The 476,604-nt window shown below is 32.8% G+C and overlaps 9 protein-coding genes, 1 long non-coding RNA gene and 1 pseudogene across 35 annotated transcripts in view; 6 read left to right on the forward strand and 5 right to left on the reverse strand.

Annotated features, from left to right (window-relative positions):
* LOC143252314 (uncharacterized) overlaps positions 1-283 on the reverse strand; it is a 1,517-nt gene extending 1,234 nt beyond the window's left edge. Inside the window, exon 1 of the mRNA XM_076504251.1 lies at positions 124-283. Within this exon, the coding sequence (XP_076360366.1) occupies positions 124-204 (81 nt within the window). The 5' untranslated portion in view covers positions 205-283. The remainder of the gene's footprint in view (positions 1-123) is intronic.
* Positions 284-27,274: 26,991 nt separating this feature from the next.
* LOC143252315 (RNA-binding protein Pasilla-like) lies at positions 27,275-77,037 on the forward strand. Of its 5 annotated transcripts, none has more exons than XM_076504255.1 (5): positions 27,283-27,367; positions 42,709-42,776; positions 60,148-60,291; positions 63,224-63,378; positions 65,664-77,037. In XM_076504255.1, the coding sequence occupies exons 3-5, from the start codon at positions 60,156-60,158 to the stop codon at positions 67,047-67,049; spliced, it is 1,677 nt and encodes a 558-aa protein (XP_076360370.1). In that variant the 5' UTR covers positions 27,283-27,367; positions 42,709-42,776; positions 60,148-60,155; the 3' UTR covers positions 67,050-77,037. The 5 variants fall into 5 exon arrangements, with proteins under 5 accessions (XP_076360372.1, XP_076360370.1, XP_076360371.1 ...); XM_076504256.1 differs by lacking the exon at positions 27,283-27,367 and adding an exon at positions 27,569-27,870; XM_076504257.1 differs by lacking the exon at positions 42,709-42,776 and having other exon boundaries at positions 27,275-27,367.
* A 10,974-nt stretch (positions 77,038-88,011) lies between these two features.
* Positions 88,012-126,961, forward strand: LOC143252317 (L-asparaginase 1-like). Of its 3 annotated transcripts, none has more exons than XM_076504265.1 (15): positions 88,012-88,207; positions 92,459-92,747; positions 93,597-93,717; positions 94,769-94,880; positions 101,086-101,211; positions 101,523-101,606; positions 103,894-104,020; positions 104,693-104,805; positions 106,016-106,201; positions 113,268-113,381; positions 115,193-115,303; positions 116,202-116,297; positions 119,621-119,868; positions 121,030-121,129; positions 125,199-126,961. In XM_076504265.1, exons 2-15 carry the CDS (start codon positions 92,462-92,464, stop codon positions 125,358-125,360), a joined length of 1,986 nt encoding a protein of 661 aa, XP_076360380.1. In that variant the 5' UTR covers positions 88,012-88,207; positions 92,459-92,461; the 3' UTR covers positions 125,361-126,961. The 3 variants fall into 3 exon arrangements, with proteins under 3 accessions (XP_076360380.1, XP_076360378.1, XP_076360381.1); XM_076504263.1 differs by lacking the exon at positions 88,012-88,207 and adding an exon at positions 89,648-89,942; XM_076504266.1 differs by lacking the exon at positions 88,012-88,207 and adding an exon at positions 89,648-89,942 and having other exon boundaries at positions 121,077-121,129; positions 125,199-125,336.
* A 7,384-nt stretch (positions 126,962-134,345) lies between these two features.
* On the forward strand, positions 134,346-160,928 carry LOC143252318 (cilia- and flagella-associated protein 36-like). Of its 8 annotated transcripts, none has more exons than XM_076504274.1 (9): positions 134,346-134,822; positions 139,956-140,020; positions 144,712-144,822; positions 149,013-149,200; positions 150,606-150,747; positions 152,440-152,547; positions 153,921-154,064; positions 155,235-155,484; positions 159,720-160,928. In XM_076504274.1, the coding sequence occupies exons 3-9, from the start codon at positions 144,721-144,723 to the stop codon at positions 159,746-159,748; spliced, it is 963 nt and encodes a 320-aa protein (XP_076360389.1). In that variant the 5' UTR covers positions 134,346-134,822; positions 139,956-140,020; positions 144,712-144,720; the 3' UTR covers positions 159,749-160,928. The 8 variants fall into 8 exon arrangements, with proteins under 8 accessions (XP_076360389.1, XP_076360383.1, XP_076360382.1 ...); XM_076504268.1 differs by lacking the exon at positions 134,346-134,822 and adding an exon at positions 134,876-135,012; XM_076504267.1 differs by lacking the exon at positions 134,346-134,822 and adding an exon at positions 135,066-135,356.
* Positions 160,249-224,646, reverse strand: LOC143252316 (serine/threonine-protein phosphatase 4 regulatory subunit 3-B-like). Of its 5 annotated transcripts, none has more exons than XM_076504261.1 (19): positions 224,308-224,349; positions 213,847-213,959; positions 213,471-213,500; positions 205,636-205,831; positions 201,008-201,063; positions 198,674-198,772; positions 197,276-197,899; positions 192,061-192,210; positions 189,712-189,756; positions 187,937-188,053; positions 187,154-187,208; positions 186,179-186,255; positions 185,344-185,446; positions 181,351-181,509; positions 178,757-178,926; positions 176,817-176,962; positions 175,159-175,337; positions 165,259-165,413; positions 160,249-162,951 (listed from the first exon to the last, which is right to left on the reverse strand). In XM_076504261.1, the coding sequence occupies exons 4-19, from the start codon at positions 205,775-205,777 to the stop codon at positions 162,847-162,849; spliced, it is 2,382 nt and encodes a 793-aa protein (XP_076360376.1). In that variant the 5' UTR covers positions 205,778-205,831; positions 213,471-213,500; positions 213,847-213,959; positions 224,308-224,349; the 3' UTR covers positions 160,249-162,846. The 5 variants fall into 5 exon arrangements, with proteins under 5 accessions (XP_076360376.1, XP_076360374.1, XP_076360373.1 ...); XM_076504259.1 differs by having other exon boundaries at positions 213,320-213,500; positions 224,308-224,347; XM_076504258.1 differs by lacking the exon at positions 213,847-213,959 and having other exon boundaries at positions 213,320-213,500; positions 224,308-224,646.
* Positions 212,353-212,838, reverse strand: LOC143251597 (histone-lysine N-methyltransferase SETMAR pseudogene; annotated as a pseudogene).
* A 2,615-nt stretch (positions 224,647-227,261) lies between the features above and the next one.
* LOC143252320 (uncharacterized) lies at positions 227,262-281,911 on the forward strand. Of its 7 annotated transcripts, XM_076504278.1 has the most exons (20): positions 227,288-227,461; positions 231,915-231,973; positions 235,411-235,465; positions 237,614-237,816; positions 238,889-238,961; positions 248,264-248,389; positions 250,296-250,370; positions 256,320-256,482; positions 260,735-260,830; positions 261,151-261,335; positions 266,065-266,160; positions 268,205-268,368; positions 268,777-268,835; positions 269,970-270,190; positions 273,590-273,716; positions 276,594-276,768; positions 278,711-278,853; positions 279,365-279,426; positions 280,721-280,865; positions 281,265-281,911. In XM_076504278.1, exons 4-20 carry the CDS (start codon positions 237,623-237,625, stop codon positions 281,741-281,743), a joined length of 2,583 nt encoding a protein of 860 aa, XP_076360393.1. In that variant the 5' UTR covers positions 227,288-227,461; positions 231,915-231,973; positions 235,411-235,465; positions 237,614-237,622; the 3' UTR covers positions 281,744-281,911. The 7 variants fall into 7 exon arrangements, with proteins under 7 accessions (XP_076360391.1, XP_076360393.1, XP_076360395.1 ...); XM_076504277.1 differs by lacking the exon at positions 235,411-235,465 and having other exon boundaries at positions 227,289-227,461; XM_076504276.1 differs by lacking the exons at positions 231,915-231,973; positions 235,411-235,465 and having other exon boundaries at positions 227,262-227,461.
* A 97-nt stretch (positions 281,912-282,008) lies between these two features.
* LOC143252321 (serine/threonine-protein kinase D1-like) lies at positions 282,009-346,413 on the reverse strand. Of its 2 annotated transcripts, XM_076504284.1 has the most exons (22): positions 346,220-346,413; positions 316,534-316,689; positions 314,155-314,293; positions 312,719-312,850; positions 310,715-310,875; positions 309,125-309,320; positions 306,932-307,009; positions 305,421-305,562; positions 303,229-303,352; positions 302,316-302,393; positions 301,718-301,925; positions 300,328-300,365; positions 298,613-298,685; positions 297,478-297,641; positions 297,221-297,325; positions 296,765-296,863; positions 294,987-295,071; positions 293,803-293,878; positions 292,815-292,921; positions 292,086-292,171; positions 286,427-286,595; positions 282,009-282,646 (listed from the first exon to the last, which is right to left on the reverse strand). In XM_076504284.1, the coding sequence occupies exons 1-22, from the start codon at positions 346,283-346,285 to the stop codon at positions 282,642-282,644; spliced, it is 2,487 nt and encodes an 828-aa protein (XP_076360399.1). In that variant the 5' UTR covers positions 346,286-346,413; the 3' UTR covers positions 282,009-282,641. The 2 variants fall into 2 exon arrangements, with proteins under 2 accessions (XP_076360399.1, XP_076360398.1); XM_076504283.1 differs by lacking the exon at positions 282,009-282,646 and having other exon boundaries at positions 282,753-286,595.
* Positions 316,614-317,360, forward strand: LOC143252322 (uncharacterized). Its single transcript, XR_013028930.1, has 2 exons — positions 316,614-316,745; positions 317,131-317,360. It is a non-coding gene; the product is annotated as an uncharacterized LOC143252322 (long non-coding RNA).
* A 46,935-nt stretch (positions 346,414-393,348) lies between the features above and the next one.
* Positions 393,349-399,909, forward strand: LOC143254536 (carbohydrate sulfotransferase 11-like). Of its 2 annotated transcripts, XM_076509705.1 has the most exons (3): positions 393,349-393,481; positions 393,964-394,104; positions 398,950-399,909. In XM_076509705.1, the coding sequence occupies exons 2-3, from the start codon at positions 393,994-393,996 to the stop codon at positions 399,868-399,870; spliced, it is 1,032 nt and encodes a 343-aa protein (XP_076365820.1). In that variant the 5' UTR covers positions 393,349-393,481; positions 393,964-393,993; the 3' UTR covers positions 399,871-399,909. The 2 variants fall into 2 exon arrangements, with proteins under 2 accessions (XP_076365820.1, XP_076365821.1); XM_076509706.1 differs by lacking the exon at positions 393,964-394,104 and having other exon boundaries at positions 393,350-393,481.
* Positions 399,910-427,716: 27,807 nt separating this feature from the next.
* LOC143252323 (beta-1,3-galactosyltransferase 5-like) lies at positions 427,717-458,195 on the reverse strand. Its single transcript, XM_076504286.1, has 2 exons — positions 458,048-458,195; positions 427,717-428,925 (listed from the first exon to the last, which is right to left on the reverse strand). Exon 2 carries the CDS (start codon positions 428,901-428,903, stop codon positions 427,839-427,841), a length of 1,065 nt encoding a protein of 354 aa, XP_076360401.1. The 5' UTR covers positions 428,904-428,925; positions 458,048-458,195; the 3' UTR covers positions 427,717-427,838.
* Between the last annotated feature and the right edge of the window lie 18,409 nt (positions 458,196-476,604).

Consider the following 476,604-nt stretch of genomic DNA (forward strand, 5'->3'; position numbering starts at 1 on the left):
CCAAGTACGACTTGTTATAGCCTATCCGTACATCGACAGCCGAGTTATAAGGCATGGATCGTACTTAGGTTTCAGTAAAAAAAAATAATAACCATCATACCGTCTGAATAGTTTTCTACTTACCCAGCGAATCATAGTGAGCGTCTTAAAAAGATACAAGTGGCTAGAGTGGGTAATCAGTGAACCACTGAACACTTTCTCCATCGCATCTCCTTTTATACAGTAGCAATTCAACAGGTAGACCTCATTAAACTGGTTAGTCAAGAGGATTCCAGGGTGATGAGAAAAAACAAACAAGGCAACATCTGGAAACACAACTATATTTGGAGGCCATCGTGGCTGCCTAAATTCACACGAGAACTTCACGTGTACGTCTCTGTTTCGAACGTCTTATTCCTCCTTGCCTTGATCTAGAAAACGGCTCTGCATCTCTCAAAAAACATAAAATATCCATAGTTTTGGAATATAGGTCAAGTTCGTTGTGGTCTTTTAAATGGAAGGTATGAAGATGTCAATACGTTTGTTAGTATTAATACACATAGATATATATATACTTATAAGTCAGATGAACACTTGTAATTATGACGAATATTTTAAACCTGACGAGGAAGTTGTACTGTATATATATGTATTATAAAACACTGATATACATAGAAACAATACAAATACACACCTGTATCTATATATACAACAGCCGTGGATGACTTGGATGTTTCCAAGGGACTTTTATATATTCTTCATTATATTTTGTTTTTGACAAATGAATATGTCCTCGTTGCGGTTATGGGTACTTTAAAAACTACAAAATTTATAAAAACTATTAGATATGGTCTATATTGTTATTTGTGCTTGAGGAATCGTGGCTTCTATACGCTGAGCGAAGTTCCATAAAAAAGTGAAAACAAGTGTTTCGTCTTGGGAAATTAAATAACAGACGTGGAAGGTTTAACAAAATATTTCCAGCTTTAGCAGATTAAAAGTTTTTAATCCGCCTTATATTCCACGATCGAAGTTCATGTTCTATTCTTTTATTAAGAGTGTTTTTTTTTTTTTAATTTAATGGCAAGTGGTGTAAAACTTCCTATTAGCAGAGAATGATGTGGAATAAACTGCAGGCAGACATATAATCACATTGGCTTGGACAGTGTTCATGATGTTACCTTAGTGTTGTCGGTTTTAGAATCATGGCGTTTTTTTTATTCGAATAGAGGTCTGATAGTGGTTGATCCAATACATCCCACGGTGAAGTTCGTGCACACAAGACCATACACCAATAGCGAGGTATTCAATCAATGTTGTATTTAAAGTTATTTAACGTTTTTTATGTAAAACATCTTGATTCCGTTTTGTTTTGACTGAACTTGTTAGTATAGATGTTTGACAGATTTCTAAATTGTATTCCTAATCGTGAAAGAAATATTGGCGAAGTGATGTATGGCAAAAATAACAACAGAGTATTTGGTTTTTGAGTTTAAATGTCGATTATTTTATATGGCCAAAAAGTTTCCTCGACGTACTGAGTACCCTATGGTGATACCTCCTCAAATAAACCTTGGGCCCATCCTCTTTTAAATTGCTTCCTAAGCCTCTGATTTTAGTGAAATGGGTATGTATCCTTGGTTATTTAAGATATGAGCATTCAAGAACGAAACTTTACGATCCTGTCGATTTTTAATAGTGAATTTTTACTATTCAAAAACTGTAGAAATACGTTAACTGGCTAAACTGTGTTAAATATTACGAAAGTGTCATCAGTATAGCTCTTGTAACATACAGTGTCGTCAATATATCTCCTGTAATATAAACTTTAGAATATTCAGGACAGAACTGCAACAAAAGGTTTTCTTATTATTGTGTGTTTAATGGTCAGACGTAAATTACTATTATTTTAAATGTATTTCTTTATCTCAAAATTATGTATTCTAAGAATTATAGCTTTAACTTCTCTTTAAATTTATCAGAACCTCTGCCTAAAACTCTCTTTACGCGTTATTGTGAGTTTTAGAAAATGAAGATTCATCAGTTAATCTATAAAAGCTAATTAATCGTATGTTAATACATAAAAATAAAAGTAAAAATACCTGAATACCAGTACACCTGCTACAATCGAAATCTTCGAAGAAAAAATATTGGACTTCATATTAGACTTCATAGCCAATCTGGAATCTTCTTGGACTGGTATCATTAAAAACTCAATGTATTTTCTTACATTTTTTGCGAGTATAACTGTAGCCAAATGTTGGATTGAGAGTTTTATAAGTTATCAATGGCTGTTACCAAAGTAAACTATTCTGCGTTCGAAACTAGTAAAGCAGGGAATGAAAATGAAATTTATTTATTTAGTCTTTAAAAATAAACGAAGCACACGATCAGCTGTCAGCCTATTGGTTATAGTAAATCATGTGACCTGTTACTGTATCCTAATAGATTATAGACTACAATAGCGGCCCGGCATGGTCAGGTGGTTAAAGCACTCGATTCATAATCCAAGGGTCGCGAGTTCGAATCCCCGTCACTTCAAACATGCTCGCCCTTTCAGCCGTTGAGGCGTTATAATGTTACGGTCAATCCCACTGTTCGTTGGCAAAAGAGTAGCCCAAGAGTTGGCGGTGGGTGGTGATGACTAGATGCCTTACCTCTAGCCTTACACTGCTAAATTAGGGACAGCTATCGGAGATAGCCCTCGGGTAGCTTTGCGCGAAATTCAAAACAAATATACGAAACGACTACAATACTACAATAACAAATACTTGTATTATTTATATTTAATCGTATTTCTATATGAAATATAAACTTTCATTCTGTAAATATAATCTTCTCTAAAGATGCATGATATTGAAGCTACAAAATCTGTATAGTCTTTTTTTTCAAATACTTTATATCAATTTGAATATTTAGACTCGTTGTATAATAATCTTCAAATTGTTGTAATAACTAAATACTATGTATAGGAAAGATGATTTTATTGGTGATGAAAAGGTTAATTAATAGAAACGTCACATTTAAATATAAAATAGTCTTACAGACAACTCCTACCAATTCATATTTTCCAGTGACTTCTAATGTATTTACGCCCCTTCTCCTTTGTCTTTCTTTAAAACATATATCTGTTATATGATTCTGATGGAAAAACAGTTTGAAGCGGTCCGTAAATGTCTTCCTGGCCTATCTTATTCGCTGTCGAGTTTCACTCGATATATGTGTTACTTCAGATTTACACGTTCAACAGCTAGAAAGATTCGATCAAGGTGACACTTTTATATTAGAATACAAAATATCAAATAGGAAACCACAGTATAACATCCTTGATGACGAGAAACCCAAGTGAAATAAAAATGTATCTCAGAACGACTGGTATGGGTATTAACACTTTTATTGATGAGCCGAGAACAACGTTTGGACACATACCAGACGTTCTGAGATACACATTATAACATCAACTTTATACCATTAAAAAGACTATTCAGTTATGTAGTTTAACTGAATTTCACACACATACGTACATACGTATATATAACCACATTTTATTTGGTTATGCACTGCGTTACCTTCTCTAATTTTTTTAACCTTATTCATCGTGATCAGTATAACTTAAATTAACCTTTTCTGGTCAGTTGTGGTAAAATATCCGGGATATATTTGGAAAGCTGGAAAGAGAGCAATACCGCCATCCAGACAAAGCCTGTTCTGTTGGTGTCTGTTGAACTCTTTATATTTAACTGGTGAGTTTGTTTTACTATGTTGTAGTCATATTGATATGTCTGTTGAGCTCCATATTTAGCTGGTGAGTTTGTTTTACTATGTTGTAGTCATATTGACATGTCTGTTAAACTCTTTATATTTAACTGGTGAGTTTGTTTTACTATGTTGTAGTCATATTGATATGTCTGTTGAAGTATAATTCTTTGCATGTAGCTGGTGAGTTTCTATCGCTAGCTTTACGACCGGTGTTTAATACTCTGACAACGGAATTACTACAGAATAACAATGGCAACATAGGACACAATCAAAACTGAGCATAATTATGTTAAATCGTAAACTCGTAAATATTTTCAATGATTAAGAAATATTTCTTATGTATGTTTTTCATTTTTCTCATTAAAAAGAATTTGAAGAATATCAGTAAAAGGTATGACAGTTTAAGAATAACGATTCTAAACAAAAAAATGTTTTCATTTTAGTCATCAAAAAATCAAACATGTATTAGCACATTCCAGGAACAAGATATGTCCTGGTACATATGCTAATTTTTAAAAAGAAACTAATCTGGAACTTTAAAAATGTCTTCATCACAATTATAGAAACATTAAACACCTACTTACACATGCACGTGTCTCCCGATAAAACATTCCGGGGAGAAAATGTCTTATTACATATATTAATCTTTAAAAACGATCAAGGCTGAATTTTTTTAAAAATATCCTCATTGCAATAACTGAAAAATCAAATACGTATTTGTACATGCATTTGTTTTATAAGAAAGATATTTCAAAATTTAAAACACGTGTCATAAAAGCGTTTTCTATTATCATCTTTCTTCACTTATTCTTTAGTATTCAGAGGTGTTAGATGTTACTTTAATATATCTCTTATTTACATACAAATGAGGCTCATTACGTAATTGTTTTCATTATTTATACATATATATATATATTATAATCATAAAATACATATGCTTGAGCACCCACGTCTCGCTCTTCTAATTTCTAATTTTATGTGAGACTAGCAAATTGGAGGTTAAGACTGATAGACGGTGTATCTCTACTGCAATGTGGTTCCTACTTTCTCAGTCACCTCCAAAGTCTAGGATACATTTTATTATCCCACGTTGTAGCTTGTACCCTAGGATTCCTTTAAAAAAGTGCAACGTATTTAAATTAATTTTTTTTAATTTTCATGTTAATATGTTTTGATTTATGGCTTGAATATTGTATGGTTATAATATAATTAATCAGAGGTTGGGATTTGCTGTTTTTAACGCAGTCCTTCCTCATGATGTTTTTTATTCATTCAACTTCGTTTAGATATAAATTACTTAATTTCACCAAAACAGATCAGTAAAATGTATACGGATAAACTTGTTACATTTTTAAATATCTTGATGTTATGGGCGAAGAAATGAAATCACGTTTCATCCGTATGTGTTTGTTCTCGACACCACGAAAACTTGTGGGTTCAAGAAATCAATGTAAGACAAAACCCTGTGCGTCGTGCGTTTTGAAAAGGCGGGTGGGCCTTTCTTCATCATGGGCAAACTGATTAAGAAAAGATTCAGCTACTCGTTATCTTAACAACAAATGAAACAAGAAAAAATTCCAAATTTGGTGAAGAAACTAGATAGCTCTTATTTAAAACTGCACATGAACCCGCCCACAATTGCTGTCAGACAGTTTTGTGTTTTATTTTAAACCACAAATTCCGACATATATACATATATATATAGGCCTATAGGATTTGAAATTCCAAGACTTAATTTCTTTAGTCATGAAATTACGGTAAACAGCTTAACGTTTCAGCATCAACATGTGGATTTTCTTTGATAGATTGTTTAGGCAGAGTATTCATGATGAAACTTTGTAGAATGGACGACAACCGCCTGTTGTAGAGACTTTCGAAACGTTGTTCTCTATACTTGTGTCTCCACTTGTTGCGAACTACGTAAGAATTCACACCTTTAAATGTATAGATTGAGGACAAATAAATTCTCACGTATGTAAAAGAATGAATTTATAAACTAAATAGAAATTCGTGCGAAGATAACAACTGTAAAGAAAATCACTTACATAAAGATAATTTAAGATTACTATTAAATGTTAGGAACATTCAGTTTTTTAGAAGAAAGTAACTTTTCAAAATGTATACAATCACAACTACGTGAAAATGAATTCTTTAAAACACTATTTATATAATATTTCATAATTCTATTGTGAGCGTGAAATCTGTTTCTGACGAAGTGCGTGATTTCACACGACTCTGGTTCCTGTATCTTCTCTCTAAAAGCTTGAAATTATTTTTATTACAGTGTTTTTAAGTTATGCAGTTGATCTTCGTATTCAAAATTGTGGTTCCCATGTTCTCCTCACTAAAATATAGTTTGGATTTCCTGATTTTTCTGTCATATGAAAAATAAATTTGTGAGTTTTTCTTCTTCTTTCACATGAAATTTGTTTCATTGTTAAACGCAAAACTGTAAAAGAGGATACATGTGCTACACCTGAGTTTTAGCGTCGTACGCTCGCAGATTTACAACTGAGCCACTTGAGGGCTTACAAGAAATAATTTCTGCAAAATATGTGTTATGTGAATGAGCAGTAAGATAGATAGATACGTTAGAACTTTTTATTAGAAATCAAACCAGTTTTCAAATGATCAATTTATCATCTTATTTGTAATACCACTAAGTGTATGTCGGCGGACTGGCACTGCTAGAAACCGAGTTTCGATACTGGTGGTGGACAGAACACAGATGGAGCATCGTGCAGGTTTGTTCTTAATTCCAAAGCAAACAAAACATAATTATAAGTAAATATACATAGAAAGAAAAATAAATAATTTTTCAAAAAAAAAAAGAAGGAATTTCACGATATTTTGAATCCAATTGTTTGTTTGTTTTTGGAATTTCGCTCAAAGCTACAGAGGGCTATCTGCGCTAGCCGTCCCTAATTTAGCAGTGTAAAGCTAGAGGGAAGCCAGCTAATCATCACCACCCACCGCCAACTATTGGGTTACTCTTTTATTAACGAATAGTGAGATTGATCGTCACATTATAACGCCTCCACGGCTGAAAGGGTAAGGATGTTTGGTGCGACGGGGATTCGAACCCGCGACACTCAGATTACGAGTCGAACGCTTTAACCCACCTGGCCATATCAAGCCCATTTTTTTAATAATTCTTATTCACAATTTTGTTCGGCCCACATTTTTCTAATGTAATCAGTGACTTCACTCTGTTAATGAAATTACGTAACAATTTCTCTTTAATTAATTGTTGAAGATAGGGAACATTTGAAAATAGGAATTGTTTTTTCTACCTCGCACCAATAACTGTATATAATATTCTTTCCTAAAATAATTATGAAATTACATGACTCGGTTAATTTAAAATTATTGCAACTTTTATAAGATGGATAGATAACTTAGCCAGGAGATTTCACTTAGGTGTCTTCTGATCCCACCACAAGAAGTGTCTTTCGAGAGTAGATCAAGGTTAAACATTGGACATTAACGTTTAGAACTGACTGTGTCAGCAGGTATAAGTGGTTTTATCGGTAAGGACAAAATACTCAAAAGTAGGGCAAACGCCTTAGCCCGTAGCAATAGCAAGAAAAATGCAGCAGCTTCACAAACATACTTGTACAACCCGAGAAGAATAAAAAAGTTACCTTCAGAGGAAACATCGCGAATTTTCATCAAACATGCTGTTTACAGAGAAACCAAGGTTGTCTTAGTTCGAAAGTATTTGAGGCGAATACGTGCAATTTTACGTGTTAGATCATGTGATCAGTTGCAGCCAATTATAAGTTTGTTTTTAGTTATTCGCTCAAAGCTATTTAAGAGCTATCTGTGTAAGCCGTCCCTAACTTAGAACTGATAAACTAGAGGTGGGGCAGCCAACACTTGTTTGACTGAATGTAAGAATTTGGCTGTAACACCTTTATAATGCGCCCACATCCCTAATACTTCCTAATGCGAACTTGTTCTCCAACTTTAATATGCAGAAAATTCAACCTTATATAATATACATATATATTTATTGTTCTTATTTTTACTTTTACAAAACCGTTTTTGTCAAACAACCATGTCCGGCTTGGCTAGATGGGTTGAGTCGTTCGACTCGTGATCTGAAGGTCGCGGGTTCGAATCTTCGTCGCACCAAACGTGGTCGCCCTTTTAGCCGTGTGGGCGTTATAATGTGACGATCAATACCACTATTCGTTGGTAAAAGAGTAGCCCAAGAGTTAAAAGTGGGTGGTCATGACTAGCTGCCTTCTCTCTAGTCTTTAACTACTAAATTAGGGACGGCTAACGCAGATAGCCCTCGTGTAGCTTTGCGCGGAATTTAAAAGCAAACAAACAAACAAACAATTCTCGGTGTTTCTATTTCCGGTAAAAACAAGCCCTGACATATATTATATATGTGAAAAGATGAAGCTTATATGTTTGTGTATGTGTTATAATATAAGCATAGTTAAAATATGACTGTGCTTCCTATTTAAATTCACGTCATGCTTTTGTTTCTTTGTTCGCAAGTTCTTCCCACGGGTTTGGAACCAGCAAGAACAAACGTGGCACGTGAACTAAGATATCACGGATGAGTGTCTTTAGAAGGGTTTTTTTTTTATTAATTAAAGTTATTTTGGACAATAGAAGAACTCGACCGGTACACTGTGGCCTCTGTGTATAATGTGATAGCCTTTAAAACCTGAAGCAGATAATGTTGTTAAGAAAATCGCTATACTTATTTTATTTCCTAGTAAAGTGCATTTTGAAACCAAAGCATACATAGCTTAGTACACTAATTGTCAAATTATTTATGCCCGTGGATCAGTTTCTTACCTAGACTGTAGTCTGACAACCCAAACTACATGGCCGGATAAGTTACATTCAGTTGTTGCTGTTGTTTTGAATTAAGCACAAAGCTACACAATGGGCTATCTGTGCTCTGCCCATCACGAGAATCGAAACCCGGTTTTTAGCGTTTTAAGTCCGCAGAGATACCGCTGAGCCACTAGGGGGCGATACGTTCAGAATATTTTCTTAATTTAAATTTTAATTATTGTTGTCTACTATAGAACCTCGCTTAATTATACAGATTTTACATAAATATGTCAGTTGACATTGTGAAAAATGTTCTCGGAAGTGTGACGGGAGTGGTTTTTTTGGTTACAGCTTCGTGTTGCCGGTTGGGTTAAAATGAAAACCAATGAACGGTTAAAATCCCTTCGTTAGTTGGTCATCTATGGGTTATTACGTACGATTGGCAAGACTTCCTCTCAGAAATCAAACGTTAACATGGAAGTTTAGGCTCACGTTATTTAAATATACAAATATTACATATTTAGAATTCCCGTCTTAACCATTAGTTGATAAAATGGTCAGAAGAGTGATATTAGGGTGGGTTCAGCGTTGGGATCTCACCGCCCTGTATCACCTATGAGGGAGGCGACTGTATTGAACTGGAACATCAGTTAGTCTTTATATAAAAAGGAAGTATTCGTTGTCTTCTACAAACTATTGTGTTGTTAAACCTGATCACAAATATTTCTTTCACTTGCTTAAGGAACAAATTTTACATAGAGACTAATTTCTACCTCTACAAGTTTTATATACAGACCATCTTCTCCTCCTACAAGTTTTATATACAGACCATCTTCTCCTCCTACAAGTTTTATATACAGACCATCTTCTCCTCCTACAAGTTTTATATACAGACCATCTTCTCCTCCTACAAGTTTTATACACAGACCATCTTCTCCTCCTACACGTTTTATACACAGACCATCTTCTCCTCCTACAAGTTTTATATACAGACCATCTTCTCCTCCTACAAGTTTTATATACAGACCATCTTCTCCTCCTACAAGTTTTATATACAGACCATCTTCTCCTCCTACAAGTTTTATATACAGACCATCTTCTCCTCCTACAAGTTTTATACACAGACCATCTTCTCCTCCTACAAGTTTTATACACAGACCATCTTCTCCTCCTACACGTTTTATACACAGACCATCTTCTCTTCCTACAAGTTTTATATACAGACCATCTTCTCCTCCTACAAGTTTTATATACAGACCATCTTCTCCTCCTACACGTTTTATACACAGACCATCATCTTCTCCTCCTACACGTTTTATACACAGACCATCTTCTCCTCCTACAAGTTTTATATACAGACCATCTTCTCCTCCTACAAGTTTTATATACAGACCATCTTCTCCTCCTACAAATTTTATATACAGACCATCTTCTCCTCCTACAAGTTTTATACACAGACCACATTCTTTTACAGGTTTTATACGTAGACCATCCTCTTCTCTTACAAATCTTATACGCAGACTACTTTCTCCTCTTAGAAATTTTATACACAGACCACTGTCTCTTATAAGTTTTATACATGGACCACCGTCTCTTATAAGTTTTATACATGGACCACCTTTTCTAACAAGTTTGGTAATGTTTAAACTGTATTTTTATTTTACGATAGAAAAGATCTGATTATTTTCTGACTATGAAGAGATTAAACTGAAAATGTTAACGTAGTAACACCGAACATATAGTATTTTTAGGGCTAGTCTCTTATTTTTAATAAATTGTTTATTGCGCAATTATTTTAACATTGTACTTTTTTTAATTGTGAGACTTTATGTCCTGAAATATACGTCAAACAATCTTTATCGTCAATTGGCTATATACTATAAGTTTATAAGTGCAAAATAACACTAATTCGTTTTAATAAATTTCAGAAATGTGATGATAAAGTCAGTTAGTGAAACGACAATTCCCGATATAGACTGATTAATCAATTATTTTTCTCCGGTGTATTTTGATTACTTTAAGTTTAATTGTTTTGTTTGTTTTTTTGGAATTTCGTATAAAGCTACTCGAGGGCTATCTGTGCTAGCCGTCCCTAACTTAGCAGTGTAAGACTAGAGGGAAGGCAGCTAGTCATCACCACCCCCCGCTAACTCTTAGGCTACTATTTTACCAACGAATGATGGGATTGACCGTCACATTAAAACCCCCCACGGCTGAAAGGGCGAGCATGTTTGGTGCGACCGGGATTCGAACCCGCGACCCTCGGATTACGAGTCGCACGCCTTAACGCGCTTGGCCATGCCGGGCCTTAAGTTTAATAAAACTTCTTTAAAAATATATAAATATTTTTCAGGATATTTAGTTTATTCTCAAAATCAAGAGTGTGTTTTTAAACTTGCAGTTATTTTCAATTTAACTCTAGAATTACCTTTTAAAATTTATATAGACTTTATCTACTTAGGAAACATACTTTTCTGATTTTTTTATGCACCAAGTTATTTGTGTTTCAATGACATTCGTGGTTACGAGATTATAAATAACACAAGAGCCACATAAAATATAATCAGTATAATGATTGTTACTCTCTTTAATCACTATTAGGTTTCTCTGTGTATATTTCGCAAAAACTGAGCGATTTCACCTGAGTTTTGGAGATAGTTCTTTATATCGAGCGTTGAAACAGGCAAAAATCTATTTAATATCAGATGATACGCAAACGCCACCTGTAAAATAAAAAGATATAAAACAAGACAGTCACTTAAGGGTTAAATAAAAGTAGTATCAAAGATATTACCATTTTTACTCGTAATATGAAAAAATGTCATTGATAATTTTAACTTTTTATCTGTTTAAATCAATGAGATTTTTTTCATATTACGAGTAAAAATGGTAATATCTTTGATACTATTTTTATTTAAGCCTTACATTAAATGGCTAACAGACCAGTAATTTAGAAGCAGTTCTTTAGTTGTACACAATACGAAGAAAATGTGTAAGAATTTAGGTGTTTTAAAACATTTAAGTGGTTGTAACAAACTAAAAATAAAGCATTATAAGTTTTAGGTTTAAAGTAGGCTTAAGACCGACAACCAGTAGGTACTCAATAATGCAGAGTGACAAATGATTCACTAAATCAATTCTAAAAATGCTTATGTAAATCATTTAAATGTCTAATTATGTCACTGTCTCTTTGCAGATTCGCTTTATTATTTAACTTTAATAGGTACACTACATGTATTTCCTGGAAATATTTAATGTATTACCAATTTCTGTTTAGAAGTATGAGGAATTTTCCACAAACACATAAGAATGTCCAGAAATATGTAGAGAGAAAGATCTTTAAGATGTTCGAATTTGACAGTAAGACAGCACACTCTCAGAATGGTCGTATAAACACTTTACGTTAAGTATGTTTGCGAAGAACATGAGCGTGTTTGTGTTTTTTTCATCTACTCCCTGTGAAGTTATTAATCTTTGGACTACCGCTTGTCTCACTTCAAAATCTCTCATGTCGTATGTTCTAGTAAAGGTCTACAAACAAACAACCCACAGAGAACAAAGGGAACTGTGGCCCAGTGGTTAGAGTGCTGGTTTATGAATCCAAGAGTTCACAACCGTTTTACTTCCAAAACCAAAACTATATTATGCATTTTCTCAGGTTTTTAGTGCGTTATAAGGATGACGATCATATTCAACTATTCAGTTAGACAAGAGTTGCCCAAGAGAAGACAGTGCGTGCTGTTGACTAACTGTCTTCCTTCTATTTTATCAGTTTGATATTAGAGAAGGCTAGCCGGTGAGTAGCTTGTTTGCTTTTAAATTCGCGCAAAGCTATGCGAGGACTATCTGCGCTAGCCGTTCCTAATTTAGCAACATAAGACTAGAAGGAAGGCAACTGGTCATCACATCCACCATCAACTCATGGGCTAAAACAGCGAGAATGTTTGGTGGGACAGAGGCTCGAATCCACGATCCTTCACATTTTAGAAGCACTGTAACCATGAAAAGCTTTTATTGTAAGGTTACTAAATAATTATTTATTACTTATTTTTTATAGAAAATTTTCGTGATCCTCCATAAAAAACAAGGACACAGAAGCTTGAAAGTGTTACCTTAAGTGAGACAGATTAATTTTAATTTTTTTTTTGTATGGGAGGGGTCGTATCCTACTAGGCCTTCTCAATCTGTGAATGTAAAAAATAATTTATTAAAGTTTTATTTTTCAGTTACTTTTTTCATTAGCGATGTGGGCCTTTTATAGACAAATGTAAAACCTGGAGAAATTGTGGTGAATGAACGCATTTACAAATTTTAACATCTTTGTTTGTTTTTTAATTTCGCGCAAAGCTACACGAAAGCTATCTGCGCTAGACGTCCCTAATTTAGCAAAGACTAGAGGGAAGGCAGCTAGTCATCACCACCCACCGCCAACTCTTGAGCTACTCTTTTACCAACGAATAGTGGGATTGACCGTCACATTATAACGCCCCCACAGCTGAAAGGGCGATCATGTTTGGTGCGACGGAGATTCGAACCTGCCACCCTCGGATTACGAGTCGAACGCTTTAACCCACCTGGCCATGCCGGGCCTCAACATCGTTGATAAGGGAAAGGACATTGTTAAACCTCAGAATGTATTCATAAGTCACTCTTTCTTATACATTTCTAATATTTATGAACATCATTGCTATTCATTTTGAAAAGCATAATAATAAATTGTTAGTTAGTCCTAAGAACTAATGAGCGAAAGTAAAGAAGAATATATAACAATATGTCAAAGTAACTTAAAGAATAAACAAATAACATAATAAGTATAGCAGGCGTGAGTTGTCTATTTGGCTGATGCAGAGAGAAACAGTGGTTGGGTATGACCCAATTTAAGTGGACGTAGTAAGAGGGTCATTAACCGTAAGAGAAAATATGTCTCCCACTGGTACAGCAGTAAAGTTACGGACTTACAACGCTAAAATCAGAGGATCGATTCCCCTCGGTGGACTCAGAAGATAGCCCGATGTAGCTTTGTTATAAGAAAATACACAAATAAAAAGTATAATTTGTTCTAACCCCAGCATCCCCAGGGTATTAAGATTCCTCCCTAGTCTATCTTAGAAGTTGCTTAAAACATCATGGACATTAAACTATGAACTCACACAACTCAAATTGTGCACTCGCAAACATGTGTAAAGGGCAAACGTGGAAGATGGACAACAGGGAGACGAGGAAGGAAAGATAGTAAGTTAAAGTAAGTAAAAATGAGGAGAATAACAAGAAATGGATAACATCTTGGTATGTCTGTAGCCAACATCTTGGTACGTCTGTAGCCACAAAATGAAAAGAGAAACCACTGGAACGCTATTGGATGAGAACAATGTGTAATTGCAAAAGAAACAAAACTATGGGATTAAACAACATATGGAAGACACATAAAAGTATTTTTGAGCCATTAACGATGAACAAAATGACAAAAGAGGACTTCTCTTCCTTGTATCCATTGAACAGCCAAAACTGAGCAAACCAGTTCAATTAGAGCAGAATGTGAATCACCCAAGACGTATTTGTCTGGTTGACCAGTAACTACGTAGTTCTTTACAGTATGACACTTTTGAGTTTCCTTAAACTTGATCACATTAGTGGACACAGGCCTTGTCCAAGGTATGTGGGTGAAACCTTTATGAGACATTTTCTTATAACCGGAAATGCGCCTTCGAGTTTCGTTGTGCCTGATATTTAAGTTGTATATTTAACTACTGACAAATAGCATAAATGAAAATTAATTTAAAAAATGATTTTTTTAAAAATACGTGTTAAAATTTTACTCGTATTATTAAAATACGTCATATGACTTCACGAAAAGACCCCCGCTGTACAGCGGTATGTCTACGGATTTACAACGCTAAAATCAGGGGTTCGATTTCCCTCGGTGAGCTCAGCAGATAGCCCGATGTGGCTTTGCTATAAGAAAAAAAAAAAAAACTTCACGTAAGATTAACTAATCCTACATCAAAACAATATGCATTTTGTCTCACATTAGGCATAGTAAACTGAAACTGTACACCCACACAAGCCCTGATTTTAAAATATACGTAATTTGTAGTTATGACCAAAAGAAGTGAAACTATGTCCCTCCCTAATTAGGCCCAGCATGGCCAAGCGTGTTAAGGCGTGCGACTCGTAATCTGAGAGTCGCGGGTTCGCATCCCCTTCGCGTCAAACATGCTCGCTCTTTCAGCCGTGGAAGCGTTATAATATGACGGTCAATCCCACTATTCGTTGGTAAAAGAGTAGTTCAAGAGTTGGCGGTGGGTGGTGATGACTAGCTGCCTTCCCTCTAGTCTTACACTGCTAAATTAGGGACGGCTAGCACAGATAGCCCTCGAGTAGCTTTGTGCGAAATTCAAAAAAACAAACAAACAAACCCTCCCTAATTACAAGTAAATGAATAAAGAATGATAAAGAGACCCGTGGAAAGAAGTGGTAGATTCTTTTGTTTTCAGTTCAAACATTCAAAACTCGTCCGAAAAAAAAAAGGCAATTCTTACGGCTTTTACTAAACATTACATATAAAAAGTTTCTCTCAACCGAACTATTTCGCTTTTATATTGACAGAATTCACTTAACGTCATCTAGCGAATATTAAATAAACTAACAGTAATATTATTCAGAATATATACAAATAATTAAAAAAAAAACAATCATAATTTCAGACTTCACACATACACACGAATACAACCTTATAATTACTTATGTACAAAATAATTTCCAATTCAAATAAAAAGGAGAATTAAAGCAAGACAACTTCGACATTAATCTTATTTAGTGACCAACATAAAAATTTATTAATATAATAGACTCTTAAATTCAAACCATAGAAAAGCATTTAAGTAAATTTTAACCATATTTCTCAAGGGAAGTTAAATTAATTTTGTATTATTATTTATAAACATCATTCTCACAAACAAATGATAACATGGTGATGTACTTGTCAAACGACACACAAAGGTTTATTGAGTTCCCTTAGTTGGATTTTCTTTTAATTTTCATTAGAAATTAAATTAACGATGACTAAAAAATTGTCAAAAAGTGAACATATTTTTGTTCTATTTCTTTTAATCCTATATCTATATACAGAGATATATTAGGTATTATTCTTCTCGGCTTTTATAATGTCTGTTCATTAATACCACTTCTTTTTCTGTAGAGTTTACAAGAACAGTACCATCGTTCCCATAGTAACAAGCATCTACTCAAAACCTTGTCGTCTGCAAAAACTAATAATCCCCTCACTAAAATAAACTCGACATAAATAATTAACGGAAATAAAATAAAAACTTCAGAATTATGATTAAAATTATGTTCTTTATTTGTTTACTATTTAAGTGTATCATTTAAGCCAATTCAAAACAATTCTTTTCATTCCATTTTTATTGAATTATTTATTAAAATTTCTTCTAAAATCCTATCAGACTTTTGATATATTTGAAACCAAAACATGGGAAGTTGTCATCATCATTAATTACGTTATGTAGTATGTCCTCTATATTCATATTTTTATACCTGAATTAAGAACTTGAGAAAACATTTATTGAAGTTAAACGAAATCTATTAATCCTTCTTTAACTGACTTTTAAATACTTCTGATATAACTGATTATATAACAGTTTGTTTGCACGTTGAGTTTACCTTAAATCTTGGTATTACGACACCATATTTCAAAATGTCTAGAAAAATTTATGTCACCAGTGACGTACGAATTAAATGTTATTAGCGGAATTAATCTATCAATATTATGTATAACAATTTCATATGTAATTTTATATTTTGTCATAGCTTTCTTATTCTTTAGAGAATTTTTGCTATTTTATATTCACCAGTTTGTGTTCAGTACGTGGAATGTATAGCTACATGATGTTTTAGAGTTGTATCTCATTTTATTTATATAGACTTCAAGAGCTGCAATTTTTTTATTTATAATTTCCTTTGTATTATGGATACTGGTGGTTACGGCGTTCAATTCGCAATCTGAGAGTCGCGGGTTCGAATTCACGTCACTGAGCATGCTCGCTGTAGGGACATAATAATGTGAAGGTCATTAGTACTTTTCGTTGGTAAAGAAGCAGTCAAACAGTTAGCGATGTTGACTAGCTGCTATCACTGCTGAAGTAAGGACTGCTAGTGAGAGTATAAAGCCTCCTTTACACGAAATTCCGAGCAAACCACACTTTTGAACTATTTATAAAAAAAAGTATTAAGATAATTTACATACAGTTAGGGTTCCTCATTGAATTTAATACGAACCCTTGAGATAACAAGATAAATTATGGAATTTTTAGTAATAGTAAAGGATCCACATGAGATCCGGAAACCTGGAAAGTTTAAATAAAACATAGGGATTTGTAGGGGTTGTCTACTGTGGCTTTTACTTTTACAATCAATATAGTATTCACAGTGTTTTTTCTAACTTATTAAAGTTAACAACTCTTAGTGCTTTGTCCCCAGCTGCCTACGTCTGTTAACAATTCATGGCCGGTCTTAGGCAGACGTGTTTCTCTTCGGCCATTTGGCATTTCGATTAGCACGGAACGAAATTCCTCTCTGACATCTTTCACGGCTTGCTATCTCTCCTGCTGATGTCCTGTCGTTGTCACATCCACATTCACCGCAGTGGTAGCATGTTGAATGATTTGCTACATTATTCTTCCGAATAAGCATTGGCTCAAATGCGTCTGACATCTGTTCTCTGAGGTATTTGTCATCCTGACAGAGCATTGGCTGACTGTCCTTACAGTTCACGATAATTACTGGCTTTGCGTGAATCTCTATGGACATTATATTAAGATAATACCATGACCTTAGGTAAAGTGTGATTAAAGAAAAATGTATCCATCTACCAAGAAAAAAGTAATAATTGTATTTCCTTCATTTTTTTCCTTTTCAGTTTTAGGAGTTAACAACGCTGTCCGATTCCACATATTATAGTGCATATTCCGTAAAACATGTAAAAGAGTTGAAGAAATACGGCATACCTGTATCTCAGAGGTGAAATATCGCACACTGTCCTGTTGACTCAGAGATTCGCTGTTAATATTCCTATTATCTGCCTAAATGCTTTAATTTTTTTATATTCCACGGCGTAATTACAAAAGATGTTCCTCCTCCGCATGAAAAGTAATTCCCCTCCACCCAACATGTATTTCTCTGTACTTGTAGTGACGATTCTGGCTGATAGATATCATTAACTTAACAAAAGAATACAACCGCCCTTTATTTCAAACAAATTAAATTAAATTATGTGTTTCTCTCCCCTTGTCGGCATTTATTGAGTTTCTCAGGCCCACATTTTTATATCTCACCCATAATTTTTGGGGCCATACTTAAACCACTAATTATGTTTGATGATTTACTTCCAGCAGTCTCGCTTATTCCATTAATTTCCTAATTATTTTTGTCGTCACAAATGTTTCGCCTTTACTGATATTTTGTTTGTTGTTGTTTGGTAGGTAAACAAAAAGATACAGAATGAGCTATTTGTGCTCTACCCACCACAGATACTGAATCCTGGATTCCAGCGTTGTACGTCCGTAGATATAACGCTGTGATATTGGGAGGGTTGTTGTTGTTTTTTACTTCTTCCATCGAAAGTGGACCAAGATTATGGCTTTGATCCCCGTGTGCAGTTGTTTGTGTCCTTGTCAGCAAGATTTCTCTAAAAATGTGGAATGAATTTCGACGACTGTTGGTATACATTTGTAATATGGCCCAACTTACAATTGATTGGTTTTTGGAGAGCAAGATCACAAAAATCTAAAAATCTTTAACTTTTAATATGGGAACAGATTTTTTTCCCACTATTTCTGTTCTAAAAATGATTGAATTTTGTTATATTTTTGTGGATATGTGTAGAATATTATTCCTTATTTTTCTGCCAAAAATTAGCCTGTGTCCGTTAATAGTGATTTTTAAGTTAGTCTTTTTTGTTGTTGTATAACCAATACTTGAAAAAACAAAATACTTTTGTTGTTGTTAAGAAAAATGAACTTTAACTTATTTTTTTGTTTTACGTTTAATGCCCCATTTTTTTTTCATTGTGCAATAGGGATTTTTAAGAAACGCAAATTAAAATAATAATTAAAAAAAACGTATATAAAATTACAAAAAATAAATTCATACACCACCTGAACTCTGGGAATACTTAACATAAATTATTATTGAAGTTGCCGTGAAATTGTGGTAAATATTTTGGCCTAATTTACCTTTTAGAGTCTTATGCAAAATCGTTTCATTAAAAATAAGTACGAAATTTCTATCTAAGTATCTTGCTGCTGCTTCTTTTCCCTCATTTCTACGATTTTGACAGACAATTTAAATTATCTACAAGCCACACAATGGACTCAGCGAAATGTATTCTTAGTTGGATATGTCTTTAGATGCCTATAAATGTTATATAAAGGTATTTAAACAACACTCCATGTTGGTATAACATTACCAGCAAGTCATAATTCATGTGTATTTGTAATCATTAATGCTACTTTTTGTTTTAAATTTATTTAATGAAAGACGATATATTGATAGGCTTGTTATATCAGAAACAGTTATTTTGGAAGATGAAAATAACAACTTTACTCCCAATACATTGTATGAGAGATAAGAAAGCCTAAATTCAAAAATAATTTCATGTTTTTATGTTTTTTAATTGAAAATATTAAAGCATATTTTATTTTAGAAAGTGTTATAAAAATATTAAGTAAATTTTGAGCTCACTTATAAGCAGGGGCGTAGATCCTGGGGGGATGGAGGGTATACACCCCCCTTCATTTTAGGTCGGGGTATGGTGCATACAATCATCCTCCCCTACAGTTTGGTCTGTTGAATTGTTTTATTGCATCACATGCCTGCAAATTGTCTGTTTGTTCTTGTGATTCTCGTGTTCTTACCAATCGAATTACATAATTAGGCCTAGAAGTAGGCTATTTCAGTAGCCGAAATGTACATCTTTAATATAGGCGTGGTTCTAAGTTTTTCGATCTAAGGCATATTCTAAGCGATAGTTCGTAAGTATCAGTCAGTAGGCCTAAGTATATATGCAAGTATCGTGGCCACAAGATTACTGTGTGACTGCATGTTTACAGCTTTCAGGTTCACGTAATCAGAGATTACCAATTTGCAAATTGAACAGTTCACATAAGTGGATGCAAAAACCATCCCCCCAATCGGGTGTAAAACATCTACGCCCCTGCTTATAAGTGACGCCCAATTTCATTTGGAACTTTACAAAACACTGCTAGAAACAATTGTTGTTGTTAATTTACTTCATAGATGGCATTTGTTTCCGATGCAAAGCTGTACGTTGGGTTATCTGCGATTTGTCTACCGCCAGGAATCGAATTCAAATTATAGCGTTTCACATTTATAAATTTATTGCTGACCCACTGAAGAACTAGATGACAGTTAGGACATAATAACATATTCAGTAAGTTTTGTTTGTTTGTTGTTGTTTTTAAGCACAAAGCTACATAATAGGCTCTCTTTGCTTTTCCCACTGCAGGTATCGAAACCTGATTTCATCATTATAAGCCCTCGAACTTACCGCATTTAACGTAAAGTTTGTAGCAAAGGATCAGTAAAGTACAATTGCGTGTAAGATTTTAAATGTAATACACTATTTTAGTTCAGTCGATGTAATATGTATATGTCCACAAGTAATACTGAAGTTGAAAATGAAAGCACTAATTTAATATCTTTATTATAATTTGTCAACTTACGAACTCTTATCTGAGTGTCTCATTCTTCCATAATTTGTTGAAAATGTTTCCACGTTAAAGATGTGTTTGCACGTTACGAATTAGTTAAACTAATATCTAAACACAACTCTTAGTCTTATCACTAAACCACAAATAAACAACATGAAAACCGATTATTGTAACTTTATTTTTATTAATCAATAACGTTTATCCAAGAAAATTAAGTGATAATGATGATAACTAACATCATTCTAACACGACTTGCAAAACCAAACTTTAGAGACCTGGAATCTAAAAAGTGAATTAATTAAACAATAGGCGATAATTATTACTATCAGCCTTTGGACAATTGTTTGTAAAATTTTAATGAAAACCCAGAAGCCAAAAATATTGGAATTTCGCGTTAATAAAGTCTTATAGTTCGTTTGTTCTTTAGTGCAAAGCTTTTTAAAGGACTACACTGTATCTGTACTATACTCACTGTGGGAATCAAACTTGAATTCTGGCCAAACCACGGACGGGTAAGAAGTATTTATAAAAAGAATTGTCAAGATAAACAGGCTCGGGTTGTTCTAGAAATAGTGAGAACAAAAATATAATTAAATTAATAGATCTGTTTGTTTTTACACCCAGAAATAATTTAGTTGGTATAATAAAAAGATAGGAATTAGCTTAAAGGATTAATTGAATTATCGCAATCTAAATAGTTAAATTAACAAATACATTTCACTGAGAGCGTTTTGGATCATTTGCAACCTAACCTATTCAGTACTTTATGTTTATGTTGAGTAATAATTACATTTATGATAAATAGAATATAAGAAATACAGTTAAAGTTTGTTTATTTTTCAAATAAAGCCACATTTTGATATCTATTGTATTCACCATGGGATAATGAGCCCCGGATGTTAGCTTTGTAAATCTATACTTACTGTTCTCCCACCGAGTTAGAGGTACTTCATCACTGTAAAAATGAATTTTAAATAAAGCTCTGCTAAGCTCCTGAGTACCATTGAAAGTGTGTTCTAAGGCTTGTTTGTCACAGTCAGCAATCTCAAATTCTGTTAAACCATCAAGAAACATTTCAAGCTCGTCAAAACAGGATTCATGTCAGAATGATGGTTTGGATACTGGACTAACAGAGCGTGGCCCAGCATCACGAAGTGGTTAAAGCACTTGATTCGTAACTGAGAGTCGCCGGATCGAATTTTCGTCGCACCAAATATACTCGCCCTTTCAGCCGTGGGGGCGTATCATGTGACGATCAATCCCACTATTCGTTGGTAAAGGAGTAGCCAAAGAGTTGGCGGTGAGTCGTGATGACTAGCTGCCTTCCCTCTGGTTTTACACTGCTAAATTAGGGACGGCTAGCACAGATAGCCTTCGAGTAGCTTTGTGCAAAATTCCAAACCAAACCCACGTCACACTTGTCCACGTTGGTGTTTTGTTTGTTTTGAGGGCTGGGAGGACGAGCATGTTTGGTGCGACCGGGATGCGAACCCGCGACCCTCAGATTACGAGTCGCACGCCTTAACACGTTTGGCCATGCCGGGCCTGTGTTCTAACGCAGAGGAAGCCTTTATAAAATAAATAAATAAACCTTTCAGTAGAAGCCACGAAGAACTTGTCAGTAAGTTGAAAGAAAATATAATAGTTGTACTTGTGGTAATTCACAAAGAAACCTGAAATCACAGAAGTACGGCTAATGATATTGTACTATTCTTATATTCACTGAATTACCTCATAGTATACCGGGTAGAAACAGTTGGATAACAATGAATTCGCCCAAATATGTGTCATGAAGCAGCTGCCTGAGTCTTTCTGACTCAGAAAGAATCAACAGAACGAAACCTGAAATGAATTTGTACACAATCACAATCCAGGAGCGCCATTTGAGATTTCATATGGAGGAGAACTTTAAGCACGATTGGTTTCTGCGTTTTTTTCTTATAGATAAAACAATAAATATTTTATATATCTATTGTGTTCCTTAAATTAAAAAGTTGTATGGAACATGGGAGACAACTTCTGCCTCTCTCCAGATGACACACACGTCAAAATCTCTATTAAGACTGACATAATCAAAGCTCAAAATTACACGAATGTCAATGCACTTCCAGCAGAGATTGGTTGTATTCAGTTTTAGGCGGTATCATTTATTAGCCGAACTTCGGCTTTATATTGTGAAATATTATCCGTTTTATTTAATGATTTTTAGTAATAACCTGTCTGAACCTGAATCCTAATTCATTCTCTATTTTCATCTTATGTAGTCTAGTCATTTCTAATAATCGTCTACGAGATTGAGTAAACCTTGCTTTATGTGTGTAAACAATAAGGCCAAGCCCTCCAAGGTGTAGACGCCATCAGCGTTACTGAAAATCACTTTCGTTTCAGCGTAGGATCTGGTATATCCTTAACATATCATTCAAACTGTCTATTTTGGTACAACATATTTAAAGTAACAACTATTGTTTCTGCTAGAATGTTCATGTGACATCCTAGTAAAGTGACTCAGTTGATTGTATAAATAGTGTGAGAGGAACTTAGTTGCTCCCTTGACTACCTTTTTAAAATAGAAAGTTAACGTGCTCAATATACATAAAAAAATTGAAAACTTCTATACATTAAATAAGAGGGTAGAAAAACGTATATTTTAATAATACCAATAAAAGCATTCATAAAGAAAGTAAAGCATTAGAACTTAGAGTTATTTAACCCTAACAACTACGAAAGTGAAACATTAACTAAGGAACTTCAAAGCAGATATATCTGTTAGTAGTGTGAGGAACTTGAGAGTCCTGAAATATTTATTGATAATGCTTATGTCAAGAAGTAATGAAAACAGTGCAATATGTTGTTGATCCAAAAACCATGACAACTAAATTCCTCAAACAACATTGTTCAAGTTTCTAACCGTAGAGTTCAACAAATGATGATGCAGTGAATTTATCATATTCAATATAAACAGTTGTAATTCTTATATTCACTGTTAATAAAGTCTGAATTTGTTAATCGAGACTATGCTGGAACAGATTTATGCACGATTTACACGTGTGTGCTTTTTTCTATTGTCAGTCTTCAAAAAGCAGTTGCCCAGTTGGTAACTTTTTATGTTCATGTCATCTCAAAGAAGAAACATTGAAAACAATACAGTGGTCATTTTAAAATTAGTTAACCACCATTCAGTATATTTTTAGATTTTTCGAAGCCAGAGACAACGAAAATTATTATAAACAAAGGTGATAATTCGTGACGACGAGAAACCCACTTGAAGCAAAATTGTGTTCTCGAGACGGCTGATGTGGGTATTAAACTTTAATTAAAATAAAGTACAGAACAATGTTTCGACCTCCTTAGGTCATCTTCAGGTTAACAAAGGTTAGCAAAGTTTTAATATCCATACCAGCCGTCTTGAGAATACAAAGGTAGTAATAATGTCAATTAACTTATGTTCGATGGATACCTATTCATCGTGAAAAACAAAGTATAATGATTATATTAGAACATAGGTTAAAGAATCAAAACCTTAAAAGCACAAAAATACTATATACGGTGATCCAGATCGGTATAATACTTTTTTTAACATATAAAGATATATGGAAAAACAAATAAAAATCGGAAATTAACAAGATGAAATTAAAAAAATAAAAGCAAGTGAACAAAAATAAAATAAGGGAACCTTTCTAAAATGAAGAAACAAACTGCATGAATTATATATAAAAAAAACTGATTTAACATTATTGTGTTTCCTGAAACTAGAACTGAATGATTGAATAAATAGACGATGAATATAACAGTAATACTTGAGCAAAAGATTGTAAAACTAAATATCTGGACTTCAGTGTATATACTATAATACTAGTAATAAACGACTTTATAGTACTTAATTGTTGTTTTTATTTAATTGGATATTTGACGTTTAGTTTTACAGCTTATCTAGGAGTTTTCCACTAAAACAAAAACCGGAACTAATAGTACAAAGCTTTAAAATTTGGTTTTATAAGGTAATTTATATCTAATATTAACATATTTTATATTCACCAATACGCACTACATGAATTAAATATTCAGTGTACTTTATTTATTAAAGCACCGCATTCGTACAAACGTATAACCCTAAAATAGTTACCTTAACTAGTAAATATTCGGCACTAAAAACTTTAAACCAGTCGATATTTTATATCATTTTAACCCAAGAAAAGTAAAATCCCAGTTACATTTGTTCAAGTTGATAATACCTGTGTTCATTATTATTATTATTCACAAGATATTGATTGATGCTAGGCCTACGACTTTATATCGAATTTCGATAAAATACCTGTACAAACTGTCTGCACCGCATAATGCTGAGCTGCTAAGAAATAAAGTTTTATTTGACTACTTATCGTAATTCTTAGCATATTAGCTGCTTCCCACATTAACTCATTTTATGAAATGATTGTAATTTTTGTTTACCTCTACATTTTAGAATCCTGGGGTTTGGAGTAGGAAATGTAATGAGAATGGATGTTGTTGGTTTTTTCTGTGTGATCGTTTGATTTCAGTTATTATTTGGTTTAGCCATATACTGGTTTTTCCATACAGCGATTGTTTCAAGTAGAAATATTTTTAATTGTTAAGCAAAACTGGAATGATTTTTAGTCAATGAACGTAAATCATGGACAGTTTAACTTGTTTAATTGCTTAATTGTTGTTAAGACGACAAACAGTTGACTGACTATTTCGGCAATTCCAATTCAAACCAAGTCCATAAACAAATACGAGTATATTAGAATAAGATGCATTGCTTAGTTTATTATACTTGGGCAAGTAATGTATTGTTAGAATTTTATGTTAAATTCACTGCAAAAGCATATTTCATTTGAATTTGCATACAACTAATGTCAACGACGTAGATGTGAAAACAATATCTTCAAAATAACTTGTTTATTTGTTGTTAAGTGCAAAGTTAAAGAATGAATTTTCTGTGCCGTACCCACCATGGGTATAAAAACCATATTTTTAGCTTTATAAGCCTTCCAACTTAGCGCTTAGCCACTGAAGGGCAATATATTATTGATAACTAATTGCGATATTTTCTTAACTGTCCGCAAAGTAATACGAAGCTTATCTGCTCTAGTCGTCCATAATATAGCAGTGCAAGACTAGAGGAAAGGTAGCTAGTCATTACCACCTACCTTTAACTTTTGTAATACACTTTTACCAATGGATAGAGGGCTTGACCGAACATTATAACGTCTCCACGACTGAAGGGATGAGCATAATTAGTGGGACGGGGATTCGAACCTGTGACCCTCAAATTACGAGTCGAACACCCTAACCACCTGATCATGCCAGGCCACAACACTTAGAAAAAGATGTGTGAACCTGACACAATTAATAATAGGGCTGGTCAAAAAAGAAAACCGAAAGTTTCCATATGAGACATTTAGCATCTAAGGTACGTTCTAATGAGAGAGAAGACAGTTGAGTACAAGCCTTGTCAACTACCCTGCTGTAAATACACGAGTAGTTGTTACCTCGATAACAGTTAAGATACACTTTAGCACAAAGTGTCTCATTAAATTAATATATTCTCACAAACTGTCACCTAGAAGAGGTAACCAAACAATGAACAAAGTTGGAGACATATACTCCTCATAAATGAATCCAAGTTCTAATAGTTTGACAACAATAAACAACAGTTTCTTCGATAGTAGGAAAAAAATGGTAGTATAGTCAATGTAAAACATCTACAGTAAAACATGGTGAGGAATCATTACAAATTGGGGATTGCATCCTTGTCAACGGTGTCGGTTTTATACAACATTAGAGACACTCTGACTATTGACAAGTGCTTGTAAGTTAAGCCCCATCTTAGTAATCACTCAAGAACATGATCTCTATGGCGGGGATGCATCTTCCAGCAAGACAATGATCCTGAACTCACAGCAGATGTGGTCATGGAACGAAATTTTAAGGGAAGAGGCCAATAGAACACTTACAATGAATATAAACATTATTGAGGTTGTTTGAGTTTAAGTAAAAACTGAGACGACAATACAGCTTAGTTGAATTGTAAAAGATAATGGAGGACATTTGAACAATGTCACACAATTGTACATTGATAAAAAACATGGAAGTATAAAAAATAAAATGCAATACTATGTGTAAAGTGTGTAACAACAAAATATTTTATGTATGGAGACAAACAAAATGTTAATTTCTAAGTCGTTTGTACCTTTAAAGAGTTTAGTTGCAAGACTTGTGACGAAAGACTGTCTCGTTGAATTAGTAACGCCATAATCAAATGCTTATCGAGAATAATATAAATTCGTCATTATAAAATACTAACCGATTACCCGTGGAGTCAGTGTTCACTTTGGATGCCAGAAATTGGTAGGGATGACAGTGTATGGTGGCTATGAGCGATTTGCAGCCTTGTATAGCAATCTCTGTTGAATTTTTTTCTTGGCCAAAAACAAAAATATATCAAATAGTCCATAAACGTCGAATCTGCGTGTGGCCTCTTCACTTTCGTTTTGCTCCGCTATGCACAGCAAATCCATTTGTTCAATTTTTTTTCTGTACATTCGAATGGATAAAAATAAAGTTATTCGTGATGGGAAATAAAAGTGAAGCGAGAAAATTGTGACCCCTATTGCAAATCTACATGCACGCAGATAAAATGTTCGCCAAATTGAGGATTCCATATCACGTAATTAAAAGTTTTTCCGGTATCATACATATAAGTAAGAGTTTTATTTTTGTATGATACACAGTTTTCGATTTAACGTTCCGTGATATTCTCCTGTAAGACAATGCGTATAAAGAGCAGAGTAAAGAGTTCGCCAGTTTAATGTATATGTAATGAATCTAGTCTAAATCTATTTTCCGTCAATGAAACCATGAATGAGGAAGTGGACTGCAATCAGGGTAACATTTTTTTAATAACAAAATTTATTGGAAAAAGTATTTTTTTATTTTATAACTTTTTTATACCCCTAGCAACTCCCTAAATATTTGTCTCTAGGCGATTAATCTCTAGCTCTAAGTTTGGTAAGAAACGTTAAGAGGACTTTTCCAAGAGGATAGACACCAGTGATTCGGTGATTATACTATTTTTTTTGCATATCATCTTTTACTTTGTATTTTTAGATACGATTATTATAATTTAAATTAACATTTTAAGGGTTCATTTATTGGCATTGTAGAAAATAACAGCTTTAGAAATCGAACACGCACCTGTTTACGAGACAAAGTGTAACTTCTATTACATAATTTTTTGCACATGCGTTCACATGATTCAGCTATTTCAGACACGTGGTTGAGGTATGGACAGTTTCCTTTTGAACTCAGAATGTAACAATCGATTTGTCACTTTGTGAATTTCTTAGTGGATAAATAATAAGAAATGATTATTTGATTTTAAGGAAATTTCAGTCGAGTTGTTTATCAATTTAATAATAACATCACAAAAAAGGTTTCGCATTATCAGAATATAGTATTGAGCAAATACGTGTCAACGTTTGCAGGAAATGACATAAAGTGCGAAAAATCCGTCACTACCGGTTCCAAATGCTTCCAGGAAGGAGGCCTGTGAGCGATTTCGGTAAACAGATATTTGGCATTAAAAATTAAATTACATACATTATTACTGTAGTATACAGTATTGTTAGAAATATATATTAACATTTGTGTTTTCTCTTAGTTGTGTTAAATGATAGTTTCATTCAACCAAGCTGTTCAATGAAGTTACGTCATATTTGACGTCAGCTGGTTGAAGTCTGCACTGAAGATGGCGACAAACGCAGGGGATGTGAATGGTTATTCCGAGTTTGATATTGGAGATTCAAGAAAACGGACGTTGGATAGTAAATTAGATATCGGGTCTACCAAAAGATCACATCATGGTGGGTGCATGTGTTGTATAAGTCATGTGAGTTAGTGGGTTAACGTGGCAAGAAAAAAAAATTAACAGGGGATGACGTAGGGGCTCATATGCTGTGTATACTGTATAGCAAAGTTTATCGGACGTTAGCTCCTCGCTAGTTAAGGTTGCATCCCGTCGAACATGTCTGATTATTCCGGGCCTGCCGACATGTGTAGCGCCGGCCACGTCAGATAGTTGAAATTCTTGAAGACAAACAAAAACCCATATTTTCCAAAGCGCGACTTTGGTTTTCTGTTCCCAAAACATTTTCTTATTCAAACGGTTTCTAGTAAAACAAAATTACAGCGTACTTATGAGTTATTTCATAAAAGTATTTTAGGATATGTAATGTTTGAATAAATGAAAATGTGATGACACATGACTATGATGATACAATTATGGTACATAAGTATCAATTTATAGTACATATATATTTAAAATTATAATCACTGTATGCGCTGTTATATTAACAACAACCTTATAGGACTTTATAGGAAATTCATTCTTTCTAAATATGTCTGAAAACGGTAGTGACATTTTAAGGTTAAACAAATCCATACACAGTTACATGAATATGTAAGACAAAGCTTCGTGATAGAATGAATCTTTGATAGATTGCTACTGTGTAGCGTTATTGGGGATGAATTGTAAATAAATAATGTAAATATTTGTGTATTTTTTATTAATCTCATGTAACTGTTTCAGCTGTACAATTTGTATGGCAGCAGAGGCCATAGAATAATAAACTTCTGATTATAAAGTCTTGATAATAGTATGTGAAGTTAAGGAATTTCACATAGTAGCACAATACATCATTATAAGTACTACACCTGAAAAGAGCAGCTAATATGGCAGCAAAAATTTGTTATAATAATTCTGGTGAAATTACATTTCATTGCGTAAGAAAAAATAAAGTAGTTGTAGGCTTGTGATATAATTACAGATACATATTTTGAAATATTCTACCAAAAGTTTAAAAATCTTTGGCATTTGCAATAATGCTTTTTTGGCAGAGCACTAGTTAAGTAGTAGTTCAAAAATTAACATTTTCCAAGTTTCTGGTAAAAGCTCTATAGTTTAAGCCATAATGTGAGCATTAAGTTGATGGGGAGAGAGTGATATGTAAAGATCAAGATGGTAAGTTGTCCACATGAGCCTGGAACATTGGTAGTTCACTTGGTAAGAGTGATAGTTTCAGTTACTAGTCGAGTACTAGGATAAAGCTCTTTTGTCACCAGACTTCTTTTACACCATGGTACATTATAACAATTTATTGGAACCCATTATTTTTAATTTTTTTCTATTTTTAATTCTGAACTTTGAAAAGTATGTCACCATTTTTTATATGTCGAGATGCAGTTTTAGTTACAAAACTTTAGATCTGCAGGATTTTATCATTGTTAGTTTTAATGGTCTTTGTCCTTACAGTATTGAAATTCTTAATTGTACGTGTAGTAATTTGATGATATTGGAGTAGGATTTGATTTTATTTTATAACCTGTTCTTTAATTAAATAAAGAAAGAACAGGTTATCAAAGAGATTTTGAAGGTGGATAAAATATGGAAAAATTGGAGAACCTCCACCAGTATGTTATTGGTTGCCAAATCATACAGCTTGTTTGTAAAACCTAATATTTTAAAAGTTCTTATTTGAATGATTTGCAAGAGAAAAAAAAAAAATCTAAATGCCTAAGAGAGAGAGGAAGTGTGTCTCTTAATAACTAAATCGGAACTTAGGTGATCACTCATCTGGTTGTAAAGTACATGTAAATAACTTGTGGACAGAAAAAGGACCATTTGGTATTGCTAGGCTACCTTTTGTACAGCTATATTCATGAGGAAATTAAATATTTAAACCCACTCTCTATATTTAAAGACTTCTTTGATTCCTCTTTCATAAACTTTTATGAAGTGCTAGCTCTCACTACTGCCAACAGTAACTCATTCCATAAGTCAAATGCTTTTGTTAGAATAATAATACTGTTTTAGCCCATCTTTTCTAAATCTTAAACTTGTGGCCTTTCATCCTATTATACAGCATAAACAAGTGAGAAGCATTTATCCCATCAACCTCTTGGGTAAGCTTGTAAACTTCAACAAGATTGTTTCTTATCCTTCTTTTCTGAGGGAAAAAAAAAGATCTAAACCTGTCCATGTGAGATAACCCTTTAACCCCTACAATTAGCCTAATAGTTCTTCTCTGAATCCAGTGCGAGTTAAGGAAATCAGAACTTTAATACAGTTTCTCAAGTAAGGTCAAACTAATGATTTATACACAGAAGGAATTATCATAGTTGTAATCAGTATGTCTGTAAGTAAACTTTAATATTGTATTAGTTTTAGTATTAACAATGAGCATTGATTAAATGAATTAAGTGACTTACCTATCACTTTTCCAAAATAATTTTCATTAGTCATACTATTAACCCTTAAACGGTGGCCATCATCAATTGATGCTACTACCTGCAACAGTCCCCCTGTTTAAGTGGGTTATCTTTTGTATTAAACATACAGTCCTAATACATTGCATTACAATGAATATATAATTAAAGGTTGAACTTAATATTGGATTGACTGTTACACTTAAGGTAGTTTTAACTGAGTGGTCCTTAAATCATCTGGTGTTTCAGTGGATTTATTCCCATTATGATAATCCTTGTATTGATACTTTTGTGACTCCACTTAACATCAGGCTTTTGATCACCAATCCTAGACTTTGCTACCTAGCAGTAGATTCCCTGAATAAAGATTGGTCTTGTGTTTTTTTGTTTGCATATCTTCCTCTCTTTAGCTGATTTGTAGCTCACCTTGCTTGTTTTTTTTTTACTTCATACTTTGGTAGATCCTTTGTCTCTTGATTATCCAGAACCCTCAACCCCTTCCTTTTTGGAGATCTCTTCTGTATAATCTGTGGATGTCCATCTTCCATAATAACGTTCTAAGCCTACCTTCATACATGGTTTTTAGATAATCTCTTGCAAGATGGGAAGATTCTTTTGACAAAATACCCTGTTTATCTGTGAAAGGTCATGGTTTGTCAGTGTTGGTCCATTTGCCACTTTCCCAGGTCATTCAACTCTTTATCATATCACTTCCTTTTCCATATAGATTTTTAAAACAGCCTCTCCGGTTCTTTGACTGTTGCATACAGACCAGTATTGTTGATAATATTTTGTCTTTTCCCTGGTTATTAGTTTACCATATTCTTTTTTCAGTTCTTTCAGAGACCTCTTGATGACCTTTCTAATCAGTAACACTTCTTGTTTGATTTCCTTTCTGGACTGGAACTTCATTTTTTGTTCTCTGGGATGTTAGGGAGGGAATGAAGGTTAGATTTTTCACCTGTATTCCTGCATTACATTTCTTCTCTGTACATCTATAAACAGCTTTCATCTCTTTTGTTTTATGCAGGCAATATGATGTTACTTCACACAACTTCATTTTAGAAACAATCAAAGTAATCTTTTCTTGCTGTGGGGTATTTCTGTTTCCTGAGATTTATCTTCTTTCATTTTGACTAGATTGATTAAATAGGTTATCTGACTTGTCTACTTCTCAATGGAAGATATTTTTTTCTTTTTTAATGTCAGTGTTATCTTTAACCACGTTCATCATTTTGTGGCTTCTCTTCCCTCTAACTTTTGAAATCTCTTGGATGAAGTCCTACAGGTAAGGACACCTTTGTATCACATTAATTACAACACTTAGTGGTTTCTTTGTCTTTGAGTTTTATCTCCCTCCAGTTGTCATTTTTCAGTCTTCCCAGAAATTTTGAGGAAGTGGTTGACAGTTTCTTTTCATTACAGTTTTGATATTTAACCCTCTGAAAAAGAAAAGGAACTCGTAGAGTTGTCAGTGTTGCCTCACAGGGAATACTTCTGTATTCATTTTTAAATTGGGGATAATAGCGAGTGTTAAGCCCATCTGTCTGTCCTGAGTGTCTGCTGTTGACATTAGCTTTCTTTCACAAGACTGCTTGAGCAGTACATATATATTTTTCTGTCTTTTAACCTGTATGGAAAAAAGAAAGTGGTTCATCAGGAATTTCACCTGCTGTCTTTATTCCTGATAACCCTTTGTATGGTTTCTCAGTGAGTGACCTTGTACACATGAGATAATTCCTGTTTGGTTCATACACCTCTCCTGTGTTCTCCTGTACATGGATTCCTCTCTACCAGTCTTTATTAGTGGGTAAAACCTTGCCTTTACCAGTACTAAATGAGATGAAGGTGTCTAGTAAATACTGATATGAAGAGTTCCCATTTAGTTGCAATAAACCCTACTACTGGTATACCCCTCAATTGAAAGTTGGACAAAGAAATTAATGTGGAAGAGTAATATACAGAACATCCCAACATTAAGAACTGAACAATTGTTGGTGGTTGTGACCAGCCTGATGGGTCTTACATTCTTCTCGGAATGCAGGTCTTGAATGATTTATACCTGAATTTGCATATATTTGTAGGTATTGGTAACATACACTATGGCAGGAAATGCTGTCATATCCACACTTAATTTCTATGGTTTCATGATTCCCTAATATATATAGGTAATTGAGGAACCTCCATAATCTGACCATTTTTGTGATATTTTAGCAAAAAGCAGGAAGTTCTTTTGAAATAACCTGTCTGAATGGTCATGAATAGTCAGCAAGGGGTATTCCCTGCTAGAGGTGTTGGATGAACTCACTCTGAGTGTTGCTTCCACTGAGTCCCTAATTTGAGTTTTTTCTTTCTGTTACTATATTCTCAGAATGAAGTTAATTTTTTTAATTTCTGAATTCACACTGCCACCCTCTGTCATTGTGTGATCTGCATAATTATTTTGTATAGAAATAAGTAATTTAGTATTCAGTTAACATTTTCCCCAAACTGAAAAGATATTTCAGATAAATACATGCCTCTTGACATAAACATTTACCCAATCTTCCACTTCTGGGGTGTCTGCTTGCTTTGTCAAGAATGAGCTTTTGGTTCAGAAAAAGTGCTCAAAGAAAGTATTGTGCAAGGAGGTTGTATCGCTCTCTTATTGGTAGTTGGTTATGGTCTAATATTGCTTTGCAACATAGACTATATCACTTCATGTTATTTGTATGAATGAGAGTTTTTTTGTTTTTTTTAACAGCTTTAAGTGTGTGCAAAAACTAAGCTTTAGTGATGAAATGCTAGCTAATTGTTCTGTTGAGAGCTGAGTATTTAAAATAATTTCTCAGGGAAACTTTATTTTAAAATTTTAATGATGGAAATTATTGGATAGCCTTTTCAGGAGCTGTTTCACATGTTAGGATTCTAAGGGGGATGTCTAGATTGAAAAGTAAGCAAGGAAGATGTGTTCTGTTGTGATGGATTCAATGTAAGAAGGTATAAAAATATGCTCAAGCAATTTCCAAGTCACTTATGTTTTGATAGAACTGAAGGAAATCCTTTAATTGTGGGGAATAATATCATGAATTTTAGGTTAGTTAGATAGGTAAGGAAGATTAATAAAATCTTAAAATTCTTTGTCATATTAGTACTTGAAGCCTTTGCAGTGTGGTTGTGTGAACGTTTATGGTTTTGCAACTGTTGTGATATGTACATCAGCAGTTGTGCATGCAGTTTTAGGCTGGAATAATAATTGCATTTGGCAGTTTCTCATTTGTATCAAAAGTAGTAACTAGGGTAGAATACCAGTTTTGAAAAATGTTATATGGCAGATCCATTATTAAGGTTGGCTGGGAGGTAATTGATATTGGCTAACTTAGTCAAATGCTTTTGATTTTGAAGAAGGCAACTGAGTATTTAAACCATTATCAAACATAAATTTCTTGAATACCTTCTTCATGACAAATTTAACAAATTTTCTAAATTTAGTTTGATCTTGTGTCTTGTTATTTTTTGAGTTAGCATTGGTTTTGGTCTTGGCAATCTAAGTCTTATTTATATCTGAAATACTCTTTCATCCTGAGGAAGATCTTTGTTTTTGTTTTTTGGATGCATCAGGTTTGTCTTCAAAGGCATTTAATAATACTACGAATAAAGATAACATAATTTTAAAGTGTATGTACAGATATTGTGCTTATATGTCAAAACAGATAATTCTCTATGTACAAGTAACAAGTTCGGCCTCACTTGGAATATTGTGTCCAATTTTGGTCTTCTTACCTAAGTTTATTCACTTTCTTATTAGAAATAGTTCAGAGGAGGGTTATTATGTTGAAGCTAGAGATGGAAGAGTTATCTTATGGGACTAGGTAAAGATAACTTTTCTCCTAAGAGAAGGGGCAATCTTAATGGGGTTTTTTGAGGTTATGGGAGGGAATTAACAGTTAAAAGGCTTCTGATTTTTCATACGGAATTCTTAAGATAGTGGAATAAGAAGACACAAATTTTAAGTTTGGAACAGACTCCAGTTAAGACAGTTTTATTTTCATAATGGAGTGTTTAGCTTATGAATAGAGTTGCCATCAACAATAATGAAGTCAGCCACTGTACCAGAGCTTAAGAGAGTTTGGCAAATGATTATCTAAAATTGAAGAGCATATTTAATTTTTACTCTATTTTTTTATTATTCATATTTTGGACCAAAGGGCCCCCTTGGTATTTGCAGTTTATGTTCTGATTTTTACTTTGAAAAAAAAAAAAAAAAAAGACAAAGAGAGCTCTCAATCCATTACTGTGAAAATACAAATTTAAACCACTTGACATTTTGGCTTAACTGGGATTTAATCTAAGCTGCTGGCTCATGCACATTGCAAAGTCTGGCAGTGTTAGGTTGCAGTTTCTTTTGATACTGACTATATGTTCTCAACTCCTTTCTAATATTTAAACTGAACATGTACTAGAATTGTTTAACATGCCATTTGCTCAGTATAGGTTCTTTTGTCTCATTAATATATTGAGGATCATTATATACCAATACCAGCATTTCCAAAATGTTTCACCTCTCTCCACACAGTAGCTAGCCTTTAGGACTTTGTGGATGTCACTGACATTGAATTATTTCTCACCTAAGATATGTTTTGATGTGAACTGAGTTGGTGCACGATGTAATTATCACAACAACAGACCACTGCCAGTAGGAAGACTACATTTTCATTGTGTTGTAGATCTCTATGAGAACATGCACTCTAATTAACGTGCTTGGTAATGTCTTTAATAGACACATTTTTTTTAAGTATGAAATTCATCAAGTTAATGAGCTTTCCATTGGCTTTTTGCAGTGTTTCTGTAATTTCCTATTAGCTCTTTAACTTTGATTTAAAGCTACATCAACACTAAATAAATTTATAAAAAAAGTTTCTGATTTGGATATTTATTCAAACTTGAACTCTCAAGTGACGGTGATTAGTACCTCTTCCAAGGTACTGCTGATGTTGCTGACACTGCCCTTCTTATGTCTATGGCCATTGGAGGCATATTGATTGTTGACGACATTAATGTCATTGTACATTGTGGGTTCTTTGCTACTTTCCTTGTCTCATCTCTCTTTCCATACAACATTTTCCTCTTTCTGAACTCCAACAGGAGGATAACAGATTTGATTGGCTATTTCAATCTCTCTGGTTTGTGCTTGGATCCTCTTTCATTTGTTGAGGAAAACGTTACTGCTCTAATTCTCTTTGTATATTTGATTACTTAAGTTTGTTTGTTACATTTGCTTTCTCCTATCTCCTTTGATTCTTTCTATTCTTAACTACCTGACTCTAAAGTTGTGGATTATTTATTTGGTTTTTCCTCTCCAGACATATGTATTCATATTTATGTCCTTGGTTCAGTTTTATTTTCATTCTCAAATGCCAAGATTCCTTCTCTATGATATCAGGTTTGGTTTTTCTCTCCAGACATATGTATTCATATTTATGTCCTTGGTTCAGTTTTATTTTCATTCTCAAATGCCAAGATTCCTTCTCTATGATATAAGGTTTGGTTTTTCTCTCCAGACATATGTATTCATATTTATGTCCTTGGTTCAGTTTTATTTTCATTCTCAAATGCCAAGATTCCTTCTCTATGACATCAGGTTTGGTTTTTCTCTCCAGACATATGTATTCATATTTATGTCCTTGGTTCAGTTTTATTTTCATTCTCAAATGCCAAGATTCCTTCTCTATGACATAAGGTTTGGTTTTTCTCTCCAGACATATGTATTCATATTTATGTCCTTGGTTCAGTTTTATTTTCATTCTCAAATGCCAAGATTCCTTCTCTATGACATAAGGTTTGGTTTTTCTCTCCAGACATATGTATTCATATTTATGTCCTTGGTTCAGTTTTATTTTCATTCTCAAATGCCAAGATTCCTTCTCTATGACATAAGGTTTGGTTTTTCTCTCCAGACATATGTATTCATATTTATGTCCTTGGTTCAGTTTTATTTTCATTCTCAAATGCCAAGATTCCTTCTCTATGACATAAGGTTTGGTTTTTCTCTCCAGACATATGTATTCATATTTATGTCTTTGGTTCAGTTTTATTTTCATTCTCAAATGCCAAGATTCCTTCTCTATGACATAAGGTTTGGTTTTTCTCTCCAGACATATGTATTCATATTTATGTCCTTGGTTCAGTTTTATTTTCATTCTCAAATGCCAAGATTCCTTCTCTATGATATAAGGCAGTTCCCTTTTGTATACTTGGATTTGCAATCCTTGGAATTCCTTGTACTCAGTCAACTTAGTTCAATGGAAGCATGCCTGCTTCTTTTTACAAACCTCTGAACTTCTTTTGCAGCTGACTGGTTGATCATCCAGGTTCACTTCTCATCTCTTCTTCCTTCTTCTGATCCATAGCATTTTCTGTCTTAGGGTCATGGTGCCAGATCTTTTGGAGACAATAGGTAGAAAGAGGGTTGTTTGCACCTTTTCAGGATTTTACTCTTATTTATTATACATGAAATGCATATGGACTGCCATACCATTAACCACGTCTTTTCTCTCAACCTTTCTGGTTGTTCCTTAGTTCAAGACTGGAATCTTCTTTCTCTCCATTGGTTCTTTTACCTCACACAATGGTTAAAGTATTTGCTAACCACATTCACAGACTTGGACTGTGATTTCATTATTATATGGATATTTGGCTTCTTCTCAAGAAGCCTCCTTCTTGGTCACATCACATCTTCTTTAAGAAGCAGTTCACCTGGGTTGGCTGATAAAGTTTTCTATGTCATTTCTAACTCTAACTGAATAGTTGGTCCACTTTAGAGTCTTTTTTTGCTTCTTGTCTCATTTGTGCTTTGGCTTCCCAATTTGTCTGTCAGGCATGAAGTGTATTGTCACCTTAACTCTTATCTCTCTTATACTTCCTGCACAAGATATTCTATCTCTTTTGGGAACTCTGTTGTTTATAAAAAATCTTGTTCCTGTAGGCTGGGGTCATATGAGGCTTTTTTCAATGAAAATTGAGCAACCAGTGGAACATTTCTTGTGATCCTCTGTCCTCTCTTTTGATGCTGCTGTATTCTCTTTACGACTGGATTGTGCCAACACTATAACCAACATTCCACTTTCTTCCAATCTGAGTTTCTATCTCTTTATTGATGCACCTTTTATGAGTTGCAACATGTCTCTGGACAACTCTATGGTTTCAGGGGGTTTGGTATCCTGTGGAACATCAACATCAGTGTTTTGAAATTCTTGGCAGATCATCACTCATGTTATTTTCTCTCTTGTCTTTTGGACCATTATGATTCACTCCAACAGTGATATAGCTGTTATCAATATCGTTAATCAGGGTGGTACTTACTCCAGGGACTTTTGCTTCTGTATGTTGGAATTTATTTTGAGCCTACTCACAGTGAGTTTGTCCAACAGCCTGTCATGTCTTAGGGGCTTTGAACTTGGGGAGAGATCAACTTTCTCAACTGGATAGGATTTTTCCTACAGGTTGTCACTTCATTCATATGCTTTTTGTTGTATTTGTTCCCAACTTGGCATGCCAATAATCAATGCAATTTCCACCATTCTCAACACCAAACTTTCCCTCTTTTGATCTCCAATATCTCACTCAAATTCTTTGAATGTGAGTGCTCTTATCCAGGAGTGGTCTTCTTTCTGTATGTGTACACTTTTCTTCACCATCTCTTACATATCTTTGTGTTAATTTATAACAGTCCTTGATGGATCCTATTGGTGAAATGTTTTTGGCCAGCTTAGGCTCAGTTTCCTCTTCTCCATAGACTGGCATCTTCAACACTTTCTTTATCTCCATCTTGTTCACTCTTGTTCCAACCTTGTGTATCTCTCTCTTTCTCTCACCTAGATGTGTTGTTTTTTTGTCTTCACTTGGGATTTGTCTCTTCCTTTGCTTGCTAGTCATCTATCTCTGAATGTGCAGCTTTTCTTTAATCTCTTGTCACCTTTCTACTCTCCTTTTGTCAATAAAAGTAATGTTTTTTGCCACTGGTCTATCTGCTGCTGTTTACCACCGAGCCTTTCTGCTGTTGCTCAGCTTTTGACCAATTTCTATATTGTTATTCAAATGTGGATTGTTGATTTCTACCATTGTAGGCTGTCAGATAGCTTTATGAACTATTTTTTCTTTTTTTTTCCATTATTGTTCTATCTTTCCTTCCCCTGTTCTTTTCACCTTGTTCTGGTCCTTCTTAATTCATCATCCTTATCATTCACTTCCTTTGCTCAACTGAAACCTTGATGTGATTCTCTATACTTACATGCACTCCTTTTAAACTCTTTAATATTTGATCCTTATACCATCTTTTACTAAAACTACTTTCATTTTCTTGCTTGTTCTTGTCACAGATCTGATCTTTGTGTTGAATGCCTCTTGTACTTTGTTTCACAGATCTTGATCTTCTTGATGTTGAAAAACCCACTTGAAATAAAAATGTATCTTAGAACAGCTTTTATGGGTACTAACACTTTTATTGACAAGGAGAGAACAATGTTTTGACCTTCCTAGGTCATCTTCAGGTTAACAAAAGATCTTTATCTTATCACCTGACTATTCACTTCTTCCTAAGACATGGTTAATGTGACATTTTCTCCTATATATATCTTCATATGACCTCTACTTTATGATCATACTAACCCTGATTGCCATTCATGTTTGTTTTTAGATGGTCAGATGTTAGTTGGTATGCATTTCTTTCATTTTGGAGCTTCTGCAATTGTTTATTTTTCTAGCCTTGGGACCTATCTTTTTCCAGGGAACTTTGATCCTCTATGTTTACCAAATGGACTTATCAACATAGTGATGACAAGCAAACCCACTTTTTCTTTATGTAGAGGAGCGAACAACGTTTCGACCTTCTTTGGTCATCGTCAGGTTCACAAAGAAAGAAAGAGGTAACTGACCGATAGCTGACCACACTTACCCAAATTGTTTATTCTGTACTGGATAGAGATATGTGCAGGCTATATCACATTTCATCACATCATTTCTACCACCTGACTCATGCTCTGATCTTCAATGAGACTATTTAGGTTGAAATGTAATCTATGTCCAACACCTCCATCTCTCATTTTCTCTACCATCTGGCTTTTTCATCTTCATCTGGATTTTACTTCCTTCCAGTTGTCATTCTCTAGTCCACTCATTGTTTTTAATGGGTATTTGCCTCTTTTAATTCCTTACTTATTTAAACTATTAATCTCATTTAATTTTTAGAACCCATCCAGCAGCCTAATATTGCCTCTCAGGATATACTGAGTTTCCTAAATCTGCACTGAGTCAGGGATAATGGAAGGCATTAAATCCATCAGACCTGGCTGCATAATAGCTCATGGCTGAGGTGGGATTTTTCGTATGGACTATCATAGAAAAAGCCACCACCAGAGAAGGGGGAATGACTGCTCACATGCTCTGGCTTTTCAAATTAAGTTTCTTGATAACCTGTTGTATTTTCTCTAGTAAGAAACATTTGCAGTGATTAAGTTCATATTCCCAGTGTGAATTCCCCTTTCTCCTAGGCTTTGTATAGACCATGGAAGACCCCTGCCATTTCCAGTTCCAAACCACTAGGGAAGTTGCCAAAAGAGTTGTGCCACCTCCTTGGGATGAAAGTCCAAAACATGGGTTTGTTTTGCCTTCCTCCTTTCATACTTCTATCCAGATGAGGAGTATATCCTTTTAATACCATTCTTTAGTAAGTAGGGTGACAAATGCCTTGGGCTTTCTCCTTCTGTTGCCTTCTCAAAAAGGTACTCATTTATGTTTTTGCATTTACACCCATGGAAATTGAGCTCTTACATTTTAAACATCTTTGAGTTCCTTTGCTTTTGAGTCATACAGATGCTCTGGTATGGACATTTCTCTTTTTACTTTCCTCCACCCTTAGGTCCCTTGCATCTTGCCAGAATGAGGCTGTATGCGTCCTCCAGGCAATGAATACTGTGAAATAGGTTCTTGACTTTACTTCAGGGATTTTGTTCCTGTTGCTTTTTGTTTTCTGTTTTGTAGTTCTTACAAAGACTGGGAATTGACAGGCTATTATAGATCTAACACCATTGAATCATTTTGGATTTACTGGTCAGGCTCTCAAGGACTGTAATAACTCTCCCCTCCAATTCAGTATATTTTTTTTTTTTTGGGGGGGATTTTATCAATTAACTTGTTTGATGGATTCATTATTCTCCTTTATATCTCTAAGATATGGAGCTTTTGTGTTTCAAAGCTCTCTTTTCTTTCTGAGTGAGAGATTTCTTTCTTTTGGGGTCTTAAGCCTGTACAGTATCTTATTCTTCTAGGAAATGCCAATTTCTGTTCCATTCAGTGGACTCTGGCAAGCAATGTAACATCAAGACAACAAGAATGCAGTAGTGTTCTGATCACTGCTGTGTTTGTTGTATCCCAGTTGGACTGATGAGTGCTGGATTGAGTGAAATGCATCATCAGCAATGGATGTGATGAATATAGTGTGGTTGGAATACTATTATTATACTTTCATCTGATCATTAAAATTCCTAAGGGACTATATATAGAATGTAGTGTAAAAGGCATTTGCACCATACCATTTGAATGAAATGTTAATTTTTAAATACATTGTCTAAATAGTTATTTTTATTCATATAAAAATGCCTTTTATACAAAAGTGGATAATATGTCATTGATGTAATTTTTAAGATTTACACATTTGGTAGGTTTGGTTTCTCAAATAGTGTAACACACCTTCATATCCTTTATCCCAGAAGTAGAGAATAATGTTCATGTAAGTAGATTTGATCTCTGATATGACCCAGTGTTGATTATATTTTCATATCTTGTAGGTTGTTTTCTTATTACTGTTATTACTGGCATATTTTTTTTATTCTTTGTAAGTTTCTGATTTTTACTTGTATTTCAGTGTTTCTTTTTATTTTAGGACAAAAACATAAATATTTCTGTTATTTACATTCATCTATCCCATCACTATCTTGATTACAGGGCATAATAGTCAAAACATTTCTAGTCGTCTCCTTTCATTTCTCTCAGTTTTCAGCAGCTTGAAGAAAGTTTTGCTTGTCTTCTATATACATCTGGCAATATGGTCTTGTTATGGAGACTTCTTATTTTATCAGTTTGTTTCATTATAACTAAAATAATGCTATGTAACACAAATTTTGTTCCTGGATAGTATGTGTTACTTCTTAATTGCTTATGTTGTAAAAGTACAGAAAATGGCCGTTATTCCCTTTAAACTTTGCTTTTGTGACCTGGATAATGAAATTTAGGAATTAACCTATTTTCTATGTAAAAATAGGCAAATTTGCACATTTTTATTTGCATAAGGTCTGAATAAAAGAACATATGAATCAAGATTTACATGTATTTTATACTAAAGTTATAAAAACATGAACAAAAGTGTTTAGAAGTGAGTAGTTTTTTGAGATTTGCGACTGTAAAGTAAATCACTTTCACGTAACAGTCCCCAAATATAGTCTCCCATCATTTTGTTGTTATATGCTCTCAGGTCACAAAATCAAAGTTTGAAGAGAAAAAATACATCTTTTCCATTTACTTCAGGCATAAGCAATTGGGAAATAACACTTTTTGCCCAGCAACAAGAAAAAGTAAAAATTTTGTTACATAGTGTAACTGAACATACAAAATTGTCCAGCAGTACTTTTCACTCTTCCTACCTAACCATTGAAGAACATTGTACAGAAATGCAAAATACATAACACTGAATTTTTTCTTTATTGAGTTTTTAAAGGAATAAATTTATATATCTGTCTAATGTTAAATCTAACATGTTTTACATAATTATGGCATTCTTTTATGTTGGCAAAGACTGTTTTTACTCTATTTTACTTTGACTTGCAATTTAGTATAGATGATATTAAACAATTCTGATTTTCATGCTGTAGTTCTTAAATCAATATTTCTGAATATATTTTGGCATTTATGCTCTGTAGAATTACTGTACTTCTTATAATTAGTGTTATTATCATTAAAATATTCCTCGGACATATACTTCAATAATTAATTTCCTCTACTAGTACAAATGTATAAATCATCAGAAGTCACGTACTTCCTCTTTGTACTGACTGTGTACTTGTATTAGTCAAATAAATATTAAGACATACAAAATATTGTTTAGTATTTAAACAGCTGGAAAATTGGTGCTGTATATGGAAATAGAAGACCTTGAAACTTAGAATTATGAAGGTATGTGTTTTTTATAGTACACATTCATTATATTTTGAGATCACACCTGTGTGATAGCTATATGTAAATGTTCAGTAAACAGTTCTGTAATATGTGTTTACTGTTCAAGTAGCCTATAATAAAAAAAATTAAAAGCACATTTTGTGTTGTCATTGCTCCATTTTTTTTTTTTTTTGTTAACACTGATATTTTCACTAAAATAGAATATTGAGTTTTGTTTTTGGCATCATTCTGTGGATACTGTGTGTTTATATTTTGATACAATACCTGGATGTACTTCACTAATGCACACGTTTATAGTTGGGCCTTAAAATATGGTTTAAGAAAGTTTTTGACATGAATAAGTGATTAGTGAAAATAATACACATTTGACAAAAAGTAGTATAGTTGCCTAAAATTATAAATATGTATCCAGTTTGAAAGTTGTGCTACATTGTAGGATTAAACTATTTTCCATGTTTCTGCTTAGCACACAATGCCCTTTTATCCTACAGATAATAATCTCCTACATGTTCAAGCTTGTTATATTTGTGCCATATGAGATTGAGATTTTTCACACATTTAGACTTGTGTTTTTGTCCCCTTCCACACACACACACACACACACACACACACACACACACACAGCATACTTAACATCATCATTAGACACTAACCAATTAATAACAAAATTTTAAAAACAAATAATGTTGATGAATATTACATTTGTTGTAAGTATTATGTTTCATATGAACATGCACACAGCAACAAAACATTCATATTGTATTTTTAAGCATAATTTTAACTCAAAACATTTTGGGAGGATATTGTTTAAACATCTGATTAGAAAACAAATCAGTCTCTCTATTGTTGAAATTATTGCATCAGAGAAAAAGTCAAATTTAATATGAATTTGTACCAGTGTTTCTTGGAGCTTTTTTCCTAAAATGATATAACTTTCTTTTGGTAAATCCTCTCTAGATATATACATTTAGGATTACTGCACATGGAGGATGCATTATCTTGCCTTCTTTAATATTTAATGACTATAAACTAATGAAGAATATTTCATAGAATAGTACAGTATGCTTCAGTACATGTAGGAGTATCATTTATGGCTTGTGGTGTATGTGACAATATTCAGAGCAATGGCATGAGGTAATAGCTTTTTGCTGTGCAAAGAGAATGAGAAACTGAAATACACTTTCAGGTAAGGAAATGTTCAATTTTGATAAGAGCTGAAAAATGTTTGTTTGCTCTTCTCAAATCTTTATTTATAGATTATTTGCTTTTGGCACGTTATGATAAATATTTGAACTGTATTGCTGCATGACCAAGACATTTATTTTTTGTTGAGATTTAACAGAGAAATATCATATTTAAGATTATTAAAAAGTGGAAACCAGTTCTTGAAGATATCATATTTATTCTACAAATAATTTAAGTAGTGGGTTTTAATATATTGTTTGATTTGTTTGTTTTTCATTTAATTATGTTTAGAATAATTTGACTTGTCTATGTTGCAGCATATTATGTGGATAATATATTCTGTAAATCTTGTGTACATGAGTATGTAGTGGTCATTGTTTGTGTGCCATAATATATATTGTTGTTTTTAAATAAAAAATAAGTTATCAAATCTGTCTTTGTTCTTTTGCTTTTTTTATGACTTTCAACTCCATTAAAATATTATTGTTGTTATGTTTCTTTTTTAAATTACAGAAATTTTAGGCAACAGATTTGAAATTGTTTGGAATTTTGTTTTTCAGAGTTGAAGTAAAACCACATGATTACATTCTTGAAATAAATATTTATAAACATATTAATTTCACTGTATTTTTAGTTGTTATTGAATAGTTATCAAAACTGTGATCATATTCTTGTAAACTATATTTTCATTGTTCTAATTAAGATGGTTTGTTTTGTTTTGAACACTCAGTATCACATGAATTATACAGTCAGATTTTTGGTTTTCTCATTATAAGTCAAAATTGAATAAATAAACAAATTTGTAGGTGCATAATAGATAAATACAATCTCAAAAGAAAAATTTAAAGGGTACATATTAGCAGGAGCATAAGAATAACAACCTGTTATGTCTATGATCTCAGAAGAGCTAGATTCCCAAATCCAATCATAATTTGTAAATATGTGGGCACTGCAGCTAGCACTATCCATGCATACTAGAAAATAACACTTGAGAAATGGTGATAAACTCTCTATCCATTCATGAGAATTTTGAAGTTTCTAGGCCATATCCTGAGGTGTTTAACAAAACAGTCATTTTAACTGTTTAAAACAAACAAGCTTGCATCTTTAGACAATCAGACTTTCTAAATAATGGGCCATCAGACTAACAGACAATTACTGTAAAAACAAATAAATTCATAAGAGTAGTCCTAGAAAGTTCACAGTGATGTCAATAATTTGGTGATACCAACTAAAGTCTGGACAAGCTATTTTAATTATAGATATGGATAAGTAGTTAGTTCAGTGATTGAAAAGTTAGTGAAGTATTTATTGAGAATTCAGTGTGTGAAAGATTAAGTGATGGTTTATTAAAATAACATTGATAAAGTAATCAGTGAATTAGTCAGGATTGTTATTGGTCAAGTAAATTTGTTAAGTGTTATTACTGTATTAGGCCTATATTAGTTTCAGAGTTTATGTTGAAAAGTTTCTAAACTTAAAACTTAAACCTACAACCTGTGTCAAAATGAATGTAGCCTGTAGCAGGTGGACTTAGAAAAATGAATAAATTCATTATTGTTATATGGTTTGAACTGAGCATTATTTTTATTAGATAATCTTAAATAACCCAACCCACACAAAAATAAATACATTACATCCAATAATATATGCAGTATTGAGAGTAAATTCATTTTGCCTTCATAAAATCTTAATGATAAAACATTATTTATGTTCATTATCATAATGTTTCACCATCAAGATTTTATGAAGGCAAAATGAATTTACTCTCGATTTTGTTGTAAAGATTTCATATTTCAGTGTGATTGATATCTGTGACATGTGCAAAGTTTGACAATGAAAAATGTCTGTATTGTTATAACTACTTGAAATTTCAAATCTTACATGTGTATATTTTGGGCAAGGTTTAATTTTAAGAGAAGTGCCATCACAATTGGATTTATTTTTAGACTACATACAGACAAAGCTAGAAAGTTAATGTAATATTTTCATAGTGCACCTTGGCAAAATGTTGTTATTGTTACATATCTCTCTTAAAATTACTTTTAAAATCATAGGAATATACTTTTTTAAGTAATTTGCATTATAAAAGTGTTAGGGTTTTATTTCTACATTTTCAATGGAGATAATTAGTTCTTCTAACTGTGGAAAGTTAGAAACAGGTACTGTCTTTGTATGTGATGCTGATGCAAACTCTCAATGTTTCACAAATATTAGAAATCAAATATTACAAATAGTTTATAAATTGAGGTATTTATTTACACTGTAATTGAAATTTAGAATAAAGGTTATACATCAATCAGAATTAGTTAAGAAAGTTAAGTGAACATCGGAAGTTTTAGATGTGACTATTAATTTATCGCAGTGATGAAAATATAGTATGGCAAACCTGTTAGGTACTTTGTACTGTATCAATACATTAGGTGGTATGCTGTAGTGTCATTACAGAACTTTTGTACATGAAATTTAGTCAGTTTAATTTCAGTTGTAATGCATTAGGTGTATATTATGTTTAAATTCAGACAATTCCTTTTTTGGATAATGATTGAAAATATTTGTCAACTTTATCCTATACAGTTAGTATTAATATTTTGAGAATAATTTGTAGTTTATATATGCTAAATCATTAATAAACATACTTAAAATAGAAGGTTGAATATATAGTTGTTTTTAGAAATTTAGGTAAAATATACTTCACAACTTTAGGTAGTTGCATCCATGAAATAGGGGAGAATCAACTATTATGTTTGTAATCAAGCCAAAGACAATCTTAGCATTATATATTCTTGCCCACAATTTACTAAATACAACAACACTTCCACAGAACTTTTCTTTTTATAACGAATTTGCATGTTTTCAACTAATAGGGCCTTACTTTACATTTCAAAGTGTGAATCTGTTATTATTACTGAGGTATTAATATATGCTGCAGAAATGTAGGTGTGTTCTCTTTAACAAAACAATTTGTAAAGTGTTCAAGCTCAAGTAAACCACCTGCTGAATATCATATATTGGAGACATAAAATGCCATCATATTGAGAAAATGTTTGTAGTAAGAAATTAAAATTTCATACACACATACATACACACACACATACATACATACATACATACATACTTGTCTCATTTGACATTTTATAAAAACGTCTGAAATTTCCTGAACTTCTAATTCAAAACATACTAAATCATGGTCAAGTTCATGCAGCATTTTAGTCCTAGGTGTTAGTTTCTATAGCAGAGTATCAAAGAAACTCTTCTGTTTCTTGAGGTAGTTGCAATATTTCATAATTTATCTTGTGTTTGTATATATATTGTATGACAGTTCTACAATTGTCACATTGAGTAGAGACATTTATGGACTATTGTGAAACAATTTTCAAAGTTATCAGCTTAGTGCAGAGAGAGAAAATTAAATGTGAAAGCAAATATGATATTTTCAAACAAATATTTTTCTAAATTGTTGAAGTACTTGCATCTGAAGTTTCATCCTTGTTTAAAGTTCTTTAACATAATGCATGCTGATTGTGTATGCTTTACTGTTAATTAATTTTCAAATAAATTGCAGTCTGTTTTGTTTAATTTGCTACTCACTACAATTTATTATATTTAACTATAACTACAAGGCAATGATCATTTCCAACAATTAGTCATTCTTTAGTCTTCAGTTAATGAAATTTCTTTTTATTCTGCTTCACACCAGGCATTCTTTCTTTCTTCCACCACAACAAATTCCTTATTGTGCTCTTCATACAATGTCCAAGAGTCTCAAATCTTTGCAAGTGCATGCTAAATTAATACCCTGAGTAATGTAGCTTACCCCAATGAAGACAGAATTCTAATGTAATGTCCAGGATCTAGTTATTGAAGAAATGGCAGTCAGTTTCCTCTGTTTTTTTTTCACCAAATTATATCATTTATCTACTGATTCAGAGCTTTGTTCATTCAACACACTGAGACAACACACAACCAGCATAGCAGAGCAGGTGATTAATAGATTTGTTCATTCAACACATTGAGACAGTTGAAACATTGACTGATCTATCCAGAACCACTGATAATATTAGTTGTTCTACTGTATCTCAGCTAAACTCAGGGTCAATGATTGAAAAATCATGGAAATTGAATAATTATCTGGACTTGTGCTGAAACATCCTGGAGTAATCTGTATGTTAGCCACATTGGGTGGCAGCAAAAAATGAACAGTAGTGAACAATAATTTTAATCACCCAACCTTACCCACCTCATACTGGCATGCTTGCTAGCAAACTTCACATGTTATGTAGCCTGAATCTACCAAGGAGTCTTCTCAAAAAGAGAGAATTCCTGATATAATGCACCAAGAACCTCTAGTACTGAGCAGTTTCATCATTGTTATGGCAATGTATCAAACAAGTAAACAGGAGCAGAAGTTTATCTGGTGTAATGTTTGACTTCTAGCACTAAATAGGATTCAATGCCTGTATTGGCACCAGCTTCATGGTGATTATTGTCAAATTATGGAAAGTTGATTTTTCTACAGTTGGCAAAAAACAGAATTTTGTTTCCATTTTTCAGGGCTTTAGTGAAATCTGTTTTTTAAGGAATTCATGGACCTGTGGTCAAATGACACATTACCTGCTGCTTAGCATAAATGATCTTGCTCTAGATGCTCTAAATGATGAAGTTTGTTAATGTAAAATTATGTGGATGCATGTTAAGTTTGTTTTTGTACAGGAGTGGTTAAAATGCTACTTGACTTCTCAATCAGTGACATATAAGTCACCATTACATCCAGTAAGTACAGAGTTTTTCTCAAGAAAGGGTGATAGATTTGTGATGGATGTAGAAACACCTTTCTGTATCATTGTTGGTGTTATAAGTATGTGAACTTGTCTCAGATATTGGCATTTTGGGTTTAAAAATTCTGCAGAAGTTCTTTGTCATTATATCCAATGCACAAAGTGAACTGCAACTGGTGAAATCATACAAGCATCATAGAAGTGCTGGGCTGCAAGAGCATATGTAGATAATATCACTGGATCTAATGTGAAAGTAGTGTATTTTTGTTTCAAGAACAGTAAAAGGTTCAGACTGCACAACCACATAATACTGTGGTTGGAGTGATGTCTGAAACTGTTTTCATTCAAAACCAAACCATGTTTCTTGGATAGTTATTTCTTCTTGATCAAGATATAATTTGGTTATGGATTATAATTGTGGTATTTATGCAGTAAATATAATAATCTTTGTGACAGTGCACAAAGGAAAAGTGACTAGAACTTGCAGTGTAACTAGTGCTACTTCAGCCTTACTGTATCAGTATGGAAACACATACATGTTAGTGCATCTGAAGTCTCTGGTTGAAAACTATTCAGACAGTCTATGTCCAGATCAGAAGATAAAACATGGAAAATTACTGATGGAATTTGTCAGTGTATCAGAAAGGTACTAGAAATTGTGCGACATATAAAGCAACTACCATAAAGGCTTCCTTGGACCACCAAGGATACAATCAGTGCTAAGTCAGATCTTAAGCAGAAGGATGGAATTGCCCATCATTGCCTGTATAGTACTGTAGTTAGTTCTGACAGATGAGGGAACTTGTTATTTGGGTTACAATGGGAATAACATCCTCTATATGTCAACACTATTTTGATGTTTGGTTGCACATTTCAGGCCATAGTTGGAAATCTGGCATGTATTTCTACATTTACAAAAAACAGGTGTGAAAATGAAGTCAGATGTGTTTTATCATACAGTTGCATATAGTAGAATATAGTAGTACATAGCGAGTAATGATGGAGTGTCTAAGGGAAAAGTTATTTTACAAATAACTACTGTGTAGCCTTTTTTGTATTGCATCATTTTATGGATGCTCTGTGAACAATTTTTATAGCATAGTGGAACCACTTTCAATACTAACTAAGATGAACTCTAGTTTTAAGAGATATTGTTAAGTTAACTTGTACAATAAAATACATTCAGTTCATTACAGATGAAGTTGCTGGTGAGAAAGGAATCTCAACAATGATGTCATGAGTAAAGGGGAATGTTGTGGCATATGCAAATCAAAGGCTGATGTCTGCTGAACAGCATAATGGTATAATACAAGAAGAATTGTTTACAGTTTTGATATTTTCAAGTAACTTCACCCCTGTTTGTGAGGGCAGGAATAGTTTTGTTTTTTTTCCTTGCAAGGGGGAGGTTTCCATCACTGTCTTCCCCAGTGGTCATTCTATTTTGCTTATTTTTCTTTCAGCTTCAAAAATTGCAAACAGTGTTAATAGGTCGATTTAAATCAGTTTTTAATTATTTGAAAATTAAGAATATATTTCTTGACTTCAAAAACTCCATCTTAATGCATACTTTTTATTATTACTTCTCTACACGAAGTGATAAAATTTTAGAAGTTGTTTGTCAGTCAAAATGTATCAGCATTGGAGTCGGTGGTTAACATTTTCTGTGTTTCATTGTGCATTGTTTTTTATTTCTGTGTACATGAGATTAACAAGAATCTGGAACCCACTTTCTTAAATAACAATATACATAATCTGTATTATCAAGAAACAAGATTATACATGTATGATAATGTGTATGACTATTTTTATCCTGTTAGTTTTATATTTGAGAATTTATCACTGGAAGGTATGGTTGCATTTTGAATACAATATTGCAGGAATAACACAGCTGTACAACAGTATTTGTGTTGGTAATATGGAAAAGGAAATGCTTTTTCTCGTCTGGTAGATGCAAGCTTATCCATGTGTAGACTAACTGTATTCTGGATCCTACTGACGTGAAACTCAAAATCTTAATGATGATAATGAGTTATGTAAATTGTGAGTATTCCATTGATAAATGGCTCTTATGTAAAAAGAAGAACTTTCAGTGACAAAAGTTTAAAAGTCCCAAATCTTGCTTGGATGCCACTTGCTGTGTAGCAGGTTAAGCATGGCCATTGTAGATGGTTGAATGTATAGAAGTACACAACCTCTGAATATGTTAATGTGTAAATGTGAAGTTATGCTTTTACTTCAGAGATCTTGTGTAACACAAAAGTTACAGAATATGTAAAGTGGTTACATTTCATTACTAAGGGTTAGTTGGAATATCTTATGCTGCAGTATCTCAATTCATCAGATTTCATGTTTTGGCAATTGCACAATGTTTGAAAATGTGTTGAATATGAAGAAGAGCTGAAAATGTATATTTATGAGAAGTTGTGGAGGGGGACAAATGACACCACTCGTGAGTAATGCTTTTAGATGCTCAGCTGAAGCAGTGGTGTTGGATCCTGGGTTGTACATCTCTGAGAGATAGAAAAATATCAGCAGTAAGAACATGTTCTATACAGCTCATGTAGATCTGAGTTTTACAACTGGAAGGAAGTTGCATTTCTTAACTTTCAAGCTACAGGTTTGAAATCCATAGAAATATTTGTATGTTATTTTTATGTTGTATAGTCAGTTATGACCATTGAAAACAGTGCATGGTGATATTTAGTGAACCTAAAACATTAGTGACTAACAAGTTCTTAATGATAGTTAGGATTCATATGAACTTGTTGACACTGTTAGAAATATGTTCTTAACAGTGGTTGAATATAACTTCAGTTTGTTTGTAGATGTCCTGCTGTATATAACTCTTAGTTCTCATCTTGCATGAGATACACCTGTAAATATGCTGTGAACAAAATGGAGAGAAAGTTTACGTGTTACAGATTCCTCAAATGCATGCATTAAATATTGGGTTGATGAAAAATAAGTCTGCATATTGGAAAAGTTTTCATACACTTAGTGAAGGTTAATAAGAATGTACATAACATTCAAATCTCGTGTGATTACATCATTGTTTGAGTGTAGTTTCTGCAAGAAGTATACACAGAATATTTTCTATTTAATATTGTTTTGTCTTTCTAGAAATTTTTAGTGTTACCAGCATTGGGCATGCATACATGTTCTGTAAGATGTGGATACATAATGTTATGAGCAGTTAGGCTAATTCAAAGTCTGGAAATGAGATTATGAAACATTTCACTGTTCTCGTACTCTGTTTAAAAATCCAAGTATTCATATGTTGTATGCAGTTTATGAATATACATTCTTATGTATAATAAACATTCATAAAACTATCTTAGTCTAAATGTACAATTGATCAAAGCACCCTTGTGGAGAGTATGAATGAAATTGTTACTGTATTATAGTTTTTGTTTTAAGTTATTGAATATAAACTTTTTCATCAGGATATCTGTTTTACAGTACAAAGTTGTTTTAGGAAACTCAACTGGATGTTGTCTATATTTTCAGGCTGTGCAGTGTGAAGTTTTATTATAAATGTAAAAGCAGTAAGGTTGGTTTGAAGATTAATCATTACTCTGCTCTAAAAGGTTACAGAGAGGATTTCACAGTTTGTGAAGTCACTGATGAGCTGAAACAGCAATACAAGTAATACTCTATTCTATACAGAATTAGTTCATTAAGGATTTTGCTGTGTCAGTTTGGTTGTTAACATTTAGTTGTATATATACGTATGCATAATTGTATTTTTATATTTTTTTAAATTGTTTGTCCCACCCAGGGTGTTATATGGAGTGTTCTTATGATACCTGAGACCCAAGTGCTTAAACCTAGCATTAGGGAGCACAGCAATGAACCACATGTTGATACGTGAATGGAAGGATTGTTATGTTTCGAGTGTTACATAAGTATGTCTAAACTGTTTAAGCAGAAAGTCAGCTGTACATTGGTGATTTTGTGAAAATGTCTTTACTAATTGGAATGTAGGTTTCAGAAGTGAATTGCCACCATGTGTTGAAGCTTCAGCTATTCATCTGTTAGAAATTAGAGCTGATATTATTACTTTCTTCCCGTCAAACATCGATCAGATTGATCACTTCTCTGACCAGCAACTGTTCAAGTCTTTTTAACTTTTTAATTGTATGTTAAGTTTAAATTTAGTCTTTGACAATTTTCTAGATCTTGATACCAATCTGATCATGTAACTAGAAAATTTATGTACAACTCTTCTCACATCAAAGTAATTGATGCAGATGCATCTTCAGGTTTCAAGCTAATCAATGTGGGCTAGAGGAGTTCTCAGCATTTCCTGTTTTCCATATGACTTTACCATCAGAAGTAAAGGAGAGGCAGTGAAGGAGCCAAACTGCATTTCAGCTCCTGACTTTCCCAAGATGAGTGGTGTTGTATTGAAAGGTTAGCAAATTTCTGGTTATTTCTTCCATTTGTTGCTTCATAACCATCAATCTTGTGACAGAAAGAAAGAAAGGAAAGACCTTAAAACAGTAGAGAACCTCTATGTAGCTCTGGACGAGTTGGAGAAAATGAAAGAATGTGGCCTGAGGAAAGGATAACATACAGATAATGTTGGTAGAAGGCTAATACTTCATGGCTGTTTGGATGATATGTAAATCTTACATTTTATGGATCCTTTTTTTTCAAATTTCTTTTGTTTTCAATTGTTTTTTGTAAACTTTTGAATTTCTGAACTTTTATTTTCTGCATTTTCATAGATCCATTTCATATCTTTGTTTTGAAGTTTAAATGGAACTACTTGTTATTGTATGTATTTTGTAAGGTGATGAGTTGTTTTCTCATCCATTTTAATCAACTAATATTTTAAAGTATCATTTTGTAATGTGTATTTTTAAAATGTTATTTTTGTGTGAGGTGAATGGACACTTGGATTGTGTAAATATGTAAACAATGATTTTCTTTCTTTCTGTATTATATTTTTTATTATTTGTTGTTATAAAGAATATTTTGAAGTGTATTCTGTTCTGTATGATATTTTCCACTTAATGTATTTTATTTTATGTTATATTGTTCTTTTAAAAATAAAAAAGTATATTTCAGTCCTCTAAAGTGTTTTGTGCATTTATTTTACATCTTATAGTTGTTTTTTATATTGTTACATGTTTTGTTAGTATTCTGAATGATAGATGAGGCCTTGTGTTAAATGATAATTTTGTGTATAGGTTGTTTTTGTGGTCTATTGCTGTGCTGTTTATCATATTCCATTCTTTTAAATTTGTATTCACTCTCACCCAGGGTTACAATTCTTATGCAGTTTAACTGAAGTGAATTCTAATTTCCAAATTAGTTTTAGGCCTAAATTGAAATTAGCTTCAAGCTAAGCTTTTAAGATAAGAAAGAAGGGAGTGTGTGAAAAATACCATGTATCTTACTCTACTGTCATGTGTTTCATATTTACAAGACTTTTGAAATTTCCATAACTTCTAATTTAGAATAATTAAATTTAGTCAAGGTCATATGCTAATTAATTCCCATATGTTAAGTTTTATAGTGGAAAATTATAGAAACTGGTAACTGTTTCATGAGATAGTTACATTATGTTTTGCTTTATATTGTAAATGGAGGAATGTTCTAAGTCTGTTTTATGAAACGGGTTTTTTTCCAGATATGTGTAATAATAAGGCCAAGTTTTAGCTAGACAAAATTTAAGCTATCCATCACTTTTAGAATAACATTTTTGCTTAAAAAAATCATCATTGACATTTAATGTTAAACTGAGTATTTATCTATTGTTAACCATATAGCAGTGTTTTTTTTTTTATCCAAAGCAAAATGACTTTGTGGCATTAGCTTAGCCTTTAATCTAAACTACAAATAAATCTAGAAATGATATATTAAGGCTTTATTCACACTAAATAAATAAATACACTGGTATTTCTTTAGTTTCAAACTGAAGTAATAATTAAACCATGTGCCATTTTAGTGTGCAAGTTAATGGATACAAACAATGATCTTTCCAACTTTCCAAAGGATATTATAGTAGTGTCTCTCTAGCATGAACATTAAATTTCTTTGACCAGCCATTCATCAGACACTTTCAGTGGATGAAAATCATGGATTCCAAAAAAATGATGACAGATGGGTGGGAAAATACACTTGAACAAGGTTATAGAATGAACAATTTGTCAGAGTATGTTCATTCAACAAAAGAAAAGAATATCACATATATGACAGCTGAAAATGAATCTAAAAACTGTTTATCTTGGATGTAAAAAGAAAATACAGCTTCAGTAGGCTTAAGGCACAAACTTGTGACATTGAATAATCTGCAGTTTATCTTATTTTGAAGTACACAATTGTTTATTGGATTTGAATATTTCAAGCTTCTGCAAGTAATGTAATGGTGTGACAGATAATCTCTGACTAGGAATTGGGGTTTTAATTCCTTTAATAGGATGAGTAATGTATAAAATATTTCTTATTGATAGGGCATTTTGTGCTCACTTCACAATAATGCACTTCCATCTTGATGGACAAGTCACCACATTCATAACGTCCAATATTAAAGTGCTAACAGTGACTCTGTTCACCATACTTGGCCAGCATTCATATTCTGGTTCACAGTTCATTTGTAGGGATTTAATGAACTATATTATATTACTTGGTTTAGGAGTATAGTCTTCAAACAGTTCAATAACACACCTTTCAGTATCATCTAGTTTTTGCTTTGCTGTGTATGGATTTTTGTTATTTATTTTGATAAAAATGTAGAGGTTGTATCCAACAGTAGGCAACAGTTTTAATAGAATAGCCAGTTAGTATATAAAACAAAATTTACTTTACCATACCATATAAAAAGTGCAAACCAATATGATTGCATAAAGAAATATAAGAAAGTTGATTTATTAATAACATTCTGAAGTAGTAAAAAATGTTGTAAAAATTACCTTTATGTAAATTTCTTTTTTCACACTGTAGGAATAGAAAAACAACTTGTTCTAAGACACTTGCAGATCAATAATACATTGTTTCACATAGATTTATGTTCATGGGTGGGGATCAGAATATGATTGCCATCACATTTACAGAGTTTCATGTGGCACAATATCATGTGTGATGGCAGAGTTATCAACAATTCATGTCACCTTACATTGCTGGTTTAGTGGCAGTTCATAGTAAAAGAGAGTAAATATGGTGGCATAAATCGTAAGAACTGCTAAAAAGGGTAATAAATGTGGAGGACTCAATTATCACTGAGTCCCACTTATGATATTTAAGTATGCTGAAAAACTGTAGATATGCATTTCAGGTGTGCTAGAGGCTATGCAAATTGTATGATGGACAAAAGTATTTTTATTTTTTGTGTGAACATCATTCATCTTGTATTGTCAGAGACTGAGTCAGACTAAGTTGTTAATTCACAAACATATCTTGGATACAAACAATTTTGTAATGTGTCTGAATTTTTTAATACAACAGACTTTATATTTCACTTAAAGCTTACAACATTTTGTTTAGATACACATATTAAATTCAGAGTTAAAGTTAACATTCTTTTTCCAATATGCAACCAGACTGGTAAATCATCCCTATGCACATTTGAATATTTAACTATGTTATAAACAAAATTAATAGCAAAGACACAAAACTATAGAAATGCTAAGGTGTATCCAACATTACCTATGATCATAATGTTAATGATACACTATAGTTAAGAATCACTGTTCTTGTAGTAAATAAAAATTCATTATTTTCTCTTATGTCGATATTTTATTTATTGTATGTTTAAAACAAAATTGAATAACACTGTTATATTTAAGGATGGGAAATTGTGCATCCTATCATATTGCAAATACAAGGAAGAGTAGGACTGTTTTAAGTGTTTTATCAGTGTATCTTGTCAAAAATGTTTGTGTTGATGTTTTGCTAGTAACCATTTTATAGCAAGTTACTCAGTTACACTAAATCTCAGTGTGTTATTCATTTGATACTATTCTTCAGAACCTAATGTATTATCACTAAATTGTTTCTCAAAATGGCTGGTATGGGCTTTAAAACTTTAAATAAAATAAACTACAGAACTACGTTTTGACCTTCTTAGATTATCTTCAGGTTAACAAAGAGAGTTTGCACTTCACTGTTGCCAGGCACATGTCTTAGGGACAGGAGTGTAATAGGGTATGGGATTGTAGGGGCCAATGAAGTTGTATGTTAGGTTATTAGTTAGTATAAATATAATGGTGTTCCTTTATATTGGTTTAATTTTAGTTTAAGTTGTTGTATAGGTAGGCCTTCTTTGATTTTGCATTTGTTTATATTTGTTTCCATACTTTGTATCTAGATGTTTTCTATGGTTATGTTGTGTGTATTTAATTTGTAGTGCTCAAAAATGTGTGAAGGTGTTTTTTTTGTGTAGTTTTTATCTGGTTTCCATTTTCTGCATGCTTCTCCAACATAGGATACACATAGGATTCATTGCAGTTGTTGGATTGTGTTTTATAAATAATGTTGGTGTTGTGTTTGTCAGTGTAGTTTTTACATAGTATGGAGTTTTTTAGTTTTGTACCTTGTTTTTGAATAAATTTGGTGTTTACTGGAATGTTGTGTTTTGTTAAGTTTTTTTTCCAAATGTGGGTTATTTTTTCCACTGATATCGGGAATATATGCAGCAGCATAAATTTTGTAGTTTGTTGTTGCTTGGGATTAATTATTGTTTGTTGTTGATCGAGGTGCATGTGTGTAATTTTTCTCAACAACTTTTGTAGGTCATCATTTTTTGATGTTGAAGTATTGTTTTATTTGGTTGATTTCATTGTTAATTTCATTAGGTGAGCATAGTTTTGTGGCTGTGTTCATTTGATTTCTTAATGTGTTGAGTTTTTGTTGTGTTTCATGTGCTGAGTCCAAGGGAATGTTGAGTCCAGTATGGGTGATTTTTCTGTAGATTTCTGTTTTGAATTGTATATTGGTTCTTGTGATCCTGAGGTTGAGAAATGCTGTTTGGTTTTTGATTTTTTTTTGTCTTCACGGGTGAACTTAATTTTTTTTTAATTGTCATTCAAATACTTATTGGACTTTGAGCACCTTTTAAAAGAATAAGATATATTTTAACTTGAAATTTCAAACATATCTAATTTTTGTGGAAGTGTGAGGCATAGCAATAAAATAAAAGTGTGTATCAAAACAACTACTATTTACAGGAATTGTACTCAAGAGTGTATGCAAGTGGTTTCTATATTTCATCAGCAGGATTGTAAAATATTTACTGTTTAATGAATCAAGATATTATGAGATGGCTGTGGTACAGAGTGATTTCAGTATTACAAATACATTTATTTAGTTTTTAATGATATTAGATATAGGTTTAGTCTTCTTTTTTTTGTAAGATACAGTGCATATTAATCAAAAGTAAGTCAAGTGATTATAGATAAAATAATAATGCTATGCACAGCTACTTGAGTTTAGAAGAGGGAATGGTATATTTACTACAGCACATGGTCAAGGTTCAAAAAGACTGGGTTTCTAGTTTTAAGAAATATTTGTTTAAATTTGTAGATTAGTGAAAACAAAACAATATCTTGTTTACAGATGGTTGAGCTAAATTAAAGTGATATTTGTCTGCTCTATTTAATATAATATGTGTAGTTGTAGTGACAAAAAATAACATTTAAATCAATAACCTTAAATTTTTACATATATAGAAACTGCTCATAATTTAATTTAAACTTTCACAAAAAACAAACCTTGTTTGTATGCTGGTAGTCAAGAATTCTACAAGCTAATCACAGAAAATCCATGTGATGTAGCATAACAGAGTAATTAATCTGTAATACGTACAGACACATACACATGTGCTCACCCTTTCAGCCATGAAGGCTTTATACAAATAGTATTAACTACAATACACTAATGCAAAAATTGGTTTCTTTGCACAAAGTAATTCAGTATGCATGAATCCTGACATGGTTTTAAATGCTTCACAAAAATTGAAAATATATTGACTGAGTTGCTCTTCTGGATAGAACATCATATTTATAATCTATCCTTGAGTTTTGTAAAAGAAACAAAAAACTTATCAATTTTTAAAAATTTTCCAGGTATTGTAGGCCTATCTTGTTAAACTTTTTAAACCTAACATCAGCATTATAACCCACAGTAACCAAATGAATTACAATCATGTCTTTTAAAAGTATTGGTTTGTATGCCTGTAAAAGTAGATTGTATTGTTTTTACTTAATTAACATTAAATAATATGGAAATTGGCTTCATTTAATGGCTTGAAACTGATCTCATTTAATGGAAGATTCTGTCTTATATTGATACTGCTTATTTTTAGCCACATGCAGCTTATTGCATGTTTTTTTTTTATCTCTGGTCATCAGCAATGATGTAGAACTATTAAAGCTGTCAGTATTATAACCTACTACTAATCCTGTATGTTTAAGTATTGTGTGACTGTTTCTTCAGATATTAGTTTTAATTGGAATACTCTAGAGCTGGGAATCTCATACTTGCATGCACCTATCACATTTTACTTTGTGTTTGAAAATCTTGCAAGCTACTATATTGTGCAATATTTATATTCTTTTCTAAATACACATACTACTATAACTCACTGTTCAAATTTAATAAATAAATTTGTTCAGACTTGAAAGTTAATATTTCACAATCATTTTCAGAAAAAAAAACTACTGAAAAATTATCATGATAGAATTAAGTTTCTTTTGAATTTGTTCTAGTTTTATGGTAACAAAATGTATTCTACTGAAAAAGGGGCCTGCATGGCCAGGTGATTTAGGAGTTCAACTCATAATCTGAGGGTTGCAGGTTTGAATCCCTGTTGCACCAAACGTGCTCGTCCTTTCAGCCATTGGGGCATTATAATGTGACAGTCAATTCCAATATTCATTGGTAAAAGAGTAGCCCAAGAATTAGCAGTGGGTGGTGATGACAAGCTGCCTTTCCTCTAACCTTACACTGCTAAATTAGGGACAGCTAATGCAGATAGCCCTTGTGTAGCTTTGTGTGAAATTCAGAAACAAACCACTGAAAAAATTTGGGTACTAAAACATGAATCTTTGACTTGATTGAATACATGAGCAGATAAGTAAGAAATAGACTAAAATTTTTCAATCCAGATATACTGAACACCTAAGTGTATATAAACTGGCTGGGTTATTAAGGAAATAAAGCTGTTGAAAGTAAATATTTGCATAATATAAACTGTTTGAATGACTCTGAAAAAAAAAGCTTTTCCATAGAAGATGATAAGAATGTTTTTGTGTTCGTTGTATCTGTAGTTTTTCAACTGATGAAATAATAAATTTTATAGTTTCACTGTTATGAAGTTTAAGTATTAACAATAATAGATGTTATAAATTTCATGTTATAAACAATGTAAAAAGTATTGCAAGTTATTATTATCATTTCAGTCAATGGCATGTATCATTTCAAAATACTTGTACCCTCTGTGGCTGCTGGAGCAATCATCGGTAAGGGTGGTGAGACAGTTGCTCAGCTACAAAAAGAAACTGGTGCAAGGATTAAGATGTCTAAGACTAATGACTATTATCCAGGTTTGTGTAAAAATTGGAATTGCTTCTAACAAACATTTTTGCTGGATATCTGCAATTGTATCTCATTTAGTTGATGTTATAGTAGAACTTATAATGGCTACAAAGGTTGTCTGATTACCATACCCTCTTTTTAAAAAATAATACTAATTTTTAAAGATTAGCACCCACTTTTTGTATCCAAAAAAATAAATATTTACCATAGAAGTTTTTTTACCTGTAATAGAATTTCCATATGGTATATTTGCAGAAATTAACTTCTGCTTCCTTATTTTTCCATGTGCAGCAAATCATATGTAGTCATTTTTATTTCATGTAGTTTCTCCAACATTTTTTATTATTAGTGCCATATTTAAGTACGTTGTTATATGTGGAACATATCAAGAGGTGATATTTTATTAAAGACAGTGTGCTGTTTTGTCATAAAACTATCATTTAATGTAAAATGTCAAGATTCATGTTTTTTAATAATTTGAAATATTCAGTCTTCTTATTTTGTGGTGCAAATGTACAATAGGCAAAAAAGCAACCACTGCACAAATTATTTATTAATAGAGCAAATCACATGCATTAGAAGTTATCCCTCGAAGCTGAGACACTTTTGGAATTATGGAACCAATATTGTTTTGCTACACTTAGTAAACAGGAAATAATGTTATTCACACTGAAGGAATACAAATGTGCATCCAATGAGGTGTGAAGGAAAGAAGAAGATACATTTCAAAACTATGCAAGGGGAATTTAGTAAGATAACTTCAAAAAGAAAAGAAAGATGTCATTTATATCAATGGTACCAACTGTAACAGAATAGTTATGATTGATTATCATGTGAAATGTTTTTTTCAGGCTAACTTCTAGTGAAACCAATGACCTGATTGGACTGAGCAACTCTTAGTTCGATCACGTCTTCAGAGTTTCATATCTGTAAGGACTGTATTTATTCCAGAGATGTTATTGTGTACAAGCAATATCCACTTGTGAAACTATTAACTTGCAGATACATTGTGCAGACATTTGATACATGCTGTGATGATGAGTGAGCTGGTGATCCAGCAGTTACTAATCACATATTCCAGAATAACATTGTAAACATTTGCATCTAGATACAACTTGGTGATGAAGCAGCTGTAGATGGAGAATTTATGAATCTACCTCATGAACTGCATTTGAAAACCCAGATATGATTCTTTTATCAAAAGGAATGAAAGCAACATCTTGCAAAGGAATACAAACCTTTTAAACTTGTAATACAAGTGTGTTGGATAATTGAAGTAATAGGTTGTTGTAAAAAACAGTAAAACTATTGAACATAACACTTGCCAACCTGTAAATTCCTTTTATAGAGGATTACGAGAGAATATTCAAGGCTTTATGTAGCCGCCACCTGTCTACTCTCATACAAAGCATAGGAGCTAATTTCGCTGTTGTACACCATGTGCTCAAGTGGTTGAAAAATTCAACAGATCATAGAGTTCAAAGGTTTAGTATGTTGGAGGTCAACATGGAAAAAAATTGAAAATTGGACTTTCTGTATTTGATGACTATCTGTGGCCACTGTAACTTGGTTTATACTAACCAAAGCACATGTTATCAACATGCAGTCTGTTTTTGATAGTGTATTTATGGCTTGTGGATCTGTGATACAGAACTCTCTCTGATTCAGTATTACTGATCTGTACTGGGCTGGGCATGCTGCTGGTTATGTCCTATCAGTGTAGAAGTGGCAAAGATACTATGCAAGTTTTGCATCAATAACATAGTTCTGGGACTCAAACTTCACAAGAAATTTAAGCTCTCTTGACCAGTTTTGATATCTGAAGATGTTCAGGTTGCAGCAACAATCATCAGTGGCATGCTTGATGAAGCAACCAACATTTCAAGGTTGAAATGTGAACATGTAGTGGGCATGGTATGCAAAATCCAAAACTTTTATTGGTACAATCATGGACAAGATTGAGAATGTGAAGGAAAAGTCAAAGACCTCACGAGATGAGAAAAGTGCCAGATATTTGAACTTCTTTATGTATATATTGTGATAAGTTATCCCACAAATGTCAAAACCAATAAAAATGACCACAAGATGGTCATTATTGTTCTCAGAATTATTCGTTTCCTGTTTCAAAAGTCTTCATTATGAAATAAGTATTCTTCACAGTATCCTACTTAATTTCTCACTGTCTTATCCAATTTATTGTTTAAAAATAAATAGGAGAAAAACTGTATTGAATAACTCCAGTTCAAACCCAAAAGCTTGAAAATTGAAACATGAAAAGCTTAAAGTTATATGAAGATTTAGTGAAAAGAGAAGAGATTCAGTAAGATAATTTTGTTTAATCTTTTTACCATATGGCTTGAATTTACAAAACAACATAGTTACCTTGGCTACTGCCCTCATCTAGCAATATTATTGTATACAAGAACAAATGTTTACTAAGTCTCTACAGAATACTGCTAATCCCTTTGCGTGTAACTTCCTTTTGTCATGGGTTTTGATCTAAATATTAGACACTAGCCAATATGCAACCTACTGGCTATTCAAGAAATAATAACAGTATTCAGTATGCTTCCTCAACTTTTTTTCTTATTATAAAGAAAAATCTCAAAAAAAAAAATGCATTGCATCAACAATCCTGGAAACTTCCCAGTGCTTTAATGTTGAGCATTTCAAATGGCTAAATAATTTTTTATACTTTCCCAGCTGGAATGACTAATTTGCATGTTTTCAACACAGGTTTCACAGTTTTGTTCACCCTTTGAAACATCACTATAGTATTTTCTGTGTTACTTTCATGAGAATATTTTTTTTTTCCTTTTGACAGTTTCAATTAAAAATTCCTGTGTTTCTGCTACTAAATGCAGTGAATTTTAGTATGCTTTTTTAGTTTAGTTTCATTTTTCAGACCATGTAGTTTTAAATTTTTATTTTACTTCTCAGGGACAACAGAAAGAGTCTGTCTTGTTACTGGTAGTATGGATGGAATTATACAAGTTCATGAATTCATAATGGAAAAAATCAGAGAAAAGCCTGACCCTAATGCAAGAATGGCCATTGATTTTGATCAAAAGCAACCTGCAGAACGAGAAAAACAGGTGGATGTATAGTGAACTTTATATTTTCACTGCTGCAGTAGCATTAACATATACTGAATTTGTCAAAAACTTGTGATTAATGAGTAATACTAATGATCATTTTGTTTCATTTTTGAATGAATGAAACACTCACTGAAGTATTTAATCCTAAACACCATAAACAGTTTATACTTGTATTTATTGACTTATTAATGAAAATGTATATTAATTTCTGAGTTTTGAAACACCTTATGTGTACTTACAACAACAAAATAATGATACGAAGACATAAGCAAAAATCAGAGCATGCAGTAATTAATTACAGGTAGTGGTGTCCTGGTAGGATGATGGACAGGGTTAAGTGTGCACACACATCAGATTGCCATTTTATAAAATGTGGTTATCAAAAAGTAATTTGTTAAAATATGGATATCCAGAATTTTAAAACTCATAAACATTGATTAATGTGAAAATCTGGGGAAGTGCTTAACCTACTAGGCTGTTTCTTTTTAGAAAATTTGAAAAAGATAACTGTCCAGTAAAACACAATTAGAGAAGAAAAGAGTTGCCATCAACTTTGATGAGAACCATTATTGTATGGTCTTAGAGGCTGTGTGTGAAATAAGAAGTTATAAATTGCAAAAAAGTAAAATCGAAGAAATATTCAAAGCACACTGTGATTTGCTTTAGTAAGTAGCCAGGCACATATATGTAATAGACATAAAGTAGCTAATGTATTATGTATCATAGAAAATTTAGATTTGAAGGAATTGTAATTCTTTATGAATTAGACAATAGTTTTGATTATGTAGAATGTAGTTTGAAACTTGAACAAAAACCTATTGTTGTAAAAATAATTTATTCAAACAAATTATGTTTTTCACTTTTTTTTAAAACTTATTTATAGGATTTATAATGCAAATTAGAGAACAGATTTCAAAAGACTCTGAAACTCGAACACTTTCATATAGTTGATTATTCTTCTTTTCTACACCTGAAGAACAGTTGACTGTTTGAAAACACTTCAGTTTCTAGGTATTATCAAATCCACTTGACCTTTTTTTTGGTGATTCTTTATACTAGTCCCCTGTGCGACAATTGTTAGTTTTTGGATTTACAATGCTAAAATCAGGGGTTCAGTTCCCTGCAGTGGACTCAGCAGATAGCCTGATGTGACTTTGCTATAAGAAACACACACACACACACTTCTTTGTTCTAATTCTTTCATCATGACAATGATGTTTGTGTATTTACAAACTGACGTGTTTGTCCTTTGTTCATGTTATGAACTACAAACAAATGTGGGGTGAAGGTTATGATAGTTAAATAATACAAAAATACTAACTTTCACACAATTTATTTTTAATATTACAGTATTCATTATTACCTCATCTAAAGTTTTGTATAAGCTTTAAGAGCTTACTGTTTATACACTTAAAACATGGTATACAATATACAATGGTCAGGGCGACTTTGTATGAAATAGTGGCTAAAGTAGTAGCAGTAGTGGTGCTTTCTGTTATCCACTTTCAACATTCAGTTCTTAATGTCCTTCCACACCTTTGTGTTATTAATTACTTGATGGTCAATGGCTGCAGAAGTTTCTTACAGGATGAAGTTGTAAGGTCATGGGTCAAAATAGGAAGTGGGTATAATTCAAGAAATTGTTCTTAATATTGGCCTTATGGTGGCTGTTATAGTATAAATGCCATCTGAGTTTTATGTATTATTGCAATAGCGTAAGTCTTTTTTTTTTTCATTGCACTTCACCACAGAGAGTGACAGAATGCTGTCTAAGATGTAAAAGGGATTTTTTGCCCTGTTCCCACACTGTGTATGTGTTGTATTGTAAAAAAATTAATATTTTTGTTGTTGTTGTTTGTTGTAAGGATGTTGTGCTGTCTATGAATGTGGTTAAATTATGTCAAAGATAGTGAATGATCAATAATGGGGAGTAGAGTTGTTGTAAAGTATCATTTCACATGATTCAGTTGAAATTGGCCCAGCAGATTAGTAGTTAGATAATGGACAAGCAGACACAAACATTGTTGTGCTTTATGTATACAGATAATAAACCTGAAAAAAATGAATTAATATAAGCATGTTAATAATATTTTTCAGTTATGCTTTTATGAACACCAAAAATTGCTTCTTGAAATTCGTTTTATATACCAATTATAATCATAAACTATTGCCATTATTTTATCTCAAACTTTATGATGATGTTTCAAAACAGAGTTAGAAACTTATGTTTTAAATAATTGTTTGTCTTTGTTTTTTAAAATTTCCTTTTTTCTTCTCTACAGGTAAAAATACTGGTTCCTAACAGCACAGCAGGAATGATCATAGGGAAAGGTGGGAGTTATATTAAGCAAATCAAAGACGAAAGTGGTTCGTATGTTCAAGTATCACAGAAATCTAAAGATCATGCCCTAGCTGAACGATGTATTACTGTCATAGGTGAAAAGGAAAATAACAAAAAAGCATGTGTAATGATTTTAGCAAAAATAGTTGAAGATCCTCAAAGTGGTAGTTGTTTGAATGTTAGTTACGCAGAAGCTTCTGGACCTGTAGCCAATTTTAATCCAACTGGCTCACCGTTTGCTGCCACCATTCAAGGAAATGGTGGAATGAATACAAGCAATACAAGGTACAGCTCTAATGGCAGCCTAAATAGTCTTAGTCCAACTGTTAATAACAGCTTTGGAAGTCCACAAGGAATGGGAAATTCATCTGGAGTGATACCATTCTCAGCTGGGATGGGAATGAGTATTGGAGCTCCACCTATCCCTTCAAGTAATATTTCTCAAATAGTTGAAAATATCAAAGCTGTGCTAGGAGGTAATGGGTACTCAGACCAGGCAACTGCAGAAATTACTGCTGCAGTGCATACTTTATCTAATTATGGAGTACTAGGTCTGGGTCTCAACTTGGGAAATACATTACATAGCATGAATGGAACACCAGTGACAGGTGGTATGGGAATAGGAATTGGAACATCAGCTTCTAATAGTTGTGCATTTCCTTCAGGTGGATTAGCCAATCAGAGAATCTTTAACTCGGGCACAGTTCCTGCCATGGATGGTTCCTGCCCTGTTAGTGCCTCTTCTAGTGCACCTATGGGAGGATCTTCTAATATGTTTGGTTCCCTCACTACTAACATAGGGAACAGTATATCTGGATTAGGACTTGGTGCAAACTTCTCTTCACCCACTATCAGTAGATCTGGTGAAAGATATATGTTTCAAACAGATCAGACTGTTTATGATCCATTTCGTCAAAACTCGCCCGCTTTGGGATCTCCAGGAGCAACCAGCTTGCCCATCAACAATAACTCATTTGGCCTTGGTACAAGCTTCAGCTCTGGACCCACGGCTTTCCAGAGAAGCCCCATTCCAAATGATCGACAGGGTGGATTTGAATCAAGCAAGCTAGAATTTGAAGTAGGAGAGAACATAGTTGGTGCCATTCTGGGTCCAGGAGGAAAATCTCTTGTTGACATTCAACGACTTAGTGGAGCAAACATCCAGATTTCGAAAAAAGGGATATTTGCACCTGGAACTCGTAACCGTATCGTGTCAATAACGGGATCCCCTAGTTCTGTTTCCACTGCACAGTATCTTATTGAGCAACAGATTTCTGAAGAAGAAGCTAAACGAGCCCAACAGAATTCCATGGGAAATCTCCGTTGATAGAAATATTCAGTATCATTTATCAGCCCTCCCTCCTTTCTTATGTTGCATATATTTGCCACATCCACCAGTTAGACCCTTCAGTGATTTGGCTCAACAGGGTTGTTGTAATGTGTCCACACATTCTCATTTTTTCTCACAATGCCTGCCTAAAAGAGACATTATTGAATTTATGATCATTGGTGGTAATAATATACATATATATATTAGAGATTTAATCATTCATAACGTAATATATATTAAATATAGTTTAGTCTCTTGTGGGTTTTGTTTCGAAGACTACATTCAATTCATTAATCCCATGACATTTTGCTTGTTCAGTCATGTTTAATCTATTATATATATGTGGAGTTAGGTCTGTGATTCTTACCACAAGTATAAGTTAGTATGAAGTTGATTATAAGTAAATCAGTGTGTTTTGATATGCTGTTAATTAACAGGAAATAACAGTAGTTTCTAGGGTTGACAATATGTAACTACTGATACGCATTATATTGTTATTACTGTTGGTGTTATAGGTTTGTATATACTGTATGTTCAGTGTTCCTGAGCAATATTAATGCTCATCTTTGAAGCTACTGATCATAACTTTTATAAAACTGACTACCACAAAACTACTACAGTTTCCCCTGCAAATAACACACAAAAATGTGTATAAATGATACAGATTGCCCTTTTAATTTTGTAATTCATTCTGTCTATGATAATTAAGATGGTTAGGAACTAAATAAATGGTGTGGCATTCCCATACTCTGAGACATGAGAAGTTTTTTTTTTGTTCAACAACAGTTGTTTTCATTATAATTCTTTACAGCAAAACTGTACTAAGTAAACTCAGATATATATTTAAAAAGCCATCTTTTGCCAAACGTGGAATAACTTGGGTAAGTTTTCTGTTTCTTGTTGTAAAGTGAATATGTAGCTGAATTTTTGACTTTGACATTTTAAGATTGTTGTTTATCATAATATTTTGTTTTCTTTTTTTTTTTATTCCAGTTATCAGATTAATTTCTTTGCTAAAGTTAACCTGTTAGTGTAAATTGTATCAACAGTTTTGTTATCATGAAAAGCATTGTAAAAACATTCTAGTATTTATCAAGAAAAGTATTGTAATTAAGTATTTGAAATGTAAAAATAACAATTTGATAAATGAGTGTATAATAATATTATTCATTAACATTCTGTATCAATTTGGACTTCAGCAAAATCTTATAAACCATACTACTTGTACGTAATTATAAAACATCACAAATAGCAAAAAATCATGTTTTTTTTATTATTTTATGACTTCTCACATAAATTGCATCTTATGTTTTATAAAAGCCTCATTACTTACTATTTTTAATTAAATATTTCATATTTTGATGTTATGCAGGTGTATAGCAAAATAAAACCGTCCTTTTGCATAGACTTTAAAAATAGTTTCATCTATTGGATGAAATTGATGATCAATATCACCAAGTGTTAGCATTGTCTTACTAGTAGCTCCCCCAGTGGTGAGTAAAATCATCTGAGTGTATGCACTTAACATCTTTGTTTTCAGTTTTGTCCAGTGGGAAGAGAGTTAGCCTACACTTTAGTTTGATACCTCCACACAAGGTTGTAAAATCATGTTTTGACAAGTATATATAGTCCTCTCCATATTAATTTTTATTATTGAAAAGATAACTACATAAGGTATACATTTCATTCTCTTCCGGACATATGCACTCGTGCATATATACAGGTGTAATGGTTCTGGAATGATGTAACTATGATGGCTAATTTAACATGACCAGTTTGAAAGTAAAAGAATGTACAATTTTTAAAATATTTGATAACATCATAACTTTAACACTTGTATTGGCAGAGAAAAATAATACCATAATGCTGCATGTTCAAAAAGCATTTGTAATTGTGCAAACAGACCGTGACACCTAGAGAAGGAAGAACAAACTATGAAAATGATATATGAAAAAAAATCATGAAAACCATAAAGTTCACTAGTCTTACAGAATTCAAGGATATGTATGTTGTAATATGTAATGCATTATGTATGAATTATGTTATTCCAATAGAATATTTAAAATTTATTTGAAGCTAAAGTTGATGTTTATTGATGTAAGTCCGAATTCACCTCAAGTGAAAACTTTCGATGTTTTGCCATAGCCTAAAGTGCTGTTATGTTGTCTCAAGCAGTTGCTCATGCACAATGTATGTGTCTATGGGTGTGTTATATACATAAGAGATGTATAAGAAAAGTGATTTAGTACCATGCATTTCAGTCAATTTTATTATAGTCAATTTTCAAGGTTTGCATGGGTTTCTTCTATTTTATTGTATTTTCATAAAAATTGTCAGTCACAATGTTTACATAAACCCCGAGTGATTAAAATACACACCTGATTCTTGTTGGTAATATAAACACATAGTAGTAGAATATGTTGTTGTTTTTTTATTTAGTTAAAATGCTGAAATTTCATTTTAATAAATTTATAAACACAATAATAATGCCTATTGTAAGAGTGATAACAATGGTTAACTGTCTATTTCACACAATCCAAATAATAAAAATATTTCAGTCTCTCCCTAGATAAATGTTCTTTGCATATTTAAATTTTTATTCTATAATTCATTAAAATTGTATTTTTCATTGATTAGTGACAAGTTTATTGGTTATAGATTTCCAAAGGTTTAATAACTGGTTCTCTTTTTTACTACTTAAGTAATTCAAGATTAAGGAAACTGTTGTTGAGTGTCCTTCATTAAAAAGAATGATTTTATGTAACCTATGGGACATAGAACTTGCAATGTTAGGAGAAGAAATTAATAGTGTTTAAGATAAATATTTTCATTCTTTGGAGTTACAGTTAAGCATAAAAAAAAATATTTACCTGATATGTGTTTAAATCCAACATGTATTTCATTTCCCACTTCAAAAATACTTTATATTGTGGCAAATACACAAACCAAACCTCTTGTATATTTAGGTTTGATAACTTGCAAGATTTTAATTTCAGCAGTTTTACATTGAAGATGTTCAAAGGGAATAGAATGACTAACACAGTTCTCATCCATGATTTTCACTGTAGTTTGCAATAAATGAGAAGGAAAAAAAAGAATAAAATTATTTTTTATCATAAAATAATATGATATTGTGTGTAGCAGTTAGAGAACAATGAACTTCACAGTAAATGGATCAAACTGTCTGAAGTGTTAAAATTGGAGAAGCTAGTTTTTATAATTTGTTCCTCACAACTGTGTTTTTTTAACTCTCATTCATTTAGCAAAGTGTAAAGTTATGTTAAACATCGGGAGTTAATGAAAAGTAACAAGTTGAGATTGAGTATCTAAATCAAGGCTACATGTCATAGTTTAATACTTTCTGTGTACTTAAATGTTTTCAGTAATGTTATTTGATGATTCAATTTATTTTAATGAATATCTAATCATCTTAAAATTACATTTCTTAAAAGTTTTCTTTTACTTGAAAATAAACACAAGTTGTCATAAATATATGAATTATACAACTTTTATCTTGATAGCAAAAATAAGGAGAATAATTATTTCCTGTTGCTTTAGGTTTGTTTCTAAATTTCTAAAAACATTTACTGTTTGAAAGATCTATTACAACAATGCGACATTTGAAATTGAATTACTTTTTGTGAAAACCTTGTTCAACCACTTCTACTATGGTTTATTTTTATCTCTATTCATAGTGAGTGGAAGACATTTTTTAACATGATGACAAGTATGCTTCAGTTTATAGTTTTGACTAATAAAATCACCATGTTTTTACAATTTGTCTAGAGGATTAGAGAAAGATATAACAAATGATTTGAACTGAAATGGTATAGAAATGTTATTTTCCAGAGCACACTTTTTTATAAAATGTTCTGCATTGCTTGCCTAATTTTCCATTTAAAGTTGCCCTGTTATTTTACAGGCAATAGAATTTCATAATTTAAATGTGAATTTCAAGTTTAATGAGATGATAAACTTGTATTAACAGAAGACTATTCAATGTTTTTTAATAATTTCTCATCACCAAAATAAAAGGCACATTTAATAAAAATTTAACTTATAATAGAATATTATATTTGAGTATTTTAAATAAAAAATGAAAATAGCCATATAACATCTCATTATGTAGGTTATGCTTCTAAATTTTAATCTTTATTGTATTACTTAATAGTAGCATACATTTGTCCTGTATAGTTTGCTCAAAGTTTATCACACTTATTTTAATGGATTATATTATTCAGTTCTCTCTCATGTTAGTAAATAGAATTAATTCTGTGGTGCGTTGTACCAGTTGTTTTTAAAAAAAATCTAAAAGTTAATGTGCTGTTTCATTGCCTTTTTTTGGTACTTATGTTTAGTAAGAGAATAATATTCTCTATTTGGTTTCAAATCTTATCTACAACAGACTAAAATACTGGTCCTATGTTAAAGTTCTAACTTTAGATTTATTTGTGAATATTCATTTGCACATTTTTTTCTTTTTTTACTTTACTTGAAATTTCTGAAGCATTATTTGCTTCAATAATAAAACTTGATTTAAAACATTGATGTGGTTTTTGGATACATTGCATGTACATAAACCTGTTTTCTAAACTCCTTGTAACATATCTTTTAAGGCAGTGCTATAAAACTAACTGTTCTGTCATATATTCTATTCTACATATTATATATATATATATATATATATACAGTGTGATAGGCTATTATATAGGGATAAAATAAATATCCAACCTGATTTGATATTGTGCTATCTGATGAAATCTGATCTGATCAGATAATCAGGGACCACTTCCATCAATGGATTATGTTATGCAAACAAAATATAGTTTGCATGTGAGTCACATTTAACAGGTGTTGTGTCATCTTGCTGATTGGTGCTTAATATTAGCTTCTAAATAAAGAATGGAACCCCAGGTAAGATTAGCAGACATTATCTAGTTTAAGTAAATACCATTATCATCTGTTGTAGCTACTGTGTGTCATAAATAATCATGCTAGTGACAGAGACAGAAAAGGCAGAGAATCCAAACAACAATATCAGTGATGCATCAGGATGTTAAGCACTGTCTCATACCACTGTGCCAATTTTGTGTAAAAGGGCTGAAACTGCTGCTCACTTACACAGAACTGTACATCCCTGTGTGTATCCTTATTATTAAATTTTCCAAAAGGAATAACTAAATAACTAGTTTAATATTTTATTATAATGAGTGGTAGCTTTCTGCAGTGCATTTTGAAGGTATGCAGCCATGTCTATCTGATCAAATAGTAGGTGCCAGATATCAGACCAAAACTACTCTTTTTGTCCATCCATGCTGTTATAATAACATTTTTAAGTACAAAGATAACTCTGTTGCCAGTTCAAGAAATATCAGAACAAGGATGTACCTTATTACTCAAGTAAAAGAGAAGTGTGAGTGGTCTACACCTACATAAGTCTTTCAATGGGCAGCCTGCTGATGAAATTGCAGAAGGACACTATTTTGATTCACCAGTATGTATTGTCAGTTCTGTTCACTGTGTTACTCAAAAGATCTAACACTACAGTAGAGTAATGTGACTGAAGTTGTAGCAGCATTTTACTAATGATAGAAATAAGTGTAAACCAAATTTTTCTTTGTTTTGCATAGATCACAAGTAACTTTCATCTTGTGACAACTTTAACCATTATTAAATAAATATAACCTACTTTACAAACAAAAAAGAGAGAGAGAAGAAATATTGATATTTTATGATTTACAAGAAAGAATACAATTAAAGTTAAATAGGCTGTTTGTAATGTTAAAATTGTAGAATGTTACAGAACCAAAAAAGAAGGAAAGTACACCAGTGTCACTTTAATATAAAATTCTATAAATATTTGTTGTGCAAATGTAATTTTGTAACTTTGCAGTCATTGCTTTATAAAGAAAACAGGTTAATAATAAGTCCTAGGAGACTGTGAATTGTTCAAGTGGATACTGAAGTTGTATAATGTGTTTCACTAAACATTTTTAATTATAAAGTGTAACATCTCTAATTTAAAGCACATGGGTGTGTATGATGGTCATTTGTAGGTATACAACATAAAATTGAACAATTGAATATTTTAGCTATATCATGTTACTATGGTTACTCATATTTTTGGTGCACAAAGTAAAGTGTAAAATGCATTTTTTTATTATATCATTCCCTACTTCAGTGTATAATATCAACAAAAAGTATTTCTATTTTCATGTAAGATATGTTGCAGCAGCAAAACAAGAAAGAAACATTAAGTATGTGTAAACTTGTATGACTTTCTTTATGTAAAGTTGACTACTCTCACTAAGTACAATCTCATTGTTAAATTTTTGTAACTTTGGTATGTGGATATGGATAGGTCTTATAGGAAGTGACTGAGTGGTATATTGTATTTCCTATGACAAGTGACTTTTAAATTATGTAAAGGTATGCAAGTGAGAATTAAAATGTGTAAAATATAATAGTTTGCTTTTACTTTGATGTTTAAATATTTCTTTGTGTAAGTCAAAAAAAACTCCTATACAGCTAGTGTTGATTCTTTGATGTTCAGTGTTCATTGGCCATGTGAGAAGTTGTATGTCACTTGAGGTATGAGGGTTTGTTTAGATTTAAATACTTATACATAAAATGTTATATACACAGATACAAGGGATCACATCCTGCAAAGTTTGATATCAGTTTAATCGATCGCTCAGAGTGGTTGATGCCCTTCTTTGTCGAAATTTCACAGTGTGATGATCAGATAAAGATATGTTTTATATTATGTATTGCTTCAGTGATAATTACAATTAACTTTAACTGTACATTAATATTAAGTTTAGCTTATTGTGTAATTATTTTTTTCAGAATCACTGGAATCTATGTATGTAGCTTAAATTATTGTATTATTATATTGCTGTAATATGCATAATTAACATGACAGATTCTTGTATAACATGCTGTTGTAGAACTCCTGCTTTTTATAATAAAATTAATGTTTGCTCTGCTTTTTAAAATAAAAAAACAAACTTATCTCATATGCACATCTGTCCTACAGTTAATGTTAAATAAAATTAGAGAAAGTTCACCAACTCATTTCATTGTGTCAGTTCTGTAGATATATTCTGTCTGAAATGTTTTTGGAACTAAATGTATATATCAAATTAGGCATCAAATTTGCTAAACCTCAACATATTAAAACAGCTGAGGAAGGAAGGAGAGAGTAGCTAAGAATTTCCAACTATGGAGATACTGATGAGAAAATTTTGCTCTGCATATAATTTTTTTATTTTAAAATTGAAGTATTACTACTTTGCTTTTTAGCAGATCTGATGCTCTCATTTATTTATAAAAAGATCAAAGTTGATAATTTTAGTTTGTGGATGATACTCTTATCATAACACAAAATATTTCTGTACTTATTTACATATAATTAACTGTAGGTAATGTTTGCAGGATTAATATCACTTGTAAACCTTGTCTATATTGTATATTTGCATATGGTTTCCTAATTAAACCTTTACCATTAAATGAAATGAAAGTTAATTATACTATAACTGCATTTTTGAATGATTAATTGTTTCCAGTTCACTTCTGTATGCTTGGGTGGACTTCCTTTGGTGTATTTTCTTTGCATTATCATTGTTGCATAACATTTCAGCAGACTATTCCTCCTTAGTACCCAAGCTACTGGATTATGAAGAATTTGGAAATTAACAACAATCTAGTCTGCACGTTCTATGTCATTGTTCCCTAGTTTAACTTACTTTAGTTAGTTTGTTGTACATTTTAAGAATATTTTGTACCATTAAGCCTTGGTATAACTAGGAACAGTGAATTGAAAACAAGGTGTAATAAGATGATGAATAGTGTAACTTTAAATTGTCAGTTTAGTTTATTATAAATAATTGATGTTTTTAATAAGAATTATACATAGTTGACGGTGGAGAGTCAGCGTAATGTTTTCAAAGTAAAATAAAAAGTTAGAGATATAGTTTCCGTCATTACAATGAAATATTTCTATATTTTTTACTTACTATTTAGTTTAAATCAGTGCTGCTGTTCAACTGGTTAACTAGATCCACACTCTGTTAATTTTATTCAGCCATCTGATATTAATTTAATCCTAATACAGAATGTATTTAATGTAAATACTTGTGATAAAAATCTGTATTTGAATGAAAAAGGAGGGGGTATTTTAATTATTTGGTGTCCAACTCTTTAAGTGAAAGGTTTGCCCAATCTGGCATAATTGATTAACAGGCTCACAAAATTTGAGTAATTTATCTGAATGCTTCACTAATTTCTATTACATTATTCTAAGAAATAAAGGGCTGTGATATTAGTATCACTTTTCTGGGGGTCATCTCCTTTAAACTATGTTTAAACAGTAAAATATCTTTTATGTCCAAGAAAATGAATCAAAATATTTATGATTATCTATTGATATTTGTGTTGCTGTTATTAAAACTCAATATTTTTTTACATGTTATTTGAAGTGCTTATGATTGACTAACAAAATCACCAGTTAAATAAATTGATGGGGTTCCAATATGATGAAATTTGTATAGAAGGTAAGATGTTTAAAAGTAAGTTGGTTTTTTTTAAAGATAAAATTTATTTACTTAAAGCATTTTATTAATGGCAGTTTGTGCCAAGTTGTATGAAAAGAAGTAACTTAAATTCTACATGTGTTTTCATGATTAATTACAAAATGTTGTTTCTATTATCCTTTGAATATTTGTGGAAGAAAAATAACCAACTCTCCTTGGAATACAGATATTATAGTTTTATTGTTATGCAAAACTTTTTTACGTGTATGTAACCAAAGTTAGAAATATGGTTACCAGTTATTTTGTTCTATCTAAATGTATTAATACTTTACTGGTTTGTATGCCACTATTGCAAAAAATTCTGTAAAGCTCTCATATATTAATTTCTTTGTGTCTTTATTTTTTTAAACAAAATATGTCTTCCCTTAGAAACCAAAGGAAAGTGACTTGTCTTAAGAGAAGTGCCTCTTTAAAGTGTAGATAACTGTATTTAATGAAATGGTTTGAATGTGAAGAACTATGTAAATGTATATATCTCAGTTTGTCAAAAAACATTAAAGAACATCTTGTAACTTATGGTTCTCCATAATATATTGATTTACATGAAAACAAAGTGTTGTATGTTCCAGTACAAGTTTTCATCTGCTAACATTAAACTGTATGTTATGAATTACATATACTTAGAAAATTCTGTGCCCCATACAAGAAGATATTTCATCAAAAAAAAAAACCATTGAACTAATCATTAGTCTGTTAGTGCAATTTACTTTAATTAACATTGTTCAGATTTCACTAGTCACAGTGATCACAGCTGTTCAGATTTAATGTGAAGATGCCAATGCTCAATATTTGTTTAAAAAGTATCAACATTTCTGTTTCAGTAGATTTTTCAAATATGTATCTATCACAGGGTTTGTCTCTAAACAAGATTTACCACCTTTACAATTATTAGAAATTCTTAATTTTGTGCATTGTCAAGTAAGACAGTTTGTGATGTAAAATGTTTTTTGTTACAAAAGTGTATTTAAACATTTAATAGTAGTTGATTAAACTACAATCTAGGACAGGCCCTGGACAAAGTTAAGTGAAATCTGGAATTGAAAGCAATGTATATGGCTTACCACAGCAGTCTACAGAAATGTTATATTGGTGTATTAGAAGGTGAAGTATATACAGTAAATGATAACCACATGTGAATGACTTAGTCATTTTTTAGCATAATACATTTGAATACTGAACTAAAACTAGAATTAAGCCAAGATTATGCTTTTATCCCACTATTTCTTTAAAACTTTAAAGTCTGGTGTATGTATGTATTGGAAAAAAAAATAATCCAATGAAGAATGAATTTACACAATTCTTGGTTGTTGTTTGTTTTGTTTTGTTTTTGCTACAAAGTGAATTTGTTGTATTTGCAATAATCTTAAATAAAACATACATTCAGTTTCTCTGTATTCCATGTTTTTATTAGGTGTCATATTTGTTTATGCACATAGTAGTGATTGATGTTCGTAGTTAGATCTGGATAGAAATAGGCGTTATGTTTCATGCAGCACAATTTTAACTAAAAATGTAACATACTCCTACTAAACAGTACAATAAAACAAAAATAAAAACGCTTCCATTAACATTATTACTCATTTTGCACACAAGGAACTCGTTTGTCATAAACTTACAAGGTATGTTAATTGATCTTTTATTTAATTATTTAAAACAAATTTTATTATAAAATATTATTCATGTTCACTTCCAATAACTGATATATCAGATGATAAATTTACAAATTCCAGTAATGTTACAACAGTATTATTTGTCACGACCAACATGCCCCCATTTTAACCGTGGGGGCATTATAAAATAACGTTCAATCCCATTATTCGTTGATAGTAACCCAAGGATTTGCGGTACGTGATGATGACTAGCTGCTAAAATAGGGACGGCTATTGCGCGAAATTCACAACAAACAAACTACCTTATAGCAATTATAATATTAAAATAATGTAATTTTAAATAAATTAACGTACTCAAAAATAAGGGAGCTAATATTACCGGTACACAGATATGTCACATGTTTATCTGAAAAACAACCATTAAAATAATGTCAATTTTCAGGTTTACCTTTCATGTGAATAAAATTGTTATATTGTTGTTTATTGTATGTTGTTTCATGTTGTGTAGGTTTTTACTGTACATGCATTTCAACCTTTAGAAAATATTGCTAGTGTAAATTTCGACACCTAAATTACAGCCTAAAAATTGGTAACAAAAATTAATTATTATATATATATATATGGTATCTACAAACGTTTTGATAAAATATAAAAAACGACCTATACATAGGAAATAAATATATATGTATATTTATTATTTTATATATATCTGGAGTGCAAACGTCGTTTTTTCTTAACTTTTATCAAATTGTATAAATCCCTCCAGTATACACTAAAAATTTTGAAAGGTATCTACAAACCCGAAACCACAGTCGGTTCTACATGAACACAATTGGAAATAAAATTCAGTAGAAATGGGCCTCTCCGCTGTAACTAATATAACAACTGTTATACTCATGTTTCTAATTACAGTATTTACCTGTATGGACTCCAGTAAACACACATTTAGCCAAAGACGTATGTTTTCGTATTGCTATCTAGAGATCAAGAAACCTATTAGGTTAGAATTATTTTCAAATCCAACATAATAATGAACATTCAGTAGGAGTTTTATAAGAGTTTGCGTAATCTCTAAATACTGTGTTAGAGCACCGTGTGATACTACATTTTTATGCAACACATTATATGAGATCTCTCAAAGAATCTATCAGGCAAACATAAAACAAACTTGTAAAGCAAAGATTGCAGATTCTGTTCAGCCCTTTGGGTTATAAAAATGCTCAGTAATCTTCAACAGCTATAACAACCTATAGTTACTAATAACGATCACAGCTGTATTAGCTATAATTATTTTTCTAGTTTCAGATAGTTTACACCACAGGAATACAGTATTATTCCCGAAGTTGTTTTTATAAAAAGAAGGATTAACCATATCATTAATGTTATTAATTTACACAATGTAAATGTTGTGCTTAAATAGCTAATGAAAATATTCTGTAGATGTTTTGCCATAAACATGCACTCAATAACTTGGAAGATTAAAAGTCGCAACTCCTTTTTGACATTCTAATTCTACAGTTCTCACAGCTTTATCAGTAATATATTCACAGTTGACTCACCTTTATTTGTCTTGTCATAACAGACAAATAAATGTTTATAGCATCATTTTCAACAGCCGGGTAAAAATCATAGGACATAAAGTTTTTTATTGTTTCCGGATAGGAATAATTTGATTAAAGGTGGTAAAATAAAACTCACATTTTCACCATTCCTACATTAACTCTGAAAACAAATGACTGTTAAACTTAAAACATGGATCTATGTGAACGTTCCTTTCCTGGAGCCATTGGTTTTTACTGTGAAGCATTGGTCCATCTGATGACTTGCAATTAACAGTGTTTCTATCAGTAGTCAGCTTCTTGGAGTTCTATGTCTGTTAGCACTGCAACTTTCCCTGATAAATTTCTTCCACCTTGTATATTTTGCCACTCTTTTTTGTAACAGGTAAATATTACTAATGCCTGGCATTCCTTTGGCTAATTAATTCGATGCCGAAACTTCCCACAAAGACCACCTAACTTTGTTTTAGGATGCTCAGATCATGGCATTCTTTAACTTCCATTCTACTGTATATGGGAGGAAACTATCAGAGGTCAAGCTTTTGCACTGGGATTTTCTCATTGCCATTTATCGGCTTCTTGATCCTGAGGGTAGCATTTAGTATGACACGCCATGATGACCATCTGACGGCTAGGTAAGATATATAGCATTGGGTTTGTTCTCAAGCAAGTTTATTCCCAATATAAAGTTAACACATTGGTTCCCACACGACCCACCAGTGGGTCGTGATAATCTTCCAGTAAGACTCATACGACCCACCGGTGCTGTATATTTTTCAAAAGAGACTTACTGACTGGGACACAACGGCTGCATATAAAGATGAGAGTGTGGCATAAGGACAAGAGTTTTTCTTATTTTTTATGTTTTATTTACCTGATAGATTAAGCAAATAACTTCATTTAGACATAAATGGATACAACAATAAATGAATTTTGCAAAAAAATTGTCATTTTTATGTAATGAATGTAAAAAAAGCATAAAAAGAATTTTAAAGCGAAATGTTGTGTAAATTTTCCAACATACTGTTTCCAAAACATATTATAAAATAAATAAATCAATTCACCATGAAAATAAAAATAATGAACTGTAGAAAAGCAGTACAAAGGGACAGTCGTTGTTATAGGTACAATTTGAAATTATATGATTTATTGAAATAAGTAATGCACAGAGCAGAGATACCTTCACATTTATCAGAGTATGTGCAGATCCGGCATGGCCAAGCGTGTTAGGGCGTACGACTCATAATTTGAAGGTCGCGCCAAACATGCTCGCCCTTTCAGCCGAGGGGCGTTATAAGGTGACGGTCAATCTCACTATTCGTTGGTAAAAGAGTAGCCCAAGCGTTGGCGGTGGGTGGTGATGACTAGCTGCCTTCCCTCTAGTCTTACACTACTAAATTAGGGACGGCTAGCAAGATAGTCCCAGAGTAGCTTTGTACGAAATTCAGAAAACAAACAAACACAGTATGTGCGAACGTTTTTTTGGTCTTTCTGTTCCCTTATTTTGCGGTCATTGTCTTTCTTATTTCACTGTAGCAGCCAATGCATCTTTTACGAATTATTCTCTTAAACTTATCTTTTTCTGTAAGTCTTCATAAAATGTTGTATGTTGGCTCTTCTTTCTGTTGTCCTTGGTGTTACTGTTGCTTAAGCATTTACATGACGCAGTGATTCAATGACTGATTTTTCAAAACTCATGCATTTGTAGTTGTTTAGTGCGTGTGTGTGTGTGCTTTATTGAATAACACTAAAGCATTTACCACTGCTGTGTTTAGCAAAAAAACTCAAAAGTAATTTTATTATACCATCTAATACTCTTCCTAAGTGGCGAGAAATAACTAGGCATTTGATCGGATTTGTCTATTCCTTGTTTTATGATATTGTAGTTGAGAACCATTTCTGGTTTTTAACATCCACATCATTAATTCTCCGTTCAGTTTTCTTAAAGCTCAGATTATGCTTCGTTGACAACATAAGAACATTATGTTTGTCCTTCCATTTTGCAATCACAATTCCATCATGTTGTCGGCGACATACAATTTTTCCATTTTTTAGTTTTACACTTATAATTTCCTTGGAGTTAGTTACCCTTTCTGTCGCTCGTAATGTTCTCACGAGGTGGGTTTGATGCTTTAGCAGTTCTTTTGTTAAATCGATTGATGTACAGAAATTATCTGTAGTGATTGTTCTCCCTGCATCTAGATAGTCTTTAGCAAGATAAAGGACTATTTGAGTGTCATGGGTGAATTCATCTAAGGAACACCCTCTCTTTCTTTGTGTGTCATCTTTTCCAGCAAAAACAGTGTTGTGTAGGTGTAACCTTGAGGATAACATAATTTATACTTTCAAACCATATTTATGTGTCTTCCCAGAATTATATTGAAGAAACACTAGGTGACCTCGCCATATCACCATTATTTCATCTACTGCAATGCATTCGTCTGAAATATTAACTCTTGTAAAATGTTTTTACCTTCTAATTTTTTCTAAACTATTTTTCCCAATCCTTTGATTATCCGTAAAATGAACAAAACGTAGGAGTGCTTGAAACCTATTTCTTGACATTATTTGTGGGATGTAAGAATTCCTGTAGAAGAGATCTTTCTGCCAGTAGTAGGCTATCACTGCGTATCTAACAAATCCCATGTAAATAATAGTTCCAAGAAACTTCTTTATTTCATCACAATAAGTGTCTTTCCACATGCTTACCTTTGCGTCACCAGCTGCCTCAGTTTGGTAATAATTGAGATTTCTTTGTTGAACTATAAAATCATAAATGTTGTCATTGACCATAAGTCAAACGCGTCGAAAGACGTTACTATAGCATTTGTAGATGATCCGAAACTTGTAGAAATAAATTAAAACGTTTTTTGAAAGGAACTCTTCGCTGGGTGCCATCTATAAGATGAAGTGTGCTGCTAAACATTATCATTAGTTTTAGCTTCAATTTCAAAATCTGTATTTTCAAAACCTTCAGATGTGATGGCTTTTTTATCTTCTAAGTCGGAAGTTTCGTTACTAGAAGGTTCATAATCTGAATCTTCAGAATATTTATTTTCAGTATCTGAATTTTTCTCAATTTCCAAAGGATCTGATCTAGATTTTCATTTTTTAAAAGCATAAAAAATATTTACTGGCACATCAGATTGGTTGTAACTCATATTGCAACATATCTTGTAGAAAAAATATTAAAAATATCTGAAAAAGAGAAAAAAATAATTATTATACATATATTCATATGCCAACTATTTTATGCTTATGAAATTCTAGCACGACCCACAAGTTGGTCGTGTGGGACAGTAAGACTAAATGCATTCTTAAGTCCTAAGCAATCCACCCGTAGTTCGTGGGTCAAAAAGACCTATACAACGTCTTTTACTCACACTTAACATGATATAAAAATTGTACACTCTTCCTAAAAAAAAAAAAGTAATTGTAAAATAACAAGTGGGACCATGGAAAGTATCAGCAAAATAGGCTCGGGAGCCAACGTGTTAAACATGATCTGTTAAAACTGCATCAAAATCACAACCCTCTAAAAATTTGGAAAATAACGCAACAGAATGACATTGGGCATGCACAATGTGTTAATGAAATGACCAATTAAACAACAATTGCGTTAAACCTTCTGCAGGGGCGTAGACTTTTTACACTCGATAGGGGGATTTTTGCAACCACTTATGTGAACTGTTCAATTTGCAAATTGGTAATCTCTGATTACGTGAACCTGAAAGCTGTAAACATGCAGTCACAGAGTAATCTTGTTGCCACGATACTTCAAGGGTTCCATGTAGGTTTGTATAAGTGAGGTGTTGTGAACAGTTTTCAAAATTTTAATAGAATAAAGACAAATGTGTCACAAATTAACTGCCACGTGAATTTATTCCTGCACACTGCACAGTATAAAAGATGGCCATTATACTTGACAAGGTCACTAATAACTTTCATTGCATGAATTACGTTTTCAAATATTAATAAAATTAGTAATTACCCTTGATAAGTTTATATCTACTGAAAAACTGTTCATGTTGTTTGATAAAAATAATTAAAATGTCTTTGCAAACTCTTGAAAATTACACATCAATACAATGTAGCACATAATTATTCATACTTTACATTGAAATAAGATTCATTTAGTCCTCTAGTCTACATGTTCCCAAACGTAGACCTCCTTTGTGATGATCTGTTTATGAATTCTTTCATAAGCTCTTCTATATTTATCTTGTCGACCTCATCTTTGTGAGTCTGACAAACTGCCACATGGTTGAGGCGGCACTGAGACATAGTTGACCTTAACCACGTCTTCAACCGTCTTAATGCAGAAAAGCTGCGTTCACATTCGCAGCTGGATACTGGACATACAAGCAAAATTTTCATGAGAAGAAACACTTCACTAAATATCTGCTTGCTTGTTTCATGCATTTTACAGTAAGCATCCTTCGCACCTTTCAGAGATACTGCTTTTGTTGTTCCTTTGAACATGGGCAACTGAAACTCGAGCCGTTGTGCAGAGATTTCTGGATAGAAGTTTATAATCGAGTTGTCAATCTTGCCAGATCATGTTCTCAAATGCCAGATATTGCCTCAAGTCAGTGTTGTCTGCATTGAATCTAGTGGTCAGATGTTCTATGACTGTGTCCACAGATTCAAAATATTGGCTTCTATAGTAATCTCTAGCTGTTGCAGAATGGTGTGCCATTCTTGCAGGCAGTTGAAATCGCTCCTTTTGTGTTCCAATTATACAAGAAAATACGATATTGTTACTATCTATTAGAATATATTGTTCTTTTACCATAAAGCACCAGCACTTTATTAGAGGGCGGTGATTATCTGAAATTTCATGCATTAATGAGGGCCACAAATACAGGTCTAATGAGCCCTGTTGTAAAATCGAGGCTCAGACTAAAGGGAGCAGAAGGGAGTGATGTAGGGCGCGTCTGGATCCGAGCGGCCCGAACCTGTTGTAAACTGTACACTAAATGTACACTATGGTCAGCGGATTCGGCACCTAAGGAGAGTAAGGCATTCGACAATAAAACCGGCTAGACATGCATAAGAACAAATGATGTAGGAAAACCGCACAATATACACATAAAATTGATGCAGCTACAAGTTACAAATGGCCTGCCAGATCTGGATCACAGGAGTTTATGCTTGTAGTAATATTTTCGAATTTCATGCTCTGTTCAATCTGTTGTGATGAAAATTTTACATAATCTTACACTTTGTACAAGACAAAGGTATATTCTGTGATAGTGCTTGCAAGCCTTGCATGTATACTTAGGCTTTCTGACTGATACTTAGAAGCACGTCTATATAAAGATGTACATTTCGGCTACTGAAAAAGCCTACATCTAAACCTAATTATGTAATTTGATTGGTAAGAACACGAGAATCACAAAAACAAACACACAATTTGTAGACCTGTGATGCAATAAACAATTCAACAGACCAAACTGTAGAGGGGGATGATTGTATGCACCATATCCCCACCTAAAATGAAGGGGAGATGCATCCCCCATCCCCCCAGGATCTACGCCCCTGCCTTCTGGCATAAGAACGAACTATATATATTATTTTAAACATGTAAAACTCTAATAATCACAATAGAAACACACTTTAACAGCTACAGGGGTTCATGCTCATTATAATAGTTATTTTGAATTTACCAATAAGTAAGTTACGTGACAATAACAGTTGATCTAAAGTTAGGACGGGATGGGATGGAATAGAATATATCAGGACTACATTTTGAAATGGTGTGGTATTAGTAGTATTATTCTGCCATCAAATGTTGCTCGATTCTGGGAATGGTATATAACAGCCCTTTTCAATGCAAAATATTTATACATACAGATCATAAAGGTATGTTGAAATTGAAGACTTAGGGTTTACAAGATGAGGATGCCTTGCATTTAGTGCTGTTGGAAATTAAACAAACAAGAACTAAATTGGGGAACTAGCACCATACATAAACAAATCTGCAATAAATCGTACTCCAGTTGTGGTAAACAAAGTGTAGTGTTTTGTAACATGTAAGAACACACAAATGCAAAGTTTAGTAAAAATAAATCGTCATTGTGCCCGAGGCTGCAATACGTATTATTATCAAATATCTCTATTTGGAAAAATGAGACAACTCGCGAATACACTCTTGCTCAAAAAGGTTGTTACATGTGATATTTTGAGCTTGTTTGTCCATTATTTGTTATTTTTCTTGTGTTTTTAATGTGTGCAATGTCTTTCCAATGATAATTATTGGTAAGTATGTTTATAACATGAACATTTGTGTAATATTTCATGATTATGTCTTTTTTATGAAAATTTCTGTGGAACTTTAGATCTGTACCACCAGAAATGAACTTTTTTTTTCTTCACTTCTAAGTCAAAACAAATAAGACTGCCATTTTGTGTAAATATTTAGTATCAATCTGAAAATTTCAGCAAACGTGCAACAATTACATTTACATCATAATATTTAACTCAATAACGTGTGTGGCCCCTACATGCTGCAATAATGTCCACTAGGCGGCGTGGCATATTCTCAACTAACGTTACGAGCCTGATTTGGAATTCTGTTCCACTCTTCAGTCAGTGCTTGATATAACTGCTGTAGGATTGAAGGGGGATCATTCCTATTCCTGACTGCACGACCAAGTTCATCCCAGAGATGCTCTATCGGGTTGGTATCTGGGCTTACAGATGGTTGCTCAAGAAACAACACACCACGTTGTTGCAAGAAATCTTGCACATTGTGAGCATTATGAGCCGGTGCATTGCCCTGCTGCAGTCGAAAATTGTCCTGGAAAATACCCTGGGCAAATGGCAATAAGTGGCGATCCAGGATATCCTTATACACAACCCCAGTGACGTTTTGATCCAGAATGACCAACTGGCTCACAGCAGCAGAACAAAATGCATCCCAAACGTGCACTAAACCTTCACCTCCTGCGACGTAGGGTTGTACATTTTCATCATTCAGCTGTATCCGTTCATCAGTGGGGTATAGCAGAAATCTGGATTCGTCAGCAAAAACTACATGATTCCAGTGTGCGATCGTCAGATTACGGTATCGCTGATCCCACTGCAGCCTGTTGTTGCCATGTCTAGCTGCCAGTTTAGGTTTCTTGACCATCCGTTTCGCTCTGTATCCAGCTTGCACCAGCCGTCGATTAACTGTCTGGCGTGAAATCCGGATCAGTTGTTGCGCACGTAACACAGAAGCAATCGATCTGAAAAACATCGTACGGTTTCGACTAGCAACGGTGAGGACCCGGCGATCATTGCATGTTGTAGTGGCACGTAAACGGCTCGTAGGTCTGCTGGGACTCACACTTCCGGTTGCAGCTCTTCTTCTTCTTGCAATATCGCCTTGTTTCAACCCAGCGTTGTCGTAGGCAACCATCTTACTTCTTAAACCTACGTTGGTAGGACCTGGCATAATGTCTAAAATATTGAAAACGAGTTGGGACAAGTGTCAGAACCCTCCCATGTTCAAGGGATTAAACCAACTCAAAATGAACTTAATTAATGCAGAGCAGTAAAGAAATAAAACTTGAAAGTTTAAGAGCAATACACAAGGTGAATTTAGTTTAAAATGATATAAATGACTAAAAATCACATTTTTGAACATGTAACAACCTTTTTGAGCAAGAGTGTGTACAAGTTTCTTCCACAAAATATTTGGTGATTTATCACACAGCTAGAGCGTTGAAGAATGAAACAAATATACACATCCTACCATACAGAGACATGCCATTCAAATCACTGGATACAATTTCTATGGATTTCTGTATGATCAGACAGTTGAAATGAGTACTGGGAACCATCATATACTAGATACATCGTGGGAAACTGCAAGGAAAATCGATATTTTAGACAGAAATAATTACTAAAAATTTTCTGCAAAGCATAATTCAACGTGGTGACATGAACTGTGTGATGAGATTACAAAATTATTTAAATGCAATAAACTCAACACTTATAACGCATAATAAAGTGATATTTTAAGTACATAACAAAATAAAAATAAAACTCATTTTTATATATATAATGAAAACGGCACACACAATCTCGAAGGAAATAGGAAGTAAGAAGAGTGTCTGTTATATGTATTTGGGGAGGTATTTTATGTACAGCTCGTACCTCTTGTTTGTTTATTATTATGCTTGTGATTCCTTAATAAAATGCTTAACATAAAACAGTGGCTCAGTGGTATGTCTGCGGACTTACAACGCTAAAAACCGGCGTTCGTTACCCGTGGTGGACAGAGCACTGATAGACCATTGAGTAGTTTTGTGCTTAATTCAAAACAACAACAATGTATATCTTCCCTGGATTAAGGACTCAGTCAGACTGCATGACATAAAGCTTCATATCTTTACCTTACCATATTGTACCTTGTCTTATATTACCTGTATTTAGCTTTTTTTTGTATGTCTTACTTTGCTCTGCACTCACTGATTTAGGTTTAAAGAAACCTGTTCAACTATTATACTGTTCAACTAGTGCTAACATATTATAAGCTAATCTCATTTAAGACATTAACTTCAAGGTATACATGAAAAATTATTGAAAGGTATTAATAATTTACAGTAGGTTATATTAAGTTGTTTTTGTGTTGTTTTTTGCATGAACTGTAATAAAATACGTCTAACTTTTAAAATAACAAATAAATAATGGGAGCAAGTAACAAGATCAACCTAATATTTTTCTCGACCATGTTTTATGTGAATTCTTGCGCGTATTCACAACAAAGAATATATTCAGAATAACTATTATAATACTGCAAAAAGTCCATAATATATTTCCATACTATACTATTATCCATTCATGAAAGATAAACAACTCAAATCATCCAACTTGTACAAGTATCTGTTCTACCTGACCTTGACTATGATTTAACTGTTTTTAACCTGGTGGCTCGACAATCAGATTTATAAAATTAAGATTTTAATCCACGTGGCGGACACGTTGCAAATATCTCACTGTGTAGCTTTGTGAAAAAACTGAAGATCCACACTCTAGGATACTGACGGCATAGAAGCATGGTTAAGTATTATATGCCTTCATTGACGTAGCTAGGGGAGGGACAAGGGGGACATCTGTCCCCGGGTGCAGCATCAGGGGTTGGGGTGCCAAATTGATGTTACATAATTCGGACATTGTGTAACGAGGGGGCGCGAAATCTGACTTTGTGTTCGGACACTGAAAACCCTAATTACGCCTCTGTATGCCTTATGTGCAACTATTGTAATATGTAGCCTATGCCTAAGCTGGAAGATTAGCACAGGTGTACAACGTTTCTTGTTTACGAAGGCGTGAGCTGTTCATATGCTAAATATCTACGTGAGAAGTTTGAGAGAAAAACATTTGAATACTGATGAATAAAGGTATGCCTTATCGTGTTAGGATACAGTAAGATATTAGTATTTTAAATGCAACTCACGCATGTTCAGGTTATAAGTTGCCTTATAATTTTGTGATATGTATTACCTTTTCAAAACACCATTTCATCATGTCTCTGTAGAGAGACATATTAGTTTTCTATTGTTTTCTTCCCCTCATTTCTTTGTTTCGTATTCTTTCAAACACTTTTTATTCAACCGCTATTTCTTCATTTCTCAGCTGATTGACTTAAAACTTGATAGGGTCATACTTTTGTCCACATGCCTTTTTACATTTCTTTTACCTTGGTCTTTTAAAGAATTTTATAAAGTCAAAGGTAAAACAACCCTAAAATGTATATTTGGGCTTCTGTGCGGTCAGTTTTACAGCAATCAAGATGGATATTTTCATGCGCCCAACACATGTGATTTGGTATAAAAATAAGTTTTTACACACACACACACATATATTTATATTCAAAAATTTGGGATATGCCCATTTTTCATAATTTTAGTGAAGGTCGAAACGACTAATAAAACCATAATGTTTGGGGTTTGGGTCAATTACTTAGCCTTGTTTCAAGCAATTTACGTTGAATTTGGTATAAAGATACTTTTCAACTAGCAGCACATTTGATAAAGAAGAATGTCAGATTTGTCACAAAAAGCAAAATTTAGAGCTTTTGGCAATGTATTCGGTGTATTTTGGTCAATTTATGTGGGGTTTGATACAGAGTCACTTTTTTTTTTTTTTTTACAGATTCCAAACAGCGATTTTGTTTATTTGTTTGTTTATTTTGAATTTCGCACAAAGCTACTCGAGGGCTATCTGTGATAGCCGTCCCTAATGTAGCAGTGTAAGAGAAGGCAGCTAGTCATCATCACCCACCGCCAACTCTTGGGCTACTCTTTTACCAACGAATAGTGGGATTGACTGTCATATTATAACGCCCCCACGGCTGAAAGTGCGAGCATGTTTGGCGCGACGGAGATGAGAACCCGCGACCCTCAGATTACGAGTCGCACGCCTTAACACGCTTGGCCATGCCGGCCCCCCAAACAGCGATATTAATAGTTTCGATTTTTCTGGTGTCAAAACCCCAACTAGCATAGCGGTATGTTTGCGTGCATACATTACTAGAAATCACATTTCGATACAAATGGTGGGCAGATCATGGATAACTCTTTCTGTATCTTAATGCTTAGTAATAAACATAATCATAAACCGGTGTCAAAATAGGTCGTTTTAGAATTGTGTGACGGAAAAATGTTGTATTTGTTTGCGAACGTGGCCTCTTTATTTAAAATTATGTTCTGTTAGAAATTATTATAATAAATGTTTCTATAATTTCATCTGAATGGTATTATAATCATAAAATATTATACTGCTGTTACTAGAAATCGATTAAATAAAGTCAAAATTTAAGTTTGTTGCTACTGCAGTTTTATTGCGTAGAGTATACAAGATGACGTCATTACAACTTATATTAACACTTTTTCGGCGATTTAAGATAAACGTAGGTTGTAGATAGAGAACTGAGGAAGAGAATCTAAATTATTATAACTAGTTGTGAGATTTTTATATATTTAGTAATATGCTATTAAGTTAAATGAAGGTAAACACCAGCTGAATAACATAAAAAAGCTAACTTTGGTTTTTTCAGAATTAAAGCGTCAGTAATAAGAACATAGTTAAACCAGTTGGATTCTTTCATCATATTCATAGACTTCGTCATTAATTGTAAGTTTTTATTTTACTTGCTAAAATATGTTGCATTCGTGAAGAAAAGATCAGTGATAAGTAACATATTTTATATCATACCCTGCAAATTGTTCATAGTTGTCATTGCAATACAACTTTACAGGTAATTTAATGGTTAGCAAGTAATCTACAGAAGTCTGCTACTGGTAATGACATGGTAAGAAGTTCAATTTTCAGGAAGTTAGTTGTAGGGATATTATAGCTCTGAGAAGTATATTATCGTGTTATATATTATTAATACAAGATTCCAGAGGAACTAGAAATGGGTCATTCTTTAATGCCTGGGCATGGCCAGATGTTTAGGGTGCTAACTCGGAATCTGAGGGTCGCGGGTTTAAATCCCCGTCACACCAAACATGCTGCCCTTTCAGCCATAAGGATGTTGTAATGTGATGGTCAGACCCAATATTCGTTGGTAAAAGAGTAGCTTTAGAGTTGGCAGTGGGTGGTGATGACTAGTTGTCTTCCCTGTAGTCTTACACTGCTAAATTAGGGACAACTAGCACAGATAGCTCTGGTATAGCTTTATGCAAAATTCAGAAGCAAGCAAATCAATATTTTTTTATCTAAAAAGTTTTTGATCAAACACATTTGGCTTTGGCAGGTTTCACTTTTTAATTTTGTAATATTATTATAAAGAATTTTATTACTTCAGTTGTGAATCAATCATCATTTTAAAGATGAATTTAATGTTTATAGTACTACTTGAACCAGTGTAGTATATTAACATTTTCAACTCATGATTAACAACTATCTGCACATGGGTGGAGGTCAAAATGCAGGTGTCATGACCTTTTAGTTTTGCAAGGTATTATATATTTGATATCAGAGTTATGTTATTTTTACCTTTCATTGCTGATTTATTCATAGTTTGTGGTAGAGAACTGAATATTGGATGCAGTATCTGGAATAGTGAAAAAAAGCTGTGAATATGCATTGTGGAGGTTCTTAAGGTTATGCAAATACAATACACAAGCTATACAATGGACAAAAATAATTTCATTTATATGAACATCACCTTGCACCATAACTTCTGAGTCTGAACCAAAATGACATCATCAACTTATGGACATGATTTAGGTAGAGATACTTTTGTGACACCAATTTTTTATGTACACAACAAACTTGCCACCTTTAATGTGAGTACACTAGTAAATTCAGAATTATAGTCAACTTTTACAGTATGAGGTTCGTCCAGTGGACTGAGCCTGTGTACATTTGGTCATATTTTATAATAAGTATAATATATCTATTTATCATGCTTACTGATCACCAGAGAGTTTAAGAATGAACTGAAAAATAGATATATTGAGACTTGCAAACTATGCTGTGTTTATGAGAGAAAATATTTCACCTGTATTATTGGAGTTTGATTTATGTAAGACTTATTAATTTGTAATTAAGAATATGCTTATTTCTTGCCTCGCCATAAGAAAGATAGACATGTTGGTAATTGGACTGAATGAGTCCAAAGAAGTGTTACCATATTGCAGAATTGAAGAAAAGCAAGTACATCATTTATCCATAGCCATGGTTTCACCAGTAAAGGCATCATCAGGTATTGACAAAACCGTGGTTGTAAATAAATGAAGTACTTGTGAAACATACAATTATCTTGTTTTTGTCATTTCTGTAATTACAGAATTTTACCAAGTCCTGATGATTCTAAGCATCAATTACCAGATTGATTTAGGATTTGTAAATTAACTGTGAATCATGATTAGCAATTTAAGCTTATTAATCAATCATTCCAGAAAAACAAAAAGCAAGAGATAATGATTTAAGACTTCAAAATAATTTTATAAGGTTAATAAAACTACTATTGAAGGCCATGAACACTGTTCAGTAGAAATGTCACATCTGAATAGGTCGGTGAAATGCATGTATGCTTTTTGTCAAACCCTGGAGGAAATGGCCTTCATAAAAGGCTAACAAGAAATTACTTGTTAATTCGTAACACTGATTTACATTATAACTTCAGTATATGTGGCTTGTATGTAATGCACTGAAAGATGTAGTTTAGTAAACTCTTCCAAAAAGGAAAATTTATTGGACAATCTTTATAGCTTCCAACATCACTAAGAATGCACTTTATACAGCATAAAAAGCTAGTGTTAGAAAAATTAATGTTTAACTTCTGTAGGACACCTACTCAAATCTAAGGAAAAATTGAAATATAACATTATCAACACAAAAGTTGGTCGTTGTTTTTAGCTAACTTCTAATTCATTTACTTAAACATTGCTAAGCAGAAAGTACATATAAACATACAGGATGATAAATGAGCTATTAAAGTATTACACCTAGAATTACCATTAGATACCTATATCCAGAATGTAGATGCTAATGACCCTGTAATAACTGTTGGATATTGTAAATACAGTGCAGCCTAATTTTTATCATATTCATTTTTTTATTTTTACTTTTTTCACTATTATGGTATTATGCAAATGTTTATATTTCGTATTTCCTTTGTTTGCTCTATTTAACTCAAGAGGATGGAAGAAAACAAAGATCTGGACCTGAACAATGATGATGATGATGTTGTGGCAAAAGTAACTTTACCAGTAACTGAAGGAGATCAATGTAACAATGTGGAAGTTAATCCAGACACTGAAGAAGAGGAATCCACAAACTGTATTCAAATTGATCCATTTTATGCACCTAAAATTTTAAGAAAAAATTGTTCTGTAGGAAATCTTAATTTGGAAGGAAGCAATGAAGCCAGGGTGCTGGTTCTTTATACTGGTGGGACAATTGGAATGGTGCGATCTGAGAAAGGAGGTAATATAGTTTTGATAAAATAGTATAATTGTTATGAAAAATATGTTTATTGAGGTTTTGAACTTTATGTGTTAATTGGTCTAATTATTAGAATAAAACTAAAACCTTTGAATAGTGTATGAAAGTATAATGTACATTTCTTTAGTAATTCCACTGATCAATAGTTTTGTACTTCACATAGTTATAAATGTGTGAATGATTTCTTGACAGTGTTGTACTTGGGCTCAAAGTTTTAGTAAATACTGTAAACAATTGTTTTAGTTATTTTCAAGATTTTTTGTATGGTTGTGGTTTTTTTAAGAATAATAAAGTAGGTTCTAAATTTATGAATAAAACCTGATTTATGTATCTCCCATTCTAAAAGCTTCATAAATATTGTTCTAGCCTATGAAAGTAAGATTGACATAACATGATAGGCAAGGTCCCTATATCTGGAACATGTTTATATATGAAGTGATTTAGGCTAGAGTGTTAGCAAGTTTGCCAGTCAGTTAAGTAATCAGTATATTAATATCTGTTTCTGTGCTATTCTCAGCCAGGTAGTTATTACTGTGAATATTAGGTTATTGTTTTGTTGAAAATATTAAATAAGTGGAATTTCTGTGAGAGGCAAGTCTAATTGTGAAGTTAATCCTGTTAGTAATTGTTGGTTATGCTAATCATAGGATTTGAATAATACATTTAGTTATTGTGAAGTGAACTGGATTTTATATTTTTCTTTTTCTCAAGTAATCCAAAAGGACACAACTTGGACTTGCAGCTCTTTTAAAAAAATTTGATAGTAATTTCACATATGGTTTCATAAGAGAAGGAATATTTAAAAAAAATATTTTATGGTGTTCTTTACAGTGTATGTTCCTCAATACAATGTCTTAGAATCCAATCTTAAGAAGTTTCCCCAGCTTCATGATGATTCATATGCTCAAGAAAATTTTCCTGCCAATAGCAGTAAGATTCCACTAGTTCTCCCGTAAGTTTTCTTTGCAAGTTCATGAGTGTCCACGTTATATACAATTGAATTACGTTAAAATAATAATAATATAGAAATGTCCTATTCATACTTTCTTCTATAGTTTGGTGTTTTTGTTTATAAAAACCTAGTCACTGTATGCAAGTGCACTACATATAGTAAATCTTTTAGGTCTGTGTTAATTTGCATTCTTTCTTTTCACAACATAATCAGAATGTTAATAGACAAAATTGTTCACTATACAGGTATAATACTGTTAACATTTTTTAATGCAGAAAACAGTTTATTGTCTTCAAATTTTGAAACTGATTGCATGTTTCCTGAGTATATTGTTTGCCTTTTGCATTATATGCAAACTAACTTAATCTACAGATAACTTTGTGCTAAGTTCTCTTCCTCTTATTTTTTTAGATGTTAATTTTAGGTGAAAGGTTAATAGTGACATATAACTCAAATGAATTGAGAATGTCTTTGTGTTAAGAATAATTACTCATATTGAACAAAACATTGCATAGAATGTTTAGTTGACCAGTGTAACTATTTCAACTCTCAGGTAAACTGGCTTTTTGCTTCAACTATTTTTTTCAGTATCAGAAATTGTATAACTTTTTTTGTTGGCTATACTTGTGCATGTCTTATTTTGTTAGGCTTTATTGACTAACTTGTTCATGTTAGTTTTGAATTGTCTGCAAGTAGCCCTAGTAGATTGCACATTATTTATGATAATACAATTTATGCCACCAACTGTGATCACATTTTATAATGTGCAAATCTACACAGATAGGTATACGCTGCTCCAACTTCAGATATATATATAATATATATTTATATTATCTCTATCTGAAGCTGTGAGGCACTGTGCTGAGGAGAATGCCTCTTTTGGAATGACCTCAAGTCTGTTATGAAGTTGGCATACTTCACTTAGATTTATATTAGTGCTTTATACATGTAAAATAGTTTGGCTCATAAACATGAAACATAGAAAACTTTTTAATGCAGAATATATATGAAAAATAAAAGGAATTTTGAAGTACTTTTTGTTAATTTTTAGGGAAATTGGTGAGCCAAAACGTGTTGTGTACACCATTTTTGAATATGATCCTTTGCTAGACTCATCTAACATGACTATGGACGATTGGATACATATTGCCTTAGATATCAAGGTAAGTGTTATGTATACAGTTTAATAATAAAATTTTCTGTTATATTGTTTTACAGAGAATAAGGTGATAGCTTGATTAAGAAAACTTGTTGAACACAGAGATATTTTTTTATTATTATAAAATATGTACATGTATACTTCAAACTCATTTTTCTAACATACCTGGTAGACATCCATGTATTATTAATCCTTAGTGAAGGAAATTGAGTTCATTGGATTGACCCCATGGTGTGGGTTCCTGTACGTGATGAGGGCACCTCCCAGGGAAGGTTCTGTTCTTTGAGTTCACATCCTCTGGGATATAAACATCCACCCACGTGTTTGCCATGTGTGGCAACTTGTGAAAGGAAGGAGAGGATCCTTGTGGTTGAGGGGTCCAACCCTAACACACCACTTTGGCCTTGAATTCCTGTAGACGGGCGGCCTTGGGGCAACCCCTTGAGTCAATCGGCTGGTCCACTCGGACTGGGGTCAGTGGGCACCGAAGTTTCCTTTCATTATCGATACTCCAATTAAAAATCTTAATAAAATAGTGAAAAACAGTCTATAGGTAAATGACCACATTTTGAAGATTCTGAGAAGTAATCCTCACCATATGTACCACCTGTTGTACCTCATTTTCTTATATTGCACTCACTTTCAGACAAACCTTTCGGGCAATTGTCTCCCTTTTTCATTCAGAATGGACTAGAGAGACTTGCTGGCTCTCCAAAGTCAGTAAAAAAGCTTCAAGCTGGTGACATTGATGTTTCCACCAACTTAGCACAAAGTTATCTGCAGATTAAGTTAGTTTGCATATAATGCAAAAGGCAAACAATATACTCGGGAAACATGCAATCAGTTTCAAAATTTGAAGACAAGAAACTGTTTTCTGCATTAAAAAATGTTAACAGTATTATACCTGTATAGTGAACAATTTTGTCTATTAACATTCTGATTATGTTGTTAAAAGAAAGAATGCAAATTAACACAGACCTAAAAGATTTACTATATGTAGTGCACTTGCATACAGTGACTAGGTTTTTATAAACAAAAACACCAAACTATAGAAGAAAGTATGAATAGGACTTTTGTATATTATTATTATTTTAACGTAATTCAATTGTATATAACGTGGACACTCATGAACTTGCAAAGAAAACTTACGGGAGAACTAGTGGAATCTTACTGCTATTGGCAGGAAAATTTTCTTGAGCATATGAATCATCATGAAGCTGGGGAAACTTCTTAAGATTGGATTCTAAGACATTGTATTGAGGAACATACACTGTAAAGAACACCATAAAATATTTTTTTAAATATTCCTTCTCTTATGAAACCATATGTGAAATTACTATCTAATTTTTTTTAAAAGAGCTGCAAGTCCAAGTTGTGTCCTTTTGGATTACTTGAGAAAAAGAAAAAAGGAGTTCACTTCACAATAACTAAATGTATTATTCAAATCCTATGATTAGCATAACCAACATTTACTAACAGGATTAACTTCACAATTAGACTTGCATCTCACAGAATTCCACTTATTTAATATTTTCATCAAAACAATAACCTAATATTCACAGTAATAACTACCTGTTGCCTTTGGATGCAACAGGGGATATACCTATAGAGGTTACACCTCATGCTACTTTGAATTCATCATAAGGAGTTATTGTTGAGAGGGATTTGAAGAACATTCCAGAGTCGGAAGTTCTCGCTGGTTTCTCCACCCAAGGAGTTTCTGCAGTGAGGCATATCTTCACTCGCAAAGATGGAATTATGGTGCTGACCAATGTCCTCATTCTGACATTTAAGTCACCACGTCTGCCTGCCACCATTAAGGCAGGTTATCTTAATTGCAGAGTATGGCCATACATTCCAAACCTTCTCCAATATTTCCAGTCTCAAAGGTTCTGTCACTCAAAGACGTCACGTCATGGTTCCTTAATGTGTGTTGCTTATAAGTGTGAAAGGGACCCTCATTGCAAGATGTTTCCAATGTCAACAGTTCTGTCACTCAGAGACATCCTTGAATGTGTGATGCCTATGAGTGTGAAACGGACTCTCATTTCAATGGCTCTCACCCGTCCTACTTTCATTCTTGCCCTAAATGGTTGGGAGAAAAAGAGGTGCAGCATTTTAAAACGGAAAATTTCTTTCCACCACCTCATCTCAGACGTATGCTGCCGCACTTCATTCCACAGCTACTGTGGGAGTGCAGATAGATCTCTCTGTGCCTCCTAAAGAATCATTCTCCAAATGAAAAGTCTTTTCTAAGTAGACTACGAATTGGTCACAGTTTTTTAACTCGTAATTTTCTTTTATCTGGAACTGATGCACCAGTGTGTAGTTTGTATAACACTCGGATCACAATAAGCCACATTTTAATTTCTTGTTATCGTTTTGATTCACAACGGCAGCACCATTTTAAGCATGTTCTGTCCCAAGGTTTTTCCATAATTTTAGACAGTGTTATTGGTGATGGTGACACTGTCCACCTTGGTAATGTTTTTAGTTTTTTAAAGGCCATTAATCTTTTTAATGCCATTTAAGTTTTTTAATTCACACTTTACACCTTTTTAATATGGCTCCCTTTTAAAAATCACAGTTCATCTAGTTCAATTTGAAATTAGAAACTGACTGTAACATTAAGTAACTTGAAACCAGGACTGGAAAGGCCAAATTAGAAACTGACCGTGACATTAAGTAACTCAAAACCAGGACTGGAAAGACCAACTTCAGGTGACTGATGGTGGTTTTTGTGCTTACCTGTTAGTCTTTCTGGCGAGTTATGATTATTACAGTCATGCTACAAAAAGTCCTTTACAACTTGAATTATTGTAGTTTTTCTCTTGATGCTGTAGACTAGATGTAAACATCGGTTTTATGCTATTTATTTATTTATTTTTTAACTTTGTTTTGTTTTACCTTAATTTCCTTTTATGAATTTTACTGAATTTACTTTTACCTTTTTTAACGGACGTTTGGCGCAGATAGTCTAGCTGCTTTGTGCCATAAAACACTAAATCAACCAACCAATCGTTGGAGTGAATACAAGGTGTCCACAAAGTCCTGTTCTGATTTTAAAAGTTTATTACAACAAAACCAAAAGAACTGTAATTATGCTGTTTTTTAGCACCTTGTTGCTTAACTAATGAAATTTTTTATCATTTACAGGTTGTAATCAGTGTGTTCAGTTGCTAATGGTTGAAGTTTGAACAAAAATGGCAAATACATGGGAGAAACCTTGATGTGTCATCTGGTTTGCAGTCAAGATCAGTGACAACTGTTCAGAAGAATTATTGCTGTCAATATGGTTAGGATCCTCCCCTCAAGCCCAGCAATAGGTGGTGGTTTCAAAAAGTTTCAGAAGACAGAATATGAGAAGTGCAATTGACCTACCTCAAGGTGTATGTCCAGTGGTTGTCAAAGAAACTGTTGCTAATGTCCAGGATACATTCCATTGCAGTCTTAGAAAGTCTTTGTTGTGCTTCAAGTAATAACCAGCAACCAAGGTCAATGGTACACACAAAGTCCTACACGAGAGATTGCATCTTTATGTATATAAAGTATAGACATCAAGTCTTCTCCTGTGTAGTCACCATTTTTGTTCATACTTCAGTTATTAGAAACTGAATACTCTGATTACTATCTGTAAATCATTATAAAAACACTTTCATCATTGTTTATATCAATCTGATTTTGTCATGTTGAAAAAGTCATCTGTGAGACTTTTAATATGAGAATGAAAAGCATTACTAATTTTCAAAAGCTGGTTTCATTAATAGATGTCATTGTCAGCATGATTGAAAATTTTTGATGGGATTTGGTTCATAACTATGAAACTTAACTTACAAACTGACACTAAAGGACCTATATAGGATTTTTCTTATGATAGCTATAATTCAAACCTCACTAGCCTTTATTATACTCATGTCCCCCCCCCCCCCAACAAAACATCCTTTAATTTAATCATTTATTTAATGCTTTCACAAACTTTGTTTCTTTTTGGAAGGGCATAGAATCAAATGATAATTTGTTTCATTAAACATAATGGAAATTAGAAAATAAATAACTTTTGACAGACACATTCCATACATGGAACATTTTAACAACTTCAAGCCTTCTCATACTGAACATCTTCCCTGAGAAAAAGTCATCCATTGCTCATCACTTTATCCAACTGCATCTGCATCATTCCATCAATAGTATAGTTCTGTTAGCTATCAAAATTTGATCTCAGCTGAATTTTGACAAAGAAATGATGGAACTTACTAGAGTTCTGTTTTTGAATAGTGCCATTTTTTGAATAGTAACCATAATCCTTACAACACCACTTTTTAACTATTAGTATTTTTTGTTGGTAGTTAATTTTTTTTCCTTTTAAACAATCACTAGCTTATTCTATCCAATTTCTATATCAATTTTCTTAGTTCAAGATTGGTTGTTAAAATGTATATAAAGTGTGCATGTTTTTTACTGTGGTTTTACATGGTGTACCCCAGATTGTTTGACCAATTGTAATGTTTCTTTTATTCTTACTCATTTGTTTAATCATGACCATTATTCTTCCTACACCAGAAACTATTGTTTGTGGCATGTTGTATGCTACACTACACTAAAATAAATTTTGCACAGTTAATATTTATCAAATCAGCCATCATAATAACACCTGACGATAACTGAGGTCTCTGTTGTTGTTGTCTTTTTTCTTACATTTTACCTTTAATAAAGGAAATCAACTTTTCTAAACTTGTTTGGGTTTTTTCAGGTTTGTTAATTTTATTTAACTACTTAAAGATTTTGCATAGTTTTCAAGTATTATGTATGACTTGAGAAATATGAGCATGAGAATGATTAGCACAGCTGTTGATTCAACAGTTAAATCACAGACCTTTTTACTCTGAAGTTACATAGAGCAGTGTTTACTGATATGATTCTGAATTTACCATGTGTACCTTTACTAAACATGGTAAACTTATAGTGAACATTATCAGCATGTTTTTAATAAACAGATTTTTTAATAAAGTATTTTTTATTGAAGATTTGCCCATGAATTTATTAATCTTTCACTGAGTCTTTGAGTGAAGGTGATTTTCATTTTATAGTTTAAATATTTTACTAATTAATGGAAGAACCTAGTTTGGAGGCTAGATGAGTTTAACAATATCTCTAGTATTTATAATTCATTGGGCAGTCTTAAAGGATTTAAAGGGATGAAAACAAGTGAAATAAGAGAGCTAGATATGTCATGTAGTGAAGGCTGAAAATTTATTTAAATACTTCTTTTTTTAAATTAAAAATTAAAACTTAGATAATTTAAAACTTTGAATTATAAATTATGTTTTCATTCCAAGTTTACTGCCAAGTTGTTTTATTAGATTTTTATGTATGTATAAAAAGATTCATCTATGTACATAGAGTTGATGTGTCAATGTACATTTGTTTAGATAGGTACAAGTCCTCTGCTAGTGCAGCAGTAAGTCTACAGATTTACAAAGCTAAAATCAGGGGTTTGATTCCCTGTGTGGGCTCAGCAGATAGCCTGATGTGGCTTTGTTATCAGAAAAAACACACACAGCTAGGTACAAATGTAGTTTCTAACTTCATGTAGATTCCCAGCCAGTGGTTTGGTTTGTCACTCTTCATGAGTAAAACAGATTTTTTTTTTAAATGTTGTAATTAACACCAATGGCACTCTGTATTTTAACACAAGTACTACTTTACAAATATGCATTAACTTTAAACAATGATATAATCCAAATAAGACAAGTATGGAATTACAATAATCTTATCAGCTAAATTACTATAATTATTTGATAGTTTCACTAATTTTACTTTTTATGAGATCATACTGTAGAGATAACTTAAGTTTTTTCAAGTACAATTTATAACACTAGAGGAAAGAGCATCTAAGTAAATGTTAGTAATTATTCGAAATTTTAATCTTGTACCTCTTTGAAAGGCTGTTCTTAACTCAAAATTCAGGTAAAGAATACTGTTGAAGCATGCTTAATAAAGTAGAAAAAAAGTCCATACTTTTTAATTATGTTACTTACACATGTAACATAATTCTGTTACTCCTTGCTGTGAAAATAATAATTTATTGTTTTTTTATTTTGTACGAAACAGTATGTCGTATATAAATAAAGTATTTATTTTACAAATACTGGTCTTATATTTGAGATATAATGAGTAATTTTTAGTTTCTTGTTTTGTATTTTTCCCAGCAAGCATATGAAGAGTTTGATGGTTTTGTTATTCTTCATGGTACAGATACATTGGCTTACACAGCATCAGCTCTTTCTTTTATGTTGGAGAATCTTGGAAAAACAGTCATTCTTACAGGTTCCCAGGTCTGTTCAAACTTAAGGCATGTTTCATTATAATTAAATTTCATTTGAAGTATTTGAACTAAAACTAATTTCTAAGTTTTTAATATAAAATATTTATGAGGAGATTGGATTCACTGCAGCTTTCTAGTTATCAAAAAATAAAAGCTACACCTAGTAGTGTGAATGATTACCTGAAAAACTGAAACTGTTCTTTTGGTAAGTTGTGAATTTTTAGCATTTCATAAAATAAAATAAGTATATTTGAGCTTCACATATCATATCGCCATGTAAATTACTAATAGATTATTTGATGATTGATGTATTATGAACAGATTCCTTTATTTGAACCACGGAGTGATGGGAGAGAGAATTTCCTCAGCTCGCTTATAATAGCTGGAAATTATACTATTCCAGAGGTAAGATCTCTATCTTAAACTGATTGACTAATTTTTAATAGGTCATTTTCATTCATTGTAGAAAATAATTTAGTGTTTGAAAGAAAAAACAATATTGTTCTGTATTTAACATATGAATGGATTTAAATACTTTTGTGTGGTTACTTCAAATATATTTTAATAAACTATGACATGTTGTGATACTAAGTTTTCCGTGCTGTTTTCTTAATGTCTTCTTACAATAATAGGTGGGTAAACAACAATCCATAAACATGAGGCAGAATTTTATTGATGATAGAATGTATTTCATGTTTCAGTAGAACATTGGTTTGTCTTCTTTAATTATGATCAGTATAAAAATGTTGTTTTCCTATATGTTATTTTATTAGACTAATGTGCTTCCTTGCTCAAGTGTTGTTTTGTAATATTATGATATCCTTATTGTTGAATAAACCCATTTCATGAGATGATCCATAGACTACCAGACTATGATAGTGTATGGGATTAGTTTGGATGTAGTTACATCAAGCTGTGTAGTACACTGCACAATCCCTCCATTTGTTCTTATTTTACTCTGCTGCATTGTTGGTTTGCGAGATTTAGACAGTTTACACAATGTGAATGGTACTCCTGTGTTTGTTGTTAGTTTATTTTCTTGCACAAAATATACTATTATCACAAATGAGGAACAGCATATACCAGTAGTTTTGTCGGTCCATTGTTTCCATCTTCTAACAGCAAATAATCTGCACTTTGGAACTGTTCATGCATTATAAGGACAATAGTCAAGACCTACGTTCAGTCAGATGAGTAGCTGAAGAGTTGGAAATGGATGATGTTGATTAACTGCCTTTATTCTGTTAGTTAAAAATTAGGGATAGCTAGAATAGATAGCACTTGCATAACTGCATAAATATCTGAAAGCAAAAAGATTAACACAATGATATGTCATAGCCACTTACATTTATAGGATCTAACTAGTAATTGGCATTAAAGAATACTTGTTGATGTGGATAAGAACCATGCTAATCATCTCAGTCCTTGTATATGTCAGAGATTTGAGTTCTTTCAATCCCACACTTCTTACTTCAGACATAAATAAACTTGCTGTTTGGGTCATGTCATTGATTTGGGTTTATGTAGTTTGTTTCTCATTCTTCAATCATGGCTTCTGGTACATCTGATTTATGAAGATTCAGTAGGATCTTTTGCAGACTTCTAAGTGTTTGTCCCATGTTTCAACTTATCTGACTGGATGGTACACTTAAAGACATTTTGATGACCTTTTTCTTCTTGATTGTGTGGTTCTGGATGTTTGAGTTTTTCCTTAGGTTGTACAAGTTCATTAGGAGTAAGAGATTGTTAACATGTTTTCATTTTTCTAGTGACTAAGAGCAGGGCTGCCACTGATTTTGGAATGGCATGCTTTATTTGGGCAGTTCTCTTATTGTCTGGCTTGCTTCTTCTTCATATTTGGTGTTGATATTTAATCATGATGTGATACAAATGATAATACTGTTTGAATCACATACTTTTTTTAATAAAGTATGTTTAAATGAATATTACCTAAAAATTTTCCTTCCTCTCACTTCATGTTCAACACAATCTTGACAGAGTTCGTGTTTTTGTTTTTATATCAAGTAAGTCAAAGACATTATGGGTAAAGTGGAGATAGCCTAACTTTTTTGTAACTAATGTTAAATAAGATACCCTTAAGTGGATGTAGTACATATTTCCAACTTAAATAAAGACTCACAAAATTTGATCTTCTAACAAGATGGACTACAATGTGATGCATAATACAAGTGCATATTTAAAATTATTTTACATCCAGAATTTTTTGTTAACAGTTTATTTTAATTTTGTATGTAACTTTCTGTCACAATGTGTTTACGGACTTTTGTTTAAATTTTCAAAACAATTATTTAAGATATTAAAACATGTTTACTTCATAAAATGAACAATGACTACTATTTTAGTGCATATTAGATATGTTTTGCTTTAACATTCCTACGAAAAGATGTTTCTAGTCCTGATTTCTCCAAGCCCGTTCCCCTGGCTGTGGTTTTGCTAGATAGTAGATAGGGACAGTGGGAATCTCGTTAATCCATTCATTAATGGATTTAAATGGCAATTTCATTTAAATACAAAATTATTAGCCTAATATTAATAACCTTTCAAGTTGCTCTGGGGCCTATTAGGCCCCACTTTTCGTAGGAGTGTTAAAAACTTGATTGTGTAAATTTCTTTTAGTTGTAGTTTCCTTTTATAAATTTTAATAAAATCTACCAATTTCTCTTCTCTACAGGTCACTGTGCTTTTTAACAATCAACTTTTTCGAGGGAATCGAACAAGCAAAATTAGTACCAGCAGTTTAGATGCCTTTGGATCGCCAAACCTGGCTGCTCTTGCAACTGTTGGAATCAAAATACACAGTAAGAATAAATTGAATATCAGACATTCTATAAATTTAGTTTAGGTGGGGTAAGGCTAGGGGGTAGGAGGATAAATGTTTACATTTTAGTGGTTAAGTTGTTTGAAAATAAAGTACTTCTATAGAAGATTACTAACATGCAGTACAGTTTTCTACTCAGGACTGATGTACTTGACCACACCCAAGGTTTCTTAGTTTGATTTACTCTAATCCTGTCATACAGAATTTCAGTTGGAGGGTAAGGCTGTTCAGAAATCCTGATGAGTAATAAAATTGAAATGGACATATGAATGCCCCACATTTGACATTGCTGGTGCACAAAAATATAACTAATACGAATGGGGAAAAAAATTCTCATTGATTAACTTGCTCTTAATTCTATTTAAAATATCGTCATGTGCTGTGGCTGTTAAATATTCTTTCTTGTTTGAATCGGTAATTTATTTATAATAAAAATTGATTACATATATTACCAGGTATTAATAAATAAATATTCAGTTAGTATTTTGAGTACAATAAGTGTATTTTTCTTTGGGATTCACAAGGAGAATATTTTTAAATTAGTGTATACTTGTTTTTCAGTTTGATAGCAAAATATTTTAAATCTATTATGTTCTTGTTTTGTGGTTTACAAAAAGAATGATTTTAAATCTACTATTTATTTGTTTTGTAGTTCATTGGCAGAATGTCTTTCAACCTACAGCAATTGAAGAGTTTTGTGTTCATGACAAGCTAAATCGCCATGTCGGTCTGCTGCGTTTATTTCCCAGTATTACAGTTGAAGTGGTAAGACACTTTGATAGTTTAGAGATATTTGAAAAAAAAAAAACAGTTCTTTAAAAAGAAACTTTAAGAACTATCATAACTAAAAAAAAAGAAAAATTACACATAATTTTAAATTGTAAATATTTTTCTAAGTACATTTGATATGAGTTTTTTAGAAAGGTTATGCATTGTACAATAATTTTGTTCATTAAAAAGAAATAAAACTTGGGATTATTTGAAAAATAATAATAATTTTCCAGTATATTATTCTTTCATAATATAACTATATTTTACAATTTTTTTACTTATTATTTTTCAGTTACTTAGCTAGACATTAATATTTTTTAATGACCATATTAATGTATATTTTTATACAAATAAGTACTATTAAACAGTCTTCAAGAACACTGTTAACAAATGTTGGAAGAGAACTTGATATTTAAACTTGCTGGATTTAATAAAATAACTTTTTAAAAGATTTTATTTATTGTTTTATGAGATGGTTAGAGGATTAAAACTCATCACCAGAGATGCTCATCTGTCACAGAGGTTCTAGTTACTGATTACTACGTTATAATAATGTTTTCAGTAAAATCCACCACATTTAAAAAACCTTTTTAACATTTATAAAAGCTCCAATAAAAATAAAACCAAAACCACCATCGTCATATGTGTTTCTCAACATGTTGTATGTTGTTTTTATAAATGAGAGTACAGATATCAAATAATTTCTCCTATTAATTAGAATAGACTGGAAAAGTATACAACAAATAGTCTCTTTTGTGATCAGTTTTGGATTTATTACTTTAAACAAATCACAAAATGTATATATTCTTGTTCAGTCATTTGAATATTTGTCACAACAGAAATAATATTAGTTGTGTAAGTATAAGTAACAGCTAGGAGCCATTATTCCCTATACTTGCATGAGATTAGTATTTATATATGTGTATAAATTTTTGTTGCTGATGAGTGTTCAAAGAAGCTATCTCTTTCTCTGTAAAAGTATATTAAAAGATCAATTAACATTTTATGTTATAAGTAATTTTTGGACTAATAATTGTAGAAACGTTTTCATTTTTATTAGTTATTTCTACCACATAAGCAACTGGATATTCTCAAGTTAACTATAATGATATTACATGTAGTTTTTTTAACAGTGAACCTTATAGTTTAGCTTCAGTGTATCAGAATGGTACTACTGCAACATGTTTTGTTATTTTCATTTAAGGTGAGGGCTTTTCTGATGCCTCCTATACAAGGAGTTGTTCTTCAGACATATGGAGCAGGTAATGGTCCCACCCATAGACGAGACCTACTAGATGAACTGAAAAGGGCCTCTCAGAGGGGTGTTATAATTGTAAATTGTACTCAGTGCTGTAATGGTAGAGTTGATCCATTTTATGAAACTGGAAATGTAAGTGTAAATAATTAATTTCAACTTAATAGTATGGAAAGCATAATATTTATGTGACAGTGAATTAAACCTTTGTGTGTAGCTTGGCTTATTCAAACATAGACCCAGGAACTTGAAACTGTACTGACTAGAACTCTGATATTATTATGTGTATCTTCATGAAATATGATAAACATAAGTCTGTTGTATTAAATACAATCTGAAATTTAATAAGTATCTTCAATAAAAATTAGTTTGTGAATTTACTAAGCCTTTACTCAGTCAGTCTGACTTCAATGTGATTTTGACATTAAGAATATAAATACTTTTTCCATCTTACAGTTTTCTTAGTTTAAAACCTACTAAATGAATATCAGAATTTTAATTTTTTTTATAGAACTTCATATGTTATTTTCTGTAATGTGTAACACAAGCTGTAGCTAAATTATAAATGTTCATTGAAGTAAAATGAATGGAACCTTTTTTTCTTCTTTGAATGTATGATTTGTTGCATTAGTATTACCTAACTTATAATAAAAGTAATTTATTTATATGTGAACACAGTAGTAGTCTTGTACACTGAAATACTTCATTATATTAGATTTATTGTTAAGTTCTGATAAAGATATGGTTAATAGGATAGAGGTTGTTAGGGATCACCATTGGTCAGTTAGATTTGATATTTTGTTGCATATGTGGGCAAGGAATAATGAAGTTTGTTTCACATTTCATAAAAGCAGATTTCAAACAGACAATAATTATATGCTGTTAATTGGGCAACTGAATTATTTGGAGATATTAATCAGATATAAGAAATGTTTTAAGTAAATTATTAAATATTCGAGATAGGCTTGTTAATTATAGAGAAAGATAAAATTAAAGAAAAGCATTATAAACATAAGTTTAAATTTACTGCAATGATTAGATATTTGGAGGATGATAGAAGATAAAGTGTTTGTCAAACAAGAAATAAATAAATCAATAAACTATATGAAAAGAGGTTGGCTGAATATTTAAAAGTAGAGAGTAAGGATTTCTCTAAATATGTTAAGGGTAAGCAAAATTTTAGGATTGGAGCAGGGCTTTTGAAGGATGATATTGAAAGGACAGTATCTGATGATTGTGAGAGGGTTGAGTTATTAAATTCTACTTTTTTTTTTCTGTTTTCTCTATTGAAGATTTAAGCAATAATCCTCAACATGAACAACTGCTAGATGGTGAGGTTGAACAAGATAATCACATTAATTGTGAACTAGTTGAAAAAATTGGGAAGTTTAAAGAATGATGATGCACCTGGACCAGATAATATTTACTCAAGTGTTTTGAAAGAGATTAAGGGTTTTACGTGTGAGCTATTTGCTATTAATTTTACTAAGTCCTTGAATGTTAGATGATTAGAAGTTGACTGATGTTACTCCTTTTTCTAAGGGAGGTGATGAAAACTTTCTCAACATTTAGTCTTATTTGTCTTGCATCAGTTGTGAGAAAAGTTTTTAAAGTATAATAAAATATTCTTTTGACAAGGTGTTACTTAAAAAAAGACTCATTCATAAAGTTTGTATGGATAAGAAAGAGAGGTTGGTTCACTGGAAACAAAAGTAACTAGATGGAAGTGAGAAGAGGGTTGCTATGATTGGTAGTAAGTTAAACTGAGTTACTGTCATGAGTAGAGTACCTTGAAGCTTACTCTTAGGATCCTTCCTTTTTTTTTATATATATATACATCAACATTGAAAATTTAATGGTGTTGGCCGTGAGGAGGATATTACTATATTACAAAAGGATTTGAATTATTTGGTAAGTTTGAGTGGGGATAAATGGCATATAGATTTTAAGTATAATAAATGCAAGGTAATACATCTGGTATATCACAATTTGAATTATGAGCAGAAGTTTGATGGGAATAATCTTACAAGTATTATGGAAGAAAAAGATTTTGGTGTACTGGTTGGTCAGTCTCTCTAAGTCATCAAAGCAATATGCTATTGCTAGTGGCAGGATAAAGAGGTTATAATGTCATTTGTTAGACAACATTTGGAATGTTGTATTCAGCTTGTGCTTCTTACCCTGGAAAGGGCATTAAATAACTGGATGGGTTTCAGAGAAGGGCTACTAGGTAGGATAATACCTGATATGGAAATGCTATATGAGGATTGATTAAGATTTCTGAACATGTTTTCTCTCAAAAATAGAAAGGGAATCTAATTGAGGTGTTTAAGATTGTTAAGAATATTCATAATATGGTGCATCATCTTTTTTTTTGTATTTAGTAGTGATAATGTTAAGAATAGGGAACACAAATATAAATTGTAGCAGAGAAAAAGTCCCAACTAAGACAGCTTTATTTTCTAACATGGTGATTGGCTTTTGGAACAGGTCAACTTTCATTGTGGAGGAGGCAGTTAAGGAAAGCTTTGGCTTTGAGTTGTAGGTATAGGCCAAGTTTTCTCTAAGTTCATTGTCCAAGTAAAGATTAAAATACTTTTCAAATATGCATTTTAGAGCACTCAAATTACATCATTCACTATAATAAGTATCACGAAACTATTGTTATTTAACTGGTTTCCTCACTTAAGCTATAAATAGGGTAAAAAATTCTGTTATTCCTATGAACAACAAGTCGCTTACACATGCATCAATGTTCTTCTCTTGGCAACATCTGTTTGTGACCCATTCAGGGAGATAGTTCTAATCCTGAAATTGAGCAAAAGCCCTTTATTTTGATCATAAACATATACCTCAGACAAGAATAGATCGTTTAGAAAAAAGTTATGGATAGATGGACATGGCTTCTGTCTTGAGTCTGAAAAATTTGTATATCTCAGCAAATGGAAAATGTTACATCATTTAAGTTGTATTTTGAACCTTTTCATTACTTATAGCTTATTTTCATGTTACTTAGAAACTACAGAAGCTGTACTACTGATGCTATATGAACTTAAAAAAGGGGAGAATTGAGAATGCATGTGTGTAACATAAAAGTAAAAATGGAAATTTAAAAAAATATTTCCTTTAAAAATCAAGAAATTTAAAAGTTTGGTAACATCAAAACTTGAATTGTAATGTACATTTTGAAACCAAGTTTATTAATATACATTGAGAGTAAAGTTGTATAAATAAAGTTGCCCCCTAGTGACACTACAGTATGTCTGTGGATTTACTCTGCTAGAAACTGGGTTACAACACCTGTGATGGTCAAAGCACAGATAATCCATAGTGTAGCACTGTGCTTAGCTACAAAACAATAAAGTTTAAATGTTATTCTGTAAAATGTCAATTCTCACATTAGACTGAAGCAATACACAAAGGGTTTATTTGTCTGATCCAATTTACACTGTTAAGATTTCTCATTTTTTTGACTATATGAATATTGTAAAAAAAAAAAAGTTTATCAAAGTTGTGAACTTAAATACATACCACATAATAAATTTATCAGTACATAAATACGTACCATTTAACAAATTTATCAGTACATAAATAACTGATGCAAATAAATTACGTTACCTCTTGATTACCATTTTAAAATTAAGAAAAAATTTAGTAGCTGTACAAATTAAATATTAAAGTAAACATAGTGATCTACTGTTATCATTATCAGGTAGTAACAGAAAGAAATAGATAATTATAATAGTTTGTTGTAGCAGTCTGATTTGAACACTTAATATTGTATATTTTTGATTGTGCAAACTTTGTAGATTAGTTGTTTGTGTCTATGTTTTCTTCTTTGAATAACTAAATTATAAGAAAGCTATAAACATGTAAAGTAATTCAATTCTAAATGTTACAAATTTTCCACATTCATTTGAAATGGAATATGAGAAAAACAATTGTTAACATGTTTATCGTGACATTATTATTTGCAAGAGCTTTTAAAAAATTGAAGTTTAAGACCGTAATTTATTGCATATATTAATATATCGTATTTTTAAATTTACCATAAGGAAATGCACATTGAAAGGTAAAAATGATTTTAAAAATTTATTGTACATAATAAATAATGGTTGTGTAGATTTTTCTTTTTTTAACATCTACCTTGTAGTTTATAGTTATCATAAATAGTTTATAATTATATAAACTGTAGTATGTAGTTCATTGTGGGTAAGATTTACTTTCATGGAGTTGAAAGTGTATTACTGAGTTTTGCATGACATAATGTTTCATCTTGCCTGTTCCTCCTCCTCCTCTATTTGTTTTTTCATCAGGTCACTATTACAAGGTGGCAGTAAAGTTAAGCACTCTTTGCAGAGCTTTAAAATGGGGTTATATTGCTGATGTGTTGCTAAACTGTTTTAAACTTGGAACCTGTAAGAGTGAATTTTGGGAAGGGTTATCTTTTGACTACTTCTGTTTAGATTATTGTTATATTGGGTAATGTAGGTATTCTCATTGTTGAAAATTTTCTTAATATTTTCATTAATGTGCTGTTATTGTTCAGATTTTTTTGCAGGTGATGTGTATTGCATATTGGTCAAGCAACATGTTTAACAGTGGTAAAATTTGTTTTTAGGAAGTGGTTGTTCCTCCTTAGTAAAGCTCCTTAACATGTGTAAATTTCTTTTGGATTTTTATATTTCTTCATATATCTATATATGTAACAGATTTGGATTTATTTATAAGCATTTTTTCATTTCTGGTATAAATTTTCAGTCTATGTATTTAATAGTATAAAATCTTAGCTAATAATCCATATTTTAATAATATATACATTTTAAATTCCTAATTCTACAAGAAAATATTTTTAAAATTCTTTATTACACCTAATATGACATGTGAAATATTTTCTCCAAGCATTTTGTCTTCTATATTTTTTTCCACCATCACTTGAAAGAGTAAGAAATTAAATATAAATTACTTCTATAGAATAATCATTACTCAGACAAACCATAATTTTTATAGCCTTCAGTTTTTTTTTATAGAGATATCAATAGAAAATCAGACACCTCCTGTGACACTCACCAGTCACATCCTTTATTTCAGGATTTGTTAATAGTTAATAGTTCTCTTATGTTTAATTTTATGTTACCTATAATTAACAGAAAGTCGAGGTTTTCAAAATTTCATTTGCATTACTACTATAAAAAAAGGAGACTTCAATGTTCTCAACAATTGACAGCAAGAGAAAAAGAAGGTTGAGTAAAATTTTTTTAATTTTTATTTATTATAAAAATAATTAAAATGTAAAAATAGTGATCTTGGTAGGTGAGTTAAGCTTAGATTAGGTAAATAAATATAATAAAAACATTTGAGGCATGGATGCAAGCAACTGGAAATAGCTCATAGGAAATATAATTCAATAGTGTAATGTGAGCTGTATGTGCTGGGTGATTTACAACTTATAATGACTCAGATGGTAGTTATATATGGTTCAAAGGGCAATAAAACAAAAATTATATATAGATGTATACTCTTACAAGCTTAAAGCTACTTAGGATTAATGAATATATGTAGTTTCATGTTACAATTTGAAGTCATAATAGAAAGAAGAAAATGGTCATTTAGATTTATTTTAATTTTTTTTTTGGTAGTTACAGTCAGTCATGTTGACTGATCTCATTTTGAGTTAGGGTAGAGAAAAGAACATAAAATATAAAGTTTTACTGAAAACGAAAATGTTTGTAATTAGGAGGTTTTAGGGATTACACAAAGGAAGTTTGAGATTTTTGAAATTAGTACAAGTATTTTTAATCTTAACATGAAAATGCTTTGCACATGGACTATTCAAAACAAATATTCAATACATTCATGGACAAATGTTTAGTTTGTTAAAAATACTTCACTAAAATTACAGTTGTTATGTATGTGAAAACCTGAGAATGTTAACTCAAAGAATGCCAAATTTTGTGAAGATTTACACATCATATAGAAAGTTACAAGTTTTAAATATATAAAGACTTGAAACGAATACAGAGAGATCACGTGGTTGGTAAAATTGACTGAGCATGTTGAAAAAGTTAAATAAAAACAAATCAAGCTTTCATGTTACAGTTTAAAACAAGAAAAGAGTGTTTTATTTGAAAATTTCAGTAACATATCTTCTTAATGTTGTTAGTGTAACATTTATACACTTTATAAGCTTTTGCAGATAGACATATTTGAATAATGGGAACCATAAGATTGTTTATGTTTCATGAAGGGGGGGTCATTAAGGGGGAAAAAGTTGAGAACTACTGGCCTAGTCAACCAACAATGTACATTTTCAGGTCCACTGAATCCTATCATTACAAACATAAATTAATAAAGTATGGTAAAAATAACTTTAGACAAGGTTCAAGTTATCCATCTCAGTTTGCAGAATTGACATGTTCTGACTGTTGTACATGATCTATTCAGTTATCTACTTCTGTAAAAGGAGAACTGATACAGCTGCTAAAAAGAAAAGCCTACAATGACATCTCAGTCTATATTTACACATCCTCATGATAAAATATAAATATCTTATGAGTAGTAAGTACAATCTGTTAAAGAGCCAATCAGTTGTATAAAGCTTTTCTTGTTATAAACTCATTCATTAAAAATGTTTCCAGAAAGTTACATTTTGACCTGTAAAACCTTTATTTTTATACACCACATTTTCATAGTAAAATTATTTTAGTGTAAAGCATTATGGCCCAAGAATGAGGGTCTTTTTGTTTTGATTTTTTTTTTGCATATTTAACTCTCATCACTAACCACTGAAAATTGTTACAGATAAATTATACTCTATATTTATTATTAACCTTGCTAATTAAACACAGTAGATTTAATAAAATATCTTGTATGATTAAATTTAATTGCTCTGTACTGTTATTTAGATATAATGGGATGTAGTCTTATAGAAAAAAATAATTACCAAATATAATTCCATTGTTCTCTAGGCATGTTAGAAGTTGACTTAAGAGATGTTTATTTGTTACTGTAGCATTTGAGTGTTAAAGTATTTCAAGTTGGTCTAGAATTAAGCTCATGTATTGGTACCTCAAAATTCTGTAGAGACTGAAATTATTCTATCTTTTTTATTAATATTTCATAGGAAGCATATAGGGAATTTGTGCTTGATCTAAATGTTGGAGTTATTTAAAAGTATTAAAGCAGTTTTCTGACATTCTAGGCTTTGATGGACATTGGAGTTGTACCAGGCTCAGACATGACACCAGAAGCAGCCCTTACTAAGTTAGGATATGTACTTAGCAAGTCTGAATGGTCCCACCAGATGAAGAGGAAGGTAGGATATTCCTAAGTCATTATAATTAGCTTTTTTCTAAAATAAACAATAGAATAGTAGAGCCACATTAACAGTTGTTAGCATATTTAATGAACGTTTTGGAATTACATATATTCCATCTTTAGCAAGTCTATGAAAATAATGAATTGAAGAGTTTTTAGTTTATTTATAAATATAAAAATACAATGAATGTTATTAGGCTCACTGATAAGTCTGTAGACTTGGTAACAGTAAAAATAGTTTCAATAGTTTGCTTCTATAGATTACTGGATGTACAAGCAGGTATATTTTAATCAATTCAGTAAATGTGTGTCGTACAGATAACACATAAATCAGACTAGATGTTTCCTATGGTATTTCATTTTCTGAAGCAATTAGCTGGCTCTTGTATAAATTTAAGAGTCACAACTTTCATATGTTGACCTCGCTGTCTTGTGTACTACGCAACTGTTCTAATTGTCCTGAGTTATCTCTCAGTCTTCATACTGACGATATAGCCACTCATTCAAATGTGTTAATCTCTTGGGTAACATTTCCTCTTTCTGTATAACTTAAAAAAAATAATTATCTAACATCAAACTTCTGCTCATGTTCTTTAAAATAATATAATTACCATGTCAGTTTCAAGTTACTTGAATGAGGTTATTCTTGGCATGTGGCTTCATGACTTTTTTCACGAGAAAGTTCTTGCCAGGATGTGTTATAAGTAAACTGTTTTCATTCATTGCAGCTTGTTTCTAGCTAAACCCAATTCCATGTGGGACTTCAGGAATTTTATATGTCAACTTATGAAGCTCAATGTACAAACTGCCTCTTAGTATTTGTAGTATAAATACAATCAGATATATCTTTTTTTTATCTTTTTAAATTAATGTGCATGAGAATGACTAAGATTTTCAGTAATTATGCATGGACCACAGTAGGATTTGGTTGTTTTAGTAGATGGAAAGAATGTGTGAAGTTCAAAAGACATCCCAGGAAGCACTCTGCATTCAACACAGGCCAGACTTCTGTAAATCAATCAGTCATTCATCTGATCTCCACTCAAAATAGTATGGTTCTCCTCCTTTCTGGTGCATCTTTTGGATGGTATTTCACAAGGAGCACAAGAGAGAAACAGTGTGGAAGAAACAAATGCTCAACTTGCATTCAATTCCTTGCAATGCTTAAATCCTGGTCAGTGCCACTAAAACATGCCATTGTGTGTAAGCTGTGAAAAGTCAAATATAGATATAGCACATAGCTACCAGATCTACACTATCACAAGAAGTAAGATGCTGTATTGGTAGTTAAATGGAAATGAAACATTATTGACTGAAAGTAAAAAACTGTTTGTTTAGTGGTATGGCTATTGCTCTGTAATGTGAAAATTGAAATATATAACTGAATTGATAAATAAATCAAGAGAGCTGTATGTAAGTAGAAGTAAGTTGAAATTAACTTTACTTGAGAACAGACTAAAATAAAATACAGAAAACAATGATAAAATGTCCATATTGAGCTTCGATTCTTTTAAGCCAGAGATGAATGTGTTTGAAAATGTCAAAACTGTGTTAACCATTCATTATCTCTGTAGACGAACAATTGGAAATCTAGAATAAAAGAATTTAGAAATGTCTATTCCAAATTTAGTGCATAACTTTGACCTGCTTTCATGTTATACGTCAAAATTTAACAAACTTTGCAATTTGTGAATACAAACTAGAAACTACACTAGAAGGAAGGATATGTAGCATTTGTATACCACTTTTTGTGTTGTTGTTTTTTTTTTTACCAGAAATCCTCTTTTTGACTTGTATTTTTTGCTTCAGATGATGCAGACTAACTTAAGAGGTGAACTCACTGTGGGAAAGGATATAAAGCTTGAAGACAAGGATTTGATTACTGGAATTATCACAGCCATGAGGCTTTCATCAGCTGACGTAAGAAAATAGGCTTGATCCTATTACATTAGAAAGTCAATGATATATATATATATATTAATCTGTTTATATTTTTTTTAATACAAATAAAGACACCATACATGTGGTGTACCACCTTGTAGAATATGTGCTTATAAGAAAATGTCTTGATGTATGTGTACCACCTTGTAGAATATGTGCTTATAAGAAAATGTCTTGATGTATGTGTACCACCTTGTAGGATATGTGCTTATAAGAAAATGTCTTGATGTATGTGTACCACCTTATAGGATATGTGCTTATAAGAAAATGTCTTGATGTATGTGTACCACCTTGTAGAATATGTGCTTATAAGAAAATGTCTTGATGTATGTGTACCACCTTGTAGGATATGTGCTTATAAGAAAATGTCTTGATGTATGTGTACCACCTTTTAGAATATGTGCTTATAAGAAAATGTCTTGATGTATGTGCCCTCATTTTCTTGATAAGACAGCATAATTCAGATAATTTTACAAAAATAAGAGCAAAAAATATCTTGTTGTTTCATTCAAAATAGGAGCAAAAATATTAAGTTTGTTTTGTTGTTTTTATCAATCTAAGAGCAAAAAATATTAAGTTTACTTTTATCATAACAGTGCTCATAAAGGGAGTCGTAATGATCAGTTGCATGTTTTTGTAAATAACTCCAGGTAATGAATAATGTGTATTAATTCAAATGCAAAGCTTTAAATATGTGGAACTGAAAAATAAACACACGCTCACAGAAGTACTGAAACTTTGAGCAGGTTACATTGATTGCCAGGAATTCAGTCATTCAAAATAATACCAGTGAAACTCAACATTTGAATGGAAACTATGAATTCACATAGTTAAAGAGTGATTAAGGTTGAAGGAAATTATTTCATCTCTTGTTCAGGAAGTTGATGCTCTTCGAAGTGCTCTTTATCCTTCTATTCTCTGCACTGTGGCTGCTAAGGGAGACCTTGAGAAGCTTGAAATCATGAGGCAATTTGTAAGTAAAATTTAAAGTTTGAATGTACTTGGTAAAACAGTTCCTAGAGTCACATCCTAATAAATGTATAATTTCTACTTAGAACATTTTTTGTCCTGGGCTTCCAGTAAATTTGTTTTTCATTTGTGAACTGGTAGTGCTTTTGTTAATTGTAACTTATTTTCTTTATAATTTATGGCACATGTTGAGAATGGTCACTGTGACAGTTCTATGCATGATGACAATGAATGATGATTTTTATTTCTTAAATACCTTTTAACGGTAAAAAAAAGAGTACTATGAAAGCTTAAGTTATCAGTTGATTTTTGTTTGGCACAGTCTTCATTCTTTTTAGAACAATGCAAGACTAGTCCCTTCAAGTTCCACTTTTCTAGTTCAACCTTAATGAATGTGTAAGTTCTTATTTCTTTTTTTCTCCTGCTACTATATATTTTTATCAGTTATTCAAGCTCTTATTAATATAGTTGTTAGGTAATAAGTAGAGGACCTTACAACTTTGTTGATTTCAGTGATCATTTGTTGAAGCACTTGGCTGACTGTGACTGCAACCGTAATATATCATTCAAGTTCTGGTCTAACAGTGATGCAACATGGTCAGCCATTCAATCACTTGTGTATCATTAATGTCAACAAAGTGTCATGTACAACACTTTTGATTCTGTTTAGTGCAGCATTATTACTTATTGGAAACCTAACAAAGAAAATTCTTGTAAATTTTTAAAAAAGCATTTGTATATGTACATTGATGTGTCTTCAATAATTTCTGTCATTCTTAGAGTTTTGTACATGGAAATTGATTATTCTGATTGTTAACTTATTTTACTTTGAAACTTTGTTTTCTAATAATAATACCAGTTACATAGCTTATACATTATGTGGTAAGACCAGACTGCACAGATCGTATCCATATTGCATCCAACCAAAACTTCTCATTGCATTGCCTGCACATTAATGTGTATGAATAAATATCCTTTATTTGAAGTGAAATGTAATTATACTTTATAACATTTAATGGTTGCTTTACATTTTTATGAATTTCTTAATCTTATTTATAGCTCAAGCTGTAAAATTAATGAATTTTTTTCAATTATAGTAATTATTTACACTACACTAAAATAAGGTATAATTAAGCTGGTCTAATATATGCACAACTGGTTATTAAATTGGCATTTTATTTGTTGAAAGACTAGTTCCAGCAACTGAATGAAGTGAAACACTGGATAGAATAGTTAAATTTTAGGGGTTAGAAGTATCATTGAATCAGCACTGTCACTGAGGATTATATATAAAGCAGCTGAATGTTTTTATAAATCTGTTTTTTGTGAAAATTTTGCAGCAGTAGTAGTAATAAAGAGTTTATTTTTTGGAAATAAAGTATCTTTAAAATGACCAACCACTTTTTAATAATAAAATTTTAATTTCCAACACTGTATATATTTTATATACATTCAGAGGATTTGTTAATCAATGTATATCAGATGTACTTGGGTTGATTAACATTAACTCTCTCATTACAGGCTCGGTAAGTTTGGCTGACTACATGACCTCTTTGCACTGACTTAGTCTTTTTGTATTCCCTAAAATTTAAATAAATTTCAAATGATTTTGTTGCAGTAAAACTCTGTTTTATCTATTATTTTCCCTACCCTAACTCAAAATTGAATTGGTCAGATTGATCTTTTAACCTCAAAAATAAAATCTAGATAAATGTAAATTACTTTTTTTTCTAGAATGATTTTATATCATAACATGAAAATACATTCTTTATCCCAAATAGCTTTTGAGCTCATGACAGTGTAAATCTATGTGTAATTAAAAAGCTGTTAAAAGAACCATTAAAAATACATCCAAGCTAGCCATTGTGATTACTGTGGAAACCAAAGTTATGAGTAAAATTGTCACTTATCTTCTGAAAACACAATGTAATCTGGTACATCATTTGACAGGTAGAAACCTTGACTTCTTATTGGTTACAGGTAATTATAATTAAACATAAGTGGAGTATAAACAAATCCTCAAGAGGCAATGTGGCAGATGGGTGTGGCAAAAGGAATCCAATATTTGTTTTTGTAGCTCTGTAACTAAAAATTGAAGGATATAAGAATTATGGTTTGTCTGCATTTTTATGGTTTTACAGTCAGTAAATTACATTTAATTTTATACCTTTTCAATGCATGATGGATAAAAAAGTTGTCAGGAGTAAGTATGCCATGTGTGTCATACTAAGAGAAATTCATGGTTTTTAAAAGAAATATTGCCTTATACAGATAAGAAGTTAAAACTTGTATGCTATTAAAATATGGATTATTACATAAGATTTTATATTATACTGACTGGTATTACATAAACAAAAAGTATACAATAAATATTGAATGTAAGGCACTAAAACTTTGTCATGAGCATTAATGGATACCCAGGAAGAAAAGGTTAATGACTAATAGTCCTTAAATTTTTATACTGTCCTGGACCTGCTGGGGGACTCAAAGGACATCTTTTCTCCCCAGTTGTTGCAAGGAGGAGAATCTGTTCTTTGTTTCTGGAATTTCACTTATTTTCCATGGTCTCTTGCTCACTCAAGCACTCAGCTGGAAAATTCCAACAATATTAATATGACTACTTTCTAAAATGTTTCTTATTAGAATAATTTCTTCCAATTAACATAAAGTAAATAATGCTGTATTTAATTTGGATATTTTTATACATACATATATATTAATGTTTTTTGCTAGAAACTAGGTTTCAGTACCTGTGATGGGTAGAACACAGATGGTCCATTGTGTAGCTTTGTGCTAAAGTTCAAACAATTAATGTTTTTCTTTTATAGGCTATTTTGTATCATAGTAGAACATTTTGTTACATTAATTTCCTAAGTCACAACTTAATAATTGTATCATGGCTTCACAATAAAATATAAAATCTAAGAGTATTATTACAAAAGTTACAAACTATTTTGGCATCATGAATTTGTTTCTACAAACAGTTATATATTGTTATTAAAATAAAATAAAAAAAAATTGAAAAACCTAAACCTAAAATTAAACACTGTTGTCAAAAGAAAACTTGTGTTTTTGAGACTTTTGATTTTGTTGGTTTTTTTTTAAATCTCTCATGAAGCTAAGACTATTTGAATGGAATTTATACTTATTGGTTTCAGAAAGATTTTAATAGAATCCACAGTTTTATAATTGTTTTATCTTGAGTTACTAAACTGATGAAGCTTGTTTGTCATTTCTTTTGAGAGTTGAGTTTTATGTATTATAATTTTATTTCTTTAAGGAAGAAACCATATCTGTATGCAATAGACATCACATTTCTTGTTATAGGGTGCCTACCTCTCTGCGTGTGACTATGATTTTCGCACTCCTCTACACATTGCTGCATCAGAGGGTAACAAAGAAACTGTAGAGTATCTTCTTAAGCATGGGGCCAGTGTGCACATGAGGGACAGAGAACATAAGACACCCATACAAAATGCTGTTGAGTTTGATTATCATGAAATAATTAAAATACTAAAAAAAGCTGGCAGCCATCTAACCATGCCTCCTTTGGTTTTAGCAGACTGTGTAATAAAGTATGTGGTATCTTTGTTTTATATTATGTGTTATATTAAAAGGTTAATGTGGTAGTTTTATATTTTATTCTTCATATTATCAGTTTGACAGACCCACATAGTGTTTATGTGAATATGTAATATCGTAATTAAATACCCATCTGAAACCATTGTATGAAAGCATGTCTTATACTACTTTTAGTAAAACTTTCTTTTTCTTTTTTTTTTTGTAGTAAAATTTTGAGCATTATTTTTATTTATCCCATTTTAACCATAATTTCAAATTACTTGGAAGTTTTGCTTGTTTTTCAACTCGTACATACTTTTATCTCAAGTCACGGCAATACTTGTATAAAAATATTTTCTGGATAAAGTTTTTAATGAATCTAGAACAGTCGTTTTAAACATTCTTTGAACAAAATAAAATATGTAATTGCATATGTAAATATGTAAAGTTATAGCCACTGTCTTGTGGGACAGGAATTTACCCTACTAAGATGTGCATTTAATTAATCTGGATAAAAATGAAATTTGTGATAGGTTTTATGTTTTTTAGAGTATAAAAAATGGTAAAAATATATCAACTTATTCTCGATGGGTAATTCCGAATATTTATAATTTCATATGATATTGTTTCATATATGTTTTAAGTATTATTTTTAGAGATAGTGATAAATGGAGTGTCTGTTTAGAAAAATTGTGATGTAATAGTTTGAAGGTTGTAGTTTTTCACATGTTAGTTGTTAATTACTTAATAATTGTTATCTGATATGTTTTAGTAGACTTTATCTACTTTCAGTAAAATTTGTTTAAATATATTCCAAGACTCTCACTAGAGAATGAAATGTCATCCTCCAACAAGCTTCTGAACATTTGGATAACATTTGTTAAAGCGTACCAGAAGACAGATGAACTACAGTTTGCCACCTAAAATGTTTCTTCTAAATAGTGTTTAAGAACTTGATAATTATTTAAAACCCCACAAACACACAGTGTGAAAAACAACCATTGATAGTTCTTATCAACACTGTTATTTATACTGTGATTTTTTCCTCCTTTTTTTTTTAAACTTTAAAATTGTTATTGAAGCAATTAAAAGCTTAATAAAGTATCAACCATCCTGAATATTGGGTAAAATTTTGTTCAGCAAATTATAAGTGATGTGAAATTTATGCTTTGCAGTGCTGCTAAACGTAACGATGTTAGAAGATTGATCTCTTATTCATTAGCTGGAGTGAATCTGAGTGAACCTGATGCTTGTGGTCGTACAGCACTTCATGTGGTAAGTGTTCTCTGGTAATAGCATTAAATAATTTTAATAAAACTATGATTTTAAGTACTTATTTTACTTTTGAGTGACACATCTGAAATGTAGTTGCTATCGGTAATTTAAGTGTGTGATAATCAAAAGGAAAGAAGTGTTGATGTTAAAAAGTGTATGTGTGTGAATATATATTCTGTCCTTTATATTTCCCACCAAGTATAATGTTACATGTTCACTGTACTATTCTGCATTCTGTATAATGACAAGATATTGGTATTCTACATTACTGTATTTTTGATATAAATTTGTTCTTTAGCTGTTGATGAAATCTACAAAATATTTGATAATTACAACTAAATCAACCAGTTATGGTATTAGTTCAAAATTCATATATTCCTTGTGTTTTTGGGGCTCCCCTGCATTTCCCTTTATTCTTGTAATTTACCCATGTATCTTTCACTCACTGATAGTAGACTTTAGAAAAGACAGTGGTGATGGAACTGAACCATTGGTTACTGAACTTCTACTATTGTACCAAGTTAGTTACATTTGGTAAGTTTTCCTAATAATATGGACCATGTTTCCATTCAGACAACTTTGATGAAGCAGTCTGAATGTGGTACTTTGAGCCATCAGTAACACATACAAAAACTCTCGAGCACCTTGACAGAATTACAAATACTGAACTAATGTTAATACTCCTGTCTTCATTCATACATTTTTTCTTAGTCATGTATGGGAAGTTCACAGCAGTGATTGGAAATGGAGTTAATATTTTAATGTTTTGATACACATACATCTCTTATAATCAGTGATATGTAATATTATGCCAGTTTATATGCAATTATGACAAGTTTTTCAGTATATAAACTGGGATAATAGAATAAAACCAAAGAAAGAGAAGATAGCTCAACTAACAGAACAGTGAATATTTAAAATGGTAATACTTTATATAAGCTCTGATTATTGCTAAGATTTGAACTTTCACTGGTTCTTCCTTAATTTGCTGGATGAGTTAAGAGTTAGATTAAGGGTTTGGTAGATTAAGAACAGTTATAATTTATTTCAAATCCAGTTCCTTAACCAATGTAGTTTGTATATTTTGAGAAATTGTTATATTGATAACATACCATTTATTATTTATATTAGCTGTATATTTATATATGTGGATGTTTGAAACAAAGTTATTCTTATAAAACACAAGAATGGAAATGTTTAAGACAAAAATCTGGTAACTCAGATGACAGGGCTAAAAAAATAAAGAAGTCAATGGCCTTCCAAGTGAAATTATATTTTATTAATATTCAGTGAACGGTCTTGTGTAAAAGAGTTATTTTAAGAATTTCATGTCTTGGAAGAAAATGTGATCTACATTTTTCCCCATACCATGCTATACAGAAGAGTCCTAAATTAATGTAATAAGAAAAAGGGATTAATATTCAGATGAAACACACGTGTACATGTTTGCAAGAACAGGTAGGTTAGCATGGTTACCAAACAGGATCGTGGTGCAAAGCTGGTGTAAGTGGCTGTTGTAAAAGCTTCTGTACTGATTCTTCTTTTGAAAATCCTTGACGAGTGGGAAGCATTAGTGAACTAATTTTTTTTATTTGATGTGCCAAAAGGAGACGAAGAGAACAAACCAGAACAGGTTCTGCAAAAATATATTCTTAAGACAGCTGGTATGGGTATTAACACTTTAATTAAAATAAAGTACAGGACGTTTCAACCTTCTTAGGTCACCTTCAGGTTAACAAAGAGAGAGCTTGCAATTGACCATTGTAAGGAACAAAGGAACATGTCTTAGGGACGAGAGTGAAAGAGGTACAGAACTGTAGAGAGCATTGCAGTTTGATGTTTGGTTATTAATTAGTATAGGTATGAAGGTGTTCCTTTATATTGATTTTAGTTGTTACATAAGTATGGCTTTTTTTTGCATTTGTTTATATTTGTTTCCTTATTTAGTATCTGGATGTTTTCTATGGATATGTTGTGTTTATTTGATTTCCATTGTTTAAAAATGTGTGAGGGTGTCTTTGTGTTCTTTGAATCAACGTAATTTCACAGAAAAGAAAACTAAAAGAACAATTTCACGTGAAAAGATATTAATTCTATAAACAACCTAAAACAAGACAACAACATCAAAATTCTAAAAGCAGATAAAGGCAATGCTGTAGTTATAGTGATCACAAATACATTCAAAAAATGAACATCGTATCAGATAGAAACAAATTTAAACTAATACATGCAATACCAACAAAAACACGAGAACCAATTGAACAAAATACTACTGTGCACATTGATGACTTTGTACTGTCAACCTCACAACTTGAATCTGTCTTGTGATTTTTAATTATACATATTGCTGTAATCCATTCCACTACTACAGTAGGAGTCCAGAAGACCTTTCTGTGCCTCCTAGAAGATTCTTAACAGTGCTTCTGAATCTAGTACCCTCCAAAATCAACAAAGTTAACGAATCAGTATCCACTTCTATCTCTGTCCCTTCCACATTTCTAGTTTATTTTGGTTTCTTTCTCTGCAATCTCTAAACATTTTTTATTGTATAGCCCTGTAGGTATATAGGTATTATTTGCCACACATTATCAAGATATTTGTTATATTTCTAGATGATATTCAGGTAACTAATCTATTATAACCCATGTATCTGCTAATAGAAATTTTTTTTGTTTCAACTTGTTTGAACATTGTTATAGTTTTATTCTCTATTTAAAATGAAATAAAAATTATAAATTTTATTCAATTTTTTTACAGTTCTTTAAAAGTATTTTTTAAAGTTATAGAACCTGTTGAGAAGTAATCTTCATTTATTCGTACTTCATGAACTGTTTGCTGTTACAGTACTAAGTTCAAGTCAAAGAATGATTTGGTTAAATGAAAAAAAATACCTAATTAACTTTTTTTTTTTTAATTGGTCAATCAAATTTTCTATTGTCAATTACTAAAATATACTTGCATATCTTGCTTTATTGGAAAGTCATATCTAAAGTAAATTCTGAGGTTTGTGTTGCATTTTAAAATCACTTATTTTTCTGATTGCAACTGATGTAGAATTAGTCTATAAATGCATTGTAAATGTATCAAAAATAATGTATGGTTTTATTTTTTGTAGGTAATCTACTTTATGCAGAATAAAAGATAAATAGGCTTAGAGATATTATTACTTTATATTTTCATCTGTATAAAAATGGAAAGCTGTAATAATTAAAAAGGGATAAAATATTAAAAACAACTTTCATATTCACTTATGGTTGCCAATACTGATTAATAATCACTTGTTCTGTTGCTGTACTCTTAACATACTGGTTTGCCTTGTGTTTCTAAGTTTTCATTTGTTTGGATAATTTTATCAAAAAAAGGTAATTTTAACTCAACTTGAGATTTCTTAAGATTACAAACATTTTGAAAGCTGGTATCATAGTTTTCTAAGTGTTCCTAAGTATAATAAATGTTTTAAAATCTGTATCATAGTTTTCTAAGTATTCCTAAGTATAATAAATGTTTTAAAATCTGTATCATAGTTTTCTAAGTATTCCTAAGTATATTAATACCCCTCTATTTTGTTACATATTCTCCTGTTATGTTCCTCTCACTTTGAGTGGACTGCTTTTGGCAAGTTTTAAGTCATCAAAAGTATTTCATTGTTTCTTTTGTTATAAGTTCTTACAATAAAGTAATCCAACATTATCTAAAGATGTGAGATGAACAGTTTGAATTGGCTGTTTCATTTTAAAACACAAATTATGTAAAATTGTACGTACACCAAGATGCTTGTGGTTTCATAGCATTAGTTACTAGTGCCAAACAACATATGAATTGCATGAAAAATTCAAACAAAAATACCGTTGATGTTGCAGTTAATTCCATTTATTACTGCTGGGTATCTGTGTACATCTTGTATAGAAAATAAGGTAATTATTTGTTTAATAGGTAAAATATAAAATAACTCTGTATGATTCAGAATGCAAACCAGTATACGAACAAGTTATTAACCAAGGGGTGAAAGAGATGTTTATATGAAATATGTTTAAGTACAACTGATGTCTATGTATCTTGTACATCTTAGGCTGTGGAAATGGATAATGAAACAGTAGTGAAGTACTTACTAAGTATGGATGTGAACACTGAATCTTCTGACGTTTATGGACACACACCCCTGGATATTGCTATTGAATTAGGAAGAGAGAAGCTAAAAGACTTGTTAATAACTCATAAAAAAATATTTTAATTAATTTCAGAAGCTTAAGATAGTTATACATTCCTTTTATAGTAGTTTGTAGCTAGTCTTAGTAGAAATGTAAGTCATTTTTTGTCAGAGATTAAATACTTTTTTCCTCTAAAAGGGGAAGTAAAAAGGTTTACTTCTGTTGAGAAGTGATGAATGAAAACAAAATGCTCATTTTATCAGAAAGTCTGTGATGTAAAAGATTTGTACAGCTTGTAGTTTTTAAGAAACGTAAGGGTACTTCCAAATGTAGAGATGCTCGTGAAAATAATGATAATTCTGTAAGCATCTTCTCACCGAACATATCTGCATTAATAGTTGTCTTATAAAGACTATGGTTCCTGTATTTAAAACTGAATGGTTTGAGTCTTTCTGGATTTTATTTGAGTGATTTCCCTTAACAAAAGTTTCTTATATCTTGTAGTTGTTAATGGTCTTTTATGCTATATAAAAAGATATTGGTAGGTTAGTGAGGTGGTACATAATGCAGTATGATTTATTTTACACCAGCTGCTCATTTTTGTTAAAGAAAACATGTTTACAAAAATCAAACTTCATGCATAACATGAAACATACTTGTTTTTTAACATCTGAGCTGGTATTTACTTTTCCACTTCCTTGTTCTACTGTTGAATCCTGTTCTGAAAAACATTTGAACACAGTATCCCACTAGTGAAGCATATTAAGATATAGTAGTGGGTTTGTTGATGAACATATTCTGCATATAAAAACGTTTTTCTTGTTTCCTTATCTCATGTTGTACTTCTCTTTGGTTTTAAATAGCAAATGATACAATCATCATACTACAACTTAAATATTAACCTAGGATACAAGTATAACTTTTTAAAACTGTTAAAAACATTTCCTTTTTCATCTTTGTTGTGATGCAGTTACCTACAAAGAAAGCAAGTGTGATAGAAAAAGTCAGTGATATTTATGTTAGATAGTTATTGTCAAAGGTTATTTTTAATTTTTCAATTTATCTAATTGCCATAGTTTTTTTTTTTTTTTTCCAGAATGTTATTTTCAAAAATATTAATCATTTGTTGTATTTCAGAAACTTCTGATGCATTTGTATTCTCAAGACAGCTGGTATGAGTGTTAACACTTCAATTAAAATAAAGTACAGAACAACGTTTCGACCTCCTTAGGTCATCTTAAGATTAACAGAGAGAGAACTTGTTAACCTGAAGATGACCTAAGTCGGTCAAAATAAATTGTATACAACTATGAGGTTTTAATTTTGTTGAATACCTTTACATATTTTATTTTATTTTATTGTGTTTATTCGATTAATCAGAGGCTGTGTTAACACAGCCCTAGTCAAGATAGTTATTAAAACTTACTTTTGAACATGTGCATTTTCCAAAGGTTTGTTGAAAATATGTATGAGTGAGCAGCTTAACATTGTAGGGAGTTCTTATTTAAGGAATTTTAACAAATAATAAGTGTGTATTATTAGTTGGTTTAAAAAAATATTTGGAAAACCTATTTGCATTATGCAGTATACTTGCATATTTTTAATTTATTAGAATGTACCAAAAGTTTGACATAAAACAGGTGCTTGTTGGAATACTTTACTAATTATTTAGGAATTAGTGTACTTTACATAATTGCAAAGAATAGGATGTATAATGTGTAGCAGGTACAGCATTCACAGTTTGTGATAGTTACTAATGAGAAATTTTATTATTTTTACAATTTCCTCAGCTATATTTATTTTATACAAGTGTTTACAACTGATGGATCTTATAATTTAAAGTATGTTTTAAATTTAAGATTTTTATTAGTCCTGTGTTATTTAAGTGAATGACATAAATTATAAATCCTTTCTTTAAGTAATCTCTGGTATAAGTCTTTCTATATAGTTCTTAAAACATCCTCTGTATTCACTTTATGTTAATTTATTTCTGCTCATGAAAAATTCATACTTTTATACTCTAAAAAAAGAAATTCTGAGAAAGAAAAATGCATCCATCTCTACATAAAGACTTTATACACACAAATGTGTATATACATATATAGTTACTGACTTCAACAGAACATTCTACCCAACAGTTCTTACCACAGTGTACATAAACATGGTTGTATTGCACAACAGTATGTTGTACATGTAAAATCATGTTTAGCTTCTACAAAAATATGTCGTCTGTATAACTATGATCACCTTATTGGTTTTATTTTGCAATGTAAACATTATTGTATGTCACATTCTCCTGATGCAAAAACTGATTTTTGAATAGATTCTGAGATATTGCAGAATGGCTATTAAAAAAAATTCTGATGCTTTTTTTTATTATTATTATTTAAAAAAGATGAAATACATAACAACTGCTGACCTTGATAGAAGACAGTGATTATCTGTCGAAACTACAAAAGATTTTATTGTAAGTTCTTTATTAACAGTTAGGTTTGACAGTAATCAAAACTAGTTGTATTTCTATTACTGATCTATTTGTGCATGCATTAGTGTTGATAATTGTGTTTGTAACATCAGTTTAAAGCCCACATGACATAATATAAATGTTTGCTTACTGTACCTCTGCCATCACATTTACCAAAGCCACTTGTGCAAAATAATTGTATCCTTAAAGAGGACCTGTCAAGATAGTTCTTAGATACAAGCAAATGTTTAACATTTCACATCACATTATTTTGCATGTGTGTGTGTGTGTGTGATTTTAAATTCTTTAGCTTTACATCAGGATAATCCTGACTGTGTCATAATGTTTATAATTTTTCAGTTGAAAAAGTTTGCTCAGTATCAGAAATGGTCACTGCAGTTTCTACATTATTTAACAAGTTTGATATTCTGTTAAGGAAGTGCCAGGTCTTTGTTATTTTGTGTATGTGTTTCACCAGGGTAAAGGATGTTCACATCATCATTTCTTCTTTCATTGTACTCCTCCCATTTCTTCTGGCCTTCAATTTGTCACCCATAACAATATGCAGCTCTTGTGGTTTTACCCCCTCCCCTTACAGTGCAAGTGTCTTTAATTACTGATATATTCTATAACAGTACACTAGTATATAATCTCTTATTTAACAAGATACCAAAGTACAGTCACAGTTAATCTTTGACAATTTCCATTTACATATAGTGGTAACAATGTGACATACATATTCTGATTAAATAACAAACCATGTGCTTACCAATTTTGTTAAACACATTATTTCTTTGTTGTTTTTCATTCACATCATTGATCACATAATTGTAGATTTTTTTTATGCAATAATACACAGTATGTAGTATTAAGATGATTGAATAACATTGGTCATTGCATGTTAAACATACACAAATAATTGCGATTAAATTATACAACACACAGAGTGTAGTGTTAAGATGGTTAATACTTTACTGTCTGAATAACACTGGTCACTACATATTAAACATACACATGTAACCATAGTTAAATTATGCAACACATAGTATCCAGTATTAAGATGATTGAATAGTGCTGGTCAATACATATTAGACATACACGAGTAATTATGATTAAATTGTACAACACACAGTATATAGTGTTGAGATGGTTAATACTTGTATTAAACTTATTTCAGGACTTTTTTTCTATTCTAATATTTGGAAGGAGAAAGAGAATTATTTTAAATTGGTATGTCATAAATCTTTAAATGCCAGGAACACCAGCCAAGCTATGTCTTAGCAGTTAAACCCATGATTGTAATTGATATAACCAAGTTTTAAATGTCTGGATTGAAAAACCTCAGATCAGTTGCTGAGCTGTTTAACAGAACCTGACATAAACTACTAAGGTAAACAGGAATCTGGATTTAAATGCATGTGTGTGTGTGTGTGTGTGTGTATATTCTTTTTCATTTAAGTAATAAACACAGATATGAGGATATCTGTGTATTCTTAAGTTTTTCAAAGATGATACCTATATGAAGTTGCTGATGCATTGTTTTTAAATAGCATCAAAATAATGAAGTATTAGAGGGTTTTTTTTTATATTCTGAAAATTCCCAGGAAGCTTTATGGTTGTTTTATTTTATTAGTTGTATATACAGATTATTATTTAATAACTATTTCAGTGTTCCCTTACCTCAAATAAAAAATAACCTTGGAGATGTAGCTTTAACAAACTCCGGATCAATAAAAAATGACAGAATTGTGTACATAAACAAACCTATTTTGCATGGCACATAGAAAATTAACTGTGTTAGGAATTGTACACTTTGCACATAATAGCATCCCATATTAAAAAAAAAAACCCATAGAAAATCATAACCAAATAAAACTTGCCCAAGATATGTATTTTCTGTGTTTTGAGGTTATTTTTTCAGAGGGGGAGAGAGAGTTTTAAAATCATTTATGAAATGGATTGGGTTTAATCAATACTTACAACAGCTTTCACTGAACATGAGATAAAGTTTATGTTCATAAGTTTACATCTGAAAATAGTTTTGAGAATTTGTATTAAAGAAATGTTTTTTTTTTCATATTTCAGTTTTATTTAGATTTGAATATTAAAAAGAATGTTTAAAGATTTCAATTATAGTGAACAATTCAGCAAGAAAATGTAATTTGATTTATTATATGAGTTACTAAGTAGAACAGTGGATAGTGTAACAATTGTTTCAACAAAAGTTTTTATTCTCAAGATTTATATTTAGCTTTCTCTTAGGAGTTAACTGTTGCCATGTGTTTTGCACTATTTATTTTTATTTATTAACTCTAGTTAACTATGTTCACCTTTCACACATGTGGTTTATTTCAATTATGTTTAATAAAAGTAATTGTATGTAGTGTTTAATTTGTGGCCATATTAACTTTCACTTGTTAGTCACATGTTTTTTAATCATGTGTCACTAGAGCCTTTGGTTGGCAAGGTTAGAATGTATTATTGTAACATAAAGATAATGGGTAAGTTCCTTTAATGCTGAAAATGTGTCATGGAAAAGCCAGTCATTTTGCATATAAATGTGGTGCCATATTAACTTTAGTGTTGTTTTTCTTACTGATGATTCTCTCTCTCTCTTTTTAATGTGATATTTATATGTAGTCATTTGCAAGATTCTTGTTAAAAGTATTCTTGGTGTGGTTAACTGTTAATATGGTCAGATAATTTTGTTGTAACTTTTCTTCCAAAAGATTAATATGATAAAATTAGTCAAATTTAGGAAGTTTTAATTTTATGCCACGTTTTGATACCTTGTAACTTTTTTTCAGATTATTGATATGTTGATATGACACTTTGAACAAGTAATATAGTTTATCCTTTTGGTTTAATCTGATATTTTGTTATGCTTTTTCTAAAAACAGTCTCAATACAGTACTTTCAAAGATATTCTTTTAAGGTGGAGAAGATCTAGTCGATTGTTGGATATTACCTAAAAACATTTTTTGACCATATTTAAACCTTTTAGTTTCTATATATTTGTTAACTTCTTGAACACCATGTTTTTTGAAGTTCCCATAAGATTTTAAGTGAATATCATAAGACAAAAGATTTCACATACTGTGTGCTTTCAAATGAAGAGTTTAGCCAGCTAATTGTATGATCTGAATGCTTTCATCTGGCATTGTTTTGCTTGGTTTTGTATTGTCTTTTTACAAGATGTGTGGAACAGTTTACAAATGTAACCAAGAGATGTTTTATTTGCAAAATATTTTTATACAATTAATTGCTCAGATTTAGTTGTTCTTACAGATTCCAAAGATATTTTTACCTTTTTTTAGATTTTGTTATTTTGAATTAACAATTTTTTCTTTTGTTTTTCTTGTAATACTATTATGTGGATTGTAATGATGTTATTATTCTAGAACATTATAATTTATTTAAAAGGTTTTCCACAAATTTTCATTGAGCTTTTCCCTTTGGACAAAAAATAAATATATCTTTGCTTTTCTGCATCTGGGTGTTTGAGTCTACATTACTGTTTTTGAAATGGAAAGACATTTCAACATTTGAAAAAAAAAAAAAGCACTGATCCACGATAAAATCATAATGTAAGTTGCACTTTATGGTACTCAACCTGCAATCTGTGTGGTCATTATAACATAAGGTTCAATCCCTGGTTTCCATTATTAAAAATTACTCCAAGTGTAGGTTGTGTTGATAGCTACCTTCACTCTAGTCTGTCATTTATAAATTAAAGATGAGTAATGCAAATAGCCCTTAAGTAGGTTTTCAAAATTTAAAGTTTTATGTAGCTGAGTTGGTAAAACAAGGTAACCATTTTTACTTCAGTTATATAATTTTCATCAACAGCTATTTAGTAGTACACTGTATATGTAGTAATATGTTTTACAATAGTAATGGTATAAAATATATGGGTGTGTTGGGCTAACGAATCTTATATGGTGGATGTCTGTAAGTTGTTGGTGATAAATTCAATGATAATCGAAAAGCATGCACTTCACTTGTTTTTAAAGTAATACATGTATATGAAAGAAGTTAAACGTATGTACACCTTTTTTTACACTATGAAGATCATATGTGTGTCTTAAACAGAATCAGTTTTCTTCTTGTCAAAAGTCCACAAAGTCCAATTGAGTTACTATATAGTTTCACAGACAAGCCGAGCCGCTTTTCTCCATTTTACTGCATTAGTAGCTGTGTATAATTCATTTACACTGTCACGTTTTTTTACCGTTGTTGTATCCTGAACTTCCAATAATTGTTTGCTACTTGTACTTCTTAATAATCGTTTGCCTTTTGTTAAAATTCACACGGGCGGGTTTAATTACATTAGAAAACCCCCTTGACAAGAAAAATTATTTTTCTTATCTGTTTCAAACTGTTAGTATCACTAACGTATCAATCGTTAGGCCATTCATTCACTTGCACATAACGGTTCACTTTACGTTTCATTCACTTACACATAATGGTTCACTTTACGTTTCATTCATTTACACATAATGGTTCACTTTATGTCTCATTCATTTAACATAATGGTTCACTTTATGTTTCATTCATTTACACATAATGGTTCACTTTATGTCTCTAACTTTCCATAACCAAACTTCTTTTTCATATGACTCCATTTTTTACTCTGTTTATATTCGTCTGATCGCAGCTACTAATACGTCAGTCACTTAGGCCTTTTAGAAATCTCCATACCCTCGGCATCAATAAATTATTAATATTCCTTACACTAAAGTCTTTTATATCCGATAACATGTTAATTCCATTCCTTGTTTTTTAACTGATTAAATACTTTTGTGTTTAAATTGAAAGTCTCAAAAAGTGGAAATATATACTATTTCAATTTTGTTCTTTATCTCCCTTGGTCCAGAGAAGAAAAAAAAAGTAGCCCTTATACATCATTAAACAGTTTGCAGTTACTATACAAAATGTATAGTAACTGAGCCAGACAACTGTGAAAATTGTTAGTTTTGCTTAAGGTTGTATACTTTATTATTCCTAAAATCTTTGTTACACAAAAGACACATTGGCTTATTATTTGCTTCAATCACTGCAATTTTCAACTAACAACTTTCATTAAATTCTCGTTTCACGTTTTTTCTAGTCACGCGCTATTCTCCTCTCGGCAGTAATGCCATAATCAATTAAATTGTCTTTATTTTCTGAATGTTCACTATGTTTTTGATTCTTTCATTTTGGAATTATCCATGTTATGAGATTAAAAACAAAATATATTTAAACATTTGAAAGTTGCACAATAAAACTATGTTTGCAAGCGCATGCAAAACAACACACTCGATAACAAACGTCTAAACCAGGTTGATATTATAAAATGAGCGGAGTGTGTGGCAGTGATGAAGTGCGCGACATTAGCGATGATGTGATGCAGTGCAGTTGCTAATTGACAAATTTGCGATAAAAAAGTAAATGATGGAAAAAGATTATTCCTAAACTCGACTGGGCACAATTGTGCTATCCACTCCTCTTCTATACTTTACTACCGTCTAGACAACCTTCTTCCCTCAACAACAAATTTTTTCTTACTCATAACTGAATTGTGTAAAATGCCATCTTCTTTACTCCAAAGTTATTTATATAAGAGTTATGAAAAGTACACTTATTCAAATAAAATCTGTAAAAACAAATCTTATGGTTATGGCATCAAACTTTTACTTTACAACTTTATTCACTTGGATGTTCTGGTTTACCATATGACTAGTAGCAACAAATAATAATAAAATGTTATACTGAATTAAGCCTGAAATTCTGGTTTTAAATTAGTTTACTTAGATGGACCAAACAAAAATATATGGACTGATGGTTAGGGTGCTCGACTCTCAGTCTTTGGATCAAAGGAACGAATTCTCGTCACTGAATATGCTCGTCCTTTAACCCTTAAACGGCGGCCATGATCAATTGATGTTGCTACCTACAACATTCCTGCTGTTTAAGGTTAAGCCGTTTAAGGCTTTATAATGTTTGATTTATTCTACTATTTGTTGGTAAAAGGTTATCCCAAGAGGTGACGGAAGGCTGTGTTGACTAGCTATCTACCTTTTTGTCTATCATTGCCGAATTAAAGGTGGCTCTGATTCTTGAATATGCTCGCTCTTTCAGCTGTAGGTGCGTTTTAATGTTACGATCAATCCCGTTATTCGGTGGTAAAAGAGTACCCCTAGAGTTGTCGGTGGGTGGTGATGATTAGCTGCCTTCCCTCTAGTTTTACACTGCAAAATTTGGGACGGCTAACTTAGATAACCCTTTTGTAGCTTTGCGCGAAATTCGAATACAAATAAATCAGTGGCGCTAAATACTTAAAGTAACTGAGGTAAAAAAAATACAAACTTTAAATTAACTTTTGTCCATTTAGAACACAATAATTTTTATTTAACTTTAAATAAAATCTAATTTTAAATCAATAAAAACTTTTGTTTTGTAACACATTAATCAGCAGATCACTCACAAATTTTACGTTTTCGCTTCTGTCTACTAATTTCGTATGATATTTTTATCATACACTTATTATCAGGTTTTCTACCCATCACAATAAAAAAAAAAAACTTCAGAGCATCGCAACAGTCTTGGCTATACGAATAACTGTTTGGTAGGCGCGTTAGCTTCGATTCATCGCTGAGCAATCTTGATTAACTTGAACTTGCTCTTCAAAGTAAAGGCAAAATGGTGAAATTACTTCTAACGATTTTTCATATAAGCTTTGACTGATTATATAAAACTTCCATTTTACGGGTTGACACAAAAGCATCATTTATAAATTGATCTGCAAATTACTCATGATTAAGGTTACTGTATAAAAACCTAATATCTTTTAGAATTTACTCAAGAATGAATACTTTATGGACACTTAGTGTTTAAATTAAAGGAATTTTCAAGTAACGTGAGCGCACTGATTTCAACAAGTATTATACGGATGGATCCAGTGATAATTAAACAAAGATTCGTTGAAGAAATAAGGAGAAATGACTCTGAGACGGATAACTTAACTTAGTCTTTATAACGTATGTAAAATACTGAGACTGTAAAGAAAAGAAGAAAAAAAAAAGGAAGAAAACTCAGCGTAAGTAAAAATTGATCGAGTAACAATTTATGGTCATTTTCGATCATAACTCGTTACAATTGAATTCTCACATTATATAACACCCACACGACTGAAAGAGCGAGTATGTTTCATGTGACGCGGATCCGAACTCGCATCCTTCGGATTACGAGTCGAGTGTTCGTGGTACTTCTTTGCCGTCGTAGAAAACGTAAATATTTACGATTTATACTCTGGCGTAAAGAAATAATAGTTTTGCTTATTAAAAGATTGTCCAATTTGTCTGTTTTATAAATTAATATTAATTATGTAATATTTAGGTAATGAAATTAAATATTACAGCGCATTAAATATATTCATGCGCATAAGTATGACAGTTTCCATAGCAACATTATTGCTACAAAATATGTTAAACTGTATACAGCAAATAAACTAAAAAACCTATAATGACTGAGAAAGATCAAGCCAACTGGGTTTTTGAAACATTAGTGAAATTTCTAAAAGGTGCTGTGTGGAACATTCCAATTTTAACATTCATTGAGCAAAAATCGGTTGGTAAGTGAGAGAAATAATTTAAGCTTGTGAAACTGCATGATGTTATTCTATCTCGCAAATAAGACGCGATGAACCCACTGACCAGAAGCAATTCCTCTCCTTTAGTGCAGAGCTGCATGTGGCAGACTCTTTCAGGATATGAGCGGAGTGTTATAATAATAACTGTAAAAAATATTTACAATTAGGAAATGAATACGTCACACTTACTCCTTATCCAAAGTTGGTTATAAATTATTTACTGCCTCACCAACTATTATTACAACTTTCACCTTTTCATTCAAAGAGTTTATTTTCTCAATTCCTTAAGAAACAGTAGTACAATACTAATGATGAAAAAAATCGTAATAAATTGATTATATTTGGACGTTTCAAAACTAACTTTTCCATCTTCAGCATAATACTAAATTAAAAACTAAAAGTAATGCAATTTACAACAACCTCAGTTAAATAAATACTTAAGAAATAAGTAAGTACAGGGTAAGGTAAATGTTAAAAGAATTTAGTTGAAACTTGTTCACATATTGATGTCATGAGGTTCGTAGACTATGTTGATAGGTTTGGTAACTGACAGGCTAATTATAGTGATAATTTTGGAAAACTGTATGGCATTTGAATAGTAATATCTACAAACATAAGACGATGTTGAAGTTGATTTCATATTTGCTCAGTACTTTTGTTTTGTTTGTCACTATATAATAAGCACAAGGCAACACAGTGGACTATGTGCTCTATTCATTGTAGGTATTAAAACTCTGATTTTAGTGTTATATTTCCATACTTACTGCTGAGTTGGTTACAGTGTTAAATGAAACCAGTTTTTATTTTCTGTTATTATACTTATAGAGATTATTTTGTATACTTAAGCTATTCTGTGTATTTAAACTAACCTAAATCTCTTAAGATATCTCATGAGATATTATTGGGTGTATGACCCATTATTGTTAACATTAATTAATCTTCAGACAATGATGGAAGAGAATCACATATTTCAGGTAGCTGTGAAATGAGTGAAATATGTTTTGTCCTATAAAACTGTATGGATTGAACATATACTTGTGATTGTGATAATGTGTTCCTGGAAAAGAGAGCATTCACCATTATTACTGTGTGTGTGTATATATACTAGTACATTCAATTAATTCAGTTTTTTACTTGAAATGGTTCTGTCATGGCCTGTATGTATGATTGTGATATTCAACATTACTTTGTCAATTGAGCTTTTGACTTATCAGGCTAAGTTAACATTTTAATATTAAAAGTCATGATTCTTGATCACTAGAACATTAAGAAACTTTGGAATGTCTAGCAAGGTTTTACCTCTTGTATGAGAATAAAAGTTGGAAGATTTTGACATAGGAGACTTAACCGTGACATGTGGTGCTAGTCTAACACCATGGGATGTATCCACCAACAAGTTGGAGAAAAGCCAAGGAACTTCAGCCAAACCCATTATCATTAAAAACAGGCCAGCTTCCATGTTACCTCAAAAAACATAAATTGTTACAGGACCTTTGGGAGTTACTTTTTCAATATTCACCAAACAAATGAATTTGTTATCTAACTTTAAGTAGCCAGGGAAGAATAATAATCAGACTAACCTCTTCCCATTTTAGTAGTGATAACACATCTGAGATCACTCATTTTATTGTAAACCTAAAGGCCTCCTCATCTCTTAGAAAAGGGTGGGAAGAAGGTGGAAGAAAATGGTTCTTAAGGCCAGAACTTATGTATCATATTGCAGAAAGTTTGCATCTATACAAATTAATGTTATCAATGAATATTTTATTTCAAAATGATTTAATTAAAATATTTCTTAGGCACAATGTTAGAAACGAATCTTGTACAGTCACAGAGCCATAACACTAAGACTCATCTTAACAATCCATAAAACAAGAAAAACTGAATTACATTACAGTCTGACATTTCACTGAGCTTCTGTGGTTAGCTGCAATATTTACTAGAAATACCAAGTGATGAGCACTTAAATAACCTTTACAATATTATTGTGCTCTTAATCAAACAGTGAAAAACTGAAAAAATAGAATGTAGAAAACTTTGTTGCAAGTGTTACACTCTTGTCATAGGCTTGGACTTGTCTCAGTCACCATATTTACAGCTTCTTTCATATAAGCAACACTGGTTATACCAAGACATCGTTCTTTCTTTATGTGTCAAACTATATTTGACTTGTGACTAAGCAAACTCGTGTGATTATAAAGATGTATGGTTTAGTTATCTCAGGAGGAGGAAGATAAACTCTTAAAATGAATGATGAGTAGATATAGAAAAAATGACATGATACTGGGCAGAGCAAATCACTCTTCAAAATAAATTCATTTGCCCTAGTCTTTATGTCCTAATCACAATATTTCAAAATATTTTATATTTTTATTTTGTACAAGTAGGACCAATTAGAGAAGGGAGTAATAAGGACCATTGGCCTGGGCCTCAAGCTCAAAGGAAGGGGCCTCAAATTTAGGCACTTGTTACTCTTTTGCCTTTGTTAACTTGTTTTTTACATGCCTCCCAATCAGACCAAAATGTGATATGCCTACACACACACTCTCAGCTTAGAGCTGCAAATTATGCATACAGGTTAAATATCCAAATTGTATTTCACTTTTCTTTTGGGATAATGATTGTCTTATTTTGTTTTTGTGTGTCATCATTTTTCTTCTGTTTTTTTTATCCGAGTCAGATGCTTCAAAAGATAGAGGTGGTCTGGGTGACTCTGATCATCTGAGAGGGCCTGTATATGTATAATTAATTGTCCAATACTACACATGTCTTGGCAACTGTACTTTTGTATTCTACAATATATAATAATATGAAAATTTACTTAGGTAAAAAAACATCTTCTGGTATAAATTTATTACATTACCACTGAATTCTACTCAAAAGATAACTAAATACAGCCAGTAATGCATTTAGTCATATCAACACTAATTTTAAAGTGTAGGTCTATAAAACAAAACATGAGATAAAGAATAGGGATAGATTAACAAGGGTCAGTACAACATGTTTTGCCAACCTGGAGCATCTGGTGACTAGAACCAATATTTTTGGCATAAATATTTGTTCCAAGAACATCCCACTTTGTGCAAATGCATCTGCTATATATGTAGTCTCATTGGCCCTGAGCATAACAGTTAAAAAGTGCTATATTGTACCTTTCTATAACTTATGGAAAGAAAATTTGGTATGTTTAAAAAAAAATTAAAAAGCATTCTGCAGTTAGTTATCAACTTTAAGAACAGTATGTAGATATTTGTAGACCTGCACTAATCATCATTCCAGGTTAGACTTAGGCTGTTTGTCACATTGACCTTTCACAGAACTTATATCATTATATCTTTTGGGATGATGGTTATAATCAAGTGGAAAGATATATAGAGATTTTGTGTAAAGAATAAAGATTAATTTGTTTGTTTGGACATGACTGTTAGTCTCTCCTTTGTTAACCTTTTCTTTGCATAAGGCATCTCTTGCAGTTATGCAAATTTTGTAAACCTTAAGAATTACCCATAGATTCCAGTTTTACTTGGAAATTTCACATATGAAATGGATTAACTGTTTTAAATATTCAAAAATTACTGACAAATTTTTCAGGTTCTTGAACTTTTATATGTCTATTACAAATTTCCAAAAGAAACCAAGGAAAATTTGTTTGATACCATTCACATTTTTTTAATGTATAAATCATAATGGATGAAATAAAAGTGCAAGTAAATTTATTATATTAATAATTTATTATTAAATATGAAAGTTCTGTTATTTGTAAGTTTTTGTAATTGAAGAATTATCAGCTATCACCCACCAGTAAAAGAAATAATAATAATAACCTATATCTTGGTTCATTTAATTCAGTGTTTATTAAATCTTAGAAGTTCGTTACTAAGCTTGTGAATACCATTAAACTTATTATTTTCAGCTTCCTAATAATATGCTTCAAAACTGATATTGTGTGAATTTGTTATAAAACCACAGGAGCTATGGTTACATATATTAAAGCATGATGTTTAACATAGAAGAAATAATCAAGCACAGAGCTGTTAGAGATTTTTTTATTTTCCATATTTTCAAACTTGTTTATTATATGTGATAATGAGAAAGGAGGTTTGGTAAGACTTGCATGATTTTTCGTATTTTTATAATTATATTTTACTTGGTCATAAGTTTGTGCTTACAAATTATTATTTTTACAGATGTGGTCAAGTAAGCAAACAAAAAAAGAAATATGATTTTAGTGGACTTTGTCTTCTTGTTTCCAGAGTTGGATGTCATTTTAGCTTCTGTACTAAAGCAGTCATTGACTTGAAGAAAGCCTAACATGTATTAAAGAAGCTGAAATGCCATCCAACTCTAAAAACAGACAGGAGCAGTCCATGAAAGGTAAAACATTATTACATCTACACTGCATAAGATACCCTGCAAACAAGAGCAAAGGTTCCAATTGGAGAAGGAAGTATGATAAAAAATATGAAAAAAAAGGGTTTTAAACTACAATTTCTGTTGCAGACTGTTGTTTTATTGGTTACAATTTTAATATTATATAATAGAAAAATACACTTATATTGTATACTTTTGGTTCATTTACAGTATTTGAACCTGAGGAAGGAAATGAAGAAGAATACAAGAAAATTCATCAGGAGTACAAGAATCTGGTAAATGAAGTAAAATTACACTTAAGAATAGTAATTTCTAAGTTTGTGTAAATTGATAAAATCATTTAATTTGTAGAAACTTAGCTTCTAGTTTTACTTTAACTTTTTGGAGTCATATTGTAAAATATATTAACATTATATAGTTATACAGACTTGTAGTAAAATTAAAACTGCAGTGTAAGTGTTACAATGATGCAAGTTTATATTATCAATTTGTAATAAGAGGTTAAAACGTTTTTATTAGTTTAATATTCACAAATATTTCCCATAATGTGGAATCAAGTGAATTGTGTTCACTAAAAGTTTCTTGTATGCCTCAGTTATACTTAGAGTTATTGTTATTTAAACTAAATGCACGTCTGTTATATGTACAAACATTTCCCATCTCATTCTAATAATGTGACACTTGTTTTGAAAATTCTTCACCTTTTATGTAATTTAAAGCACCTGATAGCTATGTATCAAAACATCTTATGCTGTGAAAATAGTGACACCTGTGTTCATAAACTGCACTCTCGCTGTGTTTTTAAACATGGGGCTGATGACATATCCATAACTGTGCAATTATGTTTATAAATGTTTCACACCACGTTTATGTTTGGTATTCTCAGGTTTAACTGATGACTGGTGGCTCCACTTTATAATGGAAGGATTTTCAGGATAAACCATGAAGCAAATACCATATTTAAATAAATTTAACAAAAATATAGACTGGACATGCATTAAAACACTCTTTACTTATTAACAAATACAAGAATCTAGTGTATGTGCTTTCATTGTAAACTGGACATTGTTTTTCACTAGACTCATGAATTGATTTTTCTTCTCTCAATATTTCATTTCATCAAACATTTCACTGAGATCCCATGTATTACTGTTTAAACCTAACATTTACTACTTAATAAAGAAATGTCATATACACCTATAGTGACTATAACATGACTGGTTATTTTTAAACAAAACAGGGATGATTTAACTCTAGATATCTTCTGTTTTACTAGTGAAAGACATTGTTGTTGCCTGTACTTTTACACACTATGCATCATTACAACAGAAATTTCCATGGGTTATAATCTCCACTGAATAAAAAAAATAAACTTAACAGTTTTCTGGATAATGTGTTATGTAAAAGCAGCATAGATACAGAACAAACAAAAATGTTTCTACATTAAAAAGAAAAGGTAGAAAACACAGGCTTATCCTCAAGCCAACTCCAAAATTCAAATTTAGAACCACTTGGCTAAAAAGTATGTTCATTTTCTCTTACCCCTGTAAATTTTTAAATGTAACATAGTGATAGCATAAACTTATCAAAACACTGTATATTTGTGATAATGTTTCTTTTATTACCCATTCCATTCATCTCAGTCTTTATACATATACAATGCTTTTTAATTTTAAAATTATACAAAATTTAAAGTATTCATCCAGAGTCAGCCTGAGGCTCCATTTTCTCTCATCTACACTACTTGTGGATTCTCTAGTGCAACTATTGTTTTATATTTGCCATATTGCCCCTATTTATAGTATTTATTTACTACTTTTTATCTTGAACATTTCTAACACAACATATTGTTTATATTAACAGTGTTAGGTAAACATACTCTAGGTGGCAACATTAGTTAAAACATGGTGAACAACTTCAAATTTGTTTTTGTCGTTATAAACAGTTATGGCTTACAAGTGTCTTGATAATTTAGAGCAAATTACTGTAGAAAGTCTGATTTTACTTGTTTAACATTTTCTTTTAAAGATCAGGTACTTGAATTTCCAGAATATCTTGACACTTGCCACCGATACATATATATTTCCGTAAAATATTACATAGGTCTGTGAATTTAAACTCTATAAAAGTTGTTTTGGTTTTAATAATGGATTTTCCATAATTCAATTTTGCGAGTTTTGAAAATAATATTCCTTTTTTTTATCATGTAAGAATTTTTTGCAAATCAGAAAAAATACAACTTATTTGCATCAAATTATTATTTCATTTACCATAATGAACATTTTCTATTATTATGTTTGTTATGTTTGGATTCTAGAATGATTGATAAGACTCTTACATCACAGTTAGTCTGAAAGAATCCATAGCCAATGGTTGTCAACATAAGCATAACAGAATGTAACTCGATTTCACTGAGAATAATTCAGTTAGGTAAAAATACATGTGACATTTTGTGAAAAATCTATATGTTATTGAGAAAAATGGATATCATTTTTGGTTTCAGCATACAGGAAATACTGTAGAACATGTAAAAATTTCAAGACAGTAAAACCATCACAGGCCTGTGGTATTTTTGACTGGTTATTTGTTTTTGTCATACTCTTTTAGAATGTGAAGTTGAACTTATTTCAAGAGGTGATATCAAGTGCAAATAATGTTAGTTTAAGCTGAGTAGTGTATCTGTATCAGATGTACACAGTGGAAACAAACATTGATGTAAGGAGTGTGTTTTGGCCCCATGGTAGAACTCTGGGTTTCACAGTTTGCAAAAAGCTATATTAAACTTCATACAATACTACATTATCTTCTCTGCCCTTCATGTTGTGGTATGTTATAAAAGTAATATTCTGTCCATTAACATAGATGATGCATGTAGTAGGGTGCTGGTAGCTGGCTTCTTTCCCATTGGTTAGTAGCTCAAAATAAGGGATGACAACATATAGCTTTAGTAACTTTGCCACAAATACTAAAACAAATTCAGTATTGTAGATATCGTGGACCATGGGATACTGCAAAAGGACTTATCTGACTTTTTTTAAAGTGTGATATCATTACTATTCATGTTCCTGTTTTCATATCATATTTATCTGCTTTCTCCAGGCTTAGCAACCAGAGCATAAAGATATACACAGAATTTAAATTCTAGAAATGTTATGCAGAAAATAAACATGGGTAGGAAAGGCAAGAAATACATAATGGTGAACAAATAAACACATTTTTTATTCAGTGTAATTGTGTTAGCCCTCACACTTAATTGGTCAGCTTGCAGTTTTCTGATGTAAATTTAACTGGCTGCTGGAGTTAAGAAGAATTTTTTTGAAGTGTCTGCACTGGACCCAAGCAAAAATGATTCTGATTCATCACTGTAATTCAGACAACAGTTTAAAATTTTGGGTGTAATCTGATGCTGAGTATGTAATAGACTACTTCAATACATGGAAGAAAAGAAAAACTTAACTTGTTCCAAATTGTACAAGTACCTTGAGATGGGTTTTTCTTCTCCAAGGACAGGTCAGACATAGGGCCAAAGGTGATATGAGTTTCTAGTTATTTGCAGGTGCAAACTTAACCTTGGTAGGAGAGTTAGTACATAGTAGTCACCTTTTGACATTCAGTTGACATGTGTAAAACAACTGCACATATATTTAAAAACATTTACTTGAATAAGTCTGAACAAAGGTATATTCTATACTAGTTATGGAAGGGTAGAATTTGTGAATATTTCAGTCTTTATACAGATATCAAATGTAGCAGATGGGCAGATTGGTAAAAATTTCAGAAGTTCTTTTTTTTTTTTTTTACAGTGATTAGAAAACTGGTTTTATTTGTACATTTGTGTTTACTTTTTTTTTGCTGTACATTTTATTGTCTGTTTAGTACATACTGAACCTGCAACGTATTGTGGATACTTGACACATTTCTGTGGACATCAGTGCTCCTAAACACCACAAGACTAAAGTAAAAAGTAAACAGAACTGATGTAAATTGTTAAAAGAAATATTATATGCAAAACAGAAAATAAAGTAGTGGTGATAAACTTGCCAAATTAAAATAATTTTATTTGTAAAACATATAAACAGTGTTTCAGGCAACAGCCTTTTATCTGGTTGCTAGTCAGAATGAAAATGTTAATAGGTTTTAACAGTTTTATTCTCACTAGAAACCTGATAAAGAGCTGTTGGTAGAAAGGTTTGTGCATTTTACCGATAAGGTTATTTTAATTTAGCAAGGTTTTCCCCATTATTTTGTTTCCTATTTTGTATCTCATAATTTCCCTCCCTGTGCAGTTATTGTATTAAAAGAAATACTATATATAAATTTATGCCAAATGAACAAACAGAATTAATTCCAAACACCAAATACAATGCCACATCATGAAAACTAGGGATTTCCTTCAGAACTGGCCAAGGTTTGTTATCTAACTTTACTCACGTTATCCACATACACAGTCAAAACTACTGGACATTTTATTTCATCATTAGATTTTTAAGTTCTGTTACAGACTACACAGCCTTGAAACTTCTAATAAAGTTCTTTCATGCTCTTCTAATTGAAGTGTACCTACCTGCAGTAAATAATAACTGCCTTTCTGTTGAATTAAACCAATTAATTTGTGTTTTTTTAGACTGCACTCTACAGGTACAGTGTGATTATCTTGTTATATTTTAAATTTTAAAAAATATATATTATCTTAAATATCTTCAACTTTTATGTTTCTTTTATCAGCTTGTAAATGTTTACAGTTATATGTTGATTGCTTGAGTTATTTGAATTTATCTAGAAGTATGCTTAAGATGGATCAAAGGCATTTCAAGTCATTTACTAGAGATATCATTTGGTATTTTTGTGATCTTATTGTTAATCATTAAATTAACATATACACTTCAGGATTTTGTTGACAGTAAGGTTATTACAGATACAAGGTTCTCTTTGTGGTTAAATGTGAATTGACTGGTATGTTTTTAAGGTGGACTATATGCTTGGAAGTCACATGGAAGATATGAAAATTACTCCTGAGCAGTTTGAAAAGGCATGTGGAAGTGTGGGTAATAGCAATGTTCAAGGTCAGTTACATCAGGTAAGGTTAAAATGTGAAAAGAAACTTATGCATTGGATGAATGAACTAAAATGACAAGAACTGTAAAAACTATTAACTAATAACCTTATTAATAACAAATAAATTTCTACAAATATGCCAGTTTTAAAGGATGTATGTTGGGTATTTGATAAGTGTAGAAATTGTGGTTGGTTTTTAAAAGCAAAATAATTTTTGCTATGATGCTAATTTTAAAATTTTTAATGGTTCTCAGGAGTGATTACTGTACTCATAACCAACTGCAGGTGGTGGGTTGTATAGGCTTTTGGAGCATCATATATCAAAGCACCTAATACCTAACATATATTTGGTCTTACTTCCTGCCATTTAGTTGTAGACCTGCATTTTTAGTTTATGTCTGATAGGTAGGATATCCCCAATAATTTTGGGAGCTATTACTACAAACATCTTTCTCTATGAATTAATTATACCTTTTGTACTTTCTTGATAAATGGTATATTTCTTTTTGTGTGCATTTATTGTGTGTTAATTGAGTTGACTTTATTTAGATTTGTTTTATTAAATATTATTATTATTTTGGATCTACTTTTTGTGAGTGAAAAAGTCCTTTGTCTTGTGGGCATTGTGGATTGCAGCATTGTCCTGCTGAAAGATTCAGTCATTTCCACACAAGTGAGGGCCTTCAGTCAATATGGATGCTCTCTCCAACATGCCATTGTAGCCAGCTATTGTTTGACCCTCCTGTATAACCTGAAGCTCCATCCTTCCATGGAAGGAGAAAACACCCCAGATCATGATGGAACCTCCTCCACTGTGTCATGTAGAAAAGGTCTCTGGTTGGAAATCCTTATCATGCCAGTAATGTTGGAAGCCATCTGAACCATCCAGATTAATTTTTTCTCATCAGAGAACAAAACCTTCTTTCACTTTTCTATGTCCCATGTTTGGTGCTTCTCAGCAAAGTTTAACCGAGCTGTTTCGTGGTGTGGAAGGAGGCGTGGCTTTTGAAGATGTTTACGGTTTTTAAAGCCTTTCTCTCATATGAATGCCGTCTTATTGTTCTTGAGCTGCATTTTGTATCCATAAGGGCCTTAATCTGGTTTGACAATCGGCTGGTGTCTTGTCAGACAACTTGTCGAATCCTCCTGCTCGACGCGGGTGAAATTTTCTTAGGCTAACCACTTGAAATTCTCGTTCCGTATCCCTCAGGGTCTTTTAAGAAATTTGCAACAGCAGTTTTACTATGCTCATTCTCACCAGTGATGACACATTGAGAGAGACCTTGCTTTTGCAGCTCAACAATTCTGCTGCGTTCAAACTCTGTCAACTTTTTAGCCTTTTCCATGTTTTTACCCAATGTAACACAGGAGATGTCAGTGGGAGATGTTGACAACGCTAATGCTTGAACACAAGTGACTAAATTTCGTTACATGTTTACCAATTAACACTTTGTTTCAGTATGGTCTTAAACTTTTGACCAGCTAGTATTTAGGCTGATTTCATAGTGTTCGCATTTTCCCTATTAAATACTAAAAAAGTTTTTTATTTTTATTTTCCCTTTTCTTATTTTCATCTTTCGAAACTCTATTGAAATAAGTGGTTGAGTCTAACAATGCAAAATGCATATTTTTTCTTTATGCCAAAATCTTAAAGGCCAGCAGTGTATATGTGTATGTATGTGTATTCCTTGAAAAAATTTAAAAATCCAAGCTAAGCTGACTTGGTTAAATTGGTTACTTGAGTGAATTAATACTTCTAGAAAATTTTATGTCAATTTTGCAGTAAGGATCTACAAGTCCTTTGTTACCTTGATGGATTTCAAAATATATACTGTCTAAATACTAAAGATCAAATACAATTTTGGAGATATATTGTTGTAACCAATATGTTCAATGTTTTGATTTAGTTGTTTGCTAAAGGGAGCTTTTAAAATGATAGAGGATCTAGATTTAGAAAGTTTATAAAAGTAGTTCTAGAATGGTTAAAATGTTAGTGAATTAATGATTAAGAGGGTTCATGAAATATCTAGAAATAGATAGATATAATAAATACAAGAATAAGTGATTGTTTGGCCAGTTTCAGTTCATTTAGTGATTTTTCAGTTAGTAAACTATTCAGTAAACTATTGATTGTCACTCATATTGAGTTACTCAATTGAAAAACTTTAAAACTATGCAGGAAAGGTCATGGGTACATGAGACATAGTTCTGTTAACAAGTATGTTTCTGTTGAAAGTGAAATGTTATATGTGAACTAAGATGTACAGTTACAGTTGTTTGGCTTATTTTGGCACAAAGCAGCTAGGCTAACTGCACCACGTGTAGTTATGTATAAGCAATATTAGACTGTAGCTAATGTTAAGAAATAAATAAAAATTTGTTGTCATTATGAGACTGAATTTCACACTGTTTTCAGCAAATAATTTAAAGAAATCCATCAAAGAAAAAGAACATGTTACAACGAAATGTTATAACTAACTGTTTATTCTGCATTATGTATAGTTTGTAGGTTTGGCTCAGTTTAATGCGGAGTGAATGGGTATGTAGTATTTTTAGGTACAGCTGTAACCACTGTGTTAGACACCCAAACATTTTATTTTTATCAGAATAATTTCACATCTGATAGCAGTGCTGTAATTATTTTCATTTTTGAATAGTTTCATTTGAATAATTTGTTGAAAAGAAAAATGCAAACTTTAGTCCAGTTGTTAATAACAAAAGTGTTTTAGTTCTTTAACTACAACTTCTATGGTTTTATGTAACTAATTATAGGCCTAACTTCAAAAATACAAATAAACGAAACCTAAACCAAAATTATACTTGATATTACTAACACACACAAAAATATAGCTAACAAAAAGAAGAAAAAAAGGTCTTGTAGATTAATTTACTCAAATCTTGTCTAAAAGAATTTTAAGGGCCATGGCTATTGACGATTCCCTCTTATATATAATATCATTACTTTGCATTATGTGAATTTTTAACCCTAATTACAAAACAACTGATAAAACCTGTATGATATTTTTTAAAATATCTTTTGAGCTAAGAGTGGTTTAGAGATTAATGTGTAGATTGTATTTACAAGGGTCTGTAGTTCACATCCTGTTACCATAAAAAAAATGTTCACTGTACTTTGGGGCTGTGAATGCATTGTAAGTTATGGTTGAATCCCACTGTTTGATTGAAGTAGATAAAAGGTTGACAGCAGATGCTGTTTACTGGTTTCCTTTTCTGTAGTTTGTCATTTCAAAATTAGGGATGGTTAGTGCAGATAGTCTTCATGTAGCTTTGAGTGAATATCTGAAACAAACAAATGAAACTTTAAAGGAACTTATTGATTTTTATACTTTGAAAAAAAAAATCCATATTCCCACAAAAATAAATGCTAAAAAAATAAAGTGAAAAGGACAATATAAAAATATCTAGAAGCTCAAAATATTTTAATAAATCTGTCTTTTTAAAAGTAGAAACTTTAATAATAACACATTAAAGTATTATTTCTTAATAACTAATTTAAAAAAAACAACAAAATTAATCAAAAAAGTGTCATGAAAATATTGAATCAACTATTCCAAAACTTTTAAAGCATCACTAAATTACTGTTCAAAATTAAATGAATGTAAAGAACTTTTTAAATATCCATGTTTTTTTTTCAATTCCTTTAAAACAAAATTGAGTATGATATACAAAGAATGTTTTTGTGTTATCCAGATTCATTCTGATTTAAAAAAAAAAAAGTATAATTGTATTTACAGTTTTATATATATATATATATATATATAGTCAGAGTTTAGATTTATCCCAAATTTTATTCGCTATTAGATATTTGATAACCCACTGTTTTGTTCATACACTAGTAAACTATTTTTTAAAATCACACTAAATAATTTTTAATCTGTTTGTTTCAAAGCTATTGCATCTTTATGCTTACTAATTTAATTATTAAATTTGTAAGTTATTTTTACCGACTAAAGTCAGTTGTTCAACATCTAAATGTGGGGAACAGCAGAATGAGCCATTTTGACATAACATGATTTTGAAAAGTCTTTTAGCTTTATTTTTAAGTCTGTCAGTTACAAGTGTTAGAAGTTAAAATGTGAAAGGGCAAATGTAAGTGTTTGTGTAAGGATGTGTTTTAATTGTTCATACTGTATTTTGATACATGTACATGTGTTTCATAAATGCAGTAGTTAATGTGGTACCATTAACTAGAGTCTGTTTGAACAAGTCTGGGCAGCTGATGATTATGAAGTTTTTAAACGAATGATGATACAAAAGAATATTGAACTTCAGCTCCAAGCTCTGGAATTACTAGGTCAGCATTATGGAATCAATCTTAAAGACTCAGAAAATATTTCTTCTACTACGGATGAGAAAGAGATCATGGAAGAAGTAATGAAGTGAGTAAAAAGATATTTTATCAGTAAAGAAATAGAAACATGTGACTCTTCTCAGCCAGTGCGCGAGGACTTTAAGTTAAGCATTTTCATGATAACATCATGTGCTACTTTATTCTGTACTGTGTATCTGATGTAAAGTTGATAATTATATTCATAGTTAAAAATCACAACTAATCCAGAGTATGAGAATTAGTGAGTTCAAAATCTTTTGAATTTCATCATGGTTGATAATTTCTGAATTAAAGACTTCTGAATATTTAACTTGGTAGAATGTTTATAATAATTAGATGTATAAATTGTTGTAATATTGTTAAAGGTGTATTTGTGATGTATAAGCATATCATGCATTTTCAAATTTCTTATTTTAATTATTAAAAATTTGTTAGTTGTTTTGTATATGTCAATTTTTTTTCCATAAAACATATCCAGGATATTCCATTTTTTGCTTTTGTTCTTGTTGCCTTTGTTCTTTGTCTGTTCCTTTAAATAACACCTGGTCTGCTCATGAAAGGTATGGCTGTAATGATGTAAGTTGAAATCATGTCTTCCAATGTTAAGTCAGTCGATGTCTCGAGGTTACAATTTCTGTTATGCTTGAATAAGAGTGACCAGTAATGTAGGTTGTGCTAGTTCCTCTAGGTAAGTCTGATGTTACTTATTTACCCATATAAGATAATGTTTAAACAGTCTGGAATAGGATCTCAACTAGTATATTTAAAAAAGAGAACATCTCAGATCCTGTGAAAGCTACTGTCCAGCATCCAAAGCAAGTAAAAGGATACTGGATGTTTCAGTTGAAGGTTGCTCTGTGTATATCTGACAACTGTGTCCAGTCTCCATATTTCATTTTCACAAAGTTAGTTAACCAGGGAACTCAGAACTACTTTACAATAAATATCTAATTCAATTTCTCATTATTCTGAAGACATTTTGTCACTCTAAGAAAAGTAAGTTCAATCTGAAAATACCACATAGTTAGTGAATTTGTTAATGCACTCAGTGAACTTTGTAATTTGATATTTTGTACTTTTCATATTGAATTGATAAGGTATAAACTTATTTTATACGTTAAACTGAAATAACAAGGGCAGTAAATTACGACATAGATCTATTAGTTTTTAAGTTCGTAATTTCTAAACTCCAGACTATAAAGTAATATGTTTTTTCTTTATAAAAGCATTGAATGTATTTAAAATAATGGTTCAGAAATTTCAGCTCACATATTAAATTCGAAATACGTTCCTCTTTGTTTTATGAATATTATTTTGAACTGCACTATTTATTTATTGTTTTTATTTTATTCACTTGTTTATTTTAAACATTTTAAAAGCAACAACACATGTCAACTTTGGGCATATTAATTATATATTTGATAATATAGTAGTGCATTATGTTCTCAAAAAAGGAAATCTTTAGAAGAATATAAAAAAGAAAAGGAAAAAAAAGACCAAGAAACCAGAGACCTTGAAAAAGCTATCAGAGAAACTATGTTGGATAAATCTCGTCTTGAAAAAGAAATGGAGAAGGAGAAAGAATTGCTTGACTTGGTATACAGCTACATTTTGTTCATTTTTTGTATACCTAAGACTTGATTGAATAAACAGACTGAAATAATTAGCTAGTTTAGTCTTCAGTATCAAAACAGGCTTTTTTCATATGTTTCTTACAGGTAACTGAGAGTATCTGTAATTGTTTACTTCTTTTCTACTTCAATAAATCAATAATGCAGGTTCAGTGGGTACATAAAAACTTTTATTTTTTTATGATTTTTCATATCATATAAACATTATATTAACTGTACCACCATGCCTTGTTTGTAAGAGATGAAACATCATAAAACAATTTTTTATCTGACAATTTGAATCTGTGTAAGTTATTAAGTACAAATTGAAGTGGTTGGTACACCTAAGTTGTTTTTTTTTTCATATGGAGTTTGAAACAAAAATATGTAAGTAGAAAGTAGTTAATGGCCACATGAAGGTGCATACTTTCTAAAGAATAATTTTTTTTACCCAGTTTTGTCACTGTATTAGAAACATAACCTAAAAGGTAAATGTGCAGCTTAAGCCTAATTTCTATGTTAAAAATGATATTAAACTCCAGATCTTTATTTTTTTTTAATCAAGAGGAATGTAAAAAATCTTCATGTGCAGTCTAATGTGACATTTATAACAGTTAATAGGCCTGAAAAAAGAAGCACATTATGCTAATATAACAATGGGTAGGCAAACAACAATTTTATAAGAAAGAATTTTATTGGCAGAGATATATACTACATATTTTGACAGGACATCAATAAAACTTTCTTATGGTAATAAATCATTGTTTGTTTACTTATTATTAAATAATAGGCGTAGTGATTTATGTTGCTTTGCCAACCTTGGACATACAAAACATAACTTTGAAGTTTTTTTTACTACATAATAATTAATATTTCAGATAAACTTTTGAATCTAATCATTCAGTCCTGCTAACAAATTTTAAGTGGTGATTTGTTGGAAAGTAAAACTATTTTTATCTCCTTTAATAAACAAAGTAAGAGGAATATACAAAAATGTATCCATAGTCTGAATTTATTTTTATTATAAATATTACATCTGTTTGTTTATAAAGTATATTTTGCCAATTTTTGTAAATTCAAGGGTATGTTAATAGACAAAAATATTTCTGGGACTCACACATCTGTTAACTTGAAGTGAGTGGTAGTAACCAAACGTATTTGATGGGGCCATCATTTTTAAGCGTAGCAACCAAAAATACCCATGGCTATTAAGCTGAAAAATTATTTTGAAATATTGTACATAGAATTATTATTTTAGTTTTCACCTAAAATCCATATATTGTCCTGTTAGTAGTTGAACTGTTCTTAGGTTGGAAACAGTTTAAATGTCCAGTTGGTGCAGAAGTAGCAACCATTTAAATGTCATGTGATAATTGTTAATGTTAATAGTTAATCAGCAATTAGAATTTTCTTCAGAAATTATAAATGCTTTATTTTAATCTGTAATGAGAACTTTCCTCAGATCAATCTATACCCAAACTATCCATAAATGTTAAACAATTTAAAACTATTACTTTGCATACATCCTGACTTGAAAGTTTTTTGTTGTTGTTTATTTTACTATCCCTAACCTAAATGTCATATCTGCTATTGTGACAGATTTCATGACTCTTTTCTTTTTAATCAGAATATGTACAATAAATAATTATTTATTCATGTGGAGCTTCTCTTTTTGTAGGCTATTAAGTTGTCAGTTAGTGACATGGATTCTAATGTTAGGAACAGAACTGTTTATGCTATTGTTGAACCTTCAGGGGTACATCAAGAGGAATCTTCTCAGACAGAGGTAGATAGTTATAATTATTTGTACTGTCTGTTTTTCTTGGAAGTTAAGTATTTAGGAAATGCATTTTAGTTTTAGTTTAGACACTTGCATAAATTTTTCTCTCCCAGTAAAATAATCTATCCGTCCATTTTCACACATCTATTAACTTGAAGTAAGTGGTGGTAACCAAAGTTATTTGCTGGGGCCATCACAGTTACTGGGTTTACCTTTAGTAAGAAGTTGAAAGTTGCTTTACTCCCTGTAAGGATGCAAGTTTTTGTCTGTGGGTCTCATTAAAATGGACATTAATGTATGTTTAAGCCTATATATTTAAAATTATTTTAGTACTACTTATCCTATGGGAATAAAATTTCATTGGAAATATTACAGAGAATTATAAACTTTATTAATGAAGTTTTGGAGATGATACAATGTGTTTCAAAGCCATATCATGTAGCCTGCTTACCTAAGTTACATTTCTTGCAAGATAGCTTTGTTTTTTCTGAACGGTAAGAGGCTTGAATAAAATGGCAGGGTCAGTGTGCAGAACTGTTGTTTGTGTGTGCTGTTGGAATACTTTCTCTCTTACCTTGGTCAAAAAAGGCAATTCCAAAGAGAAAATGGATACCAATTTCCTGACTGCCAAGACCTTCTGATGTTATACAAGCACTTACTTGGTAATGTATGGGAGGGCTCTTCAAAAAGAGTGGCTAATGGAATATTCTGCAGAATCCAGTAGATTATTGAACACTGTGCAAAATTGACAGTGTTTCTACTTGATTCAGTTAGATAGACCTGATATATTATGACAAATTTTGAAACATCATATACCACATCCAGACTTTCCATATTGTTCTCAGTGAGCCACGGGTGAAATTCAGTTCCTTTAAAATGAGAAGTGTTTAAATGCAGAGGTTTCTTTATAATCACTAATACACTTTAGGAATTTTTAACCCTGAATAGAAGTTTAATGGTATCACGAACAAGAAACTTTATACAATAGTACTATTGTAAATGCATATTTCACTTCATATTTAAACTAGAGAAGTTGAAGTGTGGGTTTGTTTACATATAAATTTTATTTCAGTGAATTTGAGTCAGTCAGATAAAACATTCTGGTAATGTATGTATTTATACACACACATACATATTTGTTTATTCCAGCCAAGTAATATATATATATATATATCATGTTTATATAAACATTGTTTTGCACAGCATTGTATCAACTTACTATTTCAAAAGTTTTTCATTATTAGTTCATAATTATTACAACTTTTTACCATGTTAATACAATTAATTATCCATACTTCATTAAACTAGGAAGAAAATCATTTTATTCTGTTATTGCCAACAGTGGGTAATAGAAGTTTAAATGTGTTTTTTGTGTAAAGGAATATTTGTTTAGAGAAAACTGTTTGTCTATACATACTGTGAGAATATTACAGAGTGACAAGAATACTTCAGATGGACACAGTACTACCAGCAATAGTATTCAACCCTCTACTATACATCTGAATAAATCATCTTATGATGAGGTAAGTGGAGATATGCTACTAGTAAACATTAATAATTACAATAATCAATTCATTTCTTAGACATTAGTAATAAATTTCATGAATTACTTTGATTCTTATGAACTTGTTGATAATGTTGCAAAGAATAAAATTATAGAATGGTCATTCATAACAAGTGTAACTCTCTAACTTTTTGTTAAGTGTTAAAGTTTAGTTTGTTTATGATATACTGTATCTGAAATGTTCAAGTTCAATTTAGGATAACAAAGCTTCAAATATGTGGTCTATGTACATGTTTGTTGCTTACTTGCAGCTCAAATAGTTTAAAAAATTCACAATTTTTGACACTCATGGTATTGAAACCTGTAAAATGCAATCAGTAATTTTTTTTATTTTACTGTTTCACGGTGATAAAGCTAAGAAAACAATAGTTGTTTGTGTTTCTGTCATTCTTTGTGAAACCAAATGCAAAGTGGCCAAAATGAAGCCACTGGGCTGAAAAGGGTTAATTGAGGGTACTTTTTTAATTTTACAGCACCTTCTATACAAGAATACTTTCTGATTGTTACTCTATCCATTAAATGTTTTTATAAGAGTTCCTTTTGACTTTACTGCATTCATTTGTTCTACTATAGATAGTCCAGTGGTTAATTTGCCCAAGTTATGATATTGAGAATGTTTTGCGACTGCTACTGAAAAAATGCTTTTCAAACTTTGGGACGGCAGATGAATCATAAGTTACTGGCAGGTGCTGCTTCCTAGCAGCCTTCTCTTTAGTCTATCATTGCATAATTAAGATACATGGAGATAGATAGCTTTCTGCAATTTAACATGAAAGTCTGAAACAACTACTTGTTATAGTTCATAAAGAAAATATAGTAATTGTAACAGGAAATTGTTAGGATTAGTCTGTTGAGTTGTAAATTTGATAATATAAATCATTATGGAAATCTAATGTAGTTTTGCCAAGTACTGCATCGATCTTATTTTGAAAACAGTTGTATAATGTAGTCAGGATTTTCCATACATACCTCTATGTTTTTTGGAAAAATTTATAGCAAACTATTTTTACATAATGCACTTATATTTTTGTGTTTTTTGTTAATGAAATACTAATGTTGTTAGAAAACTGAGAATTTTATTATAATTTTTTGGGAAAATTTTTCAATTTATTATTTTTTATCTTTACAGAATTATTCACAGGATGTAAAAACAAGACAGGAGTATCTTCGGAAACAGAGAGATCGCTTGTTAGCTTTAAAGCGTCAGGAGCGAGAAAAGCGTCTTGGTGAATACGAGAAAATATCCTCTCAGAAACGTCCAAAGTCTTCTAGAGCAGCTCGTAGCATCGTGAAACAAGAGCTTCAATCATTTACAATAGATCCAGAAACATTGGCTTTCCGAAAGTCTCTAGCTGCTTGTCTGAAGACTGAAGTAATAGGTAAGAACATCAGTGGTGAAATATCCAGTTTCTTATAACTGAAATTGTTTACAATTATACTGTATTATGGAAAATTATAAAAGGCAGTGAACTTTATGAACATATACAACTAAATTCTAATTTCAGAATGTACTAAATCCAATTTAGGTCACAGGCAAAATTAAAATTGCCTGAGGTGTTATTTTTTAAGCTCAACCAGACATGGAACTTTAATGATGCTTCATGGGATAGTTGCAATGTCCTTCTGAATTTTTAGTTGGGGAGAGCATGTATTTATAATTACTATGTGTAACAGAGATACTTCAGCATTTTATTGCCTTCTTTCTGATCGATAACCTGCAGAGAGAATAAAGTTGGCGATTACAAGTTTGACCAATTTTTGAGAAAGATTTGTTGTGACTTTTGAGAAGACTCATTCCTATCCTGAAGGAGCTTAAACTTCTTGGTGGAGTTTTGTCTGTGTCTGAATATTTTATTTGTCCCTTCTGTTGATCTTGTTAGTTTTACATTAAATTTAAACAGAATTTATTATGCTTTTCTTCTACCAACCTTATCATAATGCACAATCACCCAACCTTCAGACTTCAACACCATGTCTAGTCTCTTTCTATCCATCTTCAACACATCATTACACTTTTCCTTCCACAAGCAAATACATGAAGTTCATTTGTTGGAGATCAAGTAACTGTGTGAAAGTATAGCCTTGAATTTATCATAAAATTTGTATGAAGGTAAGTTATTAAAACTTTTTTAACAGGCAAAAATCAAGTACAATCCTTTTTTACCAAATATTTTATTACTTTAAGTGTGTAACAGACGGTATAGCTAGTCATCTGTTATTGTATACTTTCAAGGGCTTGTAAATTATCATTTAAACAATGTAATGCAGACATAGGGATTGATACAAATTGATTTAGTTGGTTTAAAAGTTTAGTATCTCTCTTTCAAATGGTATAACATCTTTAAAGCATTCTAACCATTTATTTAGTTAATGCTTTTAAAGCCATTTCTTGTTTAAACTGACTGCTGGACCAATGTTTTTAAATAATGAAATGAAATCATGTTTAAAGTAATGTGTCAAAGACTAACTGGTATTAAAAGGAAGCTAACTATTGCATCAGTATTTATATAAAGGAATTTAATTTCATGTAGTGTTTGAAAGAGAGAATTTACATATATTTTTTTTCAATTACAAAATGTACAGTTCAGGAATTCATGTGGTAAATGTGTTAGTGTGAAGTATGTCTGCTTAATTTTGTTATCTGTTTTAGTGCCAAATGGTAAACCAATTACAATCAGTCTGGGTATTCACTCTTTGCTCTCAAATGAAGGTTGTTCATATAAATGTAGTTTACAATTATAGATAGAAATAATCTAACCTTTTCAGTATTACTGTTTACACACTATTTAATAGACATACGTTCCCCATAATTAGTAGAACACTATTGCATCCTCAGTACTACAAATATTTAATTTTTGATAAATTATTTATGCTTGTTATAATGATAATTATTCTGAAAGGATTTCCACATTTAGCAGTTTGTTTCTAAACAAATTAGAGTTCAGTTTCTTCTCAATACAGTCCATGAGCATAATCTTATAATGTTTACAATCATTAGTGAAGCTGCCATGGTAATTAGTTATTATGTTTAAGCTCATAACAAAAGTAAAATAAATAAGTTATTTTACAGAAATTTTACCATTCTTACGAGGGATGTTCAAAAAACATGCGGACTGACGTCATAAAACAAAATGCACTTTATTTAAAAGTTACAGGTCTGGGACCCTTTCAAAGTACTCTCTTCCCCAACGCACACACTTATTCCAACGGTGTTTCCACTTGTTGAAACAGTCCTGGTATGCTTCTTTTGTAATGTCTTCCAGCTCCTTCGTCGCATTTGCCTTAATCTCGGGAATCATCTCAAATCTTCTTCCTTTCAAGGGTCTTTTGAGTTTAGGGAACAAGAAAAAATTGCAAGGAGCAAGGTCAGGTGAGTAGGGGTGGGGAAGAACAGTGATCGAGTGTTTGGCCAAAAACTCACGAGTTCTGAAGCACAAAGTTCGCAGCAACGAGGTGTATCTTCAATTTTTCGGTCAAAATCTCGTAACAAGATCCAACTGATATCCCACACTCTTCAGGAAGCTCCCTGACAGTCAGACGTTGATTTGCCTGCACCAGGGTGTTGATTTTGTCGACATGTGGTCGTCAGTTGACGTGGAAGGACGTCCAGAATACTCATCATCTTCAACGGACTGTCGACCATCCTTAAAACGTTCATGCGACTTGAAATATGCCGTACGCTTCATAGCAACATCACCGTAAGCCGTGCTAAGCATAGCAAAAGTTTCAGTCGCAGATTTTCCAAGTTTAACACAAAATTTCACAGCAAGTCGTTGCTCCTTCAGGTCATTCATTCTGCAATCCGCCAAACAAAAAAATCGCACTTCACTTAAAACCACGTAGCTAATACACAAATGAAGATATCTGCAATCGGGAAATGGCGTCGTAATCAGCTGATCTGTGCAAACCTAGCGGATTCCCCTGGAACCAACTGGAGCCGTGCAATTCAAACAGTCCGTGTATTTTTTGAACAGACCTCGTATATACACTTGTTGTAATTGATAAATAGAAATTGGTCTTACTGGCCAGTGACTGTGCAAAGAATGTACTTCCTGTCTGATGGTAGTTTGTGATTCAGTCTGAGAAAAACAACATTAGCTCTCAAAGTTCTGTCTTTCCTTTTATAATGTTCTTAATTCTGCTAATCATATTTTTTTAAATTCATCCTCTACCATACACTGTGATAGCTTGCCTACTAGTCCACTTGTGTACTGTTACCCAGAACTTCTAATTCATTTTGTTCAACTCTTGTAAAAAAAACTAAATCTACTCTTCTGTATATTATAACAATAAATCTCTTATTTTTTGCAGAAGTTGACTGATTCTAAGGTAGATTTATCCTTTATTTATGACACAAGCTGCTAAACTGGCTATCTGTACACATGAATAAAACAGAAAGACAATGGTAAAGTAAAAACACTTAAATATAAAAGCATTTTCTCCCAATCTAACCACGCCTAGAAAGCCTGAAAAATTAAGACAAGTCTGTTGTTGCTTAAATATATTGCAATTGAGAAAAAGGTATACCTTACAATAATTGCCACTTCTCCATTTTTGTTTAGATCTAAAATGAGATTTATTACCAAAACATTTCACATCTAAGATAATAGTGAGTTGTAAGAATAGAATGCAACAGTTCTACAAATACACTTTTGGCTACTGCATTTCAGTCTATCAAAGAGCTCTGACACTGAAGAATGCCTCTAGAACAGTGTAGGAGGCATCAGACTGATAATTTAAAGGACTTTGTGCAAGAAAAAACAAACTGCAAATTTAAATTGTTTGAATTTCACACAAAACTACATGAGGGCTATCTTTCCATAATTCAGCAGTATAAGACTAAGGGGAAGGCAACTAGCTAGTCATCACCACCCACTGCCAACGAATAGTGGGGATTGACCATCACATTATAATGCCCTCACGGCTGAAAGGGCAGGCACGTTTGGCGTGATGGGGATTGAAACCCGCAACCCTCAGTTTACAAGTTCAGTGCCCTAAACACCTGATTATGTTGGGTCTACTATTATCATAAACATCACATTTTTAGGACTTGAGAAAACTAGCATTTATAATGTTAATAATGTAATAAATTAAACAGTTATTATCACATCAGTGTGGTATGTGGATTTAGTTTTATAAACCTTCTTTCTTATAAACCTACAATCTTGCATTAGGAACTTAAGTAACAGAAAAAAAAAAAAAAACTTTGGATTTTATTTACATGATTGATCTACCCTACATAAGGTAGTCAATTTTGTTATTAAAATATACATTAATGCATAATGTTACATTTTATTTGAATTATACCTAAATATAAAAATCTGTTTTTTATGTAGTTAACTTTCTTTATGTGTGTCTATATATATAATTAGTTGTAATCAGTATTGTACTGATGACAGGTAGCAATTTTAAAAATGCTTCTGAATTTTTGCCATTTAAACTTCATATATTTATACTAATGCTTTCCATTTTTCAGACCTTCACTGTGATGGCCACAACTTTAGACTAGATATTTAAAATAAATAAGAACTTTTTTTACATTTAAATACAATCCAATTAACCAAAAAAGGTTGTTTAAATATTTATCTAAGTAACCTTTTTTCTTTTATTTCAGAGAAGCAGAAGGCCCAGGTTAAAGCTTAAAATAAAAACTGAATTTTCTCAGTTACCAGTATGGTGTAAAACATTATTTGATGTAGTTGCACAAGCTAAACTTAGAACACTTGCTGGAGTGCTTGTAAAGAATTCAAGGCACTTTTCTTTTACATGTCTCAATATGTGAATCTTGTAATGCAACACACATCTCTTATTGGGTGTTGTATGAAAAATAATATTAAACTTAGTAATATTCCTTTTCAATTTTAAAAGTTTTTTTCCAAAACCTAGTCTATCAATGAAGTGTAATATTTTTCAGCTAATAATTTAGTATATAAAATATGAAGCTGAATTTGTGTCCATCAGTATGTTAGTTCTTTGTAATTAGTAGTTGACTTTTTAAGATATCTATTGTTTTCTTTCACAGCTTAGGTTTTAAAGTGGTTATATCTCTTCATATGTTCCATATCATATTTAACAAGTATACTGCTCCAAGTAAAAGTGTGATCTTATAAGAGTAATTCAGACATTGACAATGATATCACTGATTTAAATAATAAAAGTAAACTTGTTTAATTTTTCATATTACCTTCTTTTTCAGTTTCATATAATTCTAACAGTTCTTGCTTCTCTTTTCAGCTTTGTTTCTAGATGTTTTTTTTATTGTTATTGAGAACATATCTAGTAAACAACACTACATGAGGTTAACATCACTAATTTGCTTTTGGTCACTCTGATCTTCTACATTCATCTACTTATAGTTAAACAACACCAAATGATACAAATTTGTCACTTAGTAATTTCCTCAACATAACAGTACATTGCCTTAATGTGATAAAAGTTTAACCGTCCACAGACTAAATAGCATTTTTCCCAGAAGTATTCAATCACTTCCGATGAATAATTCATTCTTTGATCGATAAATAAGTTAAGTCTGTCAAACTGGGTGTAATTTTGTTTCCTCAAACATCTTGGTGTGCATACCAAGAAGCATCTAAAAATATTGATGTCAAATGCATGAAAGGTAAATGAAGTTGGATCTTGATATTTTTGCATAAAATAAATTGTGGAAGTTATTCAATTGAAATATTTCTATTTTCACATGTAATTGCAGCTTTTATAAGCTGTCATAAATTTCCTGTAGAAATTATGGAAATTTTGTATGGATTTAAAATTAATTTTTAAGAGTTCATATGTGTAATGTTATAATTAAATAAATTACAAACAATATTTACTGGAGTTTCTTTTTTAATTACTTTGGTAAAAAGAACACCACCATGAATATTCTACATATGCATTAAATCTACTGCTGATGGCACTCTTTCTAAGATGAGGGCTACCAAAGAAAGTTTTTTTTCTTCCTTTAAAATGACATTTTACAAAACTTGAAACAAGCTCATACAATAAGTTTTCACAGCTAACCCAAAATATGTTTAAACTGATGGATGAGTTTTACCCTCTTCATATATAAAAGTCATTAACTGTGAATTTTTTTGTTGTTACCGTATTGTCCGCCTAATAAGCCGAATTTCTGGCCCTAAATTTTGGACCTGATTTTTGGGGGTCGGCTTATTGGCCGATCACTCCTTTCGAAATTTCTTCTTCTTAGGAAATGTTTTTCTTTTGAAAATTACCATAGGCGGTAATTTTGTCCCATCAGCAAAGCACGTTAAGACTACAGTGAAACGTTGTTTCTGGAATTTCATTGGTTACCTAATTACAGTGAGTGGAGCCAATAACGAATGACATATTGATTCCATCTCTGTCTCAATACGACACGTTCTGCTTTACTACAGAACGCCAATGATCACACACAACATGCATGCTGACGCTGAAACGAGACTAAGAAATCATTTTGAAGAAACTTGTCACTTCTTAAAAATGGCTTCGGCTTATTGGGCAGTAATAAGCAAAAACCCTCATTTTCAGAGCTGAAAATTGGCCTCGGCTTATTAACCGGAAAATACGGTAATTTTTATCCATGGTACATTACCTGAAGCAATGATATAATGAATACTAAAAATGACTTCATATGCTAAGGTATAGGGAGTAGTGTATAAAAATATTTCTTCTTCCAGTTTTTCAAGATGAGGCTTTTTTTTTAATCTTTCTTTTACTAAAATGTATTTATGACTGCCAGGATAAAAGGCATCAGTGAACAGTGGTTACCATACAGACCATATAGACACATGCATACACACACACATATATACAAAAAAACAAAACAAACTTACTACTGTCCATCAAGGATCTTACAGGAAATTCTTTGCCAACTTGTCATATCAACACTTAAGTCAGTGAGTTAAAAAATATTTTATGTGAAGGCTGGAAGTTGAAAGTTCATAACCATACAAAAACCTTTTTTCAGTTGACTGACCAAAAAACAACTTACCACTCATTAATGGCCAACATTAGCTGTTTCACAAACATCTTACTAGTGTTTCTCTCTCTCTACTTACAATATCCATTTACTCTTAAAGCAAGAATTATCATTAGCTTTTAATCCAATTAACCTTGAACCTTGTAGCAGTAACAAATAAAATGACCTGAATTATGAAATAACAAATTACAGGAAAGAATTTTCAAGGTTTTATCATAGCGGTGGCATTACAGTATTAATCATCCTACTCTTACATAAATTCAGAGCTGATGTAGCATCAAGAAACTCAGTAGAACCCAATGCTAGAAATCAAGGAGCCATTGAATGTCACCAGATGGACACTGGCAGGCAAAGTAGGTATATAAATCACAATTGTGTAACTTTTCTGTCAGCTGTTCCATTTTCAAAATCTAATATCTTGATTATGATGCTGCCTCTTGAGGTGTGCAGAGAAGGTAATACTGTTAACTGTACTGTCTACATAGCAGTTCCCCATTCTACAAAGTTGCAAGATTTTTATATCCATTTCGTTTCTTTGTGTAGAACAGAAAAATGAAAGATCAGTGACAGCACACTATTTACTGACCTGGCCCTGGACAGTATACACTGTACAGCTAGTTCTTTAAATTCATATTTCTATGGCCAACAATCAGTGCATACAAATACATCAGTGATATGCACACTGTATTCTGCCTAGGGGGAGCACAACCAGACATGCAGAGATGAATACTAAAATATAAAAACATCTAACACTCCACACACTATGCTATGTATTCAGTCGAGGTCGTTTAGATACAGGGACTCCAGAAGTGTCGTCGTCTTCCTCCTCTTCGTCATCTGAGTCTTCATCTGGATAATCCACTAACCCAACCTATATACAAAAATTTTTTAAAATTCAAATAATAAATGTAAAGATACTAACAGTTCTCTAATCCACATTCTCTAGACCAGAGATTGTTAAACAAATTCTGTACAATTTAAACATACACAATTACACATCAAAGAGTTCTGAAAACAAAATCACAAATAAACCAGTTTCTTCCATAAATGTTTACATTCTACCAGAATTAATGGGTTGATTTGTATTTCAAAACCATTTATCCACTTTCACAACTATAAAGTCATCCAGAAAATAAAACCCTTTATCAATTTTCTCATACAAACTTTCAGATTTAGATGTAGAGAACAAAATGACTCTTTCTACCACCTTTATACTTACAAATACAAAACAAAAGGTGATTTAACAGCTCTTATCCATTTTAAAAATTTACCACTTCTATATTACAATAACAAGACCATGCAATATTTTAAAAGCCTTGAATAATTTACTTTTATACATTACCGTGTTAATATTTACAACTATAAAGCCACATACTGGATGAAAAACCTTTAGCCCTTTACTTTTATATCCTGACATATGCAACTATAAAGTGATACTTAAATTAAATAGCCAAATTTACCTTACAGATAAATCAATAACTGTAACTGTCTCACAAAAATCACATTTTACAAGTGTCCTCTAATTATATTCCTTCACTTGCATATCTATTTTAAAACAACAAACATACACTGCATGAAAAGTTGAAAAATATGAAATTGAATTTTTTTTCTCTAAAATGAATACAAATTGTAACAGCCAATTAAAATTATTTATCCTGGTATCTTCATGGCTTTTTTTTAAAGCTTTCATTTTATTTTAATGTTTGATCTTCAAAATATATGTAAGTAGGTGGTTACAAAGCAGTAAATTGCACAAGCACTAAAGATAAAAAGACTAAGTTATATCACAAAACAGCAGTCTTGCATATGTTCATATAAGACTTCTTTTTTTCATTTTTTCTTATCTAATAAATATATTAAAATAAATAAAACATCCACACAAAAAAACATGAAACTCAGCACTCATATAAGCAAGAAGTTTGTACTTGGTTGCATTGTTTAGTAAATTCATGTACCTTCTAAATATGCATTTTAGAACATAAATATACATCAGTCACTAGAAAAGAATGTCTCAAAATTACTCTGGTTTATTTTGCTTCCTAATCAACCAATAAACAGGTTAATATTGGTTGGTTAAAAAAATTCCATTACTGTTTGGAGCATTGCCTTTTTGTCTAAACCTAAGTTATCCTCGCAAACTATCTGCTTTGAGTGCCAAAAAAAAATAGACAATCAGCTAATTTGTATAGTTTAGAATATGTTCTTACTATTGGTTATAGACATCTCCAACAGGAATTGGAGAAAAATTAAAGACATTTCTTAAAAGACAGTGAATATGGGAGGGGCATGTCATGCAAGTTGAACAACCTGAAGTACAAGCAAGGGAAGAGAAAAAATTGATAAAAGTCAGAGCACAACATCTTGTAATTCAGTGGTGCAGACTGAGAATTTATATATTTATTTTGGAAAAGAAGAAAGTAAAACTAATACTATAAAAAACTGATTATAAACTTTTTTATGACAAATTTATTAACATGCATTCATAAAATTATACATATATTTTGAATGTAATCAAATTAAAACTCAAACATTAAAAAAATTAAAATCATTAATAAATTTGGCACTGGAGAAAATTCAGTTAACTTAAACTTTGAAAGTAACTGTGAAAACATTGTAACGTTAACCCTTCTGTTTCATATGGGTTAATAAAGTTCTTTCACTCTCTACCAACACAAAATCAATGATACCACAGCAAAAGATGAAAAAAACTGAACACATCTTTACTTTAGATTTTTAACCTGGTTTAAGTTATATCAGTGTACTATTATGCACTTATACCTTGGGAAAAAAATTCCACAAAATTAAAACAGACAAAAATGTTTTGATTGATTGTTTTGGTAATTCACAAGAAAAGAAAGTGCCAGAACTTCTACATTTTTTTCTTATATATATATATATATGTATTGCTTTTATTTTCTCAAAGTGTACAGGGTGGCCCATAAGTCCATACCCATCCACATGTTATTATGTTATATTCAATTGTGCATGTATTATAAATTTGTTTCTTATTTGTCAGAGAAATATGGTCAATGCAAGCCCATTTACACTTGAAGAACATGGTGTCACATAATATTATGCAGCGAGAATGAGGAACAGCACACAGATACACTGGACACATAAGATATATGGATGGGTAGGGACTTATGGACCACCCTGTATAAATAAAGGCACAACTTACTTTTCTTGTTAAAGTTGGTGACTTAACTTCAACTGTGGGGCTAAGAGGCTGGACAGAGTTTGAAGTGGGGCTATTAACTTTGCGAATGTTGAGAATGGGAGATCCTGTCTTATTTGGTACTGCCCTTAGGTTTTCCTTTTCTTCTGTCTCTCTACCTGTGGGTGATAAGTATTATTGTACCAATAACCCAAAACTTCTTTCAAAGTGAACAAACATTTAATGGGTTGAAGACACTGAATGAAGATACAACATAAACTTAAAATCATATATTTAATTGAGAGTCTTATAAATCTGTTATTAGTCTATATTTATTTCTTTTTCTATAAGTTTTCATAAGGAAAGTTCACACTATATATGCTAAGAACAAAAAAATACTACATCATATTCAAGATATTGCAATGTCTTCTTTTATTTGTTTCACTGAAGTTTCAAAATCATGAAAATGAGGTGTGGAGGCCTACAAATGTAATACCATTCTAATCCCCACATTTCCTCCTTCAATCTACAAACGTAATACCATTCTAATCCCCACATTTCCTCCTTCAATCTACAAACATAATACCATTCTGATCCCCACATTTCCTCCTTCAATCTACAAACGTAATACCATTCTAATCCCCACATTTCCTCCTTCAATCTACAAACGTAATACCATTCTAATCCCCACATTTCCTCCTTCAATCTACAAACGTAATACCATTCTAATCCCCATATTTCCTCCTTCAATCTACAAACATACCATTCTAATCCCCACATTTCCTCCTTCAATCTACAAACGTAATACCATTCCAATCCCACATTTCTCCTTCAATCTACAAACGTAATACCATTCTAATCCCTATATTTTCTCCTTCATCTACAAACGTAATACCATTCTAATCCCATATTTTCCTTTCCTTCAATCTATAAACGTATTACCATTCTAATCCCATATTTCCTCCTTCAATCTACAAACGTAATACCATTCTAATCCCCACATTTTTTCCTTCAATCTTCAAACGTATACCATTCTAATCCCCACATTTCTCCTTCAATCTACAAACGTATACCATTCTAATCCCCACATTTCTCCTTCAGTCTACAAATGTAATACCATTCCAATCCCTACATTTCTCCTTCATCTACAAACGTAATACCTATTCTAATCCCCACATTTCTCCTTCAATCTACAAACGTAATACCATTCTAATCCCCACATTTCCTCCTTCAATCTACAAACGTAATACCATTCTAATCCCCACATTTCTCCTTCATCTACAAACGTATACCATTCTAATCCCCACATTTCTCCTTCATCTACAAACGTAATACCATTCTAATCCCCACATTTCTCCTTCAATCTACAAACGTAATACCATTCTAATCCCACATTTCCTCCTTCAATCTACAAACGTAATACCATTCTAATCCCCACATTTCTCCTTCAATCTACAAACGTAATACCATTCTAATCCCATATTTCTCCTTCATCTACAAACGTAATACCATTCTAATCCCTATATTTCTCCTTCATCTACAAACGTATACCATTCTAATCCCCACATTTTCTCCTTCATCTACAAACGTAATACCATTCTAATCCCTACATTTCTCCTTCATCTACAAACGTAATACCATTCTAATCCCTACATTTCTCCCATCTACAAAACGTAATACCATTCTAATCCCCACATTTTCCTTCATCTACAAACGTATACCATTCTAATCCCCACATTCCTCCTTCAATCTACAAACGTAATACCATTCTAATCCCCACATTTCCTCCTTCAATCTACAAACGTAATACCATTCTAATCCCCACATTTCCTCCTTCAATCTACAAACGTATACCATTCTAATCCCTACATTTCCTCCTTCATCTACAAACGTAATATTCTAATCCCATACATTTCCTCCTTCTTCTCTACAACGTAATACCATTCCAATCCCCATATTTTTCCTTCAATCTACAAACGTAATACCATTCCAATCCCCATATTTCCTCCTTCAATCTACAAACGTATACCATTCCAATCCCCATATTTTTTCCTTCATCTTCAAACGTTACCATTCTAATCCCTACATTTCCTCCTTCTACAAACGTAATACCATTCCAATCCCCATATTTCCTCCTTCAATCTACAAACGTAATACCATTCCAATCCCCACATTTCCTCCTTCAATCTACAAACGTAATACCATTCCAATCCCCACATTTCTTCCTTCAATCTACAAACATAATACCATTCCAATCCCCATATTTCCTCCTTCAATCTACAAACGTAATACTATTCCAATCCCTATATTTCCTCCTTCAATCTGCAAACGTAATACCATTCCAATATCCATAATTCCTCCTTCAATATACATTGATTTGATCAACTAAACAATACCAGTTACAACTAGAATAAAAAGTTGCCAGGAACATATTTTCCTTTCTTTACTTTTTTTTCTTCTGTGAATAACATATAATATTCTGATGTTATACAAAAATGAAAGTGCTCCTAAATAACTAGAATATTTAAAGATACAACCACCTCACTCTACCTTGACATATTAGTTATGGTTCATCATTTAGTGGGCTAGCATTACAAACAGAGTTATCAGTATGAATAAAAGATGTGTTACTATACTTGCTCACTCTTTGAATGCTACTGCTTGATAGCTTCAGTTGATATATTGGTAACTGTCAGTAACCTTTACTTAGTTTCATGTGTTGTTCAGATACTTTAGTTTTATCAGACAGTAAAACTGAACTATCAAATTTAATAGCAGAGTTTTAAAATGTAATTCTGACAATGTATAAATTAACTTTTTTTCCCCATTAATTTCTTTTCATTCTGCAGAATTATTTTCATGATGTTCTAATAATTATCACCATACCTTATAAATTTTCTAACCTGTTTATAAAAGATATATAATAACAGTTTGGATTAATTTTCAGCTAAAGAGACACAAATGTTACTGGACACAATACTTCCTTTAAGTTCACCTAATATGGTATTATAAAAGTGCTTCATAACAAGTTTCCTTTGTACTAAAGTAATTTTATAAGAATTGCAAAATGAGATAAAAAATACTTTTATTTTTTTATTTCAATATTCAGTTATTTTATGCAAGTATAATGCTAATTCTTCTGTTACATGTACAAAGCAGCTATTTATGGCACTACTATACAGACTTTCAATAACACATCATATCTGTCAATGTGTGAAATAGATTGTGATAATCTAAAGAAGTTAAAAGACAGAGGCAGCTCAACCTCAGTGACTGAAGGTTCCAACTCATAAGCGTCACAAATAGTGTGCATAACTGAAGCAAAGAGGCATACTTTTTGCCTCATCTCATTGGTTTTGTACTCATCTCACGGAACGGCTCATACACAGATGGCATCCACAGAAATCTGCAAGCTTTACACATTTACTACATTAACCTGTAAGTTATTAGGCATAGTACAGATATATCCAGAATAATATTTAATATGAGGGTATTTTGTAGAATTATATATGGACTGTTCTTTATACGAGTTAAAATACTTTTCTTTTACTTGCAACTTTTGGCCTTCTTACTGGAACCTTCACCAGGTAACAATGTACTGAAAAACACAAATTTATCTGTGGAACAATGCTTTAGAACAGGTGTCCAAGCAACAAACAATTGTAACAATAACTGACATCTAGTATTAAAGTAACTAACCATATAGAAATTATGAACAAATACAGAATTAACAGTTAAGATTTAAGCTTTTACATACATTAAATAATCAAAAACCTTGGTCTCTGTAATATTTTAAAAATCTTATACTCATTACTGTTTAACAATAGTTAAGATTAATCAACTACTAGAATATAATAAACATAACGAAAACACAATTACATGCACCATACAGAAAAAATGCATTCTTCAAACTTCAGTAATATACTGTAGAATTAAAGGTTTAATTTTATATCTTTAATAAATGCAGTAGCGAATAATTACTGTTCATTGTTTTGATTAATATTCACTGATGGTCAAACTGTCTTGTGCTTAGAGGCAATACCTTCTTTGATTTTTCTTTGTTTGGCAATTTTACTCAATTATTTTTGCATTTTTAAGTCTGTTATATAGTTGTTTCATGAATGTGAAAAGCTATAGCTGATGTATTTATAGCAAAATTTGTAACATTTATTTGTTGTTCTTTCACCTTATCTGTAACGTGTCCTTTTTTCTGAGTGTATTGTTTACTAGACTCATATCGAGTGCTATAAATCATATTTCTTGTGGAAGGACTAGGAACAAGACACTTTACCTTCATAAGACTGTCCTGTAGTGCAGGAAGACTTAAGAAAACTACAGTGATTAAGTTTATTCATTACCTTACAAGATATATAAAGAAATGATTTTTTCTTTTCACTGTAATTACAAGGTTGTGGTTAATTAGTAATTAAGGCATTCATGGAAATCTCAAAATGTTTAAATTTTTCATCTAAGCAAAATGAAAAGCTTATACTTGTAGCTCTAAATCTGAGTGCTTTAATAATTGCAATTTTGATAGCTGTTCTAATGCAAATTTATATATTTATCCCGAGTTTCCATCCTTTTTTAAGTTTGTGCCCTTGTAAACCAGAACACCGAGAAATGGGAGAGTGCTACTGACTTTCAAGTTCTAAGGAATGTTTTACAGTATCACATTGGCTGTTTAAGTGAGAATGAAAGTTGTTGAGTTCTTACTTTCTATGGCTATTCTGAAATAAACATTTCATCATCTTATCTTACCCATATACATATATATATATATATATATATATGAGGTTCATAAAGATATGGTTTTCAAATCATCTGCTCAAAATGCTGTATAAATATATCTTTTACTACAGGTGACAAAGATGAACCCACTGGAATACCATTTAAGATGTTGTAAAACTGGTCATTCCAGTGATGAAAATAATTTGCATTGAGAGAGATGTGTCCAACAAGGTTATGATGTTTGACATGCCAATGGACATTCTTGTTGGAAATGAGATGTCATCACTTAATTGTTTGTACGTACTTTCAATGTTATCCTTACCAGGTACCTTGGTAAAAGGTGGAAATACATAAAGACAAGCTACATCATCATTTTTCAATATTATTTGGTCATAAATGCAATTAATGATTCTCAAGAATTTTTAATTGAATAAGTTGAACCTACTGTGACACAAAAGAAATTAATTTAGCTGTTTTGTTAGATGGCAAACCTACATAAGGTACGATAGGTCTTGTGCATATGTTAGATTTATGTATTTTTGGCAAACCATAAAAACTGTGGCAAAGAGTGAAAGGTGTACAAAGAATCTTTTGTACAGTGTCATGCTTAATTTCTTTTTACTTTTCACACTCCAGAGTTCTTTTTTTCTATGCATTGATTTCAACAGGAAGAAAGTCTTCAGTAAATCATCTGTTAACAATTATTCATAATGATGTCAGTTTAAGAGAACTGTAAACATTCACCTCATCAGCAGGTAAATAATGGTGTACCCATCTTTTTTTTTTTAAATTATGGACAGCTTGGTGCTCCTCTTTACTAAGTTTGCTTCAAGGCTTTATCATGAAGGATTTGTGCTTCTTGAACTTGGAAGTACAATTCATTAGCAGTTGCAAGATTAGTGACTTATGTGGATGCAGTGATGTCAGTATAGGATACTTGTTTCAGCAAGGAAACCACATCAAGTCCAAGAGGTAGTTGATTCAGATGTTTGCAACTTATCTCTCATTCAGATAAGTTTTTGAAGCTCACTACTCTTTCTCAATACAGGTTCCAATAATTTTTGTATCTCTGTAATCTTGAACAGTTACTATCAACTTGATTGTAACACTTACATTCTGTTGTTGATTGTGAAGAATAAACTTTTTCTTCCTGTATGAAGACATTCTTTGATGAAAAATAGCTTGTTCACAAGATGGTTAGATTTTTCTAGTCCATTAGGTATCACGTTGTAAGTACAATATACAATAGGAATGGTTGAGTGATTTTTAGTTCTAGCCAAGTTTATGCCATATTGTGTACCTGTTTGACAGTATCTGCAATACATTGTTCATACAGAGTCAATAATTGTTTTTTTAAGGCCCATAATGTAAATTAGTATGTAGAATTACACATGGTATGTTCTCTATAATGACTGCATCACATGAGGAAATACTTAAAGTTTTTAACACAGAAATGCATACTTTTCAACTTGATACATAACATGTTAATATTACATGTTACTGTATAAAAGTAGAAATCTTATAGTGAGTAAATAAACTTACAAAACAGTTTTCTGTACATCTTTATAAGTTTAATTATTATAGATTATGGTTAGAAATACCCTCAAGTACACATTCATATTAAAATTGTTTTACCTAATTACAACACAAAAAAAGAGAGGTGTGTGTGAGGGTGTCTCTTAATGACCAAGAGTATTATTAATACTCTTCAATGAAGTATTAATTTGGAGTATTTAGATAAATTAAGGTTCTTTAGTGGTAAAGCATGAAAAAATATGGAATATTCACCATGTGGAATAAGGGCTAAAAACTGAAGACCAAAAAGGCTTGTATACTAAATAGTTTCCCTTAAAATACAGTTACATGGGGTCTCAAATTAAACTCAGTAATTGGTACTTCACATTTACATGTATTATGAGGAAGCAAATGAAGGAATAATGAATATAGTCACAAAATATGATATTTTTCAGTGGTATTTAAACATTCATATAATCAAAATACTGGTAAACTGATCTTTTCTTGTAACTATGATCTGCTTGCTTTACCCTTTGACCCTCTTGCATTAAAGCTTTAGTGAGTTACATTCAAAATTAAATTACTTTGTTATCATGTAGACAAATAAATACAATATAAAAATGCAGCTAACAACTAAATTTTAATACTATAGAAGTTTTAAGTTCATAATTTCATGAGACAATAATAATAAAAAACAAATCCTGAATTTCTCCTAATATGAGAATTGACACTTTCTTTCTAGGTATTCTCCCATTTCTAATTTAAGTAAGTTGCTCATTATAATGTTTTCATCCCTCAGGCACAACACAGTTTTTATCACCTTCAATCTTTAGTTACAAATTCATCAAATAGAAAATTAAACCCTTCTTGCCACATCTCTTTTAGAAACTCCCAATAGTCCCCTCTGGTGTTTAATAGAATACTGATTATAATCAATAGAAAGCCAAGATCTTAATCTATAAAATGATGTATTAAGTTGTTAGAAAGCCAGAAAAACTTTATAGTGTTTATTATGTGATGATTGGTGTATTTAATAAAATATGTATTTAGTGCAGTAGCATCATTAGTACAAAAATGTAAGGTCAAGTATCACTGACAACTGTAGGCATAAAGAATATTCAGGTAAGAACTTTCTTTTTTTAAATATGTATTCTTTATTATTTTAAAACCAACTAAAATGCAACAACTGGAAACTTTTTAGGTTAGGTGAATAATCTTTTAAAAGATATGCTCAAGAGTAGTCCATATGTTATGTAATTTGATAGTGTAACATGAGCTGTACATCTGCCATGTGATTTACTACTTATATGGTGCATGTATTATTTAGATACAGGTTCAAAGGACAATAAACATTTAAGTACAAAGAGGTGTTTAGCACTAAAAATTAAAATTATTTAGGATAAACAAATGTAGTTTCAAATTAAAATTAAGTCATTCTAGATAGATGAAAATAGTAATTCAGATTTTAATTTTTTTAAGGTTAGTAAAATTGACCAACTTTATATTGAGTTGGGGTACAAAAATAACAGATAAAGTATAGTTTCAGGGATTACACAAATGAAATTTCATATTTCTGAGATGTAGAAAACATTTTTAATCTTAACATAAACTTATCAAGCACTCAGTTAAGTAAAAAGAGAGAGAGACTGAATATGTTCATGGACAAATCTTTTCTGAGAATATTCCATTAAAAGGAAAAACTGATTTTTTGTATACAAATGACTTGTTTCCTGAAAATCAGTCTATTTTTGCAAAGATACATATAGTGTATTGAAAGTTATAGTATGGAAACTATAACAAGAAGTCCAAAATGGTTATCAACTTGACCAACCACTGCCATTTACTCAGAGTAAATGGCCAGTAAATAAACAGATAAAACTCACTTGAGAAAGAAGTCTTATAAAAAAAGAAACTAATGTATGCCTCATTCATGCATATACCATCCAAAATCTAACCCCAACATTTCATAACACTGCAAATGAAATTTTGCAAAAAGCACTGTCCTGTGCCTTAGTTTATATTTTTTTACACACACAATTCAAAATCTCCTGTATATAATCTTGAACACACTGCACACAGGAAATGAATCAGTTTATACAATAAGCAAACATTTCCAGCAGAGATCAGACAATTTCAACTGTGTATTATTATTAGCATTTTTCAAGTTCTTTATTGGAGTATAAACAAAAAGGAATGTATTTGTTCTTGAGAGACATGATATCTATTTTTGCCACTGCAAATCAATGCTTCTTGTAGCAAGTAGACAATAAGACCTGTACAGTCTGGTGAAAGGATTAACTTGTTGGCACAATGAGGAATGTTCTTCCAAGCACATAATATTCTGATATATCACTGCAACACTAAATCTGAGAGGATACTGAACAAGTTCGAAAAAATCTTTATACACCCTAAACATTAGTATCCTCTTCTGAAAGCAAGATCTAAACATTTTTCCTGGATTATCTGCTTTCATGCATTCACTGGTTATAACTACACAGTTTGTGTACAATGTATGATGTGGCAAGGTTGAAGAGATCTAATACAAATCAATGTGAATTTGACCAAATCAAGTCTTAAGATCCTTGATGTATCCCTTCCTATACAAGGGCCCTTGAGCAAAAAAAGCTTAAGAGGTCCAATTATGTGTAGGAATGTAAGAGCAGCACATCCCACTAATTTTTCAAGTGAAAGATATATATGGAATGTGAAACCAAGTAATCATTTGGAAATGGTGTGGGTTGAGGATGAACAATTTCTACTAGATGTCAATGAGAAAACTTTGAATGATTTAAGAATTATATCAGTGGTGGCTGATACATAAAATCATTGTTATATTGAACTACACTTTAAAACTAGATGTCTTCCTTTAATTCTAAGACAGTCTTGTAAAATTAACACAATGCAGAAAATACTCCATAGCATACAAATCCTACATGTTAAAAGACACATTGAGAGTTCTAAACTAAGTTCATGGGAATGCAAAGGTTAAAAACTTTCCAATGCAACTGATAATGTAATTTAGATTTCACTATAAACTTAATTTTCTTTGATATATTTCTACTCTATATACCAGATACTAACACAGTAGCTAGACTCTTTTGCCTCTTATGTCAATGTCTACCATCAGAGAGCCTTCAGACTGAAATATCCCAAGGGGTACTTCATTAATACATGTTAATAAGTCAGTTAGTGATTTCTGATACTTGACTCCCATTTAGCCCTTGAATTATAAGCAGAGTTTACAAAAACTGAGACATAAACTTAGGAAATATAGTAATATATAATTGATGTAACAGCAAATTGAACAGAAAAAATTCTAATTTTTCTCAAAGCACTTATAAAATTTTCAAAATTATCTTCTAAGGACTAAAAAAGTGGAAACTGGTTAAAAAACACTGATTAGCAACAAATTTTAATGTAAAAAACATTTAAATACCCATCTTAAATCATCATAAAAACATTTGGGGGTTTGGTGCATTTATAAATATGTTGTGTCGAGTGTTTTCCTTTTACACCTAAATATTTTTCTTATGAGTATAACCTTTAAAATTATGCATTTTTTAACATTAAAAGCAGGTTTCAATAGTATACATGTGTAATTTAAAACTTAAGTACTGATGTCAAGTTACATAGAAAATACATTTGATTCAGATACTCGAAGACCTTAGAATAGAGACTTACCTTTTTTATCTAGCATTTTCCCAATCTGATCAAATTCTGCATCTAACTTTCTACTCATGGAATCATTCATTGATTCATTATCTTCCATTTCATCTTCCTCATTAAACCACATTTCTTCATCCTCATCTAATTGCCTGGCATCTCTACGAAATCTGTTATTACGAAGAACTGCTGAAACACTATACATACATATAAAAAAAAAAGACCTCACTATAACAATACATGTTTAGATTTCAAAGTGCTATATTACAAAATGTTTATACTATAATTTAAGTTTATAATATAATAAAGTTGGAAAAAAATTTAAATTTTAAAATACTAATGAATTTACAGAACATAGTGAAGCCATGGAACTTTTAATGTGATAAAGTAAAAATAAAATAAAAAGTCATACTCTTGTTCAGAAAAATCATGCTAAATACTCTGTTGGTATGATTAGTTTCCAAGTAAAAAACCCTGTGTTTTAAGAGATGAAGTCTAAAATAATTAAAAGTTCAAATCAGCTGTTGAACCTTCTAAGTTAATATACACACAAGTTAAAACTGTTATGCTAAACAGAAACTTTCATTTGTGCATGACTGAGAAACACTATAATTAGGCAAAGGATCAGTCCGATAAGTTTTATGTCAATCAACAAGTTAAAATTTGACAGTTTAAGCAAAGAAAGCAAACGTTTCATAATTTTAGTTATTCTTAGTATAGCCTGTTTGAAAAAATAAAATCCTGAATTTGTTTTTTCTCAAACAGTGAAAAACAATGCACTAAGTTTTGTACTTCAAGATTGTTTACAAAAGCAGGTTATGGTCAATTGTCCATTTTTATCAGTTACAATTTTTATTAAAGACATTTCCCAAAACTGGCAGTAAAATGTACATTTCAAAGGCATTCAAAGCTTTCCTTGGTCTAATAGCTTTTTAAATAAAATTATAAGAATTTTATTATTCCATCATAGACATACATTTTTCAGAGAGAAAATTAATATAATCAAATAACAAAGAGGTATGTATGGGACTTTTACTATTTGTACACTTGCTGCTATTGACACAATAAACCCTTTGCAACAGTGCTAGATTGGTACAAAACTGCATATTGAAATCCTGATGACACTAATGTATACATTTTACAAAAGTTCATAATTTAAATTTAACTTAAAATGTGTGAGTTAGTAAGTTATTTATTCTACACAAGTAATACAAGCAATTTATATGCACATGTGCGTGTGTGCAGGTAGAAATGCACATACATACAAGATATGATCGACAATAATTATATATTCAAATTTTCAGATATACGTTGCAGTAGTAAAATTCAGAGAGTTGTGGTTCATACTAAACTGCTCAGATCAATTTCAAGCGCTTTTCAAGAATTTTCTAAGCATTCTCAGAATGTTTTTCGTGCATTTTCCAGAAGCTAAAATCTAAATCAAAATCAGTTGGATTACATTGAACTTTTATGTATAATTCCTATTAACAGTTCAACATGTGAATGTAGACTAAAAAGAAAAGAAAGACTATTTAATGCAATCAACTCTGCAAAGTGCTTTAAAGTTACATACATTAATATATCCTCCTATTATGATATTTTCATGTACTTTTGTGAAAAAAGTTCCTTTTCAAGCACAATTCACCTTAATGTTAGAATTACCACTTATCACCTACCTTTCAAGAGAAGATCTGTCTTTTAGTTTGTCTTGTGTTTGTTCAAACCGTAACCTTAAAGATTTGAATGTCTGTACATAGTCAACCTTTTCTAAGGCTTTACCAAACATTTCAGCCACATATGTACCCAAAGATTTCATGTCCTCCTACAAAAAAAAAACTTTATAAGATGAGAACATTTTTCTTTCTCACAGTCATGATATTATACACATAGGACAAGTCAAAATTACCAAACTAAATATATTATTCAGGAAAAAAGAATTCTAACTCTTAAAAGTTAGAAATATAAGTTATTGAAGCTAAGAATAGTTTTATAAGAAAACTCTTTGTAACTCCAGTTGAATGTATGATATGTTCATGAGCTCACAAGCAACATCATTATTCAACTTTACTGCTCAAGATAAGACTGGTCACTAAGAAACAAAATATCTACATCTTTATAAAAACACTACATTTTATCATAGTATGAAGTACTTTGAAGTAAGAGTTTTGATAGCAAAATGTTTGTGTTCCATATCCAATTTTGAAATAAAAAAATTTTGTAGGTAAATAAATCATTTCTCATGTTCTTAAAGTATGATGCAAATAAAAAAACCTGCTAAAAGACATTTTAAAGACCTGGTTTTAATAGAAATATTTAATCACTTCAAATAGCTACTTTGGTTGAGCTATTTCCAAATAGGAAGAATGACACTGTCAAATAATATGTATGAGACTAACAGTTAAGTCATACTTTTAAAATGTCTAGGGAAGAAAACTGCAATTTTTTTAGAAGTTAATTTCACATATATCTGCTTATTCATTACATTAACAGTAACTTATATAGGAGTTTAGCCACAAAATATTATGATTATCAATACTGAGGTATTAAAACACTTTCTCCAAAATTTAATACATACATCATTCTTATAAACCATTTATATACAGATAACATTAAAATGTAATTTTATTTATTTATTTAACACTTCATCAACACAAAATTATTCCAAATGTCCAAAGCTAAATTCTGCTGTGGAAATTTCTAAGAATTTATGACTCTTATTCCCTAATCTAATGAATTACCTTAACAACTGTTTCAAGTTACTGCTTACAAAAAAAAACCAAAGAACATGTGACAAAACTAATGCTGTGAGTACAAGGTTAACTAATATTTGCTGAGCAGAGGACAATTAAGATATTTTTACACTAATAACTGTTACTTTTGATTACAAATCTTCATCAAAATATGTAGTTTAAAAGGTTTTACTGCATAAGCTATACAATGACAGTTGACTTAATAGCAGCATAGATTTAGATTATGAGTAAGCTTTCACTCTAAAAAAGAATGAGATAGTTTATCAAGCTTTATAAGTATTACAGTTTACAAGAGTAAGATGATATGGGTATAAAAAGTTACATTATCTTATCATTTTAGTTCCAGTCTCTACAAATATTTTTCTCTTATTATGCTCATGAGCAACACTATAATATCATCTACCCAGCTGGAAAAGTGTTTTTTAGATTTCAATTGTCTTGGGCAGTTGGGCAACCATTAATATTGAGTCCTGAGAATATATATACAAGTTTCACAATCCAAGTATAAAACATTGAAATTTAAAGTTTATTTTATCCATCAAAACATTTGAAACATTGCCACTACGCCAGCACGAAAAAAATCTTCCTATTTATACTACTTTGTCTTATGCAGTTTTTCTGTTAGTACATTTATAATCCATATTATAAATTTCTTATGTCAAAAAGAATGCAGCAAAAAATACAAGTAGCAGTAATAAACTACTGTGTTTGAAATGGTTTCTATGACTTATGCAAAAAAAAAAAAAAGTTTATACAAACATAACACTTTTGATTTTATAAACAAACTTTTTGAAAGTGAGTTTATTATCAATACTGTAAAAACAAATCTTTTTCTGTTACTTACTGAAATACTCACTAATACTTACTGTTTTGATGAATTCGAACATTTCTAGAATAGCAGAGTCTAAGAGGTTATAACGGCCATTATTCCTTTTAAAAGAATCAATTACTGGGGCAACAAGGTTACCATTAATGATATAGCGGTTGTAGAATTCATCCTTAAGACCAATAATTTTCCTCATAAAACGAACTGCACCTTTAACAATAAAAATAGTTTATTAACAACACATAGCCTACTTCTGGTAAACACATATTCATAGCCTCATAAACTAAATATATTTTAATAGAGTACTTATAAAAAAAATCTCCATTATGTTGAATGTATATAAAATAAATGTAAAAAAAGATTTCTACAAAAATACCCAAAATGCATTTGTTTAAAAACTACTTTCTCCTATGAATTAGTGCATATGTATGTCAACATACATACATATACACCTAATCTCAAAACTGTTGGTGCATTACAACTTTACCTTTAAAATCATACATGTATTGAAAACATATTTTGAAATACAATCAATATCATCAGAGTTAACCAGAAAAACACTTTTAAATTCTTAAAACACCAAGTTTAAACAAAAGCTAAACCAACAAATGTTCTGACAATCTTTGCATCCTCAACTTTGGAAACAAAAGTTACACCTTGAAGAAAAGCATAAACCTACAACTCCAGCTCATTCTTTGAACCCCCCTTTCTGCACATCATAATATTTTACTAAGTTAAATTTAAAATTTAATTAAACCACTTTACTCTAAACATATTACAGTGAAATTACTATTATCAAGTATGTTAAAGTTTAAGGTTTTAAATTATCTGGCCCGACATGGTCAAGCATGTTAAGGCGTTCAACTCGTAATCCGAGGGTCGCAGGTTTGAATCCCAGTCACACCAAACATGCTAACCCTTTCGGGTGTGGAGCATTATAATGTGACGGTCAATCCCATTTTTTGTTGGCAAAAGCATAGCTCAAGAGTTGGTGTTGGGTGGTGATGACTAGCTGCCTTCCCTCTAGTCTTACACTGCTAAATTAGGGACAGCTAGCACAGATAGTCCTCAAGTAGCTTTGCGCGAAATTCAAAAAACAAAATACAATTAAATTATCTACATTTTATTCCTTTATTAAAAAAATCTAAAACAGCAATTAAAACTTTAGATTTTGATGTTACATGATCCACTTGTGGTCAAAATTCTTAAGTTCAAAAAACCTTGAACAAGGAACAGTGAGTGCCTAATACAGACTATCAAAATACATTCCAGCTGTCTCTCATTAGCTGTAGAAAATTTCCAATGATTTGTCCACATGTGAAACATTCTAGTATATTTATAAATTTAAGGACAGCCACACCCACTTGCAAAGTTGAAACTGTATTGGCAAGCAACAATTTGAAGTTCAATGGCATGTTTATAACCAATTGAAAGATCAGATTTCACACTGTTCAAGTATAGCCTAAAGAAATCTCTACTTGTGCATGGCTCTTAGTATGAAAAAGAAAATATGCTTATGTCCATCATTCTCTTGAAGTGTATGTAGTGCTTGGCAAGTTTCTTGACTTATACATAGTATTCTGCTAAACAGTTAAGATTACATTTAGGTTTTACATTTATATCCAAATTAATTATGTATCATTTGCATTTTGAAATGCATATTTGAAATGTTTATAATTTTTATACGTTTAACTTCTTGTAGCTTGGCTTATCAAAATGTCCAAGCAAGATGTGCACAACAGTAGCCTTGTAACAACAGAGCATTGCAGGAGCATGCTGACAGTGTTGGTATCAAGAGTAAAAGACAAAGAATTAGAAAAGATAACTAACAACAAACTACAAGATAAATACACGAAACTATACACATGACAAAAAGTTTCAATCTATTCTACAAAAAGTTAAAAGGTACATACATATTTCAATCTCTTAATTATAAATAACATATATTATTTAAATTTATTCCAAGAATTTTGTACTCAAGAAAATTTCATGTTATGTTTCTAGGTCTCCAAAGTGTAAACATTAAAATTCTATGTTTATAATTTCTGCTGACACTTATGCTCAGGTTTGTTTCCCCTAATTAAATTTTGACACTTTTGGTTAGTTTGCCATTTAAGTTTCTATTTTTCTAATGAAGTAAATACAGAAAACTACCAAAGTCATGGTTCTCATTTTAAAATATTGTAACAGCCTAATAATCTTTAAAAAGCAAAACTACTAATCTTTAACTTTCTGTAACTTAAATTACAACAATGCCATGCTACAGTTAGTTGTGTTTTATAAAACTATGAACTAAGGCATGTTCGCATTAAATAAATTCACCTCAAGACTAAATTCTGAAACAAATACCAACTAAATACAAGACCAAGACTTTTTTTTATAATTTCTGTAGTGTTTTTTAATAATGTTTTATGTTAATTCCTTTGTAAGTTTGAAAACTACAGGAACATTTTTATAACAGGACATCAAATAAGGATATTTAGCTTTAGTAAAATACAGCAAACTAAGGCCTACATAGGCAAAATACTCAAAATGCCACAAATCGTTTTTGCTGAATACTAGTTGGTGCATTTAACGTTCCTGTGATTGTTAAACAGTTTATAGATTATTTAAAAATGAATTATTTCTACTTACAGAGAACAAGGAATGTGTGTTTTGATTTCAATAGAACAAGAATCCTCCTAAGTAAGTCCTTGTGAAGAATGTAATTTTTTATATGGTAAGTGTGGTGTTCCACACAAAATGTTAGAAGTTCCATTATTAAACCAAGTAACTGTGCTGTTTGGCTGTCCTCTGTATTGAGATAAAAGAACAAAAACATTAACCAAAAGAATGATATTATTAACACTACAAATAAATAACTTTAAACACCAAAATTTATTTTTTCTTTAACTGGATACTCCACATTTCACTTTACAACTCCATCAGGAACATTCCACTTACACACAAACTGTAACTTACGACATAAAGATCAAAAAAATTATTTCAATAATTGCATTTACTTTTCATCATTACAAGAACTTGTACCATTCTGATTTTTTTATATAATACTAAAAACAGCAAAGAACAATATTTACTCATAATAAAGTTACAAATAACCTAATTAGTGACATCTTGTGAATTCAATTCAAATCCAATTTGACTCAAGTTTTCATTTGGCATTTTTGTTGTTGTTGATAATATACTATAATAGAGTTCTTGAAATGTTCACAGATTTAATAATTATATTCTATAATTTCAGGACATCAAAAGCCTGAAATAACAGCAAATGTATGTATGAACTCGTATGTCCTAAACTCATCTTTACTTACCATCCTTAAGCCTCTTACAGACAAAGGTATACTAAGGTGAAAAAGGATGTAATTTCAGGAATAAATATATTTTCCCTTATTTCAATGTTTTCATGAGCAACTTTATGCAAACCAATCTCTCTCTCTCTCTCTCTACTGGCAATTTCTGAAAAAGAACTCTATTTTCTATGTGGTGGTTCTGTAATCTAAATATGATTAAAGGCCATAAAAAAACTATACTTTGTCCAAGCCACGACAGCATTATAATTAGTAATTTACATTACCTTTCGTACATCTTGGAGGAGTGGTAAATAAATTAGAAAAGGGAGGATGTTTAGAAGGAAAATTTCACACTTCTCATACTAAGGGAAATTCAGGATTTTTTTTTAGATATGGCCTATTCCCAACAGTTCTCTCCGACAATTAGTACCATACTACTTATAAACAATAGAAAGTCATCAAGTTATTATATTATGTTTTATGTTCTAATAATTGTTAGTTTCTCTTCTAGTTCAAGTTTTATTCCTATAGGAAACACATCAGTGAGCTTAGCTTAATCTCTAATGGCTCTTGCCACATACTTAGAGAGACAGAAGGATTGTGACAGTTGTGGAAGATATTTATTTTGTATGTATTCTTGTTCAACAAAGCAACCCTTTTACAATGAGCTCAGTATAATATATAGATGCTCATGTACACATTTACATGTATTAAGTATTTATACTGTAACTTTTAAATTAGTATGTGCATCTGTACAAAATTTGGTATACCATTAGTAAATACAAGTCTTTTGTAGAAAAAAAAATTAAATTTTTAATGAAGTATTTTACTAAAGATTTGTTTGTAAATATACACAATCTTTCATTACAGGTCCAAATGAAAATGATTTTCATGTTATGATTAAAAAATATTATTCTTCAGCCCAAAAATTTCAAATTTTTTGGGTGTAATTGTTAAAACCTTCTAAATTCATTTAAAAATTTTTTTAGTAAAACTGTATCTTATCAGTTATTGAACGATATGCTCGAGCCTTCAGTTTGTAAGTTTGTAGACAAATTCCAAAAGTGAAACAAAAAGACATTGTAAAACAGGAAATAAAAGAATTAGCTGTGTCTTTTTTCATTATTAATGGTCACGAAGTTTCAAAGTACTTCCCTTATGAATTTGATATGCTAAACTTTTTGTTTTTTATTGTCAATGACCAAAACAGAACCCTGTCAAAAATAAACCAACAAGTCACCATGTTTCAGTACTGTTTATGTGAAACCACTGTAATATAATACCCCTGAAAGCAACAAAGCACATGCAAAAAGTTGGTAGGCTCGATATCTAAGGTATGAGATTTTATATGCTAAAATGTTTTCTTGGAAAACTCAAAGTAATCACACAGCACTTAGTATCAGTGAATACATTTATACCAACAACAGAATGTGTAATTTATCGGCTAATGCATGTATTCTACAGTGGTGAAAACAAAACTTTTCCAGAATAATGACACTGCATTTGAACTGGTCAAAACTTTTATAATGTGGTTCAGTACCAATACAATAAACACTGCAATTCTTTAAATATTGGTAACTATATTGGGGAGTTTAGAATTTAGCAGTATGAGTGTACAAAAATGTTATTTGAGCACATGTTTATAAAATCATATTTCCCTTTTCAGCACTTATTTGTCAAAGAATAAAAATTGAGATTTCAGTACTACCTATCACACTTATTTAGTTCTGCAAGTATTACAAGTCTAGTCTTCTTTGCTAAACTTGGATTGGTATTCATGTATAGTTTTGTTGTATTTTCTGAAAGCTGTTTACATTCTCAAACAGTTATATACAATCTGTTCAATAATGTTAAGAACTTTGTAAAATTGTACATTTATTTCAGTTTTTGAATGTATATTGTGAGTAAAGATTTTACATACATTTACATAAATGTTGTTGTAAACTTTCCATTGCTTCACTTCACTGTACATTTCTAAATGTTATGAGTTTTAAATTTCTAATGTTGCAACATTTCCTTTTATTTTACCTCATGTTAGACAATAAAAAAAACACAAGCTCAGTAAGCCTAACTACATAGCTCTACAAAATACATATTTAACTGTAATACCAATATTTTGCAAATTATACTGATATTTTGGCTAACATACATGTATGTTTATATACTTACTCATATTGGCTTCAGGTTTGTTTATTTTTCTTAAAACATAGAAAAAATTATTTCTAAGACATACATGAAGTCATGGTAGTGGGAATATATTTTGCTCATGTGCCTTTATTGCTGAGCTGCATTATTTACTTTAGTAGAGGATGAAGGAATAATTTTTTTGTTGGTTTCAAATATATATTAAAAAAAAGATCACTCTACTTGCCATGGTTCACAAATAAATTATGTATGTGTTAAAAAATTAAAATATGTTTAGCAGGTTTCAAATATACATAAAAAACAATAATAATAATCACTCTACTTGCTTGGGTTCATAAATAAATTACGTATGTGTTAAAAAATTAAAATATGTTTCGAATAACAACATGTTTATTGCATAATGTTGTGCACTAAGTCTGTTACAAAAGGGTTAAATATTGAACCAAAGCACACAGAGTAATAATATACAAAAAGCAGACAATGGCTCAAAACTATAACACTTTTTTGGGCTTTCTAATTATACGAGAGGAGCCATTACAAATTCTCTTAGCTAAGCACTGTGTTTCTTTTAGAAATAAAGTTTAAACTGGAAGCAAAATTGACATTTCTCTGTATGGAAAACAATATAATATTTCTTATTATAGAGTACAACCTCGACTTTCATTTTGTTATAAATAATACAGTAATTAATGTCAGAGAGAACTTTTATTAATTCTTGAAAGAAGAAATGTGATATGTGGGAATGCTATGGAGAGTCTAATTTTATATTTGATGGCTCTGTAAACAAAGAAGATTAGAGACTATAAATATTATGCTTTGCCAGAGCCATGATAACATTATAATGAGCAATTTACGTTAAATTTTGTACTTCTTGGACAGGTGGTAAACAAATAAGAGAAGAGTGGATGCCTAAAGAGAAAATGCAACAATTCTCACAACAGAAGAAATTCAGGTTGTTGTTTTTTTTAATATTGCCTTATAAAATTAATAACTTAAAACTTATATACTATTGAAAATTTGGATCACTAATAATGTTTTTATATTATATTTATTTCCATATCATGACAACAAAACAGTTTAATTAAATTTTGAATCAAATTCCCTATAACTTCATAACATAAACAGATTTTTATAGCAAAAGTGTTAATAACAATTGTTTTGTTTCACTTAAAAGTATTCAATGGTGACTTACCTTTACTTGGTTTATCTCCTGCTGTATTGGCTAACACTGGTGCTATTAATACATGCATACAATGTTTGTAGAAGAAATTTAGAAAATCTGTCTTTTCTGATTTCTAAAATACAGAAAAAAAAAGCACTCATTTACATGAACAAAACAACACATACACAAACACACACATATATATATTTATTTATGTGTATGAAATAAAGGCCATTTCAAAATAAGTCCAATATCAAGCATCCAATTTTATTCATGACTGATGGGTTCATTCACCTACTGGTACAAAAATTTTGTGAGTTATTACCTATTATACAGGTTCAGATATACAATGTTATAAAGTATATTACTTAGACAAAGGTTGTTAATATTTACAAAAAAGTATATAAATTGTAATATTTGAACTTGTGATGTTATAAGCACTGGTGAATTATAGAAAAATTAATTAAAAATGATGTTAAAGTAAATATACTTCTGTTAACTGAAACATACACATCACTTGGATAAAATATACCATATAATTAGAAAAAGAAATTAAATACTACAATGTATTATTTATCATCTCTGAGAGACAATCAGACATTTTGATATACAAATGAAAAAAACACTTAAACACTATACTTACAAATAAAAGATTTAAATCAACAAAAAAACTAATGAAATAAGTCATATATAAGACTCTGGCCTAAAGTATTACAAATGAGAATTTAATAAAGGTACAAGTGAATAAAACACCTTCCTTTAATGTATTTTAAATTATAATTTTCTGTTAAAATTTTTCATAATTTAATGATTAACTTTTTATTCCAAATTTATAAATTTAGAAAAAAAATACTAGTATACTTACATTCACAGTGACTAACATGTTGTCAGGATCTAAAAGAAGCTTCAAGATTCCTGAAAGTTGAACTGCACCTCCAAGATCTGAAAAAAAAGTTATTAGTTTTCTTTAGATAAATCAGAAAAAAAAAAAAAAATTATTTATCAATGTTACACTACTAGAATGAGGAGATTTAATTGTACATCTTTGTGACTAATAAAAATCAAGATTATTTGTTAACAATAACTGATACAAAAAAAAATTAAGCCACTAAAAGTCCTGATTAACAAGACCTAAATACAATATAAAAATATTATTTTGAGTGTGTTTAAAAGTACTGACAAAACATGTTATTTCAAATTTCATTAACTTTAACTTTCATAAGGTGTAAAAATTTATTAGGATTTTTATTTTTCTAAGAGAAATCCTAAACAAAGTGAAACTTGTTTGACAGTCAAATCATATAAACTTTATATTAATTATATACTTATTTACCTTTCAAAACATGTAAAAATTATGAAATATTCAATTCCTCTAAACTGAAGTTCTACTTCCAATATTTAGTTTCTTTCAATTTTCTTTTAAAATTACCAATCAAGATCATAATAAAAATTAATTGTCTAGCTAGACTAAGACTTGCTCCATACAGTAAATTCCATCTTGGTACCTCAACTTTGGAGAATGTTTACTTTACAATTTCCACTTTTCTACTTCCTGCTATTCTAAAATCCTATGATAAAAGCAATCAAAGTCTCACAACAGTGTTTACTTAAATTTATATTTATTTTCTTGAGCAGTTTCTAAGCTTTGAAAAATTAAATTTTGATTTTTGAAGTAGCATCATTCTATGCTTTTATTGATGAAAATAAAAATGTCTTTGCTTTTATAATTCAAAGTGCTATATTATTAAAGAACATTAATAAGAATTGTTAGTGGGGGAAAAGAAAAACTTGCATTTCCCTCTTACATGGAGTAATAGTGTTGCCACAATTAAAGTAATACCTGGGTCGAGATCACATATCATTTGTTCTATAATGATGTTGATTATCAGTTGATCCTATAAACGAAAAGGGAATGGTACTTTAGTCAAAAACTAAAATACTTTATCAATAATCTGCAGATACAAACCCAATAAATTTTAAAACTGTAATCAAGCTTTACAAAATTATTATATTCTACAAGTTTAAATTTCATATCAATGTATTTCACATACTGGTGTAAGTACACATATTTTTGAGACTTCCATGTCAGAAGTATGCCAATTAAGATTATCTCATTATTACAGCATACACAGAAATGAAAAAAAAATAAAAGGCATGATATAAATTCAGTTCAACACCCATCAGGTATGGATTCATTTAAAGGAAATCTCAGAAATCTACTAATAAGCAAATGAAATTTGGTATACTGTGTAAAGTTCAAGATAAACTAAATGCAAGATTCTTGACATGCATTTTATTTAGTTCTGATAACAATACCAAAATTTTCCCTTTGGAAAATAAAAGCTTTAATTTTAAGTGTTAAAATACATGCACACTGATATGGATAGCTACAAAAGTGAAAGTATTTTATTGTAATGAAAAATGTTAATAGAAAATAAATAATGACACAAAATTAAAACTTTAGACTATCTTCCTTACAGAACTACTCTGTCTCCTAACAACAAATATTCATCTATTATCAAAATTATAAATTTAATGAATACTGACATGAAAAATGTATCACTAGTCAATATTTTTAAGTTAGAAAATTCAGCGCTCCTTTGTCTAAGAAATATATACTTACATCATCCTGAGGATTACTCTGTTGAAGTACATACTCCCGAACCATCGGTGGACTAAAGTCCACTATGTATGAGAGAATATCAATCGATGCAGATTTGATGGTTTGATCATCCATACCCTGAAAACATTAAACAAAAATATTGAAACATTTATTAGAAAGCTACATGGATATACAGGCTGAAACAAAAAATATTTCTAACTTACATTGTAAGTTAATTGAGCTACATCTACATACATATTGAGGATACATTTATTTTAATCTACTATTAAAAAAAAGAAGTAAATAAAACATGATTGTAACATTTGTCTGCAGTTATCAAACATTACCAGAAAGTCTGGAGTGAAAGTAAAGAAGAATGTTAAAACACGACACCTACACTATGTTTGCCATATCCAGTACTTAAAAAGTATTTTGTTTGTCAGACTGGCTAAGAAATGACATAGTAATAGTTTACATGCTATCTATATCATCAACTGTAATAATAATAACATAAAAAATATATATATTTTGTGATAATTTTAAATAAATTTTTACCTATTATCATCAATTAGTTCAATGTAAAATAACATATTAGTTGAAATTATGATTAAATCAATTAGTGTTTCTGATTATTACAATTTTAATTATTCCAACCAGTCAACAGTCATTAGAAAATAATTAATTGTAATTAATTTATGAAACTGATGACCATTCATTATCTAATTTCACAAATAACTTAGCTCTGATCTTGAATAAATGGCTAAAATGTCATTCACACTTTTAAGAATGACTACCAAAAACATCATCCTATGGACAGCTTTTTTGTGCCAATAATTACTAACCGTAGTATTCATAACTTATTGAAATTTTGTTTATAAAAAGTGGACATTTTCTTTAAAAAAAGGTTGTTGTTTTTTTTCTGGGTAGTACTGCACAGCAAAAAGTGTTTAGATTGAGCTTTTTCGTCATACACAACTCACCACATCTGATGTGCAGAGCTCAACATTTCATAAACTTCACCAGTATAAACTGTGGTACCATTTATTGTAAAACAAATAGATTTTTTAAAAACTTGTTTCTCAGTACTACATTTAAAAATTATACCAATAACAATATATTAAAACCCTCAACAACAGCCCTAGTGCAAGTCATGTTCTTGTTGTAAAGAGAATACTTATATTTCAAATTGTATTATAAAGAAATGGTTATTACACATACCAAAGTTATTTTTATGGTTGTATGAATATTGAATACCCAGTGTAAAATTTTTTTTATTGATTTCTGTTTGTGATTCTATTCAATAAATGTCGATTTGGTTACATACGTAGATACTAATATACATACTACACCTATTACAGTAAGTTGATTATTCATAACATGTAACTTACTCAGGTTTTATAACAAACAACAAAAAACCTGACTTCTACAATTTGTACCTAATAACAATACTTCTAGCAAGTTTAGCAATATTTCTTATTAAAAGAATTCTCATAACTGATTACATAATTCAAATATGCTACCAACCAAAATCAAAACTCATGATCTACTTAACAATACAATGAAATAATTAGTTAAAAGTTTCACTTTTATTAAAGAATAATACTTCTTCCAATAAGTATTGCTACATACTTAATCTGATATTTACATGCCAAGTACAACAAACTGAGTTACTGTAAGAATAAGATTTCTATTTAACCAAATACTAGAAAATCAGGTCATACAAAATGTTACAAAAGTTAACATTTGCATAATGGAGAAAGAAAATTTTTAATTGATTAAAAATGAACAATTCTTACCAGTGTTATTTCTAGTGCTTGTAAAGCACCAAGACTCAATAATGTCTGAAAATAAACAATAATATAATAAAGTAATCACATATAAGGAGAAAATATCAAAATATTAAATACTTGTGATAAAGGTTATGACAACCAAATGTCAAACCTTGTCACCATCAGCAGCCTGCATGATTCACCTACATCTAACTAGCAATTAATAATTCACTTAAATATGTAGAACTACATACTAATAACTAAATAGTTTTATTCTGTGTACCATATGCTAATCTGCTTCCATTTTTTTTCAGAATTCCCAAGAACTATTTCTATACTAACAATGTTTGTGATTAAATTGTGGACATTATCCTCATGACTGAAATAGTCCTTTTCAGAATTCCCCTAAAAATGGCAGCTTAACAGTAGCTAATATATATAATGAAACAAGTTAGTATTTAGCATCCAGATGTACATAAAAAAATTTGTTACTAATTCAAAATTAAACTTACTAAGCAGAGAACAACATGAATTTCAAGTTCGATGGATGAGAAATACAGACGCACAAAACCAAAATTATGAACTCGGATTCAGGGATTGAGTCTTGTGCTAAGAAATTCCAGGAAGATGCTCCCTAATAAAGTTTTGAAAATTAAAAGCTCTCTAGTGCATTCTCCTTTTTTTTCTTCATATATTTAGCTAATGTAATACCTTTAAACTTTATGAGAAAATTATCCACATTTCATAACTCATGTGACAGTTCTATGATATTTTTATTAGCTTCATGTAGGGCCTAAAATCAGTAATAGTTCACCGAGTTTAGAGCAATCAGACCAGCGAGTGAAAATTTCAGTACACTAGAATTCCCAGCATTTTCAAAATGACAGTATCATGCCCTGCAGCCTAGACGTCATCACTATTATCTTGGTGGCACTGGAATTTCATAAAATGTATTACAAGCTGTTGATTTAGTAAGGCTAATTAATCTTTAGTAAAATTGTTTTAAACATATTAGATTTGATTTAGAAGCATTAATTATTGTCTGTTATATTTTTAGCAGAAACTCTCTTCCACTATGTGTTTTCAGGGATTCAACATATTTTTAGGAAAGTTAACCTCAGATAAGAAAAATACATTACTAAGACACTTGATATTAAAGGAATGTTTGGCACTGAAATAATATTAGTACAAAATGTGACATTTTGAATACAAAATATAATGCTACAGAACCAAGATGATTTATTTATTGAAAAAAAAAATTTTTGAATATATGGTGTTCCGAGATGCCTCATGCTCATTACACTGATTTTATACTTACATTAGCTTTCAAAAATATACAGAACTGATGGAATAAACCTATTATTGTGCATTAATCAGCTTGCAAGCTGTCTGAAATCCTAAAAGATAACTTAAATTAAAATACTAAAAACAGATTTATTGGGCTTTACACTTGTTTTCAGTTAAGTTCTAAGACATACAATTCAGCAATTTTTCCAACTTTACAATTAACCTAAATATCATATGATAATACATAGATGAGACTTCATTTCTGATAGACTACTAGATTTCTGACTCTTATTAGTTATGCAGGATATCAAAAAATGGATATTAAACTCAAGCCTTGCATGTATCAAAAGTGTTCAGCAATTATGTGAAATACAGTTTATACATTTATTGAACTCTTTCAGTTTTAACTTCACCACTTATGATTTACTCCCACCAAAAAATGTAGCTTCTAGTACTTTCTCAAACCAGTCCCACCTGAGTTTATTACCAATTAAAACAGAAACCCTCAAAGAAATTTTTGTGCAAAAAAATCAAAGCTGCAAATATACTATTTTGTAAGATTGGAAAATGAGTGAACTAGATTGTGATTGGTTAAAAACTGCACTAGTTACTTGTAAATATTAAAATGCTCAGCAGTGGTTATTTCTAAAGCTTAACATTTAACATGGTTTATTTGTGACTGTGTTAATGGAACAGTTTAATATGCAATTAATTTTGCATCTTCCCTCTCAAACAAAGATACAAGCACATTTTCTTCTTGGATTATTGTAAATCTTATGAAAAACTATAGGTGACATTAAAACACTGGAAATTTATCAGTTACAGTACTGTTTTCATGTTCAAGTATTCCAACTGCAAAAAAAATTATTAAAAATTTGAATTTTCCAAGTTTAGTAGCATGTTTAATGACAAGTAATTATAAAAACTGTTAAACCAATGACACTGTTATTATTGAAAACAAGATGAATATTGTTTTACCTTTCCAAACACTGAAACTGTATTTAAAACCATATAATTTATTTATTTTTTGAATACAAAATTGTATATATAAGATGCAAAAATAATTTTAATCTATGCTTGAAAACATACTTTGAAGAAAGTTTCTCGACTCTGAGGCTGAAGCGTTTGTGAAAAAGTGCAAAATTCTTTAAGAAATAAAACAAGATCTTTCCTTTTTTCATCATCTGTTGTTTCATCTGTCAACTGAACAAATAATTCTGCAAGGAACTTTTCTTCCTCCTGCAATAATAAAATTGTACAAAACTTAGCATGCATTTTGTTCACAAGCACACCTTTGTACTGTTTCACAACAAAAATGTTTGGGACTATCCATTTTTTCACTAAATTTAGTCCTAAGTTTTCTTAGCTTTCAGTGGTAGTTTTAAAATAAGCTCATTAATTCATATTGAATAACAGTCTCTACACCATGGTCACATGGGAATTCTGGTTATAAGTAATCAGCTCTCATTATCCCACCTATGTTATGCAGGCTGTTACTTTGTTAAAACATACAATCACAAAACTAGTTGTTCAAATCAGAATTTTAATTTTTGAAAAAAGCTACTTTAATTCACTATATGTGCATAGAATTTGTGTTTGTAAAACATACAGCTGACAAAAACTACTATCAACCAAGAATTTTAAAGAATCAATGTTAACCCTATACATGTGGAAAACTTAAAATAATGCCACAACCTTATTTAGAGTTACATTCAAAATATAATTGAACAATTATAAATAATGTCAATATACTTGACAATAAATTTAGTTTATAATTCAAATGTTTATATTATCTACATCTTGTTTTGCTAACTTCATAATAAATATTTTTTTTATAAAATCACAATCTGCACACCAAGTCACAACTTGGTGGTACTATGACTTCTCATTTACAGATTTTTCTCCTACTTTATAAAAGTACCAAATTGTTCAATCAATTAAAAACATATACTTTAGACAGTGGCAAATCAAAATTAAAAATTTCAACCAGTTATCTTCTTGTTTTAATGGGACATCACTATATTTGTTCATCCCAGATGAAGTCCTTCCCATATTTCCTGTCTCTTTAGAAATGTTTACAAATAATAAGTGTACAGTAAAGAAGAATGTAACCCTACCCAATGAGTCCCAACAACAGAGGAACAGAATACAAGGGGAAACAGAAGAAATGAAGAATGTGAAACAGAAAAAAAACAAATGTCTATAGAAGTCTTAAGAAATGCCTCAGATAAATATGCAGGTAGGAGAGGAAATCCAGAATTATAGAAAGAAAAAGATGAAAAACACTATATAAAAAAATATAAAATGTCAAACTGGCCAGACAGATATGAATAATAAGGAATCAAGACAAATAATGGCAAAAAATCTACAAACCATGACAAAAGGACTCAAAAATGTAAAGGGTGCAAGGCATTTGGGTATGAGAAAAGAGCTAGCAGATAATGAAAACTATACAGAACCTTATAACAATCAAGGAGAAAAGACAAGATAAACTCAAAATTCATGGATCAGAAAGGTAGAAAATGAGAAACAATGAACACAAGCATAAGAGTTCAAAAGGAACATATCTGAGAAGGAAATCCAGAAAAATATTGAAAGCTTAAATTTATTTCTGGAATGGTAAAATACTATTCAAAGCAAGTTGTGAATGCCACGGTCTAACATATCATCCTTAAATGAGGAAAAATTAATTCAGCTGATAAGACAGGAGGGTCCACTAAGGATGTGGTAATCCGAAATGCACTGAACAACAGCTGCACCAACCCTTACAGATAACAATCCTACTAAGGATAGAGCTGAAATAAGGTCTCAGTGTGAACAATGTCCTACATTCAGGACTAAGTATTAATCACTATCAGTTGATAATTCACTATAAAAATTGTAAAGGCTTTTGAAACAAAAGTTAAAGAAAATAAAAATCAAAGTTCCATAATGAAACAAATCTCATTAAATTAAAGACGTGTGAATTTAAACACATCTGTGTTTTATACTGCAAAGGAAAATAATGAAAATTCATGAGTGCAAGAGTACAGGTGAAGTTGATGTGCATGAAGATGTGTTACCCTCCTATTGGATCACAAAATCAGGTGGAATTTGCCTCAAACCTAGTAGCATGCAAGTCTCTTTGGCAGAGAAGCTGAAGAAGATAGTTACACTGCATTAAGAGGCAAGTTCTTATCTTGGAAGAACTATTACTACCACCTGGACCAGTTAATGTTTTTCTTTACAACTTTTACACACTTACTGAAACAACTTTCAATACATACTTTTTTAAAACAATAAATAAATTGTTTTAGAATTATACCTTGTTGAAAAACCAACACATTACATTTTCAGTAATACATATAAATTATAAGATTTATGTATCAAATTTTGATTAAATGAATTTTTTAAAAGATACTTTTAAATGTTAAATTCAGTAACTGCAACATTATATAGTAAACATGTCAAATACTTTGTACAAAAGTTATCACCTTCTCTTATATTTAAGTAGATAATATTTTGGTTTTACAATGAAATATTTGAAAATAACAATATGCAATTTTTTAAAATAATTTTAAATTAAGATTAAGTGAAACAATGATAAAAGACTCCAATTTACATGGCTACCAACTTCATTTGTGTGTATTGCTTTCTTTTAAAATAAAAAAATCACTTTCACCCTATTGTTGTGCATCACAGGTCAAAGGCCGTGTCACATTTGTTGAGTCACATTCACAATTTTACTCAACTACTATTTAGTGAATTTATGTCCTCAAGTTTGGTATTAAACTGTAGATTGTATTTTAAATTTTCATATTACACGTTATTTAATGTAAAAACACTTAAACATCACTTTTTGTGTCAGGTGATATGTTGAATCAAAACTAATTCAAATAAATGTTTGTGATATCAAGATATGAAGACTATAGGTTTGTACAAATTTAAAAGTTAGAATAAAAATAAAACCTCCTACCTTTCTATATGAGATATATTAATGTAGTGAGTCAAACACAGTGGCCTCCCCCTTACCTCTTTTGATTTTTAGAAACAGGCCCTTATGTATATTTAATTTATATATGACATATGAATAGCCAATCAAAAGCTTAGAATGTTCCACAAGTGGTCCTCCCAGCTATTTTCAAGTGTGACAGTGTTACTTCTTCCCTTTGAGACAAGACTTCATACTGATAAGTTGATTCACATACAGCTCCATTATTAAACTTGATAAATTATAATGGATTTCTTTGGTATCAATATGGTAATTTATTATTTTTTGGTTATTCAAATGTACAAATAAAACTTAAAAAAATTATTTCATTTCATCTCCTCCATGTGCAAAATTTCTTAAGGCTTAGCAACCTTCGACAAGCGGCAATCGAGTACAAAGGTCAAAACTAGAAAAGATAACTGTTTGCTTTACTTCTGTATCTACTGTTCTATGTTTTAAGAAAAATAAGTTGAAAATCTTATTTCTAAATAGTAATAATGTATTATAACTGAAATGTGATTATATTTTACAAAATACTAGTCCACTAAAACACAGCTAAGACAGGTCACTTTGTAAAGACTAAAGATCACTTTTATATTCTGAATACAGTAACAAGGTGGTTACAAGTTAGGTCAAATCTATTAAACACTTGTAGAGATTCCAATTTGACAGTGAAAATAACAGGTAAAACAAAGTTTTTTCTTTAAAAACATCTGATAACTATCTGGTAGTTATAAAAATTTCATATGTGAAATTTGAAAATTTTCTCATGCATAAAAGTATTTCTAAACTTACAATGAAAAACACTCATGTTGCTTAGCCAACATTCTGGAAAAGAAAAATTACCAAAAATTCTTTAATTAAAATATCTCAATACTTAATTTTAAAACCTGATATTTTGTGTACAAAAGCCTTGTAATGTTTACTAATAATCTGCAAAATTTTGTAAATATATGCTTATATTATCAAAAAACATAGTATAATTATTCTCATGAATACTTTCATGGTTACTAGCTGGGTGGATTTCACCCAACCTGTAATGTAATTTTTCATAAGATAGCTGAACTAAAAATATAATTGGTAAATAGTTTGAAATTCTGTAGTTTGTCATCAATGTCTGCACTGGGGTAAGTAACAAAGTTTTCAATTACAGAGTTCTACAATTCTATATGGTATTATTATTATAGGGATAAATAATTTTATTGTTTATATTTCAACATAATTTTGTCTGTATTCAGTATTATACATTTTGATCAACATTAAGCAATACTGTCTATCTATATATTTAAATCAGACTTCTAGCTTTAGTTGATGAAAGTAGAAAAGCACAGAGCCAAGACTGTGGCTCAAAAACTGACAGAATAACTTGAAATGTGATTTTTGCAAATGCTTTTCATTTCTTTATGGACTTTCATTGTCCAAAAATGCTAAAGCACATCAGTGTGTACATAACACCTGTATAAACAAAAAAATTCATTATATATATATATATATATATAGTTAAGTAAAAAGCTATTCTTTACATTATAAGTAACTTTTTCCTCTTCCATTCCAAGTACTTCCTACTTTAGATAAATATTTAATGAATATTTTAAGTTCATTTATTTTATCAGAGAACACATCATGATACAACTAACTGGCTATGTTGTTTATCCTGATGTTACAGAGTTCATCCTCGGAAAAATTTTCACTGAAACATTATGTGATGTAAAAAGTATGATGAAACACATATTATCTTTATAAATTATCTCTATATTTTACAGTTATTTCACTGTCATATTATGAATATTAAGTTAGTTTTATTCTGGAAGCAAATAAAATTTACTATAAACACAGTCCATAAATTAACATCAACATAACATATTAATGCACTGTTGCCACTTAGTGGTGTATACCACTATAGTCTTTTAGCTCTGGTGGAAAAACCTTAACTAGATTTGTTCATCACCAAACTGACAAGTAACAAAGAAATGGAATTTAAAAACCATTAAATACACAATGCTTATTTAACATTATAAAGCAATCATGCTATTTTGCAGTTAGTTCACTAATTGTTTCCACAAGTAATACACTTTATATATTTTTTGTATATGCACATCCATAGCTTGACCATTGTAGCATCATAACCTTTACATCATTAATCTAAGATTTTAGGATGACTACCTGATAAGAAACTAACAAGTGAACATATATCATTAAAAAAAAAAAGGCACAATAAATATTAGTAGGAAAATTATAATATTAAAGTTCCCATCAAATGTGAAATTCAAAACAAAAAACAAAATTTAACAGCAACATGCTACACATTTCTTTAAAACATCATAAAATTCTCACCTGTAACAATGACACAATTTCAACTTTGTTGAAGAATATAAATGAACTTAAGGTTGAAAGCATATTTTCCTCAAATACAGATGGAGTAGGAAGCACAGCATCTTGAATATACTGTACCCGATATGTCTGATGTATTTTATTCACCAGTTCTGTGTTAGTGATAGGTATGACTTCTTTAAATCTCGAAACATTTCGTAAGTAGTCCCTATGCTGCTTTGGGTTGGGTGATGAGGGGTCATATTCTAGAATACCAACAACATCAAAAATTGTGTCATCTGCAAACATGACTTCAAACAGTGCATTTTTGTTTAGAAGAAAAATATTCTTAAATATTTCATACAGTTGATGAAGACTGTCTATGTTTTCTAAATCTTCACATGTGTGAAAAACTTCAATGAGTTTCCTTATGTAATTGTCAGATTCAAGTGCAACAGCTAGTTTTTCTCGTCGGATAGGAGATGGCAGGCAGCTGCTTATTAATTCACTAATTTCTTCTAATCTGCCAATATCGCAGGGAGGGAGCTCAATGGGCGGTGCTGTATCTGACACGTCTTCATATCTTTCATCTTCTGATTCTTCAACGATATCTTGTGTGATCTCAACTGAGGGATCTTTTCCTTGAACCTACAAAATTGTAAATGTCTTTAAGGTAGAAAGAAATATTCAGTCTGCTGAAGGTATAAATATTTCAGTTCCAGTATTAATAAAGAATCATGTTTTAATCATAAATAAAAAGAAACAGGAATTGGGAAATTGATTTTTGGATTACAGTATCAAGAGGCATGATTTCAGCTTCAAATCTATTGATTATCAAGATAAAGTTAAACCAAGAATTATTCTATACTAATCCATGTATTCAAGAAACTGCTAATGCTATACTTGATATCTTCCTCAAAAGGTGTGATAAGTATAGCTGTATAAGCTTATACATCAGATCATTTATACACTGAAAATAACCAAAGCACCAACCATGAGCAAAAGTAAAATATTACAATTTCAAATTATTTAATTACAGAAACCTTTCCAGTATTAAAGAGAATAAAATAACCATATTAAGTATCCACAACTTGAGACGTACACACATTTTAAAATCACTTCTACAAAATTGGTAAAACTCACTTAAAAATGTATTGAATCTGTCAATCAAAAAAGATTACTTTTTGTAAGGTGAACAGAGAAGAAAAGTAACCTTTCATCATGAAACAAACATATGATAAAAACAAGTAGCCATAAGGTTAAGACAATTTACTCAATAGTTTGCGAATCACAACAATATTGCTGTGAGAATAAATTATAAAATTTTGACAAATAAACAATTATTATCAAATCTTCCAACATTTGTTAAATTATTATTTCCTGATTTTGTCTGATACTTCAAAATAGTATGTTTCTTCTCACCTGGCATATTTTCTCCCATATTTCATCACATCCAGCTTTCTCTTGGAAACTTAAGGCAAGATCATAATTTTCTCCCTCTGACCAAACTATAAGTGTTTCCTATAACAAATATCAAACAAACATGTCTAACAACCAACACAGATTTTCATAACTTCAAACAAACATATGGCTTCCAAAAAAGCTTTTGCTGGTGATTGTATATATAACCAAGACCAAATAAATCACTTTTACCATTTTATAATAAATGTTTGCTAATTCTTATAAATTTTTAAAGTAAATAATATGATATTTATCTCTATGGACACAGACTCATATTTTACATGACTTTGTAGCTACTAAGAAATCGTGAATGGATATATTCTGTAACTCTGAAAGTGCATAAAGTACCTTCACAGAATTTGGCAAGCTTTTAATAAACATACATTTTTTTTATAATAAATAAACATTAATCAAGTATCTTTATGAAAAGTTTCTCAGTGAATATGTGGAATCATTGTTGACCAGAATTCTATGGTATCAGTATAGTTATTTATGATTTTTTGGTTACTCACTTGTGTGTGTATGTATGAATCCTATTTTTTTATTTTAATATATCCCCCACGTGCAAAATTATTTTAAAAGGCTCAGCAAACTATATCCAGCAGCAACAAAGTTCAAAGGTCATGGCTAGAAGAGATATCTGTTTGCTTTACTTTTTTATTTATTGTTCTATATTTCAAGAAAAATAATTGAAATGTTACTGAATATTAAAAAATACTAGTTCACCAAAACACAGCCAAGACAGGGAAGATAAAATATCAGTTTTACACTATTGAATACAATAACATGAATGCACATGCACCACATCAAAGTAAGTTATATAATGTTAGCTAGGCACGACTGGAAGGTCAATATAGTAAAAAATAATAAATATATAATGTTACAAGACTTAAGCTACTTAGACCAAATGTTAGTATTTTCATGTTATAATATGTAATCACTCCTGCATGACAAAAAGCATAATTTACATTTATTTCTTTTGTTTTTATGATGGTTACCAGATTGGTCAAGTGACAAACCCCACATAGTTAGAGGTAGAGAAAATATCACAAAATATAAAGTCTTACTGAAAACAAATATTTGAAATGTATTTAGGAGGTTTTAAGAGACTACACAAATAATACTTGAGATCTTTAGGATGAAAAAAGAGTATTTTTTTAATCATAACATAAATCACATTGCACTTAGGACTCAATATTTTCACAAACAAATCTTCAAAAAAATATTTCATTAAATAATCTGATTTTGTGTGTACAAAGAAATTATAATCTTTATTAAAAGTCTACCAAATTTTGTGAAAATATGTGTGTTGTATCAAATGGTATAGTTCAAATACTTAACACGTGCAAATGTGTAGAAGAACTTGTGTATGTAATATTGAGCCTTTTGCAAAAGGGTTAATGCACAGGGTAAATTATATAAAGAATAAATATTATGCATATTTTTCTATCAATTAATAATTCACAAAACATTTCATATTTTGAACAAATATCAAATATTTTATTAATCTAATTGAAAATTTTGAATTTAAAATTTAACCCAATATCCTAAAACTGGCAGACGAACATACAACTTGTAATTCAAATCCCTCACTGTACATGTTAAAATAAAGGTGTTTATTTCACTACAAAAATTAAAATCATGTAAAGAAAAAAAAAGTATCTTAAACAAATAAGATATTATTGCATACGTAATATAAACTATTATTTATCTAACTGGTAATATAACATGAAAATTGATCTTTGTAACAATAAAAAATAAATTAACTAATATTTCAACCTAAACCAGAGAAGTATAACAACTCTCAATCAAATTCTCAATTATAACTGTTCGAATTAACTTCCTTATTTTATTACAAAATCTTCCATTACAGAATATTAATTATTTAATTAAATTTAATTATTATTTTATTTTTCCATCATTCTTCTCTATGGTCTTCACAGTGTCAATTTTCATAACTAATGTCAGCACACACCATAAACACACATCTATCCTCGGTTAATTTTGATATAATATCCTATGAGATTTATTAAGTCCTCGAGACCAGTCTTTGATACAAGGATTTTTTTTCTCCAGTCAGTTCTTTGAGGAGTTTATTTTAAACACCACATTTCAATTCTTTTGACTGACTTTTACAAATCTGGTCATTAAATCCAAAAGAGCCAACATCAAAAACCTCTGTCACTGAAAAATATAATGGACATTTTCTACTTAAAATATGGCACACATCAAATAAATAACAATTAGTTTCTCTGTTCTTTAAAAATCAATATTGTTTATTAGGAAAAAACTTACCTGTTGCTTTTGATAGGCAGTGTCTGGGTGAATTTTTGATTCAAGTAATAATGATCCTATAAATAATTTAAAGTTATGAACAATCAATAAAATTTTAAGTTTGAGTAAAAAATTATGCAAGCCATACAAATAACTTGTCTACATACAATAATTAGTATGCCACCCTAAAATACACACACACACACACACAATGAAGCTGAACACAATATAAACTATTTAACAATTAATTACTGTAGTTGTACAACTACTTATAAACAATTTCATGCAAGTTAACTCCATTCTTTATGAAGCCACTCCAATGTAAATTGTACATTTAATACCAAAATATGATTTCAAACCTTTAAAAATTTGTAACTAAACATAATATTAACAATATCACAATAACAATAATGAACAAAAAGAAATGAATTTTACACCTAAGCTTATGCACAATAAAACTTAAATTTTTCTCCAGTTTCAGAACTTTGGGTTCACTCTGAACCTTAATTTAAAAAAACAACAACATAAAAACTTACTGAATTACATGTCCCTTATGTTTTCTTTTTTTATGGATATTCAACTTTTTAAAAGCTATTTGTGAGAATCAAGGATAACCAACTGGGTAATTTAAAAAAAGAAATTCCTTGAGTTCAACAGAGGTTGAGTAAACTTGGCAAGTTCTACCTTAATGGTTAATTGTGTTTTATTATTTAATTCATGTTTCTGCTTTCTTTTTCTTCACTTAGTATTGGATTATGATCCTAAAACGGTACTTGCCTTATTTGCCTACATTTTCATAACAACTGGCCAAGAGTAGGAGACCTTTACTATCATGAGTTGGTCTCTCTGAGTACAAAAATGATAGAAAAAGTTTGTCATTGTTTTAGTAACACTAATGGTTTAAAATTAGGATATTAACAAATAATAATAGCTTTTGATATGATCTTATCAACTGTTTCTATTTGTCGAATACATATTTCTTTTTCTTTGCATTACGTGGTTTAGGCCACTTTCACATTCAAATGGGTCTACCCGAAAACAAAGGGTTAATTCATGTAAGTTATTTAATTTCCAAAAACTGAATTTCAAAACACAAAAAAACAGTTATGTTAATAATTTTCCTATGCACAAATAAAAATACCAAAATGTGATTCAGAGATCCGTAGGTTTAAAAAACAAGTAGTATATCATACATGCACGTAGTTCCTTGTTATTTTTTTTTGTAAGTAAAATGATGGCTATCTGTACATGTGTACATAAATTTAGTGCTACATATTTTTTAATAAAGTAACTACAATTAATATCTTAGAGCTTACTGAACTGCAACACTCTTACTGTAGTGCTGAAACCCACTTCTTCAGATTTCAAAGGCATCCATATTATAGATAAAATTAAGAGAAGATAATAGATAAAACATGTTCATTAATTTTACATATACTGTGTATATGTGTGTGTTTCTATATATATGAGCACAAGATTATTAAATATTGTTAATTAGGATGAACAGAGATTTTCAAAAATTGCAGAAATAAGATAGATAGCTTAAATTCAGAATACAATTACAAAAAACTAACAAACTTAAATATTACAGCTTTCAAACAGAAGTTAAAATAAGGACTTGTAGCTTGAGGAACTGATATGTTTCAAATCTTAAATTTTGTTTACTTTTTGTGATTGTATTTACATTTTAAGCTCCCTATTTTACTTCTGTAACTTTTGACGCTCCCTATTTCTGCTCTTTAAGTTAATTTAACATAAGTTAACGTAAGTCTGTATAATAGCAATACTGTCTCATCTAAAACAGTATAGTTTAATGATATACTTCATTTATATATGATGATCTCTCAAGACAAAAAATGGCAAACTATGGATTGTTTCATGAAAAATGGATAGCTACTGCTCCTAATATCATTACCACAATGTTATCAATGATAATAGTACTGAATGTATAATCACTACAATGCATGATGATAAACATACCATATTATGTATATGTTTTTAAATATATATAGCTATTATATTTATATTCCAGTTGCTATATGAGGATTCTGTGAATGCTAGATCGGAGGGAGTAATGGACTATACTGGAATTGTGCAATGACTTGATTTTGAAACTGCACGAGTTTTATATCTATATATATCATACATGCAGACTTTTACAGTTTTGTTTTTGTAAAGCTGCATATATAGATAGCAATATTCATTTTCCAAGTTGTATGGGTACAACCATGAATATTCAATGAATCATAATATAATAGGATATGTATACAAATAAGCATTTTTAATACTCCTTGTAATTGTTAAATTTCCCCCTTACTCTTCTTCACTGGCCACAGTAAAGGTTATCATGGTTTTGCTGCAGTTAGTAAGATTTCATCTTAGAGTGATGTTCTGCACACTCTAAAAAAGTCAGACACATGTTATTTAACAATTACAAACTGAATATATCAATAAACCTCTACTTCTGTTTCTGATGAAGTATGGATCTTCACACTTCCATAACACTCTTCCATTAAACTCTAATGAGCTGATATACTTTATCTAAAACTAAATATTTTTTAAATAAAATTTGTAGCTACAAAATTTCTACCTCACGTTTTCCATCTTCTGCTTGCATGATTCTTGCCATTCTTTATAGTCAACTTCAAGAATGGCTACTCTATATGCAGTATCTACAAAATTCACAACTGCACAGTGTTGACTATAATCTTACACTTGTTATCAGCCATTAATATGATTGTCTATCCACTGATCATGCTTTTAAACTACAGATTAAAGGTTTCTGTTGTGGGAGACAGCCTAGGCATTTGTAAAATTTTAAATGTTTGTGCAAATTATGGCCAAAATTGACCATGCAGTGGTAAAAAAACTGATTCTGTCAGTAGCATCATTACAAAAAGTCAGGAACCTTATACGTAAATAAATGATACGAAACATCAATACAGTTGCAACAGTAAGTTAATAATTGCTATGATACATGTGCCACACCTGACATATAAACTATTAAGTTACATCTATGGCCTGCAAACAGCAAAACATGTATTCATGTAGTATATTAAGAAGTTCAATATAAAACACAGACAACATTAAAATGATGATGTGAATTGTTGTAGAGCTGTTGTTACTTGATAGATAATAAAAAAGATAAAAACTCCTCTATACAATATGCAATAATACGTTTAATAATACTGCTCAAGATTTATAACAATACTCACAGCCATTTTTGCTGCATGCTAGTGGAACAATATCAAATAATAATACACAAGAAATGAACAATCCACATTATGAACCACTACTGCGGTTCATGATATTAACCTGTTGACTGCCAAGTATTTCAGCTGCTACAATACAACTCTAATGCTTCTTCATTTTGTAACTTTTCTCGTGACACTATTTTGGATCGAAAGTGAAACAAATTTGTAAGTAGGTCAAATGCATATATGGTGCTGACATCTAGTGTTGACGTTAGATATTATTGAGAAGAAATTAACTCGTCCGTGGCACTGTGTTACCGATCGGCTTGGACGAGTTATCTCATCTAACTGCACTGAACAGGTTAATTTTGCATCTTTTTGGCTCAATTTCCTATTATGAAACATGGAATGAACATATGCTGCATATCGTGGGATAGTTACTCTAACTTATAATTTTTGGGAGCTTAAATCATTTTTAACATTAACATCTGAAACTAAAAAAAGAAATTAATTACAAGCATATTTTCAATTTTTTTGTTCAATAAAACCTCAAACTATAAACCATATTCTAAATTACAAGAGAACAGTGTAAACCAACACAGCTGTACCAAAGTTACTTATGCTGCTATTAATGTTTATGAAATTAACTGTATTTGAATGGAACTAGTTAGAAGCTTGTTTCAGAAATGTTTCTTCAATTAAATACAATTAGATTGAAATTTATAAATCAATTCCAACAGCATTTTAAGTTCACAAGATAGGTAAAATAAAACATGTTTATTGTGATTATTAAATAATAGAAAACATTTCTTCTGAGCTTACAAATAAAATAATTTAAAATTACCCTATTTCAAAACTTGTTTGTATTTTATTTTGATAATGAGTGAATGAAGTACTGTATAATTACACTTGATTTGTTTGAAATCTTAAACTTTTATCCAACATGTAAATATATGGAAAGTCAAATATCCCATTCAATTTCAACTTTTTTTTACCCATTTGGAAAATGTCCAGTAAGTGTTACTTTTAAGACTCATAAGCAATTATTAATATCAGAATCCAGACACTTGAGTATTGAAGCACATTATGCTAATATACTTTAGAAAACAATAATTTATAAACATAATGAAATAATTTATTTTTTATGGGGACACACTACACGCTCTTTCGAAACATAGAGTATGTTCCTCAATGATGCATCTCTTCATTATGCTTATAAAACAACATACATTAGAATGTAAGGTTAAGTAAAATATTCAGTTTTAATGTATTTTTCATCCTGAAATTTAATAGAACAAATAAAACTGATAAAATATATTAAGAGTATTTAATAAAAAATAAAACAAGTCTGTCATTTTTTTTCTTGTAGATTCATTTAATGTTTGAATTTATTTAACTCTGGTATGACAACTTTTTTTAATCTCCAAATATCATGAAGAGGGGACATGTGCTTACCATCAGATTCTGCACGAACTAACAAAGATGTGCCTTTAAATTTATCAACAAAAGATGAAGACACGTGGCCAGTTCCTCGATCATCCCACTGTCGATCAGCATTAAGAGCATAGAGCTTTACACGTCTCCTTGTGTCTGCCATGTTCCCTAAACTATACACTAACTAAACAAATATTTCCAAAAGCTCATTTCACACCTACATTTGAACAAGAAAAAAACAAAAATTAGGTGGAATATGTAAAAGCATATTCACACACAAAACATGTAACTACCTGTAAAAACAGAATTTTTGCTTTAACATGAAGTCTTCACAACCACAAGTTTTTATTAAAATTTTCAGTTTCTATTTTTAACAAAATGATTCTCTATTAGGATAAAGAACCAAACAAAAATTAAGGCATTTGAACATAATTTATTTGCCTATCTATTTACAGTAATTCAGTTTAAAATAAAAAAAACAAACAATAAATGACAAAACTGGAAAATTCTTTCAAAAGACTTCTCAAAGTAAGTGTTCTCATGTCATGAATAATGCCTCCTGTGTACATTTGGTTACAAAACAAGATGTAGTTCATTATTCTGTTGCCCATGGAGCTACTACTTTTATTTTCAGTTTCACTCACTATGACTCTTAAAAATACCAAAATTTCCATTATAACAAACTTTAATGAAGTATGTAGGTCAGCTTTAAAATACACATTTTAAATCTTTGCTGTACATTGACACTGCCTTCAAAGCAAATGTTTAAATAGACCAAAGGCACAAAATCCACTGGAACTGCATCAGGGAATTTTAGTATATGGTTAAATGGAATTTTACACTCCTAGTCTTTTTGACCATCTTTTCTAATGAAAACAGCCATTAATTTTCAGTTGTAATTAGAAATTTACAAACTCTGAAGTGGGTTGAAGTGTAGTTTCACAGTCCTTACTGCTCTAAACACACTACAGTAGAGGATTTTTTTCCCTCTGATGACAACAATAGACTTCTTTCTTGAGATGTCATCTGGCTGTACAACATTTAAAAATCCAATTATAAGAATATCATTCCTTCAACAATTTGTGTCACATTCCTTCAGCGATAACTTACAATGGCAACAAAGCTCCACTAAATGTCTGAGTTATATATAAACCATCTGTGTTGCAATGGATCACATCTGTACTAACGTGTATTCGTTTATGCAAATTATTCATGTAAAGCACAAATAACTTTGTCATTGTTATGAAGTATGTCCCATATACTACTAACTTCTTTTCACATTATACAACTATTATCAAGTCTCTGAAAATACAGCTAACTTTCATGTGGTACAATTAATATTTTGAGGTTTAAAAGATTTTAACATTTTTTATGTTAAAAAAAAGGTAATCTACCTGAATATGAATATATCCAGTGTCAACAGAAAATGTCAATCAGAAAACTGTAGTGCATTCATTCTGCTGCCCACAGACTGTTTAGAAACTTCTGTATAACTAACTCAATTGTTGGTAGTGATGAGCAAACCATTGCTAACTTTGGCAATCATCTTTGTAAAACATAATTTTGTTCACTGATCCAAAATGAATTAAGGAAATGACCACCACCTTTTCAAAACAATTCAAATGATTTTTTTTCACTATATTATATTGAATCATTTTATGACTTGAACCAATAGCTCCCAAGAAACTCATAACAATGAGAGACCTATATGAAGTAAAAATGTATCTCAAAACAGCTGGTATGAATATTAAAACTTTTATTAAAATAAAGTAGAGAACAATGTTTCGTCCTTCTTAGGTCATCTTCAGGTTAATCTGGAACTTTCAGCTTCTCTCACGAAACTAAAAATGAAATCCTACACCAAGACGTTTCATTTTTTTTAGCAAAGTTTTACCAAGTGAGGAAATTTTCCTGAAGCAGTAAAAAAAAATCTTGATATGGGATTTCTTTTCTGTTGCTTGAGAAAAACTCAAAATTTACCAAAGTTTTAAGAAGTACCAGAACATCCTCTTCAAACCATCATAAACCAACATCTGTTGTTATTATTCACTTCATATGTTTGGAGCAAAACAATATTTATTTTTTAACATGTTCAGATATTTCACAAAGTGTTTCAAATAATCTTTATCACACACACAGTACATGTTTTACAAGGCTCAAGATGACATATTCTTTAAATTACTTAAAGCAACACACTCCCTACTTCTCTGTACTTCCACAATGTAATAAAACTTTCCCTAACTGTATATAAACAGAAATCAAACAATTATATCATAATCTTGTATTAATGTTGAATATGTTTGAAGTGTACCTTTGCAGTTGTAGTTTTTCAAGCTTGATTCTTTAAGACAATTTTATATTCAGGAAAAATATACATGTTAAGATAAATGACTTCTGTTTGAAAATAAATCATTGCATTGGCTTCATATGTATAAGCATTATTGACAGGCAAATGAATAATGTTAATAATAGCTCATTAAAGGGTACATAATAATACATGAGATATTCTTATACCATTCTTATTGAGTAATAATGTTGAGTCTTGTGTACTAGTGAGAAACAAAAAAATGTTAATTTGAAAACTAGTGCTATTGATTTTAATTTTTTTCCCCAGATAAAAAAAAGAAACTTTGTTGATGACAGTATCTAAAATGTATGTAGCAAATACCAACTAACATGCAGTCAGCATTCATAAAAATAAACTTTTAAAAGCATTTCTTTCCACACATAAAATCAGAACAAGTAAGAAGGCAACAGCAAAAATGTTTACTTGAATGCTTTAATTCAAGACTTGTTTGAAAAATGTCTGTCTATTAGGTGACATTCAAGAGGAGAAAAAGGTTGGAAAAGGTTGTGAAATTTGTGTCCCTGTTTGAAGAGCACACATAAAAGGGGACTTAGATGGTTGATGTCACAAATAAATCAGCATACCAATTTCCTAGTTGCAAATTCATGTTAGATTAAATCTCATTAGTGAACAAAGAAATGAAGCACAGCATCGAAATTCCACTTCAATAATGTACCTAATAAAGTAAAAATAACCATATTTGCATCTTTGTTGTCACCATGTGGGATGTTCACTACTTGACATCAATTATACAAGAGAAAATATCTGAGAAGTTACATGAGTGGATATCAGAAAATAAAAACCTCTGTGTATATCTGACACTAGATAAAGCTATAAGAATGATTTTAATAAGCTAATCATATTATTATCATTTCCACACTTAAAGCACAGCTCATAATTTACAGTAGGACAGACAGAATGTACTAGATGTGTCTGAATCAAGATATTATTTCAGAACAGTTTCTGCCTTTGGAATATATTTAAAGACAACTCTTCTTTAACTCTTTCACAATGGGCTCAGTATAAAACATGAGTTCATATACACATTTCCACACATGAAGTATTTATACAATTACTTTTAACACAGTGCATCTTTACAGACATTTAGTAAACCTTAAGTTATTTGTATACAAAAAGCCCAGATTTTTTATGAAGTATTTTGATTAAAGATTTGTTTCTGAATAAACAGTCTATTTTGTTACTAGTCCGAGTGTCAAGTGATTTTCATATTATAATTAAAAAAAATTTTTTGTTGCCCTAGAACAATTACAATTTATAGCACACACCCATAAGTGTTTAGCATAAATAGATTAAATTTATAAAATGATACAATTATTTTTATTACACTGGCCTTTCAGCAGTATCAGATTAACATTACAATAGTTGCAATGATGCAGCACACCTGCACTCAAGCTACCATATCCAAGAATATAAAACAGGTCTTTACAAAGTGACCTGTCTTGATTGTGATTTGGTGGATTAGTATTTTGCAAAATACAGTCACATTTCAGTTTTAATACATTATGTATGTATGTACATTATAACTATTGAAAACAAGGTTTTCAATTTCAGTTATTTCTCTTAAGACTAAGAAGTATAGAAAATAATTATCACTTTTAGTTACAAACTTTGAACTTTTTCCATATGTATAATTTTGCATAGGAGGATGTTTCGTTTGTTTTGAATTTCAAACAAAGCTACATGAGGGCTATCTGCACTAACCATCTCTAATTTAGCATGTAAGACTAGAAGGAAGGCAGCTAGTCATCATCACCCAATGCCAACTCTTGAGCTACTCTTTTACCAACAAATATTGGGATTGACCATAAAATTATGCCCCACTGTTGAAAGGGTAAGCATGTTTGGTGTGTGGAGGATGTGAAATGAAGTTTGTTTTAGATTTAATATATACATATACATTTTGCAATAACCAAAAATCATAAAGTACAATTTCAATACCATATATTTCCACTATTACTTATAAAACTTAATAACTATGCTGTATTTGGATCCAGAAAAAAAAATGAAATTTTGAGTACAGTAAAGAATTACCTTTATCATTTGAAATCCACCATGGAAAGGAGTTAGCCACTTAAATACTTTGCAAAGGCTCAATGGGGAACATTCTGAGCTTTCAATTGGTTATTCAAACATTACAGACAGAAGTAGGTATACACATAGCTTTTTTAAAAAGGGAAAGAGGTGGTTACTGTATTTGATTCAGTACATCTTGATATATCTCATCAAACAGAAGAGACAGGAGGTTCTTATTTTATATTCCGTCTTGTCAACATCAGTAATTTGAGTTCCTTATTTGGGAGAAACTATGGACTTTGTATTTGGACATCACAAACATCTAATTTGAACTAATGCTACATTCAACATACCACATGACACACAATATTCAATATTTCTTTGTTAATATTTACTTTTAAATTAAAATATCAATTAATGGATCAAAATTTAAGTTATAATCTACAATCTGACACCAAACTTATTAGCATACCTTTATAAATAGTAGATTAATAAAAGTATGAATACTAGTCAACAAATACCATATGGCATTGCCTTTTGATCTATGATTTATAGCAACAGGATTAACCAAACACCAAAAACCTGTAGGCCTGTCTGAAGATACTTTCATTAATAAAGAACCAAACAATAGGATTCTACATTTCAAATGGTGGACAGGTTCATCAAGAAACAAAAAATATTTATGACTTAGTGTTAAGGTCATGAAAGATGGTACATGATACCTTTAAATGAATAAATGAAAGTCCTTAAACATTTGAATTTTCCTTGCAAGTTATACATTTATACATTAACTTGTACATTTTTAAACTTTATAAAAGCACAGTACTAAATAAAGGGAATCTTCCCACAACCTAACCTAGTAACTTGTTAACAGAACTAACTTGTTGATTTGTGGCCTCAGTTTGTAAATATACAAGTTCTCTTTAGTATGAAAACTATATTCATTATTAACCCTTGCAAATTTCTGGAGTTTATGCATGTAGGTAAAGATACATATTTCTTTATTCAAGAAATGATATTCAACCAAGTTTGGTTTACAAGCATCTTTTGTCTTTATAACATAAATATTCATCTTCTTGTTTAATTAAATGTTGTTTATACAGTTGTGTTTTTTCCTGGATTGTATACATAAGCACAAAAAACATCTGTTTTGAATTTGTTAATTTTGTCTTTTGTCTTTAAGATGTGAGTGAATAACGTTTTTGATTTTTCTTTTTATTCACACAAACAGAAATAATGCATTATCACCTGTGTTATCACATGTAACACCTTCACTATTAGCTATCTTACACCAGGATAAACTGATGCATTTCTTCAATTCTCACACTATTATCAAGATTTCATTACTGTTTACAATTAAAGCACAAAATGAGCTCCAAGTGCATTAATTTGATATATACTCATCTTCAATTAACTTTAAACTAGTTAATTTGAAGTATTGAAAACCACAGACTTTATTGCATCCCTTCACTTTTCACAAAGGTTCTGAGCTATTTGCAATAAGTATGGTAAACTCAACAATTATGTGACACTTTTGTGAAAACAATTTTTTATATTATTCCCTATCAGTTTCAGAAATGTAGACTGTGTGCAAACTATGAACCTTCAAGACTCTTCATACACATAAACAGTACTCTTTTCACGACTGGCCAATGTTTCTACAATTTTATATTTATAAATTCATGCTCTCTGGTGGCCAAAGTAAGAAATACTATGCCAGTGCACATTTCTAGTTAGGTTGAAAACATGATAAATTCATTCTGATGAATATTCACACTTTCATACTTATGATCTCCCAGGAAAATTATCTTCCTCTGACACAAATATATAAATACTTTTCTCTTGCAAGATACAAGAGTATCTTACAAAATAGGTTGTACAGGTAAATATATAAAAAAATAATAATATTATATTTTATATTTATAGGACTTTGAAAACACAAAACAAAATCCAAAAATCAACCATCGTTTCAGTTCCACCTTTTTGATTAATTACTAGGTTGTTCGAGAAATAATGGCATATTTAAAATTTTAACTGTAAAGAAATAAAAAAAATTCAAAAGCAACTTTATTAATCAAAACATAAACCTTGTGAATCTATATGCTTTTGCCAAGAAGAAATAAAATTCTTTATGCCATGACAATAAAATTCTGAAGTCCTAGAACTCAAATTCTTCAAAGCCATTTTTTGCTGTTGCTCTGTTGTTGAATCTTTTCTCCTCTAAGAACTTGTCCAAATACTTGAAGAAGTGGTATTCAGCAGGCAAAAGGTCTGGGGAGTAAATAGGATGAGGCAATGTTTTGTAGCCCATTTCACTGGGCTTTTGCAGTGTCATTTGAGCAACGTTCGACCAAGTATTATCGTGAAGCAAGATCGACTAATGCTGGCATTTTTTCATGTGACTTTCTACGATTTCTTCTTATTCTTGACAGTAAACTTCCAGTGATATTCTGGCCCTGACTGAGCAAGCTGTAATGGATAACACTGGCCAAAGACCACCATACAGTGACCATAATCTTTTGTTGGTATAACTTTGGCTTTGGGAACTGTTTTGGAGCCTCATCATGGTTAAGACATTGTACAGATAGCTTTGTATTGTAAAGAATCCACATTTCACCACAAGTGACAATCTTATCAAGAAATGGGTCATTTCTGTTGTGCAGAGTCAATATAGAGCATAGTTCAAAACAGCAGTCTTTCTGATTTTCACTAAGTTTGTGTGGTACCCATTTGACAAGCCTTATCACTTTTCCATTTTGCTTGAGATGGTCCAAATCTGTGGAAATGCTAACACCCAATCCTTGTGCCATTTCTTGAATAGTTTGGCACAGGTTACTTTCCATTAATCCTCTCAGCTGGTCATTTTCAACACCAAAAGAACGTCCTCTTCCTTCCTCTTCAAGACTCGCATCTCCATTACAAAATTTCTGGAGCTAATGCTGTACTGTACGTTGGGAGTGGTTCCTTCACCCCATACTTGGTTGGTATTGCAAGCTATTTGTGATGTATCATGAACAAGTTTGAATTCATGCAAAAAATGATGTTCAACTTTTTTTTTCATCATTAATTATAATGGTCTGAAATATTGGAAATAAAGTTTAAGAAAAGAATAAAAGCACTAATGTAAAGAAGAAAGCTTTAGTTTTTCAATGGTATATATGAAGTTGTAAAAAAGACAAGTTTCTTATCTCTATAAATGACAAAAATTGTAGTGTAAAAATCTATCATTTTTCAAACAACCTAATTACAATAAGACTTGTGAGAAAATTAGCAAATAATCTTCTACTAAACCTATCTATAAATTTGTTTAAAAACAAGACTCACCATACAGTTCTCCTTGATTTCACTCAAAATGTTGAAACAAACAAAAACAGTTTTTTAAACTGATCTATTTCTGTTACTTATAATGTCTCATGGAAACACTCTCATGTCTGTCATGTTACTCAGACAAAACCAATTCAAAGCTCCAACTCACATTTATTGCTACTCCTTCCATTAAGCTGTTCTGCAATGAAAAAAAAAGAAAAAAAATTAGAAGCTAAAATTTCTAGGAATTAACTGAATTTTCCACATATATAAAAAATTAAACATATGTACGTTATTCCCTTTAGTGTTCTACCTCACATGTAACATCAAAGTTGACATATTTTCATAAAACAGTAGCAAACCTTCCATCTTTTAATAATTTTAATGAAAACTGAAGCAAATTTCTTTAGATATGATGTAAGCCATCTAATGAACTTCTCAGAATATTAAATTTCAGTCAAATTTTCAACACACTAAGTTTCTTGATATTATTCTACGAATATAAATTGAAAGGTAAATATTTAGTCTAAGCATGATATATGTACCTTTTACATATACATTGGTATTTCCTCTGAACTTTAGAAGTACCTATGACTTTCAAAGGTTGGCTGGTTGGTTGGTTCATTTGGTGTTTTATGGCACAAAGCAGCTAGCCTATCTGTGCCAAATATCCGGTAAAAAGTTAAAGTAAATTTAGTACAATTTATAAAAGGAAATTAAGGTAAAACAAAACAAAGTTTTTTTTTAAACATAAATAGCATAAAACCAATGTTTACATCTAGTCTACAAGGTTAAGAGAAAAACTACAGTAATACAAGTTGTAAAAGAACTTTCTGTAGCACAATTGTAATTATCAAAACTTGCCAGGAAGACTAACAGGTATGTACAAAAACCACCATCAGTCACATGAAGTTGGCCTTTCCAGTCCTGGTTCTGAGTTATTTGACGTTATGGCCATTTTCAAAAAGTAATAAAAGTTTTAAAAGACTTGTAGCAAAATTTTAATAATAACTCACCAGGATGACTAACGAGTAGTTCAAACAGCAGCGTTAGTCACCTGAAGTTGGTTTCCAGTCCTGGTTTCGAGTTATTTAATGTTACAGCCACTTTCTAATTTCAAATCAAACTAGATGGACTTTGATTCTTAAAAGGGAATCACATTAAAAAAGATCTAATGTACAAATTAAAAAAACTTATATGGCATTGAAAAGACTAATGGCCTTTAAAAAACTAAAAACATTTGCAAGGTGCACAGTGTCACCATCACCAATAACACTGTCTAACATTATGGATAAACCTTGGGATAAAAAATGTTTAAAATGGTATCATTGTTAAGTCATAACAACAGCAAGACAGTAAAATGTGGCTTATTGTGACCTGAGTGTTACACAGACAACACATTGGTGCATTAATTCCCAGATAAAAGAAAACAATGAGTTAAAAAAACTGTGATCAATGCGTAGTCTAGTTAGAACAACTTCCTCTTTCTGATACTTCAAAAAGCAAGATGACCAAAGTCCAATATAGGGTTTTATTTGGAAAAGCTTGGTTTCACTTTGCTCACTCCAAGTTGACTGCCAACTGTTGCGGAGCCGGGCCTTAAATACAGGACCATAGTCCATGTATGGAACAGGAACAACAGTGATAGTGCCAGAGCAGATAGATTACACTGTTGTGTCAGCGGGCTTGTTCTCACGAATACCAACTTGGCCCAGTATCCAGAAAAACTGGATAGAAGTAGATGTTAAACAGAAATGGGCCAGTCGGTTTTGAATATCAGAGAGAACAGGGTGTGAACTAACATGAATCGATTCCAGGGCCTGAAGAGAAATAAGTGAGAGGGCTAGTTTGCTTGATACAGCTTGCACCTTGGCAGGCAGGTCAGGTGGCATTGACTGCAGCCAGTCTCTCTCAAAATTATAGGAAAATGATCACTGCCTCATGGATTATTGTCAACCCTCCATAAAAATGGGAGAGTAGTGAAAAGAGAAAGGTTGTGATCAGAGAGCTCAACAGAGCAACCCCTCCTGTCAATATCAACACTTCCCCAGAGGGAATGATGTCCATTAAAGTTCCCCAGGATGAAAAAAGGAGAAGGCAACTGTTCTGTGAGAACATCAAGATCTGATTGATCATATGTCTCTGCAGGTGGCAAGTAGAGAAAACAAACAGTGATGGTATGACCCAAGGAAACACGGGTGGCTATGGCCTCCAAGGATGTGTCGAGTGGCAAAGACAGGGTAGGGACATGCTGATCAACCAACAGTGCCACCCCTCCATGCACTCGTCCATCACACAGCCTGTCATTTCTGTACAAAGAAAACTGCCAAAAGGTGACTGTATCAGCAGGTTTCAGAAATGTTTCATGTAAGGAAAAACATACAGGATAGTAGGAAGCAATCAGTGTTTTGATGTCATCCAGATTAGAACGTAAACCTCAACAGTTCTATTGTGTCAAGGTGGCCATTTTTATTTATGTGAAGGCAAATTGGGTGGAGAACCCTTCTGTTTACAACCACGTCTTTTTACTTTACTGTCTTTATTCGTAGGAGATCTATCAACCTCCACAGATCTTGTGCTGGGTCAACTGGGCAGATCTTTGCTGTTGAAAGGGGATTCCAGTGACTGAGGACATGAACAAATAATTGTTTTTAATCTTGGGGTGGGAGAAGAAGTATCTGAGAAAATACCTGTAGCCAGAACCAAAGGAAGTGTGTATCTTGGGATTTGTTGGAATGCATGTAAGGGACAGAGATGGGTGTTAAAGTTGATTCATCAACTTTTTTAACCATAGAGGTCAACAGACTTTTAATTTTTTTGAGAAGGATTCTTTCGAAGGTACAGAGAGACCTGTCTGCATTCTCACTGTAGTAGTGAAACAAAGTGCAGCAGCATATGTCTGAGATGAAGTGGTGGACAGCAACAAGTGAAATTAAATAATTACATCCAAAGCCAAACAAAATCATAAGCAAGGACTGCATTAAAAACAGCAAATTCCAACCTCTGATTAATTATAACCATACATTTTTAAGCCATGAACAAAACATATTAAAATTAATCAAAATACGCAGCATATTTTAAAAAGGGATCCTTGGGTACAAGCTACAACATGCGATTATAAAATGTATCCTAGGTTTTGAAGGTGACTGTGAATGTAGGACCCACATTGCAGTGAAGATACACTGCCTATCAGTCTTAACCTCCAATTTGCAAGTCTCGCATAAGAAGATTAGAAATTTAGAAATTAGGAAAGTGAGATGTGGGTGCGAGCACCCACAACATCTCACATCTATATCACCCTTCACTGCCTGCAGACAGTTGTGGGAAGGTGACTGCTCTCCTAAGTTAAAATAAGAAAAAGAGAAAAATAAATACAAAAAGATGAAAAATAAATTAAATAAAATAAAAAATAAAGAAAATAAGGTACTACCATTTGGGGGTAAGTAAGATAAAACTTACCTCTTGAAGTTAGCATTCCTGCCCCCAGTATCCTAGAGGCACTAATTAACACGACATCAGTGAAGTGACAGTTTACTGTGACTATCATGCTTTTATATGCAGCTCAAGGTGTACATACACATAAAGTAGTGCCAAGTTCTTAAATTACCTCATTTTTAACTGAAAACTAATTTTTATGTGCATTATTTCTGGCTTAAAATGTATGGTTATAATATATATACACAAACACATATATAAAACAAAAAAAACGTGTTTGATATTCTCTATGTGCAAAATTTTAAAAGGTTCAGCAGCAACTGAGTTTAAAGGTCATAGCTAGAACAGATAATTTGCTTTACTTCATTTATTTATTCATGATTTAAGAAAAATAAGTTTCATAACTTATTTCTAAATAGTAATAATCTATATACATATATAATGTATAATAACTGAAATATGACTACATATTACAAAATACTAGTTCACTAAAACACAGTCACAACAGGGTAACTGTAAAGATTGAAGGGCAGTTTTGATATATCTCAAGACAGCTGGTACGGATATTAAAACTTTTATTAAAATAGAGAGCAATGTTTCAACCTTCTCAATCATTTTCAGATTAACAAAGAGATCATCACGAAAAGGTCAGTTTTATACTATTGGACATGGTAATGCAAGTTATTTAGTGTTAGCTAGGCACAACTGGAAGGTCAATATATAACATTACTAGACTTAAGCTATTTAAACTAAACATTTGTACTTTTGTGTTATAACCCTTCTGCAGTGGGCTCAGTACAATATACACAAGTTTGTATACACATTTGCACATTAAGTATTTACACTATAACTTTTGTGTATCTTCATAGGATTTGGTATACTATTTTTTTATATAAAAATCAGATTTTTTAATGAAAAACTTTACACAAATAATTTGTTTGTGAAAATAAAGAGTTTCATTACTAGTCCGACTGCAAAGTGATTTCTTGTTATGATTGAAAAACTATTATTCATCCCAAAAATCTCAAATATTATTTGTGTAATCTCTAAAACCTCCTAAATACATTTCAAACTTTTGTTTTAAGTCTTTGTATTTTATGTTATTTTCTATACCTTAATTATGCGAGTTCTGGCCATTAACTGACTTTATAAACATGAAAAAAAAATTATCTAATTTTTTTTACTTCACACAAAATAAAATCACATACACAGTATATACGAAGCAAACTTATTTTCATGAATATATTCAATGGAAAGTTACAACAGTGACTACAATACCAATGTCCTAGATTTTTTGTGTACTACTTTGAAGCAATTAAAACCTCTTCTTCAATGTCAAAATCAGATTGTAAATGCAAACTTAAGCCAACTTTATTTATGACAATTAGCATAAAATACAAGTAAGATGACAAATACAACATACATTTTAAATGATAAAATTATAATATTCACAATAAAAACCAAAACATAAATTCATGAAAATGTTTCTATGAATTTATTCAAACAAATCTGCATAACTGCTAGTCCTTTGGTATGTTTCATGTACCATACTTTTAAAAAAACAATTAATGCTTTATCAAATGTTAAAAATATATTATGAAAATGAAGCAGAATACATTAGTGATGTACAAACACAGATATCAGTTAATTATATTGGTTCCATCAGCTGCAAAAAAATTTTAGTTACTCACAAACCTAAAACACTCATTTTGGAAAAACTCAACATCTAACATTAACAGATGTGATTACCAAGGAAATGTGAAAAGTCCGATTCATGCAAGTGATCAAAACTCTGTGTCCAAATATTTACATTTCCTTAACTGTAATTTACAAATCCTTAACTGATTTATTAACTTATACTGCCAACACAGTATTATCAGAATTATTTTTTCACATGAGATACTGGCAAAAAAAAAAAACACCACCACCTGAAACCAAATATTTGCTTTCTTCAATCCCTTTGTATGATACTCTGGTCACCATCCAAAACTATAAATTTATTGGCTTTCAAACAAAATGCAATCTTTTATTACCATGATGCTTTGTTTGGTACTTAACAATGCTCAGTTAATTGTGATGAACAATCACCTTTGCTGACATACAATTCATTATGACTGTAGCATGTGTTTTTGTTTACAAACAATTTCTTTAATGACTGAAATACTAGTTTTGAATAAATGCATCAAAACAAATTAAATTTGCTTTTTAATGTTATCTGTGGCATTCAGGTTTTACTTATAACAATAGCAAAAGCACTTCTTCAACTTACAGATTATTATTACACAACACCACTGTTATATGTAATCAAGTTGCAAATATAAATCAGGAAGTGAAAATGGCATCTCCTTGCTCTTCTCAAATTATATGAATCATCTGTCACACCTTTAAGAAATTAAAGTAACTTTATTTCTATGTATTTGAAGGAGATAATTCAAAAAACAGGAGTATTAAGAAAAGCCCAAGCAATACTAAAAGAAATAATGTTTTTCATGTAACAAATGTGTTTTTGTACATTACAATGTCTTAGAAGAAAATTTTATAATTTATAATAACCATTTCAAACATATGGTAAAGAAATACTAGATCTATACTAATTTTTAAAAGCTGGCAATATGTTACTTGCACTACAGAAAAAGCACTGATTATACTACGATCTCTTACCTAGTACACACATTTCTCTTTAGTAACTTACAAACTGTTGTTACTTAGCCATAGAATATGTGGAATATGCTTTTCAGGTTTACAAGTTTATTAATTACAAGTCACACTCAATCGAAACATAATTAGACCCTATCAAGGAATACAAATCAATGGGATACATATTAATCAATACTGAAACTAATTTTTCACTGAATTAAAACTTTCAAATCCTTTTGTATTACAATTTCTTTTCTTCCAAAAACACTGACATCATCATAGCTATTATATATCATAAGATAAATTTACTGGTCATGTTAATACAACCAGTTGCATCATAGACACAAAATAAACCAACTGGAAAAAATAAATTGTCCTGTCTTCACTACACAGATACAAATGGTAAAAAGATACAATAATAAAGTAAAACACATCTTGAACCTTTCCAGCAGAAAAAGGTCCCACTGCAAACTATGATGGAGACTTAATGGCTCTTTCAATGATAGTGCCCCTCCCTGAAAGTTTAAACTATAGATATGAGACCAAAACCTTCATTACAACAGACAGGAACAAGTTCCAACATTGGATGTGAATAACACCTTTATCTGAGACACATGGCCTTGTGTTTTTGAAGGGTAGATGTAACTTTAGCACAGATTCAAATTAATATATAGAATGTGATGAATTACAAAGAGCTAAGTGAAACATTTAAGCCTTCCTGATTTCATAATTATAATTTAAGCATGGAATGTTACTTCTGGTCAAATATTTTTACATTATTTGTTGAGAAGGTATGGACGCATAATCTACAATAATAAAAAAGGCATATCTATGGGTCTGTGTGTTTGATTACCATAACTACAAGAGCAAAGAATATAAATGCCTAAAATTTTCCTACATACTAAGAGGGCCCCTGATGGTATGCATTGGTGTTATTACTTACACATGTACATATCCCTGCAACTTTTTTAAAGGCAAATTAACAAATAACCACATATGAAAGAATATGCGACTGCCATTGCACCAACAGCAAATAACCTAGAAACCTAAAATTTTGCACCTGCATTATGTAGACCCTGATGGTGTGCACCTGGATATTATTACTTTTTGTGTGTGTACTAGCATACATATGCACATCTCATGCAAAAAAACACACAAAAAAGAAATGTGACCACCACAGCTCCAAGATGAAAAACCAAGAAACCTAAAATTTTGCATCCATTTTAAGTGGACCTTGAGGACCTGTACCTGAGTAATATTACTTACTTATATGTGTGTGCATCATTTAAGGAAATAAACTAGAAAAACATAGAAATGGATTAGAAATTATAGATGTAAATAAGTCAGACTGCTCTATTTAATGAGGTGATCTTGTGAAAAAACAGAAAAGTAGTAGTTCTTTATATATCAACTTCTAATATATAGAAAAGTCAGTGTTTTTCCTGATAATGCATGACAGCAATAGCTTTTATATCATGTTGCTTAGCAATAAAAGTATAGTTTTGTCATTAAAAGGTTATACACTGAAAGTATAAAATAAACTACAAAACTGAAAAGTATTTGTTGCTTAATAATTTTAGAGTTTCTGTTAAAGAGTTAAAGACGTTTATTATTATTTGTTCTTACTGAGTTCAAAATCAGTGAACAAGTCAAAAAGGGAGGTTACCTTTACAAACAGGACACATCCTGTAAAGAAGCAACAAAAATATACAGGTTATACTTTTATGTTAAAATGGGTTCAGAATACACACTGATACAGTCATTTGAATAAATTAACACTCCTACGAAAAGATGTTTCTAGTCCTGATTTCTCCAAGCCCATTCCCCTGGCTGTGGTTTCGCTAGATAGTAGATAGGGACAGTGGGAATCTCGTTAATCCATTCATTAATGGATTTAAATGGCAATTTCATTTAAATACAAAATTATTAGCCTAATATTAATAACCTTTCAAGTTGCTCTGGGGCCTATTAGGCCCCACTTTTCGTAGGAGTGTTAACTCAGTAATCCAAGCAAAACCTGGGACTTTTGCTGGTACTGAATAAAACTAAATAGTAACTGGATAAGGGAATTTAACATCAATTTTATTTCAACAGTTCATTTACTGATAATCTTAAAGATATAAAGCTTCAAATCATTAAAAATAATAAATTGTTACTGATTTTACAGTTCAAATATTATTGGAAGATGTTTCATTTGTTTGGTTTATAAAGTGCTTACAATACCATACTTGCAATTTCTGAAAATGCACTTACATTAAATTTTATAGAATATTTCTGCTTTTATGAAGCATATTTGTGTATACATTTATTCCATTTATTTCCTGATGTTACATGTCACAACTGTGAACTAGTGTCTAAAATGAGTAGTGTACAGTTTATTTTCTGATTTAGTTTGCAATAATTTGTGATAAAGAATAAGTAATAACTATGGTTATTTAACTTAAGAATGCAATCAGTTTAGGTTTTCTTTGCTTAACACAACATATATTGCTTTAATGTGAACAATACAATTTTGTGAAACTTACTTTAAGCATGTATTTATAACATGTCTCAGTTACTTTGTTTTTTAAATCAGGATAAAATTAGATCTACTTGTTGGTACATTTTTTGTGTGTCTAACCTTAACTCTGTTTTTGAGTTTTATAAAAAAAAAATTCTCAAAACTGCTAGGGCTTATTTTGTGGAGAACTTTTATGGAAGCCAAACTGTCAAATGTCTTGTGATGATGGTAGTGCAAAAGCTAAGTGATTATGCAGCAAACCTTAAAAACTATAATAAAATGTCTTACAAATGTAAGTTGAGAGAACTCAGCATGGATGATTTTGTCATTTTAAATCCATATATTATTCCATAGGTGGTCTGGAAAACTGTTCTTACTGGTGACTTGTTTCATTATGACGAGAGATTAATTCATGATCAGCTCCTAAATTCATTTTCTCTCACTTATATGTATCTTATTGAATCCATCAGTAGCTTAACCTATGAGGTTATGAAGTGCTATAAAAACTTGGATGTCTATAAATTCTTATTAGCAAAATGGGTGTGGGCATGAAAGTAAGAAAAACTATGACTTAGATCTTTGTAACTATTGAGTTTTATTTTCTGTAGCTTCTCCATTTTTTTCTCTCCCATAGTTGCTACTATGAAAAAAACCTTTTATCACTACTGTCAACTACAAGTAGTATTTATCATGTTAGGAAAACACATTTATTCAAGAAACCAATTTCACAATAGGATACCCCATAATCTGAACACTTTCAAAAATGTTTTGGTCATAGACTGCTAGTAACATTTACTCATTGTGATGTTACCTGTATGCCTCTTACCACTCTTGGGCAATCACACAATGATATCCAACAAACCACTAGCCTAATCTAATGACAGTACCTCCAAAACTGTAACTACATCCATCACTCACTTATGTCCATAGATATGATATGAAGTCCTTATCAAATACCAATACTTGACAAGCAGTATGATTATTATACAATATTTAACTACAAAGTTTAAAAATGATACAAATATTACTTCACATATTTTTTCTTGATAGCTTTCAGAAAATATTCACCACAGATACAGAAACACTATGAAAGTTACCAATTTCATCTCATAACTCTCCTTTTTTCGGGGGAACATCTGGGAACATGGATACAAAATACACCCAGTTCTGAAACTTGCATCCTCAAAACAACTGGTGTGGATATTAGCACTTTAATTGAAATGAAGTACAGAACTCACAATGATGAGTTCTGAAACCCATTTATTAATGCAGCAGCCAAAAGTGCAACAGTGAAAAGTCATTTGTAAATTTTTTTTCACTATAAGAATATGTTTGCTACCAACCAATATGGCAGACATATGAAGAAATCTGATTACATGATGTCATGACATTATTATGGAAAAGTCCATTTTAATAAACCACGGAAAGTTTATAGCAGTAGTACTAACAGCATATTGCATAATTATATTTACTAACAGTGCAGTCCCTATGTCACAAGTACTGTTACTTATTAGTAAATAGTATTATTGTTAGTTTTTGGACTATTATTCTATTCAGAATGACAATTGATTCACTGATACTTAATTATCCCACTATTTTGTTAATAACAACAGAATTTAAATTATTTTAATTCTAAACACAATTTTAAAAGCAACTCACCATGAATGAATGTGAAAAGCCATATCAAATGTGATTAGGCTTACACTTAAATCAAGAGTCTAAAAGACAATCACCATATTTTAAATTATTTCAAGATATGACAAAGTTGTACTTCATTTGACTTTAGCTTAAGTGGCTTCTCTGGTTGTGGTATGTATAGAACAGAATAGTCTAAACATTGTACGACTAGTACTCACTAACAGTAACACTGCTTGTTGCAAAACTAACAATATTGTACTTCTGTAGTTTAAAGTTAAATCACAAACTGTTCGTGTTAATTTGTCATTGTCAATCATAGTTTTAAATGTATTCTCAAGACGGGTGATCTATATTTAATTTTAATTAAAGTGCTAATACCCATACCAGCCGTCTTTAGAATACATTTTTACCTCCAAGTGGGTTTCTCGTCATTACGAATCGTAGTTCTAGTAACACTAAGCAATTCAGTTATTTAGCAAAAATGGTATTTTTATAAAAAGTGACAAATACATGGGTGCAAACGACAAACGTTTACTCAGTCAGTTATCATATTCTCAAGTCCTACTGACTGAACTACAAACATTAAAACAGTCCCAACTTCCGAGTTATTTAGTATTTATTATTTAGGGCTGACTGATTGAGTAATTGGTATTACTTTTAAAAATTATACACTCATTTGTTAAAACTCATCAACCAAAATTAAAATTCATTTTAACCGCAATAAATCGGTAATAAACTATACATGTTTATTCATAAAAAACACACACTAAAGACTTCACAATTTTCATAAACTTACGGTATAAAACCTTCCTCTTTTCCCTGCTACGACGCCATCTTGATAGTTTCATAAGTTAACGGGGTTTACACGAGTGACATAACGACCATAGCGCCAATTTTGAGATCAAAGGAAAGCAACCGCATGATGAAAGTAGTGTCTACAATTACATTTGAGAGAAGTGTTAACAAAAGTTAAGGATGGAGAAAGAACTCGAAGACCTTCCAGGGTATAATCACTACCCAAACATCAACAAAGAGACGATCGAGCGAAGGAAGTGCCTTAGACACAATCTATGGACGTTGCCCTGAAAAGGGCCGGAGTAAATGCGGGTTACTCTGGCCCTCGTGTAGTGTCTACAGTAAGATTTAAGAGAAGTGTTTACAAAAGTTAAGGAAGCAGGAAGAGGTCGAATGAACCGAAAATACGACAAGGAGGATGAAAGCAACGGTGGTTTGGTACTTATGAGAGTTATTTGGCAGTAGACCATGGAAATGACCCTCAAAAGTATAAATGTAACGAAACAAAAGAAAGAAACCACTACAAGCCTCTATTGAAACAATAATCAAGGATGGTGAAGGGATCAAACTGCAACTGACCCTTCCAGATCTACAAGACCCAAAGCTCGATGCCAACAAGAGGCAAGGAAAACAGAATTAAAAAGAATGTTCATAAACCACAAACAGTGTTATTTTCCAAAAGACAAAAGTGCTAAAAAAACCACCCAAACTGCATGTGAATGGAACTTTTCTCCAGGCTGCTGCAACAGCTAAGGCATTATATATGATTAAATTAAATTGAGTTTGTTCATTTGGAATTAAGCACAAAGCGCAGATAGCCCTCGTGTAGCTTTGTGTGAACTTCAGAAACAAACATTAAGCACAAAGTTACATAAAGAGCTATCTGTGCTCTGTCCGCCCCGGGTGTCGAAACCCCGTTTCTAACGGTATATTCCGCAGACATAGCGCTGTACCACTAATGGGCATTAAATTGAGAATCCCATATTAATAGGATCCGAAACTATAATGTAGAGATGCGCAACTTCAAGAGCCTGACAGGTAGAAATTCAGGAACCTCGCTACAAAACGTTATTAAAATATACAAACAATATGTACGAGCAATAATCAAATATGCTAGTCCAACGCGGATGAACATTTCACCTGTTTGTTTGTTTTGAATTAAGCACAAAGTTATACAATGGGCTAGCTGTGCTCTACCCATCACGGGGGGACTCCGGCATGGCCAAGCGTGTTAAGGCGTGCGACTTGTAATCTGAGGGTCGCGAGTTCGCATCCCCGTCGCGCCAAACATGCTCGCCCTCCCAGCCGAGGGGGCGTTATAATGTGACGGTCAATCCCACTATTCGTTGGTACAAGAGTAGCCCAAGAGTTGGCGGTGGGTGGTGATGACTAGCTGCCTTCCCTCTAGTCTTACACTGCTAAATTAGGGACGGCTCGGTGCAGTGGGCTAACAACCTACTCACTTAAATACTTGTTGAAGAATCCGCAAGCGATTGCGGCCCTATGTTCCTAGATGGAATCTAATGGTGATAACTAACTAACTAACTAAATTTAGTAAACTTGTTATGTAACTTATGACTATCTAATAATGGACAAACGCGTAGCTAGATAAAATGTTAGTTTCGTTCTAAACGATTATCTGTATAAAAATAACATTAATAGTGTATATTTTATCGACATATATGGAATGTTTTATGAGAATAAGACTTTATGTTAATAACGAACGAGATAAAGTGAAACTTTGCCGGAAAAATATAGAGATGGCCTGAAAAAAGTTACTCGCAAGTACGATAATCTACGAACAATTGTAGCGCGCATATAGTAGCTGCATGATGTTAACGCATATTGCCCTAGGTACCTGGATTGATCAACGTGTGGGCTTCATTGACTACGTCTAAGTAATGAAATAAGAACTACGGAGGGAGGTACAAGTTGAGGGAGCAGCTGATCCTCCCAGGTCTCAAGACTGAATAATAATAAGAAAAACAGAGACAGGAAGAGGAAGAGATTTACACAGCACCTAACCCTTTCAGATCCTGATCAAGAAGACATATTAATCTAGTTAAATGTTACAGTTTTCTAGACAGCGCGGTCAAAACACAGTTTTATTAGTTCAACTGTTAACCTACATTTAATCCAAATGTTCTATTTAAACTTCAATTGAAATATTTACCTTCTTATTTACTTTTTGCTTCTTTTCCAATATGATAATCTTCTTAGAATGTTGTGACAAATGATTTACTTTGAAAATGCTATTCATGAGGTCCGACAAGGTGGTTAACGCGCTTGACTCAGAATCGCGGGTTTGAATCCCCGTCACACAAAACATACTCGCCCTTTCATCTGTGGGGGCGTTATAATATTACGGTCAATCCCACTATTCGTTGATGAAAAGTAGCCCAAGAGTTGGCTGTGGGTGGTGATAACTAGCTGCATTCCTTATAGTCTTACACTGCTAAATTAGGAACGGCTGACACAGATAACCCTCGTATAGTTTTGCACGAAATCAAAACATAAACAAACAAAACTATTCGTGAAATGTTGTTTACAAAAGCTCCCTTGTATATAGGCCTGGCATGGCCAGGTGATTAAGGCACTTGACTTCTAATTTGAAGATCGCGGGTTCGAATCCCTGTGATACCAACCATGCTCATCTATTCAGCCGTGGGGGTGTTATAATATACGGTCAGTCACATATTCCTTGGTAAAAAGAGTAGCCTAAGAGTTAGTGATGAGTGGTGAGGACTTGTTGCCTTCCCTCTAGTCAGTTTTATACTGCTAAATTGGGGACGGCTATAGCCTTGGTGTAGCTTTGCGCGAAATTCAAAACAAACAAACCCTCGTGTGTCTTGTTATTTGTTAGTTTTTGTTGACTCATTCTGTCGTCTCTTTATTTTATTCAGTTTTTTTTTTCCCTACGCTATTCCTGACAATAATGCCATCACGTTTTGATTTTTCTGGTACTGCGATGTGTAATCTAAGATTTTAGCCTAATTTTTCGATTTTTTATTTTTATTTTATTATGAAATACATTCTGAGTTGTCGTTGCACATGATTCAGTGACAGGGCTGGGTGGGTTTGTGTTTATTCACTTTATTATCCCGCAGTTTTCGAATTTTAAACTGTGAGAAGCGTTTTAAATCACAGTGACCTGAGTAAGTGACTCGTTTCAAATATTAATTTAGGACGACATATATGTTCATATATATGAAAATACGTCAGTTATTTAATGTATTATCACTTAAAACCTTAGTTTGGATGTTAGAAGTTCTGTTTCATATGAGAAATAAAATATTCGGCCAATTTAGTAAACTTAGACAAGCCTGTGCGAGTTTCATTTTGTACTATAGTATTAGTATTATTAAATTTTTGAAGTTGTAACTTGTTTGTTATTAACTAAGTGTAACTGTCGCGTTAGAACTAACCTACAAATATAACAATGTAACTCTTACGAGGTATTTTTTTTTACAACTTAGTAAATTCGTTATTATTATTAGTGTTACTGACGGGTTGTTAGTGGATTCTATTGAAATTAGTATTTCTTTTCTTTTCTACCATAAGAAATTGTAACAACTGTTGAGGTTTTTGGAAAACATTGATTATGAAGAAATAAGGTCTGAAGGAGTGAATCATTATTGACGTCAGTGAATGAGAATATTACTGTATTCGAATCACATTTTTTTTGTTAGTCATAAGATGTGTAATTAACTATACATTTTATTAACTACATGTGTTCAAATTATTTAGGTAGTTTGATCAGAAGTTACCATCAGACTTGTTTGGAACACACTTTGGATTAGTTTATAGGAACAGATTTACAAGTTTACTTTTTATAAATATCACTGTGGTAGTGTTAACACTGAAGTATTATTAATACTAGATTAGTAGAATATATAACTAGAAGTAACTGAATTGAGAAAATGAGTAATAGGTTGAGGTTTGGGATATAAGAATAACAAAATTTTTATTTCAGGTTATATTCAAAGTATATTTATATATTTTGTTTGTGTATTTATTTTGATTAATGAAATTTCAGTGTTTTTAATATTGTTGGATGCAGTAGATTATATAACTTACATAAGATTTTTTTTGTTGGTTTGTGGATATATTGGCTTCTGTGTTGCACAAGAAATTTTTGCTATGAAAGTCAAAAAATAATCCTCATGTCACTTACCAGCTGGTTGGTTGAAAGATAAAGTAAATTTTATATAACCAAATCTTACATTTGGTCTACCCTGCAAAATAGACTAGAAACTTTCAACAAATTTCAATATTTCACAAATTTTATTAATTTATTGGGAAGTCAAACAATACAATCTATGTCTTCTAAATATTTTTCTTAGATATGATGTATAATAATCTATATTTTTATGTAGGGTTTAAAAAATATATATACATAAATGAAAAAAGACATTTACATGAATTAATTGCACTTCTAAACTAATTAGATTATCAATTCACATCCAATAATGTTTGTTTTTGAAAACTTTTTACAATAGCTCTAGTGATATACATTTAGTGTTTATTATATGTAGACTAATTATTAAATGTTTGACATATGCTTTTGTTTCTGGATCAACTTTGTTCACACATTTCAATACCTAATATTCTTTGACCCCAGGATTTGTTCATTGCTAATGGCTGTTTCCCTTTTCCGTTTCTTCTTGGTGTGGATTCCTGTACGTGGTGAGGGGACCTCCCAGGGAAGGTTCTGTTCAATCTGGTTACCTTCTCTGGGATCTAAACATCTACCCACGTGTTTGCTGTGCGTGGCGACCCGTGAAGGGGAGGAGAGGATCCTGGTGGTTGAGGGGTCCAACCTTAACACACCACTTTGGCCTTGAATTCCTGTAGACGGGCAGCCTTTGGGTGGCCCCCTTGGGTCAATCGGCTGGTCCACTTGGGCTAGAGTCAACCAAGTACCAGTGTTGGAAGTTCCCAACGGGTGATGTGGACATTGTGCCTGATGCTGGTGTTTGGGTATAGTGCTCACGAAACCCTGGCGTTGCTGCATTGTCCTTGCGTGACTTTGTAGTGCGTCCCCTTGTAGGGCTCCATGGTGGGTGGATAAATAAATTCACAATAAATAAAATTGTGAAAAAACAGTCAATGAGTAAGCGACCACGTCTTGAATACTCAGAACAGCAATCTTCAACATCAGTAACACACGTACCTCATTTTCTTATATTACATTCTCTTTCGGAAAAACCTTTAGGGCAAATGTCCCCTTTTTTTATTCAAAAGGGACTAGAGGGACTTGCTGGCTCTCCAAAGTCAGTAAAGAAACTTCGATCTGGTGACATATTGGTTAAAACATCCACATCCCAACAGAGTGAACTCCTCTTGAATTCAAAGGCAATTGGGGATATACCTATAGAGGTTACACCTTAAGTTACTTTGAATTCATCATGAGGATTTATTGTTGAGAGGGATTTGAAGAACGTTCCCGAGTCAGAGATTCTCGCTGGTCTCTCCACTTATTTTATATGGCTCCTTTTCTTTCCTTTGAAGTCTTTGAGAATGTTTCTGACACCTTGGAGACTTTGGCTGAAGTTGTCTGACACTTGTACTCCTTTTCTTTCTTGTTTTCTTTTTCCCCCAACTTCATGAATCCATACCTATTCCTCAACCCCATGAACCCTACATCTCTTTCTCTATTTATCATCCTTGTGATTATTCTCACTGTTCACCTTCCCATTGATTTGGCTAATGCATGTGTTATCAGTGACCTCTCTCTCCCCTTGTATCCATTTGGTTCAAGCTCCATGTAAGAATTTCTGTTTGCAGGCCTCTAGACCCCATTTGCAGCTGACTGTTGGGTCATTCTGATTGCCCAGTAGTCATGGAAACATTTGCTTCTCATGTTCACAGTCTTGGGCTTTGTTTCCATTATTACATTGCTTCCTCTATTTCCTACATGAGTGGTTTTTATCTCTTTTTGGATTTCTTGCATCACATAAACATTCTGTCCCTTTAGGTTATACTAACTTGATGGTTCTTCAATGGATTTTGAGCCACCAATGCACTATTTCATGTGACTGTCCTCTTTTGTGATGCTGCTACCACATTTTCTTCAGGATCTGTCTTGATGGTTGGATTGTGCCAATACTTCAGTCAGCATTCCATTGTTTCTATCATGTTTAGATCTCCATTTAGTTACTGACACACCTCTTACAGACTGGGACATGTTTTAGGAAAAATTCATGGCTTCAGGCTTTGGTTTCAGAGCATATTTTCCCAATTAATGTTTTGTAACCTTTGGCACCAGTCAGGCATGTTTCTTATCTTTACTTGTGAATCACTTAGTTATGATTCACTCTAACAATTCTAATGTTGTTTTCCATATCCATCATCAGGATGAGACTCACTCCAGGACCCTTTGCTTCTGCACATTGGACTTTATGATCCAATCACATCAGGTTTGAGTAAATGCCTTTTATGTCTCAGGGGCTTTAAATCTGTTGTCAGATTGTCTTTCAACTGGATGGGATTCTTCCCACATAGTAGTCACTTCATCCTCATGCCTTTTGTTGGATCTTTTTCTTGGTTGGGCAAGCCAATAATTGATGCTTTCTACCATGTGTTTGGGCTTTGATTTGCAGCACTGCTTGTTGGGTCCTGTTGGTATCAGTCTTATTCCAGAAGAGTCTTGGTTCCCTCTTCTTCATTGCATAGAGTTCAGTTCACCTCTTACAGTCTCAGTCCTGGTCTCTCTTGCTACAATCTTGTACATCTCTTTCTTCTGGGAGTGTCATCCCTTTATCTTCACCTGTGTGATTTTTTTCTGGTCCCTTTCTCATAGGTCAGGTTTTTCCAACTGTATACCCTTTGTTCTTTATCCCTTTGTATTGCCTTTATTCTCTCTGTTTATCAAGGAAAATGTTATGTTTTTCACTGTTAGTCAAACTGCCACTATCCTCCTCCTGGTTATCCTAATGATTCCATCTTTTCCTCCCCTGTTCTCTCTATCTTGTCATAGTTCTTTCACATTACAGTATCTTATATTCATTTTCTTTGCTTACTCATTATAACTCTCTCTCTCTCTCAAAACAGAGTTCCTTCCCTTTCTTGCTTGTGATCATTTGCAGATCTGACCCTTATGCAGTGGATGCCTCTTGTACTTTTTTTTACAGATTGTCCTTGCTCTCCAATTTTCTCCCTAAGGCTTGGAGGGAAGGATATTCCTTCTCTTCTGTCAATCTCAGCTCATTATTATCATACTCATTCTCTTATACTGTCCAGTTTGATTAGCTTGATTTTGGGGTTCTTACAATTGTTTATTTTTGCTATCAGATCCCTCTCATTCAAGAAATCTATGGATTTGTCAATTCATCTGGATTGTATATTTTTCCCTGGATGGAGATACAGGTTGTATTATGTCTCATCACATCAAATCCATAACTTGACTCACTCTTTGGCCTTAAACTTTCAAAAACTCTTGAATGAGATCTTCTAAGCTGAAATGTGAACTAAGCCCAACATTTTTTTTTTTTACCCCTACCATCTTGTAGTTTTGTCTCCCTTGGTACATTACCTACTTCTTTTCTCTGATCATTGTCATTTATGGATTTTTCATTTACATCCTTACCTGTTTTTATTCTTATACAGTTCACTTCTTGGATCCAACCTAATAGAAGGTGTCTCACAGGATATCCCTCTCACTACAGGTAGGTCAAAGTGCACATGACCTTTTTACAAAGTTGGATTCAAAATTTTATTAAACTACTTTATTATCAGTGGACATTTCTTGCTTTTTGTGTGTTATTCTGTGTTCTTAAGTTCATTATTTAAGTGAATAAAAATTTTATGTACTAGTGCCATCATTATAAAGAAAGGTAGGCTTAACTTTCATCTGTAGCTGATAGCAAAGAAATGAGGTTAAAGTTAGTACTGTATTTCTTGTATTTTCCCCTCAGTGTGGATTCCTGTAAGTGGTGAGGGTACTTCCCAGGGAAGGATCTGTTCTTTCAGTTTACCTCCTCTGGGATCTAAACATCCACATGTGTTTGCCGTGTGTGGTGACCTGTAAAGGGGAGGAGAGGATCCTGGTGGTTGAGAGGTCCAACTGTAACACACTACTTTGGCCTTGTATTCCTGTAGACGAGTGGTCTTGGGGTGCCCCCCTTGGGTTAATTGGCTGGTTCATTAGGGCTAGGATAAACCAAGTAGCTGTGTTAGATGTCCTCAACAGGTGTTGTGGGCATTATATCTGATGCTAGTGTTTGAGTATAGTGCTCACAAACCCTGGCATTGCTGCAGTGTCCTTGTTCAGCATTGTTGTGTGTCCCCTCATAGGGCTCCATGGTCGGTGGGGTCAGTGGGTACTGAAACATTCCTTCTTTTTTATTATGGATCCTCCAAATAAAAACTGAAATAAAATAGTGAAAAAACAGTACATAGGTAAATGACCACATCTTGAAGATTCTGAGCAGCATCTGTAACACCTGTTGTACCTCATTTCCTTATATTACATTCTCTTTCAGACAAACCTTTAGGGCAAATATCTCCCTCTTTCATTCATAAGGGACTAGAGGGACTTGGTGGCTCTCTAAAGTCAGTAAAGAAGCTTCGATCTGATGACTTATTGGTGGAAACATCCATATCTCAAGACAGTGAACTCTTGCATTCAAAGGCAATTGGGGATATACCTATAGAGGTTACACCTTAAGTTACTTTGAATTCATCATGAGGATTTATTGTTGAGAGGGATTTGAAGAACGTTCCTGAGTCCAAGATTCTTGCTGGTTTTTTCACCCAAGGAATTTCTGCAGTGAGGCGTATCTCCACTTGCAAAGATAGAAATACGATGCCAACCAATGTCCTCATTCTGACATTTACACCACCACATCCATCTGCCAGCATCAAGGTAGGTTATCTCAGTTGCAGAGTATGGCCAAACATTCTAAACCCTCTCAGATTTTTCCAGTGATTTTGTCACTCGAAGACGTCATGTCGTGGTTCCTTGACGTGTGCTCGTTGCAGTGGCAAGACCAAGATGCTTGTGAGTGTGAAACGGACTCTCATTGTGTCAGTTGCAATGGCTTTCTCCTATACTACTTTCATTCTTACTCTAAATGGTTGGAAGAAAAAGAGGTGCAGCATTTGAAAATGATTCATAACATTACTTATTCTGAGGCTTGAAAGTTGCTGTCCACCACTTCATCTTGGATGTATGCTGTTGCACTTTGTTCCACTACTACAGTGGGAGTGTACTTTCCTGTTTTTTTCTACAGGAACTTGGAGTCTCTCAGGGCTGTGTTTTTGAGTGTCACACTTTTCAGTATAAAACTTAATGCTATTACTGAACAACTCCCTCTCACTGTTGCAAACGGGCTCTATGTCAACGACTTTCACATTTTATGTCAGTCGTCGAAGATGAGGTATATTGAGAGGCAGCTACAGACTGCTCTCAATCATTTACTGAAGTGGAGCACAGCAAATGGCTTTAACTTTTTTCGCTCTAAAAGTGTTTGCATGCACTTTTGTTGCCAACAGGGTATTCGCCCTGATCCTGAACTCTGTATTGGTGAAGTTATGCTACCTGTGGCCCCTGATACAAAGTTCTTGGGACTTATCTTTGACCATAAGCTGACCTTTATACCACACATCAAGCAGCTACAGGTGAAATGTACATCCTGAACATCCTCTGTGTCCTCTCTTCCACCACTTGGGGAGCAGATTGACGTTCTATGCTAAAAATATATCGTGCTGTTATTTGTTTGAAACTTGACTATGGATTACTGGTCTATGGCTCTGTCAGGACCTTAACGTTAAAGATGCTGGACCCCATTCATCATCAAGGACTTTGGCTCTGCACTGGGGCTTTCTGCACTTCCCCAGTTCAGAGCTTATATTTCGTCTCATGAACCTTCTTTGCACCTCTGCCCTTTGCAGCTGTCTTTACTGTATGCTTCGAAACTTTGTTCCTTACCAAAGCATCCCACCTGGGGTTGTGTTTTCCTTCTTTGGTGTGCCATATTTTTTCAGAACAGATGATCTGCCATTTCTCCTTTTGGTCTTCATATCCAGGTGCAGTTGGATGAATAGGATCTGTCCTTGGATAACATTGCTGTATCTACTGGTCAGCCCATCTGACCATGGCTTCTTACAGTCTCCAAATATGATCTATCTTTAAGTCATCTGAGAAAAGCAGACACTCTCGATTGGAAATACTGTCTGTTATTTGCTGCAAAATGTTTTGAATCATCCTTCCATTCCTATTTATACAGACGGTTCAAAATCAGGTGATTAAGTGGGCTACACCATGCTTTGTTGTGGTTTGGTGGTTGTGCACAGAATCCCCTCTACAGTTTCTATGCTCACTACTGAACTATGCCATTTTTCTTGCCCTGGATCACATGGAAGCTAAGCAGTACTCAAACTGCACTATTTATAATGACTAGGTTATTTCTCTACTGGCCCTGGAATCTCTTCACTTTAGTTCACACCCTGTTCTTGCCGATATTCAAAACTGACTGGCCAATTTCTCTTTAATATCCACTTCTATCCAGTTTTTCTGGATACCGAGCCAAGTTGGTATTGTGGGAATGAGCTCGCTGACACAGCAGCTTAACTTATCTGCTCTGACACTATCACTGTTGTGCCTGTTCTATACATGGACTAAGGCCCTGTATTCAAGGCTTGGCTCTGTGCCAGTTGGCAGTCAACTTGGAGTGAGCAACATGAAAACAAGCTTTTCCAAATAAAACCCTATAGTGGTCTTTTGCCACCTTGCTTCAGTAAGGATCGGAAAGAGGAAGTTGTTCTAACTAGACTATGCATTGGTCACAGTTTTTTAACTCATCATTTTCTTTTATCTGGAACTGATGCACCAATATGTAGTTTGTGTAATACTTAGGCCACAATAAGCCACATTTTATTGTCTTACTGTCATTATAACTCTCAAAGATGGCACCATTTTAAACATATTTTATCCCAAGGTTTATCCATAATGTTAGTGTTATTGGTAATAGTGACACTGTTCACCTTGGAAATATTTTTAATTTTTTAAAGGCCATTAAGTTTTTTAATTTATATATTAGACATTTTTTTAATGTGATTCCCTTTTAAGAATCAAAGCCCATCTAGTTCTATTTGAAATTAGAAAATGGCCATAACATCAAAAAACTCGGAACCAGGACTGGAAACGCCAATTTCAGGTGATTAACGGTGGTTTTTTAACTTCTCTGTTAGTCTTCCTGGCAAGTTATGATAATTACAATTATGTTACAGAAAGTCCTTTACAACTTGTATTACTGTGGTTTTCTCTTACTGCTGTAGACTAGATGTAAACATTGGTATTAATGCTGTTTATGTTTTAACTTTGTTTTGTTTTACCTTAATATCCTTTTATGAATTTTACTAAATTTTGTTTTCACTTTTTATCAGATGTTTGGTGCAGATAACCAAGCTGCTTTATGCCATAAAACACCAAATCAACCAACCAACCAACTTGTATTTTCTGTGTATTTTTTATTTATAGTCACAAAATTAACTAAAATGTGACAATTAAACTTACTAGATAAGATAATGAAAGAAAAAAATTCTTCACAAGGCTTGCTTACAAGTAGCTCATGAATTAGGTCATATAATATAGTGATGTGTTTGCCAAATGGTTTACAATTTTGTGTGGTGGGAATATTAGTTACACACAGTTCAAAGGGTAATAAAACAATAAAATTAACTATAAACAGATGTAGATTGTTACAGATATATAGGATAAACATTGTAATTTTCTGTTACAATAGTAAGAAAGAAAAGCCTAATTTAGATTTATTTTGTATTTTTTATAGTGCTTATGAGGTTGGTTAAAATGATTGAGTTCTTTTAGAATTAGGGTAGAGAAAATAGCAGACAAAATATAAAGTTTTATTAAAGAAGTTTGATATTTATTTAGGTGTGTTTAGAAATTATGCAAATGAAATCTGACACTCTTAAGATAAAGAAAAGTATTTTTAATCTTAATACCAGGATCACTTTCCATTAAGAGCAGTCATCACTTAGATTTCATAATGAGCAATTCTTTAGTCAGATACTTAATTAAATATGTTTTGCATATAAAAGACTTGAAAATTTGCCAGATTTCCTGAAAACACACAAAAAATATTAAAAGTTAAAGTATGGAAACCCTGACTGCTTTGTGATTACAAGTTTAATCACATTGGGTCAGGAGTAATAGCAAGCATTAAAACTATCTTCTCTGTCTTTACTGTTGGGATGGGGTTTTCCACAAGACCACTAAGATGGTATATACACATTTATCAGTGTTCATTCCATACTAACATGGAAAAACCTAGCACTTTAGGAGTGGCTTCTCACTTTTTTGGCTCGTGTGTGCTGACTTGAAATTAGATTTTGTGATTAACCATTGCACTTTTTAAAAATAAAATACTTTGCTTGTGGTTAGGTCTGATCTGGTCTGGACTTCTGGGGTTCCTCCAAAGTGAAGTCCTCCCTTTTTGGTCTTTGTAAGAAGCAAGAAAGATCCATGACACTTCTAGCTTTGAGCTGCTGGTATGGGAAGCTTGGAGAGTTTCCCCTGCAGAGAGAGTCTGTGTGTACAATACACTGTAATGGGAAGTAGGGTGGGGTGTTTGTGTTAATGTAGTGCAGGTCACCCCTTTTATATAAAATGCCTTTGTCCCTGTTTTTATCTGTACAGTGGGCAAATAATATAACAGTTCAATCTGGTTATTGCTTAGTCTACTTTAATAACTACATCTGAGCAAAGAATGTACCTTACATGAGATGAATGAAGTTTCCCCTTTAGTAAGCCTCCATTGTAGAATATAATGTTCCGTGGAATTCTCCTTTCAGTTACTTTTTTGTAAAGAGAGCTCATCTAAGTTTTTACAATTGCATTGATCTTTCCACTACATCATTATACAATTATAACTACTGTATATAGAGAGGTAAATTTTCCTTACTTGAAAATGTATTTTCATCTTTCAGTATCCCTTTCCACCCTTTTTCTCACTACCAATGTATGTTATTCTTTCCTCGTATAAAAATGAAATTGGTTTCCAAGCATATATGTTTATGGGATCTACTGCATATGAAGAATGTGCTGCCATACTATTGGTAGAAGGCAGTTGTCTCATGATGATTACATTACTAATACAGTTCATGTTAAAATAAATCTTAAGTTGGAGGTAAGTCAAGGATAGTGGAACTATCTCAAAAATGTGTAAGAATAGCTAGTGTGTGCAGAGATGCGAGTACATATTAAAAATACTTTTTCAGCTACAGGATATGAAAACTTTTGAAAACCAATCAGCATGTATTGATGATTTTTTCTTTTTTTTTAGGTAAAAAAAATGTCAATGAAAAGCAGGAGTGTGGGTACTAAAACTGTGTTAGAAAAAACATCCTTTGATTGTTTAGACAGTGTTCGACAGGTTTTACGAGAAGTTGAAGAAAGACAAGCTAATCTTGAACTTCAGTTAGCTCTAGCTCTTCATTCTCAAAGAACTGAGGAGGTATATCAAATGTTAGATGATTTATCCAATGTGTAAGTTGGATCTTTTATAAATCTGTTATACAGTTACTTATGTTATCTCAAATATATAACTTACCCCTTTTTTTTCAAGAGAAAATAAGTTGAGATCTTAACCTACTGTGTCCCTGCAAGGTAACCCTTTTGCATGTTAACTTCTCCATGTTGGCTCCATGGACTTAGGTCAGGTCATAGGTGCGGTTCAGTGACCTAGACCTCAAAAATAATGTCAAATGTCGTCTTTTTGTCTAATAAAAACAACCCAAATCTTTCTTGTGTAACTTATTTTTATGATCTACATCGAGATGTCAGGCTAGCTCATGTGGGTGGTGTTAAAACAGTGAAAGTTTCTGTTTCAAAAGTTTGATATGCTGCAAAGTGTAGTTTTTAAATAACAATGATAGTAAAGTATTGAGCAATTTATCATAAAAGTACTTTGACAATGTTTTTAATCTTTACATTTATTAGGTTATAGATTAGAAAACTTTATTTAAACTTTGTTTATATTACTTTATATTCACATATAACAATCTTAGTAAAACAACATTAATTCTCATATTATCATTCACTGTAAAAATGTGTATGCGATGTGTCATATTTTTGCCTGTTGTAACACTCATTGTATAGAAGTGATCAAGAAAATTGGGTAAAGTTACAACTTACTTTGTGAAATACATAGGGAATACCAGCAATAATAAGAGTGATGAAATGCGATGTTGATTGTGTTTTATTTCTTCGAATTTTTCATATGACCTATTTGTTATAATGGACTTTTATAACCAACAAAATCAAGGACTCTCAAAACATTTGGTGTAAAATAGTTTGAACTAATGTGTTTTAAGAACCTGATAGGGGCTCACATGACTCCCATTGGTAGCAAGGGCTAAATGCTGGAAGGAATAAAATAAATGACTTTTCTACTATATAATTCTTTTATAAAAGTTTTATAAAAATAATTTATGTACAATAGTAAGAGAACACATACTATTTTAACTTCTTTTTTCACACTTAAGTCTTGGTAACTTTTGATGTTGTATACTTCTAGATTACATGTGTGGATTATATTTTAACTGTTTCTTTTTAAAAGTGATAAAGTTGAACTTGCAAGGGTACGACATTTAGTACAAGAAAGTATTCAAGCTACAGAGAAAGAAGTTCAGGTAAGCTGGGGAATTTGATCAGTATTAAATTAAGAAATTTAGTTAACTGATCTGTAAAGTGTGGACTGGAGATTTCATTATTGGATTGGAACTGACTATGAATTAGTATTAGGAAAGAAGTACCTAGGATCAAGATACTGTAGTTTAGTGAAGGCCAACTGTTGGATAAAGGCTGAATACAAATACTTTTATTATTTAAGTTAAACTTTTGGAACAGGTTTTAATCCAGAATTGGGGTCTGAGTGAGATAACTTATTAGATTAAGATCTAAATCAGGACTTGGGTATTTGTAAGTTTAACTGTTTGCAAATGACTTAATCTGGGAATTAAAGATTGCAGAAGTTTATTGGACCAGAATTGAACCCAGGAGATGAAGATATGGTAAGCATCACTGTTAAATGAAGGTTGAAAACTATGACTTAAGGTTTGCGATAACCAAACTATTGGATCAGAGGAATAGTGGCCTAGAATCCACAACTATGGGTATAGAAAGTGGTTTTGGGAAATGAATACAAAACCAATTAATAAAAAAATATATACGAAAAAAGAGAGAAAAAAAAAAGAGAGATATTTGAATGGTAAATTTGAAGTGATTGTCAACTAATCTTTTAATTTCAAAATGTGATTTATTTTGTAATTCAACCATGTTTTGATCTCCTATAAGTCTGTCAGATCTTATCATTAAACTATATTCAAATGTTACAAAATTGTTAATGGATTAAAGTTTTATGAATATGTAAAAGAGCTCTGTTGACTAGTGTGACATTAAAATGGAGACTGTCTTTCAAAAGAGCTACTGTGACCTTTTATTGGATTGTGCTACTTAACTAGCTAAGTGTGTATATTCTTTTCACTATAACAATTGCACATTTTGGTTACTTGGTCTTTATTTTGCAATTACAGTCCTCAGTGATATTTTTTCAAAATCTGAACTCGTACATTTAATTAGTGTAATATTATATGGTATTTTTACATGCACACTGCTAGTTTTTAAGTCAATTTAATCATGTTAGTGTAGTGTACAATAAAATATTGCTATTCAAAGAAAGTAGAAAAATAATCATATATTTTTATGCAAAAGAATTAGTTTTACCTCTCAGTCTATGATGTAACTTGCATACATTATATTTACATTGTGAGGCTTGGAATTAATAAAATTTGAGATAAATCAACCAACTTCTCTGAGTAAAAAGACAGAGAGATGGTCAGGAGGTGACTGATGTTCGAACATCGCTAACACTCTAGGTGAAAGCTTTTGCCGGTATCTAGCACTTCTGCTTGTTCCTCCACCTTTCTGGCCATCAAGACTCGGGCAGAGCGATCACCTCTTTCCTTTCGAACTGACTGTTTCTTTGACTATAATTGTCCCTTTACCCTGGTGGAACTAAAAATGGCCCTTCATCGGTCTGCCAGTACATCTGTTGGACCTGATGATATTCATTATGACATGCTGCACCATCTATCTCCTGCTTCTCTTGATGTCCTGATTGTTTTCAACCGGATCTGGCAGGAGAATGTTTTTCCTGACGCCTGGTGCCAGGCTATTATTTTACCTTTCTCTAAGCCAGGGAAAGATCCCAAGATTCCTTCAAACTACCGTCCAATTGCTTTGACGAGCTGTCTCTGTAAGACATTAGAAAGGATGGTTAATGCTCGTCTTGTTTGGTTCCTTGAATCAAACAACCTCCTCTCGCCCACCCAGTGTGGGTTCCGTCGACAGCACTCCACCACAGATCACCTAATTCGTCTCGAAAAATCTATCAGAGAAGCCTTTCTCAACCGCCAACATCTTGTATCAATATTCTTTGACATAGAGAAGGCTTACGACACAACATGGAGGTATGGCGTTTTGCGAGACCTCCATACATATGGGTTACGTGGCCATCTACCCATGTTTATTAAAAATTTTTTAATGGACAGGAGATTCCAAGTTCGTGTGGGTTCAACACTTTCCCGTTCTTTTGTACAGGAACTTGGAGTCCCTCAAGGCTGTGTATTGAGTGTTACACTCTTCAGTATAAAGATAAATGCCATCACTGAACAACTCCCTCTTACTGTTGCAAATGGGCTCTATGTCGACGACTTTCACATCTCATGTCAATCGTCGAACATGTTGCATGCACTTTTGCCGCCAACGGGGTATTCACCCTGATCCTGCACTCTATATTGATGAAGTTGTGCTGCCTGTGGTCCCTGAGACCAAGTTCTTTGGACTTATTTTTGATCGTAAACTGACCTTTATACCACACTTAAAGTAGCTTCGGGTCAAATCCACAAGAGCACTGAACATCCTCCGTGTTCTCTCTTCTACCAGTTGGGGGGCAGATCGCTGTTCAATGTTAAAGGTATATCGTGCTCTTATTAGATCGAAACGCGATTATGGATCAATGGTCTATGGCTCTGCCAGACCCTCGGCCTTAAAGATGCTTGACCCCATTCATCACCAAGGACTTCGACTCTGCACTGGGGCTTTCCGTACCTCTCCAGTTCAAAGCATATACATTGAATCTCATGAACCTTCTCTACACCTTCGCCGTTTGCAACTATCTTTACAATATACTTCGAAACTTCATTCCTTACCAAAGCATCCCACCTGGAAATGTGTTTTTATTCCTCGGTGGGCAGTCCTTTTTCAGAACAGACGATCTGTCATTGCTCCATTTGGCCTTCGCATCCGGGCGCAATTGGATGAATTGGTTCTGTCCTTGGATAACATTGCAGATTCCACAGGTCGGCTCATCCCTCCATGGCTTATTACAGCCCCCAAATGTGACCTTTCTTTCAGTCACCTAAAAAAGGCAGATACTCCAGATTGGAAGTACCGTCTTTTATTCAATGAATATCTTTCAAACAATCATTCAGTTCCCATTTATACAGATGGTTCCAAATCAGGTAATTCAGTGGGCTCTGCTATGGTTTGCTATGGGTCAGTAGTTGCACGCAGAATCCCCTCTACAGCTTCTGTGTTCACTGCTGAACTGTATGCCATATCTCTTGCCCTGGATCATATTGCAGCTTGTGGGTTGCAATTACAGTCCTCAATAATATTTTTTCAAAATCTGAACTCGTACTACATTTAATTAGTGTAATATTATATGGTATTTTTACATGCACACTGTTAGTTTTTAAGTCAATTTAATCATGTTAGTGTAGTGTACAATAAAATATTGCTATTCAAAGAAAGTAGAAAAATAATCATACATTTTTATGCAAAAGAATTAGTTTTACCTCTCAGTCTATGACGTAACTTGCATACATTATATTTACATTGTGAGGCTTGGAATTAGTAAAATTTGAGATAAATCAACCAACTTCTCTGAGTAAAAAGACAAAGAGAGTTGTGGGTTGTACTATTTCTTATGAATTATTTTGATGATGAGAAACTGACTTGAAATAAAAGTGTCTCAAAACATCTGATATGGGTATTAACACTTTTACTAATAAAGCAGAGAACAACATTTTGACTTTCCTAGGTCATCTTCAGGTTAACAAAGGGAGAGTTTGCCACAGACTGTTGCGGGGCACGTCTTAGGGACAAGAGTATTAATGGATATGGTATTGTAGGGGGCATTGCAGCTGGATATTAAGTTATTAATTAGTTTAGGTATAAAGGTGTTTCTTTATTTTAGTTTAATTTTGGTTTTAGTTGTTATATAAGTAGGGTCTCTTTGATTTTCTGTTTGTTTATATTTGTTTCTCTACTTAGTTTCTAGATTTCTTCTATGATTATATTGTGTTTGATTTGCAGTGTTCAAAAATGTGTGAAGGTGTTTTTTGTGTTCTTTGAATCTATTTTCTGTTTTATTCTTATTTTTCTGATATAGAAGTCATGGCAGTTGTAACATTGTATTTTATAAATAATATTGGGTTTGTGTTTGTCGGTGTAGTTTTTACATAGTATGGACTTTAGTTTTGTACCTGATTTTTGAATAAATTTGGTGTTTACTGGAATGTTGTGTTTTGTTATAAGTTTTTCCCAAATGTTGGTTATTTTTTTGCTGATGTTGGGAACATATGGTATGCAGCAGTGTAAGGTTTTGTAGTTTGTTGTATTTTTGCATTTATTATTGTTTATTTGTTATTAGTCTAGGTGTGTGTGTATAAAGTTTACCATGATTTTTAGAGGAAATTTGTTGGTGTTGATGAAGTGTTGTTTTATTTTGTTGATTTCATTGTTAATTTTATTGGGTGAGCATAGTTTTGTGACTGTGTTTATTTGGTTTTTTAATATGTTGAGTTTTTATTTTGTTTCATGTGCTAAATCCCAGGGAATGTATAATCCAGTATGGGTGATTTTCTGTGGATTTCTGTTTTGAATTTATATCAGGTGTAGTGATTTTGAGGTTAAGAAATGCTATTTGGTTAGTTTTTTTTTCACACAGGTGAACTTAATGTTGGAGTGCATGGAGTTAATGTGGTTGAAAAAAAGTAAGTGTGTGTTCTGTAGATGTGAATCCAGCAATTGTATCATCAACATATCTGTATCAGTATAGTGGTGGGTGTAAGGCTGAATAGATCGCTTGAGATTCAGTCTTTGTCATATAAATGTTGGCTAGAATTGGTGACATGGGATTCCCCATACTTAAGCCATTTATTTGCAAGTAGTTTTGGTTATTGAACATAAAGTTTTGGTGGTGATGAACTCTATAAGGGTCACTAATTGGTTGCTGGTGGTATGTATTAATAGGTTGGGGGTCTTGGATACAAAGTTCTAAAGCTATCTTGCAAGCTTCAGTTATTGAGACTTCTGTGAAAAGGGAGATGACATCAAAACTGTTTATTAAGACTTTATGATTTAGCTGATTAATAATAGATTTGAAGTTAAAAGAGTTTTTGGAAAAAGAACCGACTGATGTTGCATATTTATAAAATGCCTATGCTGTATATTTACCAAGGTTTTGTTAAATGATTCATAGGTCAGCATTATGGGTCATGGTGGACAATTGGGTTTGTAAGGTTTGGGAATGATGTGTAGTTGTGGTGTGCTTGAGTCTGTCTTTTGTAGGTAAGAATAAAGGTTTTCTGAAATTGTTTTGGTTTTTTTTCATTTATAATGGTATTTTGTTTAACTGATTTTCACGTGTTTTTGTTGGATTTGTGTTTAGTAGCTTAAATTTGTTTCTGATAAGATGTTTATTTTTTAATGTGTTCATTATAACTATAGCAGAAGATAAAGACAATGCTGAATGTTTCATTTCTTTTCCTACATCATCAGTAGATGAAGACAACAATATGATGCCAAATGCAAAGCACTAAGGAGTTGTGAAAGATTACTGTTTTAAACAATTGAGCAAATACTCATAAAGTAAGAGGTTTTAATTATTTAAAATTAAGATTTACAACAACAACAACTGTTAAAGGCAAGAAATAGTTATAAAAAAAACTGGCTGCTGTTGCACATTTTTTCTTTACTGCTATGATATCTTTTTCCTTGGAGTCATACACATGTTTTTAAATGTTTTCCATTTTTACAGAAAATGTTAATGTATCTCACTAGGTGACCTGTAAATTGGGAAATTTTGGGACTTATCTGAATTGTATTGGTACTAGTCCCTTGACTAAACAAAATATTTAGAACTTAAATTTGCTGGATCCTGAACCATGCAGTGTTTTTAACAGGGGTTAAATTTAACTTGTTTGTGACTGAATGGGTGAAGTGTTCCTCAAGAGTAATATTGCAGGTTGTAAATTGAGTGTTTACAGAAATCAACTTGTAGTTAAATTTTTTAATGTCTGCAAAAATAAATTAATTCAGTGTTAAAATATATCCTGTATAAAATAGTTTCAGTTATTTACTTTTATGCACAGAAATAATCAAAAGGCAACAGACATGGGTTTTATGTTGATTTAAGCATATTCACAACAAAATTATTAGTGTTTGTGAGTAATAACACTTGTAATTTCCAAAGAAGGAAATTCATAATAGTTTGGAATAAAATGACACTAATTTGTCCTTGTAACTTGAATGAAAATGTAATTTTGTTAATTGTTAACCAGTTTTTGTTTCTCAACCTCAGTTGTTATGTTAAGTAATATTCTACAGTTTAGTTTTGAAAAGCCGTACGTTACTGATCTAAATATGTCACAACTAATTTTTATATTCTTTTCAAATGTAAAACACGCCAAAGCTTAACTAGGTGATGTTTTGCTAGAAGAAAAGGTGCTTGTGGATCAACCTTTTGTACAATTTCTGTAATAACATTTTTTACAGCTTGCAAAAAGCATAAATATCAAATAGCCTTGAAGCTTATTATGTATGTTAAATGAAACCTTACATTTAACAATTTGAAAAAGTGCATGCTTGTGTCTGTAGTGTGGTAAAGGTTATTTTTAAGGTATGCATTTTTTTTTATTCAAGACCAAAAATAAGTTTTAAAGAATGTAAGTATAAATTGAAATATATAAAAGTAAGTATTTTCTTAAGAAATCACAATGAAATCTTTTCAAAATTTCGAAGTTGCAAATTCATACAAATATCACATAAAAATCAGATACTTTATTTGCAAAAAAAACAACAGATGCATGATCTGTAGAGAGTAATTATGAAGTTTTTAAACTGTTTCATTCACTAGTTAGTTTTTGCAGTGTAATCAATCAGACTGTATAAGAGTTGCATTAAAGTGACACACCTAGTCTCCTGGAGATAAAGGTGGTCAAAGGTGGTAGCTAACTCTTTTAATTTGTGATTGGTCAGTCGAATCATGGTAAGTGCCTTTGGGTTGGAGTTAATGTTGCTTCTACTTCTAAAGTGGATGATGAGAATTACCTTGGGAGTTATAGACAAGTTTGTAGTGAGAAAGATTCTTGAGTGGCTGATAAAAACTTTACAGAATAATTTAGTGAAATGTGATATCCTAAAATTAATATGATTTCATTAAAAGAAAACCTTTTTTGAGGACATTACATGCTATCTGGGTGATGGAAAAAATGTGGACTTGATGTACTTAGATTTTCAGAAAGTTTTAGATAAGGACAACAAGATTAGCATAAGAAAATCACATCATGAGAGTTCTGGAAAAGACCATTAAATTGAACTGAGGTTTAGTTGGATGGGAGAAATAATGTCATGACCTCTAACCAAACTGGACTTTTGTTAACTAGTGAAAAGCCTCATAGATGTTACTTGAGCCTTTGGTTTTTCTTGTTAACAGTAATTATATTGATAGGAATATAATAGGTAAATTGCTATAGTTTGTGGATGATATTAAACTCTTGAAATACAAGAAGAGACTTGGATCAGTTAATTAGTTAGGTTATCATAATTTGAATCACATGTACTCTTACTCCATATCACATATGTAAACTTACTCCAGTGTGACTGAAAAATAGAATCTTGACATAGTGTCAGATAAGTCACTCAAGCCATTAGGGTAGTAATTTGTTGCTATGGTAAAGCCAACATAATTTTATGGTAAAGTTATACACATTGAATGTGAAGCAAAAGTTAGTTAGACCTTCTTGAAGTATTATGTATGGTGTTGGTATCTGTAGTGGGGGGGGGGAGAGTTGAAAGAGTTCAGAGAAAGACCATCATTATGATTCTGTATACAGAAGGATTGTTTTATGAAAATAGATTTATTAATTTATTTTGTCTTAAGAAGAGTTGATCATATTGAATTTTGAGTTTATTTGGAGAATTGATAGGTTAAAGATCTCCAATTTCTCTCTATTCTGAAGACAATAGAATAAGAGAATAGAAATTTAAGATATGGGAAAGACATGCTATATTCTAATTAAATCAATTTTATTTTTCTAACACAGTGATTAGCATATATAATGAGATGTCAGCAACAGTATGGTTTGCACTCAACAAGAGTTTTAAAGGGGAATCAGTGATGTCCTGAAACAATGAAGGGTGGTAAAAGTAAAGGTTTTTACTTTTTTTTTTTTTTTTGGAAGAGTGGGTGTGAAGGGAGAACTTGAAGGACTATGTAATCACTTGTTGTCCATACATTTTATGGGGTTTAAATAATTTCTGATGTTTATTGAGACATTATTTCTTTGTTGCTATAAGGAACAAGTGTTCCTAGACAAATAATTAAATTTTACATAATTCATTCAGTTTTTGCTCTTGTCTTCTGTAGCACCAGTTGTTAAATACACCACATAAAAAAAGTGACAAATATAGTATCTCCAGGAGCCATAAAATGCCCCAAAGCTCCCAATTTTTGAATTGCACTCTAAAAATCTATTAAACTTTACAAATAACTCTTAAAAATACTACAAATCTGTTTCTGTTTGTCTTGAGGTGTTAATTTGATAATATCAGTTTTGATTCAATGTAAATATCTGGTAGTTTCATGAATGTAGAATTAATAGAAAATAATTTAGGAAAGACTGATGTTTTTCATAATAAAAGTTCAGAAAACCACCAGGTGTAAGGTTAAGACACCATTGGCATCTATATTTCTAGGCAGATGGTAACTAATGTGTTATTATCAGGGAAGGGGAATGTATGGTATGATGTCGTTAAAGATATTTTAAATACCTTAATTCTGAGTAACAAGAAATGTATTATAAATTACCTTTTTTATAATATGAGTGTCAGTCATCATGTTAAACTGAATGCTTACCTTAATTTTTCAAAGTATATTGTTTGGAAACATCCCTTAATATCCCTAAATTTTCTACCTTATATTTATTCCTTTTTTGACAGGGTGGGGTGGGGGTGGAAAGTCTACAGACACTTATCTTTTTCCCAGTTAAGTAATTGGAAGGTGTTAATTTGATAATATTAGTTTTGATTCGATGTAAATATCTGGTAGTTTCATGAATGTAGAATTAATAGAAAATCATTTAGGAAAGTAAAGTTTTAAGGTAGTGTGTATTTCAGATGCTCAATAGTTTGAGCAGAAATATTTATTGTTATTGTTAGCACAAATTGTATTAGTAAAGATAATAAAGGCTTTAATTCATTTCTATATGAATCATAAAGATTTGGTATTTCTAGAGGATTAAGATTCTTTTCTTATAAGAAGACCGTTGATGGTGGTATTTGAGCTTTTCTGGCTTGTTTACATTTTTCTTTTTAATGCAGTTTGCTACCTGTTAATTGGACTATTTTGGATTATAGTTAGTACTGGGAAAGGCGATTTAAAGAAAGCAAAATCTTTTAATAATATTTTTAGACATAAATATAATTTTTATACTTTCTAAAAACTATTTTGAGCTTGTATTTTTTGCTTGATTCTTTTAGTTATATATATATCTTGCATATTTTTTTTTGTAATAAGATGTTTATATATAAATTGCTGTAGAAATTTAATGAGCACACAGTGTTTGTAATTACTTTGTGAATATAGGAACAAGTAGCAGAGAAACTAAGGACTAAAGCATCATCTTCATCTTGCAGCTTTGGTATTAAAGAGTCACCCAAGGAACAAAAGAAAATTTCTGGTAGCAAAGTAATGCAAGGAGCAACAAGAAAGGTTTGTCATGCAATTTTAGGTTTTCTGGGTTGGTGATTCAAGAATGTTATTACTTTAGATTTCATTCTACATTTAATCAATAAATGCATACAGAAAGGAGCCATTGTTACAACTATTTTAGATGTAAGATTTATTGGAACCAATAGGAAGTAGAAGGCCATTTAACTCTTCATAACTTTCTGACTTCTTTTCAAACATTCTCTTGTAAGTGTGAATTCCTGTGCATGGTGAGTGGTATATCTCAGGAAAGGTTCTGCATGTATACTTTTCCTTCTTTGAAATTCAAGTATCCATGTAAATGTTGCTGTCTATAGTGACCTGTAAATGGGAGGAGAGAATCCTAGTGATTCAGTTGTGTTTGGGTTTCAAGTCTAGGTCACTGCAAAATGCTACTTTAGCCTTGAATTCTTGTAAACAGGAGGTGCTGGGGTTACCCTCTAGGGTCAACCAAATACCAAATTAAGCATTGTAGACATTGTCTGCTTTTTGTGGTTGGATACAGTGTATACAAAACTTTTATATTGCTACACTGGCCTTATTGTGGGGTTGAACATTTAACAATGTACCATATTCCTTTAGGGTTCCATGGTGGAGGGGTCAGTATCTATTTCCTAATTTTTTATGGTGGTTAAGAGGTCAGTCTAATCATACAAACTTGTACAGATACAATAGAGAAAATAACAAAGTTTTCCTAAGAAAAAGTGATAATTATCTGTAGGTTAATAGAAGGGTATAGAGAATTTACATGTGAAATTTGACAATTTTTTTATACACAAATATTTTTAATTGTAAAATCAAAATTAATTTGTGTGTTAGATAATATTTGCATTTGATGATAAAAACATTGTTAAAAATTAATTAAAAAATCTGATACCTTATAATGTTCACTGATAATCTGAACAATTTTGTGAAGATATGTATGTGTTTTAAAAAGTAATAGTATAAAGACTTTATGGTTACTTTTGGGAAGGTGGGCTGGAGTGAAATCCACCCATCTATTGGCAGAGATAAGGAAACAAGAAAATACTGAATTGCTTACACAGGTAATCTTATATGGTTTTGTATATATATATAAAAAAAACAAAAAACTACAAACCAAGTGTACGTAAATATCTAACCACCTATGAAAAGAAGCAAAAAGTGTTTTAAGTGGTACTTAGGTTATTAATGTGTATTATTTTGTGAAATTGTTGTCAGCTTTACTCTTTTTGGTATGTAAGAATGCTTACACTTTCACATTCAGAATATTTTCAGTGTATGTGGTGCATAGTAGGTATGTAAAATTAGAGTTTGTATGTTCCATGTTTAACTTTTGTATAAATGCATTTAAGCTGCATGTTCATTAATTATGTAAATACTGCTATTCTCAATAGTATCTTAAAATTACTAGAAAGTAATGAAAAAGTTATTTAAAAATGAGTTGTTTGGAGTGCACATGAATATATAACTGTCTAAAAAAATTAGAGATTAGTTCCTTTTTATCACTGTTTGTGTTTGTTTAAATGTCTTTGTAATACTTTTATCTAATGCTTCAAAATATCCGAGTGCTAGCTCTAAATTTAATGAACTATCTCCTTCCCTTGAAATCCCAACAAGATTTCCAGTGAGGGTTGAAAGAGGTAATAAATAAAAATTACCATGAAATTTAAATTTTAAATATTTTTCTATCTTTGATTGACATTTAATTGAATTGCATTTTTAAGCCATTAAAGATCTGAAAATGAATTTTTTTAAAATGTTCACAATTTTTTAAAGGATTGCTTTAAAGGGTTGTTTCACAAATGAATTGTGTTAAATCATTAGCTATTGCTTTATTGTGTTACTGTATTTCTCTCTCATAACAATTTTGATATAAATGTGTATTTCAAACATAATTTTTAGAGTGTAATATTTTTCTTTATTTAAGGATGCCAAAAATTTGGTGACTAAAAACATGCAAACATCTAAGTTCAAACCAGAAAAGTTTGTTAAAGAAAAACCAGTAAGTTTTTTTATGTGAAATTCAATAAGTTCTGTAGTAGTAATTTAAACTTACTGTAATTATTTTTTTTATTATAAATGCTTTTGAGGAAGTGTTTCTACTTTGAGAAGGAGTAAGGGGTAATTATGACCTGGGATAATTTTGATGAAGAAAAGTGTATCTTAGGTTCTCCATGTTATATTTAAAATATTTAGGTTTTTTTACAACAATTTCTATTTAGAACAATATCTATGTGAGTCACAAGTTCTGGTAATGTCTGTAAATATCATTGTAAAAAGTTTGAATTTCTTATTCTCCTTTCTTTTGCCTCTTTCTTAGTACATAACTCATAAACCAAAACAATGATGTCAACCAATTTCACTGAGGTAATGTAGTTTCAAAGGAGTATCTGTTTCTATAAGTCTTAATAATAACTAGTAGTAAGTAAAAATAAATCTTAAGTCTGGTGTAAATGATGTTGTTATTCTTTGAAGTTTCTGTAAAAAGCTTAAATGCAGAGTGAAATGGAAATTACCAGCCAATAATAGATACACAATAAATATTACAGTTGGAACCTCACTGTATTTAGAACTTCGTTATGAATATAAACTTCCTATGTTTGTTGAAACACTGTTGAAAAACCCTGCAATGTGGATTCCTGAATATGGTGACGGGACCTCCCGGAGAAGGTTCTGTACTTTCAGTTTACCTCCTCTGGGATCTAAACATCCACCTGCGTGTTTGCCGTGCGTGGTGACCCATGAAGGGGACGAGAGGACCCCGGTGGTTGAGGGGTCCAACTCCAACATACCACTTTGGCCTTGAATTCCTGTAGATGGGCAGTCTTGGGGTGGCCCCCTTCCAAAGATCAATTGGCTAGTTCATTTTGGCCAGGGTCAAATGAGTGCCAGTATAAGACATCCTCAACAGGTGTAGTGGACATTATATTTGGTACTTGTGTTCGGGTATAGTGCTTACAAAACTATGGCGTTGCTGCAGTGACCTTATATGGCACTGTGGCTCCTCCCCTTATAGTGCTCTATGGTGGGTGGGATCAGTAGACACTGAAATATTCTTTTTTTTTTTTATTATGGATACCATTCAAATAAAAAATATAAATAAGCATGACAGCATATAGAAAAATCTAACTACTGGCAAGCAACTGCGCATTGATGACTCTGTATGGTCAAACTCACAACTTGAATTTGTCCTGTGATTTTTAATTATACATTCTTTAACTGAAAATCCCTTAGGGCAGATGTCTCCATTTTGTATTCAGAAGGGTTTAGTAGGGCTTCCTGGCTCACCTAAATTGGTAAAAAAAAAATTTGGTCTGGGGAGATTTTAGAAGAAACAGCTTCATCACAACATTCCAAACTCCTCTTGAAGTCAAAAGCCATTGGGATATACCCAATGAGGTTACTCCTCATTCTACTTTGAATTCTTCCAGAGGAGTTATAGCTGAGAGGGATTTAAAGACCATTCCAGAGTCAGAGATCTTTTTAAGTTTCACCAGCCAAGGTGTTACAGCTGTGCGCTGAATGTTTACTCGTAGAGACGGAATTATGGAGCCGACAAATGTTCTAATATTAACATTTACAACATTGCATCCTCCTACCACAATCAAAGCAGGATATCTGAATTGTAAGTTACAGCCTTATATTCCTAACCCTGTTAGATGTTTTCATTGTCAACGATTTGGTCACTCAAAAGCATCTTGTCGTGGTTCCTTAACATGTGCCCGTTGTGCTGGTAAAGACCATAATGCTTTTGAATGCCAACTAGAACTGCATTGTGTTAACTGTAATGGTCTACATCCTTCCTGTTTTACTTCTTGCCTTAAATGGGTGGAAGAGAAAGAAGTACAACGTCTCAAGACAGTTCACAATATTACTTATCCAGAGGCTCGGAAATTACTATTCCCAATTCCCTCTGAGACTTGTGCTGCTGTAATCCATTCCACTGCTACAGTAGGAGTCCAGACAGACCTTTTCATGCCTTTTACATAATTCTTAAAAGTGCTTCTGAATCTAGTACCCTCCAAAATCAACAAAGTTAATGAATCAGTATCTACTTCTACCTCTGTCCCTTCCACATCTTCCAGTCATTGCCCAACTTCACCTTGTTCAAGCCCAGGTATTTCCATGGGGTCTTCCTCTCTTGGCACCCTAAAAATTAACCAACCCATTTGTTCACATCCTCAATTACTGCAATGTATATGTACAAACTCCAACCTCCCTACTTGAACCAGAGCGAGATCACAAGAGAGTAACCAACCCACATCCAGTAAAGAAAATAAGCGTGGTTGCAAGCAGAAGGTCTCTGTGCCATATTCTCCTCCAAAATAAAGATAAATGGCCACATTAATCCAATGGAACTGTCGAGGTTTTTAATCAAATGTGAATGACATCAAGAATTTGATTGACTTTTATCATCCCAAATGTCTTTCTTTACAGGAAACATTTTTAAAACCTACTAATACAGTTAAAATTCGACAATACTCCTTATGCTGAAATGACAGGTCGTGTAGGACAAAGTTATGGGGGGAATATCACTGCTGGTTGATCAACATGTGCCTACCTGATCCTTGTCATTGAATATGCCCTTGGAGGCTGTAGCCATATGTATCTCCTTGGGTCATATCATCACTGTTTGCTCTCTGTACCTTAACCCTGGAAAAAATTATCATCCCTCAGACCTTGAGGCCCTCATTGAGCAACTGTCAACCCACTTTTTAATTTTGGGGAATCTTAATTGGTATAATCCCCTCTGGGGTGTTTCTGGTATTGACAAGAGGGTTTGTGCTATAGAGCATATGCTCCTGAATCACAACCTGTCTCTCTTCAATACTGGCTCTTACACTTATTTTCATGCACCCAGTCAGTCATTTACTGCTATAGATTTTTCTATGTGCTCCCATTTGCTTTTCACTTTCTTTTCTTGGAAGATTGACATCAATCTACAGGGTAGTGATCATTTTCCTATCATATTAAGAGAGAGTGGCCGTGGTTAGTGCTACTTGACTTGTGTGCCTCAGTGGAAGTTGGACCAGGCTAACTGGCTCTCTTTCACTACTCTCTTGGAACTTGATCCTGCCATCTTATGTAAATCATCGATAGATGATTGTGTTGCAGCAGTAACTAACTGTATTATCCAAGCAGCTGCTCAGTGCATCCCCAAAACTTTGACATTTTTCCCACAGCATCCCTGCCCTTGGTGTAACTCTGCTTGTTATATAACTCAAAATGCTCGGAAATGTGCTTGGAATAACTTTCATAGAAATCCCTTGCTTACAAACTGCATTGCATTTCAGCAAGCCGTGCACAGGCTCGGCAAGTTAGACGTCAAAGCCAGCAGAGATCTTGGATTAAATTTACCTTCAGCATTTCTTCAACCACCAGTTCAATAGGAGCGGATCAATACTTCATGCTTAAAATTTATTGTGCCCTTATCCGATCCAAACTTGACTATGGGTCTGTGGTTTTTGGTTCTGCCAGAATGTCAGCACTGAAAATGCTGGATCCTATCCACCATCAGGGGTTTGGCTTTGCACTGGGGCCTTTTGTACTTCTCCAATCCAAAGTTTGTGCGTGGGGTCCCGTGAACCCCTTCTATATATTCGTTGTTTGCAACTGTCTCTTATGTATGCTTCCAAAGTTTGCTCTTTACCACAGCATCCTACTTGAGGTTGTGCTTTCCATCCTCAGTGGGTCACACTTTTCTATAATAGAAAAATCTGCCATTGTTCCTTTTAGCCTTTGTATTCAGGCACAGTCAGAAAAATTAGATATATCTTTGAATAGCATAGCAGTATCAACAGTTTGGCCTCTTCCATCATGGCTAATTGCTATCCCCAACTGTGACCTATCTTTGAGTCATCTGAGGAAGGCCAGTACTCCCAATTGGAAACACTGCTGTTTATTTGCTGAACATCTTTCAAACAATCCATCCATATTCATATATGTACGAATGGTTCAAAATCAGGTGACTTTGTAGGTTCTACCATTGTTTGTTACAGTTTGGTTGTAGCACACAGAATTCTTTCTACAGTTTCTGTGTTCACTGCCAAATTGTATGCCATTTCTCTTGCCCTGAATCATATTGACACTATGCAATAAAGCAATATACGAATTGTACGATCTATACTGATTCACTCAGCTGTCTTTTGGCCCTGACATCATTCCATGTTAGTTACCATCCTATTCTTATCAATATCCAAAACAAACTGGGCCATCTCTCTCTATCATCTATCTCTGTCCAGTTTTTTTGGATACCAAGTCATGTTGGTATTTGTGGGAATGAGCTACCTGACAGAGCAGCAAAGTCCATCTGCTCTGGCTCTATCTCCATGATACCTGTTCCATACATGGCCTATGGTCCAGTTATAAAAACCCGACTATACACCAGTTGGCAGTCAACTTGGAGTGAGCAATGAAATAATAAGTTTTTTCAAATCAAGCCTTCTTTAGCTCTTTGGCCATCTTGTTTCTGTAAAGATTGAAGGGAGGAAATTGTTTTGGCTAGGCTATGCATTGGTCACAGTTTTTTAACTCACCACTTCCTTTTATCTGGTACTGATGCAACAATGTGTAGTCTGTGTGACACACATTTTATTATCATGCTGTTGTTACAACCAAGAACGACGACACCATTTTAAACATATTTTTAAGGTAGGTTTGCCCTTGACATTAGCCAATGTCATAGGTGATACTGGCTTCCTCATTCATGTTTTTACAATTTTAAGAGCCATTGGTCTTTTTAACTTAAGGTTTTTATTAGACTATACATTGTTTTAACATGATTTCTTTTACACATTTTAATTTTATTTTGACCTGAACCCATGACTAGAAAGGCCAGCTTCGTGTGACTGACAGCAAGTTTGAACTTAGTGCTTCAGTCTTCCTGGCAGGTCTTAATTTTACATATTTTTACTTTCATTTCCATATACCATTGTAGTGTACTACATCTTGTTTGGCACAGATAGCCTAGTTGATTTGTGCCAATAAACATGAAATACCTACCTACCTACCTGTTAAAAAAAACACAGAAAACAAGCATAGAAGTAAATGTGTTGATGGCTTATATCAATCCTTAAAAAACAATGCAAACAAGATAGTTGAGATGGCATTTTCATCATTTTTACATAATATCACAGGCACACAGTAAAGTAGAATGTTAACAGATAAAAAAATTATAAACTTGATTGTAACTGAATAGTTATGTTGATCCTTGCATGTATGAAATGTACAAAAAACAAGTTATTTCATCCAGTTTTTTTGGGCCATCTCTACATTGGTTGTTGTAAGTCATAAACAAAATTTCTACTTCATTGATAGTAAATAATGTAACAAATAAGTGAACATTTTGGAACTTAAGATTTGTCCCATATGAAGAATGTTATTGCACGTTTTTAGTAAAACTACTGATCAAGATAAGTACAGTATTCACACTGATGATTACATCTAAGTAAAATGTGTTGTGGGGTTCCATTCAAGTTTATAGCTAAATAAGTTGTTACTATGATATTTCATTCAGTATTAAATTTATTTTACTTTAGTGTGTAAGAATTACTTTAAAGGGTGAAGATCTTTAGGGTATAATAAACTATACAAGTTCTTTGTAAGATAAATTACATATAATGTTTAGGATAAAACTATTGATATTACCTCCTATTCCTTCATGAGATGTTATTAAGAAAAAATAGTATCCAAACAGTATGTAACATTAAAAATATATATATTTTTTCACAATTATTTTATTACTTTGTAAATTTTAGGACCAGTTTTTCAGAGAGAAGAATTTTATTTTTCTCCATTACCTGGTGTTTATAATAAGAGTTTCCATTATTTCTTGTATTTGTGAATTACATATTACATAATTTCTAAAGATTCCTGTGGAAACTTTACCTTGATCCTTTTATTGGTATTAACATGCTATATTTGTATTTATTGGTAGTTTCTAATGTTTTAGTCAATGGTTCGACCGATACCTAATGCTGACAGAGCAAGTCACCAACGCTTCATTGACATCAGATCAGCAACTGGAAGGTCTCAACCTTCCCAGATAAACCTGTACCACAGTCAATACTCTTTACATCCTCAGGAAAATAACTTCATTCCTGTTCCAGAACAAGGTAATTGTTAAACTTAGAGCCCAAAATGACTGAAATATAATACCATATATATTAATAGATAATCTTAACTTATTAGGTTGTGAAATTAAGTAGCTTATATACTGATTTGATACATGTCACAAGCTGAAATTTAAGAATGTTCCAGAAGCTTTAAAATTCTACTTTTAATGGGTTAAATAGTGAATTAGGTCACTTGAACAATTGTTTTAGATGTGTATACGTGCTATCAAGGAAGTATCTATTTAGTTCAAATATCATTCATATATTTTCATATTAGCTGCTAAGTTGAATATTCTGATCTATAAGTCTAAAACAGTGAAGTTGCCAAATGAAAACGTTAGATATGGATTGTATAATATTACTTTTATGAAAAAAATAATTTGTAGAAGGTATTGCAACTATACACTTGGCTTCTCAGTAACTAATTACATATAACATTTTTATAGTTAATACTCTCTCCTCTTCCATAAATGTGGATTTATGTCGTAAATGTATCTTTCAGAAAATATCCTGCTTGTGTAATTTACCATCTTCAGGATCTAAACATTTATCTGTGTGTTTGGTGACATGTGAAAGGAAAGAAAGGATATTGAAAGTTTAGGCATGGTCCAAGTGCTGAATGTCAGAGTGAATTTGAGAGTCCATAGTTTTACTATTCAAAATAAAGAAACAATTTAGCAGTTGAATTTTTGGTATATTGCTTGGGTTGGAATAGTGTGTTTGCCTTTGAACTCTTGCAGGTTTATTGGTCTGAGGTGTTCCCTCTTAAGGCTCAGCTGCTCAGTACAAGCTAGCATCAGTTGTACTTATTCATTCACATTGTCATGTGTTTGAGTTCTGTGCCCCAAATTCCCTGGTGTTGGTGCAGTATCCACTTGTAGGACTTAATTTACTTTGTGACAAAAGAGTTAAAACTAGTTATTTTAAAGGTGATAGATATGACAAATTTGGCTATGTAACTTGGTGAGAATTGTATGTTGTGAGTGTTTCAGTTGTTGTAGTATTGTTGATGCCAAGTTAGTTGAATATCAGGTATTTTTCTCACTACATTAAATGAGTAATGTTTTATTATAGTGTTGTTTAGATTATCGAGTTTAAGGCTCCAATGGACAATGTATAAATATAGGCAACCAAGCATGCACAAGTTAAAAGAAAAGTTCAGTCAGAAGAAAAGTTAGTCAGAAAATGTGAGGTCTCGATGTGTGAGTGAATTAGCCTTAAAGGGTGATTCCTAGTGTGCTTCACAGATGTATCATAACAACTGATAGGAAAATGTTTTTTTCATTTGAATCCTAACGGAACTGAATCAGCCCATGTGGATTTTTGATGAAAGAAAGAGACAGTTATTTAAAGCTCTGGATACAACTATGGTAAACAACAAAAGAAGTGAAGTCAAAATATCTTAATTTAGTGAAAGTGAAGCTAGACTGGGTGATTGTTAGTTTAGCCATAATGTGTGATATTTTAATTTGAGAGTCACCGTTTAATAGATATAAGAAAAGAATTTGTCTTATCAAAGGATGTTCTAAAGTAATTGAACCTGTGTGGACTATGATGAAAAGGAGACAGTCATTCGAAGTTCTGGATACATTTGTGGTAACTCATGGGATAATGTAAGTGAATCGATTGATTGTAGATTGTGCAATAAGAAAGAGTAGAGAAAAATAATTAAACTTGTCAGTTGGTTTCTAAAGTAATTGATCCAGACTGTATGGACTTTTGACATAAAAGAAAATTATTTAAAGCTTGAGATACAAGTTTGATAATCAACAGAGAAATAAATTTTTATATGCATTTTACTTGTTTTAAAACAACAGTAGAATTTCTGCTTTGTTTACTAAATTGGTATACAGAGTTTTAAGTATCACATGAATATATTAAAAGGAATCTAACTGACATTTGGCATTTTAGTTTGTTGCTACATAATGTTTCTGTCAGATGATAAACAAATGAAAATCACTGAATACATCAAGGAGGAAGGGCATCAACATTTGAGAAACAGCAGAGAACTCAGGCCTAAGAAAATTATTTTTACCATGTATTACGTACTTCTAGGGTTTTTGTTTAATTTATGTTCATGTTAATTTTTTATACATTCTGTAAGTGTGTCACTTTAGGAAATTGACAATATTTTTGTTTGCTTCTTTCCTATTTATAAATCAAAGCTTATTCAATATCTTGTATGTACATTACTAGCATTAGTGTATACAGTAGTTACATGAGCCACTGGGGCGAGCAGTTAACTAAGAGTGTGTTATATACATGTACACAAGATATAAATATGGCTTACACTCAAAGCCTTGTCATATTGCTGTCGTTATTATATTTCCAAAGGTATGTTGATATGAAGACTGGCATTATAGTGGAGGAGGACTATGACACTTAATTAACACTCATTTTTAACCCTCTTTCCAATGCTTTGATATTCAGTGAAGACATGTTTAATTCCATCTCTGTACATTTTATGTTGAGTGATGTCATTGATGCTCTCCAACCATGTTTTTAGATTTTACATATGAGTAAATTTTACCCTGTCTTTCATGGTGTTTTCCTGTCAGTTAGTCTCAAATGGCTGAATATTTTTCTGTTTTTTAGTTGGTGCACTTTGTTATTCTTAATTTTTTCTTCAACATTTTTTTTTAGAGAATGGTTAAGAATATATGTATGTGTGCACATGTTTCTCTCAAGTTGTAGTTGTGGGTGGATATTTTCCCCTTTATAATGAGTCAACTGTCTGGTTCTGTGTCATTGAGATTTTTCCTTTTTTTGACAGATACCTTTGTATTAGGTCAAGGCTGTTATTTTATTCATGTCAGTGTAGAGTTATTTTATTTTAGTCTTAGGGTTTTCCACTTTTAATGTCTCTGATTTCTTCTTTTCTGCTTGTAGGTAATGCCTGTAGAAGTCTAATGGCCAATAATTTTACTTTGATTCAGAAAAGGATATATAGAATGTGATAGTAGATTTTATTTTCATTTTGTTTCATGGAGATGCTTCTGGTCATGGATGTATTTTGTGTAAATATGATTCTGATTAATCCCCATTTCAAAATAAAGAATTAAAGGAATTAAGATGTACATTTTTTCACACTGTGGTTAATCAGGCCTAGTTCATCAGAAATTTTAGTCTCCTGGTGGGACAGCAGTAAACCTAAGGACTTGCAAATCTAAAATCCAGTATTTGATTCCTGCAGTGGGTACAGCAGATAGTCCCCATATGTCTTTGCTTTAAAACAAACAAAAAGGAAAATTAGCTATTTATCTTATATGTTAATAATACTGTGGCTCGCTTGATTGATGAAAACTTCTGTTACTTGTCTTTATTCTCTGAAGTTAGACTTTTATTTCTGTATGGTCATTTAGGTTATTTTTGGCATTTATGGGGTAGAATTGGCATTGGAGAATTTTCAGAGTAATGTGCATTTGGCTTTCCATGTATAATTGATTGTTAAGCACTCCAACTGATATCTTGTAACTGGTCATTTTTTGTCCAACTGAGATTGCTCGTCACTTATCTGTTTCTTGTAGTAGATTTAATAGGTTCTTTAATTTGTTATTGGCTTGCTGTGTCACTTGACAAAATGGGTATGACAAGTATGGGTCATCCATACTGTGATGGTTTGTGAAATGGTTACAGCACCATTAATTTTGTACGTGATTTGTAACCAGTGCTGTAACTTGTGCTTTGACTTACAAATATTGTTCCTCTGGTATACATCCAAAAGTCCATCATTTCCATTGTTAAGAAGATATCTTTAAAAATCAACTACAAAAACATGTTTATGGTTCTCCTTATATCAAGAGGAAATATTAGTTTGAAAACAATAAGGTGAAATATCTTTGTCAAAACAAACTGTTGAAATAATGGGATATTTTGGTGATGCTACTTTTTAAAATTAAGAAATTGGTGTAAAGTATTATTTTTTATATAAAATATTGTGTAATCTGAATAACTGAATGAATTTCAAAAATTAATACATTTTGTATTTATAATTTCTATTTATTTCACAGGTTAAAACAAAACTGATTTTTTAAAAATCTATTTGCATTTATTTGAGTGGTATTGAACTTGCACTGTTTTGTATTTTGAGTTGCCTATATTCTTTGTGTGTTAGTTCTTGGAAACAGTTTGATCTAAAATGACATACTACAAGAAATTATATTAGAAAAAAAAATTAAATGAAGACATAGCTTTAATACATATTGAAATTTGTGAATAGTTAATGCATCTAATTTCCTTGTTTTTGTTGCAGAAACACGGGGATTTTCCAGGAGGCTAATAAATCTTTCTCCAGAGTCTGGTTTATCTCATCAGACAGCTTCTCATCTTGGAGAATATTTTCCTTGTGGTCAGTGTGTAAACTTTATTGCTTATAAGTTAGTATATCAAGTTTCTCATAGAATAATCACACACATTAGAAAAGTCGCTCATACTTCAGGATTATATATACACAAAATGTACTAAATATTTGCATATGATGTAACAAATTTTATAAATAGCTTTTATCTTTTGAACTTTAAATAAAATGAAGCAACTATTAAGTCTGTTTCATGCATTGATACCCTAAGGATTTAATAATAGAAGTTTTTTTTTGTGTGTGTATATACTTGTTTAATCATGTTCAACTACTTAACAGTCATATATTTTGTAATTCCCTTCCATGTGTAGCTATTCCACTTGGTCCACCCATACAAAAAAGAAGTCCAGGTTTTGTAATTGATCAGACAAATTGTATTATAATTCCCAGTTCTTCTGAAAGAAGGCAGTTGCAAGAACAAAATAAAGTTGGTGTTGTGAATATTATTTCTGGACTATCCGAACAAGAAGAAAGCAGTAAACAGTTAATTACACAGGTAAAAGTATCTGTTTGTTGTTCGAAAATATGTTTCTAATAATACATCAGGAGACAAACAAGTACTTTCTGTAACTTAAATCCATAAGCCATATGGAACTAGAAGAAAGCAGTAAACAGTTAATTACACAGGTAAAAATGTATGTTTGTTATACGAAAATATGTTTCTAATAATGCATCAGGAGACAAACAAGTACTTTCTGTAACTTAAATCCATAAGCCATATGGAACTAGAAGAAAGCAGTAAACAGTTAATTACACAGGTAAAAATGTATGTTTGTTATACGAAAATATGTTTCTAATAAAGCATCAGGAGACAAACAAGTACTTTCTGTAACTTAAATCCATAAGCCATATGGAATTTTCTTCTTTTTTTTTGTATTTTAATTCTGGTACATTCATTCATGTCTTGTTTATATGTATTTGTGTATTTAGAAAGGTGTGTATTACTAATTGTTGATACTGTAATTAGTATACTCTATCTGTGTATGTTATGATTGTCTACTACAGAATGTAAATTCATAAATTATTGTAATACTTATCTTTAACCTCCACTTGTAAGGTTTTCTACAAATGAAACACAGATATATTTATATGTTTAATTTATAGAAATCCTGAAAGTTGAAACAAAGCTATATTTGTAAATATGGTGAGAATATTACATATAAAATAAGGGAAAAGCTGTTTTACATATATAAATATCAGGCCATCCTGTAAGTAATGTCCAATTTTAGGTTCAGAAAAAGAGAGAGGATTTCAAATGTTTTAATGTTATTTAATTAATAATGTATGTTCCATTATTATTAATTAATTTCTGCCAATGATTCTCAAGCTTATGAATGCAACTTCTATAAAATGCTTGGAGTTTGGAAGGAAAGAATGTAGAGAGGGTAGTTTTGACATCTTCATGTGTTGCAAGCTCTTTTCCATCAAGAGAGTTCTACAAACTTCACAATAGATGATAATCAGATGGGGCAAGGTTTGGAGAATAAGGAGGATGTGGAAGTTTTTTTCTAGTCTAGCTCTTCAATCTTTTCAGATGGGATCCTTGCTGTATGGGGCTGTGCATTATACTGGTGTAACACAACACTTTTACAATTGATCAAAGCAGGTTTGTTTTTTTTCAGTGCAACATTCAAGTGCTCTAACTGTTGACAGTAGAAGTCTGATATAATCATTATATTGAGTGGCAGCAATTCAAAGTGGATCGCACCAACAACATCCTGTCAAATGCATAAGACTTTCCTAGGATGGAGGTGAACTGTTGAATATGTTGAGTTAAGCTTCTGTGCTAGTTCTTCAACTGTTACAGCACAATCTTCATCAGGTGCAGCCAGCAGCAGGTCATCATTAAACTCAACAGGACAACCTGAACGTGATGCATCACTAAAGCCATAGTCACCTGAACTGAACTTCTGAAACCACCTTCAACCTTTCTTTTATTGAGAGACTCCACACCATAAACACCTTAAATATTTCATGTAGTTTTTGCTGCACTATTGCCTTTTTTAAACTCATAAAGCATTATATGCCTAATGTGCTCCTCAAACACATCCATCTTCATAAGGGTTTATTTGGTTAATGATATGAAAAAGTGGAGTTGGGTTAGTTTCTGTTATTTGGCTGAATATTTTTATACACATCCTACTACATATTTTAGTCATTAAAGCTTCCTACAAAGACAGAAATGATGATACACTTTGTGTATTAAATATTTGGACATTACTTATGAGATGACCTGATACATACAGTATTGGAAGCTATGATGGTGAGGGGAAAAAAAGGAATAAAAGATAAGTACTACAGGATTGCAACCCCTCGACTGTGTGAAAATAAATTATGCCATTGCAAAATCATGTATTGATTGTTTATACTGTGATTTGTTGTCACTGAAACAAAAGGTGCTATACCAGTCTGAAGCTTATAAAAGTATAGGCAATTGTACTGTGCCCAGTAGTAGTGTGATTCAATTATGGCTTGCAAGACTAAATACCATGTAACAAGTGTGTAAAACAATGAAAGCTTTGGCTGCTTAAGGATACTTAATGTAAACAGTTATAGCATACTTCAGTAGGAACTGTATGTAAGACTGAAAACTATATATGAATTTGGTGCTATTAATAATAAAAGTGCTTAAGATAGAAAACAAATTCTTCAAAAGTAGTGTTGGTTATCTTGATACATTTATATGACAGCCAAAAGCCGAGTATAAACATCTTGATAACAACTTTCCTGTAAGAACAGGTGTAGATGTCACCCTGAAATAGTGAGTTTCATATTAATAAGAAGTAAGTTCGATAGAAATGTAGCTGCTTGAAAACTGCTGCTTAGATGAGAGACAACCATGTGAAAGAGGTTGAAATGAGAATGGACAGAAAACAGTGGTATGAGAAATGTTGTTTCTTTTTACAGATGAATCCAAGCTCAAATTGCTCAGCAGCAACTCATGAAAGTTTATTTAATGGCTGAGAGGAGAATGCTACAAGAATCAATCTACAATAACTACTGTGAGCAGGGTGTGGTGCTCAGAATATGTTTGGGGTTATATCTAGTGTAGGATGATTCTAATCTACCATGTTATTCCCCCAAGAATTTGACTTGTATAACAGAGATCTATCTTCAGGATCTATGATCTTAAGTATGTAGTAAATATTGTGATAGGATATCTTGGTAATGAAGAGGTTAGTGGAACATATATAACCATGGATTTTTTGGGCTGCATGAGATCCTAGTGTGAAACCTTTTGAGGCTGTTTGGGCTTATGTAAACATGAAGAATGTTAAAAGGAAATTAAACAATTTGGCTGAATTGATGTGAGTAATAGAGCACTTGAATCAGTTACTACAGTTGCACGTTAATAAACTGTATGGTATCATGAAAGTACAGTGAAATATTCTGTGTAATAGCAAAGGCCTTGCATATAAGAGTTTAGTAAATTGTGCATCTTAATTGTTAGGACATTGAGCAACTTACTTGTTGTTATATTTTTTATGATATTGTTTTGTATTATTGATTAATTGATGTACCATCTAGTTACCATTACTTGTTTGTGACTCCTGTATGTGTATTGCTTATTTATTTCCACTACTGTAAATTGGTGTGTTGAATTTTTAATTGTGCCATATGGAATATGGTTAGAAATGTATTTGATACACATTTTCTGTCAGCTCATAAAAAAAAAATTATCTCAAATATGAGAAAATAATGATCTCTTTTTATGGAGGTAACATTTTTTTAAAAATAAAAGTAAATTTGTTCTATCAGTCAGAATGTTTCATAATAAAGTAGGTATGAAATTCCTCAATTTTCATTGGCACATGTTTTTAAAATAGCTTTTTTTGTATACCTTATTGAAGTCAGCTTTCTTTAATCATGAAATTGAGTTGGTTCATGAAGGAATGTTGATTTCTATTATCTTTACTGATGTAAAAAAGTTTTATGCATATAACTTTATTTTTTTTTGCTCTATGTAGCTGGGCTAATTAGATCTGATATTTTTTTGTGAAATTCTTAGCTTTAATTTCATGTTGCAGTTGTTTATGTTTTATAGATTACCATTATTAAACTCAGCTGTACTATGTTAAAAATCTTTTACATATTTTCAATTTTACTACATAGATGGTCACACAAAATATTATTTCATTGAAGTATATTCTGAACTGTATTTATTTCTCATTACTTTCTCCCCCACATTGGCAAATTTTTCATGGTTTGAAGCTGAAAACAGAGCAGGGCCTTATGGTGTTTGAGAGAAAGTAAGAGATATTTAGTTCCAGTGGTGTAGTCCTCCATTAGTACAGCAGTAAGTCTATGGATTTACAATGCCATAATCATGGGTTCAATTCCCGTCAGTGGACTCAGCAGATGGGCGATGTGGCTTTGCAATAGGAAAACACACTCCAGTGGTGTATTGAACATTAGAAGGACAAATAGTAAATGTTTGATCTTTATATAATTTCACACCAAATTAAAAATGAGAATTATAGGACAGAGGACGTTTTTATTGCAGATTTTGAATGTGAAGTCTGCATAATTATGGACTGAAGTCATTGTGAGAATGTTGAATCCAAAAGGTTTTCTATTAATTATTCCTAGCTGAAGTAAAAGTGTTTTTTAAGTGGTTGAGACTTCCTGTGATTATAAAATGAAGTCAATGTGGGGGTGTTGAGAATAATTCATGGGTTGTCTATTAATGATTGCTGATTGAAGTAAGTGTTTTTCTGGGCTAGTTTAGATGTACATGATGTTTAGCATGTGTTGTCGTTTAGCAATAAGAGAGAAATAAACTTTTTTCCTGCCTGTTTCCAATCTGAAGTGAGAAAGAAAAAATGTGGAATCATCTTGGATTTCATTGTGGGATTTGATGATAATACTTTAATATTGATTGACTTTGAGTTAACATTATAGCAAGCATTACAGATTTTAGTGCTTCATTTTAGTCAATGAAAGAAACACATGTTGCTTTAGATAGTATGTTTTCTGTACAATAAGATGGTGCCAGTAAGTAATGCAAAAAGAGATGAGGGTTTATGCACCAGGGAGAATGGTAGAAATATGCAAAGTTTTACATGTATAATACTTCAAAAAGTATACTTAATGATATAAAAAACAACTTTAATTTTAGAATTAAAGTCAATAATTGCATTTTATAATAGTTGTCAGTCTAACACAGTTAGGCATGTCTGATCACATGTATATTTATAATTCTTTCTGTTTGAACATAATCTCAGGTTTTGCCAAATATAAATATAGAGGGAAGAAAATCAGTTACCACACCATTGAATTTGAGGAAAGAAAATGTCAAAGTTGTTCGATTTGTTGAAGCGGTGAGAAGATGCTGTTTATGTTGAAATGAATTATTTAATATTTTCTTTCTTACTGACTGATATTTATTTACCACTTGCTTGATGCTGCTTTAATGTTAGTGTGTTTAATAAGTTAAGTATTGTTTTTATATTTTGTTTTTTAGTTGTAGAGTTTTTTTCAAATGTTATTTTGAGATCTTAGTAAATGATGCAGTACTGTAATAGAGTAGTGAATTTTTTGTAGCTTAATTTTCCATAATATTAATTACAGTTTTCATAGAGATTGCTGTTTTAGTTTTACATTTTGTATTTATTGATATGTATTTTTTGTATGTTTATTTAATTTCAGTAGAGTAATTAGTGTAAACTGAAAGTTCCATATATTATCTATTGTTTGTATCATTTTAATAAAAAAGTTACATTTCAGAAATATTGGTTAAGTATGCCAGTAGTTTATGTATAAAGCTTGGATACTTTGGTTTACTGTTATGGGTATGTTATTACATTTGACTACACTTTGATAGGTATGTCATTACTGCTAAATAATAACTATGGTAAGCATAGTTGTTAAAGGCTACTGAAATTTTGTCAAGTGACATGATTGTTGTTTTATAGTGTGTCATTCTAAATATGGATACTTGTTTTAATAATATTTAGTCATGACAATGCTTGCACATCTTACTATCTAAATACATATATATCCATATTTCATTTTAACAGATGTGAATATACTTTAGTGGAACTTTTGTACATCATATTAGAAGCATATCAGAGATTTTAAAATGAACTAGTGTTTGTTCATAGAATAGAAATTATACATTTGTTTATTGACAGCATTATGTATAAGGTTAAGCCATAATTGAGCTAAAGAAAAAACACACGCACACCTACAGCATTAATTTATCGAATATAAGCCATACTTTATAAAAGCTAAACTAATACAAGTCCTTAGACTTGTAGATTTTGATGTGTGTAGTTAGAATTGCCTTGTATTGTTCTAGAAGTTGTTTAAAATATAAATGTAATATTTTTTTATTAGCACAAAATGACAAACAGTACTCTGAAAGTTGGCTTTTAAAAAATCATGTTAATATTATGGCACAGGATGAAAATTATGATTTAAAAATCTTTCTAGAAAAAATCTTTGTATTAAATTTTAATCACAAGCATGCGTGTGTGTGCACACACACACACACACACACACACACACACACAGAGAGAGAGAGAGAAATAAACATGTATCTATGAAACTTCCTGTTCATAGCATTATGCCAGCAGCTATAAATAATTGTTTTTTAATATATTTTATTTTATCTCCTTGTTTATATTCATATGTAATAGATGGAAATACATCCATTTTCCTAAGTGATAATCTGCCAGAAGTACATGTAAAAATGCACCAAAATAGTTGTATTTTAGGCCATAGTCTTGAAACAAAAGACTCTAGAATTCGTATTGGAAAACTTGTTTACAAAACTTCCTTCTAAACAACATTTTCAATATTTACACCTTCAGTGACATAATTTTTAAGTGATTGAATAGCTGTACTCTGGATAGAGCTTATTAGATCAGAATATCATAGAAATTGGCTCAATTAAGTGCAACCCCAACAGACATCCATTTTTCCAAATTATATTATAATAAGATAATGTGAGTTTTTATCTCTTATTTCTTTAGTTTGGGCTTGCTTTAAGTGTGCAAACTGTGGTAAAGCTATGATAGTCCACAGTTATGACCACAATCATATCAATTGAAGTGCCACTACTTGTTACATGCTACTTTCTAAAATAAGCCTAATATTAGCCATATTTAAAGTGAAATCTTTTGACAATACTCATACCATAGTTGAATGGTAAGCTGTTTACTTATTGTTATTAAACATGTGTCCTTAAAATTGGTGAACAATAATTGTTCAGGTTTGATAAAGTTGTTACAAAATTAAGTGTTGCAAACATGTGCTTAGTTAGTAGTTTTTAATACTATAAATAAATATTCATTTAAATGAGGTAAAAATTCAAATGAAGAAACTACATATATATATATTTTTTTTAACAAAATAAATCAGGATGATAAGTCTTCTGAGATCACCCCTCATGAGTTCTCTGGTTTTCCAAGCTCCTGTGTTAACTTGCCCAAACCAGGATTTCTTAGTCAAGGCCAACGGTCTGTCCAAACTCCTAGTCACAATATGCAAAGTCATGAGTTATTGAAAAATTATACAAGTTGGAGGTATGTTTAAGATGCTGTATAATAAAACCCATACTTTTTTTCTTTCAGATATGAAAGTATTTAAATTTGAAGTGTTTATTAGTTTATTTTAAAGTATGTATAACAAACAGAAGAATATATGGAGGTAGTCAGTTACAGTAGTTACTTTTGAGTGAAGTGAGATTTCGAAGTTTTTTACCACAACAATACTTTAATCAAAAATATTTTGTAAATGATAAAGTAAATATTTTGTTCTGTGAAAGGTTTAATCTGATATTTATATGATGTGTTGTAAAATTAATGAAAGTTCTTGTACATAATAAATTCAAACTCATGCTCAATTTAATTTTTTTACTGTTTTATAACTGTTTTTAGTTGATTAGAACAGAGCAACCTATAACTTACTGAATAATTTTTGTATCCAAATAGATGTGATCCTGAGCTAATAGCACGTATTATTTCACAACTTTCAACAGCACACTCTAGTGGTAAGAATTATAACAACTGTCTGTCTGGGTTCACAAAGTATTGCTTAATTTTATTTTATCTTAAAATGTGATATTTCTAAGAATAGTAATATTGTTCTTTGTAAGATGAAAATAACCTTGGAATTATAAAAACCAAATACTTTCTGGATAGAAGAGCTCATTTTGCTAAAGAAAATAGTGGTTAAGTAAATAAATATAGTGGCATAATTTATTTATCAATGAAAAATTTATTTTTACTTTAGTCACAATTAAATAATATAAAAAAGCCTTAAAATGGTTGTTTGGTCTGCACAATCAGTGGATCTTATTGTGTTGTTATTTACCTCTCATTTCAATCAATATTTTGTTACAAGTTTTCTAAATCTTGTGGGTAAAGATGATCTTACAAAAAATGCTGAATATTAGCAAAGGTATTTGATAATTTACTCTGTAAACCAATAAACAAGTCCAGCAATTTTTTTATTCAAAGTAGTATTGATTCTTGACCTACTTTTACACTTTACCTTCGTTTAGTATATGCATCTTTGATATTTTGCCATCATACATTATTACTAAATTTTTAATTAATTAATAAAACCTAAAATTCTACTTTAATGTGATTCTTTAAATAACATTAAAAACATCACCAACTATAGTAGTAATCGTATGATTGATTTATAAGAGAATATAACTGTTTGGAACTCATAAATGAAACATCAGTTACAGTATCTGTTAGCGAGTTATTTGTAGTAATGTGGTACTGATGACTGAAAAGAATGTTTTAATTTATTGAAGTTTTTTTTTTAATGTCCAGTATTTTATTGTATGGATTTTTACTTCTGGAAAAAAAAAAGGTATTTAACAGGATAATAAGACTGTGGTTAAAGTCACTTTAAAGTTTAATGCAAATATTAATTGTTTAGCAACAGAACAAACCAGAAGCATTATTTAATATGGTATGTCTCGTGTTGAAGATACAGGTTTATAGAAATTTACTAAAAAAGGAGATTGTTTAATTAATATTACCTGTTGTGTCTAATGTTTTAAGAAGTTTTATTATTTAATTCATAACTAGTTCTTATTAAACCTGTCTGTTCTGTGATAATTTTTATATGAATTGCTTTAGTTTTTTTTCACTTGTTGATTTTATTTCAGAGATTTCTGTTCCAACTTTATCCGAGCATCCGACTAGTCGTAAAGGAGAGATTAACAGAGACACTGTAGAAAAGATACTAGTAGAGTTAATTAAAGAAGAATTTCAGAACAGCTCGTCTTCATCAGAAAAATTGTCTCCTGAAAATGAAGAAAATTATTCTTATACTTCTGTTGAAAATCATTCATTGGAAGGAGCAAACACTTCATCTTCAGTTAAAGAAGTATGCTAACAGTTACTTTGTTTTATGAATATATCTTCAGTTAAAGAAACATGCAAACAATTACTTTTTTATTAATATATCATCTTCAGTTAAAAACTATGCTAGAATTTATTTTGTTTTATGAATAAAGTATATTTTTAATTTAAAATTTATTTAAATTTTTGTTGCATACAACTGTATATGTATGCTATTAAAATTAGAATATTTTTAAGGGGCCAAAGCAAGACTAGTTGTGTTTAGAATAGATTTGAATAAAATACTCTTATAAATTCATGATTTTATTGTTATTTTTATACTATAAAGTGTTTCTTATGTTCTTAAGAGCATAGTAAATATTTGAATATTTTAAGTCTGTTTACTTTGTATTAGTGATAGATTGTTTAAATTTGACTTTTTGTGTATTCATATTTTGATTTTGAGTTTTTTTTTTGCACTGGTATATCTTTGACTAATTGAAACTTTTTAGAAAATTATAATATGAATAGATTTAATTTTTATAATTAATTCAGTTATTTTAAGGAAAGGTTGGGGGAACTGGTGATAGATGTAGATGAAACTTAAATTTAAATTAAAATTTTCTGAAACTACCTTATATAGTCAGGATTCTTTTTTGTTTCTTACCGAATAAAATTTAAACCACCCAAAATTAAAAGTTTACTAACTTTATTATTGATGTATCTGGCACAATGTCTCTGCATATTAGTAGGCCTAAGGCAATCTGTTTTAAATTCTGCAGTGTTAATGTCATTGTTAGAAAAGTAATGTTTCTTTTGAAAAAAACAATTTAATATTGGAATAAAGTAGCCCATTGGTTAGCATGTGCCAAACTAAAGAGTTGAGTTTTATGGTTTACCACGAGTACTGTTTGGGTTGAGAGCAGCCCACTGGTTAGCATGTGCCAAACTAAAGAGTTGAGTTTTATGGTTTACCACGAGTACTGTTTGGGTTGAGAGCAGCCCACTGGTTAGCATGTGCCAAACTAAAGAGTTGAGTTTTATGGTTTACCATGAGTACTGTTTGGGTTGAGAGCAGCCCACTGGTTAGCATGTGCCAAACTAAAGAGTTGAGTTTTATGGTTTACCACGAGTACTGTTTGGGTTGAGAGCAGCCCACTGGTTAGCATGTGCCAAACTAGAGAGTTGAGTTTTATGGTTTACCACGAGTACTGTTTGGGTTGAGAGCAGCCCACTGGTTAGCATGTGCCAAACTAAAGAGTTGAGTTTTATGGTTTACCACGAGTACTGTTTGGGTTGAGAGCAGCCCACTGGTTAGCATGTGCCAAACTAGAGAGTTGAGTTTTATGGTTTACCACGAGTACTGTTTGGGTTGAGAGCAGCCCACTGGTTAGCATGTGCCAAACTAGAGAGTTGAGTTTTATGGTTTACCATGAGTACTGTTTGGGTTGAGAGCAGCCCAGTGGTTAGCATGTGCCAAACTAAAGAGTTGAGTTTTATGGTTTACCACGAGTACTGTTTGGGTTGAGAGCAGCCCACTGGTTAGCATGTGCCAAACTAGAGAGTTGAGTTTTATGGTTTACCACAGTACTGTTTGGGTTGAGAGCAGCCCACTGGTTAGCATGTGCCAAACTAGAGAGTTGAGTTTTATGGTTTACCATGAGTACTGTTTGGGTTGAGAGCAGCCCAGTGGTTAGCATGTGCCAAACTAAAGAGTTGAGTTTTATGGTTTACCACGAGTACTGTTTGGGTTGAGAGCAGCCCACTGGTTAGCATGCCAAACTGAGGAGCTGAGTGCTTACAGCTAACAACCCCATTACCACAAGTATTATTTTGGCTGATAAGAGTTGGTGGTGGATGCTGTTTGCTAGCTGTCCTCCCTGTAGTCCATCAGTTCAAAGCTATAAACAGCATACATAGCTTGTCTGTTACTTTGCACAAAATTCCACAAAACAAACAACTAAAAAATGTGTTATATAACATAAACTGTAAATACTAATTCTTATAAATATTACAGAGCAATTCATAGAGGTGAGCCAGCAAAAACCACTACACAATACTGTAGTGGCAGGACAATAAGTTACAATTCCCATTTGACTTATCCCACATTCAGTAACATACAGTATCAGGTTTCCATATGCCACCTATAAGTGAAAACTTTTCTAATTTTATCACTTATAAAGTTTATTTTAAAAATCATTACTTGTCGTGTATATAGTTAACTTATTTTACTGTTGGAAACAGGTTTTACTTACATCAGTACATTTCATGACCAGATCTGTATAGTGAAAAATAGTTGCTCATTTTTTGTATCCTGCAGAGCATTTTGTTTGATGTCTCATAATTTGGCTCATTAAATAGAAAATTTTTGTTAGAAGGAAGATTAAGTGGCTATAAGAAAATAGTAAGAAAATAATGTATTCTATCCTCCTCTTAGAATTTATTAAGGTTGTCATGACTGAGGTTGTTACTGTAATAAATACATTTGGCAGTTGATTTCTACAATTCAACAAAATGAAATATTTCTTGACACTAATAATGATTCCATTTTGCCAATTAATAAAATTTAATTGGAAGAATCTAACCTTTTATTTTAAAAAGAAAAGAAAAATGTTTGTAAAAGATCAAGCTCTTAGTATATAATACACTTTAAGTTTGATACATAAAAAAATTAAATACGTTTAAACGTTGGAATTATTTGAAGCATAACTTTAATTACTTAGAAAACTAATCATCACATTTGTCTGTGAGTTAAAATTTCTTGAAAAATGACAAGGTCTTATTTGATTATAAAAAAAATTGGGTAGGTTGAGACAGAATTTAATTCACAATAGTTAAAACAAAATTTTAATATATGGGAAATAGAAATACTATTTTTTTTTTGTTCATAGCTGGTTTAATAGTTACAATTATGAATCTTGAATTCTCGACCACTTCTCATCTTCGTATTTTGCCTGGTTCAACAGGAAGTTTGTGGGCTTATAATGCTAAACATTGGGTTTCAGTACCCTTGATAGGGGTAGAGCACAAATAGCCATGGTTCCCCTTGGTGGACCCAGCAGATAGCTGATGTGGCTTTGCTATAAGAAAAACACACACGCACACATAGCCATGGTGTAGCTTTCAGCTTAACAACAAACAGTCATTATCTTTTGGTCAGCGCAATTGATTATTTAACACTACGTAATAAAACTTTTTATTGTGATGATATTAGACATTAATAATCCTTAAAAATTGGTGGTTGTAAAGATAATGTTGTTAATATTTACATTTTGTAAGACAACTTTTCCACAGCACACAGTGAAGTAAATGCTTTTCATCATTTTTTTGTAACTTGTTCTTCTAATATTCACTACATTGTAAAATTTAAAGTTATTTAAACATGGAGAGCTGTTTATTTTTTGTTTTTAATAATATTTTCAGATTTAATATTCTTTATTTTAAGTCTTTATGTTGCACTTTGGAGAACCTAATGGATATAAAACCTTCTGTGGCCATACAGACATCAATACAAGAGAGTCAGGTTAGAGTGTTAACTCCAGAAGCTTCGGATCAGACTGTACTATCATCAGGTACTAATGCTTTTTTTATTAGTACACGTAGCCTATACTCTTTATTTTTTATCTTGGAAAAATAGTAAAAATAAATTCTGTAAAGTAAAGAAATGGTCTAAGATAAAAAAAGAGTTGCTGGATCACAAAAGTGAAATTAGAGAAATTCAATCAACTTAATATTTGTAATGCCTTTCATACATAGTACAAGTCTGAACATGTATATATAAATATACTGGTGGAAATATTTGGCTTCACTTTGGTTAATAGGTTGATATATTGTGGATGAAAATGTCAGTATATGTATTCTGAACCTATTTACCATAAAAGTATAACCTATATACTTTTGCTGCTCAGCAACATGAACTGAAAGCCATTAACAGAATGCATTGTTACCAAAACACACTGACTTTTCTATATATTACAAGTTGTTTTATACTTAACTGCTCCTTTTCTATGAGGTTTTTCATTATTATCTAATTAGAAAGATGTGCATGCATGTGTTTGTGTGTATTTGACAACATTCACCTGAGAAAATAGTACAAGAACTTAAGACTAAAAAAATTATTCAAAGTAATAAACATTTTCTGAACAAGTCTGAGAAGATTATAAAAGCATCCTGAAATTAATTTTGGATAGTGTTCCAAGTAAAAATTATTAGATTTGATATTTGTTTGAAACTTTTTAAGAATTTAATAATAAATCGAAACAATACTTTTATAGGCTTAGCTTTCCCATGACAGAGAGTCTGGTGAAGGGTCCCAGTTCAGAAAATTTCTGTGTAACAGCATTATAATAAGAATTATAAATATTATGATGTTATGATTTCATGTAACAGTTTAAATGAAAAACTACTGTTGTGTTCTGCTCACACTTAACAATCTAATTTTGCCGTAGTTACATTAGGATATTAGCAGAAAAGTGCAGTAAGTTTAAATAGTTTTATTGAATTTATCAGTTTACTGAAGGTGTTTTTCAGAAAACTTTTGTTGTTGTATGGAATATTTTAGAGAAGTTTTAATGAACAACAGAATAGGTCTACAGAATAAAACATTTAGTGTATTCAAAATTCCATAGAAATTCTTTTCAAGGAACTAATGAAAAATTTCTAACTTGCTGATTTGTGTTTCTGTCATACTTTTAACAAAGAATGTCTTTAATTATTTGGATTTGTCAATTAAACATTTTCAGCTTTAAAACTAATAGTTTGTGTAATTACTCTTAATATGGTAACAAAATTAAGTTTAAGCCCATGAAATAATAGTGTGAACTATTATAACTAGAACTTCTTTTGGTAACTTTAATTAGTTTCAACAGATTAACAGTTATTATTCTGTGATTTAAAATCCACTTGATTTTTTTATCTCTGATTATTATTTTGACTTTGAGGTGTAATTTTGTTATTACCTAGTTTTGAGTTGTGTATGAAAAATAGATAAATGTTGGATAGTGATAAAAAAAATCTTGCCTTGAAAACTATGTTTTTATGGATTTATACTATTTCTTTTTTATGGTTAAGTAAAACAACCATAAGTTTTATGGTATGAATAAGTTTAATTCAGCTCATTAAATACCTAAATGTTGGTATTTAGGTTTACATAACAATGTGGTTGTTACTAGAGTGAATTTTTTTATTTATAATGAAATGTTTTTAAAATTAAACATAAAATTAAGAGATTTGCTTTGTACAGTTTACCTAATGGGTTTGTAATTATCTTATTTGACCTTGGTGAATCTGTGTCATATTACTTATGCACATGTTTCAGCTGTAGCATGTAAGAAAGAAAACTAAAATAACTATAAGTTTCTTACATCTTGAAATGGAAAGTAAGACTTAATTATATATATATTAAACCCTAGACTGGAAGGGATGGTAAGTTTAACAAAAGTTATCAGTTGTTACAGAAATTCATCTATCTCATGGGCTCTGTTTACCAGTCTGGTGTTTGGAGTATTCTTACAATTTTTAAGCATATCAAACATGGTGTGTCTATTGGCAAAAGAATGTAATAGCTCATTATTATTCATCAAAAGTCAGTATAGATAACATTAATGTTACCTGTTGTATACATTGCCCTAAACATAATAAAATATACAGTACTGCCAAAGGGATGACACTGATGATATGAATCTGCAATACAACACAAGCACAAAATTGGGCAGAAACAGATTCATTAGTATCTGGTAGCTTTTGCATTTTTCTGTGTTTCAAGGGGTTCTTCAACATAGTTTGTGTACAATATGGACATAGGAGTGTTGGTATTTTGGACAGTACCATTGGTTTCATAGTGCTACTTTTCATACACACTGTTTATAAACTACCATGTGTGATTAATTTTTAGATTTAGATTCAAAAACCACTTTATATGCTTGCTGTGGCTGTTGTTAATCTGTTTATAAAACGTTTTAAAGGATCTTTTCAGATTATAACAACATTTAGTTTCTGTTATGTGACCTGCTTTCAGTTATTATAATTCTTCAGATCTCATAGATACTTCCAAAACTTGTTTTCAGCAAATTAAGCTTAACATGCATGAAAGAAACGTAAATAGAAGGTGTTTCTGAAGTTTTGCTAAACATTTAGCAATTATTTTAAAACTTCTTTTTTGAGAACTGAGATTTTAAAACCTAATTTACAAATATTTCACCTCTTTCTAAGTGCATTACTGGTTGAATGTGTTCAAAACTTTAAATATGCCTAACTCTGCTAGTGTCTATTTTCCAAAGTCTCATTGCAGTTTTCATTAACAAATAAAACTGTTACTTTTTGTCCTCTATTGAGTATTTGAAAAGAAAACAAAATGTTTTACTTTTTCAAAATCTCTAAATGTTTAATCTCAATAAAAATAAATGTTTGTGAACATTATTATAGTTGGACTAGCTTGGTAATTTTCACAGGCACATTGCAGTCTCCAAGCTTTACTACTAAAACCTTCCCTCCAGTGTCAACGCCTGAGAGATCTCCTCCTCAGACAACTTGTCAAATGATGCCAGCTCATCCAAGTACTCCTCCTCCTTCTCCTTTAAATACTGAACCTGTTGCTGAGAAATCTGAAACTTCATCTTGTTTGGGGTAATGATACAGCTTTTTCTTTCTGAATTTAATGATATTTTCAGACAAGCATAATTTTCTGTATAGAAATAAATGAATCTCATATATAAAAAAACCATAAAAAAACATCTAGTTTTGACAGATGAAGCTTGTTCTCGAGGACTGGGAGTACAAGTATTTCCAGTGTGTTGTAAGTTTGGGTTCAGAATGATCCAGAAAAATCAGCATTCTCTAACAGATCACAAAGTCCAAAAATTAAGAAAAATTCTTCAAAAAAAACCTTTTATTACTGAGCATGTTTTCTTTATTTTTAAATATTTCTATCAATTCTTTTGTGTTGCATTGATGGAAGAATTTTGGTTCAAAAATGTTTTTTGAAATATATAAATTAATTTTGTCGTTGGTTTTGTAAATATATGAGAAAATACCCTGTAATGAAATGATTTGAACTTAAATTTTATTTGGAAAGGTGTGTCTTAAATTTTCACTTTATGGCTATTAGTAAATGATGATCGTTCTGTACTGTTTTGAACTTTGAGTGTACAAGACACTGAAAACAGTTTACTTTATCTCCAGAGAATGACAAGCTTGGTTTGTTAAAACGAGTAGGGTTTCTTATATTTGTTTATTTGTTAATGATTTGTGGATTATTATGCTGGTGTATAATTAGTGTTTTTGTATGAATTTGTATAAAATATTTCTTTAAAAATCTTTTTATGGTTTGAATGACAATAATACTGGTTAATATAAAGCTAGTTTTGTTAACTCAAAAATTGATGCTATCATAATAAAATGAATGTAATTGGTAATTTATTTTTTCTGAAGGAGGAAACGTAAATCTTTAAGATAATGAAAATCGATGAATTTATAAGAATGAAAGTTAGAGAATGTTTTTCTCTCTAATTCGACATGAATCTGAAAATAAAATTACTTATGTTAAGTGTTACTCTAAATTTTTTAATTTGACTCTATATATAAATTTTTTTATTTATGTATGCTTCAAAATACTTTCTTTAGCTTTTAAAACAAGTAATGATACACCACAGTATTAAGTGAAAGAATAATTTATGCAATACCATACACTGTCGGCTGAAACCACTGAAATGAATCACCAGATATTCATGTCTCAGGTTTACATGTAAAATAGAATATAGTAAAAAAAAAAGTAGGAAACATGGAAACATTTGTTTGAAAATTACTGTAGAAAATGAAAATTGTATGAAATATCTAAAAATCAATTTCTTCAACTGTTGCTTGCTAAATATTTGAAATTTGAATACTTTTTTTATGTGGAGAAATTTTATAGATGAAGTTGTCTGTTATATTTTATAAAATAGTTAATGAGGTAACTGTGATAAAAACAATTCAAGACAAATGGAAAAGTATCTGTATAAAACCAATGATGAGGTTTGGCATGGCCTAGTGGTTAGCATATTGGGTCGAGTGTCTGAGAGTTCATGATTCATGTCATGTTTCTGCAGTGTTTTTATTCATGTGAGTACATTATAAGAGTGACAGTCAAATCCTACTATTTTATTAGAATAGCTCAACAGTTAGCAGTGGGTGCTGTTTACTAGTTGCTTTTCCCCTGACCTATCAGCTAAGAATTAGGAAGGCTAGTGCAAATAGTTTTTGCACAGATTTCCTACACATTTAACTGCAAATGATTTTATATATTGTCATCATTACAAATTTTCTTTCAAATTTTGAAAAACATCTTTTTGTGAATTTATGATAGAAGAGCATAGGTTAATTTAAATATTTTGATTGTGAAGATCTGTCACTACTGTGTCGATTTTTTTAGAAATTTTAAGCAGATAAAATACTGGAGAGATACAAGCTCTTGAAAAATTTTAACCAAAAGAACCAAATTGCACTGGAGCTAACACTAACAAATCAGATTGGTTTAATAGTAATAAAATGACCTTATGTTGTTGTTGATCCTGTTATATACTGGCTTCAGAGCTAATGTGCGAGATGCAGCAGTCCAGTATTCTCAAGACAATACTGTTTGTGATTCTACCTTTGCCACCACCACCACAGACAGCAATGATGATCCTATATCAGAAGGGGAGTTGCTTATAAAGAAAACAGAGCTAATATCAGGTACAAAATTTCAATAGTTTTCAATTATTAATGAAATGCTAAATCTGGGTCATCTTAAAATCACAGAGTCCTTTTTTTTTAAATTGTATATCTTCATTTGTTGAATGAGATATTAAAGCTTGATTTATTTACTCATTAAGTGTGCAAATGTACCGATAGTTGTATTGTTATCATGAATCTTATGGTTCTGCCAGAAGCATTTTGGTTCTAATTGCCATACTTCATGGAACCTGAACTTGCTGATTTTTAGTTGACCATGTCTGTGAAATCTGTTATTTTATTCGTAAGAGTTGGCATTTTATTATTATAGATCTTAGTGATAAAATTATTTTAAAATTACCATTTACCTGGTTGCATACTAGTTTGTTTTCTGTTTTGAATTTTATTATAAAGTGAGGAGTAAAATGTTAATGTGAACTTATGATGTCGGTATATTCTCAAGGTTAAATACTTTTTTCCATGTATTTGATGTTATTGTTTGCAAATATTTCTTTTATTATTGTTATTTCAGGAGTTGAAAATGGGGAATTTCATAGTACATTTCAAGACTTGGAAAATATTCGGGATGAACAGGTATAATATTTTTATTTAGAATAATTTATATGTAATTTTAATTAAGTTTATAGTTTTGTTTTTACTGTTGGGATATTATTTTTTTAAACTTTTATATGTAAATGGTTTAATGTAGACTTGACTATTGTTTAAAGACAGATTTTTGATTTATTGGAATGTGAAATATCAAATGTTTGTGTAACAAGTATATATTTAAAGGCTTAAATAATTCTTAAACAGTTGGTCTAATACTGCACAGTTGGGTTTTTTGTCACTATGTTGGCATGCCTTCAGTCTAGCAGCTAAACTTAACATTTTTGTTTGGTTAATGAACTTTACAGTGAAAATTATGCATATTGTACTTCACAATAAGTAGGTTTATTATGAAGTTATTTATATTACAAATTTGATATTTCTTATAGAACTTAAGTTTTATGATGCACATACAACTAAATTTCTTCATAATAAAACCTATGCTATTCAAATTAGAAAAGAAAAATATTTTTTTAGTGATTAGATTATAACTAATATAATTGTCCTTTACAATAAGCATAATTCAAACAGTTCTTTATGCTTGTTTTTGGTAATTTTGTGTATTTAAATACATGGTTTATTAATGTATTTTGTTTCTAAAAAAACTAGTGTTACTTGTGAACAGTTGTATCAAAAGACTTAGTTTTAATAAACTTAAAAGAACTTCTTAAAATTGTTAACTTTCAACAGATCGTAACTGTAACAATTTGTCATTGACAGGAAGTTGTGTATAAATTTATTGTATCACCTTGCTGATCATTTTTTAACTTTGCAAACTGCAAAATTATTCAAACTTCATTGTTTGAGTATGTAAGTTTCTTGCCATGTTCCTCCTGTTATTAATATTGTATGTTTTCCCTTAACACTATTAATGAAAGACTATTACTACTAAAGGTTAGATTGAAAGATGATTCAAAACTCTACTTAGTTATGTTTTTTAAGTGCTTTTCATAATATCTTAATCTTGTTAAATCTGTCTTTCGTGATTTAAAGTAGTTTTTATAGGGAAACTCATGTGTCAGTCTGTTTAACAATACCTAGTGAGCATGTAATGATTGTTATTTTTTTTATATCTGTATAAATTATAAACAAATGTTTAATTAGTGTTAAGAATTGGAATAAATTTTTGGACTTTGCTCTAGTACTTTAACTTCTGAACAAGTTAGTTTATGCTGTACATCATTTACAATTGAATGAAGCCAATTCTAGACAGATTTCTAGATGCGATTTCTGTCACCTAAGAGTTATTATCAATACAAATGTTTTCAATTTAAATACACAGGTTGGTTATGATCATCTATTAAGTGAAGGAGAGGTTCAGCTATCCAACCTAAGCATTCAGGTTTTACAGGACCCCGTTTCCAAAGTTCTGAGACGATTATCTGATTCAAATGGTGAGAAGAGATTTAGAAAACATGGAAAGAAAGGTAGTTACCTAATAAATGATTAATAAAGGCTTAAACATATATTTGTTTCTTGTAAAGATTTATTTTGTAATCTTGAAATGGTGCTGTATTGAACTTCAACGACAGGCATTACTGCATTAACTATTACCTCTTTATGTGATTATATATGGCAAACATCAGAATTTTACTGTGATATTATAGAAGCTATTATAAAAATTGTAAGACTCTAAGATTTAGACATAAATGTACAATATACCAAACATTCCAGTTACTTGAAAAACAAAAAGTTTTTGAGATTCACATCAATGATTCATATAGTTTCATGTAGTTCAGATTATTATTATTTGTTTATTAGGATGGGAAACATTTTAATCTGTAAATCTTCAATATATAAATTTCTGTCCCAATTGTTTTTGTTAGAAATTTGGAGAGAGCTCAGCTCTGGTGAGATACAAGGAACAGAAGTTGTTACAGGTATTCTAAAGGAAAGTGGTGAAATAGATGTAAGTCAGGGCGAGTTCCCATCAGTAAATCTTTGTAGAAATGTTGGCTATTCCTTTCAAAATATCTTATCAGAGGGAGAGGTTGCTGCTGCTGCTACAGGAGACAGTCAACTTCTATCTATACAATATCCAGAGGGAGAGGTGGAATGTTGTTTTGATGAACCTAAGTCTGAAGAACATATTAGAAAAGTATATGACCTCACTAAAAGTGATGCTAGCAGTGATAGTTTAAGACAAGATTATGATGACCTAGATGATCCAGTAAAAGATGGAACTTCATTTTCTGAAGGGCAGATTCTAGGCAGTGAAGCAGAAAGCTTGTGGGAGATTAGCCCGAACGAGTTAAGAAATAGAACAGTAATAAGCAGTACCAGTGTTTCTGTAGAAAGTTTATAACTCCTCGGTGAGAGTACCGTACTACTTAGAACAAGTAATAAGCAGTACAAAATGTTTCAGCTGAAGAGAAAATGAAAGAAATGGAGACTCAGGACATAAACTTTGGGGATAGTCAACAGTGAAAATTGTAGTTTGCATATTAAAACTAAATAAATATTTGATACTTCATGAATTTTGTTTTTTAAAAGGAAATATAGATTAACTGTATAGCCTACTGGTTCTCTACTAGTTACACACAATGCTGAGAAACAAACAGTTTGGTTTTAAATTTTGTAGCTTGATGCAGCATTTTGGATTATTTCTAATGCACTATGTTAAACAAATCAACATTTCAATTTTTAATAGTAATATTGAAGTGTTGCTTCTCAAATGTGTAATTAGTTTTTTCCCCCACACGTACAGTGCTAATTTCTCTCTAACCTTTTATGGACACCTTGCCAAATTGTTTACTGAAAATCCCATTACACCAAATCTCCACTTTTCCATCATTCACCAAAGCAGTAATCTTGTCAAAGAATTTCAAAATATTTGTAAGGCACAATTTTCCCTTAGTGAAATCATGTTGACTATCAAATAAATTTTTAAATGACTTTACATAGAACCTTTTATCAGACTTTTCCTGCAGGTGATTATTTCTACAATTACTAGGATAATTTTTATGTCTAGAGCAATAAAATACAACACAGAAATTGGTCTACTTTACTCCTACACCAAGAACATTGGGGTATTTTCAATTTGTGTATCTTCAGTGTTTGGAACAAGAATTCCTTAGAGTAATATGGCTGCCCTTAATGTCAATCATAATATCGGGTTTAGAGCTGATCCAATAAACATCACCTCTTCTTAAATCCTGGTCATCCTTCTGGGATGTTTAGAATGTGGCAGTATACTTATTGTGCTAATCTGTACATTACATGAAAAGACAAAACTGAATCATTAGTGAAAGGTTTTTTATCTTGAGTACTAACGGCAGTGTTATAAAACTTAACCTTAAATTATTATCAAAGACTTCATTCTCTAAAACATTTATTTTTCTTCTTAGAAATTATTTGAAGCATATGTTTAATTACCCATAAGCAACTACTACATTAGAAGAACACAGACAAAATTTCCACAATCCAACCAGTAATGGTTGAAGACAAGTCTATTAAATTGTTATAAGTGGCAGCATTGCACCAGAAACAAGAAATGAAACAAGCCTAATTCTAATTAAAATTAATCCAGTGTACACTTTGACTAAATCACTAACAATTACAACTGTGATTAATCAAACATACCAGATTTAATAAAAGTAAACAAGACCTTAGTGCTTCGTTAAAATAAAGACTGGTGTCTCGTTTATTTAATTACTTTTCTTAAGTAAGGTAACATAAATCGGGTCAATCTGTATACATGGAGGGAGCATGTAGTGCAACTGTTTGTTTACTTAAAGATTACAATGACTTTTATAAATGGGAAAGCTAAAAATGAACTAAATGATCGTTGTTTTAGGAGCAGCTACTATTTTATAAGTTACTTTTTTTATTTTAAAGTTCATTTTCATCATCTAACTTTAATACACTTTACACTACTTGTAAAGGACATTACTGAAGAGTGATGCTTTTCTCACTCTGTAATTTTACTTTTAAAAATAATTTAACCAATTTCCTTCTGTAAGGGGGAATAATTGTTAGAAAATAACTTTCTATAGTGTAGGAAAAAAGAAAAACATCTACTCTTACATTTATTATCTTAATGTTAGGAATACTAAACATGTCAGGTTTCATTTTTTTTATGTAAGTACAAAGTTAGCCAATGAGTCAATCTGCATTGTGGCAATTGCAGAAATGAAAGCTAGACTTAGTATGATAAGGGAGGGTGGTTGGCAAGCAGTAACATACAGGAAACTTTTAGACTAGTATGCTGAGGAATAACATTCATATACATATAAATTTATCCTAATTAGGTAAAATGATAAATACATGTGAACTTATATTTCTTTAGGGTGAGATATAAACCTACTTGATATTTCAGAATACAAAACATACAGGAATGCATTCGTGTGCGTGCGTGTGGAAGACTATAGGCTAGTGTGCAAACAGTTTTATTAACATTTTAATACTAAATAAAAACACAACACCATTATTTTATTTTCTGAATTTCAACTAATAAACAAACATTCCTGCTACTAGGTTTTAACGACTACAATGATCACCTGCAACACATTCACTTTTCTATATACACAAGTTTAAATATATGCTTTTCTCAATATCAAAGAGCTTCAAAAAAATAAGTCAAAGTTCAGTAAACATAATGTTATTTAAATTCATCTTAGCATTTTTATAAAACAGTTCCTTAATTATTAATTTTAAATAACTTTTCTGCAAGAACACTCACAATCTGTTTTGTAGTTTTGGTTCTTTAAAATAGTCTTTGTTTCCACCTGGATTGTAAAGGTAAATAGATTGTGTGATAAACTATCCTTTTCACTTGATTTGAGTTTGAGTGTTTAGAAGTGCATTAAATTAGCTACTTATTCTATGACTGAATACTAAAAACACAAGGAAGAAATTAGTAAATTCATGGTAAAACAGTCAACATGAATATACAATACATTTGACAATTACTCAAGACATAATTTGAAACATGTTTTAACATTACGCAACTTTAAGATAAAGGTTTAGTAGTGATTGAAAGTAGTACATATATAATGTTTCGTAAGAAACTAATTTTAAAAATAGTTAAATTTACACCAAGTTTAACATATAACCATAAACTTTCTTTAGGTTGGTTTGATTATTTTAAATATTATAAATGATAAATGCCAATTATTTTTGTATTACTTTTAATTTAATCATCTTATTACGGGTACATATATATACACACAAACACACATTTGGTTTTGGGAGGGGGATCTTGTCACTTAATCTAATTGGAAATTTTTATAAGTTTAATAAAAACCAGTGCATACAAAATTAGATCTACATTGAAGCCCACAGACTATGGCTTTAAGGTCTGCACTTTGTTACAGTAAAACAAAAACAGTATTGTGCATTATGGGGCTATGGATGCAAGTGAGAGTTGTAATTCACTATTTGAGTTTGGGGGGGGCAAGTGGTGTTGACTAGCTAGCTGCCTTTCATGTAGGCTATCACTTTAAAATTAGGAATGGCTGATGCAACTAGCCCTTGAGTAATTTTGTGCAAAATTCAATGACAAGGAAATTCTTGAGAATTACCAAAAACATGTTTATTTTTATAAATTGTTCATTTAAAGACGTTTTCAAAAAAAACAAAAACTTCTATATTTATTTTAGCTACAATTCTGGCACTAGAAATGCATAAATAATTAACCATCCAAATGGTTATAAATACACGTGTTCTAGAGCTAATTAAAGAAATCTAAGTAAAAATTCAATCCAGATAAAGAGTGTTAAAGAAATGAAATATGTACTAATCAACCACATAGTGAAACACTAACATGGGCTGTAGTAATTCATCTCTGATGTTTAGCTGCTCTAAAGTTACACTGTCAAAGCTGTTTAATGGCCTTTCAATGGCACAAGATGTTGTGGGAGAGGATTATATTACATTTCTTTTGGACCATGATGTCAAGTTTATAAAGGAATGTAATTTTTTTCTGCAACTCATAATCGTTTCTTTCCTTATTATTACCTTTATTAACAGTATTTGCTTAGTATATAGATTTAGGACACACCTAAATTTCCTAAGCTGGTCAAACGTAATGAGACATAACTGGATTACAGCCAAAAACATCAGTAAGAGCAAGGTGTCTAACTGATGAATTAATATAGAAAATATTTTCAGTTCTGACCAATGTAGGTAACTTGCTTCAAATTTAGTACAAGTTACACGTGCCTTTTGGTTTCTTCCTGTAGAAACTCCAGTAAGTCTTCTGTATTTCGAAACTGAACGGTACTTGATTTTTAAATAAACAAACATGTTTGCATAATATAACATCTCACTGAAACACTCATCTTATGACTAATAATAAGATTACTTTTAAGATACACTAGTTACTGACTGTAGAAGCCATTAGGGTGTAATTTATATACATTTCATTTATATTTGTGAAGAAACATTCTGCTGTTTGAACTGTATTTCCTTAAATAAATTTCATACAAATATGTGTACATAGCTGTAAGTAAGGAATAACTTAGCTGCAGTAATATTATACATGAACACCAAAACTAACAAATAGAACACTATCAGCTAATACAAAAAGAAAGGATCAAACTACCTGGTAAGATATTTGGAAAGTCCATTAAAATGACTCAGATTACCTAGGTTCTACACATTTTCTGAGAAAATATGGTTATTATCTGTTTTAAAAAAAAAAAAGTAGGTAAATTTGGATAGGTTAAAAAGGTAAATATTAGGCATTTAATGTACATAGTGTATCAACTGTGGTCTCTGATTGGCACTTAAAATGGTCCTACTACATTTCATTTGCTACCTTTAAGGAAATAAGAAATACTTCACAACTTATACTTCATAAAAGTCTATCAAAAGGTACAAAAACATCTACATGACTATTTTACAATGCAATATGTAATTCAGACAGCACAATGACTTTCAGAAAAGTAACAATATAATCAACTAAGAAGTTATGTTCATAACTTCACTGATGCCACTTCTTCCAATACATTTACCAAACCTAAATCTGATGATAATCTCTGGTTACCATAAAGAGACATTTTGTATTTCTCCTGAGATAACATGGGATAGTTTGGTAGTGGAAGATTGTGTTCCAGACGGTAGGCTTCCCAACGATCATCATCTGATCCTTGTGTTAAATATCTCATTCCAACTTGAGCTTCTAGCTCTCGTAAGTCACACCACAACTGATAGTCCTGATGTGTGAAAAAAAAAAAAATTCACATTGTGCCATTTTATTTTCATGTGGTGCAGTGGTAAATGAAGAGTTGAAGTAAAAAATGTTCATTAAATAATTATTTAAACATTTTACTACATACAATTCATGAATGAATAAGTTGTAATACTAGTTAAAAAGGTACACAAAAAAAAATTTGTGGTGTCATTTCTTTATTATAATTTAGCAACGTTAAAAATTCCACATATTTTGAGATTACCAAAAATCTTTTGATTTTTCATTTTTAATATTGGAAAACTTGAAAAGTTAACTTTCAAATGTAAGAAACTTTGAAGCTAGGTGATTGAATTGTTAAGTGACAGAAAAAAAAAAATCAATCTTAGAAAACGAAATGTATGTACCATAATATATATTAAGATAAAATACAAAAAAACTAACTGGCTTCTTAATGTAAACTACAAAAAACATGACCTATGAAGCTAGATGATGTATGGAACAGGCATAGTGGTGATAATGCCAGAGCAGATAGATTTAGCTGTGGTGTCAGTGAGCTCATTCCTGCGAATACCAACGTGGCCTGGTATCCAGAAAAACTGGATAGAAGTAGATGTTAAAGAGAAATGGACCAGTCGGTTTTGAATATCGATGAGAACAGGGTGTGAACCAATGTGAAGCTATTCCAGGGCCAGTAGAGAGCTAAGCGAGTCAGTATAAATAGTGCAATTTAAGTATTGCTTAACTTCTATGTGATCCAGGGCAAGAGAAATGGTGAACACAGAAGATGTAGAGGGGTTTCTGCATGCAACCACTGAACTGCAACAAACCATGGCAGAGTCACCTGATTTTGAACCATCTGTATAAATAGGAATGAAAAGATGGTTCAAAAGATGTTCAGCAATAACAAAGGGCACTTCCAATCGGGAGTATCTGCTTTTCTCAGGTGAGTTAAAAAAGGTCACATTTGGGGACTGTAATAAGCGATAGTGGGATGGGCTGATCAGTGGATACAGCAATATTATCCAAGAACAGACCAAATTCATCCAACTGCATCTGGATACGAAGGCCAAAAGGAGCAATGGCAGATCATCTGTTCTGAAAAAGTATGGCTGACCGAGGAAGGAAAACCCAACCTCAGGTTGGATGCTTTGGTAAGGAATGAAGTTGCGAAGCATATAGTAAAGACAGTTGCAAATGGCAAAGGTGCAAAGAAGGTTCATGAGGCTATGTATAAGCTCTGAACTGGGGAAGTGTGGAAAGCCCCAGTGCAGAGCCAAAGTCCATGATGATGAATGGGGTCAAGCATCTTTAAGGCTGAGGTCCTGGGAGAGCTATAGACCAGTGATCCATAGTCAAGTTTCAATCGAATAAGAGCATAATATATCTTTAACATAGAATATCGATTTGCTCCCCAAGTGATGGTAGAGAGGACATGGAGGATGTTCAGGGCTCTTGTAAATTTGACCCATAGCTACTTTATGTGTGGTATAAAGGCCAGCTTATGGTTAAAGATAAGCCCCACAAATTTTGTCTCAGGGACCACAGGCAGCAAAACTTCATCAATATGGAGTGCAGGATCAGGGTGAATACCCCGTTGGCAGCAAAAGTGCATGCAACATGTTCGACGATTGACATGAGATGTGAAAGTCGTCGACATAGAGCCCATTTGCAACAGTAAGAGGGAGTTGTTCATTGATGGCATTAAATTTTTATACTGAAAAGTGTCACACTCAAAACACAGCCCTGAGGGACTCCAAGTTCCTGTAGAAAAGAATGGGAAAATGTCAAGCCCACATGAAATTGGAATCTCCTGTGCATTAAAAAATTTTAAATAAAAATGGGTAAATGGCCACATAACCCATATATGGAGGTCTTGCAAAATGCCAAACCTCCATGTAGTATCATAAGCTTTCTGAAGGTCAAACAATGTTGATACAAGATGTCGTTTGAGAAAGGCTTCTCTGACGTTTGAAGTCAAATCAGGTGGTCCACTGTGGAGCACTGTCGTCGGAACCCACACTGGGTGGGCGAGAGGAGGTTGTTTGATTCGAGAAACCAAACAAGACGAGCATTAACCATCCTCTCTAAGGTTGTACAGAGACAGCTCGTCAAAGCAGTTTGATCTTGGGATCCTTCCTAGGCTTAGAGAAAGGTAGAACAATAGCTTGGCACCAGATGTCAAGAAAGCTATTCTCCTGCCAAATCCAGTTAAAAACAACTAGACGAATAGCAGGAGATAAATGGTGCAGCATTTCATAGTACACATCATCAGGTCTGACCAATGTACTCCCAGACCGATGACAGGCCAGTTCGAGTTCCATCAGAGTAAAGGGACAATTATAGTCATAGAGACAATCAGCTTGAAAGGAAAGAGGGGATTGCTCTGTCCTGGCTAAGAAGGTGGAGGATGAAGCAGAAGTGCTAGATACCTGGCAAAAGCTTTCACCTAGAGTATCAGCAATGCGCCAGGTACCAGCTACTTCTTGACCATCAGAGAGCAAGCTTGAGAGGGGGACAGAGTGATATTGCCCACTGACCTTTCGAATTTTATTCCATATGACTCTAGAACTGATAGAAGATTTGCTGGTTGTGAAATTAATCCAAGATTCCCCTGGCTTTGAAGTCTTACCCATCAAGCATGTGCATGGGCCTGCTGGAAAGTGATGCAGTTCAAGAGGGTGGGATATGTACAGAAAGTATCCCAGGCTCGTTTTTGAGCCTTCTGTGCAAAGTGGCAGGTAGGATTCCACCACGGACGAGGATACAGTGGAAAAAAAACATGTCGAGGTTTTGGGAATACATTGAGCAGCAGCTTGTATACTACAGTCAATTGCTGCTGCTACACAGTCATCTATTGATGGCTTACAGACTATGGTAGGATCAAGTTCTTCGAGAGCAGTGAAAGAGGGCTAGTTTGCTTGATCCAGCTTCCACCACAGCATGCGGGTAGGGTGGGATTGACCACGGCCAGTTTCTCTCAAGATTATAGGAAAATGATCACTCGTGGATTATTGTCAACCTTCCATGAAAAATGGGAAAATAATGAAGGGGAGCAAAGGACTGACTAGGCACATGGAAATAAGTAGAAAAACCAGAATTGAAAAGAGAAAGGTTGTGATCAGAGAGCATACGCTCTACAGAGGGACCCCTCCTATCAATATCAGCACTTCTCCAGAGGGGATGATGTGCACTAAAGTCCCCAAGGATTAAAAAGGGAGATGGCAACTGTTCAATGAGAGCATCAAGGTCTGATTGATCATATGTCTCTCCAGGTGACAGGTAGAGAGAACAAACAGTGATGGTATGACTCAAGGAAACACAGATGGCTATGGCCTCCAAGGGTGTGTTGAGTGGCAAAGGCAGGGTAAGCACATGCTGATGAACCAACAGTGCCACCTCTCCATGCACTCATCAATCACACAGCCTGTCATTTCTGTATAAAGAAAACCTCTAAAAGGTGACTGTATCAGCAGGTTTCAGAAATGTTTCGTGTAAGGAAAGATAAATAGTATGATAGGAAGCAATCAGTGATTTGATGTCATCTAGATTAGAATGTAAACCTCGACAGTTCTATTGTGTCAAGGTGGCCATTTTTAATTACGTGTAGGCAAATTTGGTGGAAAGCCCTTCTGTTTATGACCATGCTTTTTTTTTTTTTATTTGAGGGAAATCTGACAATTTCCATGGATCCTGCCCTGGGTTGATTGGGCAGGTCTTCATCGTTTTAAGAGGATTACAGCGACTGAGAACGTGAACAGATGATCACTTTGAGAGAAGTGGCAGGAGAAGATGTACCTGAGGAAACGTCTGTACCCAAAGCAAAGGAAGTGGGACAGAGATGGGTGTTGATGCTGATTCAACCTTTTTAACCATAAAGATCAAAAGACTTTTCAAAAAATGATTCTTGTGGAGGCACAGAGAGATCCATCTGCACACCCACTGTAGTAGTGGAATGAAGTGCAGCAGCACATCTCCGAGATGAAGTGGTGGACAGCAACTTTCAGCCACAGGTTAAGTAATATTATGAATCATTTTCAAATGCTGCACCTCTTTTTCTTCAACCATTTAGGGCAGGAATGAAAGTAAGATGGGTGAGAGCCATTGCAATTGATGCAATGAGAGACCGCTTCACACTCATAATCATCTTGGTCTTGCCACAGCATTGAGTATATGTCAAAGAACTATGACATGACATCTTGGAGTGACCAAACCACTGACACTGGAAACATCGGAGAGGGTTTAGAATGTATGGCAGTACCCTGCAGTTAAGATAATCTGCCTTGATAGTGGCAGGTGGATGTGGTTATGTAAATGTCAGACGGAGGACATTGGTTGGCATTGTAATTCCATCTTTGCGAGTTGAGATTGGTCTCACTGCAGAAACTCCTTGAGTGAAGAAACCAGCAAGTCCCTCTAGTCTATTCTGAATGAAAAATGGAGACATTTGCCCTAAATTTTTATTTGGAGGATCCATAATAAAAAAAAGGAAATTTTGGTGCCCACTGACCCCACTTATCATGGAGCCCTATGAAGGGATGCACTACAATGTCAAACAAGGACACTCCAGTAATGCCAGGGTTTCATGAGCACTATATACCCAAACACCAGCATCAGATACAATGTCCACAACACCTGTTGAGAACTTCCAATACTGGTACTTGGCTGACCCTGACCTGAGTGGACCAGCCGACTGACCCAAGGGGGACTACCCCAAGGCTGTGCATCTACAGGAATTCAAGACCAAAGTGGTGTGTTAGGGTTGGACCCCTTAACCACCAGGTTCTTCTCCAACCCTTCACGGGTCCCCATGCATGGCAAACATGTGGGTGGAAGTTTAGATCTCAGAGAAGGTAAACTGAAAGAACAGAACCTTCCCTGGGAGGCCCCCTCACCACTTACAGGAATCCACACCGAGGGGGTATGTCATGGAACCAGAGTTCCAGAGAAAACAATTACAGTATGAAAGTAGATGCTACATAGACTACCTTTCCCCATTTGTAACAACACAATACCAGATCACGTTGTTTTGAGGTCTCAAAGGATGACAAATGAAAAAAACAGACACAAACTGTAATTGTACAGCCAGCAATCAGATATATAGTAATGGACTTCAGTTAATATAAAATGATACAAGCATGGATAGAAATGGTAGTTGTCAGGTGTCATCAAACCATCAACAGTTCACACTTGTCACAGATATTACCGTTTTCATCCCATTAAAAACTGCTGAACTGAGAAAGGATAGAATGGATGTCAGAATGTTTCTCTCTTAGGAATATGAAGTGTGTGAGCTAGTGTAGGTGAATATAGAATTCAAAATCATATTTTGTAATAAAAATGTAATAAATACATTAAATATTCTAACCAACAAGGTTCATGAAAGTAACATAAAAGAATTAATATTCTATATCTTACTTACAGAACACAAATATTAGAGGTTTCTTTAATGCACTATTACAAAGTTAAATTAAAAGAGATATGCATATACTTTAATGTTTTGTTACCCACTTACTTGCAACCAAGGATGGCATAAGGACTTATCAACAGTGTAACGTTTTCTTGTTTTTACTTGTAGCAAATTCTGGATCAAGTCAACAGCTGTTGAGAAAGTTAAAATTGTACACATTGAATAACTTATCCAACACTATTTAACATATAAATTGCAACATTCAGAAGAATTCTCGTTTTAAATTCTAAACAAAATCTAGCTAACTACATAACACTGAAAGGTAAGTAAACCAGATCTCACAGAACTCTGTAATTCTATGATCCTATGAGCATAATATTTTACATAAAGCTTACATCAAGTAATAATAAAACAATAATAATAAAAATAATAAAATTCTCAAAGCCTACAAAATAAATACTATGTCTGGTGTGGGTACTTCTAATAGATATCATAAATGTTAGAAATTTCCTCAAAAAACAATTTATTTCAATTTGTAAATTTCATTTTCCCTTGATTTGTAGCAGATCTTTGACTTCAGTAATATTTCACAAAACTACATAGAAAAAATATATTTTCTTTTCTAAGATTAATTAAGAAATTATTATAATTGTCTTGAATAGGGAAATAACGTAGAACGATAACAAATGTGCTCAGTAGCAAATTTTGTCATATTAAAACTGGTTGTCACATTATTACACATTGTATTTGGGCAATTTTATTGATGTAGGGAGAAAACAAATTTGTATGAAGGTTATCAGTTAATCTTAATTGATTAGTTAGTACAAAGCCAACCATCGGTTGAAATCTCCTCCCAGAGATTAGGTGGGTACATAAAGGTAGCATTTTGGATCTGGTCATTAATGTCTTCTTCCTCATTGAAAGGGAATGTTCCACTTAAACTGTGAAAAAAAAAAAGTGAACAGTTATTTAACAGACATAATCACAATAATCAAATGAAAATCAAATTATAATTCACAATAAATAATGAACAGGTATAAAACTATATCCCATTCAGCTATTCAAAAAGAAATAATAATTCAAAATTGTATCATGATTAAAACAATACTATATGTGTAAGAGAAGTGGAATACCTCTCCTATATGATCAAGTAAAATTAAAAAGATACAAATATATAGTTTTAGTTTTAAACATGGTATATTGAATATGAACAAATCCTCCATGTCCAAAAACAATCAAGTTGGCCAATGAACATGATGTTCAAGACATTGTTTTCACTAATCTGTGTAGTTTTCTCTCTTTATATTTGCAACTGTGGAAAAGCAGTAAAATATAAACAAAAACACAAATATGTACATACTTCTGGTGCCTTTGTATTATCTAATGTATGCTGACACCAAGAGTTTTCCAAATATTTCTATTTTTCCTATCTATGCATACATAAATTAACACAGAAATCTGCAAAACTTTTCATTTTATTCTATTTTGAATCTAGGTTTGTGAAATCTAGAGATTTGCAGATCACACGCTTTGCTAATAGTACCAATAACCAACAATATCAGTCAATACTTGTAATACTTTAAAAATTGAGAAATTAGTGTTTTATGCTGGCAAAATTCAGAAGGAACTAACACTTATAATTTCAGACAACACCAACATCATGAATAATTTATTGTTTTCAAAACTAACTAGCTAATTCTCTGTTATCAGTATCTATGATAGTTTGAATCGCCAATATTAAATATTTACTGTTAATGGTGCTACTGACACTGGTACCGATATAATACTCAATGTATCTATTATTAATCACTGCAGTTCTTACCTGACATAAAGTATGACCCCAACAGACCACATATCCAGCGATCTGTTGTAGCCCTTGTTTCTAACTACTTCTGGTGCTGCAATGAAGATATAGCACATTATCAAAAAACGATTTATAGACTTAACACAACATAAAAAAAATTTATAGTTCCATTAAACTGGCTCCAATTCTCTGTCAATCACTTGATATGTAATATCTTGGTATAATCTTGTTGTTCAATCTGAAGCTGAGAAAGACTTTCAAGAGCCACAATAGGTTATACTGCTTGATTATCAAGTAAAATAGATTATTACAGATATTTGTTTGATCATTATCTACTATGTGTTTAAGAAGTTTTTAATGTTGTAGTTTTATACCTTCTTCTCCATAATGACGTTAATTCCAAATAGCATATAATTGACAAGTACTTCTATAAACCAAGAACTAACACTGAGGGTGGCTAGCTCATATGGCAACCATAAAAAAATGAGCATGTTCAACAATGTAGGTTTGAATTTGAGGCCTCCAGATTGTGAGTCATGTACCTTAACTACCAGGCCTAATATTATTTTTTTTATAACCTTACACATTAGGTTTGTGATCAATGATGGCAACTTGTTTCTTCTTTGAATATTTTATTTGAGATATTTAGTTATAGTCATAGCCAGGTGTTACTTATTGATTAAATTTGCAGATCTGTAAAACTTACAGGGTATCTAAATAAATTTCTAAGTTATTTTACTCTGATAGTAATGTGATTGATTGATAGCATTCTTGTTTGTTGTGTTACATACTAATATATACTCAGTAATATTCTTTCTAGAACTTTAAAAGTGTAAAAAATGACAAATTATTACTAAAGTAATCAAGTGTAGTTGCTTTTCCAGTAAAAATTGTAACTTTTGTTGTGAAGAACTGATGTACAAGTTCTGATCAAATTTAGTAGAAGAACTCTGATGAACTACTCACAGATTATGACTAAATAAATAAGGAGTTGGATAAATGGTTCAAGTTTGGAAGCCATATTAATTTTTTACTAAGTGAAAGCAATGCCAAAGGATAGATTTTAAATGATGCACACAGTAATAGATTAACTTTTACATTTTAATATGTGTAAAAAGTAATCTGTTTTGGGAGTATATATATTCCAATTATTTCATGTATTAGTTAATAGATATTCATCAAAAACTTACAACTTTAATTACCTAAATATGCTGGAGTTCCTACTAGAGATCTTCTGAATGATCTTTCACCTATGATTCTGGCAAATCCAAAATCACAGAGTTTCACCTATAAAAAGATATTTATTTTCTTTCAATAATTGCTGGGTAATACTCAGAGGTGATCTACAGGCAATTCAAGAGCCAAGAACATTTGGTTATTCTTTTAACATTGCTTTTATTTAAGCTTTTTATGTATTCGTGTATATCAATTAAAGTACAGAAAAGTGATAAAAATACTTTATACTTTTAATGCATTTCTTACATTTTAACATAACATGAGAAACGAATGAAAGTAAAACATACCATTCCCTGTAAGAAAACTTGTATTTTAATTATTAAAATAAAAAATTAAGTGGTACAATTAGGATCTGAATTTAACTTAAGAATATTAACACAAAAGTTATAAACAATTATTCTGATACATCATAAGATACCTATCATGGATGACTGAATGTTAAAAGAAAGTTATAATCAACTGTTTTGATACATCACAGAGATCTTTTGGAGATGGGTTCTTTTAACTTAAAAATATTGATATGAATAGCTTTTCCAATACATCACTGAGAGTTTTTGAAGATAAGATTTTTACAGTTTGTCTATTGGAGTAACAATTTACCAAACAAATCAGATATAATTAAGGAAGAAATTCATGACATTTTGTTTTAATTAAACACTTATTGGAAGTCATATTAATTCTGCTATCTACATACTTAAGATTTTACTTCACACTTACTATTATTTAAACAATATTTTCACTTACTATTTCACCTACAATGTCTTTGTTGACAATTTCAAGTTTCTCATTGTTTTGTACACTGTATTTACACTATCTCCATTTTAAAGAGAAAATTCCAATATTTTCATTTCAACATGTGCAAATAATTCCATATAAAATAAACACTTCATGCTAAAGTATTTTGTTATTAATTGTTACTTGATTGCAATTTTACTGTTTGTGGTACTAGATGGCAGAGGAGGAAATTCGTGCCATGCAACAAGTGAAATGCACTTCAATCAGCATTTGTCATATTAAACCTGCAATATATTTAGTTACTAACCATCTGTAAACTGACATCAGAATATCTGCCTAGGATCAGGATCCTTTTCAATGTAGTGAACCAAAATTAACAAGTAGCAGTTTTCTTCGTTTGTTATTGATGAGGATCTGTTTTGTTCAGTGAAGGAAGCTATACCATTGGCTAGAAAGTAGTTCTATCTTATGCTTATAATACTCAAGAGGAATTGATCACTTTATAAGTGCTTGTTGCATTTCATTTACTTTCATTGGTCCAATGTCCTTCCATACGAATGAAATAGCCATGCCTTCTAGTTATTGTTTATAAACAATATGAAGCACTTTAAGTTCCATCATTCATTTCAAAGTGACATGTGAGCCAAGCTTGTGTTAGGTTACAACATATAGAAAAGGCTATACAAGTAATTATGTGTATTTAAAGTCACAAGATTGGTCATCAGCTGATTTGTAGTCATGAAGTGGGAAGGAGTGCAAGACATTGTTTTATAATTTGACTTTTTCATAGCCATGGTATTTGAGATACTGATTACCCTTTGTAAAATGCATTAATCTCAGCAACTCCCAAAAAAATTAAAAAATAAGGCTATTAATAATAATTAGAAAAACAAACTGAACTGCCCAGTGACATTAAATTGAAATATTTAATGCAAGGTTGCTTTTAGTTTGTGATAAAATTATCATAACTCTACAAATAAACATTTTCTCATTTCTTTCTACTCTTTACCTGTGGAAAATCTGAATCAGAAGACAGAAGCACATTTTCTGGCTTTAGATCACAATGAACAATGTTCTTGAAATGCAGATGTTTCAGTGCAATAAGAATCTGAAGAAAACAAATATGTTTAAAACATATTTTCAGATAAATAATATAAATGTTAAGCATTTTCAAAACATAAAGCTAATCCTTTTAATTATCAAGCAATTCTTTGTGAATGATAATCTGTACCAAAACTAACATATTAGTGAAGTTAATTTAACTTGTTTAGTCCATCTACTGCTATTATTTACTTCTTATTTATTCACTATATATAGTTAATAGAAACATAACTACTATGATGTAACTACCATTTTTCAAACCTTCTGGAGGATATTACTTCAATGTCATAACAATAATATATCCATGGTGTTAGTGTGTTAAAATAAATATCATTTGTGAGGTTTATAAAAACTTAAAGCTTACCTGGTACACAATAAATTTTGTAATTCTCTCAGATAATCGTCGTTCGCCACTTGACAGAATCATTTCCAGCATATCCCCTTTTAGCTTTTCCATAATAACAAAAATCTGGAATGGAATCACAATATATTGCTAAAAATAACAAGCAGAGTTAAGTACAAAAACGTTAGAGAATTTACAAAGAGAGCTAGCTACATGTGTAACTGTGAAAACAGGAGCTGAAAAAAAACTCAAGACAAAAAGCTCAAGTACATTCTTACTCTGGCAGGAGTTTCCACCATCTTCTCCAAAGTCACTACACCAGGATGATTAATATTCTGAAGTATAATCACTTCATTCTTCAAGTGGGCCTCCTGCTTCGTTGGCAGCTTGGTCTTGTCTATCACTTTAATTGCCACAGCTCTACTACTTGTTCGATGCACTCCTACAGTGGGATAACAAAGTTGCACATGGTGCCTTGTGTGAATAATACATTTCTGAATAGAATTTATGATATTCCAGAAAAAACAAAAAACAAAACAGGATTTAGTGATGAAAAATATTAGGTACTGCAGAACTATAAAACAGATATGTAGCTTAACAGAGGGATTGGATCTGAAATACAAATTTAACAACTAATTCTAAATTAGTAATTACAAATTTGTTGAAAGTGATAATATTTAAGCTTTTGTCAAATATGATAAAGTATTTTGAACAGCAACATTTGTTATAATTTAACAGACTTGAAAATTTTACTTTCTTGGACTCTCTTGCCACAAAGATTTGGGAAGAGAGACATGATTTATGATTTCTTTAAAAGTTAATTAATTACATGAAAATTCATCAGACATGCAGATAAACACACAAAAATCTGTGATCTCTAGGTTTGTTTTAGTACAAAGCTTAATAATGGGCAATTTACACTGTGTATAAGCCTCAAGTTTTAACATTATAATCCTTTAAGGTTATTGCTCATTGATTGGAGACATGTGGCCTGAGTAATACTTTAAGAAAAACCATTTGTAAAATATCATTCTTTCAGTAATCCTTGCACAATAAAAAGTTAATTATGGTAACCTTGCTACTTTGGATTGCCTATAAAATCCAAGGAAAGTTTTTCGTTTTGTTTATATAATGTGAACTTACCATATTTTTATTTGTGAGGTATTTATAATCAAAATAGTTTTGACTTTAAAGATTTGAAAAAGTGTTCATATTTTGGAATCAATACTTAAACCATGTAATGGGGGAGATAAGTTTGTTTTTGTACATTTCTGTATCTGAGATTAAGGACTGGATAACTTTGACTTAAATTAAAATGTAATAGTTTTCTGTTATCCTTAGCATATCATAAAAGTGCTTCATAAAAGAAGTCTGAAAACAAGAATATTTGGATCAGAGTGTAATGACACTTACCTCCATACACAATACCAAACTGTCCTGAACCAAGAACTTCATCTGGAATAATCTGGTACATGCGACTAATATCCTAGGCCCCCAAAGAAAAACAATAGTAACATTATAAGAAACACAAAAGAATACTACATTAGGAACTGAAAAACTGAATAAGTTCTTAAAGTTACATGCATTAGAATTTAGTACATGAAAATAAGCTGTAAATATTTCAAACGTGACATACAAGTTGTATATAATTAGTTCATTTTATACATTACTGATCATAGATCTATCTATATTTTTCTACATCTTACACATCATCACTATTACCTAGTTGACTTATTTTGTTGTTCAGTCTTTGAAATGTGTTACATCAAATTATACATTATCTTAACTTGATTAAATTAACGTGTAACTAGTTTACTTTCAGCAGATATTTAACTTACTGTTCAAGCAGTTTTTTTCTTATACAATTATGTCTAAAATTTCTCAAACTACATTTCAATAACTAATCAGTTAAATATTCACAATTATAAAGTATGACAACGAGAACTTGTTTTTAAAATATTCACACATATTATGCACCTTGTTACCTTTTGCACCATTTTGTGTGTTTAATTTCTTTTTACTTAATATCAGGATCACCAACTGTGCACATTGTTGATATAATGAAAGTTTATGGAAGAGGATACAAGATAAGACATATAGGGTTACTCAAAAAAAAAAAACTGTAGATATGCAGTTAGGATGTTCTAAACGTTATGTAGATATAATATGCAAATTATATAAAGGACAAAAACCTCCTTAATCTTAACATGAGCATCATGCTGCATTCTGATTTGTCAGAGTTTCAAAGCTTGAGTCAGACTGACATTATTAATTCACAGACATTTCTTGAGCACAAATAACTTTGTAACTCATTTGACGTTTTCTGTAGAACAGACCTGTACAGTTTTTACAGATACACATGGCAAATAAAGAATTATAGTCAATATCCCTTTTCCAACAAGATGTTGGAACAATGGACTAAGGTCACCCATATTTTTTTAATAAGCATATGGAAGATGTTTCAAAAACTACCCTTGATTCATATAGTAATGACAATTTAAACATTAGGCCTGAAAAGTAAAAGTAGTATACTTTTGAAAATCAGATCATTTAATGTCCTCTTTACCTTTCAATTTAAAACTGATTATATATATTTAGATTAAAACTTTATTGTGAAAGTGAAAATAGATTTGCAGTAATTTTCCTTGTTTTAGGGATTATATGAGCAATTTGATTTGGTTTGTTTTGTAGCTTTTTTTGCAAATCTACACAAAGGCTATCTGCACTAACCATTCCTAATTTACCAGTAAAAGACAAGAGGAAAGGCAGCTAGTCATCACCACCCACTGCCAACTCTTAGGTTACTCTTTAACCAATATACAGTGGGATTGACTGTCACATTATAACACCTCCATGGCTGAAAAGGTGAGCATGTTTGGTGAGACAGGGATACAAACTCTGGACCCTCAGATTACAAGTCAAAGAAACAATTAAAATAAATTTAATTCTATAAATAACTTTGCTTCAGCTCATCATTAAAGCCCTGCAAAATAACTTCATGTTTATTACATGCACGTTGTAGGAAAATGTTTTGATGGTTCTGAATTGATTAATGTGCATTCTGTTGCCAAAGAAATTAAACTAGACTAAGTAAGAAGTTGACAGTTTGCATGAAGACTCTAGCTTACCTTGTTACTTTCAGGTTGCTTCTCTTCAGATATATCATCTAAGACAGAAATACAATGATTCAAATTACATAACCCTAATTGTTGACTACATGTTTTAATTAGTATACAACGTCTATTTAACTTAGTTATTTGCACAAACGATAAACTCTTAAATTATCAAATCATTATTTAACAATTACATTTGTGATTAAATTGCTAGATTAAAATTGGAGAAAGTGTTTTTTTGGTAACTTAGTGTATTTTCCCAATATTCTGCAATTCTCATGTTAGATAACTTCCCTATATTTTACCTTTATTTTCAAAACTTTCACACACAGTAAAGAACTGATATTATACAGGGTGTTCGGAAAGTCACTGGGCAGTTTTGTAATCATATGTCCATTCAGTCTATTTCAAGCCAGCAACTGATAGAGGTGTTTAGAAACAAAATAAGAAGGATCCAGGCCTGTATTGATGCCAACAGGGGTCACTTTCAACATTGTTTATAACTGTCATTCATATTTACATCCTGTATTCTATATTGAAACATGTCTGTTAATAAATATATAAGTGCACAGTGACTTTCCAAACACCCTGTAGTATTGTGCTAATTTCAGCTCTGAAATTAGCCTGCCTGTACTACTTATATATTATTAAACTCAAACTTCAAATGTACGTTTAAATAATTGTTTTAAAATTAAGGTTTCTGTACCAACCTATTACTTTTGTGAAATAATTTTCATTAATTGTAATACTAAAATTTATAGAGCAAAATCATTTTTTTTGCAAATTCAGTACATGCAACTTGAACAAAAAGGTTCAAGGAAACAAATATAGCCTTTGAGTAGTAGATTTGATGTTCTTGTTCAGAAAAGTATTTGCTGTACACCGAAATAAAAAAAACTGTAATAACAACAAAAATAATCTCTTTAAGTTAACATCAATATCTCAGGTAACCAAATTAATGCATATTACTGATAACAAATATTTTACTATTACACCCTATTTACTGTTATTTAACTTGTAGCTCAAAGTGTAGTTGACTTGGGTTAATGTTTGCAACTTTACATTTTAGCGTACAGACTAAAAAATCCACAAAAGTTAATGAAGTCAGAACTTAAAAATGAACCTTTATATGTTTTATTATTAAGTTAATTTAGATAAAAAAAAAAAAAGAAGTTACACTGAAAGTTTCAATTTCAAATGGCAGCAACTTTCATACTTTTCCTAATTGAGGATTATACCTCTTATGTTCAACTGATGGACTAACGATTGTTACAGAATTTATCTGTGTAATGCTCTACAACATTTGTGTAACATATACAACCAACTTAAAGTAGGTACAAATTACAACTATCATGGCACAAGCCGAATCAAGTAAAAAAATAACAACTTGCATGAGCCTGCTTACTAGATGAACAATTATTCTGAGTTGCCATTACTGGCATTAAAGCTTGGTGAATTGCCACCTCCCAGTTATAATCTTTGTCTGGGTCCTCCCCAACAAAATAGTCAACATTAGCTGTTCGGAGTTCAAAACAATGGGACTGAAGCAACTTATCAGCAGTTAATCCAGCTTTTACAGTTTCTACAGTCAAGATTTCTGACAAAGGAATTTCCTAAAGATAAGTAGAAAACAAATGAGCTTTTCCTATATTGTTAGTTTTATTATTTTTTAACTAACAAAAAAACATGACACATTTATAACAGAAAGAGTGTGTATGTATGGATTAGTTAATTTCAAAATTACAAAACAGTTTAAACCGAGATTGCAATTTAAACAACAACAATTAATTATATATACTAATTGGAATTATAAAATTTTTAGATGTAATCTACACGTTTAGAAAAAGGCTGATCAGTAATGTATTTTTTATTTGCCAACACAAGTATAAATAAAATGGAAGATCTGTATTTTAAATGAAAGCAAAATATATCAGAAACAGTGTATGAATCATATACTAATAACTGATATAAAAGCAAATACATATTAAAACATGGAAATTTACCTTATAGTATTTGGAAGTTGTTTCATTTTGAAACATCGTTATTGTCTTTGTATCCAACCTCCAGTAATGTCTTTTTCTCTGGGAAATCACAATGAAAAAAAAGAAAAAATGAGATGATTATTTCACATTTAATAAATATTTAGTTTGTTCTAGTTTCTGTAAGTCATAAGGGTTTGTTAAATTTATTTAGACCATTCCTTTTTATATCATGAAATAAAATATTTGCAAGAATTATTATGAATAGGAAGACATAATTTTGTATTTGAAAGGGATTTTGGAGTACATAGTATCTATGCATCTTGAAATTCTTAACTTTTAAGATGAAATATGTTCATGTGCTGACAAACTGTCTAATTTGAAAAGCTACCAAGATATTTTTATCTCTACTTTCCATTTTGTTCTTGAATTCAAAAATGTGTTGTGAAATCACTGAAAATAATCTTTTATTGGAAATTTCCAAAAGTTAAATGTTAAAATTAGATTAAAAAAAAATTATGCACCAACCTGCTTGTGGGCCTATAACTTTGTTACATGGCCCCTCATAATGTACGAGTTGTACAAAAACATGTAAACAAAAACCATTAATAATGTGATTAATTTCACTTTTCTATTTTACATGGAAAATGAGCAACTTCATCCAGTTAGTCTTTTATATACACCAAACGCCAAAATCATGAAACTATTCAATGCCACACAATATGTGAACCTCACTGATAATGAACAGTATAAAAACAAATTGATAGTCGAGGAGTAATATTTTATAATGCTTAAATACTATCCATCTAATAATGACCAAAGGACAAGAGATGCATCAATACACGGAAAAGAACAGGGGGGGGGAATCACATAGTTTATTCTAGGGGAAGTGGTAATACTTGTTTTTATTGTATTGTTTCAAAAGTACATATCTCACCATGCTGTCTTTGTTTGTATAGTGTACCATCCAACCTTCTTTGAGCACTTTAGAAGTTATACGTTTAGTTTGTTTTATGCTCTGGACAATCCTCATTAGGGGAATATTGTTGCTGGTTGTCCCACTGAAAAGAAAAAAATAAGATAATAAAAAATATTGATACATCCAAAATGTTTATTCATTTCTTGTTATATTAATGCAATACATTTATACATACAGATATATTAAAAACAATAACGTTGACACTTGAAACAGTCAGTACTTTGTTAAACTCAATAATTATGGAATTAATAAAAAAAATACAAAGATAATTGTACGTTTTACAAAACTTCATTTATTCATGATCATGGTTTCATCAGTAAAAGCATTAATCAGGCAAAACCATGGTCATGAAGACATGAAGTTTTAGTGAAACATACAATTGTCTTTGTTTTTTTCTTCAATTCTGTAACCACAGAGTTTTCAATTATGATAAAAAATATAACAAAGCATAATGATTTGTTCACCAGGAAAAAACTATCACAAAGATGATAGATAATGATTACATTTCAAGAAATTGGTCTTTCTCAAAATTCTTTAAGCATCATGATTATTAAACTGCTGTGGTAATCATATAAAAACAGTATAAGACTTGAGGAAAAACATCCACTGAAACATCTGTGAATTAATTATCTTATAGCGATAAATTTTCTCCACTGATTTATTCTCAGGTATTGTATAGAAAGTGATATATATTTAAAAAGTTAATAAGTACAAAATGTTAACCACAGACACACAGGAAACAAATCTAGATTATGTTTTTAATAACAGTCTGTGGTCTATATTTGATATTCACAAACACTGTATTTTTTCTAAGTTCTAATTAGGATGTGTTAATCTCAACTTACTTTCTTACTTTATTATTAGGTTCAAACAATAAACTTATCTACTGTTTAAAGGAATAATTTATTATATCCTATTTTACAGTGTATATAGAATGACTGCTTTACAACTGTCACATTGAACTAATACTTTCAGATTCTTGTGATTCTGTTTTCTGATTGATCAGTTGTAAATAGTGTTTGTATTTCCAGCACCGATAGTGGTTTCAAACAAACAAAATTTTTCTTGAACTTGAAATTTTCTAGAATTTCTGGTTATATCTCTTACATGTTCTCAGAGATTCAATTCCTACCTCTGCTGACCATGTGCACTTCATTTTCAAATTATTTTATAATACTGTTTTAGTTTTCAACTGCTCTCATTTTACATTTCAATAAACTGATTACCCAGTTGCTCACATTCATTTTTCAGTTTTTTTCTGTGAATACAAAATGTTTGTTTCTTTGTATTTACACCAAGTCTTGTCATTTACATCCAACTTATGAGGAGTGTCGCCCAGTGGTTACCATGCCAGACTATGGATCTGTCAGTCCACAATTTATGCCTATTATCCTTAAAATAAAATTGTACTTTGCATACTGAGGTGAGGTTTTGGGTGCTACTGACCAGCTACCTTCCCTCAAAATATGGGACAGATACAAATATATACCTTGAATAACTTTCCACATCTGTGTCCAAAAAAACACATTCCACCTACAACAAATCACTACACACGTTTTTTTCCCCCCATATACTAGATCATTGAAACTATATTTGTGAAAATCATGCAAGAGTGTGCTTGGCTTAACAGCCCCTCCTACACACACACACATTAAAAGTGCAAAAGACCATTAGATACCTTATAAATGAAATTAGACTTTCATGAAAACACTATGAAACCTAACACTATAAGTGTAAACGTAATATTTCTGTTAATGTCTTTAAACTACTGAATAAAATATTCTTATTCATATCACATGAACATGAACAGATTCTTTTCTTAAAGTACAGGCATCTATTCTAATTCAGTTTGTTTGTATGTTTAACTTACTTTATTTTATGAATACTAATAACAACATAAACTTATTATTTACATATATCTTAGAAATTTTTTCTAACCTAAACCAATAAACTAAACAAAGACTAAGATAACTGTGGTGATTTCTGAGCAAATAAAGTTTCTTACTTTTGAACTGTCTACATTCAAACAGTTCAGTAAGTCATGCAAACCTTCATGTTTGATGCTAGCAGCAACCAGCTTTAAGTCCAGAACTGTTTTATATATACTATCTGCAGCAAACTTAGTGTTTAAATATGATGATACAACTTACTTTAATGGAAGTTTAGAGTCTTCTCCTTTATCTGAAGAGCTCTCACTTTCATTATCAGACTCCTCATCAACTCTTTCAACTTCATTTTTTCCATTTGTGGCATCTCTACCATTTTCACCATCTGCATTCTCACCTCCTTCCACTGAAAAATGTTAGGATGTGCTTATACAAAACAAACCAAAGCCTTCAGTTAAATTAAGCTGATTGTATCTAAGAAGAGGACTATATCATAAATAAAGATAATATATATGTACCTATACCAATAAAATTTGAAATTAATTTACACTGGGTAGTAACAAAGAAAATACATTTTTTATACTCATTAAAATTTTACTATGATTTGAATGAAGATAAAATTTAATTTGTTTCAATAAATCAGAGAACAAGTATCAGACTGCAGAATCAGCAAAATCTTTGGGAGAGAGACCCCCTAATCTTTCAGGCTCTTTCCTCACTGTTAATTACAGAAATTTTTCCCCTACCACACAGAGTATGAATGGATGATTTCAAGTAGGGTTCTTAGTATATAAAATAAAATATCTGCTGGCAAACAGTAATACTACTCACAAAAAGAATGCTATCATACAATAAGTTTACCAAGATTATTTTACTTGTTTTAACTAAATTAATATGAAATAAAATATACTTTTGTACATCTTAGGAAATATTCTTTCTTCCAGTGAGTAATGTTTTTTTTTTCTTATAATAAGGATCAGAAGTGTTGCTATACAATAGCACACAAGGCTCATGTTCTATACGGTATACCACAAATCCCAACTTGCATCTTGAAATACCAGAATAGAAAACAATGATCAATATCAAACTGAAATACCAAACATTTCCATGTCTATGACCCCTCCCCCTAGTCCCACATCTTTTAAGCACCTAGCAATGCCTCTGATAGCAACACTTTATGCATACTTGGAAATGTTAATATCAACTTCTAATAGGCAACAATATGAACAGAACTTTCTGGATTTTAGAATTCTAAATATTTAGTTTAGTAAAAATAACATTTTATTTTTAAGGAAAATAAAGAAAATGTTTGGTTTACCAGTTAAATCCTTTGGTATATACTGTGAACTACAAAACCCATGGGCCTATGGCCTAAATCTGCAAGTTTCATTACCCCTCCCATCTTTGACTGTATAAAAACTAAGTTGAAAATTTGCTTGAACTATTTCCCTTTTTTTTTTTTTTTTTAGTTTAAATGACAATTGCCACTATAATGCAAATTTAATAACAAAGCTATGAATGGTAATTAGTAGGCCTACTTATTTATGTGCTGTAATATAAATTCACACCAAATTTGGAGTTCACTTTTGGGAAAGGTTAGGTGAAAAGTTTTACTTTTGTGCAAACCTTGGGACTGAGACAATTCATTTGATACTAGTTAGAAGTTGGAGTAACCAGCAGTTTAAGAGTTACACAACACATACTGAATCTTATTGTATACATGATTCTTCTATTGCCTTGGTAGGAGGTAGAACTTCAATGATTGAAGGACTTACACCATTCTTTTGGAGCTTCTCCTGTACAATCCATAGGGAGTTTTTCACTGCACCTTTTGTGAACATTTAACTTGCAATCTATAATAAAGAGATATAATATACAATAAAACTTTTTGTTCTCTTGTTCTTCACCTGTGTAAAACCTGTTAAGAACTGGCACAGAAACAGTCAGTCATGCCGTAACTGGTGCACTGTGGTTCCAGTAACTTTCCAACAAATTAGTAACACAGAAACACATTAAACAGTCAAATGGCTCTGACAATACAAATGTCTAAACAGATTATAACTTTCTGCACTTTTAATTTTATTCTGAAAAAATTTTACTTAGTGGGAAAATGTACATAAACATTTCAGTACACAAGAAAAACAAAACAAAAAAAAACCATGAGAAAAACACAAGATGATTTCAACCACAAGCGTAATGGCCTAAGAATTTATTATGTAGTCACATCGGTAATAATATTGGATAATTTCAGTTAAGAGTAATTTTAGGTGAGAAGTATACACCTCTTGATGTTAATTCAACATTATTAGACTCAAACAAAAAGAAATCCATCATTATTTAAAAATATCAAATTCTAGAGTAGTGCGATTCTGTGGCACAAAACAAAAATTCAGTGGAGATCTCAGATTGTGTACTATTGTCAATCTTAATGTTTAATTCAAGAAAAACAATTCTAAAATTTGATTTTTTAATATACTATTAAAGACTATTAAATATACTTTAAGACTATACTATTGTTTTCTGTCATGCTCAAAATTAAAAAGGATTAAGTTAACTGTGATCTTTTGTTTTTTCAGTAAGATGACCCATTTCTCTATGCAAGACAGTCACAATTATCACATTATATGTATTTAGTGCATTCAAGAAAATGATAATTATCACAGTTTATTAATAATTCAGCTTCAAGGTCAAAAGAAAACTTATCCAAGACACAAATTCCACTGATGTAAAGTGACATACTTTCTGCGTAGTGTGTGATAAATTGACAGAAAATAATATTAGGTATAAAAACACACACACACACACCTTGAAAGCTTGGTTTAGCAATCACGTTATGCAAAAGGAGATATTCATAAAAATGCAAATTTGTCTTTTCTAAATATTCAATCTTCAATGCATTGATCAGAGAAAACAATTCCTTGTTATTGTGTTATAAGCAGATTGCTTAATACAACAATAAATTAATTATACAGGAAGCATAACAAATTTTTAGATTTTGTTTGCTGAGATTTTGGTTAAAGTTTATAACAAAACCTTTATCCCACTTCATACGAATTTCATGAAAAAGTCAAAGAGGATAAAGATAACTTAGGTTTTAAGCATGTACCTCTAAGAAAGAGAAGGAAAGAAGTTGAGAGTTTCATTTCAAACACTAAACAATTGTATCTTCATTTCTTTTTCTTTGCTATACATTCCAAACTTAATACACATAACCAAGATATAACATCCTTTACCTATGAAATTTGGATTTGAAGATGGCTATTCTACAAAAGTTGCTAAGAAAATCTCATTTATTTGGGTGTGGTTAAAAAGTTAATTCATTTACTGTAATTTTTGTTTCTGTGTTGAGAAAACTAGGTTTCTTATGATGCAAGTACTTCCACATAGAAATGCACTATCTAAATTTATTATTTTTGAGCTCAGCTAAAGCAACCACTGTTTACAAGGTAAAAATTACTTTCCAAAATAAATAAGTGAAACTAAAAATTACTAAATGTTCAGATTTCAGCCTCCATTAAATTTTTTGAGGAAGGGAAAGAAGCAAGAATTATTTGGGTTTTACAAATTCTTGGAAAATTTTGGTTGCCATGCATTCATGAGTTATTTGGCTTTTTTTCGAACTTGCAAATAATACTGCTAAAATAATATAACCAAATCATAAACTTTTGTCTTTTCTTTTCAGTAATTTATGCTTTTATGCACCCTGGTAAGAGGTTTTGGTTTCATAACTAAGTCATTAGTCAATCACAATACATGTGTGCAATAGTCTTGTACATAATTAAGTCAACAATATTCTAAAAATGATGAGTAATATAATTATCTATGCAAATTATTTTATTCTAAGATGGTCAAGCTCTTGCCTAAACCCCAAATGATGTAAATAAAACATCAGTATTATGCAAAGCACCACTCCTCTAATAACAAAATGTATCATTAATGAAATAAACATTTACTGTGTATAATTTTACCTTTGCACTGCATGCCTTGGCGAAACAAACCCCTTAGGAGTTTTTTACAGTGCTTGCACACAGTGGGACGAGTGTAGGAATGTACAACAAAAGTATGTGGAACTTTAATTCTTCCTGCCAACTCTCTGTCAACCCAAGGTGGCCTTCCCATGTTCACTGATGACTTTTTTTCTTTTCCTGAAGAAATCGGCATCAACTATACAAAAAAGGTTTAATTAAAAATAATTCAAAATCCTGAAAGTAAAAGATCTGATAATCCAATACAGCCTATATTTAAGCTCAAATATATCAACTGAACTCTTCGACAAACAGCAAGACAAGGATCTGTTGTGACAAAAATTTAAAATTGGTGGACAAAATGAATTTTTCTCTTCATTTACATCCCTTTTAGTGTCTGTGTGTGGATGTGTGTATATTGTATAGGATACAAATAGTCGAAGGAGAATACTGTCCAACTTAGCACACCAATTCTTTACAGCCAATATATTTTTGAATTTTCTGTTGCAGAGTTAATTTATAATGTTTATTTAGTTTTTTAGTCTGTTCTAGCTCTATAGAAACAATCTGAAAGAAAACTAGGATCCTTTATTCAAGGATATAGAAAACTAGGAGTTTTGAGGGTGTGGGAGCCTTATAACTCATATAAATGAACAGAAGTTCCTATTCAAAACATTGTTCCAGCATCATTGCATTTCCTCATAATAAATTGTTTTCCATTTATATTTGTTGTTTAGTTTAATTTATTTTAAGAAAACAGTTTGTTTTTAGAAAACTACAATTTATGTACAGGACATTTCCTTTGGTTACTTATAAGTTTTGGAAAAGCAAATGTAAAATATTTCCTGAGTTTGTAATATACTATTATGCTAAAATTAGACTTGGTATAAAATAAATATAGAAAAAGTTATAATGTAAGTAGAGAAAATGTATTGCTGAGGAAGCATAATATAGTAAGCAATAACAGTCTCTCCTACCTTGAAAGGTAATATACACATGTAGACATGAAACAATCGTAAGCATTTCAAATATTCCAAAGTAGCAAACATTGTAATAAGAAAAGACTAAGACATATCACCTAAGTAAAATTTAAATAACAACAGATGAGCAAGAACACCTATTCTCAAAATGGTCATATGTTTTCTGTGGATGTAGTGAGGAGAATCTTAAAATAAATTTCAAAATTAAATCAAGAAAGCTAATTTATGAGAAGAACGATGCTATTTATTGAACAGAAAACCCCAAGAATTTTCAAAATGCAAGTATAAACAAGCAGATCAGGAAGGGTAGAATTTAATCTTGATAAGCTACTGCAAACTGTTTAATGCTTCTGTTGGAATTTCTTACTTAAAACTCAAAACTATTATTAACTAATATCGTTAGAAAACTCTATACATTTTGTATATTACTGTTGATGATAAAAGTAAAAATGGACTCAAAACCTCAGATTTTATAAATTTGTTTGATCATATATAGCTCATAGTAATAAGCAGAACTTATATTTTTTTGCATCTAAAGAAACAACAAGAAATAACTTATAATTCTAAAAGACAATGAGTAAAATACAATTCCTATAAAGCAAATTCAACTCACAGAAATGTCGTCTGAAAATACTGGCCCACTACTTGTTGTCCTCTGTACCAGTTCCATAGGAGTTTGGGGATAAAAATAAGTTGAGGACCTTCGTCTGTATGTGCTTGTACAATTGTTTGGAATTTTATAAGCACACCTTTTGTGAAAATTTAAACCACACCCTGTTAAAAAACACAACACAGACAATTGTATATTATGGTATTCTGTATTAACTGTAAAAACCAAAATTTCTGTGATGTGAAAATAAACTACTGCAGTAGTTTTAATGACATAATTTTATGGCTCAAATAGTTTAGATGACTCTACAATCATATAAAAAGAGGCAATGACAGTCATTAGTATGAAGCACTGAATGTCAAATGAGAGAAAACAGTGAGAGGTCATGCAACACTATCAAGATAAACTGTTCTTATATTACTATGTAAGTTAGGATTACTTGCATTTTATACTTAAGAGACAAAGCTATATGAATCACTGAATATTATTGTCCATGTTTGTAGTTTCTCGTATGATTGTCATATTACACTTTAAAGAAACATCCTAAAGAAAATTATAAAATTAATATTTAAACTGAAAAAATGAGAAGATAGTTAGAAGTATGATTATTCTGATCACAACTGTAACTTTCAGAGAAAAGATCTTTAACACAAAGAAAAACAATTTTATTTTAGACGCTTACTACGAACATTAAAGATTTAAACGATTTGTTTTTAATTACATAATCACTGAACAATGAAATACTCTTGAAAATTATTTGAAGACATTTTGCACTCATTCACATTTATTATTTCAAAACTGGTATACTGATAAACTTCTATTAAATATTTATTGATATCTAAATAATAATTTATGACAAGCTACTTAAAACTATTTCTGAATTATAATTTGCATCACACATCATTTTTATTGCATGCAGAACTGTACAAAAAAAAAAGCTTTATTAAAAGGTATATTTTACATAATTGTGTAAAATATATCCTGCAAAGTTACACCACTTGTAAAAATAAGCAGAAACTTTGGGTTGCAAGACAAGCAATTTCTAGCAACTTCTACCTACCACATTCTTCATATTAACCTTATCTTCAACTGTTAATGCCATTTATGTAATGATCATAATGTCTGCACTTAAGTATTACAACACAAGATAGCTATCTCAAAATTCTTCATTTTGTTAATGTTATCACATGCTGAAACAACATTGTCTCAAAGATAACAAGAAATTAAAAACAAATATCAAAACTGAAATACTGTAATAGCACCTTGTACAAAAACCAAACCTTGTATAAGCCTATTGTTCTCCACCAGCAAGACATTTAAATAATCCAATAGTATGTAAGTTGTATACATTTACAAATTTGTAAAACAAGTTCTTAAATATTTCAGGTTTTTCACAAAAAAAAAGCAACAACAACAAGTTTTTAGTATTTATGAATTAAGTTTCACCATCAAACTTATAGTTTAAGAGTTGAACTGTAGTTCTATAAAGTACTTTTTTCACTTTTATGACTTAACTTTACATTCAAATCTTGTTTTACCTGTAAACAGGATCTGACAAAAATGTACAATATTTAAATTACCTTCACACATCAATTATTATTTCACCAACCTCAGCTTTTATTGTTATAAAATTAAAAATATTTTCATAATTAATCCCTTTTTTAAAAATCCAAAAACAATTTGTTTCCCCATCCATGGGTTGTGTTAAAAACCAATACACCCCATAATTTATGGAACCATCTTATGATGAGCGAGTGAGGTGAAAGTTGGCATAACAGTCATGATTTTATTTTTCTAAGACTTCTTACACATAGATCATACAAGACCATGTTTTATGTATAAGCTTAAAAATGTATTTATTTAGTTTATTTCACACTGTAAATTTGTCATTAGTGACTCAAACAAAAACTGTTCACAAAAAGTCTTGCATTATCATTAGAAGTTTTTTTGTTTTATTGCATTACTTAATTACAAAGTTCAATGCTGTTTCTCATATTCCAGTTTTACCTTCACACTTAAGCCCTTGTCTCACCAGCCCAAACAGCAGTTCTCCACAGAAGTCACAAAAAGTTGGGGATCTGTACGAATGCACCATGAGGCCATGTGGTCTTATTTGAATGTCATCAGATGGGTTATTTACTGTGAAACACACATTAAACAATTTTACATACTACAGAATAAATGTAACATCTATATTCAAAAGATGGTTTTATAACTTTAATTAAAATAAAGTACAGAATGATGTTTCAGCCTTCTTAGGTCATCTTCAGGTTAACAAAGAGAGATTGGAAACATGGAATCTAATCTTAAATTTATAAATCACAGTAAGAATGAAAGATCAAATGCAATTATCTTATATTTCTTGATTCCTGTATCTCACTTATATAAACATATACAATGTAAAACTAGAGAAATGCAAAATAGTTAAGTTTTTTCACACAAAGTAGTTACAAATAACATGAGAAAAGCATTTATACAAATGAGTTTTGGTGAATTTTGTAATTTTAAAAATAAATAACTAATGTTAGTAGTTATGGTAATCATTTTTCTTCAGATTTATATACTGTATGTCAAAAGTATCTCGGCAATAGTAGTTTTGGTAATCTCATTTAATATTCATATTCATAAAAGTGACAATAATGTTTCTAAGCTACTGTACTGAGAAAATTTTCTTGTTTAGTGTGTGAAATTTGATAATGATATATATATACTGTAACCATGCAGCAAAACTACATTATAATTGTGTGAAGATGCATCTAAAAGTCTGTTGCTTTCAAGAATCAAAGCTTACACTATTCATATTGCCATAGTGAAATTGTTAACCATTTTGTTGTAACTCTTTACATTTAAACTTACACTATTGAACATTTTAGCTATCATAACCCACAATACACGCCATAAATTTAATTACTACTGTTAAAGCACCTATTGATACACTACCTCTCTTTATTATAAAAAAGAATAAAATGCAGAAACTTAGTATAATTCCAGTCAACAGCACACAGCTTCAAAGTGCAAAAACAATAGTTAACTTTCACTAAATACAATCTTTAGTAACTGGTTAACTATACAGAGTACTTGACTTTGGAATTATAGTTTTGACGCATGCGTGAAACATCACCAATCTCAACATAAGGGAGTAAAAAATAATGTGTTTGACATGTGACATCGTTACATAATGATACACCTTTAAAAAAAACAACAAACCTCATGGAATATTTACAGCACACACTGAAAAACAACAACACGTTTTAAGATAACCATTAAAATGTATACCTCAGAAAGGGTGCTTTGTCAAAGTCATTTTGTTTGTCTTTCAAACAAGTATCTGAATACGTATCACCAAATTTTATCACTTTTCCACATTGTTACCAAAAGTTAGTAATCTGCTGCTATAGTCAGTTTTGGCATTATAAAGAACAAAAACTAGAAATCTATAATACCTGACAGAATGATTTCCACAACAGTGTTCTCTGTTACGTCGGTGGCTGCATTGATTGGAAGCAACAAATTTTCTGAGTTGTACTCATGGCGAAATAGGATAAGGCGTTCACTCAAGCGATTCAAGCCATGGTCAGGAAACTACATGAAGGGGTACAAGAATTAATGATTGTGTTATGCCTGTGGTTTAAACAAGATTACATGCTCTATTGCACTGGAGAAACCTCATGTGCCTGGCACAGATTTCTTCACTGACTAACTGAACACAGAAAGTTACATTTACACTTTCCTTTCTGCATAATCAATTTTTTCATTCAATCCAAAAGGTTCCAAGCTGCAGTCACATTGAAAAGTGCAAGTTAACACCTGGACAACTTGAATGATCATAAATTTATTTACTTTTAAGTATTTTGGTTTTCATAGTGCAAATAAAAATGTATTTACTTAATTTACAATTAATGAAGTAAAGTAATTCAATTACAGTCCATTTTCAACATTCACAGAAGTAGGTAAAACAGTTGTTTTTGACAGAATTTTAAGGAACACAGTGCATTTTTTTAAGATGCATAAAATATTTCAATTTTTTTTACATTATGTAGTTTAAGAGCTTTAAATATGACAAACACATGAAATTGCACTAATTTCATTATGTCATTTTGCATAACATGCATAAAACATTGTTAAATACTTAACTTCAAACATATAGAAGGTACTTTAATTTTAGAGCTAATTATAATTTTTTTTCAAACTGGAATTATACATAGATTGAGCACAACACATTTCCAATTCTAAAATTATTCCACAGACAAAGATTAAAACAATAATATTTTAGCAAAATAACTAATACAAAAAGATTTTAAAGTACTACTTGAACCATTCCAACACTATCACAAACATCAAAACCTATGTTTTAAACAGTATCTGTACTTCATGGATGAACAGTTCAAGAAAATAACTTACTATTAAGTCATATCATCTTGAACAGCATTTTTAATTTCACATCTAGCTCTAAAGAGCCAATTTCAAAATTACCAGTTTGCTTCAAAACAGGCAGATCTAAATTACTGTATAATAAGGAACTGTATTAGCAAGTGACTGGAAGTTTCATGTGATAGATCTTTTTTTAAAATAAGAATCACATGAAGTAAATTGTTTGACAGATTTATGAAACATACATGCCAAAAACTCGCTTTTTAAAAAAGTTAAAAAACTTTTTTGAAATTATTTAAGCTTAAACCACATCAAAGCAAAGAATGTTTAATTACACAGACCACAAGAGTAATTTTAAAGCAGAAGAATTATCACAATATTAATTTATAAAGAAATCAAGTTACTGAATAATTACTGTTCAGTTTAAATTAAGAATTTTATACAGAAACATTTCCTTATGTAAAAATCTTTATTTCCATCTTTAATTAATATTACATCTTTTAAAATAAATTTATTAATTTTTTACAATTCAAATTGTTTTTTTTCCTGTTGGGTGCTACTAAGTTAATATGTATCATGAGAAATTAACATTTTAAAAATGTGTTACCTATACCAAGGGTTTATTAAACAAAAATGTTAACATATTTAAAAGTTATTTAACTGACAGTTTTTATTACACAGAGACTTATACTGAATAAACATTCTGATTTATTTGTATATGTCATTAAAACAAGTTTGTTGTAGAACAACAACTATATTCCAGTGTTTATAACAAAAGTTTTGTTATGAGGACCTAAAACACTGATAGAATTTGAAGATTTTTTGTGTCAAATCATTATATTTAAATCCCATTATGTTATCATGGTTATTCTTCACCATTTTACAAGATACAATATCAGAGTGGTAATTTCCAAAGCCTTTCTTTTACTGTCCTTGAGGAAAATACAAGAACATTGTAAATAAAGAGTCTGGCATCTAAAGTGCCATTGTATGAAGAAACCCTTATGTTTTTATAAAATTTAGTAACATTTCACCGTCAAGATCAGATTTATGCAATTAACAAGTTACACAGCTAATATACTATTATTCACAGTGAGAACTCAAATTAATTGGATTTTCTCTCACATAATATACATAATGTTCTGTACCAGATATAAAACATGAAAGAATTTATTACTTTATCAAACATTTATTTCAAACATTAATAAGTCAAAACATTTATTTCTATTGTACATCATTACTACTGTATTTATTAGTTCTATTAGTTCAAAAGTTTTGCTCTTACCTATAAATTTTGATTTTACAATGTTTTTACTCAATTTACCAACGGTCCCAAAATTTGCAGAACCTATTTAAAAATTTCCAAATTTCTAAATTTTATCCAGTTTCAGTCTTTTAAGCTCTTTCTAAGCAAATACGAAATATTAAATACAAATCATAAATCAACCAACCTTCTTGTCTATGAAGTTGCATGCCAAGTCCTTGAGTTTTTTAAGGTTGAGCTCACTGACATCCACTGAAACAGTGTCCTTGAATAATCCAGTTTGCAGGAAGAAAGTGATTTCACCTGGAATCTTTAGCATTGATGTATCCATCATAGCAAAAGCCTGAAATGAAAAGGAATGACATTACGTTAATTGATCAAACCACACTGGTTTTTAGGGTAAGAATACAATTACAAATAACAATTATGGTATTGGAAATGTATGTGTGTATGAGTGTCAAAATATAACATACAGCAGTAGGTAATTTCTTTTATTATTTTAATTTACAGCAGAAGTAAAAAAAAAAAAAAATGATTGCTACACAGAGCCATTTTATCCCCATTCTATTAAATGTATTATAAACAGTAATAAGGATATGAACATTTAACAGCAAAGCACACAACTGGTTATTTATACAGAAAGTTGCAACATGATCCTCTAAAACAATTACAATAGTATTACTTTTGTAGAAATGTTCCATCATATTTTAATTTTGAACAGGATGTACCAGCACGTTTAAGAATTTATGGAAAATCCCACATAAATATATTTTTTTTCTTACAGGAATAACCGGTCCAGACTTTTCCAACCCAAACCTAACCAGATGTGAATAAAATGTAGATTTGTCAAGATACTGAACTACCTGACAGCAAGAGTAAAATATGTATTGTGATAGTTTAATTTTCTGTAGCTTTTTGTACAAAAAAATAATTTTATGAAATCTTAAATATGGTTGTAATTTAAAGTGTTGACTGTATTAACCAACGTGGTTAATATACTGAGATTCCAAGAGAGATTATATCTATATATCAATCTATCAGTGCGTTTGTTAAGATTCACCTTTGTATAACAAAAGAAATGTACTTTACTGGTATTCCTAACCTTATCAACTTTTTAAATGCATATTTGAGTTTTTCTATACAACAATTAACCCAATTAATCACTGCTAAGGACTTCCTATGTAGTTGATACGGCAAACTAGTAATTCTACCCAACTGTTTTGTACAGTTTTTACATTGAGTGTTATAACAGGAAAAATGAATTAATATGAAAAATTATGTAGATACGTTATTTGGTTGGTTTGGCGTTTCATAGTGCAAAGCAACTAGGCTATCAGCTCCATACATCCGGTAAACCGTTAAAATTAAAGTAAAATTATTAAAATGAATCAAGCTAAAACAAAACAAAATTTTATTTTTGAATTAAAAAGATAAATAGCATTAAATCCAATTTTTATATCTAATTCAGAACAGTAAGTGAGAAACTACAGTAATACAAGTTGTAAAGAACTCTCTGTAGCACAATTTTAATTATCATAACTCGCCAGGATGACTAACGGGTAAGTTCAAACATCAGCATCAATCACCTGAAGTTGGTCTTTCCAGTCCTGGTTTCCAGTTATTTCATTGTTTGTTTGTTCGTTTTGAATTTCGCGCAAAGCTACACGAGGGCTATCTGCTCTAGCCCTTCCTAATTTAGCGGTGTAAGACTAGAGGGAAGGCAGTTAGTCATCACCACCCACCGCCAACTTTGGGGCTACTCTTTTACCAACGCCCCTACAGCTGAAAGGGCGAGCATGCTCGGTGTGACGGGGATTCGAACCCGCGACTCTCGGATAATAAATGTCGAGTGCCTTAAACATCTGCCCATGCCGGGACCCGAATTATTTGACGTCGTGGCTGATTTCAGAAAGCAAAGTTATGCAAGTTTTAAAATACTTTCTGCAGCATAGTTTTAATTATTATAACTGGCCAGGATGACTAACGGGTAAGTTTAAACATCAGCATTAGACACCTGAAGTTGGCTTTTCCCGTCCTAGATTCGAGTTATTTGACGTTACGGCCCTTTTTTAATTTCAAATCCAACTAGTTGTACTTTAATTATTAAAAAAGGAATCGTATTAAAAATGTAAATTTATAAATTAAAAGATTAATGACCTTTAAAAAAATTAAAAACATTTGTAAGGTGGACAATGTCACCATCACCAATAGCACTGTCTTACGTTATAATAAAACCTTGGGACAAAACATGTTAAAAATAGTGCCATCGTTGAGAGTCGTAACAATGGCAAGACAGTAAAATGTGGCTTATTGTTACCTGAGCGTCACACAGGCAATACATTGGCACATCAGTCCCAGATAAAAGAAAACGATGAGATAAAAAACTATGGCCAATTCGTAGTCTAGTTCGGACAACTTCCTATTTCCATCCTTACGGAAAGAAGGCAGTCAAAGTCCAATAAAGGGTTTTAATTGGAAAAGCTTGTTTTCACGTTGCTCACTCCAAATCGACTGCCAAATGTCGGAAAGTCGAGCCTTGAATACAGGACCACAATCCATGTATGGAACAGGCAGAGCAGCAATGCTTCCAGAGCAGACAGATTTAGCTGCGGTATCGGCGAGCCCGTTCCGGCGAGTACCAAGATGGCCTGGTAACCAGAAAAACCCGATAGAAGTAGATGTTAAAAAGAAATTGGCCAGTCGGTTTTGAATATCGGCGAGATCATGGCGAGAACGAACGTGAATCGATTCCAGGGCTAGTAGGGAATTGAGTCAGTATAAATAGTGCAATTTGAGTACTGGTTAGCTTCTATGTGATCCAGGGCAAGAGAAATGACATACAGTTCAACTGTGAACGCAGAAACAGTAGAGAAGATTCTGTTCACAACCACCGAACCGCAACAAACATAAATAGGAATGAAAAGATGGTTCAAAAGATGTTCAGCAAATAACAAAGGGTACTTCCAATCGGGAGTATCTGCTTTTCTCAGGTGAGTTCAAGAAAGGTCACATTTGGGGACTGTAATAAGCCATAGTGGGATGGGCTGATCAGTGGATAGAGCAATGTTATCCAAGGACAGACCCAATTCATCCAACTGCATCTGGATACAAAGGCCAAAAGGAGCAATGGCAGATCATCTGTTCTGAAAAAGTATGGCTCACTGAGAAAGGAAAATACAACCCTAGGTGGAATGCTTTGGTAAGGAACAAAGTTTTAAAGCATATAGTAAAGACAGTTGCAAACGGTGGAAGCCCCAGTGCAGAGCCAAAGTCCCTGATGATGAATGGGATGCAGCACCTTCAAGGCCGAGGTCCTGGCAGAACCACAAACCAATGACCCATGGTCTAGTTTCGATCAAATAACAGCACGATATATCTTTAGCATAGAACATTGATCTGCTCCCCAAGTGGTGGAAGAAAGGACAGGATGTTCAGTGCTCTTGTACATTTGACTCGTAGCTGCTTGATGTGTGGTATAAAGTTTAGCTTATGGTCAAAGATAAGCCCCAAGAACTTTATCTCAGTGGACCACAGATAGCACAATTTCACCGATACGGAGTTCAAGATTGGGGTGAATAACCTTTTGACAGCAAAAGTGCATGGAAATGGTTTTAATGAGAGAAAAGTTAAAATTATTTATTGTGGTCCACTTCAATAAACGATTGAGGGCAGTCTGTAGCTGCTGTTTAATCGTTTGCATGCGCTTTCACATCTCATGTCAGTTGTCGACATAGGCCCTGTTTGTAACAGTAAGAAGAAGTTGTTCAGTGATGGCATTAATTATTATACTGAAGAGTGTGACACTCAAAACCACAGTCCCAAGGGACCCCGTGTTCCTGTAGAAAAGAAAGGGAAAGTGTTGAACCCACACGAACTTGGAATTGCCTATTTACTAAACATTTTAAAAATAATGTAACGCATATAAGAGGAGGTCTTGCAAAATGCCATATCTCCATGTAGCATCATAAGTCTTCTTAAGGTCAAACAATGTTGATACAAGATATTGTCGTTTGAGAAAGGCCTCTCTCTGATTGACGTTTCAACTCGAATCAAGTGATCCATGGTGGAGTGCTGTTGTCGGAACCCAGACTGGGTGAGTCAGAGGAAGTTGTTTGATTCGAGGAACCAAAGACGAGTATTAGCCACCCTCTCCGAGGTCTTACAGAAATAGTCAAAGCAATTGGATGGTCGTTTGAAGGAATTTTGGGAACCTTCTCAGGCTTAGAAAAAGGCAGAACAACAGCCTGGCACCAAACATCAGGAAATAATTTTCCTGCAAGATCTAGTTAAAAAACAACCAGAAGAATAGCAAGAGAAGCAGGATCTCGTAGTGTACATCATCAGGTCCAACTGATGTACTGCCAGACCAATGAAGGGCCAGTTTGAGTTCCACTAGTGTAAAGAAGCGATTATAGTCATAGGGACAATCAGATCTAAAAGAAATAGATGATCGCTCTGCCCGAATCTTGATGAATAAGAAGGTGGAAGATGAAGCAGAAGTGCTAGATACCTAGCAAAAGGTTTCACCTAGAGTATCGGCGATGCTTTGGGTATCAGCTACTTCCTGGCTATCAGAAAGCAAGATCGAGAGGGTGACAGAATAATATTGCCCATTGACCTTTCGAATATTGTCCCATATGACTTTGGAACTGGTGGTAGAAGATATGCTGGTTGTGAACTTAATCCAAGATTCCTTCTGGCTTTGTCATCTTACCTGCCGGGCTTGTGCACGGGCCTGCTGGAAAGCGATACAGTTCGAGTGTGTAGGATACCTACGAAAAGTATCTCAGGCCATTTTTGAGCATTTCATGCCATGTGGCACACAGGATTCCATCACGGATGAGGATATCGTGGAAAACTTGAGGTTTTAGGAATTTATCGAGCAGCTGCTTGTGTATTACAGTCAGCTACTTCTGCTACACAGTGGTCTATTGGTGGCTTACAGACGATGGCAGGACCAAGTTTTGCAAGAAAAGTGAAAGCGGGCCATTTGGCATCCACCACGGCTAGTCTCAAAATTATAGGAAAAGATCACTATCTCGTTCGTGGGTTATTGTCCACCCTCCATGAAAAGTGGTAGAATAGTAAAGGGGAACAAACTGAGAGATCAATAGTAGTATAGGACTGACTAGGTGAATGAAAATAAGTATAAGAACTAGTATTGAAAAGAGAAAGGTTGTAATCTGAGAACATACATTCTACAGAGCAATCCCTCCTATCAGTATCACTACCTCCCCAGAGGTGATTATGTCCATTAAAGTCTCCCAAGATTAAAAGGGAAGATGGCACCTATTCAATGAGAGCACCAAGATTTGATTGATCTTATATCTCTCCAGGTGACAGGTAGAGAAAACAAAGAGTGATGGTATAACCAAAGGAAACACAGATGGCTATGGCCTCCAAAAGATGTGGCAAAGACAGGGTGGGCACATGCTGATCAACCAACAGTACCACCCTTCCACACACTCGTCCATCACACAGCTTGTCATTTCTGTAGAAAGAAAATTGCCGAAAGGTGGCTGTATCGGCAGGTTTCAGAAATGTTTCCTGTAAGAAAAGACATACAGGATGGTAGGAAGCAATCAATGCTTTGATGTCATCCAAAATAAAACGTAAACTTTGACAGTTCCATTGTATCAAGGTGGCCATTTTTAATTACGTGTAGGCGAACTGGGTGGAAAGCCCTTCTGTTTACGACCACGCCTTTTTTAATTTGAGGGAAGTCTGACAACATCCATAGATCCTGCCCTCAGTCGATTGGGCAGGTCTTTGTCGTTGGAAGAAGATTCCAGCGACTGAGAACGTGAACAGATGATCGCTTTGCATCTTGGGGCGGGAAAAGATGTACCAGAGGAAACGCCCGTACCCGAAACCAAAGGAAGTGGAATAGAGATAGGTGTTGACGTGTATTCAACCTTTTTAACCGTGGAGGTCAAAAGACTTTTCATTTGGTTTGAGAACGATTATTTTGGAGGTACAGAGAGATCCCTCTGCATTCCCACTGCAGTAGTGGAACGAAGTGCAGCAGCACACGTTCAAGATGAAGTGGTGACAGCAACTTTTGAACCTCAGGGTAAGTAATGTTTTGAATCTTCTTCAAATGCTGCACCTCTTTTTCTTGCGTTTGTTTTTTTTTTATAGCAAAGTCACACAGGGCTATCTGCTGAGTCCACCGAGAGAATTCGAACTTCTGATTTTAGCGTTGTAAATCTGTAGGCTTACTGCTGTACCAGCAGGAGATGTTTTTTTCTTCTTTCAACCAATTAGAGAAAAAAAGAAAGTCGGACGGATGAGAGCCATTGCAATTAACGCAATGAGGGTTTGTTTCATACCTATAGGCATCGTGGCCTTTGCCACTGCAAAGACCACACGTCAAGAAATCACAACATGATGCCATTTAGTGATTGAACCGATGACACTGGAAACATCCAAGAGGGTTTGGAATGTATGGCTGTGCCTGGCAATTAAAATAACCTGCCTTGATAGTGGCAGGTGGACGCAGTGATGCAAATATCAGAATGAGGACATTGGTCGGCATCATAATTCATCTTTGCGATTGAAAATACGCCTCACTGCAAAAACTCCTTGGATAGAGAAACCAGCAAGAATCTCCATCTCGTAGATGTTCTTAAAATTCCTCTCAACAATAGCTGCTCGTGAAGAATTCAGAGTAGCATGAGGTGTAACCTCAATGGGCATATCCCCAATCGCCTTTGAATGTAAAAAAAGTTCACTGTGTTTAGATGTTGATGTTTCCACCAATATGTCACCAGAGTGAAGCTTTTTGACTGACTTTAGAGAGCCAGCAAGTCCTTCTAATCCCTTCTGAATGAAAAAGGGAGACATCTACCCTAAAGATTTGTCTGAAAGAGAATGTAGTATAAGAAAGTGAGGTACAACAGGTGTTACAGATGTTGAAGATTGCTGTTTTTTAACTACTTTAAGTTTTTATTTTGGGGATCTATAATAAAAAAAGTGTTTCGGCGCCCACTGACTCCACCCACCATGAAGCTCCACGAAGGGACGCACTACAATGCCAAACAAGGACACTGCAGCAATGCCAGTTTCGTGAGCACTATACCCAAACACCAGCATCAGATACATTGTCCACAACACCTGTTGAGAACATGAAACACTTGTGCTTTGGTTGATCCTAACCCATGTGGACCAGTCAATTGACCCTAAGGGGACACCCCAAGGCTGCCCGCCTACATGAATTCAAGGCCAAAGTGGTGTCTTAGGGTTGGACCCCTCAACCGTCCGGATTCTCTCCCCCCCACCCCACCATTCACGGACGAACATGTGGGTGGATATTTAGATCCCAGAGGAAGTAAACTGAAAGAACAGAACCTTCCTTGGTAAGTCCCCTCACTACGTACAGGAATCCACACTGAGGGGAGATACGTTAGTGAATTGTATGAAAACAAGTCTGTAGTTTGTAGATTAAAGCATTCTTATCAGTCTTCAAAATATTTCACATGTAAGCCAGTTCTGACAAATATGTAACTATATTTGAATCTCTCCAGATATGGTTACAGTCAGATCATGTTCAGCTACACTAAACTATAGATATTTTACGTTTTACTACAAAACCAACTTAACAAAAACCGATATTATTATATCATTATTTTAGCTTTCTTTTAACTCCCACTCAATTGATAGTTGCACCAAGACTTCAACTGGCAATACTTTATGCAAGTAAACTATTTTATTGTGTAGCATTAACTAATTCAACTCCAGGAGTAAAATTCACAAGTTTGTGGAAACTATAGATCCATCACTGTATATTTGATGAATGCTACACATACACAGAAATGGTAAGTGCTGAAACAAACAACAAAAAACCTTGAAGTTTTTAGGGCAGATATGATTTTGTGAAGGTCTGCCATTTTCAAATAGAGATGAACAAATCAAGCAATTGTTTGAAATATTTATTTCACGTTTTGATTTTGTTTGTTTTTGAATTTCGCACAAAGCTACTCGAGGGCTATCTGTGCTAGCCGTCCCTAATTTAGCAGTGTAAAACTAGAGGGAAGGCAGCTAGTCATCACTACCCACTGCCAACTCTTGGGCTACTCTTTTACCAACGAATAGTGGGATTGACCGTAAAATTATAACGCCCCCACTGCTGAAAGTGCGAGCATGTTTGGCGCGACGGGGATGCGAACCCGCGACCCTCAGATTACGAGTCGTACGCCTTAACGCGCTTGGCCATGCCGGGCCTTATTTCACGTTATAATCAATTTCTGAACTATTTAAGTGAGTATTTAAAAACGACATTTTCAAACTTTCATGATTTATTGTTGTGTTACTTTTCATGTTTTTAAACTCTTAACATTCCTGCATTACACATTTAAAACGAAAAGCATTGACACTGCCCATTGAGTTAACTCAATAAATTATCTTGAACTGATGAAGTACGAATCGAGGGCTCATCCTATCTTGCTTACGTTGTTAGTTAAATATTACTTGTTCTGACGAAATCTTTGTATGTTTGCTAACAAGTCACAGGAAACATTACATTGAATAGAAGTTGCAAGTGCAATAATTATTTAAAGACAAAAGCTGAATAAATAAATGAATAAATCGAATTAGACTTTGAAATAGTCAATACTCAAACATACTTCCTTTGTACAAAGGTACACAATGACTATTCGCACCCTGTCCACAGCGAAAATTATGGTCCAGAATATTAGAATTGTACATCCGTTAGCCTACTGCTGACCCACCGTCAGGGAAATTAGGAAGTAAGAATCGCGCTTTTGGAATCGTTGAAGTAAAGCTTCCTACCTGATTTTATTAGAATGTTGTGTTTCATAAGCTCATAAGGCCTGGCATGGCCAAGCGCGTAAGGCGTGCGACTCGTAATCCGAGGGTCGCGGGTTCGCGCCCGCGTCGCGCTAAACATGCTCGCCCTCCCAGCCGTGGGGGTGTATAATTTGACGGTCAATCCCACTATTCGTTGGTAAAAGAGTAGCCCAAGAGTTGGCGGTGGGTGGTGATGACTAGCTGCCTTCCCTCTAGTCTTACACTACTAAATTAGGGACGGCTAGCACAGATAGCCCTCGAGTAGCTTTGTGCGAAATTCCAAAACCAAACCAATCATAAGCTTATTCTAGTATACAAGTACATTACTTTATAAAAAGTAAGTACATATATAAACGTGAAAACGTTTCATCAATTCTTTTTTAACATTGTGACTACTTCCTCTGTCACATTCTGTGATTAAAATGCTATAAACATGCTGCATTTTCAGTACTGTATGCTGTGCAATTATCCTTTTCTGTTGTTGTCTTATATATGTAAAATCGGCTCGTTTGGGTTGAGAAACTATTTTACATAGAAGAGCGAACAACGTTTCGACCTTCTTCGGTCATCGTCAGGTTCACAAAGAAAGAAAAAGGTAACTGACCGGAAGCTGACCACATGTTTGGAAGGGGTTGTGTAACTGAGTGTCGGAATGTAGTTGGCGGTGTTAGATGTTTGAATATATAATTTTATATTATTTATTTTATTATATTTAATACTGGTATAAAGGCGTTCCTTTATATTGGTTTATGTTGGGTTTAAGTTGTTGTATAAGTAAGGCTTCTTTAATTTTACGTTTGTTTATGCTTATTTCTTTATTTAGTATTTGAGTGTTTTCTATGGTTATGTTGTGTATATTTGACTTGCAGTGTTCGAAAACGTGTGAAGGTGACTTTTTGTGTTCTTTGAATCTGGTTTTCATTTTTCTACTTGTTTCTCCAATATGGACGTCGTGGCAGTTATCACATTGTATTTTATAAATAATGTTGGTTTGGCGTTTGTCAGTGTAGTTTTTACATAGTATAGACCTCAGTTTTGTGCCTGGTTTTTGAATAAATTTGGTATTAATTGGAATGTCATATTTTGTTACTAGTTTTTGCCAAATGTTGGTTATTTGTCTGCTGATGTCGGGAATATATGGTATGCAGCAGTATATGGTTTCGTGACTTTCTGATTCGTGAGATATATTTACTTTTGTTGGTTGATTCTGCTTTCTGTCTAGGTGTGTGCGTATAATATTTTCTACGGTTTGTGGAGGAAACTTATTGATGTTGATGAAGTATTGTTACGCAACCCCTTCCAAACATGTGGTCAGCTACCTCTTTCTTTCTTTGTGAACCTGACGATGACCGAAGAAGGTCGAAAAACTTTGTTCGCTCTTCTACGTAAAATATTTTCTCAACCCAAACGAGCCGATTTTACATATATATTTCTCTACAAGTGAGTTTTCTCGACATCAGTGTTGTTGTCTTAGTTTTACGGAACAAGATATCATTTTAATACGAGTTTGAATAAGTAACACCATAAATTTGTAAAATGTTCTTGCAATTCAACTCTTGTTAATAAAATTTAATTCATTGTTTGTGAACAGAGCGAATTACAAGTTTAATACATGGAAAATTACACATGTGTTTGTTAATGTTTTTAAACTTTACTCGGGTTGAAATCATAGATAAATTACATTTATCAATCAATATGTCATACATGGTCCTCAAGAGAAACTATCTGATGCTTAACAATGAAGCTATTAATATAAATAACTAATTACATACACACACAAGTACTTAAATTCGACGCGTATTTGAATCACATGCGCAGATATAGTTGTATTCATCAAATAACTAGAATTCTCTTTGTCATTACAATTATTTCGGGCTCAATTATAATTTGGTGTTTGCCAACTACAAAATAAAAGACGGAGAGCTCGTCCCTTCCGATTCTAGAGTGGTGAAGACATAACTTTGCAAAAGGAACTATAAGGCAAAGCTAATCATGTGAAATACTAGTGAAAATCAAAACGTCTCGTGCTATTCACTGCAAATTCTCGTAAATAGTGAATTCTGAACCCCTTGCGGTATAAAATCGAAAAGCTTGATTTAGATTGTACGTTTCCATATCTCAGCTAAAATAGTTTCTTCAAAAAACACCAATTGCGCTATCGAACTAACAAGTTTTGCAATATCTCCTGATAAAGCATGGGGTATGCTAAAGAATTTTAGTTGTCACGTCAGAACTGGTTTTGGGGTGTTAGATTTGTTTACCTTAGCCTGTGCATCACCCTCTTGTTTTCTTGTGTCCTATTTGGCATACGTCTTTATACTTGCGTGTGTTCACTGTAAGTAATAAGTTACGTTGAATTTTCTTCACGAATACGACATCTCGTGATGCCCTATAGGAGGGGTGGGCAACTCCATGGCCACTGGCCAGATGTGGCTAGCTCGAGTTTAGGAATTAACCTTTTTCATCATTTATTTTTATTGCAGATTTGGTGAGCAACTGCATTGCCTCACGTCATCGCTAATACTGCGCGCTTCATCACTGCCACAGACTCCGCCCATTTGGTAACGTTAGTCTGGTTTAAATGTTTGTTATTGAGTGTGCATTGTTTTGCATGCGCTTGCAAACATTTTTACTGTGTAAATTAAAAATGTTTAAATATATTTTGTTTTTAATTTCATAATATGGATAAGTGGATAATTCGAAAACGAAATAATCCAGATGATGGTAAACATTCAGAATATAAAGAAATTTAATTGATTCTGGCATTACTGCCGAAAAGAAACTGGCGCGTGACTGGAAAAAGCGTGAAACAAGAATTTGATGAAAGCCGGGAGTTGAAATTTGCAGTGATTGAAGCAAATAATAAGTCAGTGTGTCTTTTGTGTAACAAATTTTTAAGAATAATGAAGTATACAACCTTAAGCAACACTTTAACCATTTTCACAACGAATTTGACGTAAAATTTCCAGTTGATAGCAAAAATTGTACGAACGAAATTAGCCGTCTGAAAGCACAACTTCTTGAATGAAAGGGAGGCCTAAAACGATTTTTGTCATCGATAGAACTAGTTACGTCAGATAGCTATAAAGTAGCTTGGATTCCAGCTCAAAAAAGAAATTTTTTGCTGCTTAACTCATAAAAGAAATATTGATTGTGGTAATTTAAACTCTGTTGGTGAATTATGATTCAAAAATAAAATATGATATTCTTCAAAAGAAATAATTTGCAATTAAGTCGAACAGCAATTGTCCGCAGAATGCTAGAGTTAGCGAAAGATATAGAAAATCAGTTGCTTTAACAACTCAGATACTTTGTATTTTTCTTTATCACTAGATGAGTCAACAGATGTTAGCGACACTGCACAGTTGATATTTTAAGTTTGATATGCAACTTCAGAATTCCATGTGAGGGAAGAAATGCTTGGCCTTTGTGGATTAAGAGATTAAACATGTGGAAAAAACATCTTTACATCTTTTTGACATTTCAAGAAATTTTTCTATGTGGATTTTAAACAAACTGGTTCCTGTCACAACAGACTGCGCACCCGCCATGACTGGGCGAAATTAGGATTTGTTTCTCTTTTGAAGCAGCATTTAATTGAAAATGATGGGAAGTCCACGCTGCCATCTTTCCATTGCATAAGGAAAATTTATGTGCTCAGATGTCTAAAAGTAATGAACTGAAAAATTTGATGGACATTGTCGTAAAAATTGTGAATTATATTAGAAGTGAAAGCTCTCTCATCCATCAACAGTTTGTTAAGTTTTTGAAGAAAAGCAGTGATTGTACTTTTAATGATCTTACTGATTTTGAGAATGTAAGATGTGATTAAGTGGAGGAGAAGTCTTGGAACGATTTACTTTCTTATTTCCTCAAGAAAAAGGGTATCTTCTTGAAAAAGGTAAGATTCAAAATTTCCCTGAAATTGAAACTTTGTCATAGTGTGATTTGCACTTTCTGTGCAACATGAAGTCTCACTTAAATAATTTGAATATGAAGCTTCAGGGAAGAGGTAAAACAATAAGTGAGCAATCAGTCTATTCATGAATTTCAATTAAAGCTAAACCTCCTTGCGGAACAATTATAAAAGAATGATTTGACACATTTTGCAAAGTTGGATAGTTTTCTAGAAAATAAGGACTATGATTTCTCTGATGCTAAAGATGATATCTTTGCGAACTGGATCAAAACTATGTGAAATATTTAAATCACGTTTCTCCGATTTTTTGCATGATCCATTTCTATTTGACTTAGGAAATTTCAGTAAGGAAATTACATCTTTTTTGTCTTTAGATAAGTGTTAATATGAAGACGAGATGTTTATCCTCCAAAGTGTAGAACATATAAAAAAGGTAAACAAAAAGGTTATATTGGAGAGATGTGGCTCACTATTCTGATAAATGAGTCTTCCAAATTTAAAAAAAGATAATAGTTTCAAAATTATTTGCCATGTTTGGATCCACATGGGTGTGCGAGTCAACATTTTTTATGCTAGATTTAAGTCTAAATATAGATTTCAGCTTACTGATATAAATTTAGAGGCAGAGCTAAGATGCTCATTGAGCATAGATATTAAGCCAAATTTCACGACACTTGTTAATTAAATCCCCAACAATTTTCATATTGAATGTTAGTTGAAATGCGATTATTTTAATTAAATTAACACCTTTCAATTTTTGTTTTAATAGTGTGGCCAACGTGGTTTTCATTAGCCACAGTTGTGGCCTCTATGAAAAATAAGTTGCCCACCCCTTGTTCTATGGTTTTCTAATTAAGTATCGAAACAAGCAATCACCATGCGATTCATATTGGAAATCTTTCTATACAGTCATGTGAAAAAGTTAGGACACCCTATGAAAGCCTGTGTATTTTTGTAACATTTTTGGATATATAGATATTTAATCTCAATTTCAACAATACTGAGAGATTATAGGAATATAACAAAAACAATTAAAACTGAAGAAAAGACTTTAAGATCTCCTGTAAATGTAATTCTACAAAAATGCATATTCTAACTGAGGAAAAAGTTAGGACACCCTACTCCCTAATAGCTAGTGTTACCCTCTTTGGCTGAATTAACTGCAGTGAGACGCTTCTTGTAGCCATCTCCCAGTCTCTGACATCGGTATGAAGAAAGTTTGCCCCACTCCTCAATGCAGAATTATTTCAGCTGTGAGATGTTTGAGGGGTTTCTTGCATGTACAGGCTGTTTCAAGTCACCCCACATCATCTCAATGGGATTTAAGATCTGGGCTTTGACTCGGCCATTCCAGGATTCTCCATTTCGTAGTTTTCACCCAGTCCTTGATGGATTTACTGGTATGTTTTGGGCCATTGTCGTGTTGCAGGTTCCAGGTCCGCTTCAGCTTTACTTTTCTTACAGATTGTCTCACATGATCCTCAAGCACCCTCTGATACACGGTAGAATTCATGGTGGATTATATGATTGTGAGCTGTACAGGTCCTGCTGCAGCAAAGCAGCCCCAAACCATGACATTTCCACCTCCATGCTTCGCAGTTGGTATGAGGTTCTCTTCCTGGAATGCTGTATTTGGTTTATACCAAACATTTCCTCTGTTCTGGTGTCCAAGTAATTCAATTTTGGACTCATCTGTCTTAAGAACATTATTCCAGAAGTTCTGCCTGGTCTTTGTCTACATTCTCTCTGGCAAACTTCAGTCTGGCCTTAGATGTTTCTCATAGAGAGCAAAGGTTTCCTCCTTGCACACCTCCTGTGCAAGTTGAACTTGTGTAGGCTCTTTCTGATTATAGAGGCATGCACTTTCACATCAACAGTAGCCAGAGCCTGCTGTAGGTCCCGTGATGACATGTTAGGGTGTTTGGAGACCTCTTTTAGCATAATGCGGTCTGCTCTCGGGGTGAACTTGTTGGACGACCAGACCTGTGCATGTTGGCAGTTCTTTTGAAAGCCCTCCACTTGTTGACTATTTCCCGGACAGTGGAATGGCTGATTTCAAAATCTTTTGGGATCTTTTTAAATCCCTTACCAGACTCATAAGCTACTACAATTTTCTTTCTGAAGGCCTCAGACAGCTCTTTTGCTCTCACCATGGTAATCGCTCTCACTTCAACAGTCAGGAGCACACCAAACTAAATGTCTGAGGTTTAAATAGGGCAAGCCTCATTCAAAATGCTGAGTAACGATCTTCTAATCATGTGCACTTGGTGCGATACACCTTTGTGTGAATTGAGCCATTTTAAGTGGGAATAAATGTGTCCTAACTTTTTCACATGACTGTATATGTGGAAGCTATATCACCTTCCCTACATAAGAGCAGCTACTGTGTGGATCTCTCTTAGACAGATTAATATAGCGGCAGTTCTGTCAGCTTCCCTACATAAGACCTGCTACTGTGTGGATCCCCTTTTAAAGTATTGTTGATCCAGGTAGCACCATGAAATAGTGAAGGATGGGAACTATACTTATAATATCGGTTACGTTTAGTATAGTAATACCTTAACATCCTGGTATTTATATACAAACATCATATTAGAGTGTAGAATGCTAACTTCAAGGAAAGTTTTACTGTTTTCCCTATCGATGTAATGTGTTCTATTTTTTTTTCTGCATTCAAAAAACACTTTTCTTGCAAACAATCATCTTTCCACCTCTCGTTGTTGACAGCAAAAAATAGTTAGGATGTGGGACGTTGAATGCTAGAGTATCCGCTCTTTTTTTTTGTTTTTCTTCGATTTTCATTCGAGGCCAGCGAAGTTGACGTTAAACTGGATAGACGGTGTACCCCCAAAGCCAGTAGCTACAAAGCAGGGTGAATTACTTGATGACGCCCCTTATTACTTTTTCTTTAGTGTTGGATGTTTGTATTGTGGCTTCGATTTTAAGAATTTATATATAATTGTATTCCATCTAAGATTTGGATATCCTGCGTAAGATCCGAGTTATTCTTCCTTATGACGTATTTCCGTCTTTGTTTTGTTCTTTAATATTCAGCTGATATATACAGCTTTAGACTTTGCCCCTGGAGGAATTTCTATGAACGCTTATGGCTACGCCCAACTTCATAATTTATTGAAATTATAAATTGACTCAGGATCTGTGCTAACAGAAGTTGTAATCTAGAAATCAAAAGTATGCTCGTTTAAAAACAACCAATTACGCACTTTTTATGGCACACTGTTTAATAGTAGGTACGACGCCTGTTTCTCATTATTATTTAGTTTAAAAAATTAAAAGATAATTTAACCCAATTTTCAACTGATTCATGTACAACTTCCGGATTATTCATAAAAAATCTTGCATTCCCTTAACAGTGAGTACGTGAACACATCGAGAAACTTTTTGTAACTTCTAGAATAGATGATTATACGGATTATTATCAAAATAGAAGTTAATAAAGTTAATAACCTTTTTACGGTATATTATATCAAAATCATAATATTATCAGTTAATCTGATGAGGATCAGTAGAGATTACCTGCCCTAAAAACTCGGTTGAACCAATTCGACATATTTTCAAGGATCGTATTTACAACTCAACTTGATTAAGGTTCCTGAAAGTTAATCGAAACGTCATCGCACTTTCAAGTTTTCTCTAATCAGTGATCCATATTACAATATATCGACTCAATTTCACGTGTTAAAATAAGGTTTAACCGATCTCCTGCTCGTAAAAATTATAGTTTTTAAGCCAGCAGACAATACAATTCTCAGGATACTTACGTCACACCGTTGTACAATTTCCGCAAAAATTCTAAGAAGTATTCATACCAGTTTACGTGTCTATCATTATTATTTTTCTCTACGGAAAAATTCCTACACGATGAACATTCTCAGTAAAATTTTATCACAATCTGGACCAGCGCATGAATGCAAAAGTAGACAAAATGATACAAAGCCAATGACAGACTACAGCGCAACCTACATAAAAGTCGTGTTAACCCATATGATTCGGCAGACATTTTTCCCAGCCGCAACTGTGATAAACCCTTTGTTTGGAGTAATTGCTCAGACGAGCGAGTGGGATTGAGTGGCGCTTTTGTTTTTTTCTTGTTATCTGAACCACGAACAACCAATTACTATCATAATACATTCAGGGTCGCATATAATTCATTATTTCTATTAACTAAAGCACCGATCTTATCAGCGATTCTGGTTATCTTTTAGAGACAATAAAAGAAAAAAATAAGTGTTATGTATATCTAGTAAAAATGGAATGTCGTTCTTGTATAATATATAAAATAGCTTAACAAAGTTCAATGATCAACTATATTATTACGTTATTGTAAAGAAACAGCCGGACCAAAGACATACAAATTTCTCTTATCAGACTTATATCGTTAAATTTCTTCACTATAAAGTAAGAATTGTGTGTAAAGATCAAATCCGTGCACTATTTGATTAGAGTAGTCAAAGATTTGGCGTAGGATGTTTTTGCCTAGCTCTAGTAATCAGTTCAAAATTAGGAACGACTCTGGGCAGAAAACCATTTGTGTTGCCTTGCACACACCCTAATCATTCGGAAAAGTCCAGTCTGTATAATTACACAAAGGGACAAAAACAAAAAATAATCTGTGACTTTGACAAACATTATTCCTAGCCTCCGCTTGACCAGCAGTAAGTTTGCGGTTTTACAACACTAAAGTTAGGTGTTCGATTACCTCGGTGGATACAGCAGATAGCCCGATGTGGCTTTGCTACAAACACATACACACACAAGTGTGGCTTGCTACAAACACATACACACACAAAGTGCTATCTTAGATGGGTAAACTAGACGGTTAGTGTGCACACACATACAGTTATTGTCATTATGTTTTTCTTTCGTTTAGCGGGTTCTTTTAAATTATTTGGTAAAAATAATGTCAAGTCCAGTTCACATGACGACAATGAGTAAATTCCCTGGTACTTGCAGTTCTGTTATGAACAATTTGAAAATGAAAGACATGGATCATTTTAAAGCCATTGTGAGAATGATTTTGTCAAAAACTTTCAAAGTCACTCAATGGTTGGCCCTTTAATTCTAAAACGAGTTTCATATTGTGGGAATGCCAAATCACCCGTAAAACTTTAAAAGTCATTTTACGATATGTGAAGACAGAAAATCCCCACAGCAGTTTGATGTGCATTTATGAAATATACAAAACTACAATAAGTGAAACAATCCCAGAAGCGTGTCGAAGCAATAACTACAGTATTATCTAGTTACGTGTAAGCAGTAATCAGTTTAAGTGTATAAGATAATGTTATTCGTTTTGTAAATATCAACTATACAACATCCGAGTGAAGGTTAGACAAGTAAAAACTCAAATTACAGAAAGAAGTAAATATTTATCACGAGTACGTTAAAGAGATAGAGTGTGTGTGTGTGTGTGTGTGTGTGATTTCTTATAGCAAAACCACATCGGGCTATCTGCTGATTCCACCGAGAGAAATCGAACCCCTGACTTTAGCGTTGTAAGTCCGTAAACTTACCGCCGTACCAGGGGGAGAACAAGAGACATAAAAACGTACAAGCTACGATTTATCCATCATCTGCATCACTGCTACTACAAAAAAAAAAGAAAAAAGAATTAGCCTCTTAAGTTGGCCATTTTGTTTCATTTACATCTGCAGAGTCTGTAGCAAACTTTACACAGTTCATCAACTGCAACCATACGTTTATTATTGTTATTGTCACTGTCTGGTGTCTTCCATAATAGTGGCCTCTATTTCTTAAGTAAATCCAATTTATTGCAGTTGAAGGATCACCATTTCATTATCTTACAATTAAAAGAGGTTCGTAAAAGAGCACTAAAAACAACTTTCGACAAGATAAACCACAAATGAACTCTAACTACTGTTCCTTCTTTACTTTTGCTTCATGAATAAATACGCAAGGTCAAGGTCCAGTCTATCCTGAGCGGATGCCAACGTGCTCCACGACAATAAAACTTCAAGTGAGAAGCATTTTTATTTCAAGTGGGTTTCTCGTTATTACGAAAGTCAGTAAAGTTTGTTTATCTGTTAAGAGTGGTGGATACAGGCGCACTCGTCTAGGGCACAACAAAGTTGTTAACTCGGAACAAAAAAGGTTCAGAGATTGGGGCACATTAGTGACGGACTTGTCCAAAAGTTCGCCGAATGAGTTCCTTAATAAAAATGTACATAAATAAACTTCATTACACCACCAGCTGAAAACAGCGCAATGTTTTATACGTTAACGTAAGACTTGTTTGTTTGTTTGTTTTTTTGGAATTTCGCACAAAGCTACTCGAGAGCTATCTGTGCTAGCCGTCCCTAATTTAGTAGTGTAAGACTAGAGGGAAGGCAGCTAGTCACCACCACCCACCGCCAACTCTTGGGCTACTCTTTTACCAACGAATAGTGGGATTGACCGTCACATTATAACGCCCCCACGGCTGGGAGGGCGAGCATGTTTGGCGCGAGTCGGGCGCGAATCCGCGACCCTCAGATTACGAAGTGCACGCCTTAACGCGCTAGGCCATGCCGGGCCCTAACGTAAGACCGTGTGGTATATAACGTGTTACTCTGTTTAAACTCCATTATGCTTGAGCTTACCTACATTACGCCATTGTTAACTGTACACGCTTGTGCAGTCCTAATAAAACTAAAGAAACTTAAATAAAAAAAATGATCAATAGAAGAAATGAAATTTATTTCATTTAACAGTGCAGAAAGGAAAAACTAATCTCTAATTTTGTAAAGATAAAACTACTGAAGAATTTTAATCAGTGTACATACATTATCCATAATTTACAGAAAAAATACTACTAAAAGCCATGTTAAACTCGAAATATAAAAGAACAAAATGGCCTACAGAAATAAAAAAATGAACCTAGACTATGAACTGGCCTGCAGAACTCATACAACGCAACATCAATGAACTCAACAGCAAGAATGTCCGCCACAACAATAAACTAGATAAACTAAGGTACCAACAACAAAAAAGACGACAACACGACGAACCACCAACAAACTTCGTAATTAACAGATCCGATCGAAAATTAAGCAATGAAAAATACATATCCTCAACAAAGGACTCAACTTCGCAGTAACATCTAGAAATATTCCATCTATCGAAATGAAAGCTTACCTGGAATACCTAGTTAGAAGAATGGTGATCCACTTTACACAAAATGGAAACACCAACAAAATAATGGAAAAACAACCACCGGAAAGAAGACAACTTCGACAACAATTCCACCGACAACCAATCTTTCCAGATAGAGCTTAAAACATTTACTTCCCCGAAACACCTTAAAACAGTATCTTAAAACAACGTTTTCAAAGAATTTTCACACAAAACTAGCAACATAATTTCACAGAAAAGAAAACTAAAAAATACAACCTCACACAAAAAGATAGTAATTCTACAAACAATTTAAACCAAGACAACAACATCAAAATTCTGAAAGCAGATAAAGGCAATGCTATAGTTATAATGAACACAAATGAATACATACAAAAAAATGGACATCTTATCAGATACAAATAAATTTAAACTAATACACACAATACCAATAAAAACACAAGTACCAATTAAACAAAATACTAATACAAACGAAAAAAAAAACCAAAACAATTTCAGAAAACCTTTATTCTTACCTACGAAAGACCGACTCAAGCACACAACAACTACACGGCACTCCCAAACCTCACAAACCCAATTGTCCACTATGACCCATAATGTCGACCTTTGAATCATTTAACTAAAACCTTGGTAAATATATAGCATAGGCATTTTATAAATATGCAACACCAGTCTTTTTTTAAAAACTCTTAAATTTAAATCTATTCTTAATCAGCTTAATCATAAAGCCTTAATAGCCAGTTTTGATGTCATCTCCCTTTTCACAGAAGTCTCAATAACTGAAGCTTGCAAGATAGCTTTAGAGTTTTATATCCAAGACCCCAACCCATTAATACATATCACCAGCAACCAATTAGTGACCCTTATAGAGTTCATTACCACCAAAACTTTATGTTCAATAACCAAAACTACTTGCAAATAAATGGCTTAAGTATGGGGAATCCCATGTCACCAATTCTAGCCAACATTTATATGACAAAGACTGAATCTCAAGCGATCCATTCAGCCTTACACCCACCACTATACTGATACAGATATGTTGATGATACAATTGCTGGATTCACATCTACAGAACACACACTTAGTTTTTTTCAACCACATTAACTCCATGCACTCCAACATTAAGTTCACGTGTGAACATGAAAAAAAACTAACCAAATAGCATTTCTTAACCTCAAAATCATGACACCTGATATAAATTCAAAACAGAAATCCACAGAAAAATCACCCATACTGGATTATACATTCCCTGGGATTTAGCACATGAAACAAAATAAAAACTCAACATATTAAGAAACCAAATAAACACAGCCACAAAACTATGCTCACCCAATAAAATCAACAAAATAAAACAATACTTCATCAACAAATTTTCTCCAAAAACCGTGGAAAAAAATCATACGCACACACCTAGACCAACAAATAATAAATCCCAAGATACTGAATATTGGAATTGATCGTGACGTTATAACGCCTCCATGACTTAAAAAGCGAGCATGTTTGGTGTTACGGGATTCGAACGTATTCTTATTCAGGACATACCAACATAAACAGTTTCTACAGAGGTTTATCCGTGTTTATACAAGTTGAAAATCTGCTCAGGAGCAACTACAACTATTTAAATGTTGTCCCCACCTTTTTTTTTCCCGATAAATTTGTTGATGCTTTTTTGTTTTTCTTCTCCGATCCTTACTTCAATAAATGACATTGTCTGTAGAAGCGTTGCTTCAGTGGAAGGATACGAAGGTTTCTAATCTATTGTGTTTATACCCCTGAAACAGTAGTAATACAAAGAACACACAAAACTTCAGATATTTATTAAGGTTTGTGTTATACAATAAGCAGTTACTAAAAAAGGAAGCTGCTTGTGTTTTGTAACAAATGTTTTAGAGTATGATGGGGAAGGGGCAGAGGTTCGATTCCATGAAATAGCTTTGATCCCCTCAAACTAATGCAGTCCATTAATCTCATTTTAGATTCGACCTCTTTATATGTCTCATTGACCCCCACTTCAGTTACTAAAAGCTTAAGCCAGGTCTGTTTTATTGTATTCACATTTATCTTTAATCTTACTTGTCCACCGTTTCCCTCCCAACTTTTTGTTTTCCTCTACCTGTTACAGCATTTCAACGTCACCTAATGGTGTAATTTGCGTAAAGATTCAAATAAAAGTCATTAAGACAAAATGAATTATAGCCATTATGTCAGTCAAATATCCTTCACAGGCTTTCCCGAGAGTTTTTGGGTAAAACGGCGACCAGTAAGTTTTTTTTTATATATATTTCTTGTTGCTACGACTAAAAATGTTTTTGTTATACTGAACGAAACTACTTGTTTTTTTAGATCTAAATGTTAAGCTATAAGAGCTACATAGTAATATCCATGTAAAAGAACTCGCTGCGATAAATTAACAGAGCATTTATACACGAACACACGTACGTTTGTTATAAAAAAAATTAAAAAAGGCTTAATTATATTTATTATAAATCACAACGTTTTGCGAGTATCGCATGAATGTGTTGCAGCATAATTTCTCAGCTTTCGATACTGTGCATGCATACTAATTTTCAGAAAGGTCATGCTCCTTGCAAAATACGTGGTAGTAATTACGATTTTTATTGTTGATTCGCTTGGTGGCAATGACAAGGCAGGAATGGAAGTGCATTTTTCTCGTTTCGAGACAACACATCAAGTTCAATGCAATCTCGTAACGCAGGAATATACACATTAACACTATTTCTTAAAACTGTTATTCACGAGAAAAGGAAATAAACCACATACAACGTTTCTCGCTTTTTTAATTATTAAATGTAACATTTGTCACAAATGTAAGAAATAATTATTTTATATTTCACAGGGTTTATATGTTATTTTTACAGAAATTAATAACATCGAAGTTCTCCATACCTCATGACAGATATGCGTAAATATGTCGAATGGTTCGGACCAATAAATTGGACCAGGTTTCGAAACTGTATCTTAAAGATATTAATAATTTTACACTTGTACAAGATAACAATGACCCCCTAAAATCTCACGGGAAGCAAATACAGAAAACATGTCTGAGGCGGAATCACACGAGACCGAATAAAATTTCTGGCTTAAGAAGTCAACATGCATTTCCTTAATTATATATAACTTTTGGGCGGAACGTTATACTCGCTTGACTCAAGGGAAGTAAGACGTTTGTGAATAAAGTTGTTATACTGTTTATGCTATATTTATTAGAATAAGAACAAAAATAGACATTCAATATATACACAAGTACGCAAAATCTTAAATCAAATTTATTTGAAGAAAGTGTCCAATTTAAACTTTTTTTATATATATATATAAAATGGGCTTTCTCATGCAATTAGAAGAGAACACCAATTCTACGGCCTCATCATGAAGTTCATTTTTCCCTTCATTTTTCCATACAATTTGATAGTTAATATAACTTAACACTTGCGATGAAGAAGGAATTTCTATTTCCTCACTGTCTTTTCCATTTTGTTCATCTTCTGAATCTCTCACATTGTTACCATCTTGCTAATGTATTATAGATTTTAAATCAATTTCATCAGTTTTTGGTAAAACATTCTTGTCAACGTTCACAAAACTACCCGCGTTCACAGAGTCATTGGCATTAATCTTCTCAGAGTTTGGATTTCACTAGAATCGTCATAACAAACAACTTCACAATCTCCGCCATTATCGAAAATAAATCCACAGTTTCGAAAGCACTTTATTACGCATTCATCTTTTACGCATTTGACTGACTGACTTAATACAATTGCATCTAACACGTCAATTTTCACGGCGATTTCAGATGTTCGCTTACAATCGTCCATGTTTGCAACAATATGCTGAAGCATCAATTTTTCTGTATTTCAGTTTTATACACTGTATAATTCCATTATCTAGTAGCTGTAGAACTGATGTTGTACATGGAGGTAGAAAGATTAAACGAACATTTGAAAGTTGATCTTTCGAGTGACAAGTTGCATTATTTAGGAAAAGTAGAATATTCCTATTTTTTGTTCCATTCTTTTGTTTAATTTAATTGCAAAAATAATGACGGCAGAAATACGAACAGAATATATTTAACCAACACTTACTGTAACACAATGTCCGAGAATTTATTAATATTTAAACAAATTATTAATTAAACAAGAATTTATTAATATAAAGAAATTATGAATTAAATAAGAAATTAATACTTAATCAAAAACATTTTTTCCGCTTTACTCAGGTTCTTATCCTACTTGTTGATAGATGAGGTACGCGAAAGATACTTTTCCCTCAGCGTTACGCAGGTTCCTCCACATAGAGGGTCTTTTATAAGAGAAATCTTAAGATAATGCTGTAAACTTTTTATATTTCCGGCTTGTACAGGTTTTACTGCATATTACTATACTATTTCTACATATCCCTGAATTGTATTGTCTGGAATTAAGCAAAGATACACAATGAGCTATCTATGCTCGGTTTATTAAATTGAACGGCATTCTTTTAAAGCTAGGCTAAACAAGGAAGTTCCCCACCAGCTTATATTTTCCCCAGGTCTCACCGGTGCCTTAGCATAGCACCGTAGTCTAGGTGTCAGGAAACAATAAGTGTTCTCAAGTACCTACAGTGAGAAACGTGTGTAAAAACTACAAATTCTTGCTCAAATATATTTTGAAAAATTCCCACATTTAATACAAAGAACCTGAAAAGATAGTTTGTTTACAAAATATTACCATGATTAAAAATATTCACACAAGCAACTATAATATAGCATCACGGTTTTAAGTTATCGATTTTTAAATTATGACTAACAGTAGTAATCAGAAGAGAAATACAGAAACCAATTATCATTTGAAAATAACTTGTTTCTTGTACTTCATAACCATTGCTCCACGAAACGAATGGATATATAACCATCATTAGAGTTTTAACTTTTATTTATTTCTTTAACACCCCTTGTTATAAAATTATATATAAGTAGAGGATTACGAGCCACAATTTGTAAATACTGAGAAATATTGAATTGTCAGTAAAATATATATTTATATTCACTAAAAACGCCTTAGCGAGTATATATTTTAACACATCACGTATGTTACTGAAAGAATATAATCCCTTGTTTGCTGGGATAAACTATGATGTTTTTTTAAAACTCAGGGGCGATTTTTTTGGTATGATAATAGTAGGTTTTACTGTACACAACACTGCTTTCCGATATCCAGCGTAACAAACCTGTTTCTCGACCTTCGACTATTACGACCTTCCCTGTTAATGTGGGGAAAACTGTCTATTGAAGGTTGCAGTGGGAAACCATTTAATAAAAAAGGTGAAATCTCAAGGTGAAAGTTTGAACTGGGAAATGAACCAGCGAAAGCTAGTCTTTATCTCCTAGGTATGTTACGAAAACAAGCAAAAATTGTTATAAACGATTTCTATAACACCTCAGGCAACGGTTCTAATCATAAACGCCAACCAACCACTTGATTGTGGTATTTCCGTAACACAAGAGCGAAGGCCAAGGAGAAGGCTTGGTTTAATTTCAAAAGTTCAACAACCGCTGGGGGCGCTGCTAGGCATGCTTGTAGAAATGGGTGTGAAAACCCAACGTTCGGCTGCTGACAGTGAATAAACAAAACTTACGACAATACAACGCCCTTTCTGACTCAGTATGTCGTAGAAAGCAATACCACATTGCAAGGTCAGCCTTTCAATACCCTGTTTCCGCGTTCAACCAAAGCATTTTTCTCTCACCATGAAGCCCGAAGTAAGGAAATCTTAAGAAAAACAAACTCAAAAATTTTTTGTGATTGTTTCTTTTTTTATATGGATCGAATATATGCAATGAAGTGGTAAAATGTATATTAAAATAATACTTTTCACTTACAGTAATCGTCAATAGTTGTGTTATTCTGATACAGTTTATAAATGTTAAAAACCAGGTTTCGATACTCTCGTGAAGGACACAGTACAGATGCCCATCGTGTAGCTTTGCGATTAACAACAGACAAATATAACAATTTTTTTTTATAGGCAAAGTAAAAATATGTATGATTCTAAAGCATGAATGTTTATTTATTTTTCATCATTGTTACAAGTTTACATATTTTGAAAAACAAAACAACGAAAACAGTCTTATTTCTAAAAAAAAACAAAAACAAAACGAAATTTCACCAACTGCACAGATAAGCCTTACCTCATGCTCTAGAATGTTCTTGAACTTGCATACAACCCCTCACCTGATAGGACAAATAAGGAAATAACCCAGATTTTAAAGGTAATTTACTCGTTGGTAATTTTAAGATGTATGATTTATTTAATTTATTTCTGTTATGGTATAAACTTTTAAAATATTTTCTCGTATTTGGAGGACTAAATTACACGCAGTTACACAAAATGTGCATTAATTTCTGCGAGGACTTTGACAGTCACATTATTAACGCCACGTAATTATATATTCGATCCCGCGACCTACAGTCGAGTGTCCTAACCATCAGAACATATTGGACAATGTTAAAAAAGTATGTTAAAAAACAAATAATGGCTAGATTGTTCATAAACCACAAGGAGCGCGACCAGTGTCGTTTCATGGCATTTCAAGGCCCGGCATGGCCAAACGTGTTAAGGCGTTCGACTCGTAATCCGAGGGTCGCGGGTTCGAATCCCGGTCGCACCAAACATGTTCGCCCTTTCAGCTGTCGGGGCGTTAATGTGACGGTCAATCCCACTATTCGTTGGTAAAAGAGCAGCCCAAAAGTTGGCGGTGGGTGGTGATGACTAGTTACCTTCCCTCTAGTCTTACACTGCTAAATTAGGGACGGTTAACACAGATAGCTCTCGAATAGCTTTGTGCGAAATTCAAAACAAACAATTTGTATTCATAAGTTAGTTAAAATTATTTGATTATGCCACGTTGCATATCTTGAGGTAGCCCCATTTCGATATATCTTTATGCACATATATTGCTTTATATTAAAAGTAGAAACTATTGTTCTTGAGACCTAGGTCTTGAGGTCTACAATAAGGAAATATCATTTTATTTAATTCACATTTCACGGTGAGTAGTTTGTTTGTCTGTTTTTTAAGTCATTAATGAAAAGATAAAAACGCCTATGTTATCAGAAAGCGGAATTCTATACAGCGGTTAAAGCCTGGCAGTGTATGGTGTAGGTTTACAGCACAAAGCGTACACAAGAGATGAACTACGCGAATATTCAGGGAAGGATGAAAACTAACTTAATTATTAATTTATACGTCGTAACTGGCGACTCTAGAAATGGAAGGTAGCCAGATTTTCAAACGTCAGTAATTTTCTCCCGGTAATGTATGCTTTCAGATATGTCACTCAGTCAAACTAAGTGTTGAAGCATGTTGGTACGCGTTTTCACTTTACTTAAGAGTAAATCAAACGGCACATTGTTTTTAACAGATGAACTGGGCTTCTTGACGAATAATAATGCAGTGATGTCGAGAAAACCCACTTGTAGAGAAAAATATATATGTAAAAACGACTGGTTTTGGTTGAGAAAAATTTTTACGTAGAGGAGCGAACAACGTTTCGACCTTCTTCGGTCATCGTCAGGTTCATTGTTTTTTTGGTTTTTTTCTTTGTGACCGAAGAAGGTCGAAACGTTGTTCGCTCCTCTACGTAAAAAGAATAATAATACGCTTTGTGAGAACAGCGAACGTCCTAAGATGTTGCGAGTGAAAGGAAAGTAGAATATTTTGTCAATCACACTACACCAGCCGTACCCGGTATTGACGGGGCTTTTCGCCGAATACCAGGGTTTCAGGCCGGCTGACACACGAAAAGACGTAGAGATCTAGGGCCAGTTTATATCATGAACTTAACGAACAATGGCTGTTACAGAGTAAACTAGATTAAGCAGGAGAGATATCTCTTAAAGTCTTGCTGGGCCACGCACAACACATTAAATAAAGAGCAATAATTTTCGAAGATGAGCATATGCAATAGAAGAACAGACACGTAGAAGCTTCTAGATTCACTCTCCAGATGTTTCTTCATAACAATAAACATATATATTCAAGGTATATGCCAATGGAAGAAAGTGCTTCTAATCAAACTCTAAATCACATCTGTTAGCAACCTTTAGTTCTGTGTATGTAATGTAACTTTAAGTGTAGTGGATTTTAGTTGTATTATAAATATATATAAGTTAACTTTGGATGAAAACGTTTCTGAAAGAAACATTTTAGTTTTAATAAATACGAAGAGAAAGAAGAAACTTGTTTCGTTTTATGTATTTTTGCGAAATACGACTCGAAATAAAAGCGTAGAAAATAAATCTGCTGTCTACAAGTATAGACGAGTTTCTGCATTTTTAAAATTTGCATATCTTGGTTTAATTAAATTTTAAAATTACTTCTTTATACAGCAGACTGGCTTTTAAATTGTTCACTTGCGAGTGTCGCCAGTAAAACGTGAAAAATGAAATGAACACCAACGAAACGTGGCGCTAATAACGTATGTAAGGTGTAAACCATACCAACGACACGTCATACATGTGCTTGAACGAATATGAAATTAGAAATACTGGTACTGTAAGTGAAAACCTGATTTATTCTAATAAAACCTGTATGACAATATGAAATACTGAAGAAATAAAAGGGATTGATGCTTTATTTTGTTGGCGTTACGCGACTAAGCCGCGTGTCAAGAGACACGTATTTAATTTTTTTGGTTTTGGCTCTTACACAACTAAAATGTATACTTCTGTTTTTTTTTTCACAATTACAAGTTACACAGCTACTTTGGTTTAAAACAAACAATTACCATATGACTTATTCTGAAGGCTACCTACTGTGAAATATCACACTTTTTAAGAGGTGAATGGCAAATATAAATCCGTCAGAAAAAAGGAAAAAACACGATATAACAATTATCGTATAAATTATAATGATATGCCGTTTATGGTTACTCTTTAAGAAAAAGAAGTAAACAAAAAAAACAAAAATGCCGATTTTTTACTACGTCATGTAGTGACTTAAGAATTTTCTTTAATAAAAGTCAATTAAAACAACAACAACAACAATTTTGTGTGGGAGACATTTGATCCTTTTGTTTATTTCACACAAAACACACACCTGATCTGAATATCACAAAAACCTGCTTCACCTATTTTAAATTTTAAAAAAGTTCCCGGTGTTAATGGCGTAGGAAGCTGAGGGAAACTTTTTTCAGTCTGTTCCAGCAATAATTTACCTAAATTAAGAAAATTAATCTCTGGAAAAGCAAGATAACATTTAAAATCTAATTCAGGTCCTAAGAACTTCTAAGGCCTCAAGACGATCCTTGAACCCCGGGCATAATGGGTGTACATTCCATCGATCAAATAAATCTTGCTCCTCACTTTTAATTTGCCTCCTACGCCTCAGCCTAAAGCTGCGTATTGTTAACACTGTGTTGCCCCTAATTAACGCCCTCGAGGCGTTGCAAAATATAAAATGAGCGCTAATTTTCCAAATACGATTTATTGATTTCAATACTAATAAGTGCGCGCGCCTGTTTGTTTCTTTTTTTCACAAATCAAAATTACTGTAATAAACGTGGATTATATGTTGCATTACCATTGCTGTCACATAAGGTAAGCGTAATGAAAATACAGGGAAGAAATAAGCAGAGACGGTCCTTTAATTAGGGGCAAAACATCGTAAAACAGTCGTTTCCATTGTTGTTGTTCTCTATTAAAAGAAGCACGAATTAACCTTTTTTATAAATGAAGCCCATAACTTTATTAAAATGTTAGAAATTAGCATTTTCAATTCGCAAGATTTTGTAATTTTTTTCATTCCTTTGTTCTACTTACAAAATATAAATTAATTTAAATGAATTTATTTTAAAAACATTTAAGTCTTGATTTCAAAGTAAGAATAATGCGCTTTTACTTAATATTACGCGATTCGTTTGCCATCAGAGTAGGGTACTTGTAGACGTAAATTTAAAAAATGGTTTTCCGCAAAGGAAAAACAAAACAAAACAACTTACTTTCCGCCATATCCTCCGCCGTCTGTAAGGAGGGCACTCCGTCAGGCCTACCATACAGCTGATCATGTTGTTCCCTAAGAACACAGACCTCAAATGCGTCGATTCCCGACGAAAGCGAGAACTGGTTGTACAGCCTGGCGACGAATGCCTTTATCACTACCAACAACTTACTCGTGTGGTGGTTAGGTGATCTTGGAGTTCCCCCTTCTAAGTGGGAGACATCCTCTCCAAATGTTAAGTAAACAGGCCAAGGTTAATTACAAATATCAACCTCACCCCCTTGCCTCAAGCTGATACGTTTAATCATAATGATAGTCCCTCGCTTACTTACTGTACAAGTAATTCAGATTTGTTATTTTAACTGGTTATTAGCGGGTTAATGAATTACGTCTTCCATAAGGCTCTTAAAAGCAAAATTAACAAAGAAAACTTGATGTTTTAATAGTGTACCCTAGTAGAAAAAACAACAAGAACAACATGAACTCTTCAAGGTTGAAACACCATATACAGTTACTGTAAAAATTTACTGGATAAGTTTGGCCTTCATGCTGCCATCAGCCAAGCAATGTTTTTTTCCAAGTTTTACAGAAATATGGTTATTGAACAATTGAAACGCCATTGTTATATTAAGTTTATATACTAGCTGTCAGTAACTTGTGGTGCATTAATTATACTAATTAAAAACAGTGTTGCATATCATGCCCATCGGGTTTAACCTGAAGTTGAAGTGTTTAGATATTTTTTAAAGGACGTACTTGACCCAAATGACGTCACAAAGTGACGTAGGCGATGTGACTTGTTACAACTAATCCGGTAGCGAAACAATTAACCATCACAAGAAATGGATCTCAAGAGAGTACAACGTAACTTTGTGGGTTCGTAAAGTTGCTATCATTATTGTAATTTTTGTTGCAAAGGGTTTGCACTCTAATGTTTTTTTTTGTTTAACCACAAGGATTTATCTTCTTATAAAAATCAAATAATCCCGAACAATGTAACAACACCAGAAATAAGAAGATGCTCTTACATAAAAAAATAAAAGTTTACGAAATTCATGTTTACTTTCATATAAATACTTTTTATTCACACTGTAGTATAAAATTAGTCTTCTTTTTATGTATTCATTAAATTTTTCATTTTTTGTTCAGTTATTTATGTAGTCATTTTTAACACAATTTAAAAGTGTCATTTCTGGTTTATAATATTTTTTACTTAATAGAAAATATCCATTTTTGTTTCGTCCGACCATTGTTGTTTTTTTACATGCGTTTTAGCGGTAACGGGACATATACCGTAAATATTTTGATCCAGTCTTGGCATATCCCAATAACAGGAATGATTGTCTCAATGATGCACTTACAGCAGTATCACGTTTCGAACCCCAGATCCTTTAATAAGCAGCCCAACGTGCAAACCACTAGATCATGTCTGTTCCAAAAAAGGGAACAATTTTACTTCTTGTATCAAAACGACCCAAAGAACTAAATATCTACCCATAACCGGCACTAATACTGACCACAACGATAAGAGGAATACCAACTAGTTAACAGCATACACCGCTAACCTCTTTGGCTACTTTTGTCTGATCGAGTAGTGCGATTTGACCCACTTTTATATCATATCCACAACTGTAAAGTGGAGATCACGAATTCTCAGATTTACAGTTCAAGTGATGTCATATTGTTAAAGATGATATCAAAATGTCAGAAATCCATGTCTGGCTTTCATAACATGGTCCGGCATGGCCAGGTGGTTAAGGCACTCGACTCGTAATCCGAGGATCGCGGTTTCGAATCCCCGTCACATTAAACATGCTCGCCCTTACAGCCGTGGAGGCGTTATAATGTGACGGTCAATCCCACTATTCGTTGGTAAAAGAGCAGTCCAAGAGTTGGCGGTGGGTGGTGGTTACTAGCTGTCTTCCCTCTAGTCTTATACTGCTAAATTAGGGACGGATAGCCCTCGTGTAGCATTGCACGACATTCAAACCAAACTTTCATTACAAAAATAAAATGTATAGTAAACTATTGCGAACTAGTTTGACTTAAGAAGACGTAGAACTACCTATTGAGGTGCCATTTGACTTATTTTAGAACTTGAAATTTACATAATTTGATGTACAGCACTGATGTTCTTCCATAATGTACAGTTTACAGGTATTTACTTTTAATACTATGTTTTATTTACTACAGTATCCTTTGTTGAAATACGTTACAAACATGAATTGGAAACAACGAACAGATATCAACCACACGTAATGAAATATGTTTAATTCTAATAATCAGGAAACATAATCAAGCCCCCGCTAGTACAGCGCTATGTCTCCAGATTTACAACGCTAAAATCAGGGGTTCGATTCCCCTCGGTGGGCTGAGCAGATAGCCCGATGTGGCTTTGCTATAAGATTTCTATCTATCTGTGAAACATAATCAATGTTTTTGTTTTAAGTATACGACTTATTAACTTTATTTTTCAATAATAGTTTAATATCTGGTTTTTACAGCGAATCGAACCCTTGATTTTAGCGTCGCAAGTTTTTAAAATTACCGCTGTCCCGCAGGAGGACATGAAAATAATTTTAAAAATGATGAAGGAATTGTGTGCTCACCACTTTTATTTTACAATTAACTATAACTAAAGTCATTTCAGTTAATAATAATAATGGAGCCATGTGATTAGGGTGCTCGACTTGCAATCTGAGGGTCGCGGATTTAAATTCCCGTCCCACCAAACATGCTCGCCACTTTCAGCCGTGGGGGCGTTATAAGTTACGATCAATCCTACTATTTGTTGGTAAGCACAAGAGTTTGCGGTGGTGGGAAATGATGAATAGGTGTTTTTTCTATGATCTTTGTTGAAAATCCAAACCAAACTCCTGTGCTATCTATTAAACGATCCCATAAACAAAATCTTATAAAAAAATTTCTCATTTCGGGCATTCAAGATTCAGACAATTAAAAAAAATTGCTCTATATGCAACAACCATTGTTTGTTTTTTGATTTCGTGCAAAGTTTCTCGAGGGTTGTTTTATAATAGAACACAGTTTTAACTAAGAGTATTCTTCTCACAACATGAACACGATTTTCACTAGGGCTGTACATGAGGGTTTGATAGTATCTTTATTGATGTAATTTTTAAATGTTCTAACGAGAAGTGTGTGTTTTCTTATAGCAAAGCCACATCGGGTTATCTGCTGAGTACGCCTAGGGAAATCGAGCCCATGATTTTAGCGTTGTAAATCCGTATACTTACTGTTGTACTAGCGGGTGGCACTAACAAGAAACTGGAGTTCTTTTGAAACAACAACAAAAAACGGTACTGCTTTTAATATACATAAATAATATGACAATTTAATACAACGATTAATACAAACAGGTGCTCGTAGAACGGCGTTTCTACTAGTAAGTATAATTATGAAAAAAAAAAATTAATTACCTGACATACATTCAGGTGCATTAGGGGTCAAGCAGTCTGACTGAAATTCCCATGTGTGTAACTAGGATGCGTCAGAAATACAAAAAAATAGTCATGCAGCTGAATCCGAAAAGCATGTTTATTAGAGAATTCTGGTCATTCAGTATCGGTGGCTGGTCAGCCTAAGGAGAGTATTATGATTGTTTGTTTTTGAATATTGCGAAAAGCTACACGATAGCTATCTGTGTTAGCTGACCCTAATTTAGGAGTGTAAAACAGCTAGTCATCACCACCCACCACCAATTCTTGGGCTACTTTTTTTACCAACTAATAGTGTGATTGACTCTCACATTACAATGTCCCCACGGCTGAAAGGACGAGCATGTTTGGTATTCGAACCCGCGACCCTGAGATTACGAGTCAAGCCCCCTAACCACCTGGCCATGCCGGGCCAGGGATACCTAACGGCTTTATATTTCATTTGAAAACATACAAATTAATTAGTTTTAAATTACTAAATCAATACATCTTGCAATTCGAAAGAAAACTCTTACAAGCTATATGTATGTGTATATATTTGTTGTTTATTTTAAAGGTAGTATTGGATTATACTAAAGGGAATTGTATCGCTTACAATTCTCTTCTAATATTCATGCTCTATTCTGAGGCCCGGTGGTTAAGACACTCGACTCGTAATCTGAGGGTCGTGGGTTCGAATCCCTGTTGTACCAAACATGCTCGCCCTTTCAGCCGTGGGGGCGATATAATGTGAAGGTCAATTCGTTGGTAAAAGAGTAGCCCAAGAGTTGGCGGTGGGTGGTGATGACTAGCCGCCTTCCATCTATCTAGTCTTACACTGCTAAATTAGGGACGACTAGCACAGATAGCCATCGTATAGTTTTGCGCGAAATTAAAACCAAACCTGCATTTTGCAGTAAAAATATTTTAAAAAGTTAATCTGTATCAATCATGAGTATAGAAATTATTATTTGGAACTAATATTATATTAAAGTAACAGTTGCTCTGTCAGGGATTAAACTTTCTTGTATTTTTACCCGGTAATTTACGTTCTAGCTCGCCTTGTTTGCTTACGATTCATTTTCTTTATAGTGCATTTGCATAACTTCTCCCACGTAACACAGAATATTTCATTATCAGGGTACTAGCCGTAGTATATTAAACATTTTTTCAGTCGATCTTCGAGGAAATGAGTTAATACAATTATTGTAGGCCATATTTTTAATATTTTAATTCGAGAAACTCGCTCGAGGGAGTTCAGCTTTATGTGATAAACAAGAAGCTAGTGATTAATGGGCCATGTTTGTTTCGTCGTCATAAACATTACTCACGTTTATGACGATAAACAGCGCAGTAACAACACGATTTAAAACTGTGTTCTGGACTACTTCCGACTAATCTTGACGAGAGTACAATAAGGGACTTGTTGGTCTATCTAGGCCATCCCATCCACTAAACTTTAAATACACTTATCAAGCCTTCCCTTTAACTGTATCCACTACATTTGACGACAACCCATTTCAAAGGCCAACCATCATGTTAAAAAATAAAACCGACTTAGTTGAAGATGACTCCTAACTTGCCAGAATTTATATTTGTGTTCCCTAGTCCTACCAACGAAAAGGTGATGCATCAAAATTATCAATTTTCCTAATAATCTTAAACACCTAGATCACATCTTTTCTAACTTTTTTTTTCAACAACAAAATCTCTGAGATGTTAACCTGTTCTCGTATGCTAAATTTTTCATTCCAAATATTATCATAGTGACCCTCTTCTGAACCCTTTCCAGCCATTCAATGTCCTTCCTAACTTATGACACAGAAGACTGAATACAATACTCCATATGCTGTCTAACCAATGATATATTAGAATTATAACCTCTTTAAACTTCTATTTAATTTTTCTCCAAAAATAGCCTTAACTTTTATTTGCCCTGCTACTGGCAATAACACACAGTTTTAGTGGCTTAAGAGACTAGTAAATCACAACACGAAGATTCTTTTCTTCTACAATACTGTTAAGGTTATTCAAAGCAAAATTATACTAACACCAAGTTATGATATCCTATATGCATTATTTTACATCTCTAAGTAAAATCCATCTACATTTTATTCGCTCAACTTACCAAACCTTTTTATAAAGCAGCAGCATTCTCAGGTCAGCCAGCTACATCCAAAACCTTAGTATCCGACAGACCATTCTTTCATATAACTGATGTAAAACATAAAAAAAAGTAAAGGTCCTTACATTAAGCCCTAAGGTACATCACTTGTGACAGTAATCCACTATGAATGACCTCCCTTAAAAAAAAGAAAAACGCAACAAAACCTTCTGCTTTCTTGTATCCAATGAGTCAACCTCTCCCTCACTCCTACAAAGATAATTTTTTAATAAACCTTTTTATGTGGCACCATGTCAAATGCTTTCTAAAAATCCAGACACAGTAAATCCACAATCATACCGTCGTTTACGTAAACAGTAACTTTCTGAAAGAATGCCAAAAGATTAAAAAGATAAGATTTTCTTCCTAGTGAAATCACACCTACTATCTAACAAAATTTTAATCTTTGTTAAATGATTTTGCAATGTATCTTTTATCAGACTTTCAAAACCTTTTCCCACCACTGATGTGAGATTAATAGGCCTATAATTATTGGGGCGACTTGTATCACCTCCCTTGGAAAGTGAAATACCATTATCTATCTTTCAGTCTTCTGACACTTTTTTACTATTCAAGGACGTCCAAAAAATGGCTAACATATCCAATCTTTTTATCAAATATTCCCTTTCATATTGGAAACGCTATTCTCCTGATACGGTTTACTCCATTCTCTACTGAAAAAAAATTAGGAAAGGCAGCTGGTCAACATCATTTACTGCAAACTTTTGGGCTACTTTTTACCAAAGAATAATTGAATTGACTGTAACATTATAACGCCTCAACGGCTGAAAGGGCGAGCATTTTTAACGGCGAATTTCAATCATGCGATCTAGAGATTGCAAGGCAAGCGCCCTAATAATCATACACAGAAGGATTATAAAATTTTAAAAAAATCAAAGTACAAAGGGGACATCAATGAAGTTATGAGAATTAGAAAAGAAAGTATAGAATAAGCCATAAGAAATATACAAAAATACATTAACTCTAGGATAAAATATCTAGATTCTAGAAATATAATTGGCAAGTGCGAGGATCAAAGTAGTCGCATCTCTCTTTTCATTTGCCTAAGAATTTTAACTTCAGTTAATGTTAACTAAGAAATATGGAATAGGAGAACTCCTCTGGTTTACACCTTTCACCACCACTGACTGTTGTGTTACCCATGACTGCAGGACCTTTCTAGACTCCTCCAACTATATCACTATCGCTTTTGTTTTGTTTTGAATTATGCGCAAAGGTACACGAGGGCTAATTGTGCAAGCCGTCCCTAATTTAGCAGTGTAAGACTAGAGGGAAGGCAGCTAATCATCACCACCCACAGTCAACTCTTGGGCTACTCTTTTATCAACGAATAATGAGATTGACTGTCACATTATAACGCCCCACGGCTGAAAGGGCGAGTATCACTATAGCATCTTGTTACAAAGTTTAATAGGCTAGTTAAACAACATTGTTCAATCAGAAACCCAAGGGGTTCGGTGAAAACTTTAGGTACCATGGGAGGCATACAAAGCTTAGGTAGAAATAATTTCCAAAGTGAATGGATGGAAAAAGTAAAAAAGCTGTTCATCTTGTTACTCCTTTAAAAGAACTAGTTTTAATAGCATTAAGCAACCTTCAAACTGGGAACAATAACAATTTTTAGGTATTGTCACATCAAGACGAAATCTCTAAAGCAGTTTGGAAATAGAAGAAGAATAAAGAACGACACATCAGCCACGCTTGTGGAAGATGTAAAAAAACTTGGCCATTTTTTTTATTCAGATGCATGAAGTGTTGTCATTTAACCAGCTCATAGATGCTATAGAGAGGATATGCCAATTAGGGTAAAACAAAATAAAACACTTTGAAGAAAGCTCTTTAAATTGTGATTGAACTAAAAATTGCAGATGAATAATTAAAAACGTAGAATGATTTGTGGGATCGTGAAATCAAGTAATGTGTATGCATTTAATCCATCTGAAGGAATTCTAGGAAAAATAAACATGAAGATGACCTAAAAAGATAGAAACGTTGTTCTGTAATTTATTTTAATTAAAGTATCCGTCGAGAAACTTTGCGAGCTCATCTAAGTGCATGGAAATTGCTTGCTTCAGTTCCCCGGGTACAGAAATGTTTCCGATTTCCGACACATCTTCGATCTTACTTACACAGTCGTCCAGCAGGGGAAAGTTTGCGAAGTTATCATTCTCTGTTCGTCGTTTCCATAACGATAGCTTTTTTTGAAAAGCCTTCAGGTTTTCTTCCGCTTTGATGATGTTAACTCCACCGCCCTGCATCTGTTGATTGAGATGATTAAAAGCATTGAAGATATTGGCCATGTACGATAAAATAAGAATGAACTCAGATTTTTCGAAGCAATCTGCATGACAATGTTGGTGCTCTCGCAAAAACAGGGCTAATTTCACACACATGGCAAAAACGTGATTCAGCACCTTTCCCCGGGATAACCACCGAACGTTAGAATGGTACAGAAGTACCTCGAATTCAGAGCCCATTTCATTACACAGCTCTTTGAAGATGCGGTGCTTCAGGGCACTATTTCGCACAAAGCTCACACATTCCACTACAATTTTTAATACTTCTTCCAGTTTTGAAGGCAAGGTTTTTGTTGCCAACGCATGACTGCGCAGAACACAGTGCGTTACAATGATGTGTGGTGCATCGGATTTTACCAGCGCACCAAAACCAGAGTTTCGTCCCAGCATGACTGGAGCTCCGTCCGAACAAACTGCAGAAACCATATCCCACGAAAGATCGTTGGCTCTGAAGAAGTCATCCACAAGTTTCTTCACGTCAGCTCCCTTAGTTGTTGTTGTAAGAGGCTTAGAAAATACAAAAATCTTCTTAAATCTCGTCGTTCTTCAAATAGCGCACGAATACAACAAGCTGGCTTAGATTGGAAACGTCGTTGGTCTCGTCGAGTTGAAGGCTGAATTTTACTGGGCTTGAGCCAAGATGACATCTATTCTGCTGCTGATGGTGTCATTTGAAAGAAAAGTTTGGGATAACTTATTTTCAGCAGCTTTTCCTAGAATGATATTCGCCCTCTTCAACGCAGATGGTTTTACGAGTGCTTCACCAATGGTGTATGGTTTGCCTTGCTTTACGATCAAGTACGCAACTTCGTACGATGCTGTGAGGATCGGTTTGTCGATGGGTACAAAGCCGAGAACAGGCAAAGTAGTCTTTTCATCGAACCTGGCTCTCTTTACCTTGAATTCAGCAAGCATTGAGTTCTTGTATTTCTCATATCCATGCAGCTTTAGGGAACGTTCTCTTAGTTTTGCCGGTGCTACACTAGAATTTCTCAACTTGGCATTAAAATCATGCATTGTGGACGCCGACTCCCATCATGTTCCGTTATACACGTGAATCCATATTGTATGTATTCGTCCGACCACTTTCTGTTTTTACTCGACATAGTTAGTATGGCGGGATTGAAAGATTAGGAAAAAATTACAAAAGATGCACGAATACTACAGTCACAAGTCAACTGCTAAGCGCACGAAGTTTTCTGCAGCACAGACATTAAGCCCAAGTGATGTGACGTGATTAACCGCAGCCAATGATGGCCAAGTGGAACATGACGTCACGAAACATACGAGTAAGGTAAACGGAACGGACACACACACAGTATGGGTGTCTTGACCTCCGCCGAAATCTGATACTGACTCAACGAACCTCTGGGGTTCAATTGAACCCAGGTTAAGAACCACTGCTATAAGCCATAAAAATGAAAACTACCAAAAATACTTGATGACTGGGCAGTTTAGAGATAGTAGGCAAATACAAAAATACTTTTTTGTTATTAAAAATGTTCAATTAATGGCCGTAATGTCTAAGATTATAAATTACAATTTAAAAAAGTCGCTTTAGTGTTAATTATGGAAGTTTAATTTAGCATTACTATTATTATTTTATTTGTAAGAAGATTGTTCCAAGGAGGGCAGTGGTATAGGCTTCGTTTTTAATATTTTAATTTTGGAGGTTCTTTAAAATTTTATAATATAAAAAAATTGAACAATATATAATTGCGACTTAGATTAGAAGTATAATAGTAATAGCTGTTTATTAAAGGCTTGTTTATTCTGAGATGTAAAGTTTGAATTACGGATTCATCTAAGTACTTAAAACACGGAGCAAGTTAGCAAGTGGTTAGGAGTTATTTATTTGTGAAGCTAGGTCTATCACTTTTTTATTGTTAGATACGTTAAAGAATAAAAAATTATAGAACTTTCAATTCAAGAAATAAAACGCTTTCCTTTTGTTATTCTGTGCATCTCTTTTTTTCGCCCATCACCAGGTGGGAGGTTTTGTTTCACACTTTTACTTTACAAATCTAATATTCCCTAATGCGAACTTGTTCTCCAACTTTAATATGCAGAAAATTCAACCTTATATAATATACATATATATTTATTGTTCTTATTTTTACTTTTACAAAACCGTTTTTGTCAACCAACCATGTCCGGCTTGGCTAGATGGGTTGAGGCGTTCGACTTGTGATCTGAAGGTCTCGAGTCCGAATACCCGTCGCACCAAACATGGTCACCTTTAAGCCGTGGGGGCGTTATAAGGTGACGGTCAATCCCACTACTCGTTGGTAAAAGAGTAGCCCAAAAGTTGGCGGTGGGTGGTGATGACTAGCTGCCTTCCCTCTAGCCTCAGACTGCTAAAATAGGGACGTTTAGCGCAAATAGCCCTCCTGTAGCTTTGTGCGAAATTCAAAACAAACAAACAAACAATCAACCAACCGAGGCCTTGGACCCTATAAAAAGAAAACTCACCATGAGAAAATTAATAAGTAGTGAAAAAACAACAACAAAAGAACACGCTTGTTTACCTTGATTACGGGGAGTATTACCTTGCCACAGGCATTTCGAGCCCTCTCCTCGTAGCACGACCTCCACTCTCTTTGTATTAAAAATACAAAAATAAAACACAGATTACTGTGAGGAGCGAGAGGGGGGAAAAATCTTCGAAAACTCCCTTAAGCTATCACCGATGATTCGTGTTTTAAGTGTCCTGAACAACTATGGGTTCTATTAAAGATGCGACAAATTCGTGTGATAGAAAACGAAGTATTGTTAAAATATCTGAAATAATATTCGAGCCACGAGAAACAACATTAGGATTGAGCAAGTGTTTGTATTCACTCTTTTTGGTTTTATATGTTCGAGATATTAATGCTGATTATGGAATTTAAGGAAATTCTCAAACGCCCCCTATTAAATTTTTTTTGGTATCATTATGTTTTAAATGTGTTATTTTGATCACACTTATAAAGTTTAACCACAGCGTAATTTACGCATGCGTATTTAGGTTTAGTGTTCTGAAACAACTGAAATGGCGTACGCACTTATAAAAAATGAGAAAATAAATTACAGAGTTTGTTTGTTTTTGAATTTCGCACAAAGCTACTCGAGGGCTGGCCGTTCCGAATTTAGCAGTGTAAGACTAGAGGGAAGGCAGCTACTCATCACTACCCACCACCAACTCTTGGACTACTCTTTTACCAACGAATAGTGGGATTGACCGTACATTATAACGCCCCCACGGCTGAAAGGACGAGCATGTTTGACGCGACGGGGATGCAAACCCGCGACCCTCAGATTACGAGTCGCACAAAGAGAAACATACAAAAACGTTAGTAATTTCCACATTTAGTTATTTCTTATTTTAGAATATTTTAATCATTATTCGGAGAAATAATATAACTGAAATATTTCACGAACTGTTTTTATATATACTTTAAATAATAGGTAAATACACTTAATACATATAAAAGGCTTTAACAGGTGTGTAACCTCAAGTATACCAACTTATTTACGTCATCCATGTTTCATCATTGGCATTTTTGGAAAAAAAAAGTTGAAAGACCTTCGTTTCGTCATTCACTCCGTAACAAGGCACACCTTTATTTTAGGTATTTCCCTCCCCTCCTAGTAGAAAATATGGCAAACGTTTTTGTTCCAGCATTTTTTTTACATTAGATTTACAACCGATAATGTTTTGGAAGTGCGAAAAGTCGACAACCACTGATTATATACAAAATATTGTTCGTTTCCTTTTACAAATTTCTAGGGTTGAGTATTTTGGAATTTCGCGCAAAGTTATACCAGGGCTATCTGCGGTAGCCGTCCCTAATTTAGCAATGTAAGACTAAAGGGAAGACACCTAGTTATCACCACCCACCGCCAACTCTTGGGCTAGTTTTTTACCAACGAATAGTGGGATTGGCCGTCACATTATAACGTCCCACGGCATGTTTGGTGTGACGATGATTCGAACCCGTTACCCTCGGATTACAAGTAGAGTGCTTTAACCACCTGGCCATGCCGGGCTTTGTGGTTAAGTAACAAATAATAATAAAATTTCAACAAATATATCAACGTTATTTATTTGGCCGATATATTGAAGAATTTTAGAAGACATTTTAATTAAGATATCTAAAATTCATATCTGTTACATTCTAATTAAACTCAAGTATAAATTTTATTCACAATTTTAGATTCAAAATATCGTAAAATAAGATACACCTCAGTGTGAGTTTTATTTTTTAACTTATACGAAACTTCAAGCACAACACAATGAGGGTTGGTCGTGATCTGGTGATTAGTGTTTAGGGCTATAGTTCTGATGAACCCCGATTCGCATCCCAGTGTCATGAAGTAATCTTTGCGCTTCGCTTTTTGGGGCTGCAAGTGAGTTGTCAGAGCGAGAATCAAGTTCTTGTGTTTGATCAAAGTAGTCTAAGAGTTACCGGTGGGAGCAGTTGACCTGATAATAATATTCTCCATTCGATACAAGAGTGAAACAGCGAAAAATACAAATATCGACCAACTGTAATAACGCGTATGGAGGAAGATAACTTTTCCTACTTTTTCTAACAAATATTTTGCGTTAAAGTTAGTCAACTGCGTGGAACATTGCTAATAACCATGTCGCCCGGAAACGGCTACTTGAAGCTCAAATTCCGAGTCAAATTTTTCGCGACTCAGATCTTTCCGCAGTTAACGTGGCTCGACTAGATACGTTGTATTTGTTTTGTTTGTTGTTGTTTTTTTTAAATTTCGCACAAAGCTACTCGAGGGCTATCTCTGATAGCTATCCCTAATTTAGCAGTGTAAGACTAGAGGGAAGGCAGCTACTCATCACTACCCACCACCAACTCTTGGACTACTCTTTTACCAACGAATAGTGGGATTGACCGTACATTATAACGCCCCCACGGCTGAAAGGACGAGCATGTTTGACGCGACGGGGATGCAAACCCGCGACCCTCAGATTACGAGTCGCACAAAGAGAAACATACAAAAACGTTAGTAATTTCCACATTTAGTTATTTCTTATTTTAGAATATTTTAATCATTATTCGGAGAAATAATATAACTGAAATATTTCACGAACTGTTTTTATATATACTTTAAATAATAGGTAAATACACTTAATACATATAAAAGGCTTTAACAGGTGTGTAACCTCAAGTATACCAACTTATTTACGTCATCCATGTTTCATCATTGGCATTTTTGAAAAAAAAAAGTTGAAAGACCTTCGTTTCGTCATTCACTTCGTAACAAGGCACACCTTTATTTTAGGTATTTCCCTCCCCCTCCTAGTAGAAAATATGGCAAACGTTTTTGTTCCAGCATTTTTTTTTACATTAGATTTACAACCGATAATGTTTTGGAAGTGCGAAAAGTCGACAACCACTGATTATATACAAAATATTGTTCGTTTCCTTTTACAAATTTCTAGGGTTGAGTATTTTGGAATTTCGCGCAAAGTTATACCAGGGCTATCTGCGGTAGCCGTCCCTAATTTAGCAATGTAAGACTAAAGGGAAGACACCTAGTTATCACCACCCACCGCCAACTCTTGGGCTAGTTTTTTACCAACGAATAGTGGGATTGGCCGTCACATTATAACGTCCCACGGCATGTTTGGTGTGACGATGATTCGAACCCGTTACCCTCGGATTACAAGTAGAGTGCTTTAACCACCTGGCCATGCCGGGCTTTGTGGTTAAGTAACAAATAATAATAAAATTTCAACAAATATATCAACGTTATTTATTTGGCCGATATATTGAAGAATTTTAGAAGACATTTTAATTAAGATATCTAAAATTCATATCTGTTACATTCTAATTAAACTCAAGTATAAATTTTATTCACAATTTTAGATTCAAAATATCGTAAAATAAGATACACCTCAGTGTGAGTTTTATTTTTTAACTTATACGAAACTTCAAGCACAACACAATGAGGGTTGGTCGTGATCTGGTGATTAGTGTTTAGGGCTATAGTTCTGATGAACCCCGATTCGCATCCCAGTGTCATGAAGTAATCTTTGCGCTTCGCTTTTTGGGGCTGCAAGTGAGTTGTCAGAGCGAGAATCAAGTTCTTGTGTTTGATCAAAGTAGTCTAAGAGTTACCGGTGGGAGCAGTTGACCTGATAATAATATTCTCCATTCGATACAAGAGTGAAACAGCGAAAAATACAAATATCGACCAACTGTAATAACGCGTATGGAGGAAGATAACTTTTCCTACTTTTTCTAACAAATATTTTGCGTTAAAGTTAGTCAACTGCGTGGAACATTGCTAATAACCATGTCGCCCGGAAACGGCTACTTGAAGCTCAAATTCCGAGTCAAATTTTTCGCGACTCAGATCTTTCCGCAGTTAACGTGGCTCGACTAGATACGTTGTATTTGTTTTGTTTGTTGTTGTTTTTTTTAAATTTCGCACAAAGCTACTCGAGGGCTATCTCTGATAGCTATCCCTAATTTAGCAGTGTAAGACTAGAGGGAAGGCAGCTACTCATCACTACCCACCACCAACTCTTGGACTACTCTTTTACCAACGAATAGTGGGATTGACCGTCACATTATAACGCTTCCACGGCTGAAAGGGCTAGCATGTTCGGCGCGACGTGGATGCGAACCCGCGACCCTCAGATTACGAGTCGCACGCCTTAATACGCTTGGTCATGCCGGGCCAGATACGTTGTATACTTTTCTTGAACTTGGTAATGGATTATTTTGGGGTTCCGCATGTGTTATTGTATGGTGAGAAATATCCTTTTAGCATCAGACAGTTCAGCAACATACCCAGACACACTTCTATTAATTCTATTTGTGGCACAAAGATTAGTGGGTGCATGAGTTGTTAATTTGACGTCCAAAATATATATACAGGGTGTTTGGAAAGTCACTGTGCACTTATATATTTATTAACAGACAAAACTGCACAGTGACTTTCCGAACATCCTGTATAATCAAACATCTAAGTACGCCCTCTACATTCCTACATTCAATTACACAACCCCCTTCAAACAAGTGATCAGCTATCGGTCAGTTACTACTTTCTTTCTTTGTGAACATGACGATGACCGAAGAAGGTTGAAACGTTGTTCGCTCCTCTACATAAAATTTTCTCAACCCATATCAGCCGCTTTTAAATATATAAAATATATATTTATCGAGGAAATTAGTACAAATATCTTGGACGAGTAATCAAAAACTGCTTCGTTTACAATTATTGGTTGTAGAGGTCCATGACAAAGAAACCTACAGTTATACAAGGTTTATTAGGTTTGACGAAGTAAGATGCTGAAGCAGTCACTGCTCCAAAATCAGTTGATGACATAACACCACCTGCAATGGAGTTTGGAGTATGTGGTATTTGGAGAGAGAGAGTAAAAGACCAGCTTTCAAATTGTTTCTATAAAACTGATGACTTCTTCTGTATTAGTAATCCTCCAACTGTTAGATACTGCTAGAGTCTTCCCTTACAAGAGTCCTCATCTTCCAGTATACACCTGCAGTCTTTGGGTCAACAAGATTTTCCACCTGCTGCTTATGTTTGAGAAGTTCGTAGATTTGGTGCAGCTTGTAAAAGTAAGTCCTATTAGACAAGTTTTATAACAATCTCTAAAGTTATGTTCCTTGCACGAAAAGCACGCACGAAGACATTCATGGTTAGATAGCACTATAGCAAAGAATCCGGTAGTGTCAAGGTGATGCAAGCTTTCGGCACTTAGCAACTTATTAGCAGTGGCAACCCAGGATTTTTTTTGAGAAATTTAAGATGTCTGATTAATTGGATGCATTGATGGGAAATTACTTTTTTTGTTCCTCATAACCTTTTGGTTCTTAATAGTTATTACAGCTGATGTATGAACTTCGAAATGAACTACGTCATCAACATTTCCCTTACCTTGTAAAATATAGGTTTAAGTTCGTTGCACTTTGAAGCACTTGCACTGTATATAAAATGAAGCACTAATAATAATTTTGTATCCAGCAGTATTTTAACACTTTTACAGACAATGAAATTAGAAAACCAAATATTATAACATACATCAAATCTCTGTCACATCAAACATGCTTGCTCTTTCAGCTATGAGAGCATTATATGTGCGATCAATTCCACTATTCGTTGGTAAAAGAGTAGCCCAAGAGTTCAAGAGTTGGCAGTGGGTAGTGATTACTAGCTCTCTTCCCTCTAGTCTTACACTCTTAAATTAGGAACAGCTAGTGCAGATAGCCTTCGAGTAGGTTTGCGCGAAATTCAAAACAAACCAAATAGCTTCAACTTTAGAACCAGAAAGTCACTTTATACTTCAACTACATTAGTTTAATAGTTTTACCTTAGGTATTCGTACCTTACAGTGCGTTCCCAGTTATTGAAACAGTGTGAATCAACAAGTGTGAGAAAAAATAACAAAAAAACGTTTTAATTACATTTGTAATTTCAGGCACCAGTGAACCGTATAAGGGAACTTTGCACAGTTCAGCGTCACTAAGCAGTCATTTCTGAAAGTAATGTGATTAACTTCTATACTAAACACTGTATAGTTTATAAACAATTTGATAAACCTTTTTTTTTTTTTACCAGAGAGAAAAACGGGAACTAAGAACTGCTGCTTGCCAAGTTTTGTTCAAAATACGGAGGAGAGACATTCAAAATGCTAATTTGCAGAGCTTTGAATACGTATAGCCATAACACAGTTTTGTGAGAGCTTCGAACCATATTCACAGAATTTAGCTTTTACTTTTTTTCGTTGCTTTTGTTTTAGATTTCGCGCAAAGCTACACGAGGGCTATCTGCGCTAGCCGTCACTTATTTAGGAGTGTAAGATTAGAGGGAAGGCAGCTGGTCATCAACACCCACCGCTAACTCTTGGGCCACTCTTTTACCAACGAACAGTGGGATTGATCGTCACATTATAACGTCTCCACGGCTGAAAGGGCGAACATGTTCGGTGCGACGGGAATTAGAACCCGCAACCCTCGAATTACGAGTCGAACGCCTTAACCCACGTGGCCATGCCGGGCCTTGTTTGTTGCTAATCACAGAGCCACATTATGGTTATCCATTATTTGTAGGCCCCCGTTGGTACAGTGGTAAGTCTATGGAATTACAACACTAAAATCAGGGATTTGATTCCCTTTGGTGGGCTCAGCAGATAACTCGATGTGGCTTTGCTACAAGAAAACGCATAAACACACATTATTTGCATGGACGGTCTTAGTTATTGGGCAAACTGGGGAATCGGAAGAGCCCACAGTGCTGTGTCTTTTAATCTACATCTCAGTTTTCTTACCATTGTGGGCCTCCCATTTACTGAATCCTGTCTGGGGATCAAGACCGATCCTAGTTATCTGTCACTGCACCTATCGAAGCTGATTCTTAGCCTCAGACCTCCAAGTGGGTGGATTACCGGGGAAAAGAGGAGTACGTTTATTTATCCAAAACACAAACTTTACTATCAGTTAATTTATTCTGCTGCAGATTCGAGATTATATATAAAATATTGTATTTTACATAACTGGAGCTTTAACGCCCAAGAAACACTTCCTTTGCAGTTTGCAATGCCTCCATGGACGCAAATTAAAGGCATTAAAGTATGTCTTGTAGTAGAAACAACAACAACAGAAAACAAACCTCGTAGTACAGATGCCTTTGTCCTTTCCGGTATATTAATCCGACATACGGCGAATATTGTTGGTTCGGCATGGCCAGGTGGGTTAAGGCGTTCAGCTCGTAATCTGAGGGTCGCGGGTTCGAAGTTACACCAAACATGCTCGCCCTTTCAGCCGTAGGGGCGTTATAATGTGATGGCCAATCCCACTATTCGTTGGTAAAAGAGTAGCCCAAGAGTTGGCGGTGGGTATAGCTTTATGCGAAATTCCAAACAAGCGAATATTTTTTTTTTTTCATTTTAGGGAGAATAAAATTATGAGTTAATGGTACAAACAACAAACCTCATTATCAGTTAATGGTAGAATAGCACAAACAACAACATCTCATTAAACCAGGTCTATGAATATCATTAACTGTCCCACTGTAGAAAACGTGCCATATATCGAAGCTATATTAGTTATCCGACTATCGTATTGCCATTAATTAAAGTCCTCTTTTTTAATTATCGCCCCTATGCATTTTTATAAAGCCTTCCTTGTTTGCCAGCAATATTAATCCAACAAATAATCCACTTTGATTTGATTTGAAAGAAAACAAACAAGCATATATTTATCAGCATTGAAATGAATAAACCATGTGTAAATTTCGCGGCTTCTTTATGCAAGTCTGCAACACCCCAGGGGCGTAAGTAAGAGGCAGAGCGGTGTGTATTCTAGGAATAAAAAAACTTGTGATATAGTTCTCTCTGCCTTCTCAGGAATGTTAATTCGAAATATTGCGAAGGCTTATATATATATTTTAGGGGATGTGGTTATGATAAGATAACATAGACAACAACACCTCATGGAACCAAGTCTATCATTATCATTGGCCCGGCATGGCCAAGCGCGTTAAGGCGTGCGACTTGTAATCTTAGGGTCGCGAGTTCGCATCCCCGTCGCACCAAACATGCTCGCCCTTTCAGCCGTGGGGGCGTTATAATGTGACGGTCAATCCCACTATTCGTTGGTAAAAGAGTAGCTCAAGAGTTGGCGGTGGGTGGTGATAACTAGCTGCCTTCCTTCTAGTCTTGCACTGCTAAATTAGGGACGGCTAGCACAGATAGCCCTCGAGTAGCTTTGTGCGAAATTCAAAAAACAAACAAACAAACAAACAATCATTATCATCAATTAATTATTTCATTCTTAGTTACATGCAACTAAACATAAACCATTGCCTCAAAAAGTGAAATTGTGAACAATGTATACTGCTACGAGTATTACTGACAAACATTCAATTTGACGAGAATATGGCCGCTTTTATTGTTTCGTTATCTTAGTACAATCAAGATATTATGATATAAAAAGATAGACGTTGAATTTGGTTTTAGCGTAATCAGCGTATATTAGTAGTGTCTAAGACGAAGCTAAAAATAAAACAAAACCTGCAGTTCGTTTAAGTAAGCTACTCCAGTGGCACAGCGGCACGTCTGAAGGCTTTTAACATTATATATAGCATTACCATGATAACTATCATTCCTTAGCATGTGGTTGAACAGTTTTTTTTTATCACTTTTGACTCTGGAAACTATTATGATAACTATCTTTCCTTATGCATATGGTGGAATATGAACGTAGTTTACTGTCCCTCAACAACTTAAAGAATGAATGCACAGTAGGAAACTGTTCCGGAACAAAGTGCAAAAAATAATGGATATTTATCAAGAACAGATATTTTTCCTTGATTCAGGAATCCATAAAATATCAGCTGCTGTTCTGCTTTTTACCTGTCCCTTGAGCAGTGTGACGTTGGTTATTGTTCCATAACAAATGATAAATATTTTTCAAGTTTCCTGGGCAAATACTGCTAAACGCAAAAGCTGTAGGTTGTGGAAACATATCAAAATATAATACTTATTTCGGGAGTGTACTTTAAAACAAATGGAGTAATTTTATACTCACATAAGCATAAATACAGATTTTTTAAACTCGAGTTTAAAACCTATTGCATATCAAGAAGCTAGTAATACTTTTAACTTTCGTATCAGTCACGCAAACACAAATCAAACAGTCGATGCCTAAAAGGAGACAGACATGAATGAATAGGTGTTATATAGCTAAAAGAAGTCACCTGTCACATCAGATATTAGACGCGCCTATGGGGAATAGACAGTTGGTTTCAGTAAGACATTTAGAAATCAACCTAGACAGAAATTTAGAATGGATAATCCTCTTCCATCATAGCTACAGATGGTTCCCACATCACAGGTAAACAGATAGAGAAATAGAACTGGTCGCATCACAACAAAGTTCTGCATGAAACTGGTAGAAAACAAGTCATTCATAAGTAGTACAAGAATGGAGTTGAAAGTCACAAACCAATCGACTCGTAGGCAGTAGTGCAAAAATTCAGAGTGATTGGACTCGAGTTTGATGGCATAATCTGAAAGCAAAGAAACTACAAAGTAACACTAACACTTGGTTGTATGTGCCAGGCCATGCTAGGGTAAAGCTAAACGAGGAAGCTGAGAAGCATCTTTATCAGACCTTGCACAACTTTGGCTGAATATCTATCGATCTCTTCTTTACTACCACGGCGAAAGCGACAAACATGGAAAGTCTTCAAGGACATTCAAAGGGGGACTAAACTGCTGGAAAACAAAATATTGTATGGTGCAGCTAGGAAAGCAAAATATGAGGAATCAACACAAGAGTGTTAATCCACAACGCCACTGGGAACATTCATAAAACAAACTTCTACATCCTGCGAAAGTAGCCGATCTCCACACCAGAGTCAGCATCATTCGGAAGGATTGTCATTCAATGCTCATCAACAATTTGAATAAAACGCAATTTTTCTCGAACTGAAATTTATTAAATAAACTACACCTGTCGTTAATAACGCAAATAAATTAATATTAAGTTCTGCAAGTGAGTGTTATCTACTTTGTTAAACAAATTTCTCATTTCTAAGTTAGCTAAGCTAAATCTAAGCTTAATAATATCACTGATGATGGTTTGAAAGCAAACTTAAAATAAATTCTGTTGCCTTGTACAGAGAACAGATTGAAACCATTTTAAAGAACCATTATGACATCTGTTGGAAACTTACGTGTTTATAGTAAGAAAATTGGCAAATAAAACTAGCAGCATAAATATATTCTGATATACTGATATATAACTCGGTACAGTGTCATCACTGTTATTTACAATTATAAGATAAACATGACCAGATATAGAGTCATTACTACCTCTTACAATTTTCCCTACATTTGAATTTGTACCTTGAAATAACTGACTTCATCGATTGTGCCAACTATGGGTAAAGACTAGAAGCAACACAACTAGATACGACATTATCACGTCATAATACAATCTAATCTAGCTTTGTCATCTGTAGGGGACTGACATTCATCTTAAACTCTATAATGATCGGGTATGACTTATCACGTTGTATTTCGATTTTCTGTAATATTATAATAACTAGATGGTATTCACCTTCATTTTGTAACTCTGCCTTCAATAACATTACACCCACAGATTTATTTTTTTATTTCGCACAAATCTACTCGAGGGCTATCTGTGCTAGCCGTCCCTAATTTAGCAGTGTAAGACTAGAGGAAAGGCAGCTAATCATCACCACTCACAGCCAACTCTTGAGCTACTCTTTTACCAACGAATAGTGGGATTGACCGTCACTTTATAACGCCCCCACGGCTGAAAGGGCGAGCACGTTTAGCGCGACCGGGATGCGAACCCGCGACCCTCAGATTACGAGTCGCACGCCTTAACACGCTTGGCCATGCCGGGCGACATCCACCGAAGGACATGTAAAGTACTATTGGATTCCTTTCATTTTTAATATTCGATGCACTTCCAGCCCCTCTTTCTACAATCTACAAGTGTAACATATCGACTCAAACGATCATAAAACACCCTTAACGACGTCTTGCTTAACGTGTTGCCAAACTTTCCCAACTTGCATAAAAGAGGGATTTTTCTTATGAAGAAATCTCTTTTGTTTTTTTTTGTTTTTTTAAATTTCGCATAAAGCTACTCGAGAGCTATCTGCGTTAGCCGTCCCTAATTTAGCAGTGTAAAACTAGAGGGAAGGGATTAGTCATCACCGCCCACCGCCAACTCATGAGCTACACTTTTACCAACGAATAATGAGATTGACCGTCACTTTATAATGCTCCCACTGCTGAAAGAACGAGCATGTTTGGTGTAACAGGGGTTCGAACCGGCAACTGTCAGATTACGAGTCAAGCGTTTCGGGCCTGTCACTTTTGTAGCTTTACAGTTTTAACTTTGAACGTCAAGAGTGAGATCAGATTGCGTATTTTAAAGGGGCACTGTTAGTTAAAGTGTGAAAATAATCTACGATATATATATTCCAGAATCCATCTCACTTTTCATTCTGTTAGGGTTTCATGAAAAAAAAAAAGATAGACCTTTCATTTTTTCTAAAATGTACTTCTTCTGTAGCTTCACGGCTGTAAAATATTCAGCTACTTTAGTTCATATTTCATTCTAACATTTTACTTGACGAGTCTAGTTGCTTCAAGTTTCTTCAGTGGATAAATGATTTTACCGAGTTCGATAAATCGAGCTTTCAAGCCTTCAGGATTATTGGTAATCTCGTGAGTTGCAAAGAGCTTGAGCAGAGCTAACGAGTGTGTTTATTATATCTCAGCATTTCGTTGTCTCCTTCTGTTTGTAGTTCATCACAAAACTGCACAACGGGGTATCTGTGATCTGCTCATCACGGTATCAAAGCCTGGTTTCTAACGTTGTACGTCTGCACACATACTGTTGTGCCACTGAGGGATGGGCTTGTTTTGAATTTCACGCAAAGCTACACGAAAGCTATCTGGGCTAGCCGTCCCTAATTTAGCAGTGTAAGACTAGAGGGAAGGCAGCTAGTCATCACCACTCACCGCCAACTCTTGGGATACTCTTTTACTAACAAATAGTGGAATTCACCGTCACATTACAGCGCCCGTACGGTTGTAAGGGAAATCGTGTTTGATGCAACGAGGATTCTGGAATCCAGTAACCTATGACTGTTTAAAAGAAGAGGTGTCAATTTTTATAACTTAGTACCAAGGATGACAGTTTTGTAATTAATCCACTGTTTAACGTTATATGTATCTCAGTTTACAAAAATACGTAAGTTTATGAAGCATATTACTACCTTCCACTTCTGGTTTGATAATATCCATTTTTCCAAGCTTACTCCACGTAGAGTAGTTTGTATTGTGAGAAATATGGATAAAAGTTGTCATGAATCTGAAAAAAATAAAAATATCGTCCAAAACTAGGCTTACGATAAATTTCACATCAAATCAACGTGGATTATTTTCTTTGACCTTTGATGAAAGCCGTTTCAAAGAGCTAGCACCTTCAGGATCATCAAAACATGTAAGATTTTTTTTTCTGCTTTGATTTTCACACACAGTTAAATATACTGGTTTATCAATCTATAGTTGCTATTAACTATCATTGATTCCAGTACTTCTGTAGATGTTGAGAAAGGTTTAATAATGTAAATGTTTGGAAATACGAAATTTTTCAAAATATCGTTTGGTGTCGGCCATTATTTGTTTACATCGTACTTTTTTGAACTCGCGTACACAACTTTTTATTTGTTTGTTTTGCTTCCTCTTGAACACAGTTTGGCAAGATCTTTTATCGAATGTGTTTATTACTTTTGTTGATTGCTACACTTTGCGCAACCATTTTTGCTGGTAGTTTAAAGAGTTTACCATTTTTTTTTTCGCGGGATTCAGTCGTCTGTTTTGTGAAATATCAAACCAGAAGTGGAAGGTAGTAATATGCTTCATAAACTTACATATTTTTGTAAACTGAGATACATATAACGTTAAACACTGGACTAATTACAAAACTGTCATCCTTGGTACTAAGTTGTTGTTTTAATACGCTCTTGATTGTGGTTATCGTAGAACGAATTAAAAATATTTTTTACTTTTTACTGAAAGATCTCAAATATTAAAATATTACTGTGACAAAATAAGTGTAAAATATGTGTACTTCATTGTTGTTACTGCGTTTGATGTTTTGCTGTTACTAGCATATAAATATTAAAACATGTTTGTCTGTAATTTTGAACGTATTAAGGTGTATTTTAGAAGATGGCGAAGGAAGACTGATTGTAATTATATATGTCGTATGACATTGGTATCAGGCTTAGTTGATATTTATACGCCACCTTCTAATCTAGTCTCTTAGAGATTTAAGAATTAAAAGAATGCGTAATAACAGCATTCCAACCACGCAACTTTTGCCACATCCATTTACGACAATGCATTTCACTAATTCTAGAGTTATTCAGGCCGCCTGTGACACAAGGAAAACAGCAATAGTCGGTACATTCTTTATTTACAAGCCATTTGACACAATAACTGTAATAAGCCTAACAATAATGTCTTATAAAAGTATAAATGAATTTCGTGTTGTCTGAACTTAATCACAAGTACAAAGCAAAACGTGAAGTCATAGATATGTCATATTGGTAATAATGTAGTCAGTTTAGGGTAGATTCCATTTTATCTTTGTAATACAGATTTCCTAACTTACTCAGAAATTTGAACTTTTCTAGCAAGTTGTTCACTAGCCTTTGATTAAGCAGCAAGTTACTGTTTTTTTGTTATTATTATTAAGTTTTACTACTTCTTCATTGATACAAAAACATCAAATCCATTGCCTGGATACATTTCATTTTTCTTATTAAATTTCAGTCTTGTGATGAAGAGTAGTCCAATAATTCCCTGTAGGAAAAGGAATTTTTAACAGGAATGTTTTTACAGTTCGGTTGAATTCTCACTTGTTGTGTGGTAATACTTGTAAAAGGTTTTCGTTTAATCTTAGCTTTGCAACTCTTAACAAACGATTCTTATGTCGTAACATTGATTGCTAATCTCCAAACCAGTTAAATACCTTCAGTTACAGACAGGATTTCCCATTTTGCACAATCATATCGTCACGACTACAGAATCAATAGTTATGTAAAGTACCCTACAGTATTTCTTAGTCGTTGTGCTTATAACTTTTTCCAAAAATGTGGATTTCTCACGGTACTTCACCGAGTTAACGTTATCAAAAGTTGGATTGAAATTCGCACAAAGCTACATGAGGGCTAACTGCGCTAAGTGTCCTTGATTTAGCAGTACAAGTCTGGAGGAAAGGCAGCTAATCATCACCACTCACAGCCAACTCTTGAGCTACTCTTTTGCCAACGAATAGTGGAATTGACTGTCACTTATAACGTCTCCACAGCTGAAAGAGGCGAACATGTCTGGGGGGGATGGGGATTCGAACCCGCGACCCTCAGATTGTGAGTTGAGCGTCCTGTCCTTACCACCTGACCAGTCTGGGTCCCGTTATCAAGACGGTCTAAACAGTAGATGGAATCATTAGTTAGAGAGGTCTTGATAAATAAGCATTATTTAAAAATTCCAACGTTAATTTCATGCTAGATGTACTTGTGCAGGATCTTTAAAAATTTTCTGTTTCAAGAATAAATAAAACCAATATTAAGAGGAACAATTTTTTTTTTTTATTTCTTGGTTATTAAGTTCACTTGCCATACTGTAATGTAGCCTACAGAGCGCCCTTTCTGTGACGTCATATTTGTGTCTATTGTCTGATTGACAGTCAAAACTACTGTGGTTAAAACAGACGACTCTCTCCAGGCGGCTTTCGGTTCCCTTACAGGGATATTACTTATATTTGGATCGAGTCTTACGGGGCATAGGAGTTTTACCCCAAACGAAAAAGGAAGTAGTACATAATCATCAGGTGTCCTAAGCCAACTTACACGATTTGTGAAGGACTAGTTGTATTTATCCTGGAACCTACTCGTTTTCTCAGGGATTTACTGCTCGTTTCCCTCTGTGGATGTAGCAGTACGCTAAAATATAGTATTTATGATAAAAATGATACCCAGATGTTTCCTTTGAAGTGCACGGTTCTGTCTAGCGCTTTCTCCGAGTTTGCTCTCTCTTGTGTAAAAGTACTTCGTAACTGTAGGTTTGAAATATCTTGCTTCATCCAGTTAATTGAAGGAACGGAAATTAGCTTCAACGTGGCATTTTTTTTTTCTGAATTATTTTAAATAAATAAAAATAGGAGGGTATATGAGACACTTTCTACAAAGGTCAACAACAACTACATATTAATATAAGAAAGAAAGTGAAATAGGAAGGTATATGAAAAACCTTCTACAAAGGTCAACAACAACTACAGATTAATATAAGAAAGAAAGTGAAATAGGAAGGTATATGAAAAACCTTCTACAAAGGTCAATAACAATTACAGATTAATATAAGAAAGAAAGTGAAATAGAAAGGTATATGAAAAACCTTCTACAAAGGTCAATAACAATTACAGATTAATATAAGAAAGAAAGTGAAATAGGAAGGTGTGTGAAAAAATATTCTACAAAGGTAAGTGTGAGGGCTTACAACGTTAAAAACCGGGGTGGGTATAGACTAGAATACTCTAATATTTCATTTTGCGATAAAAGCAAACACCTATTTGAAATGACTAGAAGGAAGAAGTCCAACTTATTTAAGTTTTACATATTTTCCAGTTCACGAAGCTCCGCATACATATTTTTGAACGCAAATGTAGAATGTAATTAGTCTAGATACATTACTAACGTACGAATTTACTAAAAATCACGCAAGATTAATTTTTACACCACTAATAATATTAAGCCTATTGATTTTAAAAACTGCTATCTTTCGGCATTAAATCTATCTCTATATAAATAATACACTTGTGTTTGTTTGTCTAGAACTCTTCTCACAGATTTTCTTCTATATAAATAATACACTTGTGTTTATTTGTCTAGAACTCTTCTCACAGATTTTCCTTATCAAATGCTATAGTACCCCGCTGGTTCAGCCGTAAGTCTAAGGATTTACAATGCTAAAATCAGAGGTTCGATTCCCCTCGCTGGACACAGCAGATAGCCCGATGTGGCTTTGCTATAAGAAAACACTCAAACGCTATAAATCTCAAATCGTTAGAAGGAATTTTCCGAGGAGTTCGGACTGACTTTTCCATTCAGGTTTACCTTAGTCGGTTTTTACTTGGTCAATGTTTCTAATAGAACGGGGCCTGGCATGGCCTAGCGCGTCAAGGCGTGCGCTTCGTAATCTGAGGGTCGCGGTTTCGCGCCCGAGTCGCGACAAACATGCTCGCCCTCCCAGCCGTGGGGGCGTTATAATGTGACGGTCAATCCCACTTTTCGTTGGTAAAAGTAGCCCAAGAGTTGGCGGTGGGTGGTGATGACTAGCTGCCTTCCCTCTAGTCTTACACTGCTAAATTAGGGACGGCTAGCACAGATAGCCCTCGAGTAGCTTTGTGCGCAATTCCAAAACAAACAAACTAATAGAACGAGTATGCTACGTGATGACACAATGCCGTTGTTATCACGTGACTACTGGCTTTGATTTGAACTTTTTTTTCTTTATTTGCAAAGTATTTCTTATAAAGAACACTTAATCAGGGTGTAATTTCCTAAAAAAAAAATAGCAGTACACTTGTGATGCATTTACCTTCATATATATGTTTTAATATCAACCTTTGTTTAAATTAAAATTATATTTAGAAATGTACATAACTTACATTGCTAAATCTGTGTTGCGAAATTTCCACCTATTCACTAAGATTGTCGAAGATTCTCGATTGTAAGAATCATAAATGTGTGTGTACATGAATACTAGCGTATAGGCTATATTGTTGTGCAAGTTGAAATTTCTAGCAATTCACCCCACGCCTATAAATGTTACCAACGCAACGCACCGAGAATAAGTACATATTATTGGTTTTTTATAAATGCTATATTATAATGGAAGTTATACCTAGAACTAACGTTTATTAATCAGAAACTTCAGATGTTTGACCGCGAACGTTTACGAATTTCGAACATTACAAATTATTCAACTTCAACAGATTCACATCAGACATTATTATTTTTACAAATACATTGTATAACCACATCAGAGAAAAACTCGACGTGTATTCAGCGAAGAACAAAGAACACAGAGCTAGCTAGCTCCCTGTTAAGTGAACTGTATCTACAATAATTCCAAATTAACTCGCTCATTGTGAACCTTCGATAAGATATCAAGGAAATTCCAAATAAGAAAGAAAACTCCTTATTGTTTGTGAAACTTATGTTCTCAAATCAGTTTTAATTACCGTTATTGCAAATTGCATTATTGTTTATATATTATTTTGTATATTGTATTTGTGAACAAATTAATTATAATTACCGTTATCGTAAATTGTGTTATTGTATATATATATATTAAAATATCTTTGTATAAAAATAGCAAAAAAAAATGTGTGTATCAAATTTGTTGGCAAATATCATAAATTGAATACATAAATATTAATTTCCTTCTAAGTTTATATTATCACTTAACCCAGTTTCAGGCTATTTGAAATTGTAATACAGTTTCTTTCTATGGCCTTTTTCGACTTATTTATATCCAAAATTTACATGTGTAGTTTATTCAAAACCACGTTTATCATTTTGTGAGCACGCATTTAGACGTTTCTGCATATGTAGCTAGGTTTGCTTTCATTACAACTTTTACATTTACTTTGAGTAGTTTAACTTCAATACGTTTCAGAGTGCTATCAACGTCTTTTGCGTATTTTTTCTTTGGTACGAGTTTCATTCTTCACTTTTGTTAGTTTATTTCAACTGATAAAACCGCGTCATTCTCTTTACACTATTATAAATACCATTACTTTATCGTTTACTTTTCGTGTAGATTTGTTACATAAAGTCATGTTTACATGAATTTCTTTATCCGACCAGGTATCATTTTTCAAATAGACAAAGATTTATCGATCTTACACAAAATGCCTGCAAAAAGAGTAGTTTAAATGGCGGGGATTTATTTGTTTGTTTATGAATTTTGCGCAAAGCTACATGAGAGCTATCTGCGCTAGCCGCCCCTAATTTAGCAGTGTAAGACTAAAGGGAAGGCAACTAGTCATCATCACCCACCGCCAACCCTTGGGCTACTTTTTTACCAACGAATAGTGGGATTGTCCGTGACATTATAAGGCCCCCACGGCTTAAAGGGCGAGCATGTTTGGTGTGACGGGGATTCATACCCGCGACCCTCAGATTTCAAGTCGAATGCCCTAACCACTTGGCCAAGCCGGGCCTGGCGGGGGTCACAATGATAGAATAAGAAAAACTGAACTGAAAGGCATAAAACTGCCGCAAATGTTTTCCGGGTTGCAGATAGTTGATAATTGTTACATTTGTAGTATTTAGTTAGCAAAATTGATTTAAACACAAACATGAATCACCAAATCTTACCATCATTTAGTGTTATTTGGATTTTAAATATAAAACCTGGTTTGGCTTACACGTCAGAACTTGACCTCAATCACGTCCACATTGAACTATCGGCTGTGTCCGTCGCGGGATATCGAACCTCGGATTTTAGCGGTGCAAGTCCTTAGACTTCTCGCTGCAACACCGGAGGACTTCCGGAGCAAGTAACAAAACACTAATTGCTACTGTAAAAGGATCCTGAAGAAGTCGTAGAAAAATAACGTAAATTGTCAAAGTTTTGTGCAGTTTGTTTTGAATTTCGCGCAAGGTTACACGAGGATTATTTGCACTAGCTCTCCATAATTTAGCAGTGTAAGACTAGAGAGAAGGCAGCTAGTCATCATCACCCACCGCCAACCCTTGGGCTACTCTTTTACCAACGAATAGCGGGAGTGACCGTCACATTATAACATCCTCACGGCTGAAAGGGCGAGCATGTTTGGTGTGACGGGGATTCGAACCCGCGACCCTAAGATTACGAGTCAAGCGACTTAACCACCTGACCTTGCCCGGCTGCGCAGTTCGTTCCGAAGCAATATCCTGGTGTGGATTGATTAAACACACAGTGATAAATAATACTATTTATATTCTGTAATACTGGGGGTGTGATATTGTGAAAAGCTCCGGAACTTGAAATCCAGAAGTAGAAGTTAGGTCTTGAATATGAATATACTTTAATATGGCAACGGCATTACGTCATCATAACCAATGTGTAACAAATTTTAACAGTGTCGTGATATAAGTGTAGCGCTGTACTACCACTACGTAACATAGTCGAAATACGATAATTTAAAACACTATTTCTGCGGGTATTTTCGGTAAAAACTGCACTTTGGATTTTATCTCCGGTTTTAGTTATATACTCATTAATTATTTTCTTATAGCACAGGTTTACTGAGAATATAAAATCTTTACTAAGGCTTTCTTTAAAAATAATAAATTTAATGTTAATTTTCGCCACAGTATTTGCACGTACGCCTATAAAAAAAGTCCATGAATTAGTGTTCATGCTGAGTAAAATGAAGTGCAAGAAATTTGAGATGAATATAAAAATAAGAAACATATATTACAAAACAGATTACTCAATCCTGAGTTAATAACAATAACAAACTTTAGATAATTTTTGGGTTAAATTTAAATAAATTCGAGTCTACGAAAAACATTTACTCTTTCTGATAAAGAATTCCACGAATGACTATGAACAAATTCTCAGCTGCTCCACCGACTTATAAAATCCAGATCGGTACTAAAATGATAGTTAAATATTTTATTTAAAAAAAACGGTCTCTGCTATAGCCTGCAACAGCATCTTTGTGTACATAGTTCACAGACGTTTTAAGTCTGAAACCCTCTTGATTTGAATAAAAAGGAAAGTTTGAGCCCCAACATATAACTCTAACATGGTGACTGAAAACAAAGTGCCACAGTAAAAACAATAACATCTTCTTTTGGAATACTGTATTATTTAATTAATTGAACATAACTGTTATCAGCTCTTATTGTTCTCTTAGAAGTAAAACTAATTCAGCATCGTTCTCTTCGGTCCTTTTCTGGCTCCCTGAACCCCAGAAAAATCATCACGGCTCCAAAGGAGGCTACGGCTCTGACGTTGGAAAACACTGGTTTAGACAAACAAGAATATCTGTATTATATAGAGTAACCCTCTGTAACGATAACTATGACAAATTAAACAATGTTTACAAACAAGCGAAATAGGAAAGGTGTCGCCGGAAGTTACAAAGATTTATGATTTTGAGATACCTTATCACAAAACGAGTTTAGTGGTAGTAACCAAAACCAGCAAAGCATGACCTTCTGCAGGTGTAACGCATGCGCAGACGTTGCGTAACCACATATACAAAATACGACTAGGTCAATGATTTCCCCTGTGTACTAGATTTAACTATAAGGCTGAATGCTTGAAGGACAGAATTAATTTCCCTTTCATTCACGTGGCCGAAGAAGAGGAATTATTATGAAGAAACTACTTATAACAATACTGTATGATCTGTTGACCGATAAAGTCAACCCATATGATCAACAATGAAAATCGTGAAGCGCCCTCTGGAATGTGAATGCCAGTAATCACTACACTGTCACAATAGTGTATTGAAATTAATCAGCTTATAAAACGTTACGATTCTTTTCAAAACGCACCTAGCACAGAATTGTCGAAGTGTAGATATGCCTTTAAGAAATACTGTTTAATAAGATACGATTAAATACCTAAGGAACGTGACCTCATTAAAAGTAACCATACATAAAAGTATATCTTGTTCTATTTTTGCGAGGTCGATGTATAATGGCCCTCATACTGGCGTAAATATTCTTCAACAATTCTATTATTGTAAAAGACCTTTAAAGTAATGGCATTTACTTAAAAATTAGGGTTTCCCGGTAGCTCAACGGTGAGCCTAAATTTAAAATTCAGGGTCTGATACTTGCGGTAAGCATTGCTGGGATAGCACGTTATGGTTTATACTCAAACAAACAAACACATTATTCAAATAAACAAAAAAACAACCCAAACAAAATAAAAGTATTTTGTATGATTAGTTAAAATACAGAAGGCTAGATGAAATTCAATTTGGATATAAATATGCAGATGGTTTAATAATCATAGAATTTACAGTTTGATGGCGCAAATGTAAGAGAAAAAGTGAAACGTATTTATGGGGGGAAAAAAAATCACTGGTAGGCCCGTAAATAGACTGTTTAAAAAGGAAGGGGAGGACCTTTGTGAGAGTAGAATTGTTTGTTTTTAGAACTTCGCACAAAGCTACTCGAGGGCTATCTGTGCTAGCCGTCCCTAATTTAGAAGTGTAAGACTAGAGGGAAGGCAGCTAGTCATCACCACCCACCGCCAACTCTTGGGCTACTCTTTTACCAACGAATAGTGGGATTGACCGTAAATTATAACGCTTCCACGGCTGAAAGGGCGAGCATGTTTGGCGCGACGGGGATGCAAATTCGCGATCCTCAGATTACGAGTCGCACGCCTTAACACGCTTGGCCATGCCGGGCCGTGTGATTAGAAAACAGCACATATATGCAATACACAATCAGTTAATGTTACGGGAGTCTGAGAGAATTCCCCCTATATAATTTGTAAAATAATACTAATACTAATAATAATAATAAAAGGTGGTATGAGATTACATCTTGAACCAATTTTGCATCAAATATAACTAAACAGTTGCGTGGCTATCCATAACATTCATAATCCATAACATCTAATGAAAAAAACACAAAAATATTTTGTTATCCCATTGTACGTTTTATTAAAGCACTTTACTCTCTACATGAAGATCAGTTAGTAATTGTTAACTGATATTATTCAGTCTTGTACAACACTTGTATGTTAGTTGTTTCAATCGTTGGTTATTATATACGTACACGAACGCTCTAATTAAATAACACATTAACGTGCTTCATTCCTCTGGCGTTGACAAGATTCTCAGCGTTCACATGAACATGAATTTAACAGCAGTATTTTTTTTTATATCACAGAAACATGGAGCTCAGCCAAATCCTCTTGAATCAAGTGCGTGGTAGGTAGCACCGAACGCTGCATTCGACCTTGAAACAGTATTTACTCACGTACATTGTAGTTTTACGATTTGGTTAGCACGTAAGGCTACTATGAATTTCAGTTTAGACGATGAACTAGATGATTATATATTAGACCAGGTGGGTTAAGGCGTTCGACTCGTAATCTGAGAGTCGCGGATTCGAATCCCGATCGCACCAAACATGCTCGCCCTTTCAACTGTGGGGGCGTTATAATGTGACGGTCAATCCTACTATTCGTTGGTAAAAGAGTAGCCCAAGAGTTGGCGATGGGTGGTGATGACTGGCTGCTTTCCCTTTAGTCTTACACTGCTAAATTAGGGACGGCTTGCGCAGATATCCCTAGCGTAGTTTTGCGCGAAATTCAAACAAACAAACAAACAAATGTATAAGTCGGATTGTACAACTATTAGATGTTAGCACTTAAAAATTATATAGAATATTACGTTAAGCAAGTCATTGAAAATATTAATCAAGCAATGTTGAAAATATTTTAGGTTACGTTACTATTATTTTCAACGTATACAATCGCGTCCTTTGACATGGTTAGCTGTGTCATCGCTCAGTCATGTTGGAACCGTCATTAGAGAGAAAACACGAGGTTGTGACATAGTTCCCCACTTCGGTCACATTTGAATAAAGGTACTTGTAGGTGGGTGTATTCATGTTGACTTTTTCAATTAGATATTAACCAGGAAAGACTTGAAATGGATCTTTGTCTACTAAGTTATGACTTTATATTTCCAGGGAATTCCATATAAATGAAAACAAAAAGCTTTATTGACATGTTACGAAATTTACCATTAAAATAACTGAAAATCTGCATCTATAATACTATTACAACATACTCTATCGTTGGACAATTTCGTCTGAATTTTGTGGTAAAAATAGCACTAATTCCACTCCAGGTAACGATAAAGAATTAATTTGTTTCTTCAATAACATTTGATACAGGTTCCAATCACTGATAGGCCTAACTTCGTTAACTACTTTTCAACAGAAATTCCGAAGCTAACGTACGCTTAATTTCAAATCTATCGATAATAAAACACGTTGAGTGAATAATCTGATCATTGATGAACAAACATACTAAATCTCCCTGCCTAACTTACTATTGAAACTTAACTGATTAATTCACGCAGTCTGGCATGTTACACTAATTTTGTACATGCTCTAGGAAGTTTAACATTACACAGAGGTCTTAACTTCCATCAAACCTCCAGACTTCACACAGTTATTACACGTACAATAAACATACAGACAAAAAAAAACTCAAATGTTATTGGGCTCTACATTTACCAGCTGTATATGGTAGTTTTTCTTTGCTTATTGTTGTAGGATCTCCTTTTATTTGATGTCTTTTGATGTTCGTAACGTTATTTAGGTCATTGTTAGAGTAAATCTAGTGGAGGTTATATTCTGAATGATCCTCTGGAAGTGACGTCGACAGGAATCTTGGACTCTTCAGCAGGTTAAATTATCTTTGGCAAGTTCTTCCCTGAACCAGTTGGCTATTTTCTCACCTATGTACTCCCAAAGACGATCATGATGGATGACCTTTGTCTTGGACCCTAATCCATCCAGATTCTGTAAACACATCACCGATTCGTTTCAGTACAATACTGCTTAATATTCGAATTAGTATTCTTTTTCAGATTGAACAGTCATACCATTTCACCTTAATCACATCACGTCTCATCACCATTAAGGTCAGCTCAACTTTATCAGTAGCTTAATTAAGTCTCTCACGGGTAATGCCATATAAGACATCATTGGTGTTTTAGTTTCTGTACTTTCTGTTGAGTGATTGTTCTCAGGTTGGGAGTACAGAAGGTACAGTAACACTTTGAGTTTTCTACACCAGTAAGTGATAGTGTTGTCCGTGGCTTCAGGTATTGGTGACTAGTAATACATAAGTAGCAGTGGAAGATTTTGAAACCACGTATTCTGATGTTCATCCACATAAATGACCAACTGGTTTAAAAGCTTACGCTTGTTTCTCTTCCATTTTGCTGGAACATGGATGAAGCCCTCTTGTTGTGGTCCTTTTGATTCCAAAGATGTTATACATTTTTACAAACTAGCAGACACCTTCAAATTGTTTGGATCAAATTAGCGTCTTTATTGTAACAGTATTTCTTTAAATACAATATTTTTAGAACAATACAAACAAACTGTAATTGTAGAAATGTGCACATTCATATCTTAGGCCTAACATTAGTTAAGGTTTTATAAAGTACGCCATCTCTTCGATAAAGAGATCAGTTAACGCTGTAATCTGTGTACGACTTCACTTACAACTAATCTTTACTGTGTGTTTTTCTTATAGCAAAGCCACATCGGGCTTTCTGCTGAGCCCACCGAGGGGAATCGAACCCCTGATTTAAAAGTTTTGTTTAATTGGTCTTTAAGACTTTCTTATTTTTCTTTATTTATGTGGGATATTTTGTTATTGTAATGTAATGTTGATACCTGTAAGTCTTTTGAATGTGTGCAAGTTTTTTTATAATAGTAAAGCCACATGGGGTTATCTGCTGAGTCCACCGAGGGGAATTGAACTCATGATTTTAGCGTTGCAAATCTGTAGACTTACCGCTGTACTACAGGACAATCTTGAGTGTATTTCATACTCTCAGTAAATAAACTTTTAATGTTATACTACGACAGAATAACGCACCTCTTTCAAAGCTTTTTACTTCTATGCTATTGTACAAAGTGGTTAATAAATGTAAATATATGTTCACTTTTTGTTATCATTCCTTTATTCATAGAAGTTTTAATGACCCGTTCGCTCAGTTCTTCAACTCACCGTCGCAGGCAGTCTGTTGTCAAGTTCACAATGCGCTTGCGCAATTTTCCTTTGGTAACAATCATACTATGCATGTTTATAATGAACACTGAAAAGCAAAAGTATGGTATGATTCTGGTGATAATAATAATGTAGATTGGAAGTTCTGATTTGAATGTAGTTCATTTGGTACCCATATCTTGAAACAAACTGATTGAAAAGTTTCTTTCATAGTTCATGCTTTATTGGTAAAGAACAGTGTACGCTTCTGGCCATTTGGTGAACCGTACACTTTGATGTATTTATCTCCGCTGTTACTCTGTAGCAGAAGCACATGAAGTGGTGCTGCCACACAATACTGTTGTTGCTGTCGATACTATTTCTTTCAGTATTGTTCCCATGATTTGCACAAATTATCTAATGAATCCCAACAGCCAACCGCATAGAAGTGCTTTGTCATTTTTTCCCCGCTGTCTTTAGCACTAAACTAAATGTCCAGCTGTTGAAAATTTACAGAAGTGACAAAGTGCCTTTGAATATCGAGTGTGCGGAACTACCAACTGTAGTTGTTTCTGTGAACTAGTATTAAAGTATTTGTTATGAATATTCTCCTGCACTGTTCTTCAGCTACAAAAAAATTGTTTCAGTATTCTTATTTTTATGCCTGAACATGTTTTAATTTGATTGTTGGACCGATCACATTATTTCTTCGTCATCATTTATGTTGTCACATCTTTGACTATATCTCTGTTGTACTTTTCAGTTTGTCGTTTTAGTTGTCTCGCGCTCTTCTCTACCACAGGCTTTACAATTTCATTAACACTGTACGTGTGTCTGTAAATCTATCAATATTCAAAATATTGTGCGAGCTAATTATTGTTTTAAATAAAAATTATTATTGTACTTCAATAACATATACATAGTTATTTAAGTGTGAACTAGATTTGGATTGATAGGTGTGTGTGAATAATACACACCTAATCTTATAATTCCAGATAAGCAAATACTTTTCATTTAACCATAACTATTAATAGCACAGTGTTATTTCTAATAACAAACAAATTATCTGTAGCTATAACTGTAGTCATAGTCATAACTACATCTTCAACGTGTATTATCCTGAACTATTTCTCATCCTGACAACACAAAATGTATCAACGAAAAATAATTCGCATGACCTCTATGTTTACCACTGTCGAGAGAAACAGCCATTGATAAAGAGCAGATGTTTAATAATTAAGGGTTACGTATTGCTGTCTTACCTTTAACTTTTGAATGTATTGTTTAAACTGTACTGTCCAAACCCCAATTTTCAATTTCGAGAAAGCTTAAAAATTACATTACCATACCTGACTCACACAAAGGTGTGATAGCATTTTGGAGATGAAACATACTTTTCACTTACAAATACATTTCAGACGGACGAAATTATTCAAAATTGCTGAAATTCACGATTATTACACCATTCTATGTAGTGGCAACAGAAAAAAAAGTAATACCAATAAACGGTATCCAATGTTTGTCAAAGACACAAATACCAAGTGATATGGCAGAGGTATGCATAAGTCTTAAAGTAGTCTTCAAAGCGACCAAAGTCATCATTGTTAAGACAGTTAGTATTGCAACGGTCATGTTTTATTGGTTATCCACGAGAAGTGGATTTTTGCCTTGGATTGTATCAGAGGTCATTTCTATGGACGAAACAAAAACCTTCCAGCACTCCGTCTGACAGATGACACATCTGAGTCTCACGTTACGAGCGATGTCTTCCAAACCAGTCTTATCCAGATTCTTTAGATACATGTCAGCTGGGATGAACATCGAGTAGGGCAATCCCCCCAAGAATTTAACTCAGTGTGCATTCTGCAGATGTAAACGATGCATACGTAATTGTAGGATAATTGATTATGTAACAGCTGGGAACCGTCTTGTTAAGGTGAGGTTGCTTTATTTGCAAGAGCACAGTTTGGAAAAGATGGTCAGTTAGAAGTGGAAGTGACAGAAATAACTGAAAATACCAATTAGATGATTATTCTAAGTAATACCAAATGTAAAATGCATGTATTTATTATGGGCAAAGCATAGAACTTCTAAAAGTCAAATATAATAAAGATATTACCTGTTAATACGTGTAAATCGATCTGTTCAAAACATGTTCTCAGTTCAAATGTATTCTCAAGACGGCTAGTATGGGTATTAACACTTTAATTAAAATAAAGTACAGAACAACGTTTCGACCTTCTTAGGTCATCTTCAGGTTAACAAAAGGATCTCAGTTTTTTCATCAATCATATGCTTATCATTTAATTTTAACTGTTAATAAATGTCGAAATATCTTTAAAATTTGTATTCTAAATGTCATATCACAGTTTAATAACATTTCTATGTAAATGTTTATCATTATAAGTACATCTTTTGAACACGTTTATTTTTTGGTATAAAAATCAAAGCAAAGCGACCTTAACGCTAAACGGTAGGTATGTCATGTTGTAAATGTTGCATACCTTTAGAACTTCAGTGTCTTCAGAATTTTCCAAGAAATAAAATTTACTTACATTAAATACAAATATTGTGTTGATTCCACAATCTTTATTTGTGTTTTGTCTTCTGTTTCGAGGACTTTAAATACCGCAGTGCTATTGGCCAGCCCCCCGCTAGTACAGCGGCATGTCTACGGATTTATAACGCTAAAATCAGGGGTCCGATTCCCCTTGTTGAGCTTAGCAGATAGCTCAATGTGGCTTTGTTGTAAGAGAAACACACACCCTATTGGCCAACTTTTCTTTTATCAACAATTGTTGGAACTTCAATTATTTTGTTTTGCTGTCTTGGAAAATGAAATTATGTAACAAATATGTAGAATTTCTAATGTTTCCTATACCTTTGGCAGCCATCTTGGGTTTTTGCCATTTTAAGTACTTTCACTGACCTATTAATAGTAATATTTTGAACTGAATTTGATTTCGTGTATCTGGAGTGAAAACAGTCTTTAAATCACATCATAATTTTCCCTTTTTTAGGAGGGGGTGTTTCTGGTTAATCACAAACTACGTAATGAGCCATCTGTGTTATGCCTACCACGGGCATCGAAACCTGGTTTATAGCGTTATAAACCTTCAGACTTACTGGGGGCAGTTCTTGGGAAAGAGTCGTGTAGAATAAGCTTAATTTGTCGATTTTGGGACTGACAAATGTAAATCTGAAAATGTGAAACAAATTTGTTTGAAAGTTCATACCAAAAAACATATCTTGTAAAATCCGCGTGCGTTGTTTGTGATCAAAACAGTAAAGTAACAGAACTGTTAAGTGGAAGTAGAAAATACAAATACAAGTTATGAATATCTCAATGATCAGTCGTGCAATAAAGATTAGGAATTTTCTTACTCTTTATAAAAGTAACGTCATCATAACAGCTAAATTTGCTGATCTTTCAGGTCTATCATGTGAACAAAATACAAAACAGATGTGCTATGAACCGTCTTATTCGACCAGAGTCTTATCTAGGCTTAGATTCATTCATTTTCTAATAGTTTCTATTATATCTTCTCAGCTAACTTCTTGACATCCTCCTCTCCGCCTACCTTCAACTAACAAACGAGTAGCATTCCAAGTATTATACCTGCTAGGTCACTTTCCTTCCTTCCACGTGCTCAGTCTAGGATCACGTGGTCTCTCTTATCTTACATAGATCAGCCCACTTTCTAATATCATCACACATGATCCTATTATCGCTTAAGGATATTCCCATGATTTAATGAATCATTCTTGTTACAGTCATTTTTAGTAAACATTTCTTGTTTTTTCCCAGTGCCTACGTTTCCGCTCCATGTAACAGAACTGGACTTATAAGTCCTAACATTCAATTTCCTTGGTATTTTCTTGTCGTAAACAACTCCCAAAGCACTGTTCGACTTCTGCCATTACAGTAAACAACTCCCAAAGCACTGTTCGACTTCTGCCATTACATTACACTCATTACATGCGTCCACATATCGACGTAAAACAGGGTATGTGTTATCGCCCAGTGTGAACATGTAAACGTTCCGGAAAAAAATCACATTCTACTAAAAGAAAGAAAAAAAAAAAGGCATACATGTAGTTATTTCATGTACATACAAAAATATTTGTAGCTATTACTTCGTTGGTTGTTTAGGGCGAAGCTTCGAAATGGATTATCTATGCTCAGCCCACCATGGGTATCGCAAGCCTACAGACTTGTATCCAAGCCACTGATATTGACTTCCAACAGAATTCATATTCTTAACATGAAAATTAAAAAAAAATATTTCTATATTTAAATTTCTCGTTCCACTTGATCATAATTACAAGTTTGAACGTTTCGTCCGAACAAAAGAAAAACAAATATACGTTGTCAGTTTCATTTCAGATTATCAAAAATTTTAAAACCACCCAGTTTTAGGTTTAGCATTTAAAAGAAATACATATTAATTCAGTCTAAATCTAACTAAAACAGTTAAAATTTGATCATTGTTTAGCATAAGCAACGACAAATGATCTTTTATCGCTTTTAAGTTATTCCTGTCCATCCAGTTTTAAATATAATACTAATTTCTTAGCTGTTTGAAACAGATACTAAATATTGTACTTCTGCTCATATCAAACCATATTTACTTCCAAAATATAATTGTTGACATTTCTTTGCACAGCTGTTTTTTCTCAAATAAATTAATCCTGGTTCCTATTCACAAGGTACACAGAAAACCTATGGTCCGGTGTGGCCAGGTGGTTAGGACGCTCGATTCGCAATATCTAGGTTGCGGATTCGAATCCCTATCACAACAAACGTGCTCGACCTTTCAGCGATGGGGGCGTTATAATGCGACGATCAATCCTACTATTCAGTGGTAAAAGAGAAGCCCAAGAGTTGGCCGTGGGTGGTGATGACTAGCTGCCTTCCATCTAGTCTTACGCTGCTAAATTAGGGACGTGTAGCGAAATTCGTTAACAGAGTAAAATCAACAATGACAACTGTACGTTACACAAACAACAAAATTATATATTCCTTTTTAAAATGTTTCCGATACCATTTTACAAATCATATTCAAAGTAAATTGTACACAGCGCTATTTAACCAGTTTCCACTATGACAATACATGATGACCAATAGGCCATACACTTCAACATAATACGACGGGTATGACTCAGACATTTTAAAATATACAGCAGTGTAGTGTTGTAGAAAGTATTAATTTCTAGGGTTCATAGGAACCAGGAAGAAGTTGCAAAAGGCCCTTTTAGCTCATGAAATATCCTGCGTCCACATAATACTAACAAATAACTCCTACGCTGATTTAGCAAGTCTTCATATTTGTATGTATAAATTACGCCTCCAACGATAATTTTTAACCAAAGACTGTGCTATATTAGAACCACAGCCATGGGAAAACAGCGGTCATTAAGTTTATTCAGCTTTCCTTACATAAACTTCCGTTGTTTTACTGCCATGTTGTAATGGTAAGTTCTTAAGTGCTAGCCTTCCGCTGACCCAAAGCACAAGTTTAAAGGGAAAAAAATTCAGTTACGTCTTACTCATTCTAATAGAATAATATATTAGAAGAAATTTAACGTAACGAATCGAATGACGTATAAGTGATGTAACTTATTGCAGTATGCAAGATACACAATTAATATAATACTGTATTTGTGTTACGTATTCTGTGCAAATGGTGGAAAACATTGAGAACCGAAATGCCACTGCAATTGCTGTTCCAATCATCCCTCATAAAAGTATAGTTTCCTCATAGCATAACGTGCTGGAGTATCTTCCTTCATTGTATGGTATGGAAGATTTGCTCCAATACGACCACAATTTTCAGTTAATCTGTTGACAAAGACCCTGGCAACATTATACGAAAATAATAGTATCAAACACCCATTACTTTTCTGACAGTATCTTCAAGAATTTTTTGTTGTAATTGCTGCGAATAACTCTGTGAAATATTTAAAAATTCAAGAGCTACTAAAATTATAAATATCATGTAACTAGTTTGTCACTAGTTTTCTTTTGTGATATAATGCTTGTGCTTTCGGTAAGTAAATTCGCTAAACACACATACACACACAATGACGTGAGAAGTAACAGTATTGTAATATATAACAACTATATATAATCCAGGCACATGCTCACTCAGAGACGTGACACACATGGTGTGGGTAGGAAAAGTAATGATCGACGTTTGGTTTGTTTAGAACTTCGCTCAAAGGTACACGAGGGCTATCTGTGCTGGCCGTTCCTGATTTAATGGTGAAAGACTAGAGGAAAAGCAGTTAATTATCACCACCCACCGGCAGCTCTTGGACTACTCTGTACCAACGAATAGTGGGGATTGATCGTTACATAATAACGCTCATAAGGCTAAAAGGGAGAGCATGTTTGGTGTGACGGGGATTCCAACCCACGATTCTCAGATTGCAAGTCGAGCGTCCTAATCACCTGGCCATGTCGGTATAATGATCGAAGTACTAGCCTTTACATCACGAAGAATGATACAGTAAATGTCGTACACTGTAGGAACCCTAAATTATGGTTCTTTGTTGTTTCACATGCGTGTCTGCTGGTTAGGGTGCTCGACTCACAATATGATGGTCATGGGTTCGAATGTGCTGTGGGGGTGTTATAATGGGACTCTCAATCCCACTATTTATTGATGAAAGAGTAGCCCACGAGTTGGCGATGGGTGGTGTTAATTTGCTGCTTTCCCACTGTTAAATTAGAGACCGCTAGCGCAGACAGCCTTGGATTAGCTTTGCACAAAATAAATCTATCCTATGCTTATTCACTTAGCATTATTTCAGGATACTGAATGATAATGCTCTTCTCCACTGTTCCAACTGGTCGACACATTTATCAAGTAATAGATACGACCTGAATAAAGCGCTTTTACACCCCATCGAGCGACTCCCAACACTAGAAACATCTTTTGAAGGGAGTACTTGATGGAACTAGATGAAAATCACAACATTCTCATGGTAATATCGTTGTTGTACAACCATATCGTTGTTGCCCTACCTGTCGTGGTAACCACACACTAAATACAAAGATGTGAAAATCCCTTTATCATATACTTATTCATAAGCGTAGGCCGAATAATCAATTATTATTATTTTGTACTTCAAATCAGATGTTTCGTTTGCGTGGAAATAAATTGAGGGAGTGACTTACTTTGTTTTACTGTTACGTAAGCTATTTTTGATCGTGTAATCTTTGGGTTGTGTAACGTTCTTTAAAAGTGAATAACTTTCATGGAAATAAACAAAGAATTAAGTTATAATAATGTACTACATCCATTATAAAGTCTCCCTGGTGGCTCATAAGCAAGCTAGAGAGCTGATTGGTTTGGTTTGTTTTGAATTTCGTGCAAAGCTACACGAGGGATATATGTGCTGACCGTCCCTGGTTTAGTGGTGAAAGACTAGAGGGAAGGCAGTTAGTCATCACCATCCACCGCCAACTCTTGGGTTACTCTTTCATCAACGAATAGTGGGATTAACTGTCACATTTATAACGCCCTCACGGCTAAAAGGGCGAGCATGTTTGGTGTGACGAGAATTTGAACTCGCGACTTTAACCACCTGGCCGTGTGGAGGGCTGATACTGACGAAGATAGAACAATTAGTACCATACGGAGCTATGCACTGAACTAAATAAACGAACTCTTAAAAAACAAAACGGATAATGTTTCACTTTTAATTTTTTTTCTTATTTCTGAAACGGTAGATGTGTTTAAGGTTTATATTTTTTGTAATATTAACTTATTAGTTAAATATTGAATTTAACAGTTAACATTTGTTTCTCGTCTTTTACTAAAAGCATTCAGTGAACGAAAATATTTGCATATTTATATTTTCGTCGTTTTCCGTTAACTTAATATTATGCACACATTTATCATGCATACATTCTTTTTTATACGAAAAACTCAGAAAGTAGGTTCCAAGCTATTATCAGCTTCAAGAAAGAACGACGCGCATTACGATGTTTTTATCAACATTTATCTATATAATCTAGGAACAATAGGGTTCACTGTTGATTTTCTATCGCTAGGCTTCATTCGTCCTTGTGTTTAATGACACAATAAGAACGAAACAGCATGTGACGTTAGATCTACAAACGCTTTCGAAGTTTAAACTATAATACGTTGAGGTAATTTATTAAAAAATTAATGTAACCTACAAACGCATTTCAGGCCTATTTTCTTTATTACTAAAACGTTCAGTTTAGAGCGATTATTATGTATTAACGGATTTTTAATGTGTGTTAATGTTTAAGCAAAGAATGCATGCGAAGGTGTAACTTACCTGACATAGTTTTATTGTTATCTCGTATTTTGTATTCGTAAAAACTAAAATTTCTTTAGTTATAAATTGTGTCAATTAACGTGGAGCTCACTTATAAAGTTAAATTAGAAGATGAGTACCTTTAGTGATTTAAATAAATAAAATTTTACAAAAGATGAATTCACATTTGCTGCATGTATAATGTCGGCATTACAAGGTTGAGGACGTTATATTAAAACAATTTTGAGAATAAAAACCAGCAAGCTATGTGGCAACCACATCCGCTGTAGTTTTGCAGTGTAACAGAATGTATCAGAACTACATTTTGATATTGTTTAGCATTTCCTAAATAGTGTGACGCCAACGTAAGTTGATTGCTTTTGAAAGATGGCGACAACCCTTTTCGTGGCTTAATATCCATATACTTCAGATCGCCAAGATGTGTTCAGATTGGGGATTTAGAATTTCCAAGACAGGGATATCTTTTGTACTTAACCGTATTGGAAAACAAAGAAATATGGATCAGGCTGAGACACTAAAACTAGAAAGAGCTTGCAGAAAGTCATACCACAAGAGTGGTAAGCAAAATTCTGGCGTTTTGTAATAAAAGAGAAACTACGAACATAATCATCAGTGGCAGAAACCGTCCACGCATCCAAGAGAACGGTATATAACATAATAAGCAAAAATATCCTTCTGGAAAAGTAACTCAAGTCATGTTCTAGAAGTTGCTTCTGCAACATATCACCTCAAGCTGCCAGAGAGTGAAATGAGTGAATATTCATTCTATTACGTGTGAAAACATATCAGTAACGCCCGGATGTAGTGCCTATGAGTTTCTGTGTGATTGGACTGTTAAAAAAGTGCCTAGAAACCATTGTCCTTGTACACTAGATGGATTATATGGAAATAAATTAGAAAATAGAAAATGTGGTATGCTTTTAACGTGACAATATTACGATAACACCTTTTCCATTGGAAACTACGCTGCACGGCTAACGTTAAAACATATGGGTATCAGGTTTAGCCTAACCAGACGTGATGACAGGAACTTTAGCGATATGGTGAGGCTCCAAAATAGTTTTAACAACCTGTATATAAACCAAACCCAGATCTTGTAATTTTCATTTGACTTAGCGATGTCGTAAGAAATATTGTATTTTATAAAAATTCATCTCTTTTACAGTGTGAAATGTTTGTTTGTTGGATTTCGTACAAAGCTACTAGGGTTATCTGTGCTAGCCGCCTGTAATTTTGAAGCAATAAAATAGAAAGAAGGTAGATAACCAATACCAACAGTTCTTGGGCTACTCTTGTTAAGCTGATAAATGACATTCTTATAATGTTCCTACTGTCTCAAAGTGAATTATATTTCTTTGTGGTAAAGGGGTGCGAACCATGAACTTCAAATCGGCACCCTAACGATTGGGCCGCGCTGGGGCTGCACTGTAAAATGAGAAAATATTATATTCAGCATATTTCAGTACCGAAATACATCTATAATACTGGATTAAACATTAATTTTTTTTTATTAGCAGATGGAGCCAAAGTCTCTAAAAAGCCCAAAGTGCGAAGTAACATTAATTAATCAGGAAGCAGCTCTTTGATACAAGCATGACACTACATTATTTTAAAATTTGCAATTGCAATGCTAGTATATTTTGAACCAGATAGTAATTTTGAACTAAAACAGGATTGGTATCACAATATAATTAACACTGAAAAAAGTTTTAAACGTATGAACAAACGACACGATCGTGATAACCTTGATTATATGACAACTTTTTATTCGCTTTGCGTTTTGTCTTTGCATGGTCATCGATAGCTTAAACGTCTACAGGCTGTTCTCCATTACTGAAATAAAGAACAGTTACTTATTTAAGTAGTTTTTGATTTTGGTAATATGCTCAAAATATATTCTTTTACCCACTGATAAAATACATTTTTTTATAAACTCCAAATCTCTTTTACGTTTCTAGCTTTGTAGTGCTGACATCTATCGAGTAAAACGTATATTATAATACCAAACATAATTATATACGGCATTTGAATTAATAAAATAAAAGAATGAGCATAAAGCCTACATTTCTTTTCGCAATATTGGTATTAAAATTTCAAAATTAGTAGGAAGTTTGCAGTTTAGTCGTCATTGCAAAAAATAATATTAAGTAAATATTTTATTTTTGAGTACTGTCATATTTTATGTGTGTGTAATGCTATTAAGTAAATATTTTATTTTTGAGTACTGTCATATTTTATGTGTGTGTAATGCTATTAAGTAAATATTATATTTTTGAGTACTGTCATGTTTTATGTATGTGTGTAATGCTATTAAGTAAATATTATATTTTTGAGTACTGTCATGTTTTATGTATGTGTGTAATGCTATTAAGTAAATATTTTATTTTTGAGTACTGTCATATTTTATGTGTGTGTAATGCTATTAAGTAAATATTTTATTTTTGAAGTACTGTCATGTTTTATGTGTGTGTTATGCTATTAAGTAAATATTTTATTTTTGAAGTACTGTCATGTTTTATGTGTGTGTTATGCTATTAAGTAAATATTTTATTTTTGAAGTACTGTCATGTTTTATGTGTGTGTTATGCTATTAAGTAAATATTTTATTTTTGAAGTACTGTCATGTTTTATGTATTAGTTTAATTCTCTCTAATTAAATGTGATTTTACATTTAAACAAAGATAAAAGTATTAGTTTAAGTTCGAAAGTAAAACTTAAGTCTAGTGTATTGCCGTTATGCAGAGAAACATGGAAATCGTGAGGAGAAAGAGATTAACCAATTAAAATATCCAACAAAATAATAAAACATTTTATTTCATGGTCACTTTTTTTTTCGACCTTATTTGTATAGTTAAACTTTGGTACAATTGGTCGTCTTATAGAATGTAGGTCCAGATCTAGACCACAAATAACACACAGTCTAACATTAAAAAAATCAAATAAACTAAAACAGCTTATTTTATAGTTATATTCGTTTACTTCTAAAATAAATAGTATAATTTGTGGCAAAATAAACATTATTAGCAAAGAAATATGTAAAAATCGTGAACTAGCTATCTGTTTAACATTCTTAACGCTGAAGATAACCGTTCCGGTAAGGCGGCTCGATTACGGTATTCAGAGATATATACAACGTGTCGCATTTCGTGTTTTGTGATCCGTATATGGAACTGACACTCACTGTACAAAAATTCTTAGCCGATAGGTCTAAATTTTCACTGAATTTAATAGCAGGTGAATACTTGTGTTTAACACATTCAGTAAGTATTTCTCTTTGATACGAATAGTCCCTAGCTAGTTCAGCGGTATGCCTACGGATTTACAACGCTACAATCAGGGATTCGATTCCCCTCGATGTTGTTTAAGAAAATCCAACCCTGGTAGGAACAAAACTCATTTAATTTTATCATAGAGGATGGAAAACATGTCCACGATTCGCTCTCGTCCACCTGTATCTGTTAATAATAGAAACAAATCACACCTGTGAGCTAATCCAATACCACCTGTGCAGTAGATGGGCAAGGCTTATGAGGAAAGAATACTGAAGTTTTATTATATCAAAGTGTGTGATAGCTATGTATAGCACGGCCCGACAGGAAAGCTTCTAAAATACAAGATTTAGGGATCAAGTCATGAATACCAGGAGAAATGTTATGGTTTGTACGAAATAGACTAAAAAAAGGTAAGTTTTTGTTTTGTATCTATCTGTCTGTCTGTCTCTCTTTCTCTGTATATATATGCATGGATATGAAAAATAATTGGAAAATTTCTTTTCCTTAAATTAAATATGATGGAGGAAGCATTTGGATAATTATGTTAATGTTTACTGTTTTGAATATAGTTCGTTTTAAGTAAGTTATTTTATTATTTTCAGTATTGGCTTTATATTTATTTGTATTATTGGTGTAAAATGTTAAATTCCGTAGTAAAAGGTCGTGTTTGATGAATAGTTGTAGCACGTGAGCTTATCGAAAAGAAACCTTATAACTTGTGTAATAAACTGTTAATGCATCAAAATAACGAAATATAAAACATTTTGATAGATTTAAAAATCAAACAATGAATTGTACTACAAGTTCTGTGAAATACTTAAGCCTAAATCTTATTAACATATTTCAGTTTCACAGCCTATAAAAATACGTAGTTTGTTTTTTGTACTTTTAGACAGTCAAAAAAGAATTTACAAAATAAAAAATGCGACAACCGAGACGTAATTTGTTTCTTCTGCTGTTGGTCTGTGTTGTATTTGTTCTACGGAAGTCTGCAATATTTATAAAGAAAGAAACATCTTCTGCACCTCATCAGGTATAGACACTTAAACTACTACTGGAAGTTTTTCTTTTTCTTCTAACGTTTACTGTTCGGTTTACTAACGTATTTTAATTTTGATAAAATTGTTTCCTTTCAATTATCACTTCTTTATTCTGAGAGTAAAGCTAGCTTTTGATTTTTAACATTTTAGGTGTGTCTTATGAAAATTGTTTATTTCGTAAAATGGATATCTGTTTGTAAACAAAGTGTTAATGAAAGAAGTAGGAAGCAGTATACACCAGTTAGTGAACTCAGTGAACATAGTTAGGGTTATGGTGATCTCCGGTCCACGGGTTTTCGGCAGAGTAAACCGAAAATTTCTGCTAAAGAGGAGATCCTACAAATCAGCATTTGTAGGATATGAATTTGTCTCTCTGAACTCCAACTACGTTTGTCAACAAGGAAGAGTGTATGTATAGAATACGTAAAACAATGAAAACAAACACAATACAATACTAAAACTTGTCATGGGTGTGTAGAATTGTTAAGAAACAGACAATACTCTCACGTTAATACGAATTACAGAATCTTAACAGTTCTCTCAAGAGGTCTAAATCTCAAATTTCTAAAGTATAACTCTATATCTGAAAAAAAAAACTTTACCTAACAGAGGAGAACAATGATACAAACGAAGCTAGGCTACTCACGACATGCACCTCGTCCGTGTGGTGTTAACATTTCTACTCTTCACATGATTCTCCAACAGAAAAAAAACAATAACAACAGCTGTTTATGTAAGGACATCATGAGTAATGCCACAGCTTTGTTTCCTTCAAGAAATCACCTGCCTAACGATACAAACATATGCATAAGTAAAAACAACTTTACAATAAAAAAAACACTTGACAAAGATTGCCTACTACCTTAAGGTAGTAGAGGGTAATTAAGACACGATGCTTGATAAAATAAAACAACAATTCCATTTAACAGCGACACATGTTAAAGTACTTCAATAATTATGCAATTACAACTACACAACAATGAAAAAGAAACTCTTTAAGAATGCAACATATAATAAAGAAAAATACTATTTAAGAACATTCAATGAATACTATAAAATATAAAACTCATAATACTAAAACCGTTTTTATTATGTAAATATATTACAATTAGAAATATAAATCTATAGTAGAAACTCACACTGGTTTAGCGTTAAACCTGAAGATTTATAACACTAAAAATCAGACTTCCATACCTATAGTGGGTACAGCACAGATAACACATTGTGTAGATTCTTGCTTAGCAACAAACAAACGAACAAATCCTTATCGTAGCTGAATACAAAATGATATAAAATTAAACCCTTTAGTATTACACACTTTAAAATAATTGAAATTCCAAATATTTTCAAACATAATCATTACTCCTTTGTGAAAACAAAGCAAAAAGATCCGAATAAACTATACACATATACAATAGCATAAAGTAGAGCGCCCTCTACATTAGGTAACAAAACTAATCATAATGAACGTTACGTATACAAAGAACATTAAAAAACATCTCATACAACCTTTCAATTACCTGTGTACATGAAAAGCAAGAAACGAAACTTATAAACATATATAATACGTAGAATGTAAATATTTTAAAAGATTGCGAACAAAATTAAAACAAATTCCATATTTTCTCTTAAATATTAGATAAGTCTGCTAAGTACTGAAGGAAATTTTATCTGCGTAAAAAATAAAAAGACCGGAAGAAAAGTGAAAACATTTTTTATTATGACTTAAAAATATAGTGCATGTGTTCTTATTTAGACAAAGGAATGATTGTCTTTACTGGATTAGAAAATATATAGGCAATTTTTTCTTCTCCAAACAGATCTCTGTGGGACAACTTATATTGAAACCAAATAGAACTTAGAAATAACACAGGCTCTGATCTAGTAAGAAGACCCGTGTACTTTCTCTTAAAAAAGCGTCACCATAATTGGTCTTTCTTCCAAAGCATTCGTTGGTTTTAACATGCAGACATCATTCATTTGGCTAGCAAAAGGCATTGCAGTAATTAATAATTTTAACACGGATTTACGGCAAGTTTCCCTATGGAATAGTAGACATTATCTACTATAGACAACAAAGACAGCTAGAATAAAACAGTTTGAATGGTTTTCTGGGCTATGTGTTTCTGTTATAACAGAAAAAAAAAGGGACAAGTTAAACATCAAAACTAGACTAAATGAGGAATATAAAAACCTTGTGTTGATAGAGATTGTATAAAACATAAAATATAGCCATACATCACTCTGACAAGAAAGAGATAGTGTGTGTTGAAAAAAATCTCTTTTGGTTCTTTTCACCACGTCAGCGAGAGCTCGTTTCCATAAACTAAGACAAAGAATTGTTAAAGTTAAAAAACAAAATCTTCTAACGAGAAATGAAACTAAAACAAACTCTTACATTTTACAAACATTCTTAAATATTTTTATTAATGTTTTCAAAAAGTCAACATATAACAATTCTACGACTTGAATCTATATTCGAATAACAAATAAACAAATTTGTACACAATCTACATAACTGGGTTAACCTGTGTGAAATTTTCAATAGCAGTGTCGAAAGACGATTTTATGTTCTAATAAAAAATGTTAGTTTATCGAGTTATTGAAATAATAGTAGGCCAATGTCTCCTTTCCCAACAGATAAATGATAGCTTAAATGAGATTGTTATATTGTAGTTTGTAACTGAAAATCACCAAGTTCGACTCTTCTCAAATTTTTAGCATGTAAATATTTTTTACTAGTGTGTCACCATTTTACTTCTTTCTGAATAAATGCTTGATGATTAATGCAGGAATGATCTGTGTTGTACCGTAATGTTAAAAACTGGGTATATTCCTTGAAAAAAGCTCGTTCTGTTCAGTTACCTAGCTGTATGCAACACAAAAAACGGTTATCATAAATCAGTTATAAGAGCTCAAATAATGAAGTTTCATTTTCCATCTATTTTCAACGAACTCTGTCATTACACTAGTTGAAGTGTTTAATTTTTATTTTCAACGAACTATGTCATTACACTAGTTGAAGTGTTTAATTTTTATTTACAACGAACTCTGTCATTACACTAGTTGAAGTGTTTAATTTTTATTTTCAACGAACTCTGTCATTACACTAGTTGAAGTGTTTAATTTTTATTTTCAACGAACTCTGTCGTTACACTAGTTGAAGTGTTTAATTTTTATTTTCAACGAACTCTGTCATTACACTAGCTGAAGTGTTTAATTTTTATTTTCAACGAACTTTGTCATTACACTAGTTGAAGTGTTTAATTTTTATTTTCAACGAACTCTGTCATAACACTAGCTGAAGTGTTTAATTTTTATTTTCAACGAACTCTGTCATTACACTAGTTGAAGTGTTTAGTTTTTATTTCCTAAGGTGTTTCGTTGAAAAATGAGAAATTATTTTCAATACAGTTTAATATGGTTACAACGTCCTAAATTCTACTCCTTGTTTGTAATGCTATGTGGTATTCACGCAACTGATATCCATTAGGTAAGGTATAAAATATCCACAGAACCTAGTTCCACAGTAATTTAGAGAGTGTAGAAAACCTGAGCACCAAGAGAAAACAAATAATATAATATATAAGTGAACAAATAAAGCAATCTTTCTATATACACGACGAGATTGTGTATTGTATTTACTGATCAGCTCTCTCTCTGTTCGCTTGAATTCGTACTGGCTACTGTGGTGTTTTTCAAAACTGTCCAATAAGACAAAGTATAATGTGATTATGCACGTTTAAGTTAGGTCAGGATCCTAGTGCAATGCTTCAGAATCCTTAGATTACCTAGTTTAAATCTACATCAATCTAAATATACACATTCAAAGGAAATAAACCTTAACTCATACCAATTTATACATGTTTCTGAATCATACCTTTCAATGGCTAAGATTCTAACCATGAAATATGATGTAGAATTTATATTTGCATAAAGTCTATGAATGAATATTGTGACGTTTACAAACATGTCATCAAATACGTTCAAAAAATCACCATAAAATGTAGATAAATTGAATGAGTATATCACATCGCATATACATTTTGAAACATTTACGAAAGGGTAAAATTGACAGTTACTTTAATTGTTACATCTGTGTCCAAACCAGTTTTATAAAATTGACAGTCACTTTAATAATTGTTACAGCTGTGTCCAAACCAGTTTTATAAAATTGACAGTTACTTTAATTGTTACAGTTGTGTCCAAACCAGTTTTATAAAATTGACAGTTACTTTAATTGTTACAGCTGTGTCCAAACCAGTTTTATAAAATTGACAGTTACTTTAATTGTTACAGCTGTGTCCAAACCAGTTTTATAAAATTGACAGTTACTTTAATTGTTACAGTTGTGTCCAAACCAGTTTTATAAAATTGACAGTTACTTTAATTGTTACAGCTGTGTCCAAACCAGTTTTATAAAATTGACAGTTACTTTAATTGTTACAGCTGTGTCCAAACCAGTTTTATAAAATTGACAGTTACTTTAATTGTTACAGTTGTGTCCAAACCAGTTTTATAAAATTGACAGTTACTTTAATTGTTACAGCTGTGTCCAAACCAGTTTTATAAAATTGACAGTTACTTTAATTGTTACAGCTGTGTCCAAACCAGTTTTATAAAATTGACAGTTACTTTAATTGTTACAGTTGTGTCCAAACCAGTTTTATAAAATTCATCTTCTTATGGCTGATTTTCTATCAGTTCAACCATATTTTAGACAATAGGAATGGCTGTCTAAAAACTGACATGACAAAAAACTAGTTACTCTCATGGATCTTTTAAAAAAATGTTCAATAATTTCATGCAAATCAATTCAAAGATCTTTCATTTTCCAGAAAAGCTGGCTGACCAAGTTTCGAGAGAAGCTGATAAGTCAAGACAGACAGCCTGAAATATATCGAAGAGTTAAACGAATGACAGATGTCTGTAAAAAATACAACATGAAAGGAGAATTTTCTTCATACAAAGAAATTATTCGTGGTGAATTTCGTTACGTTGCTCTAAGAATTAGTAATAAGTCATTGCTAAAACTCCGAAGTAACCGGGACTACAAGATGGCAACGTGTATAAATCTTAAGGCTGGAAGCAGTAGTGCTTTAGGATTTTTATTTATCGTTCCAAATAATCGACATAAATATCCTCATGGTGATGTACACTTAAGAAGCAGAACTCCTTATATTTGCCTCAGTTTTGAAGAATATAAAAATGGTTCATTTCCTGGCTTCTTCCTTTACATGTTTGTACGTCATCCTTTTACACGACTAGTGTCCTTCTATCGTGATCACATTCTTTACCATTACAAACTAAACAATACTGAAAGAACACCGAATCTGCCAGATGTTCACAGTGAACTGACGCTTCCTCTGAAATACTTAGAAGGAAAACCAATTACCTTTCGAGATTTTATACAGGTTGTGCTTCGTGCTGATTTTTACAATCCAAAGACATTTGACTACCATTGGTTACCAATATGGATGATGTGTGCACCTTGCCATATCCAGTACAACTTTATAGGAAAAGTAGAAACTATGTCTGACGATCTGATATACCTAAGCTCACTCAAAGGACTCACGGCTGAGTTAGCGGAACGATCTGAAGTTATGTGGTTGCATCAAAGTGAAAGGGCTAATGTCAGTTCGTCAGAACTAACACGTCAGTTTTTCTCAAGTATTCCAAAGTATGAGATTGACCAGTTGTATGAGAAATACAAGCTAGATTTTGAATTGTTTAATTACTCACTGAATGAAGTTTTATAAATAAAAAACGGAAGTAATAATATGAATAATAGTACTTCACGAGCCAATAAAAACAAAATATGAATTTTGGTGGAAAAAGAACTGCGTACCAGTGATGATTCAAAATCACTAATGTCAGTTTTTCTATTCTCAAGACAGCTCGTACGAGTATTAAAACTTTGACGAAAATCAAATACAGAACAACGTTTTGACCTTCTTCAGATGACCTAAGAAGGTCGCAGTGTTGGCTGTACTTTATTTAATACTCATACCAGCCGTCTTAAGAATGCATTTTTTACTTCAAATGGGTTTCTCTTCGTCATGAATGTCAACTTTCAGAACAAGATCATGGTTTCTAATATTCTATACGAAAATAGAAAAAGACATGTTACCCCACAATTTGTTCACTGTTATAACGACATGATTATAACAACAAAATAAAATTACCATAATATAGTTCCATTCATAATAGTATGTATTATAGAAAATAATTTTATGGGATTCTTCAAGAGATTCGTGTCTAGTTGAACAAAACTGTTATTTTATATACCACTTGATAACTTAATGATTGCTGCTTGTGATGTAACGTGATGCAAGTGAAGCTCCCGGATACAGTCTTTGTCAGTTTTTTTCATTCATTAATTTGGTAGACACTTTAACTCGTGATTTCGCATATTGAGTGATTCAGTTCGTAATAACTACTGTGTAAGTAAAAAATAATATATTAACTGGGCCATTGTTTACAGTGTGATCTGGTGAAAAAAAAAATGTGTAATAGTGTAAAATTTAAGTAATAGTGCCGAGTGTTACGTATTATGATTTATGTTATAACGAGATTGATATACACAATTTCCTTTTGAACACAAATATATTTCAATATATAAATATCAAATCAATACAATTTATAATAACGGTTATTACTAATAGTTATTACAAGTATTGGAATATATACAATAATTTACAAACTTACAAACAATACTGAGTTTTATATTCCGTCTAGAACTGAATATTTTATCGAAGACCCATGTACATGATGAGAAAATTAATTCTGAATTTTTCTTATAGCAAAGCCACATCGAGCTGTCTGCTGTGTCTAGCGAGGGGAATCGAACCCCTGAATTTAGTGTTGTAAATCCGAAAACTAATCGTTCTTCCGACGGAAGACATTCCGAGTTGATATTGTTGCATCTCATTTAAGCTAGCTAGGCTTAACTGGCCTCACATAACTTAGAAGTTCACTTCCTACCGATGAAGATATTTAATGTCCTCTAGATATACTAACGTTCAAAGTTATTCACTGAAGATAAACAGTTTGTAAATTTTCGAAATCTATAAGCGTTCCAAGTCGAATTCTGTAGTTTTGCGATTAATAGACGTTGATCACAATTATAGCTTCCTAGGCCTATAGCTACTGACTGTAGCTGTCCAATAATATTCTCCACTTTTCTTTGTCGCTTGGCACACGTAGATTTATAAACATTTTGCAGACGTTCTTAAAAGTTCCTTTGGCAAAAATACTGTCAGCCATTAGTATTATATACACATCTATAATATACACATACAATACCAGAAGTTAATGTTTCCAGTTCGGAATTCTTATACAATACCAGAAGTTAATGCTTCCAGTTCGGAAACCTTACGTTTCCAATGTGAGAAGCGTGGTTGAACTAGCTAATGATCACATTCAACGTATAGCGCTAGAAAGGCCACAAGTGACACTAGTTGTTTACCAGTTGCCGTATTCTTTATACGAAAAACAAGATAAAAGATACCTGAACGCTTCTCATTTACAGAAAGTTCATCAATTGGTGTGTTCTGATGCCAATAAAGATCTCTTCTGCACAAATTTCACGTTTGTCATAGGTGCAACTATAGGGCCAAATAGTCAAATAACTATCCAGAAACTTGCCAAAACCTGTGACTTTTTGCCATATTTTCTGTTAATGACAATAATTTGACACGAAGATGTTTTTGATTATCATCAGATTGCAGTGGAAGACGAAAAAAACAACAACGACAAAACATTCTTCATCACCTATCACTTTCATCGCATCAGTGACAATCAAAGAACCAAGTGTCCTAGAAAAGGGTTAGGTTGAGGCCTAACGTGGAATCGACTCCTTGGAAGACAGAATATTCCTTTGAGAAGTCATAGAGTTGAAGGCAACTTGAAATTGAAATAAAAAACTTATGAAAACAAAGGGAAGTTTGAAGAACTCCTACGTTATGGCATGAACGACGGCATTGTCATTTATACACCTTTTAAACACTGCTGGCTCGAATGCTGCTTGTCTAAAAGTTAAATTTCTGCCACATTCATTGTTTGCACTTTTCAACCGCTATAATAGTACGCCTATAAAGATATGGAATCAGTGTAATCAGTGTGATGCCACACGTTTGTCTGTGATGCCACATGTTTGTCTGTGATGCCACATGTTTGGTGTCAATGAAAACTTTGTAATCTATTTTTTCTTCACACAAGATGAAGAGGATTTTTGTCTGATTTAAATGAAATTGATGCTAGAAACACTTAATGTGAATTTTATAGAAAAATGTGCTGCCGTTGAGGTGCCAGAATAAAAATCAAACTCAACGTTTGTCGTATCTACCGACAAACAGGACAAACGTTTTTTTATAGAACAGACAAATTGAGTCCGCTATTTTGAATTTTGCAAAAATAAATTGGATTTTATTCGTTTTATTTTTGAATGGGAGTTAGGCATGATAAACATATCTGATACTGATTAAGTATCTAGGAGTAACGTGTAGAGAACAAGAACAACAATTCTGATTGCCAATCACAAGCAGCGAAACGTATGCAACAAAAGCGACAGAGTGAGACAACACAGGAAACGGAAACACGTCTTTACACTCAAGGAAAACGACCAGCTGCCCATCGTCAAGCCGGGACTGAGCAAAAGACAGTGATGGTATCCGCTCCATTTGCAAGAAACATCAAGAACACGAGACCTTCGTTTGAACCTTTCTGTTTAAAAATGGCTAAACATCACCCTTCTGTTCAGTTATCCCCCAGGCAACGTGGAGTAAGGACGGCTAGTACTAATACAATGAGCTACAGTCAGTTGAAAGAATGTTAAACCAAAGAAATCGCTGGAGAAGTCTTGAGAAAAATGAAGGTCGTTAAATGTTGCAACGTTATTCTTGAATAGACGATTAATCTGTCGTCTCAGATAAGTATAGCCTTTTGCTGCTGCCATGAAAGCAAAAGACGAGAACACTTCGTAAGATTAATGACATTTCTGATATCAGATTTGATAAAAACTATCCAAACCTTGAGCTTACTATCAGTAGAGAAACAACTGGACAATTGTTTTCGATTTTACTGATATACTTCAGATTGAATATTTGTGTAATTGTGTTAATGTTGAAGCCGACGAATGCATCATGATGGTTTCACACCAGTGCAATAGTGGAGACAGAGATTGCCTCTGCTTTAACGGTGGCCTAAATCTTTCCTTGTCACTTGTTGGAAGTATCAGGAGCAGGTGTGACTGGAATGATAAAGGAAGCTGTTGCCTTTTCAACGTATCACCAAAGTGAAATTACAAGTTAAGGAAATGTCTTAAAGTTAACTCATTGGAATGTGCAGGAAAATTGGAAAGAATGACACAACTCTTTAATGCATTTCGTCCCAGAATTTCATGGACCATAAAAACTCTGAATAACATGAATGACTGAAAGAAATTTCCGACTACAACTACGGCTATGACTGCAGTGACGTCGACGAATTTGTGACGTCACATCAGTGTTTGCTTCACATTTTCTCCTTGACTTCATAACTGTTTCACAAAAACTTTATATACATCACAACTGCTTCTGATATTTCACAAAAAGACCCTGGACATCAAAACATATATTAAATATTCTTGAAATGGCTGAAATGGTGAGCATGTTTGGTGAGATAGGGATTCAAACACGCGACCATCAGATCACCAGTCATGCACCCTAACCACATGGCTTCTAGGGATTCAAAAATGCGACGATCAGATCACCAGTCATGCGCCCTAACCACATGGCTTTTAGGGATTCAAACACGCGACCATGAGATCACCAGTCATGCACCCTAACCACATGGCTTCTAGGGATTCAAACATGCGACGATCAGATCACCAGTCATGCACCCTAACCACATGGCTTCCAGGGATTCAAACATGCGACGATAAGATCACCAGTTATACACCCTAACCACATTGCTTCGCTACCTTTGATTGTAACAGATACTCAAAATTGTTATGAAATTTTATCATATATATGAGGTTCGTTTCTTGGGTAGTCCTTCAGTATATTTGAGAATGCGCACCTAGTTGAAGTCAAAGTTTGAAAGACATGGTGACTTTGAATAATAATAATAAAAGACGGATGTCCTGTTTTTTCTTCGCTTGATGAAATTCTTAAGAAACGTGTTCCTCATTCGGACAACGGTAAGTCTACAAATTTACAAGGCTAAAATCAGGGGTTCGATTTTTCTCGGTGGAAGCAGCAGATAGTCCGACGTGGCTTTGCTATAAGAAAAACACAAAAGCACACACTTAAGAAGTGTGAGCAAAATATATTTCCAAATGTTCACAGGATGCATAGAAGCATTGTATCACACCAGTCAACACGGCTTCTGTTGAGTGAAATTTCTCCAATTTGTACCAGTTGAAAATTTGGAATTCAACGCAAATGGATCAAGACAGACTATAGCTCTACCTATATGCACCTCGAGTTCAAAACAACCAAACAAATATAAACTGCTTTAAATGCTTGAACTAGAAATGAATATAAATTATAAGAAAAAATAGGGAGAAACAGAAAACGTAAAAACAATTAATCCGAAGAACTTTCCTATATGTGTGGTTCACTGTATTTCTAAAACTTTAGGGTAGCGCATTTGAAGACGACGTATGTTTCATCATTGAGGCACTGTTGCAATGAAGAGTGTATTCATGCTACAACTTATTGATACACAACTGGTGAAAAAAGACCACTATTCCTCTTGTAATTCCACATGTAGCGAGTTTTCATTTTCCATCTCTTATACACGTGCCATTTCAAAAGTTTTCAGAACAGTTTAAGTGGGTTACACTTCAGATATGGACTAGCCAAGATAGTTTGTTTGTTTGTTTTTGAATTTCGCGCAAAGCTACTCGAAGGCTATCTGCGCTAGCCGTCCCTAATTTAGCAGTGTGAGACTAAAGGGAAGGCAGCTAGTCATCACCACCCACCGCCAACTCTTGGGCTACTCTTTTACCAACGAATAGTGGGATTGACTGTAACATTATAACGCCCCACGTCATCTACCACATGTTTGGTGCGACCGGGATTCGAACCCGCGACCCTCAGATCACGAGTCGAGCTCCTTAACACGCTTGGCCATGCCGGAGCCAATCACGACAGATAATAAACATTTGTGGTTTCAAATCACTGTATAACACATGTTGTATTATATGATGGATTATCATGTTAATAATGTTTTAGCTCTTTCTTATAAAAGTAATTGAAAACAAATGATGTAGTAGAGAAAAATCTATTTTTATAAATACTTTTGATTCAAATCGTATGAAACACATATTTCAACACTGGTACCGCATAAGTGAAATATTCAAAATGCAATTAAACGTCAGATTTCTTTTAAATGAACATTTACACAAAGTAATTTTTAGCAGCATAGCAACCCAAACTCCTCACTCAGGTTTATGTTTTAATATTTCAACATTGTATGTCTAAATTAACTTAAATATCAGGTCAATTAATTCATTAATATTCTTAATTTTCATGAATGTTCTCGAGCTTATTGTCATACGCCCTCTAGCAAACACTAAAATTAAAACATAGAGAATATAGCTTATGATATTGCCATCTTTCTGCATTAGCAAGTCTTTTGAATGATCCTAATGCATAAATTAAACAGCATACTAAGCTGTTCATTCACCAGGGCTCCCCAATGGCACAGCGGTATGTCTGCGAACTCACACCGCTAAAAACCGTGTTTCGATACTCCTGATGGGCAGAGCACAGATAGCCCACTGTGCAGCTTTGTGCTTAATTCCAATTATTAGATCATTCACCATCATTTTTTATCCTTTCGGTTATGATATACAGATAAGAATTTCTTATCCGTTGTTATTCTGTCACAGGGGGAGTATGTGGGTGGTCGATTAAATCTGTTGGTGGCTCTTTCCTTGTCAATCCTCTGGAAGTAGTTTCGACAGGAACACTGGGCTTCTGAACAGGGAGCTCCTTCTGTGAAATTATTCAGATGGCATTTATCCTAAACTGCCTTTCTAGATCCTGTAAGAAATATGTTGATTCTTTTCAGTACAAGGTATGCCCCTTTCTAGCATCTTCATAAACTTGGAGTTCGTTATGTTTTGCGGCGGAGATTTTACAGCCAAACCATGCTACCTTGATGAAATCCAACTTTATAATTGTTAACAACATAGTAACTTTTCATCTAACCACTATTTGATTCAATTATCTCCAGGGTAAAATAGTGCATGATGTCGTTAGCGTTTCTTTGTAAGACTACATTATTCTGTGTAAGATTCTGTTGAGTGGTTACCATCTTAATGTGAATACAGAAAGTTCAACGGCTAAAAATATATTTTATAGTAGTTGTGGAAAATATATGAAAATAAACCCCTCCTTTTTTTTTTTCCATTTCTAATGAACTAGTGGGTTGTCAGACTCAGTAAAAGATGGTTCTAATAGTGTGTTTCCCTTTACTTGTTTATTATTATTGGATCACACAAACAAAAAGACAACAATCAGATCCATTACTTTTATTAGTTTCCCTCATAGAGATTCATTATCTGTCAAATATTTCAATATCAAAATTGAAACTTTCTATTTTTAGCATTAATGAAGAATAATGGATGGACTGCCTTTCCAATAGCATCTTCCAAGTTAATTATCACAATTAACTTTATATTCATTTTTCCATTATCAAGAATGAATCTTTCTTTTTACCCCATGTTCTTACTGCTTACTGTTGTGCATTTGATGAAATGAATTCATTCATGTTGTATAAATTGATTAAAAACTAAGTAATGTTCATAAGGTGTGTAAAACCACACACATATATAACTAATATACATTGTCAAATACTCTAGAAGTTTATAATGGATTGCTTCCAGCTCTCATATGAATTACTTTGATAACATTCTGGGGCTACCTTCTAAAGCTACATCTCGATATCAATAGTATTGATATCTGGAACTCAACATGATTTTTATTTCAGTTATATAAATAAATAATTACTGACAAACTTTGGACAAACGAGACTATTTAACTAAAAGTCTGTGATTGCTTGAAGATTTCTGGCAAAGAAAATAAGTTTGGGCATGCGCAATAGGAAGCTCGTGGACTCCATAGGTAGGAATGTTTCCTAAAGGATGTGATGGTTGGAGTACAAAAAATGACCTGGAACACAGATTTATACAGAAACAAATACTAAATGAAAGCCTTCAAAGTTTACAACGTACACAGCAAAACACTTCATACAAAACAAGACAACAATACAGTTTACACCAAGCAAGTAATGGTGTCTTCGTGTGTAAATCTAAAAAGAGTGTGTGAGTTGCATGTTCTTTCTAGTGAATGTTATTTCCTCTGTAGCTTAACCTGGCATATAAAAGAGAATCAATAAAATAAAGTGTGTTGAAGATAAAATGTAAACAATGAAGTTAAAACTCACTTTAACTTTTTCAAAATTCACGTTCCCGCTCAGATTTCACTACAACAATAAGAATCCTTAATTAAATAAAACTTATGTTATTGTATCCTGTTGAGCAACGTATACACACAGTTCACTTACTGGTGAAATTTTAAAAACTACTTAAACGAATTACAGGCAAAAGCTAAATATTGTGCATACAAATGGAAATTAATCTTAAAAGTTTATAAAGAACTTGAAGTGTTCTCAGTGAATAAAAACTACATAAGATATACAAATATGTTTCTAGCAAACAAAAGTGATAAAAAGTTCCTGCACAGAATTTATAGTTATAAAATCACTGTGAAGGTCAAATTAAACTAGCTCTGTTATTCTATACAAAACCCTTTAAAATATAAATGTGAAAATTCGGTAAAATCTGTGTCAAATATAGGTGAAACCTGTATCAAACCCTGTTTTCTCAGGCTCTAAAATTATTTTGATAAAGCTCTCATGTTTATGACACAAAAATATAGTTATTGGTGCTTATTAGATCAGTTGGCCAATAGGCGACGAAGAATCTGAGCGAGTTTACTCACAAGTACTGATTGATTTGGCAACAATAATAACTTGCTGTGCTAATTAAAAGGCACGTTGTTATTCCTGCAAGAGAATCAGACAAGAAGGTTCCTTATCTCCATTTGACCCAGTTAGACCCTGGGAAATGCTAAAGCTAGAAAAGTGCTTGAGCAACCCTTTGTTTCAAATTTGGAAATCATACAAAAAATAAAATAAAAACTTAGCGATACTAGAGTTAAATTAAAACTAGTAGAAACGTGCAGCGCCACCTAGTACTACAAGTCTCGTCAGCTGTAATTATTGTATATCAATATACAACTCCATCACTACTCAGAGAATCATCTTATCTTCCCAAATATATAGGTAAAAATCTAGCCAATAAAAAGTTATAGAGGTCTCTCCCTGCAGCTAGGTTGTGGCAGTGATTCTCTTGAAATGTCAGATGATATTTAACAACAGAAGCTTCATTTAATAGTAAGGAGAACAAGGTTCACAATGTAACCTTTCGGTCACATGACTGTCTTAGTTGTTGATGATCAAATACTCATCACAACATGATGTCCATACATTCTGCCATACGTCACATACAGGAAACAAGGAGTGTTAGTTTCAATCACTTGTTGGTCAATCTGAGCTTCCCATTGCAACTCTTTCAATATAAGTTTAATTAATTTATTTAAAGTGGTAGTGGCAGGAGTGTTATATAAACCAAACAGCATGACACAGAATTCAAAAATACCACTTCTAGTGCTTAAAACAACCTTAGATCTGTTCTTTTGAACTGCCATTATTAAGATGAAAGATCCAAAGTATTGAATCAACAGGAACATTTAATAAGTCAAGACATTCATATTGCCATACTTTCCATCTTCACGTTTGTGTATTTTTTTGACAATCACTACTAGTGACAATCAAGTATTCTTTGTAGGTTGTGTGACTCTGCCATCTAACATTTGCTGTATTTCAGCACAAGCAATTTCCCCAGTGTTCGAGGGAAGCTGGCATGATGGTTACTTTATCAGATGCGCATTGCTTCCATCTTTGCTGTGATAAGTCACTGTTGTGTGACCCAATAAGCCACCTAGTATCATAAATGCATTGGAAAGTTCAAGTAACAAATCACTAAGTTGTTTTTGCTACATTGGGTTTAGACTGTTTACACGACCAATCATCTCAGATTTGTTGATAGCCACATACTTGATTTCGGCCATATTGTCACAGATACAAGTGTAATAATATTACTATTAGCAATGGTTACTTTTAGTTCTTCCCACACTTTTAACCATTCCAGAATACAGCTGGGTGACTGAGATTGCTCATAATTTATAAAACAAACACAGGACTCCAGTCCTTGTTAAACAGACAAATGTTTGAGCTATTGCTGCTCTTTTTCTGCATAAGAAAACAAGAAACAGTTTATTTCATGTGTGCCTTCTACAGCCACACTACATGGGACATGCACACTAGATCTTATCTGTAGTAAACCATGGAATACTAGTTGTGTATACAGAGGTTCCATCATATAGTTTTTGCATTCTACTGTTCCTGCACTTAATCTGGCTAACATTGAATATCTTACGAATAGATAATCAGTTTACATTTCAGAGTTGAAACTGAAGGAGAATATCACAGTATGTTCATACCAAAGATGCAAAAATTAGATTCAAGGTGAGAAATGAGTACTTTTATTCTATGAGCAACATTTCTCATTCAGAGACAGAAATCTACCTCTCCTCTAACACTAGCATCTAGGCTATTGGCCTTTGCTAGAACAAAGCCGGTATCCACTAGTCAGAATGGTGGCCTTAACTGGAATTTCTTAGCCCTGAAAGAGAGTGGGTTGACTATTCAACTATTTTGTGCAAGCAGTAAGTTGCACTCTCTCTATCTGGGGGCTACTTACAACATGGGCTGTTCGTTTTCCAGAGCATTTGTGATAACATTTAATACATGTTACTGGTTGTTCTGAAACTATCTAGCTAGTAGATGATACTGATATCCCTACCTACTTTGCTGCTTGGTAAACAGCTGGTGCTATTGGTTGGCTGGCATCTGCTGAACCATCAGTTTGAACTGACAGTTCCACCACCTTTATTACTTATCAAAATATGGACAATTTGTTTACTGGTGCAATATTAGACCATAAGCAAAACTGAAGCTCTACTTGTTCTGTGTTGGACAGTATTCAGGTAGAGACATCTTCACATTATGTATCTCATAATACTAACCATTCAGTGTAATCTAATGTGGTTGCATTATGTTTCTGGGATGTTTGGGTAGTTAGTTAAATTTTCTATTTCAATAAAATATTCGGTTTGAACTTAAGTAGAAGGTTAGACCGGAACTGTTTGAATAGCACCAAATACATGGTGAGGTGGTTGTAATGGGTTTTGATTAATTACGTGTCTCTGTAGAGTTAAGGAGAGGGGCATATTGTACCAGTTTAGCATCACTTGTAGCATGAGGTCGAAATTTCTTAAATAATAGTCAAGGTTTCCTGTGAAAAATTGCATTCGGCATGTAATATTTCAAATGATTTTGCTTTTTGTTTGAATTTAGTACTGAGAAAAAGTTGCTAAACGTGGTGCATCATAGTTTAGATGGTTTGGTGGTCTATCTTGTAGTCTTTTGAGTTTGTTGTTTAAAACACAATGGAAAAATAGATGCCCTCGATAGTAAACAGCCATATAGTTAAAATGAAAACATTAGTAACACTATGTGGGATTATCATTCAGTAAGGTAGTACTTAATATAAGCATCGTGATGAAACAAAATGGCGGCTATAGAAATCGCTTATATAAAACCACTTTTAAAATGTTTAATGTTATCAATTACTAATTCGCAGTACAGGCTGAGCAAAACTAAAGCTTGCTGAACTTATATGAAATGAATCAAAATTTCACTATTTCAACGAATTTTTTCTCTGTGTGCGTTTTCTCATAATATAGTCACATCGGGCTATCTGCTGATTCTATTGAGAGGAATCGAACCCCTGATTTTAGCGTTGTAAATCCGTAGACTCTACTAGCGGGAAACTCTTTACAACGAGAGATGATTGTAGTAGTGGATGAAATTTCATATAGTAAATTAAGAAATATTTGTTATGAATGCAAAATTAGTGAAAGTAAATAAGTCATCTTTCCAGACAAACATACAGAAAAAATGACAAAACTTATCCCTTTAATTCCTTCACATAATTCTTCCATGTAGGGTCCTCTATATGCATTGAAAAGAATTTTAATTTATACACATATACAAAACGGACGATGTGCTACTTTGGGCGTATAATTAAATTTAACGGTAGAGTGGTAGAGATTATGATGAGTAATAAAACTGAACTGGATACACGTGCACTCTTACTTGGTAGTGCACAAAAATATAGCTAATGTATATTTAACAAGCAGGATTCGAACTTATGTAGCTATGATAAAATACATAGTTTTAATGCTATAAAATATTGAAACAAAAACGTCATAACCACAAAAATTGGGTTGCGTAAAAGTTAAAAACTTTTTTCCTACTTGGGCAAAGTACCGTAATTATGTTAGTCTGAGTCAAAGTTGGGGTAAAATGTCTAGTTTTAAATAGTTTTGTAGTTTTTACTTCCTCGTTTCAATACTTTTTGTAGTGTTAAAACTTTCTATATTACTTTAGCTAGCTGGATTATGTATATTCAATCCCTACTTGTCTTTATAAAATATAAAAAGTCTGTATTGCACTTGTTGTACAAGGAATCACAAAAAGATGTACGACGTATCCTTGTTGTGGTTCAACCACAACAAGAATAAGTGAAAATGTGCCAACTGTTGATTGTGATTTCGTTTGTGGTTTGTTTTGAATTTCGTGCAAAACTACACGAGGGCTATTTACGCTAGTCGTCCCTAATTTTGCAGTGTAAAACTAGAGGAAAGGCAGCTAGTCATCACCACCCACCACCAACTCTTCGGCTACTCTTTTACCAACGAATAGTGGGATTGATCATCACATAATAAAGCTCCCAAGGCTGAAAGGGCGAGCACTGTTGATTGTAGCACTCTTTTTATTTCTAGTATAGATTTATTACACTAACATCAGATGAGACACCAAACACAATACCCTTTCATCCTTAAAATTATTTAGGAGAAACAGATATTACAAGGAACCTTTTATTTTTATTTAAGTTAGCTGTAGCAGTTTATCACCAGTCAATGGAACTTACTTTCATCCGAAACAGAATGAGTGGTCAGCCTGTAAATAAAGGTTTTATTGCCTTTCTTATTGACACTAATTGAAAAAGATATGTACGCAATTTTTTTCCCCCTTGTATTCACAGCATATGTTTTGTACATTTTAGCAAGAACTTCTAAAGATGATTTTCTTCAAAGGTTGAATCTGTGTGTTATATGAGCATTATTATATGCTTATCTACATACAAGCATACATAAGCATATTGTATGCTTATCTGTTGTTGTGACATATGAGTTTTTAAACAATTCAGTTCTTTATTTTTCAGGGTTTAATGGCGATAACATGTGGCCCAGAAAAACATTAGGGAGTACTTTGTTCTAGTTGCTTTATTTCTTTGTTTTTTTGTAACGTTTCTTTTACCCAACAGGATATTGTAGAGATACATATAAAACACCGAAAATAAAATATCTTTTATTGAGTGATTATGACGTTTATTAATGTAACAGCCACCTAATGTAATGTTACAAAGGCCACAAGATGGCGCTGTTTGTGACTAGACAACGAAAGCGGGTTTAACCTGTTGAATTTTGGCACCTATTTTTAGCCAGTTCTATTAAGAGGTTAAAGAGGTTAAAAATAATTATTTTTAATATCACCGTGTTAAGTTCAACGGAAGTCTTACACACACATTAGGAAGATCCACTCAAGTTGTTAACTACAGAACGTTCCTCTTACTTCTTGATTGAATATACTGATTGTTATTTGCAGGTTCACCTATCTGATACTTGTAGAGAAATCAATTTTATACGTAAATAACACACCAGTAAACGCTTATTACATTTATTGAGACTTATTTGACTAATGAATTAATACAGTTTAGAATATAATACCACAAAATGATGAGTTAATGACTTACATCTACCTTCATTAAAATTTGGATTATCATGAGAAACTGAATGATCTTCTGACAATGTTCTTACATAGATTTCAATACCTGCTAAGTGAAGTTAATGTAGCAGCTACAACCACTAGAAGATAAAGTTGAGTCCATATTTTCTAATATCATTTCAAAATGATAATGATAAGGAACGCCATCTTTAATATAGAAAACAAGAACCGAACCATACCAAGGACAAGTGCGGACTTTTAGCACAACTGACAATAGCATTATTGTATTAAGATTTATGTTAGAAACTAACATGAAAATAGAAGACCAGTTTCCCTTTTAATATCGGTTTAATAAATAAATCAAAGAAAACAAAATCCTAAACGTATATTTAATAACATGTTTATTTCGTATATTTTTTAATTTTGCGCAAAGATACATGAGAGCCATCTGCGCTAGCCGTCCATAATTTAGCAGTGTAAGACCAGAGGGAAAGCAGCTGGTCATCACCATCCACCGCCAACTCTTAGGCTACTTTTGACCAACAAATAGTGGGATTGATCATCACATTATAACGCCCCCACGGCTGAAAGGGCAAGTATGTTTGATTTGATGGAGATTCGAATCCACGACACTCAGATTACCAGCCGAGCGCCCTAACCACCTGGCCATTTAATTAGAAAAGAAACCCAAACCCGAGAAAATGAATCAGAGAAAAGAAAACGTAAAAGTGCTGCCTAAGTTTTCACTAACGAAATTCTTGATATATTCTTTCTAAAGTCGTCTCGCAGTCCAATAATTCTCGTCATTATTTAACTCCATTAACTTTTTTATTAACATTTTCATAAAATATTAACTTCTAAGGGAATTTATGAAAAATAATCCTTATTTCTTATGTAGTGACTCTCTACGTATCAAAATAATGATATATTTGATTTCAAAATTTTGTATTCTAAAGACGACTAGTATGGGTTTTAAACGCTTATTAAAATAAAGCACAGAATAACATTTCGGCCTTTTTAGGTCAACTTCAGGTTTTTACTTTAAGGGTTTTTTTTTTTTTCGTTTTCATGAGCTTACTTTTAAATGATTCCTCAAATATTTAAACCCAAATATTGTTTTTCCATTTAAAAGCCGATAAAAAATTTGCAGTTAAATTGTATTTTTATGTACTGTTAATTGCTGATTATAAAATATGTGAATGTGGGACATTTTATTTACTTGTTTGTTGTTAAGCTCAAATTTACACAACTGTCTGTCTGTCTGCCAGGTTTTAGCGATGTGAATCCTCAGAATTACCGCTAAGCTACTGATAGACTGGACGTTTACAACATAACCATATTTCGTGATGACGAGAAAACCCACTTGTAGATAAAATTATGGGGTCTGGCATGGCCTAGCGCGTTAAGGCGTGCGCTTCGTAATCTGAGGGTCGCGGGTTCGCGCCCGAGTCGCGTCAAACATGCTCGCCCTCCCAGCCGTGGGGGCATTATAATGTGACGGTCAATCCCGCTATTCGTTGATAAAAGAGTAGCCCAAGAGTTGGCGGTGGGTGGTGATGACTAGCTGCCTTCCCTCTAGTCTTAGGGGACTAAATTAGGGACGGCTAGCACAGATAGCCCTCGAGTAGCTTTGTGCGAAATTCCAAAAACCAAACCAGATAAAATTATGTAAAAAGCGGCTGGTATGAGTAGAGAAAGCACTATGTAGAGGAGCAAACAATATTTCGACCTTCTTCGGTCATCGTCAGGTTCGCAAAGAAAGAAAGAAGTAACTGACCGATAGCTGACCATATGTTTGAAGGAGGTTGTGTAACTGAGTGTAGGAATGTAGAGGGCGTGCTTTGATGTTTGAATATATTTATTAATGAAGGTGTTCCTTTGTATTGGTTAATTTGGGCTTGAGTTGTTGTACAAGTAAGGCTTCTTTAATTTTGCGTTTGTTTATGTTTGTTTTTATTTAGTATTTCGGTATTTTCTATGATTATGCTGTGTTTATTTGTTTTGCAGTGTTCAAAAACGTGTGAAGGTGACTTTTTGTGTTCTTTGAATCCGGTTTCCATTTTTCTACTTGTTTCTCCAATATAGAAGTCGTGGCAGTTACCACATTGTATTTTATAAATAATGTTGGTGTGGTGTTTGTCAGTGTAGTTTTTACATAGTATGGACTTCATTTTTGTGCCTGGTTTTTGAATAAATTTGGTATTAACTGGAATGTGATATTTTGTTACTAGTTTTTGCCAAATGTTGATTATTTTTCTGCTGATGTCGGGAATATATGGTATGCAGCAGTATTTGGTTTCGTGATTTTTTAAATCGTGAGATATATTTACTTTTGTTGGCTGATTTTGCTTTTTGTCTAGGTGTGTGCGTATAATGTTTTCTACGGTTTGTGGAGGAAACTTGTTGATGTTGATGAAGTATTGTGTTATTTTGTCTAATTCGTCGTTAATTTTATCTGGTGAGCATAGTTTTATGGCTGTTTTTATTTGGTTTCTTAGTATGTTGAGTTTTTGTTTTGTTTCACGTGCTAGTCCAGTAAGGGCGATTTTTCGGTGGATTCCTGTTTTAAATTGTGTATCGGTTCTTGTAATTTTGAAGTTAAGAAATGATATTTGTTTGCTTTCTTCCTCTTCACATGTGAAGTTAATGTTAGCATGTATAGAGTTATGTGATTGAAAAAATTAAGTGTGTATTATGTAGACGACATGACTGCGGGATTCACATCTACAGAACTGGTGATGCTGGATTGCCCATGCTTAGGGCATTTGTTTGTATATAGATGTGGTTGTTGAACAAGAAGTTTGTCTTCATCGTAGTGAATTCTATTAGGGTTGCTAATTGGTTGCTGTGAATGTCTATTGATGGGTTAGGGTCTCGAATATAGAGTTCTAAGTCTATCTTGTAGGCTTTAGTGGTTGGGACTTCTGTAAAGAGGAAGATGACAACGAAACTGGCCATTAAGGCTTTACGATTAAGTTGATTTAGGTTAGATTTGAAATTAAAGGAGTCTTTGATGAATGAGCTGGCTAATGATACATATTTGGAGAATGCCCATGCTATCTATTGCTATCTATTACCAAGATTGTAATTAAACGATTCATATGTGGACATTATTGGTGGTAGTGGACAATCTGGTTTATGAGGTTTGGGATGCCGTATATTTGTGGTGTGCGTGAGTCGGTCTAGCGTAGGTAGGAATAAAGTGTTTTTGAAATTGTGTTGGCTTTTTTATTTTTAGTAGTATTTTGTTTAGTTGCGTTTCGTGTGTCTTTGTTGGATATGTGTGCGTATTGGTTTAAATTTGTTTGTGTCTGATAGGATGTTCTTTATTTTTTGGGTGTATTCATTCGTGTTCATTATGACTATAGCGTTTCTTTTATTTGCTTTTAGAATTTTGTCTTGTTTTAGGTTTTTAATGGAATTAATGACTTTTTTGTAAGGTTGTTTTTTAGTTTTCTGTTTTGTAAAATTATGTTGATGGTTTTGTGAGAAAATTCTTTGAAAAAAATCGTTGAAGATGTTGTTTTTAGGTGTTCCTGGAAAATATAAATTTTAAATTTTTCCTGGGAACTTTGCCTGTTTGATGTCAATAGAATTGTCGAAGTTGTCTTCTTTGTGTTGGTTGTTTTCAGTTTTTTTTTCTGTAGAATATATCACAAGTCTCCTGGCTAGGTCTTCTAAACATGCTTTAATTTCTAAGGTTGGAATGTACCTAGGTACTATTGCTTGTTTATAAAAAGGAATTGCTCATATATTCTAGATAGACATAAAATCTCTTAAAACAATAATTAAAATATCTAATATTTTCGTCGACTGTAAAGCAGCAAGCTATTCTACTTTTAATCCACACGTAATTGTAAGTTACAAAAGTATCTTAGAGCTAATGAATTTGTATATGTAAAATTTATCAATTAAGAATATGACAATATTGTTCGATATTTAATTATTTTTGACACAACGAGTAGACCAAGAAACAGGGAATTACATTTCCAGGTGAAACCTTTTTATATTCATTAATAAGCGCTTTAGGCCAAGTACAAAACAATAAAAAAACATGTTTAGAGTAGCCCAAGAGTTGACGGTGGATAGTGATGACTAGCTGACTTCCATCTAGTCTTACACTCCAAAATTATGGATGGCTAGCGCAAACAACCCTCATGTAGCTTTGCGTGAAATTAAAAACAAAACAAACCCCTTTGTCTTACGCTGCTAAATTAGGAATGGCTCGCGACAAACAGCCCTTGTGTAGCTTTGCGTGAAATTCAAAACAAACCAAACCCTCTAGTCTTACGCTGCATAATTAGGGATGGCTAGCGCAAACAGCCCTTTGTGCAAATATAAACAAACAGGCTTTTTTTTTTAAGGACCTTTTTTGAAGAAAGTTTACACGTTTTTTTCTCGTGATTTTTGCTTGTTTTCAAAAGACTCAAACCAAAAGAAATGTTTGATATTTCCATGAAAGTGATGCAGACAAGTGAAGAAAAAAGCAAAATGAATGAACTGTGTTTATCTCATTCTTTGTTGAGTAGTTTTAGTTGTTTCTTTGTATGATCAAAAAACGATTATTAAACGAATGGAAAAAAAATCGCCCAAAAATGGAGGAGGCGGGCTGGAAAAAAAGTAAACGGGTGGGAACTCTAAATAAGCGTTTTCAAAACTAGACTTCATGTTGAGTTTTGCAGCAAAGTTAACCATGCAGTGAAATGGTTAAACCATTTACTATATTATTCCGACTTAACAATACTTCTAAAATAAAATAGAAGTACTGTTACGATTTATGAATGGATGTAATCTTATAGGCTTTACATTCACACAAGAAAAAAGGTTTCGTTTAAAATCGTGAAGTGAAACGCCGTCTAACGTAATAGAATTAAGCAGAAGAATATGGAAATAATGGAAAAGATACTGACGCCTACAAATAGAATATCCAACAAAATAAAATAAAACACTTCATGTTTTGCTTTTTCACTTATCTGCTTGTTTTTGATATTATAATGAAACAGTCTAACAAATGTTATTTTCATCATCTATAATAAACTATACAAAACGTTTTATTTGTATGTTTTCTAGTTTGCCATACACACAGTTCGAAATAACCACATAGAGTTTATAACCATTATTTATCACTACTATAAACAGATAATCAAAGTCTCCAACTTTCTTATACTATACTAATGAAGTATAATAGATTCTAAAATAGAAGACCATTTAATTTTATGTTTTTAATTACTCAAATTTCATTGAGAGGAATATAATAAAATGTTAAACGGTTAACTAGTGTTGAAAAGGTTTTAAATATTATATATAAATATTTTTTCAACAGTTTCTAATGATGTTCCTACAAAAGAAGATTTAGAGATTTATTATCCATTTGTTGTTAATAAATATAAATATAAAGTAGTATGTATATAGATATCGTATCTTTATAACAAAACTCTGATTATTATAAGATATTTTAATGGCTAAAAGTAAAAATGAATATGAATTATAGGCTACAAAAAATACAGAGAAACAGAAAAATACTTGAAAACAATTCGTCCGTAGAGCTTTACTATATGTTTGGTTCACTGTGTTTTTAAAATTATTAAGGTAGCATATCTGAAGAACATGTATCACGTTTCGTCACTATTTCAGTAACGAGTGGGCTTGTACCAAAAGCTGGTGGTACACAACTGGTGAAAAAGACCACCATTCTTCTTGCAAGTCAAATTTACTGAAACTTTCCTTGCACGTAGGTGGTAACCCTAAAAACTCCAGAGCAGTTGAACTCGATTAAAATGTGAATGTTGGTGTGACCAAGGTAGAATGCTTGTTTGTTTTTGAATTTCGCACAAAGCTACTCGAGGGCTATCTGTGCTACCGTCCCTAATTTAGCAGTGTAAGACTAGAGGGAAGGCAGCTAGTCATCACCACCCCCGCCAACAAATTGTGGGATTGATCGTCACATTACAACGCCCCCACGACTGAAAGGGCGAGCATGTTTAGCACGACTGGGATGCGAACCCGCGAACTACGAGTCGCACGCCTAACGCGCTTGGCCATGCCGAGCACATAAATATATATATATTTACTAAATAATTAGTAATTATCAATATATATATATATATATATACTGACATTTGAGAAGTAAAATAATGCTATTTCTAATGACATTTTAGGTGAGTTGTGTAAGGTATTAAAAATAACCATCGCATGGTAACTGATGTTGAAATGTGTACAATAATTTAAAGTTTAAAACAAACAAAAAACAAAGTTAATATTTCGTTCTATCTACGAAGTAGGAGGTTGTTAATAGCGATAGAAGCTAAACCAGAGGGTACTTTATATTCAACTCAGTGGTTATGTCAGAAGGAGTCCCACAACGTGAGGTCTACTGTTGTTTGGCTTATTAACATTAGGAAGAAATTTGTAAGCACGCGCGTGCCCCCACTACCTCTCTCGAGAGCTCAGTAATGGAGGAGCTTTCCACCCCTTAATAGCGATAGAATCAGCCTAATGCTAAAGCTACAAATCTTGACACCAAGCGGGAGACACACGTGAGGAAGTTATTATTCATGTAATTACCCAGCCACTCATATCTATCTATCTGAACACTTTTTGTCCCTTGTTAAAAATACTCAAATTATTTTTATCCTTTTAAAATTAAAGAAAAGGTTTTTTTTTGTAATTGAACTCAAATCTACACGAAGGACTATACGCGTTTTATCCACCACAGGTATTGAAACCCGGTTTCTAACGTCTTAAGTGTGGATATTTGCCGCTGTGCCATTGGGGACGAAATAAAAAATGAATAAACCTATATCAAATTCTCGTCAGATGAAAAAGTCCAAGTCAGCAGCTTTGATTTAAGAGTGTGTTCCATTATTTAATTTACCATACGATCTCTTAGCAACGACGCATTTGTGTTTTCAATTTGCATTATAATTATATTATACGAGTTGAGAATAAAACAATTTCGATCAAATTAGTATTTTTATTGTGACAGTACTTCTCTAAATACATGATTTACTAAAGATGTCCTGTTTGTTTGGAAATTTCGCACAAAGCTACTCGAGGGCTATCTGTGCTAGCCGTCCCTAATTTAGCAGTGTAAGACTAGAGGGAAGGCAGCTAGTCATCACCACCCACCGCCAACTCTTGGGCTACTCTTTACCAACGAATAGTGGGATTGACCGTCACATTATACACCCCCACGGCTGGGAGGGTGAGCATGTTTAGCGCGACGCGGGCCCGAACCCGCGACCCTCGGATTACGAGTCGCACGCCTTACGCGCTAGGCCATGAATTCGTTCGTACATTCTATGGATTTGCAACGCCAAATTCAGGGGCTGGATTCCCCTTGGTGGACACAACAGGTAGCTCAATGTAGCCCTGCTATAAAAAATAACAAACAACAAATTACCAAAGATTTTATTCACTTATTGGCACAACGGTATGTATGCGGACTTACAACGCTAGAAACCGGGTTTCGACATGCGTGGTGAGTGGAGCTCAGATAGCTCACTGTGTAGATTTGTGCTTAACTTTAAATAAATAAACCAAAGAATGAAATTCAATTTAATAGAAAGCAAGCGAGTGTCAAATATTGAGCTGGTATTCGAGAACGTTCACTTTCATAATAATGCAAAATAATTGTAATTGCAGACACCAAAGTGTAAAAGTCTACTTGTCTTAGGCCTAATATTTGATGAGATTTTAAGTATGACCTATATCCAATAATATATTAACACTAACTTATGTAAATTTTAGCTTAATCGGGGTTGAACGTTTCCGTACTTAATACTATCTGCATAGGCGGTATTACCCATTTGACAAACTGGGCAACTACCCGGAGTTCCGCACATGGAAGGAATCCTGATGTTATGCCTTTTATTTCACTTCTGAGTTTCTCGTTATTATGGGGCCTCAGTCACTGAATTCTTCTCCAGACTTCAGAATCACTAAGACTGCACTTAATTATCAGTATATAAACTTTATGTTTGCTTGTTCGTTACAGAGGAAAGAAACTTTGAAATATCTGCTTTGTCCATCAAAGTGTATCGAACTCTGAGTTTTAGCGTTGTAAGTCCGTAGATTTACTGTTGTTCTACTGCGAGACCAATAAATTTATGATGCTATTCTAAGGTCTAACGTTAGACCTTTTGAAAGGTTTGATAAACTTTAAATATGTTGTTGTACAAAATGTCTCCTGAAGGCTGTAAATCCGCCATATATTTACAATCGCTAAATGTGCGCGCATGCGCATTTACATAGTAAGGCGCACGTGCATTTTCAGAAAGACAAAAATGGGCATTATTTTAACAGATTTATGCTAGTTTACAATTAGTTTCGCAATTTGTTTCAGGAGTACAAAAAACAGTTAAAGTCAAAATGTTGAGAATAATAGTTGTATTCTGTTTCAGTTTGAGGTTTACTGCAGTATCCTTAAAATTTGCGCAATTTAAAATGAAGGATCCAGGATTAATCATTAATTCGTTGAATTTTATGGGTTTAGCTGTCCACCTACTTTATCCTGGATCTTTCTTTACGATTTAGACAAAGCATTGTAAAGTTAGAAACTGTGATACCTCTTGGTGGGACGCGGTGAATTATAACCACCTGATGGGTGGGACTAAGGCACGCTATACAGGTACAAACGTTATCTCACAGTAAAGGATTTCCATAATTGGCGTATATGAATTTTCAAAGAGAGAAACGTGTGTAAACCAAAATATAACATGCACTCATAATAATTACAGGCTCAAAGTTCAGGTATCTTGTGAACACATTTGTAAAGATAAACGTTGCACTTAGTGCATGATAATTATAGCAGTAACAACTGGCTTATGTACAATATTTACGGAATTAGTAATGGAATTAAATACGTGCATTAAAAACACTTAAACGCAATGTATTTATGTTAAAATATCTTTCGAGAGAACGAAAGCGAACCAATAATGAAACGGTTTGACATTGGGATTAGTACATTTTACGTATTAACCAATTAGTTAGCTCATGGATACAATACTTTCGAAAAGGTCGTTTGGTTGATCCTACAAAAAACATTTGTTGAGGCATATAGGGTCAATCTGCTTGTCCACGATGTTTAATCAAGGCGGAACAAACCGAGCATTTCCGACTGTTATCAACCTGTCACGGTATTTATTTTGGCTTAACACACAATAATTACTACACATGTCGAGTGTACCTGAGCTTAGTCCGTTTTATACAGAACTAGGAATCATATAACAAGGTGACGTAACAGCGTGGTAATTAACCGGCAAATTGTTATGTAATTTTAGAAAGTTTCAAATTACACAGGCCTGCAATAGTTTTATCGTTTCGAAATATTTCCGTATTCTACAGTAATTTCTGTAAGCTGAAACCGAAAATGATATTCATTTTTCTCCACCACAGACACATTTTTCACAAAACGCCGTGTGTGTTTTTATATAAGTGAATTAGTTTCTTTGAAATCGAGTCATATTTTGTTTTGCTTAAAATGTTGACAACCACTGGCTGCAGATTTCTCTTGACCAATCGCGACGTGACAGTCTTATCGGTCGTTCTAGAACCCAAATATAATAATAAAAATGTTCATTGAGGTAATTTGATCTAAGTAAGAGATATTTTCTTCCCGATTTGTTAAAAAATTCCTAAGTGATAGACAAAAATAAATATTTTCAAAATCTGGGTACTTTAAATATAGAATACCCGTTATTAAAACTATAATAACTTTTGTGAACTTTAAATTTGTAGGCCTGTGTTATAAAAGTAAATTATACACAAGCTTACTTTCACAAATAAGCATTTAAGAGCGTTGTTGGAAGTAATTACAATTAATTATCTTGATTACTTGGCTTAACAAGGAATGTTGGTGAAGTACATATGATTACATGGCTTGATAAGGAATGTTGGTAAAGTACATATGATTACATGGCTTGACAAGGAATGTTGGTAAAGTACATATGATTACATGGCTTGACAAGGAATGTTGGTAAAGTACATATGATTACCTGGCTTGACAAGGAATGTTAGTAAAGTACATATGATTACCTGGCTTGACAAGGAATGTTAGTAAAGTACATATACATAACGCAAACTCTTGGAAATGTAAGTCAAAGTTATGTATATTAAGCTTATCAACTTTGTTATATTTATTTTTGGTATAGACGAGTGTGACCAGTAGATGATATGTTGTACTATGGAGCTGATAGTCCGTGGTTTGTGTCAACTGTTCGATATCAAAAAAGTAGTATATTAGTTAGCGGTGAGTGATGTAGTCTCTCTAATCTATCACTGCGGAATGAGATAACCCTTATGTAGCTGTGCGCGAAATCCGACAAACAAATAAACGAATATTCTGGTACAAGGTTATATTCGAGGGCTGTTCAAAAAATTCGCAAACTGTTTGAATTGCGCGGCTCCAGTTGGTTCCAGGGGAATCCGCTTGGTGTCGCTAGGTTCTCACAAATCAGCTGATTACGATGCCATTTTCCGATTGCAGATATCTTCATTTGTGTATTAGATACGCGGTTTTAAGTGAAGTGCGATTTTTTCGTTTGGTGGATTTCAGAATGAATGACCTGAAGGAGCAACGACTTGCTGTGAAATTTTGTGTTAAACTTGGAAAATCTGCGATTGAAACTTTTGCTATGCTTAACACGGCTTACGGTGATGTTGCTATGAAGTGTACGGCATGTTTCAAGTGGCATGAACGTTTTAAGGATGGTCGACAGTCCATTGAAGATGATGAGCGTCCTGGACGTCATTCCACGTCAACTGACGACCCACACGTCGACAAAATCAACACCCTGGTGCGGGCAAATCGACATCTGACTGTCATGGAGCTTGCTGAAGAGTGTGGGATATCAGTTGGATCTTGTTATGAGATTTTGACCGAAAAATTGAAGATGCACCGCGTTGCTGCGAAATTCAGCCCTCAGAACTCGTGAGTTTTTAGCCAAACACTCGATCACTGTTCTTCCCCACCCCTCCTACTCACCTGACCTTGCTCCTTGCGATTTTTTCTTGTTCCCCAAACTCAAAAGACCCTTGAAAGGAAGAATATTTGAGACGATTCCCGAGATTAAGGCAAATGCGACGAAGGAGCTGGAGGACATTACAAAAGAAGCGTACCAGGACTGTTTCAACAAGTGGAAACACCGTTGGGATAAGTGTGTGCGTTGGGGAGGAGAGTACTTTGAAGGGGTCCCAGACCTGTAACTTCTAAATAAAGTACATTTTGTTTTATGACGTCTGTCCGCGTATTTTTTTTAACAGACCTCGTATTAGGCTTAGCTATAATGATTTTCGTTAAGTTTTTAACCCTGGAGTTACTGATACTGTCCACATGCTTTTTAACCACATTAATGTCTTAAGTGCTAAACTGTTTATAGGTTCATACTTTTGTATGACATTCATTTGATTTCATTAAGTACTGTTGAGATTTTCTCATTATTTATCAAGGAAAATGAGTGGTCCAAATAACTATTTGGTTCTATTCTTTACATACAGTGTTATAAGAGGCAAAAACAAACAAACGACATTACGTCACCAACTATGGAGTAGTATATGAACTTCACTGATTTTACTTTCTTCCTAATATCAAGCTATTGGCCAAATTTAGAAAATAATTCGTTTTTCGAGTAGTTACCACAATAGAAAATACCAGTAGCCCCAATCGTTCAAAACGTGGTTAAAATAGGGTATCACAAGTACTTGAGGACAAGGTTTAAATTTTCCGGTTATATTTAGTATGTATGATTACACTGTCTGACTACATTAGTATTTGACAAACATAGAGACAAACAGCAGTAAAGACGAGGAGTTTCAGTACTACATCGCAATTCTCGACCCAATTGTAGACCAATCTTTCATCACTGTGTGCACGACTAATTTTGAAATGTGCCTAAAATGTTTTCAATTACGCCCAGTTTAAGGTTTTTGCCTGTCTGCCTCACGATCGTTGTACTTAACCACTGTTTTATAACTGGAGTAAAATATTTTCCTGTCCGTCCAGTGTTATGCAGTAACGAGTACAAAAATTTAAACTGTTTTGTTTTTAACAAGTATAAAATCGAATGATAAGCATATTAAACAGAAAGAAATAATTGATATAGCATTAAAAATATGTAACATACAAGTTAAAAAACATAAATAAGTAAGAAATGTTACTGATTTCTAGAAGTTTTGTTATTAACTTTGCGTCAACAGTACCGTCGAACAACAAACACCTATTTAGGCCTAAGACTTAATTCACCTATTTTGGATTCTAAATCTCTATTTAGTCCTAGGACTAGGAAGCAAGGGGGGGGGGGGAAACACTTCCAGCATGTGTTGTTCCAGCTCACAAATATCATTATATTCTTTTAGTTTAATGCAACTATTAAAGTATAGAAAAGGATTTTTTTACACAGATATATCTGCTTCTTTGATATATTAATTCCCTCTAACTTATCTGAGTCCATCCTCAATTCATTGAGTAACGTTAGACATTTATCATCTCGTTAATCTCGAAGCAGTGAGTCACACGTGTTGTTAACCTTGGTTTAGAATATCGATGAATTTAATTTCTGCACGAGCCAAGTGCATCTTATCTGTACACCTACGCCTGGACACTTTACATCCCGACACTGGGAGAACAGTGTCTGACTTAATTGGATATTAACGAAACGGTAGTAGACTGGCAGTGGTTGGAATATCCAGATGTTATTTTCACACCAGTCACAGCACCTGTATCAAAGTACTTCCACTATGAACAAGTGTAAAAACCTGTATTAAACTGTACTTCAACTGCAGCTCATAACATAAAGGAATATGAGTTTAGATGACGCCACAAACTGCCATTAGCTGTGGGTAACAGATAGAAATAGCGTTAACTTTCGCAAGTCTAGCTATAGAGACAACGCAAGAAACCAGGCAATAAAGCTAAACATGCCTTCAAGTGGGCATCTGATCTTGTTTAGTTTTTATTAATACGCCCCCTACATTTCTTTTTTCTTCCTGCTGAGTAGCCGCGCATGCTATCGACCTAAATGGTTGACAGCTGATAATTTATACTCAAGTCCTTAGTTGACCACAGCATCATTTTGTTTGATTTAATTATCCACATCTCTGTACATAATCAAATTAATAATAATACCCGTACGTGCAATCTCAAAATTGTGATGACGAAAGTAACCAGTAAAAATCAAATTAGTCTTCTGTCGTTCTTACTGTTACACGGCTTGATCGAGCGTGACATAGTAGTTAGAGTGCTTGGACCTAGAATCCGATGGTTCATATTTATCGTCCCTTTGCCGCAAAATCACCGTTTCACATTTAGGGTCATGGATGCAGTGTAAGATTAATTATTCGGTCAGACGAGAGTACTCTAGTCCATATCATTTGAAAATTAGGGATAGTTGTTCGTGGATGACATTTTGTGTAGCTTTGCTCAAAACTTCTGAATACGTTGAAATTCTGTAAAAATTATGAATTATTAGACTGCTATATCATAACTATCTTCTTAAAGAAGACAACGGAGAATTTTAGTATGATGTTATAGTAAAATGTTCATTTTAAATAAATATCTCATAGAGAGAAAATAAAAGAATGTAAATATTGTTGGGCTAGAAATTTAGTTACAAGTTAAGCAATGTAAACAAGCGGTCTCAAAAACCAACAGGTTAAATTGTCAGAGAAACCTCATTTTTACTGTTAAATCTTTAAAGAAGAACTATCAGTTTATAAATAAACCTTACGTAGAAAATGAATGGTTTAAGTTATTAGTATAACTTGTTCAAATGCAAACGTGCTAGAAATTTGACTTCATTCTCAGACACCACCTTCCATCATATGTATTTCTCTGGTCATAACACCTATAAATATCTTCAGTTATAGATAGTTCATGAAGCAACAAACAGGTTGGATTGTCTTCTACTTGCCTCTTACTGGTACAGCGGTATGCCTGAAGGCTTATAAAGCTAAAAACTGAGTGTTAATACCCGTGGTGGACTCAGTACAAATAGCCTATTGTGTAGCTTTGTGCTTAACAAAAATAAAATGTGTTATACAGAAAAGCCCAGTGTTATGAAAAGAAGAAATGACAAACCTCCTAGTGGTCTCAATCGTAACAATAATAAAGATATGTTTTAAGCGAACTGGATATAAAAAGTTAATTTTTACCTTAACAAGGATAATATTTTGGTATCTAAGTGAACTAATAAAATTTTCATCAATAAAAATCAAAACATTTGTTTTGCAAAAAAAAAAGAAGCGTTTTCAGAAACGTATAACAGTTGGCTTTGCTCTAAAATCTTTGTTGGAAATATAGTCCCCCCCAAATTTTACAATAACAACAATAGAAAAGAAAACCTGGTTTAACTTAATTTTTGGCATTATGTAAAACTATGTTGATATCAGTTTTTGCTAATATAAAAATATTGTAGATTTGTTTCCCAGAAATATGTCGGAATACGATTCTTCAGTTGTGATGTTTAGTCTAAATAATATCACGTCGACAGATGTCAGCACAAGCTTATAGCAAAATAATACATTAAAGTCTCAAAACAATTTATTTACATTTTTTAAATATTAAAAAAATATATTTATTTACTATTATTAAAAAATAAGTCCACATTTAACATTTACTTTCTCAGATATTCTCTATTTAAACTTAAGATGACATTCCATTCTAATTCATATGAAGAATAGTTAGAAGATAGTAAAAATTATTCTAAGGGTAGAAGTTATAATTGATTAAAGTTTTATTCCATAATAATTCAGTACGTTCTATACGATCACGTGGACTTATTAACCCTAACATGTATGGACTGGGTCCTTTCCCTTGTTTTAACCAATTAATCATGTCTTCTGGTCTGTCCGAGGTGTGAGCGTTAATGGGCAGTCTTGACAAACCCAACGCTTCTGCCACTATACCGGTCACAAATATATCATCAACCCAGAAGAACGGGAGTCTTTTGGAAGCGGCTAGAATGTCTCTGACAATATCCATGCTCACAATGTACCCCATTCCAGAACAATATTCCGGGTAGGTGTCAAAACTGTACTCCTTTCTAGTAACGCTCCACTTGCCGTTCCGCTGGGGAAGAGTTCCTGCTGATACCACCGAACAAGCTAATACACTTGTAGGGCTTAGACCAAAAGTAAAAATCAGAAACTTTACAACCTGAAACGCATCAACATAAACGTCGTCATCCAGCTTGAAAATAAATGTGGCTTTTGGACAAAACTCCGTGGCCCACTTATAGCCCATGAGATGTTTTAAAGACAAGTTTCGGTAGGAGTCAACAAAGGAGCCCTGAATGATGTCGTGATACTGATTGCTTTCTTCACGTATTCTTGACTGCAGTCTTCGGTCCGTTTCACCTAGGAGAAAACCGACACTAATTGTAACATTATGGAAATGACGTATTGATCCCCACGTGTTTCGAATTAGTTTTCGATGTATAAAATGATTTGGAGCTGTATGAACTAAAACTAGAATAAACGGAGGTCCTTCTCTACATATTTTTGTTGCATTATGAACAAATGTAAAATCCTTGAGATGAAGCAGTTCCTTCAAACTGAGTTGGGATAAAACATTTCGTGGAAAATGAACATTGCTGTGATACTCGTTCAGTTGTAAAGTGTCATCTATTACATTCTGAAGTTCTGGCCGTCTTCTGGTCCCTGTCAACGTGAACAAAAATCCTCCCATGGCAGACACCCACAGGAAGAAGTATCGTATTTTCACAGCTTTACATCTCAGCAAATCCCCAAAGATATTCTTAAGAGCCATAGTTCCCTTACAGCCATCAATCCTGGGGACAAGAAAATAGACTCACAGTTTTACTTAACACAGCACAGAAATATATAAATAGTGAGAGTACATGAATATATATATATATATATAATTCCAGAGTTAACTTTACTAGATACAGATGATATAGCAATAGCACCTTCATAGAATATCATGGGAGATAATATTTGGAAATTTCTATCTGCCTGTAGTCGTTTAAAATTTGGCATAAATACTTCAGACATTTAAAATGTAATTTGACCAACAAAGTTTATTATTACTTTTGAAATTCTTCAATTAATTGGTACTATATATATCATTTTTCGTTTTCAAAAGAAAATAATGCCCATTGAAAAACCAGTTATTAATGTTTCTTGTCAAAATATGTGCAAAAAAGTTTTCAAATACCATGTATTTACCACTTGTTATTTTCATCCTGAAAGGAAACATAAAAATATTTTACACTTTTTACAGATTTTTTTAGATATTTTATCGCATTCGGTAAAACGCATTTCAAACCAAATGTTGCGTTAGAATCAATTAGACTAACATCTGTTAAATATAACCATGGTGTAATTCGACATAACTTTCAGACATAAAGAAAGAAAATGATTTTAAACCAGGAAGAATATTATCAAATAACGACTTTATATGGTAGAAAGTTATGGTTTTACATTATGTATGAATAAAAAGGCTTATTTGTCTAATGTAATATATATTCTTCAAGATTACTGAGTTAAATTCGATTGATGTTGTTTGTGATTATGTTTAAAGGGCTATCTGTGCTCTGTTCATCACGGATATCGAAATCCAGTTTCTAGCAGTGTAAGTCCGCAGACTTTCCGCTGTGCCACTGGGGTGGGGGTTGGGGCAAATTCGTTTGAATAATTAAGAACTGGAGATTTTAAAAAAAAACAATTTTGGTTTGTATGTTTTAAGTACTACACTACACGATGGGTTATCTGTGCTCTCCTCAACGTGATTTTGTTTTATGTTATGAGGAGGGGACTGTTTTCTAATTCTCTGAGTCCATTTATTATGACTTCTAACAATTGTTTTGAACAAGTTTACATATTAAAACATACGATAAGAATAATCTAAGCAAGTGTTCGACATTTGTAAAATAATTAAAAAAAACCGTTGTATTACGATCAAATCGAAAACAACCAAAGAGCTTGTTTGTTTGTTTTTGAATTTCGCGCAAAGCTACACGAGGGCTGTCTGCGCTAGCTGCCCCTAATTTAGCAGTGAAAGGCAGCTAGTCATCACAACCCACCGCAAACTCTTGGGCTACTCTTTTACCAACAAATAGTGGCACCGTCACATTATAACGCCTCCACGGCTAAAGGGCGTTTCGGCTCGAAACGTTAAAACATCTAAATAACATTAACAATTTTTTTCGTAGTACAAGTTTTTCATTGTCTATCAGTGGTGATTCATCTTGCTGGACGTTTACGTTCAGACGCTGTTCGCATTAATTTGACGTCTTACTTCATTTCTGGAGACAATTACTCACCTTTCATTAACACGTCGTGTAATACATATGGCTGTAGAACAACTGTTGATCAACCTGGTGCAAAACTTACTATACATAAACTCGTAGGTTAGTGTACCAGTTTCTTTAAATAAATATTCTTTATCTTATTTGGGTATAGTGGAGTATCCTCTATTGAACTTCGCTCTAAAAGTCCAGCTAAAGCCTGTTTTCACCCAATATTTGGTGAGTTAAGCAGTTTGTTCTTCTTTTGATGTGACTGGGTTTCGAGATCCAGAGTTTTAGTGATATCCCTTTGTAATTTATATTTTGGTTTCTCACATTTTCAGCCATAAAGGCAATATTTTCCACACTTTATAACAATTAAATTTTAGCTAACATACTTTGGGAATAATTCTTATAATCTACAGACTTTTGTATACAATACTCCTTTTCAAGTTACGTTTGAAGTACTTATTATTGTCTCATGGTTTTTAGTGTTTTTTTTCAATGTTTTTCGTGATTTTATGAAACTATAAATTTTATATACTTCGTGATGATGGAGTAAGAATTTCTTTTTGTTTTTATTAAGTTCGACTTTCAACGAACCTGAAACTGTTAGATCTCTACAACACACGAAAGGTAATGTTATTGAGCAACTGGTGACAAACTTGTAACACTCTATAATATCTTTTGGAAATTTTGGAGAATGAAAATCTAGATTATTTAAAAGGAAATATCTTTGTTGTTAGGCCCGGCATGGTCAGGTGGTTAGGGCACTCGACTAGTAATCTGAGGATTGCAGGTTCAAATCCCCGTGACACCAAACATGCTCGCCCTTTCAGCCGTGGGGGCGTTATAATTTCGACCAATCCCACTATTCGTTGGTAAAGGAATAGTCCAAGAATTGACGGTGGGTGGTGATGACTAGCTGCCATCCTTCTAGTCTTACACTGCTAAATTAGGGACGGCTAATGCAGAGAGCCCTCCAGTAGCTTTGTTGTTTTGGTTCCCAAAGGATTTGTTTTATTTGAGGATGACCGTTGCTACTATCTCCCTCTATTGGAATTTAAGGGAAGGATATGTTTTTGTTGTTCCTCGTTGTGATGATATTTCAGATTCCTATTTCTCACTTTATGTGGTAAAATTATAATTGTATTGCCCCAACAATAAATATAGTTGGAATTGGCATATGTCGCCGTTTTATTTTTGATTTAACTTAAAAAAGCTAAATATGTGTTATTTACATTTGTGTCTATATTGTCAAGTAATACTAGTGTTGTTCAGAAAATATTAATGAAAACACGTATTTCATATTTCACATTGTTTCAATTTTTAAGGTGAAGCCAAACATTTTAATCTGACCTTTAATGTAAGAATTGAATTTAACATTAACAATGGGCAAAGCATAGGTAGCCCACTGAGTAGCTATATGATCAACAAACAAACAAAAAAACAAAACGAACAGACCTTCATATTAGACAGAGAATCGTAAAGTCTATGAATAATATATTTATGTTACATTATATTGAGCATAGAGCATTTATTTTTATTATTTTGTTTCATTGATTTATAAATTTGATTTTTTGTGTGCAAAAAATAACCATCAAAAAGAAGTAATAATAGCGAAGACAAAACACACTCAAATTTGACTGTAAAATTTTAATTCCAGAACATGCAGTCGGTCGATAAAAGACAAAACGTAAAAATGGAACTTCTGCATGCATTTTCGCTCGTGCGCGTGCCATTTAATGCCAAAGAAATTCTATTATATTTATGTCATAATTTAAAAAAAAACAATTTACAGATTCCACATTTTGATAACATATTATCGCCTCTTAGAACATAAAACAGCAAATACATATAAATATAAAAGCCCTTTGGGGCAGCCTTTACATTAAACAGCCTGGATGACTGGTAACAAAACGTCGTTAGCTGACACATGTCAGAGGCCTTAGGCAAACGTCCAGGCTACTTTAGTATCATGCTGTGATTTTTACGTGTAAATATTGTACGATGAAAATCGGGTTGTTTCGAAAACCATATACATTCCGTGGCAAGGTCATTTGTTAGTAAGAACAATGAAGAAACCAAATTTTTCTTCTCCTATAGTACGTAAGGTTTTCACAATATTCAGTAATAAGTGTTTATTCGTTTTTGTTCATTTTCATAAGAGCAATGACGAAATAAGGGCTTTCTTTCTCATTCGGAGAACGAATTTTGCTAAACTTCACGTATAATTATTACTTTTGATATCACTGGAAGATAATAAAATTATCTCCAAAAAAGGAATACTAAAGTTAGTTCATCACTTACAAATTTAATCCATTTTAAGACAAAGCTGTTCGACAGGCGACCTGCTCTTCATTCACTGCACGAATCGAACTCCAAATTCTAGAGTTAGAACTTTGTCGCTGAACAACTAAAACGGATATTAATTAGGAGGAAATCGTATAACATTTGAATTGTTTTTCAAAGTTGCAATCTGTATGTTATTTTGTCAGCATGGGATAGAAATAACCTTAAGATTATGATGAAATAAAAAGATCTTGACGTAATTGTTAGTCAGTCTTTTAAGTCATCTAAGCAGTGTGCTGTTGCTTGTGGTTGGGTAGATAGGATTTTGGATTTTATTTACAGAAATATTGAATGCAAGTCTAACAAGGATATAATTTCGTTGTATAGGTCACTGGTTAGTTTACATTTGGAGTATTATGTTCAGTCCTGGGGTCCTTACATCACGTTTTGGTTTGGTTTGTTTTGAATTTTGCACAAAGATATACGAGGGCTATCTGCTTTAGCAGTCCCTAATTTTGCAGTGTAAGACTAGAGGGAAGGCAGATAGTCATCAACACCCACTGCCAACTCTTGGGCTTCTCTTTTACCAACGAATAGTTGGATTCGCCGTACATTATAACGCCCCCACGGCTGAAAGGGCGAGCATGTTTGGTACGACGGGGATTTGAACTCGCGACCCTCAGATTACGAGTCGAACGCCTTAACCCACCTGGTGATGCTGGGCTCCAAACACAGTTGAATTAAACAGCTTTTAACGGAAACAAATCGGTAGACCTGAAATTAATAAATCATTCGTGAGTTATTAAATACTGAAAACTCAGAGCGCTGTGGATCCGTTCAAAATGACTCCTAAAGTAAAGTTCCTTATTACATTAATGCAACTAAAACTATTTGACACACATGAATAGAAGTGTGCTTTATTACAGCAACTGCTCTTAGAATAAAAGGTATTAAGTGTTCAATAAAGCTTCACACAAATGAATGACTAATATAATTAGGTTTCTTTCAAAGTTTGCTTACACTGGTTGACTTACTTATCGATCGAATACATACTTAGTTTCTCAGCCGTTTATTATGAAGGAATAGCGTAAAGCAGCTGATAATAAATTTGATCTCAGAACCCGAAATAGCCGAAGCTACGGTGTAAAACTTAACAGAAACCAAACTACTTCATGACATACAGAAACCGGATGCACGACTGTTGTAGCCCCTTCTGGATCCAGTTTAGTGACACCTGCCAAACTTTGTGTTGCATAATACCATCCTGTCGAAAACTATGCGTGAATAAAACATAAATCAGTTAATACGTGTTCACTCTGTCTCCGATACGATGAATTAAAATACGCACTAATCAGACATCTTGAACATCGATGGTCTATTTACCTAATTTTACTGTTACGCGTTCTGTTATAAGGTTTGTTATCGAAACATTTCCCTCTTCTTAAAGGGATTTCGGCGGTGAATGTAAAAACTTACTCTAATTTTTTATGTTTATCACTTTTCCTTTCCTTTGTAACGCACTTAAAGGACATTCAAATTGCTTAACTTTATTTGACAACTTGTCTATTTTCCAAGAATGTTTAATGTGGTTATTCTAGCACTAAAAAGTTTCGATGAGACTCTAAGTTTGTGTATATCATAGGAAATACTAGTTTGGAAATAACATTGAGTTTGTATCTTAGACAATACTAGCTTGGAAATAACATTGAGTTTGTATCTTAGAGAATATTAGTACAGAAACTCTCCTGTGTTTGTATCTTAAATAGTATTATTTTGGGGACTCTCTTCTGTTTCCATCTTAGGTAATACTAGTTTGGAAACTCTCTTTTGTTTCTGCCTTAGGCAATACTAGTTTGAAAACTCTCTTTTGTTTCTACCTTAGGTAATACTAGTTTGGAAATAACATTGAGTTTGTATCTTAGACAATACTAGCTTGGAAATAACATTGAGTTTGTATCTTAGAGAATATTAGTACAGAAACTCTCCTGTGTTTGTATCTTAAATAGTATTATTTTGGGGACTCTCTTCTGTTTCCATCTTAGGTAATACTAGTTTGGAAATAACATTGAGTTTGTATCTTAGACAATACTAGCTTGGAAATAACATTGAGTTTGTATCTTAGAGAATATTAGTACAGAAACTCTCCTGTGTTTGTATCTTAAATAGTATTATTTTGGGGACTCTCTTCTGTTTCCATCTTAGGTAATACTAGTTTGGAAACTCTCTTTTGTTTCTGCCTTAGGCAATACTAGTTTGAAAACTCTCTTTTGTTTCTACCTTAGGTAATACTAGTTTGGAAACTCTCTTTTAATTCTACCTTAGATAATACGAGTTTGGAAACTCTCTTTTGTTTCTACCTTAGGTAATACTAGTTTGGAAACTCTCTTTTAATTCTACCTTAGATAATACGAGTTTGGAAACTCTCTTTTGTTTCTACCTTAGGTAATACTAGTTTGGAAACTCTCTTTTAATTCTACCTTAGGTAATACTAGTTTGGAAACTCTCTTTTGTTTCTACCTTGGATAATAGGAGTTTGGGAATTCTCCTGTGTTTGTGTCTATCGTAGCAAATACTATTTTGTACATTGATTATCAGAGAAACCAAAATATCAAACAAAGTTTACCTCCTCTTATGATTTCAATATTTTTATTACTTTTAGGTTCTGGGACTGCGTTATTTTTCAAGTTTAGATCAGGATTAAAACATTATTTCACCTCCTTGCACGATTGAGACACTTGACTTAGTGTATGTTTTCCACTGAGAAAGTCAGATTAATGTATTCCGTATTAGGGCAAGACCTTGTCAAAAGGGAAAGCAAAACTATTCATTAATTCCATTGCATAATTTTCTCTGTTCCGGCGGACAACCCACTCGGTGACCCCACAAAGTTCAAGTTCAGATTTGATTACCATTCTCTGTATAATATCAACCCACCTAATATTTTCTTAAAATGTTTTCATATCCAGGGTGAATGCGACTGAACACTGCCAACTTCCATAAATAGACGGTACAGGTAAACTTTCTTGAGTAAGATACGCCTTTCTAGTTACATTTTGGAGTAAACCCATTAGGTACTGCATCGTGTGTGGGAGGAGATCACCGATAACCAGAATACCATTTAATGAGAACACCATGACTCTGCATCTCATGGTTTAGAAAACAGGTGTTTGCTTCACGGGATTGTTTGGAAATAGAAACTCGAATTATCGTAAGTATAATGCAAACACTTTATTTCAGAATTTTATATTTAACAAACACGAAAAAAGCGCTTGATGTGTACAATACTTTTAACTAGATATTTTTATAACATTTTAACTTGTTAAGAAACTCTCTGCTTAACAAGCTCATGTATCAAATAACTTTCGCAGAACACTAGGTGGCGCCTTCATAACGAGCTATGAAACACTACTATGGCGTTAAGTATTATAAGATTCACATTGTTGTTTAAATTTGTTTCAAACAACCTCTCAGTGAAAGTCATGTTTTTTTTTTTAAATTTTTCTCTTAAGATAATGTACAAAAATGTTACAAATATCAGTGGTCAGAATGTTGGATCCCCCTCTAGAACAGCGGCAAGTCTACGGATTTACAACGCTAAAATCAGGGGTTCGATTCCCTTGGTGGGCTCAGCAGATAGCTCGATGTGGCTTTGCTATAAGAAAACACACACATTGTTACCTTCTATAAAATAAACAACAATAAATCTGAAATAATTAGACTGTTAAATTTCAGTACTCAGAATTTTGCCCTTTATAGTCACATAAAATAAACATCAAAGATCTTCTAAAATAACTAGAGTGTTATTATGTTATTTACCGCAGAGTCATACAATGAGCTATTTGCAATTCTCTCACCTCAGGGAGATCTGAAATAACTAAACGAATTATTAGTGTTACAATTCCTACTTTGTGTAAATGGGTAAGCAGTCGTTTTTCGGTAGATTTCTTGTGAGTCACATTAAACATGCTGGTCCTTTTGGCCGTGGAAGCGTTATAATATTACGATCAATCCCACTATCTGTGGGTAAAGAGTAGCCCAAGAGTTGGCTATGGTTGGTGATGACTGGTTGCCTTCCTTTTAGTGATCGTGTTTAGACTCTTTCTCGATATCGACTTACTGTCATTCATAATCCTTCTGTTGTAACGTGGTGATCGTGTTTAGAGTATTTCTAGAAAAGGACTTACTGTCGCTTATAGGACTACCATTGTAATGTAATAACCGTGCTTAGAGTCAGCTAGATAAGAACTTACTGTCACTCATAATACTTCTGTTGTAATGTAGTAACGGTGCTTAGATGTTTCTAGCTAAGGACTTTCTGTCATTCTTAAGCCATCTTTATACTGTAGCAACCTTGTGTAGAGACTACAAATAAAGGATTATCTGACAAGAAGTCAAAGATAAAGTGTTAATTCAGTTAACAAAGACCACAAATCTCTTGTTAGGTGTGGTTATGTCAGCCATGTTTAAAGAACCACTGCTTATTATTTTGATTTCACAAGGCCAGACAGGCTATTACTATTGTTCTTGTTTTTCCTGAATTAAAGTTCTCTTTATAATGATTTTCAACAAAATCAACGGAGTCAACAAAGGAAGCGATATTCATAGTATATTATAAACTGTGTGTGTGGCTTTGCTACGGTAATTTTAGTAGTCCAATATTTGTTTGGCCCATTCCAAAATAGTTTCGCCTGGTTGGTTTGGTTTGAATTTTGCGCAAAATTACACGAGAGCTATCTGCACTAGCTGTTCCTAATTTAGCAGTGTAAGACTAGAAGAAAGGCAGCTAGTCATCACCACCCACCGCCAACTCTTCGGCTACTCTTTTACCAATGAATAGTGGGATTGACCGTTACAGTATAACCCCCCATGGCTGAAAGGGCAAGCATGTTTGATGTGACGGGGATTCGAACCCGCAACCCTTGGATTACGAGTCGAGGGCGTTAACCATCTGGCCATGCTGGGCCCCCAAAATAGTTTCGAGTAATCATTTATTTTGCTTGCATGTCGTAAGGCCACCCTGCTATACTTCCTGTAGTTTGGGTGGTCTGCAACTAAAGAAAACGATACATGGTTGACCAAATATATCTCTCACCAGGTGGTTCTCTTCAGTAAAATGTTCTTCCATTGGTTTGAAGTGTTTGTGTCAAGAATACTTGTATATTTTGTTGTAAAAAAAATGGGTCAGTGAAGGGAGAAACTTGCACTCAGTGCAAGAATTATTCATAGGTTTTTGAATATTTTCTTTATTTAAAACTATTTTGCTTTAAGTACATTATCTTCAATATAGCGAGTAGCATTACACTCTCTGTTGTGTTAATTGATATGTAACCAAGCGAGTTCTCAAATACAACACAACGAAAACTTGCTAAACTCCAAATGGTGAATGCTTTAGGAGTTTTCACTAGTTAACGAAAGCTATTTTTCAGTTCTTCGTGTCTCATGGATACAAGAAAATAGAGAGAGGCACAAGCTGTAGCAACGTTAAAGTTGTTCGGCAAATAACGAACATATTTTTATGTTAAGTTCTTTGATTAAAGCAGCTTTTTATCTATCATAATGAATGTGAAATCAGATATTAGTAAAGCGACTAGTTTGATAGAAAGTTCTGTTATATCAATAATTTAAAAATTTTCGAAACGTAAAACTTGGTGGTAGAAATTGAATATATCATAGTATGGGCTCAGCATGGCCAGGTGGTTAAGACACTCGACTTGTAGTCTGAGGGGGGCTGGTTCGAATCTCCGTTACACCGAACATATTCACCCTTTCAGCCGTAGGGGTGTTATAACGTGATGGTCAATCCTACTATTCGTTGATAAAAGAGTAGCTCAAGAGTGAGTCGTGATGACTAGCTGCCTTCCCTCTAGTCTTACACTGCTAAATTATGGACGGCTAGCGCAGATAGCTCTCGTGTAGCTTTGCGCGAAATTCAAGACCAAAACCAAACCTCCATATTTAAATAAGTATTACAAGAAGTTGAAAAGAAATTGATCAGTACCAGTTTTCTAAACATAGCTTAACATTAAAAGTGGAATATTAGTAATGAAACATTGAGAATATAACTTATAGTAATGTTCAACATTAAAATAAAAAAGGTCGAGTTAAGAATAGGTGTTGAGCAATCAGGAAACACCTCCTGGATGATGCTCATACACCATTATTTTATTGGTGTTGGTATTACATCTGAGATGTTCTTATTCGTCACAGTGAATCTATATAGATGTAAACTTTGAACCATTATTTTTACCAGGGTTGTTGACGAATGGCGGGATTTTCCAAAACCGGTATGAGTCAGTGACAAGGGATAAATCGAATTACAGACTGGACTTCATTATTTATTTTTGGTATCTAATTTCTAGCCAAAAATGTACCTGGATGAAATTATAGACGTTTCAGCCAACTGATAAAAGCACACGTGTGTCGAAACGTTGTGATTTATTAAAAAGCGATTTATTTGTTATATAAGTGCATAGACATGCACTAATCATACCTAATACGGCTTTGTGATTATAAAAAAGTCACTGTTTGAATAATTTTCCACCAGAAATCACAGAAAATAGCACAACAAATGAATATGATTAGTGACCTTTTGTATTACACTTTTATAAGGGCCGGCAGGGCCGCGTGATTAAGGCACTCGACTCATAATCCAATGATCGCGGGTTCGAATCCCCATCATACCAAACATACTCGCACTCTCAACCGTGGGGGCGTTATATTGTGACGGTCAATTCCAATATTTGTTAATAAAAGAGTATCTCAAAAGTTAACTTGTGGGTGGTGTTGACTCGTTTCCTTTCCTCTAGTCTGTCACTGGAAAATTAGAGACGGGTAGCGCAGAGAGCCCTCATGCGGTTTTGAGTAAAATTTAAAAGTAAACAAATAGTTAAATGCTGATCACGTGTCTTTTGGTCGTGGGTGTGTTATAGAAATGACTGTATATTATCATCATTCATTAAACATGCCCAAAACTTGACAATAGGAGTTGTTGATTAGCCGTTTTCTTTCTCTAATCAATTAGTTCTAAATAATGGACGGCGAAGTATAGAAAATCCTTCTATAGCTTTTCTCAAATATCTAAAATAAACCGACAGGTAGAGAAAGTTCAACTATTCAGCTAAAATGAATTTTTTTTTTACGCGGTGTGTTTATACTTAACAACAACAAGAAGGAAAAAAACACACACTTCGAGAGCTCAAGATAATTGCAAATATTTACTTATGCAAGCTGTTATTTTATCTAACGACTAACGTTTATGGAAATGTCTTCTCGCTGGGTGTTCTTTTGTCAGTCGATATTCTGTTTCCCACGAATATAGACTACTTTCATGTATTTGTTCTCCTATAAAACGAGTACTGTAAGTGTCCATGTGGTTTTTCTCATTACTAAAGTGACTTTTGTGAAGAAACTCGAATCTCAAGAATGTGTTTTCTACTATAAACATGGTTCACAGGTCATTGATATGGCTTTTAGCCTGTAAAAGCTATTATTGGATGCAATGGTTTCGGGTAGTGCACTTAGGAGTAATGTTGTGTGCGCCGAGAGAGACGCCTAACGGAAGTTTGCGTACTTATGTTTCCAGCTGAACGCATTTCTAGACCTATTATTTTATAAGATATTACCACACAGTTGAATGCATCAGTAACTAGTTCCATCTACGGAAGGAATAATTATTGTGTACGAGAGTTCATTCGCTGCAGAAGACAGGAAAAGTTCCTTTGTGCTCTTGAGTTTCTTACTCGAAAAGCAGAATTAAAAAAAAAGAAAAATATGGGGTATAAATAATTTGCGCCATACTATGAAACAGTATGTGGTGAAGAAACTCACACAGTGTAAGATATATTAATATATTTATTCTGTAAGATATAGACCGTGAAATAAAAGCTACTTTCAGCAGTCCCATAAATTCGAAATTTGCTTTCACGAACTGGAGCCATCACGTGACATTGTCTCATAATAATATAACTTAGACTAAATATTTTGTTACTGTATGTAACAATAACGTTTTAAGAAAAACGCCATTTTGTCGGTGAGTTTTGGTAAGAGTTTATAGCTGAGGTAATTTACTGGTAAGTTTGCGAGCTTATGACAGTAGAATACGACAGCAATGAGCCAAAGGAATGATAACAATTGTAAATGTTTTCCTTAACGAAATAAATTACGAGAAAAAAGCATATAAGTTATGTGATTGTATTGTGGGTAAAATTGTTATATATTTATTTGGTTATTTGTTTTAGCGCAAAGCTACACAATAGACTGTTTGCACTTTGTTCATCACGGGGAATCGAACCTTGGATTTTAACACTGTAAGTCCTCAAAGATCTCTCTGACTCATTGAGAGACAACTGTTGCAGAATTGTAGGTTTTAACGGATCTCTTGTTAAAAGGCAAATGGTCATTGCTAACACTTGGATTTTTCAAATTAGCCAACTAGATAATAAAACAGTTTATAAATGTTTCGTCACATCTGTTACATCCAATCACAAAACAGAGAGGTGCTTCCTGACAAGATGACGAATCGATACATCATATAAGAATTTTTTTTTCTGACATAAAACTGTAAAATCACAAAAAAATCTTGAATAATATGAAATAGAAAAGTAGTCAACGAGTGATAACTCGTTATTATTTAGACTGAATAATATTTTATTATTTTGATATCGACTAGCTTTGATAAGGCAGTAGTATTTCTCATGTAAGATGCCGTAAAATATTTCTGAAATATTAAAGTAAATTAATAACAGAAGACGTTTAAATTTTTTATTTATTAAAAATATAACGGTGTTAGAAACTGAACCCAATGTTGTTGTCAGTACTAGATAAAGTACAGGGCGTCCCGTAAGTCTCTACCCATCCATATATCTTATGTATCCAGTGTATCTGTGTGCTGTCCTTCATTCTCGCTGCATAATATCATGTGGCGCCATGTTCTTCAAGTGTAAATGGGCTTACATCGACCATATTTCTCCGACAAATAAGAAACAAATTTATAATACATGCGTAATTGAATATAACATAATAATATATGGATCGGTAGGGACTTACGGGCCACCCTGTATTATGATTTGCAACAATCTTTGTTTTTTGGTTTTATTTGATAAACATTCAAGTTCTCTATAACCGGTATTACAGAGAGAAGAGTATTTTGATTCTTACCGGATTTTAAAGAAATGAAATACTGAACCGTGTATTTGTACCAAATATTTGTTTTCAAGTAGTAATCAAGAAAAAAATAATCAAATATTACCCTGTAAAAAGCCTGCGCTAATTTGTTTGTTTTGGAATTTCGCACAAAGCTACTCGAGGTCTATCTGTGCTAGCCGTCCCTAATTTAGCAGTGTAAGACTAGGGGAAGGCAGCTAGTCATCACCATCCACCGCCAACTCTTGGGCTACTCTTTTACCAACGAAAAGTAGGATTGACCGTCACATTATAACGCCCCCACGGCTGGGAGGGCGAGCATGTTTGGCGCGACTCGGGCGCGAACCCGCGACCCTCAGATTACGAAGTGCACGCCTTAACGCGCTAGGCCATGCCAAGCCCCGCTTGCGCTAATAAGGAGTTTATTTTATTAAACTGAACACTTATAAAATCAGATTTCCAGGCACACAGTTGTTTTAATCATTTTTTTTAAATATGGTGCTTATCATAAAAGTTGGTTTTGGGCACATAAAGGTTTTGATTTTTTTTTAAACGGGCTGGGGGATATTTATAAAAATATGTTATTCAGATAAAAATGTTATTGTTTATAAAAATGATTAATTTAAAGATTTGAAAGGAAAATGTGTCCTCTGTATTACAAGTTTCTGGTATAAACTACTCACCCTCATACACACACACTTGAGGCTAAAATCCAAATGACAAGAATGGAATATTACAGTCTAAGTTTAGAGTATAAATATATTATTTGCGAATACAATATGCCCCCCTCCTTCTGTGGAGCCTGGCATGGCCAAGCGTGTTAAGGCGTGCGACTCGTAATCTGAGGATCGAGGGTTCGCATCCCCGTCGCGCCAAACATGCTCGCCCTTTCAGCCGTGGGGGCGTTATAATATGACGGTCAATCCCATTATTCGTTGGTAAAAGAGTAGCCCAAGAGTTGGCGGTGGGTGGTGATGACTACTGCCTTCCCTTTAGTTTTACACTGCTAAATTAGGGACAGCTAGCACAGATAGCCCTCGAGTAGCTTTGTGCGAAATTCAGAAACAAACAAAACAAACCTTCTGTGGAGCAACGGTACGTCTGTGGACTTACAACCCAAAAATGCGGGGCTCGATTCCTTGGGTAGACACAACAGGATGTGGCTTTGTTCTCAAACGAAAAAAAACTAAACGACCGAGCTTAATTGTGAACAATGACGTACTTAAGTGGAGGATAATGGTGGTTCAGCCCCAGGGGCCCGTGGTCTTAATAGGGGCACATTGATAATTTTATTCTATATAAAATTAGATGGGATGTAGAGCCCAAATAACTTAGCCCATGGACTCACATAACCTTAAATCAGCCACTGATGGTATGTAACGTCAATAAAAATGGATGTCTTTCTTTAGACTTTGATATAGCGATGTATTTAGATAATATTTACACAATGGTATGAAAACAGGAAGAGAACAAATCATGCAACAATACAACCGCTTCAATTCAGAAAGGCAAGGAACGAATATTATCGTTCAATGTAGTTTTAGAAAAGTCGTTCAAGTAATATTGTTTTAAATACTCGGTCGTCCAGATATTTGCTCTGTCACAATGACTAAACAAGTAAGCACTGATGTATTAAAGATACGTTTTTCTACCAAATGCAGATTATAACAACTAAATATAAACTCGCTTTCGAGCAGTATAAGTCCTTAGATATACAGCTGTGCCACTGGGCTTAGATATCTGTGGTGGAGCTTAGATATCTGTGGTGGGTAGAGCACAGTTAGCCCTTTGTGTAACTTTACGTATTAAATTTGACCCGCCTCGTGGCACAGCGGAATGTCTGCGGACTCACCTCTCTAGAAATAGGGTTTCTATACCCCTGGTGGCAATTTGCTCGTATATATAAACAATGTTAAAGACTGTGAAATTCACGGTATAACATATGACTAATACAAACCACGGGTTTTAACACGTCCATTTTGTTTCTGTACCTTCAGCATAGTTTGTCGATGCAATGCTGCACCTGCACAGTACCGTCATAAGAAGTCTGTGTTGTTGTTTTTTAAAATTCAATTACCTTTGAAGTTCGTTGATATTTGTACAGACTTTATGTGGGCCTGCATAATCATATCCCAGTGGGGTATTATTTTAAAGGAACAGAAGCCTATTCCGCCCCTCGCTGACACAACTATCCATAACTAAATAATAAAAACAAAGGTCACATAACGCCATCTGTCATAAACTCGCAGTCTAGACTCCAGAAAATCTTTTCGGCTGTGGTTCATCGATCAGAGACTAAAGACTTAGCTGTTGAAGTTGGGTATCTGGAATTATGTATAAAAAAAACAACAACAACAACAAACTAATAAAATGGCTGCAGGTTAGTTTTTCAAACTATAAGTCATAACTTTAGGATAAAGGCCCCAGGATTCTCTTTGAAAAAACAAACAAACAAAAACCAGTGTCAATAAATTGATCAAAGCTTGTTTTCTAAAGCAACAGATAAAAACCTCCTAAATGTATAAAGAATCATTTGTTTAAACGCTCAGTACATGTTTGATAAACATCTTTCTCTTTTCTGCTATTAGAAATGGACATCCAATGTTTAAATATTTTTACATAAATGTGTTGTATTTTCAAGGTAAGATTACTTATTGAGTTGAGATGTAGCGTGCTTCAAATTCAATAGTTGGAGTTATTTTAATGTTAAAGCTTTATAAAATATAATATATATTAAAGCCAGTGTGTGTCACTTCATTTCTCGAAATAGGAGTCATAAAAGCTAAAATGCATTTATCCAGATAGAATAGTTAGATTTATGTTTACCCATTACGATTTTAGTAACGGGAGTGCAAGGGAGCCATGAAACTCTATAAGTGTAGTGAATGTTGGTATAATAAGCCTAAAGTAAAGACGTATTGTGAGATCACCTAGCCTAAAACCAAACGCATAAAAGTTATCACGAAAGTGAAAATACCGATCAAATTTTAAACTTAAATCGTTTCTAAATTAAGATATTTTCTGTTATATCATTAACGTTTTTGATAAAAACAAATCTATTTTATCAACGGAGACTCTAAATTAAGAAATAACAAATATTTTTCCAGTTTTATTGTTATTATATTTCATTTGATATTTTCAGTACATAGACGAAGAACAATATTAGGTTATACTTTTATTGCTAAGCAACATCACATAGTAGCGTTACCAAAATGCATGGGCTTTTGTATATATTATAAGTTAATATACTGATTTTTACCAATAATTATTCTATAAATGCTTAAAAATTCACTTCATGAATGATCTCAATTTTGATTGGTTCACAAAGGAGTTTACTGATACTTGACTGCCTCGACTGTATTCTTCTGCTTCTTTATTGGTCAAGCTGATTTCACAAAATTTATTTATTTCAGTTAGTTGTGAAATGTGAGGTTATGGTATACTATGGGGTGGAAGAGGCAGTACTTGCCTCGTCACTTTTGAAGGGCTATACGCTAGTACGCCAATGAACATAACATTTACAAGCCTTATATGACAATATGCAGATAAACATTACCAAGAGTTATGTAATAAACATATAATATTATACTAATGCTACGTTCTTTACACGTATGAGTACTAATTCTCGAGTTGTTTGTAGTCTTACGCTTTTGTTCACGACTTTCGAAAATTAATCTTATTGTTTATTTGTTTTTGAATTTCGCGCAAAGCTACATGAGAGCTTTCTGCACTAACCGTCTTTAATTTAGCAATGTAAGACTAGAGAAAAGACTAGATGCAGCTAGTCATCATCACCCCCGGCCAAGTCATGGGCTACTCTTTTACCAACGAATAGTGGGATTGAGCCTACTTTATAACATCCTTACGGCTGAAAGGGCGAACATATTTGGTGTAACGGGGATTTGAACCCTTCGAGCTTCGGATTACGAGTCAAATGCCTTAACCACCTGGCCATGTTGAGCCAAATTAACCTTAGTCACAATAATTAACTAGTTTGGTTTGTTTGTTTGTTTTGAATTTCGCGCAAAGCCACTTGAAGGCTATCTGCGCTAGCCGTCCCTAATTTAACAGTGTAAGACTAGAGGGAAGGCAGCTAGTCATTACCACCCACAGCCAACTCTTCAGTTACTCTTTCACCAGCAAATAGTAGGATAGATCGTTACAATATAAGCCTACACAGCTGGAAAGACAAGTGTGTTTGGTGTGACAGGGATTCGAATTCTCGACCCTAGAATTACGAGTGGAGTGCCTTAACCATGTGGCCCTGCTGGACCAGAAGTTACTAATACAGTGGAGCGCCATTAAGCCACGGACCAGTAAACCGCGAAATCGCTGTAGCACGTCTTGTGAGCGATGTGAGCGAGGATTATCGCGGCTCACCGCTAATTTAAGAATATGTAAAAACGCGGCTTACGAATTTAATCCTGGCTTTATAACTTCAAGGGGATATTTAAAAAGGATTTGCTTTAATTTGGGAAATAAATAAAATATATCACAATAGAAATCGACCGTTAATCTACTTTATTCGCTCTCTATGTCAGCTTTATGGAGGCCGCCATTGTTACCGAATCACACCTTTCCATACATTAAAGTTAATCCGCGGTAAATCCGTGAAAAAAGTCATCAATAATTAAAGTATTATTTTTAATTCGATAATCCGATATTTTTATGGAATTGTATAAATATTGGCCACAAACCCAATAGAAATCACTTCAGTTTCTGAATTAATAGAGAGCATATCATATTGACAAATTCCTACCCCATAAGTACCAAACGTAAACATGCATCGTATGACGTTCAGCAAATGCTGAATGTCGTAGAAAAAATACGAAACGGCGAAACTCGCGCTAAAGTTAGTAGAGAATTAGGCATATCTGAGTCTACATTGCGTAGGTGGATTAAAAATTTAATAATTTATGCAATTGCGCAATATCGCTACCACGAGATTTAAAATGGCGGCCCGCATGTAACACGGGAAGACGAAATTTTACAATAAAAAGGTTTATTTTTTATTGTAATCTTTATATTATTTATAACTCTTAATCAAAATTGTGTTGTATATTTTATTTATTAAAAAGGGGAAAAGCGAACCATCGCAATGCATTGGTCGTTTGTGTTAAAACGGCACTTCTCAATTGTATCTGAATAGTCTATACATTAATATTATAATGATCACGCAATGGCCCGGATGAGGCTCCTCGGCGGAGCTGTTGGCGACTTCAGCTTTTCAGTCACAAAGGTTTAAGCCGCGGACCACTTAAGCCGCGGTTAAACAGCTTGACCCCCCAAATACCGCGGCTTAACGGCGCTCCACTGTACTTTGAAATATAGAACATAGTAAATTTTATCGTCAGTTTCATGACTTCACGCTGCTGCACATTCGTGAACAATGAACCTTAGTTATCTAGGTGCCAACACTCGATGGTCAGAAATCAAGTTCGAAACGCCCTTCAGAAGATGTCAGTTGCCTTTCTCAGTAAGTCAGTTTGAATATATTTCTTGAAAACACAAATACAGTGAAAAAATAAAGATACGTTTAACCTTTCTGAAACATGCATAACTTAGTCAAGGCAGTTGGTGAAAAAAGAGAGATTTGGTTCCAGTGAAGCTGTAACCTTTTGTTATAAACTCGTTAGTTACGGGTACCCAGAGGCACCACAGGGTTTCTACACCCTTTACTGCAATTATATTTTTGTTACAGTTTTGGATACTTGTTCAAAAACGAAAACTGCACGCCCCTGCAGACGCTTCAAACAGATTATAGGGTAACACCTGTTGATCTAGGCAAGATGTAAGTGCCCATCGATGTCGTAATGACTACTCAGCTTCTTTTAATTGGTCGAGAAAAAACTCGAATTACGAGTGCTGATTTCATTTTGGCATTTGATTATACCGTTCTGATAGAAAATTAGTAACTTGCATATGTACGTGAAATTCTCACAAAACAGCCTAGGGTTCATGTTTAACATGTATGAAATGTTTTATAACTGGATAATATACCCCTTTAAGTGTTTTTTTTAAACATTTGATAAGCTGGTTGTGTTTAAGGAGTAGAAACTCGAAATCTGACTTTTAGCGAATGAACCCTCAAGTTTACCTCTGAGCGACTGAAGGGGGGGTCCATTTAAACGTTAATATATTTTACATTAAATGTTGAAAAAATGAATAGAAAATATTTGCATTCAGGTAAATATACTCTTCAAAAAAAGAAACACAAAAGGGATATTTTTTTTTATTTTAAAGAGAAATATATGTAATAACGTTACAAGCTCAGAGTATGTGATGTTACACGTGTTAAGGCACTAATTGCCAGACTAAAATGACAATAAAAGTTGTGCACTTTGAAAACGGAGAAAAACATCGGATTTTTCGCCAAAATGCATTCGTGTCCAATAAATTTGTTTGAGAGATCTGCATGTTCTGCAAGTGCAACATGTGCAAAATCTCTACACAAGTGACGGGTTCTCGGTTTCCATAGCTCAGTGTTAAGCCACCGACACGCAATACAGTTACGCCAAGACTGACTGAAGCACAACGTAACAACGTCATTGGTCGCTTGGAAGCAGGCGAATCTCGATCAGATGTTCCCAAAGCTGTGAATGTCCATCAAAGTACCATCACAAGGCTATGGAATCGTCACCAACAACATGGATCAACTCGTGACCGTCCACGATCTGGCAGACCTCGTGTGACCACGCCCGCACAATATCGCTACATTCGGTTACATCACCTTCGGGATAGGACCACCACTGCGACGTCTACTGCCTCAACCATACCAAGGCTGCGTAGGATTTCCGATCAGACCGTACGCAACCGTCTACGAGATTCTTAGGCCCCATGTGCAACCCATCATGGTGAACGTCAATGACGTTTTTCAACATGACAATGCCCGTCCTCACACAGCCCGACTCACCACTGTCTTCTTGAGACACCACAACATCAACGTTCTTCCCTGGCCCTCCAGATCACCAGATTTAAACCCCATCGAACATCTTTGGGACGAGTTGGACCGACGTCTGCGACGGCGACAACTTCAACCGCGGACTCTACCTCAGCTTGCAGCAGCTTTGCAGGCTGAGTGGAACAACCATTCCACAGGATGTTATTCGTCATCTCATCGCTTCCATGGGCAGGAGATGCCAAGCAGTTATTGATGCTCACGGGGGGCATACTTGTTATTGACGTTGAGTGACGTTAAACTTCAACTAGTGAGCGTGGACTTCGCCTTTGCAGACTTTGGATGTTCAGCAGTGAATGTGCAAAGTTTCACACATGTCATACAGAACTACCCGGAATAAACTTGTTAACAATTTGTCTCAAATTTTGCCTTTTGCGTTTCTTTTTTTGAAGAGTATATTTAGTGAAAATAGTTGTTCCTTCACAGGATTTTCTAAGACGGTATGTTATGATATTTACATACAAGATCAAAGCGGATTGTTTTAGCTTAAAGCTTTATAAACCTTGTCCTCTGAGGAGAATCAAACCCAAGTCCGTAAGACTGCCGCTGGCTCACCTGGGGAGAAGATTAAGTTTCAAATATACTCAAGAGAGTAAGTTCAGTTGATTGTTTTGTTTTTGATTGTTTTTTAAATTTCACACAAAGCTACTCGAGGGACATCCATGCCAGCCGTCTCTAATTTAGCATTTTACTTCTCCAACGGTTACAGAATCAGCAGTTAACAGTTAAAAGAGCAACAACATTGGTTTGAATATTGAAGTAAATAACCTAATAATTTCAGAATTGGCGTATAAGTAAATGTTGAACACGTATGTATATAAATAATCACAAACATTTTATGAAAAAATAAGACAAAATGACTACGTAGAAGAACTAGTACAATTAAGTGAATGTATTGTAAACTAAAAATATTCCACTTAAGACGCACATTCTCTTCGTACCTTTTATTACAAACTGCATAATTATGTTAAAAAATGAATATTTTTTTCGTGTAGTAGCTACAGATCAATTTTTTTTTTTATTTTTGTGAATGACGTATTTCATTTCTGTCTTAACTTCATAATTCACTCATAATTCTGTACTCGCGATTTTGTCAAATATTAACTGTTACGAAAGGAAATGAGCGAACGTTAAAATTAATGATGATTTAATCCAGAATTTATATTATTTGTTGGTAGAACGACTCAGTTCTAACAAATGAATACGCCCATCAAAGAGAGACCGGTAACTCAGTAAATATATGGTTTTAAAAACATAGTTTTAAACACATTTCAAACTCTCATCTCACCTCTGTAGAGGCTGTTAATATCCCTCTTGTTATGAACAATGCTGGTTGATGTGTGTTGTAAAGCTACTCGATGGGTATCTGAGCCATCTTTCCCTAATTTTGAAATGATTGACTTTATAGAAGAAAGTGGGTTAATAAACATTACCAACAACTAAACTACTCTTAACGAACAAGTATTTAGATTAACTGACGCATAGGCCCAGCATGGCCAGGTGGTTAGGGCCCTCGACTCGTAATCCGAGGGTAGTGGGGCGTTATAATGTTACGGTTAATCCCCCTATTCTTTGTTAAAAGAGTAGCCCAAGAGTTGGCGGTGGGTGGTGGTGACTAACTGCCTTCCCTCTAGTCTTACACTGATAAATTAGGGAGAGCTAGCCCAGATAGCCTCCGTGTAACTTTGCGCGCAGTTCAAAAACAAACAAAACTGACACACCATAACGTCCCCTTGGCTGAAACAACAAGCATTTACGGTGACAACTTTCGATCCCACAAACTGCGAGTTGAACCCATTAATCACCACCATGCCAGGTTACTAAAGTAAGATCAAGCCAAAGATAGAGCTATATCATTTAAACAATGTTTCCACTGTAATTTTGTACATATATTTTTATAATGTCATAATGTAACCCTGAATAACAAAACCAGTCTGGTTATTAAGGTTAGCACCTTAGAAGGTCGGAGACGCGATACCACTGACTCATCTCTGAGCATTCATCTATGGGCTTGTTATAATAGTGACAGTCAATCCCGTTATTCATTTGGAACAGCCATACAAAATTCTTGTGGTAGCAGGTGTCGCTTATTAGCTGTCTTTATTCGGAAGCGAATACGCTTAACTAAATACCAGAATTGGCTGCCACTCTTATAACGCAACTTACAATGCTTTCCTTTTTTGTTGAGTCCATTTTAAACATTTAAATAGAACGTAAATAGATTCCAATTATATTAAATATATATTGACTGGATTTTAAAATCGAAATCAAGTTTTTTTGGAGTGTGTTTATAGGAAGAGGCAGACAATGGAAAAGTAGAGGAGCTCTTTCCAGCACGAGTTTTCACGTTTCTAGTAATCTTTAAATTAACGTTTGTAGAATTGAAATTTAGAATGGAATTTGGATCTGTTCAATTTGGATAAAATAAGCAAATAAGTTAAGACTAAGATTTAAAGTGTAGTTAAGGTTAACACTGAGTGATAACAGAAAAAGCAATCGTGGATACGGAAGCTGTTACAAAGAGTAACACCGTATTGGCTTGAATTTAAAACGATTTTTTTAACAAAATTTATACATGCAACACGCATGTGAAGTCGACATTCGCAATCAAGACAGTTGCGAAATAGTACAAGTTCATATTTAATAGAACAGTATATAGTGGAGAAATAGTAATCACTATAGTTCTGAATTTACTTTGTGTGACTTCACAAAATTTAGTATTTTAGTAATTGAGAACATTATGTTATACACAAAATAATAAGTTTTTTAGTAAAGTATTAAAATTTTAATTTAAAGAAATTAAAAATTCATTTGATAATTTACTGCGCCACTCTGTGAGAAAGACGTATTTCATTGTAAGAAAAAAAATTTCGCTTAATTTTTTTACATTTCATTCTCATAACCTTTGGAACTTAAATGAAAACCAAACCATTTTTTTTGTAAGCATTTTGTATTTTATCCATAGGTTTCTCTACACAAGCAGGGCTTTTACAAACATTGTCTAAGTATAATTAAGAAATGGTTGTTAATAATAAAAAGTACACGTGTCGATTACTCAGCGACGATTTCGTTCTAACTCCATCTGTGAAAATCAAGAAATCTTTAACGAACTTATGGTGTGTATGGATACTATAGGTACAAGGTGGAATCTCATCTGAATGTATCGTTGAAGACTTTAGGAAATTGATAGGACTGATGGCGATATTTTGTAGAACGATGAAGTTTGTTTGTTTTGAATTTCACGCAAAGCTACTCAAGGGCTATCTGCGCTAGCTGTCCCTGATTTAGTAGTGTAAAACTGGAGGGAAGGCAGCTAGTCATCACCACCAACCATCAACTCTGGGGTTACTCTTTTACCAACGAATAGTGTGATTGATTGTAAAATTATAATGCCCTCACGGCTGAAAGGGCGAGCATGTTTGGTGTGACGGGGATTAGAACCCGCCAACCTCAGATTACAAGTCGAACACCTTAACTCACCTGGCCATGACGCGCTGAACGATGAAGAAAGCAGAGAAACAGACTAAGACAACAATGAAGACAAAAACGAGGACTTTTCTCCTGGGTGACATTTATGAGCAATATTTTGTCTCTTATCTAACGATTAGGTAGTAGGCACTGTATTTTAGATACTTTACTATTTTGACATTGACTTTACAACCATGGTTGGAACTGATACTTACTTTTAAAGATGTATAAACATTTTCTTGTGTGTAAGTTAGGTCACAAAGCGCGTAAAACCTTTCTGCGGGATTACCGTATTGTAACACCAACTGAATTAGATATTTGTATCGCTGCTAGACACTAACGGTGAGTCAAAAAGAAAACAAAAAAACTTATATTTTTTTACTCTTTGTTTTACTGAAATTCTGAAGTTGCCTCATCTATTTTACAGTACCGTTTTATTATCGATTAGGTCCACTGTACATTTTAGTTTTACATAAAAACAAATTCGCGTCCTTCAAAAGTAAGGTCGCATTTAATTCGAGGCCGCCTCAAATTCAAATCAATACAGTAATAGAGTGAGACAACAAGCGCAAGAACCAGGTGTTGACCTTAAGCTAGTGTTCAGAAGTGCAGATAACAGGTAATAAAGAACAACCACCTGCTCGTTTCTTCCTGCTTTAGGGCGTAACCCCTAAGGGCGTAACCCCTAAATCATACCCGCCATCGTCCGTTCAACTGTAAGTTCTCAGTCGCGTAACGGAACTTACCGCGAAAGTATGAAACAAACCGTCAACCGAAGCGCAGCCTACCGTGAGAGTACGAAACACTACCAGCAACAAGGTACCACCGGCTACTACAGAGCTACATACGTACATGCCAAAAAATACTTTGTGCCCATGGGTCTTTTATCTACAATTACAATTTTGATTTATTAATAGAAGTTGAAATCTGTGTGTTTAAAAGATAGTTAATTAATGGAATAAGTCAATGCAGTATATTATTTAATGTCTTGTTTACAAACAGAAACTAGCTGTAATAACCTAAGCTTAGTATACTCGATATTATGATACATTTCCTAACCTTTCACATTACTTTAATAACTGAAAGCTTGGAAAAAACAACAACAACTCATCTCATCCAAAATATGGTGGTTTTAAATATATAATTGTTCCCGGTGGATCAGTGGTAGTATTTATTGTTTAAAACGCTACAGTTCGAAGTTCTATCCCTCCTGCGGACATTTCTTATTGTATGGTTTTGCAATAAAAAATCCATATGTATCGTACATCTGATTTGTAGTGAGACAAAGCTTACGATTGAATTAATCGAGGTACTATCAAGTTCTTATAGTAATTGACGGGAAACATATATGTGTGTTTATTATAGTAAGCCACAGAGGGCTATCTGCTGAGTCCACCGAGGGGAATCGAACCCCTGATTTTAGCGTTGTAAATCCGTAGCCTTACCGCTATACTAGCGGTGGGCGAAAATATATATATATGCACGTAATGGATAAATTAAAAATTGTTTTAAGTTATGCTTAGTTCGTAGCCTACTTTTTGGCAGAAAGCACCGAACACTAGAATATTCATGCCTCCAAAAACTGGCACACAGCCTGTAAACGATGTTCGCTTGTAGTTTACGATGTATTAGCAGCTGACCTTCCCCCATTTTGTTATCAATATGTCCTAATACGGGTAATGATTAGAACTATAAAGTTATTTTTGTATTGCACAACCCGTATTGGGAAACTTGAATGATGTTTTATTGAACCAGGTTTTACGAGTAGGGCTGGAGCCCTGCGGTTTCTTCAGGATCTGTTTAGTTTCTTAGGTGGACTTTTAGTGTTTTAGAATCAGCATGTGTTTCTCGACAGCAGCTTCCATTTGTACTGTAACGTTCCGGAACACCTTTCCTATAGCATAAAATGTAACTTATTTTGTATTTTCGGCAACGGTCGATTAACTTGTCTATCTATATCTTGGCTATATTTGTTATTATGTGTGTTTAGTATAAATATACATACATAAACACGTGTGATTTTGTCCACAGTAAGTCAAAAGTACACTAAATTTTGGTATTTTCATCCACCCTTTCAAGTCTGTAAGTGAAATCTGGAAGATACTTTTTCCCTGTTTTATGAAAGATTAGCAGTTTTAGGGTAATTTAACGTCAATACTGCGATGGCTCCAAAGCTGTAATTTGTTCATTGAATGTCTTAGCAAAGATCGCAGTTAATACTTAAAAAAAACAAAAAACAAAAGCGCCTATGAGATTAACGCATAGAAGCTATTCACATGGGATGTACTGTGACTAAATAAACGACGTTCGTTTCATCTGAAATATGAAAAACAGACTAAAAGTAACTAAAAAGCAATTTAAAATATTATCTTAAAGTTATGATTGTGCAAATTAATAGCTATGTACTACAAGTATCGAAATATATAATTTTTTTATATATATACCAATTATTATGGAATTTTTTTGTATAATTTAAGAAATAGTATTTAATAGTCACTCATTCCGAATGTCTCAAACATCTTCCCCGACTGTCTGTGGTGAAGTGGTAGGAGCATTTCTACATGAGCTAGTTGTAAACAACTTGGAATATCCAAGATTGGGGCATTTTCACTATTCTGAGTACAGTGGCTCTAATTTATATTCGAGGGATCGAAAGCATTTCTTACATTTGGTTTTGTGCCGTTTGATAATTTTAAGTGAGAAAGTTCTATTTTTACACGTAATTCATACTTAGTTTGTGCAGCTTGACTGTAGTTTTGGAGAAGCTTGGATTAAACTCGGTAGTTGCCTTTTGTTTGTCAGCACTTTGATTAATCGAAAAAGTCCTGGGCGTGGCCTAGTTGTTAGTGTTTTTTTAAAAATGTGTTTTGTTTTGTATAGGTTCATAGTGTAATTCCTGCTCTTTCTAATATGTTGCCTTTAATACTGTTTTCAGATAAATAATGTTTTAACCTTTGTGCCCATGGTACATCTTCTGACATATAACTTGAGTAGCCTTGTTATCAACAAAAATAGAAACATAGAACTTATTATTTTATTTACATGTATATTTTTCTCTGGGCTAAATACAGATTTGTATTGTTTTATATATATTTTACTTCTTCCTTTTTTACCATTCGTATTTTTTCTCTGTATTCAATAAACACCTGTATCTTCTTTTACTTTTTTATTTCTTCATTTTTTGCCTACTCACAAGTACAGGTTCTGAACTGTTTTGCCTATCCCAGTGTCGGTACATTGCTTCTTCAGCGTTAAACTCTATAACATGATACGATGTGTACATGTAAAAAACTCACATTCGCTCAATTTTACGACGCTATTTTGTTTCACAATAATATGTGTTCTTTCATACAAGTTGTATAATGTAAATTAGAAAGCAGGGTTAGCTCAGTTTTTTTCATCTGTTTTCATGATTTTTTTCAATCGTTTGTTCTTATTGATGAGAAACCGTTTTGCGCCATGTTCATGTTTGTTCACAATTTGAAATGTGTAAGATGAAATTAATTCCTTAAAATTGGTATAAACGAACCTTATGAGCATATACTCACTAATACGTGGCCAATGTATCTTGTATGTTTAAACTTTATTTAGTTAAGAAAGGCACTTAGAATTGAACCTAAATTGCTAAATTCTATAGAATAAAATTATAAATAAATATGTTTTGTAAATTTGAAAGTAGAACTTTACGTGAACTGTTATTTTACAACTAAAATCACCATGTAACTAGCACCATTTTTATCCTAGTTATCTTCGCACACTTTGGATTTGTTAGTCGTACTTAATAATGTTAACTTTAATAAAATTCTTATTAAACAAAACTGTAATTTGTATAAACAAAAGTTATAAAGGGAATTTTTATTTTTAATCATCTTTTTTTTTCTAATAAAATTAAAATAGAGTGTTAAACGTGTGATAACATGTTAACTTCATGGTGTTTACCGTTACCAAGCATAAGGCTATACATTGAGCATTATATGCTCTTTTCAACACAGGTACCGAAACTTGATTTTTTGTGCATATAAGCCTGCTGGCATTGTTCTTCCAATTTTTGAGCATGGATTCGAACCTGACTCAACATCTCTGAAACCTAGTTCTCTACAACAGGGTCAACCCTTGCCCTAAAATATTATAAAAATAATATTATAGACATAAACTGGTGGTTTGTTTTTGAGCGTAGAAAGAAATATATACAATGAGAAGAAGCCATTATTCCTGGCGGGTGTCAGTTTTACTACAGAGTCATCCACCTGAATTATGAGAGCACAAAGATTATAACATTATATTAGTAATTAAAGCAAAGTTTAGTGACTACAAGGCAAATCGAAAGTCGATTGGTAGTTTTGTAACTGAAACGTTATGAATATCTTTTCAAAGCTATAACTACTGTATAATAGTGGAAAAATAAATTAAAAACTGAACAAGTAAGTTTTACAACGAAAATATTTTGTAATCATTTAATTGGAACTATAATTTGTTTGTTTGTTTGGACTTTTTTCTTAAAACTATACAAGGCCTAAAAAACATCTCAAGACGGCTGGTATGGGTATTAAAAGTTTTAAAAATAAAGTAGAGAACAACATTTCGACCTTCTAAGGTCATTCATTTTCAGGTTAAAAACGCTCTTTGTGAACCTGAAGATGACCTAAGAAGGTCTAAACGTTGTTCTGTACTTTATGTTTTAAAAGTTTTAATACCCATACCAGCCGTCTTGAGATACATTTTTACTTTTAATGGATTCCTCGTCATCACAAATTATACAAGGCCTATTTGGGCGTATCATTTTTTAATTTCTGATAGATTAGAGAGAAGGTAACTAGGTAACATCCAACTAAAAATCTTAGGGTTGTCCCTGTATGACCGTTTGTTTGTTTTGTTTTTTGAATTTTGCGCAAAGCTACTCGAGGGCTATCTGCGCTAGCCGTCCCTGATTTAGCAGTGTAAGGCTAGAGTGAAGGCAGCTAGTCATTACCACCCATCGTTAATTCTTGGGCCACTCTTTTTACCAACGAATAGTGGTATTGATCGTCACATTATAACGACCCTCACGACTGAAAGGGCGATCATAATTGGTGCGACCGGGATTCGAACCCGCGACCCTCAGATTACGAGTCGAACACCTTAACACACTTGGCCATGCCGGGCCCTGTATGGCCGAATAGTTGGTTTTCACCGTCTCTCTTGTAATTCACCCAAGATCTAAAATTGCGGAACGTGTTTTCGCGGTATCAAAACTCAAAATAGAGCCTTTGAATTCACAGTCCGCGTACAGTTACCCCTAAGATCAACTGAAAATCTCGAACCTTTTGTTTTTAGGCCGTGTGTTGTATTTTCAAGGTGTTCACAATTAAGAGAATCTTCTAGCTTTTGTGTATTTGAGAGGTCAAAAACCACGTTCGGTTTGCACGAGCTTTCTTATCGATCGCTAAAAACAAACACGTCGTAGTCGTTATTGACACTTAAAATTTTGAAGATAGCTAATATCTATCTTTAAAATCTAAGAGTGACTAAGAACGTGACGAGTACAAACAAGTTTCTAATTGTGCTTAATCGTGTTTTACTAATTTACCACATCTCTTTATATGGCTTGTCATAAAAAAAAAAAAAAAACTTACTAGAAAATGCAGAAAAAAATCGAAATCAAAACCGCGTATAATTTCCAGTAACTCGTGTAAAATCAGACCAAACTAAAACATGGAAAACTGAAACAGGAGTCATTTAAAAAAAATAAATTCAGAATGGTAAATCACGACAAATTAAAAATCATGTTTTCCTTTCTATATCCACAAATAATCTAATTACACTCACCTTAACGTCCAATACAATAGGAAGTTTGTTGATTTATAACTTAAGGATTTGTGGTTCAGTGTATACGTATAATAGAACAATGGTTCAGGAAAAGAGACTACTGTGAGAGTTCTACATCACTCCACTCAGAAACATAAACAGGTGAACAAACTGATTGGTGAAGAGTAGAGAACTTGTCAAATCAAGAGCTACGGCTCATTTTAAAAAGCCTCCTGATTGGTTGGTTAGTTGTAACTCCTTAAAAAAATGGAATGGGGGCGATTTTTTAGGTCATGAAATCAGACCGTCGTAGGTGCGTCGGTTCTGATGATAGTCAGGTGTTTAAAACGTGATTTGGTACAAAGATATTTTGATAAATATAAGTACAAGTTAAACGTTTAACAAATCGATGTATAGAGACGTCACACAGAGAGTTTTATATATATAATAAATAGACCGATAGATTAGCATAGAAATAGCCAAAAAAGGTGAAAAAATATTAGAAAAATAAAACGTTAGGTTAAAATAGGACGGATAAATTGGTAGTTATCAAACAGTTGACTAAAAAACTGGAGTTAGAAGAGATAATTATCCATGTTTTCCACACTTAACTTGCGACACACACATTACAAGTTTCGGAGGGAGTATATTTGTAGCTAAAGTAATAGGAAACATTGAAATCTCTTCAGATTCAAGACATGTTACCCGAACTTCTAATCAAGACATGTTATACAAACTTCTAATGATGTATTTAATAACAGAAAAGTTTTAGTTCTGTCTTTAAATGAACTGCTGGTGCTACCTTGTAAAGTAAAATTATCAAAGAAACAGAGGGTATCCAGGTGGCGCCCTTAGACTCGCGTGTTGTCAGTAATAGACGTAGAATTCGTTCATCACTTGATGGTTATCTGCCTGTCAACCAAGTATAAACATGAACTATCCTTACGTTAGCACGACACAGGTGTTCTTCTGTGAGGAATTATACATTATTGGCATAGCAACTGATTTATCTGTAAGCTAGGGAGTGATTTTATATCCATGTATTAACCCTAATGTGTAAAATATGAGCGAGTGTATTAATATGTAGGCTAATAGGCATGGATAAGAACACACGTGTCTTCAATTTAGTAGTTAAACACCCACACATGCACACAAGTACATATATGGATGTACTTATGGAATTAAATACACTGACAAACTACACATGAGTGTTTTCAAACCAGTAATTAAAAAGCACATACACATATATCCGCGTGGATGTTCCTATACTGTTAAGTACACTAATAAAAGAACACGCGTGAATGACCCAAAACTTGAGCACCTAGAAATACACATGAATATTCTTACACTAGTAAATAGACGTGAGTTTCTTCACAATGTTAGTACACGCTGTTGTTGTTGTACCACAAACTATATGCTCCCGTTCCGACACTAGTATAAACGCATTGTGGATTTATTCTGTTGTCTCTATACACACCTGATACGATAAATAGTCCATTAATAGCTTGCAATAATAATCAGATCAATCAGTGTACGTTAAACGAAAGAAGCATACCACATACTTTATTATATGAAATGAGGTCACAGGAGGGGGAAAACAGTTTCACAGCCTGCAGAGGGCGTTTCCACGAGAGAGAAATAGAAAAATTTAATGTGGTAAAAGTTAGGATTTAAATCATTAGGCGGTGTTGTGATGTAAAAAGACACGTGACAGGGGTAAAATAAACAACGACAAATCGAAAGTTAGTTGGGTATTAATGACGTACTGTGTAAACTCACCATCAACGAATATTGTGAATAATACTTTTTTATTATATTATTAAAGTAATACCTCTGTTTAAGTGCCAACAGCCACCCCCTTCTCACACGGAAAATAGCTTATTATTTTTCACGCGTTTCTCATGAAATGATTTAAACGGCTCTGACACAAGTATTTCAAAACTGACTCAAAACTAGGCTTCACTGATAAAGCTGTAAAGAATGAAACGGGACATTCAGGTCAAATAATACATTCCTGTTTGTTTGTGGAACTTTCCGCAAAGCTCTTCGAGGGTTTTCAGCGCTAGGGGTCCCTAACTTATAAGTGACAGACTACAGGGAAGACAGCTAATCAATACCACTCGCTGCCAAGTTTTCGTCTTCTCTCTTGCAGACAAAAAAGTGTGATTACCGATTACAATATATGGCCCCACCGCGATGGGTTTTGATCCACGACTCGTAGCCTACGAGTCGAACAGCGTAATCACCAGGCCATGTCACAATAAATTCTTGGAAGGGCTAATTAGCTCTCCATTTGCGAATAACGGTAAAAAACCTACCTCGACTTCTGATTTTGAAAGTGCGATCTCTGCAATTGTACCTAAACATTTTATCTCCGTTCTTAAAAATCATATCAAAATAATAAACAGCAAAAAAACAAAAAGGCAAAACCAGAAGCTAGTATTTTGAGCTGGTTTCTTCGTTCACTTTTTTTTTCTTACCATAATGTAGACATTCAAATGAAGGATTTTAGTCTTCTGAAAAGGTCTCTTTACAAGTCCTAGCATTTAGTCTAAATATAAACTATAAACAAGAAACATATTAAAGGTGAACACTAAAATTAATTTGTTGACTCCTTTATCTAGTATAATAAAATATTTTAGAAAGTTGGCGATAATCCCCACTGTTGTGATAAGGTTAATTATCAGTTGTTTTAGTATATTATATATAGAACCTCCATTTACAAGTGATAGCTCACATCATGATTTTGAGGCTAAAACTTACACGGTTTTAGATCCTTGATTTATCTTATTCAGTTAACATAGGTCCAGTTTTAGCCTGTTAAACAACAATATATGTTGTTATAGTTTATATTTATTGTTGTTTTATAAAAGCTTGGGTGTTTTACTGAGGCCTTTGCAAGAGAAAGCGACACCTCTCGGTAATGACTCTTAATGATGTATTCCATAAACAAAAGTTGACATAGTACTTTTGAATAAGTTAGGCATTCTGGAGTGTTCGTTTCATATTTAGCGAAATGAAAAGATAACATCCATTACAAAAGATAAAATTATTACCATTATTACACATTTTAGACGTAAGTTAGCATCCATTACAAAAGATAAAATTATTATCATTGTTCAACATCGTAGACCTAAGCTAGCATCAATCACAAAAGATGAAATTATTATTATTGTTTAATATCGTAGACATAACCTAGCATCCATTACAAAAGATAAAATTATTACCATTGTTCAGCATCGTCGATTTAGGCTAGCATCCATTACCAAACATAAAATTATTACTGTTGTTCAATATCGTAGACCTAAGCTAGCATCCATTAAAAAAGATAAAATTTTTACCATTAGTCAACATCGTAGGCCTAAGCTAGCATCTATTACAAAACATAAAATTATTACTGCTGTTCAATATCGTAGACATAAGCTAGCATCCATTACAAAAGATAAAATTATTACCATTGTTCAATATCGTAGATCTCAAAAGAGGAGAACTCGTCACTCAATGAACATTAAACCCATGAAGCAAAACAATTAAAATCTGAAAAAGAGAAACCAATTTAACGAGCTTTTTATATGAATCTGTATTAAAACATTAGTTATTTTTGTTTTAAATTTACCTACTCTTTCATTTTACTATTTCTATGTAATGTTATATTAAGATGCTTTACACTTATTTGAAAAAAATCTAAGCACTAAGTTCTTAAAAAAAACACTACTGAGTCAAAAGTTTCGACCCGTTGAGATGTTATGTACAATTCAATTAACTTTTCTTTTTGAAAACAATCTTTTACTGCTAGAATAATCTGAAAAATAAATGTTCGTTTGGCTCACGGTTGTGTAAAAACTATGTTTTTTTTAAAGTCAAATATGCCGTATTAGGTGGCTCGTGTAAAGTAGCCCAAGGGTGCCAAACAACTTCAGACCAGCTGTATGTAATCTACTTTAAGTCAAGTTAGTATTTAGAATTGTTAATTTAAAAAAACACCAAAAAACAACTCCTTCTTCACCACTCAGCTCTCTACGTATTCTACGAAATAAATTGAAAGGATCTATTTATTGAATACAACTGATTCTTTATCTTCAATAGAACTTTGGGAATAAGAACCAGGTTTAACTAAAACTTGTCACAAAATAATTTGTACTGTATGGAAAATTTCGGGGTAATTTTTTGCTTGACTATTTTTTTCTCTACCTACCACGGCTATCGAAACCCAAATTTTAGGCTTGTGGATTTACCGCTGAGCCACTGGGAGACTTTAGGGATAAACAGGTTTATATTATTTAACATAATAAATTACACCATGAGAATCATTTGAAATATTATGTTTTTGTAAACAGTTAATTTGATCTGTTAATGCAACTAAGGGATAAATTTAGTAGGATTTTTTGTGTTGTTTTACTGAAGCATAAAAACTGATGTCTTTATTATTTGATAATTGGTTTGTAAATTAATACAAAATAAGCTTTAATGGAATAAAGAAAATTATCAGTTTCAACATTGTTTCTGAAAGATATTTAGGAACTGGAATGAACTGTCCTCTTCTGTTTTGGAATCATGGAGTTAGCTGTCTTCTACTATCCTGGAGTTTGAGAGTGAAGTCATTCTTCTATCACAGAGTATCAAGTTGAAGGAATTTCATTTAGAAAAAGGAAAACTTAGTCATTACAAAATTCTGTGCGTTATATTAAAACGATTTTAGAGCTTTGTCAGATTGCTATAGTCTATGTCGCCATGCCCGCTCATACTGTGTTTGACGACTATGCGTCTTGATAATGAAAACTCCATCGCAAAGCTATCATGTACAAAGCTCATAATTTCTTCTTGTTGGCTTTCCATGATACATACAGTGCATGAGGATTACAGCTTTCCAGCGTCCATTTTAACAGTAAGATAGGACAGATTCTGACACAGGCACTGTGTCCGGCGACATCACTGATATTTCTTTGTATTGAATAACAAGCACGTCGTGGAAGCAGCTTGTGTATACATGATTTGTGTTATTTTACAGACGGAGATCTTTCATTATGTCGCATGGGCTTATAGATGGCCTTTTTATTGGCCTTTGCATTCGTGGATTCTCATCTGTAAAAGACGCTGCGTTTTGCTTACCACGACTTCTCGCATCGTCTTACTGGATGGTCCAGGTATCTCAAGGTAATCCATATTTCTTTGTTTTCCAATGACATTAAATACAAGAGATATTCCAGTGTTGGATAAGCTAAAGCTCGATCTAAACACATCTTTGTGATTGGCGTGTATGAATGCTTTAGGTCAGATACATACCCTTCCAAAAAGCAACAAATTTTCGGTTGCATCACACTACCTACAAAATACTAAACAATGTCAAAATGTAGTTTAAAATGTTTTTTACCACACTTTATATTAGCTGTGGTTGTCATATGACTTGTCTATTTAAAACCATTTTGATATAACGTACTCAACTCTCTGTAGAAATACTTTTAATATCAAATAAACTTCCCGAAATCTTCTTAGAAGGAAATAATTCTAATGTTATAATTCAAATAACGTATTTTTCAAGTGGTTTGTTTGTTTTGAATTTCGCGCAAAGCTACACGAGGGCTATCTGCGCTAGCTGTCCCTAATTTTGCACCCACCATCAACTCTTGGGCTACTCTTTTACCAACGAAAACTGGGATTGACTTTCACTTTATAACGCCCCCACGACTGAAAGGGCGAGCATGTTTCGTGCGACAGGGATTCGAACCCGCGATCCTCAGATTACGAGTCGAACGCCTTAACCCACCTGGCCATAACAAAAAAAAAAGAAAGAGAAACAAGCAGTAAACAAGACATTCACAAAACGATGATTTTTCTAACGCGTACAAACTTATTGTTTCCGATTTAAAACTTCACCATTTAATTAAGTCTAGTGGGCGAGAAACAAATCTCAGAAACACATGTAAAGAAATGAATTAGATATATCTTCTCCTACCCGATAATCTGCTCTCAAGTACATCTCGGTAACGAATGAGCCGTCAAATTAAGGCTGTTTCGGTATATCTTTCAATATTACATTTTGAACGCTGTCAACACTACGGGTCAAGCTTCGTGGCCTGTGGTGTCACGTTCTTTGGAAATCGTGCTAACGCTCCCTTTATTTTATGACGTAATTTAATATCATTTGATTAATTTTCAGGAACTTGTACCAACAACTGGTACATGCATCGTGAAGTTAACAATTTCATTTTAGAGTGGAGGACTCCCCAATGTTTCAGACATGTGTAAATTCCCTCACGCAGACAACAGCTGGTGTAACTGCTCTACATTTACCATTTGAAATTTCTGGCATCGTTCGTATACAACCTGCCTATTCTCAAACTATTTTCAAGACGTGGATTGAAAGCAAAATTCTAATTTCGAGAAAGTATACACTTGTTCAGTTAGAGGGCACGTTTTATTGTGTGAGAATAACCAAAAAGCTAATGCAGTTTCTGCATACTCGGCGACGTTGCAGAATTACATTTTTGTCGTGAATATTTAGGAGCAACTAAAATATAACTTTTGCTAAAGATAAAATTTTCAAACTGTTAATACATTCCTATTTCTGGTTTACCATTATGTTAAAATTAGTTCTTTCTTTGGAAACATTAGATATTATTGTTTGTTATGCATCTAACTTTCCGGAAAGAAAATAACAAAACATATTTTATTAACTAAGCAGTAAAAACTATTCGATGAATAATTAGTGTTGCGAGATATAGCAGACAAGTGGGTCTAACAAAATATACATTACAGGATGAAAGGTGCGAGGATACAGTTATATCAGTAGAATATACACTAGATGGAAGGTTAGAGAGTACAGTTATACAAATCAGTATATAGCCTTACCTTTCATGGAATATACATTACAGGCTGACAGATTGTAGGGTACTGTTACACTAATCAGCATGTAGCATTACCTCTTATAGAATATACACCAGGGACGGCAAGTTAGAGGATACAGTTACAATAATCAGCATATACTCTCATGGCATGCATTACAATTGAACTACTAGAATTACATGTACTGCTTTGGGCAATTAAGCTAAGTGATGTTTTGAGTTATGTCTCATGTTTATATTCTGACATGGCAGAGTTGTGAGACGAGAAAATTTCTTCGAAAATAAATACTTGGTAAATGAGCTCCCAAAAGTCCATGAAATTACACAATAATAATTAAAATTCTCAATAACAATAATAGCTGCACAAAACTTTGCAGTTGTACGAAAACAACAACGTAAACAACTACCATTCGAGTTTCTGGAGTATCAATGGTTGGACCACTACTATGTTACTGAGACCATCGTTGTTGGGTACATAGGTTACAGTGTTTTAGACTACTAGTATATTAATGAGACCATTATTGATGGGTACATAGGTTACAGTGACTTGGACTACTAGTATTGGTATTGACTACCATCATAATTAGTAGTCAAGTAGCTTATATTAACGTTGAACTACTGGTATATTGCTGGGCTATCAATGGTGGACAAGTAATTCACAGTGTCGTGAAATGTTGTTATGTTATTGAACGTATCAATGGCAGCCAAGTAACTTATATTAACATTGTATTATCGATGTGTTATTGGGAGTATCAATGGTAACTAAATATCTTACAATGTCTTGAACTACTGGTATGCTACTGGGAGCATCAGTAATGGGCAAGAAAGCAACAGTTTTTTGGACTGCTGGTATGTCGCTGGAAGTATCAATGGTGAACAAGTTGCTTACGGTGTCTTGGATTACTTGTATATCACTAAGAGTATCAGTAGTGGACAAGTATTCCACATTGCCTTGAGTTACTAGTACGTCTTTGGGAGTATCACTGGTATCGTTCACATGCAACCTGATATCTACTTTTTTTTTTTGTATTTTGGCTGTTTTCCCTTGGGCGTTTATTTGCCAAGTGATTTTTTTTTCAGAAGACTTCTCTATTCAGGAGTTTATTATATCAGGATGTAACTTGAGATGTTAACCTATTAAAAAACAACAACAACAAAAAAACACAAAAAACAGTAGCATTAAGTTTAGTCAACTGATTCCAGTAACTTACATTGACTTCCATCTTTGCTACGCAAGGGCATTAAACCTACCGCCTCGTTTAGTTGAACTTTCATTCGCGTCATTAATGAGATAAATTTGAAATGGCTGCCGTACTCGAACCATACATCCCATTGGTGGTACTCGAATCATACATCCTATTGCTGATCTATTTAAACTCGTTCTTTGGAAGCGGGTGAGGTGAGTGCGGCTCTTTTTGAGATGTCCAGCAAATTTTATCAAAATTGACTCGGCTAGTTTCTCACAACATACTGTAGGACCAGGCAGACAGACAGATGGATAACTCTGCTTGATAGGTAAGGAGACATGCATTTCTTTGTATGGTTTCAATATTTTCGTTCCATTTACTTTACTCACTGAAACATTAGAAACAAGTTACAAACTTCATTTTGAGCTATTGTTATTGGTTTTAATTAAACAAAAACTACAGAATGGGCTATTTGTGCCATACCCACCAAGGGTATCAAAAACCGGTTTCTAGCGTTGTAAGTACGCAAGCATACCGCTCTGCCACTGGAAAGCGGTTTGAGCTGTAGCACCATCTTAAAGTAAAACAAGTACCATACAACACATCATAATTGGATTAGATATCATTGAGAAAAAAGTGAGGAATATATTTCCTTTTTTCAAACACCAATGCATGAGACGAATAGAGATGGTTCGCAGATTAATTTTATTCTAATAACTTTCTAATGAAAAAAAATTGCTCGTATGAAGATATGTTACCTAAATACTATGCTCTTAGTTTTTCTCTTGCTCTGCCACTTTTAGCCGTGGGGGCGTTATAATGTTACAATCAATCTCACTATTCGTTGGTAAAAGAGTAGCCCAAGAGTTAGCGGTGGGTGGTGATGACTAGCTGCTTTCCTCTAGTCTTACACTGCTAAATTAAGGACGGCTAGCGCAGATAGCCCTTGAGTAGCTTTGGGCGAAATCAAAACAAAATAAAACCGTTTTGATAGAAGAATCAAGTATCCAGTAGCCAAAATGTACTCTAAACTAACAGAAAATGGTTATAATTGTCTATTATTAAAATGAAAAACAATAAAAACAATGAAATAAATAAATTATTTATCTTCTTAGCAACATCATGAATACATAACATCATGAATACATAACATCAACATAACGTCTAAAACATTGTAGGTGTAATTTTAAACATGTAACAATACTAAGTTTATTTTTAATATAGCTGCTTTTTCTTCCAAGGCTGATAAATGGAAGATCTCCACCAGGGGTCTTGTACTTCACTATAAACAAATTATGTTAAGAAAACTATCTGATTGAACGCCAACTTACTGTTGTAATATATCCACATGCTTTATATGCAAGAACTTTCACCTCTCTAATAACAAGTTCCTGTAATACTGCGCAATGGAGGCGAGAAAAATTGTGTCCGCCCATCTCGTACATATAAGGTGAACATTGTAAAACCTAGTGGAACGACCGAATCTTTGACTGGCGCTGCAACTATTGGAAATCACATAAAACGTCACATGGATTAGTTTAACTTATTTTTTCTGTTTGTTTTCATCCGGTTTTACTGTAATAAACAATATATGTTACAAGACACTTTTCTTGTTTCTAGTGTTGAAGATTTTTAGTTACTGATTTGACCAAAATTGTAAGATATATAATCTCAGTTTCTTATGTCTTTATAAGATTAAACTACAACGAAAACGATGGTCTCTTTAAAATGAGACAGCGGTTTGTCGTTCAAGCTGCGAGGTCTTATAAATAATTCAGCGTATGACATTCGCCCCCTGACGACGGTGAGAGGAACTATATATTCTCATTAGAACATGTTTCAGTCAGTGAAAAGGATAATTTCTAATAACATTACGTTTAAAATTATAACGTAAACAATGTTCCTAGAATAAAAATGAACTTGCTATCTGAGAATCGAAACTAATAAAACTCTTGAAAAGGGAAACAAAACTAAAAGTCTAAAATATATGACGGGTACAACACATTCACACGTATTACACGTTATAAGTATGCTTATCCTTATAAACAATTACATGCATATCAGAGATACAGGTGCAGTCGGACAGGTGTTAATTTTCTCCCTTGTTTGTCGTTCACCTTCACCACCGTAAGGTCATATGAAATAAATAACCAACTTGTTCCATGCATTGCATAAACAATATCACCGTAAAATTTTTGTTTCAAAAGTTTAACACGTCTTTCTGTTCTTTGTTATTCTTAATAACCGGTATAATTGAACATAAAATGAATGAGTACAATTATCTAATAGCTGAAATGTTCATAATTACATACTTTTGGAATAATAACATTTTTTAATGATAAATATTCATATTTATAAGTAAATAATACAAGTATTGAAACACTCACTAATGTACATAGACGTATAGTTTGATAAATATTAAGATTTGTGTTAAGTTGAACAGCTAAAGAAAACAACTTTATGGTATTTTAACACAACTTTTCAAACATGGCCAGAAACTAAAATGTGACACATAAAAAGACAAAGAATCTAGGTTGAAAACTACACTGCAGAGAAGTAAACTGTAACTTATTAAGGGAGGTACTTAATGTAACTGGACCCAAATGTCGATAGAGATGCGCCATCTATCATTTTTGAGTCCTATTCTGGAACCTTACAAGTGGGAAAAATGTATGTATATAATAAGGATAAACGTGATTGTTCAGTCGCACACCATTTCTGATCGAAAACTATCATCATGTAAATAGAGGTTAAATCCAATAGACAGGTTATCTTAACCTCTGTATAGGTGCTATTTTCACATGTGCTTCTTATACTTAGGCCCATTTTACCTTTCCCACCAAGTTTCCTGTTTGTTTGTGCACCTTATGCACATAGTAATTAACTATAGACAAACAAACAAGTGGACAAATCAGATTCCTATGACTCAGGCATAGCCGTTTGTAAATCGGAAACTAGTATAAGCTGTTCAAAGCATAATTGCCAAGTTTAAGCTTACAGGATCAACTGCTAACCTCCCTCGTTCTAGACGCCCCACCAAAATTCCAGAGAGAACCAAGAGGAAGGTTCTCAGAGAAGTTAGTAGGAACCCTCGTTTAACACATACTGACATAAAGAAACTGGTAAGGGAAACTGGGGTTGAAGTAAGCACCTCTACAGTTACGAACATGTTACACTTTTCTGGGTTCAAAGCATGCAGTTCTCGTAGAACTCCATATTTAAAGCTTGTTCATTTAAAAGCACGATTGAGGTATGCAAGAAAGCATGTAGATAAACCTTTTACCTGTTGTAAGAATATTCTTTGGTCAGACGAGACTAAAATCGAGCTTTTCGGCCACAACGACTTTCGCTATATTTTCCGTAAGAAGCAGGAACGAAATCTTCCAAAGAACACCGTCCCTACTGTTAAACACGGAGGTGGCTCGATCATGCTATGGGGTTCCTTCAGCTCTTCTGGTGTAGGCAGACTTCACCGCGTCAACGAAATCATGAAAAAAAAGAGTACGTTGATATATTAGGCACTTATATCAAGAATGATGCTCAGAACTTGCGGCTTTGGCGTCGTTTGGTCTTCCAGCACGACAATGACCCAAGCACACATCGAAATATGTGCAATCCTGCTTGCAGAGGAACCATATAAGCGTTCTGGAGTGGCCATCGCAGTCTACACAACAACGAACACTTTCTGCCCCTCCTATGGTTGGTTATAAACAGTTTATTTGTCGTTTAATTTACATAAAAATTTATGTAGATGTGTATTGGTATAATATTTATAATATACTATATTTTCATTATTCTAATCGTGATACTTTTTAGGTTATGAGGAAAAACTACTCGGGACGCAGGGGTACGAACACTTTCTGTCGTAACTGTACATGAATAATTTACACAAACATGTATCTCAAGACCTGAAGATGAGCTAAGAAGGTTGAAACGTTGTTCTCTACTTTATTTTAACAAAAGTTTTAATACCTATAACAGCCGTCTTGAGATACATTTTTACTTCAAGTGGGTTTCAAGTCATCGCACAAACAGTCTAATTATAAGGAAATAAACACATAAAAATTGAGTTTGATCAAATTATTGAGCATGATATTCAAAGTGGTTATATTTAATGGCCCCGTGAATCATTATTTGGATATTTGAAGTTAACATATATCCCATATTTTGAATGATGCTGAAAAAATATTTTCAATTTAAAAACTGAGGTAATCTGGTGGATGTGGATTTTATTCATTGAAGAAGAGTGTCAGGTGAGCTCACAATACATTCGAAGTGAAACATGGTTGATGTCGAATATTTTAAGTGGGATTGAACTGAAATATTCATGTTCTGGGCAGCTATTTTCTCAACGAATACTGGGATTGACCATCACTTTATGGCGCCTCCACGGCTAAAAATGCGAGCGTGTTTGGTAGGATGCGGATTCGAACTCGTGATCCTCAGTTTGTGAGTCGAGTGCTCTAACCACTTGGATATGCCAGGCCCGTATTTAGATAAACTTCTGGTTTATGATGTACCATTAATTTTCTTTGTTCTGTATGGGTATTCTTAGAGGCTGCATTGTATTAAAGCGATCATAAATGTCACTCTCCCATGCCACAGCGGTAAGCCTGCGGACTTATAACGTTAGACACTCGGTTTCGGTACTCATGGTGGGTACAACATAGATAGCCAATTTTGTTACTTTGTGTTAAACAAAAAGATAAACAAAACCATAAGTTTCTTTTGTTTTTACTTTGAAAGGACTGGTTTTTGTATTTTTATTTTTGCTTTTCTTCAAAGGATATTTTTATATTTTGTTTTGGTATTTTCATTAACCTTTATTGTATCATTTTAACAGGTTCACTTTTATATTACTCCATTAACCACAAATGGTGATTACATCATTTAAACATGTAATTTTCTTCGTACTTGAAATTTCTTTGTTAAGCGGTTCTTTGCATGCCTGCTTTGTCTCCGTGTCTTGTTGTGTAAGTACTTTTCAGGCGTAAGGAATGGGGTATTACCGGAATACAGGGTGAGCCAAAAGTAGGTGGACAGCATTTGGAATAGGTCTATGTATCGGTTATATTAATGCAATTGTATATTATAACTATGTTGCAACTATATTATTTGTGTTATATAATTACAATTTTATAATTACATTTGTTTTAATTTAATCTGTTTTCTTTTTTTTTAGATTGTTAATAGAACCCATAATGTCAAATACTTTAAATACAGATAAAAGAATATGGGTGTTAAAAGAGTATTGGAAATCTCAAAATACTGAAACCGTAAGGAGAAAGTGGGTTGAAACATTTGATACTCCAGCTCCAAAAAGACAAACCATTTACCGTATCCGTGACAAATTCGACGCCACTGGCTCAATCCTTAATGCTGCTAAAACTGGTCGACCCAAAACAGTCTGTACAGAGAATAATAAGCAACGTGTTGCCGATGCATTTGTTCAAAGTCAAAAAAAAATCCACCAGAAGAGCTTCTATGGAATTGAACATACCACAAACCTCTATTAGGCGAATTATAACGTAAATTGGGTTGAAACCCTATCGACCACAACTAATTCATGGCTTATTGGAGGATGATCCAGACAGGCGACTGCAATTTAGTGAAATTATGCTGAACAAGATTGAAGCAAACCCAGGAATTTTAGATAACATTGTGTGGAGTGATGAAGCTGCTTTTAAATTATCCGGTCATGTCAATAGACATAATTGTGTTTACTGGTATAGTGAGAACATGCATTTAACATTAGAACAACAGCTAAATCAGCCTGGTGTCAATGTTTGGGGTGGTATTTCAAGTTCTGGTGTTTATGGACCATTTTTTTTTGGACGGAACAATTACAGGAGATAAGTATCTCGAAATTCTAAGGAATCAAGTTGTTCCCCAGTTACAGCAACAACCTAATTTACATGACTTTTATTTTCAACACATTATTCCAAAGGAGTTCGTGAGTATCTTGATGAAACATTTCCATTGAAATGGATTGGTCGAAGAGGTCCAATCGATTGGCCGGCACGTTCACCGGACTTGACCCCTATGGATTTTTTCTTTTGGGGAGTACTCAAGGAAAATGTTTATAGTCAAAAACCAAGAAGTGTCGGTGATTTAAAAAATTACATAAGAGATACATTTCAAGAAATTAATGCCCAGAGTGACTTGTGCAAAAATGTTTGTCGAAGCGTAAGAGGTAGACTTCAAAGCTGTGTAAATAACATTTTATTTTCATTAATATAATTGTCTTATTACATATAGTTGTACGTATACGTGATCTCTAAATAAATGTTTTTTTTTACTGTCCACCAACTTTTGGCTCACCCTGTATATTAGTGTGTATGTTTTATTGAATTTTAAATTGTAAAGACAGTCTTTAAAGAAAGGAAAATAGAATGTGTTACCTTCAGGTGTCACGTCCTCGTTCAGTTTACTAAAACTTTCCATATTTTCCAGAAATGCATGTTGAATAGGGCTAACAAACTTTCACAGACAGGAATTTCGCCTTGTAAAGCACCAATATTATTTTATTTGCTAATTACATACTGTCTAGAATTGTGTCCTATTTAGATAATTGTGAACGTTTCTCGTGGGCAATGCTGATGAAAATTTATTGTAAGTTCTTTGGAAAATTCTTCTGTTGAACTTTATACAGTGGAGCGCCATTAAGCCACGGACCAGTAAACCGCGAAATCGCTTAAGCCGCTGTAGCAAGTCTTGTCCCAAAATTTTTGATGTATTAAATCTACTACCTGGCTTTTTAAAGTTTCTCACACTCTCCTTGTCTTTATAACTTCAAGGGGATATTTAAAAAGGATTTGCTTTAATTTGGGAAATAAATAAAATATATTACAATAGAAATCGACCGTTAATCTACCTTATCCGCTCTCTATGTCAGCTTTATGGAGGCCGCCATTGTTACCGAATCACACCTCTCCATACATTGAAGTTAATCCGCGGTAAATCCGTGAAAAAAGTGATCAATAATTAAAGTATTATTTTTAATTCGATAATCCGATATTTTTGTGGAATTGTATAAATATTGGCCACAAACCCAATAGAAATCACTCCATTGATGATGATGTACCAGTAGCTTCCTCAATTTTCCACAAAGGTTTAAGCCGCGGACCACTTTAGCCGCGGTTAAGCAGATTGACCCCCCAAATACCGCGGCTTAACGGCGCTCCACTGTAATCCCTGAGGTTTTTGTTCTCTCTTCTTCCCTTTGGAACAACCAACATCGTGGGTAGTACTTGGTGTTCTGAGAAGTATGACATAACTGTTCCTGTCTTTTTAATACCTTAAGTTCTTACTTTAGAAAAGTTTTTCTCAGAGAAATTTATTGAGAAATATTTTCAGAATGTTCCTAGAGCAGCGTCGTCCAAAGTTTACCGGATTCGATTATTATTATATTGTTGTTGGCCCCTCAGTGGAACAACTGTATGTCTGCAGACTGACAATGCTAAAAACCAGTTTTCGAGACTCGTGGTTGGCACAACACAGATAGCCCATTGTGTAGCTTTATGCCTAAACTAAAAACAAGGTAAAAAAAGTATGTCGTTGAAAATATGGGTTGCTTTTGCTATGTTTTACACTCTATTCAGTTTCTTTACTGCAACTCATTTGAGTAAGAGTTTGATATTAGAGCTTCTAGTTATTCTTGAGGCCACTCTTAGGTCAAAGTTGAAACCTCTCTTGCGCTGAGCTAGCACACAAAATCCGAGGCTCAACTCCGTTATTAGCACAAGAGGATGAGATTGGTGAGACAATCCGTATTGGACAGGATGCCACTCCACGGCAGGTTAACTTTCAGCTGTGTAGACTGACATAAATGAGATATGGCGTCTTGCTTAAGCCAGGATCGAACTCTTAACTATGAGCCCAAAACATGACATGACTGAGTCATTCTTTCCTTGGGAATCCTTATACCTGTAAGTACATTTGAGGACATTATATTTTCTATATAAAATGATCAATAACTAATTTAAGGTTATTGTAGTTTTCTCAAAGATCTAACTACAGTATAAAATCAAAGTAGATGATTTTAAGGCTTAAAAGTCACCAGGGAACAACTACCCCAGTGGGAAATTTGTCATAAGGTGATTAAGTTTGTTTGTTTTTTGAATTTCGCGCAAAGCTACTCGAGGGCTATCTGCGCTAGCCGTCCCTAATTTAGCAGTGTAAGACTAGAGGGAAGACAGCTAGTCATCACCACCCACCGCTAACTGTTGGACTACTATTTTACCAATGAATAGAGGGATTAAGCGTAACATTATAATGCCTCCACGGCTGAAAGGGCGAGCATGATTGGTGCGACGGGAATTCAAACCCGCCACCCTCGGATTACGAGTCGAATGCCTTAACTCACCTGACCATGCCGGGCCTAAGGTGGTTCAGACCAGTGGCTTGTGATTTCATTTTTTAGTTATTACGATCAGGCAGGGTAAAATACACTTCTGTTTTCTATCAGATAACGCTATTTTTGGTAGCCTTTATTATGATAAATTACATAAGGAGCATCGTGAAACGTAATATGTTTTAAACATTTGAACTATTCAGATGTATTTCTTGATATCGCATGATAGGAAATCATAGTGTTGTATCACAATACACTCTGTTATGCAAGTTTATAATCAACAACTATCATAAGTTAGTAATTTACAATTAATGTAATGTTTAATCCCAGGACACAACAAATATAAACTGTGAATACTGTATGTATATTTTAAGATACAAGTTTCTTGAAAGTATAATAAAAATTGAAGAAAAGTATTTTACTTTTCTTGAATATTCGGCGAAAAGAAAGAAATTACATGAAATGAAAGGTAATAAACAAATATCTGTATAACATGTTACATTATCAGCCGTATGGATACAAAAATTGTGCGTGTCACATTTAAGTGCCAGCTTTCAGTACACTGTAGATGTAGATCCATCACAACAAAACATTGTGACACTGGCAGCTCATTTCAAATTTAGAACAGGTTTTGTGAGCATAATATTTCAAACCCAGGGAGAACAACTACAATCCGACAATTAGATAATGAAGAACTGTCACCAGATGGAGCAGCAATAAGTTGTAATTATCCATAAAACTACACAATGGACTATCTGTACTCTGGTTACCGCGGGTGTCAAAACCCGGTTCTAGTATTCTAAGTCCGAAGACGTACTGCTTTACCACTAGGGGTGATAAATTTACGGACTTAAAATGCTAAAATCTAGAATTTGATTTTCTATGGACATTGCAGATAGCCCAATGCGTCGTTGCTCTAAAACAAAATGAACAATCTTAAAGTGTTAAAAAATAAATCTCTGTTACCTTCAGAGATAGGACAGTAATCTTTTTGTGTATTAAAAGAGCTGATGAGCTACATTCGGAATGGATATATAATTATTTATCAAACTTTAGGCCCGGCATTTCCAGGTGGGTAAGGCACTTGACTCGTAATCTGAGGGTCGCGGGTTCGAAACCCCATCACACTAAACACGCTCGCCCTGGGGGCGTTATAATGTGTAGGTCAGTCTCACTATTCATTGGTTAAAGAGCAGTCCAAAAGTTGACGGTGGGTAGTGATGACTAACTGCCTTTCCTCTCGTCTCACACTGCTAAATTAGAGACGGCCAGCACAGATAGACCACGAGTAGCTTTGCGCGAAATTCAAAACAAACCAATTATCAAATTTTATAAGTATAAGTTTTGAAAACCTTTAAAAAGAAAACTGGTTACTTTATTAGTGGATAAAAAAACAACAGATACAATAGAAAAGACCTAAAGTGATGATTGGCAAAATCTCAGACGACGAAATTTGTTTCGTTTGTCTCAATTTAGGGCTGTTTCGGCCCTATTCTCTACTCACCTTTATTGTAACACTCTAGCTGTTTGTAGTTTTTTATTAGACTGATAACGGTTTTGTTCTTATAAACAATTATGAAAGGACAGTTTTGTTTGAAACTTATACAATAGCAAAAAAAAGAAAAAAAAAAAAAAGTGTTGGGCCTGATTAAAACTTTTACCTTGTTATTTTATATTTATCGGAGTTAAAGTGATTGGAAAAATTGTAAAAAATAAAATAATTAATATCCGAATTCATTATATTGTAAATTATAGTGATTATGGATTTACTTTTGGTAAATTAAGTTTGCGACAAAATTTACAAATGAATTTGTTTGTTTGTTTGTTTGTTTGTGTTGAATTTCGCGCAAAGCTACTCGAGGGCTATCTGCTCTAGACGCCCTTGATTTATCAGTGCAAGTCTAGAGGGAACGCAGCTAATCATCACCACCCACCACCAACTCTTAGGCTACTCTCTTACCAACGAATAATGGGATTGACTGTCACATTATACGCCCCCACGGCAGAAATGGCGAGCATGTTTGAAGCGACAGGGATTCGAACCCGCGAGCTTCAGATTACAACTGCAACCCGACCGATTGTTATAGGCCTAAGACGAACTTACCGTCATTTTTCAGCCTATTGAAGGTAAAAAATAAAACAGCCGTGATACTATAAAAGTCTTGCACTTGACGTTATAAGGCTTCCTGTTTCATT

Source organism: Tachypleus tridentatus, chromosome 6 (assembly GCF_004210375.1).
Source record: "Tachypleus tridentatus isolate NWPU-2018 chromosome 6, ASM421037v1, whole genome shotgun sequence".
Classification (NCBI taxonomy): domain Eukaryota; kingdom Metazoa; phylum Arthropoda; class Merostomata; order Xiphosura; family Limulidae; genus Tachypleus; species Tachypleus tridentatus.

Bases quoted from the DNA above. Each gene is read 5' to 3' on its own strand.
- LOC143252323 (XM_076504286.1), bottom strand. From the start codon at position 428,903: ATGGCTCTTAAGAATATCTTTGGGGATTTGCTGAGATGTAAAGCTGTG.
- LOC143252320 (XM_076504276.1), top strand. From the start codon at position 237,623: ATGTCAATGAAAAGCAGGAGTGTGGGTACTAAAACTGTGTTAGAAAAA. The intron at 237,817-238,888 runs GTAAGTTGGATC...TCTTTTTAAAAG, and splicing joins TTAGATGATTTATCCAATGT to TGATAAAGTTGAACTTGCAA. The intron at 278,854-279,364 runs GTACAAAATTTC...TTGTTATTTCAG, and splicing joins GAAAACAGAGCTAATATCAG to GAGTTGAAAATGGGGAATTT.
- LOC143252321 (XM_076504283.1), bottom strand. From the start codon at position 346,285: ATGATCAGCTGTATGGTAGGCCTGACGGAGTGCCCTCCTTACAGACGG. The intron at 297,642-298,612 runs GTAAGTGTCATT...ATCCCACTGTAG, and splicing joins GTTTGGTATTGTGTATGGAG to GAGTGCATCGAACAAGTAGT. The intron at 296,864-297,220 runs GTAAGCTTTAAG...TGTTTTCTTCAG, and splicing joins CAAAATTTATTGTGTACCAG to ATTCTTATTGCACTGAAACA.
- LOC143254536 (XM_076509705.1), top strand. From the start codon at position 393,994: ATGCGACAACCGAGACGTAATTTGTTTCTTCTGCTGTTGGTCTGTGTT. The intron at 394,105-398,949 runs GTATAGACACTT...TTCATTTTCCAG, and splicing joins CATCTTCTGCACCTCATCAG to AAAAGCTGGCTGACCAAGTT.
- LOC143252317 (XM_076504265.1), top strand. From the start codon at position 92,462: ATGGAAGAAAACAAAGATCTGGACCTGAACAATGATGATGATGATGTT. The intron at 92,748-93,596 runs GTAATATAGTTT...TGTTCTTTACAG, and splicing joins GGTGCGATCTGAGAAAGGAG to TGTATGTTCCTCAATACAAT. The intron at 93,718-94,768 runs GTAAGTTTTCTT...GTTAATTTTTAG, and splicing joins AAGATTCCACTAGTTCTCCC to GGAAATTGGTGAGCCAAAAC.
- LOC143252315 (XM_076504252.1), top strand. From the start codon at position 28,057: ATGGCGACAAACGCAGGGGATGTGAATGGTTATTCCGAGTTTGATATT. The intron at 28,172-60,147 runs GTGGGTGCATGT...TTATCATTTCAG, and splicing joins TACCAAAAGATCACATCATG to TCAATGGCATGTATCATTTC. The intron at 60,292-63,223 runs GTTTGTGTAAAA...TTTACTTCTCAG, and splicing joins GACTAATGACTATTATCCAG to GGACAACAGAAAGAGTCTGT.
- LOC143252318 (XM_076504267.1), top strand. From the start codon at position 135,248: ATGACTGAGAAAGATCAAGCCAACTGGGTTTTTGAAACATTAGTGAAA. The intron at 144,823-149,012 runs GTAAGGTTAAAA...ACCATTAACTAG, and splicing joins TTCAAGGTCAGTTACATCAG to AGTCTGTTTGAACAAGTCTG. The intron at 149,201-150,605 runs GTGAGTAAAAAG...TTCTCAAAAAAG, and splicing joins ATCATGGAAGAAGTAATGAA to GAAATCTTTAGAAGAATATA.
- LOC143252316 (XM_076504258.1), bottom strand. From the start codon at position 205,777: ATGGCAGACACAAGGAGACGTGTAAAGCTCTATGCTCTTAATGCTGAT. The intron at 201,064-205,635 runs GTAAGCACATGT...AATTATTTATAG, and splicing joins AGTTCGTGCAGAATCTGATG to GATCATTATTACTTGAATCA. The intron at 197,900-198,673 runs GTGAGAAGAAAC...ACAATTTTGTAG, and splicing joins TATGGGAGAAAATATGCCAG to GTTCAAGGAAAAGATCCCTC.